At 39.1% G+C, this 576,716-nt stretch overlaps 2 protein-coding genes, 2 long non-coding RNA genes, 1 other non-coding gene and 4 pseudogenes across 16 annotated transcripts, besides 22 other annotated features; 5 read left to right on the forward strand and 4 right to left on the reverse strand.

Annotated features, from left to right (window-relative positions):
• The first annotated feature begins 7,686 nt into the window (after positions 1-7,686).
• DYNC1I1 (dynein cytoplasmic 1 intermediate chain 1) lies at positions 7,687-345,455 on the forward strand. 5 transcript variants are annotated; one of them, NM_004411.5, is made up of 17 exons: positions 7,687-7,906; positions 39,854-39,970; positions 45,525-45,639; positions 48,329-48,470; positions 63,190-63,249; positions 105,016-105,131; positions 212,645-212,734; positions 219,948-220,110; positions 222,189-222,288; positions 231,081-231,206; positions 263,308-263,454; positions 267,800-267,913; positions 270,752-270,885; positions 274,410-274,554; positions 311,190-311,330; positions 315,496-315,621; positions 332,616-333,557. In NM_004411.5, exons 2-17 carry the CDS (start codon positions 39,863-39,865, stop codon positions 332,724-332,726), a joined length of 1,938 nt encoding a protein of 645 aa, NP_004402.1. In that variant the 5' UTR covers positions 7,687-7,906; positions 39,854-39,862; the 3' UTR covers positions 332,727-333,557. The 5 variants fall into 5 exon arrangements, with proteins under 5 accessions (NP_004402.1, NP_001129028.1, NP_001265351.1 ...); NM_001135556.2 differs by having other exon boundaries at positions 48,380-48,470; NM_001278422.2 differs by lacking the exons at positions 63,190-63,249; positions 332,616-333,557 and adding an exon at positions 345,112-345,455 and having other exon boundaries at positions 48,380-48,470.
• Positions 11,733-12,932: an enhancer, noted in NCBI's record as "CDK7 strongly-dependent group 2 enhancer chr7:95405912-95407111 (GRCh37/hg19 assembly coordinates)". NCBI's record gives its function as "activates an origin of replication core promoter dependent on BRD2, BRD4, P300/CBP, MED14 and CDK7 cofactors, with strong dependence on CDK7, by STARR-seq in HCT116 cells {active_cell/tissue: HCT116}" and the evidence as "EXISTENCE:reporter gene assay evidence [ECO:0000049][PMID:35650434]".
• Positions 28,830-29,124: a silencer, noted in NCBI's record as "tiled region #1852; K562 Repressive non-DNase unmatched - State 23:Low". NCBI's record gives its function as "represses a minimal TATA promoter and a strong SV40 promoter by Sharpr-MPRA in K562 cells {active_cell/tissue: K562}" and the evidence as "EXISTENCE:reporter gene assay evidence [ECO:0000049][PMID:27701403]".
• Positions 28,830-29,124: an enhancer, noted in NCBI's record as "tiled region #1852; HepG2 Activating non-DNase unmatched - State 24:Quies". NCBI's record gives its function as "activates a minimal TATA promoter and a strong SV40 promoter by Sharpr-MPRA in HepG2 cells {active_cell/tissue: HepG2}" and the evidence as "EXISTENCE:reporter gene assay evidence [ECO:0000049][PMID:27701403]".
• Positions 72,199-72,815: an enhancer, noted in NCBI's record as "H3K27ac-H3K4me1 hESC enhancer chr7:95466378-95466994 (GRCh37/hg19 assembly coordinates)". NCBI's record gives its function as "activates a minimal SCP1, AML or CMV promoter by ChIP-STARR-seq in naive H9 embryonic stem cells {active_cell/tissue: H9 hESC(naive)}" and the evidence as "EXISTENCE:reporter gene assay evidence [ECO:0000049][PMID:30033119]".
• Positions 102,719-102,828: an enhancer, noted in NCBI's record as "active region_26296". NCBI's record gives its function as "activates an Ori minimal core promoter by ATAC-STARR-seq in GM12878 lymphoblastoid cells {active_cell/tissue: GM12878}" and the evidence as "EXISTENCE:reporter gene assay evidence [ECO:0000049][PMID:35858748]".
• Positions 137,316-137,907: an enhancer, noted in NCBI's record as "eDlx#27 fragment used in the reporter transgene". NCBI's record gives its function as "activates a minimal E1b promoter in the olfactory bulb of transgenic zebrafish {active_cell/tissue: olfactory bulb}" and the evidence as "EXISTENCE:transgenic organism evidence [ECO:0001131][PMID:22914741]".
• Positions 140,397-140,597: a silencer, noted in NCBI's record as "peak6645 fragment used in MPRA reporter construct". NCBI's record gives its function as "represses an SCP1 promoter by STARR-seq MPRAs in K562 erythroleukemia cells {active_cell/tissue: K562}" and the evidence as "EXISTENCE:reporter gene assay evidence [ECO:0000049][PMID:32103011]".
• Positions 176,092-176,692: an enhancer, noted in NCBI's record as "NANOG-H3K27ac-H3K4me1 hESC enhancer chr7:95570271-95570871 (GRCh37/hg19 assembly coordinates)". NCBI's record gives its function as "activates a minimal SCP1, AML or CMV promoter by ChIP-STARR-seq in primed H9 embryonic stem cells {active_cell/tissue: H9 hESC(primed)}" and the evidence as "EXISTENCE:reporter gene assay evidence [ECO:0000049][PMID:30033119]".
• Positions 176,693-177,292: an enhancer, noted in NCBI's record as "NANOG-H3K27ac-H3K4me1 hESC enhancer chr7:95570872-95571471 (GRCh37/hg19 assembly coordinates)". NCBI's record gives its function as "activates a minimal SCP1, AML or CMV promoter by ChIP-STARR-seq in naive and primed H9 embryonic stem cells {active_cell/tissue: H9 hESC(naive and primed)}" and the evidence as "EXISTENCE:reporter gene assay evidence [ECO:0000049][PMID:30033119]".
• Positions 188,484-189,174: an enhancer, noted in NCBI's record as "eDlx#26 fragment used in the reporter transgene". NCBI's record gives its function as "activates a minimal E1b promoter in the forebrain, neural tube and heart of transgenic zebrafish {active_cell/tissue: forebrain | heart | neural tube}" and the evidence as "EXISTENCE:transgenic organism evidence [ECO:0001131][PMID:22914741]".
• LOC124901700 (uncharacterized) lies at positions 250,081-268,292 on the reverse strand. Its single transcript, XR_007060440.1, has 3 exons — positions 268,215-268,292; positions 251,768-251,882; positions 250,081-250,132 (listed from the first exon to the last, which is right to left on the reverse strand). It is a non-coding gene; the product is annotated as an uncharacterized LOC124901700 (long non-coding RNA).
• LOC124901701 (uncharacterized) lies at positions 285,115-293,389 on the forward strand. Its single transcript, XR_007060441.1, has 2 exons — positions 285,115-287,177; positions 290,901-293,389. It is a non-coding gene; the product is annotated as an uncharacterized LOC124901701 (long non-coding RNA).
• Positions 302,351-302,850: an enhancer, noted in NCBI's record as "eDlx#24 fragment used in the reporter transgene". NCBI's record gives its function as "activates a minimal E1b promoter in the forebrain, pectoral fin and heart of transgenic zebrafish {active_cell/tissue: fin | forebrain | heart}" and the evidence as "EXISTENCE:transgenic organism evidence [ECO:0001131][PMID:22914741]".
• Positions 310,910-311,177: an enhancer, noted in NCBI's record as "eExon 15 5' intron subfragment used in the reporter transgene". NCBI's record gives its function as "moderately activates a minimal E1b promoter in caudal fin and somatic muscle of transgenic zebrafish, with weak activation in pectoral fin; shows higher activity in combination with the exon subfragment {active_cell/tissue: fin | somatic muscle}" and the evidence as "EXISTENCE:transgenic organism evidence [ECO:0001131][PMID:22442009]".
• Positions 310,910-311,517: an enhancer, noted in NCBI's record as "VISTA enhancer hs2308 and eExon 15 fragment used in the reporter transgenes". NCBI's record gives its function as "enhancer in: limb[8/8] | genital tubercle[4/8]; activates a Hsp68 promoter in apical ectodermal ridge, limb bud mesenchyme and the genital tubercle of transgenic mice, and also activates a minimal E1b promoter in pectoral fin, caudal fin and somatic muscle of transgenic zebrafish {active_cell/tissue: fin | limb | genital tubercle | somatic muscle}" and the evidence as "EXISTENCE:transgenic organism evidence [ECO:0001131][PMID:17130149, PMID:22914741, PMID:22442009]".
• Positions 311,157-311,330: an enhancer, noted in NCBI's record as "eExon 15 exon subfragment used in the reporter transgene". NCBI's record gives its function as "moderately activates a minimal E1b promoter in caudal fin and somatic muscle of transgenic zebrafish, with weak activation in pectoral fin; shows higher activity in combination with the 5' intron subfragment {active_cell/tissue: fin | somatic muscle}" and the evidence as "EXISTENCE:transgenic organism evidence [ECO:0001131][PMID:22442009]".
• Positions 332,100-333,501: an enhancer, noted in NCBI's record as "VISTA enhancer hs2309 and eExon 17 fragment used in the reporter transgenes". NCBI's record gives its function as "enhancer in: limb[3/3]; activates a minimal Hsp68 promoter in anterior limb bud mesenchyme of transgenic mice {active_cell/tissue: limb}" and the evidence as "EXISTENCE:transgenic organism evidence [ECO:0001131][PMID:17130149, PMID:22914741, PMID:22442009]".
• SLC25A13 (solute carrier family 25 member 13) lies at positions 355,353-557,231 on the reverse strand. Of its 8 annotated transcripts, XM_047419712.1 has the most exons (19): positions 557,075-557,231; positions 544,671-544,824; positions 532,031-532,084; positions 512,329-512,471; positions 469,935-470,050; positions 443,971-444,110; positions 428,170-428,316; positions 426,242-426,380; positions 424,714-424,807; positions 424,427-424,511; positions 420,060-420,144; positions 419,410-419,568; positions 406,605-406,657; positions 405,178-405,258; positions 381,689-381,829; positions 366,876-367,014; positions 356,972-357,130; positions 356,788-356,878; positions 355,353-356,510 (listed from the first exon to the last, which is right to left on the reverse strand). In XM_047419712.1, exons 2-19 carry the CDS (start codon positions 544,716-544,718, stop codon positions 356,324-356,326), a joined length of 2,061 nt encoding a protein of 686 aa, XP_047275668.1. In that variant the 5' UTR covers positions 544,719-544,824; positions 557,075-557,231; the 3' UTR covers positions 355,353-356,323. The 8 variants fall into 8 exon arrangements, 7 of the variants coding, with proteins under 7 accessions (XP_047275668.1, NP_055066.1, NP_001153682.1 ...); NM_014251.3 differs by lacking the exon at positions 544,671-544,824; NM_001160210.2 differs by lacking the exon at positions 544,671-544,824 and having other exon boundaries at positions 420,060-420,147.
• On the reverse strand, positions 362,960-363,195 carry CYCSP18 (CYCS pseudogene 18; annotated as a pseudogene).
• Positions 371,701-372,294: an enhancer, noted in NCBI's record as "VISTA enhancer hs2313; eDlx#23 fragment used in the reporter transgenes". NCBI's record gives its function as "enhancer in: forebrain[2/2] | limb[2/2] | branchial arch[2/2] | ear[2/2]; activates a Hsp68 promoter in the otic vesicle, forebrain, branchial arch and limb of transgenic mice, or an E1b promoter in the otic vesicle, forebrain and pectoral fin of transgenic zebrafish {active_cell/tissue: branchial arch | ear | fin | forebrain | limb | otic vesicle}" and the evidence as "EXISTENCE:transgenic organism evidence [ECO:0001131][PMID:17130149, PMID:22914741]".
• Positions 378,188-379,023: an enhancer, noted in NCBI's record as "OCT4-NANOG-H3K27ac hESC enhancer chr7:95772367-95773202 (GRCh37/hg19 assembly coordinates)". NCBI's record gives its function as "activates a minimal SCP1, AML or CMV promoter by ChIP-STARR-seq in naive and primed H9 embryonic stem cells {active_cell/tissue: H9 hESC(naive and primed)}" and the evidence as "EXISTENCE:reporter gene assay evidence [ECO:0000049][PMID:30033119]".
• Positions 379,024-379,858: an enhancer, noted in NCBI's record as "OCT4-NANOG-H3K27ac hESC enhancer chr7:95773203-95774037 (GRCh37/hg19 assembly coordinates)". NCBI's record gives its function as "activates a minimal SCP1, AML or CMV promoter by ChIP-STARR-seq in naive and primed H9 embryonic stem cells {active_cell/tissue: H9 hESC(naive and primed)}" and the evidence as "EXISTENCE:reporter gene assay evidence [ECO:0000049][PMID:30033119]".
• On the reverse strand, positions 454,795-454,889 carry MIR591 (microRNA 591). The gene has a single exon (NR_030322.1). It is a non-coding gene; the product is annotated as a microRNA 591 (primary transcript).
• Positions 480,668-483,922: an enhancer, noted in NCBI's record as "VISTA enhancer hs1642". NCBI's record gives its function as "enhancer in: neural tube[7/8] | hindbrain (rhombencephalon)[7/8] | forebrain[8/8]" and the evidence as "EXISTENCE:transgenic organism evidence [ECO:0001131][PMID:17130149]".
• RPL21P74 (ribosomal protein L21 pseudogene 74) lies at positions 518,446-518,986 on the forward strand (annotated as a pseudogene).
• Positions 549,400-550,062: an enhancer, noted in NCBI's record as "NANOG-H3K27ac hESC enhancer chr7:95943579-95944241 (GRCh37/hg19 assembly coordinates)". NCBI's record gives its function as "activates a minimal SCP1, AML or CMV promoter by ChIP-STARR-seq in naive H9 embryonic stem cells {active_cell/tissue: H9 hESC(naive)}" and the evidence as "EXISTENCE:reporter gene assay evidence [ECO:0000049][PMID:30033119]".
• Positions 557,027-557,366: a silencer, noted in NCBI's record as "silent region_18384". NCBI's record gives its function as "represses an Ori minimal core promoter by ATAC-STARR-seq in GM12878 lymphoblastoid cells {active_cell/tissue: GM12878}" and the evidence as "EXISTENCE:reporter gene assay evidence [ECO:0000049][PMID:35858748]".
• Positions 562,650-562,944: a silencer, noted in NCBI's record as "tiled region #3069; HepG2 Repressive DNase matched - State 8:EnhW, and K562 Repressive non-DNase unmatched - State 22:ReprW". NCBI's record gives its function as "represses a minimal TATA promoter and a strong SV40 promoter by Sharpr-MPRA in HepG2 and K562 cells {active_cell/tissue: HepG2 | K562}" and the evidence as "EXISTENCE:reporter gene assay evidence [ECO:0000049][PMID:27701403]".
• On the forward strand, positions 565,771-565,877 carry RNU6-532P (RNA, U6 small nuclear 532, pseudogene; annotated as a pseudogene).
• Positions 576,273-576,379, forward strand: RNU6-364P (RNA, U6 small nuclear 364, pseudogene; annotated as a pseudogene).

A 576,716-nucleotide genomic window follows, 5' to 3' on the forward strand; every position in this document is an offset into this window, starting at 1 on the left:
TTACTTACCTAATACATTGCAAATGCTATGTAAATAGTTGTTATACTGTGGGGATTTTTGTATTCTTTTTTTACTGTTATATTATTATTTTTTCCAAATATTTTCTATAAGCAGTTGATTGAATCTGAGGATGCATAACCTGTGGATACACAGGACCAACTAGACTGTATGCAATATGATTCCAACCATATAACATTCTGGAAAAGGCAAACCTCCAGAGACAGTATAAAAATCAGTAGATTCCAGAGGATCGGAAGGAGAAAGAGAGGGACAAATGGGTAGAGCACAGAGGATTTCTAGGGTAGTGAAACTGTTGTGTGTGTTATTGTAGTGATGGATACATGATATTATGTGTCTGTCAAAAACTCACATAACTGTACAACACAAACTGTGAACCGTAATGTAAACCATGGACCTTAGTTAATAATAATGTGTCAATAATGGCGCATAAATTATAACAAATATACCACACTAATACAAGATGTTAATAATACTGGAAACTAAGAGGGAGGAGGGTTAGAGAGAGGGTAGTGTATGGGAACTCTCTGTACTTTCTGTTCAATTTTCTGTAAACCTAGAACTGCTCCAAAAAATAAGGCCTATCAAAAAAGAGAGAGAGAGAAGTATATGCCTCTTTTTCTGCTTGATCTCTAACCCCATTCTCAAATACCATCATCATTTGTTGAAACATAGCTAACTATACACACACCCTCAGAATCTCTTCAACAAGGCCTTCCATTCCAGACTGAAAACTGAAAGCATTTTTTTTTTTTTTGAGATGGAGTCTCACTCTGTTGCCCAGGCTGGAGTGCAGTGGTGCGATCTTGGCTCACTGCAACCTCTGCTTCCCAGGTTCAAGTGATTCTCCTGCCTCAGCCTCCTGAGTAGCTGGGATTACAGGTGCCCGCCACTATGCCTGGTTAATTTTTGTATTTTTAGTAAAGACAGGGTTTCACCATGTTGGTCAGGCTGGTCTCAAACTCCTGACCTCGTGATCTGCCCACCTTGGCCTCACAAAGTGTTGGGATTACAGGTATGAGCCACTGCGCCCGGCCTGAAAGCATTCTTAATTGGAATTTACTTTTCCTTTTTCAATCTTTCATGGCAAATGTCTGCCATTATTGTACCTTTGTTAGTCTGCTTGGTATTAAAAGGCAATTACGTGTTTTCATTAGATTTTGAGCCTCTGGAAGATAGAGAACATCCATTTCTTATTCATTTCTAGGCCCGTAGTCAATATTTGTACCATGCCTGTGTACACAAAAATTAAAATAATTTAAAACTTATTTATTGTCATAAAAACATAACACTAAGTTTACCAACTTAATCATTTTAAAGTGTATGGTGCAGTAACTTTAAGTACATTCACATTGTTGTGCAACAAACCTCTAGAATTGTTCACCTTGCAAAACTGAAATTCTATACCCATTAATCACTAATTCCTCCATCCCTTTACCCCCAGTCCTTGGAAATTACCTTTATACAGGCGTACTTCATTTTACTGTGCTTACCAGAGACTGGCTTTTTTCCCCTACAAATTGAAGGTTAGTGGCAACCCTGCATTGAGGGAGTCAGTTGGTGCCATTTTTCTAAAAACATGTGCTTTCTTTGTGTCTCTGTGTCACATTTAGTAATTTAATACTTTGAAAAAATTTTCATAATTTTTCAAAATTTTTCACTATTATTTTATGTTATATTGATATATTATCAGTGGTCTTTGCTGTTACAATTCTTTTGGGGTACCATGAACCATGCCCACAAAAGAGGGTGAACTTAATCGATAAATATTGTGTGCATTCTGACTGTTCCACTGACCAGTCATTCTACTATGTTTTTCCCTCTCCTTGGGCCTTCCTATTTCCTGAGATACAACAATATTGAAATTAGGTGAACTAATAAACCTACAGTGGCCTCTAAGTGTTCAAGTGAAAGGAAGAGTCACATATCTCACTTTAAATCAAAAGCTAGAAATGATTAACCTTAGTGAGGAAGCTATGTTGAAAGCTAAGACAGACTGAAAGCTAGGCCTCTTTACACCAAATAGGCAAGTGTGAATGCAAAGGAAAAGTTCTTAAAGGAAATTAATAGTGCTACGCCAATAAATACAAGAATGACAAGGAAGTGAAATAGCCTTATTGCTGATATGGAGAAAGTTTTAGTGGTCTGGATAGAAAATCAGACCAGCCACAACATTCCCTTTATCCCAATCCAGATCAAGGCCCTACGAAGGCTGAGAGAGGTGAGGAAGCTGCAGAAGAAAAGTTGGAAATTAGCAGAGGTTGGTTCAGGAGGTTTAAGGAAAGAAGCTGTCTCCATCACATAAAAGTGCAAGGTGAAGCAGCAAGTGCTAAAGTAGAAGTTGCAGCAAGTTATTCAGAAGTTATAAAGATAAATGATAAGGTGGCTATACTAAACAACAGATTTTTAATGTAGACAAACAGCATTGTATTGGAAGAAGATGCCATCTAGAACTTGTACAGCTAGAGAGAAGTCAATGCCTGTCTTCAAAGCTTCGAAGGACAGGGTGATTCTCTTGTTAGGGGTTAATGCAGCTGGTGGCTTTAAATTGAAGCCAGTGCTCATTTACTATTTGAAAATACTAAGGTCCCTAGAATTATGCTAAATTTACTCTGCCTATGCTGCATAAATGGAATAACTAAGCCTAGATGACAGTACATGGTCAATGGTTCACTGCATATTTTGATCCCACTATTGAGAACTACTGCTCAGAAAAAAGGATTCCTTTCAAAATATACTGCTTATTGACAATGTACCTAGTCACCCAAGAGCTCCAATGAGATGTACGAGGAGATTAATATTGTTTTTATGCCTGTTAACACTACATTCATTCTGCAGCCCATGGATCAAGGAGTCATTTTGACTTTCAAGTTATATTACATAAGACATATATTTTGTAAGGCTACAGCTGCCATAGATAGGAATTCTGATGTATCTGGGCAAAGTAAGATGAAAACTTTCTGGAAAGAGTTCACCATTCTAGATGCCATTAAGAACATTCATGACTCATGGGAGGATGTCAAAATATCAACATTAACAGGAGTTTGGAAGAAGTTAATTCCAACCCTGTTATGGTTTGTTTATTTGTCCCCTCTAAATCTCATGTTAAATTGTAATCTCCAATGTTGGAGGTAGGGCCGGGTGGGAGGTGTTTGGATCATGAGGGCAGATCTTTTATGAATGGCTTGGTGCCCTCCCCATGGTAATGAGTGAGTTCTCACTCTGAATTCACAGGAGATCTGGTTGTTTAAAAGACTGTGGCACTTTCCTTCTCTCTCTTGCTCCCACTCTATTCATGTGATGCATCAGCTCCCCCTTTGCTTTCTGCCATAATTGTAAGGTTGTTGAGGCCCTCACCAGAAGCAGATGCCAGTACCATGCTTCTTGTACAGCCTGCAGAACCATGAGCCACAGTAAACTTCTTTTCTTTATAAATTACCCAGCCTCTGGGGTTCCTTTATATCAATGCAAATGGACTAATACAAACCCTCATGGATGACTTTGAGGGGCTCAAAACTTAAGTGAAGGAAATCACTGAAGATGTAATAAAAATAGCAGGAGAACTAGAATTAGAAGTAGAGTCTGAAGATGTGACTGAATTGCTGCAATCTCATAATAAAACTTCAATGAATGAGAAGTTGCTTCTTATGGAAGAGCAAAGAAAGTGATATACTGAGATGGGAACTACTGCTGGTGAAAATGCTATGAACATTGTTGAAATGATGACAAAGGATTTCGAATATTACATAAACGTATTTGATAAAGCAGTGGCAGGGTTTGACATAGTTCACTTCAGTTTTGAAGGTTCTGTGGATAAAGGGCTACCAAACACACACTGCATGCCTGTATCAAAATGTCTCCTGTACCTCATAAATACTAAATACCTTCTATGTGCCCATAAATTTGTTTAAATGCTATCAAAGAGCATGACATGCTACAGAGAAATCTTTCATGAAAAGAAGAATCAATGGATGAGGCAAACATCATTGTTGTCTTATTTTAAGACATTACCACAGCTACCCCACCTTCAGCAACAACCACCCTGATCAGTCAACAGCCATCAACATTGAGGCAAGACTCTCCACCAGCAAAAAGATTACAACTCACTGATGGCTCAAATGATTATTAGCATTTGTTAGCAATAAAGTATTTTTAAATTAAGACATGTATATGTTTTAGACATAATGCTATTGCACACTTAATAGGCCACAGTATAGTGTAAACATAACTATTATATACACTAGGAAACAAAAAAATGTGTATGACTCACTTTTATTGTGATATTTGGTGATGTGAAACTGAGCTCACAATATCTCCGTAGTATGCCTGCATTTTCTTTTTCTACAATTTTGACTACTTTAGATACTTCATATGAGTGGAATCATACACTATTTTACTTTTTGTAACTGACTTATTTCACTTACGACAGTGTCCTTCAAGTTCATCCACACTGTAGCATGTGACAGGATTTTCTTCCTTTTTAAATATAAAATTTTACTGTATGCATATATATTCCAAATTTTCTTTACTTATTCATCTGTTCATGAACATTTGGGTTGCTTCCACCTCTTGGCTATTGTGAATAATGTTGCATTGAACATGAATGTGCAAATATCTCTCTGAAATCCTACTTTGAATTATTTTGGTTAAATACTGAGAAGTGATAATATTATAACTAACTTTGAAATTGAGGGCTTAATTTGCTGTGGGCATACATTACAGGCTATTTGTCATGAATACAACTTGGCAAACTCAGGCCTTTTAAATCCTGACCTGGATTCTTTGAATGAACTTTAAACTTGTCTCTTAAGCTTTTGCTTGTTCAATCCTCTACCCGAAGATAGCCCCAGATGACTCTTCCCAAGTGTCATTCTCTACTCAAAGGCCTTTAATGATTCTCCATTATCTGCTCTACAGCCCTTCTCAAGGCCCCAGTTGGCTCTCCCATGAGTCTGTCATGATCCAAAAAGCTGGCCCACTCACTATTTGCTGAGTACACTTTGTTCTTTCTCTTCTTTGGAGCTTTGTTTACGCCTGAAAATGTTCTCTGCTCTTCATTTCTGCTCTAAAACCCTACCTATTTCAATACTATCTATTGTCATAATTCTAATTTCCTCCTTCCATCTCATCCACCCAAACCATTGTACTGCTTTGGGTATTTCCTTATTGTTTGTCCTTAATTATGTTGCCTTTACCTATCCTTGCACCTCCAACTGGATTTTAACCCCTTCAAGAAGAGGGATTATATTCTCTTTTTTAAATCATGTGAAGCTCCAAGCACAATGCTTTGCAGGTTGTGTGCGATGCAGTACAGGGGAGCCCCCAAATTAATTGGAGCTTAGCTCGCAAAGGTTCTTGGCTTTGCCCAGGAAAGAATTTAAGGGTGAGCCAGTGGTAGGGTTGAAAAGTACAGCTTTGTTGAAGTGGCAGTGTTACAGCTCTGATGGTGTTACAGCTCTGTGACTGTTCCTGCAGAGCAAGGCTACCCCACAGGCAGAAAGTAACAGCTCAGGGTAGTTTTGCAGTCATATTTGTACCTACTTTAATTACTTGTAGATCAAGGGGTAGTTTATGCAGAATTTTTAGGGAAAGGGTAGTAACTTCTGGGTCATGGGGTCATTGCCATGGAAGGGAGTGGTAACTCCTGGGTTTTGCCACGGCAGTGGTAAATTGACATGGCACACTGGTGAGCATCTCTTATGGAAAGCTGCCTCCGCCCCATCCCTGTTTTAGCTAGTCTTCAATTTGGTCCAGTGTCTAAGTCCCAGCTCCTACTTCGTGGGCACTCAACAATGCCATGTTGAGGCCAGGCATGGTGGCTCACACCTGTAATCCCAGCACTTTGGGAGGCTGAGGCAGGCAGATCACTTGAGGTCAGGAGTTCGAGACCAGCCTGGCCAACATGGAGAAATGCCATCTCTACTAAAAATACAAAAATTAGCCGGGCTAGGTGGTGTGCACCTGTAATCTTAGCTACTCAGGAAGCTGAGGAAGGAGAATCGCTTGAACCCAGGAGATGGAGGTTTCAGTGAGCCGAGATTGTGCCACTGCATTCCAGCCTGGGCATCAGAGGGAGACTCTGTCTCAAAAAACAAACAAACAAACAAACAAAACAACAACAACAACAAAAGCAATGCCATGTTGGAAAGACCAAAATACAAAGTAGTTAAAGTACAAGCTGCAGATGAATGGGAATTCAAATCTCAGCTAGATCACTCAGTGGTTATGGAACTTGGGCAAGGGAGTTAACTTCTTTGACTCAAGTTCCTTTTCTGGAGGCATGGCATTCGTTATATGTACTACATAATGTTATAGAAAAGTTAAAGAAAAATGTATGTAGAATTGACATGTATTAAATATTCAGTCACGGTAGTGGCAAATATTTATTTCCTAGATTTTTCCTTCTGGAATACCTTGAATACCTTCTACCTAGACATTTAACCTCTTCATTTCTAGCCATAGTTACAATCGCAGTAGATTAGCCAGGGAGGCCAAAGTTTTAGAATAAGGATGGCCATTTACAGATGAGTATGTATTCATACTGTATTCATACTAGAATCTGTATTTATTTTGAAATTACTGTAGTACTTGTGAATTAATAAGTTCATAAATATTTACTGAGTACCCATTATATATCAGAATGCTGTTCTAGATACTAAGAATACAGCAGTGAACAAGATAGCGTCCCTGCCCTCCACTAATTTACATTCTAATGTGTAAAAATACACCACAGATGTGCAAGAAATATGATGAAAAGCTCATCTATAAAATGATACCAAACCCCCTAACATCCCAAACTCAATTTTTTGGCCTTATAACTTAGCTGTTGTGGCAAGCTTGTTTTTTGCAGAGTCCAATAATAGTTACCCAGATTTTTTTTTGTTTCCCCGAGACGGAGTTTCGCTCTTGTTGCCCAGGCTTTGAGTGCAGTGGCGGGATCTCGGTTCACCACAACCTCCGCCTCCCGGGTTCAACCATTCTCCTGCCTTAGCCTCCCGAGTAGCTGGGATTACTGGCATGCACCACCACGCCCGGCTAATTTTGTATTTTTAGTAGAGACGGGGTTTTTTCATGTTGGTCAGGCTGGTCCCCCAACTCTCGACCTCAGGTGATCCGCCCTCCTCGGCCTCCCAAAGTGCTTGGATTACAGGCGTGAGCCACCGCGTCTGGCCAGTTACCCAGATTTTTAAAAGCTGGGACTTTAAGAAGCAATGTGAAGACAAGCTACACACACACCACACCACACACACACACACACACACACACACACACACAGACACACACACTTAATTCTTTTTTCTTCTAGAAAAATTGGGATCAATCAGACCTATAAGTCATTGTGTACAACAGGTAGATCTGAGCTTTATTTCTATTTAAATGACCTTAAGAAGTGTAGTTGCCTGGGAGTGAAAGTTGTTCAATGGTGGCATTTCAGCAGGAGCTCCCAGAATATTGAAGCTCTTCTCTTTGCAGCAACTGAGGTCTAAGTCCTACCGACGTTAGAGGGATAGACGAATTGACCTTTCCAGGTCCTCTGCTCGCCACCAGCCTACGGAGCGGCGCCACCCCCTCCTGGCGAGACCGGGCGCGGAAGACGCGGAGCGGAGGCCCTCCCTCAGGAGGGGCGCGGGCGTGGAGGGCGTGGGCAGGGGGCGGGGCGAGCCCCGCAGACTGAGTGCTCCGGGGAGCTGTCAGTGTCAGGCTCTGGGAGAGAGGAAGTGATCGCTCCCGGAGGAGCGCGAGCCGAGCGGCCGGCGCAGCGTGAGACAGCACATCCTGCCCGCGCCGGCCCCGCCACCTTCGGGAGCCGCCTGCACCAACGCTGCCGCCGCCCAGGAGCCGCCGCCGGCTCGGGGAGCCCAGTTCCGCCGCTGCCGAGCGCGTCCAGGTAAACTGGAGCGGGATGTCGCCGCTCCCCGGACGGCCGCCTCCGCACCTCTCCCCAACCCTCCCCACCCCGGTGTCGTCTGCGCTGGGAACCAGGCTGGAGCCGAGGCCCCTGCAGCCGCAGCCGGACCCTTGTCCTGGCCCCCTGCCCAGGCTCCTGCGTGCTCCGCTGAGCCCGAAGGCGGCCAAAGCCCCCCAGTGACACCCCCCTCTCGGCAGAGCCGAGAGACTAGGGCAGAGAAGGAAGGGTCGTGGTGTCACCACCTGGTCGCCCACCTTGTGGGCTGGGAAGGGCGTCCCAGTGCGCCCCGCCTCGGTCTTCCCCGGGGGAGCAGTGGGCGAGCGGCGCTGAAATCTGCACCCCTCTGGGCCACCGGCTGACTGCCCCTGGAGGAGGGGGAAAGCTGCAGAGGGAGGGGAAAGGATGCTGTTTGATTACATTTCGAGCTGTCTGCAAAGCTCTTAGATGCTGTCACTACCCTGCAAGTCGGAGGGAGCGAATTCACTTCCAGCAGGGCATTAATTAAACACTTCAAAGCGAGAAGATGCCAGTTTCTCTCTGCTGCGAAAAAGTGTGGCTGGGGGATGTTGTTTTGGTAAACACCTTCACGGCCGCCTGGCTCTCCTTCCCCCGCTCCCATTCGGAATCGCTCTGGCCTTATAAATCCGTGCGTCGTCATCATAAGGGCAGTGATCCTGGCAGCGCTGATGGGAACTGAGTGTGCGGGAGTCTCATGACTTGTACCTTGGCTAATAAGATTAAACAGAAGCCCAGGATCAGGACAGGAAATTACATAGGAGATCAGAGACTCAACAACATGCAGAAGATGGAATATATTCGCTATTCTGGCCTCTACTAATCCTAGGTAAGGGGCAGGAACAAGTAGCCAGCCATTTTCTTGCTTGGAATGCCTTTCAAGTGGGCATTGTAGACTTATTGTAGTTCAGAGTTGTGAAGAATTGCTTCCAAATATTCCAGATTAGCAAAAAGTATAGCTAACAGTAAGGCATAGGCAACTGCAGGTGACAACCCAACGCCTGATGTTAACACAGACATGGGTAACCAGTCTGTGTACATACTTTAATTGTGGAAATTATAGAGATATACGTTGATCAGTGTTAGTAAATTTGAAAAGGGAATATTCAGTGCAATTTGCAAGCTGAGGGTACTGGTGAGAATGTAATACTACCTCTAATTATTTAAAATGCCAAGTTTGTTCAAAAAGGTTTGGTGTGGAAAAAGGGGTCCTAACTCAGCTCTTTTGATCATATTTCTCAATAAAATAAAATCTGAAACACCTGCCACTGAGTTACCACATGTTCTCTTCATAAGAACTAACTCTCGAATATTTGTTTAGGTCTGAGGATCCAGTGCTCCAAGACCCATTCCTCTTAAAACCTCTAGCACCATCCTTGGGAAGTTTTTAGAATACAGTTGGGGGTCGAATGCAGGCTTTTCCAGCCTGTCAAGCTCTTAGCCCTGTTTCTGGCCCACAGCATCTCAGCATTTTACTTTGTCTTCCTTGTCTCAGGCCTCAGATACAAATGCACTTGCTTCCTCCTTCTTTGGACCTCTGAGATGCTGCAGCCGCTGGTGCACAGTCCCCTGGAGGAGGAGGGGCTGGCTTGCAGTCCTTCCCCACCCCCAGCCTTTCCTCCCTCTTTGCTATTGAAAACATGCATGATTGTTTTACTGTTAAAGCTTTAGGTAAATCACCAGTAGGGATATGAGCAGAGAAAATAAACTCGACCCGCAGGAAAAGGGGCAGAGTTCTTAAAGTAGTGGTCCATGGTCTTCAGTTTCTGACTAACTTCGAAGAGAGTAAGAAGTCACTTGGCATTTCAGTCACCATGTTTTATATCTCAGAGAAGGCTCTAGGGTCTTTCTTCCCAATCCCTCTGCTTCCAAAAATACTCCTTCCCGAGTCTACGTTTAATAAATGAGCCTTGCCTTTGATGACAGTGCTGAGTCAAGGATCCAGCCTGGGTGCTGCTCTGTCCATAAAAACAGCGATGTAGACCAGTCTTGTAAAATGCATGCCAAATCTGAAATCTAGGTACCCCTCTTAGTACAGACAGTGTGCACCGGCTTCATCCTGTTACCGTTTTCTCCAGTTTCTTTGTTGTTTAACGTAGCATCAAATGAAAAGGTCACATGCATCTGTTTCAAAATCTGTTTCAAACAAATATATTCCTTCATTACTTTATTCTCCCTACACTTGAAACAAAGATTGATAACAGTAGCTAAAATATATTGAGCACTTTACCAGGCATTGCATTTTAAAATACTTTCACAGGTGTTAACTTATTTAAACATCACAAAAATCTTATGAGGCAGATATTGTTTGTAATCCTGTTTTACAGATGAGGAAACTAAGACACAAAGGTGTCAAGTAACTTTTGCTCAGCTACTAAGTTGAGCAAGGCAGCATTTGAATCAAGGCCTGACTCCAGGCCAGGAGTTTTAACCTCTCTCTTCCGTACTATGAAACAATTACACTGGTTAATTTTCATATATTGAATACCAAGCTCTTCTCTTATCTCATTTTAATTCTTATATTAATCCTATGAAGTAGACATTATTATCCATATTTTCCAAATAATTAAATGAGTTAAATGACATACTCAACATCATTTAATAAATGGCAGAGGTAGGATTCAAATGAGATCTCTCCAAAGACTCTAAAACTAGGACCCATCCATTTTGGCTATTGTGCTGTGTGAGAGACAAAAAAGCGAGTGTATGTCTGTATCTTTCAGGTTTGCTCTCCAATTTCAGTGTGATCCATTGTTATTTTCTTAAAGCCACAAGTATAGCCGCACTTTTTGCCAGTTGATTGGTAACTGTGAATAATATATGCACACTCAAAGTAGACCCATGGCCCCTTAAAATAAATTATGGCATTGTTTTTGTCTCCTTAATGAAAGTAGCTGTTATACTTTGTGGATCTCAAATGCTGTGTAAATAGTTGCTACCTTAATCAGGGATCTCTTTTACTAGAAATCTTTGTGGCTTCTGCATCCCCTAGAGCATGTGAGAACATATATTCTCCTGGGAACTGTGCTGGAACTAGGAACTTCTAGAGTTGACTTTTTTGTTTTGAGAGTTAACTCAAATTAATTCAACTCTCATTTTTCTTCTTTGCAATGTATAAACCCTTGACGAGGTCCATGTAAAAGTTATTCCTCTTGACTGGGCACAGTAGCTTACACCTGTAATCTCAGCACTTTGGGAAGCCAAGGCAGACCAATCACTTGAGGCCAGGAGTTAGAGACCAGGCTGGAGGCTCGTGCCTGTAATCCCAGGCTACTCGGGAGGCTGAGACAGGACAATCACTTGAGCCCAGGAGGCAGAGGTTGCAGTGAGACGAGATTGCACCACTGCAGTCCAGCCTGGGCGACAGAGCAAGGCCCTGTCTTAAAAAAGAAAAAAATTATTCCTCTTGACAGAGACTTTTCATCAATATCCTGGACTTGTGTTCCTTGATTCCTCTCTGAGTGAGGCCTGGCCCCAGAATCTCAGAGTGAAGTTTCCATCGTAACATAGATACCTCTGCCTAGGTGCTAATCCTCATGAGCTCACATATTCATAAAACATCCTTGATTCTTTGTTGGAGGAACCTTCTTAAACAAAAACCCATAGATACTGTAAAAGGGAGGCATACGAATGGTTTTCAGATGGTCATTGAACCCACTAAAATTGAGGCAAATTTTCATGCATTTGTGCATAAATGTAGTTTTCTAGGGAAAAAATGGGGATATTGCTAACTAAAAATACAGGAAGAATCACTGGTTTACATATGCTGTTTAAAAAAGGGGAGAGGAGCAGAGGTCACTCTGCTGAAATGTATCGAAGACAAAGCCAAGCTATCCTACCAGTGGCAGCCAAAAATAAAATGTTCTTGGCTATCAGGACATTTTTGTGGCATTTCACCAGGAGTCCAGGTGGCAGGTATAGCAAACATCAACTGACACTGAGTCAGGCCTGCAACTGAGTCAGGCCTCCAGGCGTGGCAGGCAGTCCTAGCTTGGCTTGTCATTCATTGAGAATCTCCCCTGTGCATAATCAGTGCTTTATAGATGTGTTAGTTCATTGAATCATCCCAACATCCCTGTAAGGTGGACATTTTTCTCTTTCTTTGACAAACAAGGAGATGCTTGGAGGGATTAAGTCACTTGGTCAAGGCCATATGGAGCCAGATAGTGGAAGGGCTGGATTTGAAATGCAGGTGGGCCTGATTCCAAAGTCTGTTTCTTCTCTTCCTACCATAGCTCATAGTTTCTCTGCCTGTGTGGGACACCAAAAAAAGTATTGTTTAGTGTAGCTTTTTATTGTGGCAGGACTAAGAGTCCCTCAAGAAATATGTTCACACACTGATAGGAAAAGCCTAAAATATTATCAAAGGAACAACAACAAGTTGTATGTCTCCCAGAGTGGCAGAAGAAAAGCAAGCCCTGCTTTAACTTAAGGTGAGTTGAAACTCCACACTTTTGCTTCCCCCATCGCCAGGTGTCTTGCCGAGTACCAAATGCACAGCAGCCCCCACCTAACACAGCCTGAAAACTATCTTGCAGGGGTAACTGTAAATCAAAACTTTATTCACTGCAAAGATGAATTTACTTTAAGGCTGTTCTGTCCTCTGAGGCTTCCCTGATACAGCAGCTGTGTCATGATCCGGAACACTGACTTGCTTCTAAATCCTGGGAGGGGCACTACTTACCAGATGACTTACGTGCTCTTTAGTTTTCAGTTCATACTGGTCTTGAAATCCTCTTTAGCAGCTGTTCTTGCTTCCAAATTATTATTTAAGCGCTAACAGTTTTCCGCTTACCTATATTCTTGCTATGATCGCATAGAACAACCCACTGTTTCATTTTGGGGGTTCAGAACAGCTAATGCCATCAATGTGGCAAACACACAAAGCAGAAATTTCGGTCAGAGTTGAGGGTATTCATAATAAAAATAATGAATCTCAAGCACTATAGAGGACGATTGTACTTGATCAACAGACCTGCCTGGTAACCGTTCCAGTGTGCTTCATTATGCTTTAACTCAGTGCTCTTCCAACATTTTTTTTTCTCTTTTATAATCCCTCAAGAATTTTTTAAAAATTCTGCAGCTCCATCACCTCCACACATTTAAGGTTACATCTAATGCTTTTCATCATAAATTTATAGAATCACAATTAATGTGATTTTCAGAATGTTGTAAACTTTGACAGTTAAAAATAAAACCGTGACATCATTCTTTGAATCCAATTAAAATCTAAATACCAACTTCAATTTAAAATGTATGTGAAGAAGCTCTTTTCACAAAGGGATGTTTTTATATCTTGCAGTTAAGCACCACAGTAAAATTTGGGATTTCTTGGGGTTTTGTTTGTTTGTTTAGTTTATATTTGTCTTTAACCTTATATGGCAGAAGGCATTTTGTGAAAATGGAGATGGAAAAAGGGGCCCCGAATAATTCTACAACCACAGGCACATTCTCCGGTAGATAGTTTTAGGAAAACATACAGGCAAAAGCTGCGGATCTGGAAATTAATGCCATTAACTTTTCCCTTGCCTGCAGGCTCTTTAGAAAGCCACTGTGGAGGCCAGGGGTATGCAAATGCCAGTTTGAAGATTGCACATTTATCTAGCACAGGTGCTGTGTGTTATGGGTCAGTGTGGCACAGCTACTGGCAGTCAGGCCCATTGCCTTTTGTGTATGGGACTCAAATTAGAGGTGAGTAGGGCCAGAAGGAGCTGCACAGAGGCTGGTCCCATTTTCTGCTCTCAAGTAGTGGTGACTGGGAATAGCTGTCTTTTATCTTTCTTCTATTTAATGATTTTCAGTACAAGATGGGCTAATTCCAGTGCTTTCTTTTCTTTTTAGTTTTATTTATTTATTTATTTATTTATTTACAAACAGGGTCTTACTCTGTTGCTTAGGCTGGAGAGCAGTGGCATGATCATAACTCACTGCAACTCCAACTCCTGGGCTCAAGCAGTTCTCCCAACTCATCCTTCCAAGTAACTGGGACTACAGGCATGTCCCACCACACCAGCTGGTTAAAAAATTTTTTTTTTCATAGGGATGGAGTCTTGCTGTGTTGCCCAGGCTGGTCTTGAACTTGTGGCTTCCAGCAGTCCTTCTGCCTCAGCCTCCTAAGTGTTGGGATTACAGGTGTGAGCCATTGCACCTGACCCCAGCAAGTTTTTAGATCAGTTGTTCTTAGCCAGGAGCAATTGTCTTCTCCAGGGGACATTTGACAATGTCTGGAGACATTTTTTATTATCTCAATTGGGGAAAAGGGCTGGCATCTAGTGGGTAGAGGTTGGGACTGCTGCTGAACATGCCACAAAGCACAAGACAGCTTCCACAACAAAGAATTATCTGACCCAAAATGTCAATGATGCCGAAATTATGAAACTCTGCTTTAGAAGTTCTAGTTTTCTCATTGAAATCTTCCCTGTTTAAATAATTTAAGTCAATTTTTTTGTCTTTACAAGATAGTAAAAAGCACAACATCTAAGAGCATCTAGGAGGCATGATAAAGTAATGAGAAGAAGAGATCAGATATCCCACTTACTGACTGTGTGAGCCTCAGTTTCTTCGTCTGTAAAATGGGGAAAATGATGCCTGGCTTGCAAAGTTATTGTGAGGATTGCAGACAATCAGTGTACAGGCCCCAGTCATGGTACATGCTAAATACCATAATTCTTTTTACGATCAAACAGCAATTATGTCACTCTCTAGTTTATCTGGGATGTGTGTGATCTTGCCTTCCTTTGAACCAAAGGTATGCTTTGTTTTTTTATAACAAAAAATTGTCTTGATTTGAATTTACTCATTGACGTTCGTATTTCTCCTAGACTTTAGGCTCCTTCAGACATCATTGTGTCTTCCAGCAGAGAACCTTACTCATGGTGAATACTCAACAAGCTTTTGTTGACCTGAAATATTAGCCAGAATAAATCCTACTTAATTTTCCTTTTCTTATAAGACTGAGTTCTTTTTCCCCTTGGAGCATTTTAATGTGTTTAGTAAAAACATTCACTTCCTGAAATGTAGCGCCCATTTTGTGTCTGTGCCCAAGATGAATGTGTGCTTGGTAATACCTAGAATCCTGGAAGTCTTGCTTTCCTGAATCAGGATCATGCAGAGCATTTCTGCTGGGGGAAGGGGAGTCTTGAGGAGGACAATATTTCATTGAAGAAATGACGGGCAGCATGGTTTGAATCTGGTGTTTTCCTTTTTGAACCCCTTAGGCTAATCCTTTTCGTCTGGCTTTGGTCTGACACTGTCCGATGAGCAGTCCAGTACATTGGCTTCTTTCTGGTAGAAGGGACATTTTGATTCCTTACCAGGTTTATATTTTATTCTAATGTCCAAAGTGAAGCGAAGTAATGAGTATATTTTCATTGAATAAATGAAATATTCATTCATTCTAATGAATAAATGATGACACAATGTTATACATCCTTTGCCTACAATCACTTAATCACTTCCCCCACTTTTTTTTTTTCCTTTTGAGACGGAGTCTCTGTCGCCCAGGCTGGAGTGCAGTGGCATGATCTTGGCTCACTGCAAGCTCTGCCTCCAGGGTTCATGCTATTCTCCTGCCTCAGCCTCCCGAGTAGCTGGGACTACAGGCGCCCACCACCACACCCGGCTAATTTTTTTTTTTTTTTTTGTATTTTTAGTAGAGACGGGGTTTCACCATGTTAGCCAGGATGGTCTCGATCTCCTGACCTCGTGATCCGCCTGCCTCAGCCTCCCAAAGTGCTGGGATTACAGGTGTGAGCCACCACGCCCGGCCTCACTTTCCCTTTTAGAATACATGCTAGATTGTTTACTCTGACCTGAAATAGTACCCATTTCTTTGTCAAGATGAAGACTTCACTAATTGTAATGGAAAGAAGTCCTCTCTTTCTGAATGCAGTTTTAGATCCTACAGCACACCATGTGGAAGTCTTTAAATGTTTATCAAGTTGTTGAATGTTAAAATGAGCCTGAGTGCAGGGGATGACCCTGAGACTCTGTCTCAGAACCAACTTGTGGAATGTCAGTTGGTGGGTTTGGATGATGGAAAAGGAAGCAGGCCCTGTGGGGAATGTGTGTTTTGACACAATGTTCCCTTTTAAAACGACCGTGCGTCTACTGTTTCACCATCTGCCCGTTAGTATCAATATAGCAAGAGGTTGTGGGAATTGGTGTGTATTTTGTGGAAGAAAGAATAACAACAACAAAAAAAAAAACCTTCTCTGCCGGCTTCCTTGAAAAGTGTGACTTTGTTCACTTTCAGAAGGTATAGGTTACAGCTGATTTGGAAAGAGGATCCTCCCTCTTTGAATGCCTTCAGGCTCAGAGGAAAATGAGAATCTATTTGGGTAAGTTAAAAATGCCAAACTAAATCTCCCAATGCAAATATGGACCACCCAGGGACACTGTAAAAGGCCAGATTTGGGGTTTTGAATATTTACACATTTTCTTGCCTCCTATTTTAAGCTTTTTAATATTTGTCAAATGCTGCTGAAAAGTAATTGGCATATCAAGCAAGGGTGAAATCCCATATCTTATGCCAGAGAATTTAAAGCCAGGGGAACTGTGCTCATTTTCCTTGAGTATCCCTTGTTTTTAAAAATGAAGAAATGTGAGTTCAAAAAATTCTAAGACAATAAATTAGAGACCTTAAAGTAGATAGAAAAGTTGGTTACAAAACTATTGTCGAGGAGGAGGAAGATATACTATCTTTGAGTGCTCCCTTTCCCTGGTATAGTCTGCCCTGACTGAGCCATTTTTCTCAGTAAATTGGGCAAAAGTTCATTTTTGACGATGGGTCAGGGTACTGGAAACATCACCCTATAACACTGTCAACACCACCGCTACCTTCCCAAATGCTGGAAAGGCAGATCTGGGCAGCACATGGAAAAAGTGTTTTCTAAACTTCCTGGAGGAAAATACAGAAAGTTGCTTTAACCAGGGCACATGCTCTGGAGACTGTGTGGTTAATAATGACATTTAGTACTTTCTTATTCTTTACACCCTCCTCACGGGGCATTCCATAGCACTTTAAGATGGGGATGGTAAAGGAGGGGTGCTTGAAGATGTCAACGCTGTCAGGGAAGGTGAAAAGTAACCAGAATTCCGACTCATTGGAGTGAATTTGATCAGGCTAGGCTGTGTCATGATGCAACAAAAAATAACTGCCAACCTCAGTGGACCAACACAACAAAAAAATTTTCTTGGCCACGTTACATGTCCAGTGTGGGTCAACAAGGGTCTGTGTTCACCATGTTCACTCAGAGGCCCATGCTGCATGAGGCTTCCTCTTGATATATACTTTTACAATCCCTGTGGTAAATTGCATACTGCATATTAAACCTCCTGGAAGTGACATATGACACCTCTACTCATGTTTCATGAGCCAAAAGCAGTTGTGTGGCCATTCCTGACTACAGTGGCATCCTTAAGTGTAGTCCTATGGGAAGGGAACTGGAATTTTCGTAATAAACTCAAATGACTATGGAAGGGAAGGACTTCCATGAAGTCTGCCTATTCCTGCTAATAACTACAGTCTCTATGGGGCACCCCTAGGGACACTGACTGATATGTAACCACATATGTAGTGGTTTCAGCCACCAACTCTACAAGTTAATTGGGAGAGTTCCCTGAGCCATTTGTGGGACTTGCAATAGAGGTGTTGCTCATTTGCTCAGCCACTGCATGCTCAAACCCTGTATGGGATGGGGAGCATGCAGACAGGCAGGTGCAGGAGCCAGAATGAGCACTTTTGGGCCCCAGCCCCATGGTAGCATCGAGGGATGCATTGTAATTAATGCTCTTTTAGCAGTTATTGTCCGTAGATGGCTAAGTATTAAACCAGCTTGTGCAGAGATAAGGTGACAGCCTTTTAACCCTGTCCTCTTGGTACCTGCATACTTGTCCGGCATCCAGGAAGAATCAGGTCACACATGGACTTGAAGGATGGTGAACATAGTGGTTTTATTGAGTGGTGGAGGTTGCTCTCAGTGGGATGAATGGGGAGCTGGAAAGGGGATGGAGTGGGAAGATGATCTGCCCCTGGAGTTCAGCCATCCTGTGGCCAGTCAGCTCTCTGACCTTCCCCAGCCGAACTCCTCTCGATGTTCAGATGTCCCTTCTCTTCTATCCTTCTCTGGTGCTCCTCTCTGCCACTCTGCCACTCTTCTGCTCATGGAGCCTGAGGTTTGGGGTTTTTGTGGGTACAGGATGGGGGCATGGCAGACCAGAGTGGTTTTAGAAAAGGCGACATTTGGGCATGAAAACAGAAATGCCTGTTCCCATTTAGGGCCGTTGGTTTCCAGGCTTGAGGGTGGAGCGTTTGCTGGGAACCACCCTCTTCTACCCAGTATTTCCTTGCCTCCTGTCCATATCACTAACACCTGAATGAATGCCCATTAAAATATAAAATGCATTTGCATGATTTTAGCATCATAAGGAATAACAGGTTCCCAGAAAACTGAGCTTACAAATATAAATTTTACTGATAATGAATAAAAGAAATACATATGGGGTGCAAATTAGCTTCCTTCCGTAGTTGTTCAATTCTAGTCAAGAATATTCATTTAGAACTTATGGAATGCCAGCCATGAGTGAGACTGAGTGCTTGGTGGGCACATGAAAATGAAAAAGTTACAGATCGTAGGGGCCAATGTCTAATAGAGGGAAAATAGAATAATTTATTACCTACAATGTGGTTATATGTTATCAGATATCAAATGATTATCACATATGTTAAAATGGGATAAATGCCTCAGAGATATAACAAAGTACAATGTGGATTCAAAGAAGGGTAGTGATTAATAATTAAGTGAATAATCACTTCTTTCAATTTGCAGACTGACCAGACATCAGTGTTACACAGACAAAAACATTTCAATTAATGTTTTACCTTCATCCTCCTCTTTTGTTTTTGGACCTGATTTGATAACAGAAAAAATGTGATTATGATTAAGAGGTAGTATAAAAGCATGACCTCTGGAAATAAGATTCGAAGCTGAGTTTCACCATTTACTAGCTATGCAATCTTGACAAGTTAACTTTGCTTGCCTGTACCTAATTTTCTTCATCTGTAAAACAGGATTCATAATAATAGTATCTACTTCCTAGTGTTGTGCTGTGGTTTGAAAGAATAAATCCCACTTAATTTTCCATTTCTTACAGGATTTAATTTTTTCCCCTTGGATCATTTTGAAATGCTTAGTACAAACATTGACTTCCTGAAATGTACCACGTCTTGTGTGTCTGGGCCCCAAATGGATGTGGGCTTAGTAATTCCTGGGATTCTGGAAGACTTCCCTTCCTGAATTAGGATCGTGGGAGTGTTTCAGGGTCAGATGTTCAGTCAGTATTTTCCCTGGTCTAGAGAGCTCTAGAGTGTCAATCTGGCTTCTATTCTGATAGATCTGGTAATTCAGGTCTATCGGGGGTACATTTCCTAACTCCCCTGTTCCCACCCCAGCACTTCAAAGTCATGTTAAATTAAATTAAAATTTAATGTGGTATAAATGAATTGTGACTGAATCATGGAGGCATTCTGCTTGTTTGATTCCAGAATGTTAAAATGTCCATGTGCTTGGGGCCAGTGCCGTAGCAAAGGACTGACGAGCTAGAGTCTGGGTACGATGGAGGGGAGTCCGTGAAGCTCATCTTGGTAGATGCTCACCTTCTCTCCCCTCTGTTTTTTCTTTGCCTCTCCCACCCACTCCTTGAATGCAAAGTGGGGGCAACTTGAGGTGATGCTGCAGAGCTTGTGGGCTGTAAACTGGTGAAGGGGTGGGCATGAAGACTCTGTCTTTGGCAAATAGTTATGAGGACACTTACCTGCTGTAGCCCAAACTTGTTGTGAAAAACAGAGTTAATATCCATGTAATAGAGAACCTTTGATTGGTTCAAGCTGTTCAAAAAATGGGCTGGGCTGTCTGTGAGGTAGGGAGTTCCCAATGCCTAGGGAAGTTCAAGCATGTCACCTCCTGTGAACATTGTCTGTAAACAGACTTATCAGTGAGAGGTCAGAGAAGCTCTGGTAATTTCTACATAATTTTCCTCAAAATTTAAGAATCTCTGATCCTTTGTAATGAGACAGAACTTTGTATTATTCTTTCTTTTGGCCAGGTTCTGCCATTCACTTGGGGCCAGCATAAACAAGGGGGCAGGTGCCAAATTGGGAAAATGTAACAACTTTTGCCTATTTCCTTTCCCATGGGACTGTTTAAATTGTAACATTCATTCATTTGTGCCTTCAAAAAACATTTATAAATTCCTCCTGCCAGACAATGGGAATGCTATAGTAACTTCAGGGAGTTTAACAGCCTGTGACAGCCATTAAAAACAAATAAGAGGTCTGGAGCAGTGGCTCATGCCTGTAATCCCAGGCTGAGGCAGGTAGATTGCTTGAGTTCAGGAGTTCGAGACCAGCCTGGACAACATGGTAAAACCCCGTCTCTACCAAAAAATACAAAAAATTAGCCAGGCATGGTGGTGCGCATCTGTGGTCCCAGCTACTTAGGAGGCTGAGGTGGGATGATCACTTGAGTCTGGAAGGCGGAGGTTGCAGTGAGCCAAGATTGCGCCATTGCACTCCAGCCTGGGCGACACAGTGAGACTCTATCTCAAACAAACAAACAAACAAGCAAAAACCAAGAAATGTTGCTAACTTAATTCCAACTTGACCAAGCCACCATGCATTTAATGGCTCATTCTTTCACCAAATCCTTTATTCATTCATTCACTCAGTAATCTCCTAATGTACTCTGACGGTTTTTATAATCTGATCCTCCTTCCCAAAAACAGAGAGTAGACAAATATGCCATTTCAAAGGTATGTGCCAGAAACCCCCAATACCATATACATATATATTGTATATAATTAACAAAATCTATGCCTTCATTGCAACTTTATATATATACACTGTTGTATATATATGTGTGTGTATGTATATATATATGTGTGTATGTATATATATGTGTGTATGTGTATATATATATATATATATATATATATATATATATATATATATTATATATAACAGTATGAGGAACAGAAAATGGAGAGATTACTAGGGGTATGGAGTTCTCACCCTGAATGCATATCTTATGCAAAGAATGTATGTATTGCAAATGCTAAGGTATCTATTTTGAACACTTAATTTCTCACTCATTCTATACAGCAAAAGTGTGATATGTAAGAAAAGTGTTAATTCCAGTAGTTTGCCTTGATTAGCACATTTGAATAGACTGAATTGGTTTAACATGGAAATTCTTGATATTTTTTCAAGACTCTTACATGTTCTAAAAATAAATAACTTTCTTCTGAAGCAGGGCAGGACCAAAGGGCAGAAAAAAATAGCCCTGGGTCAGTTATGTCCTGAGAGTGTGGCACCAAACATTCCCCTTTCCAACTTGTTCCCCATTGCGCCCTGCCACCTCAAACCCATTTGACCATATGCTACAGTCCCATTGAACTGTGCTATTCCCCAAACATCGGCCACTTCCATAGGAAATGATCCCCAGTTCGCATCCTACTCGCATGTCAATGTCTGGCTCTCACTGCTCCTCCTTTAGGAAGCCCCCTCTGTGCTCCAGCTCTTGCAAGCACTCTTTAGTACGTTATACCTTTGTCATGCATGTATCCCATTTCACCTGCAATGTTGTTAGTGTTTTCAGACCCTCCCATATTACATGCTTTTTGAGACAGACTCTATGTTGATCATTTGTGTAAGTCCCACAGTACCCAGAACAGCACTGTGTGCTTTGTAGGGGCTCAGTAAAAAGACTCATTATACCGAATTAACATAAAGATAAATTTAGCATCGTGGAGCCAACTACTTAGGCTTCCTGACTCTTAGCAAATTAAAAATTTTGGTTGATTAGTGTGCTTCTCCCTGCTTTAGAAACATATGGAGGACCTTGCTCAGAAACCCAAGGTAGTCTCCCATTTCCTTCCATCAAGGTAAATTATCCCATCCTCCTTCCCCTTGGCCCCACCACTCCATTCCTGCAAAGTGTCACAGTGTAGCAGGGACTGGAGCAGTGGGGAGAAATGCGCTCTGATCTGCTAAAGGAGTTTGGGGTTATGTGACTGTATATGGACATGTGTGTGGGTACACACTCGTGCTGAAAATAACCCGGTGACACTCTTGAGCATCAACATTCTTACCTGTAGTCAGCTATCATACTGCAGCTGATCAGGACCAGCAGTTAGCTATACAGATGGGCAGAATTAAGGTCTGAATCTTACTTTTGAGTGTCTAGATGTTAGATTGTTCTTAGGTAGCCCACATTCTCTAGCAACTTACTGATGGGTAAACATGCAACCCAATGTAAGTATATGTTATATGTTAGGTCCCCAACATAAAATGCCAACTTACTAACTTTGCCAAGAGAAACCTAACTTCCCACTGGATCACAGTGCCCTTGCTTATAGGTCAGTATTCTGAACTCTGCTGAGAACTTGAGTTTCTGGGCCCTTGGTTTGGGCTAGGCATGGCTGGGACAGGACTAGTGTGAGGTTATTAAGGATAATCTTAAAGGCTGAGTCTAGAGGCAACCTGGGCATTGAAAAATCAAGCTGGTGGTCCAATTATGTTAATACATTCAAAAGGACTGGGAAGGGAGGCAGAATCTAGGTGTGGCAATAATATGGCAATTGAGGGCACCAAAACAAAGCAAAAGGGTTGAGAGGGAGGGTGGGGAAACAGATCTAGGGGAATCCTAAAACCAATGGAGCGTTGACACTTTTTATAGTACATAAGGCTAGGAACAGGGAAAGGAGTTCACTCAGACACATTTTTTGCAGCCATATTTATTCATTCATTCAACAAATATTATCTACTCTGACCAGTCACTATCCTAAGTATTGCCAATACATCGGTGAACAATATGGACAAAATCTATGCCTTCATTGGAGGTTAACGTCTAAAAGGAGAGACAAACAACAAAAAATACTGAAATGTTAAGTCTAATATATATAATGAAGAAAAACTTAAGGCAGCAGAGAAGATGGCAATGCAGGGACAGTGGGTGGGGAATAGTTTGCATTTTAAATAGAATGGTCAAGTAAGACCTCAATGAGATGAAATTTGGACTAAGTCTTGAAGAAGCAAGCCATTCAGATATGTAGGGGAAAATGCGTAACAGGCAGAGGGAATAGGAGGTGCAAAGACCCTGAGGTGGGTGTGTACCTGATGTGTTTGAGGAACAGTTAGTAGGCCAGAATGTCTGGGGATGAGATCAGGAAAGTGATAGGGTTGTGTTGTGTAGGGCCATGGAGGCTATTACAAGGAATTTGGCTTTTACTCTGAAATGGGAGCCATTGGAGAACTTTTTGCAGAGAAGTGACATGACTTGACTTGTGTTTTAATGCATTACTATAGCAGCTGTGTGGGAATGGGCTGCAAGGGAGGCCAAAGATAGAAATGAGAAGACCCATTAGGGGGCTTCTGCAGAAATATGGATGACAGATGATGGTGGCTTTGACAGGGTGATAGCAGGGGAGGTGGTGAAAAGTGGACAGATCCTGGAAATGTTTGGAAGGAAGAGATAATTTGCTGATAGATTGGATGTGGGTTTGATGGAAAGGGAAATCAGAGATGGCTCCAAGACTTTTGGCCTGAGTAGCTGGAAGCAGTTGCCTTTGAAGTGGGGAAGATCAAAAGCTGGATGCACATGAAGCCAGAGTCCAGGGAACATTTGTCACAGCTAGTGCTTCCAGGTGGTGTGCTGGCGCCATTGAGGTGACTCTCCTACCAGACACACAGGAAGGGTGATGTGAGTTGGTCAGGGCGATGTCAGTTGGTCGGGACACCTTTTCGCGGCACACACTGGGGAAAACCTGAAAACTTCATCCCCGTTTTTGTATGGTTTAAGACTCTGTTCTCCTTCTATTGTAATAGGTTTTGCAGTTGATTACCACTAATTATGTGGTGGTGGAGAAATAGCTTTTATGTCTCCACTCTGCTACTTCCCAAGGCTGTGATTGGGTGGGAAAGGTATAATTGCAGTACCATTCAATAAAGGAATGTTCTGGAATATGGGGCAACCTGACAGGTAGAAAAGGAGGCAGATGTATTCATGTAAATTATTACATACTTTGGATATTTTGTGACCCCTTAGCATGCATGGTCTTGAAAATTTAGATATAATTCTTCCTCCATTTTAATTCTTTCTTCCAGAATTGGTTTTCTTTAAAAGCTAATGTATACATGCCTGCATCCTATTTTCACTCAAAGTGACAGATGGTTGAAACCGACTCTAGCTACATTTTTTAAAAAGTCTTGAATTTAAAAAAATACACATGAGTATCAGAAGGGTTTAAGCCTTTTAGAACTGGTTGAGAAATCTGCTCTGAATGCTGCTTCATACCACTGAGTTATCCATTCGTGTACAAAATGCTGTGTGCTGGGCCAGGGTAGGGAATTTGCAGCCAAGCTTTTCAGATGGGTATTTGCTTTCTAAAAGGAATATAAAGGTTGTGCTGATGGGGCAAATAGCAAATATCCAAATCCAAGAGCGGCATTTAGCATTTGTGTTGACATGGTCTGCAGGGAATATGTGATGGTCCTGCATTTCAGGCAGTATTGATTTTCTACACTCTTATCTGCATAGTAAGGTAGCTGGAAAAGTTGATTAATCTTTCGAGAACACCCACTTTGATGTGTTTGTACTTTGGAGTATTGAGGGACTTATTTTATGTTTTTTTCTCTTTAATCGTCTGGTAGATTTAAACAAATAGAGTGGAGTTTGCTTTGGTCATTCTGTGATACAGTTTTCCTGCCAGTGCTCTGTGAATACATTACAGGTTCCATGTATACCCAATGTTAATTTCTTGGCAGCACTCAAGGTAATCAGAGCCTGGTAAGTCTCCTGTGGTAGTGAACACCTTTCTCTGTTCACCCTAACATACCTTGCAAATGTCATCATGATCTGTGGGTGTCATGACATGCAAAATGTTGGCTGAGAAAGGATAAAGGTAGAGATAAATTTAGAATTAAAAATTTTTCAGTTTAAGAATTGATGTAGCTCAATATATTTCAAAAGTTTAACTGCAAGTAACAATTATAAATAATATGTGTATGTAACAGTAAATGTATGTATGTGTGTCCAAAACAAGTTTCTTACCATGTGCAGTACATTCTAATAATTCTAAGCTGTTACATCACAGAAATGGCTGCCTGTGACCACTGACTTGATTTTGTAACTCACCAGTGGGTTGCAACCCATGTTTTAAAAGGCTGATGTAGAGTGAATTACACACTAGGAATTAATTATCTTGTCTTGTGCTTGCTCAGATCCTTCTGTGTTTCCCTTCTGCGTACAGAGAAGTTCAGACCCCCTTAAAGCATGGCATAGCCAACTTTTGGCTATAGGGTGACCAATTTGGCCAGGTTTGCCTGGGACTTTCCTGGTTCTAGCACTGTACATCCTGTGTCCTGTGTACCTCTTTATTTATGTGCAAACTAAGATGGTTGCTCACTCAGTCTTTGGAATCTGGTCTCTGACTGCCTTTCCATTTGCGTCTTCCTCCACCCCATTTTGTACTCACTGTTCCATCCATATCTCATTACTTGTCCCACAAACTGGTCATTCTTCTTACCTCCCACCTTTGTCCATGCTTCCCCCTCTGCCTGGGAGCACCACTCACCTGTGCTTTCCTCAGGTCTGGTCTTCCTCCATTCTGATTTGTTGAGTCAACCTACTTTTTGGAAACTTTCTTTCACTGCTTTCTTGTGAGCAAGGTGGTAACCACAGACTACATGGACTTATGGAATCTTTAGTAACTCTGTGTTTTCCTCAGCTGTTATATTCTTTATCATCTGTTGAACAAACATTAGAAGGAAAACTGCTGACATAAAGTGGGTGACTATGGCGAAGAAAGAATACAAGATAAGTAGAATAAATCAATAGAGATGATATGGCCAACAGAGTGGGGCAAGAGAAGATGCAAAAAAACACAACTACAGGCTTATGCAGTGGCTAAGTGGCTGAGAGCATGTGCTGTGGAGAATTTGGGTTTGAATCCTGGATCTTCACATGCCAAAGTTGTTTGCTTTGGTTGTGAGGATAGAGTATTACCTTAGAGGCCTCTTCTCTGCATGTGCTTTTCCACTCATCATGACCCCAACAGGGATTGGTGGTCCTTAAAATTAGGTAGGCTTAATTACAAATTCATACGTATTTTGTAGTAAATTTGAGAGAGAATTAAGTGGTCTTAAGATGTGAAGATATTCTTAATTTATAGTTTTAGAAGATTAGAATAAATTGATTTTTTGTGAGCATGTGTAATGCTGATCTATTTTAGGAAAATCTAATTTTACTTTATTATCTGAATTAAATAATATTTAAATTTATTATTGAAATTAAAATTATTCCTTCATTGTGATTAATGTATCTTGATAGAAATTTCCTTTAATATGATAGTTTAAATTTGTGCTCACTTGGGGGTTGCAAAAACAGCTGGATGGCTTAAATTTGCCTGCATCCTCTATCGAGAGAGAGTGCCCATTTCAGGCAGGCCTACTGGCCCATGTTGTCTTGATTTAACTTTGTTGCACAGAGAATCTGGCTCCTTTATCATACAGCAGGCCAAGGACTCAGAGTCAAAGCTAAAGCTAGTCATATCTAAAGATTTGCTTGTTATCAGTTATTTTAAAGATCAGTCTGCCAGGTTACCTGAGAGTAGTTTATTTTTAGACATGTTCATTTATCATCTTAGCAACTCAGAGAAAACAGCTCCAAGCGCAATAGATGGCTCTGTTCTAAAGCATAGATTATTTTTACATCACTGTTAAAGAGAAAGCCCAGCCATCAACATGATAATTTATCCTCAAGGAATTTGGGGCAATAAATTCAAGACTGCTGAATTTATTCGTTGAGATAATCAATAGAGATTGTCAATTATAAATTAATGGATTTTGCTAAATCATCCTTTTAGAGTCGGAAAACAGAGATTAAAAATGTAAATCAGGCAGGAAAAATTATATCAATAGATATATAATGGTAGTGATTTAGTAAAAGATAGTTGAATGGATGAGACAATGTTAGGAGTATGTGTTTGTTGCACATTTGTACTAATGAGTGAGACAATGACTCTCCCCCGCCATTCCCTATGGGAAGAAAGATTTGTTGCATAATGAGGAAAAATTTCTCTGATTTTCGTCCTTTAAAAGCATAGAATGCTGAGTCAATTTATTGATGATTGGAAAGTTCTCAAAATTTTAGTGAAAATATGCACAATATGGACATAATGTCTCCAATAGTTGTTTAGCAATTCAAGAGACATTTATTGAGCACTCAGTGCTAGGCACTAAGGTACAGAAGTAAATTAGACATGGCCCCTGTCTTAAGAGCTTTAAGTCTAACAGGAGGAGAAGAATCACATTAACAGAGTGTAGTCATGCACTATGGTACATGTTCCAGCAGAACTACGTGCAGGGTACTCTAACAGCACCGGTGAGGGGTGCATGATCCAGTCTTGTGCTGGGATTTAGACATGGTACCCCAAAATAAGGCACCTTGGCATATTGAATATTTTAAGCTGAAGGAACTTGAGAAATGGCATGTGCAGGAAGGTCTCTCTGACCGTCCCCTCCCCTTCTCTGAAGCAAGTCAAAGGACCCTCATGTGAGAGGGAGGGTGCATCCTTATCTCTGAAAACACAGGATACAGAGAGGAATCTGAATGAAGAGGCCAGGCTATGCTTCCCCTAGTTGCTACTCTTAGATAATACTTGTTTTGGCCAGTCAATGTTTTCCCCACAACTCTTCATTCTTCATGAAGCCTACTACGAAAGCATTCAGGTTTAACTGTTTCTTTGGGTCTTCATTTCCTTATGAAGCCTCCCATACCATGTAAAACTTACATTAAATAAATTTGTATGATTTTCTCCTTCTAATCTGTCTTTCATTACAGGAGTCTCAGCCAATGAACCTAAGATAAGTAGAAGGAAAAGATATTTTTCCTCCTCCACACTGGATGCCCTAGGAAGGCTTTCTGGAGGGGATGTGATTGAGTTGAGACAGAAAGATGAATAGGGGGCATCAGGTTAAACATGGTGAGAATAACATTTCTGGAATTTGCAAAGGTACAAAGGCAAAAAAAAACCACTTGGTATGCGCCAGTAAATTGTGAACTAGGGAGTGGAAGGATATATGGATGGAGAGGTGGGAAATAAGAGCATCTCATGTGCCCATGGTAAGGAGTTGGGACATATTTTCTAACAGTGTTTTAAACAGTGTTCTGTCACCCAAATCTGATGGGTACACTACCATCAGATTTGGTGATAGAAAGCTCACCCTGATATTGCGTGGAGGACGTATCATCAGGGCGCAAGTTTAGCAGAGGAAGATGAGTTAGGAGAGTATTGCAATTGTCAGAAGCAATGATGAAGACTGGCCTCATGCAATGTGAAAGGACATGGATCAGAGAGGGCAAGCTGGTAAATATTAGGTGGTCAAATTGGGAGGACTTGAAAATTGGTTGTGGGGTGTGGTGAGTTCGAGGATTTGGGGCTGACCAAGGAAAAGACAAGATGGCAGCATTACAAAACAGCTTTATTGGGTGGTACTTGGACAGGACTGGATGAGAGGAAGTCTCTCGTGGCAGACCTCCCAAAGACAGCAGCATGAGGCCACCACCCAGAAGTGGAAGAGGAAAAGGGAACTCCCAGGGCAGAAGGGAATGGAAGTTGCGGCCTATAGGTCTAGGTGATGTTGCTCAGCTGCAAGGTGGGGAGTCTCTGGGTCAGAGAGTTCCAAAGAGCAACAGCAGTTTAGAATTATTTCTATAGCCACAGGGTTTGTATTATCTATGGCTAGCAGATGTTGGTTGCACACAGAGTCTAAATGGCTAAAAATATGCTTATTTGAACTCTATTTTAACCAATTGGATGTGTGAGAATTTGTGTTTTATGCCAGTGGGTTATGAGCTAATGGTCCCAGCCTGCTGTGAAGAAGTAAACAGCATAGGGACCAATGTCCAGGGGCCATCTTTAACTCGTTTACGTAACAGGCAATGTTTACTCAGTGCCTACTATGTGCCCAATGTGATGCTGAAGAGCCACCGTGTGAGTTCCAAAGGAAGCTGTGTGATGCTCTATGGAGGATCCACCCCTTTCTATGTGCTCCTTGGGAGTGCCGCTTGAGATGGAGCAGCTCCTTTCTACTCAATGAATGTTTTAGAACCTCTAGGCGCACAGATGCATAATTTCCTGTTATATAAAGTGCAGTCATGGTAGCTTTCTTTGTTTGGCTTCTTTGCCTGATACTTGGCCTAAGTATACGATTTATCTTTCCTATCTGTTTTGACCTAAGGTTGTGTGTTTCCTGAGGATCCTGTTGCAAGTCCTTACTTCTTTCTTCATGTAGTTATCCTTGTGACAGTGCCTAGAGGGCTCCCATCTCCTTTCTTCTGATTCTGTTTTCCGGTTCCTCTTCTGCCCTAATTTCCAGTGACCCAATTCCAAAATACTGCTCTCTAGTTGTCCAAACTGTTCCATCTTTAGTTTTATACTCTTTCAAGGATTCTACTTGAGATTCTCATTTCCTAAGGACTCTTGATATCATCTGAGTGTTTCTTGAAGGAAGATACTCTAAGAAATGAATGGCTGATTCTGTTAATTGGGGAACAGTTTCCTTTCCAAAGAGAAGCATATTGAATCTCTAAATTGGTGGAATGCACCATAGGGGTCAGAAATTAAACAAAAATTTTCCAAACTTTTTGGCAAAGACGACAGTGGCTTTTGAGTCCTTTAAGATTTAAGAGCTCTCATCTCTACTCTGTTAACTAGATGAGAGGGCAGATACCCTATGGATTGATTTTTCTCTCTAGCATAATGGGCCTCTGTACTGAGGGCTCGAGAGCCTCTCCTGTTTAATGTGCTGCAATTGCCAATGCTCAAGTTACAGTTAAAGTAGTACAATTTGGGTAGCTCAGAATCATAAAACAGTGAAAATAGGACTAGAGACAATATGTAGACACAACAGTCTTAAATACATGTCACAAATTCAGCAAGAGTGATACTAAAGGCTTAATTTTAGAAAAATTTCTGAATTTCCTAGTCAAGAATTTACCCAATATGAATAAAATTGAGAGGAACCTAGAAAAATCAACATAATGTTTCAACTGTGTGTATGGATTGAGATAGTTTTTCCTCCAAAATAGTAGTTCTCTACAGCCACAAATAGGTCCTTCCTATGTAAATGAAACTCCTGCAGTGCTTGGGACTACCCAGTATTGGCTTTGATGGGGTGTATGGGAATTTCAGAGGAATGCTTTTCCTTCTGGTGTCAGCTCTCTCATGCAATTTACATGTGATGCCACCAGGTGGTGATACAGAGGGATAGCAAGACTGGACCGGAAGTAGACTGATCAGCATCCATCATAACGGCTTTTTGTTTAAGAGCTTTCTTTGGATTTAAATTAGTAAAATCTTGAATAAGTAAACACTGGAAGGAAAGCATTATTTAATGAAAGTGCCCAATAATGAGGAAGTCTGACATTTCCATTTTAACTCTTCCATTTAATGGTTGTAAATGTGTATGACTATATCTGTTTCCCTATTTATGGGTAAAATGCTGGTACTGGATTATATAATCCTTGAAGTTCTTGTTTTGAAATGAACATGTATAATTGTAATTATTAAAGCAGTCTATTAATGCTATTCACAATAGCAAAGACAGCGACTCAACCTAAATGCCCATTAATGGTAGACTGGATAAAGAAAATGTGGTATATGTATGCCATGGAATATGATGCAGCCATAAAAAAGAACGAGATCATGTCCTTTGCAGAAACATGGATGGAGCTGGAGGCCATTATCCTTAGCAAACTAACGCAGGAATGGGAAACCAAATACCAGATGTTCTTACTTGTAAGTGGGAGCTAAATGATGAGAAGGCATAGACACATAGAGGGGAGCAATACACACTGGGCTCTGTTGAAGGGTGGAGGGTGGGAGTAGGGAGAGGATCAAGAAAAATAACTACTGGAAATTAGGCTTAATACCTGGGGGATAAAATAATCCATAAAACAAGCCCCCATGTCACAAATTTATATAAGAAACCTGCACATGTACCCCTGAACTTAAAAATAAAAGTTAAATTTAAAAAAGTAAAATGAATTAAAAATGCCTCTGTGAACAAAGATGATGGTTTGCAAACTCCTCAGTGATATGAAGAAGCCTACTAGATATAATTGAGGTCTGTAAAAATCACCCTTTGTTTTCTCTTGTAAAATTAAATATAATTAAGACCAAAAAAAAAGCAGCCTACAGCAAAATTAGGACAAAGGAATAAAAAAAATCACACAAACATAAATCTATAGTTCATTAACAACTGTCTTACTTCACTTTACAACCAGGCTAACGCCCATTTGTGTGTGTGTGTTTAGTGAGGGGAGAAGGAGAATGGGGAATGAAAAGTGGCTTCTCAGTTAGTCTTCCTTACCTGTTACCTGGCTTAGGCAAGTGAGAAATCTTTCACACATTGTTCTATGGGGTCTCTCTCTCTCTCTTTCTTTCCTTCTTTCTTTCTTGACGGAGTTTCACTCTTGTTGCTCAGGCTGGAGTGCAATGGCGCGATCTTGGTTCACTGCAACCTCCACCTCCCAGGTTCAAGTGATTCTCCTGCCTCAGCCTTCCCGAGTAGCTGGGATTACAGGCGCATGCCACCATGCTCTATAGGGTCTTTTCTTTAAGGCCTCACTTTCCTCCTAACTCTAGTTTTCTTTATGCTGTATCTAGAAGTCTTACTCAGATCTCCCAGGTATTTTTAAATCATAGTTTGTGGAATTTTTGACTCTAACTTGAATGTTTAATGCTGAGTGATTTTGTTAGTCTGCCTTTCACTATTTCTTTTCCTAAAAAAAGCCTGAACTCCCTCTGTTTAGATTATTTATATAAACACTTAGCAAAATTTTGTCAAGTAAATGTCTCTGTAGGCTTTAGAATCAACTCTATCTTATCAGAATTAGGTTAAGTCACAGTTGACTTAACCTAAGCTGGGGAACCCCTAGGGGTTCCCCAGAAACATTAGGGATCTGTAAGGTCAAAGCTATTTTCATAATAACACTAAAATGTTATCTGTCTTTTCTACTGTGTTGACATTTGCAATGATGATATTAAAGCAATCATGGGTAAAACTGCTGGTATTCTAACGTGATTTGAGGCAGTAGCACCAAACTGTACTAGTAGTGGCCCAAATTTCACTGCTACATGCACAGTTTTTAAAAAAATAACTCAGCTTCACTTAAGAATGTCCTTCATAAAGCAGAAAAAAAATTAGTTACATTAAATGTCTACTCTTGGGTATATGTCTTATTGTGTGACAAATGGGAACACGCAAAGCCTTCTGCTACCAACCAAGTAGTTGTCTTGAGGAAAAACATTTGTACAGTAATTTGAATTGTGAGCTAAACTAGCGGCCTTAAAAAAAAAGAAACACTATTTTTTACATGAACAACTGACAAGCTAGGGTGATTCAGACTTCAGTATTTGGTAGACATTTTCTCAAAAATCAATGGTGTGAGTTTGTCACTTCAAGAACACAACTGACAATATTTGTTGCTAATGATAAAGTTTGAGCTTTCAAGCAAAAATTAGAATTTTGGGCCATCCTGAGCTTGACAGTTTTATGTCACCTAAAGACTTCTGAAAAGATTGGCGATGAAGTTACTAAATTTGATTTTCAGATATAATATAATGTGTCAATATTTGGAAGGTCTGCATGATTTATTATTTTCCAGTTACATTTTCCAAGTAACCTATTCATGACATTATAAAATCATACATGAGTAAAAGATCGATTCAACGTTTAGGATAGACCAATGGATTTTAATGTAACAGAGTACAAAAAGTTCATTGATTGATATGGTTTCATATTCACATTGCCGCTAACCTTTAAGAAACTGCTATTTGTTGACTTTTGGTATAATAGTGAAGAATATCCACAATTACCTGAAGAGGCTGTTAAAATATTCCTCCTTTTTCAGATTACATATCTGTGTGAGGCCAGATTTTCTTCATATACTTTAACTAAAATAACATATCACAACAGATTGAATGCAGAAGCAGCTATAAGAAAGCATTTGACTTCTATTAAACCAGATGTTAAAAAGATATGTGAAAATGTAAAAGAATTACACTCATCTTACTTTTTTTTTGGTCTTGGAAATTGTATGTTTTTTTCACAAAATGTTAATAAATAACATGTATGTTGTTATTTTAAAATAATTAAATACTTAAAGTTTTATCAGTTTTGATTTTTAACATGATTAATGTTAATAGATAACCTACATAAAAACATAAACTAAAGCTCTTTGAAGTCCTTGATAATTTTTAAGGGTATAACAGGGTACTGAGATAAAAATGTTTGAGAACTGCTCTTCTGTGGTATTAGTAGAACAGTCCTGAGCATCGTCCTACTATAAGGTGGATTTTATTTAAAATTTTGTTTTCATAGTGTACTGATGGCTGTAAAAATTTAGAAAATAACCCTCCTTTCACTGGCCAACTCCCTCCTGAGATGTCTATCACCCTCTTTTTTTTTGACTGAGCTATAGCTGTAAAAGTGGGCTCACGGTGGTCGTCTGTATCATCCCTTGGCCTCCCATCCAAGTGGAAAGAGGCAGCTGCATTTTATGAGACACTAAGCAGGTGAAATGGGGCTGTGAAAGATCAAATTTCTTACACGTATCTGTGGCAGATGAAAAGTTCAATATATGATAGTGAAGAGCTGACAAGAGCAATTGTTTTCAGGCAGGAAAAGAAAACTTATTTCTGGGTATTTTTTCAATAAGTCTGGCAACAGCTGGGCAGTGATTTAAACCTCCTAGGATTCTGACTTTAAGCTTAAAAATACATTTGCATATGCCAGCATTAGGAATGGAATCCCAAACGGCTGCCAACTTAGACAACCGAAAGGAAATAGAGATCTATATTGTTCAAAAGCTAAGCTTTGGGAGGTGCTGTTACTCTGCAGCTGTGTAAACAGAACTAAACCCTTTGCATCTCCTCTGCTAGACACTTTGTTCTAAATAGGACCAAACTATACCATGATGATATGTGCAGAAATAAAATGAAGGTGATAGAGCTCATTGTTGGGTTCGAGAAAAGCTGGACATTTTCCTTTCTCTATGGATATATGCAGACATAAGAAATGTAAAGGAGATGTAGGGGAACCTGGCAAGGCAAGAGAAGATGTGAAATTGATTTTAGTTTTATTTCCTCCCTCCTCAGTATCCACATTTCTTTCTCTCATGTTTTCCTGCCTCCCTCCTCTCCCCATTTTTTCCTCTATTGAAACTGAGGGGCCGGGTGTGGTGGCTCATGCTTATAACCCCAGCGAAGGCCCAGGTAGGAGGATTACCTGAGGTCAGGAGTTCAAGACCAGCCTGGCCAACATGGCGAAACCCCATCTCTATCAAAAAATACAAAAATTAGCCGGGCCCAGTAGCACCCACCTGTAGTCCCAGCTACTCGAGAGGCTGAGGCAGGAGAGTCGCTTGAACCCAGGAGGTGGAGGTTGCAGTGAGCCGAGATCGGGCCACTGCACTGCAGCCTGGGTGACAGAGCAAGACTCTGTCCCAGAAAAAAAAGAAGAAACTTAGGACCGTGAGCCATTTGTATAATGGAATAGCAGGAGAGACCTTCCCTGTAACTAACTTCCTAACTAGAGAAGAAACCATGTCTTCATATACCAACCCATCCTCTGGGGGAAGTGGGTAAGGTGCAGGGGATGCCTGCTGGGGACAGCTTGATATGTAATTCTTATGTTCAGAAGAAAAAATTGAGAAGTTTTCTTTTTTTTTACTGTTGAGTTAAATGACTACACTTAATTTTTTAAAAAGTTTTTTTTTTTTTGAGTCGCATCCCTTTTCCCACATGCCTTCCATTTTATAACCCATTTAGATAGAGAAGCTCCTACTACTTGCTCTGAAGTGTTTTAGAATGGCTAGGAACACAGATTGGATTTCCTTACTTTAAATGTATTGCTATTAAATCAGTAATGTCCCATGTCTTTCATGTAATTCTCACAGTAACACTTTTTAAATGATTGCAGTGAACTTTGAGTGATGACATGGTTATTGAATTAGGGTGCAATTGGTGATGTGGGCAAGAGTGGGCAGGGTAAACTAATGGTAATAATGATAGAAAAGGAAGAGGAGGAGGAGGAGAAGGAGAAACAACTTTTCTTGGGTATTTAGTATTTGCCAGGCATAATGTTTAGCTCTTTACTTATATTGACTCATTTGTTTGGATCAAAAGAATGACAGCTTACTAGATCAGAGATGTGCTGAAGCCAAAGTGATCAAAACTGAGACATTTGGGAGGATAAGTGGAGATGAGCTGTAGTGACAACACTAAGCAGAGGATAAAGGGTAAATCAAAGAACAAAAGGAAAATCAGTAGTAGAGAGCTGAAATTTGAAAAAATGTAGCAGGCTCTAGGGATTTGTGTATGGAGTCTAGGGTAAATGTAGTAGCTGATTTGAACTTTGAGACATCTGTTTTGGGGTGAGTATAACTTGGCTTGACAAAGAAAGACAAGGGGTGAAATGGGGATTGTGTTCAGTGATAGTAAAGCTGGAGGGTTTGCAGGAGAACAAGGGCTATGATGTGGGGGTGGAGGGAGATAAGATGTGTGAATTTGGCAATGAAGCTGGGTGACAGTGAGTGAGGAAGGGGAGATGCCACTGATGGAAAAAGAGTTCTGAATATGGGACTCTGCTCCGAGGATGCTGAGCAGGAGGTGCAAAAGTGCAACTGATTGCAGTGGATGGGGCTGGGGAGAGACTGAGCTGTGATTGCTCCTAAATCTGGGTAGAGTGAAGCCGAGAGTTGGCTGGTGTGTGGTGGAACATGTAGATGATCAGACAGGGAGGAGCCCTATACCCAGAGGTGGGTTTGATTTACCCACTTGATCCCTTGCCATTTGTAAATGAGAGAGCAGTTTTTTATGTGTATGAAGTAACTGAGCAATAATTAGCAGCAGGTAGCTTTGACTCTTATTTTCTTAGACTGAGAGCATCAGAATTGCCTTAGCAATAACCTGCATTAGCCACAGGAATCTCTATAACTCATGTCCCTCATGTTTTGCTCCTCGATTTGCTTTCTTTGATGTGCAGGGAGATTTAGTGGGTCAGACTAGCAAGCCCCCCAGGAAATCCTACGGAGTTCACTGCTGACACTGCATTTAATGCTACTATTTAAGCCATTTTACTATGTGTAAAGTCTCGTTCATTCACTATAATGTATACTTTCCAAACCCTTTATGAGGCATTCTCTTGAGGTTCCTTATTCTCCTAGAGGTTGATGCTAAGCATCTGCTTTGGAATGGATCAAAAAATCAATAAATGGAAAGCCCTTTACAGTTGTGTCTTCTAACATTGTAACCTACTGCATTTAAAGACATATTATTTGGATCATCACTACCTAATATAATCTTTTTTTAAGTTCCCTCAATGTTTTTATTGTTTATTTTTAAAATATTGACTCTCCGGCTGGGAATTCCAACTTAAATGATCAACTTTGTAAGACATATTTATTATTTGCAAGAAAGCCTTTGCACTTTGAAGAAATTTTCTGAGAATACATTTTACTTCCCTTTTGTGATTGAAATTCTTTGCAAGAAAATCATAACAAATACAAGACTTTCTTATATTATGGTTTCCTCCTTAATAACCATAAATATTGCTGAAGTTGCACGAGACAGTTTTGATGATTTGGAAAAAGGTAAATAAATGTTGGGGAAAGGTCAAGTAAAAGCTGGGGAAATGTGGAGGAGGGGAAAACTCACATTTTCTAAGAAGATTCTCCTGGCTGCTTTCAGCTTAGAATGAAACAGCTATTGCTTTAACAGTGATTTTTCTGATCATACATTTCATTTTTGACTGTCAAAAAATTTCCAGCACACTAGTTAGATGGACCCTCATTGGTCAAGGGCATTTATAACTTCTCAGATGACTTCTGGAATTCCTGCCAGGAATTTTACCCATTGGTGTTGAAAATTATTGGCAACCTGTATTTCAGTGATAAACTTCACTTTTGTGAAGTTCTGCGACTTCTCTTGGAAAGAAAAAGATCAGAAGATCTAACTTCATAGGTCTGTGTCCTTCCGTGTGGACCCTCAGTCGGACCTGGTGGATCTACCTCCTGAGGACAGGGCATTTCCTCTCTGGCTGGCCCTCAGTCACGGCTCTGCTTGCTCAATTACTCCCTTGGCTCTGTTAAGACTTTGAATTGCATCTCCTGTTTCAACAGCCCTTTGTAGGGGGATGACTCCAAACTCTATTCCTCAACTTCAGTCCCCCATCCCACTTCTCCCCCCATCTGTAGTGTTGTATTTGTGCATTCTGCCCAGAAGTCCCACTGATACCCAAATTATGACATACATGCTGCAAGGAGTTTTTTCACCATTTTCCTCTTTGCCTTTTCTTCCTAATTTCACTGCCATCCCCTTTGCTTTCTCAAAGTCAAATTGTTACTGGACCTTCCTTTTTTGCTTCCATATTTAAAGGCTACTAAGAGTTCCTTGGTCCCTCTTGGCTGTGCTCTCGCTAATGCACATTCTCTACTTCTGTCTCCACATTCGCCTACCATTCCCGTACAGGTACAGTTGAATCAGAGAGAAGTTGGCATTAGTTTCCCAGCAGCTTGCCTTATTTCTAGTTTTTGCTCCAGTCTGTTATACAGGCAGGGACAAGAATAGGCTTAAGCAAATTCCATTTTTATTTTGTCACTTTTCTTTTCAAAAATCTGCTATGATTTCCCATCACCCATTACACCAAATAGAACTCAATTTTCTGTTTTGTCCAGGCTTTCCAGGTTGCCTCAACATATCCATTCTTGTCAATTAAACTTTGTTTTCTTTTTTCTTTTTTAAAACAGTCTCACTCTGCCACCCAGGCTAGAGTGCAGTGCATGATTATAACTCATTGTAACCGTGAATTCTTGGCGTCAAGCTGTCCTCCCGCCTCAGCCTCCCAAAGCACTGGGGTTACAGGTATGAACCACCACACCTGGCCTCAACTTTCTGTTTCTTGAGTTGAATTTATCCACATCTCTTGCACTCAATCTGTCAGTTCCCTCTTTGACAGGTCTTCACACATCCAAATATGCCCTTCTCTTGCTAGTTTCTGACCTCATTCAATACCCAGTCCCAATTTTACCTATTCCTCAATGCTTCCCCTGGCATACTCCACCAAACCTTGGTTAGCATTTTGCTCTGCATTCCTCTGAACTTGTACACTGGGTATCACAAAGTTGTAGTAGGTCAGAGCACGGACAAGCTTGAATTTAGGTTCTGCCATCTATTGGGTAGGCAGTCTCAGTTCTTGCTGAACCTCCTTTGTCTTAATTATGAAAAGGAATTAATAATAAGAATGGTGTACTTGGATTGATATGATTACATGTGATAATGAATGTCAAAGGCCTGGCACTGAGTGATCAATAAGCCAAGATCTCAGAGAACATCTCCATCCACACTGCATGTCCACAAATTTGAGCTATACGCTCTTTGAAGGAGAGAATCTGGTTTTGCTTATCTTTGTATCCCTATTCATTATAAAGTGCCTAGCACAGATTAAATACAGCAAATATTTGTTGAAAAATGAAGAAACAGTGTGATCATGAGTGGCACAGATTGGTTATTGCAATCATTCTGATTATTTCACAAATCTCCGCTGTCACACTGTGAGCAGAAATGTGTATAGTAGAAAAACAGTGTATTTCCCAACTTGTGTATTTGTCTGAAAGTGTGTCCCAGAGTGACTGTAGATTCATGATTACCGTCTGGGGACAACGACAAAAAAGTTGAGAATTTTTCATTGTTCTGTATTCTTTGGTATTTTTTTCCTTCCATTGCTCTGTCATCTACTTCAAGATACATTATATATTTATCCTAGTTGCATACAAATAGTATGTGAATGAATACTCATGACATTTACGGTTAGTCAATTTTTCCCCATTATTTTAGAAATTTGGGCGAGGGCAGCTCTTCATTTCTCAAGGTTTCCATTTTGTTAGTTTTCATTTGGGAGCACAAAAGACTCAAATATATAATCATTGGTAATTAGTAAGAGTCTTCTTCAAACTGATTTTATTTAAAAATGTTACTGGCACCATCACTACCAGCATCGTCATCATGATTAACATTAAAATTAAATCTTGTTTGGATAAATTTTCCCAAGAACTTGCCATGGTGTTATCTCCCGTTTCATGTGCTCACAAACACCCTTTGCTTTGGAAAGTGAAGGTGCCAGAATAAGCAATATTACATTCAGAATGCAAATGAAAGCTTTATAGAAATAGGGTTGTGTTAGAGATGAAATTAACTGTGACACTTCAGGAGTTTTACCGAGAAAGAAGATTAACATGTTCGGTCTTCAGCGGCTGTCTTCCCTGATGCAAATAATGTTAGGCAAAATGAAATCTCCATGCATCCGAGCTCAGTGGAGGAATGTTTATTGAGTCCATAGAAATTTGAGCAGGGCATATCTCTAGGGGTTTATGACAGGCTGTTTTCTTTTCTCAGTGTGGGGATGAATTGCTCCATTATCATCTAAATTGGAAGTCATGATGATGGTTCTTTTTTGATTCTCTTATTTATTTTTGTTTATTTGTTAAGAAACTTGTATAGAAAATGTGTTGCTTATCTGGAAGTTGCGATTCTTGCTTAGGCCACATAATAACCTTGTATTTCTTCAGATATTTATGTATATATACCTAAAAGGGAAATATTTTATATCCTTAGACCAGATCTAACTTAATTTGTTTCTTTGATTCTTTCACATAGGCTAAATAATACAACCTCTTGTTGATCATCCAAAAGTCACATTGTTAAGTTGCATTTTCTTTAAAATGATTTTTGCAATGATATACAGAAAAGTTATTTATATATATGTTCACTTTTTTTTTCTCTTTCTCCAAGGAAACCAACATGTCTGACAAAAGTGACTTAAAAGCTGAGCTAGAGCGCAAAAAGCAGCGCTTAGCACAGATAAGAGAAGAGAAGAAACGGAAGGAAGAGGAGAGGAAAAAGAAAGAGGTAAATCCTGGGTGTTGGGGTGTTGTGGGGGAAAAAGGAAAATCACTTGATTCTGAGGGGCTGGTCAAATGGATAAATAGGACTCCCTAAAAGAATCCTTTTATGATATCTGAATAAAATGATTATCTTCCTATTCTGCATGGTAAAGTTGTTGCCCTCTGCTATGTGCTGGTCAGCCATCACCTAAATGGGGGATAACATTTGGTCCAGAGGCTCCAGAGGCCTGCAGACTCCAGGCTTATCACAGACTTGAAGAGAACTCTAAGGATGGTCTCTGATCTTGTTATTGTTAGAAACTTCTTAACCTTTCTGTGCCTCAGTTTCCTATTTTTAATATGAGAACAATAATGCATTTATTTTGTGGGGTTGCACTTAGCAGTATCTAGAATATAGTTAGTATATTCTAACTATAAGTGTTAGTTTTAAGAAAAGGGTTTTTTGAAAAATCTACCAGCAGGAACATTTTAGGAGAAAATTAGAAAACTATGCCAATGGATTTCTATTGTTTCCAAAATGGTATATATATTTTTTATGGTAAATAAGCATCTTAGGTTTGGTAAGGGGGAGGCTGTTCTTCTCTTAGAGAGAAGGTAAATAGGATAGTACAGTACAAAGAATTATTACATGTTAGATCTGGCTGAAATTTCAGAGACTTTCCACTGAGGCCTTTCTTTATGCCAACAAAGCAGCAGAGACCCAGAGGTGAAATGTAGCTTTTCTACTTTCTAGACCTAGAATCTTGGATTCTATAAGCCCAATCCAATGCCTTGTTGTCATATCATGTTTTCTTCCACTATGTGAATCAAACAAATAATTTATTTTTAATTCTCTAATTTGTCGTGGCAGTGTAGGAATAGCCCACATCTTATACAAAAACCAGATACCAAAGATATTTTTGAATAGCTTTCTAAGAAGAAAACTTCGTGTGGTATGATATGCTTTTGTGTATAGAAACCAGAGCTGCTTCCCTATGCAGTTCTTCTGTAAGGAAAAAGAAAACTTATTTTGATGCCTTACAATCTAAATAAGTGTTGTTTCATACTACAAGGCTGAGAGACCAAGGTAATAGATTTACAACAATTATTATTTTCCAACAAAATAAAAGATGATTGCAGTTGCATTTTAGCCTTCTGGCATCTCTCATCTCTCCATACCATTACGTGTTGATTGATGTGATCATTTATTTGTCCTTGACATCACACATAATGTTTTTTCCCTTTGAGATCTTTGCTGTTACATACTCAGTCTTTGAGTGAAGTAGAGGTGAGAATTGACAAGGAATGGCTATTCATTTCCATGCAAAGTCAAAAAAAGCATTAAGTTATTATATTTCCTTTCCCTCAAATGTCAACACTTACTGTAGTTTTAAAGCACCTGCTATCCTTTACTAATAACCAGTTTCCTTTTAAACTGACATTCTAATATCCAACTTGAATGTCATAAAATTACCACTAAATGTGATGTGATATGGGAAATTTGGTTCCAAATTATGCTGTCTGCTTCATCTTTTTCATTTTACACATTTTGGGGAAATTACAGGCAAACTAGACTGATGGAAGCAGTCTCCCCTTTTGATTCTACAACCAAGCACTTTTGCCTGGTGAGGATTTAGCTGGTTTCAAAGCAAGAAGAGCCCTGGGAGGTTGGAGGCTGCAGGTAGTGGAGGGTGTGGAACACCTGGACTCTAGACATTCCTGGTTGTTGCCTTGTTCTGGAATTGACATCATATGAAGTTCTAGTTTCCTCATTTCTAAACTGACTTGGTGATTGAAGCTTGTGATAACTGAACTGTGCTCTACAGAGTCAGATGGCAATACAGAGTCCGAGTCTTCCATCCTCAAAGTTTCTGATTTGAGTGATCTGAAGCAGGGTCAGATTTTGGGATCCGTTGGACCACATCATCTGTAGTGTCTCTCCTGGCTTGAAATCTTTTCCCTTCACACCCATCTCCCCTCAAAGAGGTCTTTCCTTGATTCTGTCCATGCACTCTCTGCAACTGTGCTGACTTGGTTTGTTCTGAGCAGCCAAGGCTGTAAGACAGAAGACATAAACACAGTGATTATGCACAGGGGCTTTTGAGTTGAACATGGCTGGGAAACCTGGATCTGCCCTTCACAGAATGGCCCTGAGTGGGTATGGGTCCTCTCTAAACCTGTTTCCTCTTCTGTAAAATGGAGAAAGGAATGATGTCTTCCTCACAGATTCAAGAGGATAATAGAAGATCCCAGAGCAGTAAAAGACAGCTGTCATTCTGCTTCTGAGATCAGCTATCAGAGTAGATGAATGGGGCTTCATAGAATGGTCACATACATTTTTAGGATCTCTGCTGGTGAGGCCATTTTATAAAAATGCCCCATTGTTGGAAGGGTCTTAAAATTCAAGGCCCCCAGTTTCATGGGGTTGGAGCATTTTGTGGCTGAAAGGAATCTGGAAGTCATCTATTCTGATCCTTTCTCACATGGGGAAGCTGGGCTTCAGAGGTCTAAGCCTTAGAGCCAGGCCCCCTTTATCTCCAATCACGTGAAGGAGTCTGGAGTTAAAAGGGGGCTACCTCTAAGGCTCATACAGCCAGTTTCCCAGATCAGAAACCTGAAGTCACCCTTTCACCACCCCCTACCCCAATTCGCAGTGATCATCAGGTCTGGACAGGCATAGCAGGACTCTCTTTTTGCCTCCATTTTTTTTCTCCCTAAAATCCACATTCCAGTCAGATGCAGCTGCTTACATATACCCTGATGGACTACATTCTTTCTTGTCAGAGAGCTTAAGATGTTCTCTTTCCTCTGCTTTCACTGATCTCCTACTTCTTCCTATCATCCTTTGCCTGGCTGTTAACTTTACCTGGCTGTCCTTCACCTGGCTGTTAACTGCATGTCTTTCCGTTCTCATCTCAAATGTCACTTTCCCAGAAAGCTGCCTCTGATACCTTTACCCATAACTAGGTTAGTTCTGCATCCTATCTTGACATTATCAAACCGTTTAGTACAAGATGTTATATTTTCCCCTTCACTTGTCTTTTTCTCTTAAGAGATTGCAAGCTTTCAAGGTCAGGGCTATATGCTTTTGTTGTTGTTGTTGTTGTTTGTTTTTTAATCATTGAGTCAATGTCAAATATATTGGACATATGGTAGGCATTCAAAAAGGAGTTATAGAATGAATGAATGAGTGAATAAATGAACATATGAACTAGTCAGGGCAGGTTTGAGAGGCACGTCCCAGACATCCTTTCCAAGCATCTGGTGTTCTATTCTGCAAATTTCTTTGGAAACTTCTGATCCTGAATCCATGGGATATCGACTGGCCACTGTCACTGACTCCCGAGTTTAAGATTTTCTAGTTTTGTGTTGTTTATAGAGAATCAGAAATAGCTTTAAATAGTCTTGATTTTTATAAACTTTCTTTAGGCTTATATTTTCAATAAAACAAATAAATTTAACATTAAAAAGAAAAGAAATGCTCTTTAATACTAAACTAAGTGCCCTTTTTTTGCCATGAATATAAAAACTAGTGTGAATTAGGACCACCCAAGTTGATTATCTCCACAGAATTCAGAAAACTGTGTCCATATTGTGTAAAAATTACCACCCTTTGCTCTTTTGGATGTCAACTGCTTTCTTGGCTGTGATATTATGGATGAAATCTGATTTTAAAATAAATATAGTGGCCACCATTTAAGACACTGGCCCAATTTAATGAAAAATTGGCTTTAATGCAATGAGGTGAGCTCAGTGGGGGCCACCCTGAAGTTTCATTCTGTCCTTGGCTTCCTGCCGAATTGCTGCAAGGTAGAATGGCCAGGGGTTTCCTGGCCTGTCCTCACATGTTTCTCTAATAAATGTGGAAATGTCTTTAGGAAAGTGATTGACAATTCTCAGCTGACAAATTTTTCTTTCTTCGATTATCCTCTCTGGGTTTCAGCTGTGATTACTCTCCACCAACAGAAATATAACTTGCTGAGAAAGGCACCTTGAAGATTTTTAATTACTAATACTGCAAAATCACTCCTTGTTGAATCATTAAAACATAGTAGGATTCTGTAGTAGATACAGATCCTCACTCTGCAACATCTTTTTTCTCATCTTAGTTCTATCTTTGCCTCTGTTGTATACATAAACTTTGGGACTTGTTTCAGTAGTTTAAATGTTAAAATTGGAAAAGAACATGAACTTTGATATCTTCACTGATAAGAGATTAAACTGCCATTTCATAATTTTGGGTTATGCAGAGTGTCTGACTCTAAGACTCTTATAAGCCCTTATTGGCTTTCAAATGGTAGTTTTCCCTCTAATGACAGATAGACTTCAAAAATATGAGTGATTTAGCTCAAAGTTAATAATAACAGAATTGTTGAGCACAGAGACATATGCAAAGATGCACTTAGTTTATAATCAGTGTGTAGGTTACCCTCTGGGAGTAAGTCAAAAGTTGCATAAACTCTTTCTGCTTATAGATACTACAGTGTAGCTAATGCTTCACTTGCTTTGAAAGGTATTCTACATGCCCAAAGAAAGTAATGTACTTGTTAGCATACCCAGCTTTCCTTGGGGAAGAAGGTATGTCTCATAATGAAATGTTTTTTGACAGGCTTTAAGACAGCCTCACTTCTGTAAGCTTACAAAGCTTTGTTGTGAGGTAGTTACACATCAACGTGATGTTATCATGTTTCAGATGTGGGGCAAATAACTTATCTTAAGTAATAACTGTATTATGAAAGAGAGAAGAGACTTGGAATTTTTAAATTTCCCCTAGAATCCCACCACAGATCTTGTTTACCTGCATTTTAATTTGTCACTGATCTGTAAAAACACCAACTGGGCATAGGATCTGACATTAAGAGGCCAGTATGAAAAACATAATGTGTTTTTAGACAGAATTTGTGAAAGGAATTTCTTGTAAATGTTTTGTTTTACTATATTTTCTACATGATAATTTTCTTCTTCCAGTTAGTATATATAATGGAATGCTGTGAAAATTAGAATAAAGTACCAAGACATATCAATATTGATCACATGCCTTAATACAGATTTTAGCCCAGTTTATTTTAAACCATGGCAAACTTGTCTTAGCAATACAAATAGTGTGTTTTATAGTTAAAAATTTTCATAAATAGTTTCACTTTTCAGCAAGATCCCAACAATACCTGGTTTGCACAATCCCAAACATGGGGCCTGAATATTACAAACACACAGTCATCAATAACTGATATCCCAGAAGGGACAAGGAAGTCTAAAAAAAGAGACAGAATTTTTTTTTATATTATATCCCCAGCCAGAAATACTTTGCCTTGATGTTTTCTCTTCCAAAACCTGTGAGAGAAACTTTCATCCCACGTGATAGAAGCAGGAAAAAGCCTTCAGCCAAAAGAGAAAGTACTGGGCCAGTAATTATTAAATGGGGCAATTATGGTGTTTATTCATCCTTTATACATGTGATTATATCTATTTAGGGCTTTCACCTTGTCTTCACTGCCATGCATTTATCATTTTTAGTTTCAGCCAGGAAAAGCATACATTTAGTTATGTTATTAACTTTTCTTACTGACGTCTACTTCTAGGCTGATATGCAGCAGAAGAAAGAACCCGTTCAGGACGACTCTGATCTGGATCGCAAACGACGAGAGACAGAGGCTTTGCTGCAAAGCATTGGTATCTCACCGGAGCCGCCTCTAGGTACTTAAAAGTGCTTCCTGTTACTATTCCTCAAAATCAACTTGCGTGGGATATACCATGTCCAGTGTTTACTATTCTTTTAAGTCTTTAGTTTTTTTTAATTTTTATTTTTAAAGACATTCTGTGGCTTATGGTTCAGGTTGCATGTGTTTTTGGAATTGAGGGGGCTGGAAGGAGATGGGAGGAAAGTTGTAGAATTGTCAGTAGTTTGGGGCTTACTGACTGATTAGATGGTCAACCTTCTCCACCGTGTTACTAGTAGATTATTTTATACTTGTTAAATGAGTTGCCACTTGGTAAATATAAGAAATCTTGGAATGTCTTATTAAATTGTTCCTCATTTTCATTGCTGAGTTCCAGTGTCTCTTTGCCAATCTAAATACTGTGGATCTGGGTTATGAATTTCATAACTACCACAGGCATAGAGTTAGTCTATGATGAAAATAGAAGGCACAGTGAGAATTTGAAGGAAAACAAAATGGTGGCAGATTAGCAGCCGATTAACAAGTTTAAATTAATTTGACTTTATTGTATTTTGATTTGATTACTAATTGGCATTTTCACTACAATACTCCTCCTCTAATTCGTTCATTCCTAGTTGGTTGTCTGTGACCTCATTTTATCACTAAAGCTTGGATATTGAATTATTGGTTTTCTTTGTGTTGAAGGTAACTTGTGCATATTTTGTTTATTCTGTCACTTACCTATGTATCTCTCATGTAATAGTTTTATTTTTCTTTTATCCTTTTGTTTTCCATACATTTAAGATTAATCCTAGGGTGTCTATAAAACTACATTATATCCAATATAGTTAAAAACCCTTTTGGAAGAATACATAAAAATAAATACAGTATTCAGATCTTTTGTTTAGAATACTTTCTTCTGAAGTTAATTCCATAATTTACTTTTATATTAAAATAAATTATCATTTATTTCCATAGTTAGTTAAACTAAGAATATAAATTATCCCATGTAGAACAAAATGGCAAATGTTTATATCAATGTGAATAAGAAAAAGAACAATATATAATAAGCTTAAAAATTATTAAGTATTGCTGGATGTAATTTAATACACACAAAACTAAAACACTATTAAAAATCATTTTATACTCAATCTCAATTTGTAATAGGTAAAAATAGTATGTTCAACAATGCTATAATAAGCCCCAATAAGATTAGATTCTTTGGTTTAATTTCTTCATGTTGTGGAAGATGTAACCTAGGGGACGTTATATTTGACTGATGGACCTTCTTTTCTACTTAGGAGCTGATACACATTTTTTTCTACTTAGTTGACATCTGATATGAGTTAGACACATTGCAATCAATTATATTTGTGCCTCAAAATAGCCTTTGAAATTATGTTGCAATGTGAACACTGGTTAAATACAATAATAGTATGTCCTAGTCTCCCCTACCCTACATAAAGCCAGTAATTAAACTTTAAGAACAAAACAGATTAACATCTCTAAACCATGACCAACTTTTGAAGTATCCTTGCATTACTGCCAACGGACTCTGGCAAGGGCCCTGTTTTCATTTTTCAGCCATCTCTTCGACTTACCCTCTGAGCTTACTCAGAGGGTAAGTAATCAGTGAATTAATTGTGGGACCACATGAAAATTCCTAGCTTCTCGACAGATCTGCCATTGTGTTATAGGATTTGGGTAAAACAGTTAAGCCCTTTACCCTATTAAGTAAATAAAAGGAAATTGCACATGATTGAAACCAAATGGGAATCTACATTTACGTACTGAAATTTCTTTCTATCCATATGGCTTCTCTGGCATATGTGATATTGAGAACCCGTTGAATTGCCTGGCCTGGAGCCATCTTGGCTATTTGGTGCAGCTTCTATCTGAAGGACATTTGGCTTGTATCTGAAGGAAGGGGGAAAAAATTGCATTGGCTTTAGCTTTTTTCTTTTATTATGCCTGCTCTCAGATTTTCAGCTTGTGCCGACCTTGATCTTTGAACTTGTCTCCTGTCTTCAGAGTGGCAGCTTACTTCTGTGCACATGGCAGGGTCTTCTAGAGCTGCTGGAGGCAAGGCAAAACAAGTCCCAAAGACAGTAAACAGTACAATGGGATGCAACTATTAATTAAATGTAAAAATAAAGCAGCCTGGCATTTTTCTTTGTTTTGAAAGAGACTTTTTAATTACCAGTTTCAACATTTACCCTTTCTCTATCTGTCACTTAGGCTCTCATGGCAAACAGCTTATATTCCACAGAGTACATTTCTCTCTCAATGCAGACATACAACAGATTTTTCTGACTGTCCTTGACCATTTAAAATTATTCAGAATCACTTATTTAATAACCTTTTAAAGTTTTATAGACACCTTGTTTTATTTTTAATAGGTCACATCTATACTAACAAAATAATGTGAAGAATCAGAATTATCTGGATGGTTCATGTTAGAGAGATATTTGACTTGAATTATCTGGATAGCTATTTTGATGCTTCATTTTACTTTGTTAGGGTGGACATGGCCTCAGAATCCCTAGGTTAATTCTGTCTAAATCATTTCAAATTTTAATTTCCAAAATACAAAAAATTCACTGGACTTTTTTCCTTTTCTTTCCTTTTTTTTTTTTTTCTTTATCCCATCTCAATGTCTCCTGGCCATACAACCACTTTAATTTGGGCCCATTTGTTTTGATTTGTCTGACACTGCTCTTCACCAGTGCAGCCGCTGCATTTTTTAACATGGGATACCTGTTATTTTCATTATTTAGTCCCAACCCCTATGTCTCCCTCCTCGAAATCAGTGAGCACTCCCAGTGAAGCTGGAAGCCAAGACTCAGGCGATCTGGGGCCATTAACAAGGTAAGAATTGTCCCTTTAAAAGGCCATGATGGGTGTCAATTAAAAAAAAAAAAAAACAGCAACAACACCACTGTTAGAATACTGTGAAATGTGCATGTATCTGCATGTGTACTTGGACATCTTATGTTTAAATTTATGGTGGCTTGCTATTTTTAGTGGAATAGCAATGATCTTGAACACTAGAAATGATCAACATATATCATCCTTCTTTGAGTGGGCTAATTTAGCACCATGTGTCTTGCTTAACAAACACACACATATCCATTAGCTTAGGCTTAAAAAAGGCAGGGAGAAGCCTTTTCATTATTTAGTAGATAATTGAATATATATCCAGCTTCTTATTATCCTACTTTGGTTTTGGTTTCCATGAAAGTCTTTGTGAATAGAATATTGAGATGTTCTAATTCTAAATTTAATTTTTCAAGTGAGTTATTTGCTTAGTAAAGTTGACTAATTTGAAAACTCAGTCACCTAAGTATTTTTATTGTATTATTATTGGTAGTAGTAGTATCAGGATTGGCTGCTTCTGTTTAGTGAGTTCATTGCCAAATTTGTATTACACTATGTAGACTCACAGATTATGTAACTTCTGAAAGTAGATCTAGACATTCTGTAATTTAATCACTGAAGAGGTATCCAAAAGGTAAAGATGTAAAAAGAAGAAAGGAGAAGTTTCATAAATGTAGATGGAGTCATGGTAAATCTCCGAATCCAGCTGTCTTCACCAGTGTTCCCACATGCCGGGGTCCACAGGCAGGAATTTATGTGAGTATGGCAACTGCACCCAATTCTTAAAGGCCAGATGGCCCCCTCATAGCTCAAGCTGGTTGAGCTCACATGATATGATGGACCCAATTTTTCCGCATTTTCCAGTTTTTCTTGAGAAGCTACAAATTCAGATATTCAGGTGATAATCTCCTGAATGTTAAATGTTAATGACTTTTGTTCCAAGTAGTTATGGGCCAGATTTGGCCTGTGGCAATTTATGAACTCTAGCTTTGACTCTTAATTTAAAAAAATCATAAAATGCTTTAATCAAGTTTTAAATAAAAGAAGAAACAACCATCTACAGCACTGCTGTTCTAAGAAGTCAGCCTTTTGGCTTGTCTGTGTACCTTTCCAGTCCTTGTCTGTGTGCATTTCTTGCCTCCGTATGTATTACTGGGGCAAAGATATAAAATTTTGCATTTTTCTCTTTTCACCTAAGGCATTAGCATAAGCATTTTCTTCTGAAAGTGTACTGTTTCCACACAGGCATAGTTAATTTGGTAGCTGAAGATCTGGACATGAAGATAATCTAGCGTTGATCTGAGCTGTAGGGTTTTTTTGCTTTTGAAACCAACATATAAGACTGGAATTATGTTACCTATTTCTGCCTGTTGGTGTCCTTCAGACTTGAATATTTTGTTTTCGTAGGCCCTTTGGAAACCAGTGGACACTGCTTTCAATTAAAAAAAAAGTAGAGGTTTTTGAGGGCATAAAGCTGGTTTATTTTAGCAAATCGCTTTTGTGATTTGGGGCAGCACATGTCTTCTCTCATCTTTTGCTTTGAACACTTCAAAAGGTCTTTGGCAGGAGGAAGTAATAGCAACACAGTTGTGTAAGATCTAACATTTATTCAAGAGCTGGCACAATATAATCACATTTCTTGGGGGGGGTCCATTGGCCTATCATTAAGTTAATGTATTTGACCATTTCTGTACCATGATGGTGCGTGTCATTACTGCTTAGCTTCAAGGGTGCAGTTGGCAGCATTCAATTCTATTACTGACTTCACAGTTGAGGAGCCCTTTGGAAAACTTTCTAAAGAAAGCTGACCTATGCTGTTAGTACTCTGGGGACAACAGCAATTATTTCTTCTCAGAGAATATTACTCTTTATTTCTTTCTCCTTCTTAGGTGATTTTTTTTAACTTTATGAATCACTTTGGAAGAGGTGCAGCTTACTCCTACCCAACACAATAGTAACTTCAATTCTTTATAGGAAAGTTCTTGCAAGACTGAGTAACTAGAAGTCAATTAGTAAACCTCCTGCAAAGTGCAGGTTTCATAGAAATGCAAGAAAATTTGCATTGAAAAATGCTAGTTTTCAGAAAAACTGAGCACAAAGTTTGCTTGAGGAGAACACATTAAGAATGCCTTAGTAAATTCTGCCCTTGTTTTGAACTTAGGAAAATTCCACACAAATTTATGTTTTTTTCTTTAATAAAATAAATATGAAGTTAAATTGCAGGAGAATGTTATATTTCAGTTTTTTTAAATTCCACTTTGAATGTCTTTTTATGTAGAAGACACATCTTTGAAAACAATTTATATTAACTTTAACACTTCATAAAACAGGAGACTGGGAAAAGAGTTCAGTTATTCTTAAGAATATAACTCTATGCTCATAAATTTGCCTGTTTATGTGGAATTTGAACTCTTCAAAAAATGGTAAATCTTTCAGAAGATAACAAGAATTAAATTAACACATCTGGCCGTAGCTAAAGGCACATATAAATTATCTCATTCATTTGCCAAAATTTCAAACCAAAGCTAAAATTTTCTTTAGAAAGCCAAAATTAGCAAACATTTCTTATAATCTTTGTAACTAGTTAATCTGCAAATTGGCCTACTCAATGTACTTTATTATAGAGAAGAAGTAAAAATAGTGCTTTAACAAAAATCCCTCTTATTGATTTTTTTTTTTTTTAATTTTAAAGAGACCGTCTTGCTCCATTGCCCAGGCTGGAGTACAGTGGTGCAATTATAGCTCACTGCAACCTCAAACTCCTGGGCTCAAGCAATCCTCCTGCCTCGGCCTCCTGAGTAGCTGGGACTACAGCCATGCACCACCATGCACAGCTAATTTTTATTTTTACTTTTTGTAGAGATGGAGTCTCACTATGTTGTCCAGGCTGGTCTGGAACTCCTGGCCTTAAGCAATCCTTTTGCCTTGGCCTCCCAAAGTGCTGGGATTATAGGCGTGAGCCACTGCACTCAGCCACCTCTTACTGATTTTTAAGAGCAGTTGAGAAAATTTTAAAAAATGGGTAGAGAGTAGAAATATGTAAGTTTTCAGTTATACTAATGATTTAATTTTTTAAATTTCACTTAAAGTGTTACCATTTGTTTTGCAATTTATGCTTCCATTGTTATATCCCATTTCTCATTTACAACTTATACTTTTGGTTTTATCTTCTTTCTCCTGATCGGTTTTGGTAGAATCAATTAATCATTGCTCAGTTAATTATACTGGCAAGCAACACGCTCTTGGATTTTAAGAGCTTGTTGAAAAGGTTAGTTTGAAGGGTTAGTTTTACTTATAAACATAAATGAAAAATCTTTGATATACTGTATGCAACTGGAATCCAACATATTAAGAGGATACTATGCTATGGTTAATTAGTATTGTTTCAAAAATGCAAGGTTATTTTAGTATAGGAAAATGTCTTACCATATAATTTAGCATACAAAAAGGTCAAAGAAGGAAAAATAATCATTGCAATATGTACTTAAATTATACTTAAGAAATTTAAACACTTATTCCTATATTTTAAAATGTAGCAAACTAGGAATAGAAAATATTTTCTCAATATGGTAAAGAATATTTGTCTGAAACAGCTTACGCTTTTTATACATAAGAGTGAAGCATTAGCACTTTATAGTCCTGAAGAACGGCTTTTGTTTAGTTGAACATGTCTCTCATCCTCAGAAAGTGGTGAATTCCTTGAAAGTAGGGACTAAGTGATACTCATGTGGTAGGTATTTGATAAATGTTTGCTGAGTGAGGTGTGGTAGCTCAGAACTGTAATACCAGCTACTTGGGAGGCTGAGGCAGGAGGATTGTTTGAGGCTAGGAGTTCAAGACCAGCCTGGGCAACATAACATCCAAGATTAAAAAAAAAAAAAAAAGTTTGTAGAATGAACTATATAATTCTGCTTTTTACCAATGAGGACACTGAGATGCGCAGAGAGAATAAGTAATTTTCTCAAGTTCATACAGAGTGTTGTTTTGCTACAGTGCTAGGTTTTTACCTAGGCAGGTTGATTCAAGTTTCCACAATGTATATCTCTATGCTACATAATCTCTAACAGTAGTTGATATGAGTGATACACAACCTACCCCATAAGGTTATTGTGAGGATTATACAAAGTAATGCTCTATAAAGTACTCAGAAAGGAGTCTGGTGTATACTAACTATATGTGAGTTTTAGCAATTATTATAATTTTTTCATATTTTAATTTAGCCATTTTTCCTATGGGAAAAAATCTTTTTAGATCCTCTCATAGAACATGTTGGTGTCATTTTCAATTTTAGTAAGCATTGCCTGTATCTTTATCCACGTAATTACATAAAATTATTAAACATGACAAGGCAAAGGACAGATTGTAATCCATGCCCCTACAGACCACATTCTGGGTTGCCCACTCCTTACTCACTAACCTTCAGATAGCAACCAGAAGTGAATCGATCTAAGTGAAAATCATTCAGCCAACATTTATTCTTCTCATTCACATGGATGGCTCACAAGGGACTTTGCACTAGGACTTTTCTCATGTTTAGTTGTAATTCCTTAGGGTTCGCAATGACAGAGCTGAACTAGAAGGTGTACTGGCCTGCAAAAATATAGGAAAGTGTATTGACTTCATAAAGTTCAGCTGGACACCACAGTGTAGGCTACAACCTGTCCCAAATGGAAGGAAATGTTGAAAATGTTTTCAAAGTTAAAACATCTCTCAACGTGATAACATACTGTGCAATATCCTGTCACAATAATAACACCCATTGCATAACATCCTTAACAAAATAGTCCGAAGGGGAGATTTCTGATGTTTGTCTTTGGTGAGAAGTGTCATGGAGGGTAGTAATAGAATTAATTTTTGTCTTTTTTTTTTTTTTGACCATCTTTGGTCTTAACACCATCATTAAGTTCTACTTTCCAATCAATCAAGACATTTAAGCCCTCCTCCAACATTTTATTTTTTAAATCTTTTTTTTTTTTAAAGACAAAGTCTCTCTGTCACCCAGGCAGCAGTGGTGGCACAATCTTAGCTCAATGAAGCCTCGAATTCCCGGGATCAAGCTATTCTCCCACTTCAGCTTCCTGCATAGCTAGGAGTACAGTTGCATACCACCACACCCAGCTGATTTAATTTTTTTTTTTTTTTTTTTTTGTAGAGACGAAGCATTGCTATATTCCCCAGGCTGGTCTTGAACTTCTGGCCTCAAATGATTCTCCTCCCTCTTCATCCCAAAGTGGTGGGATCCTCCTGCCTCTCCCTCCCAAAGTGCTGAGATTACAGGCAGGACCCATTGTGCCCAGCCTAAAAATCTCTTACTATTATAGAAACAACACCTGTGTATTTTATACAACTAGAAAATATAAATGAGCAAAAATAACAAAATAAAAACATCATGTTTCCACCACCAGAGTAGCACTCTTAGCACCTTAGTGCTTATTCTTTTATATTATATGTATGTCATCATATATAATGATAAATGACATCTTACTGTGAAAACTGTTGAACCTGCTTTTTCAATCAAGTGTATTTTTATATTTCAATGTATTTTCACCTTATCTAGTATCTACACTATCTTCAAATTTCCCCAATTGGCCCCAATAAAATCCTGTAGTATTTAAAACTGATGCCTGTGCTCACAATTAGCAGCATTTCTTAACCCAAAACACTGATATTCGTAGATTGTTCTCTAGGGAGGTGAGGCCCCTCTCAAGGGTACCACAAATGCAGCAGGTGGAGAAATGTCTTCTGAAGCACATCACAGGAGAATGATGATACAAAGGGAATGGATTAAAAGTCTCTTAGGCTTTCAGCTTCATGTGAATTTCAGATTAGAATTCAGGGACAAAGGGACAGATTTCTTCAATGTTCTCTCTTCAGCTTGGATACTGGGCCTCCATATAGTTACTATTCAGTTTCTTATTGACAGAAAGCTTTGGTTAAATTTAGATACTTGTTTTTGGGCTACAATAATTCGTTGTGGGCAACTTGTCCTGTCTGCATGTAGTTACTACTTTTTTTTTAGTGACTTCAGGAAAGAAAAATGTGTTCTGGGGCCACATGGACATAATACTCAAAGGAAATCCTTAGGACCTTCACCTTTATCCACAGTCAGATTCTGCAGGATTCTTTGGAACTATGTAGGCCTCAAAGGACTTGACCCATTTGGGTGAAAGCATCATCATCTTCTAAGATGCTCTGATAAATCAGAGGCTAAAGGGAAGTCATAAAGGAAGTATTAGTAAAGGTGAAAAGTGTAATAAATAATACAAGATTATGGGGGAAATTTAATAAGACTATTAAAATTTTGCTTATACAAAAAAATTTTAAAGTATCATTATATAAAGAGAGATTGACAGGATGCTACCAGCCAATTCGACTTTGGGGAGACTGAAGTCGCTAATTCAAGGTTGGTTAAAAGTCAGTCTCTTTGTAAATTAAAATAAGATTTACACTATAGGGTTTTCTCTTTATGCAGCACAATAAGTTCAAAATTTTTAATATCATTGTCTTCAGGCAAAGTGTGCTCTATGTACCCATATGGTTATAGTAACACAGTAAGCATCTATTTTAGGAAAGGGTAGCTGAGCTTTCTTCTAGAGAAACTGCTTGCTTGACAGCAGGACTTTTGTGTAAGATTTTGGGAAAACATGCTCTTGTTCTATGATGGGAAGTCCTACATTTCTTATTGAATCCAGCTCAGATGGACTTCCCATGTGGCTTAGTGTGGCTCGCTCTGGAGCTCCATATTAGGGCTCAGGTGTTAGCCAACAGATGGAAAATTCTCCCACCATAAATTAAGAAAAATGCTTTTTAAAAAGAGCCTGATATAAGTATGTATTTCACTGTTCCACATTTATTTCTGACATCAGAAAATCTTTATCATCATTGCCAGTCCTAAGTAAGGAAAAAATTGAGGCCAGGAAATAAAACATTAACTCATTATTTGAATACCATCCTTTCTTAATTAACATCACTTTAATGAATGTGACAGATGAGTGATATGATGGATTTTAAAATGTCCTTATTATTTCATGTATTACTTTTGGAAACGGCATTTTAAAAATTAGATATTTAGCGATGGCATTGACTAGATATTTTCTGTTTGGCACTATGCTTACATAATCCCAAACTGTTTGCACTGGCTGATTAATCACTAGTGATTTGTTTGACAGAGAAGACATGTGGAACAAGAGCTCAGAGAAACTGTGCGACTCAGGAAATCTCTGTATTCTGTCCTTGAGCTCTCTCTCCATCTTAGAGAGAAAAGGAAGAACATGAAAATTTGAGTTCCAGTGCAGTTGCTTCAGGGACTAATTAAAGTTACTAAATTCACTTGGTAGAGAAGATGGCTGGACCGCTTTTGTTTTTCACCACAAATCAGCAATATGTTGAGCATTTTAAAAATAATAATATTCATAGAGACAGGGTCTCGCTATGTTACCCAGGCTGGTCTTGAACTCCTGGTCTCAAGTGATCCTCCTGCCTCGGCCTCCCAAAGCTCTGGGATTACCGGCATGGGCCATCATGGCCGGCCAGTGGTCAGCATTTTTATTAGATAAGATATGCTTTCCTTCTTCAGTATGGAAGTGAGTCTGAAAACTCTCCTGCGGCCATGTAGTGACATCACGCTGAGTAAGACTGAGTTTTCCATAAATGCTTTGATGGATATTAAGGGATTTAGGGAGACATGCCCTGATTTATTATTTCATTTTTTAATAAAAACGTAAAAACTGTTTCTTTTGGAATCAACTTGCCCTCACACGTCACACCCATCTACAGAAAAGCCAGGTAAAGAATATTCATTTGTTCATTCATTCATCAAGTCATTCAGTAAACAATTGAGAATTTATTGTCTATCAGATACTATACTAGACTTTCAAGGAATATAAATATTCTTCTTACTTCTAAAGAGCAAGTAAATTGACACATTTAATTTGAATCTAAGGAAATGTTGCTGTGTAGTTACAGCTCTCAAATATGCATACTCAGAGAAGAGCTCAATGGTAATGAGGACTTTGGGGTTATTTTGCAGAAGATATATGGACGTCTGTGTGATTGCCTGGGGTTAGAGTAGAAAGGTGAGGGGAGAAGATAGAATCCTGGTTGGAGAATGCCTGTCTTTATTGGAATGGAAAGAGCAAGGGTACTGCCAAAAACACAGTGAGAGAGGGAGGAAAAGAAATAAGATTTTCAGGGCCAAGAAAACTAAAAGAAAGACTATGCCAAGAAGGAGCCAATAGTGACCAAAATCAGAGACAGCAAAGATAAGGAACAAGAACCGACCATGGGATTTGATGATTTGGAGGTGGTTGTCGTCATCATTATAATCATCATTATCATTTTTTGTTATTATTATTATTATTATTGACGCTGTTTTATTTTCATAGGCTGAGGTCCTGGGAGCAAAACTAGTCCAGGAGTAATTCTATTTTTTATGTTCCTGCCATATATTGGCATATTACTTCCCAAAGAACTTTACTAATTTAAATGCTACCAACAGTGTATGAGACTGCCTTAGCCACATTGAGTGTTAGCATTATAAATGAGAAATTTGTTAACTACTGCCTTCCAAATATTTATTGAACATCTCTTTCTTATAGCCAAAGACTAGAAAAGGTAAGAACAAAAACACTCTTTAGGAAATAATTCTAAGGTTTTCTGCTCTGAGGTCTAATAAGATGGAAAGAAGAATGGAAACCACCAACTTGTTGTTGGTAAAAGCTGAATGGGAAGAAATTGACCACTCATCAGAGTGCAAGGTATATGCAACACAGACATTATGTCTTTCACTCCTAAGTTACACTTTCAACAGATGGCCAAGGATATTTTAAAATTTTCACTTCTTTCTGTCTCATAAACTGAAACTGAGCAAATAAAATTGAGCCAATGAAAGGGGAATTTTATAAGAAATTAAAAAGTAATGAATTGGTACAAGGTTTAAAATATGAAATGAAATTCTGCTTGTCTCTTAGTTGGTTACGGCTAGTTTGAAGAATTTTGATGTTTGCCTATTCTTTTTTAAAAATATTGAAAAACAAATTGACCCACAAATTATAAATTAACTACTACATGGTAGGCATTTTTGTATAAGGTGCCAGAGGCTACAATGTTTTTGATATGTTCAAGGTTAAATAAGTGAGTATTTTCCATGTTGGGAAGCTTCTGTATTTTGAAATGAAGTTAGGAAATGTGACCTTAATTGGCATGTCCAAAACAGCCAATCCAACCCTGGGACCATAGAACCGTAACAGTGCCTGTTGGTCCAGAGTAGGTACAGAATTATTGGGTTACTTAGCTTCTGAACACATAATAGGGCTCCTATGAAACAGAGATCAGAGATCCCACCTAGACAGAACCTCAGAAAGTTAGCCTAAGAAATCAATTGAAACTAATCAGAGCAGCCAAATGCAACTCATAAAAATAAGCAAACAAACAACACCAGGATGGTTCCCCAGCGGGGAATACTGACGGAAATTTAACTGACATAGTTAAAGAAAGATTGTATCAAACAACAAAGGCTAGGTTGGTCATCCCAGGAATTCCAGAAAGGGGAGACTTGGGTAGCAGTGAGGATGATGTCTGGTCTTGGGGAAAGATAAGGTCATGGTGGGGGAGGGCAGGGGAAGCTGTCGTAGTTAAACATTCAGCATCACCTACTCTAGTCCCAAAGATACTGCTGGACATCTGGCTTCCCAGGAAGCTGGGCTTCAAGGAGAGAAGACTTTGTTAGGCTTATATATTTGTCTGCCTGGTTATTATTGTTCTCACAACAAATTGCTAAGTTGGCATCTAAAATATAGCAGTCTTATAAGACCTAGTGGACTACCTCAGCCACCTAAGTCCAATAAACTAAGCACTGAGGAAAATGAATTTAGGCCCAAATCCTATCCCCTCCTCCAAGACCAGGTCAAATGGAATCTCTAATCTTTTCAGTGGAATTGTGTCTCCCTGCTGTGACTTCCAAAGGATGATGAAACTGCAGTCCAATGCCTGGCTGGCTGGCACGGAGCAAACACTAAGTGAAGGGAAATTATAACAATCACCATTCTTAATCTGTCTTTCCTATGGCATTTATTAATATTTTCAGCTCATATTTATTCAAACTTTAAACTGTGCCAGTCTCTGAGCAAGTGATGAGAGCTACTTTCTTCCTTGTAGATGTTATCGGTATATTATTAGGCATAAATATTCATATGTCTCATTTCTTTTACCAAAATGGAAAAGTCTTAAGTGCAAGTTCCATGTCCCTCAGCATACATGTGGTACTGCCGGGTAGGGGAAGCTGTCATAGTTAAACATTCAGCATCACCTACTCTAGTCCCAAAGATACTGCTGGACATCTGGCTTCCCAGGAAGCGGGGCTTCAAGGAGAGAAGACTTTGTCAGGTTTACATATTTGTCTGCCTGGTTATTATTGTTCTCACAACAAATTGTTAAGTTGGCATCTAAAATATAACAGTCTTATAAGACCTAGTGGACTAACTCAGCCACCTAAGTCCAATAAACTAAGCACTGCGGAAAATGAATTTAGGCCCAAATCCTACCCCTCCTCCAAGACCAGGTCAAATGGAATATGGCAAGTTTTACTTTCAGATTTGTTCTACTAAACTATATATATATATATATATATATATATGTTTTGGTTTTTTGTTTTTTTTTTTTTTTTTGAGGCAGGGTCTTACTGTCACCCAGGCTGGAGTGCAGTGGCATGATCTCAGCTCACTGCAACCTCCACTTCCCAGGCTCAAGCTGTCCTCCCACCTCAGCCTCCTGAGTAGCTGCGACCACAGGCGAGCACCACCATACCCGGCTAATTTCTGTATTTTTTTGTAGATGCAGAGTTTCGTCGTGTCGCCCAGGCTGGTCTTGGAACCCGTGGGCTTCAGCAATCTGCCTGCCTTGGCCTTCCAAAGTGCTGGGCTTACAGGCATGAGTTACCGTGCCAGGCCTATTGGTATAGGTTTTATCTCCTCATAAGAGCTGTAGGTTCCTTGAACATTTTTTCAACCCTCTGTTACAGTATTTTGTATTTTAGGTTCTTAATAGATGGTTTTTGAATAAGTAAATGAATGTTCTTATCAAAATCTTCTCTCCTCTGCATGCATTGATTGAGCCATGCCAGAAATGACTAAAAAATAGAACTAATTATTATAGTAAACAGGGTGATTTCTATATCACCATCATTTTATTTTCAGAGATACAATTACTTGGTAAAATGGCTGGAAAATAAGATCTCTGCCCATTGGTTAAATAAATTATTCTAACTGGAGAAGAGAAAGCTAAAAGGCAGTTGAATAATCATCCTAGATTTTAAAATATCAGGCAGAGAAGAATGTTAAAGGGCCTTAAGGCCTGCACCCTCATTTGCTGGGAACAAAAGGAGATTTGCCTGATGACACACTGAAGCCATATCCAGGACACAGACCTGCAACCCGGGGCCAGGAGTGCTCCTCTCTAAGATACTGCCATCTGCGGGGAAGCTGTCCTGCACGGTTTACACAGAAGGAATTCGGCGAATGTTTAATACATATTTCTAGGCTATCCCTGGAAACACAAACAACTTTTGCCCATTTTGCATATTGGCTTTAAGTTCCTTTCAAAAAATTTGCATATTTGCATATTCCTTGAAGGGAACCACCCCACAGATAATAATGGGAAAAATGAAAAGATAATACAACTGGCACATTTGATAGCATCCTTGGCTTCACCCCTTAGCCCACAGCTTGTTACTGACAATAACTATGGTTTCTGTTACTGAATAACATAGGTGTGCCAGGAGGCAAGGCTGTTGTGGTGTTACATTCCTACCTTGGTTTTTCTGGCCGAGTAAATGCAAACTCCCCAGTACTAATCTGTGGACTTTTTAAGTGGATGATTTGATAGAATCACTATTTATACTTCTTAAGGGTATAGTGAGTTCAGGTGATCTGTCCAATAAGTATCAGAAGAGCCAGACCATCGGGGAGCTGCTGGGAGAAGTGGAAAAGGTCACTAAAAATCAGCCCATCAGAAACCTCAAGGAAAATGGAGGTCAAATAGTTGATCCTACTCCTTGCAAGGAAAGCTTCTTACAATCAGCAAGAGCCAGAGTCTGCTCTTTTGTCTACAGCAGAAGAAATGATCTTAAATTTGACCCCCAGAGATATGTGAACAGCAAATATGAATTACGTTAACATATTCCATTACTTTCACAATTTGAACTGAGATTAAAGAATCAGTGCCCAGAAGCAAGAAGGGCTAATTTTCTTCAGCAGAGAATGAATTCAGAGCAGGGGTTCTCACCCCTGGCTGCACATTAGAATCACCTGGAAAGCTTTAAAAAACTACAGATGCCTGGGTCCCACCCCAGACATTCTGGCTTAATTGGTCTAGGGGTGGCCTGGATCTGATGCCAGGCTTGAGCAAATCAGAAGTTTAGATGCTAATGTATTTGAGCTTCAGTGATGCTTTCTGCATGCTGACTACTGAAAGCAATAGTCTAGCTCTGTCATTCTCCAAAGGTGGTCCCATGATTAACCTTGTAAACATCACCTGGAAACTTGTTAGAACTACAAATTCTAGGGCCCCACTCCAGATTTACTGATCTACTGATCAGAATTTCTAGGGTTGGGGATCAGCTTATTAAAGCTCTCCAGGTCATTCTGATGAACATGAAAGCTTGAGAACCACTTATGTAAGTCAAGTCATTGCTGCTCAAAGTGTGTTCCACAGAGCAGCAGCATCTGTATGTCCTGGAGCGTGTTTGAAATGCAGAGTCTCGGGCCACCCGCACACCTACTAAGTCAGACTGCATTTTAGCAATATTCCCGGGTATCTGTATGTGTATTAAAATTTGAGAAGCACTGGTCTAAGAAACACTCGCCAGTTAGTGTCTCATTGGACTTCAGTTTTAATCTTTCAGAGGTTCTATGTAAAAAGACAAGAGCACAGCCAGAGCATAGAAGGGAAGCTGTGAATCTGTATTCCGCTACTTCTGCAGGAGGGGTTAATATGTGATCTGTCAAATAGGTCGGGCATTGACTCAAAGAAACATTAAGAGTAGATAGAGTGATTGTGGCAGTAGTAAAAGCAGCTGCTGCTTATCATATGGTTGCCATGTGCTTTATAGGTATACCTGCATTTAATCCTTGTAGAAAACCAGCAAAATATTCATTCATTCAACAAATATCGTATTATATAAGCACATATGCGCGATACAGTTCTAGGCATATCCCTATATTCTAGAGATGTAGCCACCCCTGCCATTATGAAGCTTAACTCCAAAGTCAGACAACAAACAAAAATAAATAAGCTGATATACAAGAAAATCATAGGTAAAGATGAGTGCTATGAAGGAAATAAAGCAGGGGAAAGGAAGGAAATGAAGAGTGATAAGGAAGTGCTACCTGAGATCAGGTGGTGAAGCAGGGGAGCCTCTTTGAGGAGGTAACATTTAAGCCAAGACACAAAAGAAGCAAAGTCATGAGCCATGCAGATGTTTAAAGGAAGAACATTAAGGAGTATGCAGAGTTGACATGTGAGTGAATGAATGGTTAGAGAGAAGTTTGGAAGATCACTGCAGGCCAGTTCATAAGTTACCATATAAGCTACAGTAAGTATTTATAGACAAGGAAACCGAGCAGGGCTTCTCAAATTAAGGGTGCCCATGGATCACCTGGGGAACTTGTTAAACTGTAATATGGAGTCACTAAGTCTGGGGTGGGACGTGAGTTTCTGCATTTCCAACAAACTCCCAAGAGATGTTGATGCTACTGCTCTGTAGGCCACAGAGTAAACAAAGGGATGCAGGGGCTGAGAACTTATTAAACAGCACGCTCAATGTCACACAGCTGGTAAGTCACAGAGGTAAGATTTGAATCACAGATGCCTGATCCTAAAGTTTGTGCTGTCCATTAGTTGCCTCTGAGATAACCTCATGCCTGATTCACCTGTAACCGGTACTGTGCAGGATATTTAAAGAGCCTGGCTGAGAAAAGTCCTGGCATGTGCTCTGTTTATAGAAGAGCCATTTATCCCCTCTTATTTAGAAGGAGAAATAACAAGGGAAATTGGATGCTTTGGTAACTATTGATACTTTGTGCCATTGCTTATGCAATGTTTAAAAAATATAAGATATAATCAATCCCTGACATCTTAGACAGAAATGATATTGTTGGTGACCATCTTGGTGTACAATATATAAATAAGCATAAAATACTCATGAGTCTTGAAATCTAATGCATTATATTTGTAGTACCTGATCCAAGGAAGGCAGTTATTCACCAGGCCCTGCAGTCATACCCCTGCCCTTACCCATTTGCACCCTTGCGTTTAGTTCTTTTCACCACATAGAAGATGCTTGGAGTTCCCAGATGTGGGTGGGCTCTGGGGTGTCAGAGATACATGCAGTGGTTTACTTGCCCAAATCAATGAGGCTTCAATACAAAACAAAACAAAGGGTAGGGGTGTGTGTGGAGTTTGAACACTTGGTCTCAACTTTCTTTCATGAAAGCAGCCATAGCTCCCGATATTAAACAGATGTTTGCAGGAAAGGATGGCTCCTCGATTTCTCTTGTTTGATAGTCACTGGGGGTGGAGGGGATGGAAGGGGGACATGTTCTGTGTATGTATTGTATATGCTCTTGCCTTGATGAATGACATAGTTTGGTTTGGTTTGTTGCCCTCCCCTTTTGTTAATTCTCTGTGTTCTTTTTCCTTTGTGCTGCACAATTAGGACCCTGCAGTGGGACACAGACCCCTCAGTGCTCCAGCTGCAGTCAGACTCAGAACTTGGGTATATGTCTGCTCTTTTGTTACTCCTTTTATTATTTCTTTGCTACAGTTGTGTTGAAATGCTGGAGCTGTTGTTGCTCTTGTGTTCTCCCCTTTTGTTGAACTTCCAGTTTGATAAGTTCGTTTCCTTCTGTTGATTTTCCTTATAAAGCTTTGAAGAAAGTCTCTCTTTGTGGAAAACACCACAAAAAGATGGCTTTTGATTTCTCCTTATTAATTCCTATTATTGCAAAACAACACTCCCCCAAACAAAAATCAAACATAAACCCACACATCTAATTAAAAGTGGGGCACACAAGTTCTGCAGCGGGAGATATGTTTGGCTTTATCATCACCATCCTCCCCTTTACTAACAAGTTGCCTTAAGTTAACTTTGGTCTAAGATCAGTATGAAAATATTGGGTCTTGTTTCTTTACTTTTCTTTTCAGTTTTTGGGGAACTCACAATAAGCACTTAATTTGAATTAAGTTTGAACAGTTAAAGATTCCTGTTTAAAAAAAACCAAGGAAATTAATTGAATACCTTGATCTAAAGATATTTCAAATACTAGATGTTGAGTAATGTCTCCTATGTCCTAAATATCATCTTTTTCAGATGTAAATGTATTATCACAAGTTAAAAGAAAACCTCAGAGATGAAGACTTGGAGTGGAATAAAACACACAGACATATCCTAGAAACTCAATTTATTTCCGTTGTAGGATTGGAGTTAGCTGTAGTCACACAGGAGATATTACTGGTGGGGTGTTTGTATCAGCTGGTCATCAAGCTCAGGAGAGCTGATTGCGCATTTCTCTTCTCAACTTCACATTAAGTTAAATCAGCTGGAAATCAGCCACGGTGGAAGTATTTACACCACAGAAATTGCCTCCTTTCCTACAAGCAATTTATTAAGCATTTACCGACAGAGCACTGGATATCTCTAAGTGAACAGCAAGTTTCATAACCACATTTTATGGAACCATTATCTTTTCTTTCTAAATATAAACCAACATATCCCAAACCAGGCATTTATTTACTTATTATTCATTTTGAATTCCTGAGATTCCTGGGCATATATCTCTGAGGTTCTGTCAGTTTCAATGCCTACTGTAGGTATAAAAGGAGGTTGAAGGGCTATTTGCATGTTAGGTTAAATGCCATCTGCCTGTGACCCTTTGCATATGCAAAAATTCTTAGCTGATTCATGACAATACTAAGCCAAGGAAATATCCTAACATTTAGGTAACCGATGCACTATTTCTTTTTTAACCTTACTAAATTCTTGGCTATTTAGTTATATAGTTCATTTATGTTATATTTCAATTTGTATTATTTAAATAACCAAGAGATATGGCTTAAATAAAGCAGAGAATGTATGGTAAGTTATAGTTCAGGGGAACTTCAGAATGCAGTTCTTCAAAATTATATTGTGTTAAAAAAACAGGCAGGGGAAAGAACTGGCAGAGACTACCCCATGCACTTAAATTAACAGATTTTTAGACAGATTGCAGCAGTGCTAAATTACACTTGCTGATGTGGAATAGTTTGGAATTTTCCCATTTATATCTGTTTTCCAAGCAAAAACTCATGTTGACTATGCAGATTAAAATTTGTGACTTATTCTAGGGATATAGCATATCTGTGGACCCACCTTACCTGCTGCATTATACTTGAGAGTGAACCCAGTGTGTTGGAGAGAGAAGATGGAGACTTTCTGTTCACTTTCTAAATACAAACCGATATACCCCAAACTAGGCATTTATTTATTTATTATTCATTTTGAATTCCTGAGATTCCTGGGCATACATCTCTGAGGTTCTATCAATTTCAATGCCCACTGTAGGTATAAAAGGAGGTTGAAGGACTATTTGCATTTTAGGTTAAATGCCATCTGCCTGTGAGTGAGTGGCTTATCTTAGAGAGTTTGAAGGCATTTTCAGAGAATTTTTGAGAGATGACATTATTTTAGCCATTTTACAATTTCAAATATTGCCTTAATGAAAATTTCTAGATTTTTCTAGAGAGTTTTATTTCACCTTCTTGAGCTGTGGCATGGGAATGATCATAGTCCATAGCTTCCTTTGTCACTTAATTTAACACCTTTACTGAAGTATAACTGGCTTTAAATAAACTACACATATTAAAACTATTCAAATTGATGATTTTTGACATGTATGCACATCCATGAAATTATTACCACAATCAAGATAGTGAACACATTAATCATCCCCAGAGTTTCCTCATGCCCCTTTGTTATCTACACTCTTGCTTCTTCCTGTTCTTCCCTATCCCCCAAACATCTGATCTGCTTTCTATCACTATACCTTAGTTTGCCTTTCCTAGATTGTCATATAAATGAAATCATCCAGGAGGTACTCCTTTGACTGACTTCCTTCATTCAGAAGGATTATTTTGAGATTCATTCAGGTTAAGTTTATATAAACAGCTCTATCCTTTTTATTTCATTGTATGGATATACCACAGTTTGTTTATCCAGTCACTTTTTATATACATTGGGTTGTTTACAATTTTTGCCCATTACAAATAGAACTGCTATAAACATTCATGTACAAATATTTTAATGCACATATGCTTTCATTTCTTTTGGGCAAATACCTCCCAGTAGAGGTATTTATGGTTGAATCATATAGTAGATACACATTTAACTTTTTAAGAAATTGTCAAACTGTTTTCAAAATGGTTTTACCATTATGCATTCCCACGAGCAGTTTATGAGAGCCTCGATTTTTCCACATTCTTGACAACGCTTAGTTTGAGCTTCTTAAAAGAAATTATTAATTTGTTAACTATTATTAAAGAAGTATAGTGGTATTTCATTGTGGTTTTAATTTGCATTTCCCTAATGACTAATAATGTTGAATATCTCTTTAGTTGCTTATTTGCCATATGAGTATCCTCTCTGATGAAATGTCTGCTTAAATCTGTTAGTCTTATATATTGTTTTTGAGTTGGGTTATTTTCTCATAATTGATTTTGAAAGTTCTTCGTATGTTCTGGATAAAATGCTTTATGGGGTATATAATTTATTAATATTTTCTCTCAGTCTATGACCTGTCATTTTCATTTTCTTAACAGTGTCTTTAAGAAAGCAAACCATTTTAATTTTGACTAATTACAGTTTACAAATTTGTTCTTTTATGGATCATGCTTTTGTTAACATAATGTTGATTTTTAAGCAATTATTTTAATATTTGGTAGAACACAATTCACCTATGAAATCATTTGGGTTTGGAATAATATTGTGGAGGAGATTTTTTGCTTTGTTTTATTTTGAGACAGAGTCTCACTCTGTCACCTAGGCTGGAGTGCAGTGGTGTGATCTTGGCTCACTGCAACCTCTGCCTCCCAGGCCAGAGACAGATATCTCTTTGAGATACTAATTTTATTTCCTTTAGATATATATGTCCAGAAAAGGGACTGTTAGATAATATGTAGCTCTAGTTTTAATAATTTGAGGAACTTCAATATTATTTTCCATAATGGCAATGCCAATTTACAATCTTACCAACAGTGTACTAGGTTGTTTCCTCAATATCCCTTCCAATACTTCTTATTTTTTATTTTTAATAATAGTGATCCTGATTGCATCTCATTATAGTTTTGATTTGCATGTCTCTGATAATTAGTGATGTTGAACACTTTTTCATATACATATTGGTCATCTTATGTCTTCTTTGGAGATAAGTCTATTTAGGGCCTCTGTGCATTTTTAAATCAGGTAATTTGTAATTTTGCTATTGAGTTGTTTCAGTTCTTTATATATTTTGGATATTAACCCCTTATCAGTAATATGGATTAAAATATTATCTCCCATTCTATACATTGCCTTATCATTGTATTGGTTGTTTTCTTTTTTTTTATTATTATACTTTAAGTTTTAGCATACATGTGCACATTGTGCAGGTTAGTTACATATGTATACATGTGCCATGCTGGTGCGCTGCACCCACTAACTCGTCATATAGCATTAGGTATATCTCCCAATGCTATCCCTCCCCCCTCCCCCCACCCCACAACAGTCCCCAGAGTGTGATGTTCCCCTTCCTGTGTCCATGTGTTCTCATTGTTCAATTCCCACCTATGAGTGAGAATATGTGGTGTTCGGTTTTTTGTTCTTGTGATAGTTTACTGAGAATGATGATTTCCAATTTCATCCATGTCCCTACAAAGGACATGAACTCATCATTTTTTATGGCTGCATAGTATTCCATGGTGTATATGTGCCACATTTTCTTAATCCAGTCTAACATTGTTGAACATTTGGGTTGGTTCCAAGTCTTTGCTATTGTGAATAGTGCCGCAATAAACATACGTGTGCATGTGTCTTTATAGCAGCATGATTTATAGTCCTTTGGATATATACCCAGTAATGGGATGGCTGGGTCAAATGGTATTTCTAGTTCTAGATCCCTGAGGAATTGCCACACTGACTTCCACAATGGTTGAACTAGTTTACAGTCCCACCAACAGTGTAAAAGTATTCCTATTTCTCCACATCCTCTCCAGCACCTGTTATTTCCTGACTTTTTAATGATTGCCATTCTAACTGGTGTGAGATGGTATCTCATTGTGGTTTTGATTTGCATTTCTCTGATGGCCAGTGATGATGAGCATTTTTTCATGTGTTTTTTGGCTGCATAAATGTCTTCTTTTGAGAAGTGTCTGTTCATGTCCTTTGCCCACTTTTTGATGGGATTGTTTGTTTTTTTCTTGTACATTTGTTTGAGTTTATCGTAGATTCTGGATATTAGCCCTTTGTCAGATGAGTGGGTCGTGAAAATTTTCTCCCATTTTGTAGGTTGCCTGTTCACTGTGATGGTAGTTTATTTTGCTGTGCAGAAGCTCTTTAGTTTAATTAGATCCCATTTGTCAATTTTGGCTTTTGTTGCCATTGCTTTTGGTGTTTTAGACATGAAGTCCTAGCCCATGCCTATGTCCTGAATGGTATTGCCTAGGTTTTCTTCTAGGGTTTTTATGGTTTTAGGTCTAATGTTTAAGTCTTTAATCCATCTTGAATTGATTTTTGTATAAGGTGTAAGGAAGGGATCCAGTTTCAGCTTTCTACATATGGCTAGCCAGTTTTCCCAGCACCATTTATTAAATAGGGAATCCTTTCCCCATTGCTTGTTTTTCTCAGGTTTGTCAAAGATCAGATAGTTGTAGATATGCGGCATTATTTCTGAGGGCTCTGTTCTGTTCCATTGATCTATATCTCTGTTTTGGTGCCAGTACCATGCTGTTTTGGTTACTGTAGCCTTGTAGTATAGTTTGAAGTCAGGTAGTGTGATGCCTCCAGCTTTGTTCTTTTGGCTTAGGATTGACTTGGTGATGGGGGCTCTTTTTTGGTTCCATATGAACTTTAAAGTAGTTTTTTCCAATTCTGTGAAGAAAGTCATTGGTAGCTTGATGGGGATGGCATTGAATCTGTAAATTACCTTGGGCAGTATGGCCATTTTCACGATATTGATTCTTCCTACCCATGAGCATGGAATGTTCTTCCATTTGTTTGTATCCTCTTTTATTTCATTGAGCAGTGGTTTGTAGTTCTCCTTGAAGAGGTCCCTCACGTCCCTTGTAAGTTGGATTCCTAGGTATTTTATTCTCTTTGAAGCAATTGTGAATGGGAGTTCACTCATGATTTGGCTCTCTGTTTGTCTGTTGTTGGTGTATAAGAATGCTTGTGATTTTTGTACATTGATTTTGTATCCTGAGACTTTGCTGAAGTTGCTTCTCAGCTTAAGGAGATTTTGGGCTGAGACAATGGGGTTTTCTAGATATACAATCATGTTGTCTGCAAAGAGGGACAATTTGACTTCCTCTTTTCCTAATTGAATACCCTTTATTTCCTTGTCCTGCCTAATTGCCCTGGCCAGAACTTCCAACACTATGTTGAATAGGAGTGGTGAGAGAGGGCATCCCTGTCTTGTGCCAGTTTTCAAAGGGAATGCTTCCAGTTTTTGCCCATTCAGTATGATATTGGCTGTGGGTTTGTCATAGATAGCTCTTATTATTTTGAAATACGTCCCATCAATACCTAATTTATTGAGAGTTTTTAGCATGAAGGGTTGTTGAATTTTGTCAAAGGCCTTTTCTGCATCTATTGAGATAATCATGTGGTTTTTGTCTTTGGCTCTGTTTATATGCTGGATTACATTTATTGATTTGCATATATTGAACCAGCCTTGCATCCCAGGGATGAAGCCCACTTGATCATGGTGGATAAGCTTTTTGATGTGCTGCTGGATTCGTTTTGCCAGTATTTTATTGAGGATTTTTGCATCAATGTTCATCAAGGATATTGGTCTAAAATTCTCTTTTTTGTTTGTGTCTCTGCCCGGCTTTGGTATCAGAATGATGCTGGCCTCATAAAATGAGTTAGGGAGGATTCCCTCTTTTTCTATTGATTGGAATAGTTTCAGAAGGAATGGTACCAGTTCCTCCTTGTACCTCTGGTAGAATTGGGCTGTGAATCCATCTGGTCCTGGACTCTTTTTGGTTGGTAAGCTATTGATTATTGCCACAATTTCAGATCCTGTTATTGGTCTATTCAGAGATTCAACTTCTTCCTGGTTTAGTCTTGGGAGAGTGTATGTGTCGAGGAATTTATCCATTTCTTCTAGATTTTCTAGTTTATTTGCGTAGAGGTGTTTGTAGTATTCTCTGATGGTAGTTTGTATTTCTGTGGGATCGGTGGTGATATCCCCTTTATCATTTTTTATTGTGTCTATTTGATTCTTCTCTCTTTTTTTCTTTATTAGTCTTGCTAGCAGTCTATGTATTTTGTTGATCCTTTCAAAAAGCCAGCTCCTGGATTCATTAATTTTTTGAAGGGTTTTTTGTGTCTCTATTTCCTTCAGTTCTGCTCTGATTTTAGTTATTTCTTGCCTTCTGCTAGCTTTTGAATGTGTTTGCTCTTGCTTTTCTAGTTCTTTTAATTGTGATGTTAGGGTGTCAATTTTGGATCTTTCCTGCTTTCTCTTGTGGGCATTTAGTGCTATAAATTTCCCTCTACACACTGCTTTGAATGCGTCCCAGACATTCTGGTATGTTGTGTCTTTGTTCTCGTTGGTTTCAAAGAACATCTTTATTTCTGCCTTCATTTCGTTATGTACCCAGTAGTCATTCAGGAGCAGGTTGTTCAGTTTCCATGTAGTTGAGCGGTTTTGAGTGAGATTCTTAATCCTGAGTTCTAGTTTGATTGCACTGTGGTCTGAGAGATAGTTTGTTATAATTTCTGTTCTTTTACATTTGCTGAGGAGAGCTTTACTTCCAAGTATGTGGTCAATTTTGGAATAGGTGTGGTGTGGTGCTGAAAGAAATGTATATGCTGTTGATTTGAGGTGGAGAGTTCTGTAGATGTCTATTAGGTCTGCTTGGTGCAGAGCTGAGTTCAATTCCTGGGTACCCTTGTTGACTTTCTGTCTCATTGATCTGTCTAATGTTGACAGTGGGGTGTTAAAGTCTCCCATTATTAATGTGTGGGAGTCTAAGTCTCTTTGTAGGTCACTCAGGACTTTCTTTATGAATCTGGGTGCTCCTGTATTGGGTGCATATATGTTTAGGATAGTTAGCTCTTCTTGTTGAATTGATCCCTTTACCATTATGTAATGGCCTTCTTTGTCTCTTTTGATCTTTGTTGGTTTAAAGTCTGTTTTATCAGAGACTAGGATTGCAACCCCTGCCTTTTTTTGTTTTCCATTTGCTTGGTAGATCTTCCTCCATCCTTTTATTTTGAGCCTATGTGTGTCTCTGCATGTGAGATGGGCTTCCTGAATACAGCACACTGATGGGTCTTGACTCTTTATCCAATTTGCCAGTCTGTATCTTTTAATTGGAGCATTTAGTCCATTTACATTTAAAGTTAATATTCTTATGTGTGAATTTGATCCTGTCATGATGATGTTAGCTGGTTGTTTTGCTCGTTAGTTGATGCAGTTTCTTCCTAGTCTTGATGGTCTTTACATTTTGGCATGATTTTGCAGTGGCTGGTACCAATTGTTCCTTTCCATGTTTAGCGCTTCCTTCAGGAGCTCTTTTAGGGCAGGCCTGGTGGTGACAAAATCTCTCAGCATTTGCTTGTCTGTAAAGTATTTTATTTCTCCTTCACTTATGAAGCTTAGTTTGGCTGGATATGAAATTCTGGGTTGAAAATTCTTTAAGAATGTTGAATATTGGCCCCCACTCTCTTCTGTCTTGTAGGGTTTCTGCCGAGAGATCCGCTGTTAGTCTGATGGGCTTCCCTTTGAGGGTAACCCGACCTTTCTCTCTGGCTGCCCTTAACATTTTTTCCTTCATTTCAACTTTGGTGAATCTGACAATTATGTGTCTTGGAGTTGCTCTTCTCGAGGAGTATCTTTGTGGCGTTCTTTGTATTTCCTGAATCTGAACGTTGGCCTGCCTTGCTAGATTGGGGAAGTTCTCCTGGATAATATCCTGCACAGTGTTTTCCAACTTGGTTCCATTCTCCCCGTCACCTTCAGGTACACCAGTCAGACGTAGATTTGGTCTTTTCACATAGTCCCATATTTCTTGGAGGCTTTGCTCATTTCTTTTTATTCTTTTTTCTCTAATCTTCCCTTCTTGCTTCATTTCATTCATTTCATCTTCCATTGCTGATACCCTTTCTTCCAGTTGATTGCATTGGCTCCTGAGGCTTCTGCATTCTTCACGTAGTTCTTGAGTCTTGGTTTTCAGCTCCATCAGCTCCTTTCAGCACTTCTCTGTATTGGTTATTCTAGTTATACATTCTTCTAAATTTTTTTCAAAGTTTTCAACTTCTTTGCCTTTGGTTTGAATGTCCTCCCGTAGCTCAGAGTAATTTGATCGTCTGAAGCCTTCTTCTCTCAGCTCGTCAAGGTCGTTCTCCGTCCAGCTTTGTTCCGTTGCTGGTGAGGAACTGCATTCCTTTGGAGGAGGAGAGGCGCTCTGCTTTTTAGAGTTTCCAGTTTTTCTGTTCTGTTTTTTCCCCATCTTTGTGGTTTTATCTACTTTTGGTCTTTGATGATGGTGATGTACAGATGGGTTTTTGGTGTGGATGTCCTTTCTGTTTGTTAGTTTTCCTTCTAACAGACAGGACCCTCAGCTGCAGGTCTGTTGGAGTACCCTGCCATGTGAGGTGTCAGTGTGCCCCTGCTGGGGGGTGCCTCCCAGTTAGGCTGCTCGGGGGTCAGGGGTCAGGGACCCACTTGAGGAGGCAGTCTGCCCGTTCTCAGATCTCCAGCTGCGTACTGGAAGAACCACTGCTCTCTTCAAAGCTGTCAGACAGGGACATTTAAGTCTGCAGAGGTTACTGCTGTCTTTTTGTTTGTCTGTGCCCTGCCCCCAGAGGTGGAGCCTACAGAGGCAGGCAGGCCTCCTTGAGCTGTGGTGGGCTCCACCCAGTTCGAGCTTCCCGGCTGCTTTGTTTACCTAAGCAAGCCTGGGCAATGGCGGGCGCCCCTCCCCCAGCCTCGCTGCCACCTTGCAGTTTGATCTCAGACTGCTGTGCTAGCAATCAGCCAGACTCCGTGGGCGTAGGACCCTCCGACCCAGGTGCGTTATATAATCTCGTGGTGCCCCCTTTTTTAAGCCTGTCGGAAAAGCGCAGTATTCGGGTGGGAGTGACTCGATTTTCCAGGTGCCGTCCGTCACCCCTTTCTTTGACTAGGAAAGGGAACTCCCTGACCCCTTGTGCTTCCCCAGTGAGGCAATGCCTCACCCTGCTTCGGCTCGCGCATGGTGCGCGCACCCACTGACCTGCGTCCACTGTCTGGCACTCCCTAGTGAGATGAACCCGGTACCTCAGATGGAAATGCAGAAATCACCCGTCTTCTGCGTCGCTCACGCTGGGAACTGTAGACCAGAGCTGTTCCTATTCGGCCATCTTGGCTCCTCCTGGTCCTGGTTGTTTTCTTATTGTGCAGAAGCTTTTTAGCTTGCTGTAGTCCCGCTTGTCTACTTTTGCCTTTGTTGCCTGTGCTTTTGGTGTCATATCTAAAAAATCATTGCCAAGGCCAATGTCGAAAATCTCATTTCTTACATTTTCTTTTAGGAGTTGTATAGTTGCAGGTCTTACATTTATATCTTTTATCCATTTTGAGTTTTTTTTGTGTGTACATGTATGTGTGTGATATAAAGATCCAATTTCATTCTTTCAAATATGGATATTTAGTATTCCCAACACCGTGAATTGAAGAGACTATCATTTTTCCATTTTGTATTCTTGTCTGTATTATGGAAAATTAGTTGACTGTAGATGTGTGAGTTAATTTCTGGAATCTCCATTCTGTCCCACTGACCTATATGCCTGTTTTTGTTACAGTTCCATACTGTTTTGATTAATATAGTTTTGTAGTATAATTTGAAATCAAGCAGTGTGATACCTCTTGAGAATACCTTTCTAAAGATTGCTTTGGTTATTCAAGGTCTTTTGGGGTTCCATATGAATTTTAAGATTTTTTTCCTATTTCTATGAAAAATATCATTTAAGTTTTGGTAGAGATTTTATTGAATCTGTAGACTGCTCTAGGCAGTATGGACATTTTAATAATATTGTTTTGTGTAATCCATGAACATACAATGTCTTTTCATTTCTTTGTCTTCAATTTTTTTTCATAAATGCTTCATAGTTCTTTTATGTAGAGATTTTTCACCTTGGTTAAATCTAAGTTTTTTTCTTTCTGATGCTATTATTAGTGGAAATGCTTTCTTGATTTCTTTTTCAGATAGTTCATTGTTGGTGTAGAGAAACACTTAATTTTTGCATTAATTTTTGTGGAGTCTATAAAGTTTCCTACGTACAAGGTCATGTCATCTACAAAAAGAGACATTTTACTTCTGTCTTATTTGGATGACATGTATTTCTTTTTCTGTCTAATTTATCTGGCTAAGACTTCCAGTATTAGGTTGAATAGTAGCTTTGGTTTCCTTTCTCTTTTTCTTTTTATTTTTTGAGACAGAGTCTTGCTCTATCACCCAGGCTGGAGTGCAGTGGTGCGATCTTGGCTCACTGCAACCTCCGCCTCCCAGGTTCAAGCAATTCTCCTGCCTCAGCCTCCCAAGTAGCTGGGACTATAGGCATGCGCCACCATGCCTGGCTAATTTTTGTATTTTTAGTAGAGATGCAGTTTCACCATGTTGGCCGGGCTAGTCTCAAACTCCTGACCTCGGGTGATCCACCCACCTCAGCCTCCTAAAGTGCTGGGATTACAGATGTGAGCCACTGCACCCAGCCTCCTTTCTCTTTTTCTTCTATGTAACTTCTATAAGTATTTTCTTTGTGGTTATTATGGGACTTACATAAAATTTATTATAGTGAGCTGATAGCATTTTCTCTTGCATACGAAAACTCTACATTTTTATCTCATTTCCCCCCACATTATGTGCAATTGGTGTTGCAGTTCATATCTGTTTAGAATGTGTGTCCATTTACATAATTTAGTTATAGTCATTTTTAATTCATTTGTCTTTTTACTTTTATATTTGAACCAAAAGCTGTTTACCCACCACCTTTATAACAATGTAGTCTTCTGTTTTTGTCTATATATTTACCTTTAACAACAGATTTTATACTTTCTTATGTTTTTGTGTTGCTGTTTAGAATCCTTTCATTTCAAGTTGAAGAACTTTCTTTAGCATTTTTTTGTATGTCAGAACTAGTGATGGTAACCTCTCTTAGCTTTTGTTTGTCTGAGAAAGGCTTTATTGCCCCCTTCATTTCTGAAGGACAGGTTTGCCTGGTATTGTATTCTTGATTGGCAGGTTTTTTTTTTCTTCTTTCAGCACTTTGAATATATCACACACTCCCTTCTGGCCTGCATGATTTCTATTGAAAAATCGGCTTATAGTCTTATGAGGGTTCTCAGGTAGATAGCAAGTAGCCATTTTCTTGTTTTCAAAATCCTCTCTTTGCTTTTAACTTTTGACAATTTATTTATAATATGTCCTTGGTTTGGGCATCTTTGGGATTATCTTATATGGTGTTCTTGGTGTTCTTTGGGCTTCCTGAATCTGGATGTCTTATTTCCTTCCCCAGGTTTGGGAATTTTTCAGCCATTATTTCTCTGAATGAGTTTTCTGGTTCTCCTTCTGTGAGTTTCATAATGCATATATTGCCACTTGATGTTACCCTGTAATTCTCTTAATATATCTTCACTGTTTTTTATTCTTTTTTTTTCCTTTTTGCTCCTCTGACTAGAGGATTTCCAGTGAGCTGTCTTTGACTTTACTTCTCCTTTCTTCTGCTTAATCAAATCTGCTGTTGAAACCTCATATTGAATTTTTCAGTTCAGTTATTGTATTCTTCAGGTCTATTATTTCTATTTGGTATTTTTAAATATTTTCTATCCCTTTGTCAAGATTCTCACATTGTTCATGCATTTCTCTCCTAACTATTGTGAACATCTTCATGATCAACATTTTGAATTCTCTGTTGGGTAAATCACATGTCTCCATTTCATTAAGGTAGGTTTCTGAAGATTTATCTTGTTCTTTTATTTGGAACATATTTTCATTTTCTTTGATTCTTTGTGTTAGTTTCTGCACATTTTATAGAACAACCACCTCTCTTAGTCTTCACAGACTGATGTCTATAAGAGTCAATCTTCATCCATTAGGCTAGCTAGAGATTCTGGATGCTACCTATTCCTTCGTGCTTCCAAACTGCCATCTGTTTCCTTAGTGGGCCCAGGGTACTAGAGTATGCTAAACCCTAAGAGAGTCCTAAGATTGGCAAGATTGGAGCCAGTCTCTTGAGTAGCAGTTGGAATAAATGATGCATTAGGTACGTGTTCTAATGCATCAATTTATTCCAGCTCTCCTTATGCATCTCCAGCTGTCCTTAATGCATATTAATGTCCTTAGGAAGAAGCTGGGAACTGGAGTTTATCACCCACTTGCTCTGCACTGAGCCAGGAAGAGGAACTGTGGCAAATGCCTGTAATGCTCACTCAGACGCAGGCTGTTTTAAATCATTGCTTTACTCTTTGTCACCTCTAGGGGGTCTAGTAAATGCTAGGCCCTCAGTTCTTGGAACAGACAAGCTAGAGGCCAGTCCCTCTGGTAGCGACTAGAAAATTTAAAGGTCTAGATGGGTAGTTTAAGCTCTTCTAAGGAGAAGCTATAGGCTTGGTTTTATTTCTGGAATGATTTGTGGGGAGGAGCCCTGGGAAGTATCCTCACATTCATTTAAACTCCCAGTGACTAGTGACTGCCTGCCCTGTTAGCTCCAAGAAACAGGCAAGTCAGAAGCCAGATCCATGGGTAGCAGCTGGAAAAGTCAAGGTACTAGATGTATAGTGTAACCCCTCCCAGGGAGAATCTGAGAGCTGTGCATTTTGGTAAAATAAGCTGGCAGGAGGAGTCATGGGACGAGCCTGCAAGGCCATTCAAAACCACTGCTTTGTTCTCTGGAGACTCCAAGTGACCAGCGAATATTGGGCCCTATCAGCTCCCCAGTTAGGTGAGTTAGTAACTACACTCCCAAGCAGCAGATGAAAAAAATCAGAGCATTTGTTGTGTAGTCCAACTCCTTCCAGGAAGAAGCTAAAGGTTTAGTTTCTTTGCCAGAGTGAGCTGGAGGAAGGAGCTGTAGGAAGTGCCTACATACCCATTTAAACTCCCTGGGGACTAGTAATTGCCTGCCCTGTTGACTTCCAGATACAGGCTTGTTATAAGCCAGACCCTTGGGCAGCAGCTGAAAAAGTCAGGGCTTTTGATGTGCAATCTAACCCCTTCTAGGGAAAAGCTAGGAGCTGAGCTTTGTCACCTGCTCACTGTGTGCTAAGCCAGTGGGGAGAAGCATGGGAAATGCTTGAGTGCCTGTTTAAAGCTGCCTCTGTTCTCTGCCATTCCAGGGGTCTAATAAGTGCTGGGCCCCATTGGCTTCCAGAGATAGGCAAGTTAGGAATCATTTCCTCTGGTAGTGGTTTTAAAAGTTGGGGTATTGTGTGTACGGTTCAAACCCTTTACTCCTCAGGGAGAAACTGAGAGATGGAGGTTCCCCTCAATTGTATAGTGCTGGGCTGAGGGTAGGGTTTATGGTGAGAGTGAGAATATGTCTCAGCTTTTCTTACTGTTGCACCCGAGCGAGTTAGGGAAACGCCACATTTGAGACAAATTAAGAGTCCTTTATTAGCCGTGGACGGAGAGACAGCTAATGCCCAAAGTTCTCTCGGCCCCTAGGAAGGGGCTTGATTAATTTTTATACCTTGGTTTAGGAAGGGGAGGGGTCTAGTTAGAACAATTTTACATAAGTTAAGTAGTCAAAAAGTTAAAAGGATAAATGGTTACAGGAAAGTAAACAGTTCCAGGTGCGGGGGCTTTAAGACTATTACAAGGTGATAGACGTGGGGCTTTGGGCATTATCAATCAGACGAATTCTTGGGGACTGCAGATATAGCTTGCCACAGTATCTTATCAGTTAATTGCATTCTTGGATGTGCTGGGAGTCAGCTTGCACAAGTTAAGTCCTTGAGGAAGGGGCTGCCAGTGAAAGAGCCAGGATGGAGTTTGTCTGGTTCTCTTAGCTAAGGGAGAAACAAGGCTAGGTGAATGAAGGAAAAAACAAGGTTGGGCATTACATTACCTGTGCTGAAGTGGGAATTTTCTCAGCCATCCGACATACAGAAATCTCTCCACTAGTTTCTGTATTTTTCTCAGAGGATGTCGATTCATGTATAGCTGTTTATTTGATGCTCTATGGGTGGAGTGAGAGTTCTCAGCCTCCTATTCTGTTTTTTTGCTGAAGTACTCCTGCATGTTTGGTAATTTTTTATTTATATTAGACATTGTGAATTTTTTTTTTTAGGTTTCAGATACTTGAATTTCTATAATTTTCTTGTGATTTGTTCTGAGATATAGTAAATTAACTTTGACCAAGTTTTATCTTTTAAGGTCTTGCTTTTAAGATTTTTTAGTTGGGACAGGAGCAGTGCTCAGCTTAGGGCTAATTCCTGCTACTGAAGCAAGTCCCTTACATGTATTCTACACATTGCCCCATAAATCTTAAGGTTTTCCAGTTTGACTGGCGTGAACAGAAACTATTCTTATTCTTGTGTAAATGCCCAGAACTGTTATCTGTAATTGTTTCCAGATCATTCTTTCCTTGGCCTCAGGTAGTTTCTTCACATAAATGTACTGATCAATGCTGAGCTGAATTCTCAAAGGCAAACTTCTGAGTTTTCTTTTGTGCAGATTTCTTCTCTCTGCCGTATTTTCCTGTGAATTCTAACTGCCTGGTCTCCCTGGACTCTCAACTCTGTCTCTACAACTTAGAGAGTCTGCTGGATTTCACCTGAGTTTCCTCCCTACACCATGGCCTGGAAACTCTCTCAATGCTGTAACTTGGGGCAGTTGTAGGGCTCCTCTTACTTGTGTCCCTCCCTCATGTATCACTGTTCCTCATTGCCTGACCTCTAGTGGCCTGTAAGTTGTTTTATTCAGCATTACATATTTTAAATTTCAGGTTTCTGGGTAAATTTGGTCTCTATTACTCCATTTTGGCCGGAAACACAAATGTGTCACTTGATTCTGGTTTGTATGTTAACTATGTGATTAGCAAAGCAAATGGCAGCAGAGAGAAAAAAGGGAGATGATATGGCTTTCAGAAAAAAAAATGACTTCAAGAAAATTGTAAATAAAATGAGAAAATAAGTGCAACTCAACTTGTCTTTTTACCAGGCAAATACATACGGAAGTACCAAAAATGCTTTGCTTTCTTTCTTAGGCCATTATAATAGATTAGGTGAATTGAAGATACTGAAAGGGAAAGATGAAATAACAGGATAAAAAGAGTAAGTTAAAGGATCACAGGAGAGAAAGAACTAATATAGCTTGGAAGTGAATAAATATGTCATTGAAATTTGGAACTGCAATGGGAAAATTTGAGGGAGGGATTATGTTTAAAATGTTTTTTGGTGTGTCTTATGAAGAGAACATAAATGCAAATATTCCCATGAGATTACCAGTCTTCCAGAAGATGGGCTGAGAACAACATAAGAAGAGCAGGGCTGGGAGAGAAGAAAAGATTCTCAACTTTATATAGATAACAATGAGCAATGAGGGTATTTTGTGGCCCTTCACTCCAAATTATTAAACCTAGTACCTTATAGAATATTTATTGGCTTCAGAAGCCTCGTGATTATATTTCCTTTACGTATTAGTATATCAAACTCTTGATAGAGTTTTTAAAAATATTAGGAAGCAAAGAGAATGAAGGAAAACCATGAAGCTGTGAGCAAGGATTTGGCTGTTCCTTCACAGAAGAAAGAACTTAGATTTTATTTTCAATGTTTGAGAGACACTGTTAATGTACTTGCCTAGTGGATTCTTCCTGCCTGCTGCACAGACAAAACCAGTTCACTGAGACCAAGGCATTGCAGTAAAGAATTTAATTGATGAAGGCCTGCTATGCCACATGGGAGACAGAGTTACTACTCACATAGTCCCCTGCAAAATTCGGAGACTAGGGTGTTTTAAGGATAGTTTAGTGGGTCGGGCGGCGGGGGGTTAGAGGAATGGGTTCTTTTGATTGGTTGGGGGTGCAATCGTAGGGGTGTGGAAAATGGTCCTCAACCACTGAGTCTGTTTTCTGGGTGGGGGCCCCAGGACGGACTGGTGGAACCAAGAGTCCAGGGTCTGGGTGGTGCCATCAGATTGTCAGAAATGCAGAAGCCTAAAAAGACATTTTAAAAGGCCAATCTTAGATTGTACAGTAGTGAATTGGGGAAGCTGCAAATCTTGTGACCTCCAGAATAATGGCTGGTAATCGTTTAACTATCCCTACATCTTAGCAGAATTCAGGCCCCTCTCATTTTCCTAACCTGATGACCTTTCATTAGTTTATAACAGTAGTATAATTTTGGGAAATGGCTATTTTCATTTAAACTATAAGCTAAATTTATTCCAAAGTAGTTTGGCCCAAGCCCAGGAATGACCAAGTACAGTTTGAAGGTTAAAGGCAAGATGAGAGTTGGTCAGATCAGATCTCTTTCACTGTCATAATTTTCTCACTGTTATAATTTTTGCAAAGGTGGTTTCACTAGTAGGTGGTGACCTCTTCTTTCTCTAAACTGTCTTCTTTGCATTCTTGGCTGAAAGAGAGAATGTGTATTACTCTAGAGTCTACCAGGCACCATTCCAAACTGCTATGGTGAAATAAAGAGATCACTCTGTCAAGAATAGAAGTAAAACCAACTATATAAAGAAATGAGAGAAGCATATAATCCTCAGGATGGTGGTAGGTATTACAGAAAATCTAACTAGGAAAGTTCTAGAGGTCTTTTTACATTTTAAAGTTATTGCCATTTGCCTAACAGAACAGATGTAACCCCATTAGCCTTTAATGAAGAAAGACCTTCATTTGGCTTATTCTCCAAGCTTTGTCAAATATTCGTATGCATTAAGTTTAGATATCTGATTTGAATTAATTTTCAAGGTTTGTCATGTAACAATGCCTGGTATGTTCTTGAGAATAATGCCAGTTGAATTCTTTGAGCAAGTTGACAACCTCTGCCTCTTCAGTAACACTCAATCACACTTTCCACAGAAATTGAAATATGAAACAGCATCTTGTAATATGTATGTGTATCAAAATGTAGTAGCAAAATGTATTTCAGAATCTATAAATATAGATTTATATTCTGACCCATGAAGAACTGTTATAAATTGGTTTTAACAGAACCAATCAAAATTTTGTCACAAGAGAGGAAGGAAGCATTTTGCTCACCATTTGTAATAATCATTTATTTGTCCCCAAACATTTCTTGAGAAGCTTCTATCACCAAGTGTTTGTTCTCTACCCTCAAGAATCTTGAGTAAGCAATTATAGGGCATTTTCCATTCCATAGTAGCAACTGGATTTTCAAAGAACAATATTTCTTTTTCATTCAATTTCAGAAAGATGTAGGCCAATTGTTAAGGAGGTGTGCTTATACTTTGGTACCCAGTGACTTGAAGAATTCTATAATTTTATAGTTTTATGTTGGTACAAATTCTATGGAAGCTTTTTCATAAGTATCAAGGTAGTAAAAGGTCATTCCTATATAATTTTTAATATAATCATTGTCATTTATATATATTATTGGAGAAAACACACTTCTGTACCTTCCATCCTTACTATTCTGAACTTTTAATGTCCTTTGTAAAGTGAGCCCTTAATAGCAGAACCTCTTCCAGTGTTGCCAAGTTCTATTATAATCATGACTATTTTGATTCTTCTCTCATCCTAGAAATTTACTTGTGTTATGAAATTCAAAGCTAACCCTTTGGTTGTGCCTATTGATTGAGCCAGACTTGACATTTGCTTCTGTTCAGGAAAAATGCTTTTGCTGCCAAACTAATATCTCTGCACAGTAAGAAGCAAATACCATGGAAATGAAATAAATACTTCCTAAAATGACTTTTTAAATGTGAACATAGAAGAATGGAAGCTCATCCTTCTTGAAGTAGTCAGAAAAAGTCAACCATCAAGCTGTTTCCCAGTACTTGGAGAAAAATACCCATTCTGAACATAAATGATAAATCTCTCTCTCTGTGTGTGTGTGTGTGTGTGTGTGTGTGTGTGTGTGTGTGACGAAGGGGGCCACAAGGCCAGGTTCATGTCCTCAGTGTGGTGCCCCATGCTCACCATTCCTCCATGTGGTATCCCATACCCAACTCTCTAAGAATCAGTCCTTCAGATGTTACACCTTGACACCTCAGTACATTAGAATTCAGTAGTTGAAAAACAAATTAACTCTGTCATTGTAAAATGTCTGTCATATTACATGAGTTCCTGTGCCATTAGCTTTCTACATTCTCTTTTTCTATAGATCCAACATTTTCTCTATGACTCCATTGGGTGGCTCCCAGGTCCTCATTTTGAATTTTGTCTTCTCTGACCTTTGGTCCTGCATTTCTTATGATCAGAAAAGCCCTTATCACAAACTCATCCACCAAGTATGCATTTTGTTAACCCCAAAGAAAAGGTATTTCTCTAGATTTCTTTATGTCTTCCAGTTACACCAGTCACTTTTCTTCCTACATGGTGTGAACCTTTGAAATAATCTCTAATTTGTTTCCTTTTCTTCACCCTCCATATCAAGTAAACTAAGATCTGTCCTAAATTCTTTTCCAAAGTCTCCAATTTGCAGCATTCTTTCCATTCCAGTGCTGTTGCCACTTAGTGCTTTCTCGTCACCCTGGACCAAATCTCCACACTTCGTTAGACCATCAATCACAGATCTTTTCTCTGGCTGCTCCCTTTGAATTGTTTATCCTAGATTCGGTTTTGTTCCTAAACCTACCCAACCATCCGCCTTTGCTTGTAGGTTGTTTCTCAATTCCATTTTCTCCACCCTCAGCTTCTAAGGTCCAGTGACTTTCCACACCTAACATTGGCCCCTCATTTGTCAGAGAAGGGTTTAGACTATATTTTTTTACATAGTTTCTATACAAACATGTTTTAAATGTTGTCTTGCAGCTGTCAATTTCTTACCCAGCAACTTTTAATAACTCCTCACTGTCTACAGCATAAAGTCCAAATTCTTTAACCTGATACTTAAAACCCTCTACTAATCTGGCCTCAATATACCTCTCTAAATTTATCTTCTCTTGCTCTCAAATCAAAACTTATATTCTGAAAACCTTGTCTCTCAGACATAAAATGTGAATTTAGTCTCCAGATCTTTGTATATGCCAGGAGATCTCGCTAGGATATTGTCCCCATTCCTTTCCACTTAACTGATTCCTGCCTATCCTTGAAATTCACACCAGAGCTTCTATTCTCTATGAAATTCTATTTCACTTATCCACAATAATCCACCCATTATACTCTCCTGCCTTACTTATTATGTGACTCACCCATGTTGGCTCTTATTATATGCTACCTTTTCTTCTTTTTTTGACTTTATTTTTTAATTTACAAATAAAATTGTATGTATTTACCATCTACAGCATGATGTATTGAATTATATATGCATTGTGGAGTAACTAAATATAGCTAATTAGCATATGCATTACCTCACATAGTTATCATAGTTATGGTGAGAACACTTAACATCCACCGTCTTACCATTTTTCAGTAACACAATACAAATGGTCCCTGATTTACACTGGTGTTTGACTTACAGTTGTTTTTTTTTTTTTTTTTAACTTTACAATGGGTTTATTGGAATGAAACCCAATTGTAAGTTCAGAAACATCTGTATACTGTTATTACCTATAGTCATCATGTTATACAATAGATCTCTTGAACTTACTTTTCCTGTATAGCTGAAATTTTGTATCCTTTGACCAACATCTCCCATCTTTCCTTCCTCAACTGCCCCAGCCCCTGATAACCTTACCTTCCTACTGTCTACTTTATGACATGAACTTTTTAAGATTCCACATGAGTGAACTCATACAGTACTTGTTGTTCTGTACCTCGCTTATTTCACTTAACAAAATGCTCTCCTGGTTCATCTATATCGTTGCAAATGACAGGATTGTCTTTATTATGGCTGAATAGTATTCCATTGTGTAAGCCACATTTTCCTTACCTATTCATCTTTTGATAAACACATAGGTTGATTTCATATCTTGGCTATTGTGAATGATACTGCAGTGAACATGGGGGTACAAATACCTCTCTGACATGCTTATTTTATTTTCATTGGATATTTATCTAGTAGTGGGATTGCTGGATCATACAGAAGTTCTATTTTTAATTTTTGAGTAACATTTATACTGTTTGCCATAATGGCTATACTAATGTACATTACCACCAACTGTGTGCAAGGATTCCCTTTTCTCCACAATCTTGCCAATATTTGCTGTCTTTTGTCCTTCTGATCATAGCCATTCTAACATGTATAAGGTGATAGCTCATTGTAGTTTTTAATTTGCATTTCCCTGATGATTAATGATGTTGAGCATTTTTTCAGATACTCATTGACCATCTGTATGTCTTCTTTAAAGAGATGTCTACTCAGATCCTTTGCCCATTTCAAAATCTGGTTATTGTTTTCTTGCTATTAAATTGAGTTCCTTATATATTTTGGATATTATCCCTTAATCAGATGTAAGTTTGCAAATATTTTCTCCCATTTTGTACATTGTCTCTTTATTCTGTTGATTGTTTCTTTTTCTGTTGAGAAGCTTTTTAGTTTGATGTAACTCCATTTGTCTGTTTTTGCTTTTGCAGCATGTGCTTTTGAGGTCATTTCCCAAAAATCCTTGTCCAGAACAATGTCACGGAGCTTTCTTGTTAGGTTTTCTTATAGTAGTTTCATATTTTACAATTAAGTCTTTAATCAATTTTGAGGGAGTTTTTTGGATATGGTGTAAGATAAAGGTCTAATTTTATTCTTCTGCATGTGGATATCCAGTTTTCCAACACCATTTGTTGCAAAGACTGTTCTTTCCCTATAGTGTGTTCTTGCCACCTGCATAAAAAAAATTGGTTGGCTGTAAATGTGTAGATTTATTTGTGGGCTCTCAGTTCTGTTCCATTGGTCTGTATGTATGTTTTTATGCCAGTACCATGCTGTTCTGATTACTTAAGGTTTGTAGTATATTTTGAAGTCAGGTAGTGTGATGCCTTCAGCTTTGTTCTTTTTGCTCAATGTTGCTTTAACTGTTTGGGGTCTTTTGTGGTTTCATATGAATTTTAGGATCGTTTTTCCTAGTTCTGTAAAAAATTTCGCTGGTATTTTGATAGAGATTACATAGAATTTGTAGGTCACTTTGAGTAATATGGGCATTTTGACAATATTAATTCTTCCAATCCATAAGCATGGAATATCTATCAATTTATTTGTGTCTTCTTCAATTTCTCTCATCAGTATTTTATAGTTTTCAGTATAGAGATCTTTTATCTTTGTTAGATTTATTCCTAAGTGCTGTGTTATTTTGGTCTCTATTGTAAATTGTTTTCTTGATTTTTTACTCAGTTCACTGTTAGTGTGTAGAAATGCTACTAATTTTTGTATATTGACTTTTCATCCTACAAGTTAACGGCATTTGTTTATTATTTCTGAAGGTTTTTTAGTGAAGTCTTTAGGGTTTTCTATATAAAAGATTATGTTGTCTGCAAATGGGAGCAATTTAACTTATTCTTTTCAGATTTGGATCCCTTTTGTTTCTTTCTCTTGCCTAATTGTTTTGCTAGGACTTCCAGGACTATGCTGAATAGAAGTAGCAAAACTGCATATCTTTGCCTTGTACCAGATCTTTAAGGAAAAGCTTCCAACTTTTCCCTATTGAGTATGATGTTTGCTGTGGGTTTGTCATATATGGCCTTTTTATGTGGAGGTGCATTCCTTCTATACCTAATTTATTGAGGGTTTTTATCATGAAAGGGTATTGAATTTTGCCAACTGCTCTTTTTGCATCTATTGAAATGATCATAAAAGTTTTTGTACATTTATAGTAGTCCTCTCTTCTATGTGGAGGATATGTTTCAAGACTGTCAGTGAATGCCTGAAACCATGGATAGTACTGAGCCCAATTACCAGTCAGACCATGTTTCTGTTCATGTTTGCCTGCCACACACACAAATGTAATGCCTTTTCCATCTTAACTAAGCATGTGTCATGCATTGTGGCCATAACTTTTGCAGTTTAAGATCTGTCAGCAAAACTAGCAAGGGTTTCCTTTTCCTTCTTCACAATTTCACAGATAAACGATTCATTCTTACCATAGAACTTAGCAGCCCCACCATGTGATTTTTCTTCTTTCCTTATTGAGAATGTGTACCTTTTCACATAAATGAAACGTTTTACAGTTTCTCTTTGACATAAGCAAATTGCCAGCATCACTACTCTTGTGCTTTGGGGCCATTATTAAGTAAAATAAGGGTTACTTGAACAGAAGCACTGTAATACCACAACTTTTTTTTTTCCTTGAGACAGGGTCTCACTCTGTCACCCAGGCTGGAGTACAGTGTTTGTGAATGCAGCCCACTGCAACCTCAACCTCCTGCGATCCTCCTGCCTCAGCCTGCCGTGCAGCTGGGACCACAGCGTACCCTACACACCTGGCTAATTTTTTGATTTTTTGAACAGAAGAGGTCTCACTTTGTTGCCCAGGCTGGTCTCAAACCCCTGGCCTCAAGCAATCCTCCAGCCTTGGCCTCCCAAAGTGTTGGGATTGCAGACATGAGCCACCATGCCTGGCCAATATCACAACATTTGATCTGATAACTGAGATGAATACTAACTGACTCATTTGTGGGTAGCATATACAGCATGGATATGCTGGACAAAGGGATGATTGATGTCCCAGGCAGGGTGAAGTGGGACAGCGCAAGATTTTATCATGCTATTCAGAACAGGGTGCAATTTAAAACTTATGAATTGTTTATTTCTGGAATTTTGTGTTTAATATTTTTAGATCACAGTTGACTGTGGGTAACTGAAACTATGGAAAGCAAAACCTTGGATAAAGAGGGGCTACTGTATTGATTTGCGTTCATGGGACTATCTTTGCATCTCTGGGATGAATCCCACTTAATCATAGTGAATGGTCTTTATAGTGTGCTATTGAATTTGATTTGCTAGTATTTTGTTGAGGATTTTTGCATCTGTGTTCATCAGAGATATATGACTATAGTCTTCTTTTTTTTAGACCAGAGTTTCGCTCTTGTTGCCCAGGCTGGTGTGCAATGTCATGATCTCGGCTCACTGCAACCTCTGCCTCCTGGGTTCAAGTGATTCTCCTGCCTCAGCCTCCCAACTAGCTGGGTTTAGAGGCATGTGCCACCACGCCTGGCTAATTTTGTATTTTTAGTGGAGACGGGGTTTCTCCATGTTGGTCTTGCTGGTCTTGAACTCCTGACCTTAGGTGATCCGCCCTCCTTGGCCTCACAAAGTGCTGGGATTACAGGTGTGAGCCACCATGCCCAGCCAGTTTTCTTTTTTCAATAACATTCTTATCTGGCTTTGGTATCAGGGTAATGCTGGCTTCATAAAATGAGCCTGGAAGTGTCCCTCTCTTCAGTTTTTTGCAACAGAGAAAAAATTGCTATTAGTTCTTCTTTAAATGTTTGTTACAATTCAGCAGTGAAAGTAAAAAGCCCTGGGCTTTTCTTTGATTGGAGACTTCTTTATTACTGATTCAATCTCCTTACTCATTATTGGCCTCTTCTGATTTTCTGTTTCTTCGTAATTAATTTTTTGATAGATTGTAGATGTCAAGGAATTTATCCATTTCTTTTGGGTTATTCTATTTGTTGTCATATAATTGTTCATAATAGTCTTTTATGATTCTTTGTATTTATGTTTTACCAGTTATAATATCTTCTTTTATATTTTTGATTTTATTTAAGTCTTCTCTTTTTTCCTTAGTTAGCCCAGCTAAAAGTTTGTCAATTTTATCTTTTCAAAAACATTAATTCTTCATCAATCTTTTGTACTGTTTTTCTAGTCTTTATTTTTCTTCTCTAATTTATTTATTATTATTATTATTTTGAGATGGAGTCTCACTTTGTCGCCCAGGCTGGAGGTAATGGCACAATCTTGGCTCACTGCAACCTCTGCCTCCTGGGTTCAAGCGATTCTCCTGCCTCAGCCTCCCGGGTAGCGAGGATTACAGGTGCCCGCCACCACACCCAGCTGATTTTTGTGTTATTAGTAGAGATGGGGTTTCACCATTTTGGCCAGGTGGTCTTGAACTCCTGACCTCAGGTGATCTGCCTGCCTTGGCCTCCTGAAGTGCTGGGATTACAGGCGTGAGCCACCGCACCCGGTGTCTTCTCTAATTTTTATTTCCTTCTATTAACTTTGAGCTTCATTTGTTCTTGTTTCTCTAGTTCCTTAAGGTGAAACATTAGATTATTTAATTTCTTCTTTTTTGATGTAGATATTTATTGCTATAAACTTTTATTCCATGTTTTTGTGCGTTGTGTTTCCATTTTTGTTTGTCTCAAGAAATTTTTACATTTCTCTTTTAATTCCTCTTTGACCCTTTGGTTGCTCAGAAGGGTATTGTTTAATTTTCATTTATTTGTGAATTTTCTGAAATTCCTTCTGTTATTGACTTCTAGTTTTATACCATTGTGGACAGAAAAGATACTTGATAAGATTTTAGTTTTTTTAGATGCTATGGTTTAAATGTTTGTCTCCTAAACTCATGTTGAAATTTAATTGCCATTGTGACAGTATTAAGAAGTGAGATCTTTAAGAGGTCATTAGGTCATGAGAGCCTTTCCTTCATGAACAGATAAATGTCATTATCATGGGAATGGGTTTGTTATTATAAGAGTGGATTCCTTATAAAAGGACAAGTTCAGCTCCCCTTTGTCTCTCTTACCCTCTTCTTGCCCGTCTACCAGGGGATGACATGGCAAGAAAGCTCTTGCCATATTTGGTCCCTTGATCCTCAATCTTAGACATCCCAGCCTCCAGAACTGTGAGCCAATAAATTGCTGTTCATTATAAATTAGCCAGTTTGTGGTATTCTGTTATAATAGCACAAAATAAAGTAAGACATTAGATTTATTAGGACTTTTTTTGTGGCCTAACAATGATCTTTTCTAGAAAATGTTCCATGTGCAGTTGAGAAGAATGTATATCCTACAACTGATGGATGGAATGTTCTGTTTATGTCTGCTAGGTCTATTTGGTCTATTGTGTAATTTAAACCTTATGTGTCTTTATTGATTTTCTGTCTGCCAATAGTGGGATGTTGATGTCCCCTACGATTATTTTATTGCAGCCTATCTCTCTCTTCAGATCTATTAATATTTGCTTTCTATATGTAGATATTCCCATGTCAGGTCCATATACATTTATAAATGTTATGGATATAACAACTGTGGAATTGATCCCTTTATCCTCATATGATGACCTTCTTTGTCTCTTTTTACGTTTTGACTTAAAGTCTATTTTAACATGTCTAACATGTATAGCTACTCCTCCCTCTTTTGGTTTATATTTGCATGGAATATATATTTTTTCATCTCTTCACTTTCAGTCTGTGTGTGTCCTTACAAGTGAAGTGAGTCTCTTGTAGGCAGCGTATTTTTTATCCATTCAGCCACTTATGTCTTTTGATTGGAGAATTTAATCCATTTATATTCAAGATAATAATTGATAGATACAAATATTCTACTAACATTTTGTTAATTATTTTTTACTTGTTTTGTAGACCCTCTGTTCTTTTCTTCCTGTCTTGCTGTGTTCCTTTGTAGTTAAGTGATTTTCTCTGGTGGTATGTTTTTATTTCATGCTTTTTATTTTTTGTGTATCTACTATAGGTTTTTGCTTTGTGGTTACCATGAGGCTTACAGCAAACATAGGTATAGATAGTTTATATTATATTAAGGTGATAACAACTGAATTTTGATTGCAAGAAGAAAACTCTGTACTTTTACTACACTCTCCTCCCACATTTTGACTCTGTGTCACAATATGTATTTTCTTATATTGCATATCCCTTAACAAATTATTGTTTCTCTTGTTATTTTTAATAGTTTTTCTTTTAACCTTCATGTTAAAAATGTTAGTGATTTACACACCACCATTGCAGTATTAGATTATTCTGAATTTGACTGTGCACTTAACTCACTTTTAACAGTGAGTTTCTTAGTTTCAGATGTTTTTGTGTTACTCGTGTTAAAATAAAGATTTAACACAAATTAAATTTAATACAGTTTAATTGAGCAACGAACAGTTCACAAATCAGGTAGGCCCCTCAACCAGAATAGATTCAGAGCAACTTTATGCTGCTGCATGATTGGAGAGGATTTACAGACACAAAAAAAATAGTGACGTACAGAAAATGGAAGTGAGGTACAGAAACAGATGAATTGGCTATAGCTCAGCATGCCACAATTGAGCACAATATAAACAGTTGGCTACCTTTTATTGGCCAAAGCTTGGTGATAGGTATGAGAGTAGGTTACAGTCTATTTACACATCCCGATAGGTTGCTGTTCACTATGTATGAAGGAACCATTAGGCAGAACTTAAAATATATAAGGAGACAGCTTTAGGCTAAACTTAATTTTATTTTCATTAGCATCCTTTTCTGTCAGCTTGAAGAACTCCCTTCAGTTTTTCTTGTAAAACACGTCTGATGGTGATGAACTCCTTCAGTTTTTGTTTGGGAAAATCTTTATTTATACTTCATTTCTGAAGGACAGTTTTGCTGGATACAGTGTTCTTACTTTGCAGATTTTTTTTCCCTTTCATACTTTGAATATATCAACCCACTCTCTCCTGATCTGTACAATTTCTGCTGAGAAATTTGCTGCTAGTCATATTCGAAATCCATTATGTGTTATTTGCTTCCCTTTCTATCTTCAGAATCCTCTCTTTGTCTTTGGTTTTTGACAGTTTGATTACAAGATTACTTTGGGTAGCTTTGTTTGGATTGAATCTGACTGGAGACCATTGATCATCCTGTACCTGGATATTTACATTTTTCTCCAAATTTGGAAAGCTTTCTGCTGTTAAAGTCATGTGTTGCTTAATGATGGAGATATGTTCTGAGAAATGCATTGTTTGGTGATTTTGCCATTGGGAAAACATCATAGAATGTACTTACACAAGCGTTGATGGAATATATCCCCTATGATGCTCCTAGGCGGTAAGGTATAGCCTATTGCTCTTAGGCTACAAACCTGTATGACATGTTACTATATTGAATACTATAGGCAGTTGTAGAACAATGGTAAATATCTGTGTATCTTAACCGTATCTAAACATGGAAAAGGTACAGTAAAAATATGGTATAAAAGATAAAAAATGGTATACCTGTATAGGAACTTACCATGAATGGAGCTTATAGGACTGGAAGTTGCTCTGGGTTAGTTAGTGAGTGAGTGGTAAGTGAATGTGAAGGTCTAGGACATTACTGTACACCATAGACTTTATAAATACTACACTTAGGCTGTACTAAATTTATAATTTTTTCCTTTCTTCAATAGTAAATTAACCTCAGTTTACTGTGACTTTTTTACTTTATAAGCTTTGTAATCTTTTTAGCTTGTTGACTCTTTTGTGATAACATTTAGCTTAAAACACAAATACATTCTACAGCAGTACAAAAATACTGTTTTTTTTAATATTCTGTAAGATTTTTCTATTTAACTTTTTTTTTCCTTTTTAAACTTTTTTGTTAAGAACTGTGACATAAACATGCACATTAGCGTAAGCATACACAGTGTGAGGGTCATTAATATCACTGTCTTTCACCTCCACATGTTGTCCCCCTGGACGGTCTTCAGGGGCAATAATACACATGAAGCTGTAATATTCTATGATAATAATGCCTTCTTCTGGAATACCTCCTGAAGGACCTGGCTGAGGCTCTTCATTAGAAATGTCACACTTTTCAGAAATATGTCGATGGCCGTTTCTTTTTTTCATCATACATTCGCTTGTAAGCAGATAATGTACTACAGACATTCCTTTCTATTAATGAAAACATTTTGGTGTTAAGGTTCATTTTCAAAATTTTTATGGTTGCTGTTGAGGTCTGAAAAATATTTTTGTAAACTTTTCACTTTTCATTTTCTTCTTCAGCTGTGTGTTCCTGTTTCAGGTTTAACAACTCTTCATTAGTCAGTTCCTCAGGAATCACCTCTAGGGATTCCTCAATGCCATCCTAATTCCAACCCAGGTTAAATTTGGTTTGCTGGCCGGGTGTGGTGGCTCACGCCTGTAATCCCAGCACTTTGGGAGGCTGAGGCAGGTGGATCACGAGGTCAGAAGTTCAAGACCAGTCTGGCCAAGATGGTGAAACCCCATCTCTACTAAAAATACAAAAATTAGCAGGGCGTGGTGGCAGGCGCCTGTAATCTCAGCTACTTGGGAGGCTGAGGCAGGAGAATCGCTTGAATCCGGGGGGCAGAGGTTGCAATGAGCCAAGATCACATCACTGTACTCCAGCCTGGGCGACAGAGTGAGAATCCGTCTCAGAAAAAAAAAAGAAAAAAAGAAAAAGTTGGTTTGCCATCTCAACCATAGCCTTGTTGACATTTGTAGCTTCTTCATCCTTACCAAATCCTTTGATGTCATGGAGAAGACGCTTGAGTGTTTTCCCGAAGTCATTCATACACTCCTTGGTGACATAACTCTAAGCCCAAGCAAGGTTCTTGACGCAGTCATAGATGTTGTAATCCTTCCAGAATTGCACCTGTGTCTTCTCAGTGCCTCCTTTAGTTGCAGCAATAGCTTGGATAAAGGTCTTCATTAGGTAGTAGGCCTCAAAAGCTGCTATAATTTTTTGATTCATTGGTTGGATCAAAGAGGTGGTATTTTGAGGGAGAAACACCTCTTTTATTTGGGATGAAGATCACCAATAAAAGGAGTATGTGCAGAAACATTATTAATGATAAAATCTTGACAGATATGTTATTCTCTAAACAGGAATTTTTCATTTTGTTGGCATTGCAATTCAGGAGGGCACTTTGGAAGAGGAGCTGGGTCATGCATGACTTCTTATTGTTCCTGTAGTACACTGGCAATGTGTGCTTATTGATATTGAAGACTCTAGGGTTCTCACTGTGCAGAACATAATGGGTTTCAATTTGTAGCCTGCAATATTGCCCCCAAGCAAGACTCTTATCCTGTCCTTGAATGCCTTGAAATGTGATGTTAACTTAGCCTTTTTATGGATGTAAGTCCTTTCAGGCATTGTTTCCACCATAGGGAGGTTTCATCCGTATTGAAGATTCACTCTGACAAGTAATTTTCCTCCACAATCAGCTTATCTAGAGTTTCTAAAAATTCTTCAACTGTCTTCACATCAGCACCTGCAGACTCACCCATCACTTTCACATTATGTAGTGAATAAAGATTCTTAAATCATTTAAACTACCTAGACTAGCAGTAAATTCAGCATCATAGTCACATCTAGCCTTTTCTTTCAACGTCACAAACTCTTTGCTTTGTCTGTGATCATTGTGGTCCTGAGAGGGATACAATTCTATGCCTGGTTTTCAATCCAGGTCATTAGAAGATTTTTTCATATCTGATATAGGCCCTTCTTGAGTATTTGTTAGTCTAGTTGCCTTCAATGAAGTAGATCCTTTAACAGATTCCATCACTTTGTTCTTGTTCTTCAAGAGAGATAATAGCTGTGGCTGAAAGGGACAGGCCTGACTAGTGAGCAATAGTCATAACTGATTTTCCACCTTTGTAGTCCTTAATTACTTTTAACTTTATTTCCAGGTCAATCACTTGATATGGCCTCTTACTGGTAACATTAGCAGTGGATTTTGTATGCTTAGGGGCCGTGATGAACAAAATAACTTGAGATTAAGTCAAGCACAAGAGAAAATGATGCATCAATGAGACATAGTAATCATGAGATGTATGTGGCTGCTGCTGGCATAACACTGCATCCTGTTGTACAGTAAACTTTTTTTAATAAGTAGAAAGAGTACACTCTAAAATAACAATCAAAAGTATGGTAAATACATAAACCAATATCATAGTCATTTATTATCATTATCAAATATATAATGTACATAATTATATGTACTATATTTTTATATGACTGGCAGTGCAGTGGGTTTGTAAACACCAATAGCACCACAAACATGTGTAATGTACTGCAGTATGATGTTACAACAACTGTGATGTCACTAACTTATAGGAATTTTTCAACTCTAATAATCTTATGGGGCCACCATCATACATATGATGCATTGTTGACCAAAACATCATTATGTGGTTCATGATAGTATGTCTTTAAATAAGCTTTCTACCCTTTTATCTTTTTTACTCCTTCTTAAACTCCTGAGACTCAAAATTTACCCTTTAATTCTATTCTGTGAATCCCATAAGCTTTCTTTATTCCTTTTCATTCTTTTTTCCCTTACATTGTTTTTATATTTATTATTTTAATAATATATTTATTATATTATATATTATATTAATATATAATATATAATTAATATATAAATGTATAAGATATTAATGTATTTATTATATATTATATTAATATATTTATTATATTTCCCCTTATATTTTCAAATTACCTGTCTTCAAGTTCATAAGTTCTTCTGCTTGATCAATTCTGCTGTTGATGTTCTCTGTTCCATTTTTCATTTTGTTTTTGTGTCTTTCAGTTCCAGTATTTTTGTTTGTTTTTTTAAAATCATTTCAGCCTCCCTGTTAAATGTCTTATTCTGGCCACTTATTGTTTTCCTTATTTCATTGAATTGTTTCTCTGTATTTTCTTGAAGTTTGCTAAGCATCCTCAAAACAATTATTTTGAATTCTTTGTCAGGCAGTTCATATATCTCCTTTTCTGTAGGGTCAGTCACTGGCACATTATTTTGACCCTTTGGGAATGTCATGTTTGCCTGATTATTTTTGATTCTCAAGGTCATGCATCAGTGTCTGTGCATTTGAAGGATATACATGCTTATTCCAGTCTCCACAGACTAGCTTTGTCTGATAAGTCCCTTCCACATTCATCTTACCCAGAGATTCTGGGCAGCCATCTGGCATGGCTCCAAAGCCCCAGTCCACTGTGGCTGATGTGGTGTTGGGGTATGCATGAAGCCTGAGGCGGCTTCAGCAGGCTGAAAGCCTTTGGCAGCTGAAGCCTGCCTGCCACTGAGAGCTGTCTGGAATCTCCTGCCACTGAGAGCTGTCTGGAATCTGAGGCTGCTGAAGTCTGCATGATAGTGGTGTGAATCAGAGACTGAGTCCACCTAGCAGGCATAAAGCTGGAGGCTACAGGATCCTGCCTGGTGCTGGGGCAGGTCTGTAGGCTCAGTTTGCAAGTACCAGGCTGGCATCTAGGGTCATGAGGGCCTGCCTGGTGCTGGATTTTACTTTAATGAGCCTGGTGTTAGGATCCAAGGAAAAGTCCTGTGCTTGCTTCCCGCTCCTTCTCCCCAGTTAATGGTAACTCTCTTTGTACTGTGCCACCTGGCATTGGTGATGTGGGTAATATAAAACTGTCCCTTTTGCCCTCTTCAATGTGTATTTTCTTATTATTGTGCTACAACCAGGTTCTATGATTGCTCCATTGTTTTCCTTAGCTCTTATGAAGGTATTTTCATGCACGGTTATTCAAATTAATGTTTCTCTGGGAGGACAATTGCTGGAGAGTCATATTCTGCCATTTTGCTCCACCCCTCTCTTACCTTTTATTCCTATTTACTTTTTGATTGATGTATTCTATCTCCTCATTCTCTCTCTATCATAATGATCTGGCATAGTGCTTTGCCCATCATTTGCAGTTGCTTATATGATGTTGACCAAAGTAGTTCCTTTGCCATTCATCCAGGAAACTGTATCCCACCCACGTAAAAATAGTGTAGAAGGAAGAAAATAGCACCATTATCGCTCTCATTCTGAGGGGCTCATCTTTCAGAAACTCACCCGAAGAAATTTTAGAGTACTAGGAAAATCTATGGCAGCATCTTTAATGTATCTGACGATGAAATATCGTGATGTGAATAGCAGGAATAAAACTTAATAAATATTATTTTATCCTTGGCCTAAGAATATGAAGATACTCTTTTATTCCTTGGGGTCTTGACCTACTTTGTCATCTGGCCAAATAATTCTTTGTCTCTGAGAATACCTTTCTTAGTCCATTTGTGCTGTTATAACTAAATATCACAGGCTGGGTAATTTATAAATAATATAGATTTATTTCTCACAGTTCTGAAGATTAGGAAGTCCAAGAACAAGGTACTGGCATTTGGTGTCTTGTGAGGGCCTTATTGCTGCACCCTCACATGGCAAAAGGGGCAAATGCTGTATCCTCACATGGCAGAAGGCAGACAGGCAAAAAATTCCTAAGCTAGTTTCTTGTAGCCCTTTCATTAGGCATTAATTAATTCATGAGGGAATAGCCTTCATGATGTAATTACTTTCTAAAAGACCCCCCATCTTTTAATACTACAATTGGGGTTTTCAATATAAATTTGAAACTATGGGGTTTTCAATATAAATTTTGGAGGAGACACATTCACACCATAGCAACATCTGTTCCTGGTTTTATCTGCTTGCCTTTCAGGAATCATTCCTGCTCTAGAAACTGCCTAGTATTGAAATGACCCCTTTTGGTTTCCTGGCTTCTGAGTGCCACACTCTGGCTTCTGATTCAAGCTCCTGCCTCTGCCACCTTATCTACCTCTACTCCTCTCTTGCCACCAGATCTAACCGATGTACCATCAGCATTATAATATCCAGTTGTTAAACACTGTGATTGCTATTCAGAGACCATTGCTCAGTGTTATTTGTGATTCACAGTTTATGGAATCTCAAGAATTTCTTCAATTCCTGAAGTGTATTTTAATTCTGGCTCTTCTGTCTCTTGGTACACGTTCTTGCATTCTCATACTAAAACAAAATATTCAACTAATCTCAGAGTAGATATATCTTGCAGCTTTACCTTCCAATATTTGTAATATGCACAAAAGGTATAATATTCTCTGATATGCGCCTTTATTTAGGATTAGCTGGTGACATCTATGGAATTCTCATGGCAGCCATCTTACCTAGAACTTCGGCTGTCTGAAGCCAGTTCTCCAGTGCTGTCATATTCCTTTATAAGTCAAAGAAGTAGTACAGCTCTCTTTTTGCAATTTTTTTTTTTTACTTTTCTTAAATATGAAGCGCAGAAACAGCAAGTTGGCTATATATAATTCATTGTTGTCAGAAATCAGAGTATCCGAATGTGAATTGTATAGTATCTAACTGATTCAGGTGGACTTTAGTGACGCTCTTGCTAGTGGTGGAAGTCATGCGAAGGTGTTCTGAGAGCTTTCATAACCCCTGGGAAACTTGCAGGTGATGGGGTCTCTCCCCTTGAATCCATCCTTCATCTGTGAGATTTAGCACCTGCTTGGAGCAAGTGGCATCAATGAAAATCAATATTCATGACAGAAGCCTTTCTCTTTTTCCCTGTTCAATATTATCTCTGAACATTAAGAAAATTAAGCATAGGAAAACTGGATATCCACTGGCAAAAGAGTGAAGTTGGACCCCTACCTCACATTATATACAAAAATTAACTCAAAATAGAACACAGACATAAATGTGAGAGCTAAAACTATAAAATTCTTAGGAGAAAACATAGGTTTAAGTCTTTGTGTCCTTGGGTTAGGCAATGATTTTTTTAGATATGTTACCAAAAGCACAAGCAACCAAAGAAAAAATAGATATATTGGATTTTATTAAAATTGAAAATATTTGCACTTCAAAATAAACCATAAAGAAAGTAAAAAGGCAGCCCACAGAATGGATGAAAATATTTGCAAGTCATGTATTTGATAAAGTTCTAATATCCACAGTTATAAACATTTCTTACAACTCAACCATTAAAAAAAAAACAAATAACCCAATTTTAAAATGGACAAAAATTCAAATAGGCATGTTCTCCAAAGAAGATATACAAATGGTCAGTAAGCACAAAAAAAGATACTCAACATCATTAGCCGTCAGAGAAACACGAATCAAAACCAAAGTGAGATATCACTTCATATTCACTGGGATGCTATAATCAAATAAACAGATAATAAAAGTTGAGGAGGTTGTAAAGCAATTAGAACGCTAATACACTGCTAGTGGGAATGTAAAATGGTACAGACACTTTGGAAAATAATTTGACAGGTCCTCAAAAAGTTAAATATATAATCACCTGCCATGTGACCCAGCAGCTCCACTCCTAGATATGTATTCAAGATAATTGAAACTGTCTACACAAAAATGTGTACAGCCATCTCTCCATATCCTCGGGGGATTGGTTCTAGGAATTCCCCCATTCCCAGTTACTAAAACCTGAGTATGCTCAAGTTCTTTATAGAAACTGGTGTAATATTTGCATATAATCTATGTACATCCTCCTGTATAAATTAAAACATCTCTGTATTATAATACCTAATACAATGTAAATGTTACATAAATTGTTATACTGTATTTTTAAAAATTTTTATTTTTAAAAATTGTGATATTGTTTATCTTTGAATATTTTTGATCAGCAGTTGGTTGAATATGCACATGTGGAACTTGTGGATTCAGAGGGCCAACTGTATACAAATGTTTGTAGCAGCATTATTCATAATAACCCAAAGTGGAAACAAACAAAAAGTCTAACAACTGATGAATGGATTAAAAGTAATGTATAACCATACAATGAAATCTTATCCATCAATAGAAAGAATGACATAATGATACATGCTACAACATTGTTGAATCTTGAAAATGTTAGACTAAGTAAAAATAGTGAGACAAAAAGGCTACATCTTTTATTATTCCATTTATTTCCAAGTAAGTAGAAAACATATTATTAGTGGTTGTCAAGGGCTAGGCGAGGCGGGAATGGGGAGTGACTGCCAGTAGGCACAGGATTTTTGAGAGGGTAACGAAAAGGTTGTGTAATTAGATAGTGGTGATGGTTGCACAATTTTGTGAATATACTAATAACCATTAAATTATACAGTTTAAATAAGGAAATTTCATACTGTGTGAACTTTATTTTAACAAAAAAATTAAGGCAGCCTTGATCTTAAGTCTCTGGTCAACCACCTCTGCTGCTTCTCCGTGCCTTTCATAACCAGCTCCCCATCCAGTCCTTGACATGTCAAAATTATTTTTCCATTTAAATTTTTGGCCTTTATTTTTCAAGGTAACTAGAAAGTTTCTTTGAAATCTAGTGGGTTTTCTTTAGGCCTTCATCACATGTAGGCACAAAACAGTGCCTCTCCTCTTATTTCAGGATGTAGATGCAATGATTCCAGAAGCTAACGATCCATTGTTTATGGTCCTGAAAGGAATGGAGCTCTTTTCAGAACATGTGGAGAAAGCCAGGGCATTCCAGCTTAGTAAATAACTCTATGCTTTGCAAGAATTATTCATAGTACTAAAAATAGTACTTAAAGTTTTCATAACATCCCAAAATATCATTCACGTTTTTCTCAAAATTTCCTTTATCTTTGAAGTGAGAGAAGAGCCACATAGAATATATTTTTTAGAATTCCATTGGTAATGTACATGTTTCTCATGCTTTTATTTGGGAGTAAGTTTGTATAATCCTAACTTTCTTCAGCTTTAGTAGCTATCGTAGATCATCCTTATATCACACTTGGAGCTTCACCTTTTTTTGGATAATACAACTTTATAAGTAGCTAGCAAAGCCATGCTAACCTTATTGTGAGTGGATAGACAAAAGTGTCAATTGAACCAGAAATGGAAAGGGGAATGGGGACAGTGATTCATACAATGGAGTAGTTTTCTTCTTGTGATTCATAATGTCCAATCAAGGACAAATGGACAGAACCTGGGTGGATTGGACTATGCTAGTGTTAAATTGGAAATCTTTGCACCTTGAGCAGTGGCAAATAACCTTCTCAAACTTCAAGTAGCTTTATTTTTTATTCTTTAGTAAGACCTGATTTTTCTTTTCAGAAGAAACATTTCAACTTTCTTGCAATATGGCTTTGCTCAGCCAGCTTTCCCAGCCAAGTTGACAGGACAAGGTGAAAAGAAACTCTCAGGGGAAAGTCAAACCCTAGCTCTGGGGAGATGTTGGCTCCAGGTCACTTCAGGACAAGACCAAGTCAGCTTGTCAAGGATCTGTGGTTCCACTGCCCGGTCTGGAATCATCTGTCTGACTTTTTAGTTTTTTATCTAGCAAAGGTTCTTGAGCCAGTTTCTTAATATTTTGTATACCGCAATCTACTTTCTGTAGCCCTCTTCTTCTCACCTTTTCCCTCATCTCTTTACCTGGCTTGTTTCATAGAACTTCATAATGAAGTTCAAAGACGTCTGCCCATTCAGTGGCACTAAAGCCTCTAGAATAGCCTGGGATCTGATGGCAGGGTGGGGAAGCTCAAACAGGTCTGCCTAAACAATGAAGTTTTCATCTCTCCACTCTATCTAGTATTTTTAAGCCAGTGATACTCAACCTTTAGCAGGCATCAGAATCACCAGAGTAAGGGGTTGTGGGGAAAGGGGGAAGGTGGACAAGCTTCCTAAAACAGATTGCCAGACCCCAACCCTGAAATTTCTGACTCAGTGGGTTGGGGTGGGGACTGTGAATTTGCCTTCTAACCGTCTCCCAAGTGGCACTGCTGCTGGTGGGGTCAGGCACCACACTTTGGGAATCTCTGCTCTAGGATTTCTCGAATTTTGGTTTACTCTTGGCACAATTAATCCAAATATATGAAGCTTTATTGTACTGCATAGGTGATATTGAATGTTTGTTTTCCCACGGTTACTTAAAGCATTATAGTTCAGTAATTTTAAAGTTTCAATAAACCCTTTTATTTTACCAAGGTGAAAATACACCACATGATTTTAAAATGATGCCGTGTCAACCAGGACATACATAATTTGAGTCTCAATTTATATTTCTACATTGTTTCTACCTTTTCTCCTTCTCTTCCCTTTTTTCCTCTCTACCTTCCTGCCTCAAACATTTATTTAGTGCCTGCTATGTACCTGACGCTAAACTAAGGCCCAGGGTATGGCATAAATTAGTAAGGGATAAATAAGTATCTTTGCAGTCTAGTCATGGGTGAGAGACATGAAAAAGAAGTGAATACGGTCATGTGTCACATAATGATATTTTGGTCAATGACGCACTGTGTATTATGGTGGTCCTGTATGATTATAATACTGTATACTTACTGTACCTTTTCTATTTTTAGATACACAAATACTCAACCATTGTGCTACAACTGCCTACGGTATTTAGTACGGTAATATGCTGTACAGGGTTGTAGCCTAGGAGCAATAAGCTATCCCATCTAGCCTAGACGTATAGTAGGCCATACCATCTAGGTTTGCGTAAGTGCGGTCTGTGATATTTGCACAATGACAAAGTTGCCTAACATGCAATTCTCAGAAGGTGTGCCCATCATGAAGCCACACATGACTGTACAGTGACATGTACCAAGGGCTATGGCAGCAGTATCTGGGTGTACAGTGAACAGGGCATAAGCTATGCAGGAGGGGTGGTGGGATGGCAGGAAAGGTAGCACAGAGTCGGAACTGAGGAACCAGCATAGAGTCTGCAGCCTAACTAGAAGGCACGGGAACTGCAGTGGTATGAATGCCACAGTGTTGTCTTGCTCTTCCTCCTTTGCTTAGTTTAACTTAGAGAAATCCCTAAGCAAAAGGTCTTTGCTATGAAAGGACGACACCTTCTGGTCATCCTTTCTGGACTGGCTAGGGCTGGGAGTGATTGTATGGTACTTAACTCAGAAACATAATCCTTTCATTATGTCCTAACAATCTAAACCAGGCTACTTCTCAATAATTCTTTCTCATGCTTCTAAAATGACCACACGTGCTTGGACCACTATATTAGGTTTTAAGAAGCATGCCTCAATGAGTGGATGGTCATAAGGCATTAGAGAACACGCAGGAAAACAAGGTTTTTAAGTATAGTTTCAAAGTTTTTAAGTACATGGCCCTGGGACTTACTCTTGCATAGAGCCAAAGCCCAACTCTGTCACTACCTTTGTGATTTTGGAAAATTTCTTAACATCACTTGAACCTCAGTTTTCTCATCTGTAAAATTGGAATATGAGATAAAATTTTAATGAGGATAAAATAAGATGATGTATGAAAAGCGTCTGGCATATTGTAAGTCCCTGGTTACTAAAACAGCAGCAAAATAGGCACAAAGAATAGAAGCATTTGATATAAATGCAGCTTCATCCATCCAGAGATCATATGGAAAGATACAGTAATCTACCAGTACCCTCTAAGAAGTGTTATAAGGAATTGCTTTAAAATTATAAATTATTTGAGACAGATTCACCCTCAAGCCAGAAGAACCACAAGCTTATCAGTGTGTCAGATGATCAGTACATTGGGAAAACCTAATGATGACAACTCAGCTTTTATTTTGATGTCTTAGGTACAAGTCAGACCCTGAACTCACAAACATAGCATCAGTGAAAAACTGGTTGAAACTTTTCAATGGTTGTTGAGAAAAGAAAAGGTTTTGTTTTAGTGGGATAAACACACTTACTCCACCTACGTTTTGAAAACAGATGTTTCAAAGGAAAAGAAGTTAAGGAAAAGCAAATGAACTCTCCCAAGCAGCCACATCCTATCCATGTGCCCATATAAAGAAATTAGGAGTATGATTCTCATTTTGTTGTCAGAGATCATCTTCAACTCTACTATCTTAAGGAATCTTTAATGTAGGACACTCCTAAATCTGCTTTCTCTGATTTTCTTTTACAAATATAAACATTATTATAATCATCAGAACAGATAAAGTAGAGCTGCTTGAGCCAAGAGCCACTTGATATATACCAGGCACTAAACTAAGTGCTATGTAAGCATTAGCTTCATTCAGTCCTCACAACTCAATGACAGGTACCCATTTTACAGATAAGAAACATGAGGCTTAGAGAAGTTTGTCACTTGTCCAAAGTTTTCCCCTACCATTCAGCTGTATGTTCAAAGCAGAACTATGAACCCAGTTTCAGAATGAGTGCATGACATCACCATTGTGCTGTATGGTCTCACCTGCTGGTTTCAGTCCGCCATGGTGGAGTATCAAATTACACATCAGCCTCCTGTTGCCCAGCACCTGTTGCTGGTCCCAAACGAGATAGGGCTGCAGCTTACGTCATGTTAGCAGGATGCCCTGAAATCCCTGCCTGTAGAGGTAGCTACCACTTAACCAGAGCTGGAGCTCCCTGGGTCTCATGCAGGTGCCCAGGGCAGTTGAGGGTTTAGGGTGATCTCTCTGTGCTCAGGTGGCCTCAATTTGAAGTGGATTATTTTCCACTTCCTTGTTTATAATAAAGACTGATCTACTGGGGCCTCAGAAAGACACTGGGCTACTAAGCAGCGGAGAGGCTTTGCCTCAAGCAGTCCTGCAATGTCTTTTCATGTTTTCTTCTTTAGGTGCTTCAAGAAAGACCCACTTCAGGCAGGAAAACATTCTTTTCTGACCCAGGGAGGTTTTAAAATAATACCTTGAATGTCTTACTTTGAAACTTTGAGGATTTTCCCTCATTTGGTGATTTTGTTTCTGATATATGGTATGTGCTTTCCCCATTTCTGTGTAAGAAGGGAGCAAGGTTTGTCACTTGTGCAAAGCTCAGCCTGGGCCCAGCCTGGACTCTCTTGCATTCTGTGTCCCAGAGCTCCCAGTGAAACAGGCCCATGTGGTTCAGGCCTGCGTGGAGCCTGGGCTCCAGTCACGGTCACTTAGAACACAGAGACAGCCAGCGAGGCTTGTCCTCTAACCAGCGTTTGTTTGTTTATTTGCTTGTACCTACTTTGAGCACATCTTAGATCTCATCTCAATTGTGTTAGTAACTCATAGACAAGAAGAATTTTTGTTTTCCTACAGTGTTTGGGAAATTGTATGTGAAAATTCCTAACTGTGCCATGCATTTTCTCACTTTATTCCTATTAATAATAATTTAAAGAAAAAGAAATAAGGCTGTGCCATCCGCTAGTAACAATTAAGGACAATAATATGCATAGAATATACTTCTGTTGCTCCTAGAGAGCTAGGGAATGCAAGATTTTGGCTAAATGGGTAGTATACCTTTTTTTTCTTTTTCTCCCACAGAGACGCATGCACTCCATGCCTGGAAATTTTTAGAAATAGAATATGTCCAATACTAATAACATAATAACTATATACTAAAAACAATGTTCCAGAAGCTGTTTTAAAATACATATGTTTGTAAATTATGTACATATGACTACATAATATATATGTGGCATATGCATTATGTGTATGTGGTACATAGACATTACCCATAACAATTAGAAAGTACCTCTGTCTCCGTTTTACAGATGAGGAAGCTGAGGCACAGAGAGATTAGTGACTTGTTCAAGATGAGACACACGCTGGTAAATGGTGGGGCTAGGGGTTATGTATTTAATCACCAGGTGATACTACTATACCTCCACGACTGGATGTTTCCTGGGTGTCTCAGGAGGCACTTCGATTTTTGCAGTAACTCAAGAACTCACCAGTAAGAACCTTAGTTAGGAGTTCGAGTTGGTAGGAAAACAACGGACCAAGACTCATAACCTTTCTTCTACAATTTACGAGTTGTATATACTTGGGCACATCTCTTAACGGAATCTCACTATCCTCATCTGTAAAATGGAGATTATAACATCTATCCACATACTTCATAGAGGTGTCATAAAGGCACGTAACATAATGAATCTAAAGACCCCTGAAAACCCTTGAAGTGCTACATAAATATTCAGAAATGGTTTCTTACATGGTCATGGTTAGGTCTGGAATGCTGTGCTAAGGCTTTATCACTCTGAGCCCAGTGCCCCCTTTCACTCATCTGTGCTATATCAATGTGTCTTTCAAGCAAATTCACATGCTAATCTGTGTTAGTTCCTATTCTGCAGAAATGAGAAGTGTTAAACTCATTCTTTAAATATAATCCCCTCACTGCTATGATAGAGAATGTGTTACACCATTAAAGAACCCACCTCTCTTTTTTTTTTTCAAATTTAAGAAGCATTACTTTCCTTTTCTCCTTCTTTCCTAAGAGACTAGAATCCTGTATTGCAAATGGAAGTTCCCTCAATAAATTTTAACTGAGTAGAATCTGGGATGCTCAGAATGGAAGAGGTCTCTTGTAAGCTGGACCAAGACTTTACAGATAGGAAAGCTGAGGGTCTTATCTGACATCACCCAGCCTATTAGGGCCAACGTGGGCCAAGAGCCCACGTGTCCTGACTTCCAGCCCAGAGCCAGTTCTGCTTCATGACCCTGCCCCTTGCACTCAGAAGCTGAGGGTATTTGTGGTTTGTTTGTTTTAGTGCTTTCTTTTATTACTGATAGCTCTTCTGCAAGGAATGCCTCCCCTCTCTAAGCATTTATTCTTTGTTACTTACAGAAGAAGACTGCATAAACTGGGCGTGTCAAAGGTCACCCAAGTGGATTTCCTGCCAAGGGAAGTAGTGTCCTACTCAAAGGAGACCCAGACTCCTCTTGCCACGCATCAGTCTGAAGGTAAACTATGTCTTTGGCTTACTTTCCATATTATCTCTGGAGAAATCGCTGGGAAGTAACATCTTTCTTGTTGATTTCCTCTTACCATAAGAGCTCTTCATGGGATACAAACATAATGACACTGAAAGCCAAAGCCTCTTCTGAGTTTGAAAGCTATGGAGAGGGAACTCGGTGATACTCTTCCAAGTGACCTGGCAACTTTAAATTAGATAAACTAAAGAGGTTTATCTCACTACATCGAAATCATGTGAGGAGAACAAAAATCATCAAAGAACAATGTAATAGAAACAGTGCTGAATTTTATCAATAAGAATACATTAAGCATACATTAAGAATCTTAAGCATACATTAAGATTCATCATTTACATGGCTTAGCAAACTATAGCCCACCCACCTGTTCCTAGAAATAAGGTGTTGTTGGAATACAGCTATATCCAACCATTGACTTCTGTGGTTACTTTCTTGCTGCAGTGGCAGGGTTGAGTAGTTGTGAAAGAGACCTTATGGCTCACAAAGCCTAAAATCTTTATTATAACCTGGCCCTTTACAGAAAACCTTTGCTGACCACTGATTTGGTTTGCCAATTGAGGTAACAACACACGAGAGTTTCTGACCACAATTTAAAAGTATTTTCCCATGCAAACTCCACATAGGTGAATGGAAATTGAACTCCATACCTTCTTTGTGTATGCCAGAAAAATATCAAGTGAAAAAGTCACATACGGGTATCAGAGAATCATAAAAATACACTCATGAGAGAAGTCGAAGTTGATAAATACTTCCTAGAATTCAAAACTTTATCAAAGCAAGATTATGCAAAAGCAGAAGAGGGAGATGTATTTTGAAAATAGGGTAAGTGAAAGTTTCATTGTTAGAGGCTAACGTTGTTATAGCAAAGCAAATACTCTTTTTACTTTATGTTATTTTATTCTTCGGTGGGTGAAGAGGATGTTGGAATTCTGGGTTCCTTGTTGCTATGTAGTAAGTATGGACAAAAGCCATGAAATGCAAAAATGATTAGCATTTCCCCCTTAGTGATTTACCGGAAATATAAAAATCAGTGCATTTTTGTTTATGCAAGCTACAGGTTTTCAGTTTTGGTTCTAAATAAATAACGCCAAAAGCAAAGTGAATCAGATTCCTTGAAGTCCGGGGTGCCGTTAGGCATTCTGAAAATCTTGCCTATACAAGCTGTTGTGGGGACAGTTCTTCAGTAGCAGGGCCTCCATTTCTCAAGCCCCAGTGAAATGAATTTTAGAAGCAAACAAGTAGCACCCTCTGCTGGTGAGCTTTTAAACCAACCAACCCAACAAATGAGACCTGTATATTAACGTGGCTGAAAATACAGTTAGCGAGGGGGAAAGAAAGAAAAGAAAAAGAAAATACAAAATTAGAAAAGCCTGTGAGAGTTCACCTAGTCTATCCTTGGGCCTCCAGACAAGAACAGGAAGATCGTTAAAAAACATCCTCACCACCCAACCAAAACATTTGTTTGACTTAATTTGCTGCCAGAGGTATTTGCAGAGCTGTAGCTGGAGGCATGTTTATTTAGCCCAAAACTTGACCCATAGCATAAAGTTATACAACTGAAATAGGAGAAGGAGTGAATTATTTTTTAAAATGTGTACTTAAGATATTGGAAGTGGTAAAGAAATATTTACAAGGGAAGATAAATTAAGGATGAAAAGGCATCAGCTCTAAAGTTTTAAACTGGAGCACATCAAAAGGAAAAGGCTGTACATTCCATTTTATTACTGCAAGGAGAGCTTGGGAGCCCTCATTATGCTGTGGTCCAAGCAGCAGGAAAGGGGGAATTTATTTCTCAGCTATTGGCAGAAGTTCTTTCTGTTTTGTTCACAAGATCCATCAAGCTTTTTTGTGGTGAAGGGCATTTACATGGTTCAGATTACAATACAGAACCCAAAGCTAGCTACCATAGTTCTTGACATTTAAGCAATCCTGGATGGATTTGGACAGAAAAACCTTTCAATTTGGGTTCAGCAAACTGCCCCTCACCACAGGCGATGATGCCTTGACCCTTGGCTGCCGGCAGTCACCCGGCTGCCCGGCCATAGAGGGTGCTGGTGCTCACTTTCACCTGCTGTGGGGAGGTGGTTGGCAGGAGAGCTGCGTGGAGCAGTGGACAGTTGGCACTGAGGTTCTACCATGCGGCAGATGTGGGTTGGCTCCACTGTGGGGTTTGAGCCATGGCAATGTTTTCATGAAAACTGCGCCTTTCAGCGGCAGGAAACAACTACGGAATTTTATGACACAATGAGGCTCTTGGGTGGCTAACATTTGAAGCTCTGGCATATATAACATCCACTTTGGCTTGCTGTTGCCCACAATGTAAGAAGGCATGCTGATTATTTTTTGTCATTGTTTGACTGTGGACAGTTTAATGATAATCAAACTAATGATCTCAGAGCATTGATTTGTTCTGCCTCTAATGGATTCTAGTGCATTCAAGTTCTTACACATTCCCATTTTACTTTTGAAAATGAAGGGGAAGGCACTTTGGATTTGCCCAAGCTTAAGCATCCTTTCTGTACTGTGCACCGTAATGAACATTCTCATCATAGTAAGTATTAATTTTTGATCATAATGATCTGTTATGAGAAACACTCCAGACAGTGATATAAATAAGCAAGATTTAAGTATAAATTCTCCATGAATACTGTTCTTTCAACAAGGTTAGACCTTCCTTCTCTGCAGGGAAAGAAGGCCAAGAATGGCCAACACTGACTTGGAGAAGGATACCTTTGCCCCAATATATTTGAAACACATAATTTTATTCCCAAGTAGCAAGAAAGGAAAACGAAATTATGGTCCCCTCCAAGGCTGCCTCTCTGTTGCCTATTATGAACCCATTTCTGTACCAACCATGAGGTCCTGGGCTTAGGGAGCCAGTCTTTTGCATCTTTATTATAGTGAGTGAGTGCATGGCTTATCCTGAGTACCCAAGAAATGCTGTTGAACGACAAAGATAATGCCAGACATCTCTAGAAACACCAAGTTCACTATGTTCCCCCTGGGGGAATGAGAATTTCTTAATCTGCTGGAAAGATGCAAGCCACACTGGAGGAAGGAGGAGGAAATTTCTACAACCTGGTACATAATCATAGTTTGTTTTGATAGTCACCTGGTATCTTGTGGTCAAGGTTTAATCTCTACTCAGGCCCAGTAGCAAACCAAGACATCTCTCTCAAAGGGAGAGTAATGCAATAAAGAGGCCACATTATTATTCTAAAATCTAAGCACTTCTTCTGAGACTCACCTCTTAGGGACATTTGTTTGATTTGCCATAGACACTTGGGGCACCATTGGGTCAGCTGGACCATAATTTCCAAGTAGTATAGCCATTTGAAAGAAAAACTTTCAAACCACTGGGTAAATGGATTGAATAAATAGGTGCAAATGTTGAACATGTTGCCTGCAAAACCCAGAATGACCCACTAAGCATTTCGACTCTTAATATTAGAGAATTAAGGTATTCACATATACTTTGGAGTTTACCAGATGACTAGACCAATAGAGACTTTCTTAAGGTAGCGAGTACTTATGTTTTCAAAGATTTTTCCTCCATCCTCTGGCCTACATAATGTCTTAACTAGGTCTTAAAGATACCAGCTACAGCTTCCTCTCCAGGTCCTGCTGACATGATGCTCCATGTTGAAGGTGAGATTGACAAGGGCTACAGATAGAGAACTGGCTCAGCCCTGAGGTAGGATGATGAAGATGCAAAGAGAAAGGCTGCAGGTCTTTGGCTGTCAAGCAAGGCTTAGTGTAGAACATGGTTTGGAGGTACTCCCAGGCCTCCGTATTCTTACCTACATTCAATTTCCCATTATTTCCTGATCATTGCTGTCACTTTCACATAAGTCACCTGGTGACACTAGCAATTCCACAGACCTTATTCAGAAACCCACAGAATTTAAACTTTGCATTTGACTTTGACATTTTTGTAGATACTTATCACAAGCAGAGAAAGTCCATGGGTCTATGCCTAGATCTAAAATATAGAGACTTCAACCTGTCATCTATTTCTTACAGCTGTCCAGTCCCATTAGAAGTATCCACCTCATCCTAGTGTCTTTAAATTCTTCATGCCACTCACACTATTCAATAGCAGTGAAAATTTGATCCCCTAAATCCTTCTTTTCAACGGACACTTCATTAAAGATCACCATAGAAGAAAAATTATGTAGCTATTTGTTACAGCTGACAGATTCCCATTCCTGAACTCTTACTGAATTTTTATTTTCTTTAGCATCAGCTATGGCAGATAACCAACATCAGCTTCCCACGTGACTATCTCCTGATGGTAGTTTCTGTACCAGACTGAGTTTGTGGTTGCTGACAATAGAAACTAACTCTAATTAAGTTTAAACAGAAAAAAAGGTTTGTTGAGAAGATATGAGATACTTGATAGAATTGACAAAAGAAAAAAAAGCCAGAGCATTAGGTTTGAAATAAAAAGTAAATTAGGTAGCTGCTATCGACTGGATTGTGTATCCCCACAATTCATATATTGAAGGCTTAACCCCTAATACGACTATGTTTGTAAATAGGGTTTTTAGGAGGTAATTAAGGTTAAATGAAGTCATAAGGGTAGGATCTCTAATTGGTGGCCTTATTAGAAAAAGAAGAGAGAGAGAGAGAGAGAGATCTTTCTCCCTGTGTGTGTGTTCACCGAGGAAAGGCCATGTGAGGACACAGCAAGAAGGCAGCTGTCTGCGAGCCAGAAAGAGAGCTTTCACCAGAAAATGAACTGGCTGGCACCTTGATCTTGGACTTCCCAGCTTCCAGAACTGTGAGAAAATAAATTGTCCTTGTTTAAGCCACCCAGTTTATGCTATTTTTCATGGCAGCCTGAGCAGACTAAGACAGCAGCTAACACAGCAAGATCATACCAGTTAACCTTCCTGGTTAGAAGACCTGAGCCTCCTGACTTCCGGTCACTGGATACTCTCTGTTAGGCTCATGATTTAAACTCTGTAGTCACTGCTGGCTTGGAAACCTCTAACTCTCTCTGCCTCTTGACAGTGTTCCCTCAAGGGAGTCCATTAGCCAGGACTAGGTTACATGCCCCTGTGTCAGCTGTGAGGGACAAGGCAGAGAAATAACTGCCCAAGTTCAGCTTCCCATAATGTTTGGGGATGCTATGACTCAACTTTGATCTATTTTTATATCCTTCCTTTTAGAACAATGGGTGTTTGGATGCTAAGTGGCCAAGAATATATATTGGAAAAATGCCCACTTTGGTGTAAGAAAAAGAAAAAAAAGGGAGGTAAAGAGAAAAATAATATTTATTATGTGTTCAGCACACTCATATACATTATTACGCTTGCAGCATTGCTAGAATTTACTCACCTTATAAATCAGAGGTGCCGAGAGAATGCAGTTCCTTTATTTTATCTGCAGCCATTTATAATACCACTAGTTGACATGGAGAAAATATACAAAATAAACAACTTTAGTTCACTCTCATCTTTTAAACCGTCCCTGTTAGTATGTTCCATTAATCTTGGGTAGAAATGCCCAAATTCATAGAGTCCCCCTCTCATCTGCATCTCTCTCTGAGATCATGGTCAATTGTAGAGGGAAGAAAGATGAGGTTTACATGATCTAATGGCCTTGGTGGAGATAGGGAGGATGAGGGACTCTGGCCTTGTGCTAGTCCCTGGCAGCATGCTGGCTGACATCTGTTGCCCTCTGGCATGATGTCCTTTGTCCACCTGGGCACTGGCACCCTGTGTTAGAGTGTGTAGCTGGTGAACTTGTGATTTGTTCTTTTGGCTTAGTTTGGCAATGTTCCTAGGGAGCATTGGCTATCTCTCTTTTGATGATTTAGTCTCCTCTCAGCTGTCATGGTCTCCAGACCTTGAGTTGATGCCTTGTCCTTTCTCCATCCTAGAGGTCTACCTTCAGCCCATGCCATGCCTTTATCCACCACAGCAGATCTCTTGGCATACTGACTCTCGCTTTGGTGCCCATGCCTCAGAATATTTAAGGGAGATCCTCACCTGTTCTTTTCTCAGTCTTATCATGCCAGTCACCCCCAGGGAGGCTCAGATGCCTATGGTGAATAAGATCTATTGCATGGTGGTCTCTTTTCAGATTCCCAAAAAAGGAGTGTGGTTCAAGAACCCTGTGCTCATTCCTCCTCTTAGTTTAACACTCCACCTCTCCTAATGCTTCCCCCAGAAAGTGAAAATCCAGATATATCTGAAACTTTGTCTCTTCTTCCGAAATGCTCCTATCTGGAAATAAATTCCCCTGTTTAACTTCCTTCAATTTATATCTTCATTCTACCATGGAGTCTCAAGGTTTTACTGTTCTGGACAGAAGGAGTGATCTTGGTAGTTATTGATATTTTAAATGGTAAGGAAAAAAACTGGAATATCCTTTCTCCCTCAATTAAACTTGGCTCTCAAACTACAGTGGGATTACAAAATTCAATGTTTTGAGATGGAAGCTGAGTTTTACCTTAGCTGTTTTATTTTCATTCTATATCAAATTCTAATCTCTCTACTGGCAAAAAAAATGCCCTAGGTACACTAGGGTGAATATCATTACATTCACAAAGACAAACAGAAAAGCATATTAATAATTTTCAAATATAAGCCCCGCTACACACAAAAATTATTTTTGCCTACCTCTCATAATCAATGACACAGTCAAGAAATAGCAGAACTAAATAATATTACAAGGCATAGCAAACCTTTAATTCCCTGGAGAGTAACAACTGATATGTTGACTTACTTAAGAAACATCTAAGGTTCCACTTCCAGCATAAAGTAGACACAAGAGATAGAGCACATGGGGCATGTGAGATGGTCCATGAATCTACTTCCCAGTAAAATTGGTAAAAATGATAACAACAACAAAACCGCACAACTATTTAAAATATCTGGGAGCAGTCCTAATAGCATATAGCAAGTAAAAAAAAGAAAAAAAGAAAAACATTTATCTAATAAAACTAATCACAACTTGGTAAAAACAGGAAGATTCTATGGTATTTGAACCATACTCCATTCCCTCCTTGCCCCCAATTCAGCTTTAAGGAAATTACTTCAGGTGGATGCAGCAGAAAACACAGGGCTACCTCTCCTGCCAGCTCCCACTTGGAGAGCTATTGTATCTTCCTGGAAGAGGCAAGACATTAGCATTTCTCATACTGCCCCAGCTACTTGTTTCAGAAGATAAGTTCCAAGCAAGTGTGAGTACAAGGTGGGGACTCCCTTTTTTCAGCCCAACACTAACTTGAGGGATGGAGATTTTACCTTGGCTTCAACATGCTGAGAACATGGGACCCCAACTGTCTTCTCCATGGCTCATGTGTAAAGCAGAGGTTTCATGGTGGGAAAAGCAAGCTAAGTAGACCAGAAGCAATAGCAGTACCCTACTCTCCCACACAGCCAGCTGCTAAAGCAAGGGTGTCACTCAGAAAGAAGTGTGCCATTGTCCCCTCCCCCAGCTCCAGAATCTTGGTGCAAAGATTTTGACCAGGGAGAGAGGCAAGTCAAAATCAGAGAGCTCAGAATGTCTTCTCAAAAGAGCTAACATGATTTTCAATGTTCAAGCCTAAGGGCATCCTCAAAACAATCAAGATAGTGGTGTAAAGCAATTAAGAAAAGACTGGTAGATGTGCTAAATGTGTAGACAAGCTGAAACATAGCTAGCTTACCAGACAGAACCAGGAAAACAGACAGCTAAGAAGAGCCCTTCTGGGATCACAACACATCTCAAAAACTGGTCTCAAAAACTGTAAATTAAATTCAGGCTTATTTCAACCTGTGGAGAAAATTGTGCCCCAGGGCAGTGTTGAAAACTATAGAGCAACAATTATGGAACTCAATGGCAGCAATTAGTGAAACTGAGCAGTTGAAGTGATCAGAGAAAGGAACTGCTAAATGGACTACAAAAACCTGTTACCGCAGGATAACTATGCACATGCCCAAGGCTGCGCCCTTCCAGGACCAGTATGAGAGGATTCACACTGTGGGAGGACAGGGGAGAACAGATTTCACCAAAATAGCCCAACCAATCACTAAACAAATAAGCAAGCAAATAACAATAACAAACCTGGGGGTTGGGGGGACTGGTATCCAGTGCTGCTACAATATATTATCAAAGTCAATTTCTTAAAAAAAGAAATTTGAGGCAAAGAAACCAGAAAGTCTGACCCCTACACAGGCAGGGAAGCAGGCAACAGAAACTGCCTGTGAGGGCAACTAGATGGATTTAACAAAGACTTCAGAGTTGTGTATGTGTGTATGTGTTTTTTCAAAGAACTAAAAGAAACCATACTAATGAAGTAAATGAAAGTATGATTACTATATTTCACCAAATAGAGAATGTCAACACAGAGCTAGAAATTTTTTGGAAAAAAAAGGAATCAAATGTAAATTCTAGAGTTCAGTACAAAAACTGAAGTGAAAAATTCATTAAAGGCACATAAACAAACATTGAACTAATAGAAGAAAAGAATTAGCAAACTTCAAGATAGATTGATAGGGAGTATGCAGTCTGAAGATGAGAAAGGATAAACAATGAAGAAAAACTAAGAGATCCTCAGAGAAATGTGGGATACCATTAAGCAAATCAGCCTACCTGTAACAGGAATGCCAGAAGGATAGATCAAAGAAAAAGGAGTAGAAAATACTCAAATAAATAATGGAATAAAATTTCTCAAATTTGATGAAAAACTTTAACTATAAACCTAAGAGGCTCTAAACTCCAAGTAAGATTAAAGCAAATAGTTCCATAGACACAGCATAGTACAAATGCTGAAACCCAAAGACAAGGAAAATATCCTGAAAGCAGCAAGAGAAAATGAATTTTCACTTACAAGAGAACCTCAATAAGATAAACTGCTGACTTCTTATCAGAAATAATTATGACCAGAAGACAGTGGTGTGGTGTATTCCTAGTGCCCAAAGAAAAGAAGAAAAAAAAAAAAACAACTATCAATCAAGAATCACTACCCAGCAAAGCTATCTTTTAAAAATGAAGGTAAAGTAAAAACATTCACAGATAATCATTGAGATAATTTGTAGTCACAGACCCACCTTACAAGAAATATAAAAGAAAGTTATTCAGACTGAAAGTGACTGACCCCAGAGAGTAATTCAAATCTATAGGGAAAAACAAAGAGCACAAGTAGAGGTAGCTATGTAACTATAAAAGATAGTATACATAAATATTTCTTTTTTCTTTTCCTTCTCTTAACTTATTTAAATAGCAGTGATATAAAACACTATACCAATAATTGTATTATTCAGCCTATAACTTATAGAAAGGTAATATATTTTCTAATAACAGGACAAAGAAGGTGAGTGGCAGCACTTTGTTATTTACAGAAATTCTCCATTGTTCTTTTTTTTTGCTGAAATCCTGTAGTCTATAGTAACTAGCATTAAAACTCTTAAATGAAAAAGAGTCTTATATTTTGGGGATAGTAGAGAAGTGAAGAAGAAGTAATTATGGGGAGAGGAACAGCAAAAGTAAAGTAAGTGATAAAATAATCAAAGAGTAAAAAGAGTCATGCTTAGCTCTTGTGGCATAAAGCAAGAAAGAAAGTCATAACAAATAACTAGTCAAAGACACGGAAATGAGGGCAGGAGAGCTCTGTGTGGCCTCCATACATTTTAGACAGTTAAGGGTCAAAATCTGGGCTATCTAGTTGAAGGCATTAGAAATTCAACCATATGACCTAGGCTTCATGGGGGGTACATTAAGAGAGGAATGCCTACTTCCCTTTTTCTGGTATCCAGAAAGAGCAAGCTTCCCTCAAACTTCTAACTTGTATGCCTTTCTTTTCTCCTCCTAATAGAGAGAGAATTGTAGGAAGGTAATTGTCCAACATTTTTTGATTGGATGTAACTAACTTATCAATGGTTCTAAGCATGAAGAATTTGGTCTATTTATACTAACGTTCTCCCCAGACCAGTTAGAGTTACGTGTTTGCTCTGCCATGTAGGAGCTGTTCCAAGGTCTAGAATCTGCATGGAAGAAGTAGTAAGTCCAGTTTTACTTTTACAGTAACTTATAATTGTCAGCCTATTCCTTATTACTAGTAATGATGATAGTTTGGCCTTTATTTGTTTTATTCCTGTTCTTATTTTTCAATTAATTCAGAACTTGGACAGGAAAAAGTGGTACTATTTCAAAACCCCGACACCTTGGTACATTGCCTGGAAATCTAACCCAGTCCTCCCACATGGTAAGAGAGAATTCCACCAACCGAACACACTTCCTGTCCACATCTGATGTTTCTTCCAATGTGAAGTCCGTTCGTGGAATACTCTTAGCTTCTTGCCACCCCTTTACCACTCCACTCTACCCTGCATACTCCACCCCCAGAGGAGGTGGAATGATTTATCCAATTGGTAGGTTTGGATAAACGACCCGGGCAGTTTCAGGCCATCTCCAGTTTTTTTCCTGGGGGAGCCAGCATACCTGTAGGGGTTACAAGTTACTTTCTTCTCCTTTGTGCCATGAGTCATACTCAAGTCACATGCAAGAGGGGATGCCTGTCAGGTCCAGCCTTACCTGTGAGAGAGTGGGTAAGTCTGCCTATTTCAGGAAATCAATTAGTAGATCCATTTGGCTTTCTTCATAACCTACATCTTCTTACTTTTTTTTTTTTTTTTTTTTTTTGAGACAGAATCTTGCTCTGTCACCCAGGCTGGAGTACAGTGACGTGTTCTCAGCTCACTGCAACCTCCGCCTCCTGAGTTCAACCGATTCTCCTGCCTCAGCCTCCCGAGTAGCTGGGATTACAGGTGCACACCACCGTGCCCAGCTAATTTTTGTATTTTTAGTAGAGATGGGGTTTCACCATATTGGCCAGGCTGGTCTCAAACTCCTGACCCTCACGATCCGCCCATCTCAGCCTCCCATAACTTGCATTTTCACTCGTTCGTTATCAACAATGAAAATGTTATTTTGGCCTCCCTCCATTTTTTTATCTTTCCCTAATTTCTCATTTGGATGCTATTTATTTAGTCCTCTTAAGAATCTCAAACAGTAGAAGGAAAATTATGTCACGATGTCAGTTCTGAAGAAATCAAAGTACTGAAGATAATGTTAATGACCATAGGTAATTACACAAGAAAGAGTAACTTAGGCAGAAGGGAGAGGGTTATATTCTAGGAACAAGGAAATAGCCCATTTGTAGAAGTGGATTACAGGGTCAGAGTGGAAGCAGCAATAAAGTCACCTTGATGCTGAGCCCTGAAATCCTTCCAATTCTCTATGAATGTGTGTCAATGCTGAGCCTGTGTGTGAAGGTACTAACTGTGTAGGTTTGTGAGGGAAGAGAGCCAGGAAGCTTGCTATACTTGATGACTTATTTGAAAAGGAAAAAGAAAAAAAAAAGTAAAACCTGATCACTATTACCATAAAGCCATAGCATGAAATAAGATTTTCTGTAAAATTGTTAGCACAGCATTCCAGTTTTGATAACACTTCAGATGATTTTGTTGCAGTAAAATATATCAGACTGAAAACCTTTCCTTTGCCTAAAGGAAGGTAGTTCTTGGACTATTTGGGAACAAATGATCTCTTTCAATAGCTCAAAACTTGTAGTGTGACATTTGTTTTCTTGTGATCAATAGAGCAAGTGTTCATTTTCACCATGAGGGTGGCATACTGGAGGCTCAAGCTAATTATTTTTCTGGTAATGGGAAATAAGATTGAGCCGATGGCTCAAAGCAAGTGAGAATAACTTTTGATTCCCTCTGCCTGATTATTCTCTAGTGTCATATGGCAGCCCCTGGCAGCCCATTCACATTTCCTGATTAAGTAAGCAGTTTGAGTCAGGCATATGGTCATGCATCAGATAGTTCTCTGGATAATATTAGTTCCAAGGTAAGAAAGAAAATATGGTTAAATGTGTATGAGTTTATAATTTATTTACTGTTCACAGGGGTGGGATTTGCCTTGCACATTGCTACCCTCATAGCTTCCATTTGTTTGATATATGCTCTGGCTGAGGACACCATATTCATATGTATTTTTTTTATCTTCAGCAGAACCATTTAAAATTTCCTTCCTTTCCTATTTCCTTCAGTATGTTCTCTATTTCCAAAACCATCTTCTTTCCCTGGAGCAACCATTTTCTTTTGTTTAGGATCACAAATTTCACATCTCCTGTCAATCTTTTTGTCAAGAGGATATTGTGAAGATAAAATGACAAAATGGTTGGAAAAAATGCTTTTCTTTGAACTATTATTTCAATAATAGGTATTGTTTTGCTGCCGAAGACTGAGAAAAGTTTTATGGATACCAATTTTCCCCTCATAAAGTAGATCAAGACAATGTTCTTGCCAAAACCGGGTACTTCTTAGTCATGTTGAGCTTTGGGAGGTGTCTATTTTCTCCAGAAGAAGAGGACAAAGAGATGCACCATATTTCTTAAAGTCCTGGATAGGAAGTTTGAGCATCTGTTTCCCTCTATCCATAGTTCATTCACAGTGGTAACTTCAGCAGTCATCCAGCAGAACTAAATAGTGTCCCCATCATCTTCAGGTGCTCTGAATAAGTAGTGATTTGGGCTGCTAGAAAGATCCTTGGGTGGGCTGGCAGTAACACATCTTCCAGTAATCATTACTAGAAGTGTCAGCCTAGGTAAATTCATGTTCATCTGGGACCATTTTCTCTTACTTTGCTTAAATTTAACCCAGATCTTAAGATCCAAGTGTTATATTGAACATTGGTGAGGTACAGCGAAATTTGAAGAGGTGGGAAAAAGTTTTCCTTTCCACCCTTACAGAGACAACACGCTGAGGAAATAGGACTCTCCCTTCGTCTATTTAGGTAATCCTTGGCTTGGCATATTTGGGTAAGAAAATGAAAGGTTTGCCTACATAGTTGAAATCTCTCGTCACATTATATCATCTGAAGCCTATTTGTACGTTGGGATCATTTTATTTGGTTTTGGTTAGGCATAAAAGTGTTCTGTGGTCTCCTCTTTTTTCAAGGCCTTCTGGCTTTTGGAAAATTGAGTGATTTCATCCCTGTCCGGGTTTCCTAGTGAAATCTTGTATTTTTACTCAAATTACTTGATCAATTAGTTATGTCAGCTGCCCAAAATGTGCCTTTTTATTAATAGCACCTTTTATCAACTCATTGGAATTAGAAATTGCAACCATGGTTTGAGGCTGGTAACATCTTGCAATAATTTATAAATTTTACTTTTTAAAAAGACCTCACAATTGCTCATTTGTGAACTTTTTGGATGTGTCCCTGTGTGAGAAATTGCATTTGTATTATTATTAGTTCTGACAAACTGGATTAGATCTTGGCTATTGTTAAGTGGTTCTATCTGCCCTCAAATCTACTGAGAGACACAGCATTTTAAATGAATTTAATTAAAACGGCATGTGGTTTATAGAGCTGCCTCCAGTTAGTATGCCATTCTTCTTGACTGAATAGAGTTTCTACTAATGTATAATGATGTTTTATGTGAGAGATGTTTGAAACTCCTTCATAGTAGCCCCGAGGTAGTTTCCGTGGAATGACATGGTGGTGAAATTTTAAAATTCTAAAAAACCTTTTATACTTAAGTGAGTCATGTTTACACTAACTAATGTATGCATAAATGTGTTAAATATGTTTGTTGAAGCTGTGAGAGACATGGATTGTATTTCAACACCAGCAATATGTTGGCAGTGAGAGATTTTTAAGAAATTCAAATCTGGGAGCAGTTTGGAAGATCTGAGAAAAGATATATGGATACCAATAATATGTATTATTCTTTGAAGTATGAAAAAAGACCACTGTGGAACTTCCTCTTAAAATCAGTTCCTTTGGTCAACTAGTTTTAATGGTTCTCCCCTAAGGAATAAGAATTATACATAAAGACGATTCTCAGCATCAGTTTAAAACAAAGTCTTGGAAAATATCAATGATAGAAGTTTATGTTTTTTTAATGAAGATTTTTTGCATTTTTGAATATTTTAAAAGAATAAATTGTTCAATAAAACTTTATAGAGGGAGTCAATGAAGCCATTTGACTGAATAGACTCAAATTCTGGTTCTGGAAATTGATCTTTGATGATAATGATAGGATAACTGCAGGGAAGTCGTCTTGACCCATTTTCCTCCACAGTCAGTCTTCTGAAATGACACTACTGAGAAATGCAGTCTTTACATCATCTTCATTAAGTACACAACAAAATGTCTGGCAATGTTGTAGACTCCAGCGGGACATGGTTAGAGAAGAAGTGGTTCAGCAGAAGGGAGTAAGCTCCAGGTAAACATGCAGCACAAATGAGGAAGAATTTCCAGGACATGGAAACTAACGGGTAAGAGAGATGAGCTCAGATTGGAGGAGCTCACCTCAGCCTCTCAAAATGCTAGGATTACAGACATGAACCACTATGCCTGGCCCTTCATTTTTTTTTTTTTCTAAGAGACAGAGTCTTGCTGTGTTGCCCAGACTGGAGTCCAGTGGCATGATCATAGCTCACTGTAGCCTTCCAGTGAGCAAGGAAGGAAACAATGAACTTTCCATGGGAAGAGAGTTGAAATAAAGGAAGGTCATGAGAAACTCAGGCTGTGATTTCTTGAGAGGAAGTCAATGAAATGAACTACAGGCATGAACAATGAAGAAAAGTTAAAAGGATAATAGAGACAACAGCTTGGCCGGGCATGGTGGCTCACACCTGTAATCCTAGCTCTCAGGGAGGCAGAGGCGGGAGGATAGCTTGAGCCCAGGAGTTCAAGACCTGCCTGGGCAATATAGCGAGACCCCGTTCTCCACGAAAAGGAAGAAAAAAAAAGACAAAAAAAAAAAAATAAGCGTAATAGAGACAACAGCTTATAGGCTACATACACAGCAGTATTCTCTGTTTCTCCTCAACCTCAGTAAAAGCTAATCTACCTCATAGGGCTGTCATGAAGATCAAATGTAGTCAATATAAAAAAAATTCATGTAAGATGCTTAGTACAATACATGGTATATTACAAGTACTCAAAGCATTTTAACTTAAAAATTACCATTTGCATGTATTCTAACTAGATGTCTTTCTTAATGTTTCCATAAAAGATTCCATATATTGATTCAAAATTAACAAATATCTTTTCATTTCTAGAAACCCTGTGTTTTCTCCTGATCTGAATGGCATGTCATTTTAGAATTCTTATTGTGAGATGTTTCTTCTTCTTCTTTTTTTTTGAAATGGAGTCTCAGTCTGTTGCTCAGGCTGGAGTGCAGTGGCATGATCTTGGCTCACTGCAACTTCCACCTCCCAGGTTCAAGTGATTCTCCTGCCTCAGCCTCTCAATTAGCTGGGAATACAGGCACTCACCACCACACCTGGCCAATTTTTTGTTTGTTTGTATTTTTAGCAGAGATGGGGTTTTCCCATGTTGGCCAGGCTGGTCTTGAATGCCTGACCTCAAGTGATCCATTCGCCTCAGCCTCTCAAAGTGCTGGGATTACAGACATGAGCCACCATGCCCTGCCCTTCATTTTTTTCTTCCTAAGAGACGGAGTCTTGCTGTGTTGCCCAGTCTGGAGTCCAGTGGCATGATCATAGCTCACTGCAGGCTCAACCTCCTGGGTTCAAAGGATCCTCCCTCCTCAGCCTCCCAAGTAGCTGAGGAAACAGGTGCATGCCACCATGTCCAGCTAATTTTTTAATTTCTTAATTTTTTGTAGAGACAGGGTCTCACTGTATTGCCCAGGCTCTTTTCAAATTCCTAGCTTCAAGCAGTCCTCCTGCCTTAGCCTCCCAACGTGCTAGGATTACAGATGTAAGCCACTGTGCCTGGTCTTGATCTTAGCTTCTTAAAAAATCAGAAGTGTTTTAGGTAGTGGTATCTTCCAAAAATGTCATTATCAGAAAGAAAGACATTTTTAAAAACCCACAACATTTTTATTCCTTGCACTTAATTTTTTGGCCTCTAACTTTGGGAGATGAAAATAATCTCTCTGAAGAAAAAATAAACTACCAAAGGTCTTATTATAAATCCTACTTTTAAGATCTGGGTAACACTGTTTAATAATAGCATAGCAGCTATCCTTTATTGAGCTATTACTTGCCCAGTACAATATGCAATCTACATATTTCCTCTACAGTCTTCACTTCTATGCTAAACAAATTGTATTATTCTACAATTTTATAAAGAAACTAAGACTCAGGCCGGACGCAGTGGCCCACACCTATGATCCCAACACTTTGGGAGGCCGAGGCAGGCAGATCACTTGAGGCTAGGAAAACAAGACCAGGCTGGCCAACATGGTGAAACCCCGTCTCTATTAAAAATACAAAAATTACCTGAGCGTGGTGTCATGTCTGTAGTCCCAGCTACTCAGGACACTGGGGCAGGAGGATTGCTTGAACTGGGGAGGCGGAGGTTGCAGTGAGCCGAGATGGCACTACTGCACTCCAGCCTGGGTGACAGAGTGAGACCTGTCTCAAAAAAATAAAGCAAAACAAAACAAACAAGCAAAAAAACCCATACTCACCAAAAGAAAAAAAAAATTAAGACTTAGAGAACTTAACTTGCTAGCAAATAACCAAGCCAGAATTCACACTCAGTGCTTCCTGACTTTAAGTTTCTTCCCATGATGCCATTCTGCCTCAAACCAGACAGCCAATCTCCTTAAGAAGACAACAATTTTTTATCAAAATATTTTGACATTAGTGAATTAACCAAGTATGCCACTTGTCTGACTGTGCAAATCCTTACCAAGGAAGCAAAGTGGAAAAAAAAATTGAGGAAATTCCAGACAATGGAAACACAATAGGCAAAAAGACATTTCAGTTTTATCTGGAGAACATATGAAAGGAGCAGCAGTGATCACAGAGAACAAGCTGGAAACACTTCCTTGTGAGTGATGGTATTCTGTTTCCATGGTAACTAGACATGGCAGAGGAAGTCAATGCCTCGTTTCTGTTTACTCAATCTGTATGAGCTCAGTGTATACGACAGGGCAGTTTTCAACAAAGAATAATTCAGTGAGACAGCCCTGATCATGTCACCCCTGCCTAAAAACTTTCCAGGATTCTTGGCTAAGTGCAGGACGCCTCGTGGGCATAGGAGGTCCTCTACTCAGCCAGTCTCATCTCCTGCTCTCTACAGTTCCGTCTCTATGCTCTGGTCCATTCTGACATGCACCCAATCCGGGCTGCATATTAGAGTCACCTAGGGAGCTTTAAAAATATACAGATGTCTGGGCTTCACGAACCCCAGGGATTCTGATTTGATGATCTGGGGTAGGGTCTTAAAATCTCTCCAGGTAATTAGAAAGCACAGCCGGGATTGAGAAGATCACTGATCTAATCAAAGAGGATTCTAAAAACTACTTCATTCTCCTGACTCTACACTTTATACTAACGCCCTTCCTTTCTCCTGAAAGATCTTTTCTCTCTCCTCCCCTTTCACCTTCTCTGGCCAACTATACCTTTTAAATTCTTTTCATCTTGTAAAGTGTTTCTCCAATGCCTTGAAGCTTTTCTTAATTCCCCGTCCTCTTTTTAGTTGAACATAGTATCTCTTTCATTTAAACTTTAAAAATGTGTTTTTACCCCTCTTATAGCATTTATATTTCCTATCACTACCTCCTCTCACCCTTCTCTATGAGCAAGGACTAGGTTTTGCAGATTTCTTGATATACTAAAGGCTCAATAAAAAATTAAATACCTGTATTTCAAAGGTTGCAAAATATCTGTCTTTGGAGAAAAGAGTTAATATCCTCCATTTCTGATGATGCTTGAATTGAGTTCAAGACTGGGCCCAAAGTCCATCCCCTAATAGTGAGAATGCTTATTTTAGAGCCTGCAAGCCCCCCGGTATTGTATTAGAATGGTGTATGGGCTTGGGTGCATTATTTTCAGGAGAGTTTCCGTAGCTTTAATCAGACTCTCAAAGTTACCCATCTATGATTCATTAACATGTTAAAGCTACTATCCTACAAGATGAATCTTCAGAGGCTCAGTGCTCAGTGGTGACAGTGGCCTTGATTTGACACTGTTTACTGGACACTAACCTTCCATTTCTCTTTCTGCCATAATTTTAGGCCACTTCACCTCCATTTAGGTTGAATGCCTTCATGAAAATGTTAGTACTCCAAAGACTAATCGAGAATAACACCTATCATTTGGATGATTAAATATTTTTAAATGAAAAATAAAATTAGGCCAGGAGTGGCGGCTCACACCTGTAATCCAAACACTTTAGGAGGCCAAGGTGGGCAGATTGCTTGAGCCCAGGAATTCAAGACAAGACTGGCCAACATGGCAAACCCCATCTCCACAAAAAGTACAAAAATCTAGCTGAACGTGGTAGTGCACGCCTGTAGTCCCAGCTACTTGGGAGGCTGAGGTGGGAGGATCGCTTGAGCCCAGGAGGTTGAGGCTACAGTGAGCTGTGATCATGCCATTTTAGTCCAGCCTGGGCAACAGAGTGAGACCCTGTCTTTAAAAAAATAAGAAGAAGAAACAAAATTAAAGGTACTTTTGTTATTGGCTCAGAAAAATGTGAATTCCCATCTTGGTTAGGTGATAAATGCATAGTGTCTTTGCCACCATTGACCACCACAGAGAAAAGTGCTCATATGCATGTGTATGTTGTGTGTGTTTTGTATGAGTATTTTAGCAAAATGTGATTTTTCTTAGACAAAAAAATTGCCAAAGGCCTGGTTGTCTGCAAAAGGAATAAAATTCATTTCGGCAGGCCACCTCTGAGTTTCTTAGGTTTCATTATTTGCTGCTGAAATATTTGAGACTAAAACAACAACAATCAAAACATGACTTAGTAGCTGTTCGAAGTAATTTTTCTACTTCTGGGCACAAAATAGCCAGAAAAGCGTCTGTCTTCTCAATTGAACTGATTTGTAATTCTAGAATGTAAGAGGAAAAAACTGGAAGGACCTCCACTTAAATCTGTAATTTTGGTAATTCTGAAGTAACGTGACACAAGGAATTTTGATCATTGCTCAGTTCAGCCTGGGGGAATCTCCTTTCAAGGAATGAGAAATGCTTGGGAGAAGTCATTGGAGGAAGCTGCAATTGGGGTTTGACCTGAATAAATTGAAATAGAACATGGGAGATATTACCTAGTGAGCCTAGTAGAAATTAGCAAGCTGAAGATAAGAGTTAGCAGTATATATATTCACATATATATGGCTGTATACTCAAAATTGTTGCAAAGTGTGAACATCAGACTTAATCAAATGACATGCTGATATGCCTCCTTATAAAAAAGGGTTGGCATTAAAATTCAGAATTTTCAAAATACAAAAATTAGAAGGTGATTACTCACGTTTTTAAAAGAACTCTTTGCCTTAAAAAGAATCTACCACATTATTCCATTCAAATTACCCCTTATAGAAACGACTTCCTGTTCAATAAATAGTTCTGGGACAACTGGCTTATCATATGCAGAAGACTGAAAATGGACTCCTATGTTACACCATACACAAGAATCAACTCAACATGGATTAAAGACTTAAATGTAAATTACAAAACTATAAAAGCCCTGAAAGTTAACCTAGGCAATACCATTCAGGACAAAGAAACTGGCAAAGATTTCATTTTCATACCAAAAACAATTGCAAAAAAGCAAAAATTGACAAATTGGATTAAACTTAAGAGTTTCTGCACAGCAAAAGAAACCATCCACAGAGTAAACAGAAAACCTACAGAATGAGAGAAAATATTTGCAAACTATTCATCATCTGACAAAGGTCTAATATCCAGTATCTATAAAAAAACTTTAACAAATTTACAACAACAACAACAACACCCCATTAAAAAGTAGGCAAAGGACATGAATAGACACTTTTCAAAAGAAGACATACATGTGGCCAATAAGCATATGAAGAAAAGCTCAACATCACTGATCATGAGAGAAATGCAAATCAAAACCACCATGAGATAGCATCTCACACCAATCAGAATGTCTATTATTAAAAGGTCAAAAACTAACAGATGCTGGCAAGGTTGCGGATAAAAGAGAATGCTTACACACTGTTGGTGGGAGTGTAAATTAGTTCAACTGTTGTGGAAAGCAGTGTGGCAATTCCTGAAATAGCGAAAAACAGAACTACCATTCAATCCCCTTACTGATATATCTGATGTAATAAATCATTCTCCCATAAAGGCATATGCATGTGTATGTTCATTGCAGCACTATTCACAATTGCAAATATATGGAATCAACCTCAATGCCCATCAGTGGCAAAGTGAATAAAGAAAATGCGGTGCATATATACCATGGAATACTATGCAGCCATAAAAAGAATGAGATTATGTCCTTTGCAGGAACATGGATGAAGCTGGAGGCCATTATCCTTAACAAAAATGCAGGAACAGAAAGGCAAATACCACATGTTCTCACTTTAAGTGGGACTTAAATGATGAGAACACATGGACACATAGAGGGGAACAACAGATACTGGGGCCTCCTTGACGGTGGAGGGTGAGAGGAGGAGGAAGGGAGAGGATCAGAAAAAGTAACTATTGGGTACTAGGCTTGGTACCTGAGTGAGAAAGTAATCTGTTCAACAAACCCCTGTGACACAAATTTACCCATATAAAAAACCTTCAGATGCACCACTGTACCTAAAATAAAAGTTTAAAAAATAAATAAAATTAAATTAATGAGATGCTCTTTAAAGTATGTTAAAATTGCCATTTGGTTAATTTCAGAGGTTCTCACACTTCAGTGTGCATCGCAGTCACCAGAAAGGTATGTTAATAAAAATTAGGTTGCTCAGCCCCCACCCTCAGAATTTCTGATTCAGAAGGTTTGGGATGGATCCCTAAAATCTGCATTTCGAACAGGTTCTCTGGTCTGGGCACCAGTTTGAAAACTGTTGGTTTATTAAAATTCTTCCTGAACGTAGTTTATTAGAAAAAAATCTATGATGTAACAGGAAGTAAACCTACAAGTGATTTTTAGTGGATGTGATGTGCTGAATTGTGTATCCCCCAAATTTCATATGCTGAAGTCCTCATCCCCAGTACCTCAGAATGTGACTGTGTTTAAAGATAGGGTCCTTAAAGAAGTAATTAAGTTAAAATGAGGTCATTAGAGTGGGCCTTCATCCAACATATGACTAGTGTCCTTATAGGAAGGGGAAATTAGGACCCAGGCACACACAGAGGAAAGCCCATGTGAAAAAAACAGGGAGAAGGTGGTCATCTACAAGCCAAGGAAAGAGGACTCAGAAGAAACCAGCCTGCTGACACCTTCACTTGGATTTCTAGCCCCAAGACTACGAAGAAATATATTTCCGATGTTTGATCTCCCTAGTCTGTGGTCCTCTGTTATGGGTCTAGCAAGCTAATACAGATTGTGGGCTTCAAAATAAAATAGCTATTTAGAAAATGTATTCAACGGTTTTGCGTTTGGTCTAAGGGTAAAAATCAAAAGTGATAGTAAAGTAAGAGAAGCAAACAGAGTAAAATGCACTCTTAACCTCTGCTTCATGTCCACTTTTGCCTTTGTAGATGTCTCTGGGCATCTGGGCTTGGAGGAGATACCTGAATTTATGTTTAATCAGGGGACACTATTGGTGTCAGGTTGGTTCACAAATGTGGGAGAATAAGAGAGCTACATGGAAAGGAAGAGTCCATATGAACAGAATGAAGTGTGTGGCCTAGGGAGAGTTTTAATGTTCTTGCATATTCAGTGTCTTTATGAATAGTATACCAAATATACAGGGGTTATAAATTGGGGGAAAGGGAGCATGATGCAGAGTGTGGGTGAAGAGTGTGTTTTATTTGGTCTGCTCACTGTTTGCACAATTTGAAGTTAAATGATTTGGGGTGTGTACTCTATCCTCACTCCTCCTTTGGTCACATATCCACCTTCTTCACGCATTTGTTCTGCCTGGTCTCTAGATGCCTTTCAGTGGGTGACCCCCAATTTCAAGTATCCTATAGTGGTTATTGTCCCCTACACAGTACATGTTAGTTGTAAGTTCTGGTAAATTTTGTTTTTGTAACTTTTTTTTTTCTTTTTGAGACAGATTGTTGCTCTTTCACCCAGGCTGGAGTGCAGTAGCATCATTTCGGCTCATTGCAACCTCTGCCTCCCAGGTTTAAGTGATTCTTCTGCCTCAGCCTCCTAAGTAGCTGTGATTACAGGCATGCACCACCATGCCCAGCTAATTTTTTCTTTTTTTTAAATTGAGACAGAGTCTTGCTCTGTCATCCAGGCTGGAGTGCAGTGGCATGATCTCAGCCCACTGCAACCTCCACCTCCTGGGTTCAAGCAATTCTCCTGCCTCAGCCTCCTGAGTAGCTGGGATTAAAAGCACACACTGGCCCACGCCACCATGCCCAGCTAATTTTTCTTCCCCCCGAGACAGAGTCTTGCTCTGTCGCCCAGGCGGGAGTGCAGTGGCGGTGATCTCGGCTCACTGCAAGCTCCACCTCCCGGGTTCACGCCATTCTCCCGCCTCAGCCTCCCAAGTAGCTGGGACTACAGATGCCTGCCACCACGCCCAGCTAATTTTTTTGTATTTTTAGTAGAGATGGGGTTTCACTGTGTAAGCCAGGATGGTCTCTATCTCCTGACCTCATGATCCTCCTGCCTCAGCCTCCCAAAGTGCTGGGATTACAGGTGTAAGCCACCGTGCCTGACCTAATTTTTGTATTTTTAGTAGAGATGGGGTTTCACCATGTTGGCCAGGCTGATCTTGAATTCCTGACCTCAGGTGATCCGCCCACCTTGGCCTTCCAAAGTGCTGGGATTACAGGTGTGAGCCACCGCACCTGGCCCTGTAACTATTTTTATTATAAGAATTTTCTCCTAGCAGTAGTGATGGAAATAACATTAGCAATACAAATGCTATCTTATAGAGGGAGAAAATGAGGAGGCCCAATACCATTTCATGAGTGAGTCAGAAGGTGAAATCCACAATCACTTGCTTTTATGCTTTGCTCAAAGTGGCAGGCTCCATGGCCTCTTAAAAAAATTGCCATCTTTTTATTATAAAGTAATAAATAAATTGCAAATTCTGCCATAAACTCTTTCCTCGTGACCTTTCTTAAATTTGTTTTCTTTTTTCTTCATTTCTTAATAAGTCTTTATATATTTTGGCACAGTAAGCTTTGAAAAGGGAGGGTTAAAAATAGCTTCCTGGTTTCAGCTACCAAACACAAGCATGTTTTGGAGCTCTCCCACAACAGGCTGATTTCCAAAGAAACACACATTTATTCATCCTGAAGGGCTGTGATGTTGAGGAGTCAGACAAAAAATTCAACTATTATGTGAAGACAGTTTGAGAAATATAAATAAGGGAGTGCTTTCACTAGCACTTGCAGTATGGATTTGTGACTCAAGAAAGTCCTGTTCATGTGTTTCTTCATTTTTTCCCTGGGTTTCCATAATCAGAGAAGGGAAGGACAGGAAAGCATGTGATATTTATATAGCAGAAATGATACTATATTAAAGGGTTTCTTTAGGTGTTAAACAGTTTGGCTTGCAAACGTCTAGACTTTTTTAAATATCTAAAAATGACAAATCTTAAACACCACTCCCAATAACTTCCTTAAAATTTGATATAAGAAATGTTGCCTGGGCTTTATAGTCCCATAATTGCTTGGCTGAGAACATGTGCCTTACTCCTGTTCCTATACAAGGTCCATCATCTTGCTGGCACTCCATGAATGTCAACTACCAAGTGTACAGATTTAGGTATCAAAGACTGCTGATGATGCAAAACCTAGAGATCTAGGAAATACTGAGGAATAATGCAGCCAGACTCAAAAGGTTTGTTTCTTTGAGCTGCCAGAGCTAGTAATGTAAGTGGAAAATATAGTTAATATAGACAGATGTCAAACAAAGCCAAGTGGAAAGAACAGGAAACAAAAATATTAAATGAAACAGTAGAGTGTGCTTACTGGGTTGGGACTTGGAGAATTGGGTTTGGAATCTCTTTGCAGTCTGCCCTGTGAAAGACTGAAAGAAAATTTTGAAGTGATGTGAAAATTTATTCGGTTCCTCAGTGGATAACCCTTTCCCAAACAATGAGAATCTCTGATGAAGCCTCTGCTGTTACTTATGAAGAAATTTGATAACTATTTAACATGTTGATATTATACTACTATCAAGTGATATTGTAAATACCTGCCCTTCCCTCATCCACCCATGCAAAGCATCCTGGAACATCCCAGATTATTAGTTGCTGTAGTCCATCTAGAATGCTATAATGAGACACCATAAACTGGGTAGCTTATAAATAACAGAAATTTGTGTCTCACAATTCTGAAGGCTGGAAAGTCCAAGATCAAGATTCCAGGAGACTTGGCACCTGGTGAAGCCTGGCTTTCTGGTTTATAGAAAGCATCTTCTCTGTCTCCTGATATGATAGAAGGGGCAAGGGATCTCTCTAGGGTCTCTTTATAAGAGTACCAATCCCCAGTTATCTCCCAAAGGACCTACATCTAATACCCTTACCTTGGGGGTTAGGATTTCAATACCTGAATTTGGGGGGGGGACATAAACATTTAGTCTATTGTATTAGCACTGCAAGCATAGGGTGTAAGAGTGTGTATCTTCTTTTCAAACTTAGGAATTAGCTATTTCTTCATAGATTCTTCTAGTTAGTAATAGGTTGGTGCAAAAGTAATCACAGTTTAAATTTTAAATCATTATAACTAGGCTCAAACACATCTTTATTAATTAAAATAGGAACCATTACAATCAACACATTTTTGCCAACTGGAAATAAGTTTGTTTATTCCTGTAGCATAAAAATCTGTGCTTCGGGATTCAATGAACTCTTGGAAAGCATTTTCTGCATCCTGCTGGTTGTGGAAACATTTTCCATGTAAAAAGTTGTCGAGATGCTTGAAGAAGTCAGTTGGTGAGAGGTCAGGTGAATATGGCAGTTGAGGCAAAACTTCTTAGCCCAATTCGTTCAACTTTTGAAGCATTGGTTGTGTGTTGTGCAATGAGTGGTCAGGCATTGTTGTGGAGAAGAATTGGGCCTTTTCTGTTGACCAATGCCGGCTGCAGGCATTGCAGTTTTCAGTGCATCTCATCAATTTGCTGAGCATACTTCTCAGATGTAATGGTTTCACCGGGATTCAGAAAGCTGCAGTGGATCAGACTGGCAACAGACAACCTAACAGTGACCACGACCCTTTTTTGGTGCAACTTTGGCTTTGGAAAGTGCTTTGGAACTTCATCTTGGTCTGACCACTGAGCTGGTCATCGCTGGTTGTTGTATAAAATTCACTTTTCGTCACATGTCACAATCCGATGGAGTATAGTTCATTGTTGTTGAGTACAATAAGAGAAAATGACACTTCAAAATGGTGATATTTTCAATTTTCACTCAGCTCACGAGGCACCCATTTATCAGCTTTTTCACTCTTCCAATTTGCTTCAAATGCCAAACAACCATAGAATGGTCCATGTTGAGTTCTTCGGCAATTTCTCATGTGGTTGTACGAGGATCAGCTTCGACGATTGCTCTCAATTGGTCATTGTCAACTTCCGATGGCTGGCCACTATACTCCTCATCTCAAGTCTCCTGTCTCCTTTGGAAAACTTCTTGAACCACCACTGCACTGTACATTCATTAGCAGTTCCTGGGCCGAATGCGTTGTTGATGTTGTGAGTTGTCTCCACTGCTTTACGACCCATTTTGAACTCGAATAAGAAAATCATTCGAATTTGCTTTTTGTCTAACATCATTTCCATTGTCTAAAATAAATATAAAATAAACAGCAAGTAATAAGTCATTAGCAAAAAAAAAGTGAGAAATGGCCATTAAAGTGATATATAACATAACTACATTTATTTAAGAATGTATTCCAATATCACACAGCAAATTTCAACAATGCAAAAACTGCAATTATGTTTGCACCAAGCTAATAGTATCCTGTCTTATGCCACTAATTACCTTAGGGCTGAGTGAAAGCGGGGCCTGCTAGCCCTGATGATGGACCCTCAGTTCAGAGTCAGCTTGAGAGGGAGGCAAGAGAAACCATCTTCTCCACCTTTCCCCTCCTAGGGCAGTTATCTGAGAGAAGAGCCGGCAGAAGGCATTTAGCCTTCAGTCTGTGAAGTGTTGGTGCTGGACAAATTATAGCAGAAGCTGGGCTGCTACAGAGTAACTAGGGTTGGCAATAGCTTGCTTGTTGATGGCCACTTTCTTAGGCAAGTCCAGACACAGTATATAGCGGCTTCAGGTGGGACTAGAACATCCCTGCAGCACCATCTGCCCAGGCTTGCTCGGTGAAGAGCCCTGAGCCCTAAGCCCTAAATCCTAAGGTGGTGTCAGTTTAGCTTAAAGGAAGGTGGTCTTCTTGGAGAAATGTGCCAAGCTTGAGAGCGTCCTAAACATCATGGCAAAATATGAGGCAAAAGGGTAAACTGACGAGGATTGTTAACACCAACATTACTAATAATGCGTGCTTATATTACTTAATGTTTCTATTTGCTAGATATCAAGCCTTAACACTGACTACTTTAAATTCAGTGTTTCATTGAATCCCCTCAGCAACTTTATGAGTTAAGTATTATTACTATTCCTATTTTCAGAGAAGATAACTGACAAAAAGAGAGTAAGAAGTTTGCCTAAAGTTACAGTTATTAAACATTTAGAATTGGTTTCACACACAGCTCAGTCCGACTCAGAATCCCATACTCTTTCCCCTAAACTATGCCACCTGTAAACAAACACAGGCAAGGCCAGTGAGAAATCAGAAACCAAGTTGCTTATTATTTCATGGTGTTGCTGTGTGTTGTGGGAATTACAAATGACTCTAAAATATTGTTTCTACCCTCCAGGAGCCTAGAATGTCAATCCGTGATCTTTCTCATCAATTCTGTTTATGTTTTATTTATCCCCATATGAAAGCTAAACAGTAAAATTTATTCTGTATCCAACTGAAGGGCATGTTTTTAAATTTCTAAAACCCCAAATATGTCAAATGTTAGTAAACACTGCTAGACTGAGAACAGTGAAAATAACTTTTAAATACTTGTTCGATGCCATTGCTTATAACTTGTAAGACCAACATAGAAATTTATCTGTAGTTTATCAGTGAAAGTTGATAGACCAGGATTTTATCAGCTAAGAAAGGAGGGATATGCCAGGGCCTATGGAATTTTAGGAAAAAGGGAAGCCTTTAATTGGGTGAGGAAAAGTAGAAATTGAGTTATAACCTCTTCCATGGGTCGTTTATTAGCACATGGTCATTAACATCTATCCCCAGGTTCCTAAGCAGGAAGCAGGAAAAGCAACAAACCAGAGAAAGTCCTGAGCCCCCTTTGAACTTTATAGAAAGGCACTTTATAAATCCTAGGAAAATGAATTTATGTTATAATTTGTCTAGAGTGACTCTGAGTTAAAACTCTTTTGAAGGTAGGGCCTGTTTGATACACCATATAGAAAGTCACCTCTCTCCCTGCCCCCCAGACAGTGTAGCCCATCCTGTGTTGACTTGTCCTCTATTGACCATGATTTTTTTTTTTTGGCATTCTTTCCTGTGGATCTAGATTAAAAGTATTAAGAAATACACCTTAAAGAGAAAGAGCCTATTCAATAGGAGGCCTAGAGGGCAGGAAAGAAGAATTTAGCCCTTTGTCATGAAGTGGAATGAGTGGTCCTCCCTGAGTGTTGATTAAACAAGATTATAATCAGCCATGTATGGTTGCGACTTAATTGGCAGGCAGATCTGCTTGCTGTGCAGAGCAGTATATTTGTATGTGCTCATTTTTTTAAATGTGTTCCAAACCCTTATAGTTGAGTTGATTTTTTTTTTTTGCAATAATGATATGCTTTCAGTAGCGTGTCATTTTCTTTACCCTTGTAGAGAGATAACATGCAATTAGGGAGTGATGTCAGCCTGTAACATTTTGGTGTAAAATTTTGGTCACACCAAAATACTGGGCTCCTTAACAAAGCTGGCAGACACATCTTTTGGCAGCAGCTGCTCGCCATGTGATTTAAAACTTCCTGTCACTATAATTGATGTGTTTTTATTCTTTCCATTTCCTGAAGCCTGATCAGAATTAAAATTGCTGTTGGAATTTCCTGTCAAAGCAACTCATTTATTCTCTGAGCTCTGCACTTTGATTGGACATTGCCTTCAGCAATAGTCAGGTGGAGATTGCTGGGAATTATTCTCTCCACACAGGTTAGATGGCCACGCACGGCACATCTGCAAATCTACACAGATTGTCCATCATGTGGTAAACTTGTCCTAATGGAAACTCCACATGCCAAATGTTAATGATTTGAATATCAAACTTGGCCACCTGCTGGGGCCTCTGGGTTTTGTGTTAATTTAGGAAATCCCGTAGAGTTTTCAGCCAATTGTCTCACCATTGAATTTAGATTGTTGTTCCAAGGTTCACTAGTGAAGCATCTCAGAACAAGACTCTGATCTGTCCCTGGTTTAGATAACATGACTAAAAATGTTTAATTTTTAAGCCCATTTCTCCATCCCTTCTGTTCCCCCATATGCTATTTACATATAACATCTTGGGGTGATTGGGGGTATAAGGGATGAATGGTTCTGAAATATGCCCTAGTAGATACTTGCTCACAGATGTGTGGCCAAGACAACTACAAAAATTCAGACGTGGGTAAAATAGTAGGCAGTGGAAAGATCTAAATTCTACCTCGTTTTATTTTTATATCTGAAAGTAAATCCATAAAATTACTTCTTTATGCAAAGGAAAGAATCACTAACTTTCCTCAGTGTATCCACTGCACAGAGGATTTATTTATTTACTTTTTGATTGTGAGTTCATCTTCTTTACAAATGACTGTTTTCCAGTTGAGGCAGGTGAAAGAAACGCTTTCATGAGCTTAAAGAAGAGGTTGATTAAGTTTAATGCCCTGGACAATAAGGACTATCTTTACTTATCCTGGTGATTAGACTCGAAGATTTCATTATGGAAATGGGAATCTCTTTTTTTAAAAATACAACAACCTATCCTATAAACCACAACACAAAGACGTTTTTAAAAATAATACTTTATTGAAAACTCAATCTGGCATTTAAAATGCTTTTGTTTTGTCACCAAGTAAAGGTAGGCTTTTTGATTTTTTTTCCAAGTACTTGTAAAATATTGTTTTTAATATTTCAAAAATGTGAAATCCACAAGTCTCAGACCTTGTTTTGAGACTTTGCTTACCCCCACCACCTAGGACAGTGCCTTACAAATTGTAGATACTCAATTGATATTTATTAAGTGAATGAAGGAAGCCCTGTAGAATTGTAAAATGTCAAAGCAATGGGGAAGGGACCATGTTACATCTGGAGACAGAGCTTCCAAGCATAGTAATCTTGCTCTGCATAAGGATTTCTGACCCTGCTTATATGTCAGAATCACCAGAGGGGCTTTAAAAAACAACCACAAACAAACTGGTGCCGGGATGCCTCCATGGGCCATGAAATCTGAATCTTCTGTTGGTCACTCTTGGGCTGAAATGATGTTCAAGTCAGAGGTCAGCGTTTCCCCATACTGGGCACCCTTGAGATTGAATCCCAGGCACATTCCACTCCAGATGGCCAGGTCTGATGTGTTGGTTCCACCAAGTCAGAATCATCCTGGACATTTTTTATATATTAGCTTGAGTCAATGACTCCTTGAAAAATGGAGATGGAGAACAGCAGTTGGTGGAGAGAGTGAACCACTCCTTCAGGCACGTTGTGAGCTGAACTAATTTAAAATCACAGGTAAGGATAATGCTACATGTGGAGTGTGTTAGAAACCACCACTTTCATTCAATGTTTCTAGCATGTTAGGATATTTAAAGCACGGAGGGGAAGAAAAATTACATCACTAGATTTTTTTCTGATCTTAAAGTAAGTTTTGAATATTTAATTCTTTTCTATGAATATTCTCCAGGAACTTCTACCATTGTTATCTGACTTCTATTCTACCTCTGTATGTATCTCTTTTGCCTTCTTATTCCCCAAAGCCTCTGATTTTAGAGCAGCTTGCAGAAATAGTGGTGAATAATGTGCTTATTATCATGTAGGTGCTCGCCTGTATTTTGTATGCAAGGAGGTATCTGTTCCATGGGACACATGAGTTTGCCCTGACGATGACCCAGAAAGGGTCTGCATGTGTATTTCTGCTGCCTTTTCCGGCCACAGCTTGGGGAGCTTGTCTGTAGAGGGCGTCCGAGGCTCCATGGATAGTGAGGTCCATCCTACTGCATTTTCAACACTGCTCCATAGCCTGTGCTCAGCATGCCACTGGAAAGGAATCCTAGCTGTATTCTCTTCAAATTTCCCTTCCCCTTTAATTCTTACTTCCTTCTTGTGACATTCTGCTATTCTTTGCCACAAACCATTGCAAAACAACCCATACAAGAGTTTTTGCCTCCTCCTTGGCTAGGGTAGAAGGCTCTTTGGAAACCACAAAGCCACATCTCCAGGGAACAGTAGCTTTATTAATATAATAATCACCACCATCATGGCCTGGATACAATATACACATTACTTTAGAAAGAAAAATAAGGACTATCTGGGGTTTGCTGGAGAAGCTGCACTTGAGGTTAGATGTGTATAGTTAAATTTGGAGTCAAGCTGAGGTCATTGCTAAGGAGATTTGGAGTTGGAAATCCATGTGGAAAATGGTTGCCCCATGGAAGTTATCCTCTCACCATTAAAACTCATTTTGAATAATATCAGTTAGGGAAAATACGAGGGTTTGATCCTGTAAGACTTGGGCTTTTCTTGATGCCCTGGTTTACTTGGAAAATAAGTTGTATGGTATATAATCTTTGCCATCCATCCTCTCTTTCTCAAAAAAATCCTAGCACAAATGGAATAAAAAAGTTTTATTAAGAAGAATCATACCATGTATGTTTCATGAGATTTTCATTCTAAATAACATATAAGGAATGAGTTGCACAATACCAAATATTTTAGACTGTGTTCCTTCTAAATAAGTTGAGTGTATTTAATGAAAGATTTTCTCCAATTGAAATGGAATAAGAAGAAAATATTAAAAGGTCCTTTAATTTCTTATTTGGTTGTTTCTTGGATATAGAGGAGGAAGAAAAAATAAAGTGTGGCAAAACAAACAAACATGGCATCCTCCTTTTTAAGCAATCATGTCAGCTTGGATGGAAATAACAAAGGATCCCAACTAAGTGTGCCAGAGCCTCCGGCAAAGGCAGACTGCTGACATGGCAGCTGTATGTTTCCAGCTGATTTTAGGCCTAGATAACTATCCCTTTCAGCTTAAATGATGCTCTACAGTCATTGACTAGTGCCCAGTTAGGTTGGAGCACAGTTCTTTTGGAACCTGTTCAGACCAACTTGGACTGCCTGTGAGATCTGGGCCAAGATCAGACTGGTTTCCTGGAGCCTGAGGCATAGTACAGGCTGTAGTAAAAGGGACAGAGTTCTCTGCATGTGTAGTAGAATGTATCATTGCATCTGTTTGCTACCTTTACTTTTTAAGAATAATCACAAATGAGTGAGAGCTACACTGTATTCTTCAGACTGAAGCAGGGTGTACACCAAATATCTTTTCCAATAATCTGTAAATTCAACAGGTTATTTTTCTTTTCTGTTTTAAAAATAGCTTGTACTTATCCCCCTCCTCTCCAACCCAAGTGTGGCTCTTGAACTATTTTCAATATATTGCCTTTTTAGGATCCCAAATTCTCCTTTTAATGTGAAACTTGCTTTAATTGACCAAAAATGCCATTTTCAAAATGTTCAATTCTCTGCAAAAGCATTGCTTACTGACAGTGCTTATTGATGAAGGCTGTGGAATCTAAAGGATGTCAACAGATGAATGAAGCCTAGTATGGTGAGATGAGGGCTGCCATCTGCTTAAGGGTTGGCCAAACACCTGGATAATTTAGGCTAAAAGACCAGCCATTTCTTCATTCTGAATACATAACAGAAATCACTGCTTTTTAGGTTTGGCCTCAATCAACAACAAGAACTGATTTCCCTGGTGATGCTGAACAAATGTTTAAGAGAGTAAGATCTGAAACTGATTCTCCAACTTTAGTGGGCCAGTGCATAAAATGATCCAGGTTTTCTGAATGCACATGAGCTGCCAGATGGGTTGTTTAGTATAAGCAGTGCAATCTTTGTTTCTTTAGCTGCTGTCTGCAAATATTGGTATTTAAGGGCGGCTCTAAAGTGACCAAAGAAAGTTTGTGAAATTCAAGAGGCTGTCTTTTTCCTTTCCCAAAAAATAATTGTTTTTGGTATATGAGCCCAGGAGATAATTGCATGCTGACTTCTTGTTCTCCAGTGGCGTGTTTTTTCCTGCTATTGAGCAGAACTGAAATAGTTAGCATGTAGAAAAATACATGGAATATTAAACTAAAATATGTCTGTCTAGGGATCCATTTAGTTGCCTCCAATAGCTCCTTTCTTTGTGAATGCCATTATGTTTATATATATTTAAATGCCCCCTTTGCTACACTGGTTTTAGCTTCTTGTTAGCATCACTTCTTGTTAGCATGATGTTCTACAGCACAAGGCAGCTGAAGAAGTGAAACATGTGTTGAAGAATTTATGCAGTGTCCTCAGATTCTTTCATTAAGAGAAGCAAGAATAATAGGTGCATATTATAAGCTTGCTGTGTTAAGCAATATGTTATTGCTATGCTTGACAGACATCTTGTTTACATTCATGTTATATATTGGGGAAACCATTGCATTTTAAGAACATGGCATTTTTTTATAGTATTATTTATACTGTGCCTCATATGCATGGGAAACGTAGTCGTCTAAAAACATGATATGTTTTAAATCCACTTGTCTCCTCCTCCTAATGAAATATTCCAAGTGCTTTCCCCCCAGCGTAGGGAGTTCAACGTGTTCTTTATTCAGGCCATTCTAATTACTGCCAGCCACATTCCCTCAATTTATTAAAACAATGGCCCAGCTTATTTCAGTTTAGTTTAATTCATGTGTGAAAACTTTACCCCCATCTTATTCCATGGAGAACAGTATGAAAGCTATCTTTCTAGTTGGTCCAGTGTTTTTGTTTTTAGAAAAGCACCGGCTGTTTCCAGGCTGACTCAGGAACATCATTAATTTAGTTGAGCCTTGTGCAATTGTTAATGGGCATGAGATAGCCTAGTGGTGCAGCCTCATCTGGAGTGCAAAATATTACAGTACTCCATGGCCAAATCTTGGTAGCAAGTATTTTTTGCTATCTTTACCCTCACTAAGGAGAAACGTGAAGTGTGAGGCAATTTAGTATAGTTAGTATTTTAGTAGTAAGTACCGTATATTGAAGGTGGGAAATAAGAACATATTTACCTTCTCCTAGTTTTTACATCTTTTGCACACTGAAATCAAACTGTGCTTCTCCAAAGTGTTTTGTGCCATTTTACCCAAATGCTTCCAACTTATTTAGGGAAGTGTTCATTTTAAGAGTGTGGCACCTTGTATTTTCTGAAGCATCCTTTTCTACCTCCAACAGGGAGCAGCAAGGCTAGTCACAGCTAGTTCTAGCTGGACAGTAATCCATGCCAAGGACTGGAACCCAGAAGAAGTAAAAGTGAAGAAAATAAGTGGAGCTGGATTAAAAGATAGACCCACACACAAAGAGGCAGACAGGAGACTTAATGTTTGCAATGTTTCAGCTTGTGGGAAAACCAACTGTCATGTGAATATTCTGCAAAGAACAGAAATGATATCATTTTATTAGCACCACAATTCATAGTTTATTGAATGCTTCCATTTTCCAGGCCTTGCTAAGTGGATCCTTTATTTAAATTTATCCTTATAACAACTCTGTGGGGAAAGTTCAATCATTCCTCTTTGATAGGTAAGGAAACTGAGGCTTACAGAGGTTGTGGAGCTGTGTGAGGGTACAACCAATAATTAGTAGAAGCAGAATTTGAATCTCTGTTTGACTCCAAAGAATGAGAATGTGCATCATTGGTAGGGTGTACTTAGTTGAATGCTAGAAAGCAGTGGATGCTGCTGTGAGATAACTTGGCTTAGAGCAGAAAGCAACTCCCAAAGAGAGCCTAGAGACAGGTGGGTGGAGAGGAGCAGCAGTATCCTGAGAATGTGTTGACAGTTTGGCAACATTTTATGGCTAGATCAAAAGATTTCTAGTCCAGTTTTGCCTTATTTTTCTGGAGGCATAGGTACTAGGCAGCTGATAAGTGGGCTTGGTTAGCCCTTTATTTTAGGGTATATGGAGAAGTTTAGACTGCCCTAAATCTGGCAACTGCATTATGGTGCAAGGGCATCACATCACAGAATCCACATGACATTACTTCCAGAGTACTGTTACCAAGGACCTGGACCCTAGCCAGACCTCAGGCCCTTGATCCTCAGTTCCTCTTTCCCTGCTCATCTGTGTAAGATGGAGGCAGCTGACTCCCAGAGCAACTGCTGGATGGGCTGATGGACAGAAGGAGATGCACCCTAGTAAGCCATAAGTGATATGCTTTGCCTAGCTAATTCTGCAAAAGAGAAGTGACAGATACTCAGCATTGAGAAATTGGTCAGATTATTTATAACAAAATGGGAGGAGACTGGAGACTGGGAGATGAAGAGACACATTTTCAGCCAATGGCAGATGCAGGACATCACAGAACATTCTCTTAGGATTTGCATGTTGGTTAGTATTGGGGAGATTTTACATATATATGTAAAAATACATATGTATGTATACATATGTGTGTATGTATATATATATATACACATATACACATGCACACATACACACAAAGATATATATATACAGACATCCCAATAATAAGCTTTCTGTAAATAGCAGAAGGGAATGTGATCTTGAATTCTTGGAAAACTTTTTCCTTGACATCCAATATCTCTGAAAAGAATTGTCAGTTAAAGTGTATGTTCTAAAAACTTTTAGCTCCTTCTTTGGACTATCTGCCTGCCACTTGATTGTTTACTCTCTGACCCACTGGCATGATATTTCTATATTGATTTTCCCAACATTCCTTTTGTCACATCTCTGTTCAAAGTTTCAGAATGCTGAAGTTGCCTATGCAAAAAGTCAAAATGCCTTATCACTGAAATCAGTACTTTTCACAAGCTAATTTCAGCCTGCATTTCCAGGTTCATTTCTACAGTTTCCCTGTGTAAGTTCTCTAGTTTAAGCAAGTGGGTCAATTTATTGTTTCTGACCCTTATTTAAAGTGTTGTTTTCACTTACAATGCCTCCACTGTTTTCTTTACCTGTTGGAATGCCAATTGGAAGCCAAATTGATGGCCTAGAATTATAAACCATGACAGGCAACAGACAAGGTGCATTTTGGCTTGGAAAGTAATTGAGGTCATAAATAGCAGTAGTTTCAGAGTGGATGAAGTAAAGAGGTTCCCATGTTGCGTGTGCAGAAACACTAAGGCAAGCCTTGGTCCACTGGGTCAGTGACATCGGAATGGAATAGGTCAGTACCCTGGATAGCTCCCAGGAATACAAAACTCGAGTGCTGACAAGGTTCTATACTTGGAGTTGTAGACCTACTCAGCTGCAGACTCATATTTTCTGCACCCCTTTTTCTTAAAAAGGCCACTGTCATTTTTCCTCTAAGTTTAGCAACTAGAGATTCTAAGACTCATGCTAATATTGCCCTTCTTCTTTCCTGACCTATGTCTCAAACTCACGTGGGGTCCCTGATTATGCTGAAGGGTTTATCCTCCATTTTATTGCATGAGATGTTCGCCAGGGGGTTTGTCTTTCTTCGGGTAGGGATAGGGACTGGACTTCTACTAACGCCCCATTGTGTCTGGGCTTTTTTTTTTTTCATAGATGGCATTTCATTATCCTGTCAACACTGTGAGCAGATTAAAATTTTGCCCATCCTTCAAGATTAAGTCCCACTCTCACCTTTGCTTTGATCTCTCCACTGATCAGCCCAATATAAAAGTAGCTCTCTCTCATCTTAACTAGAACACTTTGTAGTCTTTATAGTCATTCATTTCAATATTAATGATATACTGTTCTTTATAAGCTATCTTTTTATCTCTCTGTGTTATAGCTCTCCAATTGGCTTGGATGCTTCTTGGGGACATGCTTCTTAGCAACAGGGCTTCCCAACGGTAAGGACCCAGTGAGGATGCACTGCAGATTATTGCATGAACTATATTTTTTCTGGGAAAGACAGAGAGAACAGTTTCAAGTTTTCTGATAGACATGTTCAGTCAGTAGCCCTTTTCAATTATATGTAAAATATATTTCTTGAAGTTTCTATTATTTCTGGAAGCCTTCTCCTTGTTGTGGTGTAATGAATATAGCATGGACTGTTGTGAGCCAAAGAGACCTGGGTTTGCATTCTTATTTCACCACTTATAACTGTGACCTTGGGCAAGTTACTTAATCCCCTTGAGCTACGGTTTCTGCATCTAGGAGTATGGAAACAGAATTCACTGCATATGATATTCGTAAAAAGTAAATGAGATATTGAATGTAAAGGGTCTCAATCACTTGTCACAGAGTGAGAGGCTTAATTCTTATTGATGCCTTTTCCTTTTTTTATACATCTGTGGCTCTTGCTTTTTAATCAAACTTTTCTGAGGGTCTTTAAAACACCACCTTTACGTATTTTCCACCATGTGCTCACAGTGAGTCCTTGATCTCGGTGAAGGACTTATCTTTCACTTCCATTTATTCCTAGAATTAGCCTTAATTTTTTTTTCATTAAAAGATTGAGACTTAGTTGCTTTATTTGTTATTCAAAAAACAGACCTTTAAGCTGTATGCTTATATTTACTGGGGTGGGAGAATTTGTCTTTGAGGAAATCAGGGTGGAGTACATTTGCTCTTGCTTCTTTTATTTATAGAAAGCCCCATTATCAAGCAACCTGAAAAACTACAGTCTACTATAGCTCCAAGAAAATTAAATGCTTGTGACAAACAGAGGTCTCAGGACACACATTGGGCAGCCCAGTCTTCATTGCTTGCAAGTGGCTGATTCTCAGAGACTGTGAAGGAAAAGTCTTAGAATAAATCTGAATATTTATGAAAGAAAACCAAAGCATTTTAGCTGGGCTTCCATCTCTTTAAACAATACCAGTCACAGAAATGTGGTTTCATAGTCATTTAAAATACAGTTTACAGAGGAATTAAGCTAAACCACTTAAGCTCTCCAAGCAGCTGTGCTTTCTCAGCTTCCTTACCGAGAGCTGCTTGCAGAACATCCGCTTTGAAATCGGCAGCTCAGTCAAAAACAGAGCTGTTGATCTCTGAGCTACTTGCTTTTTCTTGTCCCACACTTCTCAGGTAATGCAAAACAGTGGAAAAATATTTGGATACGAGCATATATCCTTGCCCCGCTTTTTCATGTTTGAAGCAGCCTTACTCTCATGAGTGTAAGTGAGCACCTGAAAATGAGTTAAGGTCACACAGTGTGTGCTTTCATAAGCCACCATATAATTGCCAGAATGACCGTTTATATTTTGGGGGAAACTTTAGGACTTCTGTCTTCCCGGAGAATAATCTGGCACTTAAAGCTGTGTACAGTCAGCCTAACCTCCTCTCACTTGCACATGGGAGCCCTTGGACTCAGCCCGTTGGTCTCTTCACTCTTCACTATGGTCAAATCACATTCCTGTCCCTGTGCCTGTGGTCTTGCTCTTCCCTACTCTTCCAGTGACATTCCCTCTGCTGTTTAACTAGCCCCAACCCCACCCATTCCACTGCTGAAAGCCCAAGACTCATCTCCTCACAAATAGTTCCTACAGCCTCTTCAGTTCAGTTTCCCGTCCTCATTCTCTGCCTTTTACCAGGACTGTATCGGTTCATTTGGTCCTTGTTCTCAAGTAGACCACAGGGCAGTCTACTTGAGAATGAATGTCTCAATCAACTGTTTTTTTTTTTTTTGGTCTCAGAATATATATATATATTCAACATTCAATAAATATTGTTTAACAGAATTATCAGTTACATGGAAAAGTAGAAAAGCATTGTCAAATTGAGTTCTATTTTTTGAAAACAAAATATGAGTAGCAAGAAATAAATAGAATGAAAACAATACTTGCAAATTATGTAAGTAAATTCAACCAAATGTGACAGATGGAAATTTTTATAATTGTTAACTATGTTTTATTTACTTTTTATAACATATTTTAACTAATACAAAATAGTGTTTAGGTGTTGGCAAATTTAGTTAAGCAGTCATGGGTATCTTATTTAAGGAAGAAGATCATGAAATGCTCTTTTTAACCTTGTTAAACAACCACGGGAGGAGATGGAGACTACCCGTGCAAGGAGACTGCACTTATAGAGTTTAATAAAAATGTATCTATCATAAACTTAGTTTCTAAAACAATAAAATATTTGTTTATAGAACCCTATCATGGAGCTCTCTAGTTTTGCAAATGAGCTATTTTTCCACATTTCATTCTATAAGCAAGCATTTGACACCTAAATAGCGAGCTGTAGATTTAACATCTATTGTGTTATACCCTAAATATCAAAGATTTAAAAAAACACTGGTAGGCACTATTGATGAGACCATGAAAAGAGTTTTGAGGAAAATAATGCAGCCTTTTGTACCAGAAAACAGTAATAATAAAAAAAGTGAATGACTCATGATGCTCATAATACACCAAATGGCTAAATATTACTGGTTGAACAACTCTTCAACTCTGATTTCCTGAGCATTTTTCTAGCTAATCTGTAGGATTTAGCATTCAGTCGTCTGGCCTCTCTGGGTGGGGCGAGGGGTGGGGGTTCATCCATAGCCAAATGCAGGAGAGCCTCCTTGATTGCTCACTAGCAGCCCAGGAATCTAGGACTCCTGGTGATTTTCCCCAGCGGTTGGTTTAGAAAGTGTGCAGGCTTAGATACATGGAGAGCAGAGTGCTCGGCAGGGCATCCCCAGTGGAGCAGCACTGGAAAGCTGGCATCACCACATTATCATATCCAGAGTCATAGTAAAATGTACCTTGTTAAATGTGATCTTGGCCTGTAAAGAAACAAAAGACTACTTTTAAGACAAAACATAAACTGCATTACAAGCCAGGGAGTAGGGTTGATGGGAGGACTATGGGACGGCAGTGGGGGGAAATTAGAGAGTTGGGCACAGCTCTCCCAGACAGTGTCTGAAGAAAAAAGACTGTGTTTGTTCCTGGAACAGACCAAAAAGGGAGGATGTGAAGACTGATGAAATACCAAAGAGAGACTTGGGATAAAGACAGTTCTAATTGAAAGGGAAAGAATGGCAGGACAAAAGTTCATGGGGAGGAGAAAGAGGAGCTCAGTAATGAGACAGCAGAAAAAAAAAAAAAAACCCAGCTGAAAACTCTGGAGAAACTTGGAGGGTGGGAGGGGGGTGGGGGGGGGGGGCGGGGCGGGAAGGGAAAATACAACTTGGATATTTTTCGAACTCTAGCAGCAACAAGGATGTTTCCTAACCACATCTTTGGCTGTGAGAACCTTGTTGTTGGAAATTACATGTAAAACAAAAATGTGTCCAGATTCCATTTTGTATCTATTCATTTTTAAACCTGTGTTTATTGGGCATCTTCTGTGTGACTACATTGCACTACAGCCGGGGTTTCAGGGGGCATGGCTTGGGCATGCTCACACTCTGCTGTCCTGGAATGTGAAGGAATTGGATCCTGGGCCATGAAAGGAAAAGAGGAAGGAGGAAGAGAAGGACCTGGCAGAAGGAATGAGGGTGAAGCTGGAGTGACTTTTATAAAATATAAATAAATCGCATCACCCCCTTGCTTAAAACCCTTCCGTGGTATCTGGTGCTCTTTTTTTAAGGAAAAATTGTATTATTTTAATTATTTTTATGTACAGAAAACTCAACAGTGTACATTTAAGCCACTTTGGTGTGACAAGTTCTTTAACCTTTGCCTCTTCGAGCTTGGCAGTGCGAGCCACAGACTTGGGACCCAGCATCTGGTTGCTCTTGAGATCAGTCCAAACTCCTTGCTAGGTGCTTTGAGACCTGCGTTACCTGGACTGAGCCTCGTTCTCCATCCTGTTTCATCTGTCTTTCTCTCTCTTTCTCAGATGGTCATTTTGGGGTTGCGCTTGATTCAAGTGCACTTCAGAGGTGGTCCTGGGTCAGAAGACTGGCTGCAGAGCTGGCCCCACTGTTAGGCCACTGCAAGAATCTCCTTGCCTCTTTTCCTTGCATTGTCCCCACCTTGTCACCCCTATAGGGATGCTGTAAGGATGAAGGCTTTGCTCTTGCTTTGTTTGACCTATCTGAATTGGAGGACTCAGAATTCTTCTTTCTCCTTTCATTTCCACTCAATATTGAGTCCCTCCTAAGGCCTGTGAATTATTTCTTCATATTTCTTGGATCCTGTACCTTTCATGTCATTCCCAGAGCTAAAACCCTAACTCTAGCCATTATTACATCACACCTGAAATAATACAGCTTCCTAAATGCTACCCCCATCTGTTCCTCCTCCCACCCAGATTAACTGGCATTCAGGACTTCTGTGTCCAGGAGCCAGATGTTTTGTATTTTCTGTTATATTATCTGACAGCCCTAGCCCTTCATCCATGCATGTATAATCCATGTAAAGTGGACACTTATCCCTGGAAGTGGTAAGTCTTGAGCTGGGCTCTGAGGCATGGATTAAGGTTTAGAGAGGCTGAAGGGCAGGACAGGGCCTCCTGGGCATTAGCAAGGGTTTGGAGGCAGGTGTGCTGGGGCCAGTAAGTAGAGCAGAGAGTAATGGGAAATCAGGTTGCATTGGGCTTTGGCTGCCTTGTCAAGGCATTAGAAGAATAGGAATCAGTACAAGAATTATGGACATTTATAGGTTACAGACTGGGTTCAAGTCCTATTGCTGTCACTTATTAGTTACATGAACTTTGAAAGTACTCAGATTTCTCACCTGTTAAAGAGGCAATAGCACCCCTCACAGGGTTGTTTTGAAAATGAAATCAGATCATACATACATGTAGCTCACAGTTGCTCATGACTAGCATGTAGTAGAGGTTGGCCGTCGTAATATTGGCCATCATCATCTTTATCATCATGACCTTTGTCATGATCATTATTTTTTTGGATAATGGTGAATATTAAAGATTTGGAATTTTTTAAAAACGAGAGGTGAGAAAGGATAGCATGGTAAAAGCTATGCTTTGAGGGTGTCACATTTTTAGGAGGTTAGCTTGGAAGAGTTCTGAAGAGGCATTCTCACTCAAGTGTGGGGATAGCTGGGCTACTCTGCCAACAGCTATGATGATGTTTCCAGACACAGTATAAAAAAATAGACCAACAAGGCTTGATAATCCACAATTGTCAAAAATTAGAACAGAGCAGGAGTCTTGAAGCCAGGGAAACTTCACAGTTTTGGAGGTTCGAACTTGTCAGTGACCAAAGTGAAGTGATCTGAAGCCAGGAGGTAAGTCATGATGGCGAGGAGAAGTCCAGTCCAGAGGAGGAAGGCATTCAGATTCTGAGAATGAGGCAGATTATTGGAGTGGGGCCGGTGGAGAGACCCCACAGAGGTGACACAGGTGACACTGAGGCAGTGGTGGTATGTACTTCTCTGCTTCAGTTAAGGGTCAAAAAAGGCTGACCAGAGGTGAGAAGAAGGAAAGCAAGGAGGGAAGGAACAATATCAAGCACTCCTCCTGAGAAGTGGCTGATTGGAAATGTGCCCATGAAGGACACAGAGGCCCAAGCTTACATTTAGGAAATAGTTGAAACACTAGGGAAGCAGGAAATAACACACTCTAAGGCAGTGATTCTCAAATTTGAGCATGCATCCCAATCACCTGGGGGGCTTGTTCAAACCAGGTTGCAGGGCCTCATCTTTTGACCTTCTGGTTCAGCAGGTCTGAAGTCAGGTCTGTGAGTTGCACGTGTGGTGAGGTCCCAGGTCAGCACCTGCTGCTGCTGGTCTAAGGATCTCATCTTGAGAACCACTACTTTAAAGGGGGCTATCCTACCAATAAGATAAATTAGAAAAATGTGTATAGCTAGTGTTTCAAGGTCACTGCAACTAGTTACAGATTATCTGTAAGAAGACTTCAGAGATGATAAAGCATGCCCTAATCTGCAGGATGAATTCCCAAGCACTCAAATTTGTGAACAGGTAATCCAAACTTTTTAAGGCTGCTTGTTTAGCACTCACTCATCACTTGAACATCATTTTTTTTTTCTTTTTTGAGAAAGAATCTTGCTCTGTTGCCTGGGCTGGAGTGCAGTGGTGTGATCTCAGCTCACTGCAACCTCCACCTCCCAGGTTCAAGTGATCCTCCTTCCTCAGTCTCCTGAGTAGCTGGGACTACAGGCATGTGCCACCACACCCGGCTAATTTTTGTATTATTAGTAGAGAGGGGGTTTCACCATGTTGGCCAGGCTGGTCTCAAAATCCTGACCTCAGGTGATCCACCCGCTTTGGCCTCCCAAAGTGCTGGGATTACAGGCTTGAGCCATCATGCCTGGCCCACTTGAACATCTTGATGCTAAGAAAGGAGAGGAAAGGCAGTTCTGGAGTGAAGGAGTTTATCTGGCTTGTTCTGTTCTCCGTGGTATGAGGACATTTGCCTTTGATACGTTTAATCTCTCTTGTTCAGGGTGTGCAGTGCATGTGGCTCAGGTTGAAGAGCTGGTCTTTCCCACTCCTTGATTTGCAGGGACATAGAGTGAATAATTAATAATGAGAAATCATGTTCTGATCATGTGCAGGTTCTCCTGCCAGAAGAATGCCCATTGAGGCACCTCTCTAGCAGTAGAGAAGGAACCGTTCTAGCCAGACATGCAGGCTTGCCCCCTCTTTGACCAACATGCCAGGCAGCTTTGGAGGCGGGAGGAGGAAAGGCAATCTGTTTGTGTCCATTGTCTAGAGTCTCATTAGCACCAGCCCTGGTCAAGGACTAATAACCCACACTTTTGTCCTTCCTCTGCCTTTGTCTGAATCAGCTTCTAAACAGTGGGAGGACCACCTCAAAGGCAGGAGATTGGTGGGCTACAGACCAAGATGGACTTCCTGTATCTTAGTATTGTGGCAGTGGATTGGTTTCATGCATCCTTGGAAATAGTTACTCCCCCATGCTCCCAAAATGAGAACCAACTTTTGCAAGTTGGCTAAAAAAAAGAAAGAAAGCAAGCTAGTTAAATCCCTTTGATTAATGCTCTACCACTATTGGCAAAAATAGTCTGTTAATATTTTTATGTAGACTTTTCCTTTGGCTTGTTTGCTTAAGGTGAGCTAGTGTCTCTTTCATTACTTGCACCTCTGGTTAGGAGCCAGAGCCTAGTTCATGGTTCTATCCTGGGTGGGAAAAAACAGATGTTAATGTGTTTGCATCTTCATATTCATATAGAAATATTATTTTTTAGTTCTCTTGAAATTTCATAAACTGATCCTTGCTAAGTAAAGTGGTCCTGATCTAAAAATAGAACAGAGCTCTTGAGCGGAGGTGGGGGCATGGTGCCACACATATGAAAGAGAGCTGGACATGGTAATATGGTTTGGCTGTGTCCCCACCCAGATCTCACTGTGAATTGTAGCTCCCATAAACCCCAGGTGCCATGGATGGGACCCTGTTGGAGGTAATTGAATCACGGGGGCAGGTTTTCCCATGCTGTTCTCGTGATAGTGAATAAGTCTCACAAGAACTGATGGTTTTATAAAGGGCAGTTCCCCTGTATGCACTCTCTTGCCTGCTGCCACATAAGACATGCCTTTGCTCTTCCTTTGCCTTCTTCCATGATTATGAGGCCTCCTAGCCAAGTGGAACTGTGAGTCCATTAAACCTCTTACCTAGTCTCAGGTATATCTTTATTAACAGCATGAGAAAGGACTAATACACATGGGTAACACATAGAATTAGGGAAATGGCATCCTTGCCAGTCTTTTGGATTATGAGTCTGATTTTTAGTCTCTATTCACTAATAATGCTATGGGTTTAATAATTCAGTTGTCTGTAGTTGTGCTTCCTAATCTTTTTGCATTAATATCAGAGTATTTGCATGGAACACTGGGATAAATGAAGGAGGTAGCCCCATCCTCATCCCAGGGCTGAGGATATCAGTTGCTTACAACACACTTGTGACCCCTTAGTGGCACACCAGGTGAGAAGCTCTGATCTTGGGCAGAATTGTGCATTTGATCTGTTTGCAAGCCTTTTAGCTTTGACCTGTTTCATGGCCAGAGCTATACATTCACCCAGGCAGGGACTGGGTTGATAGGTTTATTGGAAGTACCAGGCAAGAAGGCCTGAATGGGGCACCAGACCTGTTACTCCTGGAAAAACAATTCAAAGCACATTTCATCTATGACATCATGAATCATATTACTATTTTCATTTTCTTTACTCACTAGGAAGCTTTAAGCCACTTCCAGTAGCTGAATAGGATGGGGCTGCTTTCTTGTCCATGGCTCTAATATTTCCCCTCATTAGAACATTCCTGATTATTTACTGTATCCTTTTGTATTATGGTTATTTTTATAGGCCACTTGAAATCCTTTCTGCGGGTTGTGGATTATGGAAGAGAGCAAATAATTTAAAAAGAAAGCTCAAAATACACTTCTTACCCATATTGGGTCAGTCATGTCTTTTTTTGATGCAGACAAAATATTTTCACCCTTTAATAAAATTGGTAACTGAATATGGTATTAGTCATAATATGAAATAATGTTCCTTTTTAAATGTGATGATCATCCTGCTTTATTTCCCCATCTGCAAGATGAGAATAATAATTATCCCTTTGAAAATATCATATGGTCAAATTAGTTAATGTTGGACAAGCATTTCAAAATGAAACTACCTAATAATTTATTAGTGGCTCCACTGGTGTGCAATTTGAGAATGAAGTCTGCGTTTGAGGAATTGGCATTTGCATTAATTCATGTTTTCCCTTAAATTCATTACAGAGGTCTAGTCTGAATTCTCCCGGCTGGGTGCCAGCTGTGCCCATCTGTGGCACATGGTCTCGTGGCCTTTTCCTCCAGAAGTCTTGTTTGAGTAATCAGAAGTCATGTCCTAAAAGGGAAACTGAGCAAATGAAATTGCTCATGTACTTCTCTTAAATGGAATCACTTGTTTGCTTTTTAATTAAGATGAGACTTTTGATTAAAGCAAAAATCTGGTGGCATTTTATTTTCTACTCTGTGCCCCTCGAGATCCATTGCTTGACCCTGAAATGAATGATCTCAGTTATATCTTAAATGACATAGTGAATTAACTGTATTTCATGTGCCAGCATTTCCTTCATGTTACTTAGATAATTAAGTTCTTCCTAATTCAGAAAGCGTGACATTTTTGTATGGTCACAAAGACAGCCAAGGAGGACAAACACATAATAACGAACTATAGTAATAGCTATCATTCATTGAGCACTTTTGTTCCAGAAGCTTTGTGCATTATTATCTCCAGTACAACCCTGAAAAGTATTTACAGATCAGGAGCCTGAGATCAGAAAGATTTGACTAACACGAACAAAGTCACATAGCTAAAGAGATGGGTTGCTGGGATTTGAACTTACATCTATCTCCAGAGCTTTGATTTTTCTGTTTAATTTGTATTTTATAAACCCAAATCATTGAAGCATATTTATGTTTTATTTCTATACACTTCAGGTAAAGCTATTTTTTTAAACAATTTATTGAATACCAAGAAGAGTTATGTCCTGATGGAGTGGGGTCAGATTAAATGATTCTCCTGTTCACTTGGAGCTATAAAACTATATAAATCTATATGTGTGAGAAACTCTCACTGTATTTAATGTGTTTTTTTCAGTGCTACTGTCTACAGGACTCTGGCAAATTGCTGTCAAATAAAAGTCATAAATTCACAGAATGCAATTCCTCGTTGTCAATGAAATGAAATGAGAAAATTTCTCTTTTCACTCAAATGGGCTATACATTTATACGATCTAAATTCCCATATTAACAAAAAAAATTTTAGTTGTTTGCTTTCCAGTTAGGTTAGGATATTTCTTCTGTTTAAGTTGGGATGTGCCAATAAATAGGGTTTCCCATTGCAGCTCACAGGCAGAGAAAGTGAAACTGCGCTTGGTAGTCTTTTCATCCGTATCTGTTCAACAACAACAAAGTGATCTCCCCAACCTGAAAAGAGATTGATTTGCCTTCAAGTAAATACCTAGTTATCAGTACTCTTAGAATCTGTTGACTTTTGAAGCTTTGAGATTTGATTTTTCTCTAAGAATATATGCCCAGCACTATACCATTCTGTCTGAACTGCTTAACAAAGAACATCTAGAAGTCATACTGGTGCCCATATTTAAAATATTTATTTAAAAGAAACTAGCCACAGATGGAAATATTTCTAACTAAAAATTATCTTTCTCAAGTATAAAAACATTTCTCAAAATGAAATATTTCCCATATAAAGTCACTTCATTGTGGGCTTAGAGAACTTTATTTTCCATTGCCAATAAAAGCCTTTGATTGGCGAGCTTTTCTTCGCCTTAAATTTGAAACTGGAGTATGTAAGCAGAGTGTGGATCTGAGTGGAAAAACTGGCCTAAATTATGTGAGTTTCAGAAATATCACTCCATGTTTATTTGAACAGTTTCCTCTAAAGGGGAAAATTTTGTTTAATATTTGAATATGTTTATTTATAAAAACGATAGAATAATCAGTAGACATTTGTGTTCTATTAGATCTGAGTTGTTCTCCATTTTCTTTTTGTGTTTTCCATATAAGGGCCGAATTTTCATATATCTTATGACAGAGTACTTACCTGACCATTGAGAAATAGCTACGATTTCACATCTGACCTTTATTATGTGACCATTCATTGTTTTTTTGACATACGCAGCCTTCCCTCGGACATTTCCCTGTCTCTTAAACCCAGTTTTGCCGCTTTGTCCTGTCTTGGATTCCGCACGCTGCACAAAAAATGGCCAGTAGAGGGCGCTGCTGGCTTACTTTTTAGAAAACTGCTCACAGCCTGATTTCAGCACTTTCAAAAACATGGAAATTATCTTAATTCAGTCAAAGCAATCAGAACGAGAAAACTGTCTTAAATTCATCAAAGTTGTTTCTTTGTGTCTTTTTCTATTTCGTTTCCCCAAAGGCATCAATAAAACCAGGCAATTAGTGTTTCTTCCCTTTTCTGCGGAGCCCTTAGCTGACCCACAGTAAGGATGAGTATGGTAGTTGAGGGCAACCGGGTGTGATTATCTAATTTTTCCATCAGCTTGAGGTTCTTATGTGAAAGTTGTATTCATGGAGAGCCAAAAGAAGGGGAAAATAAAAGCCTGTTTACACTTTCACTTTCCAACCGGCCTTGCCAGTTATCCCCTGACCTGGTGCAATGACGAGAAAATATCTGTGCGACCTTGGCCTCTGGATTGTGGACTGGGGACGGGGTGTCCGTGGCTTCGGTAGCGAGAAGCGGGTGGGAGGGGCATGATTTTATAGACTCAAAAGCTTTCTCTCCTTTCAGGCAGGCAGTGCTGAGAGGTGATCGGAGGAAGACCTTTTATATCCCTTCCAGCACCTCCATTCTTTGAGATGAACTATTGACAGTCCCTCAATATTTATAAAATATTATAAACTGCTATGTAAATACAGCGTCAAGTCGAACTTTCTAGCCAGAGCTCTCCCGAGTACCCTTCCAAAGAAAATGCTATGCTTAAGCACCTCCTCCTGAGACATTCTGGAACCCCCACCACTTATATAGGTATATTTACAGAACCCCATCCCCAATCCCTTCAGTCATTCAAAAACGGTACAAGTTGCTGAAGACGTTGTGGTGAAATAGAAAGTATCAAAAATACCACGGGAATTGCATTTGCTAGTCATCTTTGTGATGGCGTCAGTTTGTGCCAACAGCATCGTGATAAAGTTCTCAGTGGATCTGAACTTTGCTTCATGTGGTTTTTCTTCACCTTGTGGGCACTGGGCACTCGCCGTCCTTCATAGCTGGTAGGTGCCACTTTTGGCCGGCCCTGTAGCTGGCTGCAGTCGGCTGTCCTTCCACAGGATGAAAAATGTCTTCCATTAGCTAATGGCTGTGTTCTCCGTGAAACATTCTGCCCCTTGGCCTGGGGCTGCAGGAGAGCATCAATCAAGTCTCTTAGATGAGGCCTCAGAGGACCAAGGGAAATTTGTATAATCCTGAACTGTAAACATGAGGACCAGTGGTTGAGGTTTTTGGATTTGAACAACATTTAAAAATGTCTATTTGAGTATCTAAAGTAAACCTTTATTTTAAAGAGAAGCTGAGGCTTGCTGGGTGGCCTTCAGGAGGTCAGCTGACCTTTCTGCCTCCGTTTCCCTGTCTTCAAATTGGTGGAGGGAGCAAAAAACCTTACTCTTCTGTTGCACAGGAGAATCCATTTAATCTTGATTGATTACATTAAATAAGGAAGTCAGGCTTTCTTTATGCCACTTCACACCTTATGGGCCACATTATAATTTCCCTGCCTCTCGGTCTAAGTGTCCACTAGTGATCACTGCCTGGTGTGGTTTTTTGTTGGTGTTGTTGTTCCTGTGGGTCTGTAGTTTTCCTTTCAGCCATTTCCTTTCTCTTGTTCTTCTCCTCCCCACTTGCTAACCAAGGAAGAAGGGCTAAGGGGCTCCCCACCCTTCCTGGCGGTGGCAAAACAGCTTCTTGTTCATGAGGGAAATTGTGGAAGCATAGATGTAAAAAGGAGAGAAGTATGTGGGTGTGTCTGTGTGTGCACACATGTGCATGTGTGGGTGTGCATGTGTGTGCCATTTAGCAGTTGCCTTTTTTTGTGATGGTTTGTTGCTGTTGGCACCTGTAAAAGCAGTCAAGCTGAAGAAATTCCTTTGGAAAAAGAAAGAACTAACTTCCTAGAGGTGAATGGAAGGTTGCTGAGGCCTTAAGGCGAAAATTTATAGAGAGCTGAGTTTTCTCTGTTTTCCTTTGCATTGCTTATTTGAAATTCTTCATTGTTAGAACACAGTTTTGTTTACCATGCCCCCCATTATTTTCCCTTAAACAATACCATAAATATTATCATTTGGGGAACAACCTCAATTTCCCAGAATTCATGACTTTTCCATTTTAATAGACAATGTATCAGAACTTAAATCTTGTGAGATCTTCTTAAAAGAGTACTTCTCAACAGTTTTAGGAACTGTTTTTTACTCTAGCCTTTGAGGACAAGATGGGAGGGACACTGAAGAAGTTGTTCCTTTTGTACAGAGTAGGCAACTCAGAAATATTATGGAATGACAGTTGAATGACAACATGCTGATTGTTTGCTCAGTAATAAACTAGAGTTTTGCTGTGTATTTTTATATATTCATATAAGGCTATGCATTCTTGCAAATTAGCAATTAATTCTACTGAAATATCTGAATAATGTTTTCCATAGGTTACACTATCCCCCTCACAAAAATAAAAAAAAACTAGACATAATATTTTGTTGCTGACCCTATGTTACAGACTTAGAGGTTTTTCCAAAGACTAGGAAGAAAGTTATTTCTGGGTTGGCTAGCTAGAAATATGCTATGCTAATTTTATCTCTAAATACCATATGATATCCATTCTATTTTCATAAATATAGATTAATTTCACAAACAGAGTTAATCACGTTTGATGTTTGGTTTCATGTTTCTAAATAATTTAAAAATCAGCTTCTTTTCATGGCCACTTCTAGGTAAATATGTAAAACAAAGTAAAAGAGAAAAAGTTATGACATCATATGAGAAAAGCTGCAACAATTCATAGTTTTAATTAAGAGGACTAGTTGGACTCTGGGCAAACATTTTATTGTCCACCAACTAAGATGTCCTCTCTGTGTGAGCTGTCACATACCAAATCTAAAAATCTGTTTTTGATATTTAAAACAGCTCAAAATCAACATGAAAATTGGCATGCTCTTCTCATATATAATTTGGGGAAAAATATGAAGTGAGAACAGGAAAGATGTATTAACTTCTTAAAAAGTAATCTTTAGGAGCAAACTGAAAGAGTTCCCAGTGGTCAAAGCTGGAACTACTTGAGCAATGAAATGAATAGCGTATTATTGGATTATTCTCAAAAGTAGAAAATACATAGCCAGGAGTCCATAATAAAGTAAACGTAAATGATGTAATAAATAAATATAAAGAGAGAAAATAGACAAATCTCCCATACAGAAGGATCTCAGATAATTTATGTAAATTTTGTATCTTCAAGGAGGTGAAGCATAGCTCCCCACACCTGAAGTGTGGGGTTGTGCATAGCAACTCCTTTCCAAGGAGCACAATATGGAAAGCGGGGGAAGGAGTAATCCTATAGTCGAGGAACTGGACAGACACTGCTTCAGCCAGGCGATCAAAGTCAACATCAACAGCAATGAATCATGTTAGTAGCATGTGCCTTTAGAATGAGATGAGGAGCATGGCACTTTACTTCTGTAGTCTTCCTCCCCCACACCCACAAACCCCGTCTAATCATGAGAAAAACATCACGCAAATTTCACTAACAGAATATCAGAGAAAATACCTGACCTGTTTTCCCAAAAATTCTCAAGGTTATCAAAAACAAGGAATGTCTAGTGGCACCTAAGGAGACATGATGAATAAATGCAATGTGGTACCCTGGATAAGATCCTGGAACAGAAGAAGGACATTAGGTAAAAATTAAGAATTGTAAGTAAAGAATGGATTCTAGAGTGTCCGTATTGGTTGAGACAAATGATGCAGTAACGTATGATGTGAACAATAGGGAAAACTGGGTGAGGGGTCCATCCAAAAGGAGACTGTATTGCCTTCGCAAGTTTTCTTTACACTAAAACTATTGTAAAATTAGAAGTTCATTTAAAAAAATAATTCTTATTATCATATACTGTTCCTACATCTCAGTGTCATTATTTTCCTAAATCTTGGTTGATTTTTAAGAGATGACTTTAAATTAGACAAAAGAAAACAGGTTCTCCAAGATTTGCTATCATACACATTTATTATTGTCATAGGTGCCATTTGCAGCGCTCTGAATACCATGGTTGCCTTTGCTTATAAATAGACTTATAATTTTATCTTACAGAAGGTGTTTATTAAGAATCCAAAGTATGAGAAAGTTCATTCCCCATTTTTAGGATTGTCATGACTATCCTTGGAGGAGGATTCTCTGAGTAACTTAGTAGTAGATGGCCGCTTTCACATTCAGTCAAGAATTGTGTAATTTTCAGTTGATGGTTTAGAAACAATTAAATGGTCTCCCCCTTTCTGTGCACATTGCTATTAATGTTACAGCTATGTTCATAAAACCAAGATTGTTATAGTCTTTATCGACATGACATTGTATTTTCTTGCATTAGTAAATCCAGTACTTTTAAAAGAAAGTTAAATATATTTCCTTTGAGGTGAAAAAACGACTTTTCCATCCAAAAACTGGAACTGTTCATAAGATGTGTAAAATTTACCCTGCATATTGATAAACCTATCAAGATTTTGGGGGCTTCATTGTTTCATGACTATAAAGAGTATGTTATTATGACTATGAAAGTTCAAAAATATTACAGATTCCTAAATATGCCATACATCTAGAGGACAAGGAGACACTTTCTGGGAGAGCCCTTGTGTGAGGCCCAAGCCCCAATTTCAATCCATTATTACCTTTGTATTCATTTCAGACCAAGTCTAGCTCTTTCCACAGTTTCCATCTTAGTGTTCAACTACAGTCTGGGACAGACTTTTCTGCCTACAGAAAGAAACACATGGTCTGGGCTTCATCATCAAAACTCCTTGTGTGATCTTGGGGTCTTTGAGGAGCCAGTGGGTTCTTCAATTGTTCTCTTGTCTGCACACACCCTGGTCACCTTCCAAAATGAAATCCCGGGAGTCAAATGTGCACCACATTTATGAGCGTGTTGACTGACCAGTGACTCATGAGACTATCACACAACTCATGATGAATATGTCGTTTTCCTCTTTAAAATGACTGCTGTGCAATATGGTTGTGAGCAGTGTGATCCTACAGTTTCCTTTTAACCCAGTAAATACTTGCTGTCTTATTCTTTGAAAGAATAGTTTAGTCATTTTGAAAGAACTGAGTGAGCAACTGCTTTGTGCAATTACTGAGTATTGTATCTAGACTTGAGACAAAATAATGTCCTAGTAGATTTTACTTCATCTTTTAAACACACACAAGAATTTAAATTGTTAACTAGAACACACTTGAATTTTCCCATGTTTAATCATTAAAAAGGCAAAACTTAATTTCATCAAGTGCAATCAAAGAATTTTTCATAGTAGCAATTAAAAAATATGAAACTGGAATTTCAATGACACAAAATTAAACAGCTGCTGTGTTATATTTTTAATCTTCATTCAAATCAAATGGCAAATCGCATTTTTCTTCAGGATTTTTTTTTCTTTTCTTTTTTAATATTAGTGTGTGTAAAGGTGGTTTCAGTAATTCAAAAACCTTCTGAAACATGCTGCGGTATATTTGGAAACATATTTCAAACGTTACTCTAGAGTGAGTAACCCTTGTATTTCTGTAGGACACAGAAGGCAAAACTCTTTGGAGAAGGACTGATTGGTTAGCTTGCTTTGGCATGAGGGAACTTCCAACTATATTGAGCTGTTTAACTAAGGAAACCAAAACCTATTTTGCTCGGTTTGCCTTTCTTTCTGTACTCCATGTGTGGCATTTACCATAAGAGAAAGTAAAAACCACACATGAAGCTTGTGTCCTTCTCATTCCTTCCTATTTCCATGCTGGGGGAGAAGGGCTATTTTTGTGATACCCAGACTTCCCCACACTTTTATGTGTAAGACAACGAGCTGGGACATATGTAGCTGATATATAATTAGCCAAATGGTATCTTTTTCACCCCAGCACAAACACGTTCCCTCTGATTTTCCTCATTGACTTTTAGGTTTAGGCACTAAGGAAAAGCAGCAGCCCCCGGTCAAACCAGGACTCCAGGTTTTGAAAAAACTACTTAAATACTTTTAAAAGGTAGAACTATTTAATTATTTGTCATTTCAAAGCCTTCCAGTCCTTCTTAGTTTACCTCCATTTTTTTTTCTAAAAATGGAAATTGAGTTCTTTGGTCTTGAGCACTCTTAGTTCTAAAGACGTATTTTAGCTCATTAGTTCTCATCAAACTTCTCTCCTGACCCTATTCTCAGAGCGGATTTTTCTAAAGTCATATTTGCATTTTTAATTCAAATTAAAATTAATTTCAATTAAAATTTGTTTTAATTCAGAGTTTTAATTTCTTCAGGGACCTTCTGTTTTCATATCTTTTTTCTTGTTGCACAGGGGATTGTTCTGAGGCTTAGCTGTTCTCACACCAGCCAGGACTACACGTACAGTGACTTAAGTGGTAAATCAGTCTTTGGGTAAAGACTTCAGCTCACCATTTTCTTTAATTATAATTTACTGGATAATAAGGGAATTGCTTTGGCTAGTAGAATTTATTTGACCAGGATAAGGTAGGACAAGAACTCTGACTTATTCAATGTGAAAACCCAATGACCATTAGGACATAGTTAATAAAGCAATCTGAAAGAGTCACTGATAGTAATTTTTTTAAAAAATAGAGAGACCCCCTACACTGACCTTGTAAATAGTCTTAGTGCCCAAAAGAAGTAAAATGTTGGAAGAAAGCCAGTGACAAAGAACTTGTATTTCGCTTATTTTGCCATCGATGCCTTATGAGGTTTCTTGTGAAGCTTAATGAGACAGTGTAAACCCTGCTTTGTAAATGTAAGGTACTATCCACACGCAAAATATTATTATTATTACTAAATTATAGGTTGTGTTACATGGAGGAATACTGTACTCAAACAATCATTTTTGTGGGATAACAACATTTTGTAGCTTATTTGCAAAAGTTCTCTACACAGTTAAAACAATGGTATGTTGATTGGAAAGCAATTTAAACTTTCCCATAATATTTGTTCAACATTCTTTTCATTGCTTTAAACAAGATGCACCCATTCAGAAATTATATAACATCATTGTACAAATGGCATTTGAGTGAAAGGGAAGGTTATAATGAAGTATTATCTACCAATACATTTTTAAAAATTCAGGTCCTGCATAACAATTACTTACTGGAACTTAATAGGCATAATGGCTATCAGGAAGTGACACCAAGGCATGGGAAGAATTTTGTATGTTCTTCATATTGGGCACCTCTTTATAGCCGTATTATTTGCCAAGGAAAAACAAGAGAGGGTCATTGCTTTGTACTTTGGGGCCATTATTGAGAACAGTTTTCCCCATTGGAGTGTGATGTCATCGACCTATTGGAAAGCATACATGGGCACTGAATGGATGATTTACAGAGCATCTCCCCAAGTTTCTTTGCACTGCTGGGTTTATGAAATGAACATAGTGATTCTGAGATACAATCTTCTGTGTTTTGTATCTCAAATTGTCCCATTGCTTTGGTAGTCCTGATTAACATCTTAATTTCTAAATGTGTGTTCCTTCCAATACAATAGCCACTAGACATATGGTGCTACTGTGCATTTGAAATGTGGCTAGTCCAACTTGTGATGTACTGTAAGTACTAAATACACACTGGATTTTGAAGATAGTGTGAAAAGAATGGAAAATATGTCAATAATTTTTATATCGGTTATGTACGGAAATTATGTTGGATTGTTATTAGAGTATATTATTAAGGTTACTTTCATCTTTTCTTTTTGCTTTTTGAATGTGGCACTAGAAAATTTTAAATTACATATGTGGCTTGCATTGTATGTCCATCGGACAGCAGTGAGCTAGATGGGATATGGCATTTTTCTGCTTCTGATGAGAATGCGAAATGTGGAAACACATTAGGTCACTCATTAGAACAATTCTGAGTGTTCCTTAAACTTCAGCTAATTTTGATGGGAGGCTGAGAATTAGATCAAGCTCTGTTTATCCAAAAACAAAGATGTGGAAAGCTAGTACAGCACAGTGGTTCAACTTGGAATCTGCTGAAGGGGGAGTATCTGTCTGATCCTGATTTGTGAAAGAAATACCGTAAACTGCATGGGCAGGAATGGAGGTTACATCTTTGATCTATCCTAGTCAAAAGTGGGCTCTCTCCTAGAGTCTCTTAGGTGACTATTAGGTGGCCTTAGCCAAAGCTTTTATAATCACACAGACTCACCCAAGGACAGCCCTCTGATCTCTCAAGGAGAATGCAATACAACATAGACTTTGGCAACTGAAAACCTCAAACCTAATCCTTGGTGACTTAAGGTTTCTGTTGGTATTCACAGAAATGCCTTTGGCTTGTCAAAATACGAGTTGCAATATTTGCTTTAGTATCTGCTCACCATCCCATCCCTTCTCTCTAAACTCGTTCATTACCATTAGGATATTCTGGGTGGCTGGGATGGTTCATGTAAGTGGGGACAAGACTTGCCAATATGTTATCAATGTCTTGAGCTTAAAAGTACATGTTTGGATGTTCACCAGAGTGAAAATTTGTGTCTAATCACCCCCTTTCCACCTCCCTTTTGATGAAAATCATCAAAATGTGAGATGAAAGGATCTAATGGGTTGTCTGAATGTTTTTCCCAGCCCTGTTGGAAATGATTGAGGCATTGGCTCTTCAACATTTCCTCTGAGAAAGCAATTCCAAAGGTTGGTGTCAACTTACAGCTTAGTAATGGACTAATACACATTATCCTGTATGCAACTCTAAATTATAGCCTGCCAGCTGTGATTCTGGAAGTTTGGAATAGGTTCCTTCCCGAGATTCTAAACAGAAATGGCTTTGAATGTTGCGGGCATGAGTCTGTCTAACCCTTCTAAAGGTGGCATAAACGCTGTAACATTTCTATTGATTTTTAACATCCAGCTCTCTAGAAAACAGAAAATAGCCAAAATTTGACAGGCATTTTACAAAATAATCTGATCCTTCATAGATGCAGAGTAAGAGCTTTGTTCACAAGTGACATTTGTGCTTAAACTTGGATCAAACCTTCCTTGTTTCTTTCTTATGCCAGTTTTATTATGTGGAGTTGAATTACATTTTACTGGATTTAAAATAATGCTTTAAACGTTATTTTGTCTTCTTTAGTTTTTCTTTTTATCATTTAAATATCTGTAGCCTCAAACTCATAAAAGGAGAGTACAAACTTCTAATAAAGTTCCTTAATATTTACCCTGATGCATAAATTAAAGAAATCCAAATTTAAACAAGGAGCCCTGTTGCATATATTTAGTTGTCAAATATAATGCCCAGGGTTGGCAAGGGTGTGCATTAAGCAGCTCCAGAGGAGAGTGCTACAGGAGTTAAAAATCATCTTCATCTTGCTGAAAGGCAGCTTGGTTTTACTGATCATCATAAGATTTCAAACAATGTACATACTGAGCAATTCAATTTCTGGGAATTGTTCCTGCAGGAAGTAATTAAGAATGACAGGAAAGATTTAACTAGACTGTAAGAATGCTCATTGCAGTATTCTTTATAATATCACAAAGTAAAAAATCTAGAAATACTATTACTGGTAGACTAGCTATATAAATTAAGATGCATTTATACTGTGAAGTACTATTTAGCCATTTTAAATGACAGCTTATAATATATTTTAAGTTAAAAAAAGTTACAAAATAAATACATTACAAAAATGTATGTGAATCTGATTTGATACTGATAAAATGATATCTATTTTATACACATGCATAGAAAAGACTGAAATGGTTACAAAAAATGATTAATGTTGGTTATTTCTGAATGTTAGAATTATAAGGGTTTTGTTTTTTATTTTTAGATGTATTTATTTTTTCCCTTTGAGAAGGTACAGTAACTTTGGCTTCATGGACAGTTTTCCGAAACTGTTTTCAAAGACATTAAAATTTTCCTCATCTCTCTATACGTGGTTAGATGAATAAAAGGTACATAAACTTAAAGTAAGGATAAGACACAAGTGAGGGATGTGAAGGAACCACACTGTGATTCAGACTACCTCCTCTACCTGTCTATTAACTGTCTTAATAGCTACACTGTTGACCTTGTTCTTTTATAATCATAATGATCCACCTGCCCTCTCCTGAGACTCTTTTTCAACATGGACAGCACTTGTCGTCCCTCCCATATCATATTGTGTTTAATTTAATCTTTAGCAGATAGATACAGAGTGTGTGTTCAAACTAGTTTTTTCATTTGTTAAGGTGCTTTGGAATTGTAATCCAAATTTCGAACAAATTATATACTCAAAATATATGACAATACAATGAAATTTTTGTAAAAATATTTTAACAAACTGACCTCATGAGCAAAAACTGCTGTAGTTTTTAATAATTCTGTTTACAGATGATTTTATTCCAGTATGTGAATCTTCCCAAGCAAAGAGGGGAAAAAAAGTGTTCATTTTTAAAAATGACATCATGGAAGTCCTTAAAGCATCTAATACAAGTTAATGAACTCTGCAACCATTTATACTAGCCCTAATATATTATATATACGCACCTGGAAAGTCATCCAACAGATACTTACCTGAACTTCAAAAAGTTGTCAGTCTAGTAGGGGAGGTGACCGTCCATACAATGAGAGGCAGAACATAACAATAGTCAGAAGACAGGCAAATCTAAGGGCTACGGGAGCGTCACAAGGGAAAGGGAAGTGTTAGGGATGGGGTGATAGTAGAGGTGGCATTTGTGTTAGGACTTAAGGCCATTATTGGATTAACTGAGAATATTGAATATGAATAGTGGATTAGTTAAAAATACTATATAGATGTTAAATTTATTGAGCTTGATAACTGTTCTATGGGTTATGGAAGAATGTATCCCTTTAATTAGGAGATACACGAAGAAGTATGGGGATGGGGGAGAGAGTGAGAGGATGGCTGAGCAAATGATAACATGAAACATTAACAATAGTTGAGTGTGGGGGTAAAGGGCATACAGACACTCTTCATACTATTTTTATTTTTGCAATCTAACCGTTAGTTTGAAATCATTTCCCAGTAAAAAGTCTTTTAAAATCCAGCTCTCAGATAAGAGGCAACAGAGGATAGCTGTCCTTATTCACTGCCTTCTGAAGACCAGAACTGATGCCAGCTGCTTTTTTATTTCCCCCAAAATGTGGTTCACGCTAGTTATTTGTTGACTTCACCAAACCACCGCATAATTTCACACAACCCAGGATGGAGGGTAGCAGCGTCTGTTTCACAGAACCCAAGGCCTGAAATAGCAGGAGGGCTGTGTTGTGGTGTGGCGTGGAAGCCTGCGCCCTGCCAGCCACACTTGGCCTGGTTTCAGCAGTTTGCTATCAGACCCTACATTATGGAAGAACAGCCAGGGCAAATAAAATGGAGAGTCAGACTTACAAAACAAAGCTTCCTGCCTCCCAACTAGTACTGCCTTGCTTCCTCCTTCAGGATAGCACCCATTTCTGTAGATATTTCCTGGTAGAAATGTTGTGACTTCCCTGACATTGCTGTTAAATTGTAGTTCCTGCAAAAGGAGGCCAAGTCCTCATTTCTGGTGTCCAGATAACCTCCTCCAGGTATTTTCTCAATATGGTTCAGACCTAAGTTACTTTATTTCCTGTGCCTTTTAAAGACACCTCTATTCAAAAAACACATTTTCCAGAGTGCTGTAAGTTTTAAAGACCCCAAGTGACAATGTGCCTGAAGAGGAAATCAGCCCCCTGTTAGTGCAAGGAGCTGAGTGGCTGAAGAAGCCCAGACTGTAGTGGGCTTGGGAACTGGCTAGAGCCTGTTCTCTGCACGGGCTCCCACTGCCACACAGGCTGCAGGGGGAGTATCAGTGCCCCACCCCACTCCCCAGATTCCAAGGGCGCACTTAATGTTCACCACGTGCAGTGTTTGTCACCTGGGCTTCAGTGTTAGTGCCGCCAGGTTCCAGCAGTGGCTGTTCTCTGTTGCCTTTTACCTGAGAGCTGGCTTTTAAAAGACTTTTTACTGGGAAATGATTTCAACTGGCTAATACGGCCATGGGCAGTTAGTGAGCTTCACTAAGCCTCAGTTTTGGCATCCACCAAATGGAGATAATAATAGTCTCCAGCTCCTAGAGTTGTGAGGATGAAATGCAACAGACAATGCATATAAATTATGAAGCATAAGTGGTGGTTCTTGCTGTTTTCTTGTGCTTGTTAAGAGTATTACTATGTGAGCCTGGCTTCTTTCCTTTCTCCCTCCCTTCCGTCCCCAAACTTACCGGTATTACACAGTTGATACAACAGTGTTCAAGATACTCCTCGTTTGAAGATAAGAGTCCTGCAACTGGGTACGAGTAAAGTGTCCTTTGGAAAACTGTGATGTACTCAACAAATGCATAAAGATGAGCATGTTTTAATTGTCCAGGCCCACACAATGTGGATGATTTTCATATTCTATCACTAGTATTTTCTGCTCTTCCATCCTGCAATGCCCTAACCTCCCAGGGTGCCCATGCCTAGAATATCCCTTTCCTTCACCCTGTATTTATTGAACTCAGTCCTCAAAGGCTGGCTGAGTGTCACCTACTGTGATCTTTGCTCACAATGAGAGCAGAAGAAATTGCTCCTGGAACTCCCTTTACCTAACACTGTAATATGTAATACTTTTTATGTTTTATGTAACCTTATTACATAAAATGATATGGTTTTGCTTTTTATACTCATCTCTCCTACTTGAATATAAGTTTCTGGAGGCTAAAGCTTGTCATATTTTTCCTAGTTCCTTCATAGAGCCTGGAAAGTATGCTGCTCATTAACAATTGTGCTGGGGTTGTTTGTTGTTGCTTGTAAATTTTTTGAAAGCGTAAAAGCATGCAGGAAAGTACTCAAATCAGGAGTGTACAACTTGATATTTTTGACATGAACATACCATGAAACCAGTCTTCAGATCAAGATTCAGAATATAAGGAGAAACCCAGAAGTCCATATTCAGTCTCTCCTCCCCCAAGGGTAACCACTACATCATAGATTAGTTATGCCCCTTATTAAATTTTCTACAAATGTCATCATATGGTACATATGCATTCATGGCTAACATCTTTCATTTCACATTATGTTTCAGAAGCATTCATGCTGTTGTATGTAGATGTGGTTCATTCACTACCATGACTATGTAGTATTTCACTGTGTGACTATGCCATTATTTATTTATCCATTCTGCTGCTGATAGACCTTGGGAAGTAACTGTTTTGTGAACTGAAATGAATACTAACATCTGGCTCTTAAGAAATATTTCCCAAGGAAAGGGTGACAGCACAGAAGGTTAGATTCACGAATGCTAGAGAAGTAGCCCTGATTTCTCACTTTTTCAAAGAGCATTGACAGATGGCTCCCCATATCAAGAGCCAGCACAATCTTTCAGAATCAGGACAGCCCATTTTCCCAGACCATGTGATATTTATTCTATTCTAGCCTGGCTGGTTGCTAAATTGGTAAAGATCAGAGAGCTTTTGGGCACAGTGGTGTTCTTAGAATTCTGTTTTGCTATTAAATATTGGCCTACAAATATATAGCTAAATGTGTTTTACTAATGATTGGGGTGGCATTAATTGTAATTACTTGTCAATCTAACTTGTTGCTGGTGTCTTAATTTCCAGCATATCTGAGAGGTTTTTAAAGGATTTCACTAGCAGTTTGGTAAGTCATTTGTCAATAAATGATGAAAAGGTTGGGCTATTTATATTTCAATGTTACCATTTTAATGGGCAACTGTCTATGTACTGTCCACCGCAGAAATGCTTTTTCCTCCCTTTTCTTGAGGAAAGTGTCTAAGGTGGAGGGAGGTCTGGTTGCTATGGATATCTGAAATTTTATGTTTACAATTTAAGAGGTAAGCTGAAACCTCACTATTTGGTCTCCACCTGAGTGGCATTCACATTTAGAAATTACAAGATTGTTATTGGCTATCTGGAGCTTGAGGATGTGGCTGAGTCCTGGCAGTTAATTAAAACTAGGCTGGTTTTCAATATCAGAATTATTCAGCCTGTTTTGGTAGGATGTCCGTAAAGTCCTCACTACCTTGCAATGTGTTTTTGATGTAAAAAAAATATTTAAAAAGGAAACATAACAGGGTAGCTTGTCCTCATTTACTGGAGAGGTTGGTTGCTCCATAAGCTTTTCAGAGTGGGATTCTGCCCCCATTGTTTCTTGTCTGTTAGCTCTGTAGGTTCTAGGCTACAGTATTTCAGTGTTCACAGGACAGCTAATTGGAGAACAAAGCCCTGGCATTTTCCTGGAAGGAAGATTGCTTCATGTGATGCTTATTGGGAAGATCGTAGAAAAACTGGTTAATTCAGAGTATTGCTGCATTAAATGTCAGGTGAAATATTTTCTAATTATTCTTTTATTATCAGTTTAATCTTTTAAATATGTTTTTAAGTATAGAAGTAACTCATGAATACTTTTTTTTTTTTTGGAGACAGAGTCTCACTTTGTAGCCCAGGCTGGAGTGCAGTGGCGCAATCTCGGCTCACTGCAACTTCCATTCCACCTCCCAGTTCAAGCAATTCTGGTGTCTCAGCCGCCTGAGTAGCTGGAATTACAGGTTTGCACCACCACACCCAGCTAACTTTTGCATTTTTTGTAGAGATGGGGTTTCGCCATGTTGGCCAGGCTGGTCTCAAACTCCTGGCCTCAAGTGATCCACCCACTCGGCCTCTCAAAGTGCTGGGATTACAGGCGTGAGCCACTGCGCCCGGCCTATGACTACATTTTTAACTTAAAAGAATCTAATAATACTGATAAAGAGAAAATTCCACTTGACTTATTTTCATCAGTTCTAGTTTGTTCCACATAGATATTCCTTTCATCAGACTAGTTTGTATTGTTCTAGTTCAGAGGTCAGCAAGTTCTAACCCAAAGGCCAATCCAGCTCCCTACCTGTTTTTGTAAATAAAGTTTTGTTGAAACACAGCCACGCCCATTTATTTACATATTGTCCCTGGCTGCTGTCACACTGCAACAGCTCAGCTGTGTAGCCGCAATACAGACCACATGGCCCCCAAAGCCTGAAATGTTTACTGACTAGCGCTTTACAGAAAAATTTTGTTGATCTCTGTTCTAGATCATTTTCGTTTGCATTTTTTATATTTAAATTAATATACAGCTAAATGTTATTTTACTATTGATTGTGGTGGCGTTAATCATAATGACTTGTCAGTCTAACTTGCTGCCAGCGTCTTAATTTCCAACATGTCTGAAAGGTTTTAAAGGATTTCACAATATGCAATTTTATATTTACTATTTATATATGTATAATTGTGTCTATTTTTACATAAATGGTATTATATAGTACATATTGCTCAATACCTATTTTTCCATTTAACAGAATACCTTCAAGATTTGCTGTTCATGTCAAAATATGTTGCTCTCTACCTCATTCTGTTTAGCTGTCACATATTGTCCATAGCAGGATAAAGTTAAACTTATTTTATCATCTCCTATGGGTGACTATGTAGCTTATATTCAGCTTTTACTGTTGAAAGGAATGCAGCAATAAAAACTGGCAAAAGTCTCTATTTCTCCTACCAGTACTGGAAAATCACATACACACTATGGCGGCACATTTTCACAACAGAGAAATTAATGTGATAATCATGGCTACTATAAAGAAAAAAGGGGTTAATTAACTTGGTCAGGGACTTCAAACATGACAGTGGGCATTATTCAGAATGGACATTTTATGCTTCTAATTGCTGGGCAGGGACTACTCTAGGGAAAGGCCTGAGCAGAATGGAAAAATCTGTCTACCTAAAGGACATATGAAGGAATTAGAAGTGTCCTTGGGTAGGGTATTTGTCAGCTTGACCCCGCCTGAGAAAATGTCAAGATCACACTGCATATATTAGAAACATGAAACCATTGAATATGTCAAGCTTCTAGGAACTTCCACAATTATCAAGTTGAACCCTTTCCATTTTTAGATGAGGACACCAAGCCTCACAAATGTTAAGTGATTTGTTCAAGATCATAGTAGTAGGTTTCGATCATGGCTTAGCTTGTCCACTGACACTAGAACCAGGGGCTAAAAGTTGAAATACCTGATTTTTACAACTCAGAAGGCATAAGACTTACAGTAGCACATCATTTTAAAGTTTTCTAGTTTGTCAGACTATCTTTATTTATTTTTTAATTTTTTTTTTTTTTTTGAGATGACAATGTCTCACTCTATTGCCCAGACTTGAGTACAGTGGCACAATCATAGCTCATTTCAGCCTTGAATTCCTGGGCTCAAGTGATCCTCCTGCCTCAGCTTCCTGAGTGTCTGGGCCTGCAGGCTTGTGTCATCACACTTGGCTAATTTTTAAATGTTTTAGTAGAGATGGGGGTCTCACCATGTTGCCCAGGCTGGTCTCAAAATCCTGTCCTCAAGCAATCCTCCCACCTTGGCCTCCCGAAGTGCTGGGATTACAGATGTGAGCCACAGCAGCCAGCACAGAGAATCTTTATTTATACTTTTTAAAAACATAATCTCTAAATATGAAAATTCATATTAGAGTAGCTTCATTTGTGATAAAATATCAGCTGTCATTGTCTCAGCAACCACAGCAAAGAAGAGTCCAAATGAATCCACAGCCGGTTTGAGATTCTCATTCCTAACAATGCCAGTCTGTTTGTTCATGTGTATTAAAGTATCATTAGAAAGGAAGCAGCCTCAGATGAAGCCATTTTAGCCATTGATGTGTCTCAAAAGGGTTAATCAGATACAGAAACTTAACAATTTCTAGAATTGTAAGGAAATAATTTTGTTTCTTGTAAAGCAAGAGTAATAATTGATGCTCACGTGAATTGACATTTTTGGTAGCTTAGAAATGGCACCAAATGTGGGTTTTGGCAAAACCTATATTTTCATGAAGAAATGGCTTTTAAACATGTTGGCATTTCTGTTCATGATAGACACACCATTTGAATCCAAACCCTTGCAGAGGTGACATGACACTGCACTGAAGGCAGTGACACATTTTTTTTAAAAAAAACTTCACATAAAATTATGTAAACACTTAAAGTGAATGAGACACCTGCCTTTGAGACACCCGCCTTTCAGTCGCCCTTGTTATGCCACCCACAGCCTTTTCTCCTTGGCTATTCTTAGCAGGATTTATTTTGAGCCTAGTGGTGGTAAAAGATGTAACATAAAATGAAACCCGACACTTAGAGCTCCCTATTATTAATTCATAAATTCAGTCTGGGATCACCCATTGGTGCCAATGAAAGATTAGCCTAGAGAACAATCACGGTTCACATTCTATACAGTAGTATAGAAGAAAGTTTGCCACTGATAATTGTATTTATGTAAGTGCTAGCAATAATTGCCTGGTGGTCTTGGAACAGTGATAAAGAAGAAAATGACCAGAGTAAACTCTGCTGTTCAATTTCTTGGACTAAAAACTGCATGGAGACAGGAAAACAGCCTGAAAACAACCAACCATGGCCCCCCTCAATGATTTGGAGAAATGAAACAATTTTGGACATTTTCTTAGGTTAATAGATGGTTACTGAGTACTTCTGGAGTTCCTCTAGGGTATACCGGTACACTATTAGGTACTAGGGGTCACATGTTAAATTACAAACAAAAGCTTTGGTTCCCAAATTATAGCCCTTGTTAGGAAAAGCAAAGAAACAAAACATGATCAACATATAAGTGGGAATTTTTTCTTAGTAATTCAAGTAATTCTTAAGGCTTCCATTATGTAAACCTGTGGCTGAACTTATAAAATACTGAAACAACTCATTGAAAACCAATCAGTTACATATCCACAAATAAAATGGTATGATAAATAGTTCTTTCTCATAGACACTGTTAGTTTGTTGTCTTGGCTTCATATGAACAGAGAATGAAGGCAAGTCCTCATTGTAAAACACCAAAGTCATAGAATAAAGAACTCCCAGAACTGGAAGAGACTTTAAGTTCACCTGGTTAACTGCCAATATCATCACATGTATTATCCACCTGGTGGATTTTACTTGTTTTAAAATCCCTGCCTGACTTCTCCTTGCCTCTCCTTGAATTTTAAAATTGCTATCTCATACTATCACTTGAGACTGCAAATCCTTTTTCATACTAGCAAAATAAAAATATAAGAATATAAATATACACAAAACTACAAAGTAAAAGGAAATGACTTGTAGCATCTCAAAGTTAAGAAAAAACACCGAGGCTTTTTTGTTCTTCGTTTTTTTTTGTTTTTGTTTTTGTTTTTTGTTTTGTGTGTGTGTGTGTGTGTGTGTCTGTGTTAGAAACACTTAACATAAGATCTACTCTCCCAACAAAAATTTGTACCATAAATTATTGTTAACTATAGATACAATGTCCTATAGCAGATCTCTAGAGCTTATTCACCTTGCTTGAGTGAAATGTTATGCCTTTGATTAGTAACTTCCCATTTTCCCCTCCCCCTCAGCCTGTTTACCACCATTCTGCTCTTTGATTCTATGAATTTAACTATTTTAGAGACCTCAGGTAAGTGGAATCATGCAGTATTTGTCTTTCTGTGACTGGTATATTTCACTTAGCATAAGATCCCCAACATTCATTCATGATGTCACATATTGCAGAATTTTCTTCTTTTTAAGGCTGAATAGTATTCCGTGGCATGAATATACCACATTTTCTTTATCCATTCAAATGTCAATGAACATTTAGGTTGTTTCCACATCTTGGCTATTGTGAATAGTGTTTCAATTTACATAGGAGTACTAATAACACTTCAAGATTATGGTTGCATCTCTTTTGGATGGATACTGAAAAGTGTGATTGCTGGATCATACAGCAATTTTATTTTTATTTTTTTGAGGAACTGCCAAACTATTTTCCATAGAGACTGCAACATTTTGCATTCTTGCTAACAGTGTGCAAGTGCTCCAATTAAAAAGCTTATGCACAGCAAAGGAAACAATCAACAGCGTGAAAAAGCAACCTAAAGATTGAGAGAACATATTTGCAAACCATAAATCTGATAAGTGGTTAATGTCCAAAATATATAAAGAACTCCTACAACTCAAAAGTTTTTTTAAAAAAACTAATACCCTGATTAAGAAATGGACGACAGATTTAAATAGACATTTCTCCAAAAAAGACATACAAATGGCCAACCAATACATGCAAACATGTTCAATGTCAACAATTATCAGGGAAATGAAATCAAAACCACAATGAGATATTGCCTCATACCTGCTAGCATGGTTATTATTTTAAAAAGACAAGTATTAGTGAGGATGTGGAGAAATTTCATGTTTTTTTGGTCTTAGCTGAAGTATACAGTAACACAGATAATTTCTTTCTTTCCATTAAAGGAGCTAGTCAGATGTGACCTCACGTACCTCACATTTCTCATAATACTCTCATCCAACTGCTAAATAGGCAAGCAAATATTAAATTCAAGAATGGTGTGTCTGCAAGAGAATAGTTATTATAGAGAAGTAGTTACTGAGAAATTAATGAAATATGTGTATTTGTCATATAAAATAAAGAACTCATAAGAGTTCAATTATATACATGGCTGATATGCTGGGAAGGACAGGAAAATAATTGGGAAAACTAATGTCAAAACGATAGCTGAGTTTTTAGTAATGAACCATTTCCCTGGACTTGCATTGATGATAGTCACAAGTAGAGTAGCTATAATCTAAACACTTCTTACTAAAAATAAGATCCTAGAATATCCATAGACTGGGAAGTTGGCCATAGATAGTGCCCAGATTTATAGAAACCACCACAGAATGGCTTTTCATCTGTATCTGGTTTTTAGGTGAAACAAGGTGTGTTTAAAAAGCATATACTGGAAAAAGAGAAAAAAAGAAAAAATCTGTAGAGGAAAAATATAAGGAAGAGAAGAAAATTACCAAAAAAGAGTACTGTAATTAGTACATTTTGTGTAATGAGATGATCTCACGTTCAGAAAACAAGAACAAGATGTTGTGGAAAAAGCAGAGGACAATAGTTTGGAAATTAAAAATACGATTGTTCCAGGAGAAAAAAATCAGACATAGCCAGAATATGGAATAATCTATAAGAATGTGAATGTCTACTAAAAGGGAATGTCATTTTTTAAAGTGTGTATGGAATAGGTGGGGGACATGATTGGGGACAAGACTGTATTAGGTTAAAAGATTCCAAAGAGAAGTAACAGTTCATTGTAGCATTATTCACAATAGCCAAGATATGCAAACAACCTGTTTGTCCACAAAGGAATGGATAAAGAATATGTCTCACACACACACACACACACACACACACACACACAAATACTATTCAGCAATTACAAAAAAAGAAGAAATTTGCAACATGAATGAAACTTGAGGACATTATGCTAAGTGGAATTAGACACAGAAAGAAAAGTACTACCTTATCTCACTTATATGTGGAATATATAAAAATTAAATTCCTAGAAGCAATGTCAATTACCAGAGGCCAGAGTATGGGGAAAATGGGGAGATGTTGGTTAAAGGGTACGGAGTTTCAGTTACGTAGGGTGGATTAGTTCTAGAGCTCTAATGTGCACCATAGTGACTATAGTTAACCATAGTATATTGGATACTTAAAATTTGTTATAATAGTGGATCTTACATGTTCTCACCACATGGACAAAATAGGTTAACTATGTGAGGTGATGGGTATGTTAATTAGCTTGACTGTAGTAATCATTCTGCAATGTAGATGCATATCAAAATGTCACATTGTATACCTCAAATATGTACAATTTTTATTTAAAAAAATTTTTCCAAATTCGATGTATGGACCTTAATTTAATCTTCGTTCAAAAAAAAAAAAGCACCTATGAAAGACATTTAGCAAACAGCTATAGATATATGCATGTAGATCAGATATTAGAGAATATTGGGGTATTATCATTAATTTTCTTGGTATAATAATGGTATTATGATTGGTAGGAGAATGTGCTTGAGTTATGAGATGTTTGCTGAAGTTGTTAGTGATGAAGCATCATTATAGCTGAAATATTCTAAATGGTTCCAAAAATATTAAAACAAAAAAATGCAAAAATATTATTATACTTTACCTTTTCCTATTACAATGACAATCCATTTTTAATGTAGAAGAAATAAATATATACAGAAAAACAAGAAGAAAGTTTACAACCAACCATAAACACAGCTCTCCTCCAGACACTGCTAACACCTTGATGTTTGCCATGTATGTATAATATATACTTATATATGTATACCTCCATAATATATAATATATATACACTCACACACATAATACCCTAATTTATTGTACCCATCTCCTCCAGTGAGTGGAGTTTTACTTATTACTTGGGCCCACTTCTTCCTTTTGGTGCCTGAGGCTTTCCTTAAGCGTGCAAAACTTGGGGTGCTTCTCAATTCCCTCTTGTTGAGACCTTAGCAGTTTGTTTTCTTATCCATTCTGTCAATGAGATTTTCCTCTCATTTGCATTAGCCCAGAAGGGCAAGGAGCATTTTTATCTAGATGAGTGTATCTTACACATAACAAATTGGTTGCATATCTTTGCTCACTGATACTTTATTTAGCAGGCTAATCTGATAAACTATTTCTCAAGTTATAATAACATTCACCATGGTGGTAAACTTGATAAAGTTTCTGAGTCTCGAAAAACAGAAGTCAATTGCTTGCAACTACATTGCATTGTAGGTAATCCAATAAAGAATTTCTTTTCATGTTGACAGGATAAAAATTGGCAGGGAGCAGGGGAAGGTGTTAACCTGTTAGGGAAAATGCAGGATAATCACATATGGCATTTTATTGCTTTGGAATCTTTTTATTGTAATATCCTCATTTTGGATGAGGTAACTTGGCATCAGATAGATCCAGCTTCAAATAATGGCTCTGTTACTTTTTCACCTTGGACAAGTTATTGATTTTTTCTGCCCATTTTTCTCATCTGTAATATGGATCATGAGGTATGTATGGAAATCTCATAGGTCTGTTGTAAAGATGTAATGAGTAATAAGGTCATGTATTGAAAGCTTTTTGTAAATTATTAAGTGCTAATGGTGGTGATTGGGGTGGGATGTAGGTAGTGGTTGTGGTAGTGGTAGTAGCAAGAATTAGCAGTAGCAGAAATAGTGACACAAGTAAAAATATTAGCAATGGATCACCTTATTTATTTTTAATAAATAAAAAACCATTTTTTGTGATGTTAGGGTGTCAATTTTGGATCTTTCCTGCTTTCTCTTTTGGGCATTTAGTGCTATCAGATTCCCTCTACACACTGCTTTGAATGTGTCCCAGAGATTCTGGTATGTTGTGTCTTTGTTCTCATTGGTTTCAAAGAACATCTTTATTTCTGCCTTCCTTTCATTATGCACCCAGTAGTCATTCAGGAGCAGGTTGTTCAGTTTCCATGTAGTTGAGTGGTTTTGAGTGAGTTTCTTAATCCTGAGTTCTAGTTTGATTGCACTGTGGTCTGAGAGACAGTTTGTTATAATTTCTGATCTTTTACATTTGCTAAGGAGAACTTTACTTCCAACTATGTGGTCAATTTTGAAATAGGTGTGGTGTGGTGCTGAAAAAAATGTATATTCTGTTGATTTGGGGTGGAGAGTTCTGTAGATATCTATTAGGTCTGCTTGGTTCAGAGCTGAGTTCAATTCCTGGGTATCCTTATTAACTTTCTGTCTCATTGATCTGTCTAATGTTGACAGTGGGGTGTTAAAGTCTCCCATTATTATTGTGTGGGAGTCTAAGTCTCTTTGTAGGTCACTCAGGACTTGCTTTATCAATCTGGGTGCTCCTGTATTGGGTGCATATATATTTAGGATAATTAGCTCTTCTTGTTGAATTGATCCCTTTACCATTATGTAATGGCATTCTTTGTCTCTTTTGATCTTTGTTGGTTTAAAGTCTGTTTTATCAGAGACTAGGATTGCAACCCCTGCCTTTTTTTGTTTTCCATTTGCTTGGTAGATCTTCCTCCATCCTTTTATTTTGAGCCTATGTGTGTCTCTGCACGTGAGATGGGTTTCCTGAATACAGCACACTGATGGGTCTTGACTCTTTATCCAATTTGCCAGTCTGTTTCTTTTAATTGGAGAATTTAGTCCATTTACATTTAAGGTTAATATTGTTATGTGTGAATTTGATCCTGTCATTATGATGTTGGCTGGTTATTTTGCTCGTTAGTTGATGGAGTTTCTTCCTAGCCTCGATGGTCTTTACAATTTGGCATGATTTTGCAGTGGCTGGTACCAATTGTTCCTTTCCATGTTTAGCGCTTCCTTCAGGAGCTCTTTTAGGGCAGGCCTGGTGGTGACAAAATCTCTCAGCATTTGCTTGTCTGTAAAGTATTTTATTTCTCCTTCATTTATGAAGCTTAGTTTGGCTGGATATGAAATTCTGGGTTGAAAATTCTTTTCTTTAAGAATGTTAAATATTGGCCCCCACTCTCTTCTGGCTTGCAGAGTTTCTGCCGAGAGATCCGCTGTTAGTCTGATGGGCTTCCCTTTGAGGGTAACCCGACCTTTCTCTCTGGCTGCCCTTAACATTTTTTCCTTCATTTCAACTTTGGTGAATCTGACAATTATGTGTCTTGGAGTTGCTCTTCTCGAGGAGTATCTTTGTGGTGTTCTCTGTATTTCCTGAATCTGAATGTTGGCCTGCCTTGCTAGATTGGGGAAGTTCTCCTGGATAATATCCTGCAGAGTGTTTTCCAACTTGGTTCCATTCTCCCCGTCACTTTCAGGTACACCAATCAGACACAGATTTGGTCTTTTCACATAGTCCCATATTTCTTGGAGGCTTTGTTCGTTTCTTTTTATTCTTTTTTCTCTAAACTTCCCTTCTCGCTTCATTTCATTCATTTCATCTTCCATCACTGATACCCTTTCTTCCAGTTGATCGCATCAGCTCCTGAGGCTTCTGCATTCTTCACATAGTTCTCGAACCTTGACTTTCAGCTCTATCAGCTCCTTTAAGCACTTCTCTGTATTGGTTATTCTAGTTAATACATTCGTCTAAATCTTTTTCAAAGTTTTCAACTTCTTTGCCTTTGGTTTGAATTTCCTCCTGTAGCTCAGAGTAGTTTGATCATCTGAAGCCTTCTTCTCTCAACTTGTCAAAGTCATTCTCCGTCCAGCTTTGTTCCGTTGCTGGTGAGGAGCTACGTTCCTTTGGAGGAGGAGAGGCACTCGCTTTTTAGAGTTTCCAGTTTTTCTGCTCTGTTTTTTCCCCATCTTCATGGTTTTATCTACTTTTGGTCTTTGATGATGGTGATGTACAGATGGGTTTTTGGTGTGGATGTCCTTTCTGTTTGTTAGTTTTCCTTCTAACAGACAGGACCCTCAGCTACAGGTCTGTTGGAGTTTGCTAGAGGTCCACTCCAGACACTGTTTGCCTGGGTACCAGCAGCGGTGGCTGCAGAACAGTGGGTTTTCGTGAACCGCCTATGCTGCTGTCTGATTGTTCCTCTGGAAGTTTTGTCTCAGCGGAGTACCCGGCTGTGTGAGGTGTCAGTCTGCCCCTACTGGGGGGTGCCTCCCAGTTAGGCTGCTTGGGGGTCAGGGGTCAGGGACCCACTTGAGGAGGCAGTCTGCCCGTTCTCAGATCTCCAGCTGCGTGCTGGGAGAACCACTGCTCTCTTCAAAGCTGTCAGACAGGGACATTTAAGTCTGCAGAGGTTACTGCTGTCTTTTTGTTTGTCTGTGCCCTGCCCCCAGAGGTGGAGCCTACAGAGGCAGGCAGGCCTCCTTGAGCTGTGGTGGGCTCCACCCAGTTCGAGCTTCCCGGGCTGCTTTGTTTACCTAAGCAAGCCTGGGCAATGGCGGGCGCCCCTCCCCCAGCCTCACTGCCACCTTGCAGTTTGATCTCAGACTGCTGTGCTAGCAATCAGTGAGATTCCATGGGCATAGGACCCTCCGAGCCAGGTGCAGGATATAATCTCCTCGTGTGCTGTTTTTTAAGCCCGTTGGAAAAGCGCAGTCTTGGGGTGGGAGTGACCCGATTTTCCAGGTGCCATCTGTCACCCCTTTCTTTGACTAGGAAAGGGAACTTCCTGACCACTTGCGCTTCCCAAGTGAGGCAATGCCTTGCCCTGCTTCGGCTCACACACAGTGCACTGCACCCACTGTCCTGCGCCCACTGTCTGGCACTCCCTAGTGAGATGAACCCGGTACCTCAGATGGAAATGCAGAAATCACCCGTCTTCTGTGTCGCTCATGCTGGGAGCTGTAGACCGGAGCTGTTCCTATTCGGCCATCTTGGCTCACAATTAAAAGAACTAGAAAAGCAAGAGCAAACACATTCAAAAGCTAGCAGAAGGCAAGAAATAACTAAAAGCAGAGCAGAACTGAAGGAAATAGAGACACAAAAAACCCTTCAAAGAATTAATGAATCCAGGAGCTGGTTTTTTGAAAGGATCAACAAAATTGATAGACCGCTAGCAAGACTAATAAAGAAGAAAAGAGAGAAGAATCAAATACACGCAATAAAAAATGATAAAGGGAATATCACCACCGATCCCACAGAAATACAAACTACCATCCGAGAATACTACAAACACCTCTACGCAAATAAACTAGAAAATCTAGAAGAAATCGATAAGTTCCTCGACACATACAGCCTCCCAAGACTAAACCAGGAAGAAGTTGAATCTCTGAATAGACCAATAGCAGGCTCTGAAATTGTGGCTTTAATCAATAGCTTACCAACCAAAAAGAGCCCAGGACCAGATGGATTCACAGCCGAATTCTACCAGAGGTACAAGGAGGAACTGGTACCATTCCTTCTGAAACTATTCCAACCAATAGAAAAAGAGGGAATCCTCCCTAACTCATTTTATGAGGCCAGCATCATCCTGATACCAAAGCTTGGCAGAGACACAAACAAAAAAGAGAATTTTAGACCAATATCCTTGATGAACATTGATGCAAAAATCCTCAATAAAATACTGGCAAAACGAATCCAGCAGCACATCAAAAAGCTTATCCACCATGATCAAGTGGGCTTCATCCCTGGGATGCAAGGCTGGTTCAATATACGCAAATCAATAAATGTAATCCAGCATATAAACAGAACCAAAGACAAAAACCACATGATTATCTCAATAGATGCAGAAAAGGCCTTTGACAAAATTCAACAACCCTTCATGCTAAAAACTCTCAATAAATTAGGTATTGATGGGACATATCTCAAAATAATAAGAGCTATCTATGACAAACCCACAGCCAATATCATACTGAATGGGCAAAAACTGGAAGCATTCTCTTTGAAAACTGGCACAAGACAGGGAGGCCCTCTCTCACCACTCCTATTCAACATAGTGTGGGAAGTTCTGACCAGGGCAATTAGGCAGGAGAAGGAAATAAAGGGTATTCAATTAGGAAAAGAGGAAGTCAAATTGTCCCTGTTTGCAGATGACATGATTGTATATCTAGAAAACCCCATTGTCTCAGCCCAAAATCTCCTTAAGCTGATAAGCAACTTCAGCAAAGTCTCAGGATACAAAATCAATGTACAAAAATCACAAGCATTCTTATATGCCAATAACAGACAAACAGAGAGCCAAATCATGAGTGAACTCCCATTCACAATTGCTTCAAAGAGAATAAAATACCTAGGAATCCAACTTACAAGGGACATGAAGGACCTCTTCAAGGAGAACTACAAACCACTGCTCAATGAAATAAAAGAGGATAGAAAGAAATGGAAGAACATTCCATGCTCATGGGTAGGAGGAATCAATATCGTGAAAATGGCCATACTGCCCAAGGTAATTTATAGATTCAATGCCATCCCCATCAAGCTACCAATGCCTTCCTTCACAGAATTGGAAAAAAGTACTTTAAAGTTCATATGGAACCAAAAAAGAGCCCGCATTGCCAAGTCAATCCTAAGCCAAAAGAACAAAGCTGGAGGCATCATGCTACCTGACTTCAAATTATACTACAAGGCTACAGTAACCAAAACAGCATGGTACTGGCACCAAAACAGAGATATAGATCAATGGAACAGAACGGAGCCCTCAGAAATAACGCCGCATATCTACAACTATCTGATCTTTGACAAACCTGAGAAAAACAAGCAATGGGGAAAGGATTCCCTATTTAATAAATGGTGCTGAGAAAACTGGCTAGCCATATGTAGAAAGCTGAAACTGGATCCCTTCCTTACACCTTATACAAAAATTAATTCAAGATGGATTAAAGACTTAAACGTTAGACCTAAAACCATAAAAACCCTAGAAGAAAACCTAGGCATTAACATTCAGGACATAGGCATGGGCAAGGACTTCATGTCTAAAACACCAAAAGCAATGGCAACAAAAGCCAAAATTGACAAATGGGATCTAATTAAACTAAAGAGCTCCTGCACAGGAAAAGAAAGTACCATCAGAGTGAATAGGCAACCTACAAAATTGGAGAAAATTTTTGCAACCTACTCATCTGACAAAGGGCTAATATCCAGCATCTACAATGAACTCAAACAAATTTACAAGAAAAAAACAAACAACTCCATCAAAAAGTGGGCAAAGGATATGAACAGACACTTCTCAAAAGAAGATATTTATGCAGCCAAAAGACACATGAAAAAATGCTCACCATCACTGGCCATCAGAGAAATGCAAATCAAAACCACAATGAGATACCATCTCACACCAGTTAGAATGGCAATCATTAAAAGTCAGGAAACAACAGGTGCTGGAGAGGATGTGGAGAAATAGGAACACTTTTACACTGTTGATGGGACTGTAAACTAGTTCAACCATTGTGGAAGTCAGTGTGGCGATTCTTCAGGGATCTAGAACTAGAAATACCATCTGACCCAGCCATCCCATTACTGGGTATATACCCAAAGGACTATAAATCATGCTGCTATAAAGACACATGCACATGTATGTTTATTGCGGCACTATTCAGAATAGCAAAGACTTGGAACCAACTCAAATGTCCAACAATGATAGACTGGATTAAGAAAATGTGGTACATATACACCATGGAATACTATGCAGCCATAAAAATGATGAGTTCATGTCCTTTGGTGGGACATGGATGAAATTGGAAATCATCATTCTCAGTAAACTATCGCAAGAACAAAAAACCAAATACCGCATATTCTCACTCATAGGTGGGAATTGAACAATGAGGACACATGGACACCGGAAGGGGAACATCACACTCTGGGGACTGTTGTGGGGTTGGGGGAGGGAGGAGGGATAGTTTTAGGAGATATACCTAATGCTAAATGACGAGTTAATGGGTGCAGCACACCAGCATGGCACATGTATACATATGTAACTAACCTGCACATTGTGCACATGTACCCTAAAACTTAAAGTATAATAATAATGAAATAAAATAAAATAAACATAAAAATAAAAAAATAATAAAAAAATTAAAATAAAATAAAAAACCATTTTTTAATACAAATGTTTTGAGGATAGTGTGATGTTAATCAGATGCATTTATGGTAGTGTATTTTTAGACACTCTACAGATGACTGTAAAATAAATTGTATGTATTTGGAGGTAGAGGGGGGAAAAAAGAAGTATTACTTGCCCCTAGAATTTTATAATAAAAACTAATGTTTATTTTCTATTTCACTGTCTCTAGAAAGAGTTCTATTTTATTGTAAATTATAAGAGCAGTTTAATAATAAAGTCTTCTAAATAAAACATTTCCACTAAATTTATAGCATCTTCTATCTCTGCTCAAGATTCCCAATTTTGCATAAATATTCCTTCAGTTTAAATTTATATTTGTCGTGATTCTTAAATCTTGATAAAAGAGAAAAAGTACTCCTTTAGAACTAAGTGATATGTAACAGCTCTCTCATATAATAAATTAACTTCAGAATAACCTTCACATAATGCATTCATTTTGTTTTTCCTTTGTTTATAAAAAAAAGTGCTCTTGGGAAATGGACAAGTTTCTGAAACACTCAGTTCACAGCATTCACTTTTTTAGCATTAAACATCAGGTATTTTATGACCCAACTGGCACATAATGCAAAAATATATGTATATATATCTTTTCTAGTGGAGGATTAATGAGGTGGATGTTTATTTTGTGGTTATTTTTAGTGAAGAATTAGTAGAGTGGCTGTTTAAAGAAAACACACTAACACATCAACAATATGGAATGATATATTCTATTATAAAGATACATGGACATATATGTTCATTGCAGCACTATTTACAATAGCAAAGACATGGAATCAACCCAAATGCCCATCAATGATAGACTGAATAAAGAAAATGTGGTACAGAGATACCATGGAATACTATGCAGCCATAAAAGGAACAAGATCATGTCCTTTGCAGGGACATGGATGGAGCTGGAAGCCATTATCCTCACCAAACTAACACAGGAACAGAATACCAAATACCGCATGTTCTCACTTCTAAATGGGAACTGAACAATGAGAACACATGGATGCAGGGAGGGGAACAACACACACTGGGGCCTGTCAGGGGGGCAGGGGGAGGGAGAGCATCAGGATAAATAGCTAATGCATGTGGGGCTTAATACCTAGGTGATGGTTTGATAGGTGCAGCAAACCACCGTGACACGATTACCTATGTCACAAACCTGCACATCCTCCACATGTATCCTGGAATTTAAAATAAAATTAAAAATATATATGGAGAGAATGATATTTAAGACAAAAAGATGTTCTTTCTACCTATTTAGATTGTTTAATCTTCAATTAGCGTGTTTGGAAAAGCACATAAGCATGATGATATGAGGTGCTGAAGTAAACATGTAGATAAATATAACTAAACTCTAAAAATGCCACCTCCTCCACAAAAATCTTCATCAGCACCCTAGAAAGAGGTGTGATTCTTTTCACTTGCAATCCATTACATGTTCAAACATGTAAGCAATAGTCACCTAGGCTCTGAGCCTCATTCATTGAGTATGAGGGCACCATTTTAAAATAAATTTGGGTGGAACAGAGTCATAGTCCATACACTTACAGTTCATTCATTGATTAATTCATGCATTGAACAAATATCTAGTAAGTGCATACCCTGAGCCAAGTCCTATCTTAGATGCTAAGAACACTATAGTGAACAAGGTACAGTCCCTGCCCTGATAGAGCTTATATCTTGGTTGAATGACAGGGGAAGAAATGCAATAAATTGAAGACAAGTAGATACAGATGGTGGTGTGTGCTATAGAGAAGAAAAGGAGTGGAGTAAAAGAGACAGACAGCTGGTTGGGAGGAGAGTGCTCTCTGGCATAGGATGGATACAAAGGCCTCCCTGGTCTGCTGATGTTAGGACAGAAGCATGGAGAACACAAGGAAGACAGTTCTGGATTACTGGAGGGAATGGATCCAAACAGAAGTGATGCAAAAGCCCTGGTACAGGTAGAAATTTTAGTATTTTTAAGGGCCAGCTCAAGTTAACTAGCTTCTCTGAGTTGCAATTTCCTCTGTTGTAAAAATGGGGATAATAATAGTACTATGAAGGACAGTTTGTGAAGATTTAATAAAATAGTGTGTGCAAAATACCTAGCGCAGTGAGTGTTCTGTGAAAATCTTAGGTGCATTTCTTCTGTAAATATCTACTCACGTCAGTGTTTCTGTAAATATGAACTCATGTTGGTGTGTGTGTTAGTATGTGTCATTATGGTCTCTCTTCTTTGACAGCAATGTGCCTTTTGAACAGTAAGCCCAAGGTAATTACCAGATTGTGTTCCAGAAAACACTAAGGCAGCCCCTGCCTGTGTTAAACATTTCATGAACCACTTTATGAAGCTTGTTTCCACCTCCACTTACCTTTCTTGAGTCCTGCCACCATTGGTCTACCCAGAGCCCCCTGCTGCTGAGGCCTTCTCCTAGAAATGGAAGGTTTTTGGGTGGGAGATGCCCAGGATAGCTCAGGACCAGCTCTCCTCCATGTGTGTTACTCACTCCACCCATGGGAAATGCATGCACCCATAGTGAGGGGTGGGGCAGATTTCTTTCCATCCCTCCTCTAAACCCTGATATCTCTCCAGTTCCCTCTTTTCCAAGCTTAGACAGGCAAAGGAGCTAAGGCAGCTGAAATGCTCTGCATAAAATAATGGGAGAAATTTAGGATCAGAGTGGGTGTTTGCCCTTGAGAGGAATAGCTGAGAGAAAAGAGGTGAAAAACACCTTTTCAAGCATCACGGTTATGTGGCTGAGAAGCTTTCAAGAACAGAAAAGGCCACTAAGTATTTTTAAGGAGTTTGCCCTGTTGCACTGTAAATTCTCTCCATCTTTTCAAACTTTTAATAAAGTCTGTCAAAAACCAGGTCTTTGTATGTGGCTTTTTTTTTTTTTTTTTTTTGGTAGCAACCAAGGAAAGGGGCTAAGTTCTATTTTGTGGTAAACAGAGCTGAAATCAATGCAAAGCCCCATGACCAACAGTGGGCGAGTAAGAATTTAGCAGAGGAAGGAAGCAGGAACCAGCCATCACCATCCCTCCATCTCCTAGAGTTCCTCAGAAGTGTTTCGAGGGCGTTGGATGTTTCAAGGCAGTAGTATACCTATCTTAATGAGCAGGATGGCCTTAGCTGACATGTGCATGTATGTGAGACTTGCTTTGGGCAGCACCCCAGACAAAGATAGGCACTGAATTCTCTGGATAACAACATGAAAGTGAGGTTGAAGCTGCAGATCTGGGAGGGACTCTAGGCCTGCCTGAAAGTGTGTACAATAGACAGGGGTTGTCCACATTTGTCAGTTTCCTCGAGTAGACCCATGCTTGTATCTATCATCAGTATGGACTCAAGCTGCATTATTGAGGTCCCAAGAACACATCCAGTAGTGGGCACAGTGGGAGTGGCTTTGTTAACCTCAATGGTTTACTAGTTGGTTCTTGAGTTGACACCTTTGATTCCTTAGAACAGAAAGGAAATAAGTCAGAGGAACTTGTCTTGGGCTGCTTCCAGGGCTGTACATAGGTAGAAATAATATCAAAGCTAACATTTATTGAGTACTTAGTCTACATAAAGGATTATGTGGGAACTTTATATGTACTCACTCACCTAGTTCCCCCAACAACTCTTTGAGATAAGTACTTCCTAATATTCTTCCAAAACAAGTGGGCATACTTTGACCCAGCTACAGGTTTTGCAAAACTGGAGCACGTGGAATGAATAGGAGTGCTGAGGGGAAATTTTGTGAGAAGTAGGAGTTGGTGAAGCAACCAATTCAGCAATTCTTTAATAGCAGATAGGCAGTTAGCTTTATCCAGATACCCAGTGTCTTTGTCAGGTTTATAGGATGATGTTGTAATTTCATTTACATTTGTCTGAGGTTTCCTTTGAGACCATAAAGTTTCCCAGGCCAAGTCTTCCCAGGTCCCAGATCTTACTCTGCTTTTGCAACTTCACTCTGCAGAGGAGGGGATGTGGCCCATGGCAAGCAAGAGGGGATGGCGATGATGATGAAAGTTAGGAAAAAATTGGACTTCAAGGAGAAATTAAGGAGGGTGGTCGAATGTAGATCAAATTAAGGTCAACAAAAAGGAGAGTGTGGGCAAGGTTAAAGACTTTGTGCTAAAAGCAAGAGTTGTATGTATGCTTAGTCATAAAATGTAGCTCTGGAGATCCAGTTCAGGGTCTGGTTCTGTGCACATAAATCCCTTTTGGAATTTACACTTTCCCCCATGCAAGTGCACTCATCCTTGGAGCACTAAGCGACCCATTACTGCCCTGGGCAGGGCCAGTCAGGAGTGGGTGGAAGTGATGCGTAATTCACCTCTTGGAAACCCCATCTTTGGGGAAAGTGAATTTACTGCACATTTAAATGTTTGTCTCTCAGTGACCATTAACTTAAGCCTGGCTCACCAGAGTATCTCGCTTTTAATGAAGAATTGCTTTCCTGCAAGAAAAATTCTTGAAATTGTTGGAAAAAGAAAAAGTAAATCCTGAGGGATTGTTAGAACTGGTAGATGTGACATATTCACTAGCCTGACTGGATTTCCTTTAAATGCTGAGATGAAAGTCATTCAGCATGGAGCTCTCATCAGTGAGGATTTAAGAGGTTTTGTTTTTGTTCTGTACTACTGCCAGGAACTGTAATTAACAGGTAAATGTAAGAGATGGAAATGTATGTTGTTCATCTGATTTAAATAATACTCCTCCTTTAAAAAGCAACATCCATCATAACCAAAGTGGACCTGAACAGTAGAAGTCCAGATGTACAGAGGTCTTCCAGAAAGCCACAAAAATAGTGCAATGGTTAGTTTTTCTTTTGGCCTGAGCATTGATAAAGGGCCTTAGGCTAGTTTTAGTTTTCCATTAATCTCTCATCTTTCTTTTTTTTTTTCTTGCAGTAATCTTACCTAAAAAATGCTTTAACTGGTATATTAGAAATCTTTTATTTTTAGACGTATTCACTTTGAATTCTTTCCTTTTTCCTTACTTGGTAAATATTTATCACACTCCCAGGCAACTCAACATTTCTCTTATAGAAAGAAGTGTCCCATAAAAGAAATGTGAAAAACGAGCCTTGCGAAAACACAGGTGCCCTGAGAGACATATTTCTGCAAGGACTTGTACTGAAAGAGCACTAGTGACATATAATCATGAACACTTGCCAGCCTTTGAATATGAAGATGTCACTATCATCATTCTTCAGGCATGTTTTGAAAGTTTTGTTTTGTTTTGGCTCAGTTTGGTTGATTTGGTGTGTGGTTTTTGTTTGTTTGCTTGCTTGCGTTTTCCATGAACTTTCATGGATTTGTATTGACCCATCCACATTTACTTTGTCCTCTTTAGACCAAAAATGGGCTTTAGTGTGGGATCATCAATGAAAAATGTGTATTAATTATAATTTGTCTGTTCAATATGTGCCACTAAGTCTTTTATAAAGAAGAAGTTATATTGCCAGAAAGGCAATGAATGAATCTTGAATTTCTTTTGTCCTTGTCCTGTTCTGACATCTGCAACTCTCATGGCAGAATTCGGTAAAACTGAATTCAGAGTCCTAACCAGAGCGTCAGTAGATCAGATGGAGTCAAAGAGACAAGGAAAGAATTGGGAAGCAATGCTGTGGTCAGTTGGGAAATGGGCAACTCCAGTCACACTCAGAAAATGGAAGTGAAAATTGGGGCCAGGATCATCTTAGAAGCACCAACAAAAGCATATTGGTAAAATACCCAACAATAAAGATCACAAAAATTAGCCACACATGGGATAATCATGACACAATAAAGTTATGAATCACCTCTACATTAGGGTATGTGAGCAATTCTGTAGCTATTGGGAAACATCCCTCTGTTTTCTTGAGTCTTACTCCCTGAGACTAGTCTCATAACACTTCAAAATGAAATTGTCTGAGCCAAGAAGGAACAGAGTCGAATAGAATAGACAGGTGTATTTTGGTGTCAATGATTATACCATTAAAGTTTTCATAAATATCTTTTTACTATTATCATTATTTTCTCCTCAGCAGACAGCACCAGTTCCAGAAGTTGTGTGATATAATTGAAATTGATTTTTCTTTTTAAGCAGTGTATTTGACATTTCTTCAGCGAGGCTCCAGCTCTCTTCCTTATGCTCACCCCCAAATCTGTGGTGAAGAAAATATGACTTCAGTCCATCTCATCCTTAATATAGCTTTGGCCTTCCTCATCACAAAACCCTTACAGCCTAAAAGGTCATGGGCAGCATTTACGAAGCCTGGGATATGCTACAGGAGAGGCAGTCATGCTTATGTTCTCACAGTCGTGATAAAACATGGGGTGGCCCAACTCAGGACTAATTTGGGGTAGTTTTCTCTGGATTTAGCTTTTGAATGTTTTTTGGGACCTGAGAAGGCCCCAAAAAGAAAGAAAGAAGGTAGTTTTCTTTCTTTCCTTCATTACCTATAGTTTTCTGTTACCACTTGAAACAATACATCCAATACAACCTATTACAGATTAAGATTAAAATATCTTTTCTATGGCACTATCTGAAACTTATGCTTTAGCTGCTTTTCAAATGCCTCTAGTTCATGAAATGGGAAAGAAACATTTTCCATGACACGACGGTATCACCATCTGTTTTCAAGGAGGACGACTGCACGCCTACACAGCAGATTTTCTCTGTGTTGTATTCATGCAGCGAAGAGCTGCACTTCTGAGTGGTTTCTTGTGTAAGCTCATTCATGCTTCTTACCTTGGAGACTTCATCAGACTCTCAGCCAAGTCAAGGTCAGGAAGCACCTGTCCTGATGCTTCTTTTCTGTATATGTTTCTCTGGGGTTCTCCACAGCCTCATGGAACATATTCCTTTTAATCTCTATCGGAATCATGTATGTTTCATTATTTGCAGATGAAAAGAAAACCATCTTCACAAACAGAGAAGGACCTTTTTATTTAATAAGGCTCTGATCGCCTGATTGATTCTGAAGTGCTTGCTCTGGGCTCTATCTGAATGAGTCTTACATAGAGAATAAGAATCTTTCCTATCATTTTCTCCCTTATTTTCTACCTTCCTTTTATTTTTCCTTTCTCTCTTTCATTTTCTCCTTTCCCTGCTTTCTTATTCTGTCTGTTTTACAGCCAGTCCTTCCCGCCCCAGATTACCCATTCATCCTCATGATGAAACCTTTTCATCCTTGTGACTCTCAGATTTGTTCCAAGTCACTGTTAATGCATTTATCACTTCTGACATAAGGTGGTAGACTTTTTTAGCTTATACTTTCCTCCCCTTTGCAACTCCCTTCACTAATGGCAAAGAGTGACAACTAGTGATTACAGAAATCTTGAAAATGCCACTGGGAACTCAGCAACAAGAGGTGCCTCATCAAGACTAAGACGTAGATTTAAGATTGGATCCCCAGCGGCTCCCCTCCCCATCCCTTTTATCCCCACTTTACTAGCAAAACCTAAGTAACCTCTTTTTACTTCCTGACCTGGAGGTTCTAAACTGAAATCTTCAACCAGCCCAAGGGTGCACGTGGCCCTGCTCAGTGCTTTTACGCCATCCTCCCACAGTCTGTCTATTTTGAAGTGAGCGCTATGTTATTTCTGTACCAGGCAAAAACCTTTTTGTTTAAATGGAGATATAAAATTTGTAGGTGCTACATAATATGCTTAAAAAAAAGCTTCAATATGTTTTTACTTTACCATCCTGCTCCCTCTGCCTCGTCCTTCCTCTGTCCTTTTATGCATTGTGTTGCCCTGTGTCTCTTTCTTCATTTTTGGACTTGCTTCAGTGTGTGGCTGCATTCAGAGTGGAGCTTAGGGAATGACTGATCACCTCAGACCTTCAGGGTCTGCCTGTCCAGCAGAGCTCAGCTTTCACTAGATCTCAAGAGTCCAGGGGTGACCATAGAGCAGGATTATGCTGGGCAAAATAGCTAATGGCTTTTATTTTGCATGGTAAAGAATTACAAAGGTAGGTCCATATCTTAACTAGTTTGTGACTCATTCAGCAAATGTTTCTTTTGTATCTCGTATGTACCTGGCTGTTCTAGTTCTCAAGATATACAGAGAATAAAACAGACAAGTGTCCCTTCACACACACCTTCACACTTTAGAACATATTTTCATAATCTCTAAGGCATCAGCAGTTTTTATAAGCAACTGTAGCATCTTTTGGAAATAAAATTCCCAAATTTTAATTACTGTAAGCATCTTACTCAGTTTTATGAGGCTTTTTAAAAAGAAATGGGTGCTGTAAAAACTGAGTTGTAACTTTTTATGTGAGTGGAACAGCATTTCTCTCCGCATTTGCTTTCTCCTATCAAGAGAGAGAGAAGGAAAGAAAGAAAGAGAGAGAGAGAGAAAGAAAATGAAACGTGTTTGGATTTTTGCCACCTGGTTATGGTTAGTTCTTTATTTTAAAATCACTTTCAAAACAGATCAGACATTACATTGTTAAAAACAATTTTCACTGTAGGTATTGAATATCATACTGCGCTTGTAGTAATAACTGATAGATATCTAGAATAATCTTCATTGTGGACTGAAACTAGAAAGAACTGTCAATCACTGAGTTTAACTTTAAACACAGATGATTTGAATTCATGTTAGCAGCGTGAGGAAGCCGAGAAGATGGAACAGTGCTGCTTGGAGAAAAGATGATAGGATTACCTCTGCAGTTTGCCGTTCTTGCTAGTTGTTTGAGTCACTAAATCAAGGCAAAGTTTGTGAAAAGCCTGTGGCTGGGGTCTCCAACTCTTCATTCCTGCTGAGATTTTCCTATTATAAATCTGCTGTCAGAAATAAGTGCTTTACTTGTGACTTAATTCTATGCAGGCACAAACACCTTGGTTCAACACTTTGACCAGACGGCCCTGACTGTCTTGAGAGAAACAGAGATCTCATTAATATGGGCTGCTACAAAGAAAAGGGGTTCCCATGCTCTCCGGTCGTCATTCACTGCTCTGGAAACAGCCCTGTGAACGCTGAAAGAAAACATGAACTCCAAGGCAGCAGTAGGGCCGGGATATTGAGGGAGGGAAGGATATTAGGGAAAAGGGAGTATAGGCCTTGTGGATTCAAAAGCATTGTCATTCTCAAAACAGGCAATTCCGTGTTTTAATACTTCCCATGTCACCTGGTTTTAAAAATTGGTTATTTAAAAATCTGCTATTATCATAATTAGCTAGATCCACACTATCTAGTATGGGAGCCACTGGCCACATGAGGCTATTTAAAGACAATTAAGGTCAAATAAAATTTCAAACCCAGGTCCTCAGTTTACGCTAGCCTCACTTCAAGTGCCCAGTTGCCACGTGTGCTTCATGCAACTGTATTGGACAACATGGAGCATTTCCATTGACACAGAAAGTTCTCTTGGGCAGTGCTGGTGTAGACAGTGCTTATAGAATCTCTTGGTCTTTGGCCACTCATCACTTTTACAATGATCAGGCATTTAAGGGCATAAGCAATAAAAGCTGAATGCTAAAACTCAATGACATTTCCATTTTTAATATTCTGACTTTATGTTAAATGTCTTCTTGTTTAAAGATGTATGGACAATGGGCCGGGCATGGTGGCTCACGCCTTAATCCCAGGACTTTGGGAGTCTGAGGCAGGCGGATCACGAGGTCAGGAGATTGAGATCATCCTGGCTAACACGGTGAAACCCCATCTCTACTAAAAAAATACAAAATAATTAGCCAGGCGTGGTGGCGGGCGCCTGTAGTCCCAGCTACTCAGGAGGCTGAGGCAGGAGAATGGCGTGAACCCGGGAGGCGGAGCTTGCAGTGAGCCGAGATCGCACCACTGCACTCCAGCCTGGGCAACAGAGCAAGACTCTGTCTCAAAAAAAAAAAAAAAAAAAAAAAGATATATGGACAATGACTTTTTTTGCCTTCTTTTAATATGTCTTTTGAATATCATATGTCAGTGCTATGCAACATGTGCTCCCCGGAATGGGTCCAGTCCACAAACTATTAGTTATCAGTCTATAGTGAAGCAAATAAATCAAGAGTAAGCCTTTACAAATTTTTATAGGGATTTAACATTGCTGTGACTTCCAGGCATTCATGCTGGTTTTGATAAGTATGTGAGGTGATGGATATGTGAATTAGCTTGGTTTGGTCATTCCACAATATGTACTTGTATGAAAATACCATGTTGCCCACGATAAAAATACACACTTTGTCATTTTTCCATTAAAAAATAATTTTTAAAACAATTTGCAACAGATTGGAAATTTTGATTTATTTTATGAATTTTTTTTTTTAAAGACAAGATCCCACTCTGTCACCCATGCTGGAGTACAAAAATGCAGTCGTAGCTCGCTGCAGCCTTGACCTCCTGGGTGCAAGCAATTCTCCCACCTCTCCGGAGTTAGCTGGGACTACACACTTAGCTGATTTTTAATTTTTAATTTATTTTATTTATTATTTTTAGAGACAGGGTCTCGCTGTGTTGCCCAGGCTGGTTTTCAAACTCCTGGCCTCGAGCAATCCTCCTGACCCAGCCTCCTAAGTGGTGGCAATTTAAAACAAGAAATAAACTTGCCCTTCACCACAGAGAGGTGAGAAGCAAAGATGTATGAAAATGTTCACTTTCGGAAACACATTAACCAGCTCACGTAAAAATTTCAAACAGGACCAGCTTACGTGCAAGGAACGAAAGCTCAATTCAGGAAAAAGCTATATTAAATGTATAATTACTTGACATGACTGTGAACATAGCCTACAGTAGTTTTCTCATTCACTCTTAATGCATGTTAAGGATGTTAATGCCAGGTGCTCTTTCCTATAAATCTGGCTCCACTTTTATGTAACATTCTTTATCTTAGGGATCTTTGACCAGAGTGGGAGGAACAGGTGCCTGTTACTGAGAGTAACATGGTGTTTGTTTATTACACTTGGCTAAGTTTGGAAGGTTTGTGCTTTAGCTTATAAAAGTAGCTACTACTTGCAGAGTACTACAGTATTTGAATTGAAAAGTGTTATGCTTTACTGTATCTCCATACAAAGAAGAGGTTTCCCTGTGATGTGATTGACAGTCTATAACAGGAGTATTCCTAGCCATGTTCCAGTTTCTTCTCTGGGTACCTGGCCACATTTCAATGCACTCAGCCCACAGAGACCAGAGGCTATGTGGCACGTGTATGTGGAGTTGCTACATAAATAATACGTAGTATTAAGTGCTTATTTGCTAGCTTCTCTGACTAAACTCAGAGCTCTGCAGAGAAGGTGGCTGTACTTAGCCACCTTTGCTATCTCCCTCGACTTACACAACAGGTGCTCAATAAGACCCTTCTTTTTTTCTCTTTTTTTTTTTTTTTTATTATACTTTAAGTTCTGGGATACATGTGCAGAATGTGCAAGTTTGTTACATAGGTATACATGTGCCATGGCTGTTTGCTGCACCCATTAACCGGTCATCTACATTAGTTATTTCTCCTAATGCTATCCCTCCTCTTGCCCCCCACCCCCGACAGGCCCCAGTGTGTGATGTTCCCCTCCCTGTGTCCATATGTTCTCATTGTTCAGCTCCCACTTATGAGTGAGAACATGCAGTGTTTGGTTTTCTGTTCCTGTGTTAGTTTGCTAAGAATGATGGTTTCCAGCTTCATCCATGTCCCTGCAGATGACATGAACTCATTCTTTTTTATGGCTGCATAGTATTCAATGGTGTATATGTGCCACAATTCCTTTATCCAGTCTATCATTGATGGGCATTTGGGTTGGTTCCAAGTCTTTGCTATTGTGAGTGGTGCTGCAATAAACACACGTGTGCATGTGTCTTCATTTAATTGGCTATTGGAACTACATGATGCAGTTAAAAACATAGTTAATAATCAAGTCCATCATTCAGTTCATTTAACACGATACCAAATCACTGCTTTGACATCATTATTTTGCTTCATCTGGTAGTTGTGTAGCCCTGGACATGCTGAGTTTAAACTTCAGCTTGGTCAATGGCTTGTTGAATAATCAGGAAACTCTGATTCCAAATTATTGATATTTCTTAGCTCTAAAAACATAATCTTGGTTTGCAATAGGGGCAATATAATGAATAAATGATTGTAAAATACTTCACTATGAAATGAGGCTAAAATATTCCTTATGTGAAATATTACTACCAGAAATTCCCCAGCACTCATTGGAACTTTCTGTAAGACATCTCTCTGTCAGAGGAAGTTGTGAGTTGCTGCTTAGAAATTCAGTATCAGTGGCATTTTTGTAAACCTGGCATTTGGAAAGTGAATTTCAGAACAATCTTCTTCCTCCACCCCACCCCAACCCTCCATTTATTTGTATCACAAAACTGCCCCTAAAGTCAATATCCCCCTCCCTAAAATGAATACATTGTCCAAGATCTTTATCCCCTCCTCCTCCTCCTGCTGCTGCTGCTGCTGTTTGCTCATCAATGCAGGATTTCAGAGTTGTTCGTCCTCCAGAAGCTCCCACTCCCTTGGTCTTGTCTGAGAAGTTCTTGATTGGGCTCCCATCCATCAGAAGAAGGAGGAATTTCTGGCCCTATAGACATGCAGGTGCTCTTGCAGCCCATGATCTTGCATGAACTGGAGATGTCAGGATTGGGGAAGTGACTCCTGCAGCCTGAAGCCTTTGTTGGGAGGAGCAGTCGGAGCCAGGAAGCACATCTGCAGCAGGAAAGTGTTTGCTGATTGTGGGATTTATAAGAAAGGACACACCCGGGAGTAGGCTCTGAAAGGGGTGAAGAGCTCCATCCCCAGGATCACAGAACTTGTCCTTCTGGCTTTGATCTTTAAGCCACATTTAAACTCACAGGAAATACCACCACTCACGAGAGCCTTCACTGGGAGAAAGTATAGGCTGGGTGTTATCCAGCTCGTCACAATTGCAGGTGTATGTCTTCAGTGAGTGAGTGGTTCTATATGTCATAGGTCAGAGTTTCCTAATCTTGGCATTATTGGTATTTTGGGCTGGTTAAGCCTTTGCTGCCAGAGCTGTCCTGTGCATTGTAGGATATTTAGCAGCATCTCTGGCCTCTACCCATGAGATACCAGTAGCAACCACCTACAGATGTGACAACCAGAACATCTCCAGATTGAACATTGCCAAATGTCTGGTTGAGAACCAGAACCATAGAAAGACTCTCAAAGGATTCTAGATGTGCCATTATTTCTCAGAAAAATCTAGTAACTTTCTTCTATGATTAAGAAAATTATATGATTAAGAAAGGTAAATGATTAAGAAAGGTATGCTTTACAGCCAGATGCAATAGCTCACAAGTGTACTCCTAGCGTTTTAAGAGGCTGAGGCAGGAGGATCATTTGAAGTCAAGAGTTCAAGACCAGCCTGGGCAACACAGTGAGACTCTGTCTCTACAAATGTTTTTTTTAAAACATTGGCCCGGAAAGCTAAAGAAGAAGGATGGCTTGAGCCCAGGAGATCAAGGCTGCAGTGAGCTGTGGTCATGCCACTATACTCTGGCCTGGGTGACAGAGTGAGACCCAATCTCTTAAAAAAAAAGAAAAGAAAAGGAAATGTATACTTTATGTTGTAACCAAAAAGTATGTTTAAGCACCCACTTGTTTGAGACACTCAGTTGAGTTCTAAACAAATCAATCAAAAATTGTATCTCTAAACATGAATTTTCTAAGCTAATTGACAAATTTTTGCCTTGTAGAGAATCTGAAGATAAATCATATTCAGAATACATTGACAAAAAGTTGACATTGATTCTGTCCCAAAATATGCCTTAATGAACTTGTCTGTTAATTCCATGTGCAGAAATTGAGTATCTACTATTTTCCAGGCATTTGACCAGGAAGGAAGAAATAAAACACGATTATGGCCCTTGAGGAGTTTTAAGCATAGCGAATGCTATCATTTGGCATACAAATGACAAATGGGTGGGCTGGTCTACATAGAGGAGAAGCAGCTAAATCAAACTGAGGGGTCAGGGTAAATGTTCTGGGGAGGTAAACTTGAAGCTATGCTTTGAAGGATGAATAGGAGTTAAGTGAATAAAGAAGCAAAATCAAGGGCACTGCAGGTAGACGGAGCAGTGGGTACCAAGGCTCAGAGGAAGGAAGTGGCACAATGTGGAGATCTGTGAGAGGCTATGAATGCTTGAGTGAAGGCGTCATGTGGGGCTGGGGTAGGGAGTGAGGGGCAGATCTTGCAAAGCTTTGGGTTCTGAGCCTGAAGGCACAGTGGAGATGCAATGGCAGAATTTTAGCAGGGGCACAACAGGGCCTTTTAGCAACTTCTTCCAGCAACATTGGAAGGGTTCAGACCAGCAAGCTAGGAGGCAGCAGCAGTAATTCATGTGATAATTGACAAAGACCTAAATCAAGGCCATGTCAGTAGGTTAAGGAGGAGAACGGGGAAGGAAATCTTTCAGAGATTAAGAAGGTCAAATCTATAAACTGATTGAATGTGGTGACTTGACATAGAGGAGACATTTCTGACAGATCCCAGGATTCTAGCTTAGATGACAGTGACTGGTTCTCAATCCCAAAGTTAGGATCCAGGAAGAAGATTAGTTTGGGGAAGAGAACAATGAGACAGTATGGTGGAGTAGTTAAAACCTTCAATTGTAAAATTAAATTAGACCTGGGTTTACATACCGGTTCTATTCTTTACAACTACATGAACTTTCTTGGACTCATTTAACTTTGCTAAGCCTTGATTTCCTCACCTGTTAAATGGTGCTATTAATAGAACTTACTCATATATTATTATAAGAATTCAATGAGAGAATCATTGAGAAGAACAATGCTTAACACCTAGTAAGTCCTTAACACATGTTAGCCAAGTTAGCAGCATCCCCGAGCCCAGGAAGTCCAACTGCAAAGTTGATATTCCTAACCATTTTAATACACTACCTCCTTGGGGCAATTGCATGTAGATTAAATGGTTGAAATATAGATTCCCCTAAGCGGACTTGTGCAGTGTAAGGATAAAAAACTAGGCAAAGGTTAGATCACAGGAGATCATATATTGTAAGCTAGGGACTTTGGCCTTTATGTTTTTTGTGAAATGAGAAAATGCTGGAATGTTTTTGTTTTGTTTTTTTGAGACGGAGTTTTGCTCTAGTCACCTAGGCTAGAGTGCAGTGGTGCTATTTCAGCTCACTGCAACCTCCGCCTCCTGGGTTTAAGCTATTCAACTGCCTCAGCCTCCCGAGTAGCTGGGATTACAGGCGGACACCACCACTCCTGGCTAATTTTTGTATTTTTAGTAGAGATGGAGTTTCATCTTGTTGGATAGGCTGGTCTCAAACTCCTAATCTTAAATGATCCACCTGCCTCAGCCTCCCAAAGTGCTGGGATTACAGGCTTGAGCCACCACGCCCGGCCAAATGCTGGAATTTTAAGCAGGGAGATGGCATGTCCCAATTTTTATTTCAGAATGCTGACATCAACAGACAGGGATGACCTACCAGTGTAGGAAGGCAATGGCCAGAAAGACCCACCAGCCTTCTTTTTCTTGTTTTCCTCCTAGTGTATAGAACACTTAGTTGACAAACTTGATTTGTCTACTTCCGAGTAAAAGAGAAGGAAAAGAGTGATAGAAACTTGAGGTGTTTCAAGTATGTCAGCATGGAATATCCTTTCACTCGGTTGGCCTCACAGCTGCAGATAATGTGGATCCAGAAAGTTTGACTCCTCCTTAAAAGGACAATAGTTGATACCGTGCAGAGCAGGTAAGGAAGCTCCTTTGCAGATGAATACAAGCAGCCAAGCCTGTGGGACCAGAGCAGGCACCAATCCAGATAATAAACCCTGTTCAGCATCGTCTAGACCTGTTTGAGTGATTTGGTTTAATTAGCCTTTCCAAGAAAGAATCTTCAAGTTTTAATGGTGCATAGTTATGCTTGTAAACGTCTCCGCCAAGCATGGGCTCTAGAAGTGAGGATTTGATGGGTCACAGTGGCTTGGCTGGAAGCCACAGGGTAGCTTTAATAACTTTGTATAATCTAATGATGTCATGCAAACAGAAAAATTTGGATTAGAAGGGGAATAAGTAAATGAGGTAGTAGCATGCTCGACAGGTGAAGATGGCTGAGAGTGTGTCAGGTAATCCTCTGCCTAGACATATTTCTCCTTCAAATCTCATTGGAATTGGGGCTTCTCTTGGTCTCTATGACAATATTACTACCACAGCATGGGTAGTGGAGAGAGCACTGGAGAGAGAGTCAGCAGGTCTGATTTCTAATCTGAGCTCTTCCATCAGCTGGCTGTGCAAGTTTAGGGGCCCTTCAACTTCATGGATGGCAATGGCTCATCCATTCAGTGAAAAAACTAACCAAGGTAATTAAGAAGGAGGATGGAGAAAAGAAGAAGAAAATAATAATTTCCACTTACCTAGTTTTTTATTTAATTTGCTGAACAACATGCTATGTGGTTTGCACACTTGATCCTTCCATCTCATGACAATAACTTCCATAGCCATCTCTCTGGATTTTTTTCAGCTATTTGTTTTCATGATTCTGCATTTATGTGAAGGCACTGGGAACAATATAGAATGGCAGAAGTTGAATACAAATCCTCCCTGTATAGTAGGAGGTAATATTTTGAAACCTTGAAGGTTCAAACAGTGGCCAGGGACAGAGGATGAGGTTGGCACATATGGTAGAAAACACGAATCTGGTTCTGTTTCCTTTCTCCTCTGTCCATCCACCTGAAGACTGCATTATGGCCAGGGCTAAAGCTGTAGCCTGTTGGGAATATAGCTACCAGAGCATACTTATTTTAAATGTAGTTGTTTCCTTGCTCTCACTGCGCCATCAAAACTGAAGGCCTTAGCCTAGCTTCCATGCTTCCATCTAGCTTCCTGCCTTTCCTTCCCTTGCTCCCTCTCCACATGGTTTGTCTTCCCTTGACCTTGAATGTGTGCTGACTCTCTCCTGACTTCACACCCTCCTTCATGATGTGCCCAGGTTGGCTGAACCCACAAGTAAGCAGTCTGTTTTGGGGCCAGACATTGGTCTGAGAGCTGAGAGTAGAGAGAAAATTCAGTACTCAATTTTATTCACTATGTTTATTGGCCTTTAAAGAGAGAAGCGTGATGGGAGACCAGAGCATCTAACCTAAAGGATGTAGCTAGGAATGCCCTTTACTCTGCCCATCCTACCCTTACCTGCCCTTAAAGCTAAGCTCATGCTTGCAGCAAGCCCAGCTCCATCTGACTGCCCATTCTGATGACCCATAGCTTACACCCTCTTTCTAGTCTCAACAGGTCTAGGAGACTGTCTCACACAACTTGGAACCTTATTTCATATTTTGTTGTTTGAACTATGTTTAGATGCTTTATGCTCCTCATTCCCAAATCCTATTGCAACTAAATAATAGCTGCTTCTGTGGGTCTTTCTAGCCCTTTGTTTCTGTGATTATTATTAACTGAAATACCTTCCTTCTCTTTCCTATTGCATAACTTTCTTCCTACCTTGCACATTTTTGTGGCTGGGTGGGCCACTGGACACCAAGAAGCAGTAATTATTATCACAATTACCCTGCCTTAATAACTAACACGTTATAGCCTTTTACCCTGACAAAGCAGCTCTGTATCCATTATCTCATTGTTTCACACAACAATTCTGTTATGTAAGGAGCACAGAAATTAGCATCCCTCATTTACAGGTAATAAAGTAGATCTTAAAGAAGCTGAAGAACTTATTGTTTACATGCCACATAACAAAATGTAGTGAATAAGACCATACTTTCCTGTGCTGTCTCTGGGGAAAAAAATAGGTAGATAATTTACCTACTACAAAATGTGTGATGGGAAACTATCCTCCTGGGTCATGGCACTACTAATTACCCAGGAATCCTTAGAACCCTCTTTTGACATCAGTTGAAACACTATTGACTTATAATGCTGCTTCTCAACAGAGTTGAGTGGATCAAATAGCAAATGTGAATGACTCTATTTAACTTGGTATTTATCTTGGCATTTCAGGCCTTCCATTATTTCCTCTCTGATCTACCTGCCATTCACTGTTTACATCTTTGCACTGCTATATATTTGTACATGCTTCTTTCTCTTCCTGAAATGAAACTCTGCATTCTCCTCTCTACGTCCTTATTTAGGTCCCACCATTCTTCAAAATCCAACTCGAATTGAACTCCATAAAAAATCCACTTCCCTTTCTTCCCTCTGCCCTTGTCCTATCTCCACCACTTGTTAACCTCACCCCTATTTAATTTTCAGAGCACATCTCCAGGCATTCTCTCTTCTGATGTAGATATTTACATACATTTGTCGTTTCCCTGCATGAATGCCAAATTCTTTGGCTTCAAGCTTTTTTCTTGATTCATTTGTGTGGCCATCATAAAGTTTAGCCTATGCCTTCAATATACCGCGTTTTGAAGAACATGTGTTCAATTATAATGAATAGAAGAATTATTGTTAAAGGGGGCAATTTAGGTTGGATTGAGGACACCCAGCATGAAACTGAAATGACTGAGAACAGGCAAAAAATTCATGACTGCATGCTCTAACCACTAGACTATTTTCCATTCTGAATAGGACAATAGTGGTCATTATTTTGTTGCCACAGTTTCATTCTCACACTCACACTGAGCCTTTGAAGTGAAATCTCTCCTAGCACCACTGAGGTTGGGAGGATTGCTCACTATTTGGAGGGATTGTCAGTAGAAAGTTATGAACTCTCTGGTGAAATGCTGCTCAGTTTATTCTCTAGAGATTCAGATTCTTTTGACCAACCTGATGTTTCAACAGCTTGAAAAACGAAGGAAAGAACCATGTCTGTCTAGACTGACCAGAAAGCAAAAACAAGGGATACTTTGAAATCTGACCACAACTGAGAGTTGTACTTAGTCCAAGTAACTGGAAAATCAGTTTCTTGGATTAGACAAATGCTTCCCTTAAGACTCTCAAACTACTAGCTTTCTTCTTTTATAATTAATAGAAAATTATTACACTGACAGACAAGAGACTTCATATTTGAGCCAATGGGAAAACTTGACGTTGAAACCAGGGGAAATAATTTAGCCTCAAATAGAGTTGTTAATGCCAGGATAAAAGCAAACAAATGTGCTAATGATCTTCCTTGAGAATCTGACTGTGATGAATTTTGATGAATTCCCAGATGGAAAATATATCAGTTCTCCCTGGGCTGGGAATTGGACACTAGAATGAGAAAATGGTGAAATGGGAGTCAGCAAAAAGCACTCCGAAGATCTTATTTCCATTTTCTAGAGAACAAGAATTCTAAAGAGATAGATAATTCCCACTTCAAAGAACCAGATCTGTGTGGTTGTAAGCATCTATGACAAAGTTGGTGGTGGGCATGAGGCAGGGGGATGTCCTGATTTCCATCATAGAATCTGCCATTGCTCTGCTGGCCTATAGAATTGATGAGAGGGGAGAGTTTGATACAGCAGCTGCCTTGATATTCTCCTGTGCAGTCATGTTATCACCCAACAAACATTCATTGCCATCTCCCATATGCCCAGCCCTTTCCTAGGCATATGGCAAAGAAGAGAGACAGTCTTTGCTATTGTGGAATTCTCATTCTAGTGGGTCTAGAATTCTCATTCAATTCCCACCACTAAAATATGAACAGACAATAAATACATGCATAAATAAATGTAGAAGGTCAGATAGTAGTCAGTACTATGCAATTAAAAAACAAGTGAAGGTGAAGGGAAAACAAGTGCCATGTGCCAGGGCACAATGGATGGTGGTATGTTGCTATATTAACTGGGGTTGGAAGAGGGGAGGCCTCACAGATGATGTGACATTTGAATAAGGACCCTAAAGACATCATGGAGAAAGATGAATATTTGGATAAAGAGTATTCCAGGTACAGGGAATACCAATGCAAAAGCTGTGAGGTGTGAGTTCTTGACAACATCAATAAATGTCCAAGAAGTTAGCTTGATTGAAGTAGAGTCAGCAAACCAAAGAGTGGTAGCCCATGCATTATGAGATAGAGCTGGACACATGGCGTGGTCTTGTGCTGGGGAACACAAAACTCTCCAAGGAAGACTCCATGCAGTAGATGAGAGGATGGCTACACGTACACATGGATTGTGAAGCAGCTGACTGGCCATGTTGAAACTATAATAGACAACTGAAACTGGAATAGGCAAGGAAAAAGAAGCTGGAGTCAGTTTGACAGGATACAGCTAGCAGCTTTGTTTTCAACTGTGCTCCAAATATTGTTGCAACTTCCACAACTTTTCCTTTCCACTGGACGTGCTTACTTTCACCTCCAAACCCATTAATATATCTTCATCCTTCACAGCCTAGTTCAGGCAGTCTGGCACCAGTGTGGACACAGTTGAAACAGAATGGAATGTGGAGCTTCAAAAACTGGAGTTCAAAAATCTGCCTTTGTAATTTAGTAGTTGTCTGAGCAACGTATATAACCTCTTTGAGCCTCAATTTTGTCATCAATAATAACAAAATGTTTTAAATGTATAAAGTGTTTAAAGTATTGCCATTATCCAAGGAGAGTAATTCTGTTATTTACAGCAGAGGAAACTGAGGGGCAAGGGTTAAGTAAATAACCCATGATTATTTCTAAATTGTAGAAATGTGAAAATGCTAGCACTTGCAGGATTTGAACTCGAGCAATATGGCAACTCATGTATTTAACCCCACATACCTTGCAGGATGGTGGGCTTGCTGAAAGGGATTATCAAGAAAAAAATAACAAAGAAGATACTCAGTCATTGTTAGTTCTTGGCCACTCACACATTTTTGATTGCAAGTGACTGAGGAATCAACCCAAAATTACTTATGCCAAAAGAAAGTTTGTTGGCTTTTATAAATAAAAATTGGCCCTAGGCACTAGGGTCATGCTAGCTTCAGCTACTGCTCAATTTAGGTTCCAAGTTGCTATCATGATCCCATCTCTTAGCCCTGCTTTATCTATTCCTTCTTTTTCATGTTCCATGTGGTGAGCCATGGCAGCTTCAGTTCCACAGCAATACAACACCCAATCCAGTAGAGGAGAGGAGTTCACTTTCCTGATGGGTGACCATGTGTTCTGGTTTAGCTGGAACAGTCACCCAGTCCAATAGAAAAGAGGAGTCTACTTCTATAATAGGAGATACATCCAGAATTTCCCAAGACAGTCACCTAGTCCAAAGGAGGTGGACTGATGGACAGGATGACCATAGGTCTGGTTTTCCCAGGCACTCTTTATTCACATCTGTCATTGCAGCTTGATTATTAATTGTACCTCCATTCTCTCTCAGAAGTGTCCCAATTTATGGTAGATGTATATGGTCATTTTACTGATAGTACAAAGAAAAATAGTCTCATTAATCTTTGCCTCAGATACAAAGTCTTCCTCTAAATCTTAAGTAGTATTTACTTAGAGGAGAGAGGGAGAATGTGTCCACCAAAGAATAATAGAGGGCCTGTTATCCCAAGAAGTGGGGTGGTGGTTCTGGATGGCCAAAACCACAAATGTAGATTACAGTTCCCCTTTTCTCTTCATACTGTTCGGTACTGTTTAGCTGTAGAAATGGTTTGGGAGTTGGAAAAACATGGGTTTGACTCTTGACTCTACTGCTGCGTGTAGCTCATTCACCTTAGTGGAAGCATCTTCCCTTTCTAAAGCCTCGGTTTTCTCATACATAGAGAAAGCTCATCATGTTTGCCTCAGTGAGTTATTATGAGGAGTGAATAGACTGATAGACATGAAGGATTCAATAAATCAATAGCTACTGTTTTTCCATAGTGCCTGGAATACATCTTACCACACAATATGTGGTCAGTAAGTACCTGGTGACCGGTGACTAGGACAGGAAACAAACAAGAAAGGACCGTGAACCTCATAGTGGGTGCAGGGAGGCACGGGGTGAGTGTAGACAAGAGTTGCTGTCAGTGGTGGTGGGGCTTAGTGATCAAGGAAAGGAAAACACTTTGATGCTGAGTGAGGAGATTCATGATCCAACTGAAACATTGGGGAAACCACTGAGAAAACGTCCTTTTTAGAACTACTGGGGAAATTAGAAATTATTAAAATTTAAAACAGTAAAAATATTTACTAGACACCCACATTGGGGCATACAGATATGAATAATTAATGGAGCCTACTCCCAAGAATTTGGGAGGAAAAAACTCATAAATATACAGAATTATGTTCTACTTACAATTTATATATCATAGCTAGAGAATGATAAATGCCATAATCTTAAACATAATAGTTCTTTGATTGGATGAACAAAAGGTTGTAGGAAATACCCAACTGAAGTGCTATGAGAGGTTAAAGGAAGAAGAAATCCCGCCAACAGGTAGAGCAGGAACAATTTGGGGAACTGGGGGGTTCTTAGAATCAGGTCATCAGTGTAGCTGGATTTACATGTAGGGAAGATCAGAAAGTATTGGAGGCCTTGGACACTCCAGGTGCACTCTTACCCTTGTGCTTTTGTTTCCTTTGCCTAGGTTGCTCTCCCACAGGGGTCCATAAGACCTGATCCCTCACTTCCTTGAGTGTATTGCCAAATGCCACCTCTCAGTAAGGACCTCCCTTGCTCTCTGTGTAAAATTGTGACACCTACTACTGTGTTTTTGTTGTTAGTGATTGCAGCTCTCTAACCTGCCATATACTTCAACTGTTTATCTTGTTTATTCTCCATCTTGCTGCTAGAATGCCAGCTCCATGAGGGCAGGAATTTTTACCTGTTTTGTTCACTGCTGCATCTCCAATACGTAGAATATACCCAGCACATAGTAGGTGCTCATATTTTGTAACAGGAAAAGAAGAAGGGAGTCTGACTGAGGGGAAGCATGAACCAAGGTACAGATGGAATGTGGAACTGTGTGCAGCAGATACTGTGTTAGTGCAGGCAGACTGGAGTATGCATGTGTGTATGTGCATGCTTGTGCGGGGGTGAACACAGTAGAGGACATTTAAACAGGAAGCACATATTGGGGCCAGACCTTAGAGGACTTGAAGACTAGGCCAAGGAACTCAGCTTTTAGTCTGCATGTCATAGAAACTATCAAATGTTTCCACCAGGAAATTGATATGAACAAGTTGTTTGAAGAGGATTGATCAGACAGTGTTGTTTGTAGCAAGAGTAGGCGTGGAAAGAGGTTAGAGGTAGGGAACAATGACCAGGTGCTGCATAAAAAGCCAAGGTGGCCTTAACCGAAAAAAAAAAAGGAGGTGGGAAATGGAGAGAATAAAGGGAGATGTGCAAAAGAAGGGTATACAAAGAGATAGAATTAACAATATTTGATCCTGTTAATAAAAGGAATGCTAGAGAACATGTACTAATATTAGTGGGATGACCTATATATGCAGTGATTGATGTGACAACAGCTCTAACATTAATAGTCAGAGATGATGACTCTTAGGTATGGAAGGTACCACTCTGTCCTTAGGAACAATTTCCTTACAGCGAAAATAGTGCTTCTAAATGGTTTCTATTTATTTTACTCTTTTTTAAACTAGTTAACATAACACAATAACAATTCTAGTATGTGAAGACCTTGAGTGTCTGCCTTCCTTTGGGACAGATCTACAGTCACTCCTAAAAGTTAAATATCATGACATCTCTATCTCTGTGACTCTGATTTTCTTTTTCACAAGCAAGGTTCCCACCAAAGGAAACTGCAGATTTGCACATTGGGAAGACTTAATAGAGAAAGCAGAAGAATAGAGAATGGAATTGTCTAAAAGCGGAAGTAGATAGCAGAAGGGATTTGAGTCTGAAAAACAGAGGAGTCCCTCCTTATTTTCCAAGCAGCCAAGAATTGCATCTTCAATTGTTCTGAATTTTTTGCTCTGTGTGTGTGTGTGTGTGTGTGTGTGTGTGTGTGTGTGTGTGTGTGTAGGCATGTGCATGCATATGTGGACAGCTACACATATAGGGCTGCCAAGGATGGCCATAAAGGCTGTGTCTTACACGCCTCAAGGAGGCTCTATTCACATAGGCCATAATGGCAATGCTGCTTTCTGGAGTTGTGCAATGGGATGGCCCTGCTTACGAGAATGTAGAGAAGAGAACTAACTTGAGAAGTGGCTGTGCTCTTTCAAAGTATCTCACCTTCCCACATCCCATAAAATCTGCAATTTGCCATTACAGGTTAATTTATTTGGATTATCATTATGTAGTCTATCAGTTTGAGTTAGTTCATCCAACTATTCTCTTCAGTGGCTAAAGAATCCATGACTTTCTGAGAAATCTTGGATAACAAGGGCCTGAAAGATCTAAGACTGAAGATAAGGAAGATGGTGGAGGGGTGGGTTCTGACAACAAACTTGGCCTATTTTACACACAATTGAGTCAAAGGCTGCTCTGCTCTGAGCAATACTGGAGAATTAAGTTAGGGTCAGATGGTAGTGGGTCTTAAATGCTGAGCTAATCTAGGAAATAGGGAGCCATTAAAGGTTTTTAGGAAGAAAAATGCATGGAAACACCGATCAGTCAAGCCTCCTTGTCTCCAAACATCAAACTGCTGAAGGTATCCACAGACTCCCACCTGAGTATCTCTGAGAAGGTCCTTGTTCTCTTCCTCATCTCTGTCCTTCCATGCAAGCTGACTGATCCACATCAACTCAATTCAATACATATTTACTATGCATATATTACATATCAGTGCTCTTACAAGTTTCAGAAACAGCTGCTTAAACAGTACTATTCTCTGACTTCCCCTCTCATTTTGAATATTTTCTTTCATTTCCTCCCATTTGCAATGCCTTGGGTGACATTCCTTCAGGAAGTAAACTTTCCAAGTACTGTCATGTTAGAGCCTTAGGAGAGATCTGATGTGGCCTAGAGTGTTAACAGGAGTGCTCTGTACGATGAGAAATGTATGTTTTCTTTACTCTGGCCAGATGTTTCTAGACCAGAAAGTGAAGGTTTTTTCAATATTAGCATGTAGTATATTTAACAAAGTGCTTACTGAAAATCCCACAAAATATGTCTTTCCTGCATATTTTTAAAGCGTAGAGGCGCTCACCTTGGTTTGTGTAAGCATTCAGTGGTGCATGTTATACTTTATCTTGGCTGCTGTGATACATATTGGGAGGGTGGCTCTCTCTGGACTCCCGGCGAAGTTGGCAAGCTGTATCCAAAGTTGGTCCAAGGATAGGGTGGCTTGAGTGAGTTATGTGCGAGAGCCCTCACTGTCTGCTATACAAATACATGTCTAAATTCACAGTCTGATTCATCACACCCGCTGGCAACTGCGCCGACCAAAGTCAGGTTCTCAACTGCTGCTTGGACTATGGCTATGGCCTACCTTCTTACTGTGCCCTGGCTTTAGTCTTGCCACCCTCCTGCAGCCTCCACGTTGCTGCCATATCCTTAAACAAAATCAGAATTTGACTCTTGTGTTTTTTAAAACCTCCAGTTTCTCTGCAGGGTAGATTGACAGCAGTGATTTTCATTGAGGGTCAAGCCATCCCCAGAGAGATATATCCGAATCTGCACAAAGGGTGTGCTGGGGAAGAGAGAAGTGTGGCTTTAAAAGCCATATCTAGCATCAGCAGTGCCTTGGATTTCTTTTGAAATTGTTAATAATATTTATGGACTGAATGTGATTAATATTTATTTAAAGTGGGCTACTGATCTCTAGGAAGAAGTCCACACTTCTTGTTCTGCCATTCAAGGCCCTACGTGATGTAGTACCATTAGTAATTTCCAGAACAGTCTCCTGTTTTCATATTACCAGTCTCTGTACTTAACGTTGATAATATTAAGAAGAGTAGGTCTTTGAGGGACATTTACTCTGGTTGTAGAGATAGATGCAAAAAACTAATTTTACACGGTATGAGATGTGTTATTGTAGAGATATTTACAAGGTGGGTGGCAGAATAATGGAGGGGATTCACAAATCTGTTTCAGAGGAAGAGTTAAAGCTGCTGGAGTTGCATCATAAAGGCTGTAAAGACAGGCAGATTCAAGACAGATGCTGGAGGTGGAATTGACAGGACTGAGACCCCCCTCTTACTAGTCCCTGATGGAAAAGGGGAATTGAGGGCAGTGCTCAGGTATCCAGCTGGGATTCCATATGAACAGTGGCACCATTAAGCAGGTCAGAGCTCTGCTGTGGACATGTCAGGTGTGAGGTGCCCCTGAGATGATCACGTTGTAATGTCCACTACAGAGTCTGGAACCTAGAAGGGATATCTTGGCTGGAGAAATCAACTTATAGGTGATAGTGGAAGATACAGGTGTAAGAGCTAACCAGAGTGAGCATATAATATTAGAAAAGATAAAATGAGACAAAAGGCATTACGCAAAAAGATGAAACCAAAGCCAGAACTGCAAAGAATATCTTCCAATATATTTTTTAAAACTTTAATAGAACTTGAAGGGGTTAAGCCTTTTTCTATTAAAAATTTAAAAATATGTTATAAGAAGAATCACCATCTGAATATCCATACATGGAATTATATAAAAGTGGCCAGGGCATTTGTTCTTAAGTTGAAAAGAACATATCCAAAAAAACAAACAAACAAAACAAAACAGAAAAACTCAGGTCTTTATATCTCTCCAAGTCTATTCTCCAATAATAGTATACTAGTAAGCTTGATTTAGAATTGCCTCTGTGTCCTTGCCAGTTTACATCTTGGAAGCTTGTTTCTATTCATTTCATAAGCCACAACGTATTTGATCATTTCTAACATTCACAATTTTCACATTAAAATTGATGATGTGTTATAGTTTAATAGCAGTAATCGTCTTTCTCAGTGGTATATAAAATAATTGTGCATCTTGCAGTCATTGGCCCATTCAATTCAAAGTCAAAGTGGTAATTGCTTTGTGCCTTCTGCTATGGGCAGCAGGAGGATGCCCTTTGGAGCTGAGAAGGATGGAGTGAAATGGTCCTGTCCACTCCCTGCCTTCACTCTCCACCCGAGCCAGCCTTAGCGGTCTTCCTGAGGTGGCAGATGGAGGAGCCACAGTCCTCTCATGAAATGTCAGGAGCAGAGCATCAAGGGCTCTGGCAGGAGCTCAGATCCTCTTATCCCAAAGTTTTGCAAGCCCTAAGAGGGCTGAGGAAAGCAAGAACCCAGTGGACTCGTAAAACACAAACCCCTCTCTTCACAGAGGGTCGCCTTGTGTCGTTGAGGGTTCTGGTTGCATGCAGCAGGCATCATCTCTGGTGGGACTTACTGGAAGGAAATCTGGTGCTGACAACGCCTCTAGTGGGATTTATTGGAAGGAAATCTGGTACTCACAGAATCAACAGGAGGCAGAAGGAACAGGTTTGAAAAAGCGTGGGGACCGAGGGAGCTCTGGAACACTGGGCCTCTGGAACAATCTTGCCAGGATGTTGGGCGTCACTGCTGCTACTGCGTTTTCCTCCAAAATGAATCCTAACTTTTTTCTCAGCTCTGACTCCAAGGATCCAAAGACAAAGCCTGAGTTAGGAGCGACCAGTCTGACTCCCCAGATCCTGTCTGTGCCCTGGCCACCAGGAGATGAACAGCAGGAAACTCTTTCCCCCTGGGCTTCGAGAGAGGAAAGTAGGATCCAGCATATCACCAATCCGGATTGCTGCAAAGGGAATATGCCCCAGACAGAAAGGGGTTTTGCATTATACTGTATTGCCAAACACTGACAAATGTTCCACTGCACTCCCCTTCAAATACCTCACATTTGTAAGGCTATCAAAACAAGTCAGCGAGCAGAGGACTGCTGCATACTAAAACTGTCTACGTCGGCTTCATTCAGAGCCATGGACTAGTGGAGGAAACGAACTCTTCTGGAGCTCAGGCAAAGGGTCGAGCCTCGTGCTGAGTGTGTTATCTGTGATTGCTGCATAATATGTAGTTACTCATTCTTAGACCTCTGAAAATCTTAAGGGAGGAAGACAGTGGTTACCAAAGATTTTTCCAACCAGGAGGAATGAATGTGGCAACTGGAGACAGCAGAATATGGGTATTAAATAAAATAATGTATCTAAAAGATGCCATTGTTTAGAAATTAGCCCCTTGGATTGACAGGTAATTAACTTCTGCCACTAGTTTAATTTCTTGTGTGGACCTGGATAAGGGAAGCCATACATGGGTGGTAATTTTATTCCCTCCAATCTCAAAGGAAACGTAACTGGGTATGAAGTAGTGGCACAACTCATATATCAGTAGTCTGTAGCAGGTCTACATAAATCCTTTTCTTTAAAGTTATTTAACTGTTTTGAAAATGGTTTCAACAGAAGTAATTCCAACTGCACCAGAAAGGAAACCAGAGTTTTAAAGAAAAATATACTCTCTTTGCTGAGCAAGGCAAACATATCAGTATGCAGAGAAACAAACCAGTCTCTTGTGTTTTATTTCCTTTGCAAATCCACCAAAACACTTACTTTATGTCTTTAAAAGGCTGATAGACAAAGAATTCTGTGACCACTAAAAATTAATACCTACAACTGGTTTGTAGACACTTTAAAAGGGCAGGTACTATTTTTTAAATTTCTCTGTTTTTCACAGTTTCTCATTATGGGACTTTGTACATACTATAAACACAATACATATTTGTTGTGAGTGTTTTTTTAGACCGATCAAAAACATATTCTCTGGGGAAGCATTTTCCATTCAAGGAATTAGATAACCTGCTATTTCCTCACATGCTTCTATGCATAAACCTAGACATTGTATCACAAACCTAGTCCTTTTTATAGCCAAGCCCTTCACAGAATAATATTTTTCCAATAAGCTCGTAGTGGCATTTTTGGTCATGGTGTTTCTTTTTTGACTCTTCTGAGAATTAATGTTTAAAATAAACACCCTTATAGCTGTGAAAGATGAGAACTTGTTACTATTTAAGCTGACTAATTCAAAGTCATTTGGTAAAACTACTTTCAGTTTTAAGAACTAGAAGATTTAAGTGCTCAAACTAGATGGCTCTAATAAATGCACAATTATTATCTATAGTCAGTATAACTAATTATCAGTGAATCCAGACCTTGATCCATTACTCCCCTCACGTCCATGGATTGAGAAGCAAGAATCTATTTGTTATTAGTCTTATTTCCTCCAAGGTCTTCACACAACTCACTCCCTTAACTCCATTAAGTTTTTGCTCACATGTCACCTCATTGTGGCCTTGGTGGACCTTTTCACTCTGTTTTAAATTGAGACTCTCCCACTCTTGACCAGAATGCCTAATCTCTCTTTCCTATTTTGTATTTTCCCCCATAGCATTTGTCTGACACAGTATATATTTTGTTTTTTTATTTGTTTTTGGTTTCTCTCCACTGGAATGGAAGCTCCATGAGCACAGAGATTATTTTGTCTGTCTTGTTCCCTGGTGTGTGCCCAGCACCTGGCACATAGTAAGTGCTCAGTCAATATTTGTTAGACTCTAAGGCAATGTTTGTTTTGAAGATTTATGCTTAAGTATGTTCCCAATGACCTTGATGGTTTAAAAAGCAATTTTGTATTGGTTATTTTACTTAGTTATTCTTACAACAACGTGTTTTAAGGAAGGATTATTATCCCACTCCAGCAGATGAGAAATGGGGGCTCAGAGAGTTCCTATGAATTGGATAAAACCCAGGGGCCAGCAAGTGGTGGACTCCAGCCTGGAACAAGATCAAATACTTCCTTTAGGGTGCTGCTCTCACCTAAGCTGTGAATCTTTCTGGCTGGGGGAATTAACACTTCATATTAAGCATTGCCGGCCAGGTCTCAAAGCAGTGGATTCCAGAATGAAAATTAGAACAGAATGTGGTTGTAGAATACCTGATAAATAAAATAATCCATTATGTACAGCTCTCAAGGGTGAGAAGCATACCTTCTCAGCTACAACTTGTATTTGTTCACCTCCTGAGTGTGGAAGAACAATCCATGTTGAGGCCATGCAAGTCCACCTCAAAAAGTCCCTGCAAAGCCTCCTTACCTTGCAATAGAACATTGCAGCTGCTTGTATTTCAGTCCTTTCTCCATGGCATTTCTATTTCACATCATGCTGTGGTTCAGGAGGCAGTTTGCATAGTGGTTAAAGATCACAGACCCCAAAACAGGCAGAGCCAGACAGAACTTGAAGCGGGATGTGGTTGCAGTTCCTTCGGGGGAAATTATTCTGTCTTCTCATCTGTAAAACTGGGCTAATGGTACTAAGTTCTGATAAATAAATTAGATTATACAAGTGATGCACTCATCACTGCCTTAAGTGTTAGTGAATATCTCCTGTATCCCTTCTACTAAATTGTAAGATTGTAGAAGGAAATGCACTTACTGGCTTTATTAGTTTTCAAGTTTTGCTATAACAAAATACCACAAACTGGCTGTTTAAACAACAGAAATGTAATGCCTCACAGTTCTGGAGGCTAGGATCTGAGATCAAGAAGTCTGTGGGCTTGGTTCCTTCTGAGGACTGTGAGGAAGAATCTGTTCTCCTAACTTCCGGTGGTTTTCTGGCACTCTTTGGTGTTCCTTGGCTTGTAAAAGCATCAGGCCGATCTTTGCCTTCATCTCCACATGGTGTTCTTCCTATGTTTGTGTGTCTGCATCCAATTTCCCCTTTTTATAATGGCACCAGTCATGTTGGATTAGGTGCCCTACTCCATTATAACCTCATTTGAACTAATTATATCTGCAGTGACCCTATTTTCAAATAAGGCCACATTCTGAGGTACTGGGGTTTATTACTTCAACATATGAATTTTGGGGACACAGTTCAACCCATAGTTCTGGCCTTATCACCTTTGTTTTTTGTTGTATTTGCCCTGTACTTAATAAGTGGCAGGGCATGGCTGCTGAATCTGTTAAAGAAATGTCTCCAGAAGGTTCAGAAATAAAGCCACTTACCAACAGCTGAGAGGCCTTTTGAAAACTGCCTCTTCATCCAAGGATTACTGAAAGAGGAAACTTCTCTCTAGCTAGTTCTTCACTAGACTTTGTGTTTAGTCCTTGGGTCAGGAAGATACGTCATGTCGAGATGGATATTTTGATTAGGACTTTCCAAATGGAATTTTGTGTGTGTGTGTGAAGAGATAGCATTAATATGTTCACATACGGATAAGGACATAGATATGCTATTTATAACTTAACTTTTAAAAGATTTATTTGTTTAAAAGTCTAGGTAACAGTGTTCTTTTCAAAATTTTAGGTGCGACTTTTCATCTCATAACTGTGACCTCAGGTTTGTGTGAATAATAAATGTCAGTTCTTTAAAATGTTTTACATCCTTTCTTATATATGTATAATGTGGTTATAAAGTAGTGAGCTTGGCTCCACAGTCTACCTGCATGCCTATAGAGTATGATATTTCAATTAAAATTCATGTTTTCAAAATTCTAATATCTAAATTGCAATGCTATATTTTACATATCTGTATTTTTAAAATTGATATTCCTACCACAAATCACTTGCTTAATATTAGTTAGAATTCTGTAAGTTGCTTACTTAGAATTTTGTAAGTTACTTATTTATTTGAGCATTTAAGTGTGCATTTATAATGTATTCTAAGTGATTGGTGCTGAAATTTTGAGTTGATAAATCTCAGGATTTATTGTGATGGAAACGGGACTATCTACAGAGCTTGAGATTTTATAGGTCTGTAAATATTTGTTGAATGAGCGAACATATGGGGTGGAGGAAGAAGCAAAGTCATTTCTTTTCAACTCTCTTTGAACCAATGAAATCAATAACCTACATGGAGTACAATACCATATTTAAAGACTGAAAGCAAATTTTAATTTTTTATGTCGTTTTATTTTCTATAATTTGGATTTTCTTGTGACACCTTGACACTCCCTTAAACCTTCTACACTGTGCCTGATGCTTTCAAACACTATATAATGGAAGGGGCCTCTAGGAAAGGCAAGTTGAGAGTAGAGGAAAAATGAGCATACATTTGCATAGGGCAGGAAGGGCACTGTAACATCTGGCAGGGGTAGCCAACTCAGTCGACTTGTTAGTCTCATTAAATTCACATTAATGCATGAACTGCTCTGAATGTGTAAATACCATTTTGAGTTGTTTTCTCCCAGACCAATGGCATTGACTTTGGGGGCCCTTCCCTTGGTTGTTTACTTGCCAATGGCATTTGACCTGGGGTCAGACCTGTATTTAACCCTTTCCTGTAGGTCAAAAACAAATTAATTTGGTGAGAATTAAATTGGAAATGAGTCATCTGTACAACAGGTGTTCCCTGTGGGAAATGTGCTCCAGGTGGAAACATTTTAAAATCTGTTCCTGGGCCATCTTCGAAGAAGCTTCAGAGGTCAGGGAGGCAATTCCAAGACATCCCACGTGGTGAGGGCCTGGAGCTGGATGTACAGGTGCCCATTCAGTATGGTTTTCTCAACAGCTTGGGGAAATTTTCAAAGAGGCCCCTTTTGGAGATAATTTATTCATAAATTCATGAACATTTATCTTGGGCATTCATTGTGGACTGATTTACTTAGATGTTGCCCTAAATGATTGGAACTTTACCCTTTACCCCTACCTCCCACTATCAACCAAAGACTTTGATTTGGAGGAAAGAAAATATTGTATTTTTCTCTTTCTTTTTTCTAGAGGATGAGGAAGATGAGGAAATGGTGGAATCTAAAGTTGGCCAGGACTCAGAACTGGAAAATCAGGACAAAAAACAGGAAGTGAAGGAAGGTATGATATGGAAAATAAACTGAGTAATCATTTTATTGTTTTGTTTTGTTTGCCTTTACTAATATAAGAGACTATAGAGCTAAGTAAAAATTGAATTTGCATCCCCTATATGGAAGATTTTCTATGATTGTTCAATACATTACATTTAGCAACATAAACTGTAATCTCCAAAGCAAGAGTCATTTATTTCTTGACTGATAAAGGCAAATAAAGTGCAAAACGTCCACAATTTCAGTAACAATTTTAGTCACAATTCCAGAACACTTGTTACCAATTGCCATGTTATCTCATTCACAGAACCATATATTCCCAATGATAACAGTAAAGCAAAGGACTAGATATAATTATTTTGTGAATAAATTCTAAAGTGTTTTCATGTGATCTACATAGAAACATTAATAGTGATCAACGCTAGTAACTCTGCTATTAAAATTTTTCTTCTGCAACTCTGCCTGTATAAGGAGGAACAACCTCTTACATGTTCTGGTGATAATAATAACTAACATTTATTAAGGGCTCACTATGCCCTTGGCTCTCTTCTAAGCACTCCACAGATATTACTCACTCCTTACAACATCATTTTGAAGCAGATACTGTTATTACCCCTATTTATAGGCAGAGAACTAGGAAGAGAGAGGTCTAAAACTTTATCCAAGGATACATAATGTACAAGTACATGAGCCAAGATTTAGAGTTAAATCCAAAGTTTACATTTTACCCTGTTGCCCTCCTCATAATAGCACTGTGCCTGTAAGTAGAAAGAAAGAAAAAAGAAAAGAAAAGGAGGGACATGAAATACTGCAGGTGACATTTCCTTACAAACCCAATTTTGTATTACTTTGAGATTCTCAGCCCATGGAGACAGAAGAGAATTTTGAACTTGTCTTACTTGCTGGCAAATAAATGAAGAGCGGGACCTAAGAACTGTGTAGATTAAAAAGGTTCTTCCATATTTCCTAATGAGTGTCCCAAGTATAGATCAATATAACTCTGATTAGAAGCTCATTTGATCTGTAAATTTTAAAGATGGTTGTGGCTCTGGCACAGTGTGGCAGATGTTCAGCACTGGGGTCTTTGTAGGAATTGATACCTACTGATCCCAAGTACTCACTTCAACACCTTGTGCTCTCATGAGAAAATTAGAGAAGCCCAAATGCCTATTACAAATGACATCCATATCATATGGAGTTAAATGGGACAATTTTTTTTTTTTTGAGACAGAGTCTCACTCTGTCCCAGGCTGCAGTGCAGCGACGTGATCTCAGCTCACTGCAACCTCTGCCTCCCAGGTTCAAGCTATTCTCCTGCCTTAGCATCCCGAGTAGCTGAGATTACAGGTGTGTGCCACCATGCCTGGCTAATTTTTGTATTTGTAGTAGAGACGGGGTTTCACCATACTGGCCAGGCTGGTCTCGAACTCCTGACCTCGTGATCCACCCGCCTTAGCCTCCCAAAGTGCTGGGATTATAGGCGTGAACCACCACGCCCAGCCACAATTTTAGAAAATTATTAAAAATCACTTCATATTGAGGCTCATTTGAAGTGTGTCTGAGTGTAGGTGTTTAATTTAGTTTTGGTTTGTTTTTTGCAATCTCAGGTATCTAAAGGCCAGTGCAAGATAGTAATGAAAAAGCATAGCCTCTGGAGCCACACTACCTGGGATAAAATCTTGTCTCTGTCAATTATTAGCTGAGTGATCACTACAGACTAAGTTAGTTTAACCTTTTTTTGCCTCAGTTTCCCCATCTGGCAAACAGGTTTTTAAAAAACTCAACAGGGCTAGTATGGAACAATACTTGGCACAAAGTAAGTGCTGTATAAAAGTTTGCTAAATTATCATTAGTAGTCTTGCCTTGCAGTGCCTGGGTCTATAACTGGTTTCTACCCTGATGGGATGGATGCCCTTGGGGGCCCCAGCTCTCTGTGCTCAGCTTTGCCATAGCCCATAGCTTTGAAATGAGAACATGGTTACAGGGGCCCCAGCTAGCTAGTACATTTAAAAAATGTGGAACTTTCAATAGAGATGCAAGCAAAGTCCTTTAAACTTGTTGGAGAACTATCATTAAAGGTCTTATTTCTGTTACTGTGCTAGGTCTCAGACATTGAGAAGTTCAATCGTTGTCAAGTTCTAGGGTGTGACTAAGGTTTAGGAGAAGATTCAGCATTTTAACAGTGGCATCCACAGAAGACACAAGGCTTACTCTTTCTGAGAGTCTAAATGAATTTGATCGAAGAGATCTCACATTTAAACTTATACTAAAAACGTCTTTTAAAAAAAAAGTTGGTGAGTAGAATATCATGATTACAGGTGTAGTGAGGTACAAAATAAGTCAGGATCTATTAAAGTACTCCTTTACCCTTTGCAAAATATTCTTAAAATACACCTGGTGATAAGGAGCCAGGGTATATTTTGTGTGTCTTGGCATGGATTCCCCATCACCACCACCCCAGCCCCAATCTCCAAGTCGTCTTCTCCAGCAAAGCAAAGCAACCTCCTTCTTAAGTTCCAAGCGAAAACACCCTTCAGTTTTAACTGTTACTCGTGCTTCATGGAATTGATTAAAGTCATGTTAAAAGTCAAAAAGAAGTTTGAAAGAACATTTCCTGTTCCTGCTGCACTGTATGCCTTATTCTCCATTAATGGCTTTTCTGCAAATTAACACATAATGGGTTAAAAGGATGTTTATGTTGGCATCAAACTCTGGCTTTTTTTTTTTTTAAAGCAAGACAGTATTTTGCAAACTTTTGAAAGAATCTCTAGCAGATATAATCGTGGCGCCATTCACACGACTGCATAGTAGTTAGGGCTGTGTCAGCACTTCCATTACGAACCTTGCGTTTCAAGGATTTATTACTCAGCCATAAAGATTTGCTCTGGGCTGAAACTTGACATACACAGTTTCAAACCAGGGAACACATTTTTGAGAAATCTGGCTTTTTTTTTTTTTTTTTTTTTTTTTTGGAGTGAAAAGGAAGAAAAAGGTGGTGAGGGGGACATGGGGAAAATAATCAGTACTCACTAACTTTTGACATTTTTGCCCACGTGACATCAAAGTGCATTAAACACTAAAGAAATGCAGTCTTGATTTATTACTGTTTCACTTTTTTCTGCCATAGAGTAGGAAAAAAATCAGGTATATTTTAGCTTATAATCAAAGTTTAGAAAACTTCTATATGTCAGTGTCCTCATGTCTTCATGTTTAGAAATTCAAAACAATACAACTGGGAACCTAACATTTTTGTAAATACAAATCAACTCATAAACCTCACATTGACGTCAAAGAAAGATGTCCTTCACTTTTAGTTTGGTTTGGTTTCTTGCTGCTGTTTATGAACTGATTTCACTGTAAAATTCCCATGAGAGCCACTGTCCTTATTTAATCTAATGTTTTTCCTGGCTACATGGGTTTTATTTTTTATCTCTTAGAGATCCTTGAAAAATATTTTTGAATAATTTTTATATTGAAATTTAAAGCAGCATCACTGAAACAAGTCAGGACATATTTGTAGTAGATATTTTTAAAATATCTTTTAACAGAAATGAGATACTAAAAAACTCAGTATAAGTTGTGAACTTCATTATAAATTGTACATTTTTATAGAGGGAAAAAAATCACAAGAAGGCAGAACCCAAAAGATATAGTTTAAAGTAGTATAAATTAATTAAAGAGAAACTGACAAAGTATACATTGAGGATAGCAGGAAAGGTCAAGAAAACACGGCAAATGAAATACAATCATGCTTGAAAGATTTATTTAAAAGTATTTTCATATAAAAAATAAGAAAAATTAACATTTCTACAATAAAAAGTGGACCCTAAGTGAAATTTATATTCTATTGTAATTTTGCAGGCCACAAATTTGTAGAATTAGGCTGTCTTCTGAATTTCATGTATTCTGTAAAATTTCTTTCATACATGTTATTCAAATTCAATATAACTGGTTAAATTTTGGTAACTTTGAAAATTGTCTTATCATTTGGATTACATGTAAGTTACATCCATGCATTCTACTTTTCATAGTGTAGAATCTACTTCTTCTTAAAGAGCTCTTTAAATGCACAAAGTATTGTTAGCTGCCAGTTCTTGGCAGAAACACTCCATGTTTTGTGTTGTGAAAACAAAGAAAAAAAATCTGCTATAATAGTATTTTCTGCTTAACCTATAAGAAAAACTATTATCCATGCCCACATTTTGTTTTGGTATGCCCTTTGCTATTAAATCCTATCTTTTTAATGCCATGAACTTGTTAAAAATAATTTATTAGATTCCAGGGATAGGGAAAAGCTGTAGAAACAGATACTTGAGGTAGAATATGGCATCTATCTTGGAGTAAAACAATTCTGATTCTATTTGTTTATTCCTGTATTTTGAACTTTGTGGAATCCATTAATCAACCAATTTTCTTTCATGAAATATGATGCCTGGAGAGGTTTTTATCTCTGAATACACCTTTTGGTTGTGGTTCCTGGATACTCCATTATGTTTTCATGATATTGAACAACACTTATCAATTTAAAGATCTTTGAGTATGGGTGGTTTTGTTTATTTAATCAAAAATTACTATGGCCCTATTTAATTAAGTTGAATATTGTTTATGACTTTTAAAAAGTACTCATCTGCACATGCATCTGATTATTTTGTGCTAACAAATCATGTCATTTGATCCCTGTTTGACATCAAAGCTTAATATAAAATGTATCTTTTGTTTGCTTCTGTAGCATTTTAATTTCAAGCCAAATATTGTATTGTCAATCATAATATCTGGAGAGGCTAGTGCTCCACCTACCTGAACTTGGCCTCTGCAAGCACACTTTGATCAGCCATTTATGTTTCTGTTAGAGAAGAAGTTGTGTGTCTTGAAAGCTGAGATCAAAGTGACAATAAGCTACAGGGAAGAAAAAAATTACAGAAAATTACATAGATACCATTTTTTATTCAAGGTAATGGACCTGTAAGGAAAGATACAGGTGAAATAGAAGTGGCTCAAAAAGATAAACAGAGACTAGAAAGATTTTTTAATATCTTAAAAAATAAAGGAGAAAAATTCCTACTACTTTGTTTAATTTCAAGTGTGTCTCAAGTCATCTATTAACAGTGACCAAGGCCAAGTGAGTCTTTTTGAATAAGACATTCTTCTTGGCCTATAGTATTCTTGTTTAGTCAGGTTTATTCATTTATGTAACAGCATTAACCAAAACAAAATGGACTTAGTAGGGTTTGTTCCCCTTTTGCCTAGTTCCATTTTGTAGTTTTATTATATTCTGGAGTGAAATAATTCAAATGTCTCATTTACAGGAGTTTTAGAAAGCAGACTAGTAAATTGCTACTTCATTAGTAATTATTGAAGCCCAGCATATTTAGCTTTAATTCTTAAACCAGACTTAAAGTTTAGGTATCATCCCCATTTCATAGATAAAACTACTGCTCAAAGAGCTTCAGTGCATTGATTAACTAATCAAATCTAGCATATGGCAGGGTGCTTGATTGCAGGTTGGTGTCGTAGAGTTCTTTGTGTTATTTATGACCTCCACCTATTTCCCCACTACCTAGCCTAAGTCTGAGTGTGCATATTGTCTGATTCAGCATTTCACAAACTAGTGTCTCAGCAGCACTGCTCAGTAGAAGTTAATGGGGTCCTTGGAAAGTCTCAGTACACACTGGAATATTTAGGGCTCTGGAGACCTAGACAGCAAAGAAATATTTCTAATTTTATTTAGGGCTGCTAGAAACTATGAGGTGGGGTGTGTTAGGAGAAATTCTTCTGCTATAATGGATGAATCACGTGTTGCCCTAATATTACCTGGAGAGCATTTCTTAAGGTGTGAACCAACTACATCAGGATCATTCTAGTTTCTTGTACAAATAGAGATTCTCGTGTTTCTCCAGACCCCCTGCCTCATGGTCTGGGGCAGGGAAGGGGAGGCTAGAAAGAGGGAGATGTTACGAACATTGGATCCACTGCCATGACTTGACTCTGTAGAAGGGCTTCTTGACACTACAGATTTCTTAGGCTTCAAGATACAATTAGTCCAATTATGTAACACTTTCATAAAATATTGTGCTACAGGTGATAGTACCTAAAAGATTCTTCTGACCATGTGGCCAGGTGGAAATCGATTTTGTTGTTAGGATGGTTGTGGAAGTGCTTGGAAAACCCTGTAGGTGAGTGATTCCACCAGAGGCTCCACCTGTGATTGTAATGCACTACCCTCCTCCTGTAAGTTTAACTTCAGGAGCTTCTGTACTACTTACTGAAAGAGTAACCAATGAAAGGTTTATTGTAGGCTCTCTCCACCAGAGTTGAACTAGGGTTCCTGAAGAACCACAAAGGTTCAGCTGACAGTTTCTGCCCTTGATGGTTTTTTGGTCTGGGGAGTTCCTAATCCCTTCCCTAAGGTTTTATGTAAAACTCTCAATTGAAGGAATGGTTTATGTAACCAAATGGTGACTCTAAGGTGAGCTCACTTTCAGAAACTATGACATGCTACTAGTTATTTGATCTCTTTGTCTCATTTTTTATCTTCAAATTTAGTTTGATAAGATTAATCATACCAGAAAAGTAAGGCAGAAAAACAATTGTGGGTTGTTTTATAGAAGCATGTATTTGTTCCATGTGTTTGTTTAAAAGCAGAAGATCTTGAGTGAAAGCAGGTTTGGAATGATATATCTCTGCTTTTGAATATAATTTATATAACAATCAGTCAGCCTTACCAACTAACCATTTAAAATAAAATGAATTTATGAATTTACTCAGTAGAAAAAGGAAAGGTACTATGAGGATCATATTATAGAGTGTTCCTAATTATTTAATATTGCCAGCTTGACAATAGTACAATAGCATAATAGCATATATAAATACATAGTTTTGTGAATTTATCTATTATGCCATATTTAAGCTGTTTTTCAAGTTAAAAAAAACATTTAGAACTGATTGCTAAAAACACACCAATCTATTTTTATTTGTAATCTTCTTCAACTCTTCAAAATAATAATTAGACCAAATATGCAATCTTTTTGTGGGGACATCTGCAGAAGCCTTTGGTGTGAATTTGTAAATAATTTAGAATCAATATTAGCAATGATTTGTTTCACTGTGTCTTGCCACTCGTTTGATAAGCAGTCTCTCTCAAGAATTGGGTTCCTCTTGATAAGTTTTAATTGTCACTTTTTCTTCCCTAACAATCTCTTTTACAAAAAAATAAATAAATAAAGCCCCTCCAAGAGAGTTGACAGAGGAAGAAAAACAGCAGATCCTTCATTCAGAGGAATTTCTCATCTTTTTTGACCGGACAATACGGGTAATTGAAAGAGCCCTGGCTGAAGATTCCGACATCTTTTTTGACTACAGCGGCCGAGAGTTAGAGGAAAAAGATGGGTTAGTCTCTTGTGTGCATTCTTTAAAAAATAGCGTAAGTTATCTGTTAATTCTAATTTATTTATGTTCTGACTAGGAAAATTCCAAATTAAGAAATCAGAGGAGGGTGAAATTTTGGAATTGATCTTGCTGAACAGCTTTGACTATGGGCTTTGGTGATAACTTCTGGCTTAGAGCGTCCTTGTAATTATCATGTGCTTCTGTGAAATGCTTTTGAACTTGGTATCTGGGGAACAGTCCAGGTGATAGAGACTGGCAGAGTCACATGCATTATCCTCTGAGAAAACATTCTTTTGAGCAGCAAAGGAGATTCATGTTGTATCTACTAGATTTATTCCTGATGTCCAAGCAAATAGGAAATTGAAGAAAATAAACATGAGGTGTGGGAGAAGTTAACTGATGTGTGTAATGATGAACAGAGACTGGAAAATGTTTCCTTTTTTTGGTATCATGAAAGTATGCATATGTGTATATGCCTTTTAGGAAACATATTAATATATGTAAGAATATATTTCCAGGCAAAACAAAACTAATCAATAAAAGCAAGTGTCCCTAAATGACTTCCTCTGTGACTGTAGCATAGGTATTAGAAAAGGCCATGACTGTCAACCATCATCCTGGGGAGAATAGGAGGGACTATATGAGCCTTATAAACATAAATATAGCTGTTCTTAGCCACAGATCTCTTTTGGCCAAGAATGATATGTGAAGGTAGGGTCACTTGCCTTTTTCATCAGGCCTGATTTTTTTTGCCATTTCTAAAATCCAAATACATTCTTAAAGGACGATATCTTATCATCATTGAGGATGCTCAAGGGAATGTAACAGAGGCATGAAAACCAATTTCAAAAGGGAGTCCTGTACATGTTCTCAACAGTAGGCAGCATCTTTAGACTACCTTGAAGAAACAACAGTATTTTGAATATAGATGCTCTACAATCTTTGTGTTTTTTTGAAAAGCCATTTTTCTATGACTTTCTTGATTTTGTTGGTCCTATTTCCCTCTGTGTGCCTGGCTCAGTATTATCCTAGGCTCCTGGCAGGACGTGTGTGTGTGTGTGTGTGTGTGTGTGTGTGTGTGTGTGTATCTCCTGAGTTTGCAATGGCGGAGCTGAGGAAGGGTTAACAGAAAAAAAAATGTCATATTAGGTTTACTAATTAGAGCCCAAATAACTTGTTGGAAGCCAGGTCACCCAGTCTGAACAAGAGCCATATAAGTTAAGTGATGCAGGGCGCAAGCCAGCAGTTGAAGCAAATGAACAGAGGAAAGGTGGGTGTAGAAGAATTTCTGAACCAAAGCCCAAGCAACTTAGGCAGCTTTTTATGCAGATCCCGTAGTTCCTGGTCCAGAACAAACATTACTCGATGTAAATACTCAGCTTGTGGAGCAGCTGCATAACCAGCACTGAGTTCCTTGAAGGAGGTGTTATGGCCAGTTGAGTGTCAGCCAAGTAAACACTGGCTAAAGTGTAATCCTCCTAGATTCAGATGCTGTTTTGGTCCATGGCAGAAGTGATAAGTATCTGGAACATATCTGGTGAATCCTCCACTGTCTACCACGCCTGTCTCATGGTAGAAATTATCACTTACTATTGAGTGAGGAGGCTACTGCTACAGCCTGTCAGCATTTACAAGTAAATAAAAACATGCATATCATTTCCGGTCTAAGGACAAATAAGGTAGTATCGATATCAAAGAATCCTCTGGTGTGCTGTGCTCCCTTGATAGCAGAGATTTCTAATAAGCCCTGCTTCAGGCCAGAGCCTTTCAGGGAGAGGCTCTGGCCTGAACCAGGGTTGGAGAAAGCTTGGGACTGGTCAAGATGGGAACTTGAAACAAATCTGACATTTCATAACAGTCTTGGAACGACATGGAAACCCTTGCCAGGTCAGGTTAGAAAGAGCTTTTCATAAAGAAGACCATCTTTAGTTCATTAATTTTGATCAGGGTATGTAGTCTAGATTAACATTTTGGCCTCAGAGAGTATTGTGTGCCAGGCTTTTGCCATATCAGTGCTTCTATATGAGCAGCATAGAGAAAGAGCTCCATATTTATCTCTGATGTTTAAATCCTCCTAGGGATGTTCAGGCTGGAGCCAATCTTTCTTTCAATCGTCAGTTCTATGATGAACATTGGTCCAAGCATCGAGTGGTCACTTGTATGGACTGGTCCCTCCAGGTAAGAATTATTGCTGGGCTGGGACAAACTGGGCTTGTGTTCTCGTGGCATTTGTATAAAAAAATAAGAGATTTGTTTACTTGCCTACGATTTCCTCTCTATGCCTGTTGGTTTTTTTCCCCTCATTTTATTGAGGTTTCAGTTTCAATTCTCTACTCAGTTATTTGTATTTATTGAGTACCTACTATGTGCTAGGTACCAAACAAGAAGCCAGATTGTTCTGTCCATGAAACTATTCCATTAAGATTACCACTGATTTCCTACTTGTCAAATCCTGTGGATATTTTTAATCCCACATCTGTCCTGACCTTTCTTTGTCAAGCAGCTTAGTCAGCTTCCTTGTGCCTATAGAAACATCCTCTTTCCATTGAATTCTCACTACTCCTCTCTACTGTCTCCTAGTTCTCTGACTTCTCCAGGATTTCTTTTTCCTCTGACCATCCTTGAGGTCCCTGTGGTCATGCTCTCAACCCCTGCTCTTCTTCCTGAGGTGCTCTCTGCAGGAGATCTCTTCCACTGCTAAGGATTCAACCACGAACAGCCTATTTATATCTCCCGCCCAATCTCCCTGCTGAATTTCACTTTGTACACCAGACAGAGCCACTATTCTAGGTGTCCCATAGAATCTTAAATGAATTAGTAACTCATTATTTTCATATATCCCAAATCCTTTTTTACCTGTTATATGATCTGTATGTTAAAGGCACCACAATATACCCAAAAGCCTAAAGCAGAACTTTCATCAACATTGCCAACTTCCTCTTCTCTTCCAGACCCAGTCTGTCACGAAGACTTTCCATGTCTTCACTCATGTATTCATCATCTAATACTATTCTTAACCTTCAAACTGATATTTCTACCTTCATGCTTGTCCACATACAGTTTTCCCCTGGAGAAATCTACCCAAACAATCTTTCTAAAATAAAAATCTGATCACTCGGCTGCGTGAGGTGGCTCAAGCCTGTAATCCCAGCACTTTGGGAGGCCAAGGCGGGTGGATCGCTTGAGGTCTGGAGTTTGAGACCAGCCTGGATAACATGGTGAAACCCCTTCTCTACTAAAAATGCAAAAAGTAGCCGAGTGTGGTGGCAAATGCCTGTAATCCCAGCTATTCGGGAGGCTGAGGCAGGAGAATTGCTTGAACCCAAGAGGCAGAGGTTGCCACTGCACTCCAGTCTGGGTGATGCAGTGAGACTCCATCTCAAAAAACAAAAAACAAAAACCTGATCTCTTCATTCCCTAGACCAAAACTCCCCATTGCCCGTAGAAAAGAAGTCTAAGCCCATCAGTGTGGCATTCAGAGTGAAAGCAGGCAAATTTACCAAAAGCCAATTTGCTGAATGGCCAACTCAACTAGTTGACAATATACCGGGCACTGAGTAGGTAAGTAACATGCAAAGGCACACAGCCTAGTGTGGTGACATCAGAATTTGAACCTAAGCATCTGATGCCTGAGCCCACATTCTTAACAACAATGTTCCTTCCTGCAATAACACTGACATAAGAACAGTGAGAGAAGCAGGAATGATTACTCCTAAGCATTTATGCACAGCACAGTTTCTGCTTTCTTGTTGTCAATGCTTTTATTGGGAATAATAGTCATAGCTAGCTTTTAATTTATTTTTCTTATATACAAAGCACCATGATAGCTGCTATGAAGGCTTTCTTATTTCCCCCTCACAACAATCATATGAGGCAGCCACCCTTACTATTTCCATGACATATTTGAAGAAGTTGAGGCTCAGAGAAGCTAAGTAACTTGCTGAAAAATCACTCAACTAGGGTATGGTATAGTGGGGATTTATACCAAAGTATTTTAGCATCCCGTGGCATATGCTCTTAACCACTGCCTCTCACAAAGAGCTTCTGGATCTGAAACTAAAAGAGCTTGTAAAGGTGCAGAATGATATGGGGCAGATAGCAAGTGCTCTCAAAGTTCAGTGGAGGTTGGAATCTGTCTCTGGTCAGACAGAGCTTCTCAGAAGACTGGGATTTAGACAAATGGAGGGGAGAAGAGGGTGTTCTAGGCAGAGCTATAAAATGGTAAGTCCCAATTAATCCTATTGGAGAACAGGGGAACAAAAGAGGGGTGTAATTCCCCACAACTAGACCCTCATCAGCAATAAAGTGGGTGAATGTTCTCTCCTCTTGAATTCCTTTTTGTATCCAAACAACAAAGCACACAGTGAGTGATCTTGCAGAGACGAAGACAAGCAGGGTTTGCCCAACCACTTTCCACCAGTGTGTGGGTGGTCTCTGAGCATGCTTGAGTGTGTGCACAGAAATCAGATCCAAGCCTGAGGAAACACTTAGCTCAGCTTGTTCACTTGTTCAGAGTTGGGGAATTACACAGGAACCTTATCTGACACATTCCTCAAAGGCAACTACAACCTTGTTCCCGGGTCAGCTGATAACACTCCCTGAGGAGGCACGGGGTGGGGCTGGTCCCGCCTTGCCTCAGTAGGTGATGGGCCACATTGCCTGTGGAGGTGTTTCCACACAGGGTCTCGCATGATGTTTGTGTTGGAGGAAGTGAAGTTGGAAATAACAGAAACTCTACCATGGAGAGACCACATTTATTTTCCCCTATTTTTGTGTGACCTGCTTACCTACGCTGTGGGGAAGAGGTTTGCAATTTTGAAAAATGTGTTGTATATGAGGCGTAAGAAAAAGAGATTAGAACCCTCACCTCCTGCATCACAACACTGTTGAGGGGTTCAAAGGACCAGGATTACATACTTATGGGATAAAGAGACTTTTTGATGGATTTAGATGCAATCGAATGATATTAAGAAAGAAGAGAGATAGAGGAACAGTCTTGGTGTGCAGTGGTGGCGTGTGTGTCTAGGATGATTTCCTGAATGTAACAGAATAGAACTGAGAGGAGAAAAAGAAAGAAATTATAAGGTTTCAGCATAGCTTTCCTTTGATCTCCTGGGCTTCTTAAACCAGAACACTTTAACTTTGAAATATTTACAAAATATCATCAAACATCATTCCTTGGAAGAAATCTGGGAAGCTGGAGGATTATGTCAACTTTGTCACCCATTGAACATTATTTAACACAGTCAGTCAATAATACTATCACATACCACGTGACAGTTTTCAGATGTGTGCAGAATCAGACTCATGATCTTACTCCCACCATGTATACTCACTCCTCTCACATGTACATTGCATCTTCCACTCCTGCAGTCATCCAGGATGCAAACCTGAGTAATCTTTGGCAACTCAGTTAGTTGCTAAATCCAATCAAATTTACAACAGCAAAAAGATTACTATTGACACCAGTGCCAATCCACGAACATGGATTTGACACCTACTTTATGTCATGCCCTCTACTTCTTGCTTATGTTAGGAAACAGCGTCTTACTGGTCTCCCTACTGTCAGTCTCTATAAGGTTAAGTCAGTATAAGTACTTTTACCTGGTTAATCTTTGTAAAGATTACTTATACACTCTGTATCAACTTGGGCAAATTGCCTAACTTCTCTTGGCTTAAGTTTCTTCATTCATGAAATGATAATAATACCTAGCTCACACACTTATTGTGAGTGTTAAATGAATTAATGCATATAAAGGAATGATAATTTGGCTGGACACAGTGGCTCACACCTGTAATCCCAACACTTTGGGAGGCCACAGCAGGAGGATCACTTGAGCCCAGGAGTTCAAGACCAGCCTGGGCAACATGGCAAAACCCCATCTCTACAAAAAATACAAAAATTGGCCAGGCATGGTGGTGCATGCCTGCAGCCCCAGCTATGTGGGAGGCTGAGGTGGGAGGATTGCTTGAGCCTGGAGGCAGAGGTTGCAGTGAGCTAAGGTCTCATCACTGCATTCAAGGCTGGGAGACAGATCAAGACCCTGTCTTTAAAATAAAATAAAATAAAATAAAATAAAATAAAAATAAAGGACTAATAATTTTAAAAGTGTCTGGTGCATAAGAAGTACTTGATAAATGTGACATAGTAGTGAGAAGAGCAGTAGCAGTATTATCATTAGTTGCAAAGTGTGACTTCTATTGTCCCCCAGAATAAAATCTAAAATCATTAGCCTGTGTTCAGTGACTTCCGTGATGATGCCCTGAGGCATTTCCAGGCCTTTCTTCTTTTATACATCTTGATATAGCCTGCCTCCTAGCCACATATTAATACTACAACCTGATGTCTATTGGACATATTCTTCTTCACTGTATTGGTCAAAAAGACTTCACCTTTGGCTAGGTTAAGTAGACAGAGGAATTTACTGGGGAGCCATTATAGTAGTTAGGGAATTCATGAAAAAGATGAAGAACTAAAACTTAGAAATATTAGGAATCTGGGCAGCCCGAGGGACCTCACCAACAGGCTGCTGTCCTTATCCAGACCCCTTTGCCAGCTCCCAGGTCCTGTGTCTCAGTTCAAAGTTTACAATATTCTGGTTAGAGAACGCCTTTGGCTCAGCTGGGTCAAGTATCAACCCTGCAATTAATTAATTATCCCTGGGAAGTTAGGCTTCTGTTGACTGGGGTAATCTCCAAAGAGAGAGATTCACATGAACCAGGCAGATACCAAGAGGGGTCTCCTGCACCCCTCTTTGGACTCTTGTCCCTGCTGTCATCTGTCCTAATAACCTACCCACTTGACAAGGCTCAAGGTCTCATTTCTTCTGAGAAATCCCTTTCAATTTCTCTTCCTGCCACACCCCACACCAGCTTCCATGCTTATTTATTTATTTATTTTGAGATGGAGTCTCACTCTGTCACCCTAGCTGGAGTGCAGTGGCATGATCTCCCCTTACTGCAACCTCTGCCTTCTGGGTTCAAGCGTTCTCGTGCCTCCCCATCCCGAGTAGCTGGGATTACAGGAGCAAGCCACCAGGGCTGGTTAATTTTTGTATTTTTAGTAGAGACGGGGTTTCACCGTGTTAGCCAGGCTGGTCTTGAACTCCTGACCTCAGGTGATCCACCCTCCTCGGCCTCCCAAAGTGCTGGGATTACAGGCATGAGCTAGCATACCTGGCCCCATGCTTCTACAGAACCTTGCTTCTGCCTCTGTCTTAGCACTTGTCATGGTCTGCTTTTTTATTTGTCTTGTAGTTACTTCTACGTGTGTCTTACCTCCCTCCATCTAATGATAAGTTCCTATAGAGAAGAGCCTATTATTCAGGGCATTCATGTCACATATTTTACCTGTCATGGTGCCTTACATATTTATAGGGGACACTTGAGGCATGCCACAGCAGACAGGAAAGGAGAAGGCTTTTGAAGCCCAACAGACTTTAAGTGGGGTTCTTGCTTTATCACTTATTAGCAACATAGCATGGAATATGTTATTTAACCCAGGACTCTGGGTTTCTTTGTCTGTGGAAATGAGTAAACCATTGCCTACCTTAGAGGGTTATGAGGACCAAATGAATTAACATATCAGTGTCTGGTTCATAACGGGCACTTAAAACATGATGGTTCCTTCCTCTCCAGTAAATGCTAGGTTCTTTTTTTTTTGACGGAGTCTTACTGTGTCACCCAGACTGGAGTGCAGTGGTGCACTCTTAGCTCACTGCAACCTTCACCTCCTGGGTTCAAGCAATTCTCCTGCCTCAGCCTCCCGAGTAGCTGGGATTACAGGCACACACAACCTGGCTAATTTTTGTATTTTTAGTAGAGAAGGGGTTTCACCATGTTGGCAAGGCTGGTCTCAAACTCCTGACCTCAAGTGATCTGCTGGCCTCAACCTCTGTGTTGGAGGCCTCAACCTCTGCCGGCCTCAGCCACTGCGCCCCAACTAGGTTTCATTTATTTGTTAGAAAAAAAATGGGGTTGAGAGCATATCTGGTAATTTCCAGGTAAAATTCTCCTAGGGTAAGTATTGGATAATTCAGCTCTATGAGTAACCAAATGATCATGAATTTCATAATTCTTTATATTCTCTTTAAAAACATAACTTCGAACAACACTTAAGATTAAATAATTGTTTAGAGATTTTTTATTGGAAAAAGAAAATATGACTAGTCATGTTCAAACAAACAGTGGAAAAAGACATACTAGAGGGCACCTTGAAATCCCAAAAACTTGCGTGAGATAAAATTTAAATCAGTATCTTTAGGCCTTATGATCTCAGTTATAGAAATTATGCCAATGACATTTCACTGGTAATTTTACTAAAGCACTCCCTGTTTTCTAAAGGAGTTTTAAAGCTAAATAATTTTAAATATTTTTAAATGGAAAAAGAAAAGCTGCAAGTGGGTACCAACAATGAGACCCAGCTGGGTGATATTATTGCAGAAACATCTAGCTGCTCCTTAGCCCCTGTGGTGGTGGTGTTGATGTTTATAGAGTTGCCTTTTCACATGTGACATAGTTAAACTTCAGATGGACAGTCTGGAGACTTCTGTGTTTATCTGGATGTTAGTTTCTTTGAATGGGCTTTGAATCAAAGGCTTTCTTAATAGGCCTTTGATTCATCCGCTGCAGAGTGTTTTTTAATAAAGAATGATTACTTCCCCTGGTGGCCACATACATGTGTGTCACTGTACGCTTATACTTCCTCTGCACAACCAGCACATTGTAACTCTCTGCAGATTTCTTTAGTTGAGGCTGCTGGAAGAATGAATAAGACTTAGATGTAGTTATTTTTAATAGAAAAAAAAGATCTGTGTTCAAATTCATAAAGGCAATCTTCCATTAAATATATGTATAGAATAATGAAAAAGGAGGAAAAAATTAAATTATAAGAAGAGAGTGATACGGTCTGCCATAATCCTGATACTATTTTTAATAGGACTGCCTTTTGAGACTCCTATGTAGGAATGACATTTTCATGAAATGTGTCCTAACTCATAAGTACTTCCTATGAGATTTATCCTCAGTTTATTTAGTAACACTCAGGACAGAGTTTTTGTAGGGTGAGTAGGTCTTTCTAATACCTAGAATCACTATAGAGTCCTTCTTGTTATTTTACTGGTTATGTTTCTGGCATTTAAGCCTTTAATTATTAGCATTGTTTGACAACAAAGGATGATATATAAAGCCTTTCTATTGAGCACAGAATTACTAAAATTAAAAATTTTAAATAATTAAAGAAATTTTGGCACAAGTTTATTATATGCTAGGAATTGACCCTGGATTCAGAGGTCAACAAAAACCAGTCCCTACTCTCAAAGAGCTTGCAATCGAGTGAAAGACACAGGTGTAGAAAAAAAATTATAATGCATTTGACAAGGGCTTTAATTGGCAGGACAGACACATGATACAAAGGGAGCTGATAACAGGCAAGGAAGGAAGTGGTTGGTTAAGTCAGGATTGTCTGGAGGACTTGATGCCTGTGTTGAGTCTTAAAGGATGAGTTAATTATGTAAACAACACCAAAGGGTCATCCCAGTGAGAGTGAGTATGAGACTCATAGGTACAGAGATGTACCTGTGTGCCTCAAAACTAGTCCAGTGAGGCTGGGTCATAGGCTGTGGGAGGTGGGGAGAAAGAGGGAAGGTTGTAGGAGAGTAAGCAGGAAAGGCAAAAAATGACAGATTATTAAGGATCCTCTGTGACCTGCATTTTGCCTTGAAAGTAATGATGAGCCATTAAAGTATTTTAAGCTGAGGAATGACTTAGCCAAATACATATTTTGTAAAGTCTTCCTGATAAAGGATGGAGAATGGAGTAGGTCAGTATAGGAAGCCATTTATGAAGCTGCTGCCTTCATCCAGATAAGAAATTAATTTAGCAGGCTCTGACCTTAAAGATAGAAAGAAAATATTCATTTGAAAGGTATTGAGGAAATAGGGAAATTTAGTGTGTGGGAGTGAGAGAGAGAAAGAAGTAAAAATAAATGGGCCAGGCATGGTGGCTCACGCCTGTAATCCCAGCACTTTGAGAGGCCGAGGCTGGTGGATCACGAGGTCAGGAGATCGAGACCATCCTGGCTAACACGGTGAAACCCCGTCTCTACTAAAAATACAAAAAATTAGCCAGGCGTGGTGGCCGGCGCCTGTAGTCCCAGCTACTCAGGAGGCTGAGGCAGGAGAATGGCGTGAACCCCTGAGGTGGAGCTTGTAGTGAGCCAAGATCAGGCCACTGCACTCCAGCCTGGGCAACAGAGCGAGACTCCATCTCAAAAAATAAATAAATAAATAAATAAATAAATAAATAAATAATGTAGAATGGCTGGCCTGGGCCAGGCGAATGTTAGTGCAAGACCCTAAAATAGGGAACATGGAGGAGCAGTAGGTTTCGTGTGGAAGTCAATGAGATCATTTTTCTATGTGTTACAATTGATGGGTCTATGGACAGCCCTGAGAAATCCCCAGTAGGCAGTCAGATATAAAGACCTGCATCTCAGAGAGAAATTAAGCCTAGAGATATAGATTTGAAAATTACCAGCATGTTAAGCTTATTAAAGCCACTGGAGTAGATGAACTTACTCAGCGAGAATAGCCCTCCTTGGAATTTATGTAATAGAAGGAGAACCTGCAGGAACTGAAAAGAGAAGTCAGGGAAGAAAATCAGGAGAGAAAGATGTAATGGAAGCCAATACAGGAGAGGAAGGGAGTAGCACAAAGTGTCAAATAATACGGAGAGGTAAAGCGATGTTTGTAGTTTGATAGTTACCGGTGAGTATGACAAGCGCATACAGAGTGTTGGAGGCAGAAACAAGATTGCAGGAGGTTGCAGCAGTAAGCTGATAGTAGGTATGCCACAACATAACAGAAAGCACCATTTACACTGTGTAGTATACCACGTGTATGTAGGAATAACAAAGTTTTCCTTGTGTTGTCATCTTAGCATAATTCATCCTTGTGACCTCTTCCATTTAGTACCCTGAGCTGATGGTGGCTTCTTACAACAACAATGAAGATGCTCCCCATGAACCAGATGGAGTGGCCTTGGTTTGGAACATGAAGTTTAAGAAAACCACACCAGAATACGTCTTCCACTGTCAGGTAGGAGTCAGCGTAGTAAAAATAACTTACATCTCCTGCTAGACCAAATATAGTTTGTGCTGCATTGCATCTGTCTTATGCTGAGAGGAAGAACTCAGTTTAAAAATGAAATTGTTGACAATTTTGGAAAATTCCCCCACAGTAACCTAATGTTTTGGGAAAGTGGCAACCCTCCCCAAACAGTTAGGAAGCTTGGTTAGGGACTGTGTGTCATTTTCTTTCTATTTAAAACAGCCCCCATGAGGATGAGTTTATAAAGACCTCGCACTTATGAAGAAATCGTGGTGTACCACTTCCTCTGCTTAAAAGCAACATATGCTTGCCCACCCACGTGGACATCCTCAGAGCACTACCATTTCAAGTCTCCTACTCTCTTGGAAATGCAGTTCAATGGATTTTGCTGACTTTAAGTTTATGGGCGCCATACTACTTAACAGATAATACTTTTGTAGCTGGCATGGGGCAAGACTTACCACTCGTATTTCTTGAGTTGCTGGGAAATATAGATGCTGTTTCTGGTTTGAAAATGCAGAGATAATTTCAAATATGTTTGTATTTTTCATTCCTTCTCTCTGCGGACACGTCTTCTCTTCCCCTTGACACAATACAGGCTGAAATTATGGTACCCTTGTACACGTTCAGCATTGCTCTGTTGCCATGACTCTGCCTAAATAATAGGCCTCAGCATAGGCCAATACACCAACCCCTTTATTAATGCTCCTATCCTGTGATTATGCACAGGCAAATAAAAAACAAACATTTCAGCTCAAAATTGCAGTTCCTCAAATGTTAACAATTCAGAGGTACTGAGTGGCAGATTACTCTGAATACAAAGACATCATTTGAAGAGGGTGGGTAAACCTGTTGATTTTTGGAAGCTTAGTGCCATTTTCTATCTAAGAGCCAAGTATCTTTTTGAACTAAAATATGTTTAGACTTTAGAGCATTATCAGATATAATTTGGGGAATAGGAGCTGCTGGAATAGAGTCCCAGCCTCAACCTGATTGAGTAACCTCTAACTCTGGCCATGTTTTTCTAATTTGCTGTCTCAAAAACAACTTAACAAGAAGTCTAGTTCTGTATGGTAAATAACCTTTATTTTCTTAGCCTTTGAAATAAGAACGGTTCTTTCTTTTTTTCTTTTATTTTTTTTAAGATTTTCAAGTCAGCTTGATATGCTCCTTCTGTAAACATAGAAGCACAAAATCCTAATTTTGTTCAGTTTTACAAGGTTTGCCGAATTCCCAGGAAAATACTGTAAGGATTAAGAAATAAAGAGAAGCACATTTTTGAAAAACAGTGCCTTTTAAATTATTTTGATATTACAGAAAGTCTTTGATTTTAAAAATCCAACAATAATACATTATTATAATCAATATGTATGATCTTTATCATGATTTTTAAATTTTAATTATATTAACTGACTACAGGTTTCTGGAATCAACTGTAAATTACTTGTTTTACCACACAACAATAGTTAATACTAGTATTAATTGAAAAGGGCATTCTTGTGTGTGTGTGTGTGTGTGTGTGTGTGTGTGTGTGTGTGTATCTTTGGGATCATTGACTAAACATTTCTCCAACAAACATTTTTTTTAGTTTCTCCCTTAATGATCCAATATATGTCATTGAGAAGAAAATATACTCGTGATTTTAAAAAAAAAGCAAGAGGTACCCTAAATATAGTAACAAGATAGTCATACCAGAGTTACCAAAAGATGCTGAGTAAAATAGTTGATTCCAAAAACTTGTAGTCAGCACTTTGATACAGGTGATACTCATGAAGTTGGGATAAAGGTCAGGTAAATATCACTGGCTGCCAAAGAAAAACAAAATTGCTATGATATTTAGTATTTCTGAACTGTTGGGAGACAAAATCAGGAAACTTTCAGCAGCCAGGGAAGTCCTAGATGAAATAGTGATGGAGGTTAGGTAGACAGATAACATAATAAAGGCAATTTGGTTACCTTTGTACTAAAGTGTAATACCTGTAGCAATATCTACGTGTTTCTGTATTTTAAATTTTCCCAACACTTCTGCCTTCATGATCTCATTGATTGTACAACAGGGAGGTAAGAAAAATGTTATTATTCTCTTTTTCCAGTTGAGAGATTTTATACTTTAGAGGTTACCCAGCTAGTGAGCAGTAGAGCCAATCCTGGAACTGAGGCTTATTCTATCGCATACATCGTGCCATCACCTAGGCTGCATTCTAAAAATGTGGGCAGACATGGGACTTGATAGCAAAGGCTGTACAGCCCATTCAAGGTATATTTTTGGCCACCTACCCTTATAAGGTATCGATTAGACATGGTTCTAGACGTGGCTATCTTTACCACCTTCTAACCCTAAATGGAAATTTAGAGATCCCACAGAATTAAAATGTATATGTGGAAAAACCAAAGCCTTCACTCACTGACCTATAACTTTTCTTCTATCCTATCTGATCTTTGCTAAATCTTATTTATTACAACTGGTCATTTCTAGACACTAACTCAGGGAAATCACGTCGTTTGAATGTGCTTCCGCATTCTCCTGTGATGTTCTGATAATTTCAAAATTAGACAATTCATTACTTAGAAAAAGGGCAGAGGTAGAGAGTAGCAAGAGTACCTTATGATGACTGTACTTTTATAATTTTGGAGTAATTGCGTAGCTATTCATTTCCTGCTGATCTCTGCTGATTCTTCATATTTTTTAAAAGTGTATAATTGTAAACAAAACCAATGGATCAGAGAAGCATTGTGTCAGTCAGTGGAAAGCAAATGCACAAGAAACAGACATCAGCTCCATGGTGTTTTGTAAAGACTGACAAGCTTTTTGCCTACTCATAAAAAGATTTTAGTATATAGTTTCATTTCTCTCTGTTATGGATAGCAAGGCCAAAAAGTATCTTCTACTGTCACAGGCAGTTTTTGTGTCTTTACTAAACTGAATTTTTAGTGTGATCTCTGGTCCTGCATTTTCTATTTTTATTTCAATAAAAGCTGTCTGTACTTGGAAAATATTGGTGGACCCTGCATAGAAATCAGCCACTCAGCCCCATAACACACTCTGGCAGTGCTCCTGCTGTCTTCTGTAGTGGCTTCCACACACTGTCATTAGATTATGTGTCTGACCACCCTGCATTGCTTACCCTGGTGTGGTCTTTCTCTTTTAAATGGAATGAATAGAATCAGAAATATATACCTTAGAATTATCTGCGTTGAGGTAAATGTAAAAGCTATGTTTAGAGTCTTAGCTTGGTCAGAGGTTTTTATTTTTACTTTTACTTTTTGGTGATTTGGTTTCTTTGTTCTTGGCAATCTCTTTTAGAGGTGGACCTGACAATGACCTGAAGCTGACAATCACCTGAAACCCTCACTATGTCAGGGCAAAGCAGAGTGTGAAGTGGGGTAATATCAGCTAACCTCGTTTGTGTCAGTGTTTAAAGCCCTCAGTCTTTATTCCTTCATGGGCTTTGCTTCCCGTTAAGATTCTATAAAGGGTACAGATGTCATTGCTGCACACGGCCTCAGCTGCCCAGTGTTTGATTCTGTATGACGTTCCTGCTAACCTCAAAGAGAGTTCCGCCTGTGAAGAGTGATGGTAACAGAGGAGGGAGTGTGGGCTGGTGGTTAGGACAGGGACAGAAAGTTAGGACTCGGAGTTCCATTCCTAGCTGACTGCACTGCTGAGTGACCCTGGGTGAGTCATGGGGGCTTTATTGTTGTGTTTCCTGATCCCATGCAAAGAAGACTTTCTCTAGTCTCTGGTTCAATTGTAAAGTTTATTTCAGTAAACCTCATTTCTTCCTCCATCAATTTTTGTCCCTCCCCCAACCCAGATTGTGGTCTGTAATCCAAATCTACAAAACGGCTGTGGACACAGAGATATAAATTAATTGACATTAACTTTGTAAAGTATATTTTGACCAGAGAAGTGTTAGAATCTCCTTAAGGATTTTTATTTATTTTTTTAAATGAAAAGAATAGTAACTTGCTTATGGCCCATCTGATAAAAAGAAAAGGGCATCTTCTAAGCTTTTCTCTTGGCTAGGCTAAGAAGTGGTTATTACAGGTCAAAAAAGAAAAACAGATAAAAGAACAGAAAGTTCTTTGACAATTACTGCTTCATATTTAGTATGAATTCCTGGGATTCAAAATGAAAGCACATAGTAGGTGCTTTATAATTGCCAAATAAACTCCATGGCTAAGAATATGAAAACCAGAGTGAGACCCAAACAGTTTTCAAATGTGATATTCAAAGTGCCTCAGGATGGGAAAACAGAAGAGGAAACCTCAACCAGTGTTACATTGATTATCATACACATTTTGAAGAATAAAATCATGGAAAATTTAAACTTAACTTTTGACATAAAGGTAAAATTAAACTCTTACATAAAAGATACAACTTACATGGATCAGACCAGAGAAATAGTGCCACAACATTGCTACTTTGTGCCTTTCGGAAAAGGCATAAGGGAATACCAGTATACATGGTGAAATGAAATGCAGACATCCCAAAACACTTCTTTTCTGCCAATTGAGAATGACCGATCCGATGAGCTAGACAGTGATTCTTATTAAATCAAACAGCAGGAATTTCATTTTGCTTTGCCCAGGAAGCTGGAAGCAGAAAACCTGCCCCTCCAGCTTTCATTCTTTATCTACCCTCCTCTAGAGTCTTCTCCAAAAAGCAACTCATGAAGAAGCAGAAGTGATCACTGGGACACATCTGGGGAAGTTAGAATTATCAGCTGGATTCTAGCAAAGAGATTGTATTGTAGGTGATTCCTCATCTGAAAACAGCAATGAAGGAGATTATTTCTATACCTCATGGAGTATGCGAGGGACCAAGTGAGCTATTTGATGAAGAGGATACCATGAGAATACACCTTTAAACAAGTTGTTTTAAAATCGTTTTATTTGTCTTGCCATGACACATTGCAAGTGATCAAGCTAAAGTTTCATATCATTACAAAAACTAGCCTCTTACTAGCATTTGCTGCATCCCGTTAATGTGCACACATGTTGTCAACACAGAACTCCAGCTGATTCTATCCAGTTCCCTAAATGCCCTTCCCTTCTCTCCCCATCCACTGTGCTACAACCATCTGAACCAGGCTTTCTCCACTGTGCTTCATTCAGGAAGTATCCTGGGAATTATGGATGCTGTGCAGTGAGAGCCAGATTGCAATATGAGCACGTTTGCTGTCTTGTCCCTCCCTTCCCTGCAATACCCACCCACCTCCAGCCATTCACTGAGGTGAGAGAAGCCTTGGTCTCAGGAAGATGGGTGTTCTGAGGGGTCTGGGTTGAAGATGGATGGGATTCTAACTACCTCTTAAGATTATAATAAGGATAATAGAAACAATATAGTTATATTAGCCTGCTCAGGCTGCTACAACAAAATAACATTGACTGGGCGGTTTATAAACAACAGAAATTTATTTTTCACTGTTTTGGAGTCTGAGAAGTCCACAGTCAAGGAGGCAGCAAATACTGAGCTAAAATGAGATCAGTATTTTAATAACTGGTAAGGTTATACTGTGTGCGTAGCCTTACACATAATGTAATCTGTGAGAGCTCTCTTCTTGGCTTGCAGATGGCCACTGTCTTGTTGTGTCTTCACATGGTGGATGGAGACAGTGAGCTCTCTGATGTCTCTTATAAGGACACTAATCCTATCCTATCAGGTCCCTACCGTTATGACCTCATAACCTTCATTACCTCCTTCTGGTCCCTATTTCCAAATACAGTCACATTGAGGGTGGGGGCTTCAACATATGAATTTGGTCGTGGTGGGGGAAGTACAATTCAGTCCATAGTAATTGGTGAACTTGCTTTGAAATGATAAAAGTATTCTCTTTACATCTGTTTGTTTTACTATTATTGCATGATAGTCACGTGGGAAGAAGCTTAAACCTTGGCATTTTTATTTTTCTTGCTAGGATATATTCCTGAAGAAATTTCACCTAACTTAGATTCATTCATTGACCCATTCATTTGTTCATTCATTCAACAATTATTTTGGAGGTACCCACCATGGCCAGGCCCTCACAGCAGTGATAGGCTGGAGGTGAGACCCTCTCCACAAGAGCCCTTCAGTTTTCCCCAACCCCAACCATGCTTAATTTTCCATCACCTGACTGGCTCCTCTCAATTATTTCTATTGCCTAGGCCCTGTTCACATTGGTCAAATTTATATGTGTGTTCTTTATATTAAAATGCCAGTTGATAGAGGGAAACTGAGACAATTCCAAAGTTCTCTCATCCCAACTATTTAACCATTTGTTTTCTAACTAAATGATGATGAGGTATTTTCTGAGTTCTGGGAGGAAGTTAAGTACATAGTGGTTAAGAGTGAGCTATAAGGCCACACAGCCTGGAATTATAATTTGGATTCTACCACTTAGAATCTCTGTGACCTTGAGCAAGTCAAATGGTTGTTATGAAACTATAATAAATAAATAAATGTGATGTATTTAGTGACAGGCCCATAGTAAGTACCCAGTGAGTGTCAGCAATAATTATTATTGAATATACAAGAATGAAATTCAAAATATGTAGCAATCTTTGTGTATTGTCCAAATAGCATGGATGTGACCTCCCTCCTTAGTTGCTGAATGGGGGGTTGTGACTGAGGGGTTCTCCAGGGAGGTACCAATTCATTCAGGCAACAGGAGAGTGCTGGGGACAGGTAGAGAAGGGCATCTTACCAATGAGTACAAAATAAGCTCAGCATTTTTTTTTTGGTTTTGGTTTTTTTTTGGGTTTTTTTTGTGTTTTTTTTGTTTGTTTGTTTTTGAGACAGAATCTTGCTCTGTCATGAGGCTGGCGTACAGCAGCACGATCTCAGCTCACTGCAACCTCAGACTCCCAGGTTCAAGCGATTCTCCTGCCTCAGCCTCCCAAGTAGCTGGGATTACAGGCGCACACCACCACGCCCAGCAAAGTTTTGTATTTTTTGGTAGAGACAGGATTTCACCATGTTGGCCAGGCTGGTCTTGATCTCCTGACCTTGTGATCCTCCTGCCTCAGCCTTCCAAAATGCTGGGATTACAGGCGTGAGCCATTGTACCCGGCTGAACTCAGCATTTTAATAACCCATAAGGTTATACTATGTGTATGGCTTGAATATCATCCTGTTATTGTGCTTTTGCCACTTGCGAGGTACAGATGCATTGGCTTCCTTGGCTAGACTACTCACACTGATGGCCCCATGCCCCAGCTTCATAAATGAACCCTCTTGTACCTACGTAGCTCACATGGCTACAATGAATTATTTAGAGACTAACTGGCCATTTGCCGTGCTTAACACACTCTGTAGGCTATGAAGCAAGAATAAGGATGATGGGGCTGACCAATGTTTTCTACTTTCATTTAATACCAGTTTAGCATATCTGTTAAAAGCTGTCCCTCTTAGAGATATGTATGACCCAAGGACCCCTTTGGTAGGGCTTCCATTCTCTGGACTATCAGATTATGCATTTTCTTTATCCTACAACATTTTCATATAGGCAAGAGCAGGTTTAAAAGAATACCAGGTGGTCTGAAAGGAAAGAGAAGTCTCAGAAGGGCAACACCCTCCCTCAGAGATATGTGCATGGGGGCCCTCCTTTCAGGAAAGGAACCAGTACAGAGCAGGAGTGGGCTGTAGTTGCCCCAGGCCAGATGAGTCCCCACCAAGAGTGGACAGAGGCCACTACCACCCCCGAGAGGGATACTTGTATATTGCTTTGTCTTGTTTATATTCTAGGGATGGAACCACTTCTAGACTCCAGACCATCTATTTTTTAAAAATATAGCTTTTTCTCCCTCTGCAAACTAGGTCCACACTTTCTGATTTGTGTGTGTCTTTAAGTTGCCTAATATTGTTGGATGAATGGGGCTTTTTGAACACACTGTGTTATTAATAAATACAGAGACTCCTGGAATAAATAAATAATGTGATTCTCCAAGAGTCACATTCTTATTGTAATACATTTTAGACAGTGACTTTGAGCAAAACTTAATTTTTGGAATTATTTGAAAACATTTACTATTGTAGAGAATTTCTTCAAATATAATTATCTTTACTTCCCGGGGAAGTTTTCTAACCTCTATTGTAACAAATAGTCTATACTTTGCTTTTTCCGTTTTTATATCCGATTGTTTACTTTTAAATGGTATGTTCATTATTTGCCAAAGACTTGAGCAAGATGTTGCTTTTATTAGGTGAAAGATTTATCTTCGTTAATTTTTAACTCTAATCTCCTTGAAAATATATTGAGTTTATGCCTTATATGCTACAAATTATTGTATCCATAATCATTTTATAACTTCACTGTTTTTTGTTCTCTAAAGCCATTATGTTTTTTTCCTTTTGAGTTTTTAAAAAGTATTTCCAGCACCTATGAACAATAAGTTATGTTATGCAGCATTACATCTTTGCTTCTTCAATAACTTTGTCTAGTGTTATGTTGAGTAGTTGAAATTAAATTAAAATCTTTATTTCTTTAAAATGTTCATGATAAATATAGTCTTCTGAAAACTAAAGAAAACAGGAGCAAAAAATTGTACCCAAGTGCTCATGCTCACATAAATGCATGCACACACACACACACACACACACACACACACAACCAAGACTCTCAAATCCTAGTCAAAAGCTATATTTCACAAAAGAGAATTATAGTAACATTGATGGTTTGCCAAAACCTCAAGCAGTGACAAAATCCACAGTGTCCTGTAGGGGATGCCTTTGCAAAACCATGCCTCTCCAGATGGTTTAGATTAGAGATGTTTAAAAACACATGGCAGCATTAGCTTGGTTTAGAATTCATAGTTAATTCAGTAGATAAAATAATGCAAATTTGAAACCCTATCCTGTCTATCAGAAAAATCATCAAATCTTATGATTGCTCTTAGGAGAGGTTGGTATGTGATGTGTTGATTTTTAAATTATCTAATTGAAATAATAAAATTAACCAAGAAAAAGTAAAAAGAGGATTAAAATATAAGAGTATGAGTAAAAACTTTCTTCTCTGCAGAATATTTCTTCCTTTAAGCTGTCATATCCAATCAGTTTGTATGGGATTCGACAGCCAATTGTCATTTCCTGAGATATACTCTGTAAAGAGGTTGTGTTACAGAGACGGCATGAAAAAATGGAAAAAATAATTCCAGAGCATCATGCCAAGAGAAGCCAAAATGTCCTTAAAGACCACAAAGTGTTGCCAGGATCCCTTCACCTTGCTAATAATAGCAGATAAGCAGCTTACACACAAATTTTTCCTTTGGCTTATTTAGCTTTCCCTCCTAGACACTTTCTAAAAGAGAGTGCTCCCAGTCCACATTTTAGTAAATTATTTTGCCTTCTCTGTGATTTTTCATCTTGGGTGGGCGCTCTTTGTGAACAGCGATGTTGCATATTGCGTTATCTGACACGAGACGTATAGTAGTTCCCCCAGGACCCTAAAAGGCTTCATCACTAAAAGCTTGGCTCCCACTGTCCCCTTCCTTATGTCTAAAATCAACAGTATCCCATCCTCTGATCCCACAGCTGGACAGCCAGCAAACAACTCCTGGAAAAGAACTGCTGTATGGGAACAGTATTAATTTAATGATGTATATTATCGTGTATCCTACCAGCAGCATAAATGAAAACATTCGGCAGATATGTTGAAATTGCCACTGGAAGAACGCTCACTCAAGGACTCAAAGCCTTTCAGAAAATCCACACGGGGAAAATATGGGACAAAGATTCTACAAAAATAGAATCAGAAGTTTTCAAAACGCCGTTGCTAGGCTTTGAAGGGCTTGACTCAAAGTGGCCCAGTATTTACTTCCCCCTGAAAGTAACACATTTTGAGCATTTTTCCAAATATAAAAAGTAGAACTGTAGCTTTTAATGGCTAAAGGAGCTCCACTATCAAAGTAAATGTGCTTCTCTGGCAGCAAGGACACATGTGCGTGAAGAAAACAAGGGGGGAGCAGGAAGAGTAGGAAGGTCCCTGTCACAGGAATTTGTGTGGATTCATGAGTATTTCAACTGTAGATTTCATTTTGTTTTAAACATGGAGAAAATGTGTTAGCCAACCTTAACAACTGATCAATAGTTCTGCATATATCCCCACTTAATATGTGTAATGGGAGATATATTTTGTTGTTTCATCTAATAATCAATTTTTTAAATAAATGGGAATGGATGATGACTTGGCAGGGGAAGATGCGAGCATTCGAGAGAATCCAGGCGCTTCATCACAGGCATAAATGACACCATGCCAAAAGACTTCACTTTTGGAGCAGGTGCTCAGAGGAGAGAAAACCCCACCTGAGCCTTTCTCCCCCTCCCCAGTCACACTCCTCATGATGACCCTTACATGTTTTATTGCATCTTCTCTTGTGTGCTTTGTCAAATTTGTGAATATTTAGCTAATTTTCAGAACAGGATTTCACTGGATTATCACTTCTCTATATTGAAAACTGCTTTACATAAATTTCCTGCCTTTAGAACATTCCAATGTGTTCTTCCCTTTGTATGAGGGATTTTGAGCCAAGTTCTGTAAAACATCACAAATTTGGACAACATGGACAGAGAAGGCCAATTCTCAAATCAGATATGATTTACTAAAGAAGATCAGGATAATTAAATGATTCTTTTTGAAAAACAAATCATCACAGTCTCCAAACTATCCTTTGTGCAAATAGAAATTTTCACTATATCAGGTCCTCTGATATGACAGCTGCTGATTTGGGACATTGTTACAGAAGTGAAACAGAACACCAATGCTATGTTATAACTCAAACTTGTAATTAAACATCTGGGACCTGCCTGCTTTAATGAAGAGATAAGAATATTTGGTTGGTTGTGTATCATATCTCTAAACTGATACTACTGTGATTCAATCATTACACATTGTGTACATGTATCAAAATATCACATGTACCCCCAAAATATGTACAACTATGATGTATCAATAAAAAATGCAAAACAAAAGCAAATACAAAGATTGAAGGACTTAGAAACTATTTATTTTTTCACATTATTCTTTTAGTTAGCAAGTACTCTTTTTTTCATACACAGTGCAAAGAGAAAAAAATTACCCTTTATTGTTCTGTTAAAATTTCACTAGTTAGCTAGTACTTGTGTTACAGGAATAATGGCAAAATAAATGGGAAGTGGACTCTGTGAGCCTCTCAGACCTGTATTATTCCAAAACTAAATGTAAAATATTTTTTCTCAAAAACCTTTACAAATTCTTAAACAATGTCTGTATCATGGATACTTATCCTGAGGGATCCAACAGTGTTGAATCTTGCCTAGCAATGGAATGAATTCAAGCCATAAATATATTACATGACTGTTCTCCACCTCAAAACTCTTCTAAAGCAAGGGAGGACAGAAATGGAAAAGTAAATAATATAGTTCCTGTTTTATATTCTACATAGTTCCTGATGAAAACCCTTGGTGAGTTGTATGTGTGACTAGTTCATATCAATGATGTTTGGGTGCAAAATTCGGAGATAGCAAAGAGCTGCAAAATATGATACATCAGGAGAAATGAAAGTGTAGAGGTAGGGCAAGGCTTTTCATTGTTACCTACATAACACAATTTGCCATATCCTTAGGTTGATGGCAGATCAACCCAGCGAAAAAACACTCTAAGCCTCTGTACAGCATTTTTAAAAGAAGGCTAATGGATTTTTACTGCCTAGTTCACACATATCAAAGTAAGAAAGATGACACCTTGGGAAACAGGCAATATCAGTTGAAGCAAAGCATATTATAAATGCCAAGACCTATATTAGAATTTATATATGCCCAAAGCCTGTTTATTTGGGGACTGAATTCTCACTGGCTCTGAGCCTGAGGGGCCACAGTCCATTTCTCTGGTTAAGCTAGGTCAGTACCACCTGTGTTCCTACGGTGAAGTAAGAGCTGCTGAGACCCATATACCCTCCAGCCACTGTATTTATTATTGCACTTGGGAATGCTCTGCTCTTGAAGGCTGATCTGACGAGGGTGGGATCACAGGCAGCAGGTATGCCATGAACAACAAACCCATATTCTTAACATATGTTTAATTTGAGTAACTCTCCTCCTTTAAAATACCTCTTGATTCTGAATCCACATCCTGATTTGCCCACTCTTGTTACCATTTTCTGCTGCCTGTTCTGAATTAATCCTTTGAGGTGGTCATTCCCCGGAAAGAAAAAAGGAAAATGAGAAGAGAGATGCAAAGTTGGGAATGTGAATGAAAGAGAATGGGAGAGAGCAGAGGGAAGGGGGTCATTAACTAGAGTCTGCTTTCATGAGCTAGATTTTCTTTGAGCTGTATAAGAAAGGAGAGGTAGAGGAAGAAGAGAAATACAAAAAAAAAGGCACTTGAAAGGTTATCCATTAATACCCCTACTGAAGAATGAAAATCATTTTTTGCAATAGAGCTCAATTTACAGATTATTTTCATTTCTCTGTCGTACTTCATCTCAAAGAATTGATATAATCTAAAAAGTGGTTAAAATTATTAAAATAGTTTCCATAGTAGAAAATTAAATGATTTTACTAACTGTCAAAGTCAGTGTTTAAACTGAGATAATTTGAATTATATTTCATATAGTGATCATGTCACTAGGATGTCTAAACATTCTTTGGAAAAGTAATAATCCCTGATTCTGATTTCTCATCAACAGAAAACTGACTAAAGGTTAAGAATATTAGCCACCAATTGCTGTTATTTGCAAAAACCTAAAGAGAAGGCTGGTTTTCATGAGGAATTTTGAATTTAAATATATTCTCCACCTTGGAACAATTAACCCTTTAGGAGACTTTCTGCATTTTTCTTAGGTGTATTTTCTGCTCAGAGGGTCATGAAACTGCTTCAAATACTTGATTTAAAATATATTTGAAAGTTAAATAGCAATATATTATGCTATTAAATATAAGATGGCAAAATATTATGTTGCTTCATAACATCAAATTTGTTTTCCATCTATTTATCTATCTGTTTATCTGTCTATCTAGCAATCAATCAAATACAGGTTTTCCTAGGCCACAGCACACTGGTTTTTAAATGAAGTCATATTAACAGAGTAAAACATATTTCTCTGGTCCTCACCTCATTTGCAACTTAGGCCCTCTGGGGTCTTCACATTCTCCCACTTTTTTCCCGGGAGTTCTCAGAGGATATTGCAAATGTGTTCATGAATAAGGTTCCAATGACTGCCCGTGAAGCTAAAAGCAGCTTGCAATGACTCCAGCACTCAAGCCCCAAGGCCTTGCCCTCTGCCCTGTCCCCATTAGCATCTGAGGGCTGGCCTCACCCACTCCAGAGCAAGCTCCACCACTAGGTGCTGGTTTCCATTGCTGCAGTGCCATTGTTGCTGATGATGCTCTAGACCCCTGAGTAGCCCTGGGCCTTCCAGAACTGAAGCCAGCAGAGTCAGGGCATATTCCATGAAGAAGGAGACAAAAATGATTCTCTCCCCCAAAGTGTGTATTCTTTGTCTCAAGGAAGCCTAAACACACAGGCTGGATACTCCACTTGTTCATAACAAATACAGTCTTTTCTGTTGTTCCAGTAGCACCCTTTTGCAAATAGAGCTCTGCAGACCTCTCCCACTGATCTGCTATTCATGCCTTCTACACTGTGAACACTACTTAAACTCAAACCTGACCACCTGTTTAATTATATTTCAAGTTTGAAATGTAATGCTGTTTACCTCATCACTGGGGCAGATGACTTCTTTTTTTTTTTTAAGACGGAGTTTGACTCTTTGTTATCCAGGCTGGAGTTCAGTGGCACGATCTCGGCTCACCACAACCTCCGCCTCTCGGGTTCAAGCGATTCTCCTGCCTCAGCCTCCCAAGTAGCTGGAATTATAGCCATGAGCCACCACACCCGGCAAATTTTGTATTTTTAGTAAAGATGAGGTTTCTCCATGTTGGTCAGGCTGATCTCAAACTCCCGACCTCAGGTGATCCACCCGTCTCGGCCTCCCCAGACGACATTTTATTCAGAACAATTCAAGATATTTATTGAACCTAGCACTGTGCTAGGTACTGAAGCTACAATGATAAATACGACCTGTTCCTTGTCTTTGAGGAATCTGTCCCTGCCCCACTAGGTCAAAAGCAAGAATAGGTGATCTGAGGTAGAATGCATGGTACAAAACAAATAACTAGTGCGTGGTTGACCCGGAACACCCCAGCCGCCGCATTGTCACCTGACTTAAGGTGGTCAGTGGAGTGGAGGCGGGAATGGTTAGGTTCGTTTGTGGAAAAGGGCTTTGGAAGTCCGAGCTAGCTCGCATTAGGAGGGAGGCGACCTCACATGAAGAATACCTACCTCCTACCTCAAGATCCTGCAAATGTTTGGGGATGGCTGGTGAACCACAGGTATTCCTAAGCCTGGTTCTTATTAGGCAGGGAAAACTAGAAGCCTCGCTTTTCCTCATCCTTGCTGTGGAATGAAACCAATAAAGTCCATTACTATTTAGACAAGTGAGTGAATGCTGTTTGTTTGAGAAATACTGTTCCTGGGGAGGGTCTGACCAATAGAAGCCTCTGAAGGGCTTTTTGGGGGTGGAGAGAAAGCCCAGCTAGAGGGTGGTTCTAGTAATATAAGAATCAATGGCAACTCTGTTAATGTCATTAGGTTAAATCTACCTAATCAAAATCATAAGGAAAGCCTTACCTTTGCATACATATTTTTGTTGTTGTACAAATAAAATGAGTAGCTCAAAATCTAGCACAATGACTGTCTATACAGGGCTGAATATCTGTAAAAGAAAAACACCTAAAGAAGTTTGCATTGCCAGATGCTTGGCATCATGTAATCAAAACATTTTGAATGTATTTTAAAATAGTCTTCCAGATGTGTGACAACTTTGAGCTTAGCTACAGCCATTATCTACATTTTGGAAGGGGAGTGGAAAACTGAGTTCATTATTTAAATTATACGGGAAAATTGAATTCTTATTGCCTTCCTGGCCTGATTGCCTCGGGAAAAGGTAGTTTTATTTTATTTTTTGCCTTTCTACCAATTTCTTCAACACTGTATTTGACCTGACGAATGTAAACACAGTAGAACTTTCCACAGTACCTTGCATTTGCCATAAGAAAGATGTTATTGCCACCAAGGGGTGACATTTCTTGACTGTGGAAGTAGTCTAGTTATTTAGAATTCAACTTTTATTTTGTGCTTACTTTCCCTAGTTCTTGATATTAACTATACTTAATATGTACCAATCTGCCCAGTTTCTTTTCATTTTAGGGCTCATGCTCAAGAACATGGAATTAACTAAGGAAAAAAATAAGTTAAATAAAGTAGAGGGGTTTTTTGCCTTTGGACTAGATTTTCCCATAGAAATTCACGTTCTTCAGTGAGAGTTATGTGCTATGTTAAACCCACTGTAGGATATTTATCTGTGCTCAAAGTAGGTGCCAAATATTAAATAACCTACTAGAACTATAGGAAAAATTGCTCAGGAGAATTTTCACCTTGTGAAATTTGCAGTTATTTCCTCCAAGCCCACACAGAAATATTCTATTTGTACTTAAGTCCATCAATAAGTAAATCTGTGAATTTTGTCATTGATATGGTATCACTGCCAATTTTAAAAGAAGAGAACAACTCACATAGAAAATTTCGAAGTGGTGGTGTGTGTCAATCTAGTTCTCAAGACATATCTTTCTGTCAACATACTTGAGTGTACTGTTCAATTAACTTTCAATTATTCCTAATTAGTCTTTGACACCAGTTATATATATGATACATTGGTATAACTGGCATTTGGCAAATATAATAGATTGGCGTGTCTTTCTGAAGCTACGGTTAATTTAAAGATAAGACGGGATCCCTGTAATTGTACTGGTAGAAAACTGGTAGAAGTTTTCCCAAGTGACACATACCGATCAGCATAAAATGTTAACTGCTTCAAAACAATTGAAAAACTTAAAAAATGAAAATATGTTCCTATGGTCTGCCAAAACTATCCTGAAATTTTATCTGCGTTGGTGGGAGGAGGGTTGGGGACAGTGGCAGGAAGCTTATTGTTACATTTTTTTCATGCCATGAGAACAAATTTGAAAAAGTTTTGACAGAAGGTATATGGATTGTGATTGATGTGATGGTTGATAGCACCTCTACTGAGAGAGTAGTTCCACTAATGTAACTTAGGCTTGAAAGATTTATTTTGAAGGAAGAGGGTATATGCACTCATGGGTTGCAAATAACAGCAGAGTTTGGGTTTTTGCTAGTAGGTCTACAGTATGCTCTGTGCGTCTCTGCTTCTGTCTGAAGATTACCATCCTTTCTTTTTTGTTGGTTGTTCTGTTTGAAATGGCAATTGGGAAAGGAGTTTAGTAAGAGATAGGAAGTAGAAAGGAGTTTTAAATCTCTATTCTGCCTGGAACTTTAGCTGTCTCAATATGGGAGTAAACAATTCAAATTAACCTTTTTAGGAAAATCTCACAACAGATTATATTCTATCAGGTGAAAGAAAGTGAAATAGAACTAGGGTACATTTTTAAAGCCAAAACATAAACTCAGGTGAACATGAGCTCGAGTGAGTATGAAGGTTGTTTGTCTGGGAGTGTACAATATATATGTGACCATGACTTTAGCTAGTGATGGGCTGTGGGAATCAGCTGAATTTACATATACTTTGAAGTGCTTAATTTATCATTTTCTCAAAATATTTACAAGTTTATCAAGTATTTGTTGACCACGCTGATAGAATAATGGCCACCCAAAGACATCTCTATTCTTATACCAGGAACCTGTGAATGTTACCTCAAGTGGCAAAAGGGACTTTGCAAATAGGATTAAATTAAGGATCTTTTTTTATTATTTTTTTAAATTTTTTCCATAGGTTATTAGGGTACAGGTGGTGTTTGCTTACATGAGTAAGTTCCTTAGTGGTGACTTGGGGAAGGGTGGATGGGGGTGAGGGATAAAAGACTACAAATAGGGTATAGTGTACACTGCTCAGGTGATGGGTACCCTAAAATCTCACAAATTGAGGATCTTGAAATGGGGAGGTTATCCTGGATTATGTGGGTCGGCCCAGTGTAATCACAAGGGATCTCATAAGTGAAAGAGAGAGAGAGAGGCAAAGAGGGTCAGACTCAGAGAAGGAGATGGGATGATGGAAGCAGAATCAGAAGGTGTGATGTGAGAGAGAGACTTGACCAACCCTTGCTGGCTTTGAGGGTGAAAGGTGGCATGATGCAAGAAATGAGGGTGGCCTCTAGAAGTTGGAAAGAAGGCCAAGAAATTGATTCTCCCCTTTACCCTCCAAAAAGAAACGTAGCACTGTCTACCCCTCGATTTTAGTCCTTCCAACCTCCAGAGCTGTAAGATAATAAATTTATGTTGTTTTAAGCCACTAAGTGTGTCATAATTTGTTTTTGTTTTGTTTTGTTTTGTTTTGTTTGAGACAGGGTCTTACTCTGTCACCCAGGCTGGAGTGCAGTGGCATGATCTCAGCTCACTGAAGCCTCAACCTTCTGGGCTCTAGTGATCCTCTTGCCTCCGTCTCCCAGGTAGCTGGGACTACAGGCATGTACCACCACGCCTGGCTAATTTTTGTATTTTTTGTAGGGACAGGTTTTTGCCATGTTGCCCAGGCTGGTCTTGAACTCCTGGGCTCAAGTGATCCTCTGGCCTTGGCCTCCCAAAGTGCTGGGATTAGCAGGTAATTTGTTACTGCAGCAAGAGCAAATTAATGCTAATGCCTACCAAATCTTAGGAACTGGCTGAGGCACAAAGAACAACACAGAGAGAAGAGAAGCCCATCTCCTGCCCTTCTGAGGCTTCCAACTCCAAAGGATCCATTTTATTGTACCCATGAAGAAATTAAGCCCAACAGAATTAACATGATTTTCACATAGAAAATCAGTCTTGAGTACCAGTTCATGGATCTTTCCACTACGTCTGTATCCTATGATTAGGATGAAGGGGAAAAAATCACATCCTGTCCCTTCCCCACAACCTTTGTGTGTTACCGTAAGGGCTGCTGTCCTCTGACCAGAGCAGGAAACAAACAGCTTAATGACATTCAAATCATTTTTTACTTAGGAGGACTCATCTATAGAACAGAGTCATGCTTTTGCATTCTGAAGAGCTGGAACTCCCTACAGCCATTAAAGAAAGGGAAGATGGCCTGTTCTCTCAGGCAGTGGCCCTTAACTTAATTGAAGAAACTACGTCCTAAAGGAGTTAAGTCCCATGAACAAAGTGACACAGCTATAGAAAGAGAGTCTTTCCAGAACGTGAGTCTCCTGACTCCCTTTTCGGTTTTTGCCCCTTCTCCCAGCAGACATGTAAGGTTCCAGCTGCTTTTTCGGAATCTGAAATAGGAACCCAGTGCCTTTCACTAACCTACTTCCCAGCACACCGTGTGGATTACAAAGGGAAATTAACATGTAAAGAAACCCTTTGGAAACTAAAGGAGCCATGTTAGTTCTCTTGCTATATTATTTGGCTGGTCTCACTGTTGGTGTCATTTTCAAGTGTGGGGCTTGATTTAATAGAGACAGCCAACAACTGTGGATCTAATCAAATGGGGCTCAAAGCACATAACTTTCTGTGTGGGGAACTATAAGAAATATTTTCAAGTTTTGGAATGTTCTGACAGGAATAGGGCAGAAAATATTCAAAGGAAGCTGGAAAATCAAGCTACGGATCTTGTTTTTCAGGTCTGTTATAGTCACTTTGTGAAGTACTGCAGACAATTCATTATAATTTATCACACTGATATTCATAGATTGGATGAAGCCCAAACACAACTGAGTTAGATGCATATTAAATTACCTCTTACTTAAAAGGAGGGTGGTCTTACCAGGGCAGGATGGAGTTCATTAGCAGTCTTAGAAGCTTTCCTTAACTCTTCATTATCTGGTTTCATATTATTCCTGGCTCCACAGGATCATTGAACACCTTCCTTTTTTTCAACTCCTGGAGAATTGCACAAGGCACTTTGTGAATCTCACCAATCAACAATTCCAAAGATAAAAGACACATCATCACAAGTCTATGCACAAAGCAGAAATTACTGGGAAATCTGTTCCTATTCTTTGTATAAAATCATTTTTTTCTTTTTTAGGGAAAAGAAAAAAATACTGCCCTTGTGCATTTTAATTTAGATTTATATGAAGCAAAATGTTGCTTTTTATTATGATAATTGACTGACACATACATTGGGTGTACTCTAACATATGTTTAGGAATTTATTATCACATTTATTCTAGCTGACCCATAATATCTCCCATATAAATTCAATGAAGAACATGGTTCAGAATAGAATCCTACAGACAGATGGTCTTTAATATGCCTCTAGACTCTTTTTCCTGAACTGGAAATTTCAGCCTCTATGTAAATGCCCCTTAATGTGTACATCCTACGTCTTATGATTGAAAATAGTATTTCCCTTGTGGACTGAGAAAAATCCCTGAAGTGTTGTAAATTTAATCATTTGATCCCCCCCCAGAATTTTTATTCACATATTTTTCTTTATCTCTTGGTTTGTTATTTTGTCCTTTTAAAAACCAGCTCAAGTTGAACTCTGGGGAATTTGATTCCCATTTGTCTGTTGAATTTCCAAGTACACATAAATGTTCCGGTAAGAGGGAATTGCCTTCAGCTTAGAAATGAACCCACAAGGACACATTTCTGGTATTTTCTATGCTGCAGCCATTCTCAGTCTATGGGTCTCTTGCAAAACTTCAGACTCTTCGGTGGACACGACAATGGTGTAGAAATTGAGGGCTCAGTGAGATTTGGGATTGGTTAACAATTTAAAACATAAGTTTACCCTTGTCTCTTCCATATATCTTATAGTAAGCACTTAAATCCAGTTTTTCCAAGTTCTTTTTAGTACTTCAAAGTAGCAGTTTATCAATAGAACCACCAAGGTAGACATAGTCCTAGAGGTCACCTGGTTCATCTTTGTGCCTTAGACATAAGCATATCTAAGTCATTCTAGGCAGATAGAAAAAGACAAATCTTCACTAAGACTGTTTCTACCTTTGGCCTCATTGCTTTGTTGGGCGTAGGTCTTCACTTCTTATTGTCTTGCCCAAGGTTTATATTCACCACATAGTTTTAATATGAAGAAAGACCTATTCGTGCCAAATTATTTTATTTTCTTGCTAAATTTAGAATGATCCAACTGATTCTGTGTACTGTCACAGCTGGCAAAACCACCACAGTTATTCAGAAAAACCATGTGAAGATGCTGTGCTTAGTAGAACACTTTAGGTTTTTTTTTTTTTTTTTAATGGTCTCTCTATAATTTCTGACCTAAGTGCCTTGGTAATGATCTAATGTGGGCTAGTCCATGACTCTTTGGGTGGATCCTCCAAATGTAGATTTATTTTACCAGCAAGGGATTGAGTGACATATGGAGACTGGATGTTTTTCTTTCTTTCTCAGCCTCCTCAAACAACAAACCGTGAATCCTACAAATTCAAAAAGAAATTGTCCAAAGCAGGACACACATATCATGCAATTGTTTTTAGACACTCTTGCCAATACAACAGCTCTGAATCTGGTTAGCTTATTTTTTTGTATTGTGCTGGTAAAAAATAATACCTGATAACTGAATTCTTCTCTTGGATTCTGTAGCTGATGAACGTTATTGCTTCTTTTATATGGCCCAGGAAGGGAACACAGATTAAGAAGCTGGCTCTTTTTTTACATGCTTGCTCTGTCAAGAAAGAGAAGGAAGTACCATATTTTTGAATGCTATATTTTCCCCCTTTGCAAGGAGTTAGTACTTTTTCAATAAAAATAAATTTAATTTGTGGCTACACTTCAAGTAAGATGGTTTGATGTCAATGTACAGCAGTCTCAGCTCTGAATTTAGAGAAGTCGTGTGGCTGACTCCCTTAGTGTCACTTTCATGTGGTTGGGTGAGCCATTCTCAGAAACCCCAAACATTTCTGAAGATCCTAAACTGGAGACATTCACAAGTCTTCCCTCCCTTTTTGCTACTAATCCTTCATATTTTAACAAGCACCGAAGTTAATGCTGCCTACACTTTTTCCTGTCAAATTGGAACTCTTTCTTCTGTCTTGAGTAATCTGTTCTCTCTAGTTCATACTTTCATAAATCAAAGAGGTGGATGTCAACACACACCATATCCAAATATCAACTTCCTTTCTTTTAATTAAGCAGGATTTAGACATTTGATTTAAAGAAAACTGTTGCTTTTTAACATACAAAGGCAACCATATATTCATCTTCATCTCTTCCTGTTATTTTTTATCTCTATAAATAAAACAAAGTTTGCCTTCGCCTTGTACCACATCGCTATTCCAGTCTAGGCCTAGCAACTTGGGTTTTATATTTTCTAAAAAAGAGACAAGAAACTTTAGTGAACTGTTGGCAGTCAGTACTGAAAAAGCCACCTTTGTTCTGAACGTGCTTCAGTGAGCATTATTGTCAGATATTGATATTTTTTAACTTTTTCCTAAATGCAAGCCATCCTTTTATTTCTAAAATATGACCATTTTGCTGAAGATGATTCTCTCTCTCAATGAGACAACTGTGAAAAAAGTATGCATATTATTTCATATCATGTGAGTTCAGAAGAATGTTCCTCAGGTCCTGTGTTTATGTCTGTAAGTAAGAAGTTCCACTTTTTGTTAAAGCACACAATAGTGGCCCTATTCACTTTTCATAATAATAAATAATAATTCATATAATTATTTTGAGGAATAGACACACTCAATTTCAAAAGAACTTGTTGGATTGTAATGGCATTTTTCCTTTGGTTATATAGTGACAAGATGAAAACAAAGCATTTTCTCCCAAAGTGGCAGTCAATGCAGAGCTTGTCAGGAGTGATCCAACTGGTTTCCAAGCTGCTAGCTGTTCATTAGACTCTCTTGAAATGATTAATTGGTCTCAATCAGTTCCCAGCAGGAAGTACCCACCTCATAGTAAATATCACCACAATTGGTACTAATTAACTCTGTTATCACCTGTCGCAACTGATAGTCTGGGAGCTGAGTGAGGTGAGCGATCTCTACACCAGCAGCAGAAACCCAACTGGAGAGAGGTCAGAGACTCACTGCCAAGGCCACTGTAACAGGCAGGGAGCCCACAAGCCCTCTCTGCCATCTGGGTATGCATGAGGCTTAGCCTGTGGCTACCAGTCCCACAGAGGTGAGGAAGTAAGAAATGTAGTGCTCAGGCGGGACCCATGTCTCAAAGAGAAAAGGCACCTGCATTCAACCGATGCAAGTTTTCACAGTATATTGGTGTCAAAGTCAGCCAAGCTGTGGTTCAAATCTGGACTTTGCCACTTACTATTAATTTGATCTTAAGCCAGTGGCTTACTTCTCTGAGCCTGGGTTTCCTAATCCAAAAAATATATATAGGCAAAATTACCCACCTAGTAAGACTGATACAGCGATGTGTAGTATATGCTTGACACTCATTTAGTAACTGCACAAAAATTTTGGAATGCTGGCCGCAAGTAAATAGCCATGTAGCCGGGGATGACAGTGATAATGTTCATTAGCATTCCTGACAATAAACAAGAAAACTCCTAGTGTCTACATGGAGAGTGATGCTGAAGAGAAGTTGGGACCTAAACCTTCATTTCATTTTTATTTATCATTTTCTAAGAGCCTCATTATTTCTGTGGGGAGGAGAAACAAGGAGAGATGTAAAAACTAACAAATAACCTTGAAGGAAATTAAGGAATGGTATTCTAGCAGAGGGAAATATCATAAGTTTCTCAGTTGGGCTGGTTGTGAAAATGACACGATTCCATAAGGGAAATATCCAGACCTACATTGATGCGGAAGGAAACTTATCCCACAATGATACTGGGTCATGCTCCATGAATTAATTGTTTCAGAACTGTGTTTTCCATTTTTCTCCATGATATGAAGCACCTAGATGTGTTTGTTAAATACACAGATCACTAGATGTCTACCTTGGAAATTCTGATTAAGTATATCACAGTGAGGACTCAGGAGTTTGTGTTTTTTGTTTCTTCATTTTAATTAACAAGCAAAATTGTATATATCTATGGTATACAACATGATGATTTGTTTGATATGTATACATTGTGGAAGGGCTAAATCAAGCTATTTAATATACACATCATTCTTTGTAGTGAGAACACATAAAATCTGCTCTCTGCAATTTTTAAATATATAATACATTGTTATTAATTGTAGTCACCATGTTGTACAGTAGATCTCTTGAATTTATTCCTTCTATCTAACTGAAATTTTATATCCTTTGACTAATATCTCCCCAGTCCTTCTATTCCAGCCTCTGGTAACCAATGTGGGTTTTTAATGAACTCTCCAAGTGCTTTTTTTTTTTTATTCAGATAAGCTTAGGAACCATTAATTTGAAACAGTACTTTTCACATTTGACGGCAAAATACTAATGCCCCAGTCGCACCCCCAGAAATTCTGACTAAATTGGTATAGGATGTGGCCTGAGCATTTGAGATTTTTTAAAGCAGCCCAACTGATGCTAAGGTACAGGCGAATTTGGAGTAGTACTGATTTAGAAAATAGTCTGAAGGGTACCTGTAAATGATGAATAAGTAATAACTAGATGTAAAGTCACATCACAGATCAATAGAGTCCAGCTCTAATTCAAGGTGTGAAAGAACTGTCAAGAATAAGGACTTAAAATAGTTAAACCACGTAAGAAATGATGTAGTAACATGTGTTACTAGATCATCAGGACAACCTCCATCAACAGGACAGGACCAAGAATTACTACTGAAATTATTGGAGAAAGATTTGTTGAGCAAGAAGAGTCCTCTGGACCACTTACAGTGTTTAGAGATTTTTCTTCGAATCAGGAGGTAGTAATTTCTAATTCTATATGGGAATATATTGTTTATCTGTCTTTAAACTACATTACCTAATTCAAATCTTCCAACAGCCCCAGGGAAAATAGGCAAAGAAAATGCCTGTTCCATAGGTAGGGCAAGAACTGTCATGCTCCTATTATAAAAAAAAAAATAAGGCTTAGATACCTCATATCCATTAGAATGGCTAGTACTAAAAAGAAAGCCAAAAAAAAAAAAAAAGACAGAAAATAGCAAGTGTTGGTGGGGGACATGGAGAAATTGAAACCCTTATGTATTGTGGGTGGAATGTAAAATGGTGCGGCTGCTTGCATTAGTCTGTTTTCACACTGTTGATAAAAACATACCCGAGACTGGGAAATTTACTAGAGAAAGAGGTTTAATATGGACTTACAGTTCCACATGGTTGGGGAAGCCTCACAATCATAGTGGAAGGCAAGGAGGAGTAAGTCATGTCTTACATGGATGGCAGCAGGCAAAAATAAAAATAAAAAATAAAAATAAAAGCTCGTGCAGGGAAACTCCCCCTTATAATACCATCAGATCTTGTGAGACCCACCCGCCAGCGCAAGAACACCATGGGAAAGACCTGCCCCCATGATCCAGTTACCTCCCACTGGGTCCCTCCCACAACACGTGGAAACTCAAGATGAGATTTGAGTGGGGACACAGTCAAACCATATCACTGCTATAGAAAACAGTGTGATGGTTTGTCAAAAAATCAAAAATAGAACTACATTATGATCTTGCATTTCCACTTACAAGTATGTACCCAAAATAATTGAAAGCAGGATCTCAAAGAGTTAGTTGTGCACCCATATTCTTAGCAGCATTATTCACAATAGCCAGAAAGTGTCCATTGATGAATGAATCGATAAAACCAGATGTGGTTTATGCATGCAATGGAATATTATTCAGCCTTAAAAAGGAAAGAAATTTTGACACATGCTACAACATAGATAAACCATGGGGACATTATGCTAAGTGAAATAGCCAATCACAAAAGGATAAATATTATATGATAATACTTATATGAGGTACCTCAAGTAGTCAAATTTGTAGAGTCAGAAAGTAGAATGGTGGTTACCAGAGCCTGGTGAAGAGTGATGAGGGATGGGGGATGGGGGAGGAATGAGGAGTTAGTGTTTAACGGGTACCAAGTTTCAATTGGAGAAGATCGAAAAGTTCTGGAGATGGATGATGGTGATGGTTGCAAAACAATGTGAATGTGTTTAATGTCACTGAACCGTACACTTGAAAATGGTTAAGATGATAACAAATTTTATGAGTATTTCACCACAATTTTAAAAATAAATAATTTGAAAATGTGTCCCTCAAATATGCAAACAAACAACTTAAGGCTTAAAGGAGTCACACAGCTAGTAAGGTGTCAGAGCAGAAAGTCAGTTCTTGGGACTCTGGGTCTGCCAATCCTCCCTTTCTACCTCCCTGCCTCTCAGGAAGTAGAAATTGAAGATGATGCTCAGGAAGAAGGAAAGAGGGAGAAATAGTTGTTTGAGGAAAGAGTGATCCACGGGGTCCAGACACAGTTGTCTTGAAGATAACAAATAAGGTTGGTAAGTTTCATGAGGTCAGAAACATGTCTGCACAATTTTAACAATTAAGATATATTTTACATGCCACAAATTTACCCTTTTAAAACATACAATTTTGTGTTTTTTTAGTATATTCACAAAGTTGGACAATTAGCATTGTCTAATTCCAGAACATTTTTATCATCACATAAAGAAACCCCATATTTAGTAGTCATTCCTCATTCCTTCCAAGCCCAGCCCTAGGCAACCACGACTCAGCTTTCTGACTCAATGGATTTGCCTATTCTGGACATTTTATGTAAATGGAATCATACAATAAGTGGCCTTTTATGAGCTGTTTCAGTTAGCGTAATGATTTCAAGGTTCATCCATGCTATACCATGCATCAGTACTTTATTCTTTTTATTGCCAAACATTCCATTGTATGGATTTACCACATTTCGTTTATTCATTCCTCAGTTGAGGGACATTTGAGTTGTTTCCACTTTTTAACAATTATGAATAATGCCGCTGTGGACATTAGTGCACAAGTTTTTTGTGTAGACATATTTTTTCAATTATCTTGGGTATATACCTAGGAGTGGAATTGGTGGGACATATGATAATTCTATGTTTAACTTTTTGGGGAACTGCCAGACTGTTCTCCAGAGTGGCTGCACCATTGTACATTCCCACAAGCATTGTAATGAGTGTTCCCATCTCTCCACATCGTCACCAACACTTATTTCCATTTTTAAAAAATTATAGCCAACCTAGTGGATGTTAAATGGTATGTCATTGTGGTTTGCACACTACCTTTGTATTCTCAGCATAAAAGCCAGGACAAGGCACGTGATAGGGTCTAAATACTGAAAGCCATGAAAATTCCAAGGAATTCTCAGAAAGGTTATCAGGATGATGGGTTTCTAATCTATGGGAAATCAAATTTTAGAATCAGCTGCTTTTTATTTCTTAGTATAAAGAGTGTCAAGAAGGAGCAGGTAACTAACTCAAACTTTGCTCCAGGGCACCCCCACATTAATGGGGTGATAACTTTTGATTGATGTTTACTCCTCTTAGAATTTAGAAGAATAGCCTGTGCACCCCAGGACAGAGACTTAGAGAGAGGAAGGGAGAGTTTTAGAAGAAAAAAGAGGCTGGATATGTTGGCTCATACCTGTAATCCCAGCACTTTGGGAGGTTGAGGCAGGAAGATTGCTTGAGCCCAGGAGTTTGAGACCAGCCATGGCAACATAGCAAGACCCCATCTCTACAAAAAAATTTTAAAAATTACCTCGGTGTGGTTGCATGTGCCTGTAATCCCAGCTACTCAGGAGGCTGAGACAGGAGGATCACTTGAGCCTGGGAGCTCAAGTGAGCTATGACTTGAGCTATGACTGTGCCATTGCATTCCAGCCTGGGTGACAGAGCAAGACCTTGTCTCAATAATAATAATAATAATAATATAAAGAAAAAAAGACCCTTTCCCTTCATCTCAATTAAAGTTAAGTGCCTGACCCATGACTCATGTCGTCTTGACCAGCTTCACACCTTCCATGTTGCCAAATGCCTGGTGCTACATGATTGCCTATAGGAGGGGTTTTCAACAGCAGTCTTCTCCAAATACACTTTTCCATTAACAAAAGAAATATCTTTGTGGGTTTCTTAGGTACTCGCAGAAATAGCTACTAGTTCACTAGTAGCTAGAAGCATCTGATCTGTCTGCCTCAAAGCCCTCTGACAGTGAAGCATTTGTTTTTAGGCAAATAAAACGTCAGCCACCATTTAACAGCATATGGCAACAATACGACCAGTCCCTCCCTGAGGACCATCCTCTCCCCAGAAGAGATGGTACTTGAAATAGGCGATGCTTTTGAGAGCAGAACCCTTATTTCTCCCACCCAGGCATGATGGCTGGGGAGTGGGCAGAGTGCCACGCACGGAAGGTCACAGGCAACCAGATCAAATGGGAGCCTAGAGGGTAGGCTTCCCAGCCAGGAATGACCAAAGGTTGTTCACCCTGGGCATCTGGGTCTGTGGTTAAGGGGAAGTACCATCTCTAAGCTGGCCTGGATTAGCTCCACAAAATAGAAAACAGCCTCCACAGCCACTTAAAGACGGGTCTGGGCTAACTTGAATTGAATGTAGTGATGGTGTGCGGTGAGTGCAGGGAGACATTCCAAGCTGAATCTCACCCTCATCTCTGTGGAATTCCCTGTGAATGGTGTAAAATAAACTGACTTCTCTTTAAATAGATGATGAAGAGGTGGAACTCTGTTTAGTGGGTCAGCTCGTGTGCAAGTGAACATGTGGCTATATGGATAAGGAGGTGGTCTGTCTTTGCAGGGGTGGCCAGTAACTGGGCCATCTGCTCAGGATTAAAAAACAAACTGTTTTCTCAGGAGCCTCTGGGCTAAGGCATCTGCTAAAAACATTGGAAACTGTCAACAGAGATGGCTTGGTCTTCGAAATATAGTCTCAAAATTTTGCTTGTCCGAACTTGGGAGGAACATATTGTGCAAATAATCAAAATGTGATGCTTGCCCTCTTAGAAATTGTGGTTCCTAACGTAACACTGTCTTTGTGTTATGTGTGTTGGAATATTGACAGTCAGTCTTACCAGTTTTTCATCAAGCTTGTTACATATGAGCTCATCGTATTTCTGAGCCCCTGATTTGACCAACAATGTGGCCACATCAATGAAATCAATAGCCTTGTGAAAATAGAGTTCAACCGTAGCCTCAGGAAAAATTACTTTGATTAGTTAACATTATTGAAAGATCCTCACCAACTTTATAATTATTTTCCACTTACGTAAACTACTTGATTGGTTTTTCTTTTTTAAATATTTTGTAGAGATGGGGTTTCACCATGTTGCTCATGCTAGTCTCGAACTCCTAGGCTCAACCAATCCTCCCACCTTGGCCTCCCAAAGTTCTGAGATTACAGGTGTGAGCCTCTGCGCCCAGCTTGATTTGAATTTTTAAAGGCCATACGTTATTTTTCAAAGTAATTCTAAGACATTAACATTTTAAGGAATAAAATAAAATAGGAAATAATTAAGACTATAAAAATATCTATACACATATATATTCTTACAGTATAACAAGGCAAGGAAACTTTTTGTTTCCAGTTAATTTCATTTGTCTGCATTTTATTAGTCTCCATTTAATAATGCTTTATTATAACACTGAATAACAATATAAAATTTCAACTGCATAGGGAAGTAATGAAATTTTTTAAAATAAAATGGTGTTACTAATAATTTTTTTAGATTTTATCTCCAGAAAAATGTACTGTTAAAAATGAAGGACAAAAAAACCCCACATTTATTAGTAGTGTCAACCAATTTTTCTGAAATGTTTTTTACTTTTAACCAAATAGAGGTAATTGACAGGATGATATCATTTGCTCTTTTTATTCACAGTCAGTAAATTCTATGACAATCAGCAGCAACAGTAATGACTAGATAGGTAGCTGTGTGAACAGCAGGGGGTTGCAACAGTAAAAGGTTTCTGAGACCTTTTACTCTGAGGATTGTTGATGTAGACTTTCCAAATTAAAAGAGGAGCCCTCATTGTCCAAACTGTAGTTAAGACTATAAATATATCTATACACATATATTCTTATAGAATAACAAGGCAAGGAAACTTTTGGATGAAAAATAAAAAATTAACTCACTCATCCAAATGTTGGCCACCATTACATCAAACATCAGGGTATGTAAAGACATCTTGTGAAATGACTGAATTCTCAAGTTTACATCTAAGCAATTGAAATCTTACTACGTTAGCATTTTTACATGAATGATAGTGCATAGTGTGGTGTACCCTGGAGACCTGTGTTGAACACAGGATATGTAAATATATCTGTATTTATTTTAACATATATGTCATGTAATACATATATGTCATGTAATACATATAACATGTAATTAATATGTTGAGCTTAAGATATAAGTGAAATTGATGAACATAACTATACCTCATCTTCCAAACAGAAAATGAAAAAAAAAAGTCTAATCTTATTTATCATGGTTATATTGTAAAAATAGGTTTGCAGCAAAACAAAGTAGACTCTGGAAGCAGAACTCTGGTGCTGCAAGGTGGTGTTACTCTTTTTTAGCATTAACTTGACTTTTTATCAAATTTAAATAGAATTCTGAATTTGAGATGGGGGCTTTTGTGACATTTAAAATTTTTTGAAATGGTTTAGTAGTCCTTTGTTGGTGGTAAGTGTTGGATGAATGAATGAATGAAGAATGAACAAATTAATGAATGAACAAATAGGTATTGGAGTTCTCACTCTATGGGGTTGGGTTCTAGTTGATTGCCAACTATGTGTTTCAGTTTTATATAAATACCTCCACTGCTGGTTTTCCTCTGGTTTAGTCTCAACAAACAGTACAAGCTTGCGGGGGGGGGATATTTGCTTGGATTTAGCTGAAACACAGAAGCAATCAAGTGGTTGAATTCTGCATTTTAAAAAATTGAATGACATTCCTTTATCCATATCGATTTGAGCTTTGGTAAATTCAATTGTCGATACCACCTGGATAATTTTAAATCTTTCTGAAGCTTTAAAAAAAAGTTTCCAACGTAGCTCCAGCAACATAAGAATTTCATCAATTGAAAGCTAAGAATCATTTCTGTGGGATGTGTAAAACAAGAAGCCGACCAGCATTATTTTCTTTTTCTTTAATTCAGTATCATTATTGAGAGTTATTCTTGAACTTTATGAAAACCAGATTGGGGCATGAGCATGTTCTCCATTGAATCATGTTCAAGGAATTGAAACTGAAAATCATTCAAAGTAGGGAAACATGACATTGAAAAATAGTCTACATTCTTTATTCTCCCTCAGAGTATCTGAGGCTGTTTCTAACTAGGAAGCCTTAGGCTGATAGGAGATCTGGGTTTGGTTTCTTGTTTTTTGTCTTGTTCTGTTTTATTTTTTTTAATAGATGTTTAGTTTACTAGTCAAAAAGAGGTCATAGGTTTTTTTTTGGGGTTTTTTTGTTACTACTTTGCTGGTGTATCAGTTATGATGTTGGATCCTCTTACTCATTTGCTCCAAAAGTTGTGATTTCTCACCATTGTCCACAGAAAAAAATTCCAAATAATGTCATTCAAGGCTTTCTGCTGTCTAGCCCAGGCAATCTCTTAGTCAGACTTCCTACTATCTGATTCTTCCATGCAATCCCCTTCCCAACCAAAAAAGACTATGAGCTGCTCACAAGTCTCATTTTGCTGCCTCTAGTCCTTTTCCTTCATTATCCTATCCTTCAGGAATGCCTGTTGCTTCTCTCCACTGTTTGAATGTTCCATATATACTTCAAGGTGTGATTCATCCTCTTCCATGAGTTCTTTCCAACCATCTCACCATTTCCAGCCTCCTCTCCCCCTCCCTAACTAAAACAAATCTTCCCCTTCCATCTATCCCCCTCACACACAGAGACACACCCACACACTCCACATGCTCCTACAATTTAGTCATAGCATGTATCACATTCAAGGCTGCTACTTGGGTGTGCAAGTTGTGCTCTGCACAAGAACATCAGGCCAAAGGGACACGTGGGGATGAAAATCCATCTTACTCTCCATTTGCCAAGGCATGCACCTGCCCATACGACTGTGTTTCTGCAGAGGATACCTTTTTCTGTTTTCCACAAAGGCACCGTATGGACTGGTAGCCCATCTGTTCATCTGCATCCATGTTTTTTAGTTCCCTTTCCCAGAGCACAAATTTGCTGAGGGCAGTGACTACCCTTTTATTCCTACCATTCCTGGTACAGTGCCTTCCTTATACATGGTAAGTTCTCAGTGACTTCATTTAATTTAATTAAGGCATGAAATGTATTGACTAAAAACAATTACTTTAGCTTATAAATGCAAATATGAAAAGTACCGTAGGAATCAAAATGGTCTTAGCAGATGCAAAACAGTTACTTCTCTGACTTTAAGTGCATTATGGTTCTATCTCAGCTAAGTAATTTCCTACAAAATGTACTGCCCAGTAGTCTTTTATGGAGCTTCAGAAACCACATTTGTGACAGACTATGACAGACCATGGCAGAGCTGGACTGAGATCCATTTCTGGTTGTTTGTTAAAATAGGCAAGGAATAACATTAAGAATTTTCTGAAGTGGGCAGAATTAAGATCAGGAAGAATGCCCATGGGAGGTGAGGGAATTTTAGGAGGAGCCAATTGGATCAGTCTGAGGTCAGTATACTTCCTGGAAGTCTACATTAAGGGAAAAACAAAAAGAAGACCTCATCTTAAAGGCCTTGAATCTAGAATTACTCTGCCTTTACCAACACTGCAAATTGTGTAACTTGATGTGGCCATGCTCTCAAAGTAAAGAATTGCTTAGTAAAGGCTTTAGTGGAGAATTAATATTAGTTCTGTTGCAATTCTATGTGACAAATGGGAAATGTCCATAAAGCAAGATTTACAGACCACAAAACAATGATGTACTTAAGATAGGTTTCATACCTATTTGATAAAATGGACAGGACTTCAAATTTCAGATTTCAAGCAGTAACCATTGGTCAGCCTCTCCAAAGAAAGTCCTGTGCCTATGTACAAAATTTCTTAGTAACTATGCACTTTTACAGTCCCAGCTTTAAATTATTTTTTTGTTTTCCAGGATGTGTTGAGTTTATGTGATGAACTGTTTTCAGGAAGAAACAAGTCACCTACAACCATTTCACATTGCATCTCTCTCTCTCTCTCCTTTTCCCTGACAGTCCTCTGTGATGTCGGTCTGCTTCGCCCGTTTCCATCCTAACTTGGTGGTTGGTGGGACTTACTCGGGCCAGATTGTCCTCTGGGACAATCGCAGTCATCGAAGGACTCCAGTGCAGCGGACACCCTTATCAGCTGCTGCACACACGGTAATGCAAACTTTTGCCATATCCCTGTGAGCCGCCAGGCCCTGAAAGAGAAAATAACTCTACTCAAAAAAGTATGGATGTTTTCAGTAATGCCAAGTTAGGAGGATCTACTTTATTATGATTGAATCCTGACCAGCTAAAAGTTGAGTGAAAAGTAGATGAAGGAAGCACTGGCTTTAGGGATGTCTCTTAATAACCTACATGTGCTAGCATGTAGGGAGGATCTCCTTGGCTCTCCCAAAGGCCACCAGTGAAGAGAAACCTTGGAAGAGGCATCTGTGGAATTGTTTTCCCAAAGAAACCCTATGCATTTACATTATAAGGTGGAAACACGTATTTTCAAATAGATCCTGAAGAGTAAGGATTTCACATCAAGGGATGATATATGGGACTTTTGCCAACTGGCCTTTTCCATGTGTGATTTGAGAGAGTACTTTGACTTTAAATTCTGGAATGTGTGGTGTAAGTCTCAACATAAAGTCTACAGTGACAATATAATCCCTGGGGTTAAAAGTCAACATCTCAAAACCATTACCCATAATTTAGTAGAAGAGGTTCAGTATAGTGTTCATAAGACAACTACTCTGTCATTTCCTTTAAAAGAATGACAGGTGTGTACAGCAATTGTTCAGAGGAATGAGAAGACAGGCGTGTCTCCATCAATCCTTGCTACCTTGACACTCAGGGTAACTGATGTTCTTTCTCTGAAATGCCCAAATTATGCCCAAGGATACAGCTTTACTCTTGTTTTCAATTTCCTTAATGTGCTTGCTGCATTTGTTTCATATGCTGGACTCAAAAGCACTCTGGCATGAAAAAGGACTGCCAGCTGTTTAGCTAAGTCCATGAGGAGGAAAAATCTCCTACTCTTGTAAGATTATCAATGGGAAATGACAAATACCAAGTCAGCCCCAATTCTGATTGACTGGGGCCAAAGACACTTGCAGGTGAAACTAGTTCTTGGGAATCTTGGGAAATTGCTCTTGCCTGCCCCATTTCCCCAAACTAATAACAGAAAATTGTGGCCCAGGAGAAGGTGGGCTTGATGCAGGTGTTTGGTGAAGTAGTGTGAAACCATGCCTTGGCCCTGTTTGGATGGCTGGTGTATTTCTGAACATACCTTCTGAAATTTCCAAAATTGTAAATCCAAATGTTAGAACATTTAGCAGTAAGCTTTTGGGGAAAATTCAAAACCAGGAGCTCTTCCAAAAAATTAACATTTCTTTTGTGAGTAACTTAGAGTGTGATCATCACAACTAAAATACTATTATTATCAAACTTACTGATGTTATTTCTGTTAGAAAATAAAATAGGCCAGGCATGGTGGCTCACACCTCTAATGCCAGCATTTTGGGAGGCCAAGACAGGTGGATCACTTGAGGGGTTCGAGACCAGGCTGGCCAACATGGAGAAACGCTGTCTCTACTAAAAATACAAAAAGTAGCTGGGTGTGGTGGTGCACGCCTGTAATCCTAGCTTCTTGGGAGGCTAAGGCATAAGAATCGCTTGAAACCAGGAGGCAGAGGTAGGAGTGTGCCAAGATTTTACCACTGCACTGCAGCCTGGGCAACAGAGGGAGACTTCCTCTAAAAAAAAAAAAAGAAAGAAAAAGAAAGGAAAAAGAAACAAAACTTGTCCACTTTTCGCTTTTGCTGTTTTGTTGTTGTTGTTGTTGTTGTTTTGGTTTTTTTCAGGGGGATTTTGTTTGTTTGTTTTCTCTAATCTATAGCTAAAAGTGAACAGTTAATTTTGTGACTGTCTTTCAACTTTCACTATTGGCTGACTGATTGGTACCAGGATCAAAAAGGAAAAAGAGGCCCACCACAGATTACTCACTAATTTCCTTTCACACCCACCACACATATGCATTTGAGACAACAGGAAATCATAAGTAAAACAAAATCCCTCAGGCACACAGTAAGTTTATTTCCAAGATAAATAAAAACAATCTGGCATCTATACTGGAAAAATGGGTATACTGTAGCTTTCTTCTTCCTTAATGGTAGAGTTGTGTGTGTGTGTGTGTGTGTGTGTGTGTGTGTGTGTGTGTGTGTGTAGGCATGCTCCAGTGTCTGCTTCTGTTTTGGTTTCATTACACCTCTTTTTTCTCTTAAACTGAGTTTTATTACTCATGGAAGCACAGGCCAGTAGTGCTGATTAAAGCCTGGGAGGGGCTGCCACACACACTTTCTCCGGGCACATGGCTCTACACATTCTTCTAGACTTGCTTTCTTTCTCTGCTGGACCTTTCTGAGTCTTAATCCATTAGTGTTTAATGATTTGTGTTGATGCTCAGTGGTTATCAAAGAAGCCCCACTGGACTCTTGTTGAAAAACAAGATGGATTTCAGGTTCATAACAGTATTTGGACCCTGCCTTCCCATTCTTCAGTTTTACTAAGTCTATACCATTTTCAGGTGAAAATTTGTTACATCCAATCTTCCATTTGATTTCCACACAGAGGTTAGCATGCTGTGTGGCTCCGGGCTTGATAATACACTGCCTGGGGCTCTACATACACCAGAGACTTGGGAAAGAGCATTGCCTACAATCCCACAACCAGTCAGCCTTCCTGATACTTAGAGAACTGATTGGGATAACATTTAGCTTCAGATCTCTGCTGTACTTACTATGTGCAGATCCACTAAGGCTGACTCATTTGGAAGTTTCAGTAGGGACATGGTGTGAAAGACATAGGGACTTAGCTGACTGTCCATCAGCACGGGGGAAAGAGGTGATATAATTGTCAAAAAAGCAGATGTAATCTTAGCATGCATTAAATGCAGGCATATTTTTTATCACATGAGAAGTGATAATTCAATGCTACCCAGGTTTCTATATTCTGCTGGTCAGAATATAGGTAGACAGTTCTGTTTTATTCTCAGAACCTCACTGGAAGAGGAATCAGACAAAATACAGCATTTTCAAAAGAGATTCACCAGGATAGGAAAGGTTTTGAAAACCAGGTACCCAAGGAACAGATGAAGGAATTAGTGACAGTCTGGGTAAGAAAAGATTTGGCAGGGAGAGGAGTAACAGGGAACAACTATCTATAAATATTCAAAAAGCTGTACTGTTTTGACTTGATTAGTTTGGTTTGGTCCCACAGGGCACTGCACTGGAAGTATCTCCTTGAACTTTCTTTATCCCCATTAGTGGAAGAAAAAACTCCCCCAGGATACTACGAAAACTGGCTGCCCTTTAAGGAAGGTGTTTAAGCAGAGTTTGGACCACCTCTTGGTTGAGGCAGATGAGTAGCTACATTAGATGATTATTACCACTCCTTCTGACCAGCAGTTTATATGATAATAATAGTTTGGGAACCATCCTTTATACAATAGCAACTTTCCAATATTAAATATTGTTTCATTGTAGTTGTGGCTAGGTATTATGGACAGTAACTCACCAAGGGTAAGACTGATACTGTCAGCTATTTGCACAAAGAAGCACCAAGTAAGTGTGGTTTGGCCACTGGTGGCTGAACTGCCTGAAATCTAACCCAAATTGCTGTAGGTTCTGCTCATAGTAACCTTCCATTTTGTGTTTAATACACAGCTGCAAATGATTTTAGCCTACCGTTTAGAATTCTGCAGAGTGGGATAACCCACTAGAGTATGACAGAGGGTTACAACATCTTGTGTATGGTTCCTGGGATGTATAAATGACCTTTCTCAATGCCCTGGCCAAATCTAAGCCTCTATACTACTGCAAACGGTATTTTGAAAAATAAATATATTATTATCCTAGATTTTGCAGTAACATAGAAGAACCTAATTTTATCTCACCAGGTACATTGTGCCAATAATCTCACCACTAGTATCTCTCCCCCAGATTAAAATGGTTATGAATATTAACCACTTTTTATAAAGAATGTTAACAAATGTTTGGCATTGTGACTATAATGCATTAAACTCCAGATTTAGTAACATGTATTCCTTCCAAAAGTCAGTAGTTCTACCCTTTTGAAGACTGTCTTTTTCCATCACTCTTGTTGAGCTTAGAAGCCAAACTATGCGGTGGAGACTTATTCAAGTAGTTCAAATTCACCTCCCTGCATTGCCTCTGCCCCATCAAACCTCATTTGTTCTAGCGTCCTTCTGTTCCACTGCATTGCATTCTGACTGAGCAAGGTGAAGCTTTATAAGTATTTCCACTATTATGTGTTGCTGCCAGAGCTTTTAGAAAGAAATCAGGTTCAAATCAAAAGCGGCAAATGACCTGACGCTTGTATTATAGTAGGATTATGTTACTCTTTAATCCTTGTTTTAGAGTAATGTGTTTGACACTCAAATGTAAGCATTTCCTCTTGGATCTGTCTCTGATCCTCTTTGTTTATGTTTTTGCAGCATCCCGTGTACTGTGTAAATGTTGTTGGGACCCAGAATGCTCATAACCTCATCACTGTCTCCACTGATGGCAAAATGTGTTCCTGGAGCCTGGACATGCTCTCAACTCCACAGGTGGGTTTGTTTTTCCCTACACATAACACCATCCTGGTTAAAAGAGATACCTACTTAATGGAACATAGTTCCTAAAAGCCAAACCCTCACATCCTAGAGGAGCTAAAACAAATGGATGCACTTGAAAGAGTGGGGCCTGCTTTCAGCAATCTTCTCTTGAAGCCAAAACCCATTTCCTTTACCACAAATCATGTAATTATTGTAATACATTAATCCTTAGGTCAGTTTCAAGTGAAAATGAAATAATCCATTCTAAATCATAGTAATTATGGAAGTTGCCTATGGTATGAATTGCACTTACCCTACAGCATTGTTGAACAGATGCAGACGAGGTTGGAGCTCAGCAGAGCAATCCCTTATGGGTACTTGCATTGGAGGGAAGGTAACCCAGCAAAACAGAAATCCAAGCCCTTGCTTGTATCCGTAGCCTAGACAACAGCCTGTGTGTATGAAGAAACCATCTGTTTTCCCCTCTGGAATGTTTTTTAGTATGGCTCCTGTCATTCCTTGCTCAGTAAATGAGAAGTCAAAAATGAAAAAGTTCCAAAGTCTGCAAACCAATACTGATTGCAACAGTGGGGACCAAACAAAGGAATAGAAGTGGGAGAGGCTGTCAAAGGGAGACAACTAAATGCAACTTGCAAGATATGCATATGTAGACAAACACACAAGACATGCGCATACACACATGAACACATACACACACGCTTTTTCCATATTTCTTTGTGTGAAAAAACAGTATTCACTATCCTCCAACCAAAAACAACAGAGAAGTCATTGTTATAGACTTTGACAAAAATGTAAGGAAACATGGAGAAAACTGCAAAACAATATCTAGGAGATAATTCTCAATGTTAACATTCCCATATTCTTTCCCAGGATAAAAACCCTAGAATGTCTCTCACACAATTTTAGAAGAAGTTAAAGTTTCAAAATGTACATAAGGAGACAGGGCACGGTGGCTCACACTTGTAATCCCAGCACTTTGGGAGGCCGAGGTGAGAGAATCATTTAAGCCTAGGAGTTCAAGACCAGCCTAGGCAACAGAGCAAGACCCTTTTTCTACTAAAACTTAAAAAGTTAGCTGGGTGTGCTAGCACATGTCTGTAGTCCATGTTCCTTGGGAGGCTCAGGCAGGAGGATTGCTTAAGCCCAGGAGTTCGAGGTTGCAGTGAACTATTATCACACCACTGCACTCCAGTCTGGGTGACGGAGTGAGACTTTGTCTCTTGAAAAAAATAATTATTATTATTATTATACACACACACATGCACACACACAAAAGGAAATATGGAAACTGTGAAGAACCAACCTCCTTTAAGCCTCCACAAAATACGGATGTAAAGAATACTACGTTTTTTTAAAATAATTTTAGGGAGAAAAAGGAGAGAGTGCTAATAAGCTGCTTACAATTGAAGTTCCACTATTTTCGCTGATCTTTAACATTATAGAGGGCTGGAGGGATTGGTATTTTATGGCTTTGTCTTAAAATTCTCAGCAATGTTTTGTTTTCTTTTAAAAGCCTGAAGATTATAAACAGACATAAGAGCAAGCCCACTATTTAGGAATTTTTAATTGCCCATTTTGCTCATTACACATATTTATTTAGGTTAAAACCAGTAATATGGTGGCTCTAAGTCCGTTTGTATTAGTTTTAGCATGCTCACAGACTCCTGTGTCTATACAAAGATGGAGGATTTCGTGACATGGCTTCCATGGATGGCAGGGAGGAATAGGGGCATCCAACAGTTGGCCTGGTCTTTCTCTCTCCCAAATGGGTAAAGGGACTTTTCCTTCCTTGCTGCTAATTTTAGTGATGAAGCAGATCATTGGATGATCCAGTTATCTGTATGACATAGTCACAGCATCCTCTCCTTTATCCCAGTTGCTGATGTGCACCCTATGTGTGGATATCACAAACTTTGAACACATCACAGGATCAGAATCAGTCTGTGTTGCTTAGACTGTTAGCTTGCACTTTCAATTTAATGGACTCCTTGGCTGAAATAGTTTATTTGCACAAGAAAGACTAAACTCTCAAGCAACTATAATGATATGATACCTCAGAATGATTTTTTAAAAATTATTTCAGATGCACAAAATAGGCTATTTGATGTAAATAGCCAGAAATACTCAGGGATATTAGTTATAATTGATTATTCTTTTCTGTCATTAAACTTAACTCAGCAGTATATCTTTTAAGATTAGGAATCTTTAATTCTCAATTTTAAAAAATCATATTATAAAATAAAGACTCCCATTTGCTATTTTAAAGACGTATTTAAATATTGTTCTTTTCAGGCTTATAGCCTATTCACCCAATGGCTGCCCTGCATGAAATCTAGTCCCTGTTGAAATCTGGTTTTTATGACCTGAGTGACAACTTTCTGGTTTTAGTCCATGGAGGACACATACTCCTGCTTTGACAAATTTGCTTAGTACATCTGATATTAATACATGTGTATTCTCACAAACAATTGATTTTGAAAATGTTTGTAAATACAAGGGTATTGTGTGTTTTATTAAAGCTTGGAGCTGACAAGTGTAACCATTATTATCTTTAGTTTCTGCACCATTAGTTTCAAAATTCTCACCTGTCATCTTTGCCTGACTTAAGAAGCAGCAGCACATGCTGATGAAATCCAGCCGGCTTGAAACCAGAGATCCACAGAAGCATGAATGTCAGGGGCAGTAAAGCATGGTTTCTGGCACAGCCGGGGTCTTTTGTAACGCTGTGTGAAAAGCAAACACATGATTTAGCCAAATGATTTTTCCGTGCTATCTTTGGCATGGCAAGGAGTTGACAGATGGAAATGTAACCACACCGTGTTTTGGTAGGAGAGCATGGAGCTGGTGTACAATAAGTCCAAGCCTGTCGCTGTTACCGGAATGGCTTTCCCAACGGGAGACGTCAATAACTTCGTGGTTGGCAGTGAGGAAGGTACAGTCTACACGGCTTGTCGTCATGGAAGGTGATTTTTCTGTTTCTTTACTGATGACATGTTCTTCATTTCCGAAAGTCTGTTATCACATTCTGGATTTTAACCACCTTGCATTATGAGAAAGCATCTCTGGAAAAATGGAAAGCACGACTTCAACTCTTCATTATCTTAAAGAGCTGCATCTGCTCTGGTCATTAGCTGTTCATAAGACTGTGGTGGTTCACACTGCCTTGAGGGAAAAAAGCTCGAGCTTCTGAGCCTATCATAACAGACCACTTGCACCTTCCCAGCATCTCCGCATACCTTCAGGGTCTAGCCATGTGCCCATCAGAGATAACAATCCCCAAATATTTCTTATCCCTCCATGCCTCAATGAGTTTGCATACTCAACTTCTTTTACCAGTTCTAGCATTTCTCCCTTTTTGGCCTGGTTAATTCCTCCTCATCATTCAAGAGCCAGCACAGAGATCATTCCATGTGAAACATTTTCTGACTCTTGGGCAAAGAAAACCACTCCCACCTTTAAGTCCCATAGAATTTTCAATTCTCTTATTCATTCACTCTTCCAAGGAATATTTACTAAGAACCTACCATGTGCCAGGCATCATCAAAAGGATACATTAAAGAACAAGACAGACCTAGAGTTCATATTCTAGTTGAGGGTAAAATACTAATAAGCAAATAAATATATAGTTTAGGATGGTAAGTGCAATGGAGAAAATTAAAGTAGAATAAGTGGGATAGGACTATAGGCTGTCAAGTTGACAATTTCATATATTTTCCTTATGCTTCTATAATAGCATTAATCGTATTTTAGTTTATTCATTCATCTGCCATTTTTCTCTTACTACATTATTTCCATTTCATCTTTGATTTCCTGCACAGTACCTAGGACATAGTAAGTGAGGAGCTAAAAATATATATTGGGGATAAAGAAATGATATATAATGTAATCCATCCAATCTAAAGAAGTGCCTTAAAAGCTTTCCTCCCAGTCAGATGGGTCAGAACAGAGTGAGTCACACAAACCACCATGCAGTTCCCAGGTGATAAGAACTCTACCTTAACTGAGAGATTCACAATGCCCCTGGAAAAGAGTTGTCAGTATAAAGTGGAATCCAATAGTTTGGACTAGATTGTAAAATTGCATGCAAAACTTAACAGGTGGCCTCATGTCTTTTGAAAGGGTCACTATGTTCACACTGGTGCTTAATTTGTCTTTTACTTTAGTAGTTCTTATTCCATTGATTTTTTTTCATCTCTTGCACTCATCCGAGGCTATTAAGATTTAATGAAGAACCACAAATTGTTCCAAGTTCATATCCCTGTGTTTTTGTGATTTGTAGAAATGACAAGCATCCATGGCTCAGCTATGTGACTTTTTCCATTCAAACTATACAAGCTGTTATGTTCCTGCTGTTCTGCACGTAGAAACAAGCAGTATTTGTCCCCTCACATGATTCAAAGATGACTTAGGAAGATATGCCTCACAGTCCATTCCCAATGATCCTCCTTCATAAACCCTGGCTAAAACCACACATTAAAGCTTTATCAAAGCATAAAAATATTTGATAAAGTTATTCATTCATAAATATATTTGTTGTATGCCTACTTTGAGCAAAGTGCATTGTTAGGTTCTGCAAGGCCTGCAGACGTCATGTAAACCTGGTTTCTCTCTTCAAAATAACTGATGACGGTGAGAAAGATAAATACACAAATATCTGGAACATGAGTAGAATGTCTTAAGTGGCATGAGAGGCATAGAGAGTATAGTAGGCCAGACCTGGAGTCACAGCTTTATCTATATGCGTATTAGAATCAACATGGCATAGGTTCAGTTAACTTAACCCATGGTTTTACCTAGGTCCTTGATTATCTACGAAGGCTATAGAATACATTCATTGATAATTTCCAGATTTTTTTCATTGCTATAAAGTGAATAACATTTTACATGATGAACATTCTTGTTCTGTGGCTACTGTACTTTCTAAGCACTATCAGAATATGCACTTTGGTTCAAAAGAAGGGTCCCTATGGCACACACCACAAATCTTTTTACAACAAGCTGAATTTTGCTTTACATTGGTCCATCCATCTGAAATATAAAATACAGACCTTAGTAACATTGTAACGTAGCAGGCATTGGCTTTGTAGTCATTCTAAATGGGTCATATAGGTCTATGGGGGAGAAGCAGGGGATTGCTATTTTTCACCTAACATAGAGAAGGTGCAAATCCACTTCCATAAATTAAACAAGGTCCTCATTTTGCACCCTATAAATCCTTTCAGGATGCTGTTAAGAGCAAGTGGAGTCTCACCAGGGGCCACTTCAAAGATCAGTTCCTCGGGTTCATTAGAACAAATTTAAATGATCATGTGTGGAACTGCTCTTAGCAGTTTCACTGGGCATAATTTTTGAGTGCCTGTTACATGGAACACGCACTGCCACACTTTGCTCATGATTCCAAATTTTGCTAAGCACATTGACATTTATTGGTGCTCCAGAGGCCCAAATGTTTTAATAACTGAGCTCGTTTTTATTCTTAGTGACATAATATTAGGATTCTACAATTCCTACATATTTGTCATATTTATAACCTCATGCACATGAATATTTTAAATATAGCATTTTTGGTATGTTTTCTCACATCTTCCTAATTGTATATGATTGCATGCAGAATACTATGTGATAATAGAGGGCTGCAAATAATAACAGCTTAGTTAAATAAGCAAGATATGTCTGTGTGTAATTTTTTAAATGTCTATCATTATTTCTCAAATGTGCTTCTGTTTTAAAAAAGGACTGAGACATAAGTTTGTCTCTTTTTCTTAGCTAGTTTATTCAACAAATATTTATTGAGCACTTACTATATGCCAGACACTTGGCAACAAGAAAGACAAGATACTTGCCCGTATGGGATTTACAGTGGATATGTAAATCTGTCTTCTGTTTTCAGTAAAGAGAAAACATTATTTTCTCCATATTATATTTAAATTATGTGCATTATTTTGTGGTGACAAGGGTTTCCACAAAGTGTTACATTTTCAGCTATGTTAAAGTAATTTAAGAAATTTACTTGAAAAAAATAAATGATTGTTCCTTCAAGGATGGATGGAGTTTTATAGTCAATAGGTTCCCCAAAAGGAGATAAAGCAGACCATGTGCAAAATGCTATCTCAAGAATAAAATAGTCTTATAAATATAAAAGCTTCAGAGACCTAAGTGTATTTGTTTCCATTAAAATAGCTGCATCAGCAATGATAGGCTTTGAGGAATTCTGCAAAAAGAATTAAATAATAAATATTGATATTAAATTCTGTATTTTAAAAAGATTTCATTGCCCTACATTGTTTTTAAATAATGAAAAATAGGGTAACATATTTGCAAACAATTTCTTTCAGGATAACTGTAAAAATGATTTCATTTTGGTGGTGTGTGGTTGTTCTAAATTATGGAGATGCAGAGTTGAGGGTTTTTTGTTTTGTTTTGTTTTTAAGCAATCATTGCTTTTCAGAGGTCACTGGAATTCTGCTCATGTGTGCTCTTCCTACAGCAAAGCAGGTATTGGTGAGGTCTTTGAAGGTCACCAAGGGCCAGTGACAGGAATTAACTGCCACATGGCAGTGGGCCCAATCGACTTTTCTCACCTGTTTGTCACATCATCATTTGACTGGACTGTCAAACTGTGGACCACCAAGGTAAGAATATCTTGACTGAAATTCTCAGATAATACATAAGGGCAGAGGATGGTTTTTCATTCCCTGGAAACAGTTGTCCCTAAAGCCTCTTCCAGGCAACCTGGCATTGGGAATTCATATACCTTCTGGTGAGCTCAGTCTACCTCAGAGCTAGTTAAGTCCATTTTATTTACTTTTACACATATAGGTAATACTTGAAAATATTCTAACTATAAAAAATTCAAACAATTCAAATAATGATAAAGCTGCAGTCCTCCTCTACCTACCCCAACCCCAACCCCATCCACAACACCCCCTTCACTGCCTGCACCTCAGTCCCCTCCCCAGGGGTAAACTTTTATCAGTTTCATGTCTATGTTCTGGAGCTTGGTGGTATCTACTTACTTACATATGTACCTATGGAAATATATGATTTGGGACTTGGGTTTTTTTTTGTTTGGTTCGTTGATTGGTTGTTTATTTTTATTTTGAGCTATTGGAAGTTTTTAAGCTGGTAAATGGCCCTATGTTATGTTTTTAAAGGTAATTCTGGCTGGGAGCTGTGGCTCACATCTGTAATCCCAGCACTTTGGGAGGCCGAGGTGGGTGGATCGCTTGAGGTCAGGAGTTTGAGACCAGCCTGGCCAACATGGTGAAGCCCCATTTCTACTAAAAATAGAAAAATTAGCTACATATGGTGGTACATGCCTGTAGTCCCAGCTACTCTCGAGGCTGAGGCAGGAGAATCACTTGAACCTGTCAGGCAGAGGTTGCAGTGAGCCGAGATTGGGCCACTGCATTCCAGCCTGGGTGACAGAGCCAGACTCCATCTCAAAATTAAAATAAAATAAAATAAAATAAAATAGTAAAATAAAATATAATTCTCTCCATGCTTGAGAGCAAGAAGAAAAGCTGAGACCACTTGGAAGGAAGGCACAATAATCTAGGAAAGAAATGACAGTGACTTAAACCAGTAGTCTGAGATGGAGAGAAATAAATGCATTTGAGAACCATTTAAGAGATAAAAGCCACAGAAACTGGTGATTGATTTGATAGAAGGAAGGTAGGAGAGGGAGTCATCAGCAGATAACCCAGGTTTAAGACCTGGGCAGCTGGTGAGTGTAGCACTCACTGCACTGGAGAACAGCAGGGGAAGGACATGCTGGGGCAGAGCTTTGCATATGTTGAGCTAAAGGTGCCCGGGAGAGGCATTTCAAGATCTCCATTAAGCAGTTTGATATGTGAGTCAGAAGAAGAGAGAGCCCTCCAAACAGAACGTATGCACTAGAATAGCAGTGATCTTCACAAATGAGTAGTTTTTTTTTTTTTTCTTTTTTTTGAAACATAGTCTCGCTCTGTCACCCAGGCTGGAGTGCAATGGCACTATCTTGGCTCACGGCAGCCTCTGCCTCCCAGGTGCAAGTGATTCTCCTGCCTCAACCTCCCTAGCAGCTGGGATTCCACAGCACACACCACCATGCCCACCTAATTTTTGTATTTTTAGTAGAGATGGGGTTTCGCATGTTGGCCAGGCTGGTCTTGAACTCCCAACCTCAAATGATCTGCCCGCCTTGTCCTGCCAAAGTGCTGGGATTACAGGCATGAGCCACCACACCTGGCCCAGCAGTGGATTTTAAAAGAAACACTAACATGCAATCTGGAGGGAGAGCAATACTTAGGAAATAAATAGAAATTGAACTAGAAAAGGGAGATGAAAAAGTAACCCAGGAAATAGAAGACAAATTAGAATTTTCTTTGCAGCTTCATGGGTATTAATGGAAAAAACCATGTTAAGAGGACAGAATTTGCTTTTAACTATATGAAAAGATAACAACCTCATTTATAAGAGAAATTAAAATTAAAACCAAGTTGAGAAACATATTTCCAACTATCAGATTGACAAAAATCTAAGTTTTGCAACATACTCTGTGATGAGGCCGAAAGAAACCAGCTGTTCTCATACATTTCCATTGGAAATGCAAAATGGCTCAACACTGTGGAAGAGGATTTAGCAATATCTAAAAATAATACATGTTTTAACAGAACAATTTCCACTTCTAGGAATCTATGCCAAAGATATACCAGCAAAAATAAGACAGAAGACATATGGAGAAGGACATTCACTGAAAGATTATTTGAATAGCAAAAGAATGAATACAACTCAAAAATCTCTATCAGTACAGTGCTGTGTGAATCAAAAGTATGGTACCTCCACCCAAGAGAGTAACATTATTCAGGTATAAGAAAAAATGAAGAAGACTTCTATGTTCTATTATGGAGTGATCCCTAAGATACATTTTTAAATGAGTAAAGCAAAGTGGAGAGAAGTGCAAATAGTATATTATCATTGTTTATAATTATATAATTAGAAGTTGAAAGGATAAACAAAAAAGTTACTTATAGCAAGACAGGAAGCTAAAAGAAAAAAATAATAGCTAGACTTCTTTGAATATACCTTATTTTTACATTTGATTTTGGAACCATGTAAATATTTTACATAGTTATAAAAGAAAATGAAATAAATTTAAAAATTGATTCCTAAAAAATTTAAAGTAACATGAATCAACTTTAATGTGGTTCAAATTGGTAGCAAAATCTTACATGAAAGAATGATTTGAAGTGACTTTAAAACTCTGTATGTTTGGTATACATTCCTAAAGGGATATATTTTAAGGATTTTTTTAAACTACCAAAAAAAATCTAAAATCTAAACTACTTCTAGTACTCATATTGCTGGTTGTCATATTGCTACTGCTATCCTGAGGCCATTGTATTTATATCATAACATAAGTTAAATTACTATGTTGGTGTCATTGAGAACTGAGATTATCAGCTTGGTTGAAAGGAGATACAGATGCATGCAGTTAAGTAACAATTCTGTAGTAATCCTGAATCTGAGTGGGAAGTATACTAAGAACTCATGGTGTGTATTATCTTTCAATACAAAAGAATACATATTCACTGCTCTGTTCACCAAAAAGACCTGGGAACGGTGACCAATTCAATAGCAATGACATTCCTGATGCCCAGAATGTGCTCCCCAAATACAGCTTCCACTCAAGGAAACCAGGGATCCCAGAAGAAATTACTGATTCTAAGCGCGGAGCAGGAAATTTATAAAATAAACTGAGATTATTTTATTATAACAAGCAAAGATGCTACCAAACACTACAAAGTTTTTGTCAAAGGACTTGGAAACCAAGTTGAGTAAGCTTCTGTTGGCCCAGACAACATCAATAAGAGTAATAGATTCATGAGTTCCTAACAATACTGAAGAAAACAAACAAATAAAAAACCTCTTTGGCCACCTATGGAGAATACTAGGTAAACAAACTCATTATTTTGAAAACCAGTGAGTAAATGAAAGAATAAAACATGTAGTCTGTCTTTTCTATATGAATTGTATTTCAGGGTTACTAAATCATTGATGAGGGGACTTTTTCTTTACAGAATTCCAGCTAATATAGGAATAAAAAATGGGCCGGGGACTGTGGCTCACACCTGTGATCCCAGCACTTTGGGAGGCTGAGGCGGGTGGATCACGAGGTCAGAAGATCGAGACCATCCTGCCCAACATAGTGAATGCTTATCTTTACTAAAAATACAAAAATTAGCTGGGCGTGGTGGGGTCTGCCTATAATCTCAGCTGCTAGGGAGGCTCGGGAGGCTGAGTCAGGAGAATCACTTGAACCAGGGATTCAGAGGTTGTAGTGAACCGAGATCGTGCCACTGCACTCCAACCTGGTGACAGAGTGAGACTCCATCTCAAAAAAAAAAAAAAAAGAAAGAAAGAAAGAAAGAAATGACAGAATTTGAAAATCACCATTTTGCAAACACCATAATCTAGGCAATGATTATTGCTGATAATATTGTAAAAATAGAAACAACCTTTTTCATAATTACAGAATACACAATACCACCTTTGAAGTAGGCTTACACTCAAAATTGAATCTGAATCTTATCAATCCTCCAGATCTCTGAATTTAGAAGATACAGATGCAAAACATTAAATAACACCACAGGGATGCAATCAACCAAACCCAGACCGCTGGCATATCTACGGGACACCTGATTTAGTTTCTGCAACAAAACCAAAAATTTTTCCTCAAGGGCAAATTGGAAGTGGAAACAATGTATTAAAAAAAAAAAAACAGAACAAAACAAAACTTGGGACATTTCAGTGGATCTTAAAATATGGATCTTACATAGATCTTGATTCAAACAAGCAACCAGGTGAAAAACTTTACAAGGCTACCAGGGAAATGCAAATACTAACTGTATATTTGATGATATTCATGCAGTACTATTTTTAGTAATTTTTTTTTTTTGAAATGTAGTCTCTCTCTGTTGACCACACTAGAGTGCAGTGGCACCATCTCGGCTCACTGCAACCTCCACCTTCCAGTTCAAGCAATTCTCCTGCCTTAGCCTTCCGAGCAGCTGGGATTACAGGTGCCCGCCACTACAACTGGCTAATTTTTGTATTTTTAGTAGAGATGGGGTTTCACCATGTTGGCCAGGCTGGTCTCGAACTCCTGACCTCGTGATCCACCCGCCTCAGCCTCCCAAAGTGCTGGGATTACAGGTGTGAGGCACTGTGTCTGGCCAATAATTGTTATGATCACTTTAAATGGTGTTACCTTTTAGGGATGCATATTGAAATACAGAACAAATTATATGATATTAGGGATTTGCTTCAAAATAAGCAGTTGGGAATGGGAGAGCTTGTGAATGTAGGTGACTAACATTGGTCATGATTGCTAATTATTGAAGCTGGATGATTGATATTAGTCTCTCTATCTCTGAATATGTTTAAAATTTTCTATAATAAAGAACCTTTAAAAGGCAGAAAAAGCAATTAGTAATAATGGCTAATACTTCAGAGAAGAAACATCAGGACGGGAATATGTCCATTGTATTTAGCAACTCAGAAGCCACTAGTGTCCATGGCAAAAGCAGTGTCTTTGGAGTTTGTTGAGGGTGGGACAAAAAATTACAATACGTTAAAGAATGAGTGGAAAGCAAGAAAGCATTAAAATCAAGATGTTTTCTTTCCTTTTTTTTTTTCTTCTTGAGATTAGAGAGAGCTCAAGGATGTTGCTGCTGTGGAAGAGCCTGTGAAGGAGAGTAGAAAATCTGTAAGTGTAAGGTAGAGAAAGGGCCGTGAAAATGTTGCCACAAATGAATTCATAGCATGGACAGGGAAGTGAATTTTAAATCTGAGCAGCAACATCTCTTCTGTTGTAACAGAAGAGCAGGTAAGGATGGGATCATGTGTGTGTCCGTGTGTAGAGTTAGTGAAGGAAAGCAGAGCAAACTCTCCTGTGATGGCTATTTTCTTAATGCTGTAGGGGGTTAAATACTCTGCTGAGTGGGAAGTGGAGCTACTGAAGGGAGCAGATTTCAGCTGATCACAGAGGAGAATAGGAAGAGCTGATTAGGGAATGAAAGATGGACTGTGGTCAGTGTGGTGGGTCCAGTTGCGGTCAGAAACCAGAATGTTTTAGCAGCTTCAATCTTCAGGACTGATTTCCTCCAAGAAAGGGCAGCAGTGGAAATATGGGAATGAATGAAGGGCAAAGTTAGATGGATGTGGGCAGGAGCCTTACCAGAGTGTGATGGAGGGGCAATAGAGCAAGGAATTGGGAGATATGGACAAGAAAGCTTCTGATGTTATAGGCTAAGGATGCTAAGCTGGAGCAGAAAGGAAATAAAAACAGACAGGAGAAAGTAAAGAGAGCAAAGGATTGGATGCCCCTATAAGATCAAAGAACAAGGATGAAGGAAGTAATTGAATAAGAGAATTAGTAACATAAGATATTACTGTTAGAAAGTGAGATGTTTGGATTTAGTATTTCACAACTGAAATCATTCCAAGTGATTTTTTTAAAAAGTCAAGGATGTGGTCATGTGTATAGCTGAAGTCTAGTGAGGGTGGAATTCACTGCAAATGAGGACGTCACAAAAGGTCAAGGTGCTGGTGTGTTGTGGGCTTTGGAGTGGGCCAGAAAATAGCTAGACTGGGATGGAAAAGGAAACAGCGATCACAGTACCAAAGTCCTCAGTGAATTAGGAGGAGACATCAAAAGAGGTAGAGAATGATACAGCCAGATGGCCTGAGCTTAAAAGAAATAGGACTTTTTACTGGAGGCCTAAGAAGCGGTAAAATAGCCCTGAAGAGCAAGTGAGAAGCTGACCCTCTCACTATCTTGAAATAGAATACATGATAATGAACAGCTTCTACATGAGGAAATGGCAGAAGAGGTGGTGAGGTTAGGGCAGAGCTAGGATTCCACTGAGGCAGGCAGGAGAAGTAGCTTCCCATGAGAAGGCTGAGGTTGGAGGCAAAGGCATGTATCATGGAATAAGAGATGTGGGGCAGGGGAACTGTAGGAACATCGGGAAAGAAGAGTGCAGTGAGTGATTTGTTCCGGTGAAATAAGTACTAATAGAGATTTCTAGAAAATGCTCTGAGACCCCACTGGGAATGGGAAGGGGAGACGGAATAAAAGGGGCCAAGGATTCAGAAGAGGATGCTAATCGTTACATATTCTAGCACAATGAGGTTAGCATGAAGGGAGAGGGAATTAAAACACATTACATTGCCCTCCCTCTACTCCCACAGCACCTCCTGCCGCACCACGTTTCATCATTAACCACTGTCAGGGAAGACCACATTGAAGCAGAAACTTTGTCGGAGTGGTTTACCTGGCAAACAGAGAACCAGGCTGCATTCCAGGCAGCTGAGTCAACAAATGTCCAAGCAGCCATTTTCATCCAAATGGCTGGAAGGTTGGGATCCATTTAGGGAATGAGGCTGGAAAGATAGGTCTATACTTGATTGTGTTGATTTATTTTTATTTTCTAGGTGGTGACAAGTCATTTTAGGAGAGAATTAATCAAAATTTGATTTTAAGGAGTTTGCTTTGGAATACTGTGGAAGATGAATTTGTGTGGGGAGCCAAGATCAACATTTATCGAGGTCATACTATGTACTAGGCATTGTGCTAAATATTTGAAATACATTAGTTCATTAAATGCTCACAATAAACCTGTGAGTAGATGTTAGTATCCCATTTTATATAAGAGGAAATAGGCACAAGAGAGCGTAAATAACTTGCCTGATGTTCTTAGTGAATAAGTGGGGAAACTGGGATTCAAATTCAGATTTGGGTGACCCCAAAGACTGTGTTCTTTTCCACACCATCGTGTTAAGCCTGGAGACAAGAAGCCCAGTTGTAAGTCTGGTTTGGTCATCCAGGTGAGAGCCAGAATTTAGGCAGTGAGCTTGTGGAGGAGAACACCAATCTGAGAAATAAAATCAACCAGATGCAGTGACCAGCAGACCTGATTTGAGAGGGGAGTCAGTGATGATTCTGATATTTCTGTCGTTAGCATCTGAGTGAAGAATGGTGGTGCCAGTGACTGAGACAGGACATGCAAGGGGAGGAGTGGGCTTGGGTTAGAGGTAGGAAATCAGTGGTCTGGGCATGCTTAGACTGAGGTGTCTGGAAATTCCCACAATGTAATTGAAGATATTTGTCTTAGTCCATTCAGGGTTCTATAACAAAACAACTTAGAGTGGGTAACTTATAAACAATAGTCTTTATTGCTCACAGTTCTGGAGGCTGATATGTCCAAGATCAAGGTGCCAGTAGATTTGGTGTCTGGTGAGTGCTCACTGCCTCATAGATGGTGCTTTCTTCTTGCATCCTCACATGGAAGAAGGGGCTAACAGGCTCCTTGAAGCCTCTTTTATAAGGATACTAATCCCATTCATGAGGGTGGAGCCCTCATGACCTAATCATCTCCTAAAGTTCCCACCTTTTAATACTATCACAGTAGGGATCAAGTTTCAACATATGAATTTTGGAGGGACACAAATATTCAATTGACAGCGTAATACTGAAGCTCAGGGGCAAAGGATGAGTTAGAAATATAGATATGACAGTGATCCATCATTTATTCCAAAGGTGAACATTATAATAGAACATGAATTGAAGAGGCTATGAATGCAATCTTGGACCTGCTGATGCTGCAGGTGCTGAGGCGTGAGAACAGGATGCTCAATAAAGAATGTGATAAAGACTGTTAAACACCAGAGATATCAAGAAATACACAGATGGCAAGGCAAGAAGAGGGTCACGTGGACCTCAGTGAGAACACTTTTAGTGGAGCACTGGAGACAGATTGTGAGTGGTTGCAGAGTGAAAAGGGAAGACAGTAGACACAGAAAATATAGACTAGTCTTTCAGACATGAGGCAGTGAACATAAGGAGATAGAGAGGCGACTAGCAGGGAAAGCCAGGCCAAGGAAGGATTTTATTATTATACTCTCTGAGAGACCTGAGTATATTTGCGGCCTGAAGAGGAGCCAGTGAAAGGTGTATGGTTTAAAAAATGGAGGAACAGAATTCACCGCTATATAACTCATCCATGTAACAAAAAGCGACTTGAACTCCAAAAGCTATTGGAATAAAAATTAAATTAAAAGAAAAAACCAGAGGAAGATTATTTCAAGTGACCATGTCAGGTTTAGGATAGGGAGAAGAGGCAGGATATTGGCAAGACTAAAAAAAGGCTTACAAGTAAGTTTAGCTACATGGAAGTGGAGGGAGAAGGAGGAAAGAAGAGAAGGTCCCCCATTTCTTCGGTGGAGTCAGAGGCAGTTATCTGTTAACGATGATGGGAACTGGGATGTGGTAGGGAGAGGAAGGAGGATTAGACCAGGTCCTGTAAGAGATGGGACAGGGCCCTGAACTGCATAGATTTGAGGACCAGCTGGGGCTAAATATCACAGATGTATTTCATAGGTGATATCTAATTTAAATTTTATGAGGTGATAAGAAGAGTGCCAAGAATTGTGTAAAATTGCCATTGTGGAATCTCTTACAGGAATCTCCTGAATCTGACATTCAAAGCTGTCCACAGTCTGTCCCCACCATTACTAGAGCAGGTGAACAGATCCAGGTTTGGGAGATGCACCACTTCTTTACAATTCTTCCAAGCCAGTGTTCTCAAAATGTGGCCCCAGATCAGAAGCAACAGCATTACCTGGGGCTTATTAGAGATGCAAACCGTCTGGGCCCCACCCCAGACCTTCTGTGTCAAAAACTCTGGGGATGGGAGCCAACAATCTGTGTTTTAGAAGCCTTCCAAGTAATCCAGATGTTGCTAAAATATAAAGAGCCATGCCCTAAACCACCGTAAAGTTCTATTTCAAACATCCCATCCTACAGAGCTGGTGGGGCAGTTCAGTTACATTGAGGGACCCTTCCTTTCTCCCAGGGTTGTGTTAGAGAACTGGGGATCTAGTTTAGGGTTCAGACAGGAGAATGAAAACTATTGTCCCACCTGCAACAAGGTTTCCTCATATAATGAATATGCTACATGTTCTGGCCAGAGGTTTGTACGGTGAATGTATTTGAAACCCCAAATTAATTCTAACCCTTTATGTTGTCCTAAACAGTTACGCTTGAAACTTGACAATATGGGCTAATGGCTTTCTCCTCTTCTTAATCTCTATGAGCGTAAAATTTAAAGGAAGCAATCACATCTCTTAAAATTACTAATCACAGGCCGGGCACAGTGGCTCACGCCTGTAGTCCCAGCACTTTGAGAGGCCGAGGCAGGCAGATCACAAGGTCAGGAGATTGAGACCATCACGGCTAACACGGTGAAACCCCGTCTCTACTAAAAATACAAAAATTAGCTGGGCATGGTGGCGGGTGCCTGTAGTCCCAGCTACTCGGGAGGCTGAGGCAGGAGAATGGCGTGAACCCAGGAGGCAGAGCTTGCAGTGAGCCAAGAGTGTGCCACTGCACTCCAGCCTGGGTGACAGAGCAAGACTCCATCTCAAAAAAAAAAAAAAAAAAAAAAATTACTAATCACATTTTGCAGGACTATGGCTGAAAATAACCTTTATCTTAATAAAAGAGGCAAAGTAAAAAAAATACTCTCTTGAAAATATTGGAAATGGAGTTTTTTGGCCTTTTTCCATCTTACTGACAATGAGAATTTTCATGGAAGTGTAGCGGAGACAAAGATATGAGATGGGTAATTATTGTAGTCCCTTTTGACAATAATGATTACCTTCATAATCTTTACTTTAAACTTATTGGGTAACTTGGAGTCATCTTATCATTTAAACAAGGCAAAGAAGTTTATAATAGAGTCTTAATAGGATTAGTGATAGCCTCACACTTCAGCTTGTAAATTAAATAACATAAGGAAAAATCCTCCAAATCGTAGAAAGAATTGGTGCTAAGAGACAACACTATGAAATAGAATGAAATCAAATTTTTTAAAAGTCTGCAATATAATACTTTGTTGATAAAATACAGTATAGTGGTGGGGCACAGTGGCTCACACCTGTAATCCCAGCACTTTGGGAAGCCGAGGTGAGCGGATCACCTGAGCTCAGGAGTCCGAGACCAGCCTGGGCAACATGGTGAAACCCCGTCCCTACTAACAATACAAAAAATTAGCCACGCATGATGGCTCATGCCTGTAGTACCAGCTACTCAGGAGGCTGAGGCAGGAGAATTGCTTGAACCTGGAGGGCACAGGTTGCAGTGAGCCGCTGCACTCCAGACTGGATGACAGAGAGAGACTCCATCTCAAAAAAAACAAACAAACAAAAAAAAAAACAGTATAGCTCAAAAAGATAACCAGAAAAGATCAAAAGCAAACAATTCGACAACAAGAAAATTTGGCAACAGAAATATGCATTTTATACACTCTACTGCCCAAGAATTCACATGTCTAACATAATAATAAAATATTAAAAAAGGAAGTCTGTATTCGAGGGGGAATGTCATGCTGGAATTAGCACAGTGAGCAAAATGAATCTCACCCTGAAGCCTATAGAGAAGTCCATATGAATTCACTTTGCATAGCTAAATGATTGCCAGAGAGACAATAACACTTCACATACTGAAAGAGAGAAGTGATGATTTTAAAGATCCAAATTTAAAATGAAACTTCTCTACATGGGATCTTAGAAATACTGTAGTTAAATGAAAAAGCATATTTAGAGAAAATGCAATCATTGTCAATTCTCTTTGTGATTTGAATAGTTAATATTTCCATTAATTTTATAGGGTTTTATTTAAACTTTCCATGAGGATTGAACAGGTTGAGTTTTTGAAGTGGGACAAACATGATATTACATATTTTGGGGGTGCTAAGTTCCTAAACAATACCCTTTCCCATTCGGTTTATCTTGTGCCTTTTTCTACCAAACTGCAGTTTCACCCTCTACAGCCTGTATTTATCCCCATGATTGCCACTAGACCTGCTTCTTCAAAAGTTGCCCTGACCTGCTTTCTTGCCTGTTCCAGGGGTCATTTTTATCATTTTCCTTTTCTTTGATGACTTTGCTGCTTTAATAATGTTGATTAGTCCCTTGGAACATCCTTTTTTCAATGAGGCTGCTTTTAGAGGATAGTAAAAAAACTACATATTTTAGTCTGTCCATTATGATCCTTTAAAAAAAAGTACTAAAAATGCATTGCCTGAATAAATTCTGTTGAGTACCAACTCTTACCTTTTACTGTATCTTAGCACATTAAATTTCCTGTCCATCAAAACATGCTGGAGCTGATGCTCAGAAATAAAGTATGTACTCTTGGCTGGATTAAGACATTCATTATTCCACTCAGCTTGTCTGTTTGCTGAGGTTTTGGATAATTTTTTTTCCTGTGCTGCAGTTTAGTTTAGTGGCTAGACAAGTTCTGAGTCTTTGGATTTTTTTATTAATGCATCCAGTTTGGAAAGTTTCAGTGGATTCCAGTTAAATTTTGGGTTAATATTTATTTTGGTCCTGGTACAACTTCAGGGGGATTTAGGTTCATGATACTGTTCATGTATTTGCCAGGTCAGTCCCTTTCTTTAGACTTCAATGGGCTTATGTTTCTTCTATTTGTATTAAATCTATCTTCTAAATCCTTTCTGCTCTCAACTTTTGGGTCTTAAAATTCAATTCCATTATGTCGACTGATCAGGTATATGGCCTAACTTAACCCATGTGTTTGTATTTGGTGTGGATTTTGGACACCACCCTGGGGTGCTGTCATCCAAGAACCTTTCGTGATACACATTTGATTGATGGAAATCACTGACTTCCCCTGAATATATCTTGACATTGTAGACATTGTACAATCTTTCCTAGCAGTTAACATGCATCTCAATCCTCTAATCTTTTAACAGTGACTCTGCTCTGAGAATAAAATTTTCTAAGTGACTGGAGAATTATGACTTTGCACAAATTAGAAAGATAATCTTTAATTTTCAAGCAACTACTGTGAAATCAATAAATATTACCTATTTCACTTTTACATCCTCTGATGGGGTTAAAATATAAGATGGCTGTCTTAGCTGATTGTTTTCCCTGTTAGCTACTAGAAAAGAATAATTTGAATTTTATGAATAAAAGAGACAAGAAACATTTTTTCCTGAGGAAGAACATTTGTTATTCCTTTTTAAATATCTTCATTTAAATGATTATGTATTACAATAAATGTTAAGTATGGGTATATTATAAATAATACAATGATTAAAAAATTTATCTCTTGAATCACAGTGAGTATGCAACTGGGACAGAATTGCCATCCTTTCCCTGTAAGACTGTGAGCTCCTTGAGAGTAAGTCCCTGTGTTTTTTGTCTGTATCCCATTACCTGGCATAGTGCTTGGGACCTGGTAGGCACTGAGTAAATCACTGAATTAATACATGAATAAATAAATGCTGGTTTTTAAAAAGATGTACATTGAAAGCATACTATAGCAAATATTTAGTTAGCAGTAGTTTTGAGCAGTAAAATTCATAGCCATAATTTAGAAATATAATAATTAGAAACTGAGGTTAAGCTTTAAAAATCCTACTAGGAAATATTTAAGAAACCATAACATTGAAAAAAGAAAGCAGAAGTTTGAAGGAAATTTAGTTAGGTAAAGGGAGAAAGGAAAGGGCATTCAAGCAGAATGAACAGAGTATGGAAAAACACAGACACATGAGATAGTTAGTACTCTCTAGCTGTGTGAACCTAGAAAAGTTACTTAACCTCTCTGTGCTGCAGTTTAGTCATCTCTAAAATGGGGATTAAAATACCTCCTATTTCATGAAGTTCTTGTGAAGATTAAATGAGTGAATAGTTGTAAAGATGTTAAAACCATGCTAAGTATAGGGTAAGAATATTAAAGATGTAGCAATAGTAATAATTACCACTATTACTGTTGAATATTATGGTAATTGTTGCTGTTGTTATTTGGATGCTAAAGTGCTTTAGTAAGGCTGGAGCAGTGGGTACAAGGTGACTGGAACAGAATAATGAAAGGACAGCTCTCGGGACAAAATGGGATCAGATGACAAAAGGCAAAAAGGCAGCCTTGTGATGCCATGCGATGGAGTGTAGACTTTCTTCTGAAGATGACAAAGGTGACAGCTTATGTGAAAGTAGGGCCACATCACCTCTTGCCTGATGTCATGTAGACTGAAGGTGGGCAGTAAGGACATCTTACCTTCTCCTCAGTATTTTGAACAACAGTGATAGTGTAATGTCCTACCTCTGATGACTGCTCTATCAAATTACCAGCAGTATTTATGTTCCAGAGTAACCCCTGGATACATCACATGCATCCCTCCTATCTCCACAGTAGTTGATTGGATTATGAATGCACACTCTCACAATTCCACCTCATAAAATGATAGCGACTTCATTGACTGGAGTATTTACTTTTGCAATCCTTCATGAGGCTGCCCCGCCCAATTCACTACATCTAAGTTTTCAGACGAAGCCAATTATGATTACAATAGTCATAATAATAATTGTAGCTGCATTTAACTGAATAATCACATGTGACTGGCATTATGCCACTGATGTCACATAATTTTAAGTGTATTTCTGTAAATACATTGCCACACGACCTCATCTGGAATGGATCACTGCAGAATTATCTCATCTGGCCTTTCTGCTAGCTTTATGTTTACTGGCTTCTATATTTTATCTTCAGTTTGGCTTTTCTTTTTATCAACTTATAATTGTTTTTAAATTTGGGGGGCCAAATATATATTCCCTTCCTCATCCTTCTTGGTTCCAACAAACTCCTGTCACTAGCACTTCTAATCCTCACCCAAAACCCCATTAGTCTTTTCACACCTGCTCTCCAAAGTCCTGACTTCTTGAAAGGGATTTAAAAGTGGCAAGACAAAAAGACAGAGGTACTTTCATTTGTCTTAGATCTCAGGAAAGTATGTGTAGGCATATCTAGGTATATTTTAATATTTCTTTTATGATATCTATGTATTTCTTTAACTTGTTTCACAATTTAGTGCATACTTACACTTTTTTTTAGAATAGGATATTGCTTTGTTCATCTTTATCCCGTGTCTCACATATGTTAGTTTCCTAGTATTACACACAATGTGGCATGAGTAGAATTTGCCCATTAAAAATAATTACTACTTTATCAACATGGGACAAAAAATATTGGAAGATTATTCTCATTCTTCTGGTACTTTGTAAAGAATAGATATAATAAGAATTTTGTAGTGGAAAAATATAATTAATTTTTTAAGCTTTCTTTTTTTATTATACTTCTGGGATACATGTGCAGAATATGCAGGTTTGTTACATAGGTGCCATAGGTTTGTTATATACACGTGCCATGGTGGTTTGCTGCACCCATCAACCCGTCATCTACATTAGATATTTCTCCTAATGCTATCCCTCCCCTAGCCCCTCACCCCGCAACAGGCCCTGGTGTGTGATGTTCCCCTTTCTGTGTCCATATGTTCTCATTGTTCAACTTCCACTTATGAGTGAGAACATGCGGTGTTCGGTTTTCTGTTCCTATGTTAGTTTGCTGAGAATGATGGTTTCCAGCTTCATCCATGTCCCTGCAAAGGGCAGGAACTCATCCTGTTTTATGGCTGCATAGTATTCCATGGTGTATATGTGCCACATTTTCTTTATACAGTCTATCGTTGATGGGCATTTGGGTTGGTTCCAAGTCTTTGCTATTGTGAACGATGCTGCAATAAACATACATGTGCATGTGTCTTATAGTAGAATGATTTATAATCCTTTGGGTGTATACCCAGTAATGGGATTGCTGGGTCAAATGATATTTCTGGTTCTAGATCCTTGAGGAATTGCCGCACTGTCTTCCACAATGGTTGAACTAATTTACACTCCCACCAACAATGTAAAAGCATTCTTATTTCTCCACTTCCTCTCCAGCATCTGTTGTTTCCTGACTTTTTAATGATCTCCATTCTAACTGACAGTGAGGTTTTGATTTGCATTTCTCTAATGACCAGTGATGGTGAGCTTTTTTTCATGTTTGTTGGCCACATAAATGTCTTCTTTTGAGAAGTGTCTGTTCATATCCTTTGCCCACTTTTTGATGGGGTTGTTTTTTTCTTGTAAAATTGTTTAAGTTCCTTGTAGATTCTGGATATTAGCCCTTTGTCAGATGCATAGATTGCAAAACTTTTCTCCCATTCTGTAGGCTGCCTGTTCACTCTGATGATAGTTTCTTTGGCTGTGCAGAAGTTCTTTAGTTGTATTAGATCTCATTTGTCAATTTTGGCTTTTGTTGCCATTGCTTTTGGTGTTTTAGTCATGAAGCCTTTGCCCATGCCTGTGTCCTGAATGGTATTGCCTAGGTTTTCCTCTAGGGTTTTTATGGTTTTAGGTCTTACGTTTAAATCTTTAATCCATCTTGAGTGGATTTCTGTATAAGGTGTAAGGAATGGGTCTAATTTCAGTTTTTTGCATATGGCTAGCTAGTTTTCCCAACTCCATTTATTAAATATGGACACAGGGAGGGGAACATCACACACTGGGGTCTGTCGGGGGCTTGGGGGTTAGAGGAGGGAGAGCATTAGGAGAAATACCTAATGTAGATGATGGGTTGGTGGGTGCAGCAAACAACCATGGCATGGGTATACCTATGTAACAAACCTGCATGTTCTGCATATGTATTCCAGAACTTAAAGTATAATAAAAAAGAATAGTTTTCAAAAAATAATTATATTTATTTTTCCACTGCAAAATTCTTATTATAGTTATTCTTTACAAAGTACCAGAAGAATGAGAATAATCTTCCAATATGTTTTGTCCCATGTTGATAATAAAGTAGTAATTACTTCTAATGGGCAAATCCTACTCATTCCATATTGTGTGTAATACTAGCAAACTAACATATTTAGACTCAGGATAAAGATGAACAAAGCAATATCCTATTCTAAAAAAAAACAGTGTAATTATGCACTAAATTGTGAAACAAGGTAAAGAAATACATAGATGTTGTAAAAGAAATATTGAAATATACTAAGAAAAAAACTCTTCTTTTTCTTTCCAGAGTGAAGTAACTGGCCCTCCCATAAATTCTAGGGAACCAGGCCTCAGTGTTTATTACTGGAAATGCACCAGCTTTGTGGAAGTTTCTGGAAAGGAATGTTGTGGAATTGGTGATTAAGTGGAATAGCTTTCTCTTCTGTCCCCTGGTTCATTGACTTGATCTAAGCCCAAGGCAAAAGTAAGAGGAGGTCTCTTATAATCTGTCAGCTTCCTTCTCACTTAGGACCTTCCTTAAGGATTAAAAACTTAACTTTTAAACCAGAGTTCCTCTTTACCTCTCTGCCAGACCCAACTACATTAAGGGATTTGACGGGTCACCAATCCAGGAGGGTTATGCATGAGACACTTGGCTTCCACCCACCTATGGAATTTAATTTATGCCTGGTTGGTTTGATTTTTTTTTTCCCTCAATCACCCTCCTTTAACAAAGGCCAGTCAATGAGCTGAGTTTTGCTGTCTTCTGCTATTAGGACCATTTTCTTAAGGTAGCAATCCATAGACCATCACAATGAAGTGTGTTTGTGTCTATGAGTGTGTACCTGTGTGTGACATTCTTTCTTTTCTTTACAGTATTTTATGTTTAGCTTGATCTGTAATAAATTAAAGTGGTCATGCTTTTCTCTAAGGATGACCTCCTCCAGCTCCACTCAAGAAAGTCTATTTATTGGGAAAATAGTTCCTTAACAGCAGAGAAAGACTATATCTTCTTTATCAAGTTTGTGACAAAATTATTACCAGTTTCTCTGAGGTAGGTCTCTCCCCATGCTCATTCTTCCTACATAATCCTTTTAGATAATCTACCCAAAATATACTTTTCATTATGCCATTTCCTTATACTACAACATACAGTAGTGTTTGTATTCTGTGGAACTCTAACAGGCATTTCTCAAAGGCAAGAGTTCCATGATTTACTCTCTCTATATATATCTATATCTATATATAGTATATGCATATAGCATATGCAAATGTATATTTACTATATATATAGTGTGTATATATATATGCAGAAAGTTAAAGTCAACAAGCATCTGTAGTAAGAAGGTCTTTTTTAATTTATTCTTCACGAATGAGCTGCATATATGGCATGTGAAGTTTATCAGAGTGACCTAAATACGGGATTGGTTTTTAACCAAGCATACCAAAGAATAGTAGTCCTGAAAAACATAACTCTGGAAACTAACTGATAATTGCATTACTTGCTTTCTTAATCATTTCAAACACCTCCACCTGCATTTCATGGTTCTTCACACTTTTAGACAGGTGTCTAACCATTAGTCTCATAAACTAGGCACATAAATGTCCAGGGGCAGGTAAAGTTACTGGAGAAGTGTGTGGTGCTCCTGGGTGTAGGAACTCCAGGGAGAATTAAAGAACTTGTTAAACAAGGTGGCCTTAATTTGAACCCCTTAAAGTTTCTGGGTTTTGACTGGAACTGGAGAGATCAGAAGTTGAGGAGAATGAGGAAAGTATTGGAACTTTTGGAAATGGGTGTGCTCAGTCTGTGCGAGTCAGAGTCCTTGAAACTGGGCCTTTTCTACGTCTGAGTCCTAATGAAGATTCCAGTTTTCACAGTAGAAGTTAAAGAAAAAAAATGTCTAGAAAGGAGTGATTTAGAGATCTTTCTAGGCCCATATTTTTCCCATCTTATGTTAATTGTAATTGGGTCAGTTAGAATTTGGTCTGTTAAATAAAATGGTTTAATATTTTGAACTGTCCACCTATTCTTACATACCATTTAGTAGTGGACTCAGATGCCTAAATTATCTACCAGGTTTTTTCTGGCTCAATAATGCAACACTCCTATAGTCAGAAAACAATTATTGTAATAATTTTAATCAATGCCAGAAAATTTAATACCTGAATATGATGTAAATGTTTTTTATTGCATTTATGTGTTAGTTGCTTCCCTCTTTTCCACTGAGCTGTAGCTTCTTAAGGTCAGTGATCATATTTTACATCTATTCTATACTCTCCATAGCTCTCAGTCAGGGTACTAAATGATTAATGTGTCATATAGGCTGATTGTCTTATTGACCAATTACATATCAATTAAATTAAGTTGCCAGCAGTCATATTTCTGGCAACAATTATAGGACAGGATAATCTCTGAGGTTTTATATGTATTGTGAATTTATTTCCATCCTCATTTGGACACCCTAGTGACTGAAACACAACTGACCCCCATGGACCTACAAAGACACCTCAGTCCATTCCTTATTGATGTCTCTGACTACTCCATTCTCCATTTATCACCTTTTTTTCACTCCATTGATCTTTCCTCTTCTGTCCAATCAAATGTACAATGTTTACATACCAACCAACATGTTATCATTGCAAAACATGCAAGAATAACAGCACAAATATAATTGACATTCTACCATGAAGTAAGGGCAAATATTGTCTTCTCTATCCTCGTAGTCAAAAGAATACTAGATTTGTTAGATTTTATCAATTATTTATTCATTAAACCAGCATTCATGGAGAACGTAATGTGTTTTTAAATTCATGCTTTGTGTTTTTAACTTTGATAAGAATAGAAACGTGACACGATCTCTGGTGCCAACAGGTTCATAGCCTACATCTTACTACTCAAACTTGTGTAATCAATAGAACTTCTTTAAAAAGAGATGTTTTGTCCACCTTTAGTATTGCCTGAAGTTAGTTTCATGTAACTTAAATACATCTAGACAAAGAACAAGTTATACATTCCTTATACTTATTCATTCAATACATGACCATTTATTGAGAGCTTACTATAGTTCAGTTACTGGGAGTATCACAGTGACAAGGGCAGACAAAACCCCCCCGACTTCACAAACTGTTTATTCTGGTGGGAAGAAACAGTGTGGAAACCAAAGAAACAAATATAGTTAATTATGTTTTTTTGAGACGGAGTCTCACTCTGTCGCCCAGTTTGGAGTGCAGCAGTGCGATCTCAGCTCACTGCAACCTCCACCTCCTGGGTTCAAGCGATTCTCCTGCCTCAGCCTCCTGAGGCAGGAAATTACAGGCATGTGCTACCATGCCTGGCTAATTTTTTTTTTTTTTTTTTTTTTTGGTGGAGACAGGGTTTCACCATGTTGGCCAGGCTGGTCTGGAACCCCTGACCTCAGGTGATCCACCAGCCTCGGCCTCTCAAAGTGCTAGGATTACAGGAGTGAGCCACCGCACCTGGCCAGTTAATTCTTGTTATGTACAACAGTTGTATTCTATAAAGTTGCCACAAATGCCAAACTGACAAATACTAAATGAACCATTGCTTCTGAGGGAGATACTGGATTTGATTCCTACGACCTTCTGGTTACAACATTTTCATCAGCCTATGAATACATTATCTTATTGTATGTGTGTTTCTGTTTAAAGACACTTGATTTAATGTGTATTGTTGGTTCATTGACATTGGATCCTTAGCCAATAGCTCATGCCTGAAGGATGCTTGTTTAACACATGTATTTTTCCAGTAGGGCACATCACAGCCTTCTGGCACTTAGGAACACTAGACAGCACTTCAGCACTATGCTTGGGGCCATTCCAAACAGTGAAATCGAAAAAAAAAAATGCAAAAACCATGGCACCAAATAGGCAACAAAAAAAAGATATTTGTTTACAATATGAGAGCTGAAACAAGAAAGGAGTGTAGTCTTATTCTGTCTGAGCTGGGAACAGGTACATCAGGGGACTCAAATTTTTTGCCACTCTTTGCTTATTCATGAATGATCTAGGAATATTTATTTTGGGGTTACAAGTAAATTTCAGAAAGTAAGAGAATTTGCAACCATGGAATCCATAAAAAATGAGGACTGATTTCATATAATAAATATTCAGATAGGAATGAATGTTGCAAAAAAAAATGAAACAGATCTGGAGAGTGATGGGGGTTTGGAAGAACTGTTTGAGCTGGGTGACTAGGACAGTCTGCCCTGAGGAGGGGACACTTTAATAGATACGAATCTTCAAAAGTAGTTAGCCCTGTGAAGATGGAGGACAGAGGGAGCAAGTGTTAAAGTCTGTGAATCAGGAGCAAGCTTGACTTGGTTTGTGTGAGGAACAGGACAGAGGTCTTCATGCCTGCAACAACAACAACAAAAAACTGAACCGACAGAAGATGAGCTTGAAAAGCTAATCAGTGGTCAGATAATGTATGGTCTTTTTGGCCTACTAAGTGGCTTAGACTCTGTTCTAAAGGGTAATGAGAAGCCACTGAGGGTTTTAAAATATATTTGAGCTATAGCTTATTAGATAATTTTACAGCCTTCCCCCAAAGTTTACAAATCAAATTTACCCCCAAACAATAACCATTTAAGTGAATCACATTAACTTAATGTGACAAGTGGATGCTTCACTGAAACTAAAGTTCTATTCACAGTATGACTATCGGGCTGACTTCCCTGGTGCAGGTTCTTCCCAGTTCAGCCACCTTCGTGACCCTGTGTGGGTGATGGCTCCAAGAACCACCCTCCTGTGGCACAAATCCATCATTACATATTCATGGTTCCTGGATGTGGTCTCTTCCCCCAAGTCTCTCACGACTGTAGCAAAGACACTCCAGCAGGCCTGAAGTCCGACATACATGGTTATAAGGCAGCAGCAAGCAGGTGATCCCTAGCATGCTTTTTGACTCTCATCTAAAGGAAAACATAAAATAAATGTTTCCATTAGAGAACTCATAGATACCCCACAATCCCTCAAGAAGGAAACCCACAGCCCTGCAAATTGTTTGAAAACCTTGCTCTCACAGAGGATTATTAGGGCAGTGAAAGTATTCTGTATGATGCTATAATGGTGGATATATGTCATGATAAATATGTCCAAACCCATAGAATGTACCATACCAAGTGTGAACCCTGATGTGAACTATGGAGTGTGGATGACAATGATGTGTCAGTGTGGATCCATCAGTTGTAACAAATGCACCACTCTGGTAGGGGATATTTACAATGGGAGAGGCTGTGCATGTGTTGGGGAAAGGAGCATATGGGAAATCTCTGTATACTTTCTATTTAATTTTGCTGGAACCTAAAACTGCTCTAAAAAATAAAGTCTAAAAAAAAAAACCCTTGCTCTACATGCAAAACTCAATGACGCTTCAGTAATGAAGGAAGAGTGTATTTAAATACTATAACAGCGTAAGGCAGACACAAAGGCAGCCCCAAAATGGAACACCGAAAAAGAAGTCAGAAAACAATGGCTGAGGCTGGAGAAAATGAGACATCTCCCTGTGTTCTGTCAGTGTTTGAGAGGGGATTGTGGGGTGAGGGAGGACTTTATCTGGATGGCAAGATCAGACCCTTTGCGAGGAGAGAGAATAGTACATTCTCTAAGAGCAGAAAGCAGTGTGAACAAAGGCTTGGAGACCAGAATGCGTTCAGTGTGTGGAGGAGATGGTGAATGCAGCCGACTGGCTGGAACAGAGGGTTTTAATTAAGGAGCGAAGGGGAAAACACACTTGGAACGCCTGGTCCTGCCATTTCAGCACGAATCTGCCCAGTGGGATCAGATGGTGGTATTCATAGCCCTGGACTGTCTTGTCAAAGTGTTGGCTGTGGAATCTGTAGCATGGAGGTACTTTCTCAATGTAGCTATTTGTACTGAGCCTGTCACTAGCTCGGGAAGAGGTAAAAATTACTTGACAGTGTCTCTGGACTCTCACCCATCCAAAGCGTAAGAGAGGATGGGGAGTGTCAGAGTGGGTGGGCATTGGGGAAAGTGAGTTCTTAAGAACTGGAGCTTTCAGTGAAAGAGAATAAAGGGCATTAGGAGGCTTACCTAGAGTTGGGCGGCAGTCATGCCAGGCAAGCAGGCCCCCACAGTGGAATCTCCGAACCCTCCCACTTCCCAATAGTGAGCCGTTCACCCCCAGAGTGCTTGATTTGGTATGGAAAAAGAGTCTCTCTCTCTCTTCCTCTCTCTCTCTCCCTCCCTCCCTCCCTCTCTCTCTCTCTCTCTCACACACACACACACACACACACGCACACAAACACACACACACACACACTCCAATTTATCAAAAATCACTTTGGAATTTAAAATCTCAGCTAATGACCTTTCTCAGAATAAAAAAGTCACATTTTCGTCAAGTTCTATGGGTTCCCTATTAAATTGCAAATGTGGACCATTTGGCATATGCAGTTCACCCATTTAAACCCATTTGACTTTGTAAGGCGGGGTGATAACATTTTGGATTTCATTTTTGTTTGTCCTATAAGAGTCTTGAGTTTTAGCCAAAAACCCAGGCCTTGGATGAATGTGCTTTAGACCTCACTTTTTGTCACAAGGCCAAGTGGACTTGAGAGAGAGGGTGGAGCGGTCTGTTGAAACATGATTTTTAGTTTTGCCCTTCGCCTCTGGAGCCAGGGCCCTGGCCCACGTCCAGCTGCAGGAAGAGAAGATGATGGTATTTTCTAGGTAATTTTAAGGAGCACAAACCTAAAGTAAAGTCAGGTGGTTTCAAGTCTGCACTGAATTTTTCATGTTAAGGATTTATCATGATTTGGGTTTTCAGCAGAGCTGTATTTTAAATGATGAAGGGAGCTGTATTCCTGTATTCTTCCGGAGACAGACATGTTTTGGTTGTTTGCTAATGACCTCTGGTTTTGCTTATGGGGAGTTTTGTTAACAAATGGAAATTTAGCAAAATAGAATACTTTCCTTCTTTTGTTTTTTTCTTTTTTTTTTTCTCTCTAAACAATGGGAACCCTTGCAGTAAACTGTCAAAACCAGGCTATAGATATTTGTTACTGTAGCATCATTAATACTGTGTAAATATAAGTTAGTCGCTTCGGCAATCAGACATATTCTTCTGATCTTCTGTCTTTGCTTTTAAACAGAGCCTTTGCCTTGCTGTTTGATAGATCCTATTGTTAAGAGAACTGCAGAAATGTATTCAAAAATTCTTCAAAATTTTTCCAACCTCAGGAACCTATTCAACAGTAATTAGCCTTGAAGGCAGCTGATTAAGGACTCTCCCAACTCACTCCCCATCTCACCCTGTAGCCACCATTTCTAAAATAAAAAGAAGTCTGCAGAGGGTGACAAAATTAAACCAAATGAAACTTTAAACTCCGGTGCAGAAGACTTCTGTCTCAGGAAAAAGTAGCTGTCTTCAAGGCAGAACTGACTGACTGGATTGAACTGAATTATAATTTCTGGTTCAAGCTGAGTTGTGTCCCTGGGGTGGTTTGACCTGTTTGTATTAGCTTTCCACTCTCCATCCATATTTGTCCCGGTGGTATCAGGAACATCACAGAACTATGAGTATGACTTAAAGCTAAGTTGAAAAGAGGCTCTGCTGTCTTCAGAAAGGGGAATATATGTGTATGTGTGTGTGTGTGTGTATATATATGTGTGTGTGTGTGTGTGTGTGTGTATGTGTGTGTTTTCTTTCATTACAGGCAGCCTGCCTCTTTCAATGGAGGCGCAATATAGCTGATGGTTGAGCCGTAGTCATTGATTGCAAAGGGATGTGTTTAGGAAGGAGAGAAATAGCTGCTCAGAAATTGCCTTCTTTCTCTCTCAAATTGCACTGTTGGGGGAATTACATAAGTGCAGAATTGTGGGGAACTGTGCGCATGTGTCTGTGCATTAGAGGCCAAGAGGAAAAAAAAAGTCTGCCTTCTCTTCTCATTTGAGAATTATGTTAGTTTGTTAGGGCTGCCATAACAAACTACCACAACCTGGTTTAAACAACAGAAATGCATCCTCTCATAGTTCTGGAGGCTAGAAGTTCAAGATCAAGGTGTCATCAGGGTTGGTTTCCTCTGAAGCCTCTCGCTTTGACTTGTAGGTGGCTGCCTTCTCCCTGTGTCTTCACATGGGCTTCCCTTTGTACACGTTTGTGTCCTAATCTCCTCTTTTTATAAGAACACCAGTCATACTGGATTACAGCCCGCCCATACAACCTCATTTAATCTTAATTATTTCTTTAAAGACCTTACCTCCACAAACAACAGTCTCATATTCCAAGGTACTGGAATTAGGACATCACCATATGAATTTGATGATGGAGAGAGAGGGTGATAATTCCACCCATAAGAGCTAAAGATATTTCATTATCACAATTGATCCTTGGTTATGGACAAATAAAGAGTTAACCATAAGGCCTTTCACTACCGCCACCTCCTAATCCTTATATTGAAGGGCTCCAGTCTCTCCAAGGCTGAATCCCAGAGGCAACAGAACCTTGAAGGACCCATGGATGTCGAGGGAAAGCAGCGGGAACAGTTGATGCAATGTGGTTAGCGGGAGAGGTGGCTTGGCTGATGCTGAATGCAGAGACCGTTGATCACCATCTTCAGAATACATTTACTGACTGGTGCAGGGTATTTAGTTGCCCTGTGGTGCTGGTTTGGATTCAGGCTTCTTTAGAGTCAGTGCTTGTTTCTAAGCATCATTGTTCTTCTCCAGACCAAACATATCAGAATATTTCATGGAAAGAAATATTCATATCTCTCTCTCTCTCTCTCTCTCTCTCTCTCTCTCTCTCCCTCTCTCAGTGTCTCTCCAATTGAAATTTGTGTGTTTCAGGGACATACTGATGCTTTAAGTCAAAGGATAAGTTTATTTGTTTTTAATGAGATACAATTAATCAGACATTTAATTTCCATTGCTTTGTCCCTGTGATCCACAGGAAATTTGTGGCTAGATTTCCTACTATCCAACTCACTAGTGGCCTACCTTTCATTACGATTTTTCATATAGCTTTCTTGCTCAGTAGCAGTTTCCTGATCTTTTCCCGTGGTGTTCAAACATGCTGAAATCTTTGCCATGACTGGGCAGCAAATGTGACCTTCATCAGAGGTTACATCTCAAGGTACCAAAGTGAGGGGAAAGGTTCTGAACCAAGGTAACATGCTAGAAGCACAATAGTTATCCCAAGGAGGATGCCAAATCAAAAATCCATTTGAGAGAGTAGAGGTTTGGTCCTGGGGAGTCTAGGAAAGCCCAAGCCCAGAGCATCAGAGGAAGGCTGAAGGCTCTGTTCACAGGTGTCAGACAAAATAGGACTGAACTCAAGGCTGCGTTCATCACCTAATTACAGTCCATCTTATCTGCCTTCCATTTGCCAGATTGTATGCCAAGTGCTTGAGACAGAAAGCAAAGTAAGAAATGGTCCAAAAAATCAAGGATGGTGTATCTAAATGGACAGTGGGTGGTCTTAAGGCAAAAAAAAAAAGGCAGCCCTAGACACACACTCATGTAGTAGTGTTATGATTTGCTTAGATATTAGTGGTTGATGATTAGATGGGTTCGATTAAAATATCTCAAACATGGCCTAAAATTTGGGTTAGCTTGCAAACCACTTGAAGAATCAGCGTGCACCCACATGGACCATTGCCACATTTGCCAACCACCCTCAACCAACCATATTAATCTTCCAACACTTCTCAGTTTAAGACCATCAACGAATTCCTAATTGCTACATTCAATGGTTTCTTGGTATTATCCACCCCTCATTCCTGCAGCTCTCTCTAGCCCAGTTATGTTCTCCTGCTTTGTCTAGGTCCTCTCCACTGGTTCTCTCTCTTCTACTCTCTCAGCCCAAATGCTCAAAATTTCCTCCATAGTCCTCCTTCTTCTCCATCCTCCCCACTCTTTTCTTTTTTTCTTTCTTTCTTTTTTTTTTTTTTTTTGAGACAGGGTCTCTCTCCGTGGCTTAGGCTGGAGTTCAGTGGCATAATCATGGCTTACTGCAGACTCTATCTCCAGGATTCAATTGATCCTCCCACCTCAGCCTTCCAAATAGCTGGGACTACAGGCATTCATCACCATGCCTGGCTAAATTTTTGGTTTGTTTGTTTGTTTTGTACAGACAGGGTTTCGCCATGTTGCCCAGGCTGGTCTCAAACTCCTTGGCTCAAGCAATTTGCCCGCCTTGGTCTCCCAAAGCGCTGAGATTACAGGCGTGAGCCACCGCGCCGAGCATCCCGGCTCTTTCCTCTCCCACAGCACCTCGTGTGACTGATTCTTTAGTGTGGACTTCAGGCCCACTCTCTCTTTCAACTTCAGACCTGCACTTCCACTGTCAGCCTAACCTGAGTGTCTCTACCAGAGACTCAAATGCACTGTGTTTAAAATACAGATCAGACCTTCCTCTATTTCTCTATTTTTTCTATTTTCTACTCATTTAATGGTATTCGTCATTCAGTTGACTGCACTAGAAAAGCTGAAAACACTCTTGTGAATGTTAAACATCTCTGAATCTGTTTAGCACATAGCACATTTATCAATGCACATTTAATACATTAATAGCTAATTGCAGCAAAAAGTTTTAACTACATACCCAAGACTTTTCATAACATACCCCACTTTTCCCCTACCCAAACCAAAATTATTTTGTTTTCATTATTTCTTAGGACAAATCCTCAGAGTTCACTCAGGCTGTCCCCACCTCTCATCTTTATATCCGTCTGGGAATACCATACTGACTTAACCAGGTTTTTGCATGTTTTGCTCTCCTCTTCTTGACTGTTTTCCTTACCATCTGTCAAAGTCTATGTATCTTTCAAGGCAGGTTCCCTCACCTGTCCTAGATAATACCATCCTTGACCACATCAGACTCTGGTAACACCAACACACCACTACCACCCCCAATCTTCAAATTCCTCTGGCACCTAACATCTGTACCACAGAATTTAGCACCTGGCTACATACTTGTTCTCTTTCTTTGGTATAAACAAGGCAGAGAGCCAGTCTGTTTTCCAGTGATTTGCAGACATGGTAAATTCCTCCCAGAGTTTTTCCCAGAATTGTGTCTTTGAGGGGGAATTTATATTCTTCCTTTCTTCAGATGGTAAAAACCTGGGTACCTCCTTGTGATATGATGTGTTTTCCCTTTTGTCTTAGTTATCAGGAAATTTAGAGCTGTTGCAGAACCATATTGTAATAATCAGCTTATCTCAGGATCCTGGTAATAGCTATGTATTCTACCTCCCTTCTTTAGAACTCTGTTGTGTGTTTGTTCTTAATTTTGCAGTATATTTAACTTGTAAGACTCCATAAATCCTTTTAGAACAAAGTGAGAAAACAGATCCCCAAATAAGCAATATTCTTCTCTTATTATATCATAATTTTCATTCTCTTACCTGGATTGTTTGTGCTTGAGAACAAAATCAGTTCCTGTATTTCTTTTGATTACCCAAAGAAGAAAGCATATGTTAGGTCCTTAATAAATCATTGCTGAAATATGTGCCTTGTTAAAGTAAGTTGGATTATTTTAAATTGAGACAGAAACATCTCCTAAAATGACATCATTCTAACAAAGGGACCTTACCGTGTTTTATTTCTGCTAACGGCAGGAGAAATAAACATCTTCTGATATTTTGAACATTTTGGTAAATGTTCAAAATATCAGAAAAAACATGTCATAAAAATAAAAAGTTGAAGTTTTAGCTATCACCGGCATCTAGACATAAGACTTAAAACAGGCAAGAGGATTAACAAAATCAATAGTTTACTGCCAGTAACACTTACCAGATAACAGAGTGCATTTTTTTCCCGCAACCCCAAAGCCCTGCTGGCTGCCTTTCTAACAAACACAATGTTCAGGTGGTGTCTGACTTATTTTTTTTTCTTCCCTTATCCCCATTTTCATTCCCCTTTCCTAACATAAGATGGCAAACATTAAAATTGGCTTTCAATGAAACTACCTGTGCCAGTCATCAAATTCTTTTCTTTCTTTCCTTTTTTTTTTTTTTTTTATTTCTTCTTAAAGCTCACCCAGGGAGAATACTTTGACTTTGAAAGAAACCACAAGAATGTAATCATAAAGTCACCTCCAGACTTGGCCTGTGTTCATACTTCCTGTCCTTTTACCTCCACCTCTACCCTACCCACCCCCAAACATTCATACATTTATCCACCAACACATACCTATGGCTGTTAAATATTTATGCAGACGTGTGAATAATTCATAAAGGTACAAACACTTTTGAGACTTGAAATTTATTCAGCTGACTGGGCTTTTCCATTGTCCAACAAGTAAGGACTTGGTGAATCCTTTCTTTTGCTCCTTTAACCAGAGTGGAAATGTTTTCCTTTTCATTTTAATGATATATTAAACGAGTTGCCTTCCCCAACCTCCTCCTCCTAAGTAATAATGTTGCAGAGAGAGCATACACACTTAGAAAGAGAGAGAGAGAATGAGAGTAACAAATACGACTATCTACATAATTATGAGATCAAAGATATCCCCACCCCACCTTTCTGCTCTAACCTACATTTTAGTCTAATGTTGGAGGATAAATTAAAACTCATCTTTATCCCCAAAGTAGCTATTTTTGGACCAAACCAATGTGGGTCCATCTTGACCAGCCTCCTGTGACCTCAACCTTGCAAATTGTCCAGGACCCATAATTAATACTAGACTATTTTCCCACTGCCACTTCCAGCATCCTGAATCACCTCACCTCACATTTAGAGCATATTTGTTTCTTGAACAGAAATTGATTTCCATTCGGCTTTAGTGAAACAGAATAAGGTAAACAAATCTGCTACAAAGCAGGAAGCATATTAAATATATTTTACATTTGAACAAAATATGTTGAACTTCTGCTATTTGTGATTCTCCATGCTAGTTCTCTCCACCATTAAAATAAATACAAGTAATATCTGTACTCATATTAAATATAATGTAAAATACATAACATTTAACAATGGGAGATGTGGGAGTGCAGAGCTACATAAAAAACCTCTCCTTGACTCTTTGAAAATGTGTCTTTTATATATATGGTCAATTGTTGACGCAAGAGGTAGAATTAAACGTTTAGATAATTTTACCATTAGATTTTATTAGACATGTTTGATAGGATAAATCTGGGCACTTGGGTATACATTTCTTGAAAAACATAAAATCTTCTAAATGTCATGGTTACTAAATGTAGCGAGATCACTAATGTGAGATTAGCTTTGGAAACTAGAAAATGTTTACCTGAGCATGTGAGAAATAAATATGAAGGGGGAATCAAAGTGTAATCCATAGATCTGAGTTTATATCTGATATTTTTATGCCTTTCTTTAAGAATTGTGTGTATATGTACATATGTATATTTAATTTATTTATATATAGGTGAAATGGGTTGTTAGCCAGATGTTAGAGTAAAAGGTTGGCAGTTTAAGGGCGAGGGTGAAAATATTTTGCTACTTAACTTATCCACTAGTAAAATGTGGTTGCACAATTTGACATTAAATAAGTAATAAATAAGCAAAATAAGTCAAGCCTGCATATTCTACTTTATTTGCTCATTCTTCTAACTTTTCAAGGCTTCCAGGCCCTGATACAACCACATATCTAGCTGCCTCTAGGTCCAGTCCATCCTCATCCCTGTACACCCTCCTAATCCTTAATACCAATGTCCACCTTTTCCCTCCAGTCTCCTAATAAAGTCTCTAATCAACCTGATCATCGTAGATATATAGAATGCTTCTTTGTCTAAATAATACCATGTTGGACATGAAACCACTCAGCCATGGTAAAAATAGAGTTGGAGCAAAGCAATCAAAGGGGGGCTCTTTTGAACCTGCTTGCCTCCTTTACTGCCACATGATCTTTCAGAGAGCAAGACTATCAGTCCAGAATGAGAATAGCAATCAAGAGAACAGCTGCCTCAATTTTGCTAATGAGCCAGCTTGGCTGAACCTGGTTTTGGAGACATAGTGACTCTGCCCTCCTCGACTCAAATAAGCAAGAAGCCAGAATGTCAGTGGAGCCATAGGCATTGAATTGGCTGTAAGAGGTAATTCAAAAGAGCATCCTTGCTTGCTTACTGTTTTCACAATGGTTCTATATAGATTTGTGCTATTAAAACGCCAGTTTTGAATGAGAACCTTGGGTGGAGCTGATATTCATGAAAATCATGCCAGTGTGGGAAACACTCCTTTTATGAATTAAGCAAAGCTTGTAGCTTTTTTCCATGGCTTTAAACACTCAATACTAGTCAAAACCTGTGAATATGTATACATTCTTTTATATGGATAATTAGCTTCTTTATTGGTGGCGCCTCTTGGATTAGGTGGATTCTTCCATGCAAATAAGCAGTAGAGGGAAGCAGTGCAACAAAGAACACCTTTCATGTGGCTTCAGTACTTATTTAGCAAAACTTCTACATTTATAGAGAAGCAAATGCTAAATTCCTGAACTTCTATAACCTTCTTTCAAATTGTTTCATATTAACTAATTCAGGTTAAAGTCCTTGCCTAATTTTGGTTTATGCACACAAAAAACAAATAGACCACTATACATAGTCCATTGAGAATAGTTCACCAAAATTGTTTATGTCCAATTTTGAATTTCTGACCACGATACACACAGGTAAAGATATCATTTAGAGATCATAAGTATTGTTTGAATATTAGCCACAGAAGTTAAGATAAATATAGGATACTTTGTGCATTAGAAGGATCTCAAATTAAGTTGCAAATAAAGTTTCCCAGTGATAGTACCAAATTCATAACACCTCCCTTGGGCCAAGAGAGTTGGTTTTTTGGTTTGGTTTGGTTTGGTTTGCGAGTTTTGGTTTACTTGTTTGTTTAAGCACTTTCTTTTTATGGTGGAAGCATCCATTTTTGTGTGAGCCTGAAGTTTTGGGGTCCTTTGGTGGTTTTTTAAAAGCGATATTGTGGTCTCACATTTTAATGTTTCCTGGAAGAACTAGCTAGCTATTTATTTTAACTACTTCACAGGAACCCACATGACAATTTTTGAAGGACATTTTCTTATTACTCATTGTTTATTATTTTGGTCATCATTTTTCCCAACAGGATATAGTTTTTAAGGTAAGATTCCATGAGTTTTCCTTTTATTTCAGAATTTATAACTTAGAAATTTTACTGTTACTTTATGCCCCTTTTCCCACCGACCCACATGGTACCCCCTACCACCTACCCACCCAAAGATATTTTCATGGTTTGGGTCATTTAGAGACAAATGCAGCCTCGAGAACCACAACATTTTTAGGTGTTAGGAGACATTTTAATACAAATCTTCCTATTCACCAAAACACTAAATCCTATTGGGATGCCTAGAGGCGTGTGATAAGAGAAAAGTAAATAATACAGAGGAAAAGAACCATTATATTCTCTAGATTTAACTTTGGCATATATCTGACATCAGAAATAGAAACTCACCTCTTGTGAAATCATTTTGTTTACTTGATCAGGAAAATCTGCAGGTCTATTCATTTTCAGACATATATTTATAAAACTAAAGCTCAATTCTAGAGATCAAGTCTTATTGTAAAACACTGATGAATGCTGTGAGTTTCATTTTTTAAACAGATTTCACTACTTGCCTCTCCTATGTGAATTTAATATTTTTATTCCTTCTCTAATTGATCAAATAAGAAGTTTATTATTACTTCCATAATTTTAACTTTTTCATTAAAAACCACCCTGGTGCATTTTATATGTCTGTTTTCATGAAATATAGAGTAAGAAAAAAATCACTGTGATATGAACTCCACAAAACATAAAGGAAGATGGCTTTAATGATAATAGTTACCTTTGGAAAATATTTTTACATACTTTTTTTCCATTCTATCCTTACCACAGGGTAACAAAGCACGTAATAAAGCAGTTGTAGAATCACAAAGCTAATAGGAGCCCTTGAGGTCAGTAGCTGCAGCTTTCCATCGTAAGATGCGAAAAGTAAGATCCAAGGATGTTAAGTTAAATTTCCCAAGGTCTGTAGTTTTCCAGTTTCTCCCATTACCTTTTCTGCTCCATGCTACCTTTGCTATTCCCATCTTTCAGATAATATAATTATAGTCCCTCACCCAGAGTCATACAAACCTTCAGTGAACTGAAACAGGTCTTTACCTTCTGACATCATTTTTTTCCACTCTCCACTGCGTAGCCTGCTGTTCATCTTTACTGTCTAAAGGACCATTCCTGTACTTTTTCTAGCTTTCAGGAGAAAAAGATTCCTGTTCATCTCACAAGGTGCTAAAGACTCTTGCAAATATATAGATAACATCCTCAGGATCATTAACAGACTCAGGAAATGAAATAAGCATCTGACTGCATTATTTTTAAACTGTTTCTACAAGTTACATAGTATGTGCTTAGTAAATATTGATGGAATTGAATGGGAGAGTAAAGAATAGAGGTAACAGATCTATTGTCTTTTTTAAATAAGGACTGAAGGTCATTGCTATGTTTTATAGAAGGACCATATAGTCCCAGCAAATAGAGGATATGCTTAACAGCTAGGAAAACCTGAGAACCAAATCCAGCTTTACCACTTAACAACCTTTGTGGCCTTGGGAAAGTTACTAACTTTCCTGAACTGTAATTTTCTTTTCTGTAAATACCGTCTACTTTACAGAGATTTTATGCGGATTAAATTAGACAATGTACATATAGAGTCAGGCACACAACGAACACCCAAAAATTTACCCTCCCTTGCCCTTCATGTCTGCCTGGGAGGTGACCGGTAGCCCGCTTCTCTGCTCTGTTTGAGTCAGAGTATTAAAATCAAGCTGGGCTGTGCCTGGATACTTTACCATTATTGTAACAGCCCTGGAAGCACAAGGTGTCACAATTTTATTTCATTGACATGTACCACACGTGCAGTAGGCCGTGTAACAGTGTAGTTTTCCTTTTTCCCTTTTCTTTAACAGTTTGCTGATACTGAACATGACATAGAAAAGGAAACACAGGTGAAGGGGTTTTTTTTTCTAGTGAAATTTGATTGTTTTGAAAAATGTTCTTTACAGTAACTTGCTGTGGAACAATATTTCATTTACTAACTGGCCTTGAGAATTTTGTAGAGTAAATCTTTAAAATCATGAAGCTTCTGTGGCTTTCATATGTACAAATAGTATTATAAGATTCATTCTCACAATTATTGGTCAAATTTGCCCCCATCATCTCCAGCCTTTTCAAAACTTGCAGTATTCTAAAATGAGTGGTAAAGCACAAGCAAGCTATAACATGTTTGTGGATCCAGAAATTTATGTCTCATAAATTCAAAATCTTTAGAATCTTTAGAACCTCATGCTTTTAACTTCTTTATGAAAATTTTAATACTTCAAAATATACATGAGTTTATGATATACATGAGTTTACCAGTTCTAATACTTTATGATATACATGAGTTTACCTTAAAATATTTTATGCATGAGACAGATTTTTTTAATCAGGTCTTCAGATTACCCTTTGAGCCTGAATAAAATAGAATAATAAAATCCCTTTATCAAAAAACACAACTAATATTCAAAGAGCACTATTGTAAGTGACATTCGCCTGTGCCCATATGTTATGCTTGTGCTTTGCTTGGCAATTAGTGGTTCACAGATGTCAACCTACATGGTACTTTGATAACAAGTTCAATCAATCCTGATCAAGACTTTCCCAACCTGTGAATTTATCAATGTTAAACAGAGCCTTTGAAAATATAAGCCTTCCTCCCTTCTCCCAAACACACACGTACTGTAGCCTAGAATTATTTGCACAGCAACTTTTATAATAAAAGGCTCAGTCTTGGGGTGAAGGGTGATAAGGAGGTTGGAGAAAGGCTAGAGAGCAATAGCATTTCAATCAATACTATTAAATATAAGAAACTGGGTTTTGGTAACATGAACAATAGCAGTTATTTCCAGATACTTAAAATGTGAAGTCTCCAGAATATACTACAGTTTTGGTTACATTTCTCAGAGAAGAAACTACTAAAACAAAAAAGGAAATAAAACACTGAAGATTTACAGGATAATTAAAGAATTAATGTATCAAATAATATCAGTTCCTTAGAAAATGACTGTTTAAAGCTGGATGGTCTTTTAATTGATCAAAATAAGGATTTGCAATTGTGTTACGTGTTTAGTATAGGTCTGTATGAGTCTATCTGTATGAAGACCTCTATACCCTCAGATATACTATCAGCTGAGTTGATGAGGATCCTGACAATTGACTTTTTAAAGCATATATAAACCTTTAACACCCTTTGACTTTGAGAAAAATTTGTTATTCGTGTTCTTTAACAAATAGTGGGCTGGCTAGCTATAAAATCAAGAATTTGCAGTGGGAATAATCTTCTACTGAGAGTTAGAATTTAATATTTACAAGTAGTCATTGAAGGTGCAGCCACTCCACATTGCCTTTTAAAAAATATAAATAAGGAAAAATGATACAATTATGCTATTTTCAGGTGTCATTGGACAGTTAGGTTTTATCGAGAAAGTAGTTTGAATCATGTAGTCCAAACAGGGAGAGAAAGAAAGATGCTACAGAAATAGCCAATAAGCAAATAATTTTGGCTTCAAATCACACTGCAAACATAGTACATAATACATACTTTGGCATAAAAGAATTATAGAATCATAAAATTTAAAAAACTATAAGGCTAATGTCCAGTTGATCATTTTGTTATCTCAATGTCATATAATTCTTTTCAAATCACACCCTCTGTCAGATATTTTTTGAATTAAAAATAAGACACATCTCACTATATCCACATAGTGGCCCATCTAAAATATTCTGTGTTGCTTTAATGTATTAAAAGTTTGTTCAGGCCGGGCGCGGTGGCTCACGCCTGTAATCCCAGCACTTTGGGAGGCCAAGACGGGCGGATCACGAGGTCAGGAGATCGAGACCATCCTGGCTAACACGGTGAAACCCCATCTCTACTAAAAATACAAAAAAAAGTAGTCGGGCCTGGTGGCGGGCACCTGTAGTCCCAGCTACTCGGGAGGCTGAGGTAGGAGAATGGCGTGAACCCGGGAGGCGGAGCTTGCAATGAGCCGAGATCGCGCCACTGCACTCCAGCCTGGGCGACAGAGCGAGACTCCGTCTCAAAAAAAAAAAAAAAAAAAAAAAAGTTTCTTCAGTTCTAAGCGGTGATTTTTAAATGTCAAAGAAATACAGTCCATAGAAAGAGAACTCACAGTTACTACACTACATTTTTGTGTGATATTTAGGTTACAGTTTTATTGTTTTCACACTGATTTTTCTCACTTTCATTTCAGCAGAGATATTTTGTGCATTTTATATTAACAGTTCACTTGGAGAAATCACTCTAATATTTGGAGCCGATTCCCTACAGATACATTCTTTAAACATTCTGTGCAGATAGGATTTGATTGTTCATATTGCATGTTATCTTTTCTTGATCTTATTACTCTGGCCTGTACAGGCATTCAGTGGAACCCATGAAGAGAGTACAGACAGCTGACTGGATGAAGAAGACATTGGGGAAAAAAACTCCCATTGTTTAGATTTCTGTCAGAGGATATAAGAATACTTAATTTCTTTTATCTCTAGGGCTTTCATTATCATTTAAATTTCATTTTACATTAATTGATCAGGGATTAGTAAAGCCATTATGCAGAAATTAGAATAAGACAAGCCAGATGGAATGAATAATTCATGAAGTCCAATTACGTTTTATTTCTGGTGTACTTTCAAACTTGCCTCTGACTTCTGTGCTATTTTGATGTGACAATATTCACTGGAAATCAAGAGTGCCATTTTAATTTATTGTATCCCTCTGGAGTGGAAGCATTTGTATGCACTAGGGGTATGTTAACGCATTTCCACACACACACCCCAACACCCAAAAGTCAATTTTGGGGGTTTTGAAAACACTGGGTGATCTAGGAATACTGTTCATTTTGTACAGAGGTTCAGGGGCACTTCAATGAGCCACACCAGTTCAACTGATTGGGGTGAGCTGACCCTATGCAGAGAGACTAAAGGCGTAGGATCGCGAAATGATTACCTCCTGGAAGAGCAGTAATCCTCTTTAAAATATTTGCACGCATTCCTCTCTGCAAAAGAACCCTTAAAATGTGAATTTGGCCTAGAGTTGGACTGGAGGTAGCAGCAGCTGTTGCAGCTACAGACGAGGACCACGAGGTGGCAGGGGTTGCCTTCAATGAAAGGGTTCGGGGCGGTCGGGACCGCCGGGGCTTCAGAACATCCCCGCGGGTCTGAGCCGGGCCGACCACGGTTGGGTTTAGGCTCCGAGCATCTCGCAAAGCGTTGCCGGGCGAGAATTCCGAACTAATGGAAAGTCCGGTCCACCTGTCTGGAATGTCTCATACAACTCTGTTGTCTGAAACCGCCTCCCCACCCCCGGTCCCAGCCACCAGCCCCTTGAGAGGCCCCCTCTCCCCCCGGTATTTATTTATGCCACTGGACAGTTCTAGTCACATTAAAGCTCCGGTTCACCTTCTCGAGGACTTTCATCTCGGGAAGTTTTATGACACTTTGTGAATGTGCAAAGTTTTTAATTAGGCTCTCTAGACAGCCCGAGGCAGCAGCAGCGCCACAAAGTCTTCACGGTCTCTCTGCTTTACAGCACAACAAGCCGCTCTACTCCTTTGAAGACAATGCAGACTATGTGTACGATGTCATGTGGTCCCCCGTGCATCCTGCGCTTTTTGCCTGCGTGGACGGGATGGGGCGCTTGGACCTCTGGAACCTCAACAATGACACCGAGGTGAGCGGCGGCTCAGGCGCCCGGGCCGGAGGGCTGGGAGGGGGGCGCAGTCGGCCACTCGCAGTCTCTCCCTCTTTCTCCAAAACGGCCTTTTTTGGACAGACCTTCCAACTGCAGCAGGGCTGCCGGCCCCCATTCTTGACTACCCTGAAGGGAATTGGCAGATGCATTGGCCAAAAATCACTTAATCTCCCTTCATCCCTAAACGGTGGCTGCTCTCGGACAATTAACGACCCTTTTTTGCAAAGAGCAAAACGTTATGCGTTCACACCTTTCCCTATGGGACAGGACACACAGGCATTTGTCAGAGCCGTGTTGAAATAACTTTATAGGCAAATACTTGGAAAAGAAAGCTTTTGTGGACGTCGATTTTTAGATTGGGCTTTTAAAAAGGGCTATTTGTCAGTGTTTGCTACTTGTACCGTTTCTATTTTGAATCCACAAAAGACGATTCTGTTGACTATTTTATGTTTAGATCTCTCATCCATTTGATTTGTACCAAGGTAAATATTCCTTGTCTAAGATATCAAATTCAGAGGCAGACTTTTACAACAGTCTCCAACTTTAAACATGAATATCAAACTCAGTATTTTTTTAAAAATAGATTTTAACATGTCACATTTACAGCAAGTGAAAATACCCATTTATTTTAAAAATCAGCCAGTAATAAATACTGTTTTTAAATTATGCTATAAAAATTTATGTTTTAAAAACTATGCCACATGCATTGTTCCTTTTTGCCAGTCTAGCAAAATTACTGAGTTGCTAATTCAGCTACTTGGATTTTTTTTTAACATAAATATTATTGTCCTTCAACTTTATAAAATAAAATGGTCTCTGCATCACTTCTTGGTTTCTGATTCAAGAAAGCTCTCTATAAATAAGAATGGACAGGTAAGAGGAACAAGTGCTGCGAACTATATGTCAAGTGGAGAACAACAAAAAGGTCTTTTGAAGTGTTTTGAGCAGGAAACAGCTCAGCCTTTTTAATTAGGAAGCCCACAGCTGGAGGATCTGAGGAGGAGCACACTTCCCTAGTATTTGTGTGTGTGTGTGTGTGTGTGTGTGTGTGTGTGTGTGGGAGGGGGCAGGGAAATATTCTTCAGGTGTTATTATTAAGTCTTTGTATCTTCAAGGGTATATACACCTATAATTGCTGCCAAGTAGTTATCTTTTAAAAATCTTTCAATTTGAGTCTATTTTTGCTTTTAGCTACAAGAATTCTGTGACAAGAATGAGTTAGGTAATGAAGCATCTTTGAAAATAATCAAAAGGCATGAGTATGTGAAATGTCCCATCATTTGGATGTTGAAATGTTTATAACATTATTGTTTTTAATAGAAAGATGTTATTACCCTACATTGTAAGGGTTTCCCAGAGTCTTCATCACTGTTTATTAAAATCATATTGCTTCTATTTGCTAGGAGAAATTCATTCATTTAAAGCAACCAAAAAAACTAACATTTTCCTGATTGACTTAGGAGACCGCTGTAGTAGAAATCCAGCTTAGTTGAGATGTTTAAGTGATACCCAACTACAATGCATATGAAGGGAGTGAGTGTTCTACAAACTCCTTAACAATTCCTATGTAACTGTTTTTCTTTTAAATTTTTTTTAGGTAAAATGAAACTAATGTCTCAACATTGATAAATATAATTTTTTCCCTTCTCTTTCTCTAGATATCAAGAGACAACCACATAAGAGTTTCATAGCTAAACATTTTTTAAAAATCATTATTGGTCATGCAAACTGTTTAGTTTTGTGGTAAACATAATTCTGCTTTAACAATAATAGTAGAGATACATTGAGTCCAGCTCAAATCCAGTAATGAACCGAACACTTTTTAAAACCTTCAAATCATTTTTGTCTTCTGGCAAGTTGAACAAGATTTTTCTTAAAAATTAGATTTCTTAAAAAAATCTGAATTATCAGTAGAGCAGTATGTTTGGTTGTTGTTTTTATTATTACATTTTTGGACCAGGTTATTCCAGCTGTTCCTATGCAAGGATAGTTCATATTTCCCACCTCAGTATTTCTGATTTCTACTGCTTAATGTAATAATTTATGATATATAAATCTTGCCTTTGCAATTAAAATGATTGAGCCAGGAAAACTGTGGAAATATTTGTGAAACAAAGTACAGTATAAGAGACAGAGAGAACATATGAATTGTTTTTTATTATTCATCAACTTTTGAAAGGTCATTACTGATCGGATTAATGCAAATATATTTTGTCATTTTCTTCATGCATTTATGAATTTTCTAGCGCATAATATAGGCTGTGATCATTATTTTCTATCATTTGTAATATATATGAAAAGAAACTATTTTTAAATGTTTAAAATATTGTTTCACTTTGTTATAGTACTTATATTCCAAATAAAAATTCTTGAAAATGTATTAGGTATTATTTTAAATGTGTCACAATGTCAGTTTATTTTCAGTGATTTTTTTGTTATATTCGTATTAAGATTAAACATTTTATTCTATTTTTAAGATTGTTCATAGATTACCTAATTCTATTCAATATCAGATTGTTCATGGAATTAGGTAATAGAATTAAGCAAGAATCCTGTATGAACCTTCTAAATTATGGTATTAAAAATTAACTTTGAAGAGTCTATAGTTGAATCACAGATTTGTTTTCTGGGCAGCACAGTCATAATAAAGTGTATTGACAGCATTATGATCCATCTAAATTCACATTGTTTCAGCCTCTGAAAGATTTGGTTAAAAATTCAGACTCTAGCTTGCACAGCAGGTACTTTTATTATAGAAATTGTGTATTTTTAAAAAATAAATGAGCCGGGGACTTTTGGGGTTTTTTTTTGTTTTTTTGTTTTTTTGCTCACAATTGACATACAGTGATTTAAGCGGGTGAAAGAATTTTTATTGATTTCAAGATTAAGTTTAAACATAGATTCTTATATATGATGGAGTTTTTATTGCTATTTTAAAGATAGGTATTGGGTCAATAATTTCGTATAAACAGATGGTTTCAATTCCCTGAATAACAAAATGCCGGTGGTGCTAAGCCACAGTACATGTTGTGTTTCCATTCTAATGCGACATGTTTATTAGACACAGGTCTTAAACAGTGGCATGAGATGATCCTAGTGGCCCCCTTTTCACTGTATTTTTTCTTTATGTTTTAATATTTACCTTTTCCTTTCTTAATGGCATGTTGTCATTTCCTATTCAACATTCTTGTAAAAGGCTCAAGAGATCTGAGCTTTATGTCAATTATAAACTTCTAACCTTGAAGACAAGCTTTTACACAACTGATAATGGGAGAGAGGTAGACACACTAAAAAGTCTTTCCAAATACTGAGGCTCTTGGAACAAATACTACAGGTTCCATTGCAGCACCTCCAGTTCACTTTAATTATTATTATTGTTATAATTATCAATGCTTTTAGATTTGAAGTGTTTATTAAAGGAGATATAAGGCATTTTCTATGAGTGGGTGGCTGTATTCTATCACGATGTCACCCTGGAGACAGTGCCAAAGTTGTGGATCGCTTATTACACTTCGGTACTGCCAGAGGGAGGAAGACAGATTTAACAAAAGAGAGAGAAAGAGAGAGAGAGAGAATTTGAGTTTTTTGAAAAATTTTTTTTATCTTTATGTTTTCCTTTTTTCTTCTGATCATCTCCTCCCTGATGAGGTTTGAGAGATCAATACATATGTTTACTTTTTCCTTGAAGACTCACATTAATATGACTTTTTTATTCCACCATACACCTGCTTTCTGCCTTTTTAGTATCCTTAATCTTGGTAAATCCTGAGATCTGTCTCTCTCCATCTGTCCATAAACTATGACCCTATGGGGAAGGATCCCATTTAGCTCCTGTATTTTTTGTTGGATGTACACTTGTCATAATCCAAAGAAATATTCATGCCACTTACTGCCCGGTGACTATGTAAAAAGACTCTCCCTCCTTTTCTTTTTTGTTAAAGTGTCTCTTCTCTCTACCCCTTAATTCAGTGGAGCATATGATTTAAGAACAATGAGCCCTTTTTCCCCCCGGCACAAGGGATGTGTATTACTTAATGCACATGAAGGCAGTTGGTGACTCATCCAGTTAAACGTATTATTGTAAATTTGTATATTTAAATTCATATTCAGAGATTCTTTTATTCTGTTGTGAACCCTTTGGCAGGTTCCAACAGCAAGTGTGGCCATTGAGGGGGCATCCGCCCTAAACCGTGTTCGTTGGGCCCAAGCTGGCAAAGAAGTTGCTGTTGGGGACTCGGAAGGCCGTATTTGGGTCTATGACGTTGGAGAGGTACGTGTGTATTTGTGTTGTTGTTACTGTTTTGACTTGTGTATCTACTTTAGAAACCTAGTGAAATTATTAGCAAGAACTTGTAGGCCACAAGGACCCTCTCTAACGTGCTTGTAAATTTCCATTGACTTCAATGCTAGTTTGGCGAGACTTCCTTAGGGCCTAATTTGATCTTCTGTCTCCATGCACAGAACACTTAAGTTAACAATCTAAGCTCCTTTTAGAGTCCTGTAGAATGTCCCATCATCCTGTGATGGAGTGTGGCACTTCCCACTAATTTCATGAGAATGAAAAGTTTAGAGGCTGGGTGCGGTGCCTCACGCCTGTAATCCCAACATTTTGGGAGGCCGTGGCAGGTGGATCACGAGGTCAGGAGTTCGAGACCAGGCTGGCCAACGTAGTGAAATCCCATCTCTACTAAAAATACAAAAATTAGTCGGGCATGGTGGCAGGCACCTGTAATCCCAGCTACTCAGGAGGCTGAGGCAGGAGAACCACTTGAATCTGGGAGGCAGAGGTTGCAGTGAGCCGAGATTGCACCACTGCACTCCAACCTGGGTGGCAGAGAGACTCCATCTCAAAAAAAAAAGAAAAAGAAAAGAAAAGAAAAGTTTGCCAAATATATCATGCTAAAATTGAAAAGTTGAGTTTTGGTTGGTATGTTCAATTAACATATATACTATTTTTCTTTCATTAAAGTGTAGCCAATTGAGAATGTGATTAATTAGAATTTTGTGCCACTTGGTGGTATTCAAATTTATCATATGAGATATATACCTTTCTAGTATGTCTTATTACATGATACACAAAGTATTCCTGAATGTCATGGCATGTAAAAAAGGAAAAAAAAAAACAACTACACCTTTTATTTCAGACAAATCTCCTTGAATTTGCATACGATCTTAATTTAATGTTACATTATCTATCAATTGTACTTAAGATTGTGTGTTTATTTTTACTGTATGAGAAAGTGTTGACCAAAACCTTCATTTCTGGTGAGGTAAGGAACTTTTTCCTTAAAGAAAAAGAAAATATTGAACTTTCAAGCAAAACAAAATAAGAGCGTTATGTAATGCTATTTTGGCATAATATGAATCTAACATTGCATTCCAGGGGGAAAATATACCACATTTGTATGCATAGCATCCTAGACCTAGAAAGTACTCTGTGAGTGCCTGGTGGATGGGTTTAGCTGATCACACTGAGAAGGGTTCTTTATGGTTTCATCAATCAGCATTCTATAAATTTGGCAATCCTAAATGGTTTGTTCTACAATGGAACTTTTGATGACATATTATATACTGCTATATGGTATAGTTGATTATGTTGGAACAAGCTAGACGGTGTTTTTTAAAATTCAGCCAGGAACAAAAACCGAATGACTTTAGAAATGGGAGTTTTCTATTCTGGATGCATAATTCTAAGTAAAAAAAAAAAATCTCTTGCTTTTACTGCATGTTATCTATTTCATTTAACATCCCCTTGACTACTCCTGATACCACAAGCTGAGTTCCAACAGTGACAAAAACTCTGTTAATATTGGCCCCAGTGGTGAAGATGCAAATGGTCTGGTGACTATTGATATAGTCTGGAGTCTTTGGGAAAGAGAATACCCTCTGAGTCGGAAATACCGCCAGTAGTGTTACAGCAGTATTTTTCTTAAATGAGTATTCTTTATGTTTAATGTATCTTTCTCATGGCCCTCATCAAAGTAAAACTAAACAACAATAACAAAAACAGATATTCTTTATTGGTCACTTCCTAAAAAATAAAAAAGAGCAAAGGAGAATGTTAAAAAAAAAAAAAGCCTTTTCTCTCTCTTTCTTTTCTTCCTTTCTTCCTTTCTTCCTTTTCCTTTCCTTTGTTTATAACAAGTGTAATTGTGGGAGAGAAATACACATGAAGACATGCTCAGAGATACAATGGCAGAAAATAGATAAAATTTAAAAACTCTTTGCTCTATCTCCTTTGCATACACATAACGTCCCTTAACTCACTTAAGATTGTATACAATATTATTTTATCCCTCTTTGTTGTATTCTAAAAGGACTGAAAAACAGATTAGTTTAACAATCTGTTTTATATTTTAAAAGGCCTTTTGGAAAGTCTTTATTTTGACTTAAATGTTATATATATACACACTATATATATGCACACACATACATTCATACACACTGTCTCTATGCAATAAGGAAACACAATATGACATATATACAGAATTTTCTGCAATAAAAGTGATTTTACAGCTTTTGGACAGAATTACTTGAATATGACATATTTTGTGAGTAAATATGATTTTACAAAAGTTACTTTGGCTGATATGTGGCTGCTAAAATTTCTTTCTAGGATGCTATCATCATTTCTAAATTGTAAAGTGTTGTTATACTCATATTTGTACTATCGTACTGGCAGGTCAGGCTGGTTTTCATTTTTATGTTATTGCCCTTACTTTTCTAAGTGATATTACAGACTATAGAAATGTCTGCAACTATAGGCCAGTCTCGCCTATTGTCTGGAGTCTAGACAGGCTATAGAAAAATCTCTGTGACATATAATAGGCCAAACAATTTGTAGGGCTGTTTATCCCTACAAATTCACTACCAAGAAAAAGAAAGGATATACTATTTTATTGAGAGTAGGTAATATTACAATCTCTAGCCCTTCTCTGAATGACCGAAAATCAGGATAAGCTTATACACTTGAAGAGTTCTTTAGGTATTGTTTGATCATATACAAAGCAATCTATAGCTCAGAAAAACTCAGACTTAACAAAATAATTGCCTTAACTGTGGTTTTATAAGTATTTTTATAAATTATATTTATTTGGGTAGAAGGGGAACTTTTGTGTTTCTCTTTGTCACCACAAAGCTTTATTCTAAATCGCTGAAGACCTCGTCTGTAGAGGTACAATGTACTAAAAGGAAAAATGACTTCCCTACATCTGAGGCTTAGCTGCAGCCCACTTCTGAAAGAGGTAGATCCCTTAAGGGCAAATGCTGCCATTACTGTGATTACTATAGGATCGTTCACCAGCCCAGAACTGACAGAACATAACTGTGCTTAAAGAGAAGTGCACCCTCTAGACAAGTACCTTCTCAGCCTTCCAAATCACCTAAACTGCGGAAGGCCAGATGGAATGCTTCATGGCAGGGTGGCACATTTGGAATTAGAGGTCTGATCTAAGGCTGGTGCATGACTGACTGCAGGAAGGGTCGTCGAGCAAAGAGCTATTCAAGAAGAAACAAATAAGGTATTGAAGACTAAATTGCCAGTAGGCTCTGCCACCACTACCAATATTCAAAATTGGTTCCCTGGTCCCTATTAAAACGAAACTCATAACCACAGTCATGCTGGCCTTTAGATAGAAAACCTTGCTTTGTAGAACCCTCTAGAAAGAAGACAAAATGCTCTTAGATAAGCTTTGTAATACAATCTGTATTAAAAAGTAGATGGTAGGTTTTTTAGAGCACACAATGTTGGTCCATTTTCCTCAGTACGTTGAATACATGTCTGTGGGAAGACATCTCATATTCATTCTCCCAGTGTTGATTTGAGGAGATTTTTTTTTAGGCTGGGGAGAAAAGAGGGGCCTGTAGGCTAGCTTTTGCCAAGACCTTGTTCCACAAGTGAGGCTGTCTTGAAGAGTATAGGACCTGTGCAATTGCATAGGGCACCGTGCTTAGGGGAGCCCTGAGCTTGGGTCATTGTCTTAAAATTGTTAAAAATTTGTCAGGAAGGAACGCCACATTTTCATTTTTCACTGAACCCTGCAAATTAGCCGGTCCTGTCAACTAGAGTGTTACTCTTAATGCCACTCATGAGGCAAATCAGAAAAAAAAAAAAATAGGCCTTAACCTAGATCATTAGGAAGAAAGAGAAATCTGTAGAAATGTAGTTAAATGGATGGACACACTACAATCTTCTCATTACCTGTTTCTCTTTTTTTTTCTTTTCTTTTTTTTTTTTTTTTTGAGACGGAGTTTTGCTCTTGCCCAGGCTGGAGTGCAATGGCACACTTCTGCCTCCCGGGTTCAAGCAATTCTCCTGCCTTAGCCTCCTAAGTATCTGGGATTACAGGCGCATGCCACAACACCCAGCAAATTTTTGTATTTTTAGTAGAGACAGGATTTCGCCATGTTGGCCAGGCTGGTCTCGAACTCCTGACCTCAGGTGATCCACTCGCCTCGGCCTCCCAAAGTACTGAGATTACAGATTTGAGCCACTGCACCCTGCCTCATTACCTGTTTCTTAAAACTACTTAAAAATGTTTAATGAGAAGGGCCACGACTCTACATTATAAACGTCAAGGTACATATAGAGCTAAAGCCGTACTGGAGATCCCAATTCACCTCCCACAACCCTCTTTTGATCACATCATAATTTTGCCTGAAAATATATTAATAATATAATTTGGGGAAAGATCTCTGAGATGCCTACCCCAGTTGGAGTGGAGCGGGACAGGCTTTCTCTGTCCACACCATTGTTGAGAACTCCCTGAAGAGAGACTGCTGTGAGCACTGATGGAAACATCTCCATTCAAGCCCAGGTAGTCTTGCCTTCCTGTGAGCCCTGGCACTCCCTGATTAGGGCATTGCAGAAAGGGACTCTGGTGTTACCAGTCACTGACAGTCATCTGCCTCATCTCCTGTCCCAGCTGAGGCTGCAGCTGCTGCAGGGAGCCCCAGCTCAGTACCCCCATGACCATGCCTTTCTCTTATTATGTACAATTATCCTCTATGACTTTTAAGATGATAGCAGAGAGCACAGTGGCTTGAATCCAGATTTAGTGGTGCAATTTATTATGAACTTCTGAAGGGGTAAACACAGGATTGTGTATGAGCTCACTGAAATCACCAGACTGAGTTTGTCCATCTCCCTTTTTTTTTTCTTTTTGTTACATTTAAATGACAAAGACATGAGTAATATCCCACAGCCTATGACTCAAGAGGTAAAATATAAAACAGCAATGTTTTCAGGTAGGTCACATGATGCTGTGTTTATATAGCACACATTTTTGGTTGTTTGATTTCAGCATTATATCTGGAAAATACACTGTACACATTTATTTTCACAGATAGGGGTCTATTTTCTTTGCAGAGCAGGTGCTGAACTCCCATTAGCATAAATGGAAGTTATGCGAATCTGAATCTGACAAAAGACAGAGAAGACCCCTTTTTATTATTTGGCTATAATTTTTACTCTATTTGTGCCTTCAAAAGTTACTTACATAGACAGTGGTTGCATGCACCATTTAAATTTTCTGAGATTCAAAATTAAAAATGAGCCTAGCTTCTGAATAAGTTTTGAGAAATCTCCAAACTATGGCTTGCAATTTGTTTGTTTTGGATTGTAGGAAGGATTCCATTCAATTAAATGAAACATGGGTAGGATAATAAGTCAAAAATTAACTATTAATATACCTGAAAACAGAGCTATTGTTGGATTTTTTTTCAAATGATGTATGAACACACATTTTAAAGAATTAAAAATAAAAACGACTCATTGCCATGTCTCCATTACTGAAGAGCAAGCTTTTCTATGCATATAGAGCTGACTTCAACAGCACATAGGCCAGTATGTATAGAATTATTCACGTGTCCTGATGATTGATAGCCAGCCTATCTACCTGTCTTTCTTGCAGATGTGTTTTATAGAAAGCCCACCGCCATTGTTAAGGCTTCAGTGCTGTCACACAGATGCAGCTGTCATAAATATCCCCTAACAACTATGTTTGCTGCTTATCTGAATTAGTTAGAATGCTGTTTGCAGCTCCAGTTTTGAAAGAAGCAGTTTATCTTCCACCTCCTATTATTTCTTTTTCCATTAACCTCTTCCAGGGAAGATTTTGTTTTCAGTTGTGATAAATTCACACAGGTTTCAAATCCCTGATTATATTTTACAGTAGTCAAATGATAAAATTACAGAATCATTTTCAGCTCAAAGTAGGATTTGAAGAATAAAATGGAAACTTAAAAACCATGGTTTGAGAGACGGACAAATCTTATCCTAGCTTTATTGATTTGGTATCCTATTCACTAGTTACCTAAGAAAATATGCATAAATCTTTAAATTTGAACTCTGAACTTTGATAGCATTTCAAATAGCTTGTTTGATACGACTATTTGGGGGCCAAAAGAATAGTATTCATTTCATTACAAATTTCAATAAGTATAATACATTTGACATTGGATATATGGGCTTTGAAAAATTCTTGGAAAAGAAAGATGTGGGTTAACATGAGAGATCAAATGTAACACTGCCAAAAAAGTAAAACATGATTTTAAATGTCCATTTGAATATATTTTAAAGCCAAAACGAAAAATCAAGAGAGAAAAGTTTATTTGTAACGCCAACAGGAAGAATGGCCTACACAATATATTTTAGAATGATGGTCAAGGTGTTACATGTAAGAACTGTTAACAAGTGCCTCAAATAGTTTCATAGCCAGCAAGAATAAGAATAAAAAAAAGAGATTCAATGGGCCATTTTTTTATGCTTTCAACAGTAGTTTGATGTAGTGGCATGTGATAAACTGGAAGTACTGGGAGCTAAAAAGGGTTTGAGTAACACAAAATAAATACAATACAATGATGATTTTTAAGGGGAATCACACTTAGGCAATAATAGTGTACTTTGTGGAACTCCTTCATGTTTTCCAGTAATACAGGGCCTACATCAATTCTCCATAAGCAGCCTGTGCCTTGAATATAAATAATTCTCCTCCTTGAGGAAGTGGGCATACGAAACACAAAATTGAAAAGTTAAACTTAGATTTGGGAGGTTAATTCAAACAAGAGTCCCTTAATAAAAAGAACTGCATTTGCAATCAGCCAGTTTTAATAACCGTGCTTTATGAAGGCCTTTGTCCCCTGAGCAAGGCAAACCTGATTGCATGGCTCGGTTTTTGCAGCCTCCAGAAGAGCACAGTTGGTCTCAGCTTAGCAAGATCCAGGTATGATCATCTGAATCACTGGTGTTTCTCATTAAATGAGTGTGGCCATTAATTTCCTAGATTCTTGAAGGCCTTTGCAAGTACTGGCTTATTCTTAGGTGGATAAACAATATTATTTTCTTTAGCTGATACCAAATACTTCCTTTGATTTTCTCTCCTTGAAAAAGAAAAGACTTAGGCGTAAATTCTTCCAGTGATACCAAACATCCAGATAAAATGTGAAAATCCAAATACCTGGTTCTGTCGATAACATCTAGATAGCAGTTGATGGCATAAGAACAAAGCATCAAGCTTTTCAACTGGATTTTTCAGTTTTTACTTGAATTTTTAGTGTTACAGCCCCAATGCTGTGCTATTAAGTCAAGGGGCACCAAGATATATTTGCATGGGCAGATTTGAGATGCTAATAAATATAATTATGTAAAATAAGCCACTTTGAAATAATATATTAATTCATTTGTCATAACAAATTATATGTATTTGAAATTAAATATTTTGGGTAAAATCTATGATTGTAATTTTGGTATTAACTTTATTTCTTCTGGGAAAAGTGCTTAATTTAAAAAAGAAAAGGCGCAATTAATTCCAATTAATGTTGTAAGTATTCATCTTATAGTACGTGTAATAGCTGTGGCTTTCACTTTGATAATTATATATGTAAAAGACCATGATTAAACTAATTATTATATAAATAGTGTGCTTATTCAGGTAGCATTAGTATATGAAAATGGACTTATAGGATTAATATCTTCTCAAGCAAATGTTTTTTCTGAATTGAAAAGAAATACTTATGACTTCATGTATTATGGAGTAGTTGATTCAATGAAAAGAAAGCCCTAATATCTAATATTATAAACAGCAAATTAATGTGTGTATAGTAATTTCAAAATTCAATGAAGTTCATATATTCTCATTTTGGTGATAAATGATCTATGAATATAAACCTTCTGAAAGAAGAACCAGTTTGTATAACTAATCATCTTCATGATTCTTCTGTGGTTTCAAACTGTCATCTTCAATGGCAGTTTGGATTATGAAGCAGTTGTTAATTATAGTGTTAATTTTTTTATGGCTGACAAAATTGTGTTTAGTTCTATAATTTCAAAATTGCTAAATTTTATCTTGAAAAATTGCTGCTTAGAGCAGTAGCCTCAAATCACAGCTTTAAAAGCTAAATGTGAAGTCTCTCCAATCATCTGTGAATCGAGATTAACCCGGGCCTGTACAGAATGGAGTTGTTTCTTACATGTGTATGTGTGCTACTGTTGGCATATCTAAAATATAATACATAATCAAATATCTGCTTATTCATGTTTCCTGTGTAAATATTTATACACCACGTAGGTCGGACTTGAAAAGCGAGGAAGTGAATGAATCATTATATTTCACTTTCAAGGAAAGCTTACATGAATTTTTGAGAATGTCAGCTATCAGAACATCTTTTAAATTTTAAAGCATGAGTTACTTATCATTTAAGAAATATCCAAACTGCTAACATTGTAAAAGCAATTTCATACTTTTAACCTAGTAGATAAATCAGTGGCCCATTTCTAAGCTCTTTCTCCTAATAGTCAACCAATAGTTTCTCAATTCAGATTAAATTTTTTATTTGTATTGGTCTCAGCATTAAGGTCCCTTAGATAGAAAGTGAACATAAACTAATATTTTCAAAGTGAATAAATAAATAAGAAAGTGAACACCTTCTAGTATGATTTAAAAAAAAAAAAAGTTACCCTTGTGACTTAAAAAAAAAAATTCAGATTGTCAGCCCTCCCTTGATTATCACATTCCTCAGCTTCTTTTTTAACCTTTGGAAGACCACATCCACAGAATTGTACAAAAAGTGGTTATTTGACAATTGTCTATTAAAACACAATAACCCAGTCTAGCAAAGTGCCTGGCACAAAATAGGCACACAATAAATATTTGATGGGTGAATGAATGATTCACATGTGAAAATTTGAGGAAAAATTAAGGGAAAGCTTAATTGTTTAGAGCATTCAGGATGTAGCCTCCAAGTTGGCTACAGATTGATGCACAGGAAAAAAATTACTTAACTGTAGTTGCACAGAAAAGGATATTTAGAAAATATCTTTAGAAAAGAGTACTTACCCTTCCCCCCAATCTCTTTCCCAGTTTCCCTCCCCTCCTGTGCTTTTAAAAGTGAGCAGTTGGCCACTAGTGTAATAAAAGCATAACCGTTGATTCAAACAGTTGTCAAACCACTGGAAAAATGCTTCCTTTTCATTGTGCTTTTTTTGGACACTATAGATATGGTAAATCATGAACTGCGTTATAAAAATACCTCTTTTGTGCCCAAACATTCAGTAGGAGGGAATGACATTTCTTTTATTACCTTGGTAAATGTTTTTAAGGTGTTTAGCAATAAGCCTTCTTTTTGTCAAAACTGCTTAGACGCAGTGGTTGCTAAGAATTTATTAGAAAACCTATAGTTAATAATATCAAGAAAAGAAGGGATATGTGTTTAGTAGCTAATATGACAGTTGAGCTTGTGTAGCACATGCTTTTGCTTTTTCCTACCATTTTCTTGATCTTTTGTGTTATGGAAAACAAGTTATTCATGTTTAGAAAGTTTATTTTTCATTATTGCCCATCAACCAGCGTTTTTAGCATTTTCTCCATCTTTTGGGCAGAGAAATAGATTGTTCCAAATAGTAGGGAAAAAAATAAGGCGAAAAGATTTCTGAGGAAAGAAGGATGATAAGATTTTAATACAAATGTGAAGAAGACTATTCATCTTTAGGTCTTTGTGAATTAACTCTTTCTTCGGATATTTGTTGTTGTTGTTGTTGTTGTTTTGTTGTTGTTTTTCTTCCACAGGTAAAACCTTCAGAATGTTGTCATGCTTCCTATAATGCTAAATTTTAACATGAAAAATATTTTACATGTTACTTTCTTAAGATAGTGTTTAAGGAGAAGGATATATATTTCCTTCTATATTCGCTGGCTTATTGAAATTGATAGAGACCCATATTTGTTACTATTTACTTGACTTTTATGTCCTACTTTTATTTCTTTCCTTAATTAGGTGGTAATGGATTTTTTAAAAAGTGTTACTGTAAAAAAAAAACGTGGTAAAAATAGTAAAAATAAACCACTCCTTTAAAGATACAAGGGAAGAGACCTTTGGCAGAGAGGTCTGAAGCTTCATGGGTGGATGAGGGTTCCCTTAGATGGGATTTCCAGATGAAAAGAAATTAAAAAACAATCAAATACCATCTGACCACCATAGGTAAGAATGTTGCTTAATTTTACAGAAATTTGTACCTATTGACTGGTAATAGCAGACTGTGCTGTACAGAGACTAATGTAACTCCTACTTTGTCGACTTCTTTGAAACTGCTCTAAATAAGTTACATACCATATATCTTTTTGTGGTAGAACACTGTAGTATATTTACACCCTCTGTATATTGCATTCTAACTTGGAATTCTGGTCCGTGGTTTCATCCATTGTTAGCTGCGATGCTAGACTCTCCCGGGAGTTAAATACAGTGGGGCTGTATTTATGTGAAGCGGGTATGCTTGGTCGTTCAGTGGCTGTTTCATTGCATATTACCTCCCACTTTGCTCCCATCTGTGTGTGTGGTAAAGGGAATTGTCCTAAAAAATACAGGCTTCCTCTGAACACAGACATGTATTTGTATACCAGTAAGTCAACAATCTCCTGAATTTGGGTGCCATTAATAATTGTCCTTTTTAAAAGGCTTTTAGAGCTTAGAGGGGGTTAGCAGTCGTTCTGTGGAAACCGATGTACATTTCCACATTTTCTGTAAATGCATTAAAAAATAATGTGTATTAAAGTGAAAGGAAATCTGTAAGATATCTTTTTAACAGAAAACTTTAATTTTTAGATTAATACAGAGATGAATTGTCGTGTATCTCTTGGAAATCAATGGTTAACATGATAGTCTCACACACTTTTTAAAATTACTTCATCTAATTGAAAAATTACAAAGAGGCTGATGAGCCACACATCCATGGAATATTTATCTTGAAACCTAGAGTCCTACTCACTTAATGTCTTGGCCATACTTCATGTATCTGAGAAACCAACTGAAATCAGAGCGCTTTTCTAACGTCTTAATTATGCAAGATTTTAAAAAAAGAAAACTAAAGTAAGCAATACCTGAGACAGATATTTTTACTATGAAAAATATTGCACTGGGATGGTGAAAGTTACTGCAGATAATGCAGCTATTTAAAATTATTATAGCTGCAATTACTAAAAAATGAGGAAGGTTTGACTGAGAACTATTCAAAATAGTTATTAGCCATGTGATTATAAAAAGGAACACATGAATGATATTTGCATGTTTAACCCTGGTTATAAAAAGTCATTTGATTTTTTTAACAGCATGTACAGCAGTTACAAATCCTTACAACTTTAGGTAAAAATGAAGAATCCCACTGTGGAAAGTGCCACAAGGAAAGAGCTGGATTAGGATGTATTAGTCACATGTGAAAAATAAAAAATATGTATGTGCATGTCTACATATGTGTGTGGATGTGTATAGTTACAATAAATACTTATATTTTAAACTTGATTTTTAAACCAACAATGGAAAGTAGCAACTCTGAAAGAATTTTTCTTGTGATTTGAAAGAACTCTTTCCCTGTCCCCCGTTCATGAAAGTTAGCTATTATTAAAAGCCTGACTACTTAGGAAATTATTTGTGTGGGTATTTCAGACATAAAATGTGATAAAATATAAGGTATACTTCTAAAAAAAAAAGTACAGCTCTAAATAGGTGAAAAGAAGAAAGAGAATATGCAAGGAAGAAAGAAAATAAAAAAATTGGAAGAAAGGAATAAACATTAAGAAGGAAAAACAACATCATGTATTCAGGGTTTATAGTGTACAAGCACTGTGTTAAGCTTATTACATTTTTTTGTTTTATTTAATATACAGTCCTAGAAGATGGATCTTACAATTTGTTTCACACAAATGAGGAAGTAAAGATCAGAAGTGTTAAAACCATGCATTCCCTAAAGACACACAGCAAGTTAATGGCAAATCTGGGAAAGAAACCAGGATCTGGCTGGTGAAGCAGAAAAAAAGTCAACCCTGGCTCCATTCTCAAATGTTATTACTCCACAGTCTGTGCCTCCCTTTAGGTATACAGGACACCCAGGCAAGGCGAGCAAGGGTTAGACTGATAAGTTTTTCAGGGGTGAGGTGGGACCGGGTTCAGAGGCAGCCTCCAGTCCACTCAGGCAGAGAGGAGGGGACTGATCCCTGACATGGTCCGAGAAGTAGTGGGGTAGCCTGGGTGGTGGGGCTCTGGGAGGCTAAAATGATACATTTTCATGAATTTTTCCACAACTTTTGCACTTTTGCTTTTGCTTGTAGACTTTTTGTCTTCCAAGAATCTTAGAAGATTTAAAACAATCTTTACAATCTTTGAGCAGGTGATTCAAAACACATTACCTGCCTGCCCTTCTGTCATGGAATGCTGGCATTTCTCAAAGGGGTGAGTCTTGATTGCCCCACACTAACAGGTGAAGGTTATGTGGTCTTTAGCAAATCATTTAGCTCCCTATACTGTCCTCTCCTACCTGTTAAAGAAAGGTCTACGCCCTGCTTCTTAACATCCTCACATAACAATCAGAATTAATTCCCAAGGAAATTTTTTTAAAAAACAGAAAAATACTGTAAAATTGGTATGCATGCCACAAAACGTATCATTTTGGGGAGCTGTTCAATTTGACTGACAATTTAAAGAAAAAGAATGCATGACAATCCATGATGAACTCATAGTACTTTCTTTACTTTGATTACCTTTCTCATGCTCTCCACATCTCTGTTGATGAATGGGTCAGATATCATCATCCTTATTTTACAATTGAGGCAGTGAGAGGGTAAGTGCCTGACCGTTGCCAGCAACCAAGATAAGAACAGGACTTGAGTCTCCTGTCCAAATCTGAGGTTCATTTTACCTCTTTCTTATGTCCAAATTGCTACCTCAGTAACTACCTTTGCCCTTAGTTTCATTGGCTGTAAAAATGGGATTGTATCATATCTATAAAAGGTGATCTCTTTTAGAGTTAAGATTTTATTATCTCAGGAATCTGAGCCTCAAGTACTTTTGGCATGAAAATGCTTTATATGTTTAGCAAAAAATTAGAAAACAGTCATTGAATCAGGAGATGGACTGGCTGTTGGTGAACTCAGTCGATGAAGCAGTTGGAATATCTGAGTCATCCCTAACCTATGATGCAGACTTCATCAGAGATGAATCTGGAGGCAGAAAATGTTTCCAGATCCACATTGACTTAGAACAATGCTGGGAAATTTTTGAAGTTTTTTTTTTTAATGGTGTTCCCTTAATTGAACTATACATTTTTAATTGGTCAAAATAACTTATGATCTTTTTTCCTATCACAAACATAAATTGTTTGGAAATTATTCTAAGCTATTATTCTCAGAGAAAAAATCCATAGTGATACTCTAGATTTAGCCTTTATGCCTTAATAGAAACTTGAAGAGATGCTGAAGCAATGTTATTAACATGCCATTTGCCTCCCTGTTACTTGCTTGACACACAACAGATATCAGGAAATGTTACAGTTGTCACTGAAGGAAGGTAAATTTTAGGCTATTCACTTTTTAATGTCAGTGAAGTTTTTTTAATGCCAGTATTCACACAGTTTGACCTACAAAAAACATAATTAATTTTTGTCTGTATTTCATAGTCTTCATATTCCAAAATGATTCACTACTGTATCTTTAATTCAAACACAGTGCCTGACATATAAATGGCACTCAATCAATGCTGATTGAATGAGTATTGAATACATTTATATGCAAGGTAGGACATGAGAGCAGTCTGTTCTGTAAGAAACATGAACAAAGATTTTTCCTATTTAATGATTAAGATAGTGTTGGATTAAAAAATCTCCTAGAGAAAATCATAAATGCATTTATGTTCTTGAGCCTACTTTCTAGCCATTTCTAATCAGAGACTACCACGTGAGAAGAGCCAGGAACTGCCAAGGGTAAGAAGGGCAGTTCTGTCCAAACAGATGCCATTTACAGTCATGGAAACAGCAAAGTGAAAAGAGTGGCCCTGGCCCTCTTGTTTGTTAGGACACCTGTTTGGTCTTACCTACAAGTAATTCTAATGCCAAAAATTATTACTTTGGGTGTAGAAACAGCCTGTGAATACACATTCACACTTTCAAGCTAAGATGATACTTAAAGTACTTCCTGATGGTGATATTTAATTCTAAAAATGGGGCAGTCTGCAGTTCACCTTCTAAATCTAACATTACAATCACCTTGGGTTATTTTTACAGTCAACAAGATGAAAAGGATAGTAGGATGAGGTAGATAAATTGATTTCAAGTTTCTAGGAGGAATTGTGTTTTCATCATGTTCTACTCTAGAATTTTTGTGAAGCAAGAAAATAAATATTTCTGTGAAAATTAAGATACCATGAAAAGGAAAAGACTTGGCAAAACAAATATCCCTAAAAAACAAACTTCAAACATTTTGCCAGTCTAAATGAAACTTCAGCAGATCAAAAAGAGGACAAGATGTGTTAGATTACTGTGACACTTTTATGAGGGTGAATCTATATTTCTAAGGGCATGTGTTAGTATTACAGCACTATTACTCCCACCTCCATGAAGAAAGTCACATGTAGTTCACTCGCTGGCTTATGTTTTGTGTGTTTAACAGAAACATTTAAATTTGATAAAACTCATTTTTATGAAGTTATGTAATTTTTGAGATGTGTAATTTTATATAGTGTAAATGAGACTCACTTCTGTTCTAAACTGTGTGTAGACATTTATTCAAACCTTAATGTTCCATAATCTTTACTAGGGCCGTTTCTGAACAGTCTTGCCATGACTACTACATGAAACTATGTAAATACATTTACCTATTTTATTGTTAATAGTCTATAGTTTCTACACATGGCTATCAATAACATATTGCATAGGTCATCATGTATTAACTTAAATTTGTACGATTTTAACTAATAATATAGCTTTATGTTTGGGAACCAAACTCAGCTCTTTATGAGCAAGGTACTGTGTATTATTGAGACCTATTTTTTTCTCCAATATTTAAAGTTATATGAAGTTATGGGGCATTTTAGCTTTAGCTTGATTCTTACTTTATATGGGAAAAAGTTATAAATGTGTTACCATGATTAGGCTTTTGTCTCTTCTTGGGCTTTTGTTTCATGGTTATTTTTGGAAAGGCTTGCTCAGCGGTTGGAAGAAGGAAAAGAAATAGTGGTCCTATTCTTTTACATAAATGTGATACCAACCCTTAGTTGGTTATGGTTTTCGTGAGCTTGTTTGTATTGTACATTTTGGGGGCCTCATTTTCCAGGTGGAGTATTTTCTAAAATTGAAGAAAAAAAATGAAGAATCGTGGAATATAGGAAAAGAGTCCAAAGTAGGGAAAACAGACTGAGCAAAAGGGTATCAGAATCATTCAAGACTATTGTGAACTTGTGTTATTGCCTACAAAGAAATTTGGATTCATTTCAATAATTATAGTAGCATTTAACCATTCAGAAACTCATTCATGTGACTAAGTAAGAATTCTTATTGGTACTGCACTTCGCAAAATAAGTCAGAGAACTTACTTTCCTTGCCTCTATATCATTTCCAGAATTATATTCTTGAAACATTTAGCCTTAATACCAGAACACTAATTTAAGGATATACTTTGCACAATGAAGTTGCCACTTTCCAATAAGTTTTCTTGGACAGATAGTATTTGAGAATATTATCCTTGTAATAAAAATTTTAAGTTCTAATCATTTGGCTCTGTGTGGTGGGAAATTTTCCAGCTGTAGAAGCAATCTCAAAGCTTAGGTTTATTTGCTTCCTCTTTTTTCATTAAAAAATATATTAATTGAGATGGCTGTATGTTCTTAATGTTTATGGAATATGTGGATAGTGTAGTGTAGCACTAGTACCTATAGGTAAATTACACTATATTATAGCGTAAAACTCCAAGAAAATGCGTGTAAAATCTAAATGAATTTTATTCTGTGTGAAAAGCATTCAGACTTCTACTAAATCCTGTTTCTCATCCTCAAATTTTTTTTTCTATCCCAGATACTTGCATTATATTTTTAAGCAATTTATTTTTGGATGCTATGTGGAGAAATCATTATCCTTTAAAACGACTAACAAAAATTCATACATTCAGTTTGCATTGGAGGAGGCGTTAATTTCCTCCTCACTGAATTGTACACAGAAGATGTTTTGGAAATTTTATAAATCCCCCTTTTTGATGAATCAGTATAGCATACTGGCTAAGGATGCTCATACTGGAACCAGATTCCATTGACACTTATATTTGCTTGCTATGCAACCTTGGTAAGATTATTTAATCTTTCTGTGCCTCTAATATAGGAATGTGAGGCACAATAGGATTATTATGACGAATGAGTTAATGCATGTAATGTACTTAGAACAGAACTCTTGGTAAATAATAGCTACTATTACTACTATTCATAGTTATCATCATATAAATCTTACTGGAAAGGCCCAAGTACTATTTCATAGGAGGAATATTTCTTTGTATATATAAGCTATTCTTTTGCCCTTCATACTGCCCCATCAGCAACACTTTAGAAAAAGGATTAATACCATTGACTAGGAATAAAATATACAGTTATTTGAAAATCTTGGTCATTATATGCAGTTTTTATTTGCGTGTTCACTGTAAGTCTGGTCTTCTTATGAAAAAAATTTCATTACTAAAAGCACTTTGATGTGGCTACTGTAATTGTATAGTTTGCATAGGTTTTTAAAGTTTTATAAATTATGTGAGTGCTTTTGCTTCCAAGAGTGACATGGTTCTCTTGTTAGTTTAAGAGCAACACCTCAGGCCCTGCTTGATCCAAAGAAGAATGTTTGATTTCCTTTACATTCCAAGGGAAACATCTGCTTTGGAGGGTGTGGGGGCAAAGGGACAGTCATTCAGGCTTCAAGGCTTTCAGACATGAAAGATATCTTGTTCATCATTTCTCCATTGATTTGCTTTGCAGCTTGCAGTTCCCCACAATGATGAATGGACCCGATTTGCCAGGACCCTTGTGGAAATTCGTGCTAACAGAGCTGATAGCGAGGAGGAAGGCACTGTTGAGTTATCTGCCTAGTGGAAATGAGCCACCCCCACTGCAGCCCCCACCTTTGTGTCCTAGAGCTCAGCGTCTGCAGTCAAGTCTCTTGTATTCGGTGTCCATTCAGTATCAGTATTGCTGTGATATTTTGGGTGCCATATTGTGCCAGCTTTGCTCCAAGTATTCTAAATGTGTCCCATCATGCTTTCCACTGACCCAAAATTCACCACAGCATTTCTATCTTTATATTTCTGTCTCAAAAATGAAGAGAAGGGGGTTATGGGTTAAGTTGCTGCCTTTTAACTACTTTGTAGCTGTATTTAATAGCTGGAAACCTCTGGTTAAATTTGTGCTTACATGCACTCCTGGCATAGTCCTATTAAATCCATATGAAGCCAGATATGATTGGGTGCAGATGTGGTGTTCCTCATATTATGGTACAGGGCCAAAGACTTGAGACGTGGTGTTTTACATGGTGACTCACATTATGAATGGATTTACTAGAAGAACATTGCTGCTCCTTATTTATTGTAGTGTGCTGCATGGAACGTATTTATTTGAAAGCATTAAAATAAATGATCCTAGAGCATGTGCATAATGAGAGGACTGTATTCTCTCTGCTGCTGTTGAGGTTATATTAAGTTCCACATAGCAATTACAGTATGCCAGTTCCACTGAAGACATGAAATCTTTAGAGGTTTCTTGCAGTGAACGAAATGAATTTTAATGCCTATTATTTCTGGGTACTTTAACAATATTTCAAATATCATTGACCACTAATACTTCTCACTGAAGCTAACACAGTCTGACAAAAGTCTATGGTTCCTAAATATGACATCAGTGTTGCCAATAAAATGTTTCAAACCAGGTCTGCACCAGTGTGAGTAAATCCTTTGCTTGGGGAAAGCTTGACTGGAATTCTGCTGGGACAAGAGATGGGAGAGATACATTAGAGCCATGTTAAAGACTGATCATGAATTTATTTGAGCAGCCAACCTGGCTGGACTTAAACCAAGACTCCTAGTTTTATTTTTATGAGGGAATGTGTGTGGTTTTTTTGGAAAGCTCCTCCTTCTCACCTTTACCAAAGCCACCCTTGCCCAAAGACAGTTGTTGGAGTAAGAAAGGTAGGTTAAGACGAACAAATACCAAATGTCCTACACATTTCTTCTTAAAAACAATTTACACCAGAAATGATGTTTATTACTATTGGACTAGGAAATATGTCTATAAACAACTTCAATAAACTTTTTTTCAAAAGGTCATTTTATGCCCAGGGAAAATGAAAACAAATAGCGGTTGAGTCATGAAAAACATTCGAAGACAGGCTTTCGGCTTTTTAGGAAGGGAATTCCCATTGGGACTTTGTTGGTAGGGATTCCTTCAACTGTACGGTTTCTTTTATTTTTAAAATAGTATCATACTTTTTCTCCAAGTAGCCTACAATATTTAGATATTGAAATCCTTTGTAAACAATAAAAATTTTATAGATAACAAATGAGTATCTGGAATAGGTTTAAAAGCATTTGAATGAAAAGTACTGGGAAAAAAAGTTTCACAGACATACAGTAAAGTACCTAAGAATAAAAATGCAAAACGCGTGCATTATTATGATAGACCAAATTGAATGATTCGGTGAGTGATGATGTGAAAAGTACAAAGGCCTGAGTCACTTACAGTAGGCACATAAAATGTTACAAGAACATGTGTTCTTATATATCCCACTGTGGTAGCTGGTCTCCAAGGCAGTTCCCAATTCTTGTGCAGGCCATCCCCTGTTGAATCCAGGCTGACGTTATGTGACTGACACAATACTGGGAAGTGATGCTACATGGTTTCCATTATGTCTTAGTTAATTCAGACTGCTACGTGGTTTCCAGGATGTCTTAGTTAATTCAGACTGCTATAACAGAATACTGTGGTATTCAGACTGAGTGGCTTAAGCAACAGAACTGTATTTCTCACAGTTCTGAAAGCTGGGAAATCCAAGGTCAAGATGCTGGCAGATCTGATATCTGGTGAGGGCCATCTGCTTAGGTTGCAGATGGCTATCTTCTCATTGAATCCTCACATGGTGAGGAGAGAGAGAGATGATCTCTTTCATGTCATTACTTATAAGGGCACTAATCACATTTATATGGGCTCCACCCTCATGACCCAGTTATCTCCCAAAGGCCCACCTCCAAAAATCATCACATTGAAGATTTAGGCTTCAACATATGAATTTGGGAATGAACATAAACATTCAGTCCACAGCCCAGGGCAAGGTTATAAGAAGACATATATCCTCCACCTAGGTTTCTTGGCACAATCAATCTTGGTCCCTGAGCTACTATGTAAGAAGCACAACTACCCTGAGACTTCCAGGCCACACAGAAGCTGACCATGGAGTGGTCATGTAGACATAAGAGAAATACACAGCCAGTCCACAGCCATTTAAGTCACCCCAGCTGATGTCCCAGATGAAATGTGGTAGCCAGAAAGATGTGCCTTTCAGATTTCCTATTGCAGAGAACATGGTTGAATGACAGTTATGATGCCTTGCTTTGAAACCCATTACCAAGTTTGACCAAGGTCATGCTTCCTGCATGCTCTTGCCAGCCAAGACTAAGTATGGCAAAGATCCTAAGGCTGGCCTGTATCTAGGAGACATAAGACTTCTTTGAAGTAACTTTGGCTCCAGGACTTTATGTCAGCATTGCTAAAACTTTCTCAGAACTGTACTTCAGTCCAAGACTAGCTGACTTTCTTCTCTTCCTCCCTTCCTCCCTCCCTCCCTCTCTCCCTTCCTTCCTTCCTTTCCTTCCTTCCTTCCTTCCTTCTTTCCTTCCTTCTTTCCTTCTTCTCCTCCCTTTCCCTCTCTCCTTCTTGAGGCCTGACAAACATCACTGTCTGATGGCTGTCCTGCCTAAGCTGGCTAGGGATGTCCTAGGCCTTATAAAAGAACAAAGAAACTACCTCAAAAGAATTGCAAAAATTAGCATGTACCATTAGGAGCCCGGGGAGTAGCACTGGGATTAGATTTTGAGGTGTTTAATCAAGGGAGCCAGAATGTTGATTAGATAAGGAATAATTCATTGACTTTGAGGGTTTTGTGTGTGTGTGTGTGTGTGTGTGTGTGTGTGGTAAGGAAGAGGGAAGCTATATGACTTTATACTCTGGCAAGGAGCCTAAAGAATAGGGTCACTCTTCGAAGTCTGAAAAAGCTGTAGCCTACATTCACTAGAGTGAAAATGTCTGAGTTGCCCTGGTAGTACAGGAAGGAATAAAGAGGTTGAAGGAAATGGGTATGTTAGAATAGATATATTATTTAAGTTCAGAAGACACACTCAAGGGTTATGTTACATAGGAACACCCAGAGTACACACCCTTCAAAGCCATTTGCAATGAGCTGGTGAGAGAGGCATTAGCATCTCTAGAATGTTTAGCAGTAGCTTTCCTTTGTAGGTCAGGGCTGATGGTAGGAGAGGCAGTCACAGAGTGGGGCTTGCTCACATCCATGGGGATGATGAGACCCCAGAGTAATAGTGGCTAGGTGGTGGCAGTTAACCACCAGAAGTCAGGAAGCCACAACTGCCATAATGACCAGCTAGATCAGAGAGCAGCCAAGAAGGCTTTACCCATAGGAAGTTGTGGGAGTAATTAAAAGAACGTGGCATTCCTAGTGGCAAAATAGACAGGCAGCCAAAAGGGTGTTGCTTAACTTCTATGACCAAAAACATAGAGCAAGAATGGAGACGCAGGAGACTGAAGACTGTTACCTCAATAAAAAGCCACATACCTCTGCTCACTGTCCAGTCCTGAGCCAGTTTTCCAATCCAGAAACCATTGACTGAAGATTGCTAGGAGGTTGCTAGGAGGGAGGACACCAGGAGGGAGGACACCACTGCAAACATCTATTGTGATGATCTCCCCAGTCCTTCCCCAAAAGGACCTATGGGCATTTATTCAGGTGAATATACAATGCAGAAAGAAACAAACCAACATTTGAAGACTATTGGGTACATTATCTGGGTTCACACTGAAATGTTATTGGAGTGGTGGCTTACGGCAACAAGGTAATGTAATGGAGTGTTTACTAAAGTCTAGGTCTCAATGGGCTCATTAGGTCTATGTACACACACAGTGGGTCATTCCGTCATTCCTCCAATCCTTGAGTGTTCAATTAGAATTGATATACTTACATCAGGTACCTGGCCTCTGGGATAAGAACTCTCACAGAAGGGAGGGCCAAATGGAGACCTCTGAAATTGCCACATTCTCATCTTCCCCTGCCAAGATAGCAAATACAAAATATTACATCTCAGGGTAGAGCTAGGAGGATGGCAGAGATTGGTGCCACTCTTAAAGGCCTAAAAGATATAGAGTGGTGTTCCCTATAATATATCTATTTAATAACCCAGTATGCCCCCTTTATAAATTAAATGGATCTTGGAGAATAACTGATGAGTACTGCAAGCTCAACCAAGTAAGATCACTGATCACAGCTGCCGTACTAGATGTGGTGTCATCCCTAGAACAGATTAATAAGGCTTCTGGTACATGGTATGTGGCCATTGATGGATGAATGCATTCTTTTTCATTCCACCTATAAAACAAGATCAGAAACAGTTTACACTCATGAGAAATAATTATTTTAATTTACAATTTTGCCTTGGGGCTATGCTAATCTCTCTCCCTCTGTAATACTCCAAAGATGCCTAGACAGCTTGAGCATCCACAGAATGTTACACTGATCCATTACATCAATGGTATCACACAGACTATGCAGAATAAGCAAGAATTAACTAATGTACCAGATGCCTTGGTAAGATATATGCACTCCAGAGGGTGGGAAATAAAATCAAGGAAGATTTAAGGACCTGCTACTTCAGTGGAGCTTTTTAGAATCTCCCCAATGTTTAAGAGCATGCTGGGCTCTTAAATACAAGCTGCTGAAGCTTAGAGCCCCCACCACAAAGAAGGAAGCACAGCACCTGGTAAGCCTCTTTGGTTTTTGAAGTTAACATATTCCATATCTAAGAATACTGCTCTGGTGCATCTACTAATTGGCATGCACAACTTTGGGTGAGGCTCAGAATGGGAAAAGACTTTGCAGCAGGTCAAACTGTAGTGCTAAGAGCTCTGCTGTATGGGCCATAAAATCAGCAGATGCTATGATATTAATGGTGTCAATGGTGGGAAAAGATGTGGTATAGAATTTTTGGCAAGTCCCAGTTGGAAAATTATAGTAGTGGCCCATGGGATTCTACAGGAAGGCCGTGCCATCTGAAGCAAAAACAGCACATGGCATATTAGCGGATCCTGGTAGAAATGAAGTTCTTTGCCATAGGATATAAACTTAACTACACATCCATACAACCAATTATAAGTTGAGCCCTGTCAGCCCTACCAACTCATAAAGTTGAATAGAACTAAAAGAAACCCCTTATAAGATAGAAACTGTGCATTGGGATGTACAGAACCAGAAGGCTCTGAACATAAGTAAGCTGCATGAGCAAGTAGCTCAAAAGCCCATTGTCACCCAACAGGATTTTACCAGCACACCTCCTCCATGCTTGCATACGTGGCCATGTGTAGGGAAGGTGAGTTCTGTGTGAGCCGCTGAAAGAAGAGGAAAACGTTAGAGTTTGGTTTACATATGGGTTAGTTCAGTTTGTGGGTACAGGTTGTCAATGGATTACAGCTAGCTACTTTATACCACATTCAGGATGAACCTTGAAAGACAGTCAAGAGGGAAAGGCTTTTTAATGGACAGAGCTGTTAGTTGAGCACCCAGTTATCTCCTTTGTGTGAAAGAAGAGATGGCCAGAAGTAAGTTTATATCCATATTAGCAATCTAACCCAAGCCATCATCATCTCTGTCATGATTCTGGCAGCAGCCTCCTAACTGGTCTCCCTGTGTCCACCTTTGACCCCTTCAGTCACTTCTCAATATAACCACCTGAGTGATATTGTTAGAACATTTAACTCCTCCATTCAAAGCATACCAATGGCTTTCACATCACTTGCAATAAAAGTCAAAATCCTTATAGTGGCCCACAGGCTCTATATGGATTTTTTTTTTTTTTTTGAGACGGAGTCTCGCTCTGTCGCCCAAGCTGGAGTGCGGTAACATGATCTCGGCTCACCGCAACCTCTGCCTCCCAGGTTCAAGCAATTCTCCTGCCTCAGCCTCCTGAGTAGCTGGGATTACAGGCATATACCACCATGCCTGGCTAATTATTTGTATTTTTAGTAGAGACGGGGTTTTACCGTGTTAGCAAGGATGGTCTGGATCTCCTGACCTCGTGATCCACCCGCCTCAGCCTCCCAAAGTGCTGGGATTACAGGCGTGAGCCACCGCACCAGGCCTCTATGTGGATTTTAATGACTCCACAACTTCTCTGATATTTGGTATTGTAGGTCTTCTTATTTTAGCTATTTTGGTGAGCATGAAATGGTATCTAGCTGTGGTTTTAGTTTGCATATACTCGCTGACTAATGATTTTGAGCATGTTTCGTGTGATTATTGGCCACATTTAATATATTATTTCTTCTTTCTGTAAAATATCCCTTCTAGTATCTTGGCCACATCTTGGCCACTTTAAAATTATTTCTATTTATTGTTAATCAGATAATATTTAAAAAATTTAATTTAGAAGAGTTTTCTTTATATATTCTGCTTTTAAAAATTATTAATTTAGAGGAGTTCTTTATGTATTCTGGATATAATTCCTTTGCCAGATATGTTTGTTACAAACATTTTTCCCAGCATATGCTTTAGAACTTCATTTCCTTAATATAATATTTTGATATGCAAAAATTTTAAATTTTGCTGAGGTCTTTTGTATCCATTTTTATGTTTTATACTTAGTATTGTATCATACTTTCTAGTAAATCTTTGCCACAGGTCACAAAGATATTGTCTTATGTTTTCTTTTGGACATTTTATTGTTTTAGCTTTTACCTTTAGGTCGATGATGGTTCTTAAATTAATTTTTGTGTATGGAATGAGGTAGTGGTAAACATTATTTTTTAAACATATGGATAACCAGCTGTTTTGGCAATATTTTCTGAAGAGATTATTTTCTTTTTGTTCATTAAATTAAATTAGCATTCTTGGTAGAAAAACAATTGTCCATATATGTATAGGCATATTTATGGGTCCTCTATTCTGTTTCACTATTTAATTTATCTATTCTTATATGATATCACACTGTCTTGGTTGCAATAGCTGTGTATTAATTCTTGAAATCAAGTGGCGTAAGTACTCCAACTTTGTTACTCATTTTGAAAGATTATTTTAACTATTCTAGGTCTTTTGTGTTTGCACATGAATTTTAGAATGATTGTGGAATTCTTTTAAAAAAACATACTGCTTGGATTTTGATTGGAATTTCACTGGATCTGTATATTTGGGGCAATGCCATCCAAGAATAGAATATAACTTGTATTTATTGGGTCTTCTTTAATAGAGTTCACCAATAGGTTGTGCAAACATTTTTTTTTCAATTTATTCCTAGATAACAACTAATTTTTTATGCTATTGTAAATACTATTGTTATTATTTTTCAATTTTTTAACAAAATTTTTTACTAGTTTGTAGAAATTTAGTTTTGTATATTGATGTTATATTTTGCAACCTTGCTAAATATACTCATTATTTATAGATTTTTTTAGATATAATTGCTTACTACATACACAATTATGCCATCTGAAAATAATGAAAAGTTTAATTCTTCTTTTCCAATCTTATCTTTTTTCCTCCTGTTTCTTTTCTTTTTTCTTTTTTTTTGCCTTACAGTATTAGCTAGGAAAGTCTTTATCATGAGTAGATGCTGAGTTTTATCATATGCTTCTTTTCTGCATCTGTTGACACGGTCACATAATTTTTATCCTTTATTCTGGTAATGTGAATTATGCTGGTTGACATTTTTTAATGGTAATCCAACTTTGAAATAAAATCATTTGGTCAACATGTATTAGTCTTTTAACATATCACTAGACTTTATTTGCTAGTAATTTCTTAAGGGTTTTCCCATAATCGTTCCTTGTGAATACTGATCTATAATTTTCTATTGTAATGTCTTTGTCAGGTTTTAGTAACATGATTATGCTCACATGAGGAGTTGGGAAGTGTTCTGACCTCCTCTATTTTGTGAAGGCATTTATATTGGTATTACTTCTTTCTTAAATGTTTGATAGAATTTACTACTGAAGCCATCTGGCCCTGGAGTTTTATTTGTAGAAACGTTTTTGGTAACAAGTGCATTTATTTAATAGAAATAGGAGATTCTGATTTTCTATTTCATTTTGGTTCCATTTTGGTAAGTTGTTTTCAACAAGTTGCATTTTTCAAGAAATGCATCCATTTCATTTGTCAGATGTATCCATATAAAGTTGTTCATACTATTCTCTTATTACCCTTTAATGTACATAGAATCATAATGACATCTCTTTTTAAGTTCCTGATGTTGCTAAATTATGTTTTCTTTAAAAATAAAAGGTCTTGCTAGGAGAGTTATTTTATTAATTTGTTCAAAGAACCAGCTTTTTAAATTGTCAATTTTCTTTATTGTTTATTCACTTTTTCTTCTTTCCACTTTGGGCTTAATTTGCTCTCTTTTTTTCCTTCCTGAAGTAGAAACTTAGATCATTGATTTAACACTTTTTTCTAATATAGGCCTTTGAAGTTTTAAAAATCCCTCTTAGGGTGGGCACGGTGGCTCACACCTGTAATCCCAGCACTTTGGGAGGCCGAGGCAGGTGGATTACTTGAGGTCAGGAGTTTTGAGAGCAACCTGACCAACATGGTGAAACCCTGTCTCTACTAAAAATGCAAAAAATTAGCCAGGTGTGGTGGCCGGCGCCTATAATCCCAGCTACTCGGGAGGCTTAGGCAGGAGAATCGCTTCAACTCCAGAGGCGGAGGTTAAAGTGAGCCAAGATCGCGCCATTGCACTCCAGCCTGGGCAACAAGAGCGAAACCCTGTCTCAAAAAAAAGAAAAAAAAGAGAGAGAGAAATCCCTCTTAGTACTGCTTTTACTATATTCCACAGATTTTGCAATAGACTTTATTATTATTCTGTTCAAAATATTTTCTAATTTCCATTGTGGTATATTATTTGACCTATGAGATTTTCAGAAGTGTTTTGTTTAACTTCCAAGTATTTGGAAAGTTTTCCAGAAAACTTTGTTTTCATTTCTAGTTTGATTCTGCTTAGTGAGAAAACATATATAATATGAAATAACCTGTATTTCAAATGCTTTTAAATTTATTAAGATTTCTTTTATGACTTAGCATATGGTCAACTTGCTAAATATTCCATGCGTACTTAAATAGAACATGAATTCTTCAGATCTTATGTGGTTCTATAAACTTTTTTTATTTTCTATGCATTCTGTCAATTATTGAGAAGGTGATGTTAAAATACAAACTACAGTTGTGAATTTGTCTATTTGATCTTTTAGTTCTCTCCATTTTTCATTCATACTTTTTTTTTTTTTGACAGCGTCTCACTTGGTAGCCCAGGCTGGAGTACAGTGGCATGATCTTGGCTCACTGAAACCTCTGCCTCCCAGGTTCAAGTCATGTTCATTCCTCAGCCTCCCGAGAAGCTGAGATTACAGGTGCCCACCACCATACCTGGCTAATATTTGTATTATTTTTAGTAGAGACAGGGTTTCATCATGTTGGCCAGGCTGGTCTCAAACTCCTGACCTCAAGTGATCTGCCCACCTCAGCCTCCCAAAGTGCTGGGATTACAGGTGTGAGCCACCGTGCCCAGCCAATTTTTCATTCATACGTTTTGAAGGTCTGTTACTAGAGACATACTTATTAGGTTATTATATCTTTCTGATAAGTTTATTATTATTATGAAATCACCCTCTGGTGTCCTTTCATTTCAGCCTGAAGGACTCGCTCTAGCATTTATTGTAGCACAGGTTAGGGAAAAGTTTGTTTATGCTTATCTGGGGATATCGTAATTTCTTCTTTTTTTTTTTTTTTTGAAATAGAGTCTTGCTCTATTGCCCAGGCTAGAGTGCAGTGGTACAATCTCAGCTCACTGTAATCTCCACCTCCTGGGTTCAAGGGATTCTCCTGCCTCAGCCTCCTGAGTAGCTAGGATTACAGGTGCGTGCCACCACACTCGGCTAATTTTTGTATTTTTAGTAGAGACAGGGTTTCACCATGTTAGGCTGGTCTCGAACTCCTGACCTCGTGATCCACCTGCCTCGGCCTCCCAAAGTGCTGGGATTACAGGCGTGAGCCACCACGCCCGGCCTTCTTCATTTTTGAGGAACGGTTTTATCAGTTTTCATTGACAGGTTTTTTTTTTTTTTTTTTTTTGGAGTACTTTGAATATCTCATCCCATTGCCTTCCGGCCTCAATGATTTCTGACTAAACCAACTATTAATCTTATTGAGGATCCCTTGTATGTGATGAGTTGCTTCTCTCTTGCTGCCTTTTCCCCAATCTTTATGCTTTTCTTTTACATATCTTATTGTATTGGCTAGGATGCCATCTTTCACATGATGTATGATATAAGCTATAGGCTTTATCAGGTAAAGTTTCCTTTCATTCCTAGTTTGTGAGACTTTACAAAAAAATGAATGTTGAATGTTGTCAAATATCTTTTCTGAGTTCAATTTAAATAATCATGATTTTCTTTTTAATTAGTGTAATATAACAATTGTTTTTGAGTGTATGTTTACTGTCCTGCAACGAACCCATTGGTCATAATGGATTGATTATCCCCTTTTTATAACGTTGAGCTCAAATTGCCAAATTTTAAAAAGGATATTTCTATCTCTTTCTGCAAAGGGATATTGTTTTAGAGTTTTGTTTTGTTTTCCTTGCAATGTCTTTATATGATTTTGATACTGTGGCAATGCTGTCCTCATAAAATGAATTAGGGAAGTAATCCCTTGCCTTCCATTTTCTCTAAGATTTTTGCAGAATTTTCATTATTTATTCTTAAAATATTTGGTAGAAATCAATAGTGAAGTCACCTAGGCTTGGATTTTTCTCTGGGGTATAGGCCAGGCGCGGTGGCTCACACCTGTAATTCCAGCACTTTAGGAGGCCGAGGCGGGTGGATCACGAGGTCAGGAGTTCAAGACCAGCCTGGCCAAGATGGTAAAACCCCGTCTCTACTAAAAATACAAAAATTAACCGGGTGTGGTGGTGGGTGCCTGCAATCCCAGCTACTCGGGAGGCTGAGGCAGAGAATTGCTTGAACCCAAGAAGCAGAGGTTGCAGTGAGCCAAGATCGCACCACTGCACTCCAGCCTTGGCGACAGAGTAAGACTCTGTCTCAAAAAAAAAAAAAAAAAGATTTTTAAGCTAAGAATTCAAGTAGTTAAATACAAGCATTCACATTGTTTCTTTCTTCTTCAGTGACTTTGGTAGGATATATCTTTCAAGGAATCTATTTCATCCATGTTGTTTCATTTATTGGCATAAATTTGTGCATAACATTCTATAACATCTTCTTATCATCACTTTACAATCTGTAGACTCTGTACTGCTGTCCCTGCTTTAATTCCTGATAATGATTATGTGGGTTTTTTCCCTCCTTTTCTGATTTTTATTTGCCAATTTTATTGATCTTTTCAAAGAATTGGATTTTTGATTTTATTGTTTCTTATTTTCCTGCTTTCTTTTTTTTTAATTTTATTATTATTATACTTTAAGTTTTAGGGTACGTATACACAATGTGCAGGTTTGTTACATATGTATACATGTGCCATGTTGGTGTGCTGCACCCATTAACTCGTCTTTTAGCATTAGGTATATCTCCTAATGCTATCCCTCCCCCCTCCCCACACCCCACAACAGTCTCGTTGACTTCTGCTTTTCATTATTTTTTATCTTTTGCATCTTTGGGGTTTAACTTGCTCTTCTTTTTCTAGTTTGTTAAGGTGAAAAATTAGACAATTGATTTGAGACCTTCCATCTTTCTAATGTAAGCAGTTAATGGTATACATTTCTCTCTAAACACTACTGTAACTTCATTGCATATATTTTTATATGTTGTGTTTTCATTTTCATTCAGTTCAGAATACTTCCAAATATTTCTTGTGGTTTCTTATTTTCCCTATAGGTTGTATAGAAGTATATGGTTTATTCTTCAAATATACGGAGAATTTCCAAAGATCTTTCAGTTATTTATTTCCAGTTTGATTCTGTTATAGTCAGAGAATATAATGTATATAATTCCAATCTTTTTAAGTTTATTGAGACTAGTTTTATGGCCCATATTATAGATTACCTTGGTGAAATTTTACTTGTACTTAAGAAGAATGTGTATTTTGCTGTTGTAGGGTGGAGTGTTCTAAAAATATGAATTAGGTCTATTATTTGATAAATGTGTTCAAATCTTCTATATATGTACTGATTTTCTGCCTACCTTTTTTTTCTTTTTGTGGACACAGGGTCTTGCTATGTTGCCAGGCTGGTCTCAAAATTCCTGGACTCAAGCAATCCTCCTATGTTGGCCTCCCAAAGTGCTGGGATTACAGACATGAGCCACTGTGCCCAGCTATGCCTGCTTGTTATATCAGCTACTGAGAGATGAGTACCAAAATCTGGAAGTATAATTGTGGATATCTTTTAGTTCTTTCAGTTCTATCAGCTTTTGTTTTCTGTATCCAAAGCTTTGTTATTAGGTGCCTACATATTGAGGATTTCATGTGTTTGCGATGAACTGACCCTTTTATCAATATGAAATGTTGCTGTTTATTCCTAGTAATAATCCTTTTTCTTAAATCTACTTTGACTGATATCAGTATTGCCAGCTCCAGCTTTTTATTCATAATTTTGTGATTAGATAGTATAGCTTTTTCCATCAATTTACTTTCAACTTATCTGTGTCTTTACATTTAAAGTTGGTTGCTTTAGGTAGCATATAGTTGTGTCTTACATTTTAAAATTTAATTTGATAATCTTTTCTTTTAATTAGGGTGTTTAGGCCATTTATATTCAATGTAATTATCAATATGGTAAGGTACATCTACTGTCTTGGTCTTTTTTATTTGCCCTATCTGTTCTTTGTTCTTTTTACCTCTTTCCCTGTCTTCACTTGGATTTTTATTTTTAAGATTTCCATTTTTCCCCACTAATGTCTTATTAGCCAAATCTGTTTTATTTATTTTGTATTCTTATCATTACTAGCATTTGCTCTAGGGGTTTACAATATATATTTTCTACTTATAACACTTTACCTTAAGATAATAGTATACCACTTCATGTATAGTATAAGAACATTTTCATATTATGCTTCCATTTCCCTCTCTTATTCTTTGTGCTATTGTTGTGCATTTTACTACATAGGGTATAAACCTCACAATATATAATCATTGATTTTGCTTTAAAGAGTCAATTATTTGTTTAAAGAAATTCCAAAATTAATTTAAAAAGTTGTTTTAAAAATGTACCCATTCTTTCCCATTGTATCATTCTTCGTTTCTTTGTATAGAGCTATATTTACATCTGGTATTATTTCCTTCTGCCTAATGAACTATAGTTAACAGTTCTTTAATTTATCAGCAATATGAATTCTCTTTTTTCTGTCTTATTTTGCTTTCATTTAAGAAAGATATTTTTACTAGGTATGTATCTCTTCGTTGACATTGTTTTTTCCATTTCTTAAAGATATCACCCCATTGTTTTCTGCCTTGTATACTTTCCCACTAAAAATCTTCTCCTATCATCTTTCTCTGGAGGTTTATAGGTCCTTTCTCCTCTGGCTACTTTTAAGATGTTCTGTTTATCACTGGCTTTCATCACTTTCATTATGATGTACTTTGGTGGAGTTTTCTTTAGGTTTGTTTTTCTTGGGGTGCAATGAGGTTCATAGATTTGTATGTATATAGTTTTTCTTAAATTTGGAAATATTTCAGGTATTACTTCTTTAAATATTTTTTTCTGTTCTTTTTTCTGGGTCACAGACACACATTACTGCTTTATATTGTCCTTACATTTTTTAAAGATTTTTTTTCTTTTTCTGCTTCATTTTGCAAAATTTCCTATGCTGTGCCTTCAAGTTTACTAATCTTCATTTCTGCAGTGTCTACTATATTCTCACTCAGTTTTCATCTCAGAGATTGTAAATTTCCTTTATGTCTTTTATATCTTTCATTTATCTACATACCACATTTTCCCCTACCTTCTTGACTATATGGATTATTTATAATTGCTGTCCTAATGGTCTTGATGCTGGTTCCATCACATTTGATTTTGGGGTCTGTTTCTATTGGTTGGTTTTTCACTTTGCTACAGTTCATATTTTCTATTTTCTTTCTTCTTTCTTTCTTTCTTTCTTTCTTTTTTTTTTTTTGACAGAGTCTTGCTCTGTTGCCTAGGTGGAGTGCAGTGGTGCTATCCCTGCTCACTGCAACCTCCACCTCCTGGGGTCAAGCTGTTTTCCTGCTTCAGCATTCCGAGTAGCTGGGACTACAGGTGCCTGCCACGATGCCTGGCTAATTTTTGTATTTTTAGTAGAGTCAGGGTTTCACCATGTTGGCCAGGCTGGTCTCAGACTCCTGACCTCAAGTGATCCACCCACCTTAGCCTCCCAAAGTGCTGGGATTACAGGCCTGAGCCACCGCACCTGGCTACAGTTTGTATTTTCTATCTTCTTTTTATGAATAGTGATTTTTGTTGTTGTTGTTGTTGTTAGATCCTGGACATTGTAAATCTGGCATTGTATGTTATGCAATTTTGTTGTATTCTTTTAAATAGTACTGAATTTTGTTCTGACAGTTAAGCTACTTGGAATGAGTTGGATCCTGTCAAGTCTTGTTTTTAAGCTTTAAGAGCAGAGTCACTTTTATTTTAGGATGAATTTAGCCTTATTTATATTGTGACACTCTTCTGAAGATTATTCCTGATGTTCTATGTATTATGAGGACCTTGCACTCTAGCTGGTTCAAATACAAACTATTTCCCCTTTGTGAGCTCCAGAATTTTTCTGCTTCTGTCTCTCTAGTGATTCTTTCCCAAATTTTAGATAGTTTCCTTTTACAAATGAATAGATCAATATTTGGCCAAAGAGTTGAGAACTTTGCAAAACTCCAGAGCTAGAAGCAGCTCTCTTCTGTTCAGTATTTTGTCTTACAAATTCTAACAGTCATGGTCTTCCTCCTCTCTGATGTCCATCTTTTTAATTTGGGGAGATTGCTGCTGGGCTGTTTGGGTTCTCCTTCTCTGCACAATAGTTGGAAACTGCTTCCTGGCAGTAAGCTGGGACAATGGTAGGTCTTACCTCTTTCCTTTCTCTTGGAGTTCACAGTCTTATTTTGCCTCATATCCAGTGATTGAAAACATTGTATTACGGGGCCAGGTGTAGTGGCTCAGGCCTGTAATTCCATCACTTTGGGAGGTTGAAGTGGGAGGACTCTCTGTGCTCAAGAGTTCAAGACCAGCCTGGGCAACATGGCGAGACCCCATCTCTAAAAAAAAAAGAAAAAAGAAAAAAAAATTATATTGTATACTTTTGTGCAGTTTTCTATGTATTGTATTGCACATTTTTGTCCAGTTTTCTAGTTTTCTTCATGATTCCATCATGGCCAGATGCAGAAATCTCCCAAAGGTGTGTGTATATGTGTATATATATATATGTATGTATATATATATATACATACATATATATATATACACATACATATATATATATATATATATATATATACACCTTTTTTTTTTTTTTTTTTGAGATGAAGTCTTACTCTTGTCACACAGGCTGGAGTGCAATGGTGCAATCTTGGCTCACTGCAACCTCCACCTCCCAGTTATTTTCCTGCCCCAGCCTCCCAAGTAGCTGGGATTATAGGTGCCTGCCAACAAGCCCAGCTAATTTTTGTATTTTTAGTAGAGACAGGGTTGCACCATGCTGGCCAGGCTGGCCTCGAACTCCTGACCTCAGGTGATCCACCCGCCTCGGCCTCCTAACGTACTGGGATTACAGGCATGAGCCACTGCGTCCAGCATCCCAAAGGTATAATTTTTTTTTTTTTTTTTTTTTTTTTTTTTTTGTGAGATGGAGTCTAGCCTTGTTGCCCAGGCTGGAGTGAGGTGGCATGATATCGGCTCACTGCAAGCTCTGCCTCCTGGGTTCACACCATTCTCCTGCCCCAGCCCCCCGAGTAGCTGGGACTACAGGTGCCCACCACCATGCCCAGCTAATTTTTTTTGTATTTTTAGTAGAGACGGGGTTTCACCGTCTTAGCCAGGATGGTCTCGATCTGCTGACCTCGTGATCCACCTGCCTCGACCTCCCAAAGTGCTGGGATTACAGGCATGAGCCACCGCGCCCGGCCTCAAAGGTGTAATTTTTAAGGCAGAAAGATGTAAACTAGAATTGGATGCCAATAGAGGCCAAAGCATTTCTTTAATATTTACTTTGGGGCTTTGAAGGTACATTGCTGTTTTTTTAAAATTTATTTTGAAACAGTTTTGAAATAAAAGATGGCAGTTATAACTTTTAACTTATGCCAAATGCCATTATCATTTTTAATAATTTAGCCAGATATGTGTAGTATCAGAAAGCTTAGTCATTAAAACCAAATAAAGACACTTTCTAAATTGAATAAAAGGAAAGAATGACATGCTTAATTTCAAGTACCAAAGAGACAGAATAGTCAGTGATATGGTTTGGCTGTGTCCCCACCCAAATCTCATCTTGAATTGTAGCTCCCATAATCCCCGTGGGTTGTGGGAGGGAGCCAGCGGGAAGTAACTGAATCATGGGGGCGGGTTTTCCTATGCTATTCTCGAGGCAGTGAATAAGTCTCACGAGATCTGATGGTTTTATATAGGGCAGTTCCCCTGCATGCACTCTCTTGCCTGCCTCCATGTAAGACGTGCCTTTGCTCCTCCTTTGCCTTCTGTCATGAGGAACTGTGAGTCCATGAAACCTCTTTTTCTTTATAATTACCCAGTCTCAGGTATTTCTTCATAGCTGTATGAAAATGGACTAATACAGTTGGTTTCTCTACGTGCACTCTCACATGGGCAAACTGTTTTAAAAAAAAAATAATAATCACCTACTTTATAAGTAGCGGTCAAAGGGTAAGTCGAAATTTCAGGTTAAGTATGACCTGCTTCTTTGATTAGGAAGAATGAGGTACATGTACTGCATAGTGGGGAGGAAAAAGGCTGAGACTGAAAATCTAGAGAAATCTCCACTTTTCATAGCAAAAAAGAAAAAAATATTCAATAAACAGTGGCTTCACTTCTGTCTTCAGAAGAAAAACAAATGCCTGCTTCAATTTTCTTTATCCCCACTTTTTAATTTTTCTGATTTTACTGTAACAGGTAAGCCTTTTTATAGCAGTGGAGCTAGCCCGAATGAAGAGTTTATTATAAAAAATAGCCTCTTACATTAAGCAGCTAATTATCAGGAGACATACATTTTCAAATTGATAAAGCATGTCTTACTACTTAGAATTTATGTAAGTAAATTCTGCTTCAAAACAGAAATTCACATTCTGAAATATACTACTCTTTTGAGAATAGAGGAAGAATTTTACATTTTAATGTTTTTATTTTTATTTTGCCCAGGAAGAATATGCTGTGAATATTTGGTGCGGGTCTTTCAGTTATCTTTTCTCCTTCATGTAATAGGGTCAGAGAGCTGCCAAAATGCAGTGGTAGGTATCCTCTCCTTTCACTTTAGGGGTAGCAGAAAACTTGGGAATACAGTAAGACTTGTCCACCATTAGTGGTGATGGGGATTTCATGTCCAAAAGTAATTCCAGCAAATCCCACATTCTGTAAACTGTCTCCATTCCCTCCAGACACACTTTGAGGCCAAGTACCCATAGATATTTACTTTTAACTTGGTTTTCCATTATTTCCAACTTTTGTTGAGCAACGGCATTTTCTAATTATAGAAGAGATTTTTAAGATGGTCCAATTCAGTTTGCATCATATCATGTTACACTGTAACAGTTTGTAAATTTACCTCCACTTTTTCCACATTACCTTCCAATTTTACACCCGTGGGGCAAATGCTTCAAGTTTACCTTAATCCTTTCTTTACTGACTTTAATAGACTGTAAAATAGTTTTAAGAGGAATCTCAAAAGGCTTGTCAGGCTTCACCTGGTCCTCAGGCCCTGGAATTCTTTGAGGTAGCAAATGCACTTACTATGGTAAGTAAACAGAGACCACCCTTCCCTTCTACTCTAAGCTAGAATGATACATCTGATACTGAGAATAGAGACAGTAAGAAATCCTGGGCAAAGACTATCATAAGAATTTTTGATATAGTTTGTTGAGAAACCTTCGAGGGAGGACAGAATGCCATGAGACTTGGACTCAAATCTGAACTCCATCACTTGCTAGCTCAGAGACTGTGGGCAAGAAGATGAACCCGTCTTGGTTTCCTCATTTGTAACACAGGGAAAAGAACAGTACCTACCTTGAGGGTGATAAAGACGATTACCTTAGACATCATGCCTGGCACATAATAGCTCATATTTAATGAGTCCTTATTGGCCACAGAAATCTGGGATTGAATTATGTGCTCCTTTCTCATTTGAATGCTGCCCAGTAAGAGACCAGGGCAAGAGCTGGGATAAGTAGCTAGGGATGGTGGAGGAGAATGACAGAAGATAACAAATAATGTTTTCAGTTCTTTTCATCAAGCTGTATTTCCCTTTCCCCATCTTATAGAATAGACTGTAGCACATTTGCACTAGTCTGTTCTGGGATCTTGAGTTCACTTTAAAATCACTTAAAGAAATGCTCCACTGCAAAATGGAGCATCCTCTGAAGGGCCGAAGCCCTGTCCAAAGCAGCGGTAGGCACTGGAGCCTTAGTGGCCAGACCAGTGTGCTGGGGGTGTGTCTGTGACCCAGGAGAAGTGAGGCTCAGAAAAGCACAATTACTGCGTCTTCTTAATTTTCCTTCTAAAGTTATTCGACGGGACTGTGGTTTTGCTTTGAGCAAAACCCGCTTAACGGCTGGGAATCTAAAAGCAAACAACATTATTTTATTAGGTTACCCTAGCAGATGAAAGCAGAGTGTTCCATTTGGACTCTTTTTGGAGTCAATTAATGCATTAGCTAAAAACAAACCCTTTTAAAAGAGAGTTCCTGTTGTCTTCAGCAGCTTCGAAGGGAAAGCTTCAGAAACAAGAGAGGTGAGCTGTAAACAAGTAATACATTCATTGATAAGAACAACTATTGTACTAATACATTTCAACTCGTGTTAGAATGTAAAACTCATCTCAGAGGATGATTTTTTTAAAGTTTTATTTTTAACCAAGACCAGGGAATTTAAATTTATCATATAGTTTATGTGACAATGCCTGACTCAACTAAAGTCAATTTTAAATAGCTTTAGTTGTTTTAATAAAATATTTATTTATGACTTGTAAAGTAAGTGATCAGTACATAAAACTGTGATTGTTTTCAGTTATGGTTTTAACTCCAGCAATAGAAAAGGCCTATAAAGTAGGACAATAATGGAGATCACTCATTTGGGAAAAAAATACGAATAGTTTATTTCCACCCTCACAAACTCATGTGCCTCTGACCATTATGCAAGGCACCATGAAATTAAATACTTATGTCAGAATATATTTGTCTTCCATGATTCAAGATAAAGTGAATTTTAAAAGCAAATGGGTGCCAATGATGGGGAGATGAGGGGAATAGGGCAGGCAGCAACAGGGTAACATGCATTTTTCAAGAGTGTTTCTCAAAAATTCATCCATTCATCCATCCTTCAAAATAATAACTAGGAGCCTCTACTAAGAGAATCAGAGACACAATCCCAACCATCATGGATCCCGATCTGGACTTTCAAGCTGAAGACTGCCACTGTTTTAAGAGACGGAGGTGGCCGGGCGCAGTGGCTCACACCTGTAATCCCAGCACTTTGGGAGGGTGAGCCAGGCGGATCACCTGAGGTCGGGAATTCGAGATCAGCCTGGCCAACATGGAAAAACTCTGTCTCTACTTAAAATACAAATAATGAGTCGAGTGTGGTGGCATATGCTTGTAATCCCAGCTACTTGGGAGGCTGAGGCAGGAGAATCGCATGAACCTGGGAAGTGGAGGTTGAAGTGAGCCGAGATTGCACCACTGCACTCCAGCCTGGGCAACAAGAGCAAAACTCCATCTCAAAAAAAAAAAAAAAAAAAAAAAAAAAAAAAAAAAAAAAAAAAAAAGGCAGAGGTGACAATGCTGTTAGATGCCTCAGACATTAAAATGAAGCAATGAACTCCCCATGGTCTTCCTAACATAACAGAACTCTTTGGTGAAGGTTATTCCCCAAAGGTAAAACAAAAGGCACACACTCCTTTGTGGGCAGTACCATTTGTGGAAAGAACATTTCACTGCTCTGACCAGGGAACGTGTCTCTTAAAAATCTTTGGAAAAATCCACATCCTGAAAGCATTTGATTACCCTGATTTGAAAATGGGATTTTGCTCAGTGGCAAGGATACAAATTCATCCCCACAAGTATGCCTTCTGCGGTAAAAGGCACATGATGACTTTTAGGGACAGTTTATTTGGAAGGTTGATAAATGGGGCCATAAGACAGGACTCATCAAATTTCTTTTTTGAGATCTCCCTCTACCTGAAGCATTCCAGCATGACTTGCATTCTGAATACCTAGTTGGAGGAGGTTACAAACAGTTTCAAGCGCCATTTGTTCCCGTTTTGATTCCCCACTCGCTGGGTTATGTGCTGTTAGACATTTCCAGAAGACTGTCAAAATGTAAGCATCCTGAGGTTTACATAGGCCACGCCATTAAATAACATATAAGCACAACATTTTAAACATTGTTTTCCAGCAATGGTAAATATTTTAGCTAAGTAGAAACTAAAGCTTGAAATGCAATAAGCACTTAAATGACTCCTTTCTGTGCCAGAATTCTTATTTTCCTCTGTGCGACCCTGGCTTCTGGGATTAAGGCAACCCCAGGGAGCTCAGCAAATGGTTGTGGGTTACGAGGTGTAGCAGGAGCTTGGCGACAGCATGCCACCCAGCCTCAAGAAACCCAGCCATGACTGGAACCCAAGAATCAGTGTGTTCACTTTGTGGTCAGCTTCACATTTTTCCCCTCCTTGAAAAAAAAAAAAAGCTGCTATGAAAATCAGACCTCTCTCCCAACCCCCAAGGAATCACGTGGTGGACCAGGAGCAGAGTGGAGACTCGGGGCAGGCAGAGCAGAGGAGGCTGGCCCCCTCACGTAGGCAGGCAAGCAGGCAGGCATGTGGGAGTTACCAGCTTCAGTTCCTCAGCCCTACAGAGGGAAACGACCCACGGCACCAACAACAGCCACACCACTGACGACGACAACGGATTGTGCTGTCACCAGAAAGAAGGGAAACCCAGAGCGAATTTTACAGTGGTTTTCACCACACGGTGATTGCAGTCCTGTTCAGGGCATGTCACAGTAACACCACCCACTGAGCAGAACCCAGAGGGAAATTAGGCCTCCTTCAAAGTCTCCCATTACTGCCTATCCCTGAACAGAATAAGGCAAGGATTTTAAGGACACACAGACATGTGGCCCTACCTCCATTGGCTTCCTGGGGCCCCTGGCTTCTTATTCACTAAAGAGAATTGTTCTCAGTGACTGACAAGGCTAAATGAAGACAGGGTGCTCTCTCATTAAATGCAACTGCTCTTTAAGAGGCAGGCAGGGCCATGGACAAGTTATGAGATTTTTGGTCAGTGTTTTTACCAAGAAAACTTGATCTGCCATAAAATCTCAAACAAGTGAAGAAAAGGAATGCAGAGATGCAGGGCCTTTTCTCCACATTCAAAAGACCAAAGTTGGCATGTTTTGTTCTAACACCAACCACATTTCTAACACATATTTGGAGTTCTGTGACTAGTCTCTGAGATTATAATACAGATATTTATCACTTATCACACTGAATTTGGGGAGGGGATTCCCCTTTGGTTTTGTCAAATAATCACAGAAGGAGCCATGTATGTTATCTGTCCTGTTTCTAGTGAAGAAGACAAAGCTCTTCACTCCCCTCCTGACCCTCCCCCTCTAAAAAATCAGCCATTTATGGCGGGTATTGACTCTTGCCAATTTTAAACTGTAACTTCAAATGTCAGCCTGTTGACTTACAGAAACAGACTGACAAATGGCTGTCTGCTATGGAGAAAAACTTTGGAAACTCAAAATGTTCATACAGACTGCCAACAGATTAATTAGTAGCCTCTTTGGAAGCATGATCACGGTCTAAGAATAGCCTTAAATCCTGTTCAAGACTAGCTTCTTTCCCCAAATCATTATAGTGCTAGCCAAATAATAGCAAATGTTAGATACAGTGGTATATGGTTTTGGTGTGTGCAAGAGTCAGACTGGATTAGAAAATACGACTGCCATTTCATACCAGTTTTCATGGCTAAGTTCTACTAAAACTATGTGACCTTCATCATCACAATAAACTGCCGAAAGTGCTGGAATGACTAGAACTAAGGTGTCAGTTTGCTAGTTCTTTGCTTATCTATGGTTAAATACAGTTTCTTGTACTCACTTTGAACCATGAAAATGAGGGAACACATTACCTTGAAAGATACTGAGGATATATCCATGCCAATATGAATAAAATTCCCCTCAAAACAAAACATGTAGGCCAATAATGACAATTACTGTATCCACTCACCATGCAACATGCACAAGACCAAACAACTCAATCACTTTACAAATAGTTTATTTCCACCTTCACAAATTCATGCGCCTCTGACCATTATGCAAGGCAACATGAATTAAATACTTATGTCAGAACATATTTGTCTTACATTATTCAAGATAAAGTGGATTTTAAAAGCAAGTGGGTACCAATGATGGGGAGATGAGGAGAATAGGGCAGGCAGCAACAGGGCAACATGCATTTTTCAAGAGTGTTTATTAAAATAGGCAGTAATCAGTACATGTACATCATATGAGCAGTTTTTCAAAATTAGCACTTCCAGGAGAGGGGCTACATCTCAGTTTTTTCTGTCTGTACAGTAAAATGCCAAAAGTACTTCCCTAAAGTACAAAGGCATTTCCCTAGTAGTCTTGGTACCAGTAACAATATGATTACTAAACATCTCCAATGTGGTTTTCATTACAAAGAAACATGTTTCACATAAAAGCTTCATAATATAATCCAGAGACAGAATTTGTGCATGCTTACAATTTGAAGCCAGGCTGAATATATTTGATATATATTTTTTCATTTCTCCCAGTGTTTTTTATTTTTATAAATATGCACCTAGTTTCCTACCAGTTTAAAACACACACGAAACACTGCTCTGAGCACCATGATTGCCTTACAGTAGCCTCTTTGGGACTACAATCCTAGTTCAAGGAGGGGAGTACTAATTTCTATTCTGACTTGCTCCTTTCCCCAAATCATGTTAGTGTTGACCAAATCCCATCAATTTTCAGATGCAAACAAAGGTTTCTGGGCAGAGGGCCAAATAATAATTATGAATAATTTCACAATGATCTGGTTAAGAAAACACCCAGAAAATGAATGATTTCACATGATAAAAAAGCCTGGACTTGAATTTAAACAAGAGATGGACGTAAAAGGGATGAAGCATTGCTTCATTCCCAGGAGGGATGTTCTTTACTGCAGTACCCACAAAAAGACAGCACTATCCCAGGGCTGATCTTCCTATGGGCCTCCACCAATAGCCTTTGAGGTAGATACTGATGGCTTGAAGAGAGGTAGGTAAAGTCCAAATTTGTTTTCAATCCCTGCAAATGTAGCAACTGCCAGTTTGTAGCCCCCAACGTGATCAGGATTCGGGGCAGGCAGGTTGATCCTGGATTTAGGAACTGGCTCTGATCCCATGGGTTTTCTAAAAGAAGAGAAAACAGAGTAAGAAGCTGTATTTTTTGTTTGTTTTAACTTGATAAAAATAACATTCAAAACCTGTTCAAATATTTAATGTAAAGGAGTTGATACATTCTCATCAGTTGTATGTTCCCCTTGGAAATGACCTTGTTAACACAATTTCAACATTTCCCTAAATCTCTTCTATTTTATTATAGAGACTAGACTGAGGTACCTTTCCCTACGACAACAGAGCATTAGCAGCAGCCAAAATTTAGCAGCAGATTTAGCATGATACTTACACTCCTCCAAAATCAATGTAGAACCATCGCTGTAGCAATTCGTAAGTCAGCAAAGTTACACCAAACTGGGGTGAGGATCGAAATACACGAGCTTTAAAAAAATGGAGAAATCACAGATATAATTAGATATTTTAAAAATTTACCTGATACCAAAGAGTTAGTTAAGAACACATTATTTCCATACCACCAGCTCCCTTCCACAGAGCTTTTGGTCCTTCTTCACGCAGTATCTTTCTAAAGCAGTCTATCACTCCGCTGTAAGTGGTTTGGCCAGCCCGGGCAGCCACCTGTAATCTCGTCTTGATAACATCAGCAGGGGTCACTAAAGATGCTGCAGGCATACCTGCAGGAGAGACACAACACCATCTCAGTCTGGTCACATTCTCACTATATAAAAATAACTGTGCTTTGAACTGCTGGCCGTGGAAAGAAAGTTAAAAATCCGATTCAATAAAATGCCTATTTTGCTGTCCTCTATGGGAAATGCAACCATGCCTCTCCTGTGTGCAAGATGTCTGCTCCTACACCCCTCCCCACCAGACTCACACCTTCCCTTGCCCAAATCACTCAGCCTTCATTTCCTTTGTTTCTATTCCTAAATCTTTAAATATTTTTAAGAAATTGTTTATCAATAACACTACTTCAAGTGGTTGAGAATAAGTGGAGAAAGCGGTTTTCTTTTCTTTTTCTTTCCTGTTGAAATCAAAAACTTGCGAAGTTATTAGGTCCGATTTTTCAGAGGTGAAGCTTGTTATGCGTTTCCTCTTCATGGTCTTCTGTGGCTGCTGGCAGTCACAGGAGGTGCTTTCTCTCACACATTCAACCACCCCCTACTCTCCAAACCCCAACCTCTCCAGTTACACCAGAAAAAGACTTTACTGATATCTAAAAAACACTATGTGTGTTGGGGGGTGGGAGGTGGAGGTTTCGGGGAGGGGGTGAAATTGGGAGAAGGAGACTCCTACAGATAACACTTTAGGATTTCTTTTCCCTAAGACTGACATCTCCAGAAAAATATTTGACAGAAAGCTTAAAATTTATACTGGCTGATAATCAATGAAAAAGGAACAACAACAACAACAGAAAACCCTCCCAAAGTTACCAATGGGAAATTTTTCTACAGTCACTGTATCCAAAATAGGGCAGTGCATGTTTAGATTTTTTAAAAGCGAGACTGTACTCAGAAGACACTGTCTCTTATGGTTTTATTACTTTTCCATTATGAACTTATTCCAAACCAAATTGGTCAAATGCAGATGCATAAATCTCCTTTGCTTTTTTTAAGGCTTAATAATTCTGTAAGAATTTCTGTCCAAACCAACATGGTCTGGCTCACAACTACATTTCATCCTTCTAACAGACAGCTTTAAAGTTACAGTGAGTTGGAAGGGGGGTGTAAATCTGCATACTACACGCTTCCATTTATATTACTGAAGGAGTATCTCTTCCATCTTTACCTAGCTCCTCAAACATTAATCTCAAGAGGTTTTATAAAATACATCACAATTCTGCATGCAAAAAGCTCACTTTATATCCAGTGCTTCACTGGATAAGTCATACTGAAATTCCTGTTCATTTGTAGGAATTATTTTAACTTTGGGCCAGGAATTTATCCTCCAACATAATGGAAGGAAACAAGAAAAATGCTTAGAAACCCACTGTGTTCACACCACCGATTTTGTTTTACTTCCTGGTTTAGAAAGAGTTTAGCAAGACAGCCTGCTTTAGACATGCAATAAAAGCCGCCTTGCAATGGTGGGCAGGCATGTCAGACTGTGACTGTGAAAGACATACAAGCAATAAAATGGGCAAAAAGTTCCCTTTGGCTAGGGTAATTTTCATAAACTCTTCTTTGTTATGAAAATAGAGGTACTGGGGGTGAAGGAAGCAGGTATGAAAGACACCTAGTAAGTTGCCTGGCAAAACTGATAGGAGTTGTGGCGAATGCTAGAATATGGCAACTTGAACATAACTCCCATCATCTCCATTGTCAGCTCCAGTTTCTCCTAGGCAGGTATCTGGTAAGGCCTAAAAGGAATTTTGGACATCTTGGTGGACAGGAGATTTCCAGTGTGAGGATTTGCTAAGTTAACCTGGAGAACTGCACCAGGCTGCCCTAAAGCAAGGCTGGGAAAGCAGCAGATACTGGCAAGAACTTGGCCACCAGAGAGCTGTTGATTTTGGGGGCCAGGGTTGGCAGGGACGTCTGGTAGATCTGCCTGCTCTCTTCTGGATTCCAAAAGGCTAAGCCAATGCTGATCAAGTGGTCTGAATTTTCTCTATTCCTAAAGACAGGGGAGCAAGAGGAGACTGGGAAACAGAGATGCTTCCTCTAGGTCCCTCAGCAGGAAAGGGACTGGCAGGCTGCCTGATTCTTCAATGACAAGACAAACACAGAGACCCAGGGGCCATCCACCACCTCTGTGACAGGAGTAACTTGGGGCATGTCTCAACCAATTAAAAAATTACAAGTCTTCAAAGGGGGCCCAGCTAGAGTAGAATATAATTTACAACAAAAAGAAAACATGACTGGCAAAATACAGCTTTAGGGCACAAGTCATCGTTAATTTTTATAAATATCCCATTTATATTTATAAGGAAAGTGCTTTTCTTTTTATTGAATACAAAGGTTAATATCTATTTATTTTGGATCAAGGCTGTTTTCCAAATCCCCTTTGCATCTCTATCTATATTATCTACTTAATACGTCAGCTTCTAAAAGCAGTGTGATAAAGTTTTTCATCAGGTATGAGAAAATATCGCATTTTCTTCATACTTTGAAGCTGAGAGATGACATTATACATTGATATTACATAGAAATTGATGGCGTCTTCATAGTGAATTTTATCTTTTATAAAATATGCCTGTGTGCTTCTGAACGCTATTTAAAACCTTGAATTCCATTCAGTATGGCATTAATATTGCTACTTGCTTATTGTTGATATTTGCCTGGTACATATTTTTCAATCAGCTGTCTTTCAATCTTTCTATGTCACTGTTTTATGAAACTTCATATGACTAGATTTTCTTTCAAAACTCATCTTAAAGTGTTTGTTATTACTAGGGGTACTGAATTCATTTACAGTGCTTGTGACTACTAGACTTATTTCTGCCATCCTATATTATGCTATTTTCTCTGCTTCCAGTTATTTCCCTTTTGATCCCCACCACTTCCCTGACTAAATATATTTAAACGTTACATGCATTTGTTATATAGGTGTACATTTACAACAGGTGCAATTAATTAGCATTTGCATCCTCCAGCAAGGGGAGGACTTTGGCGCACTGGCACTTTTGTCCTTCCTTTCATTTGTCAGTCTCCCAAAAACCAACCATTCTTGCATGAATACATATACCAAAGTCAGCAATAATGGAGACCTACCACAGGTTTAACTTCTATTTGCTGTTTCATATATCCTACATTTTCCTCCTTCTTAATTCACTTTTTTTTTTTGAGACTGAGTTTTGCTCTTGATGCCCAGGCTGGGGCTGCGCACGATCTTGGCTCACTGCAACCTCCGCCTCCCAGGCTCAAGTGATTCTCCTGCCTCAGCCTCCTGAGTAGCTGGGATTACAGGTGTGCACCAGCACGCCCGGCTATTTTTTGTATTTTTAGTAGTAGAGACAGGGTTTCACCATGTTGACCAGGCTGGTCTCGAACTCCTGACCTCAGGTAATCCGCCCACCTTGGCCTCCCAAAGTGCTGGAATTACAGGCATGAGCTACTGTGCTGGGCCCTTAAATTCACTTTTTAATTGCTTCAGAGAAGGTCTGTGGGGAAGAAAGCTTTGAGTCCTTGCATGTGAAAAACTAACTTTAGTTTTGCCTTCCCCCTCCTGAGTGTTAGTGTGCCCAGGAACATAATTACGACTCAAGACATCCTTTCCTTGGGATTTTGAAAGTATCCAGTATTACAGATAAGAAGATGAGAAGTCAATCTTCTATTGATTCATTTTCTATTCTCCTTTTCCTTATTACTTTTCCCTAGGGAACTCCTATGAAACAGATGTTAGATTTCCAAGATTAATTCTACCTGTATCTTAAATTTTCTCTCCTTTTCTATCTCTATATTATTGCTACACATTACATTCTAGAGGGGTTTTTTTTTTTTTGCATGTCTTTATTTTCCACATGTCTAAATTTGGTCTTTGATCATATCCATTATATCATTCAGAACTAACGCTTGATATTTAATTATGGCAGTTCTTCTATTACTTTTCAAGAAAGCTTCTTTACTGATTATTTCTTTCAAATCTCTCTGAGGACTCTAATTAATTATATTAATTAATTATAGTTCTTAAAAGTTGTCTTCTGTCCCCTGAATTGCCTGTTTTCTCTCTAATTCTTCTGTTCACTTACTTTGTTGCTCCTTCATGGCTGGGGATCTCTGGTTGTCTATTGATATTATTCAAGTTCAAAGGATAGGCTGATTAGTATTATATACAAATGTTGTGGGTGACTTCTACCATATTCTAGGTATGCTTCACCCACAGGTCTCTCTCCTGAATGGGAGGGTCTATGGGCTTTGTGTAACTGGGTGCAAGGGGTTAGGATATGCTGGCAGGGTGTGGACCCTCCGAACTGCTGAAATGTAGGGAACTTCACTTTGGGGGTAGAAGAATTTATTTTAAATCCTTAATTCTTCTTGGGAAAAGCTGCCATCACTTTATTTTTTCCTGCATCTGTGGTAGAAGTCTTGAATTACCTTAAGTCCTGCCCTACTTTCTGTCCATTCCTTACACTTATCCTCTCTAGGGAAGTGGTCTCTTTCTTTAAAATTGAGCTCTGAGCTTTTAACTTGGATACAACTGTCTCCTGAAGCTCCATATGAAAACCAGGAGAGAGCTCCAAGCCTGGCAATCCTGAAGAAAGTATAGTTGCCTAACTCATGTTAATGATTTACCCTAAAACCTCCACCTCCACCCCAGGCATTCTATTCTTCACTCAAAGGTTAACATTCTCCAGTTCAGCCCTTGCATTAGAGGTAGTTTCTCCTGCTGTGTTTTGGACTGGGGCATCTCTCAGTCCAGTTTCAGAGTCAATATGGCTATTTCCTTTCTGCTGAGGGCCAGATTAGCATTTTCTAGTGCCAATAAAGAATTTTTTAAAAATGCATTTCCTGACATTTTAAGGTATTTGGGAAGACAGGAGAGATGGATGAATATGCTCAGTCTATTGTCTTGATTCAATTTCTTCATTACTTTTTTTAAGGGTTTAAGGACTGGTTTTAAACTATTATAACTTAAGCTTTATGTCCACATAATTAACAAATTTGTACCAACAGTAGTTTTCTCATAATACACAATCTAATGTTTGCAAAAGCATCATGATCACACATGTATAACACACTTCCACTTCTGTGTACTGGAACAGCTTTTAAAGGTATTTCTGTATTACAACTTAATCTCAAGCTAATTAATTCAAAGGTGAGACCATCATTACAGTTTGACTTGTTCCTCTATCTTATCACTCTGATAAAAATCATCTGGTATGATAGAGCATTCTATAAAATTTGAGTATTAGATATATTTTATTTGATATCATTCACAAGGTGTATTGAAATGCCCTTCATTAATGATAAAGCACCATGTTAATTATAGATAATTAGAATTTGATTTCTTAATTTCAGGACCCCCGCTTCGGTCTTCACTTTCTGACAAAGCTGATGTACTTTGGCCAATGAACATGAATTCAAATATTGGTTAGTCTTGTTCTATCTTGTGAAATAACGGAGTAGATGTTCCAGTATTTAAATATAGTCCCAGTTTATAACTAGATACATGAACAAAACAAAAACAAAAACACCAAAACCCAACATTCTCTAGGTGAGGATACCAATAACCACTTTTGCTAAAAAGCTACATATTACTAAAACAATCTAACCTCAAGGCTAATCAAATTTTTGGAAAGAAAACAGTGAGATAACATTACTGAATAATTGAAATTATTATCTAAACATAGAAAGCGTGGTCATATTCATTTAATCACAGGTCCATATTATTTATAATAGGCTGATGTTCAGCAAAAAATATTTTATGTATAAGTGATCAATTTAAATATGGTACATATAAAAATAGCCATGAGACATTTTTGTTTTATAAGTTAGAGGCCAACAATTATTCATTGTAGTTGCCTGAAACTCCATCTAAAAAGGAGGATTTTTGTATTTTGAAAGAAGCTTTTCTCCTATTAAATACTTTCTGGGATTCTCTGAATACCATGTATCCTCTCCCTAAGAAATGCCTTTGCTCTTCTTGGCAACCACAAAGGGAATGTGGGGGCCTGATCCGTCCTCCACCCAACAGCCCATTCAGGATTAGTGCACATTTGTGCTTGCTCACTGCCCTTCTTGGGGTTGCACGGGGCACACTTCTGACAAAAGTCTTGCCCTTCTCCACACTGAACTCAGCTCTGCCTGAGCATCTCAGCAAGGTTCCACACTCAGCCCTGCTCACCCCATGACATCACTCCTGCTCACTGGATATAGATTTTTTATGTTTATTTTATAACAAAATGCATTACTAATCTTTTTTCCTAATTCTAATATACTTCTTAGACATTTTAATTTTGATTTTCAGGTAAATAATCATTTATAAATAATGACTGCTTCCTTTCTTCTTTTATTTATGCCTTTTACTTTATTTTACCATGCTGACTGGAACCTCCAAAATATGGCTGAATAACAAAGATGAGAGAGACATCCTTGTCTTATTCCTAACTTTAATTGGAATGGTAACTATGACATTGACCACTGGCTTCTGATATCTGTTATTAAATTAAGAAAGTAGCTTACTTCGCATTACACAGTTTTTATAGTTTTGTAGAATACACAAAGACCATCAAGCTTTGTAGCTTATTCACTCTTTGAAGACTAAAATCAACAGGGCAAACTCGGTATTTTCCCATTTTACCAGAAACGGGGGATCAGGAGGAAGGTGGATAATAATAGGAAAGTCAATGCTCTTTAGGACAAATACCTAATGCATGCGGGGCTTAAAACCTAGATGATGGCTTGATGGGTGCAGCAAACCACCATGGCACTTGTATAACTATGTAACAAACCTGCGCATTCTGCACATGTATCCCAGAACTTAAAGTATAATAATAATAATAATAATAATAATAATAATAATAATAATAATAAAAGTCAATGCTCTATAGTAAGTGAGGCAGCCAGTTCCCAAAATGGCCCTCAAAGATCTGCACCCTTGTGACATTCACGCCTCTGCTTCTCTATCATCTTGAGGTGAAGTCATAGAAGACACTGCAGCTTCTGCCTTGCTTGCTCTCTCTCTCTCTCTCTCTCTCTCTCTCTCTCTCTCTCTCTCAGACTTTGCTCTGGGGAATCTACTGCCATGTTGTGAGGGTATCCAAGTTGACCAATGGAGAGGCCCACATGACAAGGAACTGAGGCCTCCTGTCAACAGCTATGTCATTGAGCCATCTTGAAAGTGGCTTCTCCAATGTCAGTCAAGCCTGGCTGCTACTGTGACTGCAACTTCATGATAGACCTGGTGCCAGAGGCACCCAGTGAGCTGCTTCTACCCCACACCTGTTTCCTGACTCACAGAAACTGTGAGAAAATAAATATTAGTTGTGTTAAGCTGATTAAGTTTTGAGGGAATTTGGCATGCAGTAATAGATAACAAATACAGAAGGCATTTATAAAGACAACAGGATGGCAAGAGGGCTGAACTAACATCACCACAGGGATGCCAACTACTTAAAACTCTCAAGAATAATGGGTCAATGACCGAAAAACAACCATGCTTTTTACCAACAAACTCACTTCAGATAATCTATTTCTCTTAAAAAAAAATAACTGATTCAACATAGGGGAAAAAGCATACTACTAGCTATTTAAAATTTTTTGGAAAAAATTAAAGTATCTAAAATTGAGAAATACATAAGATGCAGCAATTAGAAACTATGTTCGGAAAGTTTTAAATAATATGTAATAAAATTACTATTATGGAACATTTTTGAATACTTACTATATATCAGGCACTATTTTAATCTTTTCATCTATTAATTCACTTAATTCTCATAATAATCTTGTAAGGTAAGACTATTCTTATCTCCAAATACAGATGGAGAAATGGCAGAGAGGGAATGAATAATGTGTGTGGTTCACACAGGGTGGAAACACTGGAATTTGAACATTGGTAGTCTGACCCCACAGGCACATGTCATTAACTACTTTGCCATGATGGGTAACAATGCTTAAGACACAACCTTAAGTGAAAACTATCTATACAAAGTGTGATTACAGCTCTGTGAAAAACCTGAATAGGAAAAATGAGTAAAAATGTTAAATAGCAATTATCTTAGAGTAGTGAAATAATGAATAATATTTTTGTTATTTGCCTGTTCTAGTACTTTTCAAATATTTTATAATGAGTAATATTAGTTTCAAAATCATTTAAAAAAGGAGAAAAATAAACCTTAAATGAAAAAAAATCTCACCAGTCATTTCTATAGCTCTGGTAGAATGGATTACCTCCACAGAGACAGAATCGTTTCTGGGTACCTGTCTTCTCCAAGAAAAGAGTTAAAGATGGTATTTTTATGGTGTGAGGAAAGTGAGGCTTAGGAAAGAGTCCTAGACCTTGATCTGAGCTCTACTACTTAACTTCTAATTTCACAACTTATTTTTTGGAGTGATTTACAGACAGATTCTTTTGGATTCAATGTAATACTTGGCTAATGTTTATTGAGCATTTACTGTATGCTAAGAACTATGCCAAGTCTTTCACATGGATCCTCTCATTTGAGCCTCACACACACTCTGTAGCAGGTGCAGTTGTGATCTCCATTTATAGCTGAGGAAACCAAAGCTTACAAGAAGTGAAGTAACTTGCCCAAGGTCACACATTAATAAGTGGTACTCAGTTATTCTCATTAGGTCCTACCTTATTTCAAGTAAATAATTTGAAATAAATTATAACCCTTTGGTTCAAAACATTTTCTCATTTACAGATATATGAGAAATTACATATAGGCCACCATGAGTCAAGCTGGAATTAAAATTGGGAATTTTATACTCAACTCCTGAAATCATGATCTCTTGCTCTAGATACAGTGGTATCACTGCTGCTAATACAACTGAGGTTTCTAAGCAGCCAGGAAACAGTAGCCCTGCCTTATATACCAATATCACTGCCTTTGAAGGAAAAGGATTAACTAAGAATTAAGGAGGAGCTACACAGGTTCCTGCATCCAGGGGTTCCCCAGGCTGCAGCCAGGGTAGGTGGGGTGTGCACAAAACAGCAAACAACTTCTCAAAGCTGGGAGTTGTTCTTATGCTATCTTTGAGAAAAGCATGGAGACTCTAGTTACATATCTGATGAGAATAGCACAGGTATCAAAAATGTTTGGATCCAGGCATCCTGTGACCGCCTTAGGGTTTGTTAACTTATTAAATGTCACCACTTGGAGAGCTAATCCAGACTGTTCCTGCTCTTAGGGACCCTTGAAAAGAAGCAGCATCAAAAAATGAACTGATCCCTGGCATGGTTAATTATTTTCTATCGATGTTTTCAATGGAGCACTGAAAAAAAGAAGATAGTTATTTCCATCTGTGATTTAATTACCACCATCCCCCCGTAACACAGGGAGGAAACAGGTGTCTCTAATTGGCCCAGGTCTTTTCTGGTTCTACTACATTTCTTTTCTCTAACTATTGTTTAAGTTCTGGACAGGCTTTTATGCACTATTTTTTTTAGACATCTTTAAGACAAACCTATTCAAATCTTTAAAAACTTCCAGCTAAACAGTTATTCTTATGCTGTGAAGTGAGACTATGAAATGATATGGAACTTGAATTGGAGTTCCACAATACCACAAAATAAGCCAATATTTAATGAGCCTTTTCTAGAGTTAAGAAATTAAGCTTGTCTAATAATCTCATCTGCCAGAATGAAGATTAATTTTTTCCCTTTTTTTTCAGTAGCTCTTCAATCTCTAGCAAACTCACACATACCCTGTCAAGAACTATCAGCAAAAAAATTTCAATGTAGTAGCATGCAGCTAGGGAAGGGGGGCAGCAAGGGTCAGGGAAGTAAGAGAACTCCATGGGGGACACTCACCAGCTATGGCACCAGCTAAGAGCAGGCTTCCTGGGCTAACCTGCCCATCTTCATTTGCAAAGGAAGCCTTCACATGAGCATAGCACGGAAAGTAGATGGCCGAGAAAGGAATGTCCCGCAGAAAGCATGCTTTGGCACCCTGCACATTTGCAAAGGAAGAAAAACCACATGAAACACATATCCCATTGAGGAGATCAAGCTTCTCTGGAACTCACCTCAGAACAAAATATTCCTGGAGAAGACCAAATTTGTACTCACACATTGAAAGGGGAACAGAAAAAAATAACCCAAATTCTGCAAGTAATAAATCTAAACTTTGTTTTTAAAACAAAAACTAGTTTTGTTGTGTGCTGTGATGGGAGGAGGGCAGTTCTCATTTATTCTAATGCTAAGACTTCAATTAAAACCTTTTTGGAACTCTGCCTGTGACATCCTTTTAAATCCCTACTGGTGGCAAGCCACTGGCATTTCAAGGAAGATCTGTTCTCTGGTCTCACCAAAGACGGGTAACGGCAGTCAAGATGCCTCTTTGTTTACACACTAGGAAGTAGACAAATTATACAGGTGGGGGGAAAAGGGGTTTGCTTTTTGTACGTTTGGACTGTTTCCCAGAAAGAAATTACACATACATAAAAAATTATATCTTTTCAGGGGGTTCATGGATCCTTCTAATTTTATTATATACTTACTTACCTGCCACCCAGGGTTTATGAAACATTGATAAATGCCTGCTCTAAAGCCTGAAATATTCACAATAATTCGGATACATTTTAAAGCTGTGTGTAGAACAATCAGTTCCTACAGCAAAGTCTTCAACAAATAGTTTCTGTTGCCAACATAATGCCATGCAGAGGCCCCGCGAATTGATGAGTGCCCAGAAATATGATATATTATGATGAAAACCACAACACATATATTGTGTTTTGGGTAGGGTGAATAGGAAGGAAATCATCACTTTTCAACATGTAATGATTTAATACCATTTCTTTAACAGATTTCTAATAACTAAAAATTTCCACCAAATACAGAGATTCCCAAAAGAAAATAATGAATCCAGCCAGAGTCAACAGATCTAGCCACACCCAGTGACACTTATTGAGGCCTAGTAATGCTGGATCTTGGGTATTTCTGTCTGATGCTCCAAACTGTCAAAGTTATTTAACACTATGTATCTGTTACTATAGCCTTTGTTTTCCTGACACGCACATTTCACTCCTGACTCAAACTGAGCTTGTGGGTAATAAAACCCTTAGTCTTTTTCATATGAATTACTATTAACTCAAGTCTACTATAACTTAATTAGTTGCCTCACACAAGTAACACAGGCAGGACATCAGATTTAATCCTATTAAGTTGCATCCTAGTTTGGCTCATCCTGCCAACCAGAACAAATGCTTGGAATCTGGATTCTGTCATGTTGGCTCTTCCTCAGTCAACTTACCCATGGATGTGTAAGCATGCCTCTGTTCACTCTGTGTATACAGGTATTCAGAGAAGCACTCATCTACCTCATGTACTGCCAACCGGCTCAGGCTTCTGTATCTTGTCCACCCCCAAAGTGTTAGATGTCTAATTAAGAATCACAATATCCACCACACCCAAGCTAGTCATTTTAGGCACGTACAAACTAACGTCCTGGACAGGTAATCTATCGTCCTGGATGGGTAATCTATCAATTGTGCATTTACCGAGGGCTATGCCCTTGGCTTGTTCAGAGGGCACCCTGGAGGTAGTTCCAGAGACAAGTCCAAAACTCAATACTCTAAGAGTTTTTTCCACTTCTCCCAGCTCTTTCAAAGGGAAAACATACAGTATAATGTTAATAACTGTGTGTAACATCCAATCCTTTTCTTACAACTAGTTTTTTAAAAAGTTATAATTCGGGCTGTTATTGTATAAGGCTAACAATATCAGCGTTTAGTTTCTGTTTTTCCTTCCTTTTCCCTTTTTGCCCCAAGCCTTCTTGTAAGTGCTGCTAGCTATTCATCCACATGTAGATTCAGTCCAGAAGATACTCAAATTAGACATCAAATAATCAACTCAAATGAAGATCACTTTAATCCCAGCTACTCGGGAGACTGAGGCAGAAGAATCGCTTGAACCCGGAGGTGGAGGTTGTAGTGAGCTGAGATCATGCCACTGCATTCCAGCCAGGGCAACAGAGTAAGACTCCATCTTAATAAAAAACATAAATAAATAAAAAATAAAAATTAAAAAACATTATTTCTTGGAAAAACATATCAGAAACTAAAACCAAGCTTTTAGCTTTTCTTTCATTTGTTGTTTTTTTTTTTTGATATGGAGTTTCACTTTGTTGCCCAGGTTGCCCAGGCTGGAATGCAGTGGCATGATCTCAGCTCACTGCAACCTCCACCTCCCGGGTTCACGATTCTGTTACTTCAGCCTCCTGGCCTCCTGAGTAGCTGGGACTACAGGTGCCTGCCACCACGCCCAGCTAGTTTTTTGTATTTTTAGTAGAGACGGGGTTTCACCACGTTGGGCAGGCTGGTCTCCAACTCCTGATCTCAGGTGATCCACCCACCTTGGCCTCCCAAAGTGCTGGGATTACAGGCATTGAGCCACTGCGCCTGGCCACTTTTAGCTTTTCAAACAAAGACATATTATTTGTTGGGAATGTAACAAAACGTAGGAGGAAACAGTCACTAATTTTGTATTGAAACATTAAAGTTTAAAAAAAGGGGGCGAGGGGAGAAAGAGAAGCAGATTAACCTGTCTTATGCTATGTGGCTTCAGTATGATCAGAAGGCCATGGGAAGACATGACTCGAAATTATAAACATCCCTGAGGCACAGGAAGAGTAAAGGCACATGAAGAATCAGTTGGGTCTTCTGAAGAAGGACCCACTGAGTGTTCCACCTTCTGAGAACCTCCTTCTTCTTCCTTTCCTGAAATCATGACAGTAAATCATGTATCCCTGTTACAATGGCATCTACAAGAGATGTGAGATGTACTTCAAGAGATGCTGGAAAACAACTCTACATGGCTGAGATGAGAAATGGCTTGATTAAAAACCAAACATACAAACAATTTTATATATATATATATATATAACCCTGAGGAAAGGGTAGAATTGCAACACTAAAGGAAAAATGCCTAGAAATGGGTTGTATTTCGTTTTCCAGGAATCAAGCAATGTGGTCAAAGTGTTTATGCAGACTAGAACAAATGTTAGGATATGCAAGAAGTCTTTGGTGTCTGATTACCTGAGAAAAAGGAAGAAATGGAAAAGTCAAGGAAGCAAAAGAACTTCCACCTGGTGTGATCATCCTGTCACCCCTAGCCATGTGATGAGCACCTGTAGAAATCAAGCTCTTAAGCTTCCTCACCTGTCAAAAATACCAAAGGCCATCTTCTTCAGGTGACTGGGACAACTGAAACTTTAGGAATGAATGAAGTAATATGTGTGAAAGTCCTTGTAAGGTATCCACTGCATTACAAACATTAAAGGACACAAATGTGTTCACCTGAGGGCTGTGTCTCCCTGCCTCTCCTAGCACCTTCTCTGGTGTCTCCCTGCAGAAAATACCTCTCCCAGTTGCGTCAGGAGGCGGCCCTTCACCTCTCTTGCACCCCAGGCATCAAAGCCCAATTCCCAAGGAAAGACAGAGACTTATTAAATTTCCCTGGCCTCTTTTTCCCCACCACTTCCTTTAGGTCTTAGGCATAAAGGCAGGTGCCAATTTGTAAGACTGCCTTAGGCAATACCTGACCTGTTGCTCTTGCACAATGAAAAGGGAAGCAGGATGTTAAAAAGACTTAAAGTTCTAAGGGGGAAAATGTTTCTCTCCCAGATTCCTTGATAAATCCTTCACTTTGTGGTGAACACCCATTCTCCAGTACTACAGCAAAACATAAACCTGTTTGACTTGAATTCTACTTGTTCCATGTATAATTTTTACCAAGAGATCAGCCATTCTGAAAAGGCAACTTTATAACAAAGGGAAACATTCCATGCTGCCCTAGAGCCTGCATCAGCAACACAAAAATATTACTTTGGCCATTTGAGAATTAATAAGTTACAAAGGTGTGCCACTTAAAAAAAAATATTTAAACATTCCTGCCATATAAGAAAATCCCCACATTTTCCTGCTTTGGTTTTTTTTTTTTTTTTTTTTAAACTGGTTTTCTAGGCAGCTCTGCCCTTAAACATTCTCTGATTGGTCCTGAATTTCCTCAGTATATACTATAATCAGTTGGGGAAAATTAATAAATGCAAAATACAATCATCTAATCTCTCTAAAGATGATAAACTATTGGGTTTTTCTTTTTAAATAAAAGGCACACTAATATCCAGACAGGGACAACAAAAATCATCTCAGGGTAGACCTACGTTATAAACTGGGAAAAAACCCTCAGATCTAGTTTAATTATCAACTCTGCCTCCATTCCAATTCTATATCATGCCAAAGTCTCTCCATCATCATCCTATTTAAGATCTAGAAAAGCTTCTTTAAGGGTAGGCCTCACTTAACTTCAAATTAATAGTCCACAATTGACACAGGCCAATTAGATAGGCTTAGAGATTCTGGCGGCAGCATATCATGGCAAAAGAATCATTTATTTTGCTTCTCATGCCTTTTTGATGTGGACACTGTGCTGAAAGCCCAAGGAAGCTTTAATCAATTCTCAAGTTGCTAGGATCGTCCACTCAAGTTTATTTTGCCAGCTCTGCCTGGTATGAAACTGTCAATAGATATAACACAACAGGATTTGTATCTCTCTTTCTCTCGCACGCATGCTGTTGCACATGCACAGCAATTTCCGATGTCTCTTTTTCTTCTTTTAAAACTCTTCATCTTGGATGGTAAATCACCTGCCCAATCAATCCAAAGTGGGGAAAAAACCAGTCCTGAAGGATGGTGCTGATAAAGAAGTCAGGGCCAGGGCAGGTCTTTTTGCATGCTAATTCCTGCTTATTCTAGCTGTACCTGCAAACACAGCTCTAAACAGACTATTTCTAATACAGGGAAAGGTAATTACACTCACAAAGGCACCTCTGTGTCGGGCCGGGCACCAGGAGCCAGCAGGTCTGGGAGACGGAGGCTTAACAGAGACTCCAGCAGTGAATGCACATTGTCTAGCACGGGGAAAATGCCAGACTGGGGACCCTGCAGCATTCAAGACAACAGTGGTGCACCTTGTCTGAGAAGGTTATTCAATGCTTCTGGCACCTGTCGTCAGAGCCACCCAGCCCTCTTTTCCTACCTTACAGGTTTAGAATTTATTTGGCATGTATAATTATATATTTTGATCCCAGAGCTACAAACAATGGGCAGCATGTCATGACTTGATCCCTTAGCATTCCTCTTGGCTTCCCCCAAGCAAGTTAACCCTTAGATACACAGCTTGGCAGTGCCTCTCCAGCCCAGTCAAAGGATGGTTAGACCCCACCTACATGGCTGAGATTTGAGGAGGGTGAGTTTGAGTGTCTTGCTGAGAAATAGCAATGGTGCCAAGACCTATTATGTGATTGTGTCACTTGTGTTAAAACCAAATAAGCCAGCCAACATTTGAAGACTTGATATCAGTGAACATGGAAATTACTTCAATTTGAATATGAAATATGAATGACTATTACTTGGCTTCTTTAATCCAGGGACTTTAGGGATATGGGTTCTCCTTAATTTCATTGCAATTCTAACAAAATCATCTTGACAACTCTGTTTCTTGTAGGAAATGCTGCTTGGGTCAGTGCTAGTTCTCTATTGTTCTAGTATTGTACACTGCTTTGCCATCAACAATGCTCATCACTGAGATGGACTGAAAATCCTAGACATGGTACAGAGGAATGTTATCACATGGAATTTTAGTCCTGAAGCTGCTAGTCATGTCACCTTCACAAAGCTCATCTGTAAAACATGTTCCACCTTTTCTTTATTTCTTTATTATTATTATTTTTTGAGACAGTGCTGGAGTGCAGTGGTGCAATCTTGGCTCACTGCAACCTCCACCTCTGGTTCAAGCAATTCTCCTGTCTCAGCCTCCCAAGTAGCTGGGACTACAGGCGTGCGCCACCATGCCCAGCAAATTTTTGTATTTTTAGTAGAGATGGGGTTTCAACATGTTGGCCAGGATGGTCCTGACCTTTTGACCTTGTGATCTGCCCGCCTCAGCACTCTCTGCTGTGATTCTGGGGGCTGCCTGATTCACGAATCATTCATTGTACAATTAAACTCCCTTACTTTGGCTGAAGTTTTACTTTTAACAAGACTAAACATTTACCACTTTTTTTGCTATTCATTCCTGACACATCTCCACCTGGGATCACCTTCCAGAATTTCCTTCATTAAGGTTCTACTGGTGACACACTTTCTGAGTTTTGCTAGTCTAAAAAATATCTTTACCCTTGTTCTTAAAAGCAATTTTTACAGGGTATACAAGTCTAGGTTGAAAAGTTTTTTTCCTCCACATACTGAAGACACCCCATTCAACTGTCTTCTGGCTTCCACTGTTGCCATTTTTAGGTTAGCCGTCAGTTCAACTGTTGCCCCTTTGAAGGCAAATTGACTTTTTTTCTCTGGCCACTAAAGAGCTTCTCTCTAGCTCTGGTGTTCAGCAGTTTTCCTCTGATGTGTCTAGTCTGGATTATTTTCAATTATCCTACACCTGCAATTTGTTGCATTTTTTTCTTTTTCTTTTTTTTTTTTTTTGAAACAGAGTCTTGCTCTATCACTTAGGTTAGAGTGCAGTGGTGCAATCATGGCTCACTGCAGCCTTGACCCCCTGGGCTCAAGTGCTCTTCCCCCCTCAGCCTCCCAAGTAGCTGGGACTACAGGTGCATGACACCATGTCTAGCTAATTAAAAAAATATTTTTGTGTAGAGATGAGGTCTCACTATGTTGCCCAGGCTGGTCTTGAACTCCTGCACTCCCAAAGTGCTGGCACTAGAATTATATGTTTCTCTTCTCTTGCCCCTTAACATAGATCATTTTTAAGGCAATGATACTGTACACATCTTTGGTACTCTAGCATCTAATAGTGTTAGCATTCAATATACATTTGGTGAAAGAATAAAAGAATGGTTAAAAAAATTGATCATTTGCTGTTACTTTAAGGAATCCTTTTTTTCTGGTGTCTTTAGCACACTCAATTCCTCTGGGCATTGTTTTATAAAAATAATATTTTTCAAGCCATCTCCTTTTAATTTGCTATTCTAAAGTTCAAAGCAGAAGACCTGGCCTGGAGAGGTTGTTGACCACACAGCATTGGAAATTACCCAGGACTGGAATAATGTGGAAGAAACTAGGTATTCCTGCAAGAATCCCTTAGTTGACACTCAATAATGAAAAGTTGATAACAACTAACACATCATGTGTACTATGTGCTCAACTCTATCCTGTATGCTTTACATGCATTATTTTAGTAAATCCACACAACGATACTATGAATAGGTAGGTATGATTATTATCCTCTTTCTACACACGAGTCAATGATTCATCTGAAGCACAGGGGAAGTTTCGTAAAAAGAAAAATTTTTTTTTCAAACTAAGTATTGGGTACTATGCTCACTACCTGGGTAACTGAATCATTCATATCCCAAATCCCAGCATCATGCAATATACCTGTGCAACAAACCCGCACATGTTCCCTCCAATGTAAAATAAAATTTGAAATTATTTTTTAAAAGTTCTTTTTTTTTCCAGTTTTTGTTTAATACAAGCTTTAAGCAGAGATTATGGACATTACATGACCTGTAGTATTTTTCAAATGTTCACACATATTAGATACAAAACCTGACTCCTTGAGGTATACTTGATACCCTCTCCTTAAATTTCTAAAAATCCTTCCTTAAATGAGAGAATAAAAGTCCATCAGGAGTAAGGCACAACATTTTTATTTATTTATTTACTTATTTCAATTTTTGATGTTGGTATATTTGTGAAAAGACTCAGTCACTCTCTCTCATACATCAAGAATATGTACACTTAGACACCTCATATGAATAGAATCATGCAGTATTTGAAGTTCTGTGACTGCCTTGTTTCACTTAATATAATGTCTTCCAGACTTATCCATCTCATTGCAAAAGCAGGATATCCTTCCTTTTTAAGGCTATAATATACCATATTTTCTTTATGCATTCCTTTGTTGATAGACATTTGGGTTATTTCATAGCTTGTCTATTGTAATAATGTTGCAATGAACCTGGTAGTCATCTCCTTCAGATATCTGATTTCCATTCTTTTTTTTTTTTTTTTTTTTTTTTTTTTTTTGAGACGGAGTCTCGCTCTGTCGCCCAGGCTGGAGTGCAGTGGCGGGATCTCGGCTCACTGCAAGCTCCGCCTCCCGGGTTCACGCCATTCTCCTGCCTCAGCCTCCCAAGTAGCTGGGACTACAGGCGCCCGCCACTACGCCCGGCTAATTTTTTGTAGTTTTAGTAGAGACGGGGTTTCACCGTTTTAGCCGGGATGGTCTCGATCTCCTGACCTCGTGATCCGCCCGCCTCGGCCTCCCAAAGTGCTGGGATTACAGGCGTGAGCCACCGCGCCCGGCCTGATTTCCATTCTTTTGGATGTACACCCAGAAGGGGGATTGCTGGATCATATAGTAGTTCTATTTTAACTTTTTGAGAAAACTCCATACTGTTTTCCACAGAGACTGTACCACTTTACATTTCTACCACCAAGGATCTCCTTTTTTTTTTTTTTTTTTTTTTTTTGAGACGGAGTCTCCCTCTGTCACCCAGGCTGGAGTGCAGTGGCACAATCTCAGCTCACTGCAACCTCCACCTCCCGGGTTCAAGTGATTCTCCTGCCTCAGTCTCCCAAGTAGCTGGAACTATAGGCACGTCCACCATACCCGGCTAATTTTTTGTACTTTTAGTAGAGATGGGGTTTCACCATGTTAGCCAGGATGGTCTTGATCTCCTGACCTCGTGATCTGCCCGCATCGGTCTCCCACAGTGCTGGGATTACAGGCGTCAGGCACCGCGCCTGGCCTACCACCAAAGATTTCAATTTCTCCACAACCTCACCATTGCTTATCTTTTGTTTTTTTTTTTTTTTGCTAATAGCTATCCTAACAGGTATGAAGTGCTATCTCATTGTAGTTATGATTTGCATTTCCCTGATGATTAGTGATGTTGAAAATTTTTTACATCCTTTTTTCACATACATACGTGTTGGCCATTGGTATGTCCTCTTTGGAGAAATATCTATTCTAGTCCTTTGCTCATTTTTAAAATCAGCTTCTTTTTCTTCACGGTAGCACCAGCTGATGTCATATTAATTTTGCGCATTCCTTTCTTTTTTCTTTCTTTTTTTTTTTTTTTTTTAGACACAGCATCTCACTCTGTTGCTAGGGCTAGAGTGTGGTGGTGCAATCATATAGCTCACCGCAGCCTCGAACTCCTGGGTTCAAGTGATTCTCCTGCCTCAGCCTCCCAAGTAGCTGGGACTACAGATGTGTACCACCATGCCCCGCTAACTTATATTTATTTATTTTTGGAGGGATGGTGTCTTGCTATGCTGCCTAGGCTAGTCTTGAATTCCTGGCATTAAGAGATTGCCCTGGCCTCCTGAAATACTGAGATTACAGACGTAAGGCACCATGCTCGGCCATATCTTTGTTCTCTTGATAGCTGCCCTGTCCTACCCAATATACTGTGAGCAGGGACTTGGCTTTAAACAGCCATCTCCTAAAGGCTGGAACAGTGCCTGGCACACAGTAAGCTCTCAATGAGTGTGTTGAGTGAGTGAATTAATATGATTTACATTTTAAATGGATCACTTTGGCTGCTGTGGCAACAGTGGATTTAGGAGAGTCAAGAGACAAAATAAAGAAAGCCCTGAAGAGGCTTTCACAGATGCTCAGATGAAGGATAAAAGTAGAAATGGATGGGTGAGAACTACCACTAGGCTGGTTGTAAAACCACAGCATGTCCCTGGGTATCAGAAAACTAGAATGGCAATGTGTTCTCAAAGTAGACTAAACAACTGCTTCCTTCAGGTCCGGCTGTGAGCACGTAAAAATACAAGTTTTTAAAAGATGATAAACTGAAGAATTAATCTTATGAGTACTTATATGTTACCAAGAAAAAAGGGATAAACTGAAAAAAACTGGATAAAATCTATTAACACTAAAAAGTGCACATGTCCTTTGACCTAACAACTTCAATGCTAGGAATTTATCTTTTCTAAGCAATCACAAAAGTATGTCAAAATATACATAGGGATGATCACCATGGCATTGCTTGATATATCTTCAAACTAGAAACATATTCATCAACAGCAAACAGTTAAACAAAAAAATTTCCATAGTTATTAAATAAAATGAGGAAAGAGCTTTAAGATATATTGTGTTTGAAAAGATTCTATTTGTGTTAAAACACAATTTTACTTAAGAAAAGTAAAATATTCTCCTTTCATTTTAATTTTAGATTCAGGGGGTACACATACAGGTTTGTTACAAGGATATATTGCATGATGCTGAGGCTTGGGCTTCTATTAATCCTGTCAGCTAGGTACTGAGCAGAGTACCTGAAAGGAAGCTTTTCAGCCCTTTCCTCCTTTCCTCTTTCCCTTCCTCCTGTTGGTGTCTTTGTGCTCATGTGTACCCAAGGTTCAGCTCCAACTTACAAGTGAAAATGTGATATCTGGTTTTCTGTTTCTGCATTGATTTGCTTAGGATAGTGGCCTGCAGCTGCATCCATGTTGCTGCAAAGGATATAATTTAGTTCTTTTTTATGGTTGTCTAGTACTCCATTGTGTGTAGTTTCCACATTTTCCTTATCCAATCTCCTGTTAATGGTAACCTAGGGTGATTCTATGTCTTTGCTATGGAAAACATACATACTTTTCTGATGCTGATATTCGTAAAATTTTTGAAAGAGAAATACTAATCTGAGCAGAAAGTTTTTCTTTTTTTAAGGATATATTAATATAAAATCTTCAGCAGTGGCTATCCTTTGAAGAGAATGGAGCAGTAAAGGGTAGAGAGATAATTTTACTTTTCTTCATACACCTTTCTAAATTACTTGATTTTTTTGAAATATAAATTATATTTTACTTTTTAAACTAAAAAAATCAATCTCTCTTTGAGATAACTGGCAGAATAAATAAGAATGTACTGATATATCATAACTTGCTTTCTGAGTTTATGAACAATAGCTCCAATGAATCATTTATACACACATTATAGATGAACACATGTATACAACATTTATGTATATGGATAAAAATATCTTTGAATACTGTCAAATGCAGTGGAAAAAAACAACGCCTTTGATTAGAACACAGCAGACAGAGTCCATATTCCTAAGTGACCCTCCAAGGTAGAATCAAGGTTTAATTTGTGATTATAGAATTTGAAAACTTTTCAACAGTGCTTGATGGATCCCAGCTGTCATTGCTTCACTGACCATGTTTTGTACTCAAAAAGAGACATGGACAGTTCCACTGCTTCCTAACGAAGCGTCTTTTTGGCCTAATTAGCTGTGCTGCCATTTACTGTTAAATGATAAGTTTCATTCCATTCCTAAAGTATAATTTGTCCCCTCATTAACGCTCTGACAGCTCCTACGGAAAAGGTAATGTTCAAAAGTAGATGGATACAACTTTTTTTGCTATGTTAAGTTTATTTGACTTTTATTTTTATGCTCCAGGGGTTTATGCAATAAAACAGAAGTTATGCAGGGAAAGGGAAATACATTCTCATAATTCTTTTTAAAAAGAAGTAGACATTGCAGATTTGTTTTCTTAGCTACATTACATTCAAATAGCTCTTTCAAAGGCAATTAATTATGCTGCCTTCACTTCAGTCACCTACATCCTCTGTGCTATAACTAAATCTCTCTAAATGTTAGCATTTTAGAGGGGGGCTTTATTTACATTGTTTACTATATTTGTGCTAAACTATTTCTTACTTTAGGAATGCAAAATGTTTACCATTTTCCACTTTTTTTCAGTTGCAAATGTATTTCTAAAACAAGTATTCTAATTGCCACTTACTGGGAAGTCAGAATAGTTTGCTTATTTTGCAAGTCAATACAGAAGAAAAACAGAAAGCCTGATTTTCCAATTTAGGTAAGGTTAAAGCTCAGCAGGCCTAAACACACAGACAGAGCCAACCACTCACCCTTCTTGGGTCTGGCATTGTAATGTTAACAACAGAAACAAAAGAACAGAGGGAAGGAGAAAGATTACCTGTCTCAACTAAATCTAGGACAGTGGTTCTTCTTTTTAAAGACCCACCTGGAGGGACACATACCAGGTTTAAAAGTACTGTGTGAGGTCACCCCTAGTCATTTGCATTTTTCTAGCCAACCAGGACTAGAAACAGAAAAGCTTTATTACTAAAAAGTGCTATCCTGAAACAAAAACACATTAAACTACAAAGCAATGCTAATGCTGTGATGCTCCCTAGAAAGATGGATCTTAACCTGCTGTGATGTCTGACCACGTAAAGGTGAAGTGGGGTGGGGCTGGAGAAGAGAGGTTCACATGAAACAAAGCCCAAGACAGAATGCTGGGAATATATAAATGAGGACCAACCAGACTTGTAATACAAGAGCTAATCAGACTGAAAGGAGACCAAACCACAGAGGTCAACATCTGCTGAATGAAATCCTGACTCCCGGGTCTCTGAATGTAGCTGATACTGATGACCAACAGGAAGATAGAGATTACTAGGTCACTTTCTTGCAACAAAATCAAGGTTCCAGAAGCTCAAAGCATTACTGATTTTCTTGGTAATTACCAGTACACCAAAAACAGCATTTTAGAAGGGAGCACCAAGCCCTGTGGAATGCTTCTGAACTAGATTAAACTACTAGACTAGTAATTAAACTAACTTCATATGGGAGAGTTCTCTTGCTCAAACTTGAGCAATCCTGCTCATTTCAGGAAAGCAATTTTAGCACAAAAGTGGAAACAAGAAACTTCTGAGCCTCAATTTCAGCTCAGATACCATGGTTGGCAGCCTCTATTCACCTGAACTACAAAACCAGGATACCAACTACTTCCAAGAAGTGTTAAAGGGGATTAAGATTATTAAATAATGTGAAGATGAAAAGCACTAAGTCCCAGTATTGTATCATTTGCAGGTAGTTTAACAGTCTCTGTTTCTGTATCAGCAAACAAGTTCCTACCATTTTACTCATCTAGACATTTCAATAACAGTCACTGCCACAGTACCTAAGTGCTTTTTACCAGACAACCCATTGAAAGACTCCTGGCATCTTGTCAAAATGACATGCTGCTACATCATATTACAGACTGCAAGAGCCTAAAAATTTAGAAAAGATGATTTTTCTTCAAATTGATCAATGCTATGCCTCATGACAACAGTGTTTATTTTTTACAGCTGGGTAATAAATTGGTAAGCAAAATAGCTATAGAACATTGTGTTATATTGTAGAATCACAGATTGAGCATTTTAAGTTCTACTTAAAAAAACAGCAGGTTTATTCCTAAGTACCACATATGCCTAAATATAAGGCAAAATTTTCCCCTGCTAAAATTAATCCCAGAAAAGAGGGCATCACTTTATATTCAATCTTCACAAAGTCTCAGATCATGGAGTACTCTTTCCAATCACTTGACCTGGAGAAGCAGAGTACCATTCGGGGAAGGGAGATTCTCCTGAGACAGCCACAATTATTACTAATTCTGGATGTTTACTGAGGTCACTTGCAAAACTCAGGTTAGAAAGAAAAAGAGTAAAAAAGTATTTCTGGGAGGAGGATCTCACAAATACTGTGTCAAATGTCAAAACAAGTCATTTCAAGTTTACTCTAGCAATATGGTAAGTTGTTACATTATGGGGACCAGTTATATCCATTCAGGATTAACTGGGAATAGGAAAAAAGCAATTGACTGTCTTAATATTATGTGTCTATGGGATAAAATTTGCAGGAACAATATCATACATAAAAGTCAAAAATGCTTCAAATTACAAAGCTTGGGATAAAAATGAAGACAATGTATTCTGCAAAACCATGCTAACAGATGACCTAAAAAGTGGGTTAAATGGAGCTCAAGATGCTGATTCAAAATTCATGAATAATTTTAATATTTCTTGATATGTGTTTATAGAAACAAAGCAGTATTAATTTTATATAATGTGACTGTATACATTTCTGTGTAAATAAATGAAACTATCTTAAGTAGACATTTTATTTTTCTCCCATATCCCTAAAGGTTTACTTAGTCAAGCTAGCGTAAAATGTTTTTTTAAAAAATTCTTCATTGAAAACTTGTGTATACATTATGTTTGATAAAGCCTTATAGGTTGGCATATAGGCAGACAGTTCTAGTAAATTCCATTATAACTTTTTGGTAGAGCAGTATGAATAAAAAATTTCAAGAATCATCTAGAAGTTTGGTTTTGTAATCATTCTGAAAAAACATTTTCTAAATGAAAAATGATTAAGATTTATAATAATTAAGACAAGGCATACATATATAGAGAAAACATGGATCGGACCATATGCATAGGATCAGAAAATAAATTATGATACAGGTTTCTCCTTGAACTGAACTCAGCGTATCAATAACAAATCCAAATAAAATTCTAGCCAGTGTTGCTGCAAAGAGCTGCACTGAACAACTCTAGAGGGCACGATTCCTATCATAGTCATCCTAGATTTGTGTATTGATGAGGATAGTTTTTTGGCAGATGGCAGGAAGGGGCACCTCCTTCTAATTGGCATGAAGGTGCCTCTGCAGCTTGGGTAGAACATCTTCTCCAGGTGTAGAAATGCAAAAAAAAATGGATTTCATGTTGAAGAATAGTTTCTGCATTAGGAGATGAGAAAGTAATCAAATAAATGACTAAAAAAAAAAAAAAGTTACCTTGTAGATCCCAAAAAACCCCAGGTCCCGCACGACAGACAGAGCACTGACTCGAGGACCAGTGGTGATTTCTCCTGCCACTTGCAAACGGATCTTGACGATTTCTAAAGGATTTGTGAAAATCACCTGGGAGCCTCCAGCCTAAAAAGAACAAAAAAGATTTAGGATCAAAGCAAAGAAATGGTAAGGTGGGTCAGGAAGAGATGAATGATTATTCTCAAGGATAAAAATATTCTATCCTCAAGAGAATGTAGTTTCAGCCCTTGTCCCATCAATCAAAACGGTTAGGGATTACAAGTATGAATCAAAATACAGTTACTGCCTAGGAAGAAGCCCTATGTCCTTAATGTGGAGGCTGAAGGAGGGCAAAGACCAGAGATTTCTGTTGACCTCCCCAAGTCCTCACACTGAAATTACAAATGCTCCTTGAAGCACAAACAACTGCCACCACAGGACTCAAAGCCAAGGGCACAAAGGCAGTAATAAAATGAAAAGCATTCGTATCCAAATGAGGAGACACAGAACGTATCCAAATGAGGAGACACAGAACGTATCCAAATGAGGAGACACAGAACAGAACGGGGACTAGGAGGACAAAGGCTCTTGAATGATGAATTTCATGATTCTGGCAACGATTCAAAAACTGCCAGCGAACACGTAAACTTAGATGAAAGTTATTATTTTTTTCTCTTAGAAACTCAAGTCAATCATCAAATCTCATTTTATGGAGTTACATATTCTTAAAATTTTTGTTTATGTATTACTTGTGTACAGAATTGCTCTTTTCATATGAGATAAGTGGTATATGAAAGTAGCAAAAATATGCACTAAGTCAATTACCAACCAAACTTTGAACATCGTGTGTTATTTCATTCCAGCAATGGCTAGATGCCTCACCTCCAAGATCATCAGTGAAATCTTTAAAGTACACTATAAGGGAAATTTTAAGCTAGCTATTTTGAAGCTAAGCCTATATTTATCACAAGCAATTACATTCTTTCTTACTGTACTTCAACTTGTTATTCCTTGTCACACATATATGAAATTTTTATATCATCCAAACTATACTGTACTAATTAGAACTAGCTACAAGGATGGCCTTTGAAGTATTATTTATAAAAGCTGGAAAGAAAAATTAGAAACAACATAAATATCTAATGGTAAGGGATGGGTTAAATGAACTTGAGTATGTTCATGCATGGAGATACTATGCAGTCAACAGTGAAAAATGTTCAATATATACTTTTAAGTAAAAATGCTCATATGTTTAAAATACTGGTACACATTTCCCCCTGCCATCCCCTACCACCATGTGGAAGAAATACACCAAAGTGGTGCTTCTGAAGTGGTGGGATTACAAGTATCTTTCTTTTCCTTTTTTTTTTTTGATGTATTTGAAATTTTTTCTATATAGATCATGTGTGACTTCCATAAAGAAAAATAAACACCTATACACAGTTTACCTAATATGTGTAATGTTAATGAAAAGAATCAAAGAAAGATGTTCGTTCATTAACTCTCTAAATCAAATTGTTTTTCCATTTTTACCAACTTGATACCTTAATCAAGTCACTCTTGTTCTTCCTTAAGTGCAAATGAATTTTTTGTTTGGGTTGGGGGACAACACAAAATACCAACCTGGGTTGGATTCACTGAAAGGCCCAAGAAAGGGCCTTAGTCTAGGAAGTAGAGTGTGAGATGATACACCCACAGGCTGGTGCATTCTGGTCCACACAAAGACGTGCTGCTCCCCGCCCTACTGCTCAGAACAGCTCTGTTTTGCTCAGATGCTGCTGCTGCAACCTGCAGGTCCATGAGAAGAACAACTCCCTGGTTGTTTACAGCCCGTGAGTGTTTTGTGAATTTGCACCTACATTTCCCATGTGATATGGACTCAGCTATTTACGGTTGGCAGAATGATGAGTTGAAACACACCTAACCAAGTAACCATGTGAGAGGCACGGTAAGGATTTTCTCTGTGTTTCTGAACCAGAACTCTTCATACGAAAATCTTATGAATAGTTAGAAAAATGAATAGAAATTTAAAATGTAAAGATTGTTTTATGGGGGTAGAATTGCTGAGAAAGATTCACCAGGTTGGAATTAGCCTGAAGCCTGATTTTTTGAAGCTCAAAAGAGGGTAAGACCATCTCTATCCAGGGTAAAATGCAAAGTAATCAGAGAAACCAGTCTTCTTGGAAGAGAGAAGAGGCATACAATGCATATTCATCCAAGCACTGCCAACAGCAGGGAAGGAGGCAGTTGAGTGTCCCACATGAAGGCAGAGCTTCGGTCTCCCTATTTGTCAAACCATCTCACTTACTATGAAGATAAAAAGAGATGGAGAATGTACAGGAGCCAGCACAGTGCTCAAGACAGAGCCTTTACTCCAGTTGGTTTCTTTCCCTTTTTCTCCTACGCTGATGTTTTCCTCCATAGATGCATGTTACAATCACTTGCAGACCTTTTTAAAATATAGTGACCTCTGGACTTCAGTCCTGACAGTTTAATAAGAATTTCTGCATCTGTCCTTGCTAAAATTTTCCTATGAGATTACCATGTGCAGTGAGGCTGAGAATCCCTGCACTACACCATCTGCACTACACCATCTCTAGAATCTCTGTCAATTCTGAGAATCAGCTTAACTGGCTTCTTGAATGCCACAGTTTCTAATCCCAGTCTTCCATATCATTTCACGAATAACTTTTATTTGTTTTACATCTGATCTCACAACAAACTCTTTCTACATATCCAAGTGGTGCTGTTATGAAAGGGTACAATTCTTAGGTACGGAATTGTCTTATTATCTCTTATCTTTACTAACACTGGTAAAAGTTGCTAGCATTATATACAATAAAACAAGAACTTACACTCAACTCCCTGACTCCAAGCCAACCAACAGATAACAATTCTTTTAAAGCAGAGTTAGTTATCACTAGGGATGATGAGGAGTCAAATCCACTTCAGAGAGCTGCAGGAGGCAGATGCACGGGGAAGAAAGAATGTAGTGATATCAAGAAAACATAATGATGTACCCATTATCTGTGGTGGCCTCTGAAAGAAAGAACCTACAGACTCAAAGTGGCACATTGTAAAGGTGCTGAAGATGAAACAGGCCCTTTGGAGTCGAACTGGAAGGAAATGAGAGACTCCAAGGCACCAAGAGAAGATGCTTATCATCAGATGCATGGTGTCTGGGTCTCTCCACGACTTGATCACTGAGCAGCACACTGCGTGCCGCTCTTCCAATTCCTGGTCTATTATGCATTCACAGTACCATACCCATGGTTCCTCTTTTGCAGAGATCAAAGATAGCTGAATCGGCAGACAATGGACAGGAACACCTATTGTGCACAATGTCTTTGCGTCCCTCATCACTTGAAAGCTCTGGCTGTGTGAAGATACTGTTTTTTTTGTGTGTGTGCAATTTTGTCACAAATCATTTCCCTATGACTTACTGGAGTCTGTGGCAAGTAGGACATGGGAAAATATTCCATACTGAACTGGCTCAGTGTGGCATATTATATTTACAGCGGTAACACTGACTTTTCTACATGTTTCCTGGTATACTCTTTGTTATTGAAATCTTAGTTATCATCTAGTATCTGGATCCATCTAAGAGAGAAAGAGAAATGCATACAATTATTATAGACTCACTTCTGCTATTTGATTTTTCATTCACCAAATATTTATAAGCAATTCAAAGTTTGTCCTAGAACTGCAAGGACACAAGATGCTTTATTCTCATTCTCAAGAAGCTTGAAGTAGTAAGGGTAGAAGTCATGAATATTCATTAAACATCTATTATGGGGTATTAAGGTGTTGCTTTGCATATATTACATATTTTCAGTCCACTCAAGAGGTACTTTTTGCAGATTTTACATAAGAGGAAATTGAAGCACAGAAAGATTAAAGCAACTGTTATGGGCTGAACTGTGTTCTACCAAAAGTCATAGTTGAAGTCCTAACTCTCAAATATTTCAGAATGTGACTATAGTTGGAAACAGGGCCTTTAAAAGAGAAATTAAGTTAAAAAGAGGTCTTTAGGGTGGGACGTAATCCCATCCAACTGGTTTGTTACAAGAAGAGAAAACTGAGACACAGACATGTAGGACACAAAAGAGAAGACACAGGGAAAAAGCGGCTATCTACAAGCCAAAGAGAGAGACCTCAGAAGAAACCAACCCTGCCAACACCTTGATCTTGAACTTTCAGATTCTAGAAATGTGAGAATATAAATTTTCTGTTGTTTAAGCCACCTAGTTTGTGGTATTTTGTTTTGGTAGCACTAGCAAACTAATATAGCAACGTACCCAGGGCTATATAGCCAGCAAGCAGAGGAAAGGATTTTCAATGGAGTTCAGTAACTATATGCCTCATAAATACAGAAAATGGGACATGAGAACAGATAATTATATGATAAGATCCAAGGTCCAGACAAACTGATATGACAGTTCAAAGGAGGGCAAGAGCTCTCCTGGCTGGGAGGTGATTAAGCCAGTGAGAAGGTAACATGTTAGCTGGGGACTACAGTGTGATTAGGATTTTGGTAGTCCAGGCAGAGAAAGGCACAAAGGAACAGTGACAAGGGCATATCACACTTATATGGGTAATATACCCAGCATCACTTCTGCCAAGCGAAATTTTAATAAGGATGATAATTATGATGAGATCAACATCATCATCCTCTAGCATTTATTGAGGCTCCTCTAGCTTACTAAGTACCAGGGATTGTGGTAAGAGTTCTATAAGAATTCTTGGGCCAGGTGTGGTGGCTCACACCTGTAATCCCAGCACTTTGGGAGACCAAGGCAGGTGGATCACCTGAGGTCAGGAGTTCAGGATAAGCCTGGCTAATATGGTGAAACTCCATCTCTACTAAATACACAAAATTAGCTGGGCATGGTGACGCACACCTGTAATCCCAGCTACTCAGGAGGCTGAGGCAGAAGAATCACTTGAACTCGGGAGGCGGAGATTTCAGTGAGCCAGGATCGTGCCACTGCACTCCAGCCTGAGCGACAGAGGGAGATTCTGTCTCAAAAAAAAAAAAATTGTTTTTTGGTCTTCATAATATTATAAGGTAAGTAATAAGATAAATAATAGGTCGGGTGCAGTGACTCATGCCTGTAATCCCAGCACTTTGGGAGGTCAAGGCAGGTGGATCACCTGAGGTCAGGAGTTTGAGACCAGGCTGGCCAACATGGCTAAACCCCATCTCTACTAAAAATACAAAAAAATTAGCCGGACATGGTGGCAGGTGCCTGTAATCCCAGCTACTCAGGAGGCTGAGGCAGGAGAATCACTTGATCCCGGGCAGCGGAGGTTGCAGTGAGCCAAGATTGTGCCACTGCACTCCAGCCTGAGTGACAAAGCAAGACTCCGTCTCAATAAAAATAAATAAATAAATAAAATCCTGGTTTCAGTGAAGAAACTGAGGCTACAAAAAGTAAAGGAGGCTATTTAACATGCTTGGAGTCATGCAGCTAGGAAGGTGAACCTTGGATTCCAAGCTCAAGTGGCTGGATGCCAGCGGCACACTTACAGTTCTTATCATGGCAGCCTTTTGCTCTAGATGGCATGGAGAAGGGGTATGAAAGAAGGTGGCTGAAAATAAGATTGCTGGAGCCAACTCATGGAAGGTCCAGGATGCTGCCTAGAACAGGCTGCATTCTGGAGATGGTCTGTGCGACTATGTAGCAGCAGGAGAGCTGGTAAACACAGCTTAGGAGCTGTAGAGGTCTGAGCATTATCTATGCCTTGGGAAGATGCCTAGGGAGCAGAGGGGAGAGGGCTCATCCGGGAGGCAGAGCCTGAGGCAGGGATCACAATTAGGTTGTTAGCCGACTAGGTGAGTGATAAAAGGCCAGAATTAGAACAGTCATATCTATACTGAATAGAGGTGGCTGGGTAATGGATGCAACAGAGACCAACAGGATTTGGCTGCTGAATATAGGGCAAAAAGAGTGGGTAAGCTCAAAGAAAGGATCCAAGTTTTTGCTGTGTAATAGGAACAAAGTGTTGGAAAGACGAATAATGACACATTCAGAAGGCAGTGGAAGGGTGAGTTAAGAGGGATGAGAGACACAGATGAGGGCATCACTCCACATATATAACTGAAGGCAGGGGTTTAGATAAGGTGGGAGGATGAAGAAGAAAAATGGAAAGTGGCGAGAGACCATGAAGTGATGAAAAACCTCTGCTATACACCGGTGGTACAGCAATCCAGGCACAAGAGTTAAGAACAGGGCTTCCAGAAGTGAGAAGGCGAAAGGACCAACAATGTCTACTGACACAGGGAGGCAAAGTCCAGCACATGGGGTGACCTAGGATTGGAACGAGAATGCTGGGGAATGAGAGAGCTGTGTAGTCTACTTGCAGGGGAAGGGAAAGTGAGAAAATGACAGTAGTTTATGAGAGCAATCAAGAGACAATGACAATTCATTTAGGGTAATTAAGGAGAAAATATCTAGGGGGAAGAGAGTGAAAAGATAAAACTACTAGGGATAATTATGCTGTGCTTACGCATAACAGTACAAGTTCTGAATGGAGGAGTGAAAGGTAGAACATGAAGAGTTTGCATTTGCTTTAGTGACATACAGAGTTGGGGGATAAATTTGTTACAGAGCAGAAACTGACAAATCATAGTTGTCCTTACTATTTATGCTTTGGAGATTTAAAAAAATCAAACAGAATCGAATTTGGCACAAGAACAACTAAAGTTCTGATGCATAAACCACATCAGCAACAAAAGACCCCTTCAGAATCAATAGTAAAATAATATTCTGGCTCTCCATAGGAAGTTATGATTAAGTTACTGTGATCTGTAACACAGAAGAGAAGATGAAGCAGCTGATGACCACAGAGGTGAGTTCATAGGCTCACACATTCTGTTCCTCAACTCAAAACAGGTTAGAAGGTACAGCAGGTGGCCATGTGTTTAAACAGGGCTTAGGGCTGCACATCTGCACTGGGCTGCATACCTGCACCTGGCTGCAGGGGACCCAGAGCTGCAGGCAGCACCACAGCGGGTTCTCTATTAAGAGTCACTGTGTGCACCCACGACTGTAGAAGATAAATTACTAAGTTCAGTGCCATGTGTACTCTCACCCAGGCTATTATCAGGAACTGAGGAACATTTTATTGCCCACTCTATTAGTATTGAATACTAGCACCAGTGTAAACAAACTTTTTGTAGCATTTTTCAAAAGGGGACCCGACATTCAAAAACATTATATATCTTTATTAGAGGAGAACAATAGAACTGGTACACCAAAAGAAATCTTACATATTTTTATTCTTTTACAAGTGGCATTAATAAAGAATAACTTAACATGAAATATATAGGATCAAAATGAAGAAAAAATGTATTGTTTTAAAGGCACATAAACATTTGAATGAAAGAGAAATAAGTATCATTAGATTCAATGTTGCAAATACGTCACTTGGGCTATAAATTTAAAATGCAAATTTTCCTAAAAATGATTATAACAGTCAAATATTATAACTTTTTCCTAAGTTAATCTAAATTCAAAGCAATCCTCCTAAACAAAACCCCAACAGGGTTTCCTGAAGATGTCTGAAGACAGGAATATTCTGAATAAAAAATCGTGTAGAGGATCTTATATCAGTACACATTTACACACATTTTATAAAGTGTCAGAAATTTTTAAAGTTTAGCACAAGACTAGATAAATGGAAAGATCCAAATACGTAGAGTCACAGAGTCACTGAGTGTCTTTTTTTTTTTTTTTTTTTTAAGACAGAGTCTCACTCTCTTACCCAGGCTGGAGTGTAGTGACATGATCTTGGCTCACTGCAAACTCCATCTCCCAGGTTCAAGCGATTCTCAGGCCTCAGTCTCCCAAGTAGCTGGGACTACAGGTGCGTGCCACGACATCTGGCTAATTTTTGTATTTTTAGCAGAGACAGGGTTTCACTAAGTTGGCCAGGATGGTCTTGAACTCCTGACCTCAGGTGATCTGCCTGCCTCAGCCCCCCAGAGTGCTGGGATTACAGGCGTGAGCCACTGCATCCGGCCGAGTATCTTAAAAAGGTAGATAAAATGTGCTACTTTGCACACAGTCAATGGTAGAGTGGACTCCTTCTACTTGTAGCTAGGAGTCCCTCTGACCAACTCACATATCTGGTAACATCCTAATGAGTAATGCGATGGTTTACTCATCTTTTTCTTTTAAAAGAGGATGACGAGTAGGCTGGTTTTGATACATTTCAGCATCTTTTTCTTTTTTTTTTTTTTAAGACAGAGTCTCTCTCTGTCACCCAGGCTGGAGTGCAGTGGCACAATCTTGGCTCAATGTAACCTCCGCCTCCTGGGTTCAAGTGATTCTCGTGCCTCAGCCTCCTGCTGTAGCTGGGATTACAGGTGTACGCCACCATACCTGGCTAGTTTTTTTGTAATTTTAGTAGAGATAGGCTTCGCCATGTTGCCCAGGCTGGTCTCAAACTCCTGGCCTCAAGTGATCCACCCACCTTGGCCTCCCAAAGTGCTGGGGTGACAGGTGTGAGCCACTGTACCAGGCCCAGCTTCTACCAATTCTTGCTTCCCAGAGGTCTCATCTTTTTCTCTTTATTGAGAGTACATAGTTAATCAAGAGGTCCTGGATGCTGGAGGAATTTGAGTCTGAAAGTACACTTGCGGAGGGAGGCCCAAATTTCTGCAAAAATTCAGTGGCTGGTATGAGACTTCTCTCTTACCAGTTGTGTAAGGATTTTTTTTCAAAGGCTCCATTTCCAAACTGTGATTCATTATGTATGAAGGATCTTCTAGCAGAGGGAAAGATATCCCAGTAGTGAACCCCAATTATTTTTTCCTCCCCAGAGTGTTTTTCGTCCTCCTTCTTTTCTTTGGTTTTCCTATGCAGTAGATTATTCCTATCGTTCTGCCCTTTATAGGACCTGAAGGCTGTGGCTCTGCCCACAGTGATCTCTGCACTGATTATTTCCAGTCAGCCCTCTAACAATGTACACTTCACCCATGTCTGCCCTCTAGATCCCTTTCTGGAAGGATGTGATTTTCCAGCTACTAAGTGGGAGCAGTCATCTTGAGACACTTTTCAAGAACAAATTACCCAGCAGTGTGACCAGAAAGAAGAGATAGCTGTAACTACTTGAATAACTACGGCCCTGCAAACTCTCTCTTCTCCCCTCCTCTCCTTCCTGGAGAAGCAAGAGCCAGACACGTGTCAAGCACTTCTGATGTAGGAGGCACTGTGCTAAACTCTTCACAGACATCATCTCCTTCAATCCCCCAATCATGCTGACACAAGCTATATTATTCCCATCTTTCTAGAGATGAGATGGAGGCAGAGACTTCTCTTCAAGGTAGTAAAAGAATGTGAACGCGACTTGCCCAATTTCTAACCCACGCTCAGAACCATTACGCCTAGTTGTCTCTTGTGAAAAAGCAGATTCAATACAACAATTCATTTTCAGTTTTTTCTTTCCTGTTTGAACGGAGTAGCTGCCTGAATTTTTGGTTAATCTGATCATATGGACTAGAATTCCTGTGACTTTAAGAGCTTCTAAGAGATAAAGATAAACCAATGGATTCAGTGACATTAAAATACATCAAGTAATATGGAAGAGATGTTTTTGTAGGTACAATATAACTGATTTTCATCAGATATATCAAATTTTTCTTTGTAGGTTAATCAATAATGAGAAAGCCAGGCTACTTGGCAGTAAAATCCCCAAATCTGAATCCTTGAGAAATATTTTATTTATTTATTTATTTTGGAGACAGAGTCTTGTTCTGTCGCCCAGGCTGGAGTGCAGTAGTGCAAACTCAGCTCACTGTAACCTTCGCCTCCCAGGTTCAAGAGATTCTCGTGCCTCAGCCTCCCAAGTACTTGGGACTACAGGCGCTCGCCACCATGCCCAGCCAATTTTTTGAGACAGAATCTCCGTCTGTCGCCCAGGCTGGAGTGCAGTGGCATGATCTTAGCTCACTGCAAGCTCTGCCTCCCAGGTTCACAGCATTCTCCTGCCTCAGCCTCCCAAGTAGCTGGGAATACAGGCACCCGTCACCGCGCCTGGCTAATTTTTTGTGTTTTTAGTAGAGACGGGGTTTCACTGTGTTAGCCACGATGGTCTCAATCTCCTAACCTCATGACCTGCCCGCCTCAGCCTCCCAAATTTTTGTATTTTTAGTAGAGACAGTGTTTCACCATGTTGGCCAGGCTGGTTTCAAATTCCTGACCTCAAGTGATCCACCTGCCTCGGCCTACCAAAGTGCTGGGATTACAGGCATGATACACCATGCCCAGCCGTGAGAAATATTTTAGGCTCAAAAATATATAACTAGTGACAGTTTTAATTTTCTTCAAATGGGCTTGCAAAATAATTATACTGATGTAGGTTTTGTCTAAATATAGCATAGTCATTTCAAGATAGGAGCAATGGGTGCTTCACCTATCTACCAATACAATCTTAAGTTCACATCTCCATATGACAGTTTTGGCTGCTGTAATTTGTATCGGAAGTCCATGATCTTCATAAATTCACCTTTGCATCCAGGAGTGCTGAGAGCAACCAGAAAGGGCAATAGGACTGTGACTACAACCATGTCAGCATGAAGTCCAAGCGCCAAGCTTCTCAAACGCACAGCATTCTACTGATACGAAGCATCATTATTTCCAAATGCTCTGTTTTTTTTTCATGTGAAATGGTCCTCACGGCTCACAGTAAAATTATAGGTTTTTTCTTCTAATACCGCCTTCTCTGAAATGGGCTAGTCTGCAAAAAAACCAAACTGTGGTTCCTATCACTGCGTCTTTCACTCAGTGTCTACATGCTTCTATAAGCTTGATTTCTTCTTCTCCTCCTTACGGTTTTGCCACCCGAATCCCTCTTGCCATGTTACATAATGACTTCATTGTTGACACTTCTGGTTTGGCACAGGGAAGTGATATAGCTATTTATTTTTTAAAAACAGATTTTTAAGGGCTGGGTGCCGTGGCTCACACCTGTAATCCCAGCACTTTGGGAGGCTGAGGCAAGTGGATCACTTGAGGTCAGGAAATGGAGACCAGCCTGGCTGACACGGCAAAATCCTCTCTCTACTAAAAATACAAAAATTATCTGGGCATGGTGGTGCGTGCCTGTAGTCTTGGCCACTTGGGAGGCTGAGGCAGAATTGCTTGAACCCAGGAGGCGGAGGTTACAGTGAGCCAAGATTACACCACTGCACTCCAGCCTGGGCGACAGAACAAGCCTCTATCTTGGAAAACAAACAAACAAACAAACAAACAAACAGAATTTTAAGAAATCAAATATTTTAGAAAGGCAACACAATCCAGAGTTCTAACGTACAGCCCCATTTTCTCTAAGTACTCCAAGAACAATGGCCTTCACTAAAATCATAATATACTTTAGGTCCAACAGTTGTGGACAAGTAGGTTTAACAGTTACATGTGCCTTAAAACTGACTCACCAAGGCTGTCTGCTCATTTTCACAATGATAGGAAATATCAGTAGCCTAAATACATTATCTAAAGGATAAGGGTTCAGGAGCTCCAGTTCATATTTCCCCATGATCCATTTCCTTTCATTTGTATCAACAAAACAAGGCTTTCTCCAATGCTTCTTTATTAAATGAGGTAGTATTCCTGAACATTTTCTTGAGACTTCAGGAGTCAAGTCAAAAGAACTCATTAGATAAAAATACAAGCCTTCTTACGCCTCCCAACCCCCAATCATTCTAGTCAACAGTCTTGAGAATATTCAGAGACTATTAATAGTCTTGCATTAAAACAAATTAAACCCATCATCAGTCTGCTGTCCACAGAAAACATGGCAGTATATTTTTTAATATAGCGCAATTTCAACTATATTTTAAACTAAAAGCAATAAATATAACTGTAATTTAATCACCCTCCTTTAATTTGAATTCACATGGTAGATACTTATAGCTACTTAAAAAATTAAGAGGCAAAATGTATATGAAGAATATGTATCTTGATATTTTAATTATGCTCAATTGAATGTACTTAGATTTAAAGTGCTTTTCACAAATGACATGTGCTAAGAATATCTAATTGCACACTGACATTCTAAAATGCGTGCTTACACGTGTCAAAAATAGATTAATATAAAGTTATAGAATAGACTTTTACTTAAACCCAAATACATTATTTTGATTATCTGGACACAAACACAATTGTAACTACAAACAAGATATATAGTAATAAATGTCTAGTGATTTATGTTTCATTAAGACGAATACACAAGTGATGACAGTGTTTGACATTTGAATAAATTAGAAAATAAAGACTTGTAAAGGAATCTAAGGTTCAACATATTTTCCATTTACTTTCTTACTAACTCAATGTTAAATAGAGACATGAAAATAATTTGTATGTAACCAACTATTATTGTATGCAGAGCTCACAGGTAAAAAAGAGATATTCAGCAAATAGCAGTGGATGGAATAAATTAAAACACATTGCCAAATTGCAGTCAAGTGCTGTTCAAAACTGTTCACAAGTGCTGAAGACGGCATTCAGCAACCTCACAAAGAAGCTGGCAAAGATGAGGTGGCATGAGGTCGGAAGGCCACTCACCCTGTCGAGCTCTGAAGGGAAGTGTGTTGGGCTCACTGCCTTCACAAGATACATCATCACCCTCCTGCAATCAGAAACCTGAGTCCTCACAAACTGAAAGAAAGACCTTTTCTTAAACCCTAGCATTAGGGCTGAATTGCGTCTCTCCAAAATTTGTATACTGAAGTCCTAACTCTCAGGACCTCAGAATGTGACCGGATTTGGACTTACGGCCTTTTAAGAGGTAATTAAGAAGAAATGAAGTCAAATGGATGGGCCCTAATCCAATATGACTGGTGCCCTTATAATTAGAGATTAAGACACAGACGACACATGGACTGAGGGGTGACCACGTGAGGACACAGTGAGAAGGCGGCCATCTGCAAGAAAAGAAGAGAGGCCTCAGAAGAAACCAAAACTGCCAACACCTTAACCTCGGACTTCCAGTCTCTGTTGTTTAAGCCTCCCGCTCTGTGGTATGAGGCATTTTGTTATGGCAGCCTGACCAAACGAATACACTAAGTTAGACTGTCTGACCAAATGCACATCTCTAAACATAAAGCAATATAGAATTTTTTTTTCTTTTGATTTGGTATGAAAATAAAACTCTTAAGTGAAAAATGTGTTACTAGATTATTAACAATATTGAAAAGATAATAAAATAAATTCTTACTCTAATTGGATTCTGAGAAAGATACCAAACTGAAATATCCTAGTCCTAATTTCTTAACCACACGGTAAGGCAGAAAAAGGCTATTCTGTTTACATGTTTTACAAATATTAAGTTTCATGTTTTCAGCTTCATGGGGTTTTAATGGGCCCATAGAAGCCTGGCCAAGAAACCAAAGTGGAATCCATTTGACTGACATTAAAAAGCAATTAACTTACAGGCCTGTCAAATATGTTAACATTTGGGGTCTGCCTGTTATACATGTGTATTTTGACTACTACTACCAGAATAGTTTAATGATTTACAGACCTTCAATGTCTAAAGTACCTTAACTGTATGAAAGCTATGGCCCAGTCTTTCTTCAGATTTTCCTATCGTAACAAACTCCTCCCTATTTACTAGAAATCCAGAAAGATGGCCCAATATTTGAACTGTGTTGAGTCAAACAACTCTGAGACTTTCCCAGAGAAGGTAAAGGGAGAAAAACAGAAAGGAAGTATCTGGCTGGCCCAGTGTCTAGCATGAAAGTTGGACTTTCCTCTAATAAGATGACATTTCTGAGCCACTGAAGGCAGCCCTTAGCCAGGGAGGCTATCCTTAACTGTCTTAGTCTGTTCGGGCTTCTGTAACAAAGTATCATAGACTACGTGGCTTATAAACAACATAAATTCATTTCTCAGAGTTCTGGAGGCTCGAAATCTGAGATCACAGTGCCGGCACAGTTGGAATCTGGTGAGCACTGCTTCCTGGCTCACAGATGCTGTCTTCTCACTGTGTCCTCACATGGAGGAAGGAGTGGGGACCTCCCTGGGATCCCTTTTATAAGGGCACTAATCTCAAACTGTAGGCTCCACCCTCATGACCTAATCACCCCCAAAGGTCCCACTCTTCTAATACCACCACACTGGGAGTTAGGTTTAAACATAGCAATTGTGGGGAAAATAAACATTCAATCTATAGCACCCATGAGCCCTTAGTACCATCAGATATTTCTTTTAATTTTGCCCTCAGTCCAAGTTGAAATCATCTGGAGAAAGAGCCTCTCATTGGAGTAGGCAAGCAGTGGAACTCTATTCAAGACCAATGCCTTAGTCCCATTGCCTGGAGGACTTTTTGAGAAAACCGATGGAGCTGCCTCTTGGCTTTTCAGAAATCTGCCAATTTAGATAGTGCCATGAGGTTAGCATTTTTTTTTTTTTTTTTGGCTATTAATTGGCTCCTCCTTTTTTAAAGCTCCTCTTTTCTATGATTCCTTCATGACTCTGACATAATTTCATGTTAGTCATTCAATAAAGTCTTTTCTACTTAAAATACAAGCCATAATAAATAAGCTATACCAAATGCTCCAAGTTGTTTATCTTCATCCTGTTCTTAAGATTCTGAATATATTTGGGGATTATTTATTTGTCATTCTTAGAAATGAAGTCAAATAAAATAAATAGGAGCCTTATAAAGGTTGGTTCTATTACTGGGTGATCATGGAATACTTTCTTGTGAAATATCCTGGATATGCAGACACCTAGCCATGGTTACAGCTATTCCCTCAATTCCTGCACCCCTACTCTCCCACTAATTTTTGGAGTTAATTCCTCTTTGCTGGCCATCAGTCTCTAAATGAATAGTAACATGGTATACAGAGTCACTACCCTTCCTTTCCAAATCTATGACCCACACCTTGTAGTCAAGCATTTATTCATTCAACAGATTTTTTTTTAAGTTTCTTCCATATGTCAGACACAATGCTAGACACACAGCTGTAACAGTGCAACACAGGCCCTGTCATCCATATTTATAGATGTCTCAGTTCAGCCATTTACTCAAGGTCTGTGAGATGCAATTAGTTGTCAGCACAAAGTTATGAAGGAAGATCTCCTCAAGTGGCAAAGCAGTGACCATGGTTGACAAAGACAGCAGGTCATATAATACCAGACACAGTCTCCAACCCTCCAAGTCAAGAGGAGATGGAAGGCAGAGATAAAGTGCAAGTACAAATCAAGAAAATCTTTAATATGGTCTTACATTTTGGCGGAGTAGGCAAAAAGTTCTCCCAGGGAATATTCCAAACAATAACAATAATAACATTTGAAAACAATATAATCACTAGATTTTCACTGAACTACAAAAGACTGTAAAGATACAAGCATTAAAAAAATTAACATTATTGCTATAGCATCACTATAATGCATAATGTATCTTGATTAATTCACATGTCACACAAGAGTGACTTCATAAAAACTCAACCTAATGATTAAGCCTCACATCATCTTATATTTATAAGTAAGATATGTGCAGAGACTTGCATAGTGAAATAAAAATTCTACCTTAAGAAAACCACACTATGAGGCTACGTATCCACAGGAAATCCTGGGAAGAAAAAGATCGCGAAGTAAGACTTAAATCCACTTCAGGCAATCTGTCTCATCAGCTCTGATTGTCAGAGTATATGTATTCATTATATGAGGAAATTTTCTTCCTGGTTTGATATGAGTGAGTATGAAATCTTAAGGGATTTCAAGTTCAATCATAAGGAATGGTGACTTTGAGTATATTTTATGACCAAAGTATACACAATACTATTCAGGGCAAACTTACAGAATTCAGAGCTAAAAACAAAACAGTACAAGAAAGGTTTGAAGACACTTACAGGTAGTTGAAACAAATGGAAATGTTAAGCAAAGTCATTAATATCTGGGTGGCGCCATGACTCAAGGCTGCCATATGTATGGCCTGGCGCACAAAGATGAGGTTTGCCAATCAGATTTCCTCTCTCAATAATTAAATGGAAAACAAAACAAAACTGAACAACTTAAGCTAATTAGCTGGGGCTGGGGCAAGGGATGAAAAGAGGCTGTCTCCTACTGTAGAGAAAGGCTAGGTGGCTGGCAAGAACATGAAGGGAATTCTTGAGAAAGTCAACACCAATTCTTCAGGAAGAGAAGAAGTTATGGATTAGAATAGTCAAAAGATGTGCAGAGGGATGCAAAGTCACTGTGAGAGAGACAAAGGCCAAGTAGAGAAAATGGAGAGAGTAGCCAGTTCCTAATGCTGCCTCAATTCTCAAGAGCCTTCAGTTTCATTTAATGGGTACCCTTAAAGTAAACCTTCATTTGATTAACTCCAACTTTGGTGAGTTTCTGCCCCCTGCTACCAGAAGCAATCTAGAGAATGAATGGGTTCTAGGATCAGCAACAGACCCTCAGAGAAGGCATGAGATGGGCTATGAAACCTTCACAAGGTGAAGGGCAATGAAGATGTTCCCAGCCCACAACACAGCTTACTGAATCCTCCAGTGGCAGTTAAAACATCCTTTGCTATTATTCCTATTACGATGTAGGGTCTAATTTCTCTCCTGTTGAGTCTGGGCCAGCCTAACTGGCTTGTCTGACCATCAGAATGCACTGGCAGTGACCTTCAAGGTCAGGTCATAAGAAGTCTTGTTTCTGCCCAGGACTCTTAAGATGCCTGCTCTTGGGAGGCTCCCTCTCAGAATCAAATTGTCAATGTTTGAAAAGACCAAGCTACACAGAGAAGTCAAGCAGGTGCTCTGGAGCACAGCCCCAGCTGTTCAGTTACAAGAGTGAGCCACCTTGGATATCTATCCCGGTTGACCCTTCAGATGAGTCTGGCCCCAGCTGCCACTAGCCCATAACCATATAAGGATCCCAAGTACAACCCTCCCAGGCTGAGCCCCGTCAATCCATAGAACCACAAGAGAGAATAATAATAAGTATCTATTTGAAGCCACTAAATTTTCAGATTATTTGTTATGCAGCAATAGATAATCAGAACACTTCTCCTCCTCAATGATGGAGAAACACTGAGATCATTCCTGTTAGGAGGAAAGCCTTGGAACTGGGATTGGCATGCACTGTGGACACAGGATGAAATTAAAGTCATTTTTAGAATAAAGATGCTATGTTACCCAGCAGAGGAAATCAATCAGTAGAGAAATGGCAAATAAGCAGGTTCACAAAGAAGACCAGAGATTTCAGGAGCACCTGAGGTAGCTGAGGTCCTCAACAGCCATATCCAAACTCCAATACACCTATTCCATTCCCCTTCACCCAAAAAGCCAAACTAAAACATTCATTTTCACAACATCCTCTCTCTCTCTCCATATATATATATATTAGAAGTTAAAAAGTAGACACCAGAAGAGGAGGAAGACTAGTACTTAAGTCATGATTTAATTCTTTCATACATATTATCTCATTTAATTTTTCCCACAATCAGGCAAGGTAACTGTGGTGCATTAAAGATGGCTGCAACATCAATGCCACATCTCCCATTCAGAGGTAGATTATTTTCCCTGGCACTGAATCCGGCTGGCCTATAACCTGTTTTAACAAACACACTGTGGCTAAATTAATGTTGCATAACCTCAAAAACTGGGCCTGAGATTTTTCTCAGCTTCTTATTCTGCTCTCAGAACTCACCTTCTTAAGTCTGACACTATAGTGTGAGGAAGCTCACGCAGATATGCCATGTGGAGAACCTGTTCCCCCAGCCATGGCTCCAGCTGAGCTCCAAGCTGATTGCCATTTGTGTGAGGACATTTTGGACCTTCTAGCTGCCTCACCACTCCAGCTGAAACCATGGGAAAGAGACAGAAACCACGGAAAGGAGGCAGCATTAATGAAAAAGAACAGATTATTGTTTTAAACCACTAAGTTTTGGAGGGGTTTGTTACACAGCAATAGATAACTGAAAGAGAAAGTTGCTATCTAAATTTTATAGACAAGAAAGCTGCAACTCAGAGAAGTCAACTAAGTTGTCTAATCCTTGATTCACATCTGGCAGGTGAAGGCCTTGGGACCCCAAACCGACTAAAAGCCCATGTTCTTTACAGGAAACTGGACTGCCTCTTGTTAGATGTGATTATTTTTACTACAAATGGCTATGATTTTCAAAAGGATTAACTTTACACACACACACACACACACACACACACACACACAAAAGAAGCAGCAGCATCCCTGTTGGCAATTCTCAAAAATTAGAATGGCAAGGTTTTAAAAGGAACACTTTCACTTTGTAAAATGATCTCCATCTATATGCTTTCTATTCTTGGTGATTTGGGAATTATCATTAAGTATGGCTTGGAGAGACAGGTGATAAGTTTTATTGTTAATGATGGGAAGGGGTTTGACTAACATTAAAGAAAAGATATAAATGAGTCCATTATCAGATTTGTCGTTGATTGGCTGTGAAGATTGACAAGATCACTTTTGAGTGATTTTAGCTTTAAAATTCTTTCATTTAACCAATATTTACAAAGAGTCTACAGGTTACCATGCAATGCCTGCAGTCCTCAGGATACATCAATGAATAAGAAGATCCCTGCTTTTGCAGAACTTGTACTCTACCATGAAGGAGACAGAAAATAAACAAAAATCATGAAAAATAAGTAAGTTATACAGAATGTTTGAAGGTGGTAAGAACCATGGCAGCAGAAGAAGAAGGGAGGGATGATGGGAAGGCAGGCTGATAGGTAGATAGGGAGCGTATGCTGGCAGTGGGGAGGGTTAACATTTTTAAACTAAGTATCATGTATAAGTTTAAATCATAAGACTGAAGAAATGACTGTTGTCTAGGGAGAAACCCCAAGTAACCAAAAACTTGGTTAAATGAATACACTGTTCCAACCATAAGTCCATCTAGAAACCCACACATCTGTAACAGACATACGCAGTATCTGCCGCATTCCAACACTTTGAATGTAATACTCCCATTTACTATTATTTTCTGATAAGCAAAGCACATGAGTTGCACTAATGGGAAAAAATGCAAAGGCATCAATCTGGGAATCATATGAGGTGTTCCTAGAGCACTGGGTTAGGATGAGGCATTCAAAAACAAACATTTATACTGCTTAGGATATTCACAGGTAATAAAAAGTAGAGAGACATGCTTAGAATGAAAAACACCACTGTCAGGACAGAGTTTTCTCTTGGGAGACAGAGGTAAGGGAATGAAAAGCAATTTGGACAGGTACATTAAGGGCCTCCAACTGCACTGTCAAGTTTGTCACCAATCTAAGTGGTAGGCACACCTGTGTCTGTATTGTTGTGTTTTTCAAAATTTTTCAAAATATAAATTAACTGCAACTGAATGTAATGTATGAGATGAGTAATAAAACCTTGCCTTAAAAACAGTATTTGATACGTGGCTGGACAAACTGGCATAAACACATCATGCATATGGGAATCACCATTATGGTAGGAATCAGGCAGGAAACTGCATTAGGGTCCTACTTATTTATAGGGGAGTGTAATTAAGATTACTCTTCATTCCATGTTTTCCCAACAGTGTTAGTCTCACCAGTCCCTTTTAGAACCAGTGACACAAGCATATAAACTGTTTTTCCAACTCAAAATGCAGTCAAAATGAATATAAACTTCTATAAACACCAATTATATTTACAACATGCACACTCACGCACACACATGTGTGCATCACAATGAAAAAATACCCTGGACCCATTATCAAAGGACCATAGTTTAAAAAACATGTTAATTTGTCTTTCCAAAAATTACTACACAATACTATTACTTTCTCTTGTTATATAAACAGTTTTTACTAAATATGGCTTTATAAGACAGATGTTCATACTTTCATGACTTTCTTTCTTAGTAATATTAGATTTATTTTCAGGCCAAATAAATTAATCATCATATTTATATTTCTTCCTTGAAACTAGTCATTGCACCACTTGTATTTCTTATCTGGTGACTTTTTTTTAAAGATCAAAGGATCAAAAGCTAAAGATCCCAGGCTCCTCAAGATTTCAACCTAGATGCATATTACACTAGATATATAAAAGTCATACACTTACTTTGTTGAATGAAGCACTGCAGCCTACAGATCATATTGCATTACATACATTATTTTTTATTTTTTTCTTAAAGTAACAGCAAAAAAGCAATAAAAACAATATATTCAGAGGTAATACATCAATTTTCAGAATCATTGGGAACCTAACTGGAAGTGGCTAGTGGTAACAGAACCTCTGTCTTCTGACACACACGGTCACTAACACAGATTTTCAATCACATCCCTCTAAAGGTGCCAAGTTTTTGATCCAAGAAGGGAAAAGATGGAAAAAAACAGAAGGTATACATATATATATATACCTCATGCAGGGAAGACTGAAGGTCCAAGTCTCCATCAGAACTCCCACAACTACAACCCTAATTTAGAATGCAGAAACCCAAGTTAGGGAGAAAACACAAACCACAAAGGATTCTTTCAGATTTAGAGTTTGTAAACCCCAGTCTCAGCATCGAGTTTTGTCTTAAAACATGCTGAATATATCACTACTGTTAAAGTGTGAATCTATAAAAATGCTCAGAAAACTGAAGTCAATTTTTAACAGTGCTCTAAACTAAAACTAATCTCAAATGCAAAAAATGAGTTTAAAAATAAAGTTAGACGTGAAAGTTAGCCCTTTTACATATGTCAGTGAAACAGAAGATTATTTTTTCATCTCTTCAGTTACAGGCTTTATTATATCAAAAATAATAAATAAGAAATGGGATAAACTTTATTCCTTTTTAGTGACAATCATTTTTTCCCCTCCAAATTTACTAACACTTTCATTCTAAAAAAATATATACAATAAAACAGGCTGTTTAGCTAAACATTATGAAGTTATGAGACAAAGATCTCCCTACATACTTTCCTCATTTTTGCAGAAAACAGATCATAAAACAGAATAAGCCTTGTTCAAAGAAATGAGCAGCTTTGGTTACAAGTGCAAAAGTCAGCCATGTGTACTAATTCTCAGTAATCATGAAGCAAGGTGAGCTCCCCAGGGACTTAAAAGTCAACACCTAGCAATGCTTGGATGAACTAAGATGAGGAACCGCTCATGTGACACAACCTTACAAAACCCTTTGTATTCCCAATAGGACAGATGAGGCTGTGGAACTCACAACAACCCTCTAAGGTGTGTGACTGACTCCAATTATAGAGAAGACTTTGCCAAAGCCTGCAAAGAAAGATGCTGCTATTACTTAAAAAATGCATGGCTGGGCGGGGTGGCCCCATGCCTGTAATCCCAGCATTTTGGGAGGCCAAGGCAGGCGGATCACGAGGTCAGGAGATTGAGACCATCCTGGCCAACATGGTGAAACCTAGTCTCTACTAAAAATGCAAAAAAGTTAGCTGGACATGGTGGTGTGTGCCTGTAGTCCCAGCTACTCGGGAGGCTGAGGCAGGAGAATCGCTTGAACCCGGGAGGTGGAGGCTGCAGTGAGCCAAGATCCCGCCACTGCACTCCAGCCTGGTGACAGAGCGAAACTCTGTCTGAAAAAAAAAAAAAAAAAAAAAAAAAAAAAAAGCACGTGTGCACACACACAAACACACACACAGAAAATGGAACCATCCATTCATCTACTCAGAGATCTAAAGGGACCTGGGTTGTCTGCTACCTACAGGATTGCTTAACTGAAAATAAACTCTTACTTCTTAAAGTAATGATTGGGGGGGAAAAAGGCAAGGGAGAAGACTTGAAAAGCTAAGGACCACTGTCTACCTCTTTGAGATGAAGGATGGCAAACCTCATTTCACAGATATTTTAAGTAGCTGTAAAGCCTAAGTGGCTCCAATTTTAAGCCTGTGTTTAGATCAGGTTTGAAAAGGGCTACATCTCTTTACATAACTAGGCACCACTTCTGATGCCAATGTGCTTTGTGTTTGAAATGGGCGGCCGCATATGCAAAAACAAGACCACCTACAGATGGCACCTAGAAAATACGTGCCACAACCAATCTCCTTGGCACCCAGAGGTATGTGCAGGCAAAATGCTTTCATTAAAAAGAAAATAAACCTCTGGGCACCATGCCATGATGATTGCCAACATCTTGAGTAGTATCACATAATTAATTTTACATTTTAATTCTTACAGAAATCTATAATCATATCTTTTCAGAAAGTTTAAAATGTAACTTAAAAAAACAACAACCCCACCTGACCTACCAAAAAACCCTGCTATATCCTGGGCCCTGCAACAACCTGAAGGACTAGGCTAGGCACAGCCTATGGATATACCTACTCAAAAATTAGAAAACCTACTTACTCAAATGGAAACTACAGAGTTGTTTTAAATGGAGAGTAGTTATGGGGAAGAGCAACTTCTAAAATTCTCTTTGATTATTATTGTGTGCCCTTTATATTTAGGACATTAAAGGCTCCTTTTTTTCCATCCTGAACGCTCCTAAAGTTACAGAACAAGGGGATCCTGCCTGCCCATCTCCAACAGGTCAGTGATCAAACAGAGAGTCAGGCAGTAGCCAAATTCCATCCATCTCTAAAGAATACCAGGAGCTAGGACTTCTTAGGTCCTGCTACATTTAAGAAACCATCATTCACCATTAGATAGGACAATAAGCCCTTTCCACACAAACATTGCCCAACGTCTACATTCAAGGATCTTCAAGAAAAAAATTACTTTAGGAATACTACTTCCTGCCCAGAGTAAGCCAATTTAAAAAAGTGACTTCATCTTTTTTATAAGAAATAGGTTCGGATAAAAAAAACCAATATTGTATCGCCTGAGTGATCAAAGCCTGTTATTTAACCAATCTTATCTTTAAATAACACTAGTCTTTGTATAAGAGTTTAATTTACTTAAAGTATTTACATTCGCATGAACAAACCAGTACGAGATAAAACGAGACACAATGTTTTGCTGAGCTTCAGAACAAGATGCAAGTTGTTCATCCATATAAGGAAACAATCATTCCAAGCATTTTTGACAATGCAGCGCACACTCAGCCAGTTATTTCCCAGCATTGTTCTCCCAAAAGCAGTGGAAGCTTGAACAGTTCTGCCACTTGCAAGGCAAAGCCAAGCAGAGAGCTACGGTTGCTGACTTCAGACTACAAGTTTTAGTGCCTGACCCAGCAGAGGGTGCCATGAGGAAAGAATGTACTAAAAATTAACTTTAGAAAAGGTTAGCAAAGATTTTTCAAAGGCCAAACACTTCTGCCACAAATGACTTCCATTGCAGAACAAACCATAAGCAATGACGAATTTAACAGGCATGACTTAACAGGCAGTAAGGTCAGAAACATTTACCCTTCCACCTCTGGAATGGTTCGCCTGTCTAGGAAAAGCCGAGGTGCCCTAGTAGACTCTGCCCTTGTGCAGGATCTGTGGTTAAACAGAAGCCTTAGTCCACACCTGTTGACCATGGTAGTGATATATATGTGAAACAAGTCTTTTCAATGAAGAGAGCTTCAAAAGGTACTTACGCAGCCTCCAGCAAGAATTTCTGCTGCAAGTGGGACCGAACCATCTTTGTGCATAAATTTATCCCTCACAAAATCGTTCACCTTGAAGAAAAATATTTATAGAAGCTGATGAAAAATATAAAGAAAGTCATTAAACACTTATAAATATGCATCTGTCAATATATGCTATTTTTTTCTATCAGTCTATTGGAGTAATCATAAATTGCACAATTTAACAGATCTTAAAATAGTTTGAGAAGTACTCTTAATAGTATAATAGTTTTAAAAAATGAAAAATATATATGCATCACTGATGTTTCAGGAGAAAAGTTAAAAGATAAATGAAAGCCAAAAATATGTTCTGCAATTAGAATAGCTTAAGAAGGGAGACACACTGACAATAGTGACAAAATAAAAACATACATCTTACAACTTAAAACTGTTTTATAAGGCTTGATTAAAAATCACTTTCAAGTCTTCTAACAAGAATTAATCTAAAACAGTACTCATCATGGAGATAAATTTGGCTGAGCAGACTTTTTCAGCTTAGAAGAAATTCAATATCTAAAAATTCCTCAAGGATTCTCAAAGAACATAAATTACATTAATTAATTAATATAATATTCTCAAAATGGTATGTAGTACAAGAAATTTTAAGAAACAGTCATATCTTTTTGGCAGACATAGGCCAGAGAAGATTAGCTATCTCAAGGTCACATAACAAAATGGTAAAAGAAGAATTTCAGGCTCCAAAGCTACGCAGCCCAACCTAAAGCTAGAGTTTTACTTTCTGGGGCTTTGTGGCCTTAGTGATGCAAATATTTGTATATTCCACAAACGCTTAAACTGAATATCAACCATCTGTCAAATGTGAGCCAAGCACTGGGCAAATAATCTGATAAAGGATCAACTTCAACTAGAACCCAGATCCCTGCACATTTGGCTTTATAGAACACACCCTAACCATGAATCCTATAAAAACAGCAGGTGTAATAGAAAGACATGCTCTGGAGTCAGACAAGTGTGATTTTAAATTCTAGTTCTCCCACTCATGATTTGTGTGAACACAGGTATGCTACTTAAGCCCGATAGGCCTCAGTTTCCTTATCCGTAAACTGTGGATCATGCTTTGCTTGAGATTAAACCAGTAAAACGTAATATACGTCATGTGCCTAATATGGTAGATACTGAAGGGAATTTAGCTGCTACTGCTGTGATGACAACAATGATGGCAGCAACCACCAAAAGTCCTCAAGTTTATTATCACATTTTTGGATGTCCACTGCTAAATGGAGAATAATGAAAAAATGTGTGTGGTGAGTTCCCCTGCTTTCAAATTAGCTAGCACCTCTGAGAAAACAAACCTGCTGTTTCCTATAAGAATACCTGCTAGATTCTTGAGTATGTACAAAATCCCTTAATAAGAAGCACCAACTCAAAAGACTTACTGTAAGTTTTATGGCCTTCTCTGGGGCAACTCCCAATAACTGTGGCAACAGACCTAAAAATCAACAAAAAGTAGAAGTATATTAAATAAATTAGCATTAACTAAACAAATCAACAGTTCTACAGAGGGGATTACCACTTAAAAACTGCTTAATCTCTGCTGCAATTTTCTGCTATTACCCTTAATGAGAATATTTGAAATGGAATGTTTAAGTACTAACTTCTAACAGCCGCATCAGTCCCAAGTACATTCCATCTCACATTCTGGATCGTTTGCACATTGGGTAAATCAACAGTATTAGTGATATAGGAAATCTCATTATTCCCCCAAAGTCTGCTCCTTCCCTTCTGCCTTCTAAATCAGTGGACCACTTGATTTTCTAAAACAAGGACCAATTTTGGGGAAGGCAGTTAGAACATTTAGTGGAGCTACGTATCTGAACTAAAAAATGTCATCATTTTCATTTGTTCTTCTTAAAGAAAAAAAAATTAAATCACAGTTGTTTTTTCTTGGAAACACACACCAAGCTAACCCTGAAGGTAGGAGCATGTTGCACCCTGTGTCATACTGAGAGAGGTTCATGGTAATATTCTTCATTGGAAGTACAATTTTCTAATTTATCTATGTAAGAAAGTCCACTCACAGCCTCTTCTGAGGGACCAGCCCTGCCCACACTCTCTTCCTAAAGGAGCAGCCTGAGAGGTCACTAGCTTGAATGCCATATGTATCCAACCTATAAGTGTGTTTTATTGAGTAACAAAAAGTTTCAAACATAATCTGACCTCCTTGTAAGAAAGATCAATGAGGCCAGGCACGGTGGCTTATGCCTGTAATCCCAACACTTTGGGAGGCTGAGGAGGGTGGATCATCTGAGGTCAGGAGTTCGAGACCAGCCTGACCAACAAGGTGAAACCCTGTCTCTACTAAAAATACAAAAATTAGCTGGGTGTGGTGGCAGGCACCTGTAGTCCCAGCTAGTTGGGAGGCCAAGACAGGAGAATTGCTTGAACCCAGGAGGTGGAGGTTGCAGTGAGCCGAGATTGCACCACTGCACTCCAGCCCGGCAATGGAGCGAGACTCTGCCTCAAAAAAAAAAAAAGATCAATGAACACACTGACCTAACAGTCAGTTCATGGGCTCAGTTCTGACCGAACTCTGACTGACCCCGGGCCTCTTTCTGACATCCCAGCCATCTGCTCTATTGCATGAGGCTCCATCCTTCAGACAGAAACCATGCAAGGTGGTGCCCACCCTGCTTTGAGGCCCGTACCTCAATGAGGACAAGCGCCAGTTTGTATTTTTTTTTTTGACGGAGTCTCACTCTGTCGCCCAGGCTACAGTGCAGTGGCGCGATCTCGGCTCACTGCCAGCTCCGCCTCTTGGGTTCATGCCATTCTCCTGCCTCAGCCTCCCGAGTAGCTGGGACTATAGGCGCCTGCCACCACGCCCGGCTAATTTTTTGTATTTTTAGTAGAGATGGGGTTTCACCATGTTAGCCAGCATGGTCTCCATCTCCTGACCTCATGATCCGCCTGCCTTGGCCTTCCAAAGTGTCGGGATTACAGGCGTGAGCCACAGCGCCCGGCCTCCAGTTTCTATTTTTATTGCTTTACTGATATCGTCACAATTGATAAAATTTTTTCTTTGCTCATAGCCTTATAAAGGGGGAAAACTAAAAAGATGAATACAGCTTCATGTTTTCATGGAAAAATGGGAGGAAGTCCTTCATTGTGGAATTAAACAAGGATAAGGATGGTGATGTTAATGAAAATTTTCTTTAAAAGTGCATCACGTTTATTACGTGCCAGGTACCATTTTACAAAATGTATTAACTCATTTAGTCTTCATAACCACTCTACAGAGAGGAAACCAAGGCATAGAGAGATAAAGTAATTTCTTCCAAGTTACCTAGCTGTTAAGTGGTGAGACTGGGATACAAGCTTTAGCCATCTTACTCAAAAAATCTGTATCTTTATATACAACTCAACTCTGTGTTAATGTGCAAATGTGTACCTGCATCTCACACACCCAGCTGCATTTGTTCACTTATATAACCTGCCTAGATCCTATCAGCATTTGAGTTTGCAACGCTTCTTTTTGTTTTTTCTCATTTTTTATTTTTAACAAAGAGATAAGCCCTCACTATGTTGCCCAGACCAGTCTCAGATTCCTGGCCTCAAGCAATCCTCCTGCCTAGGCTTTCCAAAATGTTGGGATTGCAGGTGTGAGCCATCTCACCTGTCCTGAGTTTGCAGCCCTTCACTAAGCAACTATAACATCTAAGCCTGCTTCATCCCCAGGGCCACAGCTGACTGGACAATGTAAAACACCTAAAAGACACGCAAATCAAGAGTTCAGCAACCTGAGCCTGCTACCAAAAATAGAGCTGGCCAATTAGGATGCCTTCTCCAGGAGGATGACTGACAGTCTTTAGAGAAGAGGGGACAAGTTAGCACAGAAGCAACAAGATGAAAAGATGTCATGGGTGGAGCAAGGAAAGCAGCCAATTGGAAGTCACGTGTGTGCTAATATCACAAGGAAGCAGAAACCATGAATAAGCAGAGGAAGTGCATTGGTGGACAGATGAGAATGTGGAGCAAAAGGAATAGAGATTAAAAAGAGAATGCACATAGCCCATGAAAGGCACACAGGTGGGAGCGCCTGTCCCCATCACCTTTGGGTCCCACTGAGGCCAGCCTCCAGTGCAGCTCCTGCTCTTGGATCTGAGATTTCTACCTTCTTTCTCTCTTGTGTGAATGTTTATCAAAAGCCCCCCTAAGCTCTTGCTAGCTTGAGTGGGGCTGTGCTCTTTAGAATTTAAATGAGCTGAGGCAGCATATGAGAAAAAACGGGAATATGCAACCATTTGGGCAAAGCAAGCATTCTTATCCAAAGCAAGCATTCTCTCCTAAACTATACTCATGACACTCACTCACTGATCTTTCAGTAAGATATCTATAATAGGAGAAGGCTTGGTTATTACCTAATAAAAGTACAACATTAATTTCTACTAGTAATATGTGGGCATACGCCTGTTTAAACTACCTCTTCACAATTGAAATTTTCATCTTTCTCCCTGTATTCACATCAAGTAACAAAATGCTTAGTTAAACATTTACTTGCTAGATGTATTTTTCTCATCATTAAATTGTAGACCAAAATTGTGGATGGGTTGAAAGCACTGTGATTTAAATGATGAACTCTTGTCTCCATAACTATCCTGTGACAGTCTTTTTAAATGACTAATAAAAAAACAGGCCACAGAGCCTAATGACTACTGTGTTAGATACAATCACTTCAGCCAGCCTTTCAAACTACTGAAATTTATCCTTCTCACCATAAATTTAGTAATGCATTGTGAACGGCAAAAAACAGAAGGGAAAACCCCGTATTTAAGACTACAAAGAAGGCAACAAGTAGCTATTTGTTCAGCAAACATTTACCAAATGCCTTCTCTGTCTGCCTGGTACTGAGAGGAACTGGGATGAACACAGTGAGACTGGTGCCTCCCCGCTAAGAAGCTCAGAGTTTAGAGGGAAAGGGAACGCTAGTTGTCTCCACCTGCCAGATGGGGGACAAACCACCTAACAACAGCAGGTGCTGCATACCAGACCCCAGGGGCATCACAGGACTATGAGAACCCAGTGGAGAGAACCAGTTCTTCTGCCTGCAGGAGGGGAAAAAACATCAAAGAAGAGGAGATATTTGCCCTGGGACTTCAAGGGTGAGCAGAGGTTCCCCGGAAAGATGAGACAATGAGCAGAATGGAGGGCAAGGTGACCCAGGCAGAGGAAACAGTTGGTGTGCAAAGGCACCAACATCTTAAGGCTATGGCATGGAGTCAGGGCACTGGAGGCTGTGCTTGGATCACAGAAGACCAGATAATAAATAACAATATTATTAATAGTAGTGATAATGACAACAGCCAATATTTGGGGAGCACTCGCTATATCCACATACTACAGTACTGTGTGTTTTATGTGAATGAACACATTTAATCCACACAATACCTTACTTAAACAGTGGCTTTTGTTTTATCCACAGCAACTGAAGAAGAAACTGAGGCCGACTTTAAGGGAGCTGCCCATGGTGGCTCAGCTGTTTGATGGGGGAACGGGGTTCCACCCAGGCTGTCCGACTCCAGCCTGTGCTCTTACCTGGTACGCTGCACAACTTCTCTCCCAGGCCCACTAAGGAGCATGCACCAAATTCTGTAGATGCATGGGGTGGCTTTTAGGGTAAAAAGTAAAGTTCAAAAAGTAAAAAGTTCTAGAGGCAGGTGAAGGATAGTTTGCAAGAGCAGAGACCTGAGGAAGCTAGAGAAACTAGGAGTTTAAGGTAATATATTAGAGGCCCCGAGCTTCCTTATATTAAATGATTAACTTCAACTTAGAATAAAACCAAAGCACAAATCCATTCCTAAGACCTAGGCCAGATGCTGCCACTCACGGAAGTTGTTGATAAGAACCATTCTTGTAGTGACTACCTTGTCTGGTTAAACAGGAAAATGAAGGTGACTGGATTATAATCTGAGGCCCACTACAGATGTGGGCCTTGAAAACATGAGTCTTGGGTAAATGGTCTTTGTAAGAAGGTCATGATCTGTGAAACAATGAAAAGTCAAAGAGGTGGGAATTCCAAACTCCCTCCTTGTACCTTGACCTCAGAGGGAGGAGAGGTAGCACAGCCCAGTAATGCCTAAAGCAGAGAGTCTAGGTGAGGCACTTCATCACAACCACAATTAAGTCTAAAGTGCATATATATCTGACATCTGGGTAATTCAGCAGAAAAATCAGGTTTCTAATATAAGATGTTTCTGTTGGGTCCTGGAAATTCACTTTAACCATTTGAAACAGAGAATGGATGTGTGTGTTGTTTCTAACTTGTCAAAACAGCAGTCCATTTTCCAACTGCCTCAAAAGAAATTTATTAGTGTGGTTAGTTTTCCAATCTTCTCCTTTTAGTTCAGCTCCATCAGCACATATGGCAATGCTTCCTTGGCAACTCGACTCTACCAGAAGGCTGCTAATGCGAGAAAAGATTTACAGGGTACAGTATTAATGTAGTATTTTGTCTTCACATTTCATGGGTTGGAGATATAAATCACACTATCCCCTCTGAATTCAGTCCCTTGCGCAAACCAAGGAGCTGAAGGTGTGGGGACCAAGCCCAGATCAGGGGTCTCCAACTCAAGCTTCACAGGACATCCCCAAAAGAGGTTCCTGGGCCCACTGTGTTCAACTAGAGGGCTAGCATGCTATTCTTAAGAACCTGTTAGAAATATAACTGGAATTTCAGGGTTGGAAGGGATTATGAAAGAAACTCAATATTGCTGGCCTAATTTAAACTAATTTTAGGCTATTTCCAACGGGCTGGCAGCAAAATGAACAATCTAGGGCATGGGCTTTGGAGGTGGACAGACCTGGGCTAGAATGCTAGGTCTGTGCATCTTTCACACTGAGTGATCTTGGGTAGTAATTCTTTGAATTCTAGGTTCCCTCTTGGCAAAACAAGGGTGCTACTTACTATCTATTGGTTTATTTTGATAATTATATGAATAAGTGTACAAAGAACCAGACACTATTTACCTCATATGTTATGTATTCCAAAAGACATAATGCTTCTTTCTACCTATCTTTTCAATACATAGCCTTGATTTCTTTTGTTTGCAAGAGGCAATTCAGCCTGAATCATGTTCACAGTCCACCATTAGCTAAGGAGTATCATGCTGTGCCCATGACATTATGCCTATCTTAGAACAGCTGTCCCCAAGCAGTGAGAGCACATGTGGTCTGGAAGTGTCCAGGGGCCCTGTATACTTTGGGCAAGGTAAAGTAGTGGCACAGACAAAACAACACATTTCAACTATGTTATTAAGCTGAAATAAAATATTATAGTTAAAAACTTAAATGATCCTTAACCTCTGCTGACAAGCAACTTTTCACAATGTAATTTCTACCAGGTGACAAAAGAGCCAAGTGATTAGGAACACGAGGTCTGGAGCCAGGCTGCTGAGCTTCAATTCTGACTTTGCTATTTGTTAGCTGTGTAATTGTGGACAAGTTACCTAATCTCTTTGTATCTTAGTTTCCACATCTGTAGAATGGGAATAATCATGATGCCATTTTCACGGGGTAGTCGTGAAGATGAAATGAGTTAACACTCACAAAATCCTCAGACCAGTACCAAGTACAGACAGTAAAGACTACAGAAATGGATTTTTGTTGTTGTTGTTGATCTTCATCATCACTATCACTTATTCTTCCTCCTCCTCCTTCATGGAAACTGGAATCCAGACAGGCTAAGCAGCTTGTTTCAAGTCACTAACTTCTGAGCGACTATGTAGTAGCACTCAAAGTTGAATTCAGGCCTGCCAGTACTCTCAAATCAGGGCTCTGTGCTCCTTAATTCTCTGCGGTACCAGTTTTCTCTAACAGACTTACTGCTCCAAGTTCCTCCTCTGCCCTGGAAAGGCATTTCTTCCCAACTAGACTGTTCTGAAACTTTTCTCTAGGCCTCAGCTCAGGCTGGGTCAGCACCCTGCCCTGCCTGACCCTTGTACACAACAAAGGGATGGTGCCCATGTAGCAGGCATCCACATCATGCTTCCCCCGTCTCTACAGATGGTGAATATTAGACTCCTTAAAACCTCGAAGGCACTGAATGTCAGAGCCAAGCTGTAGGTTATAACCTGGTGAACCAGTGAGAGCAGGAATATACTGGGAAGAAGGCGCAGGGTCAGGAGTGGGTTGAAGCCACGCTGAGCGGCTACTGTAACCCAGAGTGGCCAGGGTGCCAAAGGACCACGCTGGGCAACGCTAGCAGGACCACAGAGGTGGAGGGGCTACTACCAAGGAAGAAACTTGGTAACTAAGGCAGTAGTTACCAGTTCTATCTCAGCATAGAACTGAGACAGGGGCCAGCCCAAACCAGAGAAAGACAGCTGAGAGCATCTAATAGAGGGCAGAAGGTATTCAGGGCAGAGACGAGCAGTAAACTTTGGAAGGAAAAATTAATCCAGAAGACACCCCTATTCCTGTAGCTGAAGCCACAGCCAGCACACTGTTGTGTTATCTAGTTTCCACCTGGTAGCAACCCCTCCGATGTCAAATTCTTACCCTTCTGACCTCACTATTGAAACCAGAACACTTGTCCCTATCTTCCCCGAGAAACCCCTTTGCTTTCAACATCAGATTAACCTTCATTCTGCAGCTATCAGCACTTTGTGTGCCCTGCCTTAGAGCTTTTTATTCCTGCTCCTGTTGCCATGCCCTTCTCTCTTCACTTGCTCAAGCATTCTTTCCTCCCTCCTCCTCCTCCCATTTGTCTGTCTGCTTTTGACTCAGATTGCCCCTAGGCATGAGGCATTTCCACCTTCCCAACTACACTATCGCCTTTCAAAGCCTTCATTACAACCCAGTTCTGACAGGCTCTTTGGGCTGCTACCCCAAGGTGGCTGTACAGTGGAGCTGGGGAAATAGCCAGGGACAAATGCAGAAATGAAGATTTAAATGCCAGTTTATCTAGGTTAAATTATTTACACTCAAAATTTCAAGCACTGTCTGTTATCTTAGCTATGGCTCAGGATGCCTTTGGGAGACAAAGTGTTAAAACATAAAATAAGTGATTATGATTATGGTCTGGAAAAAAATCAGTTCCTCAACTCCTCTATTCTGGGGCTTTCTAGAAGTAAAGAGAATTGGGGAAAACGATCAGATACTCCTGCAGTTTTTCACCATAGTACATGAGAACGTTCAGGATCCTGGTTATCTTTTCTTCTATCTAAACTATTTCCCTCCTACTGAGGTTTAATCTATCTCCCTTGTTTTAGTCTCAGCAACAGTAGCTGGTTATAAATTATCATTTTTGAGGTGTGGAACTAATTCATTCATTAACCTCTTCTCTAGGATACCTACACGTCTATCTTTTTGTCATATTTTTCCAATTTTCTAAGGTCATCAGTTGTTACTGTAGCACTCTCAAGTCTCTAACAATTCTCTCACCCACCTTAGATCCAGTGTGTGTCGCCTCAGTCTCAGATTACAATGCCCTGTGCTCACTAAAGTTAGCTCACTGTAGATTTCTGGAGATTGGCTAACCCAACAAATGATCTGTTGAAATCTTCTGCTCATTCTTATGTGGCTTCCTATAACCAAATACATGTCTTCTGATATTTTTATAGCTTAATGCTCTAAATGAAAACGTGCAGAAATTGGCCAAGAAAATAAAGACTCAAACCTATCCATTTTGCAATCATTAAAAGTTTTGGTGGACATGGATGGACATGAGTGCAGTTCACAGATTAACTATGGTTTGTTTCAAGATGCATGTGTTCTTAAGTAATGCAAAACAGTCATGGAAATTTCAATCATTTTATTTTGGTGCCAGAATTTTAAAGTTTATTTTATCCCCATGAATTATGCAAGAATGAAGAATCTCACTGTGATTCTAAAGAATCTGGATACTCCCTTTTATAGTACCATCAATGATAAGGGACCTGGCTTAAACTAGCTGCCTGCCAAAACTTCCCTCTGCAATATAAAAGTATCAATAACTCCCTGAGATATCACCACAACATCCTCTAGATGTCACCTTGAGAACATTCCAGGATGGAAGATGACTGCTTTGCACTACACAGACAACTTGAAATAGAAATATTTACAACTCTGCAAGCTTGGATCAATGGGCTGATTAAAAAATGTGGTTTTTTTTTTGCCAATTTCCTCAAAGGTTAAGCACTGCTTAAATTAAGTTTAATTCATAAAATGATCTAATTACTCTTTCTGGGAGATTTTCTTTAGGGCTTCTCCCATCAATAGAAACAAAAATTTTCGTCTAAGAAGTATTTCTGATAGACCCTGATTTCTATCTCTTTTTTTTTCTAAATTGAGACAGAGTTTCACTCTTGTCTCCCAGGCAGGAATGCAGCGGCACAATCTCAGATCACTGCATCCTCCTGGGTTCAAGCGATTCTCCTGCCTCAGCCTGTAGCTGCGATTACAGGCCCGCCATTATGCCCAGCCAATTTTTGTATTTTTAGTAGAGACAGAGTTTGGCCATGTTGGCCAGGCTGGTCTTGAACTCCTGACCTCAGGTGATCCACCCGCCTCGGTCTCCCAAAGTGCTGGGATTACAGGCATAAGCCACCGTACCCGGCCATATTTCTCTTAATACATCTTTTTCCCCAAGATTCTCCCAAAACATTTTCCAGTGTCTAAGGCTGCTCATCTCATCACCTGAAAGATCTGAGAGAGAAGACTGCAACAAAGTTTAAAAGCAGAAATTATTTATTCCTGGAACATTAAGAGCATTTAATTATGGATGATTACCCAATCAATTGTTGTTCTTTAATACGCCAGATCTATAGCAGGCCAATGACTGATTCATTTGGTTATGCCAGTCATTCAAACCAAACAAGTTGTCAGGTAATTCATTAAGGATTTCAAATACCTGAGCACATTAAATCACTCTGAAGACTGGGGAGGAAACAGAGAAAGAATTTTAAAAGTGACTTCAGGAAGACCTGGATTATCTCAGGTGTGATTTCCCTTAATACAGACAGGCTTGGCCTGGGGGTTGGATTTTCAGAAATAACAACAACAACAACAACAACAAACTAGGAAAATTTGCCATTTTCTTGTTAGGAAAAAAGTAGTTTGCACTGTAGAGAAGGTTTGCAGAGCCAGACTCATGGGATTTTTAAGGAGCTCTTTTCCAGCAACTAAAACTTACACAAAAATAGGAGAGAGGCTCCTGGAAATAAAGAAAACGGAGTTATACCAATACATGGAGAGCAGGAATTAACCAACTCACAACACCTCTCATGACTCTCTGAGGTATATTTCTATTGAAGAGCACTGCTAGGCACTCTCTCATGACTACCAAGCAACTTCCACAACTATTCTGATGCAGCCAGCTGCGGGGGAGGCAAAGAACAAAACTTGTGGTGGAGCACTACAAGAGTTCTTTTAAAATAACCTTCATTCTAATGCCACAGGGAAAGGCTTTTAAATGCAAAAACAGCTTCTGATATTCTTGTTATAAGAAAAAGAGATATTTATTAACCTCATAATAAGATCGCATGCTACAAAAACACCTTCTTTGAGGCCAGATGCCAACTTTTTTCAAAGTATACACAAAGGTAATTTTAAAGTAGGAGAAAGATCTTACAACTGCAACATTCCCAAATTATCTCATTCAGGAAATATGAGCAATTACATAGGCCTTGATAGAGAAAAATTACATGTTGAGCAAAATTCTGTAATACTAAAAACTATGCTCAATATTTAAAAACATGTATGAATTAAAGATGTACTCTGATACCTTCTCAAATATTGCTAGGTGAAAGCATTAATAGCAGCAATACTATATTTTCCTAATTTAAACGTAACAGTTTTCCTCTGGAATAATATAATTTTAAAATAAAGTTACATTTTATGAGAAATGTACAAAGAATCACATATAGGTATTTCATAATGTGACTTTGTACATAAAGGTGATAATACTGAGTCTCAGAAATATGTCAGGTCTTTTTTACTTATATTGTAATTTTTTAAATTAACAACAATAACCATGAGTTACCTACATTTTCATCTGATCTCTCTTACCCAATAAGCACTTACAAATATGCAGTTATATACAATTATTAATTATTGATGATGTACAAGAAACTAAAGAGAACTGATCCCTGACCAATCAAGAATAGGAACAAGTCATTTTCATGGCAAAGTTATGTATCATTATTATTTTAACCTGAACTGTCAGTCATCATTTTGCTCTCAAGATGATCCAAATTACAGAATGGGACTAAACAAAAATTTTACAGTAAATTTTTTGTTTTAAAATGGTTTACCAGAAAAGATATCAGGAAGAAATGAACACAGGTGACTCCTAGAACTAATCTTATATTCACACTCTACTCATCATCCTGACAGACAGCTCTGTCTCTTGCCCTTAAGGTTGGGGCACCCAAAGATAAATGGCCATTTCTAAACCAGGAAAAGGGTGAAGAGCTGCCACTTGGGTGTTTACAGTGAGCCTCTGTCTGTACCTAATATATTGACTTACTACTCCTCTGAGAAGTTAAAAGCAGTCACTCTCATCTTACAGATAAAAGAACTGAAACGGCAAGAGTGGAAGCCTCTTTGCATAGCCCACATTAGCTCAGCACTCAGTACTCAGGCACACTTCTAGTTGCCAACAGTACAGGTTGCAAAAGGGAAATATAGACGTAACCAAAAATCAGACCTGCCAGGTATGGTCAAAGATCGAGAAAAAAGGACTCAAAATAAAAAATCAACTTAAGCAAATTAAAGACACTGAGCAGTGTTGGGAAGCATTCTTACAATTCTAAAGGCATCCTTGACATTTAATCTAATACCAAGAAAAGCCCAAAAAGTAGTTTATGAAGCAATGCTCAGATGTCTGCCCAGACTTGAGACTCGAGATTTCCCTTCCAAAAACCACCCATATGGACAGGTAAGGCGGCCAATTTTGCCTGACTCACTGCAGAATAGGAACTGTGACATTAACCTTGTACTACTTGGAAGCCATTTCATTTGCAAAGTTGTTGCCATCAGGGAAGAAAAGCATTTCAAATGGAAGGCAGTGACCCTGAAAGGGTCATCATCAATCACCTGAGGTCAAAGACCTTCCAAATTGTAAGAAGAGGCAGGGGATAAGGAAAAGAGGGCAGAGCAAAGATCAAAAGGCCTTTGATGGGGGCTACCTACCTACACAATAGGACCTGCAAAATGGAACTTCTCTGGAGTTTGAGACTTTCTGGCTTCTAAGGTGAGAGGTTTCAAGAAAGGTTTATCCTTTTTGTTTTTTTTAACTGGGGTAATTAATTTGAAGACTAGAGTCAGCAGATGGCAGAAGAGGCCCAGAGGCACAGGTTTCCATGTCTGCCAGTTTCACCGTCCACCTCAGCAGAGTACTAAATACTGTTTTCTTCATCTAGAGAGAGCATTAGTAGGGGAGAGGAGGGAAAACTCTGCCAGCTTTGCCGCTGCCAAATTATAAAGCAGCTGAGTTTGAACTGCCTTGTGATACTGTATTTTAACTGATGCAGAAACACTGTTTCCTTCTCGTAGAAGGCAATCCCCGAAAGAACAGTTGAGAAGTCTCCTTCGGCCAATGCCAGTGGAAAAGCAGTCAGGGTCTGTGGGATCCTTTCCATCAGTGATGACATACTCTCTGCTACTACTTCCATTGCTTAATGAACCTTAGATGGTTAAAGGAAAAGGTGGAGAAAGAAGGATTACCTGTTTCAGGCTGTCTCAGTGGGGGGAAACCTTGGCTAGAGGGGTGTGTGAATCAACTCCATTGGGTTGAGAGTCAGATGAAGAAAAGGGGCAACTTTAATTCAGGATGAAGCAGCAAAAGAGAGCTCTACTGAACCCTTCGTTATCTTTTTTGTGGTGTATTCCAGGAAAATCATGAATCCTGAGTAGGCTTTGTCCTGGTGGCAGAATACCTTTCCCTGTTAGCTGGAGAATAGAGTACTTCAAGGATGCAAACAATGTGAGCCTTTCAAAAATTCACGGAAGATGCTTATAAAAATAATTTATTATTTTAAGAAATAAAACATACAACAGAGCACTATAAATAATTTTCAGATTATGGGCTGTTTTGATTAGCCAAGCCCTAGATGCCTCCAGCCTACTCCCATTAGCATGGATAATTGAAAATCTGCTGTATTTCCATTTTAACGCAGTCTTGCTAATTCATGTCAGGCACTAAGATGAGAAACCAAACCTTTGAGTGTTATTTCACCTAACAGGTATTGAGCATGTGGCACTAACCTCTATACAGTCCAAAGAAGCCTTCATAGCGTAGCACTTTCTTAAAACAGTCAAAGCTGTTTTTATACATGAGTTCTCCCACAAAAGAGCCAGTTGATCGTTGGTTCTGCATTCGAGTTTTTACAAGATCGATAGGATACACAGCAGTGGCTCCAACAGCTAAAATTAAACAATATCATTATCTCAGAAGAAAGTAAGATAGGTCAGAAGAAAGAAGAAGGTAGTTAAAGTCAAGGACAAGACTGAGAAAAGAAATGTGTTTTGAATTTTAAATACAGATTTTAAAACAGTACTACCTTTCTTATATCTTTAATAAACAATTGAGGGTTTTCATTCAAGTATCCCCTAATAAAAGGATGTCATAGATATTTTAAATTAAGGCACATTGCTACAGCCCAACCTCATTAGTAACCTGTCTTTGGAAGGCCTGATCTGTAGATAGAGGAAAATGCCACTTGTAAGTCCCTGATCACATGCAGGTATGGGAAAAGAGTTCCCTTTACTCTTGCCCTACCTCACAGGTAGAAACTGATAACTGGCATTGGGAAAGACTAGAGAAGACTTTGTCCTTTAACATTTCAAGATGGAAAATCAGAGAAAAGAGAATAGGAATAACAAAAGTGAAAATTTTTCTCTCATCCATGACTAACCTCCAGCAACAGAACCCAGACCAAACCTGTAGGCCGACTCTGCAACTTGTAGAAGAACTGGTCGAGCTGAATCACCTGAGGCCTTCTGCTTTGCATGCACAGGAATCAGAGAGCAGGAAAACAGGTGACAGAAAAGAAGATAAAACAAAAATGACCATACATTAACTTTAAACATTACTCATTGGGTTCTAAATCCATGATACAACTAAAATGTCAAGGAAAAAAGTAGGAATGGATTTCATAAGTTCTTATTAATAAAAAGATTTTAGTGCTATTAATGTTTAAAACCAAATTTCAATATAATCAAAACCATCCTTTGACAAAAATGATGTTATAAGCCTATTTTCAAATTCTCATTAAAAAAAATGCACAGTTAAAAACATCACTGAGGCCAGGCACGGTGGCTCACGCCTGTAATCCCAGCACTTTGGGAGGCTGAGGCGGGCGGATTACCTGAGCACAGGAGTTCAAGACCAGCCTGGATAACATGGTGAAAGCCCATCTCTATAATATAACACAAAAATTAGACCAGCATGGTGGCATGTGCCTGTAGTCTCAGCTACTCAGGCTGAGGAGGGAGAATCACTTGAGCCCAGGGGGCAGAGGTTGCAGTGAGCTGAGATCACGCCACTGCACTTCAGCCTCGGCAACAGAGCAAGACTCTATCTCAAAAATAAAAATAGGTCGGGTACGGTGGCTCATGCCTGTAATCCCAGCACTTCAGGAGGCCGAGGTGGGTGGATCATGAGGTCAGGAGATTGAGACCATCCTGGCTAACATGGTGAAACCCCGTCTCTACTAAAAATACAAAAAAAAGAAAAAAATTAGCTGGGTGTGGTGGCAGGCGCCTGTAGTCCCAGCTACTTGGGAAGCTGAGGCAGGAGAATGGCGTGAACCCGTGAGGTGAAGCTTGCAGTGAGCCGAGATCGCGCCACTGCACTCCAGCCTGGGCAACAGAGTGAGACTGTATCAAAAAAATAAAATAAAATAAAGTAAATAAAGCAAATAAAAACATCAATGAGACATCATTTTTCATCAATCAAATTGGCAGGTTTTTGGTTTGTATGTATTTTTGTTTTTGTTTTAAGTGGCAATACCCAGCCTGGCAAAAGTTGATAACAAGCCTTCTGAAATTTGCCATTAAAGCAAGCATAAATAGAGAGATGTTTAGTAATATACACCCAAACCCTTAAAATGTACATAACCTCTGAAGTTAGAATAGGCTGGGTGCAGTGGCTCACACCTGTAATCCCAGCACTTTGGGAGGCCGAGGTGGGTGGATCACTTGAGGTCAGGAGTTCGAGACCAGCCTGACCACCATGGAGAAACCCCGTCTCTTCTAAAAATAAAAAATTAGCCGGACGTGGTGGCGCATGCCTGTAATCTCAGCTACTTGGGAGGCTGAGGCAGGAGAATCACTTGAACCTGGGAGGCGGAGGCTGCAGTGAGCCAAGATCGCGCCACTGCACTCCAGCCTGGGCAAGAAGAGTGAAACTCCGTCTCAAAAAGAAAAAAGTTAGGATAGAAGATAATCATGCATGTAACAAGCTACAAGAATGTAGCACTTAAAAAACATTTGTAGTACTTATTGGAAATTTCGATTATTTCCCAAATTTTTGCTCTTTAAACAAAAAGAACAAAAATTTGGGAAATATTCTAAATGTCCAATAACGGAGGACTATAGCCTTTAAAAATAATAACTTTAAAACAAAACCCTATCATTCAAAATGATACTGTAAAAGAATATTTGATATTAAATGTTCACAAGGAATTATAAAAGAAAACATAGGCTAAAAAGAGCATGGTAAGTAGATAGGTATTTGTCATATGATTCTTTGTACCTATTTAAATGTTTGACCTATTTCCTGGTAATTTTTTTAAAAACAATTTTTAAGACTATATACAAAATGATGTCACTTTTTATTAAAAATGCTTGTAAGAGGTTTACATATATATGCATATAAAATTAATACTAATATTTTGCCTCCCTACCACCCAGAGATACTCAAAACATTTACAGTAGCTAAAACTAGGTGGCTGTATTACAGTTGATCGTTACTTTTTCTCTTTTTTTGTCCATCTTTTCTAAATTCATACTTCAGGTCAGTCAGTCATTGTTTTCTGGTTCTTTTGACCTATTATCCTCACAGTGTTTTTGATGCCAGAACATTTCAGAGTGCTGCACTTCTCTGTCTGCATAAATAAAACAGTAATTTTATGTCACAGAGAGTTGTCAAATGAGGGTGACATATAGTCAGTGCTTAATAAATACCTGTTGAATGAATACATACATTCAATAAAATTTGTTTTTCAGAATCCATGATAATTAAAATCAGTGAACAATGAAAATAATCAGCAACCCCAGCTATCAACCCACTGAATTTTAGTTGCTGTCAATGTAACACAATTCTAATACAATGAGATCATTTGGAATCTCCTTCAAAGTCACTTAACTGAAAATAGCTTTACATAGAAATATGCCTCTTTAAGATACAAAACATTTCTTTTGCAAATTCTATGAGTTGTTTCCAACTGTAGCCCTATATAGATGGAAATCAATAGTACCTTCATTTTGACAGATGCATCCAAAAGAGAAGCAATATTTTATTTACAGGGATATAAATATGCAATACTTAGAAATGTTCTGGCATCAAAATAATGAGTGAAAATACTCTGAAAATTATAGAGGGTGGGGGGAGGAGGGACCTACCACCACCATTAATTCCTCTCCTAAAAGACAAATGAAATCCTAGACTTTTATTTAACTTTTCCAAAGCCAGAACTGTAGCATGTTCTTGAAATGAGACAAAACTCTGCTCCTTCACTCCTCTGTCCAGGATAAATGCTACAAGTGCTGCACAGTGCTGGACAGGCAGCGCTGTGCCCACAGGTGGACGACCTCCCTTGCTTGAATTTGTCGGGCCCACTAGGGTTCATGCAGTAAAAAGCCTATTCCAGGTAAGGCCATTGTGAATTGCTCTAAACCTCTAAGCGGCAGCGAATCATTTCCTGCTATAAATCTCATCAATCTGGTCTAACCCTTTCATGGCCAGTATCAACAAGCACCCATCATAAACTCTCAAAAGCTGCAAAGAGCTTAAAGGAAAAATTGTGGGAAGCCGCTGCCAGCTGAAGAGTAGGAGGGATCTAAAAAAAACTTCTCTGCTTCTCTTAATCCCCAAATTTCTACAATAGCTGGTGGCATACAGACGAAGAGATAATCATCTCCTAAGCAGTGTTAAAAATCAAAGGGAAGGGAGAGCAGTGTTGCTTCCACCTCTACACGTGATTATAGTTATTTCTCCTGCACTCAGAGAAATCGGCTTCCTCTTTTAAGCAAGGCCAGCTGGTTTTCCAGAGGTGCTCGTTAGAATTTACTGAGCACACACCCACTACTTTGACTTGCATGCTGCACACAAAACTCACCGCTGCATTTGGGTGGGAAAGAGCTAAAAGAAGGGGGCCCTGGCTCAAGGTCTGACAGTCCTAAAAGTGTAGCCTGCAGCAACCCATTGTGGTCACACTGGCGTCTCTGTACAAACCCAGAGCTCCATGCCAGAAACTGCGAAGTCTCACAGGATTCAGAGATGGCTCTGCCTAAAAGGAGAAATTTTTCTAAAAACGACACTCGCCTGTGAGTGGATTTATTTTACAAACACCATTTATTTTACTAACACATGCTATGAAGGCTTTTCTTCTCTAATCCTGATCTACAGAAAGCTGGGTAAGAGTTAAAGGAGAAAGTTCCATGTCTTAAGTTTCTGACTCCCACAACTTCAAGAGATTGGTTTCTGTTAACCATAAAATAAAATTTAGCATTCCTAAAATTGTTTCCATATAACTTATGAATCCTTTCACAGAGAAAATAGGTCTGAAAGCCTTTAAACTGTAACTCCAGACTAAACAAAATTATCTCATTTTGATATTCAGAAAAACGGAAGGCATGGCAGTTAGACGATGCGCTGATGAAGGGCTGCTCCACAGAGCAAAGACGGCTTTCATTTAGCAACGTGCAGCTGCCGACAGGCACAGTGACACCAACACGGGATTCTTTCGCTACATCTCTCAACATGAGACTTCAAGAAAGGAGAAAAGACCTCCTTCATGTTTTCGGAGCATTAGGCTTCTGGTGCAGTTAGGAAATCACTCCACCTTAGCAAGAAATGAGCAAATGCCAAATACCTGTTTATCACACCATTTCTAAGCAATTTCTCTTTACAGCCTTTAAAATTTATCGAGAGTTTTGGTGCAAAACAGAAAAATGGTTAAGTCAGATACCAATGCCGCAAAGGCAACTGCAAGTGGAACAGGGTTGGGGTATCCTGCTAAGGAAACCCCAGAATGCAAGTTTGCTCCTCTTTGCTCACCTGCCTCTGGGCCTCAGCCAAGTTAAAGGGCAGAGTTCCCTCTTCCAGAGGAGCAATCCGTTCAATGTCTGCTAAGGTCATACGTCTGTAGGGGAAAAACAAACACAAGCAACAAATATACCAATTTATTACAATTTACATTATAAAATTTAAAAACATCCCTTTTTTCATTTCTCATATTTCAGTATAGCCTTCAGTTTGGCTTCTTTTTCTCCTGATTGCTGCCCTCCTCCTAACCTCCTTTTATTAAGCTAATTCCAAAAAAAAAAAAAAAAAAGCCAACTTACCCCCTTGGCTCATATAAATCTGCTAACTGAAACAAGATGTCAACTTCCATGGGTGTAACCTGACCAAATTTCTGAGCTGCCAGAACAAACTCCTCTGTATGGAAGAAAAGTTAAAAGGGAAAGATTCAAGAAGAAATAGCCACTAAATTCAGCATTAACTCAAGGCACTGGAATGAGTGAACATCACAAAACTTTATTATTATCATCAGTTGTAGAATTCAAGTCAATCCAAATAAGGTAAGAATTTTTGCAGTTCTTGCATCCATTTGGAAAGCGTGTGCAGAATATGTTCTTGAATATACAGTTTAAAAGCTTGGGGTCATCTGATGTTATTCAAATTGCCAATCAGAGAAAATAAGGAATCATATATGAAACTTCATATGCATAGGTCCCAGGAGGGGAAGTTATATTAATCTAATTAACTGGTTAAATTAGGATTATTAATTATATTAATTTAGGTGGTTATATTAATGAAGGTGTGGAATTCCTAAGGGAATTCTGATTTTTTTTTTTTTTTTTTTTGAGACAGAGTCTTGCTCTGTTGCCCAGGCTGGAGTGCAGTGGTGCAATCTCGGTTCACTACAACCTCCGACTCTTGGGTTCAAGCGATTCCCCTGCCTCAGCCTCCCAAGGAGCTGGAACTACAGGTGTGTGCCACCATGCCCTGCTAATTTTTTTATATATACATTTTTAGTAGAGACGGGGTTTCACCGTGTTAGCCAGGATCGTCTCAATCTCCTGACCTCATGATCTGCCCGCCTCGGCCTCCCAAAGTGCTGGGATTACAGGCATGAGCCACCGCACCGGCTCTGATTTTTTTTCTTAATCCCATTACAATGCTGATAATATCCTGTCCCAAGCCTACAGACCAACTTACACTGTCACCAATGCAACTTTATGGAATTCCTCATATACACCTGAAGGCTTCCTTAGAGGTTGCCAATTTAGCTCAAGCTGTAGCAAGATTTGAAAATATTTAAGAAACTTTACATGTTTTCCTTATTCAAAGGGTGTCTTCAGTTTATTTATTTATTTATTTATTTATTTTTGAGATGGCATTTTGCTCTTGTTGCCCAGGCTGGAGTGCAGTGGCGTGATCTCGGCTCACTGCAACCTTCGCCTCCCAGGTTCAAGCGATTCTTCTGCCTCAGCCTCCCAAGTAGCTGGGATTACAGGTGCCCACCACCACACCCGACTAATGTTTGTATTTTTAGTAGAGACAGGGTTTCACCCTCTTGGCCAGGCTGGTCTCGAACTCCTGATCTCAGGTGATCCACCCACCTCGGCCTCCCAAACTGCTGGGATTTCAGGTGTGAGTCACCAAGCTGGGCCCAGTTTGTTTAAAACTTGGTGAAGATTGTTTTGTTTGCTTTTGTTTGTCTGATCAAAGGATGAAAAACACACGTTATCATATAGTTAATATGTGTCAATGGGATAGAAAAATAATAAAGTACTAGTTGCCTTCTTCACCCTAATAATAATACACCACAATACTTGCAGGCTAGAATTCAGATATATTCTCACTCACCCTTAGTCACTTCAACATCTTTCCTGGTGCCAGCCAGAGTGCTATAGATCTTTCTAATGAGTTCCATGTTGTTAAGGAGCGAATTAAATCCATTAAAATAGGAGAAACTAACTTGATGGGATGTGGTACCTCCAGCAGCCTCAAATAAATTGAAAACAAGAGAGAAGAAAAATATACAAAAGATTTATAGATGATTCAGAAGTACATACATCTAAAACTAGTTTGAAAGTAATCAAAAATGCATGTACAAGAAGAAATGACTATAAGTATTTTTCTTTTGCATTAAAAAAAAGCTATAAATGATTTTTAGAAGCAACTGCAACTAATCATGACCAGAACTTGTACTCTCCATACACAACTCCTAGAAAACTAAATAAATACATGTGTAGGATTATAACAGGACTAGTAGTAATTTAGAGTTCAAATTTCAATTGGAAATGTTTTATAAGTTGGTTTATTTCATCTAATGAGCAAATCTTAAAGGCTTAAACATGCAAAAACTATAAGTACATATGCACACATGTGTGTGCTTATGCATGAAAAACTGTATTGTATCAATGCAAACATACTATGAAAAGTAGTCAATGTAACATTAATATCAAGACTTGTCAAGTTACTTATAACCAGTAATAAATAATCATTTAGGTACAGACTTTACATTGGTGGGATTTCTAGCAAACAAGCATATTATGGTAAAATTATGAGATGCCATATACTTTCATGGGGGGTTAAGACTAGTAAAAATTCTGATAATCAGAATTTTTAAGAAACCATATTTCTTCACAGGGGACAAGGGAAACAGACAGAATGTCCATTATGAATGAGACTTCAGTTTGGAGTTTCAAATTCTATCCTTCCCTAGCAAGGCAAAATATTTTTATTAGGAAAGCACTTCTTTACAAGGTAACAACCACATAAATCTTCACTTAGTAATCATTTAAAATAGCTGACATGAAAGTTTAGTATGGAGTAGAGAAGGGGGCGCCCAAGAAAAGGAGTTAGATTAACACAGTGCCAGAATGGAAGAGGCCTCGTTGGAATACCATGTCTCTAGAACTAAGGACTTGGGGGAAGAAAGGAAACTGAAAGGCTACTCTGAGTTCCTGCCTATGGTAAGCACTGTGGGAAACCCAGATGATGGTGAAAACAGTATTCTCCCTGGGATTAACAAAAGGAGAGTTACCACGGGCTATTGGTCCTAAAACTGAGTTATTACCAAAATCACCCAGAAGCTTTACAAAATTAGATTCTAAGACCTCATCGCCTATAGATGGTGTATGATAGGCCTAGAAGAGATCTCAGAATCTGTAGTTTTAATAGTTTTTAGTGGTGATTCTGGTGCTCCACGAGCAGGTCTTAAGAACCACCACCACAGAATGTTGCAGGACATCCCCAGGGCCCATGAGGGAAGGACAGCAGCTGACACCTGGAGGAGGGAGGCTCCATGAAACACAACTGCAGGGCTCTGCTGTCACATGTAACTCTGTGGCCTCGACACATACACGGTGAAAGGGAATCTAAGGTTTGGAGTTTCTGTTGTGCTAACTACTCTAACAAATGATATACATGTGCACTATTTTTTTTTTTTTTTTGCCTTAGAGCATCTAAGAAGATTAGCAAAAATCAGCCCTTGATATACTTCAAAATCTAAAACAAAATTAACATGAGATCACAAATCTGTTTTTCCTTTTATCTTTAAAAAGCTAATGTATTTCTCGAAGATATTCCGTATTACCCAGACAACAAATTAACCTACCCACTAAAACTAGCCAAAACACACTCTTTGTTTGAGTTTAGTAATGTATGTGATCACATTAAAATGTTAGTGTTTGCAACAGAAAAAAAACACTACATAACTTATAAGAATTGTTTTTATAATTCCTTATTTACTGAGTTAAACCACTTCATTAGGGCAAGTTACAACTTACAGCTACTAGACATTCTTCTACAAAAGGAGTCAAGACATGGGGGCGGATGGTGACCATGATGTCTCGGAAGTCGATGGCTGTGACTCTCCCAGTCCTAGCATTGTCCCGTTGCACAAAGGCTTGCTTTGCGTGCTCCAGTTGTATTTCCTACAAATAAAGAAAGTAAAATACTTAATTTATGCTTCTCATTTAATAATTACTACAAATGACAGTTCATTTTAAAATCAGACTGAAGAAAGAGAGTTTACATCTTGATCTAACAAGCCCTCATCTGCCTAATAGCACCACCAAGCTACTGTCTCCTTCCAAGAGACAGAACTTTGCTCAGACCAATGAACATGTCTTGAGAAAGTGCACTCTACCTTACTCTGCTACCCAATGAAACCCAATTACTTCCGTGCTCTCTAGAGTCCATGAACACAAAGAAAATGAAAACCGGAATGAAGTGTTGTAGGTTCAAAGATCTGGCCAACCCCAGCTTAGGTGATGCAGATGATCTGAGGAAAAACACTGCCAGGGACTTTAACTTCTCTCCAAAGAAAAGAGAAAAATTCTTAACTGCAACCTGGTACCCAAACACATGATGTAACAATAGATAGAAAAGAGTGGTGGTTCTTCTCTGCTATTTCTCCAACACAGGGTTTCTCAGCCTTGCCATTATTGGCATTTTGGACAGGGTAAGTCTTTATTACGGGAGGGCTGTCGTGTGTACCCCTATTCTCTTCCCACTAGATACAAGTAGCCCCTTCCCTCTAAGGTCATAACAATCAAAAATGTCTCTGCATAGAGCCATATGTCTTGATTAAGGACTACTGCTCTAAGTAGTTGCATGGTATGTGGATCAGGGGAGGTAAACCTGTCATGGTATCATTGCATATGTTTAATTAAAATGATCTGAAGACAGAAAGTCCAATCACAGAGCTCTGTTGCTATTCCCAGGGGATAAGTGTGTACACAAAAGAAAACAGCCTCCCATCAAAACTCACTGTGCACTATATGGAAGGAACATTCCTCCTGCAGAGAGCATTTTATTATCTTCCTCACAACACTCTGCTCATTTCCCAAACAGGGCCCTTGCAGTGACAGCTAACTTCTATGCAATTAAAAAGTAACACCAGCCAGACACAGTAGCTCATGCCTGTAATCCCAACACTTGAGGAGGCTGAGGTGGATGGATCCCTTGAGCCCAGTAGTTCCAGGCCAGCCTGGGCCACATGGCAAAACCCCATCTCTACAAAAAAAAAAAAAAAAAGAAATTTGCCAGGCATGGAGGTGCATGCCTGTAGTCCCAGCTACTTGGGAGACTGGGGTGAGAGGATCACCTGAGCCTGGGGAGGAGGAGGTTGCAGTGAGCTGAGATCATGCCGCCACACTCCAGCCTGGGTGACAGAGTGAAACCTTGTCTCAAAAAAAAAAAAAAAAAAAAAAAAAGGAACACCAACAGGGCTCTCAAAAACTTCAAATTATTTGAATATAATGGAGTTTTTTTAGACGATATTAAGAAATTAATTTTTAATTTTAGTGAGATAATGACATCGTATTTATTCAAGTTATGTAAAAAATAATTGTCCTTATGAATTTGTGCAAACTAAAGTGTAAGGGAAATGACATGAGTCTGATACTGCTTTAAAGTACTCGATCTTCCTTTCCTTCCCCAGAAAGGCAGGGAGATGAAAGAAGAAATACAGTATTTGCAATAACGGAAGCCAAATAGCAGTTGCATGATGGGTCATTATAGTCTTCTACTTTTGCAGTTTGAAAATGTCTACATTTAAAATATTTTAAAGATAAGACATTTAATAGTAAGAATCAGAGTTCTTATCCTATTTAAAAGAATCTCCTCATTTGTAGCCATCTGCCAGTTTCGAACCAGCCTGCCTCAGCTGAAACTCTCTTCTGGGATCCCAGTCTTTCTGGAGCCTCCACCACTGGCTCCTTAAATGGGAAGCATCTGTTGGCCCTCTGTCCTCACATCTTCTCACTCTACTCTCCTAGACAGAGTGCTCTCTCTCTTAAGCCCTCAAGGATTTCTTAAAAGCTAAGGCTTAACTCCCATATTCAAGTCTCATTCCTTTCTGCTGGACCAGAATTTCTGTTTAGAGAATATATCCACGTGGGTATCGTGTAAAGGCCATAAAATGACACATCGCTAACCCCATATTGTAGATCCCCCAACCCAGTGCTCAAACCTGGTCTCTCTTCTATGTTCACAGCTTAATTATTAGGCATGTAGTTTTATTGGCCACCTCACCTAGAAAGCTGTCATTCTGAATTGTTCAAGCTTCCTTTCTCCCAGAGTAAACCAGTTACCAAATTCTGTCCCTTAGGCCTTTGAAAGTTTGCCCAAATGCACCTTTTCCTTTTTGTTCCTGATGCTACTGGTTCAGACTTTCCTCAGACCTCATCTAAATTATCACTGAGAGTCAGTGGTTCTGACTGTCAGTCTGGAGCTTGGGCTTGCAGTCTGGACCTCTGTGGTCTACCATGCACACATAAAAAGTTGCTTTTCAGAATTAAAAACCTGACTCCCTCCCCCTCCATGGAAATCTCCAATGACCCTTCATCATACAGACCCGTCTCTGAAGCAAGGCATACAAGCCCCCAGAGGAACTAGTCTTAGCCTCATCTCCTATCACCCATGCCCACCCCTGCCAGACCTGCCACACACCTGGGCTTTTGCCCACATCGTTACTTCCACCTAGTGTAGACTGCTGCCCCTTTCTCCAGCTCCTGAAATCCTGCCACTTCCTTTAAGCTTAGCTCAAATGGTACCACTTAGGCAAATATAACCAGGCCTTATAACTGGAAATAACTGATGTCCCTTCCGGTGGCCCCCTGTCTGAATATCAATTATAAAACTTGTCTTATTTGATCTTACATCATAATCAGTTATTCACATTCCTGCCTTTACACCTACCTTACCAAGGAAAAGACAGTATAACCTTTTGAAGTCCTGTAAGCATCTACTTACATTTATACATGCAGCTCAGCAGAATGCTTTAGATGTATAGTAGGTGCTCAATAAATGACAGGCATTCTCATCAGTGAAAAGTATTCTGTAAAACCAACTGAATGAACAAATCGTGAGCTATTGAACAATGGGAGGTTCTCTATATGAGTGCTTCCAATTAAGGAAGAAGAAATCAACTGTTAAACACCCTGTAGTGAAAAATGACCACAGTGCGTATTCAATTGAAAGTAAATGAACAGTCTCCTTTGAATTACCAGACCCATTGCTAAAGCTAGCTAAGCCAAGACTACTCTCAACAATAGTAGAAGGTATGTTCAGCGATTTACCATTTTCCCTAGTTTATAACTCAACATCTTAGAGATCCTCAGACAATTATACCAAAAATGGCACCGCTTTCTCTGGCAACCCCATCTCCTCAGAAAGCAGGAAGCCACAATGCTAAGACCAGCCTGTCCAGAATTCCAGATTGGGAATGGATGCCAAGGTGGGGGCTGGTGCTCACATAGCAGGACAGGGGACATACCTGTGATTAGGACAGTGTTACAACACATCCTGTGCCCACGCTTCCATGATTAAACATCTATGAGCAGGGACCCCTCAAGTTGGAGTAAGAAAGTTATTTTAAGTCTGATGATGAACAACCTGAGAATACATTTCCAACAGCTCTTAAAGATTGGGGGCATTATAAGTTCCACAGAAGACAAAATGCTAGATCTATGTAGTTCTCTAAATAGCAGGACAGAGTGAAAACACGCAGTTAGGTGGCTCTCCAACTTTAAAAGCAGCATTCTGAAGACGTGGGTTGCCTTCTGAAGATCATCTGTTTATGTCGTGACTGTTTCTCCTTCCGGGTGAAGAAATGAAACCATGACCTCAACCAGTATGACAACCATGCAATAGCACTTAGCAAGCATGTATTATGCAGCAGGCACTGCTGTAAAGCATTTTACAGGAATTAATTCATGGAATGCTTACTGCAAGCCTATAAGGTAGGTACTATTATTAACCTCACTATAGCAGTTGAGCAAACTAAAGTCTCACTGACAGGAAGCAGTAAAGCTGGAATTCAAGCCTCAGCATTTCTACTCCCCAGCCCTCTATCTACCCATGCTCCTAATACTTCACTCAACTGCATGGGGAACCTCAGACAAAGCTACTGTCAGGAATTTGATTAAAAAATAAATTTGACACTAAGAAATCTTAACAGCTGTGGAAAGATAAAAACTCAATTTGCATTTAATGCTCTAGATTTTACTGTTGCCTATTTTTGTGGAAAAATAATAAAATTCCCTAAAGTTTTCCATTAAGGCAAAGGGCTTCTGTACACCCAGAGCATCAGGATTGTTTTACCAATAGTAGCAGAGACCAAGGAGGAGAGAAACCAAATCTAAAAGGCCTTCTCCTGGCCTCACTCCCTTTTTGCTCTCTTTCCCATAGCCCCAAGAGACAAAGGAGGAAAAAATTAAATCAGGAGGCCAGTGGGAGCTAACACATAGGTTACTCCGTAAATATGAAAGAAATGTGTGGTCTTTGAAATAAATGACTAGGCTCACTACTCATGGCAGAATGACTTAAAATCAAAGCTCCTGGTTTGCACCTCAAAAGCTATTTAATGAAAATCTGAATGTATACTATGGGTTGTCAAGAGACTGACAGCTCCTAGATCTCAACTCAGAAGGGATAAAACAGAGACAGAGAGCTTTTAGTATGCATGAAATATAGCATATACAAAATAGTATTTATTTCTAAAATGAAGGGGATCAGAAGTAAACGAGTCATCTGTGCAGAGGAGGGGAGAACAATATGGGCAGTAATCATTACATTCACATATTTAAAAGTTAAAAGACTATCAAGTAAAAAAAATATTAGGCTGCCCCTCTATTTCTTTTGAAAAAATGGAGAGATGCTATAGGGGTCAGAGTTTAGCACAGTACACAGAAGAAGTCTTTAACCTATAGAACTATTCAGCAGTAAAATGGGCTACCTTGAAAAGTAGCAGGTTCCCTGACACCAGAAATACGTGTTCAACCATAGGCTGAGGAACACATGTCAAGAATTTAACCTTATCTTTAATAGAGGGAGTTATGGAAGCCATACATTATGATGACAATAAGAAATCTGGAACAGGCATGGGTAGAGCGTAAACAGAAGTCATGACACTGCCACCCGGGAGAGCTCAGGTGATTGTTTGCATCTTAGAGCCTCAGATTTTCTTCTACAGAATAGGCACAACACCACCTACTGTGCAGGGTTGTAAAAACCAGAGGTCATGAATGACAGGCATTTAAAAAACAGTGGCTTTGATTTTTGTCCAGGTGAAAGGTTTAAAAACCTCTAAAGTCTCTTGCAATATGAAACAGTGGTTCTGCTCAATCATTCTGAACTAGCCACAGGAACGGAAAAATGAACATCAGCCAGGATGGAGGATAACAAAAGCTGAATGCTTCAACACTCACTACAGACCAGGGGCTATGCCAAGAACTTCAAAGACAGCATTTCACTTAAGCCTCACAATACTTCTGTGAAGTAATGATTATTATCTTCATTTTACACAGAGGCACCTGAAGTTCAGAGAGGTCAGGTAACTAGCCTAAAGTCACACAACTAAAAAGTGGAAGAGTTAAGATCCAAAGCAAGGGATGTCAGCTTTTAAAACTGAGATTCTTAACTACTAACTTATGCTGCCTCAGGCAAAATCATAAATAAGGGGGTCATAACTAGATTTGGACAGGTAGGAAAAGAGACTTTAAGAAAATTTTGATGATGATTTGAATATATAAATGAAGTAAGATATATCTCAAAAATCCACATTTTGAATGATGGGGAAGATACTCTACCACAAAGGAAAATACTTAAGGGGAAAGAGATGAGGTGGTTGACCATGATGAAAAACCTGGAATGAAGTGAGTTTCAGTTATAAACAAAAAGTTAAGAGGCACACAAAAGAAAGCTGAAGGTACAGGTAGAAATACAGATCTGGGAAATTCAGATAACAGGATTTTAGAGAAAACATCACAAGGAGAACGTTTACTAAGTTATTAAGTGCATGCTATGTCCCAGGGACTGTTGTGTTTTCCCTGCTTCATCTCTTTGAATCCTCTCCACAACCGAGGTGGTCCTACCATCACCTCTGTTCTGAAGATGGAAAAATGAGGTAAGAATGAGCCAAGGGTGACACGGGCAAGGATGAAACTGAATATGCATCCAGGCAGTCGGCTTCTGGAGCCATGATGTTAGCCTACACAGACTGCCTGTTCCTTTTAGAGGGGACCTACCAAAAACCAGATGAAGAAAAAGATGATTGTAGAAATGGGTGAGATCATCCCACAGTGCATACAAAGAGCAGGCAGACAACAAAAATCAAACTGATACCTAAATAAGTGAATAAAGAAAATAAGACACAGGGCCTGAAACCTTGTAGCAAATCCAGAGAGCTGAGAAAATGAAGTGTCTCTCTAAAGAGAGCTCTTAACAGTACCAGGCAATGGGTGCTTACTAAATGCTGCTGCCGAAGACAGTTACCAACTGAAGACAAATGGCCCTTCCTATCACCTAAGGCCAGAAGGTCCAAGAGCAGGAGTTCTGCAGCTATCTCTAAGGCAGTTCCACTCAAGTACATGAAAGGAGGCCCAATTTCTCTTTAATATGTGCCAGTGAACTATTTTCTGTTCCCTCTATTCTGGTGCATGATGATTAATGCAACAGGCTTTTATTGCAGCAGTTTCCAACTACTTCAACACACCCATTCAGACTGCTGTAGAAAAAAAAAATCAAACTCTTCAAAATTGCTAGTTGTACAGAATAAACATATATAGGGGTTACACTACTTTAGGTCTAACATTCGTGCTTCTAATAGTTCCAGGCCTGTCATTTCCTTAATAATCTCCAATTTTCAGGTAGGTATATTTTGAATATAAAATATTCTCTCCATCTCTATTCAGACATGCAAGTTTGTGCTTTAGCCTGAGAACAATTTATCAGGAACAACAACAACAATGACAACAAAAACCCAAAAAACCCAGTCCCTCAAAACAAGCAGGAGAGCCAGGTGATTTATATTATAAAGCCAAAAATGCCAAAAAATAAATATATATATTTTTTGAACCCTGGTTAATTTGCATTTTTGTGTTTTGAAATTTTAACAAAATCTAAAATATTAATAAAAGCAAAGAGTTAATAAGGAAATGATTCAAAATAATTCCTTTTTAGACATGGTAATAGAAGAATTCTGGGCAAAATGCAGCTAATTGTTTATCGAAACAGGAAACAAAAATGTAGAAAGACGATTTGCCTAAAAAATACCATATCACATTTAGCCCAAACAATTTCTATATTACATCACATATCAGTACCTGTATACTGGTTTGCATATAAATATCCACTTTATTTTCATAATCTATGCTAATTTGAAGAAAAACATTCTAATTAAAATGAAGATCCACATATTTTTTAACAAAGTAAAAATGAAACATAGCAATAAAATAGGTAGAGAGATAAGTAGTTACCATTCTTAATTTTGTTCTATGTGTACCTCCCCCCACCCCCCATTTGGCCATGCAGTCAGTGTCAGAGTTGAGGGTGAAATTCCATCCCCAATTCACTGGGTGAGGCCTTTAATTAAAAGGGTCTTTGGAAGCAGTGTCACATGTGGCTCAGCATGCACTGCAACACCTTGGCAGAAACCAAATACAGAGCTTTTCCATCTCAATTTCCTTGCTCTTCTAATTTAACGTTAAACTTCACAGTGGGTAACAGCTGGGGAGATGCTGTATAGAGTGTTCATTTTTACCAGGATGCTACTGTAAAAACCCTGCACAACAGGCTGCTCAACAAAACAGCAAGCTAACACCACAAACACAACAGCACAATGAATCCTGATTTTCTTTGCCCAGAGAGTAGAAAGTGTGTGCTGTGGCTGGAACGTGTCCTGCATCTTACTGTCCAAGTGATCACATCTCTAGTTACTCATCACCAAACTAGCAATGGCTTCCATTTGGACACAAAACAGAATCTCATCTAGTGGAAGAGTTGAAGGCAAACAACACTAATGTGCTCTACTCACTAGTTCATTTGAGAACACCAAATGATGCTGTTTATGAAACAATACCAAAGCTACATCACAGACCCCACCTGATACAACTTAGAATCAACATAAAAGGCATTCACATAGTGAAAATGAAAATACAACTGGGTTCTTGGGCCACTAAAAATTCATGGTCGGGCTGGGCACGGTGGCTCATGCCTGTAATCTCAGCACTTTGGGAGGGTGAGGCGAGTGGATTGCTTGAGGTCAGGAGTTCAAGACCAGTCTGACCAACATGGTGAAACCCCATCTCTACTAAAAATACAAAAAATTAGCTGGGCATGGGGTTGGGCAGCCTGTAATCCCACCTACTCCAGAGGCTGAGGCAGGAGAATCACTTGAACCTGGGAGGTGGAGGTTGTAGTGAGCCAAGAGCACGCCATTGCACTCCAGCCTGGGTGACAGAGTGAGACTCTGTCTCAAAAAAAAAAAAAAAAATTCATGGTCTAGATACTTTCACTAATACAAACAAGACAAGTTGGGGGACAAAAGGGAGAGGCAAATGGCTCAGATTACTCAAACCTAAACCTAAGCAAGGACCTTGTTAATTGTCCACTCATCTGTAAAGAATTACGGCTTCAGCCAGTTCTACTACAAGCGATTATTTTTTATGAACACATGAAATCGCTTATTAATTCTAAAGCTAGAAAATTTGGGGTTGCCATGGATGAAGGTATGTTTTGTTTGGTGGTGGTTGGGCGGGGGTAGTAGCAATTTTGTTTTTAACACCTATAGCCTCTTGTGTTGAAATTGTTGCCTTACACCAGGATGCTATGACAAATAGAGTCGCAAACCGTAACTGATGGTGAGAAAAAGCCAGGACCACATCTGACCAGCAGCAGTGAATCTCTGGCTTGTAGAGGGACATTGGCAACTACCGTCACCCGGGAGCAGCAGACTTCTAGAGTTCTACTCTCTAGGGCTCAGGATCTAAATAACCAAAATGTTCATGTTACACAGAAAAGAAGTAGGCTGACCTCTACACTGTGCTGACCAAGAAGCCAAAATAATGGTCAATCTGCTTTCTTAAAAAGAACCAAAATTGTTCAGTTGCATTACTAGCATGGGTATGCTTTGGCATCCAACCAGGTTATCACGGGACTCGTGATCTGAGGACAAGGATCCTTACTAATATGAATGACCAGTCTGGGATGCCAGACACAGCTTTGATCCCCAGGTTCTATTCCTAGCTCTATTTACTACAATTCATGTCTTTGGGTTTCATCATCCTCTTCTGACAAAATGAGGACCAGAGTAAAACTATGATAAAATACTCAAGCCCTTGTGATTAGAGCTCTCTGTTGGGTCAGGTGACCTCATTCTTAAACTCTATTTGATGAGAAGCCATTAGATAGGATTTTTAGCCTCATTCCCTCTCAGGTCAGCTATCCTGTCTCTTAGCTAGCCAGTGGAATGGAATCCACAACCTCAAAATCAGGCCTCTCCACAATTCAGAGCATTGCAATTTCTGGATGATGCTTTTAGAGCAATAGCTGGATGACCCCTGGAAACAGAAGAAATTTCCTGGCGACATAAAGTGCAGAACAAAATTCCTTCAAAAAACCCAACTATACAGGGGCCGTAGGTAGGGTCCTACAGTAAATCATCTCAACACCAAAGAATTGAAAAGAGGCAGCAGAGCCAATACACCAACACACGTGAACAGCTCTTACATATAAAGCACTACTCTGTAGCCCCTCCTTAAAACCTCCTCTTCTTCTTGTACTCCCTATTTCAATGAAACACCACCATCCTCCCACTAGCCCAAGGCTAAAACCCAAGAGTCAACCTTGAGTTCTGCAAATCTATGACTGTCCCCTTCCCATTAAATCATGAAGCTTTGTCTGGCCTATCCCTGTAAGTTCTCTTGACTCCATTTACTCTGGCCCATCACTGTTACCATCCAACTGAGACCACAGTTGTTTGACTCTTGGCTTAAAAAGCAACCAACCGGTCTCCCTCTCCTTGGTCACGTTCCTCTCCATTAGATTTACCACACAATAGTAGAGTGATCCTTCTGAAGCACAAATCTTATGAGGTTTGCCTCGACAGACTTCCCATTAGTCTTAGGATAAAGAGCCGTTTACCTTTACACATTCAGGGTTGCCTAGTCCAGACCAAAGTTTGCCAAAATGTGGTTCCTGAACCATCCAGAGCATCGCAATTTAGGATGCTTATTGGAAAGGCAGCTTCTTAGGCCCTATTCAGAACTACTAAATTTGAGTCTTGGGAGGGGAGGTCGGTGGAGAGGCCTGGGACTCTGCATTTCTAAATACGCATCTCAGATAATTTTTACACTAAAATTTGGGGGGTAAAAACTGCCAGAGATTTAGAAAAATTAATTTCAACTTCAAATCCACCTGTCTAATCTTGAACAAATCCAGAAAACTTCTTTAGGCTTCTGTTCACTCAGCTTTCATAGGGAAACAACACCAACAACCTAAGGTGACTGTAAGGACAAATATTAATACAAGAACTTTCTTAGCTAGAAAATGCTATATGAGAGGTAGCTAATAACAATGTTGTTCTAGTTAACAGAAATATTGAATTTTGTAGTAATCCTAGACTTTTCTATCCTGAGATTGGAACCAGTGGAAACTCCTATGTGTAGACTGTTTTCAAATTAAAGTAATTACATGTAAAATAGATACCCAAGATTATAAAACAGTATCAAACAAAAAAACCTGGAAATGACAGTACAATGCACCCCTAAGAACTTGTTGATGATCGCATCTGGCAATTAATGGGTAGGGGTCAGGAATGCTAGATGTTTAGCAATGCATGACTGGGCACTGCCATTCAGATGCATGGTAACTTCTAGGAACAGAAAATAGCTGTCTATAGCCTTAGATCTGGAGAAAGTGCAACAGAGTGGGAACGGCATCGTATTCTTGAATTTGTCACACACCTGTCATCTGACTGCAGAAGCTAAGCTCTAGAACAGCTGCTCTTTACCACCCTTTTGGGATACTTCTTTGGAAACATAATGAAAGCTATGGGCCATTTCCCTGGAAAATTACTGGTAAATGCAAAATTTTACCATAGAGTAGGTTTATTCTTTTGCATACAATATGTGATAATGATAATCACCTTTTAGGTTATTGGGAGGATGCTATTATCAGAAATAATATTTAAAAGCACTTTGTAAATTATAAACATTATACAGATATTAGTTATTGTAACTTTTTTGAAAGTGACTCAGTACTGACTACACAATAATTTGGTAGAAAAGTTTTAGAAACCTTTCATTCTGTGCCCCCAAGTGCCTACGACAGTCACCCAATAAAAAAATTGGCAAAGCAGGCTGGGCACGGTGGCTCATGCCTGTAATCCCAGCACTTTGAGAGGCCAAGGCGGGTGGATCACTTGAGCCCTGGCATTCAAAGTTGTAGCGAGCGCTAATGCACCACTGCACTCTAGCCTGGGTAACAGAGTGAGACCCTGTCTCAAAAACAAAAAAAAGAAAGAAAAGAAAAAGGAAAAAAAAATTTGGCAAAGGATGTGAATACCTGCCATTAGGGTTTATGCCACAAACCTTTAAGGGTTTTTGCTACAAAACAACAAACTCATAGGGCAAACATTTTATACTTACTTGTAGTTGCTCCTTTTGCACTGTCAGGTGGATATACCCAGATACAAGTCCTAGATTTTTACATTATGAGTGTCTCAAGATTATAGTCTCTGCACCTTTCAAACCTTTGCAAAATCCTATTGACAAACCCGACATGCTCAGCAAATATTTGCTGAATTGGATGGTTTGCCCGACATGAGTAATCATCATGACACACAAAAAATACCGAGTTTTAGGTTAATACTATTTATTTATTTATTTTTTTGAGACAGGGTCTTGCTCTGTTGCTCAGGCTGGAATGCAGTGGCCTGATCTCAGCTCACTGCAACCTCTGCCTCCTGGGTTCAGCGATTCTCCTGCCTCAGCCTCCCGAGTAGCTGGGATTACAGGTGCACGCCACTATGTCCAGCTAATTTTTTTGTATTTTTGGTAGAGATGGGGTTTCACCATGTTGGCCAGGATGGTCTCGAACTCCTGACCTCATGATCCACCCGCCTCGGCCTCCCAAAGTACTGGGATTACAGGCGTGAGCCACCACGCCCAGCCCATTAATACTATTTATCAATTACAGTTCCATCAGATTAGAATAGAAAAATTTCTCCAAATTATTTTCTAAAATACAAAGAATATTAAAATCTATTTTAAAACTAGCGGCTATAAAATTAGAGGCTTTGCTCTAGGAGCTGGGAGTAGACATACGTGGAGAGGTTTACAGAATATTTTAAAATACACATACCTACCCACATATACAACTGTATTCACATTCACACATACCATCATTCATGAAGTTATATGGAGATGAAGTTAACTGGGCATTAAAAAATAGCAGCAACAGATGTAACAGTATAAATAATGGGGTAAGAGAAATGTGACCCCACTCCCTGCTGAAATCTTTCCATTCCAATGAGGAAGAAGACTACAGGAAGGAGGCTTTGTATCCCTGCCACTTGCTTCAATGTTACTAGATGCAAAGTTCAAATCAGTCAAGTTTAGCTCAAATAATATCGAATTGATTTACCACTTGCAAAGTACAAATCAGTCAAGTTTAGCTCAAATAATATCAAATTGATTCACCACTTTATGACTTTTACAACCAAAGCACAGAAAAGGACATAGCAACTCACCATGTAAGCAATGCCCAGGACTGCCAACACCTTAGTGGGTGGGGACCTGTCCAGACTCTACACAGATAAACACATGACCCAAGTAAGATCCTCACAGCCACATGGTGGTTTCTAAGAAGCTCACACTTGCTTAGATATAGTAAAACATTTATTAAGTGACAAAAAAAAAAAAAGGAACTGCAGAGAACTGCACTGCCCCACCAATCACACACATGTATATACATACATAATAAGCACAGGTAATGTGCTGGCCGGAACCAACCTGAGCTATCTTCTAGGGACCCTCAGTGGAATAGAGGAGTGCTGTCTCTACATGCCATACAAGTTCCCTGAAATCACAAGCACTTTTTGGCTGTCCCTACGGCTGCTCCCCTTCCTCATCATGTGACAGGTAGCAGCATGCACAGTGGCAGCTTGTTCACATTTCAAGCAACCAAGCATCTGCCTTCACAGCTTTGGCATCAGCCAGGGAGTTGGTGCCTATTTCTGAGTCCTGCCCAAGAACAGAAAGGCGGATACCTGCCTGACAAAGCAAGAGCCTGAAACACAGCAGATTAAATTCACTAATATCTTTAAGAAGTTACCTGTATCCAGAAAGAGCCCAAAGGAAGCAAACAAAGCATCTGAAGTAGAGGTCTGAAGCTCTACCTACATTCAGAAAAGAGTTCAAATGAAGCAAACAAAACATGAAATGGAAGGAAGGAAGAAACCCAATGGTAGACATTAAAACTGGCATTCAGGTAAAGCCTATCATGGTCCATCCATTAATTCCTATAAGTCCGGATCTGGACTAGGACACAAAAGCAAGGCCCTGACTGAGATCATTCACCACTATAACCATTGTAATCTAGTAAAAGTTCAGTACTTCTATTCTGGCTACAGAGGCAAAATCATCCCACATAGGACACTGTGGGATGTTTCCATTTACCATTATAAGTCAAATTTAAGTGAATGCCTTACAAATTGTTTGGAAACATAACCATAGTCCCTGAGTTATTTAATCCTGGACTCTGGCTTCCCCATATCTGGAGGAAGGCCCAGAGGCTGCTGTGAGCAGTTGAAAATCTACTCAATTCAGTATAATTGACACTTGCTTAGAGGAGGAAACACGATCATCCTTACTACTGCTAACATCCCATTAAAACTAAAAGTTAATTAGGCTGTGTTCCATAAAGTCAATTTGAGGCATTTGTCTCAATAACATTATTGTCATTATTCCTCATCAAAATGAATACCGCCTCCTACAGCACAACAATGTCCTGTGGAAACAGCAGCAAAAATCCGGCAACTCACATTACATTCTCCATCTGAGTTACGTAAGTAGGTTTATGTTTACAGAGAACTGAAAACAGGGATTCACAGACATTAACGCTTTGTTTTTAAAAAATACAAAGGCAGGTTTAGGGCATCTTGTTTATGTTTCCAAAGGCCTGGAAAATAAAAGCAAACTAGACAGCAGGACAAATTATATGAATCATAATAATACCATGAAAATTCAAAAAGAGAAGTACCTATTGAAGTTAACCTATCACAAATGCTAGTTGCTAAGAATGGACACCACAAAATCTTTACCAAGTGAGCACCACAACCCGTGCACCCTCCACCTCTACCCAGAACAGGATTCCAACCACTCCCCAGAGGGCTCTGGCAAGGTCTGGAACACACGAAAAAGCCAGGGGCACCAGGATACCCACTAAGGACATTTCTAGTAACAAAGAATTGAAAATTTTCCTCAAGACCCAAAATGTAAACATACCAAATGAGTCCCCTTACATGAGTCTTTTTAAACATATTTAATAAAGTATAAATAAAATGTAACTGTTAGAAACAAAGCAAATGCATAAACATCTATATAGCCTATAGATATTGACCTCTAGTGACTACATGATAATGTTGTATTTAAAGTATTTTTAAATAATGCTGCTGAAGGAAAACTAAGTTATAATCATATTTTGTGAATACTCTTCTCCTTGCATCATCAGTGGCCCAATGATATGATCATATGGGTGGGGGAAGGGGGTCACGAGAGAAGGGCAGCAGGGACTGGGTTAGGGAAAGTGCACCCCAGAAATGTAGACAACTGCTACAGCGGTTAACCCACATAAGAAAGTGCGCAAGTGCCCTTAGCACACTGGTTCTCCATGAGGGCCACCCAAGAAGCTTTAAATAGCCCTCAAATACCCAGGCTTCCCCCCTGCCCCCATTAAATCTAATCTCTAGAGGTGGGACTGAGGCAACATTAGTTTTTAAAGCTTCCAGGTGATTCCAACATGCAGCCAAGTTTGAGACTAGTGTCTTATCTATAAAAGGTGTCAGATGAAATGATTCTGAAGCTGAAGACAAATCTGTCCATTTCCAGGGGAAAACAAAATATTGGTAAGTAGTAACACAGCGAGTCACAAGCCAAAATTTTAAGTTGTAATTTTGCCCCTCCTGATCTAAGTGACCTTGAGAAAATCACTTGATTTCCCGGGGCCTCAATGTGTATTCCTTCTAAACATGGAGGAGTTCTACATAAATCTGTGGAAATCCCATTTAATTCTATGATTTCAACATATTAATAAAGAAATACTTCTCAATGGGACAGTTTTGCCAGGCTAAACTGTAGTAAGTATGTAGTAAGTAAATCACAGTATGTAGTAAGTAAATCACAGTTCAAGACTCCAATCAGGACTTTTACACACAATTTGATTCCAGGTTTACTTATTTACCCTTTTAACTTTTTTTTTTTTTTTTTTGAGACGGAGTCTCGCTCTTTCACCCAGGCCGGACTGCAGTGGTGCGATCTCAGCTCACTGCAAGCTCCACCTCCCAAGTTCACACCATTCTCCTGCCTCAGCCTCCCAAGTAGCTGGGACCACAGGCGCCGGCCACCACGCCTGGCTAATTTTTTGTATTTTTAGTAGAGACGGGGTTTCACCATGTTGGCCAGGATGGTCTCGATCTCCTGACCTCGTCATCCGCCCACCTCGGCCTCCCAAAGTGCTAGGATTATAGGTGTGAGCCACCGTGCCCGGCCATACCCTTTTAACTTTTTAAGAGCTAGACCCACCAATAAAAACTGAGTAAATTCCGCATATGTCAGGTGTCTTTTTCTTTCTTTTCCAAAATGTAGTTGCACAAATTCTGAATCCCAGTTAAATGGAATATGTTGATGAATTGTGGTCTGTCCAAAAACTTGCTTAACATCCTCTGAAAAGAGAAAAGACAGGTTGATTAAAACAAAGTAAATGAAGTTCTTTCTGATAAAATCTGTTATTGAATGGATATCGCTTTTTCTTATTAAAAAAAGTAATTCAATTTTAAATAGACATACAGATTACAAACTATGGCAGAAATAAAAGAACCCTCAAGGAATCAGTTAAGAAATCAAGGTCAAGAATCCCACCAAATAAAATAAAGGGGGGGAAAATCAAGAAGTCTCTCACACACACACAACCTAAAGGCTGTAGGAAACCCAAGTAGAAAGCTAAAACTATTATCATCTCATTTGTTTTTGTTTCAAGAAATAATGATTATTTTCTAGGTACAGAGGACAGAATTCAATCTTAGTGGCAGGAAAACACATACACACACACACACACACACACACACACACACGATACAAGCGTTACATATAGCCTTTAACAAGTTATTTAAAAGTTTTTGGAAGATTTAGAAATCCATTAGGAAAAAATTTGACACACATATTTAACACCCCTAAGGCTGTTTCTGTGTTTGAAAAAGTCCAACACTTTATCGAGCTGCACGTGAAGACAAAGAAAATGAGGAGAAAAGCCAGCAGCAGCCCAAGTCTTTGATTTTCTACTGCACTCTTTTGGCTTGACCCAAGAGTTCTCAAATTGTTCAAATAATCCCATTTAAGATGGGCCACTGAATGTGCTGGTCCTGGCTTAGGATCTCTTTTTAGCCTCTACAGAAAAACTGTAAGAGGACTGACAGAGAAAAAACAAACAAACAAGAAAAAAACATGAAAAACCTTACTTTTCTAAAGCTTCTATTTTTATTTTTAGCCTCCTCCTCTTGATAAAAGTATGTGTTTGGAGAATGGAGGAAATACAAATTATTAGCATATTAATAATTTTTCCTGGCTTTCACATCTTTAAATATATCTACCAAACCTGCTCATTTCTATGAGCAAACTGTGCTTGATACCTTTTTTTCTCTTTTGCTTCTATTTAAAACAAAAAAAGAAGAAGAAAGTTATTTAGTCCTCTGAAAAGTGCCAAAACCTTTGGCATAATGTGTCTATGGTTTCCCCTCAAATTTCCTGCTCCCACCCCCATTATACCCACAGTTTTTATTCCACGTTTTTAAAGTTTCCAGAAATTTTTAAAGCCTTGTCATGAAGAAACAGTAGTGCCACCATTAGCATAAGGTTAGGTGTGTATTTGCACAGAGAAGGCAGTAAAAAATCAGGATTATGCTGGGCATAAATTTTATAAAACATGGCAGAAATCCTCAGACTGGCCCTGATGAGGACAATAAAAGTTTTAAAGTACAAGTACTGAATTTATTCTGTCTTCTTTACTTTTAGGGAAAAAAGAGATAAGATATAAGGAAAATGAAGTGAATCCAGAATTAGGATTTAAAGGAAAAACAAACAAACAAAAAAGATTCTCAGTGAGTCTGACCAGGGGTCAATAAAAGGAATTAAGTAGAAGATTTCTGAGAAGAAATCACCAAACTGAAATTCAAATGACTTGGATTCAAATTCTACTAACAGCAGCTAAAATTTCTTGGGCACTCACCATGTGCCAAGTATTGTTCTAATGGCTGTAAGTCCCTTAATATCTTAAAACATGACTTTCTTCAGTGCAAAACATATTAACCGAGATAATCTGTGACTCCTTTCCAGGTGTAAGTGTCTGTATCTCTGTAGGAAGCAGGCCCAATAAAGTTTTAATAAAGGCTCCCATAACCTTCTAATCTAGATGAATAAATTATCTAATGAAAATAATGCTCAAATGATAAAGATGTGACCAAAAGAAAAAAAATTCACACTGTAAATAAAATTTTATACTAGAATAAAATTTTAGAGAAATAATATGCAAGAAAAAATGGTTTTCTGGTTTATCCTCAGTTAACTTAAAAATTCCTTTCTGCCAAGCATTCCAGTGAAATAAAGTTTTAACGTAATAATCATAGGATAATTGTCAAAAATAAGATTTTTCCCCTTCTTGATCTCTCCTTCAATCTCTGTTTCCCATAGAAAGTAACAGAAGGTTTTTACTAAATAGCTGGTATGTAAAGCTAAGGCACTTATTATCCATTTTTATATTTATATGGTCTAAAATTATAAATATACATGAAAGTAGGTTTAAGTTTTTCTAAAATTAGTGAATGCATGTAAAATGTGTCTCACCATAAACAACAATCTTATTTATCTATAATTAAAGTAACTACCATTTACTTCTTACTAGAGCTCACATTTGAATCCGAAACTCTAAACGCTATAGTTTTTTGGACTACACCATAGACTGTGTGTGTGCCTCTATGAAATGCCTGGCTGATGTACTGAAATCTCCTCTGCAGGATAGAGCTATACATTATCCCTAAGATATCTCTCAGATCTAAAATCTGACAATCCTATAGGCCTGTACTACCAATAATGATTTGTTTGAAAAAAGATCTCTCTATAAATCTTCTAGAGTATACTATACTAGATGTATATAAAAGATCTCTATATGATGTAATATAAATCATTACATAGTATGCATATGTATGCACATATTAATGTGTTTGTGCATATTTATTGCACGTCTTTTATTTCCTAATTGATTATTAGCCCCTTCACAGCAAAGACCCCATTCTTCGCATCTGATTCTACCACTATGGCTGGCACAGTGGTAGGCAGAGAGCAACTGCTCACTAAGTAGTTGCTGAATTTAAATGAGCCAGAAAAGGTTTACAACAGATAATGCAACAGGTTAAGGACAGCGGTATTAACCCTTTGGGGCACTACAGTTTCCCTTGCTGAGAAACTATTCAACAGTCATTTCTCACCACTTCAGTGCACTGCATACAAATCATCAGTCAACATCGTTTATCAAAATCCCCAGGCCCGGTCCTAAACTGATTTAAACATGTTGAGGGGCTGAAAAAACTGCATTTTAGCCAGCACTCCAGGTTTTCCTGATGCAAGGGTCCAGGACCTCATTCTGAAAGCATTATCAGGGAGTATGGAAGGGTTAGATTCACTCCTAATTTTTAACTTCTCATTGAAATGGATAAAAATTTAAAAGGAAGGAGGTAGAGAAGACTCTCCAGACCAAGCAGTGTAATGCAGGAATGTGTAAACACAGATCATGTGTGACCTAGGTCATTCAGGGCTCCCATGCTGCACAACTCTAGTGGATGGCATTCACTTCATGGTCCATGTGACTGGTGCCTCCTGGAGTTGGGGAGTGTATCAAACACATGACCCTGAGGATGTAGGCCCATTATTAGCTTTGTGGCTGTTCCAATATACTGGCTATTGTAGGAATGTCAGGGCTTAGCTAGCTAGCTAGCAACCTTCTAAGTAGCACAGCTTGGGAGCACTGTACTAGGTCCTGTGGGAAGAGGAAGGGTAGTAAAAGGTATGAGGCTACATCCAAGTCTAATACTTGAGAAATAATTCAACAGCAGATTCAAACAGTACACTGTATCAGCACTAAACCACAGGGTGGCCTCATGGTAAGGAAATGGAGATTTAAGGAGAGAAGTAAGAGAGAAAAGCTTACTGGAGCAGATAAACCATGATCTGGGACCTGAAAGGTGTCAAGGATTTACTAAGAGGGACCTTTGAGGGAGCTTTTCAATGGCGATCAATGGCATGAAGAAAGGTTCATTTCTTTTGAAGTGAATCAAAGGTCCAGTTACAGTGCTTTGGACCAAAGCCACCTGGGATCACTGAGACATGATAGATCCTGCTCCAGGTAGCCACAGACATTGGCATCACCTGCCAGCAGCAAACATTATTTTAAAGCCCCCGGGGCATGATGCTATGTTTATGGTGAAGAAAAGTTTGCTATGGAAAGAACAGTTGGCCATGGGACTCTGCAGGGAAAAAAAGGCCTGAAGTTGTTTACCACTTGGCATAATTTCTACGAAATTTACTTTTTACTCTCTTGACCTACCTAGCAGGATTATGTACTCAAATATCATAAGATTGCCAAGCCATTCTAATTGGAGAAGCCAAATGATATGCAAAAGATTAAAGGAAACCTACCAATATTTCTATTCATCTCACAACTAATAAAGTCTTTTAAAACAAAATATTAAATCTTGTTCCTCTGGAAAACTCACACATTTTCTCCAAAAATATTTTATAGACTCATAAGTTTCTGAATATTTCATTCTGCTCTAATGAATCATCCTAGGGCATTCATTTTCTGAAATGTTTGGTCTCTACGTTTTCCTGCAGGCTCATGAATAGAAACATCTATAAACTCAATAATCACTATGGGTTCCTTGCATTTCTCCCTCACTCTGGGAGACATTATAATACCACGTCAGGTTAATATTCTTTTCTCCTTTTAGGAGGCACAAATAGCTTTCTCACTTAACATTTGATTGTTTAAGATTCCTCTATGTCTTGTAAGGCTCTCAGAGGTAAGAGGAACAAGTCCCAGCTCTCATTTTATAGCTGAAAAATCAGAAATGAAAATCCAAAGCGATTTTCAAGCCCAGTTCTACTCTATACTCTGGCTCCCACATGGGCAATTCCATGAGCCTTACTATGAAAGACTCCAGGAGTCAAACTTAGAGTTGCCCTCTCACCAAACCCGTACCATTCCCTGACCATTCCAAACCTAACTTGCAGTCCTGGAGAGGAAAGAAGAAACCCAACATGTTTTAGCTTTTTTGGTTGCTTACTTGGTTCAGAATAACTCGTAACTCAGTCGTGGAAGACTTTCAGGTAAGAACCACCTGCTAGATCTATCTCAAATGTAAAAATAATTAGAATTAGGTCTCTTCTGGTCTAAAATACAAGGCTTATACTCTTTTCCCCATGTTGAGGTCATATAGGCAAAGAAACAAAACTAATTAGCATTAAAATGTGCATGTAGCACTAGTATATATTTTGGATATATAAAGTCATATTTTTCTTAGTTCAGCCACTCCTCCTAAAAGTAAAGCCAAATTAGAATGCTTATTTTTTAAAGTAAAGTATAATTGTTGTTATTTCAGTCTGTGCCAAACAAGCTATGTTTGGAAGGCCTGTAGTTCCCATAATATCACCAAATAATAGTGATATTATTTAAAGTAAGACCTCACCAAATAAGCTCAAGGTTCCTTTTACTTGTGGAACCTTGCTTTCTCCACAAAAGTTTCCATCTTAAAAGTCTGCCGCATTTGTTTATATCATGAGAAGACAATTACAAAGTGGCAGTTGTTTACTTCCTAAAGATAACCTCAAAAAGTCAACCTATTTCTCCCAAGTTAGTAAGTTTCCCAGGCTACAGGGTATGGTTATAGTGAAAAGAGTTGAGACCTTTAAAAGTTGGGTCACAGATCTTATATACAGAAAAGTCCTAAGAAATCACTAAAAAATTATTAGAACTAATAAATAAGTCTAGCAAGGTTGGAAGACAGAAAAATCAATATACAAATATCAACTGTATTGCTATATATTTGAAATAAGCAATCCAAAAATGAAATTTAAAAAACAACTCGGTCAGGCGCAGTGGCCCACGCCTGTAATCCCAGCATTTGGGAGGCCCAGGCAGGCGGATCATTTCAGGTCAGGAGTTCGAGACCAGCCTGGCCAACAGGGTGAAACCCCATCTCTACTAAAAATACAAAAATTAGCCAGGCATGGTGGTGGGCACCTGTAATCCCAGCTACTCAGGAGGCTGAGGCAGGAGAATGGCGTGAACCCGGAAGGCGGAGCTTGCAGTGAGTGGAGTGCCACTGCACTCCAGCCTGGGTGACAGGGCGAGACTCCGTTGCAAAAAAATTAATTAATTAATTAATTAATTTTAAAAAAACTCAATTTACAGTAGCCTCAAAAACAATAAAATACTTAGAAATAAATTTAACAAAATAAGTGCAAAACTGATTCTCTAAACACTACAAAACAGCATTGAAAGAAACTAAAGAAAATCTAAATAAATAGAAACACATCCCATGTTCACGGATTAAAAGACTTGATATTGTTAAGATGGCAAAACTCTCCAAAGTTAATTTTAAAATGGCAATACTCCCTAAAATGATCTATAGATTCAATGTAATCCCTATCAAAATCCTGGTTGGCTTGTTTGCAAAAATTGGCAAACTGATCCAACAATCCATTATGAAAATTCAAGCAATTCAGAAGAGCCAAAACAATCTTGAAAAAGAAGAACAGATGGAGTCTTGCTCTGTTGCCCAGGCTGGAGTACAGTGGCATGATCTTGGCTCACTGCAACCTCTGCCTCCCAGGTTCAAGCAATTCTCCTGCCTCAGCCTCCTGAGTACCTGGGATTACAGGCGCTTTGATACACCCAGCTAATTTTTGTATTTTTAGTGGAGACAGGGTTTCACCATGTTGGTCAGGCTGGTCTCGAACTCCTGACCTCGTGATCCACCCACCTCGGCCTCCCAAAGTGCTGGGATTATAGGCTTGATCCACCACGCCTGGCACGAATTTGGATTTCAAGCTTACTACAAAGCTAGAGTAATCAAGACTATGTAGTACTGGTATAAGATAGACACAGAGAACAACAGAATGAAATTGAGAGTAAAAAAATTAACCCTCACATTTATAGTCAATTGATTTCCAACAAAGGTAACAGACAATAAGAAAAAACTGGTGCAGGGACAATATCCATATGCAAAATAATGAAGTTGGGCTCCTATCTCACCCTGTATACAAAAATTAACTCATAATGGATCAAAGACCTAACTACAAGACTTAAAACCGTGAATAGTTTTAGAAGAAAATATAGGCATATTTTCAAGAAAATTTTAGAAAAAAATATAGACATAATTTTTGTGATGTTGGATTAGGAAATGGTTTAGTTGACACCAAAACTACAAGCAACAGAAAAAAAAATAAATTATACTTCATCAAAATTTAAAACTTTATACTCCAAGGATACCATTAAGAAAGTATTAAAATGGCCAGGCACGGTGGCTCACGCCTGTAATCCCAGCACTTTGGGAGGCCGAGATGGGCGGATCACCTGAGGTCAGGAGTTTGATACCAGCCTGGGCAACATGGCAAAACCCCATCTCTACTAAAAATACAAAAATTATCCAGGCATGGTGGCACGTGCCTGTAATCCCAGCTACTCAGGAGGCTGAGGCAGGAAGAATTGCTTGAACCCCTGAGGCGGAGGTTGCAGTGAGCCGAGATCATGCCATTCCATTCCAGCCTGGGCGACAGAGAGAGACTGTCTCAAAAGAAAAAAAAAAAAGAAAAAAAGAAAGTGTTAAAACACAATGAGATACGATCTCACACCACTCAGAATGGTTATTAAAAAGTCAAAAAATAACAGATGCTGGTGAGGTTGCAGAGAAAAAGGAACACTTATGTACTGTTGGTGGGAGTGTAAATTAGTTTAACCACTGTGGAATACAGTGTGGCAATTCCTCAAAGACCTAAAAACAGAAATACCATTCAACCCAGTAATCTCATTACTGGGTATATATCCAAAGGCATATACATCATTCTATTATAAAGACACATGCATGTGTACATTCACTGCAGCACTATTCACAATAGCAAAGAGGTGGAATCAACCTAAATGCCTATCAACGATAGAGTGGATAAAAAAAATGTGGTATATATACACCATGGAGTACTATGCAGCCATAAAAAAGAATGAGATCATGTCCCTTGCAGGAACGTCGACGGAGCTGGAGGCCGTTATCATTAGCAAACTAATGCAGGAACAGAAAACCAAATACTGTACGCTCTGACTTTAAGTGGGAGCTAAATGGTGAGAACACACGGACACAGAGGAGAACAAGAGACAGTGGGGCCTACCAGAGGGTAAAGGGTGGGAGGAGGGAGAGGATCAGGAAAAATAACTAATGGGTACTAGGCTTAATATCTGAGTGATGAAATAATTTGTACGACAAACCCCTATGACACAAGTTTACCTATATAATGAACCTGCACATGTACCCCTGAACTTAAAATAAAAAAGTTTAAAAAAAAGAGAGAAAAAAAGAAAAGAAAAAGATAAAATAGCCTATAGACTAGGAGAAAAACTTTGCAAGTCACATATCTGATAAGGAACCCTAGTATACACACAGAACTCTCACAATACAATAAAAGGACAAATAATCCTATTTAAAAATGGGCAAAGGATCTGAACAGACATTGCTCCAGAGACAGCATAAAATTGCCAAGAGGCACATGAAAAGATGTTAAACATCATTAGCCATCAGGGAGATGAAAATCAAAACCATGATGAGATAACCACTTCACCCTGCTACAATGGTTATAATCAAAAAGAGATAATAAGAAGTGTTGGTGAGGATGTGAAGGAACTGCAACCCTCAAACACTGCTGGTGGGAATATATTTAAGAAAATGGTGTGGCCACTTTGGAAAACAGTCTGGCAGTTCCTCAAAAAGTTCAACATAGAATTATAATATGACTCAGCAATTCCACTCTCAGGTATATACTCAAGAGAAATGAAAACATATGCCCATACAAACTCACATACATGAATGTTCACAGCAACGTTATTCATAATAGCCAAGCACTGGGAACAGCTCTTATGCCTGTTAACTGATTAATAAACAAAATGTGACCTATCTATATCTACACAGTGAAATATTATTTATCAATAAAAAGGAATAACATATGTGCTACATCATGGATGAGCCTTGGAAACATTATGCTAAGTAAAAGAAACCAATCATGAAAGCCCACATTTTATGATTCCATTTATATGAAATGTCTAGAATAGACAAATCCATATACACAAAAAGTAGATTAACAACTGCCAGGGGATGGAGGGACTGGATGGAAGGGAGTGGTGATTGCTAAGGTGTGGTACGAGGTTTCTTGTTGGGGTGATGAAAATGTTCTACAATTGAATGTGGTGATAATTGTACAAATCTGTGAATATATTAAAAACCATTGAATTATATACTTTAAATGGGTAAATTATATCTCAACAAAGCTTTCTCTGAAAAAAAAAAACAAAAAACACCTAGAACTGTCAGAGATCTGCCTCTTACTAATGAGTAACCCTGGGCAAATTACTTACTCTGACTCAATTCGCTCAATCTTTAAAATGGGAATATCTATCTTAGACAGTTTTTCTGGAGTTAAGCATGACTAGTACAATGTTCTAAACATAGTAGGTGACCATCAAAATCATAAAACTCCAAAGTATAAAGTCTTAATTATAATGAAAATTATTATCTGGGCACCAAATATTTACAAATACTATTTTTTAAATGAGCACAGTGTGATTTGGAAGTATCATAGTTTTTAATTTCTCAAAAAGCAATAATTTTCCTCAAATATTTAAAATCCATCCTTTCTTGAGCTCATATGCTAAAATTTTGAATGAAAAGTGATCAAAAACTAAGTAATTTTCTATTATGTTTCTTAAAGTATAAAATTAAGAAAGATTAAGAACCTCCACTCTTTTCTCTGAAGATCTTTCAGACACTAGAGATATTTAATTGGCAAATTACTTGCACATGCCATTAAGTGGTTAGACTGAATTTGTTTTTACAAATTCTATGGACTCTTATTCCTTAACCTCCACCACACTATAATCTGAAATCATCAAGGTCTTCACTTATGCAAATTTTAACTTTCCATGTTTTTGTTTCCATACAGAATAACTAAATTAATGCATTTTAATTTCTAAAAGATTCACTTTTTGAAGCAGCATATCTATGAAAAAGAGTTTCTCATTAAAATAAAAAAGATTCATCAAGCTATATTATTTCAAACACTAAACCATAATCTCTCTCTCTTTCTCATGGATTTTAAAAATTCCATTAATACAATAAACACAAAAGGGATGTTTGTGTTAAACATAAAAGTAACCCCTCTTGGAGGCAAAGAGAGGACTGCTGAAGGCCCAGCATTTTATCTCTGAACAGTTTCATGCTTTTTCTAATGCATGCTAAATCCTCAAAGAAAGTTGTGGTTTTTCTCTAAGGGAAGTAATATTCCACCCTGCTGATATGGTTAACAACCAGCTTCTACGGCCATCATCTTTTAAGCAGGGAGCAAAAGACAAATTGTTGAATTCGTACATTAAATAACATAATGGAGTAAGTGGATGCAGACCTATCTCTACTGCCATATGCTCCAATATCAAGGTTGCCATTTCAAACCCTTTTGACAAGTGCCTTTTTACATTAATCACAGCTAAGGGTCTGAAGAGGAAAGACGTATTCTGGCTACAATTCAGAGTCGCTCAAGAAACTTCTAGGGGGAAAATGGTTGCCATTAAAACATAGTAAGTAGAGCATAAGTACTTCACATTAAAATTGAGTTCTCTATAATCCCCTGTAAACTTTTTATTATTATTATTCTGAACATGTAGGTACAGTGGTGATAGGTATCTTTCAAAAAATAAGCACACACACAGCCAAGCTGAGCCAAATATTATACTAAAGTCATATGTGGTATTGGTGTATGTAAAAATTAGGGCTAATTTAAAACTCTTCCAGTTCTGTACTTAGGGATGGAACTAGCCTGAGTTAAGGTCATGTGGCATTCAGGAAAGAACCCTATCCTTCTAGTGCCAGAAGTCAAAGTTGTGATTCTTATGAAACTAGTCACCTTTTCCCCTCTGGGCCTGTTTCCTCATCCATGAAAGAAAGCCATAAACTATACTCAGCCATTGTTCATTTGAAGTAGGAACTACATTCCCTTGGAGAGCTTGTTTAAAACACATTCCCAAGCCCCACACCCAAAAATTATGAATCAGTAGATTTGAGACAGAGCCAGGGAGTCCACAGTTAACCAACATTCTACACTATTACAATGAGAACCCATGGTCTACCTCATTGATAAGACTCCCTCCTCCTCTATAATCTGACAGATCTATCAATTCTCAAGATTCATACACTATTTAAGTCATCATAGTGACTGTGAGTCAACAACAACAACAAAATGGCTCAAGGCTGGCAGATATTTAGCGTAAGATATTAACCATCTGTCACACACACTAACTAAATCAACAGAGGGGCCAACTGAGATGTTTCCAATTATCTGCTAGAAAAAGTATTTTCAACTGGGTAGAATAAATCATTATTAGCCTTTCATAATATCAAAAGTAGGTCAATTAAAATGGTGTTTAGAGGCATATAGCAGACTGTGGCCACTCTCCAGATGTGTAAGCTTGCTTTAATCATCTGCTGTGTGTTAATTATTGTTAACTTTCATTACCACTAGAGAATACAACTAATGTTTTAAAATTCTTAAAGCATTACAGAGTCCTAATTCACTCTCTAAATGCAAATATAATATCTATATTGTTTTCAAAAACCTATTTCCTAAGCTAGTTTCCTTAGACGGATATTATCGAAAATTTTCTTGCAAAAGCATTAACATACATTTAACCCTACTTAAATGCTTCAAGAGCAGATGTACTACAAATGTACACCCACAGTGATCCCATATTAGTATAAAACTGTTTTATTTCAATTAAAATGTCTAAGTATCCACCCCCAACATATACCTAAACTGTAATTTTCTCTGAGAATTTCCAATATGTTCTTGATTTTGTTTCCTTTATCAACCTATCAGAGCAAAAACTGCCTTGCAACTGTTGGAAGAAATCAGTCATTAGCAGCAAGATTACAGCAAATTTTCCAATTTAGAAAAACTGTATTTTTATCTCTCTCTTATACCAGAAGAAGAATGGTATAATTTTCCTATCTTTAAATAAGCAGTACAGTTAGTTTAAAATAGTCAAATTTTCCTAGGACTCTAAGTTTCAGGATTTTATGTTAGCTTTCTGTTCTCTACACCTTCTTTCCTACTCACAAGTTCTCTTCACCCTTCATCATGCATGCACATGAACATGCACATACACACACACACATGCACACACAAACACACAGGTGCACATGCACACACAGGGACAGCAGCCCCCAGTCCAGTCTCTCCACTCCCTGACAGGCTTCTAAGGAACAGTTAACCTTCAGGCAGTAGTTAACTAAGGAGTGGCTTCACATGGTTATTTTGATTTGCTCTCCAACTGACATTCTTCCACCTTCTCAACAGGTCTGCCTTCTTTTCTCCCCCTCTCTATTTTTAAAATGGAGTGATGAAGTAGCAAAAAGTACAATATTTTAGCCATTTGAGCACGGGCGATTCTTAAATTATCCCACCAACTGGAAGTGCTCTCTGATACTACTATCTTTCAAAATTGAAGCCATTATGGTCAATCGTGCAAATCCGTATTTAGCTTTTCGTAAATAGTGGATTTTTGACCCAATGAACTGGAACAGTTTCTGGACAGTCTCTAGGATCTCTGAAAAGATACTCAGTACCCAGGCATGCCACAATTCTTATCAACATAGAGACTATTTACTTTCAAAACTCATACTGTTCTTATTCGAAATTCTTACTCTCTATTTGGGATGTAAGCATGTATAAGAGAATATACTCAGCCCCCTCTTTACCTCTCATAAAATAAAATCAAATCTACTGCAGGGCAATATTTTTCTTTCATCAAAATGACACATTATTTTTGTGAAACACCAAAATCAGAACCAATATTAATGAAGAACTTTCCCCAAGTAACGTTTCTTCTGATTCTTCACCACCTTCTCCCTCAGCTATCTTTTCGAATATTTCATTTTCGAAGTGTCTTTACAAAGACAGTAACAAATGACCTTCCTTTCCAGCAAGCTTAAAAATGATGGGTAAAGTCTGCCTTCTTCCAATCCAATACCAGCATTCCTCTAGCTTTATATATTTAATATTAAATTTGAGTGCTTAACTTCGAAACTTCTCATTTCCATACTTTTAACTCCCATCATTTTCTGCAACCTGAATCGAAGTGACTGAGTGGGTGTTTCCACACATTTCCTAATGTCATCTAGCCTACCCATTTTCCCAAAGCACACCAATTTCATCATAGCAGGTGTTCCTGGACACAATCTAAGTTGAACTCAGAAAGGGTCCCTCCAAACAATTACATCCACATCAGAGAATTAACTAACTGAGGACTCGCTTAGAATTAAGAATTAACTAGCTTAGAAATCGCCCCGGTTCTGTGGGTTTTGTTTAGTGGGAGAGACACAAGAGAAAAGTTGGTGCAAATATAATAAGTTTGCTAAACTACAATTTAAACAAAGTTAAATAGATTTATTTTTTCCGCAGGACTTCTCAGAGCCTTAATAAATTAAAAGTTCCAGGCTTTATGATTCTCTCTTAGGAGAGCCCTTTTCCACATGCCACTTATTAACATAAACAAGAAACGCTTCTCTATAGTTACTAAACTTACAATATATTTCAATAGTGAAGATTAAAGGACAAAAGGTCACTGTAGTTTCCAATAAAGGGCAAAACTGGACCAGTTTCTTTCAGACTCCATGCTAACTGGCAGAGCTGCAGTGGCGAGCCAGCCCAGGCCTCCCAGTGTGGCACAGGGTGTAGACTAGTTTCTTCCATTTTGGTCTTCATGAGAATCAGAACCAATTCCCTTTCAGAGGTCTCACTAGCCAGCCAACCAAACAGTTCTTTCTGTATTTTATTTTGTTTATTTATTTTTGAGACAGAATATTGCTCTGTCACCAGGCTGGAGTGTGGTGGCACGATCTCGGCTCACTGCAACCTCCACCTCCTGGGTTCAAGTTATTCTCCTGCCTCAGCCTCCTGAGTAGCTGGGACTACAGGCACATGCCACCATGCCCAGCTAATTTTTGTATTTTTAGTAGCGACGGGGTTTCACCGTGTTGGCCAGGATGGTCTCGATCTCTTGACCTTGTGATCCGCCCGCCTCAGCCTCCCAAAGTGCTGGGATTACAGGTGTGAGCCACTGCGCCCGGCTCTTTTTGTATTTTTAATAATTCGTTAGTTACTCTACATTTACTTCAGTTACAGAAAAATGTATTTTCCAATCTGTCTCTTGTATTATATATAGGTTGTCTGATACATTTTGTTTCTTCATATATCCAAAACCAAAAGGCATCCAAAAACTGATTATCATTACATTTTGAAGTCATACATAAACTATTCTACAATCAATGTCTTTAACAGCAATGCTGGAAAAGTGTTAAATAAGATATATGTCTACTAGTTCAACTGCCCCTCTATAAAAAGCAGCTTTTATCTTTAAAGGGCAGCTCACTGACCTCTGTGAGATTTGCTAAAACCTACACAATTTTTCCCCAGGAAAAAAAAAAAGCTCATTTAGACGAAATATTACAAACAACCATAGCCATTCACAGACTCCCTGATACTTATCCAGGCAAAGAGTTGAGAACCCTTGACTTTAAAGTTTAATTAAAAACTGCAGAACATAAACATGCACACACCATCATTACCACCAACACTTGTAATGAAATTGGGTTACATTCAGGTATTAAGGATAACTTTAAAATTGCACGTAAAACATATTTCATGAAATCTTGTTCAGTGTACTGAAAAATAAATTTAAAAAGTCAAAGGAAGAGAGAAACATGTAATAGCATAATGCAAGAAAACATTTGGGAGTTTAACCTAAGAAACTGGTATTGTATAGATCATACTTTGAATTTTCAGGGGGTCTACTTGTGACTTTCCTCAGATAAAAGCAGGTATTCAAGCTCTCGGCTAGGCACGGTGGCTCACGCCTGTAATCCTAGTACTTTGGGAGGCCGAGGCGGGTGGATTGCCTCAGCTCAGGAGTTCCAGACCAGCCTGGGCAACAACGGTGAAACCCCATCTCTACTAAAATACAAAAATTAGCTGGGCGTGGCGATGTGCGCCTGTAGTCCCGGCTACCCGGGAGGCTGAGGCAGGAGAATTGCTTGAACCCGGGAAGCAGAGCTTGCAGTGAGCCGAGATTGTGCCACTGCACTCCAGCCGGGGCAACAGAGCGAGACTCCATCTCTGAAAAAAAAAAAAAAAAAAAAAAAAAAGTAGTATTCAATCTCTCTGCTACTGTGGAGCTAGGCTATTAATGTGGTACAACAACTTAAGAAATATCAGTAAGTAGGAATAGGTAATGTCTTAAATTAGCATTATAAGATACATCACTGGTATATATGCCAAATAGTTCAGATCGACAGTTTCATTAAACACACCCACACATCCACACAGGTACTCTTTCTTAAAACCCACAATGGAAATGTTTTGCACCCCCCGCAACATTAAATAAGAAATACAGTAACAGGAAAGTGTCTGAGAAACTATCACTCACAACATGTCTGTACCAACCTGCTCACACACCAGGTAAGTCCTTCCAAACCCTGACTTTCAGCTCTTCCACTCACAAAGTGGGGTGACTATACGCTGGCTTCACATAGATACTGTGAAGCCTAAATAATGATCACTGGCATGGTACCCCTGGCTTTGCCCCACTCTAGTCAACTCAGCAAAAATCATCTCTTCCAAGCATCATTCTGATCCTATCCCTGTCCTCCAAAGACCTTGTAGTGACTCCTAATTGCTTCTCATATGAAATAATTACTCTTGCTTAAGGGCCCGGCCCTGTCGTTGGTGCCCTGACAACCACCCTCCCAAGTACTCAGGTCTCTTAAGCTGCACCCCTCAATCAAGGGCCTCCTCTACTATGGTTCCCCTCTATCCTCAACCTGGACACAGACCATCTCCTCACCCTTCCCTATCGTCCTGTGATTCTCCCCTTCAGTCAGAATTCTGTTCATATCAAAAGATAAAGCTTTTCTGGGTAAAACTCACATCGTGTGCATCTCAACAAGTTATCCAGATAGCTGGAACCAAGGCAACTTTCTATGTACACTGGTAACTCTAAGCCAGGTACGTTCTCTTCCTTATTACTTTCCACCATAGTGAAAAAAAATCGTAACTAATGCATTTGCCTATTGTTCTTTACTTCATGAAAAATATTAAATCCTTCTAATGTCTGATACAGACTGAGACCACAATGGGCTAACTGACACCTATCTGGATTACAGTGGGCTTGCTCCAAAAGCATGAGTATCAACACCAGAGGGAGGCAGTGTGGCACAGTGAAGAACAGTCAGCCAGGATCAGGCTGCTCTCCCAGCTCCATCACAGGCAACACTATGACTGTGGCCACTTACTCAACTTCCCCATGTCTATTTCCTCTACAGAAAATGAGAATTATAATAGTATAGACCTTCTAGGCTACAATAATTAAATAATAAATTATACCAAAAATACTTAGCCCAGAGGTTGGCATGTATTTTAAAATAAAAATGATGGTTACCTTACTTCTCTCATGAGATTATGTAAAACCACATATCTTGGGAACAGAACAAGACCAGTAGCTACCACCTGGTTCTTCTTCCTTTCCTTTGGCCCCCTTCCTCTCACCCATGGCCAATCGGGAGCCAAGTCATACAGATTAGCTCTCAGGAACAGCCCAGTGTGCAGTGGCTCATGCCTGTAATCCTAGCATCTTGGGAAGCCAAGGCGGGAGGATTGCTTGAGCCTAGGAGTTTGAGATTAGTCTGGGCAACATAGTTAAACTCACCTTTACGAAAATAAAAATAAAGTTAGCTGGACATGGTAGCGCCACCTGTAGTCCCAGCTACTCAGGACGCTAAGGTGGAAGGATCACTTGAGTCAGGCATGTTGAGGCTGCAGTGAACCCAGATCACTCCAGCCTGGGTGACAGACCTTGTTTCAAAAGAAAAAAAAAAAAGAAAGAAACCAAGAAAGAAAAAAAAAAGGAATGGCCCAGGTGGGGTCCCGAGATATGACTCCAGTCCAGGCCTCTGTTATTCCCAGCCTCCACTGTTTGTGGCACTTCCAAAGTGGCCATCACTTCCAGACCCCCACAGCTCCAACCCTTCATGGAATACAAAGCCCATATCATGCCAGTTCAGTATTAATGCATCTTTGGTCACTCCTCTAGATCTGCTCAGATAGCTTCCATGCTTTCTACCCACTTAGCCTGCTTTACATACAAACAGGATATTCTGACATCATATTTTTTGTATTTGTTTATAGTCTCTCTCCCTAAAACGTTCCTCAAATGTATCAAACAGACTCCGCGCTTAGAACCCGGGAAATGGCTATTATTTTCTGCCTGCGACAGTCTCCCCTCCTCCATCCCCATATCTACACGACCAATTACCTCACCTCTTTCAAAAAATGAAAATAAAATCTTTTTTTTTTGGTGGAAAAAAACACTTAACATGAGATCTACCCTTAATAGATTTTTAAGTGTACAAAATAATATCGTTAACTATCAGCACAATGTTGTGCAGGAGATTTCTAGAACTTACTCATCTTGCTTAACCAAAACTTTATGCCGGCTGATTAGTAAATCCCCATTCCCCCTCCTCACAGCCCCTGGTAGCCACCACTCTTTGATTCTATGAATCTGCCTATTTCAGGTGTCTCATATAAGTAGAATCATGTAATATTTGTCTTCTGTGGCTGGCTTATTTCACTCGTAGTGTCCTCAAGGTTCATTCATGTTGTCATGTATGGCAGGACTTTATGGCTGAATAATATTCTATGTATATAAATTTTCTTTACCCATTCAGCTGTGGATGGGCATTTAGGTCATTTCCACATTTGGCTGTTGCGAACAGTGCTGCGATGAACATGAGAGTTCTGATACCTCTTTGAGATCCTGATTTTTGGATAAATATCCAGAAGTGAGATTGGTGGATCATATGGTACTTCTATTTGTAAATTTTTGTCAGAATCTCCATAACTATTTTCCACAGGGACTGCACCAACACATTTACTATCTTACCCTTATAGAAAATGTTTGCCACCCGTGATCTAGTATAAAAAATAACACCATAAAAAAGAAAAGAAAGAAAAAGAAAACTATGTTGACATTCGAAACACTAAGTTTAAAGAGAAAAGACCTTAAATTTCAAAAACAAATTTGTGTAAATGTCTCCTCACATAATAGCACAGATTTATAATTAATATAATGACAGCTTATTCCCTTATTTATTATTTCTCTGCTTTGGTTACAAATGACTAGGCAATTAATATCATTTTTTCTTTCCTCTTCTTACCCTGCTTGTCTTCCACCATGATTTACTCCCTTTGAATACCCCTCCCATCCACTATGGTAACCAAAATTTGACAGTATTGGTAACATTCCAACTCACATAATTCTGAAGTTTCTTTAAATGTATTATATTCAATATGTAGTAAAATATATCTATTGAAATATTTATGAACTTTTAAGAAGGTAATACTTATTTGTTATCTCAAATATAAAATTCAGCTCACGTTTCTACTACCTTCCTTCTGAGGTACTTAGCACTGATTCATCCTTGGCAGTAGTCCTATCTGCAAAATTGTACACATGCACCAGCATCTTTAGATAACAAATAACATAGATGTGTTCCTTTCTCTTTCAAAATTTGTAGTGTTCATCAACTCAAAATTTCCAGAGTAGTGAGATATAGACAGACTAACACTTGTTATTAAATAAACTTTTATTTAAAAACTTTAAAAATTCTTAAAGGAATAAAACATTTATTTATACATATACATATAGATATTATACATATTCAAGGCAATAGCATGTGAAATCCCAGCAGGATGTTTGTGGAAATTAATGACTTACTCTAAAATTGTTTTGATAGTGAATAGGGCCAAGAATAGCCGAGATAATCTTAAAGAATAAAGTTGAAAACCTAACCAGATATGACTTATAAAGCTGTAGTAATTAAGATAGTATAGTATTAGCGGAGAATATACAATAATGTAAAAAGAATGGAGCATTCAGATACAGTCCCATACTGGATTTATGATAGTAGTACCACTGCAGTGCAATAAAGAAAAGAACCATCTTTTTAATAAATGGTGCCAGGCAATCGACATATCCTTGGGGAAGAGGGCCAGGGAAGAATCTTGACCTTTACCTTTAGTACCATGCAAAAATATAACAAATTCTAGAAAGATTAAAATGTAAATCTGAAAGGAAAGCAAACTTCTGGAAGATAACATAGGAGAATATCTTCCTGACCCGGAGGAAAACAAAGAATTTTTTTTTTCTGTTTTGAGCCAGAGTTTCGCTCTTGTCACCCAGGCTGGAGTGCAATGGCATGATGTCGGCTCACTGTAACCTTTGCCTCCTGGGTTCAAGCGATTCTCCTGCCTCAGCCTCCTGAGTAGCTGGGATTACAGGTGCTGCCACCACACCCAGCTCATTTTTGTATTTTTACTAAAGACAGGGTTTCACTGTGTTGGACAGGCTGGTTTCAAACTCCTGACCTCAGGTGATCCACCCGCCTTGGCCTCCCAAAGTGCTGGGATTACAGGTGGGAATCACTGTGCCTGGCCTAGATTTTTTAAACAGGACACAAAAAGAGCTATCCACAAAAGAAAATGCTGATAATTTGTACTACATTAAAATTAGAAACTTATGTTCCTCAAGACTCAAATGAGTTACAGTGCAAGTCACAGAGTAAAGAATCTGTGAAACATATAACCCTCAGAGGTCTTGTATCCAGAAAATACGCACATGACTGAAGAAGATAGCCAAATGGCCAATAAATATGGAAAAATGTCATATAACCCATTAGGAATCAGGGAAATAAATGCTCATTGAAGCCACACAGTGAGATATCACTAAAATAAAAATGGCTGATACCAACTGGCAAAGATCTAAAATAAAACCATCATGCAATGATGGCATGAGTGTTAACTGGTACCACTGAGAGGTGACAATGTGCTGGCAGTCCTCGCTCGCTCTAGGCGCCTCCTCGGCCTCGGCGCCCACTCTGGCCACACTTGAGGAGCCCTTCAGCCTGCCACTGCACTGTGGGAGCCCCTCTCTGGGCCGAGGCCAGAGCCAGCTCCCTCTGCTTGCAGGGAGGTGTGGAGATAGACCGTGTGGGCAGGAACCGTGGCTGCCCACAGTGCTCGTGGGCCAGCGTGAGTTCTGGGTGGGCGTGGGCTCCGCGGGCCCTGCACTCGGAGTGGATGGCCAGCACCGCCAGCCCTGGGCACTGAGGGGCTTAGCACCTATGCCAGCAGCTGTGGAGGGTGTGCTGGGTCCCCCAGCACTCCTGGCCCACCCACGCTGCACTCGAATTCTCACCGGGCCTCAGCTGACTCCCGGCGGGGCAGGGCTGTCAGGAGCTGGAGCCCGCCATGCCCAAGTCCCCCCAACCCCGTGGGCTCCCATGCAGCCTGAGCCTCCCCAACGGGTGCCGCCCCCTGCTCCGCAGCGCCCAGGTCCCACCGACCACCCAAGGGCTGAGGAGTGCAGGCGCATGGCGTGGGACTGATGGGCAGCTCCGCCCGCAGCCCCAGTGCGGGATCTACTAGGTGAAGCCAGCTGGGCTCCTGAGTCGGGTGGGGACTCGGAGAACTTTTATGTCTAGCAGGAGGATTGTATATGCTCCAATCAGCACTCTGTATCTAGCTAATCTGATGGGCACTTGGAGAACTTTTATGTCTAGCTAGAGGATTGTAAATGCACCAATCAGCACTCTGTGTCTAGCTCAGGGATTGTAAATGCACCAATCAGCACTCTGTCAAAATGGACCAATCAGCTCTCTGTAAAACAGACCAATCAGCTCTCTGTAAAATGGACCAATCAGCAGGATGTGGGTGGGGCAGATAAGGGAATAAAAGCAGGCTGCCCGAACCAGCAGTGGCAACCTGCTCTGGTCCCCTTCCACGCTGTGGAAGCTTTTGTTCTTTTGCTCTTCACAATAAATCTTGCTGCTGCTCACTCTTTGGGTCCGCATTGCCTTTATGAGCTATAACACTCACCATGAAGGTCTGCAGCTTTACTCCTGAGGCCAGCGACACCACGAACCCACCGGGAGGTATGAACAACTCTGGACGGGAGGAATGAACAACTCCAGAAGCGCCACCTAAAGAGCTGTAACACTCACAGCGAAAGTCTGCAGCTTCACTCCTGAAGCCAGCGAGACCACGAACCCACCAGAAGGAAGAAACTCCGAACACATCCAAACATAAGAAGGAACAAACTCTGGACACACCATCTTTAAGAACTGTAACACTCACCACGAGGGTCCGCAGCTTCATCCTTGAAGTCAGTGAGACCAAGAACCCACCAATTCCAGACACACCATTACTTTGGAAAACATTTTAGCAAGCTCTACTGAAGCTAAATATACATATTTTCTGTGACCGAGCAAGTCTATTCCTAGAAATGTCTATACACACCAAAAAATATGTAAAGCAATGTCAAAAGCATATTGCTTGCAGCAGCCAAAAATGAAAATGTTCCAAAATGTTTATCAACAATAGAATGGATAAATAAATTAGGATAGAGTCACATAATGGAATTCAATACAGTGAAGAAAAACAAAAAATACATGCGACATGGATTAATCTCACAAATAAAATGAACAAAGGAAGCCAGACCAAAAGAGTACATTCTATATAGTTCCAATTAAATTAAGTTTAAAAACAGGCAAAACCAATTGATAGTGATAAATGTCAGTTGTTACCATTGGGATTGGGGAACAGTGACTGGGATGAGACCTCTAAACTGCTGGTACCATCCTCTTTCTGATCTGGCTCGTGGTAAGCAGATCCAGATGTAAAAGTTCAGAAAGATGTACACTTAACACCATTTGTATATTCTTCTGCATGTATGCTGTCATTCAACAAAGTGTACTTTAAAAAATCACTGTCACATACAATAGGCTAAAAATACAAATGGAAACATTTAATTTTTTCTCCTCACATACAGAATCACAAATTAACTAGAATTTACCAGTCATACCAACACCCTGTCATATACCTGTTGATATCTCAAGATACTTATAAACAGAAGTAAGGCTGTACACCTACAACTATCTGATCTTCAAGAAAACTGACAAAAACAAGCAATGGGGAAAGGATTCTGTATTCAATAAACGATGCTGGGTTAATTGGCTAGCCATATGCAGAAGACTGAAACTGGACCCCTTCCTTACGCCATATACAAAAATAAACTTGAAATGGATTAAAGACTTAAATGTGGCCAGACATGACGGTTCACACCTGTAATCCCAACACTTTGGGAGGCCAAGGTGGGTGGATCACTTGAGGTCAAGAGTTCGAGACCAGCTTCGCCAACATGGTGAAACCCTGTCTCTACTGAAAAATACAAAAAATCAGCCAGGCATGGTGGTGCATGCCTATACTCCCAGCTACTTGGGAGGCTGAGGCACAATAATTACTTGAGCCTGGTAAGCAGAGGTTGCAGTGAGCCGAGATCATACCACTGCACTCCAGCCTGGGCAATAGAGCAAGAGTTCATCTGAAAAACAAACAACACTTAAGTGTAAAACTCAAAGCTATATTCTTGGAAGACAACCTAGGCAATACCACTCTGGAGAGTGGAATGGGCAAAGATTTCATGACAAAGACACCAAAAGCAATTGCAATAAAAACAAAAATTGACAAATGGGACCTAATTAACTAAAGGGCATTCTGCACAGCAAAAGCAACTATCAAGAGAGTAAACAGACACCCTACAGAATGGGAGAAAATTTTTGCAAACTATGCATCTGACAAAGGTCTAATATCCAGCAACTAACTATAAGGAACTTAAATTTACCAGGAAAAAACAACCCCATTAAAAAGTGGGGGAAAGGCCAGGCGTGGTGTCTCATGCCTGTAATCCCAGCAGTTTGGGAGGCTGAGGCGGGTGAATCACCTGAGGTCAGGAGTTTGAGACCATCCTGACCAATATGGTAAAACCACGTCTCTACTAAAAATACAAAATTAGCCAGACGTGGTGGTGCGCGCCTGTAGTCCCAGGCACTCGAGAAACTCAGGCAGGAGAACTGCTTGAACCCAGGAGGTGGAGGTTGCACTGAGCCGAGATTGTGCCACTGCATTCCAACCTGGGTGACAGAGTGAGACTCTGTCTCAAAAAAAAAAAAGAAAAGAAAAAAGTAGGCAAACAACATGAACAGATATTTTCAAAAGAACACATATACGCGGCCAAGAAGCATATGGAAAAAGGCTCAACATCACTGGTAATTAGAGAAATGCAAATCAAAACTACAACTAGATACCATCTCACACTAATCAGAATGGTTACTATTAAAAAGTCAAAAAATAGCTGGTGCTAGCAAGGTTGCAGAGAAAAAGGAACATTTATACACTGCTGGTAGGAGTGTAAATGCTGGTAGGAGTGTAAATTAGTTCAACCACTGTGGAAAACAGTGTGGTGATTCCTCAAAGACCTAAAAACAGAATTATCCTTCAACCCACAATCCCATTACTGGGTATATACCCAAAGAAATATAAACATTCTGTCATAAAAACACATGCACACATATGTTCACCGTAGCACTATTCACAATAGCAAAGACATGGCATCAACCTAAATGCCCATTAATGATAGACTGGATAAAGAAAATGTGGTACATATACACCATGGAATACTATGCAGTCATTAAAAAAAACAACGAGATCATGTCCTCTACAGGAACTTGGATGGAGCTGGAGGCCATTATCCTTAGCAAACTAATGTGGGAACAGAAAACCAAAAACCAAACATTCTCATGTATATGTGGGAGCTAAGTGATAAGAACACAAGGACACAGAGAGGAATAATAGACATTACGGCCTACCAGAGGGTGGAGGGTAGAAGGTGGGAGGAGGGAGAGAATCAGGAAAAATAACTAATGGGTACTAGGTTTAATATCTGAGTAATGAAATAATTTGTACAACAAACCCCTGTGACACAAATTTACCTATATAGTAAACCTGCACATGTACCCCTGAACTTACGTTAAAAAAAAAAAATTTAAAAAAATTTTAAAAAAAAGGGCTTCCCAAAGAAAAATGAAAAAAAAAAAAAAAAACAGAAAATCTTTTCCTCTTTTAGGCTATTTCTTTTAGTATCACTATTTGTATAAAGGCCTTTGTTTTTCAGACAGTGCCTTTTATGCAGTGAATCTTTTAATCCTTACATAGTCCTGTAAAGTAGTTATTACCCCGATTTTAGAGATGAGGAAAATAAAGCTCAGAGGGTTGAAATGACTTGTCCTTCAGCTAGTAAGAAGCAGAAACAAAATCCTTATGCAACTATGCCTTCTACAATTCAAAGACAGCTCTTGTTTCCTACATCCTGCTTCTTCACTATCATTTTCTTCTAATCACACTAACACACACACTTTGCCCTGCAATGGTGGAAGTCTCCTACGTCTTTCTAGGACCAGTGGTAAAGCTGGTGTCACCAATATCCCTTGCCACTTCACACGCATGAAGGGAAGATGGATCTATATCAAGGAACTACCTGAAGCCCATTTCTCAGTCCTCTAATATCAAATCGAACTCTCTTCCATTCCTCACATCCAGACTTGCTGGGGAAAGTAGGAGGACAAGACAGAACACACCTATGCTGAACATGCTTACACTCACAGGCTTTCCTCTGTTCATCCCCAGGAAACGCTATTATAACAATGTCACCAAACTCGCTTCCATTGAGTAAATCAATAACACCATGAGCTAGCTGCTTACTCATTACTTGAAGATTTAAATGGGGACTTTCTAAAAATTGGTATTCCATTGAAAAGTTGTGGTTGCAGTGGTGCTAAGAGGAACTGGGTGATGGAAATAAATTTCTTCTGAGGATCTGTAAATATTAAATAATCCTCATGAAGTATTAATGGAAAGCATCTGATCTTCTAGAAACCGGGCAAGTATATAATTTTTTGTCTTTGCTCAAGATGATTTAACCTTTAATTCTGTCATGCCAAATGAGTATGACGGAATGGCGAAGGGGGTTGGCACAATAAATCTATTATACTATCTTACCAATACTTTATCTAATTATTATATTCACTTCTTGATAAGATAAATGAGGACTGGAGAGGATCACTAATTTGGCTCAGAGACAACAGCAGCAGAGCTGGAAGGGGCTAAGCTTATCTGATTCTGGAAGCAACACTGTTACACCATCTGTATTTTTCCCATATCTGTATGTTTTCCACAATACATCAAATAAGACAAGTCCCAAAGGTCTGAATGAATTAGAAACTATGAATAGAGACACTTAAAATGGGCACATGCCAAGCACAAGACAGGCAGAAGTCCTGTCTGGGTCTCACGTTCTATGACGCTATGAAAACAGTCATGCCACATTCTCCCTAATCTTTAAAGCCATCTCTCATGAAAGCACAATCCACATGCCTAAAGGGCTCCAAAATTCTTCATGAGCAATGCTACTGCAGATTTGCATGCAGAGACAACATATGCTGGACACCACAGAGTCCAAGGGAAACATGGTACTTTCCGTTAAATCTGTCCTTAGTAGCCAGTTTTTTAAAAAATAACTTACCACTGTCCCACCACTTCCAAGCCTTCCCTTTCTTCTAAGAATTTGAAAAACATCAGGGTTTTCTGCAGCTTTGTAGCTAATTCCCATGATGATGTTTGTGCCTTGCAAAATAAAGAAGGCCACAGGAGAGCAGACACTGCCAGCACAGCAGTCAGGTCGGGGGAGCGGGGGTTGTTTAGAACAAGGTCCTTCATGTACCATTCTGAACCACCATCTTGTGCAGCAGCTCTGGCCGCAAACTACTCCATGGGAACAACGTGAAGACAAGAAGTATAGGGTGCATAAGTAACTTCTGTGTGTAGGCAGATTATTCACTTCTTCGTTCTATCAGTGGAAAGCACTACTGATGATGCAGGGAAGAAACAGAAGTCCTGTCTGGCTCTCACATGCTATGACTCTATGAAAACAGTCATGCCACATCTCCCTCACCTTAAAACTAAATCAGAGTATCAAAACTACTAAGCCAGAAACTTGTTTTTTTCGAATAGGAAGATGTTTGAACTGGAGCTCCAAAACATTGAAGTATCTTTACTAAAAGGGATATACTATCTTCTATAAAGAATTTCCATACACTTTATTTTGTTCCTAGAAAAAAAAAAAAGAAAATGCTCACACAAGTCCACACTTACACAGACGTGCACAGAAGCATGCTTCTTACCAAAAGTTACTTCTCCTTTGCCAGCTTTGTCAAACAGCTGAAAGGCTACCATAAACAAAGCATCAGGGGCACACAGGACAGATTCAAAGGCAACAAATTCTTGAAAAGATATTAATCTGCAACATAAAACAAACATAAAGCAAAAGTCAGTAGCTTGTGGAAAACAGAAGCATATACAAACATACACTGAGGGAAAAAATAAGATATCACTGCCAAAACATAAAATTCAAACTGAAAACATTTATAAACATTTAGCATTTACTTTTACATATAGTGGACTGAAATAATAATGCACAGAATCTAAAAGACATGACAGCATTGACCATGAAGTTACACACTAAATACATTATAATTTCAAATATAACTGTTTTATCCAGCATCATATATGTTTCAGTCTTCCTTCAGGCATGTTTTTGGGTTCTATAATAAAAGTGCAGATACTTTAGACTAAGATGTGACTGCCTAACAGCAAAATAGAGCAACTTTGTTATGCATTAGTATCCTTATACACCATGCAAAAAACGGTTCACAGATATTGATTCACTACTGGTATTTACTGACCACCTGTGAATTGACCTAGGGCTAGTACAAGGGGAATACAGATAAATGATACATGAAACATGACCCCAAGGGACTTCTAGTCTAGTGAGGCAGACAGCACTGGTCTAGAAACAGACTAGTGTATAGAGGAAGGACAAATCATAACACAAGAACTAGTATGGTAATAAAAGTCTTTGTGGCAGAAATGGCATTTGAGCTAGGCCTTAAAAAATGAGTACAACTTGGATATGCGGTAATGGGTGTAGACTAGAGGGCACTTCAGGCAGAAGGCTAATGCAAGAAAGCTAAGGAGTGTACAGGGAAACTGATGAGTGACAGATTTTGTCTGGACAGTGGAGTGCATAAAAGAACAATGTAAAATAAGATTAGAAATATAGGACCAGAGGTGGCCTTGAAGAAAGAAAAGGGCCTGGTCATTCTTCTCTAGGAAAAAGGAGTGACTTTAACTTTCCGAAGGTCAAAATGTGGGTCAAATCTAAGCTTTAGGAAGAACATGAGAGGCCAAGGACGTTTTGACTTCCAAAGAGGAAATGGGTCCATAAAAGCTTTCCTAGATTTTATTTTTTAACAACTGCTATTTTAAGTATCCAAATACTTTAATGATACATTGAGATACTCCAAGTTTCCGGAGGATATGGAAGGAGGAAGAAAATAGGAATGGTTTTCATATATTTTACAGAAAACTTAGTTACTTCTAAACATCCTATAGAGAGAACACATTTTTATAAAAACTGTTACAAAGTGAACTTAGCTGTTTCCCAGAATGTCACCCAATTACAATAATGCTACAAAGAAAGGAAAAACGCAGTGTGTTCAATATAGCATCTCTGTATCATTAACCATCCAAAACACATGCTTCTCAATGCCTGGGAACACTCAGGAAGAGCATGTGTTACAGGGGAGTACTTCCCAAGGACATTTTATCCTCTACTAAGGTCTCTCTCACCGAGACTCTGCGTAGGAGGCAAGAAGGGGGGCAAATATGAGTCAAGCATTCCTGGCTGAACTCCAGGAGCTTACCACCAGCTGTTTGGAGGAAGGGGAGATAGTCATGAGCACACATAACCACTAGAAATTAAGAGTTAACTGTAAAAGAAAAAGTAAAGCACTAAGGGGCATAAAAGGGGTGAATTATTCTGCCTGGAAGAGTTGGGGACTGCTTCATGGCGGCATGGTATTTGAAGAACAAATTTTAAAGCTGAGAAGATCTTAGGGATTATCTACTTCAACCTCCTCATTTTACTTGTGAGGAAACGGAAACTGGAAAAAGTTAATGACCTGGGTTAGGCAAAACAACTGGCTTCTGACATTTTGGCCTGAAAACCAGGTCTCCTGGCTTCCATTTAACCTGGGTAGAATTCCAACTGCTGTGGGAAGATGGTGAAACCATGCCCCACAGGATTAAAGAATTTGGTAACTAACAAAAATTTATTAAGCTTGTCTTGCAGGACAGCAGAGAAGAAAACCATTTGTTACAGTTCTCTCTGTTTGCCACAAAATTGGCTGACAGACTGAGGCTGGTTGGAACCAACATAGCTGACTGGAGTCTGGGCAGAATAGACTTCTTCTCCTGTTGAGTAACCTTTTGACGTTAGAGGGCCAAAAACTCACCCTCAGTTCAAGCTAATGCCACCACTGTCCAAAGGTGCAACCCATGAAGCAGCATGGAAGGGCAACAGCATGCCCAAGACACTTTCCAAACCCCCTTTCCTTTCAGCCAATCACTAATCACTGTTCACCACCTAAACTCCACACTCAGAAGCCCTCCCTTAAATCTATGGCTGTAAGGCTGGTAGAGAAAGTCAAACTTGAGTGTGACTCCTCTCCCCTTACTCAGTTGCCTGGCAATAAACTTTCTTGCTGCAAAAAACTGGTGCTTTGTGTTTGGCTTTCCATTTTGTGCAGGCAAATGGACCGACTTTGGTTTGGTGACAATGGAGAGAGGAGGGAAGGGTAGAGAGAGGACATTCTACACTGGGGAAGCAAAGTACAGAGATGAAAACAAATGGATGTGCTGTATTTGGAGAAGCATGTAGGAGTTACCAATTCTCCATCTAGCAGGTCATGAGGAGCAAAAGACTGGCAAGAGCGAGATGCCAGCCACCTAGGGTGGACCTTAAGGGCCAAGCAACAGAATCTTGACTTTTTTTTCAGACAGTTAAAAATCACTCAGTTTCTGGATTAAGAAATGTCACATTCAAAACTTTGTTTTAGAAAAAGAACTGGTGTGGAAGATGAATTTAAAGGAGAGATGAGATGTGGGAGACAGCCTGGCAGCCAGGGATCACAGGGTTCTAAACCTGAGTGGGGGCCCTAGGAATGGAAGCAGAAGAAAGGCTAGAGAAACACAGCAGAGGCAGAAATTATAAAATGTGGTTAGGACTGGATGTTGGAGGCCAAGGCCAAGGAAACAGGCCAGGATGTTCCCAACATTTCCAACTTGGATAACTGAGTGGGATGATGATACCACCACCAAAGATAAACAAGAAAAAAGAAAAAAAGGTAAAAATTGGAAAGAAGGGACCTGTGGGAGAATGTAACCAACTGTGACTGTGTTTGAGGTAACAGTGGGACATGTAGTACAGTGTCCAGCCAGAAGCCAAAAGAGACCCAATGGACTCAAGAGAGATGCTGGTATGGGCAGAACTGTGTCCCCCGTCCCCAAAAATCCCAACCCCTAGAACCTCAGAATGTGACTTTATTTGGAAATAGGGTAGCTGCAAATGGAACTAGTTAAGATGAGATCATAGTGGAGTAGGGCAGGCACCTAATCCAATATGACTGGAGTCTTTTTTATAAAACAGGGAAATTTAAAAACAGACATGCACACAAGGAGAAAACCAAGTAAAGATGAACATAGAGATCAGGGTGACGCTTCTTCAAGCCAAGGAACACCAAAGGTTGCCCGCCCACCACCAGAAGACAGGAAAGAAGCACGGAACAGATTCTCCCTTACAGCCCTCAGAAGAAACCAACCCTGCTGAACCTCCACCTTGGATGTCTAGCCTCCAGAACTTAGGACAACTAATTTGTTTTTTTTTTTAAAGCTTCCCAGTTTGCGGTAGAGTACTTTGTTACAGCAGCCTGAGGAAACTAATATAGAGGCCAAGATTGGAAACACAGATCTGGCAGTTTTTAAAGAAAGGTTACTTAAAGCTGTGAATAAAAGTGCCCACAAGCATTTCATTTAGAGATGTTTCCTTTTCCTTTTCCTTTTAAGACATGCTGTAATAAAAGAAGACCTTGAGGAATTCACCGACAGGCCCGCCACACTATAGACTTCTGAAGCCGGACAGAAGACAAATGTGTTTCTGGCCCTTTGCTTCCCAGTCGCCACGCCTCCTCACATCCCCCAACCCTGCTGAGCAGGCACCCACAGCCACGCAGCCACACAGTGCTGCTCTCCAGGGGAACTTGCTGGCAGTTTGTTGAGGCCGAAAACAATCATATTTGCTTAATTACCCCTTCACAGACATTAGGTTCATTAAATAGAATCACACTATGCGTTATCTAGAAAAGGGATGTTTTTGGTTTCATGGTCTGAATAAAGAAAGGCTTAATATATATAAAAGGCTTATATAAAAAAAGCATATATAGGAGACCATATACATATGCAAAGCTTATAATATATAAAGACATATATATAATATATATTATATATATGACTATATATTTTATATATATATATATATATATATATATATATGTATGTATGTATATACAAAGCCTTGTCTGGCAATGTTAATGTTTCATAACTGAGAATAGCCAATAAATACTCTGGTATTTCAGGCATGTTACTGATACCAAAAGGTATGTAATTTGGTAATCCTGTTAGATATGAGTATTATACATCTATGCAGGAGGTATATAGATGAACCATAAAATCATAATGTATTATTGTTCACCAAGATCATTTTGGATTTTCAAGGTAATCTGACTAGAAGGCCATGAGAATAATTATGTAGTACTATATTACTTTACAGCATGATACCTAAAAATGTTTATATATATATATGTATATACATATATATATATAGACAAACAGTGCTTCCGTCTTGCTTTACAGATTTAATGAGCATTAACGTAAGTTACAACAAAGAATTCAAGCTTAATCAAGTTCAGACCTGGCTGGTGAACTCACTTAGTTCCTTTTCCACCCGCAACTCCCAGAACTTCTTTGACAATGTTAGATTCCCTTTAAAATGAATCATGCAGCTCTGATTAACTCTATGACTAGAATCTAAGGAACAGTATTTGCCACCACACTTATCTGCAGGAACTAATAGTAGAACATGGGTCAGCTAACATGAAAGCAAATGTACAAGTCACATTTCCACAGGCCTATACCACTCAGAGATTAGGGGAGGGTAGGTTTCTAACTACTCTATTTCATGGTTCTGATGCTACTAGATATTTTCTGTAAGCAAGTCATTTTTGTTTTACAAAGCATTAGAGCTGCTGTTCTCCTTCTGGAAGCCATTTATAACAGTAGCGACTTTGTAACTCCTTTATAGTCCAAGTAATAATAAAATAGCCAAAGCACTGCGTAGTACTATAAAATACTGGGCCAAAGAAGAAAGAGTTGAAAAGTGAATTGCATCTGTATGCTATGCTTACACAATGTAAATATTAATCATTTATCACATATGTGGAAAGGTACTACAAGATATATACCAAAATGATGATGGTGCTTCTTCACTGTAGCGTAACTTTAGGTCCCTCCTCCCCCCAGCTTTGCAAGGGATAGCACTTAGCCTGGAGATATCTGAAATATAATAGAGAATACAGACTAAAAATTGTGATATTATGGAAAAAGTAGGTTAAGTAACATAAGAGAACTGGAAATAAATGACTCAATGAATTCAGAGGAGGGAAAGATTACTGTCATGTTGAGTGAAAGGAGATGGAGAAAGCCTTACTGAAATTGCGAACACATGACACCAGAAGGAAGATGTGTTTGGTGAACATGAACTCAGTCTTGCAATAAAAGTGAAATGTGATCAAGTAAAGATGGGAGATGCGGGAGGAGAGTCCACCAGCTGCAGTTTGACTTCAATGCCTATTCTACATGTTTGGCAGAGGGCAGTTCTAGGGACGCAATCTCTGCTCCCCAGAAATGGTGGTCCAGAGGGGCAGAAGGTAAGCCAGGTACCAAGGAAGGAAGACCAGAGATGAAGAATCACAAGAAATCCATATTTGCTGGAGGAAAACTAGAACAGAAAATACAGTGCCGGGGTTGGGTGTGGCAGCTCATGTCTATAATTCCAGCACTTTGGGAGGCCAAGGCAGAAGGATCACTTGAGTCCAGGAGTTCAAGACTGCAGTGAGCTATGACTGCACCACTGCACTCCAGCCTGGGCTACAGAGTGAGACACCATCTACTAGAAAAAAAAAAAAAGAAAAGAAAGAAAAAAACCCTACAAAGTTGCTCACATCCTGATTATGAGGTCCTGTGATGGTAGACCAAGATCTGATAATTTTAGTGATGTGATCAATTTGTGCATCAGAACATTTAATCTGACAGAGGAGTGTTAAATGAACTTAAGGGGAAGAGACCAGAGTTGAGGAGATGCGATGGCAGAATCCAGGGAAGAGCTACGAAAGCCGAAAGGAGAGGAGAGGGGAGGGGAGGGGAGGGGAGGGGAGGGAAAGAAAAGAAAAGAAAAGAAAGAAAGGAAAGAAAGAAAGAAAGAAAGAAAGAAAGAAAGAAAGAAAGAAAGAAAGAAAGAAAGAAAGAAAGAAAGGCACTTTATACCAAGGGCTGGGAGTGCAGCATCTCCGGAGAACAATTTGACAACACAGCAAGAGTCTCAAAGATGTCTTTATGGCCACTCTGGGTAGCCTATGGGTTAGCCCTGCCCCACAAGAAGCAGTTAGAAAAAAACAAAAACAAAAAAACACCTCTTTACTCCTCAGCCACCACAATTGCACTTCTAGGAGTTTATCCTAAAAAATAATTCATAAATGCGTGCAAACTTTAATCTACAAGGATATTTACCCAGCACTGCTGGTAATGGTGAAAAAAGTACAAACAACCTCAATATACAACAATATGTGATGGACTGAATACAGAACATTGATATGCAGGATACTATCCAACCACTAAAAAGTGTTATAAACAAATCCATGGTAGTAAGTAAAAAGTCATTTACACAATGATGTGTAGAAAATTATTTGTTTCTTAAAAATGGACAATAATATTTTGCATACACACAAAGTCTGAAGAAGGCACACCAAAGTGTTGGCAGTGGATATCATCTCTAGGTGGTTAAATTGTTAGAAATTTAAGATTTTTTTCTGCTTGTCCATATTTTCTAATCCTTTCAATAATATACATACTGCACTGTTCTTACAGTAAGAAAAAAATAAAAATTCATATGAAACAAAATAGCAAAGTCCTCAACTTAGATAGTGGCAGGAGGACTATATAAGAGATTTGGGGAGAGGAAGACAAATTGAAAAAAGAAACAAAGGATCTGAAAGAATCACACTAACGGACAACCTCCAGTTCTTCTCCTCCTCTCTGTCCTCGCTTATTCTCACTCAGCAGAGGCTTAGACCCCATGTGATCCCTTTCATCTCCTGCCTGGCTCCTATCTCCAGGCCAACTCTGTGGCTACGAAAGTTTAAGCAACAGCACATAGGAATTGTTCTGTTCATACTTCAGGAAGTTTGGTTGTAGACAATGTACCATCAAAATCCAATTACCACTTTTACTGAAGGTTCCTAACCACAAGAGTACTTCACAAAAATAACTTCTCCTTATACCTCTTCTGTGTGTTACAGCAGAAGCCAAGCAATTGTCCAGGGTCAATGGCAGAGATGAAAGTAAAATCTAACTCCAAAAACACAGTTCTAACCATCAGACCACACAAGTATATGTGGGTGTTAAGAAAAATCTGGAACTGGACTCTCCTGTGATCACCAGTTTATCCAAATTTATCCAAAGCTTTGGTCTCCATGATTTTTAACATCTTTTAATAGCTTTTGGCTTTTATAGCTCTTCTCTTTCCCGCCCATATTCCTTGCAAATACACATTATTCAGGCAACCAAGCTGTAAACCAAAAATAAAATTCTAAGACCCCTTGATGGACTTCCTTCTTAGCCAAGGCACTCTTCAAATTTAACCTAAAAGACTGTTTCTGGCCATGACGGGAAGTGGGGGTTGGACATGTCTCATTATATCTTAAGTCTGATAAGAAATATTCACAATCTATTCCCTCTGAAGCCTGCTACCTAAGGGCTTCATCTGTACAATGAACACTTTGGTCTCTACAATACCTTATCTGAACCCAGACATTTCCTTTCTAATAATCCCAGGTCTTTAGGTAAACTCCAACCAATTGTCAACCAGAAAATGTTTAACTCTACCTATAACCTGGAAGCCTTCGCCCCACTTCGAGTTGTCCCACCTTTCTGGACAGAATCAATGTATTTCTTAAATGTAATTGATTGAAATCTCATGTCTCCCTAAAATGTGTAAAACCAAGCTGCACCCCGACCACCTTGGGCACATGTTCTCAGGATCTCCTGAGGGCTGTGTCACAGGCCATGGTCACTCATACCTGGCTCAGAATAAATCTCTTCCAATATTTTACAGTCTGACTCTTTTTTTTTTGAGACGGAGTCTCACTCTTGTTGCCCAGGCTGGAGTGCAATGGCGTGATCTCGGCTCACTGCAACCTCTGCCTCCCGGGTTCAAGCAATTCTCCTGCCTCAGCCTCCTGAGAAGCTGGGGATTACAGGCGTGCGCCACCATCCCCGGCTAATTTTTGTATTTTTAGTAGAGACAGGGTTTCACCATGTTGGCCAGGCTGGCCTCAAACTCCTGACCTCAGGTGATCCACCCGCCTCAGCCTCCCAAAGTGCTGGGATTACAGGTGTGAGCAACCACACCGGCCCCAGAGTCTGACTCTTTTTGATAACAAAGCAAATGTGTACCCTGTTCCTATTATATGATAAGCCATGCCCCAGGCACTAAGGATACCTCAAAATTGACAACATCTATGTCCTCAAGGAACCACATTTGCAGATGGGTGGAGGATGAGCACATGCATACATAAAAATTCCAGAATTAGACAACCACTGCATAGGGTAAAATAGAGCAACGCCTTGGAATCATGCTTCTCAGCCCCAGATACTCTATTTCATTGGTCTGTAGAGGGGCCTAAACACTCATTTGGTTTTTTTTTAAACTTCTCAAGTGATTGTACTACATAGCCAGGCTTGAAAATCAACTTCAGGAGAGTAATGGGGTTGGGAGATAAGGCTACTTTGCCTAAAGCGGTCAGGAAAAGCCTCTGGTGAGGAGGTATTGAGATCTGAATGGTGAAAAGCAGCGGCCAGGAAAAGAGTTGGAGGACAGGGATGTGAGGAGAAACATCAGTGCCAGCGCCCAAAGCAGGCCACCCTTGTTAAGTTCCAAAGGGCAGGGAGACCTCGAGCAGCTGGAGAGTAGAGAAGGCAGGGGAAGGGAAAGGGGATGAGGATGAGGGAGGTGCCGGGCATAAAAGGATGCCTGGATTTTATTCCTAGGGAAATCAGCTGCTGTTGAAGGGTTTTATGCAGGGGAGTGATGTGACTCGCCTCAGAGTTAGAAAGGTTACGAAGAACACTCAAGACACTGTGGAGCACGGGCCGCCGGGTGAAGCAGTGAGCCCAGTTAGAAGCGGCTACAGTAGGCTAAACCTGGGTCGTAGCAAGAGAACCAAGGAGCAGTCAAATCTGGGATACATTTTCTAAACAGCTGTTAAGGCTTAATTACGTGGGGTCTGGGGGGGTCCTGTCCTGGAAGTCACAGCAAGCAGTTTTTAAAGCCCAGGAGCTGCTCAGCCCCTCCCCATCAAGAGGAGGCCCAGTGGCCAGGGGCTATGGCAGTCACAGGCACAGACTCTGAGGCTTGGAAGTCACTGAGGATATGGAAACTACCAGTTAGGCAGATGAAGAGGATGCTCCTAAGTAAAGATTTTTATTTAATATGTTAGTTGATGGTCAGCAAGCACACAAACGAAGACTCACGACTCCAATTATGCAAATTCATGACTATTGTTTCTAATCTGATCTGAAAAGAGACAATGAGTGATTACCCAATCTTCTAAAAACCATCAGGAATAAGGTGGACAGAAGCTGAGTCCTATAGGGTCTTACCTTTGCCTAACTGGCTGAATGACCTTGTTGGACAAGTTGGAACAGATATCCTTTCTTGTTCCATAAAAGGTGCTTTTCTCGGATGCCTTTCATTCTAAAATCCTGTTTTCTTCCATTTTAGGTTACAGGCAGCCATTCTGTGCCCACCCTGGCTCCAGAAAGGACCTTGGCATTCCCTGGAGTGCATGTGTTCTGAGGCCAGCAGGGCTCTTCAGCTCTACTATGTACTCTGGTTCAAATCTCGCTGCAGTGTTTGCCAAGGGCCTATTTAAATTCATTGGCTCCAGTGAAATCTGGCAGATTGAATATTGTTCAAACAAGCAGGCTACTGCCTGGCTTTAAAAACCTATTAAAGATTTTTATTGGCAATTTTACTGTATCGTTATCACAAATTTGGCCTATAAATATCACCTCTGCATATATCACTGCCTCCATATTGGCAAAAGTATATATATATATATATAGGCTCTCGTAATTGTGAGCTTAACTCAGTAAGTGATCTGTCCATACTGCCAGCTCTACTTGGCAGCCCATCGCCTTGCAGCTGACTCCAAACAGCAGTCAAGTTGCCCAAGGCTGACTGTGCCAACCAGGGGGATTTACTGGGGTATTCTTATACCTCCAACATTCTCTTTCTTATAAGATGGATCAAGCACATTTGACAGGTATGATTCATCCCTTTTCTAGTTCTCACTTGCTAGTACGTAGTTAATTCAAGTAACACTAGAAAATGTCTTTACTCTTCCTATACCCCATTTATTCTTTCCCTCCCTGTAAAATAACCATTACTCAATGAGATGAGGAGAATCTGCCCCAGTGTCCTTGCCACCTCCCTCAACCTCTCTTTTAACCTTCAAGTCACAAAAATGCTCCGATCACGGCCAATCCCTACAAAGATGATTCTACATCAAGGAAAAGAACCACTACAAGCCTACAAGCTTTTAAAACTAGAGACAAATCATATTCACCATCTCCACAATTCTTTAGATAAATATCCTTTATTTCTTAAATACTAGTAGACATCATTTAAAAACCCCGAAAAGCTATCTTATTATACTACATTGTTCCTATTTTGTATAATTACCAACACTGAGAGCAGAATTTAATAATGTGCATGACAAATAGTCTGCATTTTAATTACATCATGGATATTTTGAGATCTACCAAAGACTTCTTTTTAAAGGAAAAGTCTACTAAGTTTAAACAAACAAAAAACACCATAAATACCTCATTTTAAATTACGTATTGCCTTCAAAGCAGGAGGAAATCAAAAGAGGTAAAGAAAGACCATTGAGGAAAAAAGGGAAAAGTAATTGTAAACCATGATGGAAAACTGATTAAGGCAAATAAAGCAGATTTAAAAACCTAGGTTTCCTAAATCTTTCTTTGTTCTACTAATTAAGGCTGGATAAAAAGGTCTCAATGTTATTAAAATGGCAAATGAAGAAGGATAGTGGGGAAACCACAAATAAGAAATCAGTAACTGAAAAGCCAGCAGGCATATGAATTTGTCAGCGTATACTGGCCTACACTATATAAAGCAGCATGTTGGTTTATTCTCATTACCACTGGATAACCAGGTACTTTGAATGCACCCAAGGACAGAAAGACTGGCCTGCATGCAAGGGCACACACTGCCAAATCCTTCACTTCTCTAACCATAGTCTCCAGTTTGATCATTCCCTTGATTTAGGGCTGAAAAGCACAAAAGTACCTACAGGGTACCGAAGGCACAGCCCAAGGAACAGAATGTTCCCATACATACTTTTAGTTAATGCCCATATTACCTATGTTTGTTCTCAGCTCAAATAACATTTTAAAATACCAAAAATTGATTGAGCTAAACGATTTTTTAATTGGAACACAATGCCTTTCTCAATAGGTTTTTCTGAATCTCTGAAGCAAGGTAATGATGATTAAAACAATATTCTAAAACGAACAAAAGGCACATAAGCATAGGCACACAAAAAGTGACAAGAACATGCTATTTTCTTGCATCTGCCGTTGATCAATTCCTAGTTTGTCACTGTTAAAAAAATAAAAATACATCAGCAGTAAACTAAAATTTTTAAAAAATACATGAAATCAAAATTATACTGATTCCTCTTTGAGAAACATTATCAATTACTCGGGAACATTTTGGCATTTTCTTTCATTCAACTGTAATTCCTACATTTTGGATACACACAAAACCTCTCTTGATGTGACTGTAATAAAAGTCCCTGGCAAAGCAAAAATTAAATGACTGAAATAGCCCTTATCATTTTAAGAAATAAAATTATTCATGGTGTGGGCAAGAAGAAATAAAAATACCCAGGCTTGAGCCAGAATATCACAAAAAAAAGCCAACATTAATATCTGCTGTGCCAGCTGAATTCAAATTAACCCAATTTTTACATGTTAATTAAACCAGCTATTTTCTTCTTATTGTATTTTTGCTTCTTAAATAGTAGAGTCTACAAGTGATTCCCAACAGACTTGTTCCAACAACAATGACGTATTCATTTACTTCTATTATGACCATACAATACAGTAACTGAGCAGTAATTTTTCACAGTCAATTACATGTGTGGTTCTTTATGCTTAAAGATGCTGAAATAATGTGTACTATAGAGCCATATGCCCGAATCTCTAGTCTGCCAGAGGCAGTTGCCTGGGTAACACATTTTCTCTCCGGTTTAGCATAACCCTTCACTGAATATCATTAGGTGTCATTAAATAGCAAACATTAACATGAACTTCAATATACTACTTAGATAGAGTCATTTTACCCATGTAAACAAGTGTTCCATCATTTATCTAAGCTTAAAATAGATTATGATTTTCTGTATTTAAGACCATAAAAAAGAAAAAAAAAGTGCCCATGTGTTGATTTCAGATTGAATTTGCAGAAATTTCTGATGACGTAAGAGAACTCAGACCAAGTTTCAGAATAACATTTCATAATATTATGGTCATAATATTCAATGTAAGCAAAGAAAGATTAGGCTTTAAAATGTACTCGATCCTATAAAATAATTCCATCAATTGTATCTCAGATGAAAGATTATTGTACCCTCTTTAATAAGGACTAGGGAGAATGCACTCAAATTCGGCAACAAAATGAACTTAAAGAATAAGGTGCTTAAAAATCAAGGTATATAGGAATAAATACAAAGTATGGGATCCATTGTGCATTATCTAAAATTTTTTTACAGCTTTATTGACATATAATTGACAAAAATTGTATACATTTAAAGTGTACAATGTGTTATTTTTATATACATATACATTGAAAAATGATTATCACAATCAAGCTAATTAACACATGCACCACATAGTTGTCTCATATAGTTAAAATATTTTAAATGTTCAAAATTTAATGAAGTACTATATGGTTTAGATGTGGCAATATATAGTTTATACAGGGTGTTCTAGAGCAATGTCTGCATTGAGAGTAGCAGCTGGGAAAAAAAAAAAAAAAAGAAAGAGTAGCCGCTGTCTCAAATACTCTCCATCAGCCTACACCACCCCAAACAAGCATCCACATCTAAGAAAAACAATGTGCTTTTTCTACAGTCTCAACAGTCCTAATCCTATTACCACTCCCAAACCAAGGAATTATGATGTTTCTGAGATACATCATAATTTCAGATGAACCTAAATTCAGCCTATAAGCAATCACAGCTTTTCCTCTATCATCCACATTACAAAGGGGCTCCAAATTGTCAATGTTAATTTTAAAGGACACATATAAAAAGAAAATGAATCATCAAATGGCACTACTACCCGAATTTATTTTCTTACCACTCCTAGTATAGGAGAAGGGTAGATTCTAAAATCCTGGCAGCAAGGGCAGGGGGACTCATAGAAGTTCAGGGGCAGCATCAAAGCTGTCCACAGTCAACTTAGAATAACAAAAGAGAGAGGGTGGCCAAGAATAAATGAGTTCTTCTTGGTTATGGGGAATGAGATTCCAGATACTACTACGATGATGAAGTGGAATTTTTTTTCTTTTTCTTGCACCTGTTTCCTAATGCAAAATAAGAAAGAAACAGCCACACAAAATGGTGCAACTTGGACTTAGGTACCATGCTCCTACCTCCACTGCTCCAAAAATATTCATCTGTTTGCAAAAGTAAATAGAACCTCAATCACGAGTTCAGTCTGGGGGCTGGGAAGTAGTTAGCAGGAAAAAAATTATTTGGTTTTAATTGTATATTCCATTTTGGTTTCAGCACTCTGTTTTGAATGAATGTTTCTATGAGGCAAATTATAAGAAACAAATTGACAGCAAGGATAAATAAATCTTTAAGCAAAATATTTTCAAGATATACTGCTATCAGGAGAAATTAAATTGCATCTCTGACACCTCCATGACAATTCACATTCTGAATGATTAAGACATTCTACAATTTCAAATAAAATTTTAAGAAATTAAAACTAAATTGTATAAACGGTAGTGACTGGGAAAAGTAGCCTAATACCTTATGAAATGTTACAAATAAGAATTAAAATAAAAAGTGATTTCTAAAGCTGGGCACAATTGCACGTGCCTCTGTTCTCAGCTGCTCGGAAGGCTAACGTGGGAGGGTCGCTTGAGCCCAGGAGTTTGAGACCAGCCTGGGCAACGGAGTGAGCTCTCATGTCCATTTTTTGTAAAAAAGACAAAAAGTAATTTCTGCTTACAATATGCTGATTAAGTAGCATTTCTAGATTTTACTCCAAATCCACAGTAAACAGAATACTACTATTCCCACCTCTATTCCCAATACAGATTAAAATTTTACTACATGAACATAATTTGCTTGCTTAAAAACTGGCGCAAGATCTGGTAAAGAAAAAGACATACACATCTTTCATATTTAGTCATGTTTTGTTATACAAATAGCCACACCAAAATACAATGAATTCACCTATTAACACAGGCCACCTGTGAATATAGATTTTCTGAAAATAACCAAAGGAGTTTATTATGACTGTTTGAGCCCATTCTATTTAGGTTCATATTTTATTTTGCTCATGGAAGAACCTATATAAATGCTGAAAAGCAGTTAAGAAAAATTTTCTGTCCCAATTGATCTGGCATGTTTCCCCATTCTATGCCATCCTATCTCTGCACTTCTTACCAAGTTCTATGTCTAAAGGTCTCCTAACAATTTCAAGCTTTTTTAAAACGCAGGCCATTACAACACAGAACAGTAATTGTAAAAGATCATCAAAATTAGAAACTGTTGGGAGTACTTTATATTTTTGCAAGAGGAAATTAAGCTACACAACTTTTGAGACTCTCTTGCATTTTCTTGGTATAAGTATTGCAGAAAAGCAACATCAATATTTTAATGCTTTTTCCTTCAGAAATTGGTTACTGTTTTATTTCTTAACTTAGCAAAAAAAAAAAAAAAAACTCTAGGCCAGGCATGGTGGCTCACGCCTGTAATCCCAGCACCTTGGGAGGCTAAGGCGGGCGGATCATCTGAGATCAGGAGTTCGAGACTAACCTAGCCAACATGGTGAACCCCATCTCTACCAAAAATATAAAAATTAGCCAGGTGTGGTGACACACGCCTGTGATCCCAGCTAATCAGGAGGCTGAGTGAGGCAGGAGAATTGTTTGAACCCAGGAGGCGGAGGTTGCAGTGAGCTGAGATCACACCACTGCACTCCAGCCTGGGTGATAAAGTGAGACTCTGTCTCAAAAAAAGAAAAAAAACTCTAGAAGAAAGTACTGAATCAGAAAATCATAAGGCAAGAGAAGGTGGGTTTCAATATGAATTACATGTTCAGCTAAATCCTTAGGGGCTTTCAGGGTTTTGCCCAAGTAGATGCAATATCCTCAGTGAATCTAAAAAGTTATATTCTAAATAACTTGAAGAATAATGTGAACAGCCAAAATTCACTAAAAGAGCAGCGACATGGCTGTCTTTACTTAACTCTACGGCAGAAGGCAGTTAACTTACCAGACCATAAGACATAAATGAGCGAGGACATGCCGAATGGTTGGAATCCACCAACACTTTGGGACATGAGTCCAGTCCCTTGTAAGGATGCTGAAGAATGGGGCAGGATTCTCAAAAATATGAGAATCTAATCCTATATATAGGTGGTTTTTTCAACACAAAGAATTCCTCAGAAAAAGTTTACAAAAACTAGAACAACCCCAAAATACTGTGGAAGCAGTCTACTTGGGGAGGAGAAAAGTGAAGACAGGAGAAGAAAAAAGATTTGCTAAAAGTTTTAGACCTGTTACAAAAAAAAAAAAAGAGGCTCCATAAAATATTACAGTGGTCCTGGGAGAAAAATGACAGCAGAGATTTTAACATGTAAAAATTCAAAGAAGGAACCATAGAGAGAAATCTAAGAATCCCACCTCTTCTGGATAATACCTCACATGTGCATGGAACATTATGTGTTCAATCCATTCAAATTAGACAAATACTTATGGAGTGCTACTATGTGCCAGCCACGTTCTAGGATCTGCTGACTCAGCAGTGAACTAAACAGACAAAAATCCCTGCTTTCGTGGAGCTTACAGTCAAGTGTGTGGGAAAGAGGAGGAGACAAAAAAAAAATTAATGAAACCCACATGTATTATACAAGATAACCACCATGAGAAAGCCCTAAAGGAAGTGAGTGAGATTCTTAGGGGAAGTGCCTTACAGAAGGAAGAGGAAGTACAAGGCCTCTAGGTGGGACCAAGCACGGCAAGCACGGTGTGTTCAAGGTGCGGCAAGAAGACCAATGTCACCAGAACAAAGTAATTAAGGGAAAGAGCAGCAGATGAAGTGAGGGGCTGGGGAGGTAACGTAAGGAGAGAGTACCACAAGGCCTTGTTGGCCACGAGAAGGGCTTTGGCTTTTACTCTGAGTGAAAATGGAGAGCCATAAAGGATTGTGAGCCAGAGAGTGACATAATCCAACTCAGATTTTAACAGAATCACTCTGGCTGCACAAGAAGATTTGGTGAGAAGTTATTACAATAATCCAGGTGAGAGATGGTCATGCCTGCGTCTGGTTATGGAGTAACATCCTCCATAATGCTGAGCAGAATTTTTAAAAAGTAAATCAAGTAAAATGCAGGGTCACATCATTGGGTGTTGAATCACTCAGTGGGAATGATTCTACAGAACTGGCCAACTGGAAGCCACACACCAATCACCAGTTGCATTGCATCTGAATTTGCATTGATATGGAGTGAACTGATTGAGTCGTACTATTTTCTTTTCTATTTTTTTGCTTTACTTAATAAACTGTTCTTGAAACTGTACTTGGAAAGAAAATAAAAGTGAAGCAGACCTGCAGGGGTGTGTACATTTACTATCTTACTGCCCATTTGAAGCATCTTCACTAGCAGTTGGTGTAGCACCATCTTTGCTATTTTGGGTATAGACTGAATGTGGGCTGTGTGTTGGAAACCAACCTGATGAGTCTTTACTAAGCACTTCTTATTGGACACCCTGGTCAGAGAGCCTCAAGTCATCAATCCTTCACAGATGAATACAGCAGTTATGAACTACAGTTGGAAACGTCTTTATATTTTTTTTCTATATGACTTTATGAAACAAGACCAAAAACAGAGCTTGTCTTAGAGTTTGCCTTTGAATCTTTTTTTATTTGGGGACTTGAGTCCAGACTTATTTACTGGGTCTCTTTCTTGGTCAACTTTCCAGCATCTTCCTTTTTTTGTATTATCCTTGCTGGTATCATGAAGCCTGAACAGCAGTTGCTGCTACTGTCACCTTTCCAAGAAATTGGGCAGAGGGAGTACTGACGATACATATACTGATAGTGAGGCCAACTAGACTGGATGTAAGATTTGAAGGGAGGTGTGAAAGAAAAGAAGGAAGCAAGGATGTCCCTAGAGTTTGGGGCCTGAGCAACTGCAAGACAGAATCTACTGAGCAAGCAATAGGAAAGAATGCTTGGAGAGAGAAGGCTCAGGAGCCTAGGTCAGGACATGTGACATTTGAGGGGCCTATTAGGTACGCAAATGGACTCTCACAGAAGCAGCAGGGAGGAGAGGGCTGAAGACATAAAAGTAGAAGTTATGAAGTATTTAGCACCATGAGATGGGACAAGATCACCCAAAAAGTAGTTAGGAAAAACTAGAGATGTGAGAACCAGTGAGGTCTGAGGGATGCAAGGGAACATGGTATAATGAACGTGAAGTGAGTATTGCAAAAAGGGGTAAGAGGCAAGTGTGTTAACCTGAGAACTAATATTATCATTGGATTCTGCTTTGAAGATCGTAACAAGGGCAGATTAGAGCATAGTAGAGCAGCAGAGGAAACTTGGGGAGAGTGGATTCAAGAATGAATGGGCAGGCTGGGCACGGTGGGTCACACCTGTAATCCCAGCACTTTGGGAGGCAGAGGTGGGTGGATCACTTGAGGCTAGGAGTTTGAGACCAGCCTGGACAACATGGTGAAACCCTGTCTCTACTAAAAATACAAAAATTATCTGGGCATGGTGCCATGCTCCTGTTATTCCAGCTACCCAGGAGGCTGAGGCAGAAGAATCGCTTGAACCCGGGAGGCGGAGGTTGCAGTGAGCTGAGATCATGCCACTGCACTCCAGCCTGGCTAACAGAGCAAGGCTCCATCTCAAAAAAGAATCAATGGGCAGAGGAATTAATTGTAAGGGCCAGAACAGACAGTGCTTTTGATGAGTGTTGCAGAAAGAAGAGAAATGGGGCAGAATCTGAAGAGGAAAGTGCAATTATGAGGAGTTTTTCTTCACATGGAAGGTCTGTTTGCCACCAGGAAAGATGCCAGGAATTGGGGAAGAAAAGTAGGAGGTGAGGAAAGGAATAAGAGAGGGAAGGAATGAGAGGAGAGAGGAATGTTGAAACAGTATCTGCAGGTAAATTGAGAAGGGAAAGCTAACTAAACTTCCCTGGAGTTTATTTCACTGGGTGACAACACAAGCATTCACCGAGCAAGTAACAACCCCATTTAATCAGATGAGAAAACAGGCTCACATGGGATAGGTCACTTGTCTAAGATCCCACAGATTTTAAAAGACATAGTAAAATGTGTTTTTTTGACTGCTATCAGTGATCCTTTCACTCTATAATGCTTTTCCCATGCAAAAGACCCATTGTTATCAGGACAGCAGTTAGCAGGAGCAATAAGAGTGACTCTATAACATCGAAGCCCTTTCCTGTATGAGTGGACAGGGAAGCAGACAGCATAGGAAGTGTTTGGTGCAGGGAATGCAGAACATAGGAGCAAGTGAGACGGTATTCTGAGAGTAAAGTTCATCTCATCATTAGGGTTTGTCCATTGCTCTTTGACAACAGCCCTAAAATGGTTTGGGAAAAGATCCTGATGAGCCAAATAATGTAAACCTTAAAAGCACTGGTCTGTAAACTTTAACAGATATTGGAATAAACTGGAAAAATAATTATAAATGTATATGCTTACACTATGCAGCCATAAAAAGGAATGAGGAAGATTTCTTTACATATTTATAGAATTATCTTCAAAACACACGACTAAGAGATAAAAGCAACTGTGTGTGTGTGCTGTATGTGTGTGTGCGCATGTCTGTCTGTCTGTCTGTCTTCCCTGGAGACAAACATTATACAAATGCTGTGATGGTTAATTTTATGTGTTACCTCGATAGCAACATGTGGTAGTCAGATTAAACATTATTTCTGAGTGTGTCTGTATGGGTGTTTCTGGATGAGATTTGCATGTAAATAGGCAGTCTGGGTAAAGCAGATTGCCCTCCCAATGTGGTAGGCAACATCCAATCCACTGAGGTCCTGAATAAACCAAAAAGGTGGAGAAAGGGATAACTTGCTTTCTCCACCTGAGTGTTAGAGCTGGAACATGGATCTACTCCTGCTCTCAGACTGGGAAGTACACCATTGGCTCCCTGGTTCTCAGGTCTTTAGACTCAAACTGAATTACACCATTGGCTTTCCCAGATCTCCAGCTTGCAGACAGCTGATACTGGGAATTCTCAGCCTCCACAGTCATGTGAGACAAGTCCTTATAATAAATGTCTTCATTTATTATTTACATGTACATTTACATGTGTATTTGTCTCTCTTTATATAAATATACATATATACCCACATATGTGTGTGTATATATACCCTATTGGATCTGTTTCATGAGCAAACCCTAGTACACATGCACATATACTACATATATACACACACATACACACTCCCTCAAAGGAGCGTATATATAGTATATAGAGTTGATAGAGCTGCCTTTTGGATACGAATGGGGAAGGAAAGATGAACACAAATACACATATAAATTTACTTATATTTGGGGAAAAAATACCCTGTGGGAGGAGAAACCAAAAAACTAATACAAAAAAGAATGACCTATAAAAAGGAAGGAAGAGTCAGGGTGAAAAGGACGGGCATGTTAAGACAGACTTCCCTGAGCATACCTTCCTTCTGTTGTATAGTTTTGATTTGGGAAACATATGTTTTACATACTCAAAAATTAAATTAAGTTGAAAATAAAAAAGACAATCCCTAAAAATTGAAAATAAACTGAAAAAATGAACCTCCCTATATATATATTAAGTTGGTGGCAAAACCACACAGAATTAAATGAATTCTTTCCAATAACTTTAGAATACAGTATTTTAACTATATATACTTTGTGGAACACAGTCTAAGTACAACAGAACTAAAAAGAAATCTTAAACTTCATTCAGTATCTAATTGTTGGCAGCAATAAAGGTGTTACTATTTTGGATATATCCTACACATGGCAAATATGTAATACTGTGAATGTTGCTGGTAACCAGGATTTTCAATGAAAGAGCGGAGATAGAAAAATCAAAACAATAAAATTACTTTGGATTTAACTGTGTCAATTTATCTTTACATTTGAAATATCAGCATGAATGGAAAATTTTTTCTCTAATGAATTGAAAAGGCATCAGCTAGGTGCGGTAGCTCACACTTGTAGTTCCAGCACTTTGGGAGGCCAATGTGGCGGGATCATTTGAGCCCAGAAGTTTAAGACCAGCCTGGGAAACACAGGGAAACCCCATCTTTACAAAAAATTTAAAAATTTAGCCAGCCATGGTGGTGTGTGCTTGTGGTCCCAGCAACTCCGGAGGCTGAGGCAGGAGGACCACTTGAGCCCAGGCGGTTGAGGCTGCATTGAGCCATGATTGTACCACTACACTTCAGCCTGGACAACAGGGCAAAACCCTAACTCAAAATAATAATAATAAATAAAGAGAAGAGAAAAACAAAAGGTCTCAAAGTAGTGACAACTCAAAAGAAGGAAACATACCTAATCCCCAGATTGTGGTCTATAAATACAACTGCCTACTAAAAAGAAGGGCTCCAGAAAGAAAGGTCGGATTACCCACAAAGGGAAGCCCATCAGACTAACAGTGAATCTCTCTGCAGAAACCTTAAAAGCCAGAAGAGAGTAGGGGCCAATATTCAACATTCTTAAAGAAAATAATTTTCAACCCAGAATTTCATATCCAGCCAAACTAAGCTTCATAAGTGAAGGAGAAATAAAATACTTTACAGACAAGCAAATTCTGAGGGATATCGTCACCACCAGGCCGGCCTTACAAGAACTCCTGAAGGAAGCACTAAATATAGAAAGGAAAAACTGGTACTAGCCACTGCAAAAACAAACCAAAATGTAAAAACCATCGACACTATGAAGAAACTGCATCAACTAATGGGCAAAATAAATGGCAAGCATCATAATGACAGGATCAAATTCACACATAACAATATTAACCTTAAACGGGCTAAATGCCCCAATTCAAAGGCACAGACTGGCAAATGGGATAAAGAGTCAAGACCCGTCGGTGTGCTATATTCAGGTGACCCATCTCACATGCAAAGACACACAGGCTCAAAATAAAGGGATGGAGGAATATTTGCCAAGCAAATGGAAAGCAAAAAAAAGGCAGGGGGTGCAATCCTAGTCTCTGATAAAACAGACTTTAAACCAACAGAGATCCAAAAAGACAAAGAAGGGCATTATATAATGATAAAGGGATCAATCCGACAAGAAGAGCTAGCTATCCTAAATACATATGGAGCCCATACAGGAGTACCCAGATTCATAAAGCAAGTTCTTAGAGACCTACAAAGAGACTCAGACTCCCACACAATAATAGTGGGAGACTTTAACACCCCACTGTCCATATTAGACAGATCAAAGAGACAGAAAATTAACAAGGATATTCAGAACTTGAAGTCAGCTCTGTACCAAGCAGAACTAATAGACAGCTATAGAACTCTCCACCCCAAATCAAAAGAATATACCTTCTTCTCAGCACCACATAGCACTTATTCTAAAATCGACCACATAATTGGAAGTAAAACACTCCTCAGCAAATGTAAAAGAATGGAAATCAAAACAGTCTCTCAGACCACAGTGCAATCAAAGTAGAACTCAGGATCAAGAAATTCACTCAAAACCACACAACTACATGGAAACTGAACAACCTGCTCCTGAATGACTACTGGGTAAATAACAAAATTAAGGCAGAAATAAATAAGTTCTTTGAAACAAATGAGAACAAAGACACAACGTACCAGAATCTCTGGGGCACAGCTAAAGCAGTGTTTAGAGGGAAATTTATAGCACTAAATGCCCATAGGAAAAGGCGGGAAAGATCTAAAATTGACACTCCATCACAATTAAAAGAACTAGAGAAGCAAGAGCAAACACATTCGAAAGCTAGCAGAAGACAAGAAATAACTAAGATCAGAGCAGAACTGAAGGAGACACAGACACAAAATACCCTTCAAAAAAAATCAATGAATCCAGGAGCTGGTTTTTTGAAAAGATTAACCAAATAGATAGACCACTAGCCAGACTAATAAAGAAGAAAAGAGAGAAGAATCAAATAGATGCAATAAAAAATGAAAAAGGGGAGATCACCACTGATCCCACAGAAATACAAACTACCATCAGAGAATATTATAAACACTTCCACACAAATAAACTAGAAAATCTAGAAGAAATGGATAAATTCCTGGACACATACATCCTCCCAAGACTAAATTAGGAAGAAGTTGAATCCCTGAATAGATCAATAACAAGTTCTGAAATTGAGGCAGTAATTAATAGCCTACTAACCAAAAAAAGTCCAGGACCAGATGGATTCACAGCCAAATTCTACCAGAGGTACAAAGAGGAGCTGGTACCATTCCTTCTGAAACTATTCCAAACAATAGAAAAAGAGGGACTCCTCCCTAACTCATTTTATGAGGCTAGCATCATCCTAATACCAAAATCTGGCAGAGACACAACAAAAAAAGAAAATTGCAGGCCAATATCCCTGATGAACATTTATATGAAAATCCTCAATAAAATACTGGCAAACCAAATCCAGCTGCACATTAAAAAGCTTATCTACTATAATCAAGTCGGCTTCATCCCTGGGATGCAAGGCTGGTTCAACATACGTGATAATCAATAAACGTAATTCATCACATAAACAGAACCAATGACAAAAACCACATGATTAGCTCAATAGATGCAGAAAAGGCCTTTGATAAAATTCAACATCCCTTCATGGTAAAAACACTCAATAAACCAGGTATTCATGGAACGTATCTCAAAAAGAATAAGAGCTATTTACGACAAACGGACAGCCAATATCATACTAAATGGGCAAAAACTGGAAGCATTCCCTTTGAAAACCAGCACAAGACAAGGATGCCCTCTCTCACCACTCCTATTCAAAATAGTATTGGAAGTTCTGGCCAGGGCAATCAGGCAAGAGAAAGAAATAAAGGGTATTTAAATGGAAGAGAGGAAGTCAAATGATCTCTGTTTGCACATGACATGATTGCATATTTAGAAAACCCCATCGTCTCAGCCCAAAACCTCCTTAAGCTGATAAGCAACTTCAGCAATGTCTCAGGATACAAAATTCTTGTGCAAAAATCACAAACATGCCTATACACCAATAAAAGACAGAGAGCCAGATCATGAGCAAACTCCCATTCACAATTGCTACAAAAAGAATAAAATACCTAGGAATACAACTTACAAGGGATGTGAAGGACCTCTTCAAGGAGAACTACAAACCGCTGCTCAAGAAAATAAGAGAGGACACAAACAAATGGAAAAACATTCCATGCCCATGGATAGGAAGAATCAATATCGTGAAAATGGCCACACTGACCAAAGTAATTTATAGATTCAATGCTATTCCCATCAAACTACCATTGACTTCCTTCACAGAATTAGAAAAAACTACTTTAAATTTCACATGGAAACAAAAAAGAGCCCGTATAGCCAACACAATCCTAAGCAACAAGAACAAAGCTGGAGGCATCATGCTACCTGACTTCAAACTACACTATAAGGCTGCAGTAACCAAAACAGCATGGTACTAGTACCAAAACAGATATATAGACCAATGGGACAGAATAGAAGCCTCAGAAATAACACCACACATCTACAACCATCTGATCTTTGACAAACCTGACAAAAACAAGAAACGGGGAAAGGATTCTCTATTTAATAAATGGTGTTGGGAAAACTGGCTAACCATATGCAGAAAACTGAAACTGGATCCCTTCCTTACACTGTATACAAAAATTAACTCAGGATGGTAAAGATTTAAATGTAAGATATAAAACCATAAAAACCCTAGAAGAAAACCTAGGCAATACCATTCAGACATAGGCATATGCAAAGACTTCATGATTAAAATACCAAAAGCAATGGCAACAAAAGCCAAAATTGACAAATGGGATCTAATTAAACTAAAGAGCTTCTGCACAGCGAAAGAAACTATCATCAGAGTGAACAGGCAACCTACAGAATGGGAGAAAAATTTTGCAATTTATCCATCTGACAAAGGACTAACATCCAGAATCTACAAGGAACTTAAATATATTTACAAGATAAAAACAACCCCATCAAAAAGTGGGTAAAGATATGAACAGACACTTCTGAAAAAAAGACATTTATCATCCAACAAACATATGAAAAAAAGCTCATCATCACTGGTCATTAGAGAAATGGAAATCAACACCACAGTGAGATACCATCTCACGCCAGTTAGAATGGAGATTATTAAAAGTCAGGAAACAACAGATGCTGGAGAGGATGTGGAGAAATAGGAACGCTTTTACATTGCTGGTGGGAGTGTAAATCACTTCAACCATTGTGGAAGTCAGTGTGGTGATTCCTCAAGAATCTAGAACTAGAAATACCATTTGACCTAGCAATCTCATTACTGGGTATATACCCAAAGGATTACAAATCATTCTGCTATAAAAACACATGCACACGTATGTTTATGGCAGTACTATTCACAATAGCAGACTTGGAACCAACCTAAATGCTCGTCAATGACAGACTGGATAAAGAAAATGTGGCATATATACACCATAGAATACTATGCAGCCACAAGAAAGAATGAGTTCATGTCCTTTGCAGGGACATGGATGAAGATGGAAACCACCATTCTCAGCAAACTAACATAGGAACAGCAAACCAAACACCGCATGTTCGCACTCATAAGTGGTAGTCGAACAATGAGAACATATGCGCACAAGGAGGGAAACATCACACACTGGGGCCTGTCGGGGGGTGGGGAGCAAGGGGAGGGATAGCATTAGGAGAAATACCTAATGTAGATGCTGGGTTGATGGGTGCAGCAAACCACCATGGCACATGTATACCTATGTAATAAACCTGCACGTTCTGCACATGTATCCCAGAACTTAAAATATAATAATAATTAAAAAAGGGGGAGATTCAAGCAGAGCAACTGATTCCAGGTTCAGGGCAGGAAATATATAAAATAACAACCTATTTTGCCAGAAACAAGGAAGCTACCAAAAATCAATGGATCATATCAAAAAGGACAAAAGAGATAATATAAAAGGGTTCCTACTGGCCAAAGATGAGATATTGCAATTAAAACACAAACATATAAAAACCTGTAAGTTCATAATAATCAATACAAAAAAGACCCCAATTCCCCCACCCTACAAAACACAACTCACTGAAGTTACAACAGCACCAACTCCTTATGCTGAGAATTGGCTCAGACCAAATAAGTAATTACATTGACTCTCATCTCTAAGCATACATCTCACAGCCTGCCTCTCTAATTGCATGTTTAACAGGGAGGTCAATATTCTAATGTCCTAAAGAACTCTTAATTTTGCTTCCAAACCTACTCTTCCCCCAACATTCCCTATCTCATTTGCTTATATCGCCATTCCCCATATTTCATATCTAATCCATCAATAAAATCCCAAATCCAACCACTTCTTACCATTCAACTCTAGTCTTGCCATCACCTTTTACACAGATTACTGCAGCACAGTCCTAATTTCCCTTTCTTCCACTGTCACCCACTTCATCCCATTCTCTCAAATCAGCCAGGCAAAACCTTTCAAAATGTAATGCAGATCATGCTATTCCCATGCTCAAAACCCTCCAATGACTTCTACTACTCTCAAAATACAATTCTACAACATCTACATAACCTGGCCCTGGGATACATTTTATACTTCTTTCACTCTCCTATCAACCCTCTCTACTAGCTGGTCTCTTTGCTGCTTCTCAAACATGCCAAGCACCCTCCCCTCTCAGGCTCTTTGCACCTGTTATCCCCTCTATTCTTCTCTATTGAGAAGGCTCAATCCCTAGGGTCTCCCATGGCTTACTCCTTCATTCAAGTCTTTGCCCAAATGTCACTTTTCAGAGAGATCTTCCCTGACCACTTTATCGACCATAGCACTTTAATAAATATAACAACCTACCTCTATATCATCTATATATATCTTTTGTTTACATTATCTGTTTGCTATATAAAAGCACACTGTTTAGAACAGTGCCTGGCACATAGTTGGTGTCAATATATATTTGTTAAATGAGTTACCAAATCTGAAATTAATCTATATTTTTCAAGTATCAAGGTTGTCTCAGATTTGTAGCAGAAGGCCATTTTACCTTACCATATATCATTTATTTCAGACTAAGTTACTCTAAAATTTCTGACAATTAAGTTCTTTCATCAGTTATCTTCTTTCACCTTTTGCTTATTCCAGACTGAAGATCTCAAAACCTTTACATCAGATTGCAAGAGAAGTCTTACTTTACTCTCAAAAACCTTCATTAAAATCTCTGAATCTCACTGTATTTACTAGGAAGCAACTCACTGACAATCATGGCACAATTATGCCACAATCAATGGGAAAGTTGGGTACTATATCTCCTAACATTTTTGTCTTAGTCCATTTTATGCTTCTAGAACAGAATTACCTGAGACTGAGTAATTCATTTTAAAAATTTACTTCCTCACTGTTGTGGGATTTGGAAGTCCAAGATCAAGGCACTGACATTGAGGGCTTTCTTGCTGGGTTGTCCCATGATGGAAGGCATCACATGGGCAAGGGAAAGAGACGGGGAAGAGGACCAACTCATCCTTTGATAAGAAACCCACTCCTGAGATAAAGAACCCACTCCCACATACCACATGCCTGCGATAAAAGCATTAATATGTTCATCTCTTAAAGGTCCCCACTTCCCAACACCGTTGCAATAGACTAAGTTTCCAACACATGAACTTTCAGGACACATTCAAACTATAGCAGTTTTGCTTCATGAATTCCTCATAGCTCAGTACAAGACTGTTTTAATTTAAGCAACTCCACATCCTGTACCTCTAATTCTGACAGTGGTAAAGAAGCAGATTCTCAAGTAGCTAGGAAACAGAGCTTACATTTGATTTCCTTTCCTTTAAAATTTTAGATTTATGTTTTAAACACCTACAGTCTAGATCAAGCAAATCAAACAATTAATCCAGCTTATCTTTCTACACTAACACCAAACAAAGAAAGAGGAAAGAACAGTATTTGCTCTTTCAGGCATTCACTAAGCAGCATCATATGCTGGGAAGAATATGGAAGAACTGTTGGTATTAAGTTGGCCCAGTAACGATACTTATTCTTATTCTGAGAATATGATACGCAATGGTAACTCAAGGTTCAATATAAGAACAGTAAAAAGGGAAAAGTGTTCCAAAAACTACTCCTCAGTTTAAAAAAAAAGAGTAAGAGGTAAGCAAGGCCAGTTTTTCATAAGTGTGGGTATGGGTGACGAAGAGCCTCTCATGGAGGTTTTATATTCACCTTATGTTGGCCAAATATGAGGGCTAAATGACTAGTCTCAAGGGCAAAGAATCTTGCAAAGGCCATCAGAACTTCTAAGCAAAGACATAAGCAAAGTTCTCGTGCAAAGCTCAATTTTAAATATTCTTCTCTATGCATAGAAAGTTTCATGGTAGAGCAGATTGAGCACAAGCCAGAAAGAACTGGGTCGAAATGCTAGTTCCACCACTCATTAGCTATATGACTTTGAGCAAATTATTTAACCTCTCTAATTCTCCACCTCCCTTTATAATATGGGCAGTGAAAATATTTATTTTAAGGTCTTGTATGAAGATTAAATAAGAAAACAGGTGGAAATTGTTAGCACCAGATATGGAACCCTATATATGCTCAGTAACTATTCATTTCCTTCATCCTTTGGTCCAACCATCTAGGAAAAAAAAAAAAAAAAAAACAGCAGAGCTACTGCTCACAAAATATTTTTATTTTAAAAGTTCTTTAAGTAATAAAAGTTGCCCCTCTCCAAGCTTCCTTGCCTCTCTGCAAAGATCCCTATCAACCAGCAGGCACAATCTGGAGTCTACCAGGACTAACTGCATTCTTCTCTTTATTCCGTGAATGTCAGCCTTGACCAACAGTCCCGGACACCCAGGTTACCCTTTACCACTCACGTCTAATCCCTGAGAGGCCCTGGACTTTGCCTATTCTGTCACCATCTCCCAGAAACCCTCCAACTGTGTTCTCTAGAATTCAGTGTATAGTGACCAAAATCTCCTCCTCAATCCTTCCATAAAATATCTCTTCACTTTCTTGCTCTAACCAATACCTGGCTGTCCCTTGAGGACAATGCTTCCACTGTAGACCCCTCTTACGTGTAGGGATGAGCTTTCCTCTTGCAGTCCTAGGTTGCACCAGGCCTATAAGCAGGTTGGGTAGATCCCATATTCTCCTTCCTAACCCCCACCCATTCAAATATTCCCATCATCTGACTATACCACTCAGCATACCTCTTGTTTCTGTGATCTAATAACCCTGGATTCCCCTCTCACCCCGTATTTTAGCTCTTGGCTCGATGACACTCTCTCAACTTCTATCTTAGTTCTCAATATTTTCAACATACTTATCCTTCAATATACTGATCCTTCAAACACTAAGGCCTCCAATTACATTAACTCATCTCCTCCGATGGCCTTTCTTTCATCCTTCCTCAGCCACTCACTCCCATGGTCACACTCTAGACTTTACTTGCCATTACCAAAAACTCCTTTTTCTCAATTTCATGCATCTCACTTTATGGCCACTATATTCTAGTCTTCCTGTTCAGTCCCTCATAAACACATCCCAATTGATCAACAACCTTCAACCATGCTGAAACTCACAATTCATTAAGCATGTCACCTTCTCACCATCCCTCATTGCGTCCTACCCAATGTCCTCTCTTTGCTCCTTGCCCAGACTAAATCTATAGTCTATCATCATAATTACTCCCTTGCACGCCCCTGCACCTACCTCCCTGGAACCTCACCTACTCTGGATTATTCAGTGGCCATGACCTCAACCCTAGCTACATCCAACCCTTACTACCTGGGCCTGAACGACTGGCCTTATCTGAAAAACATACAGCCACACTAACTGGTCTCACTTTAAATTTCATGACCACTAATCCTCAGGTAAGCACTCAAGTGGGTCCTGCCCAGCCATCATGCTGTTCCTCACACATTCACCCTCCCACTTCTAGATAACTATGTAGTATACGAATCTCTCTCCACAAACTGCCAATACCTCAACCTGCACCTCCATCTCATCTATTTCCTGGAAAAAAATCAAAGAAACCAAAAGACAACCTGTCCCCAAATCTCACCACTACATCTACACTCTCTCTCTACTCTAGTCTCTATCTTCTCTTCTAGCTCAGCATTTCTCAAAAATTTTAGGTCTCAGGACCTCTTAACACAGTTATAAATTGTTGAGGTCCCCACAGAGCTTTTATTTATGTGGATTATAGCTATCATATTTACCATACTAGAAATTAAAATTGGGAAATTTAGAAAATATTTATTTCATTAAAAAGTAACTCTATTACATGGTAATATAAATATATTTGTATGAAAAAGAACTATACCTTTTTTTTTTTAATTGTAGAGACAGGGTCTCGCTATGTTAGCCAGGCTGGTCTCAAACTCCTGGCCTCAAGCGATCCTCCCGCCTCAGCCTCCCAAAGTGCTGGGATTACAGGCATGAGCCAGCACACCCAGCCAAAGAACTATATTTTCTAAAACAGAAAATTTAGTGAGAAAAGCAGTTTTATATCTTTACAAATCTCTTAAATGTCTGACTTTAATGGAAAACAGCTGCATTCAATCTGCTGTAATATGTTGTTTTGGTTGAAGAATATGAAAGGATTTCAGCCTCACACAGATTCATAGTTAGAAAAGAAAGAAGTATTTTAATGGCCTTTTTAGATAACTGGGGATGTTCTTCTTTGATACAACACCAAATCCCAACAAGTAAAGTTTCTTAAAGACTAGTGGCAATGTGCAATCTGAAACTGTATCAGTGAACTTTTCTCCTCTCTGTTACCTTAAAATTCATGGGTCTATGAGCACTTTTCAAACTATCTGTTACCCATGCATAATTTTGTAACACCATGCACACCGGTCAACTGGGAAAATACTGTTTCTCTATATTATGCAGATCATCCAAATGTTAGGAAACTTCATTAAACTATATTTAAAAGCCACATTCATTAACATCACCACCAATGACATCAGAAAGTCTTTAAGTATTAGGAAGATGAAACATGAAAATTTTAAATCTTTCAAAAAAGTCATTCTTTCAAATAAGAATGGTATCCCGTATCCTCTAGTAGAAGACTAGCTCAACTAGCAATTCAAAACAACTGCTCAAGTACTTTTCCTCAGACAACCACCATACTACATTAAAGAGTTCTTTATGCATACTTGCCATTTAATTACTCAGAATTTTAAAATGTAATCTTGTGTAATCAAGAGCAAGATTTAATAAAATCAATGATTTTGACTGCTTCTTCAAGGACATTCTGAAGCAGAATCAGTATGACGAAGATGATGAATGTGTAATGAAGAAAATAATGATTGCTTACTCTGTTTGGATTGGTGTCTGTCTTATTCTGTTCAGGTTATTATAACAAAATATCCTAGTACTTGGTAATTTATAAGTAACAGAATTTACTGCTCACAGTTCTAGGAGTTGGGAAGTCCAAGATCAAGGCAGCAGCAGGTCTGGTGTCTGGTAAAAGCTTTCTCCTTCATAGATGGTGCCTTCTTGCTCCATCCTCACATGGCAGAAGGGGCAAACAGATTCCCTCAAGCCTCCTTCACAAAGGTACTAATCCTATCTGTGAGAGCAGAGCCCTCATGACCTAATCACCTCCCCAAAGTTCTACCTCTTCACACTATCACCATGCAGGTTAGGTTTCAACATGAATTTTGGAGGGACATCAATGTTCAGACAAAACCTTATTTGCTGTTAAGACACCAGAAGTTTTACGCACTATTGCTTTTAGAAACCTCAGCTCAAATATCAACATGGTGAAAAAGGTAGATCATGCTTTTACTACTGTGCAAATAGTTTTGACCTCCTGGACTTCTGAAAAGTTCTCAGGGACTTCCAGGAGTCCACTGGCTACACTTTGAGGTCAGGTGTTCTGGATGAACTCTCCATGCTCTTACAAGAGGCCAACCTCCTAGACAATGCTCCAGAATGTCTTTCCTTTCTCTCCTACATTGTCAATCTTATCTACTCTCAAGTGAGTCTTTCCCATTGGCATTCACCTAGAAAAGACCCTCCTTCAACCTCCCTTTTCCCTCCAGTTATGGCCTTATTTCTCACCTTTCCTTTTCAATAAAACTCTCCAAAAGAAGGCTTGGATTGGTAAGCAAGAGGAGCTGGGTAAGAGGAGGAGGAGCGCTATCTGTACATATGAATGAGAAGCAAAATCAGCACCCAATCAGCAATCAACCCTTTCTGAAATTAAAAAGAAAAAGAAAACCCAGGCACCTGACATTCCTAGAGATTTTCTAATACATCAGCAACATAATACAAACCTTTTTAAAAATTCTTTTTAATTTACTGCTTGTAGACAGTGTCTAGCCACCACATTGCACAACCCCTCCCCTGCCCCATGATTTCAGACATCAAATATTAACACAAAGTGAGTAATGCAAAAAGAAAGGGGGTTAATCAGACACCTTGAGAGAAAGGAAAAAATAACACTGATTCAATGAGAGCTGTTAATGAGGCTTTTTGTTTTGGTAGATTAATTTGGGAGTCTGATGACTAAGAAGAAAATCTAAGCTTCTCAGGTGACTGCTATTGATTATTATCAAGGTTTCTTTTTAATCGAAGAGATGCTTTCGCCAAATTCTATAGTTTATGAATTTTAGATGTTTATCTGAAATCTATGTCTACCCTAATAGTATAGAAAACTTTCCTCATTAGCAAATTGAAAGACCTCCCCTTATTGATTCTGTATTATAACTTGACAGATGATGAGCACTTCAGGCTGTGAACTGCTGATGTTTAAATATATTACCCTAATATTCTTTAAGTATTGCCAATTGTAAACCTCATTAACTCCCAGCATGTGGCCAAGGCCTGGATTTCATCACGACAGCCTCACAAAATGAAAACAGGTATATAAAAATGATTTTATCATCAACATTATTATATCCTCCTTCACCTTGTGAAATCTTTAAAAGGCCATATATTCTTTCCTCAGAAAAAGAATAGCAAACATAGGAAAGGCAGAGAACATGCTTTATTTATATAGGCCACATATTTCTAAACTTTAGATTTCTTTTTCATCTTTTCTTCTTTGATGCCTTTATTCTTCATGCATCAAAACAGGAACTGTCCCAGGACTCAATCTCTTTACTCTGAACAGAAAGGAATTATCTGAGGCCGGGCATAGTGGCTCACGTCTGTAATTCCAGCACTTTGGGAGGGCTGAGGCAGGTGGATCACTTGAGGTCAGGAATTCCAGACAAGCCTGACCAACATGGGGAGACCCCGTCTTTACTAAAAATACAAAAATTAGCCGGGTGTGGTGGTGCATGCCTATAATCGCAGCTACTGGGGAGGCTGAAGCAGGAGAATTGCTTGAGCCCAGTAAGGGAGGTTGCAGTGAGCTGAGATCATCCCACTGTGCTCCAGCCTGAGACTCTGTCTCAAAAAAAAAAAAAAAAATTAAGGGTTTGATTATATTGCTGTCATTTTGGTACAACAAAGTGGCAGGGGGCTGACAAGGCGGTATGGTGAATCTGTCAGCTTCATCACTAGCAAACTGAGATATCTAACATTCCCTTTTCCAAAAGAAGTGCCAACTTCTGTTTGCACATGGAGTGCAAAGAGGTTCCACACTGGAGATGAAAGACATATGTGTGGTAAATTCCTTTGTGACCCTAGCAAGCCAACTGGATCCCTGAGCCACCCGGTGCCCACCTCACAGACAGTGCTTGGTACCCGTAACCCTCAGTAAGTCAGGCACTCAACACCTCCAGCTTATTCTAGTCCCATGTGGTCTTCCCAGGTGAGAAGGTCAGTCACAAGTGAAGACAGTTCTTTAGCCTTGACTCCCTTTAACGAGATAACAGTCAGTAACAACAACAAATAGAACGTGTGCAAAGATCAAAGGAAGAATTTTCACCTTGCTCTTAACAGGTAAGTTGTATGAACAATGTATAAAAATTATACTTAGAAGATATACAAAGCTTTATTCTCATTTTGAATGAAAAAATAATAATCACAACCAAATCTAAAAGGTACAGTTCAGTTACGTGGTACAGTAAGGTCTAGGCCCTGAGAAGTCCTTAGAGTCCCACCTCCTCCTCAAATGCTGGGACAAGCCCTCTTCATTCATTAAGGCCCACCAAAAACAAAAGGCTTCCAGCCCTAGACACTCAAAGTCTCCTCTCATCTCCCTTACGGAACTTCATAAATTGATTAAATCCATCATTAAGTAGATTAAAACAGTGGAATGCAGGGAGGTCTAAACACAACAAAGAGTATTAACAGCAAGTATGCTGTTACACAGGCAAATCGTGCCAATCCCCTCATTCAAATTAGCCTTTGATGGCTCTCCAGCACTCTCAAGATAAAGAACCCCAATCCTTAATATGAGGTACAAGTCCCTACACAGTCTGGGCACAGCCCACCTCTCCCACCACCATGCCCTGCACTTCCATGCTCCAGGCAAGCCAGCCTCTGCATTTCAAAACACAGGACCTTTACAACTGCTGTTCCCTCTGCCTGCAACTCTCTGTCCTCTGTACTCCCACCTCCAACTCCTGCAACTCAGATGTCACTCATGGAAAGTCTTCCCAATTTCCCAGTCCAAATGAAGCCCTTATTTGGTGTTACTCACACCATCTCTCTCTTTCATAGCAGTATCACTACATCAATTCACATTTATTTCAGGCTCCCTGATGAATACCTGTCTGCTCCATTAAATTAGAAGCTCCAAGAGGGCAACAAGCACTGTGTTTTTTTTTCCATTCACCATGTTATCCTCAATATACACAACTGTGCCAAGCACAGAGATGAGGTTCCCAAAGAGCTGCTGAATAACTGGAGAGTGTTCAGAGAGAAGCTCCAACATGGAAGGCTGACCAATGTACCCAAGGCACTCATGCATCATTCCACTAGAAACAAGAGTGCTACAGAAAACAGGATCCCTCTCTCAGCAAGCTGGAGGTGTTAAGGCCGTAAGTGCACAGGCATTTAAATTCCCTGCCCAGAGTTCCATCCCAGCCCACACATAGGTGAAGTCTTTAGGAAGCAGCCATGCCCTCACAGAGACAGTTGACAACAGGGGTCACTGACTGGAAAATGTCTGGATCAAGCCAAAACTACCACTAGAAAAAGGTTTTTTTCCGGATCAGGCTGGCCCTTGGCAAAGAAAATTCTTCACAACTATAAGCTTTCTAACGTCCCGGAAAAAACAGCTACATGAGTGTATTCATTTCCTGGGGCTGCTGTGACAAATTACAACAGGAAAATAAAACTGGTACACTGAAGAGGCATCTGCACTTACAGGTTCACTGCAGCATTATTCACCATAGCCAAGATATGCAATCAACTCAAGTGCCCATTACAGATGAACGGATGAAGAAAATGTGATACATGCACACAATGGAATACTATTAAGCCTTTAAAAAGGCAATCCTCTCACTTGTGACAATATGGATGAACCTGAAGGACAATATGTTAAGTGAAATAAGCCAGGCACAGAAAGACAAATACTACATGATCTCACTTACACATGGAATCTAAAAAAGTCAAACTCATAGAAACAGAGAGCAGACTGGTGGTTGCCAGGGCCTCCCTTGGGGGAAGGGGACAGTATGGGGAAAGGCCCTGGAGTGATGTTGGTCCAACAATATAAAATTTTAGTTAGAGGAGTAAGCTCAAGAGACCTATTGTACAACATATTGACTATACTTAATAATCATATATTGTATACTTGAAAATTGCTAAGAGTAGATTTTAAGTGTTCTCAATACAAAAAGAAATAAGTATATCAGGTAATGGACATGCTAATTAGCTTGCTTTAGCCATTCTACAATGTATACATATTTCAAAACATCATGTTGCATATCATAAATATATTCAACTTTTGTCAATTAGAAAATATAAATAGCTGGGGCTGAGTGCGGTGGCTCACACCTATAATCCCAGCACTTTGGGAGGCCAAGGCAGGTGGGCTGCTTGAGATCAGAAGTTCGAGACCAGCCTGGCCAACATGGTAAAACACTGTCTCTACTAAAAATACAAAAATTAGTAGGGCACGGTGGCGGACCCCTGTAATCCCAGCTACTCAGGAGGCTGAGGCAGGAGAATCACTTGAACTAGGAGGCAGAGGTTGCAATGATCTGAGATCGTGCCACTGCACCCCAGCCTGGGCAACAGAGCAAGACTCCATCTCCAAAAAAAAAAAAAAGAGAAATATAAATACCTGATTTCAGTGGCACATGCCTGTAATCCCTGCTACTCCAGAAGCTAAAGCAGGAGGATAGCCTGAGCCTAGGAATTTGAGATCAGCCTGGGCAACAGAGCAAGACCCTTTGTCTAAAAATAAAATAAAATATAAGTATAAATAAATAAACAAAACAAATTCCCATAATAACACAACAAAATTTATGCTATCACAGTTCTAGGGATGAGAAGCCCTAAATCAAGAGTTCAGTACGGCCACAGACTCTCCAAAGGCTCTTGCGGAAAATCCCCTCTTGCCTCTTCCAGCATCTGGTGACTCCAGGCATTCCTCGGTTTATGGCTGCAACGCTCCAACCTCTACTTCTGTGGTCACCCCGTCTCTTCCTCTTCCCTGTTTCTGTGTCAACTCTCCCTTTGCCTCTATCTTCTAATGACATTTGTGATGGAATTTAGAGCCCACCTAAACAATCCAGAGTAATATCTTCATCTCAAAATTCTTGATTTAATGACATCTGCAAAGACCCTTTTTCCAAATAAGGTAACATTTACAAATTCCAGGGATTAGGAATAGATCTCTTTGGGTGGCCATTATTCAGCCTGTTAAGGTGAGTAACAGAATTCAAAATACAGCTTCTATTCCCGGGCTTTCGTAAAAATGCTTCTTAGTACACTTAACTAAATTTAGTCAACAAATTGATATAAAACCCTCATTTGATTATTACACATTATATACATGTACTGAACTAACACTCTGTATCTAATATGTACAATTACTACACGCCAACTAGAAATGAAAGGAAAAAAATAACTGAGATGTTCACAGTTTTTGCAACTAAAAGGTTTGTTATAGGGCAAAGGATTAAGGCCATCTAACATTTTCTGTGTCACAGTAAAACACTGAGATTTAAGATAATACAAAATCTAAAAGAAAATGTCAAAAGAGGACTGTGAGATTATGAGAAGAGGCAGCTCAGAACACTGAAAAGGCCAAGGAATTTAAAACCTGACAGGCCTGAGCACCTTTTAGCTACAAACTGCTTAAATACCAAGAGCTTCAGTTATCTCATCGATAAAACCAAGAAAACAAAGTCGGCCTTTCAAATCTGTCACAAGCTTTTGAGAAAATACACACATTATGTTATACTATATATGTAAAATATATATTACACATTGTTATCTGATAAATGTAAGGCTGTATTTTTGGATATTATATGTTTAAAAAAAGAAAAAGCATGTCTATTAATGGGAAGGGGGATAAAATAGAACACAAAGCACATCAGAAGGTATTCCAATTTATTTTATTATTTTATTTTATTTATTTTATTTTATTTTATTTTTGAGACAGAGTCTTGCTCTGTCACCCAAGCTGGAGTGCAATGGTGTGATCTTGGCTCACTGCAGCCTCCAGCTCCTGGGTTCAAGCGATTCTCTTGCCTCAGCCTCCCGAGTAGCTAGGATTACAGGTTACGGCCACCATGCCTGGCTAATTTTTTTGTATTTTTAGTAGAGATGGGGTTTCACCATGTTGGCCAGGCTGGTCTCGAACTCCTGATCTCAGGTGATCCGCCTGCCTCGGCATCCCAAAGTGCTGGGATTACAGGCGTAAGCCACCACGCTCAGCCTATTTATTCATTTATTTTTTAAACATTTTTGCTCTTTCTTATACCTTCAGAGGTCTTCCAATTCTATCAAATAAAGGCCCATAAACATATTAATGTATGTAGCAACCAAAATTTTCGCAGAGAGAGACACAAAATTTAAAAAACAAAGAAAAATCCTGTAATGTTAAATTTAAAAGGAGATGTTATTATGAACTTTCAATTTTTTAAAGTTTATATATTTCCCAGCTCTTTTCACTGAAAAGTCAGAGAAGCAGTAACACCCTGGTAACAATAAGCCAGTGCCCAGAGCTTTGTTCCTAAGCACCATTCCTAAATAAAAGGAATCAGAGCTTCTTGTTGGGGGGAAAAGTGATTTCCAGGTCAAAGGCAGGAACGGTCCAAGGTGAGCCTGGAACAACTAATTTGCCAAAAGCAAGGAGCACCTGAAAGCTGAGAATGAGAAGCCAGCTTGAGGCCCAGCCCTCCCACTGACCAGTTATGAGACGCTTTGCCTGTAAGGGCATACTGGTAATGGAGTATAATACAGAATTAAAGTATGCAAATCCAGTAATTTATGTTGATAAAAAAGATTAAAAGACAAAGAAAAGGGGGAAGAGGAAAGAAAGTTTCTGTTTACCAAGGAATGTTGGACAATATATACAGGAGAAATTATAGGATTAGAAAAATCGCCACCTTTTAAACATCAATAGAATAACCGGTTCAGCAAAGAATCATCATGGATGCTAAAACCATCAGGTGAAAGGTTGCTGGAGAAAATATCCATGTGATCTTGACATATCATCCCACAAATTATCTACTCATATAACAACAAAATGTAGCCTTTACAATGGAAATATCAGGTGGATGCCAGCTTCACCAACTTATCAAACAGCATCACCAACACCTGGACACGATCCCTCCTGAGGAGATACAATGGGTAGTATAGAATAGCTCCTAACCTATACCCCAGAATTTATCCTGAATTGAATCAGACAATGAGGAAACAATCAGACAAGTCCAGAATGCAGGACCTTCAACCAAATAACTCGCCTGGATTTCAAAAGTCAATATCACGAAAAACAATATAATATTTCTGTTCTGTTTTAGAGTAAAAGAGACATAACTAACTGCAGTATAATCTTCAATCAAAAAACAAAAAAAGAAAGAAACAAGAATAGGCAAAGAGCCATTTGAGGTTGGGAAGGGAGGTGAACACACCAGATCTGCAAATATACTTGAAAGTTCTAGTATATTTAAATATGGAATAGACATTAGCTGATACTTGACATGATCATTAATTCTCCTAAGTGCAATAATAGCATGGGGGGTTATGTAGGAGAATGTTCTTAGTCTCAGAAGATAAATGCTGAAATATTGTGATGTGTACAATTTACACTTAAGTGTTCCAACCATAAAAAGAAATTATGTGTGTACGTGTTTGTGTGTAGAAAATGTGTGTGTACAAAGACAGCACAAAGATGGTAAAAATTTTAATAAAAAGTCAATCTAGGTGAAGGGTATAGATTGTGTGCTCACCATATTCTTCTCTCAACTTTTTTGTGACTCAGATTTTTTTTTCTGTAGTTTAAAATTTTTCCAAATTACAAAAAACTGATCTCAAATATTAAGGCAGATAATCCATGTTGCATGTGAACTTGGTCACACTTCCTCTGAAACATGAGCCATTCTAGGAGGTGAAAAAACAACTAGATTTTCCACAGAAAAATGCTTGCTGGCATAAGTCTGTGTTTTGCATAGTTTCAGCTTAAATGAACTAGTGTGAAATATAGCCCAGCCTTTTCCTGCACCACCCTGCTCATACATTACATTTTCCTACCAAGCAAAGAATCCCCCTTGGGGTTAGGGTAGAAAACAAAGGTAAGAAGGTTAAAAAGGAAACCTTCTGCCGCTGGAACAGAGAGAGAAGGCATAATCCAACAATCCTCCAGAATACTGCAACAAGTAGATCACCTAATTCCCTGCCTGCTCCCTCCCAGTCATCAAGGCCTTCATTTTACAGGAGGTTCTTTCCATTAAAAAAAAAAAAATGGTATCTCATTATGGTTATGATTTGCATTTCTCTGATGGCCAGTGATGATGAGTATTTTTTCATGTGTCTTTTGGCTACATAAATGTCTTCTTTTGAGAAGTGTCTGTTCATATCCTTCGCCCACTTGTTGATGGCGCTGTTTGTTTTTTTCTTGTAGATTTGTTTGAGTTCATTGTAGATTCTGGATATTAGCCCTTTGTCAGATGAGTAGATTGAAAAAATTTTCTCCCATTCTGTAGGTTGCCTGTTCACTCTGATGGTAGTTTCTTTTGCTGTGCAGAGGCTCTTTAGTTTGATTAGATCCCATTTGTCAATTTTGGCTTTTGTTGCCATTGCTTTTGGTGTTTTAGACATGAAGTCCTTGCACATGCCTATGTCCTGAATGGTATTGCCTAGGTTTTCTTCTAGGGTTTTTATGGTTTTAGGTCTAACATTTAAGTCTTTAATCCATCTTGAATTAATTTTTGTATAAGGTGTAAGGAAGGGATCCAGTTTCAGCTTTCTACATATGGCTAGCCAGTTTTCCCAGCACCATTTACTAAATAGGGAATCCTTTCGCCATTTCTTGTTTTTGTCAGGTTTGTCAAAGATCAGATGGTTGTAGATATGCAGCATTATTTCTGGGGGCTCTGTTCTGTTCCATTGGTCTATATCTCTGTTTTGGTACCAGTACCATGCTGTTTTGGTTACTGTAGCCTTGTAGTATAGTTTGAAGTCAGGTAGCATGATGCCTCCAGCTTTGTTCTTTTGGTTTAGGATTGACTTGGCAATGTGGGCTCTTTTTCGATTCCATATGAACTTTAAAGTAGTTTTTTCCAATTCTGTGAAGAAAGTCATTGGTAGCTTGATGGGGATGGCATTGAATCTATATATTACCTTGTATGGCCATTTTCACGACATTGATTCTTCCTACCCATGAGCATGGAATGTTCTTCCATTTGTTTGTATCCTCTTTTATTTCATTGAGCAGTGGTTTGTAGTTCAGTTAGAATGGCGATCATTAAAAAGTCAGGAAACAACAGGTGCTGGAGAGGATGTGGAGAAATAGGAACACTTTTACACTGTTGGTGAGACTGTAAACTAGTTCAACCATTGTGGAAGTCAGTGTGGCAATTCCTCAGGGATCTTGAACTAGAAATACCATTTGACCCAGCAATCCCATTACTGGGTATATACCCAAAGGATTATAAATCATGCTGCTATAAAGACACATGCACACGTATGTTTATTGTGGCACTATTCACAATAGCAAAGACTTGGAATCAACCCAAATGTCCATCAATGATAGACTGGATTAAGAAAATGTGGCACATATACACCATGGAATACTATGCAGCCATAAAAAATGATGAATTCATGTCCTTTGCAGGGACATGGATGAAGCTGGAAACCATCATTCTCAGCAAACTATCACAAGGACAAAAAAACCAAACACTGCATGTTCTCACTCATAGATGGGAATTGAACAATGAGAACACATGGACACAGGAAGGGGAACATCACACACTGGGGCTTGTTGTGGGGTCGGGGGAGTGGGGAGGGATAGCATTAGGAGATATACCTAATGTTAAACGACGAGTTGACGGGTGCAGCACACCAACATGGCACATGTATACATACGTAACTAACCCGCACATTGTGCACATGTACCCTAAAACTTAAAGTATAATAAAAAAATTGGGTGACAAGTGCATAAATAAGAAAAGGAAAGTGCTAGTGAAAACTGAGAGTATTCGAAGTACATAAAGACATTATACATGGGTTATATCTCAAACTGCTGCATGTGGGAAAATCAGACACATGAAGATTCCAATAAATAGAGAAAATTCAGAGCTAGAGAACTCCACCTCAGAGTGATAGGTAACTGCAATCTGTCAAAAGGGTGCTGGCAAGCAGCAGGGACAGAAGCAAAGTCTCCTACAGTTTACCTAGAGAAGGAAGAAGGCAAGGTCCTTTACAGTTTACCTAGAGAAGGTTAGTTCTTGTACATTATACTTTGGCTATTAGCAGACATTGGTGTTTGATTAGCAAGAGTTCAGAGTCCAAAATTCTTCGTGTAATGGTAAAAGCCATTGCAATCTTATACAGCTTAAGGAAAACCCATTTTTAAAATGTAAGCAGAAGGCCAGATAAAGTGGCTTACACCTGTAATCCCAACACTTTGGGAGGTAGAGGCAAGCGGATGGCTTGAGCCCAGGAGTTTGAGACCAGCCTGGGCAATACGGCAAAATCCCGTCTCTACAAAAAAATACAAAAATTAGCTGGGCATGGTGGCGCACGGCTTTGATACCAGCTACTCAGGAGGCTGAGGTGAGAGGATAGCTTGTACCTGGGAGACAGAAGTTGCACTGAGCCAAGATCATGCCACTGTACTCCAGCCCGAGCAACAGAGTGAGAACCTGCCTCAAAAGAAGGAGGGAAAAAAGTTCCAACAAAATGGAAGCAGAGAAGACTGGTAGGGAAAAAAAGAATCCAAAGGCATTCTGCAACGTGTCCTATTTGATTCTATATGGTACAGTTTCTTTCCTCTAGCTTTTGCAGAGTGCCTTTCTTGGGGCTTTGGAATCACCTGTGAATTTTTAAAGGCGATTTGCTCAGAAAGAAAGATTATAGAAAAGTAACGTTCATAGAGCTATGTTGTACATTTACTCACAATTTTACAGCTGCCTTGAAAAATACCAAAGGCATATAAATACTCTCATACATCTGCACATCACCACCTTGTTGACAATAATAGTTCTCTGATACGATAAAGCATTCTTTAAAAGAGTCAAATATATACATATTGAATCCCCAACTTGAAACAATGATTGAAGGAACTACATTATTACTCAAATAATGTAATAATAATAGTAGTAAGTACAGAAAATGGTCCTAAGAGATGGGAAGGTATACATTTAATGACTTCCTGGTCATTAGAGCAAAAGAAAGCTGTTTCAAACAAAAAGAATTAAATAAAATAATTAAAAATAAACATACCCATCTTTGGTCTGATCCACCACTCCACTTAAAAGTTCCACAGTCTTTGGATTAGGCTGGCTTTCTCCAAAAATGTTCAAGTATCGAGTGACAAAGTCATTGGGGGACATGAAAAATTCACCGTTTTTCTCAATGCTTGCATACTGTTTAAAAAAAAGAAAAACAGTATTTTATATATTTGATTTTCAACAGTATATAATCATGAGAGTGATATGTGAAAAAGTTGAAAATATCCAAACGATAAAATATCAGATATGATCATGTACGCTTCATAATGACCATTATCTCCCAACAGTTCAAAGAAAAAACAAGTCAAGTTTTATGTTTATAAACTTAACTGGGAGCAATGTTTTCCCACAGGGACACTTGGCAATATCTGATGGCAATTAAGATTGTCATAACATGTGAGGAAGGGTGCTACTGGCTCCAGCAGGTAGAGGCCAGGGATGTTGCTAGACATCCAACAATACACAGGATGACTCCCTGCAACAGACAGTTCTCCAGCCCAAAGTGTGGGCAGTGTCCAGGTTCAGAAACCCTGGTTTATAGAAATTTGGAAAGACAAACTATGTCTTGTTTTTTAGCAAAGGCACATAGCTTTTTAAAAAAAAAAAAAAAGTGGAATTACGAAGTCATGGAGGCAAACAACCTAATTCCTTTGCCCCATTCCTGCTTTAAGAGCATCAATGATACAAGAAAGGATGGCAAACAAGCTAAGCTGGACAGCAAACTACTAAGTGCGTGTCATCTTGGGCAATCTTATGGAGGGAGGCAGTAAATGCTGCTCTAGTTACTGTCCTCTCCATTCTAAGGCATTACCATGCAGAAATGCTCAGTAAGAATTAGGTGGCAAACAACGCTTCCTCACAGTGTTCTCCTAGGTCTGGCCTTTAATGTGATACACTCCAGCCTGGATAAGAGAGAGCCCATTAATTTCTGTTGCATGGAGCCCTAAGGGCAGAAATGCTGAGAAACGACATGGGATCATGTGGTGTCCTTATGAAGCAGGAGACGGCCTCTTGATCCTGGGGACAAAGCAGTGGTTTGGGGACTGAGGAGGCAAGGATAGTGCATCTACAAGAACAAGCCTAGCTGGGTGATAAGAACCACACTGGTAGCCATAGTGATGGAGGGTGCGCAGTGAAGTGCCAGGGCAGTGTCTCCCCTCTCTCTCTAATCTGAGTTAAACCTGATTAAAACTGTTTTTAAAAGTCACTTGTTATTTCTACATTTTAATTCCAATGCAGACTAAGGCTTTGCTCAGATACTCAGTAGTAATATGCTTTGGCATCCCACGGGTCTGGACTGTGCCTCTTACCACTTGAATGGCCTCAGGTAAGTAACTAAAGCTTTTGGTACCTCTGGTTCCTCATTTGCAAAATGAATAGAATAACATTACAGCTTCATAAGACTGATGCTAGAAATATTTAAATGAGATACTCATGTCATATACTTAGCACAACGCCCTATACACAATAAGTACTTTATATTAAATAAATGTTCTATAGTATTGTCTTACAGTTAACATTTTTTTTAGCACACTACAAGGGAAAGGCTCAAAGATGCCCCAGTGATCCTACTATTCTTCAGTTAGCATTTAATTCGGCTTTTTGGACATGTAAAGAATTATATTTTGATTTTCCTAACTGAGCCAAAACAAGATGAAAATATAAAGGAAATATCACTGCTAATTACAGCAATCTTATGACTTAGTAATTATACCTAAGTTTGCCCCTGATAGTGAATAATTTATTTTACTATACAATTTAACTTTTCTCCTACCAGTAGACATTTCCAGTTTTTTGTATTTTTAAATAAAGCTAAGGTAGTAAGCTTTGAATATAACATTTGTCCAAATTCCTGGCAATTTTCAAAGGCTAGGCTCCCAGAAGAGAAATTGTTGAGTCAAAGGAGAGGAACTTCTGGGCTCTTGGTACTTATTATCACACTGCTCTCCGGAAAAGATTGTACCAATTTACACTCCCACCAACAGTGTGTGAACATGCCCTTTACTCACTTTGGTCTATTATATTTGTTGCAAATATTTTTCCAGTTTGATATTTTTATATAATTGAGTGTATAGAATTTTTTTCTCCTTTGAAATTTCTTCCATTACTTTTCTAAGCTTAGACACTAGCTGTATTAGTCTGTTCTTACACTGCTAATAAAGACATACCTGCGACTGGGTAATTTATAAATAAAAAGAGGTTTAATGGACTCACAGTTCCACATGGCTGGGAGGCCTCACAATCATGGTGGAAGGCGAATGAGGAGCAAAGTCACATCTTAACATGGCGGTAGGCAAGAGAGCTTGTGCAGGGGAACTCCCATTTATAAAACCATCAGATCTCATGAGACTTATTCACTACTACGAGAACAGTATGAGGGAAACCACCCCCATGACTCAATGATCTCCACCTGGCTCCACCCTTTAAATGTGGGGATTATTACAATTTAAGGTGAAATTTGGGTGGGGACACAGCCAAGCCATATCACCAGTCTTTCTTCATTTCAAGACTAAATATCAGAGAGTTTATCTGAGTTTTTTTAAAGTAGGTTTATCTTTTACCTTTAAGTTTTAGTACATTAGTACTTTATCTTTGTGTGTGATCTAAGGTAAGAATCCCCCAACTTTAATTTTTCCACTTAATCTCTTGGTTGTCCCACGAACACAAAGCAAATCATTCTCTCTTCCAGGTCTTTAGGATGCCATGTTTATCACATACTTAATTATCATATGGTCACCAGGGAAAGGCGTGACAAAATGGCTCCATCTGCAGTACCAGTTCTGATGAACTGGCAAAGGCTTCCTAGGGCCAACATGTATTCTGAGGCTGACCTACGCTCCATGGGAGAATGCTGGGATCGAATGACAGCTCTTGTCATCACTGCAGTCAGAGATGTTTCAGGACCATCCTTTTCAATTGTCTCGTCTACTCTTGCAAGATTACATGCTATAACTAGAGGGAAAGTTCTGTTAGGACAGAATTTTTTTTCTCTCATTTTTACTGCTGTGTCCTCAAATTCCCAGACTAGTACCTGGTAGATAGTGAAACATGTTCAAATAAATATTTTTTTAAAAGAATGAAAGGTTTAAAAAAGACATTGAATTATTTTACACTTGGAAATTTTTTTGGCCATGATCACTCCTTGATTTTCCACAAATGACCTTTAGAATCATTATCAAGTTGCTGCTCCCTAAAAAAATTCCACTGAAATGCAAAATAAAACAATGCAAGGCAGGGCACACTGACTCATGCCTGTCATCCCAGCACTTTGGGAAGCCAAGGTGGGCAGATCGCTTGAGCCCAGGAGTTCAAGACCAGCCTGGGCAAGATGGCGGAACTCCATCTCTACAAAAAATAAAAAATTAACCAGGTAGGGTAACGTGCACCTGTAGTCCCAGCTACTTGGGAGACTGAGGCAGGAGAATCGCTTGAGCACAAAAGATTGAGGCTGCAGTGAGCCATGTTTGCATCACTATACTCCAGCCTGGGCAACAAAGTGAGACCCTGTCTCAAAACATAAAACAAAAAGCCTACAATGCAATACCATGCCATACCCCCAAGATAACGAAAAAGAATAATAAGTGATGGCAAAAATGTGGAGCAAATGTTACTCTCACACACTGATGGTATGAGAATAAAGGAGTAAACCATTTTAGAAAAATGCTGGGCAGTATCTGCTATAGCTGAACATACAACCACAAGCCCACCAATTTCAATCAGAAGTATATCACCAACAGAAGTGTGCATATACACAAAAACTATGTGAAAATGCCCACAGCGGCATTATTTGTAGTATCCAAAAAACTAAAAATAACACAAATGTCAACCAATAGTAGGATACATTAATGGCTTGTGGTGAATTCACACAATGGAATACAACACAGCAATGAGAAAAAACTAACTCCAGCTGGGCACGGCATCTCACATCTGTAATCCCAGCACTTTGGGAAGCCAAGGCAGGTGGATCACCTAAGGTCAGGCGCTTGAGACCAGCCTGGCCAACATGGTGAAACCCCGTCTGTACTAAAAATACAAAAATTACCCAGGCATGGTGGCACAGGCCTGTAATCCCAGCTACTCAAGAGGCTGAGGCAGGAGAATCGCTTGAACCCGGGAGGCAGAAGTTGCAGTGAGCTGAGACCGCCCCATTGCACTCCAGCCTGGGCAACAAGTGCAAAACTCCATCTCAAAAAAAAAAAAAAAAAAGAATAAACTAACTCCAACTACATATGACAACAGACGAATCCTAAGGGTAAAAGAAAAGAAACATAAGAAAACCTAGCGTATAATTCCATTCACGCAAAGTGAAATAAACAGGCAAAACTTACATACAGTTAGTTTTAACATACAGTGACCAGAATTCAGACAACTGGTTACCCTTGGTGGGTGCTGATCAGAAGGGGCATCAGAGGGCCTCTGGGATGCTCGTTACATGGGCCTACTCACTTTCTGAGTATTCATGGCTGTACATTTGTGATGTATGCATTCAATTTATATTTCAACAGTTTACATTTTAGAAGTCTTTGAGAGATATTATCAGCTTCATTTTTTTAGATGCAATAAAGAAATCATTTCTTAAATATAAGAGCATGTTAATCTGGGCACAGAAATAGTTTTCTCCAGTTTTTAAAACAAGCTCATCACCACGGCTGGGCAGTCTGCTCTGTGATTTAAGTAAACATGTCAAAGGTTGCTCCTTAGGATTGATGGACAGAGGCAGACCATAATAAAAATATGTATGAGGGTAGTGATAAATGCAGCTCTGCTCTCCCTGCAGCAGTGAGCAGAGGGTCCCTATAGGGGGAACGGACTATATCCTTATATCCACCACATCTTTAAAATGTCATTAATCCTTCTTTGGGAATATTTTTCACTAGTGAGCTGAAGCCTTCCTCCCTTGCAATTTTCAGGAGTTTTATTATGATTAAACATACACCTGCAAAATGGGAAGAGTTTTAGGATTCCTCATGCAACCTTGTATAATACTTATTGTCATCACCAAGAAATACCACCATACTCAGTGAAGATGACAGCAAAGGAAACCAGAAGGAACCTATCACTACAAATGCCCATACCCCGAGGGCAGGGGTCCTATCTGGCCTGCTCACCATCAGTCACAGTAAATTGATAAAGGTTTGTAAGCTGTGAATGAGCCAGGGTAGAACCATAATCATCCAGCTACCCATTTTGTCATGAATCACTCATATCCTGGGACTGAAGGACAAATCCCCTACATTGTTTTCCAACCACTGAGAAGGTGCACACAACAGGTCACTGCATCTGCCCATCCTTTACTTTGATTCCCTGTTATAGGGATGGAACAAAATATAATTTAAGGATTTGCATCTGGATTGGGTATTTTATATTAGGGAATTATCATTAACTTTATTAGGTGCACAATGGTATTATGACTGTGTAGGAGATTGTTTTTATTATTTGAAGCTCTATGCTAAATTATTTAGGGTGAATTATAGTGATAGCTAAGTTATATTTATTAACATAAATCAGAAAAAAATGTATAAACTAACATGACAAGTATTACTTTAAATCAGATGGTGGTTATGTGGGTGTTTACTATTCTATTTTCTGTATGTCTGAAAATTGTCACAATAAAGTTAAAAACATATTTAAGAAACATAAATGGCCAATAAACATATTGCTCTATTTATTTAAAAATGAAAATTTTAAATAAGATACAATTTTTCAACCAACAGATTGGCATAAAGTCTTTTTTGTTGCTGCTGCAACAAAAACTCATAATAATCTGAGTTGATATAATGTAGGAAATGAACACTTCCGTGTTCCCACCCAAAATAAATATTGAAATAACCTTCATGAGAGGCAGTCTACCAAGGGGAATCACAAGCCTTAATATGTTCTAAACCCATTCTAACCCAATGGTGCCACTTCTAGGAATTTATCCTAAGAAAATAATGCTAGCTATATGCAAAAATGTAGGTACAATACTATCATTACAGTGCTGTCATGATAGTAAAGCACAGGAAACAACTAAATATTCAATAATTAAATAGTGCTTCAATAAGTTAGGGCAAAACAGAAACAGCCATATGTAGGAATATTATGCAGCATTAAAAATATTGTAGTAGGGTTCCTTTCAGCTGGAACCACCATCTTCCAGTAATTCACCAAAATGGGATGAACACAAAGGGAAAGAGGAGAGGCACTCAATATATGTTCTGTAGGCCTTTTAGAAAACATAGAGTTGTTCCTTTGGCCACATATATGCAAATCTATAAGAAAGGTGATATTGTAGACATTAAGGGAATGAGTACTGTTCAAAAAGGAATGCTTTACAAGTGTTACCATGGCAAAAGTAGAGGAGTCTACAATGCCCCCAGCATGCTGTTGGCACTGTTGTAAACAACAAGTTAAGGGCAAGACTCTTGCTAAGAGAATCAATGTGTGTGCTGGGCACATTAAGCACTCTAAGAGCTGAGATAGCTTCCTGAAATGCATGAAGAAAAATGATCAGAAAAAGAAGGTGTACCTGGTGTCAGCCTGCTCCACGCAGAGAAGCACACTTTGTGAGAACTCACGGGAAGGAGCTTGCATTGCTGGAAGCTATTTCCTATGACTTCATGGCAAATAGGTGTTTAAAAAAAAAAAAAAAAAAAAAAAAAGACCTCTGGATTGTAAAAATGTGGTGTCCACTCCCTCAAAGAAATATTTAAAGCAAATTTTAATTGTGTCCTAATTAACTGTATAATGTCTTTACTAATCAAATTTAACGTATTGCTTACCAAAAGATGTGAGGTAACTTACTGCGCAAGAAATTACTCAACTGGTTAGAAGATGGCCAGATATTATTTATGACATATTTGTACTGGTTTAAAAGTAGTTCCTCTAAATCATCATGGAAGAAACAAAATAATTTACAAAAATAAAAAAAATATAGAAGCACACTGAATTATAGGAAAAAGTATTTGTAACATAGCAGGTAAGGGAAAAAACTAGATAGAAAACAGTATTTTTTTCTCCTAAGGGGAAAAAAAATTATATACATACAGAGAGACACATAGACTGAGAGATAAATAAATATATAAATATCTATCTTCCTACACAAAGATCACAAGTTACTTTTGTTTATGTATCTGCCTTTTAAATTTTCAATGCATATAAAATTGATGTGATAAAAAGTTTCCAAAAACAGAATTAACTGTTTTTCAAAATTTGCCTACAGACATTTTAAAAGTGGATATCATGCTTTTGCTGACAAAACAATTATAAAAATCCAAGTGTAATTCACTATGTTACTCTGTAATATGTCTTCTGTTTCTCATTCAGCCCTTTTCCCCAATTTTCCCATCTTTCGCTACAGAGATTTAGTTACTTGAGACTATATACTTCTAAACAGTTGACATGGTTTGGCTGTGTCCCCGCCCAAATCTCACCTTGAATTGTAATAATCCCCATGTGTCCAGGGCGGGGCCAGGTGGAGATAACTGAATCATGGGTGCGGTCTCCCCATAAGTTTCAGAAGATCCAATGGTTTTATAAATGGGAGTTCCCCTGCACAAGCTCTCTTGCCTGTCACAATATAAGACGAGAATTTGTTTCTCATTCGCCTTCCACCATGATTGTGAGGCCTCTCTAGCCATGTGGAACTGTGAGTCAATTAAACCTCTTTGCCTGATAAATTACCCAGTCTCAGGTATGCCTTTATTAGCAGCATGAGAACAGAACAGACTAATACAATAGTACACATCATCTCTTTTGCTCTCCATAGCTACTGGCTCCCTCTCACTTTCTCTATTACTAATAGTAGGCATCATCTCTTTTCCTCCCTGGAGCTACTGGCTCCCTCTCACTTTCTCTGTTACTAATACAATAGCACGCATCATCTCTTTTCCTCCCTCGAGCTACTGGCTCCCTCTCACTTTCTCTATTCTTATTACTGGCACCTCTCTGCACTCAGACCGTATTTTCTCTCTGCTCTCTCTCATCCATTATAAAAAATCAGCCATCTTAATCAAATATTCTTTCAAAGTGACTCTATCTTGCCATTCTCCATTCCTCCTGCTGCCGCAACCCTAAGGCTGCCTAACTTGTGGCCTTGCTGCACCAATCAAATCTCACACCCATCTCCTCGTCAAAAAACCTCGAATGCTTCCTACTGTTTAGTGGAATTCCAAACCCCCAATTACCTTTCCAATCCTGTCACCCACACCCTGTGATACTCAGCATACTTTGAGCCAGAGTTGTATTTAAATAAACACTTAAAGGATGAGCAATACTCCTTCAACCTGCAGAGGTTGTTTTCTCCTCAACTCATCTCCAGGCCTTCCCTCAAACGTGTTCCTTGTCGCCTCTCCAACTTGTCCCTGAGACTCCCCAAGTTCTCTCTCCTAAGGGCCTTCCCTGACCACTCTCCACAATGGGGGCTGCTCCCTCCTTCCACCTCCTACAGCATTTGCTTTAACCACAACGCAGGCCCTTGGGGTATGCCAACTTTAAGATTCTTTGTTACCTCCTGCATGCCTATCCATCTGGTCTCTTATATAAAATCTGAGCTCCTTTAAGATGTGGTCATTGTTATACATCTTTTGCACCTCCCACTCACCACAGAGTTTCCTGGTGTTTTATTTAAATGGCAGGCACTCAATACACATCTGTTTAAACTAACAGGAAGCAACACCAAAAGTACTAGGCAAACAGAAAAACGCATGTCGTTAAGACTAGAAACAAAACTGACTTCCTAGACTTTAACTTCTACATCTAGATGAAACATTACCTGACACTTGCCACAAGAACATCCTCCATAAGAAAACATCTGTCGTTGGCCAGGCACGGTGGCTCATGCCTGTAATCCCAGCACTTTGGGAGGCCAAGGCAGGAGGATCATGAGGTCAGGAGATCGAGACCATCCTGGCTAACACGGTGAAACCCCATCTCTACTAAAAATGCAAAAAATTACCCGGGCATGGTGGCAGGCGCCTGTAGTCCCAGCTACTTGGGAGGCTGAGGCAGGAGGATGGCATGAACCTGGGGAGGCAGAGCTTGCAGTGAGCCAAGATCATACCACTGCATTCCAGCCTGGGTGACAGAGTAAGACTCCATCTCAAAAAAAAAAAAAAAAAAAATCTGTCGTATGCCTTAGCCCCACATGTTTTATAACAAGTCCTGTCCTGACTACCACCACCCAGGATCCTGTGCCCCGAGCCAGCCCAAGTGTTTAGCCATTCCCTCCACACCTGTGGCACTCTGACAGCTCTTTACTTTGTATGTGTTGTTTTCTTTGCCTAAAAAGGTCTTCCATTGCCAACAAACCCTTCTCTACCTACTCATCTTCGAGCGTAATTCAAACATTACCACCTCTCCATAACTTAATGACTCTCCATAGAAAGATATAATTAGACCACACCATCTTCTGCTAATTAATCCTGTACACTACTTATCAATCATATCATGGCTTCTGGGGTTTTTTACACTTACACACAGTTCTCACTCTGATATTAATGGACAGGAGCCATGATGTATGCATTGATACACACCCAGTCCATGACACTGTATCTAGGTACCTTCAAAAAAACAGTGGAACTGATTCTAAATTCTCAAACAAATGAAAAGGGCAGAATTGGGCTCATTTTAATCCCCTAGGAGCCCTCTTTCCTTATCTGGCTCAGTTCCACTGGCTGTCGCTGATCTACAGAGCTGCCAACTTTCCTGCTACCATCACACCTGGTGTGAAGGCTGCAATGAAGCTCCCTTCCACCTCCCAAGCTAAAGAAGAATCCTCTCTTTACACAGGTTAGCAGAGAGAAGGCTGGGATATTTCACATGGAATTTTTACTAGGAAGAAAGTCAAGTCAGGAAAAAGTCACAGAAAATCAGCAAAGTAGACAGGTTTACAGAATGCTTACTGCTGATCCATAATTAACTAAGAAGCTCGGCCTGGCACGGTCCCCACATTGCTGTGTTTCCCGTTCTTCCCCTCACCACAATACCATCTGTGATAAATGGTAAACCTGACATCCTTAGCATGCTAAGCCAAGGCAGATTTGGGTTGGTACCACACTATCCAGGCCTGGTGAGATCACCAGAACTTTTGCCAGATCCACAATCCTTTCCACAAACTGCTGACTGCTGTTTTCTTCAGGTATGGTCCCCCTGACGTCATCTCTTAGGACTCCAAGCCACACAAACTGTTACTCAAAAGTCACATAGTCCCAGCCACCCCAAGGGAAGAGAGTACTTCCCCATTTATACCAAAGATTCCACCCTCGGCCTTCAAGTGCACTTAAACAGAAACACTACAGGTGTCTCTCCAGAACTCTGCATGAATTCTCACCCTCTCTAGGTCTACCTGATCAATTAGACTCTCCCCCAGTATAGTCCTGCTGGCTGCTGAAAGTGGATGTAGCAGCTGACAAAGATACATCGTTCCAAACTAAGGTCTCAGCCTAGCTTCTCCAGGGACCATGTGGCCTCCTCGAAAGGTGGACACAGCCTTTAAGTGGAGTCTTATCAATGGATCACACCAACCAGTGAGATTGTAAGATGCACCATGTATTGAGACACCCTCTATGGTGTTCCCACTTCCTGTCAGAAGGATGCCCACCACTCTTGCTTGTTTAGAAAACAGAAGTAACAGATAGGTCCTCGGTTCAAAGAACGATGACTTCTTTACCAGCTTAAGCTAATGAGCTACTTTCCATTTTGATAGGATCTTTGGCAGCCCACTTAGTTACTTTTCTGCAAGTGATCTTTCAGATTTCTGTCACTGGAGTTTTACAATATCAACACACCTTAAATGCACATACGAAGACCTTCTCTGGTTCTCTCATACAGACCTCATTCCAACCATGGTGGTCCCAACATGCACAACCATAGAGATCAGCTTAGGTAAGGAACAAATGCTTTTCTGTTTTCTGGACTTTCATCCTCCAGAATCCTTTTCCAACTTAGAAACTGTATACTGTATTGTGGCCAGAAATGGTGGCTCGTGCCTGTAATCCCAGCACTTTAGGAGGCCAAGGCAGGCAGATCACTTGAGGTCAGAAGTTCAAGACCAGTCTGGCCAGCATGGGGAAACCCGTCTCTACTAAAAATACAAAAATTGGTGGATGGTTCCAAGATGGCCGAATAGGAACAGCTCCAGTCTACAGCTCCCAGCGTGAGCGATGCAGAAGACAGGTGATTTCTGCATTTCCAACTGAGGCACCAGGGTCATCTCACTGGGGCTCATTGGACAGTGGGGGCAGGACAGTGGGTGCAGCCCACCAAGTGTGAGCCGAAGCAGGGCGAGGCATCGCCTCACCCAGGAAGCGCAAGGGGTCAGGGAATTCCCTTTCCTAGCCAAGGGAAGGGGTAACAGACGGCACCTGGAAAATCGGGTCACTCCCACCCTAATACTGCGCTTTTCCAACGGTCTTAGCAAACGGCACACCAGGAGAATATATCCTGCGCCTCGCTCGGAGGGTCCCACGCCCACGGAGCCTCGCTCATTGCTAGCAAAGCAGTCTGAGATCCAACTGCAAGGTGGCAGTGAGGCTGGGGGAGGGGCGCCCACCATTGCTGAGGCTTGAGTAGTAAACAAAGCGGCCTGGAAGCTCGAACTGGGTGGAGCCCACCACAGCTCCAGGAGTCCTCTGTAGACTCCACCTCTGGGGGCAGAGCATAGCCGAACAAAAGGCAGCAGAAACCTCTGCAGACTTAAATGTCCCTGTCTGACAGCTTTGAAGAGAGTAGTGGTTCTCCCAGCACAGGGTTTGAGATCTGAGAACAGACAGAATGCCTCAAGTGAGACCCTGAGCCCCAAGTAGCCTAACTGGGAGGCGCCCCCCAGTAGGGGCAGATTGACACCTCACACAGCCGGGTACCCCTCTGAAATGAAGCTTCCAGAGGAAAGATCAGGCAGCAACATTTGCTGTTCAGCAATATTTGCTGTTCTGCAGCCTCCGCTGCTGATACCCAGGCAAACAGGGTCTGGTGTGGACCTCCATCAAACTCCAACAGACCTGCAGCTGAGGGTCCTGACTGTTAGAAGGAAAACTAACAAACAGAAAGGACATCCACACCAAAACCCCATCTGTACGTCACCATCATCAAAGACCAAAGGTAGATAAAACCACAAAGATGGGGGAAAAAACAGAGCAGAAAAGCTGAAAATTCTAAAAATCAGAGCACCTCTCCTGCTCCAAAGGAACGCAGCTCCTCACCGGCAACGGAACAAAGCTGGACGGACAATGACTTTCACGAGTTGAGAGAAGAAGGCTTCAGACGATCAAACTTCTCCGAGCTAAAGGAGGAAGTTCGAACCCAAAGCAAAGAAGCTAAAAACCTTGAAAAAAAGATTGGACGAAAGGCTAACTAAAATAACCAGCGTAGAGAAGTCCTTAAATGACCTGATGGAGCTGAAAACCATGGCACAAGAACTATGTGACAAATGCACAAGCTTCAGTAGCCGATTCGATCAACTGGAAGAAAGGGTATCAGTGATGGAAGATCAAATGAATGAAATGAAGCGAGAAGAGAAGTTTAGAGAAAAAAGAGTAAAAAAGAAATGAACAAAGCCTCCAAGAAATACGGGACTATGTGAAAAGACCAAATCTATGTCTGACTGGTGTACCTGAAAGTGATGGGGAGAATGAAACCAAGTTGGAAAACACTCTGCAGGATAATATCCAGGAGAACTTCCCCAACCTAGCAAGGCAGGCCAACATTCAAATTCAGGAAATACAAAGAACGCCACAAAGATACTCCTCGAGAAGAGCAAGTCCAAGACACATAACTGTCAGATTCACCAAAGTTGAAATGAAGGAAAAAAATGTTAAGGGCAGCCAGAGAGAAAGGTCGGGTTACCCACAAAGGGAAACCCATCAGACTAACAGCAGATCTCTCGACAGAAACTGATCTCCCGACAGATCTCTGGCCAGAAGAGAGTGGGGGCCAATATTCAACATTCTTAAAGAAAAGAATTTTCAACCCAGAATTTCATATCCAGCCAAACTAAGCTTCATAAGTGAAGGAGAAATAAAATACTTTACAGACAAGCAAATGCTGAGAGATTTTGTCAACACCAGGCCTGCCCTAAAAGAGCTCCTGAAGGAAGCACTAAACATGGAAAGGAACAACTGGTACCAACCACTGCAAAAACATGCCAAATTGTAAAGACCATCGATGCTAGGGAGAAACTGTATGAAGCAACGAGCAAAATAACCAGCTAACATCATAAAGACAGGATCAAATTCACACATAACAATATTAACCTTAAATGTAAATGGGCTAAATGCTCCAATTAAAAGACACAGACTGGCAAATTGGATAAAGAGTCAAGACCCATCAGTGTGCTGTATTCAGCAAACCCATCTCACGTGCAGAGACACACATAGGCTCAAAATAAAGGGATGGAGGAAGATCTACCAAGCAAATGGAAAAAAAAAAAAAAAGGCAGGGGTTGCAATCTTAGTCTCTGATAAAACAGACTTTAAACCAACAAAGATCAAAAAAGACAAAGAAGGCCATTACATAATGGTAAAGGGATCAATTCAACAAGAAGAGCTAACTATTCTAAATACATATGCACCCAATACAGGAGCACCAAGATTCATAAAGCAAGTCCTGAGTGACCTACAAAGAGACTTAGACTCCCACACAATAATAATGGGAGACTTTAACACCCCACTGTCAACATTAGACAGATCAACGAGACAGAAAGTTAACAAGGATATCCAGGAATTGAACTCAGCTCTGCACCAAGCAGACCTAACAGACATCTACAGAACTCTCTACCCCAAATCAACAGAATATACATTCTTCTCAGCACCACATGGCACTTATTCCAAAATTGACCACATAGTTGGAAGTAAAGCCCTCTTCAGCAAATGTAAAAGAACAGAAACTATAACAAACTGTCTCTCAGACCACAGTGCAATCAAACTAGAACTCAGGATTAAGAAACTCACTCAAAACCACTCAACTACATGGAAACTGAACAACCTGCTCCTGAATGACTACTGGGTACATAACGAAATGAAGTCGGAAATAAAGACGTTCTTTGAAACCAATGAGAACAAAGACACAACATACCAGAATCTCTGGGACACATTTAAAGCAGTGTGTAGAGAGAAATCTATAGCACTAAATGCCCACAAGAGAAGCAGGAAACATCTAAAATTGACACCCTAACATCACAATTAAAAGAACTAGAGAAGCAAGAGCAAACACATTGAAAAGCTAGCAGAAGGCAAGAAATAACTAAGATCAGAGCAGAACTGAAGGAGATGGAGACACAAAAAACCCTTCCAAAAATTAATGAATCCAGGAGCTGGTTTTTTGAAAGATCAACAAAATTGATAGACTGCTAGCAAGACTAATAAAGAAGAAAAGAGAGAAGAATTAAATAGACGCAATAAAAAATGAGAAAGGGGATATCTCCACCGATCCCACAGAAATAAAAACTACCATCAGAGAATACTATAAACACCTCTACGCAAATAAACTAGAAAATCTAGAAGAAATGGATAAATTCGTCGACACATACACCCTCCCAAGACTAAACCAGGAAGAAGTTGAATCCCTGAATAGACCAATAACAGGATCTGAAATTGAGGCAATAATTAATAGCCTACCAACCAAAAAAAGTCCAGGACCAGACAGATTCACAGCCGAATTCTACCAGAGGTACAAGGAGGAGCTGCTACCATTCTTTCTGAAACTATTCCAATCAATAGAAAAAGAGGGAATCCTCCCTAACTCATTTTATGAGGCCAGCCATCATCCTGATACCAAAGCCTGGCAGAGACACAACAAAAAAAGAGCATTTTAGACCAATATCCCTGATGAACATCGATGCAAAAATCCTCAATAAAATACTGGCAAACCAAATTCAGCAGCACATCAAAATGCTTATCCACCATGATAAAGTGGGCTTCATCCCTGGGGTGCAAGGCTGGTTCAACATACGCAAATCAATAAAAGTAATCCAGCATATAAACAGAACCAAAGACAAAAACCACATTATTATCTCAATAGATGCAGAAAAGGCCTTTGATAAACTTCAACAGCACTTCATTCTAAAAACTCTCAATAAATTAGGTAAAGATGGGACGTATCTCAAAATAATAAGAGCTATCTATGACAAACCCACAGCCAATATCATACTAAATGGGCAAAAACTGGAAGCATTCCCTTTGAAAACTGGCACAAGACAAGGATGCCGTCTCTCACCACTCCTATTTAACATAGTGTTGGAAGTCCTGGCCAGGGCAATCAGGCAGGAGAAAGAAATAAAGGGTATTCAATTAGGAAAAGAGGAAGTCAAATTGTCCTGTTTGCAGATGACATGATTGTATATTTAGAAAACCCCATCGTCTCAGCCCAAAATCTCCTTCAGCTGATAAGCAACTTCAGCAAAGTCTCAGGATACAAAATCAATGTGCAAAAATCACAAGCATTCTTATACACCAATAACAGACAAACAGAGAGCCAAATCATGAGTGAACTCCCATTCACAATTGCTTCAAAGAAAATAAAATACCTAGGAATCTAACTTACAAGGGATGTGAAGGACCTCTTCAAGGAGAACTGCAAATCACTGCTCAATGAAATAAAAGAGGATACAAACAAATGGAAGAACATTCCATGCTCATGGATAGGAAGAATCAATATCATGAAAATGGCCATACTTCCCAAGGTAATTTACAGATTCAATTCCATCCCCATCAAGCTACCAATGACTTTCTTCACAGAATTGGAAAAAACTACTTTAAAGTTCATATGGAACCAAAAAAGAGCCTGCATTGCCAAGTCAATCCTAAGCCAAAAGAACAAAGCCAGAGGCGTCACGTTACCTGACTTCAAACTATACTACAAAGCTACAGTAACCAAAACAGCACGGTACTGGTACCAAAACAGAGACATAGACCAATGGAACAGAACAGAGGCCTCAGAAATAATACCACACATCTACAACCATCTGATCTTTCACAAACCTGACAAAAACAAGAAATGGGGAAGGATTCCCTATTTAACAAATGGTACTGGGAAAACTGGCTAGCCATATGTAGAAAGTTGAAACTGGATCCCTTCCTTACACCTTATACAAAAATTAATTCAAGATGGATTAAAGACTTACATGTTAGACCTAAAACCATAAAAACCCTAGAAGAAAACCTAGGCAATACCATTCAGGACACAGGCATGGGCAAGGACCTCATGTCTAAAACACCAAAAGCAATGGCAACAAAAGCCAAAATTGACAAATGGGATCTAATCAAACTAAAGAGCCTCTGCACAGCAAAAGAAACAACCATCAGAGTGAACAGGCAACCTACAGAATGGGAGAAAATTTTTTCAATCTACTCATCTGACAAAGGGCTAATATCCAGAATCTACAAAGAACTCAGCCAAACTCACAAGAAAAAAACAAACAACCCCATCAAAAAGTGGGTGAAGGATGTGAACAGACACTTCTCAAAAGAAGACATTTATGCAGCCAAAAGACACATGAGAAAATGCTCATCATCACTGGCCATCAGAGAAATGCAAATCAAAACCACAGTGAGATACCATCTCACACCAGTTAGAATGACGATCATTAAAAAGTCAGGAAACAACAGGAGCTGGAGAGGATGTGGAGAAATAGGAACACTTTTACACTGTTGGTGGGACTGTAAACTAGTTCAACCATTGTGGAAGACAGTGTGGCAATTCCTCAAGGATCTAGAACTAGAAATACCATTTGACCCAGCAATCCCATTACTGGGTATATACCCAAAGGATTATAAATCACGCTGCTGTAAAGGCACATGCACACGTATGTTTATTGCGGCACTATTCACAATAGCAAAGACTTGGAACCAACCCAAATGTCCATCAATGATAGACTGGATTAAGAAAATGTGGCACATATACACCATGGAATACTATGCAGCCATAAAAAATGATGAGTTCATATCCTTTGCAGGGACATGGATGAAGCTGGAAACCATCATTCTCAGCAAACTATCGCAAGAACAAAAAAACAAACACCACATGTTCTCACTCATAGGTGGGAATTGAACAATGAGAACACTTGGACACAGGAAGGGGAACATCACACACTGGGGCCTGTTGTGGGGTGGGGGGAGGAGGGAGGGATAGCATTAGGAGATATACTTAATGTAAATGACAAGTTAATGGGTGCAGCACATCAACATGGCTCATGTATACATATGTAACAAACCTGCACGTTGTGCCCATGTACCCTAGAACTTAAAGTATAATAAAAAAATAATAATAACAACAATACAAAAATTAACTAGGCGTGGTGGTACATGCCTATAATCCCAGCTACTCGGGAGGCTGAGGCATGAGAATCACATGAACCCGGGAGACAGAGGTTGCAGTGAGCTGACATGCGCAACCTGCACTCCAGCCTGGGAGACACAGTGAGACTCTGTCTCAGAAAAAAAAAAAAAGAAAAAAAAGAAACTCTACACTGTATTTCTGGGCTAAAAACAAATTTATAAAGAACATTGCTTTGTTTTTAAGAGACAGGGTCTCACTCTGTCATCCAGGCTGGAATGTGGTGGCACATTCATAGCTCACTGAAGCCTCAAATTCCTAGGCTCAAGCCATCCTCCTGCCTCAGCCTCTCACTGGGATTACAGGTGTCCAGAATCCTGATTTTTTATGTATAATCTAAATCTCCTTACAAATGTGTCCTTTTTTTTCCTCCCCACAAAACTATCCCTGCTTTTAATTCATTTGCTTTTGGAGTCTTTATTTCTCCTTTACTTAAATCATTACTTAATTTCAAGCATTTACTGAATCAATACATAACACATATCAGATGCAGGACACCTTTCATATAAGTTACCTCACTGAATCGTTACAATTTAAAAAAATGTTTTATTATGAACATGTTCAGACCAGGTGTGGTGGCTCACACCTGTAATCCCAGCACTTTGGGAGGCCAAGGCGTGCAGATCACCTGAGGTCAGGAGTTCAAAACCAGCCTGATCAACATGGTGAAACCCCGTCTCTACTAAAAACACAAAATTAGCCGGGTGTGGTGGCACATGCCTGTAATCCCAGCTACCCAGGAGCCTGAAAATCACCTGAACCCGGGAGGTGGAGGTTGCAGTGAGCTGAGAAAGCGCCATTGCACTCCAGCCTGGGCAACAAGAGTGAAACTCTGTCTCAGAAAACAAGAAAAGAAAAGAAAATTTTTCAAACATATACAAAGTAGAGAGAACAGTGTAATAAACCCAATATTCCATTTCCCAATTTCAAAAGTTATCATCATACTGCCTACTCATTTTCCTCAACTCAACAAAACTGGATTATTTAAAAGCAAATCTCAGAAACGGTAGTCTCATCTGTAAAAATGTTTCAGTGTATATCTCTAAAACATAGACTCTATATTTCCCATAATGAGAATATTATCAGCCTAAACATCGATTAATACCAACTCCTTAATATCAAATATCCTGTCCATGTTCAAAGTCCTTGATGTCTCAATTAGTTTTAATAGTAACACATTGTGATGAGGAAAGAGAGGTTCATAGATTTAATACCTTTCTACACCATATTCAGTACACATCAAATTTCTCATTTGACACCCTGGTCCTCTTTCCATACAACTCAGCTGCCTTTTCATAATGTTTAGAAAAACATATATATATAAAATATGTGTATATTAATATATGTTATTAATAATATATCATATATGTGTGTGTATATATACATATATATTATATGTGTGTATATTATCTTACAAAAGTGGCCTTTTCTTTTCTGAGTACTTTAATTTCAGCTGAATAACATAAAGGTGTTTCGGTGTCTGGAACCTGAGACAGACTTTTATTCTATTAATCATTCACTGCCCACTATCACAAAATAGGTGGAAATATAAGATGCCAGTATAAGACACAAACTTCCATGGTGTCTGTTGTGCTCTAGTATCTAGTATTATCCATACTGGAGCCTCCTCTCAGGATACCGCAGTCATCATAAAGTGATGATAATGATGATGACCACAACAATAGGCTTCTACCAGGGAGAGACAGTATAGTCCCATGGATGAGTGAAGGATTACTGAGATGTTTACAATGAGCTTTAAACTTCCTAGGAGAAAAAGCTATACGGGTCAATCCTGGAAAGGTAAATGGGTTGCAAAACTGAATACTCCAGCAACCGCTTTTATTCACATACCTTACACCACATGAGATAAAAGAAATTAAAATATAAGCCATGTTGTCATCACAGTCACCTACATTTTAAAAAGCAGACGTATTTGTAAGGCTCTCCCCTCTTAAGACATGTTGGGATTTTCTTTTTTTTTTTTTTTCTTGAGACAGTCTTGCTCTGTCGCCCAGGCTGGAGTGCAGTGGCACGATCTCAGCTCACTGCAACCTCCGCCTCCCAGGTTCAAGCGATTCTCCCACCTCAGCCTCCTGAATAGCCAGGATTACAGGCACGTGCCACCACACCTGGCTAGTTTTGGTACTTTCAGTAAAGATGGGGTTTCACCATGTTGGCCAGGCTGGTCTCAAACTCCTGACCTCAGGGGATCCACCCACCTCAGCCTCCCAAAGTGCTGGGATTACAGGCATGAGCCACCGTGCCGGGCTGACACTTTGGGACTTTTTCAAAATATAACAACGAAATAAAGAGCTGTTTGAAAATAATATTTAAAAGTTATAGAACACAAATCAAACAAGAAACAAAATAGATTCCTTTATACTGACCTTCAAAAATATTGTTCTAAGCTCAGCTGGATCTGCTCTCTTGGTTAAAGCCACCTATAAATAAACATAAAAATGTTTATGTTATTACAACAAAGCTGAGAAATCAAGCTAGCCGACTAAAGGAAAATAAATCTCAGATTAAAAATTAGTGCATTTCATTTTTGTACTTAAATACCATGTTGCCCCAGTGCATAAACTATGCCCCCTTCCCATTTTAAATTAGACTCCTTATGCAGCTTCTAAAATGATAAAATTTTATGCAAGGAACCAGTAGCAAAATCTCTTAATATCTAATGTTGAATGTATATCATTTCTTAAAAAGAAAAGGTGAAACATTGCAAACACCTGTCATTTTTTACTTATAATCCAGTGTAAACCATGCCCTTTCACAGGAGAATTTAAGTAAACAAATGTTTGTCAACTATGCAAGAGAACATATTTCTTTTTTTTTTTTCTGAGACAGTCTCTCTCTGTTGCCCAGGCTGGAGTGTAGTGGTGCAATCTCGGCTCACTGCAACCTCTGCCTCCCAGGTTCAAGCGATTCTCCTGCCTCAGCCTCCTGAGTAGCTGGGATTGCAGGCGCGTACTACCACTCCCAGCTAATTTATGTATTTTTAGTAGAGATAGGGTTTCACCATGTTGGCCAGGCTGGTCTCAAACTCCTGACCTCAAGTGATCTGCCCGCCTCAGCCTCCCAAAGTGCTAAGATTACAGGCGTGAGCCATCGTGCCCAGCCAAGAGAACATATTTCTTAAAGAAGTCAGTGAACTAGGGAAATCATATTAACTCAAGGGAGTTACTTCTCACAGTTTCACCATGAACAGGCATGTATACCTCACTACCTGGGCATGCCAAAGAACCTCTCCTCCTCTCCTCAGTTTTTAATTAATAAATCATAGGTCTCCAAAGGTATGATATTATTCTACATATTTTAGAAATACAAGTGGCTGTGGTTATCTTTGAAGAGCAAAAATTGACAGATTAGCTCAGAATGGGTGTTGTGCTTAATTCTGCAGGCCACAAAGTCCAAAAACATTGCTGGGGAAAAGCAAGACAAACTTCAACATGGCTTCCTCAGGCCAACACAAAAGAGCCCTTATGTGGAACCAAACAGTGGGTTTATTCAATGTCCCAACACCCAATCCTCCTAGCAAAAAACATCATGAGACTGGGTTCCCACCAAGCACAGAGCCACCCCATGATGAAGCCAAGGAGAGGTTCCTGGAACCACCCAACACTGGACCCATGTTGCTATCCACAGGGAAACTTATGCAAATTGTCCTAAATCCCTTCTGTGAGCTAGTGAAGGCTGTTCTGAGATCTTTGGACAATGAGTTCTCTGTCTCTAAATATGGAACTGCCTGAGCTCCTAGGCTCTCCACTGTCAGGAATAATTTTATTAACTAATCACTAGAATGGGAGTAGTCTTTCTGAAACCAGATGGTTGGTCACCTTGTTTCCCAAAGCAAGACTGATAACTCTTCATTTCAGCTGAGTGCTTGTAACCACCAAGGCTATTCATAAGAATTTGTAATACTTTTTTTTTTTTCTTTGAGATGGAGTTTCACTCTTGTTGCCCAGGCTGGAGTGCAATGATGCAGTCTTAGCTCACTGCAACCTCAGCCTCCCAGGTTCAAACGATTCTCCTGCCTCAGCCTCCCAAGTAGTTGGGATTATAGGCATGCACCACCATGCCCGGCTAATTTTTTATTTTTAGTACAGATGGGGTTTTACCATGTTGGCCAGGCTGGTCTCCAACTCGTGACCTTAGGTGATCTGCCCGCCTCAGACTCCCAAAACGCTGGGATTACAGGCATGAGCCACTGTGCCCAGCCATGAATTTTTAATCTTTTTAAAAATCCTGAATTAGTAAGTGTTCTCTGCTGTTCAATAGAGGAGAAGAAAATGTACTGCTAGTTAACCTAAGATGAATGACTCTGCTGCCCTAAAAGCTTCAGAGAGGACTCCCTCCTCTCAGGTCTCTATTCTGAGAAAGGTAGGGTAGGACGAACACAAGAGAAGATGGGACAGCATAAAATGCCCCCATCCTCCACTTTAAGAGCAGAAAAATCTCCTCCTTGATGGTAAGAGTCCCACATCTCATGGAAGTACATAACACTTTTTTCAAAAGCATATGGTACCCTAAGTTCTTAACTGTTTTCCTCTTAAAAGCAAAATAAATTTTCCACAAAATGAAGTATTCTTCGTAATTCTAAAATAGAATTAATTCTTTATGCCATGAACTTTGTAAGGTCTTGCCTGGGCAATGCTATTTCAGAGTGAACCTCCCCTGCCCTCAATTTTCATAGCACATTTCTGCTTAAGGATCCTGAAATGTATATTCAGTGCTCCCCATCAGAACTACACCTCAAAGGGGGAAAAAAAGTGTTCACTTTGTAACCTTCTCAGGGTCTAGGGCAGAGAACACAAATCAAAACAAAGACAGAGAATGACCCAACACTTATAAGGCATGTTGCCTAACATTTACAGTTTTCTAAGCAAGACTATTATCTCGTTGGATTCTCACTGCAAATCAGTCAGATAAGATGGATATTACTGCCCTAATTTTACAGAAGAGGAAACCAAAGCTCAGAAAGCATCAATTATTTCCCCCAAAAAGTCAGATTAAGTGCCAATCTGTGCTGACATTTCTAAATGTTTTCTGAGCTGAGATCAGATCCCAAATATTCCATCTCTTACCGTAGTGGCCTTCCTACAGACCCACATTACAGGCAGCTTCAAAGTGTTGATAACTTGCATTAGCTGGCAATATAATACAGTCATGCATCACTTAACAACAGGATAACATTCTGAAAAATGCATTGTTAAGTGATTTCATCATTGTGTGAACATCATATAGTGTACTTATACAAACCTAGATGGTGTAGCCTACTACATACCTAGGCAAATGAGATAGCCTATTGCTCCTAGGCTACAAATCTATACAGCATGTTCCTATACTGATTACTGTAGGCAACTGTAAAACAAGTATCTAAACATAGAAAAGGTGTGGTAAAAATATGGTTTTAAAAGATAAAAAGTGGAACACCTGTACAGGGCAGCTCCACTATAATTTATGGAGCCACCATCATATATGCAGTCCTTCATTGATGAAAACATCCTTATGTGGTACATAACTGCAATATAGTACAAGCCTAAAAATCAAAACTCTCCCAATTTCTCCTAACAGTGTGTAGTGTCTGTCCAATGCTGTGATTAAGGACATGATCTTACAGGAATGGTGGCTCATACCTATAATCCCAGCACTTTGGGAGGCCAAGGTGGGAGGATCACTTGAGCCCTGGAGTTTGAGATTAGCCTGGGCAACATAGTGACACCCCATCTTCATTAAAAAAAAAGAACATGGCCTTAGTGTCAGATCATCCTCAAATAGGGAGCAGGACCAACCTCATAAACTCACTGGCCATGTGACTTGGAGGCCCTGACCTCTCAGCCTCACTTTCCTCATTTATAAAATGGGGAGTCCTAGACAGCTAGAAAAGTAATATGAGATAATTACACAAAGTGCTTAGCACCAAAAGGGCCACACAGTTAAAGTGCTCAATAAATGGTATCTATTACTATTTGTATTATTTATCCAAAGATGTTTATGTTCTACCATGTTTACTCCTTAAGAAATCTAAATGATGGGTAAACTGGCTCATAATTTAGAAGGGATAAATTAGCAAAAGAGAAGAGAAACTCATGGGTCTTCAAACACACTCACCAAACCACTAAATAAACATTGTGGCCATCCTAACTGATAATTGTCTCAGCTACCCTACCCCCAACCCAGAGTTCCAGGTACAGCAAATGGTTAATGATCACCACAAGATTTCTCTGAGGCCCACTAAAATTTGGCTCAGGTCCTGGTACATTCTATTTAAGGATAGATAAGTATGGTTCAACAGGGGATGGATTCAGAAAAATTACTACCAGCCTCCTGGGCCTCATCTCTATAGTAATTCCATCTATTATTCACCAGTCAAATGCTGTGTGGCTGTTCGGAATTTCCATTTATACTGCTACCTCCCATTCCTATCTTCTTGTTTTAAGTGTCATTTGCTATGAATGAAGAACACTTACACAACTTAATTGAAGACAATGCAAAGTTACCATGAGATGTACCAGTTTTTTAAAGGTGTATTTCAATGAATTCTACCTGGTGGCAAAACCAATACCCAGGAAGTTCTATGAGCTGGAAAAAGGAAGCCACAGAAATGTAGCCACCCTTTTAAAGTCAATTCAGAACAGCTGTCCAGCATGCATACTTTGCATCACATAAGCTTGGGATTATTAGACTTAGTTCATTCTTGGGCTTTAGAAGCCTGGAATTATTAGACTTCGTTCATTCTTGGGGTTTAGAAGAGTCATCAAACTTTAGATTGTTTCCAGAAGGCTTACTTTCACTGTTACATTTTTTTCTCATATATTAATAGCATGCAAATATTTACAGCTACTATTGTTATAACTGCCTGATTTTCTTTATGATTCTTCTTCTGAATTTGCATTTGTAAGAATGGATTCCAACATTAAAACAAAAATTTTATATCAAGAATTTTAAATCAAGTAACTGGTTTTCAAACATACAGAGTAATTCACTAAGAAGAAAGGGGTCCTTTACAGATTACTATGAAATATTATTTGCTAACAAGATAAAGAATTTTGTTGAAATTTGATAACATTTTACTCTGATTCCAAATTTAAGGGAAAAAGAGAGGGTTTTGGTGTTTTGTTTTTTTTTTTTTTAGTTGGGGGTCTCATTGTGTCACTCAGGCTGGAGTGCAGTGGTGCGATCATGGCTTACTGCAGCCTCACACTCCTGGGCTCAAGCAATCCTCCCACCTCAGCCTCCTGAGTAGCTGAGGCTAAATGCATGTGTCACCAGGCCCCACTAATTTTTTAATTTTTTTGTAGAGACAGTCTCACTATGTTGCTCAAGCTAGTCTCAAACTCCTGGCCTCAAGTGATCCTTCCATCTTGGCCTCCCAAAGTGCTGGGTTTACAAGCATGAGCCACCATGCCTGGCCCAGAAAGTGGCAATGTTGGAACAGAAAAACTCTATGCATAGTTTCTTCCATAAACTGGGAAAAGTCTATCATTATTTAAATTTAGTATGGAAATTTCAGGTCGATTCAATGAGTCTATGCTCCACAGGAGCAAAATTTGAGAATCACTGAATATGTAAAACTTTTTGACAAGATAAACACTGGTTATAATTGTGTAAGTCATCAATAGCGTTTGCAAAACACATACTAGGTAGGTACATCCTAGAAATAAAAAGAAAAACAATAACACAATTTCAAGAACTGGTGTTTTTAAAAAGGCAGGGGGTAGGGGAGAACATGGCAAGAAGAATACAAAAGTCATCTTTCAGGACAAATGAATTCACTCTCCTAATATGAGTTAGAGCAGCCATAGGTAGGGGGTCACCAGAAAATTCCTACCTGTAGGAATATTTTTTAAACAGACTTTCTTACAAGGGAATCAAGCCACAGTTGCAGGCTCATTACTTTAACAAATCACAGTGGTATAGAATGGTGTATTCAAAATAGTTGTCAGATCTAAGAGAGGATGGTGGGGAAGAATATAAGAAAACCTACACGAAAATAAGAAATGCTAATTTGAAAAATAAAATGCAAAGAAAAGCAAAGCTCTCCTCTTTCACTGGGAGGCTGTAGAGATGTGAGACCACCATCTCTGTGAGGGCACCTTACTCCTCAGATCAACCCCAACTCTGGCAAAGATCAGGAAACAAAGTAGATTCTCTGGAAGTGCTGAATATAGAATAAAGTCTTTCAGGTCAGTAAAAATCTGACATTTACAATGAAAATAGGCAACTCTCTTCAGACCAATGGTTCTCAAAGTGTGGAGACCATCAGCATCACCTGGGAACTTTTAAAAATACAAATTATCACACCCATCCCAGACCCAAAGAATCAGAAACTGGGTGAGGCCCAGCAATCCCCTATGATTTAACAAGCCCTCCAGGTGACCCTGATGCAGTTAAAGTTTAAGAACCACAGCTTTAGATAATGTCCAATTTTAATGTACGGATTATAAGATGTAGGTTCTCAGTCCTCGCTGCATATTCAAGTCCCCTGAGGTGCTTTTAGGTTTTACAAAACCCAAACCATACCAAAGGTCAATCAAATGAAAATTTCTAGAATGGATATCTTTAGAGCTCCCTCAAGAAATTACCATGTGTGGGTGGACTGAGAACAACTGCGTTAGGACCCGAGGCCCAACCTCAGCTGCTACGTCACCAACTGTACAGCACAGCCCTTCCTCAGCAATACTTCCCCAGTCACCCTCCCAAACCTGAAACATCTGAAAGCCAAGACAAGCACAGACTTACACTGAAAATTCTACTATCATAAAGTAAATATTTGCCTTAGATAAGAACTACAAACTCAAAGAGGTAGCTCATCAAAAGCAAGCTTCTGGGTGTGTGTGTGGGTGGGTGGGTGTAAATAAGCATGCAGTGACAAGCAGGAAACGGAGAGAGAAGGAGAAACAGTCCTGCATAGTCTTTTGAACCTGAGGAAATAGTGCAGTAGATGGCCCTGAATCCCAAAGAAAAGTATTCTTGGGTGTAACCTAACCACTTAGAAGCAGGGGCCCACCCTCCTTCTTTATCTTCCTATACTAAAGACACTAGAAGGCTGAAACTACAATTCCCAGACTCCCTTGCTGCTATGCGGCCTATGTGCCATCAATTAGATGAAATTGAGTGAGATTTGGCAAATGTTTGGGAGTTGGGGGGCACCTTCTGCTGTTTCTGCCAAGCACGCACCATTGCTGGAAGTGTCTAGTTTTCCTGTGGCAACCTCCTGCCCTCCCATGTCAGTGGCCACATGGTCCTGAAACACTCTCCACTTGGCAGGCAGCATTGTGACTGCACAGGAGGTCACTGCTGTCTTGGTGGCCTGCTCTGCTTGAGACTCTAGACGTCATTCTTTAGAGCTCAACCTCAAGTCTGTTTCTTTACCTTCCCAACAAATTGTGTAAGCCATTTAATATCCTGTAATAAATCTCTCTCTGCTTAAACCAGCTAGAGTAGATTCTGTTCTCTGCGAGTGAGCCCTGACTGATACAATCAGTAATTGCAAAAGAAAGTTTGGAATTCCCTAAAACCACAGTTACCATTAACTTGAGAAGAAGAAAAAGGTATCTCAAACTTAAGAAAATAATTTTTTATTGAAACCACTGAGTCACTCATCCTTCATCCTACAGTTTCCCTACGACCTAATAAATGAAGAGCAGTCATTATGGGAAAAGTTACTGAAATATAAATTAGTACAAAGACAAGATGCCCTGTTAAGCATTCTTCAAACCACAACATTTCTATGTAATCAGCTGGCAAAACTTCATTTCACTCAACAGTTGACTTATAAAGTATCAGACACCACAAATGTTAACCCACTGGGTAATTACATCAGCGAGTCATTTCAGAGGCACTAGAGATGTTTATCAGAAGGATTCAGTAGGTTGTGATGTATGTTAGATTTCACTCTGCTCTGTTGTAGAACATAAACTAGAAAGCCATCATCATTAAAATTCTGATATTAAGAGGCAGAGTATAACAGTTAAGAATGAATGGTGGTGTTTTAGCTGGGTTCTGTTATGCCAAAAGAGCCTGAAACATACTAGTTCTGGATTTTACTATTATTGTTATTAAGCTGACCTCTACCTGCTAGATGGGAGTAGCAACCCCTTCCCCAACAAGCTGCAACAACCAAGAAACTGTCTCCAGAGGTTGCTAAAAGAAATCCTCTTGGGGGCCAAACTACCCCACCCCCCAGCTAACAACCACTCCTTAGATGGTGATGCTCTACTTGCTCATCCATGCAACACAATCACCTATGGGAAAGCTGCAGTGTACTAGGCCCAGCGCCAGGCACCGAGGAGAAAACACCCAATAAATCAGAAACCCTGCCCCAAGCAGGGAAAGCTGACTTATCGACAAGTGGTTGGTACAAAATGTATGATGATACATGCTATCATAAGGCAGAGTGGCAGGAGAATTAATACACTAATTCTGCTAAAGTTGAGGGTCACAGAGGCAGTCTTTGGAGCCGGATCACTTATTATTAATTATAACGATAACAATGACCAGCTAACTTTTACTGGGTCCTTAACTCTATGCCAGGCATTATGCTAATGGCTTTTTATCTTATTTCATTTATATACTGTATCATTAAAACTCTTTAAGGGGAAGAGTGAGTAATATCCCCACTTTTCAAATAAAGAAGCTGAGGTACTAAAGAGTCTTAAATGAATACCAGTAGATCACACAGCCAGAAATGACCCCTGAGCTCAGGTTATTTAGACACTAATTATAATACCTGAAGGATATTCCCAGAGTTTAGCAAGCAAAAAGGGGGACTTTAAAGCTACCTTTAAGAATGGAGACACTGGACAACATTGTAATTGTAACCAATTTAAAATAAATTCTTTTTAATTTGGCATTATGATTCATAAATGCCCATGGCTCAGTAGAAGGCAGAAATGCCTAGTGCAGAATATTATTCTCCAGTATTTTATGCTGAATTCAGTCTCAATTTTTGTAAGCATCAAGGTTACAGTATAATTAGGAACCAGCTGCAATTGTAATTACCACGCCCAATATAATTTGTTACATATTAGCAAGTGTCAAATTACTACTGCTCCTTAAATGAATAAAAACTGATTGTGCTATTCTGAAGACTGGGGCTATGTTCCTGATGGGGAACAAAGGAATATAAAAAGTATATGACGTATTTATAAAGTGCTGAAAAGCTCTACTTAGGAGATCACAAGTTGCTGAAGCCCAGATAATGCCATAAAAAGTTAAACACTTCTGAGAGAGAAAAGCTAATTTAATAAATACAGAGGAAGAGGAAGCCAAAAATGAAAGGACAATAAAGAAGTTGCTTCCATTAAATATGCCTTACCTGTCCAAATTCCTGCTATCAACCTCATCTAACTGAAGCACGTCAAGAACCAGAAGGAAGCAAAAAGGAAAAGGAAAGGGGCTCTCTGCACAGCTGGAGGCTCATCTCAAAGACGACACACCATCTCACTTGAGTGAGCCCTCCTGGGCCCTATTCCACAGCCCACAGCTTTTGACATGACTCTAATGCTTTGCAAACATTAGCTTACTGACACTCTCAACAGCCCTGAGGAGTAGACACCGTTATGTCCATTTTACAGATGAGGAAACTGAGGCACAGAGAGGTTGAGTAACTTCCCCAAGTCACACAGTTAGCAAGTGGCAGAGCCCTAATTTGATTGCAAATCTATGATTTCAGCCATTATGTGACACTGTCCTTCAGAGGAAAAGAAAGCACAGTATTGAGCAGGCAAGAGAATCCAGAGATCAAAAGAAAATTAGGACACAAGAGTCTGATTTCTGAGCATCCCCCAGTCTGACCTTCAGGGCAAGGGCAGGGAGCTTCCCATTTCAGATACACCTGTGGTTATGACAGCCCAGTGCTTCTGGCCCTCCTTGCTGTTCCCGGTTCTCCTCCCTTCTCCCAACCTTCTTACTGGTGTAAGAATAGAGAGCCTTGGGCCTGTGTGGCCAGACTTCTGACCTCTTGGGCAACTGCAGGATGGAGACTGCTTGCCTTTTGAGCCTCAGCTCTCTTCCTCTTGTTCTCCTACGATGGGAGTACAGCAGCCAAACGGTAGAGAGCCTTGGGCCTATGTGGCCAGACTTCTGACCTCTTGGGCAACTGCAGGATGGAGACTGATTGCCTTTTGAGCCTCAGCTCTCTTCCTCTTCTTCTCCTAGGATGGGAGTACAGCAGCCAAACGGTGAGCTTAGTCCCATCCACTTCCATCTTCTCTTTTGTGCCCTTCATCCCTCTGCATTTTGTTCTTTTTGCCCTCTGATACCTCCTAGTGCCCTATCATCTCTACCCCCAGGGACTCAGGAGATCATGCAGCAGAAGCAGAAAAAGGCAAACGAGAAGAAGGAGGAACCCAAGTAGCTTTGTGGCTTCACTCCAATCTCTCTTGCCCTTCACTTGTGTGCCTGGAGCCAGTCCCACCACACTCGCATTTCCTCCTGTAGTGACCACAGGTCCCAGCACCGATGGCTTCCCTTTGCCATGAGTCTGCGGTGGGTCCCTTTTGTACTTCCTTCCCCTCAGGTAGCCTCTCTCCCTATGGGCCACTCCTGGGGTGAGGGGGTTAGCCCTTCCCAGTGTTTTTTATTCCTGTGGGGCTTAAAAGTATAAAGGTAGCTTTGTAATTTAAAAAAAAAAATAAAGAAAATTAAGACACATCAGTTGTAATGCATGAACCTTATATACATCACAATTCAACAACTATTTAAAAAATTTTAAGACAATACGGGAAATGTGTACAATGTGTACAGAACACCTATTTGAAGATATTGAAGAATTATTATAATTTTTTAAAGTATAATAATGATATTGTGATTGTGCTTTGAAGAAATCTTGTTTAGAGATACATAAAATATTTACAGATAGGATGGCTGAGTTTGCTTTGAAAAACATATGGGGATGAATTAGCCAGGCATGGTGGCATGTGCCTGTAGTCCCAACTACTCAGGAGGCTGAGGTGGGAGGACTGTTGGTTGAGACCGCAGTGAGCCATAATCGCGCCACTGCACGCCAGCCTGGGTGACAGAGCAACATCCTGTCTCCAAAAACAAAAATTTAATTAAAAAAAAAAAAGTAGGGATGGAAGGAGGAAAGAGGGCATGGCATAAATGAAACAATATTGAGGACATAAATTGATGATTACTACTGGCTAGATAGGGAGATGAGGGTTAATTATACTATTCCAGTTTTGCACTTTTTGGGAAATTTCCATAATGAGAAGTTTAAAAAATGATGCTGTTCTTTCAAGGACTAAGTCAAATGCCTCTTCCTCCAGGATTCTCCAACCAGATTCCCCTCATAGAATGTTTCCTATTTCATGAGCTTTGCAATGGAACATTTAAATCTGACTCCACTGCGGCCGGGCGCAGTGGCTCACGCCTGTAATCCCAGCACTTTGGGAGGCTGAGGTGGGTGGATCACCTGAGGTCAGGAGTTCAAGACCAGCCTGACCACCACGGAGAAACTCAGTCTCTACTAAAAATACAAAAATTTAGCCGGGCACGGTGGCACATGCCTGTAATCCCGGCTATTCGGGAGGCTGAGGTAGGAGAATCACTTGAACCAGGGTTCAAGAGGTTGCAGTGAGCCAAGATCGTGCCACTGCACTCTAGCCTGGGCAACAAGAGCGAAACTCCATCTCCAAAAAAAAAAAAAAAAAAAATCTGACTCCACTGTTAACCAGCAGCATGACCTCTTGTTTTCTCATCTGCTAAAAGTAAGAGAATAGAGAATAACAATTGAATGAAAACAGCACAACTTGAGACAATCTAGCAGCGCCTTGCTTCCCAGTTACTCTTCATATTCAGAGCAGCCTAGCTGATTGAGGCAGCAGCAGATACCTGACCCCTGTGGGGAGGTGATCTTGGCTTTCTGAACTAATCAGATTTCCTCTGAAGGCTGAACCAGCAGATTCAGGCTGAATTAGCAGCAGGTCTCTCTAGCTGATGATGTGGCACTAGTGAAGGGTCACGAACTCCTGGGGTTGAGCAACAAAAATTAAACTGGCTCCCTACCTTTCATCTTATACCAAAAGAACTACAGCTGGATCAGAGTTAATCTTTAAAAGGAGAGAGAGAGAATTTCAAAAAGTACTAGAAAAACGCACAGGTGGTTTCTTATGTAATGTTAAGTAGGGAAGCTGATTTCAAACATGACAAACTCAGAAGCCATATAATCCAGAAGCCATAAAGAAAAAAATGATAAATATTTGACATAACAATTTAAAAAGTGAATATAAATCAGTTAAACAACAACTGAGAAGAAAAACAACAACAAAATTTGCAATAGATAGGACAAAGGGGCAATGTTCTTCATTTACAAGCGCTCTTAGAACAAATCAATGTGAAAAGGCAAATAAACCAATAGAAAATTGGGCAAAGGTCAAGACCAGGCTCTTCTCAAGTTGCTGTTGGACACCACAAATGGATTAACTGAAATCTTCATGAACCACCATAAAAAAAGAATCTAGGACTGAGCTTTCACTTCTGGAACTGAGCTGGGAGGCAATGAAAAGATGTTGGCATCCTCAAACTCAGAATCAACATCAGCCTGCAATAAAATGAGTGTGTGAATTCTCAGAAGTGAATGAAACTCCTTGCCAGTGAGCACAACAAAGTCAAAGAAGAGACAGGATATCACCCTCTTGTCCTTCAAGCCATCTGATGACCCAGGGTACTACTGAGACTAGCAGGGCTGAAACAGCAGCAATGGAACACATTGTTTGGACCTGCTGGGAATTTTGCCCTCTAATGTACCTGGGCTTTTTTAATCACAAGGGAGAGTTTCTCTAGGTGCCTCCTTTTGAAGCAGCCTTTCTGTAGTCATAGAGATTCATCTACCTTGGGACAGCACAACCCCTGCCAAGGTCTGTTCTGAATTTCTGATTCTCCATGATGTGCTCACCTGGCGATTACCCATGCACAACTCCTCAAGTATTTCCAAATTCTCATCATATTACTTTGTTGGGGGATGGAGAGGATTGAGCAAATGGATTATTAGAAAAAGGTTTACAACAAACCACATACATGCAGCAGAAAATCTCCTTCCCCCTTTACTTTGCCATGTGTTGGCATGCCAAGTAAATGGACAATTCAACCAGCAGTGTCTGAATGCTATGCAACAGTTACTCTGAGGCATATCTGTGTCCAGAGAAGGTCCTTGTCCTCAAGAGTTCAAAATCTAGGAGGAAACAAAATAAATCAGCAGCAAAGATCACTTCCCTTCAGAACCTTGACATCATTATCTCACCCAAGCCATTTTTAAATGATTCAATAACTGTTATGGGCTGAACTGTGTCCCCCACACCTAATTCATATGTTGAAGTTCCAATCCCAGCCCCTCGGAAGATGACTGGCCATATATGAAGATAGGGTCTTTGAAAAGGTTATTAAGTTAAAATGAGATGATGAAGGGGACCCTAATCCAATAAGACTGGTGTCCTTATACGAAGAGGAAATTAGGATACAGACAGAGAAGGAACCACATGAAGACACCCATCTACAAGCCAAGGAGAGAAGGCCTCAGGAGAAACCAAACTTGCTGGGGTCTCCATCTCAGACTTTTAACTTCCAGAACTGTGAAAAAATAAATTTCTGCTGTTTAAGCCATCCAGTCTCTAGTACTTTGTTATGGCAGCCCTAGCAAACTAATACAATATCTTTTAATATGGTCCCCATATTCCAGCTGTTTCGATTCTTTTCTTTATTTGTTTTTAACCCAGGCTCAAGCATTGTATTTGGTCATCAGGTCTCTTTGGGAGTTTCCTTTATTCCAGCCTTCTTCATTCATAACACTGACATTTTTGAAGTCAAGCCAGAGGTCTTGCAGCATGTCCTACTTTCTGGATTTGTCTGATTGTTTCCTCACGATTAGATCCAGATTAAATATTTTTGGCAAGAACATTTTTAGGTTCATGTTGTATACTTCCCAATGCATAATATCAGTCGGTAACATAATGCTAGTTTATCCCATTTGCTGATGATCACTTGGTTGAAGCAGATTTCTCCATTGTAAAGGTACTTTTTCCCCTCTGTAAACAGCAAGTAATTTACTAGGAGATGCATTCAGACAATGGGAATTCCAACAGTCTTTTACTGAAAGGCTTCAGCATCCAATGATGATCCATGCCTGAATCAATTATTACTTGCAGGTGGCAAAGTCAATTTTTTTTCCTTTTTCTAATTCTAGCATAGCTTCTACCTTTATTAGCTAGCATTCTTCAGTAAAGAAACTTTATCAGTCTATTCTCCAACTCACTTTGGCTCCTTTTAGGGAGCAATAATTATCACTCATTATGTTGTGTTGGATTTTTTTAATTCCATGTGTTACAATCCCTTTCCAATTGATTTGTCTTCATTGTGGTAAAATATACATACCATAAAGTTTACCATTGTAACCATTTTTAAGTATACAATTCAGTGGCATTAAGTACATTCACAATGTTCTACATCACCATTACCCATTTCATCATCCCAAACATAAACTCTAAACCCATTAATATCCAATTGAATTTTAATTGCCATTATTTTTTATAACAATGATATATACTCATATATAGACATACATACATACATAATATGCATACATACACACAAGAGTGTGTATTTAAATAATGAAAATCACTTTTAACTCAATGTACCAGGAAGGGCAAATGTTAATATTTAAAGTTAGCTAATTAAAACCATTATGCAAAAAGCTGGTGGACTTAAGATAACAACATCTGAAACCACTGACCAAAACGTAACATCACAAGAAACAACCAAGAATTAGGTGCTTCCTCATGTGAGTACCCAGTACCAAGTACCCAGCAATGTGATGGGAAGCTCTAAGCACCATCTAGGAAGTATTCTAGCCAAAACCAAAAAAGACTCTAACTTGATCAAGCTTTTAGATTAAACTGTCACTTGCAGGAAATACTGAGGCCAAGCAACACCACAAAGACGTAATCAGCAAAGTCCAAATTGTGGGAAATTACAGGAAAGACGACCCAATTCCCTCATCAAATAAACTGCAAGGAAACAACCAAAAAGGGGGCAGGAAAACCTATAGATTAACAAGATTTAAAAGACGTATCAACCAGCCATGTGTGGACTATATCTGAATATTGATTAGAACAAACCAACTATAAAAACTGTAATCTTAGGACATGGGTTTTAGCATTCCTACAGGGACTTCAAGAAATGGGAAAATAGAACCACAACCCCTTCTGAAAACTGAAGAGAAGAACTCAGACAAATATATATATATCTGCCCACCAATACAGAGAAATGAAAAGAAGTATTTCTTTCTGACAAAGGCTAAAAAAAAAGAAACATTTCTGTCTCTGACTGACCTCTATGTTAAACAAACAAATAAACAGGCTCTCTTTTATCCTGCTACCCTGTTGCCATAGCTTTATGGCAAGAAATATGAACAGAGGTTGTTATGTCCCGTTCACAAACTGCTGTGAAGAATATGAAAATCGAATGAGTCTGGGGTAATACTGGGAAAGTACTAAATTAAAAGTATTGAAAATGCAGCCAAGACCAAGGAGATTTTAGCTGGCTAAAGAGTTTAAATTTTATTCTGCAGGCAACAGAAGCCACACTGCATAGCAAGATAAATTAAAGAGGGCAATGCAGCACACTGGTTATGTGCTTGGGCTCTGGAGCCAGGCTGCCTGTGTTGAAATCATAGCTCTCCTATTTACAAGCCATGTGATCTTGGGCAAGTTATGTAATCTCTCTGTACCTCAAAGAACTTAACTACTCTGTACAAATGAGTTTCTCGATGTATATTATGAAGGTGAGAGCACTTACATGTCATAGGATTGTTATGAAGATTGCATTAGTAGATATAAAGTGCTTGGAACAGTGTCCGGCTTTTACAAGTGTTATATAAACATATGCTAATATTATTATTATTATTTGCATAACCTTTTTGAGCCTTAGGTTTCTTTATCTGACAAATGAGGTTATCAACACGTTCCCTGCTACCTTGTAGATGATTATAAAGATCAAATAATGAAGCTTGGGTCTTTATATTATCTGGTTATATTAATCCCTGAAGACTTTGAGCTTCTTGAAAACAAATCTAGTAGCTTACCTGTTTTTGGAATCCCAGCACAGTGTAGGCACTGACAAACAGTCGTCGTCACTTATGCCCTTGAATGCACTTTTTAAAGCTGCTAAGTACTGTACCCATGAACACGGTAGTGCTATTATCATGGCAACAAGAGCCAATCTTAGAAAAGTCCTTTGGCAGTCTGGACAGAATGGAGAGGAAGGTGTAGGGATGAGATCAAAAGCAAGGGGATCAGTGGGAGCTACAGCAATGGTACAGCTACAAAATAAAGAGGCCCTGAATTTGAACAGAGAAGATAGGACATACATGCTCCATGGCCGTAGAAGGGTTTCACTGATCCACCTCTTTTGCCACATCCAATTCAGGCTGATGGTGTCTCTCCTATCTGCCCATAACAGGTACTTAATTGAACTAACTAGAAACTTTATCAGGAAAGTGAAGCTGCAGGATGAAGTCAGGAATGACCAAAAAGATGGATTCAGTTATAAGAACTGGTGAGTTCTAGGTCAGCAGAGTTTGAAATATCTTTGAGACAGACAAGTTGAGTCTTCCAGCTCAAACTAAACAGCTAAAAGTGCAGGGCTAGAGCTTGAGACAGCCACCCAGGCTGAGGAGTGTTAAGGAGCCAATACCCATTAAGGGGGCAGGTAGTGCGGCAGGAACTGGAGGGAGGAGACAATCTCAGGCACAGCCTTGGGGGACACTAACCTTCCAGGTGTCCAGGCAGAATGAAGAGAAGCCCACAAGGCACAGCACTATTCACAGTAGCAAAGACAGGAAACCAACCTAGGTGCCCATCAATGGTGAATTGCATAAAGAAAATGTGGTATATATCCACCGTGGAATACCTTGCAGATATAAAAAGAACAAAATCATGTCCTTTGCAACAACATGGATGCAGCTGGAGGCTATGATCCTAAGTGAATTAATGCAGGAACAGAAAACCAAATATCACATGTTCTCACTTATAAGTGGGAGCTAAACAATGGGTACTCATGGACATAAAGATGGCAACAATAGACACTGGGGACTACTAGAGGGAGGAGGGAGGGGAACAAGGGTTGAAAAACTAATTATTGGGTACTATGCTCAGTACCTGGGTGATGGGGTCAACTGTACCCCAAGCCTCAGCATCATGCAATATATCCAGGTAACAAATCTGTACATGTACCTCCGGAATCTAAAATAAAAGTTGAAATTATTTTTTAAAATGTACATTTAAAAAAAAAGAAAGTAAGACCCTTTGTTAGATTCAGAAAAAGTGAAAGATTTCTAGATTTTTGCTAAAGTAATGCTTCTCAAAAGGTGCAGCATTAGTGCTGGACCTACATATACCTGACCTGTACAGGGAAGGGAAAAACACTACATTTTTGGCCAAAATTCCTCATTGGTAAACTAGTACATTCTGTTTTGAAGATTAGGGTAAAGTGTACTATCATTCTATATGCATATGTCATGCTGCTAAACACTAAAATAAAAATATATCTTTGCTGGGAAGAAAGAAGACGAAAGAAGAAAGAAGAAGGAAGGAGAAGGAGGAGGAAGAAGGAGGAAGGAAGGAGGAGAAAGGATGAAGGACGAAGAAGAAGGAAGAAGAAGAAGAAGCCTGCAAAGGAGAATAAAGGGGTAATATGAGATGCTAGAGGCCAATAATGAGAGGGGACATCATGAAAGCAGATGGCGAGAAAGAAAGGGTAGGACACAGGGTCATGTGAGGCCAGAAATGAGGACAAGCCAACAGGTTTAGAACTGAGGTTACTGGTGACTTTTAGGAGAAGGACATTTAATTTAGTTCATTTCACCCAATTAGAGGGTCTGTCTGGTTAAACAGGCCATGAAAATAGAGTTTGCTCAGTAGCTGTTAAATACTTTGCTAAAGGAATTGTATCACTACACAAAGGCATATCCCCCTCCTTACCTCCAAGCAGAACCAACACATGTCTCAGCGTCACACATTCCTCTGTTGCAAGGTCCACCCTAAGGCAAACCCACAGAGTCTTATGAGGAAATCTGTAGGTGTTTATGAGGCAGCAAATGCCAACCAGAGAGGAGGAAGCGCTCAGCAGGAATGCCATAATAGATAATCCTCACACATAGTGGAGAACAAAGGGAGGAATGGTTCCCTCTAAGAATTCATCAAAAGCAGAGACTGGTCATGGGACTAAAGGTCTAAGAGACCAAAGCACAGAGGAGTCAGAGCTCCTCGGACAATCTTCTAAAAGAACTCAATATCCAAAAAAGACCTGCTCCCTGACTTTTTTACGCTACATATCACCTTTCAACTCTCCCCACACCTTTCCAACCCTCTATTTGCTGTGAAGCCATATGACCTAAGCCAGGGAACACTGGCACCACATGGCCCTGGATGAGGTTAGCCCAGGAGAGGGCTCTGAGACCAGGTTTGCTCTTTGTAATGCTTCCCTCCTCCAGCACCTTCTCTGATCACAAAAAACCACTGAGACTCTGCAGGAGACAAATGGAGCTTTCAGTCAAGTTTGGGATTAAAACCTCTATTCCAGGATTATCACAAAACTGTATAAACTTGATGCCTAAGCACCCTGGAGACACCAGGCAGGACTAAGACAAAGCTGTCAAGAAAGAAGAGAAATTTGGAGAAACCCCTACATACCCCTCCTTTGAACTGACACACCAGGGACTTTAACTTAATCTCACTGCATTCCATTCTTACTCCAAGAAGGAGCCAGCAGGTCTCTTGAAGCAATGTGCACCAAAATAACAGTGGTTGTCAAGCTTTCAAAAATCCTGAGGCTCAGGCCACACCCAAGTCCAATTCAATCATGATCTCTGGAGGGAGACCCAGGCATCAGCAGTTTTTTATACCAGTCCAGAAGACTTCAGTATGTAGGGAATCACTGGCCTAGAGCAGTGCCAAAAGCAAAGGCATTCATGGGAATTTGGACCAATAACAAATGTTTCTGGGACTCCATTTCTAGGACTCTCCTGGTAAAAGGGGACAGGACTGAGGAAGGAAAGAGTAAAGATCATTGTGTTAACATAAATTCCAAGGCCATCCAGCTCCAACAAGATAAGAACCCCTAAAACCCAAACAGTGGAGCCATAGATATTTGTTTTAATAATCATCATCATGGTAGCATAAAAACAACTCAAACCTTCTTTCCTCCATTCCTAGCACAAAAACTGATTTGTTTTATTATGATATCACCAAATACTTAGTAGAGTTTTTACATAGGGGAGAAAAAACCCTGCCATTTGAAGAATATCTTTAATAACCTCAATATATTTTATCCTCAATGACAAACCTCTGAAGAGGGTTTTATGATGGGTGAACAATGTGGAAGACATGGAGGTTAAATATACAGCCCAAAGCCTGGGCGACATAGCAAGACCCCCGTCTCTACAAAAAAAAAAAAAATTTTAATTAGCTGGGTGTGGTGGTGTGTGCCTGAGGTCCTAGCTATTCAGGAGGCTGCGGTGGGAGGATCTCTTGTATCCACGAGGTCTAGGCTAGAGTGAGCAATAATCACACCACTGCACTTCCACCTGGGTGAGAGAGTGAGACCCTGTCCCAAATATATATATATATATTATAGTCCAAATCCTAATGGAAACTGGATTAAAGGTATATGACAGTGGTGACAGTTACACAACTCTGTGCATATATTGAAAACCAATAAATCATATGCTTTAAATGGGTAAATTGTATAGTACTTGAATTATATCTCAATAAAGCAATTAAATAAAAGGTATATGACAATTCCTGTCCTGCAGGGATTTGCGATCTGGTTGGAGAGATGAGAAATACACTTAATAAACACTGAAATGAAGCATATACAGAGTGACAAAGGTGTTCTAAGATAAGAACTACTGGACTGGGATGATCAGGAAATATACACATCCATACCCGATGGCATGTGAACTCTCACACATACACCTTCGCAAATGGAACTCTTGGTAAGACCTGGGAGAGCAGCGCAGAGGTTAAGAGCAGAGACTCTGAAGACACATTGGCAAGGTTCAAATCAAGACTGTAGCACTTACCTGTTGCACAAGCGTGAGAAATTACTTAACCTCCCCTAACTCAGTTTTCTCACCTGTAAGTTGAAGTCAAAAACAGAAAGCACCTACTTCTTAGAATTAAGAAAATTAATTGAGTTACTATTTGTAAGGCTCTTGGAAAAGTACCTGGCATGCAAAAAGCACTAGGTAAGGCAGTTCTCAAATAAAAGTCTGGTTTACACTGAGACACCTACCCCTCTCCTAAGTCATCTCCCACACCTCTCCCATATACTTTATTCTCCACCACACTAAACTACCAGGCACACATGGTGGACAGAGTGAGGCCACAGCTGCTGGAGCCAGACTGGCAGGATTTGAACCCCAGCTCGATAATTTCCTAATTATCCGATCTTTTTTATTTTATTTTATTTTTTTGAGACAGAGTCTTGCTCTGTCACCCAGGCTGGAGTGCAATGGCACGACGTCAGCTCACTGCAACCTCCGCCTCCCAGGTTGAAGCAAATTCCCCTACCTCAGCCTCCCGAGCAGCTGAGATTACAAGAATGCACCACTATGCCCGGCTAATTGTTTCCTATTTTTAGTAGAGATGGGCCAGACTGGCCAGGCTGGTCTCAAATTCCTGACCTGAGGTGATTCACCTGCCTCGGCCTCCCAAGGTGCTGGGATTATAGGTGTGAGCCACCGTACCCAGCCATACTTATCAGATCTTAGGCCACTAACATCACCTCTTGGTATCTCAGAGCCTTCATCTATAAAAAAAGGATGATAGTAACTAACTCAAAAGGCTGAGGCATTAAATGAATCAACAACGAAACACAGTTGGAACTGAATTTTAAATGAATCAACAATGAAACACATTTGGAACTGAATTTGGTATCTAGTAAGCGCTCAGTAAGTGTCAGCTGCTTTTAGTTTTTATTACCTGCTGTTAACTAAATGTAGCCTGTGCTCTCACCTCCCAGCCCTTCATTTGTTTCCAACCACTGGATTGGATCTTTACTCTTCCCCATCCATTCCTTCTGAAATACTAGCAATTTTCAGAAGACTTCCCTCATCTCCTCAGAAATGGGCTCTTCTCCTACTGCTCCCACAAACCTTGTAGTGGGAGCATTTCCATCAGAGAACTTAGCCCCCTGGAATGGTTTTGGTTTTCTTGAACATCAAAATGGAGTCCAATTCATTTTATTTATTTTATTCTATTTTATTTTATTTTATTATTTTATTTTACTTTATTTTATTTTTTTTTGAGACAGGATCTCGTTCTGTAACCCAAGCTGGAGTACAGTGGTGCTATCTCAGCTCACTGCAACCTCTGCCTTCTGGGCTCAAGTGATCCTCCTGCCTTAGCCTCCCAAGTAGCCGGGACCACAGATGCGTGCCACCATGCCCAGCTAACAATTCATTTTAGTATTCTCAATTTTGTCCCATTTGCAACACTGGAAAGAACACAATACACATAAATGAATCAATGATCACAGCAACAACTCATCCAAGAATGAAAAGTCAATACAAAGTGTACTAGTCCTACAGACCAAATTGTCTTTATTATTAATGCTTTAATGTGCCCCCAAATTTCCTTCTTTTGGTTCTAGGCTAATATTGGTCTGTGTTCAGTTTTACCCCAGAACATCTCACAGGTCTGAACTCAAGGGAGCATATTCTAACTTTTAGTAGGTTCATATAGGTTAATTACATCATTCGTAACGCATAAATTTAACCAATGACGAAGAAGAAAGCTCTCCTTTAACCAAGAAAAGGGCAGAGACGAAGAAAAGGGTGACCTCTCAATTACCACCTTTTAAAACTGTTTTTTTATGGCAGTTTTGGGAAATGTTTAAAAGAAATATTCAAACAACGCAAACAGTACAGGCAGATCTAACAAGGGAACCCACAAGGATTATTCCTACAAACGTAGGCAGCAAGAGAATGGACACTTTTTGAGATAATCTCAGAATACTAAGAGTTTTAGATTAATGTTCATTCACGAAAGAAAACAAACACTTCTTGAACCATTAACTAGTAATCTTCATAGCAAAATTCAAAATAAAAAGCAGCCAAAGACTAGATTCTCCATCTCCCCATTAAAACTATTTAAAGGAAGGTCATGAATAATTAGCTGTATTTAAATAAGTATAAAGACCAAAGAAAGAAACAGATCAGAAAACTAATTGCTAGTTGTGGCTACATCTATCCAGAAAATACCAAATCTGCTTAAATATTCAAACAATTTGTCACAGTGAGTGTAGTGAGTGTTGGAATTCTCACAGTTGCTGAGTCCCCAGAGTCTCAGCCCAATTTCCTAACAGTCCATTGAGGTGAAGTCCTCTCCTATCCAGGCTCCTCAACTTTTAAGAGGGAATGCCAACCCTACCCCTATGGCTCTGTGTTCAGCTGGCAACATGGAATAGCTATGCTCCAGGGAAAAAGCAAGGAGCACAGCCTTTAACTCAGGCTGCCAACAGAATCAACCGATAAAGGTGATGCCCAAAGGCAGTTCAATAAGGGACATTCTTGGAATAAGTTAGACCAGCAGCTTCATTGAGGGACCTTTTAAGGCCACATTTACTGCACTGCCATTGAGTTATAATGAAGGACATGATAAGAAATGGCCTTATGTAACCCACAGACATATATCTGTGGTCACAAGGTAGATTCAAATGCCGTTCACTCACAGCATATAAAAGAAACTGCTCGGCTGGGCGTGGTGGCTCATGCCTGTAATCCCTGCATTTTGGGAGGTTAAGGCAGGCAGATCACGAGGTCAAGAGATCCAAGACCAGCCTGGCCAACATGATGTTGGCCTACTAAAAATACAAAAATTAGCTGGGTGTGGTGGCACGTGCCTGTAGTCCCAGATACTTGGGAGGCTGAGGCAGGAGAATCACTTGAACCCAGAAGGCAGAGGTTACAGTGAGGCAAGATCATGCCACTGCACTCCAGCCTGGCAACAGAGCAAGACTCCATCTCAAAAAAAAAAAAAAAAAAAAAACTGCTCTCAGAGAGCAGTATAAGGAGACTTCTCTCCCAAGTAAATGACCTCACTGATCATTTCCTCTTTGCTTTGGCTGGGAGAAAATGCAATCACCTCTAGTAAGCACATAATGTTCCACTAACCTTAGTCCTGGCTTTGTCTTACTTTCCCTTTGTCCTGTTTTTCCCATCTACTTGGAATTGATTTTTATATATCTTATTGGATTGCAAAATAAGTATATATGATGTGAGCCATCAGATATCACAGAAAGAGGTGAGTGCAAATGAAGACATAAACAAAAACACAAGCTCCCAAGTAGTAAAAATGAACATTTCATTTTCCCTGACTCAATACTTAGCTAAAAATCAACTGCCCTTGATATGTGACACTTCTACTATTATGTAGAAGTACAACCAAAGAGTTGAACTAACTTCCATATCACTTATTTTATGTTTTGTCGTTGTTGTTATTTGTTTTTGAGACAGGGTCTTGCTCTGTTGCCCAGACTGGAGTGCAATGGCACAATCTCGGCTCACTGCAATCTCCGCCTCCTGAGTTTAAGCGATTCTTCTGCCTCAGCATCCTGAGTAGCTGGGATTACAGGTGCCCACCAGCACGCCTAGCTAACTTTTTTGTATTTTTAGTAGAGACAGGGTTTTGCCACGTTGGCCAGGCTGGTCTCGAACTCCTGGCCTCAACTGACCCGCCCGCCCCAGCCTCCCAAAGTGCTGGGATTACAGGCATGAGCCACAGCACCAGGTCACTTATTTTACTTAATATTACTCAAGTCTTATACTCCATTTCTATGCACACGTCTCAATTTATGTTCCTCAATTACCTTATCTCCTAATAAAGTAAAAGTATTTACATTACCTGCAGATATAAAACTAACAGTAAAGAATGGGTACCTAGTCCCACCTACTCTAGGGAATTAGTTCATACCAAGCCTTGTACCTTGGTTGCATGCAAATTTAATGCAAAAAAAAGGTCAAGGGCTATTGGGCTTGAAAGGGTTAAGGCAGCTTCCAAAATTGAATCCTAGTGATGCTCAGAGAAACTGCTGAAAAGTTATAGATAGATATACACACGCACACCTGTGTGTTCATATGCAAACATACATGAGCCCACACACCCAGAGTACTTTCCTAAGGATGAAACTCAGAGTAATTACAGAAAAGAGAAATGCCACTTAGACCACAGAAACTAACAACATGAAGAAGCCTACGGATTTGGGGAGCCTGGAGAGACTTAAGTCATAGAACAGCATTTAAATATATTTGTCTGCTTACAATTTCCATTGCAAATGTGATTAGTTTGCTTGAATAAATAGGAATATGATGTGTTGGCCATGTTTTCCTCTTGAGGGTTATCACAGAGTTTTGATTAAGGACAAATGTTTGAAATGTTAGGTATATTTAAGTTCACTGCACTTAAAATGAGCTAAGAAGTTGTATAGGCTTGATTAGAGGGCTGCCTTCGTGAACTTAAATTAAAAGCAATAAATTCCAAATGATTCAAGTGATTGGGACTAAATATGGTATTCTGCCAGAGAAGTTGAAATGCAGTCCAAAGAGACTGAAATGGTGTCCAGGTTTCAAGAAATGGTGAAAGAGGAAAGGTCAAGTGTTGGAGTTGCCTTTCCTCTGGGTTAGTGAATGATTCACATTACACAGAACCCCTTTCAAGTACAACTTCACAGGAGTGACAGGCTCCCAGGACAATCTGTTTCATCGTTCCCAAAAAGAAGCCTCTCAAATGCTCCGAGGCGGGTATCTAAGTGTTGTCAGATGGAGAGAGGGAGGGGGAAGATGGGAATGATGGGAAAGCGGGGAGGGGGAGAGTCCCTGGACTTTTTATTCACAAAGGCGCAGACCAAGTCTCCTAGGCAGTTTCCAAAACGGAAGTCAAAGTAACTTCCCCACCCGCGGGAGGGCGGAGCCCTTGAAACGTAATAGGATCAGGCTTCAGCCCGGGCTCTGGCCCCTGGAAGAAGCCGGAGTCAACAACCAGCGGGGTCAGGAGCAGGAGCGCGCTGGGAAGGTAGAGAGGACCCCCAGCGCTTGCCGGCCCAGGGTGCACCAGGCCCCAGTCGCGCCCGCTCCTCCTCGTCGGCCCTGGCTCAGCCCCGTCAGGCACCAACTTCCCTCCCCGGCCAAGTGGGAGTGTCCGGCCCACAAAGTTTCCGCTGCGAGGTCGGGCCTCGGTCTCTGCACCGACCGCCTGTGCTGCCCGGGAGGAGTGGCCCCCTCCCTCCAGCAGCCGCAAGGTGGAACGGCTGCCCGGCACCCCATTTTGCTCCGCCTGTGGCACCAACCCAGACACGTGAGCGCCCGAGCCTCTCGCACCCCCAGGCTGATCCGGCAGGCGCGCTCCCCCCGGCCTCGGGCCCGCGGTTACCTTGGCGGCCGCCATGATTCGCCCCGGTTGCGGGCGACTGCGGGACCCACTGACTGGCTGGCTGGCGTTTGGGACCCGGGCGGCTCACTTCTAGTCCCGGCGGCGGCGGCGGTGGGGGCGGCGATACGGCCAGGCAGCGTGCGTTCCTGGCCTGCCTCCCCACGCCCTCCCGCCGGCGCGGGTCATGTGGATGCTGCCCGCCCATTGGCTGGGCCCAGCCTTGGCCGCCGGGGTGCGCGTGATCCAGCGGCCTCTGCCCTGCAGCCGGGGAGGGCTCAGATCCTGGGGCAGTGGCTGGACAGGGACACGTGACCCCGCTGCGCTGTCCAGCAGCGGCGGCCTCTGCGGCGTGGGCAGAGGTAACTTGGCCGTGTGCAAGCCCGTCACCTGAGGGCAGGTGGCCCCACCAGGGAAGCTGCTGGCTTCTGCTGATACCAGGGGCTACTGGGCCCTCGGACCGATGGGAGGGGCAAGTAACGACAGATGGTGCACGGCCTGGGGAAGTTGAGAACTCCACTAGGACACATACTTTGCTGGATATTTTTTCCCCTGTGCGTTCCCTTTGAAGGAGCTCCACTTTACACTGGATCCAAAAAGACTTTGATCCAAAAGCATTGACTTAGAAGGCGAGATTGCAAATATTGCTGGCACGCCTACTTTTAGATCAAAATCGGTGAACTCTTAAGAACCCAACAAGTGAATGTAGTGCAGAACGTATATTCATGAAACTACTCCATTTCAGCCCTACCTGTTAAAACGGTAGAAGTCAAAAGGCCCGGGTCAAAAGACTTCCCCCAAATAGGCCCTACTAAAATAAATAAACAAGCATTTTAATGAAAATTTGCTTATATGACCTCCAGGCCTTACTCCTCTTCATCAGGATTTCATTCTTCTGTCCTTGTAATCAAAATTTATAAGACAGTGGTGATCAGGGAAAAGGACTTTTAATGTATTGTAGGTTGTGGATGTAATATGGCAGCAAAAAGCACTTATTACTAATCAGTTTAATTCATTAACGTTGATTGAGTGCCTTCCTACTATGTGCTAGGCACTGTGCTTGGTGCTGGAAACCCCGAAATGACTTAAGAACTGGTTCCAACCGTTAAACAGCTTCAGGGCTATTGGGAAAGAGACACATAAATGTTTACTTCAGTATAACCTGTTAAGGCAGCAGACTGTTCCCAGGGCTCAATAAGAATACTGAGAATTCTCATGCCACTATGAAGAAATACCTGAGACTGGGTAATTTATAAACCAAAAGATTTAATTGACTCAGTTTCGCATGGTTTGGGAGACCTCAGGAAACTTACAGTTGTGGTGGAAGGCACCTCTTTACAGGGTTGCAGGAGAGAGAATGAGTGCCAAGCAAAGGGGGGAAAGCCCCTTGTAAAACCATCAGATCTCATAAGAACTCACTATCACAAGAACAGCATGGGAGTAACCGCCCCCATGATTCCGTTGTCTCTCACCGGGTCCTTCCCATGACATGTGGGGATTATGGGAACTACAATTTAAGATGAGATTTGGGTAGTGACACGGTCAAACCATATCAAAAGGTAACTTGATCTTGAGCTATGGGATTGGGGCAGTGGCACGACTAGTGGAAGGAGTCTGGCCCAGCAGGTAGGGGCTGTGTCATGGTGGGTCTTAGGCGCCTTGCTGAAGGGTATGCACCTTAACTGAAGGGTTTTAAGTCAGGAAGCAGCATGACTAGGTTTTCGATATAGAAAGATCTCTCTATGGTCTGAATGTGCCCCCCAAAATTGATGTGTTGGATACAATCTCTAATGCATCAGTGTTGGAAGGTTGGGTCCTTGGGGAGGTATTTTCATCACAAGGGCTCTGCCCTCATAAATGGATTAATGCTGCCATAAAAAGAGGTTTGGGGAGTGGGTTCACTCTCTCTTGCTCTTCTGCTCTTTTGCCATATAAGAACATAGCATTCCTCACCTTTGAAGGACACAGCATTCAAAGAGCCATCTTGGAAGCAGAGAAACCAGGCCGTAACCTGCCAGCACTTTGATCTTGGACTTCCTAGCGTCTAGAACTGTGAGAAATACATTTCCGTCCTGTTCTTCTAGTCTCAGGAATTCCCTTACAGCAACACAAAATGGACTAAAACACTGCTTGCAGTATGGAGGATGGGTTCCAACTGAACTACCAGGATGTCCAGACGAGACAGGCTGGGGATGGGCTAGGACTAGAGGAATACATAGAAGGTAAAATTAGTGGGGTTGGGACGGAAAAAGGGAGTTGTGCCATATTGCACATAGACTTGTGGTATGGGTGTCTGGAAAAACACCTGAGATTGGTAATTCAAGAGGAGTGTTTTGAGGTGTGTGAGTCTGTCTGTAAGGAGAATGTATGTCCAACATACAAATTATGTTGTAGAAGCTTAAGAAAGAAGCATTACAGAAAGAAGCAACTATTTAACCTACTCTCAAAAGGTTCAACAAAGCCCAGAAGACTTGACCATGTTCATAGGCAGAGAAGAAAGATCAGCAAAAAGTAAAAAAAAAAAAAAGACAAAAGGAAAACCAGGAGAATTGTTAGAGAAAATTATGACAAGGGGACAAGTCTGAAGCTCCTGTGGAGGATGGCCCCAGCTGCCACAAGGGGAGTGTAAAAGGAGGTGAGAAAATACAACCTCATGTAAAGAACAAAATTACATCATGTACCACGTATTTATTTTTAAGGGCATCATTAAAGCTCTCCTTTTATAATGTAAATGAAACAAAAAATTTTTAATGTAATAAAATATACATAAAATGTACCATCTTGACCATTTTGAAATGTACAGTTTAGTAGTGAAATACTTTCACATTGTTGTGCAGCCAATCTCCAGAACTCTTTTCATCTTGCAAAGCTGAAACTCTGTACTCATTAAACAACCACTCCATCTCCCAACCCCCTGACAACCACCATTCTACTTTGCTCCTATAAATCTGACTACTCTAGGTACCTAATAAATGGAATCATATGGTATTTGTGTTTTGTAGCATAATGTCTTCAACCTTCATACATGTTATATAGCATGTGTCAGAATTTCCTTCCTCTTCAAGGTTGAACAATATTCCATTAATTTTTTTAATAGAAAAAGTCCATTATACTTCTTCTTGACATTTTTGAAAATTCAGAAAATCATAGTAATGGCCAAAAAATCACTGATAATCCTATCAATAGAGTTAGCCATTGTTAACATTCTACTGTATTTTTTCATGTCTTGCTGTGCTTATGTGTGTGTATCAAGACATATTTATTTTACTTTATTTTTTGTTTTTGTATTTCTTGAGACAGGGTCTCACCCTGTTGCCCAGGCTGGAGTGCAGTGGTGTGATCTCAGCTCATTGCAACCTCCTCCTCTTGGGCTCAAAGGATCCTCTCACCTCAGCCTCCCAAGTAGTTGGAACCACAGGCATGCACTGCCATACCCATCTAAATTTATATTTTTTGGTAGAGATGGGGTTTTGCCATGTTGCCCAGGCTGGTCTCAGACTCCTGGGCTCAAGCAATCCTCCTGCCTCAGCTTCCTAAAGTGCTGGGGCTACAGGCATGAGTCATTGCGCCTGGCCTATTTTGTTTATGTATTTATTTTTAAGACTGTTGCCCAGGTTGGAGTGCAGTAGCGTGATCTCAGCTCACTGCAGCCTTGATCTCTGGGGCTCAATTGATCCTCCCATTTCAGCCTCCCAAGTCGCTGGGACCACAGGCACACACCACCATGCCCAGCTAATTTTTGTATATTTTGGTAGAGATGGGGTTTTACCAGGTTGCCCAGCCTGGTCTTGAACTACTGGACTCAAGTGATCCACTCACCTTGGCCTCCCAAAGTGCCGAAATTATAGGCATGAACCACCCACCTGACCATATTTTTGCATTTAAAACGATGAATTATACTCTGTGTTAGTTTCCTGTGGCTGCCATAACAAATTACCACAAACTTGGTAGCTTAAAACAATAGAAATTTGTTCTCTTACCATTATGAAGGCCAGATGTCCGAAGTGAGTCTTGTGGGGCTAAAATCAAAGTGTCAGCAGGACTGTTCTCTCTCAGAGGCTTTACAGGAGAATGATGTTTCTTTGTCTTGTCTAAGGGCTCATGGCACCCTTCTTCACCTTCAGAGCCAATGGGCATAGCACCATATATCTGACTCTGCTTTTATCACATGACCTGTCTGTCTGTAACCTTCCTCTACCTCCTTTTTATAAGGACATGTGTGATTGCATTTAGAGCCCACCTAGATAATCCAAAGTACTCTCTCCATCTCCAGATACTTAATTTGATCACATCTGCCAAGTCTGTACTGCATAAAGTACCATTCAAAATCTCTAGGGATTAGGATCAGGACATGGACATATTTAGGGGGCCTATCATTCAGTTTACCAAACCTACCACACTATGGATACATATTGTAAAAGTATATTTCAATTTACATTTGGAGTCATACTTACTTGATTAAGCTCCCCTCCTCATTCTAGAATTCCTCAAAATATGAAATTTTAAAAATATTAAACTGTCATGAACCTAGAAATAAAGAAGTCAAAGATGCTCCCTGGGCTCCATTTCATCTGTAAATAACAGCATGATGTGAAACATCATCTAAGAAGATAAAGTGTGAACTGGCTAGGTATCTTTCATTTTTTCTTATCATTACAGGCTTACATGCCCTCCTGATATTTGTCCCTCTTCACTATTCCCAGATTACCCTCTTTCCTACCATTAACAGTAGCTGGCACTGAATTTTGACTGAAAAGGCCCTGTTATGGATTAAATTGTGTCATCCAAAAGTCTTAACTCCCCAGTACCTACGTATTAGTTTGTTCTCATGCTACTAATAAAGACATACCCAAGACTGGGTAATTTATAAAGGAAAGAGGTTTCATTGACTCACAGTTCAGCATGGCTGGAGAGGCCTTAGGAAACTTACAATCATGACAGAAGGGGAAGCAAACATGTCCTTCACGTGGCAGCAGAAAGGAGAAGTGCTGAGCAAAGGGGAAAAGCCCCTTATGAAACCATAAGATCTCATGAGAACTTACTCATTATCACTCATTATCATGAGAACAGCAGCCTGGGGGTAACCTCCCTCATGATTCGGTTACCTCCCACCAGGTCCCTACCACAACATGTGGGGATTATGGGAACTACAATTCACAATGAGATTTGGGTGGGGACATAGCCAAACAATACCAGCCTCCAATTGTGACCTTATTTGGAAATTAAAGTTGTAATTAGTTGATTTCATACAGAGTAGGGTGGGTCCTTAATCCAATATAAACTGGTGTTTTTGTAAGAAGACACAGAGATACTCTGGGAGAGTCCCATGTGTTAACAAAGGCAGAGATTAGAGGGATGCAGCTGCAAGCCAAGGAATGCCAGGAATCAACAACCCCCCCAGAAGTTAGCAGGAGGCAAGAAGGGATGCTACCCAGAGTCTCAGAGGGATCATGGCCCTGCTGACAACTCAGTTTGTGACTTCTATCCTCCAAAACTGTTAGAGAATAAATTTCTGTTGTGTGAGGGCACCCAGTTTGTGGTACTCTGTTAAAACTGCCCTGGGAAACCAGTACAGGCCCCAAAGCCACCTGTGTTTTATAGCACCATATGCCAACCTTGTCAGCTGGGAAAGCAGCCAACTCAAATCACGGGGAATGCTATATGCAAACAAGGCACACAGCTTAAGCATGAGCCCAAGCCATGGGAGTTCAGAAGAATGACTAACATGGCCTGCTCTGAGCTTTCACCTTTTCCAGAATACCTGCGCCTTGTAGATGCCCTTTGACCCTACTTTTAAGCTATCTTATTCTCTTCAACTTCATTTAAAACAAACAAGAAAACAAAGGCACCATTACTACTACCAGCGTGCTCCCCAGATTAGATTGCTGGAAAGGATATCCAGCAACAATGCTTGCCAAGCACATCGTTGACTGGAAATTTTAGACAACTAACTACGGATTGCAATAATGATTCCTTGTGTAGATTGCAGTTTGCAAAGGTAATGCCAGGGCTGGTAAAGGACATAGTGTGACAGAGCTAAAGAAGCACCATGTGAATAAGAAGCTCCCAAATTCTGACCTTACAATTGAGACTCTGCAACTGAAGGACACAGAGAGGCTGTCTGTTGCATTCATTTGGGTCTGGAATCCTGCCGAGTATCAGATCACACATGACAAGACTTCCCTAAGAATGGAGTAAAGGTAGATCAGAAATGAATATGACCTAGCTTCTTAGTAGATCCAAAGGAGAGAGCTGTGCCAACATTTTAGAGTTAAGAGGGAAGGAAGGGGAGGTAGGAAGTGAGTCAGGATGAGGAAACATAAGACACCTTGGGAAAGTGTAACTGAAAACAAATCTCCAAAGCTTTGAGATAAAATGCTCTGAGAGCAAATGCTTAAAACAGCTAGTTCCTGAGAGCAGAGCAGGGCTGTGTTGCTTTCTGGAGGCTCAAGGACAGAATCCCTTTCCCTCCCCTTTTCAGTTTCCAGAGTCTGTCTACATTCCTTAGTTCTTCACCCACTTTCTCCATCTTCAAAGCCAGCAGCAGAGTCTAGTTCTCATATCACATCACTCTCATCTCATTTTTTGCCTCCCTCTTCCACATCTAAGGATCCACGTGATTGCATTGGGCTCACCCTGATAATCCAGGATAGCCTCTCAATGTTAGGGTCAGTTGATTTGTGTATTAGTTTGCTAGAGCTGCCAAAATAAAATACCAGAGACCAGATGGCTTACACAACAAAAATTCACTGTCTCACATTTCTGGATGCTAGAGTCTGAGGTCAAGTGTCAGCAGGGTTGCTTCCCCCTGAGGCCTCTCTTCTGGGCTTGCAGATGGCCATCTTCTCCCTGTGTCTTCTCTCTGTGCATATCTGTGTCCTAGTCTTTGCATATAAGGACACCAGTCATATTGGATTAGGACCCATCTTAATGACCTCATTTTAACTTAATTACCTCTGTGAAAACTCTATCTCCAAATACAGTTACCTTTCAAAGTACTGAGGGGTTAGAACTTCAACATAGGAATTTTAGGAGGACAAAATTCAACCCATAACAATTAGCAACTTTAAATATATCTGCTATCTTAATTCTCTTTTGCCATGTAATATATTCATAGGTTCCAGAGATTGGGACGTGGACATATTTGGGAAGCTATTATTTTGCCTAACACACCTTGTCCTGAAAATGTTGCCAATGTCCATAGCAAACCTTAGAGAAGTATTAGTTCTTTGAGTAGAATATTTGGTTTAACCACAGTCCTATATGAGCTCAGTAAAGTAAAACTGACTCCTCAGGGGAATTACATCAAAAGTCTTTAAAGAGGTCAAACCCACTTTCTTTGGCCCAGAACCAGAATCCCCCTTGGTCTTGCATCAAGCCCAAGTCTGTGTTTACGAATCTGGCTAAGGTCCCTGGGCCCAGCAATACCACTCAAGGCAGTAACAAATCAAATTTAGGCCACCCTGGTTTCTCAGTGCACTCAGAGGCATATATCAGAAGTGGCAGGTGCTTCAGCAGCCCATCATGTGACCAAGAAGAAGGAGCAGCAGCCAGGGATGTACACAGTGGGCTCTTGGACCCTGGCCATCTCACAGCAAGGGACATTTCTTTTAAGTATAGCAGTTCCTTTTGTAAGAATTGCTGAAATTTTATCACAAGTCCTACAAAATTTTTAAGAAATTAAGTGTTAAGTAAAATAATCTTACCAAAACGGGTTTAAGGAAGGAGACCTGTGTTTTCATAAAAAACATTGTATTCAAATATTATTTCTATCTTTCGTATTCTCCTTTACACTTAATCATGATGTGAAAAGAAAGAGAAAGGGAGAGAGACAGATAAAAAGAGAGAGAGAGAGACTGGCTCTTATTATTTCCCCATCAATCTCTGTCTAAATAACCTAAGCTAGCATGGTGAATTAGAAATCAGACAGATTTTTATTTGAGGCCCACCTCTGCTATTTATGGCTATGCAACCTTTGGTCAGTTATTAACTTCTCTGAGCCTCAGTCTTCTGATTTGTTAAACAGAGATTTTAAAAAATCCATTTTGCAAAGTTGCTGTGATATTAAATGTACATAAATCATCTGATACATAGGAATCTATTAGAAATACCACTAATAATACTAGAATGAGAAGGTCAGAACTACTGTTCCTTAAGATGCCTTCCAGCTAACCTTCTAGTATTCTGCTACACAGATGAAGACCATTTACACCTAGGCTTGCTTTCCCAAGATCTTTCTAAAGCAGAAAGGGGAGGAGGGCAGAGAAAGGGAGGGAGATAGATCCATTTTAGAAGTGGAAAAATCTACTTTTGAAGCTGGAAATTTAAACTCGGATAAAGTAGAGAGCATGAAAGCACTTGAGTATTTAAGAACAAACTATTAGTGCTAGCTGTAGCTTTCCAATCTGAAGATACTGGGCCAAATTATTCATGTCTGAACTTGTTTGTCAGTTGGATACAATCACAACTGCAGCCTCAGGGTTGCTAGCCTTTGCAGCACATTCTTTTATTTCCTGCTGCTACTGCCTGAGTCCCTTAAGGACCCACTGCTAGAAATGGAGGTAGCACATCCAGTCTCCAATGACTCTTGCAGGTGGCAGAGCTAAGTCTTTTTAGGTTCCAATGCAACAAAGAAGATCTCGAAACAGCAAAATTTAAGATTGAAATGAAACTCACCATTATAACAAAAGAGACAGAGGGTGCTCGCTTTGGCAGCACATATACTAAAATTGGAATAATACTGAGAAGATTAGCATGGCCCCTGCCCAAGGATGATAGGCAATCCACAAAGCATTTCATATTTTTTATTAAAAATTAAACATAAAGAGACTGGCCAGGTGCGGGGGCTCATGCCTGTAATCTCAGCACTTTGGGAGGCCGAGGTGAGCGAATCACCTGAGGTCAGGAGTTTGAGACCACCCTGGCCAACATGGTAAAAGCCCGTCTCTACTAAAAATACAAAAATTAGCCGGGCATGGTGGTGCAGGCCTGTAGTCCCAGCTACTCGGGAGGCTGAGGCAGGAGAATCGCTTGAACCCAGGAGGCAGAGGTTGCAGTGAGCCGAGATCACGCCACTGCACTCCCGCCTGGGCAGCAGAGTGAGACTCCATCTCAAAAAAAAAGAGAAAGAGACAGAGGAAAGAAAATTCTAGCTGAATGTCCAGCTTCCTTCTGCAAGACTCCGCATAATGTGGCCCCAGCTGCCTCTCAGGCCCTCCTGTCCCTTACTTCTGTTCCTCCAGTTCCTCAGCAGGCCAATCCCTTCCTGGTCCCAGGGTTCTGCACTTGCCAGCCCCTCAGCCTGGAGCCCCATCAGCCTCTCTCTACATCATCTTTCTCATCCTTCAGGTCCTCAGGAATGCCTTCTCTGACCGCCCTTTCTAAAGCAGGAACCTCCTTGTCATTATCTCTGCATCCCATTTCTGACCTTTTTAGCACTTATCACAGTGAGTAATTACTTTTGGTTGGTTGTTTACTTAGCTTTGCTGTCAGGAGATGACATTGGAAAGCCTGATTGGAGCTAGGTGGGGAAGGTGAGTGGCCTGTACTTCTAGAGTAGGTCCTGTGACTTTCTATTGGTAAATGACGTGAGTCATTAACTGTCAACATTGTCAGAAGTGACTTGAGACTTGATGGAATGGACTGACCTGATTCTAATTCCAATCCAGTTCTGGCAGCTGTCTAACTGTGGGCAAATCATTTCTCCTCTCCAAAGCTCAGTTTCTTCACCAATGAAATGACTGCAGTTGATTTTGAATAGGCTTAGATAAATAACTAACATTCTATTTTCTTCTCCTGATTCACTTAGATAGCCAGCCAACTTCAGGCATGAGGTGGAATAGGAAGTCATTCACTTTGGGGGCAAGATGGTATATATTAAGGACAGCGATGGCCCTGCCCTGAAGTTGCAAAGTGTCTTTTCATCAGGGGGCAGATCTCTCCTCAGTCCTGTTTACCCTGGTTGGACTCATAAGCCAGATAGGTAGGTGACTGCCTGCTGCATGTGGTAAAACAACAAAAGTTACCGATGTCCCTCATTCTCGGTGTCACAATCTGTGACAGGCAATTCTCCCCAAAGCCCTTGGTTAAAGGTAAACAGTTCTCCTGGTGGAGCCAGCTCAAAAAGCCACCACTATCCATTCACATTTTTAGAAGTCCAAGGCTATGGGGACATGGAACAGAAGTAGTGAAGAGAAAATATTTCTCCAAACTGTTCTGTCCAATACTATAATTACTCTCTACATGTGGCCACTGAGCATTTGAAATGTGGCCACTGTGATTTGAGGTGTGCTGAAAACATAAAACAAATATTGAATTTTAAAGATTAACATAAAAAAATGTAAAATAACGCATTAAATACATTTATATTGACTGCATTTTGAAACAGCAATATTTTAGACATGTTGGGTTAAATAAAATATATCTTAAAATTAATTGCATCGCTTTTAATATTTTTAATGTGGCTACTAGAAAAATCTTAAATTACTTATCGGCTTACAATATTTTGCTGTTGGATGGTGCTGATCTAGAGCTAGAGGGGTGTGTGTGTGTGTGTGTGTGTGTGTGTGTGTGTATGTGTGTGTAGAGAGAGAGAGAGGGTGGAGGAGTTCATATAGCAAAGGAGGAGCTTGATGGAGATGGGAGTGAGTCAAGAAAACATTTTTCCTAATTTATCTCTAGTTTGGATTTAATTGCACCATTAGGCAGCAGGCTAAGAAACGTTCCATAATGCCAGGGCACTAACTGGAATTACCAGAGCTAAAAATTGTAGGGATTTTCAGGTTATGTGACTTAACACGAGGCTCAGGTATGATGAATTTGGTTGGAGGGGCAGGATGGAGTAGGAGGCTGAGGGAGCAGATCAGATTCTATAACCCCACCACACTCTTCAAAACTACATTGCACAGTGTAGTTTCTCACTGGTGGAGAACAGAGTTACAAATGGGAAAGAAAAAGGCTGAAATGAGCCCCATGGTGGATAAAACAAAGATTGAGCCTCTTCACTTTAGTGTAAGTTACTTACTTAAGTATAGAATTTTGGTTTTATTGCAAAAGGGATAATTTTAAAAATTTCTGATTAAAAAGACTTTTGGCAACACAGAAAGAAGACAGCAAAGAAGAAAAATAAAAATTATCTGAACTCCCAGAACTCAGTTATATCTAATTTAATATTTTAAAGTAATTTTTCTAGTTATTTTCTTTATTGACATGAATGTGTATTATAGTGATATGTTCTATTACTGAAATATCCAATTCTTAGCTCTTACAGTTTCACTTAACAATATGTCATAAGTATTTTATTATATCATTATTCTTGAACAAGATAATTATGAATGGCTAGCTAATATTATATCATAAGAATTTTCCAACACTTCAACCATTCTCTAATGAATGGGTGATTAAGTCATTTATCATTTTTTATCTATCATAAGTAAAATGTGATGAATACATTTGTACACCAAACATGTTCTGAATTTTTAAGGAAAGTGGAAGAAGTTTATAAAAGCCACTATGGAGAATGCAAAGGAACTCAATGTGAGTTAGTTCTCAGATGGCTTATTTTTTTAATGGAGGCAGAGAGTTTAAGCAACTGATTTTTAAGCTATCTTTCTACTATGAAATTTTATGTTGACTCTTTAGGAAAATATTATTCCATTTTTTTCATTCTTTATATTTTTGTCATTTAAGTACAGGCAAGAATTTTCTAATTTTCCATACTGTAGATAATTTAGAACATGTTATGACTACTTAATATCACTTTCAGAAATATATTCCCTTTGTACTGACTATAGGTCTATTCTCTGTCTTAAATTTCATTTTAGAAGGAATGAACCACAAAGGCAAATTTTTAAGCTAAAGAACATTAAATGTTAAAATAACTCAAAACAAATATTAGACAAACAGAAATCTAGTGTTAAGAATTGTAAGAGGTCTGAGATTTTACCCTACCTACCTAGCTGCAAACTCACAAGTTTCATGGATGCTCACAGGGACATGAGACATGAGATGCCTGGGTCAGAGACAAAGCACAGTTTATTACTCACAGCAATATCAACAGCCAGAATATCACCTTGGGTTTTTCAAGCCCCAATTCCCACAGGATGACAGAAAGAGGTACAGGTGATACCTGTATATGCAAGAGGTCACAGCACAGGAGAGGAACTCTGAATATAGGGAACCTGAATTTTTTTATAGTGGACATTAAGAATGCTGTCCTATTCAGGAGTGTCCAAGGCTATTTGTTATATAAACATCCTGATAAGATAATTTGGAGTAAAGGCCATTCGAGCTTCTATTCATATGATGCAAAAAAAATTGCAAGATATCTGTGGATAATTATCTTTAACATAAGAATAAGTGCTGTATTAGGAACTAATTAGAGTATATCACATATTTTGTCTATTTGGTGCATGCTCTTTTCTTCATGACCAGCCTGAGACCTGTTCTTGCCTGGCATATCTACTTTCTTTTCCTATTCCTTAATCATAGTGGTAAATGTCTACATATATAGTCTGCAAAGCAGCCTATACAGCAGTTTATCAGTAGAGCTGTCTGCTTTTATCTGGAAAAGATAGCCATCATGTCCATTTCCATAAGCGCAGATCAGGGAAAACCATCCCTGCTCTTCTAGCAAGATTGTAAATGTACATGAGACAGAGGAAGGGGCCCACTCTCTCCCTCTTGGGAATGAAATGAAAGAATACCCCAGAACCCCCATATGTTCCCTACCATAATCTACAGCCACTGCATGTGGCTGAAATACCACTGATTGCCAAAAACAATATAAAAAGAGGTCTCATCCAAAAGGAAATTTTGTTCCCTAAGGGAAAAGTCTTCATAACATTGGCATGAATAAGTTATGAAAAGCCTTCACAACTGAAAGAGACATAATCATCATTCATGTATAACAGATTTGTTTATTCATTTCAGTTGATTAATTATCAGTATCTGCTGATGGTGGGGGTAACAAGGCTGCTCTGATGAAAGAATTATCAAAGTACATGCTTAGAATATTTATCACTGAGCACATATTGTATAAACTTAGCATATTTATTATGTTCTTTCTATATGGGACCTTTCTTCCCCAAGAGAGATTAAACAGTACTGCCCATGCTTGTAGGCAATTTTCCTTCCAAACATGATACTTAACTCTTTATAGAGAAATTGACCATTTTTATAATGCTGTGCTAGTGCAAGCATGATCACCTCTCCTAAGAAATTCTGACACAGAGTCTCTGAACTGTTCTCCTCACCTCCAGCCTTACTTTCCTGCACATCATATATATAATTTTTATGTATAATACCAATAGCCCCTAATGTAAATAAGGGTGACTTTGTTGGTGGTTCTTATGTCTTTCCCAGCTTTAGGCAGAACTACTTTAAAATAGAACACAAATTGTATCTCTGGCCACATCAACTTTGATGTTTGGTCAAACAATCCCCGATAGTACAACTACTGCTTAAAGGAAAAGTGACAATTTGTGTAAGTTAATATTAACCTTTTAAGTAAAAATTAAAAGTGACAAGTTAACTAAATTTAAATTAAAATATTAAAAATCAATATAATCCAACATAATCTATATGTAGCAATCTTCAAAGAAACTTTTTGTTTATTGACTATCATAGTAAGAACTACCATTTATTGATTCCCTACTATATGTCAGACACTAAACTGGATGCTTTAAATATGCATTCTTTTTTAAAACTTTTTTTTATTTTTTGAGACACAGTTTCACTCTGTCACCCAGGCTGGAGTGCAGTGACGCAATCCCACCTCACTGCAACCTCTGCCTCCCAGGTTCAAGCATTTTCACGCCTCAGCCTCCTGAGTAGCTGGGATTACAGGTGCACACCACCATGCCCAGATAATTTTTTTATTTTTACTAGAGATGGGGTTTTGCCATGTTGGCCAGGCTGGTCTCGAACTCCTGACCTCAAGTGATCTGCCAGCCTTGGTCTTCCAAAGTGCTGGAATTACAGCTGTAAACCACCACAGCTAGCCCGGCCTAGATATGCTTCGTCATTTAATCTCTACAACATCCTTGAGGCTGATATTGTTATTACCTCCTCATTATAGCTTAAGAAAGTAAGGCATAAAGAGAATAGTTCACTTGCCCAATATCACTTAGCTTATATGTGGCCAAGTTGGCATTCAGACTGCTCTCTTTCTGCTCTCTGAGTCAGAGCTCTCAGCTATTATGCTGGGATTCTCTCTTTAGTTTCTTTGCTAAGACCACCATAATAGCAATCAGAAGACCTGGGTTATGATCCCAGCTCCAATAATATTATCTCCATGACATCTTTACTCTTAGATCCCAGTTTCCTCATACTCTCATCTCACCTACCCCCATGGCATTCATGTCTGACTCTCAAGTCTTTGCTGCTTTCCTTATCTCTCTTCCTGGACTTCAGACCCATAATATTTAAGTATTTGCTTTATGAACATTTACACTTCAATGTGTCCAAATTAGACATCATCCCAACCAGCTCCTCACATATTGATCTCTTTCTCAATGAATGGTGCCACTAGCCACCTCGTTACCCAAGGAGCGTAGACTCCACCATCTATCTCTTCTCTCCACCTCCACCACTGTGCTAGTGCAAGTATGATCACCTCTCCTAAGAAATTCTGACATGGAGTCTCTGAACTGTTCTCCTCACCTCCAGCCTTACCTTCCTGCACACCATTCTCCATCCTTCACCCAAAGTGAACCCTTAAAACCAAATCTCATCAGGCCACTCTTCTGCTCAGAATCTTTCAATAATTCCCCATTGTCCTTAGATATATTTCCAAGACCTTAACACTGCTTCCTGGCTCCTGTCTACTACTTCATCTTCATCTTTTGCCACCTTCCTCCCTGGAGCCTCTGCTTTAGACATTCTGAACTCTTTCTGTTTCTTAAACAAACTCTTTCTCAATATCTTGCCTTGGTTTTTCTCAAATGTTTATCATTCCAACCTGGAGAACACCTTCTTCTCTAATGTCTAATATCTACTCAGTCTTTGAGTCGGAAGCCTTGTCTGGGCATCCCCACACTGTGTTGGCTGCCCCTGCCATGTGCTGTCATCATACCTCTGTGCTCCTCCCATTGCCTCATCACAGCATTTTTCATTCCTTACTGTTACTGCTTGTCATTAGACACAGGTAGACTGTGAAGACTAAAGTCAGGAACCTTGGCCTTGATTGCTATTGGTCAGGAGCTCTTAGACATTTTATAGATTTCATTTATTTATATTTATTTATTTATTTATTGAGACGGAGTTTTGCTCTGTTGCCAGGCTGGAGTGCAGTGGCGCGATCTCAGCTCACTGCAACCTCTCCCTTCCGGGTTCAAGTGATTCCCCTGCCTCAGCCTCCCGAGTAGCTGGGACTACAAGTGTGTGCCACTACACCCGGCTAATTTTTTGCATTTTAGTAAAGACAGGGGTTTCACCATGTTGGTCAGGATGGTCTCGATCTCCTGACCTCGTGATCCGCCTGCCTCGGCCTCCCAAAGTGCTGGGATTACAGGCGTGAGCCGCCGCACCCAGCTAGATTTCATTTATTAAATGGAAATTATAGTAACTGCCTAGCCTACATCTCAGAGGTTTTAAAGATATTTAAGAAAACATTTTTAAATCTATAAAACAATAAACAAATATTAGTTACTTTATTATAAACTTAGCTCTACTCCTAAATTTAAGGCAGGAGAAATAAAACTGAATTTGAGTGACTAGGATCTAGTTGCATTCAAATCACTTTGGAATGTTTTTCTGATTCTGTTAGGCCTGGGATAGGGCCAGGAAAGTTGTGTTATTGCAGAATTCTTCAGATGACTTGGAAGCACAGACAAGTTTGGAGAGTGGTGCCTTAGAACATTTTTCCTGATCTGAAAGGTTATGGTCTTCATGAATCAGTGTGGAGAAAAATATGGGAACTTCCTTGGTCATATTAACCCTACAGAGATAGATCCAGCATATGCTTCTAGAAGAGAGTCTATTGAAGCCCAATAATATAGTGAGAATTGACCAATCCAGCAAGTAGGTCATATTTAACTTGTAAAAGTCAGAAACTAGTTACTAGGAAGCAAAGCTTTCGCAGAAAAGCAGAAAACTAACTCATGAAAAAGAACGAATCTCCTATAGCCTTAAGAATAGAAAGACCCTAACACAAGGGTCAAGGAATGAAGGGGACTGGATTATCTCCCGAAGGAAAAGGAGAATGGTGCAGAGGGTAAGGTAAAGAGACTGTGTAAAGTAACATTTCCTAAACTGGGTCCTATAGGGCATTGTTTAAATGAATGTTAAAAGGAGTGCCATGAGAAAGAGTTACAATGTAAAATAAGTATACATACTACATTCCTTTTGCACATTAATATATTATAGACTGAGATTTTTGCAATAGAGTTAAATCCTTTTAACATTTTTAAAATTCACATTTCCTAAACTTATTTGTGAATGAATGAATTGTCTTACAACCATTTTGAGAATAGAGCATTTTAAATTAAACATGAAGGGACTTACTTGTAGTAAAGAAGGAAATTGGGACTCTGCCCTGTAAAAGCTTCCTTGAATCATCATCATCATCATTACAAAATATGATCCGCAAAGACTGTAGACCTTGTAAGCAAAGTCTCTTGCTTATCTAATTTTGCATTTTTAGCACCTAATGTAGAGCTGGACACAAAATACATGTGGAACTGAATTGCCTTCTGTCACATTTCAATGAATAATATAACAGTGAAGTCTTTGAAGAAGAATTTAATTCTTTAGGCATATTCTCTTCATCAAATACTCCCTTAAGAACTTATGTATGCCATTTATATAATTGTCACTGGTTAGGGTTGAACTGTTAAAGTGTATAGTAAATTGTTATGTGAACACGTTATATAAAAATAAAGTGGCCAGGTGCGGTGGTTCACGCCTGTAATCCTACACTTCGGGATGCCAAGAAGAGTGGATCACCTGAGGTCAGGAGTTCGAGACCAGACTCACCAACATGGCGAAACCCCGTCTCTATTAAAAATACAAAAATTAGCCAGCTGTGGTGGTGGATGCCTGTAATCCAAGCTACTTGGGAGGCTGAGGCAGGAGAATCACTTGAACCTGGGAGGTGGAGGTTGTAGTGAGCCAAGATAGCACCACTGCACTCCAGCCTGGGTGACAGAGTGAGACTTCATCTCAAAAAATGTAAATAAATAAATTAATTAATAATTAATAGTGTATAGCAAAGAGATCTCATAGCCTTGGAGATTTACTATACGCAATTATTTATTTTCTTCCTATGAAAGTGTATGCTTTCTTTCAAATATTAACCACCTGACATGCTATGAAAAAGCTGTAGGGTGTCAGTCACAATTCAGATTATAAATTAAAGAAAATGATATTTTAAAGTGCTTTGAAATATCCCTGACACATTTTATTCTCAGTTGCCATTAATTCTTCTACCTCCTTCCATTAGCATCACCACTTCCCTGTTCCAAACTACTATCATCTCTCACTTGCACTATTGCATTAGACTAGGGGTCCTTAACTCCTGGGTCTTGGATTGGTACTGGTCCGTGGCCTTTTGGAAACCAGGCCACACAGCAGGAGGTGAGCAGCTGGTGAGCATTACTGCCTGAGCTCTGCCTCCTGTCAGATCAGCAGTGGCATTAAGTTCTCACAGAGTGGAAACCCTATTGTGAACCACACACATGAGGGATCTAGGTTGAGTGCTCCTTATGAGAATCTAATGCCTGATTATCCGAGGCGGAACAGTTTTATCCCAAAACCATCTCCCCTGGCCCACCCACCCCTGGCCCCAGTCTGTGGAAAGATTGTCTTCCATGAAACCAGTCCCTGGTGCCAAAAGGGTTGGGGACCACTGCCTTAGACTCAAACCTGACCTCCATGCTAACTGTTTTCCATGCTTCCATTCTTAACTCAGTCTTATTCCATTCTCCATGCAGCTGTCAGGGTTACTTTTCAAAACATAAATTGGATCATGTCACTACACTGCTTAAAGCCCTCCAGTGAGTTCCCTTTGGGCACTCCTCAATATAGCACATAGTGCCCTAATTCTCCATTCTCATCTCCTGGCTCTCTTTTCTTCCTGTGATCCATCACAAGAACATTCTTTCTGTTTCCTGAAAATGCCAATCTATTTCCCACCATCAGGCCTTTTTGTAAGTGTGTCCTCTAACAGAAATTCACGCTTTTAGGTCTGGGACTTGCTGCTGCTTTCACATCATTCTGGTCTTGATATTTCTGATTTCCTTCTCAAAACTAGCATCTTTCCCTCTTTCACTCCCACTTCCTGTCACCCTGTTTTATTTTTTTCATGGGACATTTCACTATCAGAAATTATCTTGCTCATTTAAAGCTTTCCTTGTTTATGGCCAAGTGTGGTGGCTCACACCACATTTGGCAGTAATACCAGCACTTTGGGAGGATCCTTTGAACCCAAGAATAAAGACCCCATCTCTATTAAAAATAAAATATAAGTGAATAAATAAATAAATATTTCTTTGTTTATTATATCTCTTCCACTAAGCTGGGGAAGAGCATTTTCTTTCTGTTTACTAACAACTGGAACAGTGCCTGGCACGTAGCAAGCCTTTAATAATTATTTATTGAAGCAATAAATGAAAAAATTAATTGTAATCTAGAATGTTAAAGCAGCCGGGCACGGTAGCTCATGCCTGTAATCCCACATTTTGGGAGGCTGAGGCAGGTGGATCACTTGAGCTCAGGAGTTTGAGAACAGCCTGGGCAACATGGTGAAACCCTGTCTCTACTAAAAATAGAAAAATTAGCTGAGTGTGGTGGCGTGTACCTGTGGTCCCAGCTACTTAGGGGGCTGAGGTGGGAGGATCACCTGAGCCCAGAAGGTGGAGTTTGCAGTGAGCCAAGATCGCACCATTGCACTCCAGCCTGGGCAACAGAGGGAGATCCTTTCTCAAAAAAAAAAAAAAAGAAAAAAAGAAAGAATGTTGAAGTAGCTCATTTCTTCCTCCCACTAGGAAAATAAATGGCCAGAATTGGCATTCTAATTTCTTAAGACCCCAGAGAAGGTTGAAACAGGACTATCAGCTGTCAAAAGGTTTAATTCTAACATTTGTTGTTATATCTTCCTATTGCCCAATTATGCTTTTTTTTGTCCTTTTAAAAAAATGTGGTAAAATATACATAACACGAAAGTTTCCATTTTAGCCATTTCAGTGACATTAAATACATTCATGTGTTCGCTTTGACGGCACATATACTAAAATTGGAATGATACAGAGAAGATTAGCATGGCCCCCGTGCAAGGATGACATGTAAATTCATGAAGTGTCCCATATTCTTAAAGAAAAAAAATACATTCACAGTATTATGTAGCTATCACCACTATCCATTTCCAGAATTTTTTAATCAGCCCAAACAGAAACTCTGTATCCATTAAACAATAACTACCTATTCCTCCCACTCTCCAGCCTCTGCTAACTACCATTCTATTGATCGCTTCTTTGAATTTGCCTATTCTAGGTCCTTATGTAAGTGAAATCGTATAATATTTTTCCTTTTAAGTCTAGCTTATTTCCCTCAGCATAATATTTTCGAGGTTTATTCATGTTGTAGATGTATCTGAATTTCCTTCATTTTTAAGGATGAATAATATTTCCCCAGCACTTTGGGAGGCTGA

Source organism: Homo sapiens, chromosome 7, assembly GCF_000001405.40.
Source record: "Homo sapiens chromosome 7, GRCh38.p14 Primary Assembly".
Classification (NCBI taxonomy): Eukaryota; Metazoa; Chordata; class Mammalia; order Primates; family Hominidae; genus Homo; species Homo sapiens.

Coding starts and splice junctions, on each gene's coding strand:
- DYNC1I1 (NM_004411.5), top strand. CDS start 39,863: ATGTCTGACAAAAGTGACTTAAAAGCTGAGCTAGAGCGCAAAAAGCAG. Junction 231,207..263,307: donor AATACGTCTTCCACTGTCAG/GTAGGAGTCAGC, acceptor TTTCCCTGACAG/TCCTCTGTGATGTCGGTCTG. Junction 311,331..315,495: donor ACCTCAACAATGACACCGAG/GTGAGCGGCGGC, acceptor ACCCTTTGGCAG/GTTCCAACAGCAAGTGTGGC.
- SLC25A13 (XM_017011663.2), bottom strand. CDS start 519,955: ATGGCTAGAGAGGCCTCACAATCATGGTGGAAGGCGAATGAGAAACAA. Junction 444,111..469,934: donor CAAAGGAGAAGTAACTTTTG/GTAAGAAGCATG, acceptor TTCTCTTTTCAG/AGGATGTTAAGCAAGTTTTT. Junction 424,808..426,241: donor AGATGTTGAAGTGACTAAGG/GTGAGTGAGAAT, acceptor TCTTCCATACAG/AGGAGTTTGTTCTGGCAGCT.